A 515,424-nucleotide genomic window follows, 5' to 3' on the forward strand; every position below is an offset into this window, starting at 1 on the left:
TCCCCGTGTCTCTGTCTCTGCGTCGGTGTGTCCACGTCTCTCTTGCTATACAGCCGTCATTGCATTGGGGCCTCCATAATCTAGTGCGACCTCATCTTAACTTGATCACATCTACAGTGACCCTATTTCCAGACAAGATGACAGTCACAGGCACCAGGAAGTAGGCCTTGGACAGATCTTTGGGGGGAAGGGGACAATCCAATCCATTATACCAAGTTATCATTTTGTATAATGTTTGGGTCAGGCTTTCTGGAATTATCAGGACAATGCACAATTTTGTGAGGCTTGTGGGAATCCAGAAAGGAGCTCCTGGACCCTGTGCCTCCCACGGAGACCCTGGTGGGCCTGCCACACCAGTGCTGGGGGCAAAGCCGGGGGTCCGTGGCTGTGATCTGCTGTTAATGACAGGAGCCAGGAACTGTGTCACTTAGGGATGGTGAGTGTGACCTCCCTCCCTCTGCCCCACCGTGATTCACCGAGTGGCGTCTGTAAATTATCCTGAGAGTAGAAACCATAGCTTTGCAAAGGCCTCTGCCCCACCCCTCCTGTGCCAGCTACCTTACCACAGGAAAACAGGCGAGTCAGGGCAGTGGGATGAGCAGATGGACGGCCTCCTGAGATGCTACTGCCCAGAGCTGTCCCTGCCTGCAGGAGCCCAGCCCAGCCTGCCCGGGGGGCCTGTCTGCTCACAGAGCTGGCTGAGCTGGAGCACAGCAGAGCCCCAGGTGTGGAACCTGTTTTTCAGAACTCAGGAGGTCCAGAAAGAGTGCCCCAGGGTGGAGAGGAGCCAGAGCCAAAAGGACACACCTACTGAACCTGGGTGCAGCAAGAGGGGTGCATCGGGGCCAAGCACCTACAGTGTCTGCAGCCTCCTCTGTCTCAGGGTTTGTGTCTCCACTTTAATAGCATGGAGACGCCCCAATAGGAAGTGTTGGCCGTGCAGCTCCACCATCTGTGCTCGGCCCTCCCTGGCAGTTGCCTGCGTTTCCAGGGCCGAGGATGCCAGGCTTTCTTGTAGGTATGGACCAAAGGCACCACCTACCCCCAGGCCCCCTTACAGCTGGTACTGGGCCACACTCTGACGTTCTGTGCCCTTTACACTCATCGTCCTTCCCTTTGACAGACGAGGACATTGATGCACAGAGAGGTTAAGCCACTTGCCCAAGAGCACACAGCCCTAGGTAACCAAGCCAGGGTCTGAATCCAAGCCAGAGCATCCTCCTTTTACAGACAGGCCACTGGGCCCCTGGCTGGGCGCCCGGCCAGCGCGGCCCCCACGGGCCGAGCCCGCAGAAGCTTGATGAACGTGCAAGGGTGGAACTAACGGGCGCCCCGGGCCCGGCCCTTCTGCGGCGGGGGAGAGGGCGCTGGTCCTCCCGGCCTTCCCTGCCAAGCGCCCCGCAGCTGGGGGGAGGAGCCTGGGGCGGGGCCTCGCGCAACGAGCCAATGGCTGAGCGGGGGCGGGGCTGCAGCGCGTCGGGTGGGCGGGGACTCCGGCGGACGGGCCAATAGCGGGGCGGGGGCGGGGCGGCGGCGGCGGGCGGGGCGCGCGGAGGCGGCGGCGGCGGCGAACAAAGAGGCGGCGGGCGCGGGCGGCCGAGCGGGGCCGAGCGCAGCCGAGCGCAGCCGAGCCGAGCCGGGCCGAGCCGGGCCGAGCCGGGCCGAGCCGGGCCGGGCCGGGCCCAGGAGCGCGCGGGCGATGCGGGCGGCCGGGCCGGGCGCGGCGGGCCCCTGAACCGCGCGCGCCGGGCGGCGAGGAGCCCGCGGCGGCCGCGTGCCCGAGCGCCATGGCCGGGGTCAGCTACGCGGCGCCCTGGTGGGTGAGCCTCCTGCACCGGCTGCCGCACCTGGACCTGCGCTGGGAGGCCACCAGCAGCCGGTTCCGGCCCGAGGACGCCGACTACCAGCAGGTGACGCGGGGGCGCGGGGCGGGGGCCCGGGTCACGGCCCCTCCTTGCCAAGGGCTGAAGACCCCCTCCCCCATCGGGGGTCACAGCCCCCTGCGCGCCGTGGGTCGCGAGCCCCCTCCTTCCTGAGGGTCTAAGGACACCCCGCTTTCCTCCCATCGAGAGGCACGCCGCCCCCCTTCTGGAGGGTCGCCTCCTGGGTCATGGGTCACTCCCTTTCCAGGGTCAGAGGACCCCCCAGTGCCCCCTTCCAGGGCCCGCAGCCCTCTTGCAGATTCTGGCCTCCCTCCTGGGGTCACTTAGGCCCTCTCTTCTGGGGTTATGTCGTGGGGCCACCTCCCTGCCCTCCATGGGGCCCCCTCTGCCAGTTGTCAGCTCCTGCCCAGGCCCCTGCCCATCACAGGGAACGCTGCCGGGTAGAGCCCCTACCCGTAGGGCTCCGCAGCTCTGAGCCCTGCGGCTGCGGGGCTGTGGGACAGGCACACGGTGCAGTGTGTGCCTCGGGGACACCTGGCCTGCCCGGGGCCCCTGAGGAAGAGGCCTGCCCACAGGGACACAAGGTGGACCTCAGTGTGGAAGGCTGGAGGGGCTGAGCCTGGGCAGAGCAGGGGGTGGCGGGGCCCTTTGCAGCCCTCTCCCTGTGGACCGGGCTCTCCCCATGGAGCCCTTGGCCTGGGGTCATGCCAAACCCCAGTGCCAACCCTGTCACTGAGCCACTGCCGAGTGAGAGCAGGGCCAGGGACTGGGCTGTGGGCTTTGCCTTCTTCCTGCCTGGGGATCCGGATTCCAGCGGCCTCTCGATCTGGGTGCCTGGTCACCTGGAACACCTCTGGGCTTCTGCCTGGCGATCATTGCACGGCCTTCGGGTGGAGTGGAAATGGCTTCGCTTGTCAGGATGCCCTGGGAGTCCAGTATCTCGTGGACCCTGTCACACCTCGCCTATTCAGAACTCTGTTCTCCTTGGCCTCCCTTCTGCAGGAGGAGAGAACCAGAAGCAGGGAGTGAGGATGCCATGGGCACCCTAGCTCTGCAGGGAGTCCCAGGCTCCCGGCCTCAGTGCTCACCTGGTGCCTGCTCCCCCGGCACAGCTGACCTGTGTCTGAGCAGATTAGAAAGGGGGCGAGGGATTGGCCCAGGCGTGCCCAGAGACGACAGAATTTTATAAAACCCAACACCTATGTTCTAGAAGCCCAGCCCAGGGGGGGCGACCCGTGTAGGGGCAACACCTCTGTGCTCCCAGGAACTTGTGTGCTGGCTCTGCCACGTCTGTCCCCTGGGGACTCTGCTTCCACAGGACGGGAGGTTGGGCTGAGGGAGGTTCCAGGCCACTTGTCAGTTCTGCAGCTCCAGGGCAGCCCCCAGGGCACCTGGGGTGTCTGGCCAGCACAGAGCTTTCCTCCTGGCCCGTGGGGTGCCACCTATCCATGCCTCCAACCACCCTGACTGGCTGCCTCGCCCCTGCCCTGGGTGCTGTCCTCCCGTGGGCCTTCCAGCTGGGATTCCAAGACACCTGGTGGGGAGTGAGTGAGAACCAGACACCTGAAGCCCTGGGAGGCCTTGGGGTGGTGGCCAGGCACCCCTCAGCACAGCTGGCCTGCAGGGCCCTTTGCCCTCGAGAGGACCCTGGCTTCTGCGCCAGCCTCCCTGAGCACTGTTCCCTCCTTCGCTGTGGGAGGGCTCTGACTCACTCTCTCCTGCCTCTTCTCTGAGGAGCAGAATTAGCCACTGAATAATTCACGGTGTGGAAACCAGCCTGTCTCCATCCCCCGCCCCCTCTGCTCCTGGCGGGGACTGGAGGGTGAGCCAGACCTGGGCATGCGTCTTGCCTCTGCTCTCTGTCCTGGTGCTTTCAGACTAGCGCTCAACTTCTCTGAGCCTTCACTGCCTCATCCCAAAACCTAGGCCAGTGCGCCTTCTATGCAGGGTCATGGTGGGGATGCGAGGGCGCCCGGCTTTGCTCCCTTTTGGGTGTGCAGCAGAGGGAGCGCCCTCCCTGGGTGGGTGGGCAGTGGGGCGCCATGCGCCATGGCCTGGGGCCCCTTCCTGCTTCCCCTGGTGAAGCGTTCTCAGCTGTGGGGGGCTACTGCCTCTGTCCCCCTGGTGGTGGGGACTCATCTCCCTGACCTCTTGGCCTGGGAGCCTGTTTGTCTCTGGCCCCCGACCTGCGCCGCAGGGTTCTGGCAGTCCCCTCCTGCCATGTGGATGGGGCCTAGCTGGGGTGGTGGGGGCTTCTACTTCCTGAGCCATCCAGGGGGAAGGTGGGGCCTGGTACAGGAGTGGGGGGTGGGTGGCTTGGGAGACCAGACTTTGCCCTTCTTTGCTGTTTCCTGCCCCTACCATCTGCTATTGGGAGCCCTGGTGAAAGCCACTGGAAAGCCCCATGGGCCACCCTTTCTCGGAGTGCTATGTGGGGACATCTATCACTAGCCCTTTGTCACACAAGCCTGGGAGATGAGGACTGTCTCCATTGTACAGATTAGCAAACTGAGGCTCAAAGAGGAGACTGGCTCAGAGTCACATAGTGAGGTCATACTCTCTCTACCCCCAGTCTCTCATTCTTGCTTACTGTCTCCACCAATTCAGGGGGTTCTGGAAGCTACGAGCTGATGGAGGAAAACAGTTACCACCTGGCGTAGCAGTGCTGTGGTGGGGTCAGGACAAGGCCTGCGGGAGCCTGGCAGTCAGGGAAGGTTTCCTGGAGGAGGTGCTACCTGACCTTCCATGGAGGCTGCAAGCCAGACTGAACGCCCAGTGGGCTGGGACTTGCCTGGAGCCTCGCCTGCAGTGGGCACACTGGCCCACCTTCCAGGCCAGATGGTAGCAATTGCCTCAGGTTTGCCCAGGGTGGGAGCTGTTTCTTATTAGAGCCCTGAGTGCTTGGATGTTTCCAGCAAGACCCTAAAGATAAGACTGAGGTAGCCATGCAGAGACCTTGGGGAAGAGGGTTCCAGGCAGCGGGAACAGCACATGCAAAGGCTCTGTGGCAGAGAGAAGCCTGAGCCTCAGCCCAAAATAAGAGAGTCCCTCTGGTCCGAACATGCTGCCTAGAGAGGTGATGAGCTCTTCGTGGCCGGAGGTGTGCGAGCCCAGGCTGAATGACTATTCAGGGGGGATTTGAGACCACTTAGGGGTCTCCCAGCAGAGACCACAGCACCTTAGTTTAATGCTGTGCCTGACAGCAGCCTAGTGGCAGAATGGTCATGTCCGATGGGTGGGGCTAGCCCTGATGTCATCCTCACCACTAATCGGAAGGAAATTTGCTCTGGTTAAACAACGGCATTCATCGCCTCTCTTCTAGTTTATAAAAGGGATACACATCCGTGGAACATGTGGAAAATAGGACAGAGCTTGAAGGCAGAAAAAAGCCCTCCCACTGGAGTCCGTCCATGCACTTAAACTGGGGAGGGGTCACGTAAAACTAGAATCTCACCGTGTGCCCTTTTAGTCTCCTGCGTTTAGTCTTCATGTATTGGGACCATGTCCACGGTCCTTGGTTCCTGATGCTTGGCCTGCATCCCATGGTCACCGTCAGGATTCTGAAGCTGCGAGTGACAGAAACATACCAACCAACAGAGCATACAAGGACTTGTGTGGAAGCTTCTAAACACCCCCTGTGTAGATGGAGCTCCTGAGCTGGCTTTGGGGTGCAGGCCCATGCACAGGGGAGCAGGCAGGGAAGCCCTTGCTGGGCCAGAGTGACTCTGCCACTTTGGTCATTGTCAAAGTCCCGGGGAGAATCCAGTTGGCTGATCTGGGGTCATGTGCCTGCCTTCGGCCAGCGAAGGGCTGGGCTGCTGGTTGTCTCTGCCGCCAAGTGTACACCCGCCAAGGGGTAGGTGTTGGGGCCAAACTCTGTGTGTCCTCCGCCTGGCACCACCAGGCTCTGTTGTTGGGCCCGTCGGCACCTGGTTTTCGAGGTCTGAGGATGGGTGCGGGGAAGGGACATCAGCTGTTTTGTCTCTGACCAGGGCTGTTGGTCAGGCTCTGGGTGGGTGGCTCCGACCCCCAGGCCACAGCCTCTCTGCCCGAAAGGCTCATGCTTTTTTATAAGCATTTTTCTAGGAAGCCACAGAATGGCCCTGGGCCCCTCCCCCCACAGGCAGCTCTGCTGAGTCCTCAACTGGACAAGAGGAACCGAATCTGCAGACAGGGATGGGTCACTCGTGTGGGAAGTGCCCCGTGTGGCCCCTGAGGAGTTGGGGCACAGGATGGGCAGTAGCAGGACCCCAGGAGCCCTTGGTTGTGCTGTGCCTGCCTCTTGGGGTCTGCAGGCAGCCTGCCGTTGGCCCTGTGCTGGGCCGGGACACACACAGCCTTTAGGTGTATCAGGGGCTTCCTGTGGTCTTGGGGAGGGTGAGAACCCTCAGTGTGGCAAGGCTCCAATGGGCACACACTGGGCACTATGTCACCCAGAGCAGGGACCACTTCCCAAAGGACATCCCCGAGCTAAGGTGCTGAGGAAGGGCCCCCAGTTGCCTGGGCCTGCCCTAGGTCCCTCCTGGAGACAGAATGGCAGATGCCAGCAAAATTGGGTCCCCTTCCTGCCCAGCAGGCCTCCCGAGGGCTCCATGGCATGACAGACATCTGCTGAGGCAGCAAGTGTCCTTGTCATCGGTGGGACTGGGAGGGCTGCAGTGGGCCTTGGTCAAGGCCAGGCCTCTAGCACAATGCCAGAGGCAGGATGAGTTGCACTTGGTGCCAGCTGGCCACAAGGCCACTCTTGTTCTCATCTGGAGCCAAGGAAGGTGCCTGGGTATGGGGTGTGCCCTCAGCAAGCAGGGCCAGGTGGAGCCAATATGTGCCAAGGTCATAGGTGGGCTGGGTGAGCTGCAGCAGAGGGGCTGCACGGAGCCCTTTATGAGCCTCCCTTTCCACCACCCCTTGCCCAAGACCTGGGCTTTGTGTGCCCAGATGGGCTCGTGCACACATAGGCCTGCACACGTGCCACCCTCCACCCTCAGTGCCCCTCCCTCCCCACAGGAGGCTTGCTGAGTCCTGGGTTCCCACGGGAGGGACAGGTAGGCTATGAGGGGCAGGGGTGCCAGAGGGGCTGTTTCATCCGGACCTGTCCTTTGTTGGCCGAGGGCATGGGCTGAGGCCGGGCTCCCCAACGCCTAGGTGACCACTTCTGCCTCTGAAAAGTGTGGCTGCCATGGTGCCACCTGCCCGGCTGCCCACTCGGCCTGTGCACCCCTGGCTGGGTTCCTGACCATCTGAGGGGCACTCAGTGCAGGTCTGGCCCGGGTCTGGGGTGGGGTGGTGTCCCCCAGGCCTCATGTTCCTGGTAGAGGCAAGCCCCAAGGATGCCACCAGGCCCATCTGAAGTGGGGGCATGGGTCCCCAGAGGTGGTTGGTGGAGAGGCACTCGCAGAGCCCTGGTGAAGGGCAGAGGGATTTTCTGGGTGTCATGCTGGTTGCAGGGAGGCCAGCCCAGGTGCAGTTCAGTGGTGTCTGCTCACTCCTCCGGCCCAGTGTGGGTGGGGAGAGCGGGGCCTCTGCACTTCCTCCAAGCTGGCCCCAGGGCTGCAGGGTGGGTGGGTGGCAGTCTGGGGGTGTCCAGCCAGAGCTGCTCTGGGGTCCTGGGGCTCTGTCCATGTTGTTCCTGGCGGAGGGGAGGGGCAGTGAGTGTACTGTGCACTGTGAGGACTAAGGTGCAGCTGGTGCCTGTGTGCAGCCTGCTGGCCTGGACCTCGGACCTTGGACCTTGGACCTTGCGGACTGGAGGGGGAAGGGAGGAGGGATTGCATAGAAAGTTGGGCCCTTCCCAGGCTCCCGCAGGGCCAGCCGCTGGCTGCTCTCTCCCAGGCACGGCCACGAGCTCACCGGCATGGAATTCGTGAAACCCAAGCCCGGCTCGCTGGAAATCTGTTTTTAATTTCTGGCCGGCATCTGGGAGCTGCAGCCAAGCGTGTTGGAGGGGCATGGGGCTGCGGCCACACAGCCAGCTCAGCGTCCAGCTCGGCTCCGAGGCCCTGGCCCTCAGCTCAGCACCCACTCGGTCTGGCCCAGGAGGTGAGGGGCCCTTTCTGGAGCTTTCCTCAGGTGGCATCTGCTGGCTCCAGCCCTGCCTCCATCATTTAAGTGTGGGCCCTGAGTGTCTGGCCTGGAAAGTAGGTACCGCCTGCCCGGGTGGCCTGCAGACCAGAGAGCCTGTGTGAAGCCAGCCTCAGTGGGTGCTAAGGTGGAGGGCTGGCCCTTAAGGGAGCAGGCAGCTGTGGGGTGTGGCTTTCCTAGCAGGGGACCCCAGACACGGTTCGGCCCAATGCCCCCTCCCCTCTCCTGATCCTGTGCCCAGAGCTCCAGCCTGGACACGTGGGGGTTCCCAGATGGTGCCTCCTGGATGCCCTGATGACCAGGGTCTCTTTCTGTGGAGAAGGCAGCTCTGGGGTTGGGGCAGGACCCCCAAATGCAGTGAAAGGGCCCACTGCTCCCCTTCCTGCCTGTCTGCCGGACCCTACCCACAGGACCCTCACTCTGCCCCCTAACACTGCAGACTCAGGCCTGAACCCTGCCTGTTCTCAGCTCCATGCAGCCTGGACCTCGTAATGGGCCTTTGCCCACGCTGTCCCCGCCTCTCATGGTGCCCCGCTGGCACCCACTGACCCCATATAACAGTTTCAAGGATACCCCCTGACAATTCTGCGCCCTCCACAGTCCTCTGCCTGGCTCCCCAGCCTCTGAGCTTCCAGGCTTGCACTGTGGGGTCTGGAGAGACACCGGCTCAGCCCAGTGGTGCTGTCTGTTGTGCCCTGTGGTCCCAGTGCCAGGCCCGGTGCTGAATACAGATGCTACATGCTGACACTCCTCAGTCTCAGGCCGTTTGTGTGGTCACTTGGGCTGTCCTGCTTCAATGAGACAGGTGGGCGTGAGGCAGTGAGGCCCCCGGCAGAATTTGGACTTGCCCCCTCTGGAGGCCTGCCCTTTACCACCTGGCAGGAGCTGCCTCTCAGGGGGCTGGGAAGGCTGAGCCAAGGTGGGCAGGCCTGCTGGCCCGGGTCTTCTCCAGGGTTGCCAGGGCAGCTCCCGGGCCTCACTGGGCTCTCTTGCCACAGACTGCAGGCTGCTGCCCCACTGAGCTGGGGTCCTGCCTCCACCCCACCAGCTGTGAGCCCTGAGGAAGACCCCTGACCTCTAGGAGCCTGCTTGGGTGCATGTGACTTCCCACAATGAGGCTGATCAAGGAGGGGTCAAGCGGCTGTGGCTGTGACAGCAGGGTGGCGAGATGTGTCCTCTGGGGCTGTGGTCAGGGGTCCCTGTGAGGGTATCCCTTTGGGACAGGGGCTGTTCAGCCTGGCTGTGGACTGCTGGCAGGCAGAGGGGTGGACGGATGGGCAGCTCTCAGGGTCAGATGCTGAGGGCATGGAGGCTGCCGTACAGGGAGCTGTGGGTGTTGGAGGTGTGGGTGTTAGAGGTGTGGGGGGTGTGTTCAGCAGGCAGTCTGTCTGTGCTTCTGGTGTGTGTACCACGTGCGGTGTGCTCCTTGCAGGTGGCACAGGGATGTGCTGGTAAGGTCAAGCGTGGCGCTCCTGCCTGGTGGCCTGGGGCAATTTGGTGTGCCCAGTGCTGGTGCTGAGTCCACCATTCTGCACAGGTAGGGGGCCCATGCAATGTGCTGACGGGTCACTGAAGGAGCGGAGCAGCCGGGCCCTGCAGAGGCCTTGCGATCTCATGCCCTCTTGCACTGCAGTCCCTTCTGGATGGAGCTGAGCCTCCAGCTGCACAGCTTTCAGTATGATTCTCATAGGCCCTCCCCTCATGGGGCTGGCTCGGGGCCTCCTTGCAGCCAGCTGCCAGCAAGCCTGGGGCTGAACCAGGGTCCCCCTGTCCCATGGGGCCACCTCATACAGGACAGCCTACCCTGGGCCCCTTCCTGCCCCCTGTCTCCCTGCCAGGACTGGGAGGACCTGCTGGGGGCTTGGACTTTGCTGGGTCACCCTTATAGGCCTCAGACCTGGTCCTGAACTGAGATGGGGAGAGGCTTCAGACCCCGAACTCTGACTTATAGGTGCTTCCAGAATGGGCGGGGCCTTTGGGGGCCCTAGGGCACCTGGACTGTGTGAGCGCAGGACAGGGCAGGGCACTCTCCAGGATACACTTTGTGGTGGGGTTGCAGGGCCCTTGAGAAGGATGGGATGGCCCAGGGCTGAAAAACGAGTGGTGCAGCCAGGAGGGGCGGGTGGGTTGCAGGCGCCTGGGCGCACGGTGGCCACCCCAAGTCCTCACTGAGCCAAGGCATTCCTGGTGCTTCAGGTGGCCAGTAGCCAGCACTGTGGCCGTGGTCAGGACACAGGCCCAGGCATCTCGCCTGGCCTGGCCAAGTGCTGACGTCACTTCCATCACAGACGGAAAATTCCATGTGGTCAGAGCCCAGATGCTGATGAGACAGTTCCCATCCTCTTTCTGAATGGGCCCAGGGAGAACCAGGGGAGGCCAGCCAGGGGGAGGGGAGGCGGGCCCCACAGGGAGGCCAGCGGAAGCCGATCTGAGAACCTGCCTTCAGGAAACCGAGGCAGAGGTCAAGCTTGGCACCTGGCCCTGGGACAGGAGGAGGCAAGAGGCTGCCTGGCCTGGTGCTGGTTCGAAGTGCTGAGCTAGCTAGGACTGGGGTCCCCTCCTGTGTAAACCAGAGGGTGCTGTCACCTCCCTGTAGGGCTGTGTGAGGCTGTCCTGGCACAGGGCCCACAGCTTGCATTCTGGGGCCACCCAGGGGCCCCACGAACCACCCAATGGGGTTGCTGTTGAAGGCTCTGGGGAGGAAGCGTCCTGCCAGAAAGCTGCCCCAGCTTCTTGGAGCTTGGGGTGGGAGTCCCCGGCGCCCCACGTTTCTGAGTGCCCACTGTATGCCAGGCTTTGGGGCCACAGGGCACCGCCCCTGCTAATGGATGGGCTTATTGGAGTAAGTGTGGGCAGAGAGGGCCAGCGCACAGGTGGTGGAAATGGGGTCCCGTCCTCACAGTCAGGAGGGGATTCCTGGAGCTGGGCAGACAGACCAGAAAGGGAGGGCTGAGCCCGATGCCTGACGCCTGGCTTCCTGTGTGCAAGGCCGCAGGGGCGAGGTGGGACACCTAGGCCTCCATCTACCACCGCCTCCCCGGGCTTGAGTAACTCTCCTGCCCTTAGGTACCCCTCTCCAAGCCCAGGTTACATTCTCACTCTCAAGGGCCTGGGCCTGGGGTTTCTTGGGCGTTGATCCCACACCTGACTGGGTGCCTGAGGCAGGGGACAGATGGGCGTGTCCTCCCCCAGGCGGGTGGCTGCAGGAGGCTGCCCCTGGCTGGCCAGGCCTGTCTTCCCCTCCCAGTCTCTGGCAAGTGTCTGATGCCCAAGGCTTTTGGGATCCCCCCACCCACAACCCTTGGAAGTTTACAGTCACTGCTGGGAGCTCATGGGGCAATTCCTTTATGTGTGTCAGTGTGTGTGTGTGTGTGTGTGTGTGTGTGTGTGTGTGTGTGTGTGTGTGAGATACGCATGTGTGGGTATAAATATGTGTGAATGGTGGGTATATGTGCATGTGTGAACGTGTGGGTGGGCATGCATGTGGGTGTGAAGGTGTGGGCCTGGACGTGCACATGCTCCCATTGTCTGTGGGCAGCCCTGGGCTCCCTCCCCTCCAGCAGCCAGGGTGCCCACCCGCCTCCCGTCCCCAGCCCACTAGGCTGCATGTCAGCAGGGGGCCGGGACGTCCCTGGAGGTTCCCCAGGGAGGCCCTTTCTTAAGTCTTCACACATCAGCTCATTTGATCTGAGTAACCACACCAGGAGAGGGATGCTACCACCTGTTTTATACGTGGAGAAACAGGCGCAGATGTCAAAGTCCCTGACCCAAGGTCACAGAATCAGGCAGAGAGGTAGTTGAACCTGGGCATTCTAGTTCCCTGAGAAGTGGGCTCCCCTCTGGGGCCTGAGTTTGGGGGGGGCTGTGGGAGCCGGGCAGGAGGCCCTCCCCTGGGCCTCTGTCCAGCAGCGGGAGGCCCCGGGTCTCCTGGTGGCCAGGCCCAGGGAGTTTCATGACCTCTGCTCCTGAGGCAGCGGGCACCGGCAGGGACTGTGACAGCGCCATAAACTGGGGGGCCCCAACTCTGCCCTGTGGCTGCCAGGGCCCTTCTCCCGCCTGACAGCCTGGGGGGCGGGAAGTGCTCGCCCTGCCTCACGGGGCACACAGGGCCTGACCAGAGGCCATGCAGAGTCGCACATGGCCAAGCTGGGCTCAGACCAGTGGCCTCCCACGCCTGGCTGGAAAGAGCTGCTCACAGGTTTCTGGTTTTGTGTTTTAATTATAAAGGTAGTACGTGTTTGTGGCTTTAAAAAAATAGAAAAGCCAAAAAGAAAAAAAACCCAACAACAAAAAAGTAACGAAATCAAAGCTGTAGAAGATCCAGGAAAGGTACCTGTGCCGCCCGCCTGTACGCCTGCCTTCCGGGGGCTGGGCCCTGGCACCTCCCAGACGTGGGAGCCCAGCTGCGCCACGCCCAGATGCCAGGATCTCGCTGGGCCAGCAATGCTTATCTTGCCTCAGCTTTCTCATCAGGCAAATGGGAGTGGGTGGTCCTGGCGCCGCTGAGGCGGTGATCCAGCCTGTGAGCTCAGTCCTGGCCGGTGGCAGCGCCGACTGCTCACCCCAGGCTGAGCTGCGCGCCCTGACCTGCCCACAGGCCCAGGAGGGTCTCCTGGAGAGCACCAGCCTGGGTGCTGCCATTAAGCAGCAGCTCCAAGCCAGCTGTGTTCTGGGGGTGGGGGTGGGACCCTGCTCCCCCAAATTGTGTCCACTGAGGGAGCAGAGGCTGTATGGGGCCGGTTAATGTGGCCTGCAGAACCGTGGGAGCCAGGGTGGGCAGGGTTTCGAGGGGGGTGCTCAGTGGAATGGGGGCTTCTAGGTGGGAGTGGGCATGCTCTGATGGAGGGTTCAGGTAGGGGCCACAGGGGCAGGACCAGGTGACTGACGGGGGGCTGGAGGGTGACTTTGGTTACAGAGGTGCAGACATCCCTTGGGGCCAGGGTCCTGGGGGCAGTGAGCTGTCCTGCCCTTTGCCTCTCACCTGCACGGTCGGGCCAGGCAGGGCCTGAGGCACCTCCAGTCTGTGCATGTAAGCGCAGACCCAGGGACCCCAGGTGGTGCTCTTCCAAGCACCCTGTGTATTGACTCCCGGTGTTGGGTGGGGTAGGGGTGATGCTGGATCCAGGCCCCTCAAGGTGAATGTGCCCCCACTATGACTGGGACCTCGCGGGGGCCTTGGGCTGAGAGGTGGCTCCAGCGTCAGCCCCACTAGGCCTGCTCCCCTTGCGCATCCAGCTGGTGAGCGGGCAGTCGGGTGGTCGGGACCCAACAGGTTCTCCTTGTGCATGGCGGTGGGTAGCTGCACCCCAGCTTGAAGGGCCATGGAGGGCACCAGCCCCACGCCGACTGTGCCCAGATTGCTTGTTGGGCGGCGGGTGGGAAGGGCTGGTGAGCCCGTGACTGCAGCCTCAGTGGTCCCCTGGCCTTCCCAAGAGTGCCGTCCTGCCCCGCTGCCTGGCAACCGTCTCCTGGGAGACGGTCTCTGGGCGCCGGGGATGGGAGGCAGCGGTCCTAGTGCCTCCGGCTGATCTTGTCCCAGGGGCCCCCAGGGGTGGGTGGGCCTGGGTGTCGCACCCCCAACAGCTCCCCAGGCTGAGACCCAGGGAAGGCCACGCTGCTGAGTGCTCAGACCTGGGAGGGAGGGTGTCTCCAGGGCCTCCTGAGGTCTGGGCAGCGCTGCGGGTGAGGGGCGCCCGTGGGGAGGCCCCCCCACGCGGTAGGCCTTCTTGCGGCCTGACTTGCCCTGCCCCGCGAGGCGCGCGACCCTGTGCCTCCCACCCTAGAGGGGGGCGCGGACCCCCACCCCTTCCCTAAAGCCGGTTATCAGTGAACTCGAGGGGGCGGCCGAGGGGGCGGGGCCCAGGGGCGGGGCCGGGCGGGCTGGCGCCTGTTCTAGCCAATGGGGGCTCGTGCTGCGTGGTCGCCGCCCCCTCTGAGTGCCGGGCCTGGGGCTCAGCCACCGGCAGGCGGCGCTGGTGCGCCAGGTCAGCTGTTCCTCGCGGGGGGCCTCGGCCTCGGTGACAGGCGTGCCCCCTGGATTGCGGTGCAGAGCTCCGGGCCCTGCAGGTTGCGGGGCTTGGGGCTGAGAAGGCGGCCGGGTCCAGAGCGGGCTGAGCGCCGAGGTGAGGACGGGCGCGGATGCTGACAGCCCCTCGGGCCTGCGCTCTGCCTGGTCCCGCCGAGCCCGTGCCCGCCTCCGCTGGGATGCCCCCGGCACCCAGCACCCAGCACCCAGCGCGCCCTCACAGCGTCTGTAGGAGGACCCCTGTTCAGACATCCCGGGAGGTGGCAGGCTCCCATGGCGAGGGGCGCAGGGCCTGGGGCGGTAGGTGTTGGGAGAGGCAGACCCGTGGCGTGCCGGCCTGCCCCGCCAGCGGAGCTCGGGTCCCGTCCCGGAGTCCAGTGCAGGGGTGAGGACCCTAGTCTGCCCCCCCCCCCCCAGGCGCTGCTGCTGCTCGGGGCCTCCGCACTGGCCTGCCTCGCCCTGGACACGCTCTTCCTGCTCTTCTATTCCTTCTGGCTGTGCTGCCGGCGGCGCAAGAGGGACGAGCACCTGGACGCCGACTGCTGCTGCACCGCCTGGTGCGTCATCATCGCCACGCTCGTGTGCAGGTGAGCGGGCGGGCGGGCTGGTGTGCGGGTGAGCGGGGCGGGCGGGCTGGTGTGCGGGTGAGCGGGGCGGGCGGGCTGGTGTGCGGGGGGCGTGCGGGCTCGTGTGCAGGTGAGCGGGCGGGCGGGCTGGTGTGCGGGGGGCGTGCGGGCTCGTGTGCAGGTGAGCGGGCGGGCGGGCTGGTGTGCGGGTGAGCGGGGCGGGCGGGCTGGTGTGCGGGTGAGCGGGCGGGCGGGCTGGTGTGCAGGTGAGCGGGCGGGCTCGTGTGCAGGTGAGCGGGCGGGCGGGCTGGTGTGCAGGTGAGCGGGCGGGCTCGTGTGCAGGTGAGCGGGCGGGCTCGTGTGCAGGTGAGCGGGCGGGCGGGCTGGTGTGCGGGTGAGCTGGCGGGCGTGCGGGCTGGTGTGCAGGTGAGCGGGCGGGCTCGTGTGCACGTGAGCAGGCGGGCGGGCTGGTGTGCGGGTGAGCTGGCGGGCGTGCAGGTGAGCGGGTTGGTGTGCGGGTGAGCAGGGGGCGCAGGCCCCCCCCCCCGCCCTCACGCGGCCTCGCCCTTTCCCAGCGCCGGCATAGCTGTGGGGTTCTATGGCAACGGGGAGACCAGCGACGGCGTTCATCGGGCCACCTACTCGCTCCGCCACGCCAACCGCACGGTGGCGGGGGTCCAGGACCGCGTGAGTGGCTGCCGAGGTGGGAGGGGGCGCTCTTCCTACTGCCAGAGCCCCACCTGCAGGCGTGGGGCGCTTGTGGACGGGTTGGGCGGGCAGCCAAGAGGTGGGCAGGCGGTGCGTGCGGGCAGCCCCTGCGCCGGCTCACGCGCCCCCTGGCGCAGGTGTGGGACACTGCAGCCGCCCTGAACCTCACCGCGGAGCCCAGCCTGCAGAGCCTGGAGCAGCAGCTGGCCGCAAAGCCCGAGCCCCTGCGGGCAGTCGTGCGGCTGCAGGGCCTGCTGGACATGCTGCTGGGCTACACGGCTGCCATCCCGTTTTGGAGGAACGCAGCTGTGTCCCTGGAGACGCTGGCTGAGCAGGTGGATCTCTATGACTGGTACAGGTGCGACCTGGCACTCTCCTGGCCCCCCTACTGCCCCGGGTTAAGCTTTTTTCCTTCTAAGGTCCAGGCAGCTCCCAGCACCCAGTGCCTGAGGTTTTATGGGTTGAAGGGGCTGGGTCTCCAGCAGCTACTCTGGCAGGAGTCCCCCATGGGGCTGTTTACTACAAGGACCAATTCGAGTCCACATAGCCCAGAAATGCCCATGGTGCACCTCTGGGTCCCGGGCTGTTTGCCTCGGTTCTGCTGGCTCTAGGTCTAGATGCCTGGCCTGTCCCAGCACCCCCGCCCTTACCCCCACCACCCCGATCCTGTGCCCTGGGCCTGGCCCATACCTCCTGTGCCTGCAGGTGGCTGGGCTACTTGGGCCTGCTGCTGCTCGACGTCGCCATCTGCCTGCTGGTGTTGGTTGGCCTCATCCGCAGTTCCAAGGGCATCCTAGTTGGGTGAGTTGTGGGCCTGCGGCCTAGGGGAGGAGCCACAGCTCCTGCGTGGATGGACCCCCAGGTGTGCCCTGGGACCTGGCCTTCTGCCTGCAGCCTGGCAGCTGGCATGACCCCCCCCACCTCCCTCCCCACCTCGTCTGGGGGAATGCTGATTGGCTTTCATTGCCCCCAGGGTCTGCCTGCTGGGGGTCCTGGCCCTGGTCATCAGCTGGGGCGCGCTAGGCCTGGAGCTGGCTGCGTCCGTGGTGAGTGGCAGCAGGGAGGGGTGGTCTTCGTCTGCTGGGCCTGGTCATGGGGCTGGGAAGCCATACTCGTCCCTCCCACCTCCCTTGGGATGTGAAGGCTGAGGGACCAGTCCTGTGCTTGGACACACAGCAAGCCAGTGCCCCCAGGGTCAACCTGACCCCAGGGTGGAGGGCCAGGCTCTGGCTCTGAGAGTGGAGGGCTGGGGAGGCCTAGCTTGGTCATCCCATTTTCCTTGCCTGCATCCATCCCAGGGCTCCAGTGACTTCTGTGTGGACCCCGACACCTATGTGACCAGGATGGTGGAGGAGCACTCGGTGCTGAGTGGGGGTGAGTGTGTGGCCGTGTCCGAGCTGACACCCAGGGGCTGGGCTGGGAAGACCCCACTGAGCAACGCCGATGCATCCTCGCCCTCGCAAACCCTCGGTTTGGGTCTCAGGGAGGCAGGACTCACCCAGAACAGGAAACTAGTGATTGAACAGTAACATCTTCGAGTGGGAGGCTCTGAGAATCATGGAGGCAGGTGAAATTGGGGAGGAGAGTGAGTGATGGAGGAAGCAGGTGATGATGGCTGCTCAGAGCAAGTAGTCAGGGTGCCTGCCAAAGAGGTGGCATTAAAACTGAACCTGAAAAGGCTGTGCATCTTGTGCAAAGGCCCTGAGACAGAGACAAACTTGATGTGTTTGTGAGGCAGAAAGTAGACCTGTTGGGAGAAGAGAGGGTGGGCCAGGTTATGGTCAGGAACTTGGACTTTATTCCAGGAGCCCGTTGGAGGTGGGGAGCAGGGGAAAGATGTGGCCTCTGATTGTGCCCTTCAAAGCTTCTTTGGGCTGCTGGAGCGGGGGGGGGGGGGGGGTGTCAAAGAGGGAGCAGGAGCTGCTGCATTCCTGCAGGCAGGAGACAGGGCGTCTTGAGCCAGCAGGCAGGAGAAGTGGGCCAAGAAGTAGACCAGGCTATGCAGAGAGGGCAGAGCTGATGGGACTGCCCAGAAGTGTGGGCGTAGGAAGAGGCAGGACGACTCTAGGGCTGAGTTGGGGGCAGAGCACAGGGGTGCTAAGTGGCCCTCATGGGACTGTCCTTCCCCCTTTGCCAAGAAAGCCCCAAGGGGTGAGTGTGGGAGGGTGGTTTTTAGCTTATTTTGTCAAGGAACCATTTCTTCCTAAGCCTGAGGAGCTCCCCCATGGGAGAGAGGTGAGCCAGCTCTGCCAAGGGCTGGCAGGGCTGATGACAGCTGTCCCCATCACTGTCCCAGGCCTTGGTGCCCTCAGCCGGGCCTCCCCAGGTCCTCGCTCCGGGCTCCTGGTCCTGGGCGAGCGCCAGCAGGCCCAGCCTCTCGTGGGGCCAGCGCTCCGGCTCCAACTACAGGTGGCTGCATGAAGCCGGCACTTTGTTATGTTTCAGCATGAGCTTGACAGGACCCCAGACCCGAGCGGCCACACACAGAGATATGCACATAGATGTGTCTTTGACACACGTGTACTTGTGTGAGCACACACATATAGACACGCAGACGCACACACAGACACAGCCAGCCACACTTGCTCAGCCACCTGACCTCTCTCCACAGACATCCTGCAGTACTATCTGGCCTGCTCGCCCCGCGCCTCCAACCCCTTCCAGCAGGTGAGAGCTCAGGCCTGCTGAGGGCACAGTCTGAAGCACCAGGCAGGCCATGGCCCTCCATCTTGGATATTTGCAGCCCACCAGGCCCACTGACCCTGGGAGCCTTGGGGAGACAGCTGGGCAAACGCCCTGTTGACATCACTAACTGCCCCTTGGGTTACTACCCTGGTGCCCTCAGCATAAGCCTTTTGGGGTGGCCTGCTTAATGCCCCCCAAATCCCTGGACTCCTTTTATTTCCTGGGTTGCCCTTGGCCAACCCTGCAAGACAAAGCCAGTTGATGGGTGTGGCGGGTCCCAGGGATGCCTTAGTAGAGGAGGGTCCTGTGTCCACTCTGGGATAACCCTCAGCCCCATATCCGTCACTCCCCGTGACTGCATGATCCGCAGGGTCCCAAGGACCACCCATCTGCTTTAAAGGTGCCATACTTTCTTCATCTGTATCTTCCGGTGCATGGGCACCTGGGGGGCCAGGGAGGGTTGTCCCGCCAGCCCACAGAACAGAGTGCTGGGTGTCCTATGTGTGGGCAGGGCCGAGGGAGGGAAACAGGCTGCCCTGCCCGGCTGCAGTCAGCTTGTCTCTGGAGCAGAAGCTGTCGGGCAGCCACAAGGCGCTGGTGGAGATGCAGGACATCGTGGCCGAGCTCCTGAAGACCATCCCTCGGGAGTACCCGGCCACCAAGGTGAGGGGGTGGGGGTGGGCACTGGGCCTATGGGCCCCACATGGTGCAGGCGGTGACACCAAGAGGGTGCCTCCTGCCCCACCCTCCCTTCTACTCTTTCCTCCATTTCCCTGATGATGGAGGGGTTTTGGTGGGTTTTTTAAAAAAATTCTGCTCCTTATTTTAAAAGTCATATGAATTCTTTATATTTAAAAAATGAGACAAATGGGAACAGATGCAGGAACAAAATAAAGGTCTGCCTGGCCGTGATTCCTTAACAAGATGCGCCCCCTGGGGGCATCCTGGGGACTTGAGGGGACTGTCTTTTCCCCGTGCTCTGGGGCCCGCCTGTCTCACACACACACACACACACACAGTACCGGGACTGTTACTCCACAGCCCCCACCCAGCTCCCGGAGGTGCTGGCAGCCTGCTAGAATCGGGCTTGTGTGTGCACCGCCCCATAGCCGACCCTTTTAATAAACTTCACAAAGTTTACATTTCAGAGATATTTGCACACACACACTACTTTAAAGTTACTTCCTTTTATTATTTCTGTTACAGTTAGGGCACCTTCTTGGTTTTTGGCAACTGAGTGGATAGGTGGGTGTGTTAGTTTGTTTGGGTGTCATCACAAAGTGCCATACTGGGCGCTTGTGTCTCAGTCCTGAGGGCTGGAATCCAAGATCCAGGTGCGGGTGGGGCTGGCTGCTCCTGAGGCCTCTGTCCTCACCTTGTAGACAGCTGTCTCCTCCCGGTGCAGGTGCACAATGCAGATCCACAGCAATGCAGATGCACACAACACAGACACAGTGCAATCACACAACAGCACAGACACACGGCACACACATGGTCGGGCTCACTGTACAGTTTTTGGTAATGTTTTGTCACTTAAATTGTCATGAAAATTTTCCTTTGTCTTGAACTTTCTTAAAATGCAACTTTAAAAGAACCAGGCCATCAGGAGACATGGGTATTTCTGTCCCTCCTGTTACAGTAAAGGGACCACGTAATGGTGGCCGCATTGGACAGGCATTTGTGGGTCCCATTCCCCTCCTCTATGCTTGCACCCTCAGCTGTCCCCCTGAGGCCAGGCCACAGACTCTGGGGACACAATTTCTAAAACCCAGGGTCCTCAAGGCCTGTGCCGGGATCACAGGGTTGAGTGTGGTCTCCATGGCAGGGGCTGGGGCGGACAGATGTCTAGGAGGTTCCCAGGGCACCTGTGGCTGACCTTGCCTGGGTGTTCCCCTAGGACCCTCTGCTCCGAGTGCAGGAGGTGCTGAATGGCACGGAGGTGAACCTGCAGCACCTCACCGCGCTGGTGGACTGCCGCAGCCTGCACCTGGTGAGAGCTGCCTCCGGGAGCGGGCCTGTGGCGGGGGCCTCGAGGGCTGCTCGGGAGAGCGGGAACCCGGCCCAGCCTCCAGCCAGCGCCCTAGGGAGCGGGAGGGTGGTCCAGGCTGCTGTGGGCTGGGCTGCAACCCCAGCCTATCCATCTCACCCTGTCTTCCGTCTCTTCCTCTCTCTGTGGCCTCGCCGTCTCTGTCCCCGTGGCCCCAGGACTACGTGCAGGCCCTGACCGGCTTCTGCTATGATGGCGTCGAGGGCCTCATCTACCTGGCCCTCTTTTCCTTTGTCACGGCGCTCATGTTCAGCTCCATCGTCTGCAGCGTTCCGCACACCTGGCAGCAGAAAAGGTGAAGGGCTCCGAGGGGTCCTTGGGCTTCCCCAGGCCACAGCACACAGGATGTTTTAGGGAACTGCCTTCTGGACATCCCTGTTCCAATCCCCAGGGACAGGGACAAGTGCCTCTCACCTCTTCACGCCTTGTAAGCCCCTACAGTGTCTGTGAGGCTGGTGTCACCTAGGTGAGCATCCCCGTTTCTCACATGGGAAGCAGCCTAGAGGAGCGCCTCGCCCATGGGGCGCCTGAGCCCAGAGCAGGCAGGAGAACCAGGGCCCTGCCTCAGCGCTGGCGCCATGCCCCACGCTCTCCGCACCTCTGCCTGGCCTCAGAATGTCTTGCCATCTCCCCATCCTGGGTACAGATGCGCAGGGTTGTGGTTGGGGAGACCGGCTGGCTGCCTGTGGGGACTCAGTGCTGGGCAGGGAGGGCCTTGGGTGGCGTGGCCTCTGTGGCCCACTCAGCTGGGTGACCAGGATGGCAGCTACCTCCCATGGAGCCATCCTGTACTTATCTTTGAAGTAGGGGTCCTGGCAGCCCCTAGCCCAGTCTCCACTGTCAGTAGTAGGTTGAGTGGTGTATCAGGGTGCCAGGCCCCTTCCCTTCTTGGGCCCCCACAGTTTATCTCCCACAGTTACCACCTTCCTGCCCATTTGGGCTGTGGCTGCTTTTTGGTGGCCCAGCTTGGGTCACAGATCACTCAGCTCAGATCTCTTTCCATTGTCTGGGTTTCACTCCATTATTTTCTTTTGTGATGGCGATAATGCTTCTGCTGGTGGTGGCAGTGGTGATGATGATGGCAATGATTGCAGTGATGGTGGTCGTGGTGATGGTGATGGTGATGATAGTGGTGATGGTGACGGTGGTGGTGATGGTGATGATAGTGGTGATGGTGACGGTGGTGGTGATGGTGATAGTGATGATAGTGGTGATGGTGACGATGGTGATGGTGGTGATGGTGACGGTGATGATTTTTGTGATGGTGATGATGATGGTGATAGTGATGGTAGTGATGGTGATGGTGATGATGATGATGGTGATGGTGGTGATGATAGTGATGGTGATAATGGATTATGGCAATGATCGCAATGACGGTGATGGTGGTTGTGATGATTGTGATGGTGATGTTGGTGATGTTGATGGCGATGGTAGTGATGATGGTGATGGTTGTGATGGTGGTAGTGGTGGTGGTGATGATAATGGTGGTGATGATGGTGATATGGTGGTGATGGTGGTAATAGTGGTGGCGGAGATGGTGGCAGTGGTAATAAAGATAGCAGCTATGGGAGAGTGTCTAAGAGTGCAGTCCTAAAACCACATGGCCTGGATTCAGGTCCTGACTACCCTTGTTCATTGGGTGACTGTCGACAAATCACTTAGCCATGGTGGGCCTCATCTTCCCAGACTGTAAAGTGAGGGTTGTGAGAGTATACACCTCCTGGGGTTGGTGGACACTAGATGAGCCCCTATTGTAAGGGCTCAGCCCTGGGCTTGGCGGGTAATTGGTGCTCAGTCTACTGCTACCACTGTCCTGCTCATTTCACTGTGAGGAATGTGGGGAAGACCCTGTGTGAGGTCACCCAGCTGGTGGTGGGGAGGTGGGGTATGAGCCTAGGCCTGGCTGACCTGTGCCCTCACCACCAGGCAGCCCAGCCCTGAGTCCTTCCTGGGACCAGGCAGGGCGTGATGCACCTTGAGAGCCCAAGGCCCGGCCCATGGCTTCTTTGCCTCTCCCTGCAGCTGCCCAAGCAGAGTGGAGGTTGGCCAGCAGGGCCAGCAGAGTAGGGAAGACTAAGCTTGGGCCTCCTGGGGGTAGACAGGCCCCGTGGGCTCAGGTCTCTAAGGGTGTAGATGGGCCGTGTGAGCTCAGGCGTCTTGGGTGCAGATGGGCCCTATGGGCTCAGACTACCCAAAGGTGTAGACTGGGAGCTGCAGGGCCAAAAGAGTGCACCTCGCCTCTTGTGCTCCCCCCGGAGGGCCCCGTTCCCTTCTAATCAATGGACAGTCCATATCCCGCGTACAGGCCGAGGCACAGGGCCCTGGTCCCCTGTCTCAGAGGAGCAGCCAGGTGACTTGCCGCAGCCCCATAGCTTGTGTGGCCAGGCCAGGGGTGGACCCAGGCGTGTCTGCACCGGAGCTGATCCTGCAGGCCTGGTGCGGCTGCCTCGTGTCGGGGCTGAGCTCCTGCTCGTGTCCCCCGCAGAGGCCCTGACGAGGACGGCGAGGAGGAGGCCGCTGCGGGGCCGCGGCAGGCCCACGACAGCCTCTACCGCGTGCACATGCCCAGTCTCTACAGCTGCGGGAGCAGCTACGGGAGCGAGGCCAGCATCCCGGCCGCGGCCCACACCGTCAGCAATGCCCCGGTCACTGAGTACATGTGAGTCCCAGGAGCTGGGCAGCCCCGGCGGGGCAGGAGCTCAGTGTGGCCGCAGGGACATCAGCCTGGCGCAGCTTAGAGCTCAGACCAGCCACAGGCTGGGGAGCAAGGGGGGGGAGGCAAAGCCAGTGGAGGGGGTGCTGCTGGACAGAGGCCTGTGAGGGGCCATGCAGAGGGAAGAAGGGGCCGTCCCACAGTGGGGGCCACATGAGGGCTGGGCCCCCTGGGGGGGGTGCCTGGGTTTTGGGTGGGGTAGGCCTAGTATTGAGTGCTTCCTGTGCCTGGCAAACCTGGGTGAGGCCACAGGGAGGTCACTTGGTCAGATGGAGGGATACTGTGGCTAAGGGCCTGGGCCCGGCCATATGAGGGCAGGCAGGCACCCTTGGGCCCACTCTGAGCCCTTGGTTACTATGCTGGGTTTTCGGGATCCCTGAGTCCTTGCCAGCAGGCAGCATCCAGGAACAGTGGGAGCACACAGGGTGTGCATCCCTGCTGAAGTCAGGATGGCAGGGTGCCAGGCAGAGCAGGTGACCCAGGGTCTGCCTGGATCCAGGACACGCCCTGGGCTCAGAGCTGGGACCACCACGACCAGCAGTCACTCACAGCCCCTCTCTCCTTGATCAGGAGCCAGAATGCCAATTTCCAGAACCCCCGCTGTGAGAACACCCCCCTCATCGGGCGAGAGTCCCCACCACCCTCAGTAAGTCTCAGGGCAGGGGGGTGGGTGGGGGCACCACCCAGCACCTGGGTGATCGAGTATGGTCCTCTGAGCCTACAGCGGGTCAGTGCGGCTGGGTGGGTTCCAGGCTGACCTTGAGGTGCGCCGGGGCCAGAATGGGCAGCTGAGGGCCCTACTCCTCTCTTTCCCCAATCTGCCTCTCCTTTTCCTGTGTGGACTTCCTGAGCTTACCCCAGGCCTCGGCCCGTGGCTGTTCCAGCCTGGCCTGGGGTCCCCTCAGCCCTCAGGGCTGAAACACAGAAAAGGGGACACGGTGGTGTTGTGCCAAAGAGAAGGAGCTTACAGAGAGGCGGGGCCCCGGGTGGACTTCCTGGAGGTGGTGGACTGCAAAGGACAGATGACTAGAGAAGGCCACCTTGCTTTGGAAATACCTGCCCACATGCACAGTGGCCCTGTTGTGCCCTGTAGCACAGAGGTGGCCTGGGTGCCATGGCCTGGGCCTGTGCCATGCGGGCTCCCAGGCTTCACCTGAGCTCTGCTACCCTCCTCTGGGCACTGTTCCGGCCCCCTGTGGCCTCCTCTGGCCCACCTGCGCCCTGGGGTTGAGGGTACACTCTCTCTCTCTCTCCTGCCCCCTCCCACCCCCCCTCCACCCCGGGCCCTCCTAGCGCTATCTGGCTGCCCTGGACTCTGGCAGCCACACGGGCTGGCAGTTTAAGCCCATGGAAAATGCCTGAATGCGGTGCAGCCGTGCCCTCAGTGACAGGTACTGACCCACCTGGGTCCCCTGCCCTGTGCACCGCCTGCCCACCTGTGCCTCCATGCCTCACGCCCTCTGCTCATTGCTGCCCCCTCACCAGGCTGGCCAAGGGCCCACCTGCCATGCCCCAGGGCTCTCCCAGGTCAGTGCCATGGGACCAGCTCTGGGGGAGGTACAGGCCTGCAGGCTTCATAGCCTCCAGCCCAGCCACAGGGACTTGTGGTGCTGGCTCTGGACCGTCACCCTCACATCAGGGGCAGTGAGCCCCCTCCCCACCCCCAGCCCAGCTGTAGGTGGCCACAGCCCCTCTTGTCACCTCCCAGCAAGGAGACCGTCCAGCAGACCCTCGTGCCTGCTTGCACCTGGTTCCTGGGTGCAGCCAGCAGGCCTGGCCCTTGAAGTGCTGCCCTGCATGTCTGGAGGTACACGTGGGTGGTACAGACGAGCGTGCAGGCTGCTCCCAGCCGGCCCCACAGTGCTGTGCATCTGCATGGGCTCCCTCCGGTCTGGGCACAGCCCGCCATCCCTGCCCTTGCTGCATGTCCACGGAATGACACAGCCCCTGGTGCCCGCTGCTCCTCCCGTATCCCACCTGCCCCCTGATGGGCACCCACAACCTTCTGCCCACCAGGAGTTCTGGGAGGGTTCTCAGGACCAGGGGGCATTGTGCCGCCTGATCTGGGGGCTGTGGGGTGGGTTAGTGTGTGGCTATGGAGTCAGCTACCAGACTCCTTAACCACTGGTGAGCTGGGCACATGTCTTGGCCTTTTGTCCCCCCCCCCAGGCATGTGACCTTTTGCACATGCATCCTCCACATGTGTTTGTGAGCACAAGCACACACATGCACACGAGCATACACACGCATGTGCACTAAGGGAGGCCCTTGTGCTTCAGGTTGGACAAGGGTAGCTGAAACGTGCAGGCCATCCCCTCCCCGGTCGCCTCTGTCCCTGCGTCTATGACCTGGGAGGAGACCGCCACTGGTCCCCCCCTGAGTGGGCCACAGCATCACCTCAGCCTTGGGGACCCTCCTGCTCTGGACCCTCGTGGACCATCTGCCATCCTGGGACACAGCCTGCCCCCCCCGAATGGAGCTCTGCTCACGGCCCCTCAGCAGGGTCCTGCAGGGGGAGGACAGCCTGTGTGTGACCTTCAGGTCCTGGGTTTGGGAGGCCTCTGAGCTCCTGCTTTTCAGGTGGGGCAGAGCTCTGCCTGGCACAGTGCTCACATGCCCAAGACAGGGATGGGGCTGAGTGTGCTCATTTCATTGGGACAGGAGGCTGGTCCCCATCCTGTATCTGGGGCCCTCGGGGATTCACAGTCCCGGCACTGGGCCAGCTGGCCACTCCCAAGCCCTCCCCTGGGGCTGCCAGCCGTGCTGTCCTGGCCCATCCTGCCCCCGGGGGTGCTTCTGGCTTGTCCCCCAAGGCCCATGCCCAGCCATGCCCATGCCCTGCTCACCACCACTTCCCTGTCTCCCTGCAGTACACATCCAGCATGAGAGCCAAATACCTCGCCACGAGCCAGCCTCGCCCCGACTCCAGCGGCAGCGGCCACTAGACCGCCCGGCCAGTCACCGCCCCACGTGCCAATCACCCTGCTCCTCCCCCAGCCAGCACTGCTGCTTCCATGATGCCAAGGCCGCCCGCCAGACCCTCCGCATGGTGCCAGGCCCCTCGCTCTCCCCTCCCTTCCTGCAGGAGCCGGTGGAGATGCGGGAGCTCTGGGCCTCACCCTGTCCTTGGGTTCCGTGCTGGGACCCGTGGGAGGGCTGCCACGGACACCAGGGCCCTTGCAGCCCTACCCCCACGCCCTCTGCCCTCCGAGGATTCTGGTTCACAGGGCCCCACTCTGGGCCAGGCAGCGGTGCTGTGTCCCCAACGCCCCTTGCAGCTCGGACACCCTTGGGACCCTGCGGTCTCCCGGCTCACAGCGCCCACCTTCCCCCCGCAGCCCTGACGCTTCTGTGGTCACTTACTGCTCCTGTTGCTGGTACCGCCTTGCTTCTCTGGTGTCTGTGGCTCCCTCTTTCTCTCCCCTTCTGACCACAGGCCCCTCCTGCCAGTTGCCAGAAGCCTCCCAGGATCCCACCTTACCTGCCTCCACCCAGCCTCGCTCTCTCCCTCAGCACCCCCGGCACCTGGCCCTCCACAGCGGCAGGAGGACAGGTGTCACCCCGAGCCTAGGCCGCTCACCAGTGCTGGCCACCTTCTTGGTGCCAAACCCTCTCCCCGCCCCCCCAGACGTGGCAGCTTGTTCCACCGGTTCGTTCTTTGCACTAACCACACTCGTCATCTCTAGGGTAGGCAGGCTGCGGGCTGCTGGCGGAGCACACTCCCTCCTGGTCCCCTTTCCGTCCAGGACAGGTGCCGTGTCCTGGAGCCAGGCCTCGGGGGCTGGACCTGAGCTGCCTGTGAATGAGCCCTTGGCCCTTGTCTCCCCTGGGACTAACCACTAACCTCACCCCAGCGGCCCTGGTATTGCAGCCGAGCCGGCGAGTGTGACCCGGAATCCAGGACCACCAGCCGGGAGTCAGGCTGGAGTAGCTGTTTCTTCTTGGGGCACTGCTGGCGGGCATAGACCGATGGGCAGCCCAAGGCCCTGAGAGCCCTCCCCAGTGGGTGCTGCCCCAAGAGGACTGGGCTGTAGGACCGAGGTCCCTGTGCCTCGGTCTCCCTACCTGTGAAGTGGGAGCAAGGCCTCCCTAAGGTGCTTTTGGCTTTTGTGTACAATGTTTGCTGTTTCCTGCCACGGAGCGGGGCCAGCCCCAAGTCAGGACAGGAAGCCCCCTGCCAGCCCCAGCGCTGGCTTGGCCAGCCTCTCAGAGAGGCCAGGTGCCAGGCCAGAGGCAGCAGAGGGCCACCCAGCAGCCAGTGTGAGGCCCCAGGCCAGGGTCCCACAGCAGGAGCCAGGCAGCTGGCGGGGCAGTCTAGAGACACAGGGGCCCTAACTCCCAGAGGCAGCCTTCCCTTCCTCTGGGACCTTCTTCCTTTGTGCTGGTGTTTGGGACCAAAAGGGTGGGCCCAGGCCACATCCGCCCACCCTGGGGCAGCCTCTGCCCTTGGGAGGGAGGGGAGGCAGTGGACTCACTGTGAGGGGCCCCTGGGAGTGGCTGAACCTCACTGCACTGCAGGACGTGCTCCAGGCCCCCACAGGCGGGGCCACTGCCCACCTGCCAGTCTCCCCTGGGCTCCACCTGTGGTGGGAGCATCCTGGCCTCTGGTCAGGAGGGTGGCCCCAGTGGTCCCACTGCTCCGCATAGCTGCTGGCAGGGCCCCCCAATGTGAATGTGGACGGTGTGAGCGGTGGCTGCCCCAGCCCAAGCCTGTGCTGACTGGGAGGCCGCTGTGCGTGTGTGGGCGGGTGGGTGCCCACTTACCTGTGACTTCCCGAGTTTCTTCCACTCACTGAAGTTGAGTTGAGGGATAGGGGAAAACCAAAGGGGTTCAAACCTGAGCTCAGTCCATGGAGTGGGGGTGCGGGTCCCACATTGGTTTTCTTTTCTATTTTGGGGGCCCCCTTCCTAGCCATCCTCCATCCTATTGACCTCTCCATACCCACTCCCACCCCTGCACCAGTGGGCATTGGGCCCCTCAGGCCCTGCAGCATCTTGGGGGGGTGTGTCCTTGACCTCGTAGGGGGCAGGAAGGCTACAAAGCCCACCAGGGTGCTGTCCCCACAAGGCTGGGTGAGCAGGAGGCGGGGCCCAGCTGAGACACCTGGCTGATGGGACCCTGGCTGCTACAGGTTGGGCAGCTGGGAGGCCTGGGCAGAGGCCCCTGACACCTTTCCCTGCCACACCCACCCATCTCACTATGCAATTCCAGTCCAGCACCATTCCCTCCCCACCCAGGACCCTGCCCAGCGCCAAGGGGGAGAGGGTGGCATCCCCAGTGGGGGAGGGGAGTTTTGGGAGGGGTTTGTTTAGCCATAACAGTCATGTGCTCAATTTTGTTATACATAATCTATGGATATAATTTTTTTGAGACCCGACCCTCCAGGTCCCCTTCTGGCCCTGTCCCCTCCCACCTGAATTTACAACTGAGTGCACTGGGACTGAGGCCTGAGCCACCGGGGCACTGACCTTCGACCTCCGACCTCCCCAGGGCCATGGCTAGATGTGCTGTCGCTGTTTCTGGGTTCTTTTGGGGGTTTTTTGTTTTTTTTTTCAAACTGGGTTTGGGGTTTGATTTTTATATCTTTGGGGCTTTATTTTTCTTGGCAAATACTAAAATCTCGTCAATGTAATTACTGTGGTTTCTATTCCGCTTGAGTTTCATGTTTTAAAATAAACAAATTTTTAAAAACAATCCTCTCTTCCTGAGTTTTTTTTGGCTCCCACCAGAGTCTATGGGCAGAGCGGCCACGTGCGTGGACCCTGGGGCTGGGGAAGCGGAGTAGGGTGGGCAGCGGACCCAGGGTGTGGGGGCAGGGCCTCTGGTTAGCCCAGTTGCAGCGGAAGGTTTGGGGCAGGGCGTGTTGTCTCATGGCCAGGGTCTGGGGCAGGGCCTGATGTCCCATGGCCGTTTTAAAAGCCCTTTTTGCAGTCTGGATATGCAATAGGGTGCCCGAGGGGACATGGTGCTGCACAGAGGCCCCACTACCACCACCAGGAGAGGTGACAGGAAAGGACTCACTGTGCACGGTGTAGGGTTTGGGTTGAGCTGGTAGGGGATTTGTTGTCATAATTTGAGATGGACGAGGAAAGGTCAGAGGTTCAACTTGGAACACGTTGAGCGTGAGATTTAATTTATTAGACACCCCGAGAGGTGTGAGGAGAGCATGGTTGGACGAGTCTGGGATCGGGGAGCGCTCTGGGTGGAGATGGTCAGCTGGAGTCTCTGGCATAGATACTGTGTCTGAAGCCAGAGCCTGGGGGACATCCTCCAGGAATGGGTGCTGAAGAGGAGACAGCAGGACCAAGGACCCAGCCAGGGCCCCAGTGTCCGAGGTCTAGGAGGGCAAAGCAGTGACCGGTGAGGTGGGAGGAAGCCAAGGACGGTAGATGTCCTGGGAGCCTCATGGAGACAGTGTGGAGGGTCCATGTCAAATGCTGGTGGGGGTGGGCAGGCGAGGGAGGCTGGAGGGGAGGTGGTAGGGTGAGGACAGGAGACGGTGCCTGTCACCTGGGACTGTGGAAGAGCAGGGCAGGGACCTGGGGGCCCGAGGCTTCTGGTCTGGAGCTCAGGGTAAGACTGGCCAGGGGAGTGTCTTCCTCCGGCTGCTTGGGCGTGGGTGCTGAGCAGGGAGGCCTGGGTGAAACGGGTCAGGCCAGAGGCTTGGCCCAGAGGGTGTAGAAACGAGAGGCCAAGGGAGAAGGTGAGTTCAAGGGCGTGACCGGACCTGGGGTTTCAGGCAGGGGAGGACTCGAAGGGTGAGGATCCAGTGGGGTCAGGAAATCGGAGGGAGGCAGCTGGACAGAGGAGGGGCAGGCAGAGTGGGTGTCCTGCTGCTGTGGGGTAGGCAAGGCCTGGGCAGCGTCCTCGGAGGACGAGAGACCAGGGCCGGCTGGTGGACAGAGACTGTCCGGGACCCACCCCGCAATCCCCAATGGGCAGGGGGTGGCCCGAGAACCGGCATTTCCAGCAAGTCCCTAGTTGCCGCTGCTGGCCTGGGGCTCAGCTGTGACTCCCACCCTAGAGCAGGAAGTGAGCAGTCAGCCAACTGAGATCGAGGGTCCGGGGACTCCGCTGGGATGGCCGCGAGGAGATGCCCCAGAGCCAGGGGACAAGACAGTGGCAGGAATGGCCTGGGTGGCCTGCAGCTCAGGCTTGCCTCTGGACATTACACATATTGCATGGCCCAAGTGTTGGTGGTAACGTTAAGATTCATGATGTGGGCCTTTAAGAGCAAGCATGGGCGGGGGGCTGTAGAGAGGGCCTCTCCTCCCAGCCCCGTGGGGGCTGTGCCCTGGAGACTGGCCCAGGTCCTGGGAAAGGAGGGTTCAGGCAGAGAGAAGCCACCATCTCTGGCCACCAGCTGGCGCCCAAGGTCCATGTAAGTTGTACATGAAGGGGTCCCGGAGGCCTGGGGTGGGGGCTCTGAGCCCCCAAACTCAGTGTGGCAATATAGTCTGGGCAGCCTCCAGGGGCCTGCGTCCCTCGCCATGTACCAGGTGCCTCCTGTGTGTCTGGCCCGGGGCTCAGAAAGGGCATGGGAGGGGATCACCTCCAAGACCATTTGGCAAGGCTGGAGCTGGGGAGACGGGCCTGGGGCAGCAGCGGAACTGGCCAGCTGGTCTGACAGACAAAGGGACGAGGCTGGCCCTGGCCACCCACTTCCCCTCGACCCCGGTCCCAGGGAGGGCAAGGCTGGCTGCAGCCCTTAGCGGGGTCTATGAAGGCCTAGCTTGCTGGGGCTGGTCAGGGCTTCTGCACGAGTGTTCTGGAGACCCACGCTGCCCTGTGTCCCAGCCTTGCAGGCACGCTGGTCTGACGGGGCCACTTTCACCTGCTTGTGCTGGGGCCTGGAGCGCCTTCCTCTGGGCACTTAGGTTCTGCAGAGCCTTCCTGCTCCAGCTCAGATGCCGCCTCCAGGAAGCTGGCCATGGTGGTACAGTGGCAGGAAGTTTAAACTGGGCAGAGAGGGGCCCCACCTTGGCACCCCTCAGCCTTTTCCAGACCTGACACCCGCTGCCCTGGCAGCCCAGAAGTCGGGGGGAGGCGAGCACCAGCGGCCCCCAGCACAAGGTTTCACCTTTTATTTTTTTAAATATATCTTTATTGATTTCAGAGAGAGGAAGGGAGAGGGAGAGAGACAGAAACATCGATGATGAGAGTCATTGATCGGCTGCCTCCTGCACGCCCCCGGCTGGGGATCAAGCCGACAGCCTGGCCTGTGCCCTGACCAGGAATCGGACTGTGATGTCCTGGATCCTAAATTGATGCTCAACTGCTGAGCCACGCCCGACTGGGCTCACCTTTTATTTTTTAAAGCCGTGACTGACCAGCGTTTGAGGGAAAATCAGGCTGGGCCAGGCCACGGGATGTGGAGCCCCTTGGGAGGGGCAGAACCCTGTCCAACTAGTCATCCCCAGTGTGTGTAGGTTGGGGACAATGATGCCCCTGGAGGGTGGGGCTTGCCAAGGTCCCCTCTTCTGGCTCCATGACTCATCACTGGGGGAGGCTCCCTTCCCCAGTTCCTGTGGGCCCCTCCTGGGCCCGCTTCCCCTTCTGAGGATAGAGAACTTCCCTCCCCCCCTCCCCCCCAGCTTCTCGTTTAGAGAAGAGGCCACAGAGCCACTGGCCTGGACTCCTCCATGCCCCTCCCAGGCCCAGAGCACCAGAAATTAAGCTGCATTTGCACTTGTCCCCATTGCTCAGATGGCAATGTTGAGGCTCTGGGAGGGCAGGACCTCCTCCCCACCCTGCCCAGTGCCCTCTGCTCTGCTCTCCCCACCAGTACCCCTCCACACACAGGGACCGTTGGGACGACCCTGACTCTATCGAGGATTCCACCTGCCACATCTGTGCCCGGGGGCCCCTCAGCTCTGTGGAGACCATGCCAGCTGCCACAGGTGGCCCTGGGTCTGACTTGGCCAAAGGCACCTCTGACTCACCCAGGCAGGAAAGAGGCCCATGGCTCTGCCCGCACTCGCACTCGGCAGCTGCTCTGTGTCACTTCCCCTCACCCTCCGATGAGATGGCTGCTGCTGCACTCCCGCCCCACCCCCAGGCGTAGAACACAGTGGTGCCCAGAGACCACAGAGGTCACGCTGTGACAGCAAGGGACACTCCTTCCCTCACTGTCTCCGTCACTCCAAGGCCGTCTATGCTGACTCAGGCCTGTCCATGGCCAGGTGGGGTCAAGCCCCAACCAGGCACCCACAGGCCAGGGCAGCCACCAGCCAGGGCTGTGCAGAAGGGGGCCCTCCCCAGCGCAGCCTGGGGAGCTGAGGATGTGAGCATGTGGCTGGGGGGGCGGGGCTGGCATTCTGCCCCCAGGAGGTCGGGGTGGGGTGGCACTGGGTTGCTTTCTGATGCATTGTGCGGGCTAAGCTTGGAGCAGGGTGCAGGTGGGGGAGGGAGCTCGGAGCCCCAGGCCTGCTTGAGGGCAGCTGGAGGCCAGGAGCAGGGCAGAGAGGCTGGGAAAGAAGAGGAAGGAGGCTGCCCAGGCTGCTCTGGAGGGGTGGGCAGGGAATCCCCCAGCTGTGGGGGGCAGGCATCCCCTCACACTCCTGCCTCCTCAGCCACTTTCAGAATCCTCACCCAGCTCCCGGGACCTGTCCGGGGTGGGCCAAGATGCAGCCCTTCCACGGAGGAGAGGGTGAGACCAGGGGAGGCCAAGGTCCAGGGCCGCTTGGCCTCCGAGTGTAAGCCCTTCACCACCCCAGAGGCCTGACCTTAGGCATCACCGCTCCAGGCCTCAGTTTCCCCATCTGCAAAATGGGACACGGACATGGCCTCTGTGGGTATGTGAAGGGTATGAATGAAGTTAGGTAAGGAGGTCCCAGGCCACAGAGGGTCCCTTCTCTCCTCACCTCCCCACCGTGAGCGCACAGAGCCAAGCCGCAGCCCCCTGGAGCCTTTCCACACAGACCAGGACCCCCAAGAGCACTGCCCCAAAGAGCATCTTTATTCACAGCCAAGGACATCACCATAGCAACCACACTGCCATTCCCTGAGAACTTTTCCCTTATCGCTCACTTTCCTAGCTATGTCTTTGCAGAAAGAAAAACAGGAGACAGGACACGCGCCCAGCTAGGTGTGCGAGGCGGCAGCGGGAGGCAGGTCCGATGGGAGAGTCCGGACACCGGGACACATAAATACTTGGAGTGTTAGACGTTTCCAGCTTCAGCCACGAAGGGGGATCCCCAGCCTGGCTTCTGCTTTTTCTGATCCACAGAAAAGATAAAATAACACCCTCCCCCATCCCCCCAAAACAAAGACAAGACACCCTACTTTTTACCCATCCCCTTCTGAAAAACAAGCACAGTAAAAAAATACTGTCACAATATTTACAGATACGCCCACTATGGGCGACTTTCTCTCTACTTTGGAGAGGGACTAAATGCTCAGCTCTGACTCCCCATCTCGGGGAGACAAAGGGACGAAGACCTCTGAGAGGGCCAGGAAGACCCCCGCCCAGAGGGCTGGGGGAGCCACTGTCCTCCCAGCTGCACAGCCACTGGGGGCTTCCTGGGGACACTGGACCTGGGCAGGGGCCAGAGGAGGTAACCAGGCCACTGCCCCCAAAACCCAGCTTCCTTGTAGGGCTCAGTGGTCCTGGGGGCTCTGAGGCAGGTGCCTGGGCACAGGGCTGTATCAGCAGCAGGAGACGGGCACCTGCACAGCCGGGCAGAGCAGCCCTGACTCCCACGCTGCCCACAGACCCCACGAGTGATATAAACTGTCCTCACAGTGGCCGCTGACAGATAAATCCTTCCAGGCCTGGGCTCCGGAGCCCGCTGACCTGTGGAGCAGGAGAGGCTGACAGGGACACCAGTGCCAGCTCCTCGGCAGAGCAGAGCTGCCCAGCAGCCTGCCACACAGGTGGGCACACAGTACACTCAAGGAGGCACAGCCCTGGGAGCCTCAAGTGACAAGGCCAGGGTGGCACAACAGGGGTCCCCGGGCCCTTTGGATACCAGGGGCGCCCGGGGACGGGGTCTCAGCCGAGGCTGCTAGAAGATGGCAGTGCGGGGACACCAGGGTGTGTCCGGGTACAGGTGGCAGTGGATGGAGCGGAACCTGTGGGGACAGAGTAGGGGGCTGGTCCGTGTGGGATGGGGTCCCACAGCACCAGAGGGCCCTCCTCTGCCCTGACCGGGGGTCCTGAAGGTGCTCTTTATAGTCCAGCTGCTGAGCCACATCCAGCCCCACCTCCACCAGAGCCCCAGGGGACTCTGGGTAAGCTGCGCCCACCTGGGCCTGCTTCCTCACCTGGATGGGTCCGCCTCCACTGAGAAGGGCCCCTTAATGTGGACCGCATTCCGCTTGTTTTCAAACGTCCCATAGCTCAGGGTCACCTGTGTGGAGAGGGGCAGAGTAGCGCTGGGAAGGGCCCAACACCCTGGCTCTGCCCAAGGCTGGCCACGTGGCTCTGAAGCAGGGAACTGCTTGCCTCTGCCTGCCTCGGGCCAAGAAGGAAGGTGGATGAGCCACGTGGCACCACACCCCACTGGCTCTGCGCACCCCAGGAATAAAGTCCAAGGTACTGTGAGAGAGAGAGACCTTCAGCTACAGGAAAGGACCCAAAAGCCACAGCACAGGAGAGTGAAGACGAACAATGGGGAGAGTGGACAAGAGCGTTTTAGTGGGGTCCATGCCGGTAGGGGGATGTGGGTGCCTGGGTGGCAGCCAACAGTGGGGCCCTTCCTGACTCCCCTGCTTAGAGTGACCTCCCCCCTCCCTCCTGCACCCACCCTTCCGGGGCCGGCGCACCTGCTCGCGGAGCTCCGAGGTGGGCACCTGCTGCAGGTTCTCCAGGTGGGAGTGGAAGAGCCCGCTGCGGATGAGGGGCACACCCAGCAGGGCCTCCACAATGTAGCCCACGGTGCAGTCGTCTGGCAGCCGGATCCGCTCAGCCGTGCTCATGAAGTGGCCCCCGCTGTGGGAGCGAAGGGCTGCAATATGAGCAGAGGCGGGAGCCTGCTGCCCACCGGGAGCCGGGCAGGGCCCCGCCCGGCAGAGGCCGCACACGGTGGAGGAGCCGGGCTCAGAGAGGAGGCGGACGAGCCCTGTGGAGCGGGGTGCAGACTCCGACTGTGCCCCTAAGGAGCCGTCTACCTGCAGCTCTCCCCTCGCTCCCTGAGCCCAACACCGCACCCTGCTCTGTGCCAGCCTGGTGCTTTCCTGTGAGCCAGGAGTTGCTGGTGCTGCAAGGGGTCTTGCCCAAGGGCGCCTGGCCCTGGTGCTAACACCTTGGTGCCTGCTGGCAGGAGGTGGGAAGTGGTCCGAACCATGTGAGGTTCGGGCCACCTGCTGCCGGGAAGATGAACCAAGCCAGGCCCCACTTGGGGGGGACCTCAGGACCGAGGGCAACCTGGCAGGTCAAGCAGCCTCACCTATGCCCCAGGGCACTTACCTGGCCCACGGGCTCATCTTCAGGGCCAGCCCACGGCTGATGCAGAAGCCAGCTCCGCCCGTGGCAAACCAGAAGTGGACGGGACGCTGCAGGGCCAGGGAAAGTGGTGAGACCCACGCCAGGCTGCGGGGACCCTCAGCCTCCTCCCCAGGTGCCCGGTGTGTGTGGGCAGCCCACTCACCGTCTTGGTCTCGCTGACCCTCTCGGTGGCCTGGATGGGCCTGTCCAGGCTGGGCTTGCCGATGTACACGTCCTGCGTGTGTGGGTAGCTGGCCAGCAGGCGCAGCAGGGCCCGCACGTTGACGTAGTTATCATCATCCACGTGGCAGAACCACCTGGGGCGGGGGGGGGGGCTGTCAGGGAGTTTGAGAGGGGTCCACGCTTGGAAGGGATGGGGGCTCCCACGGCAGAAGCCCGAAGGGGGCGTCCCTTGGGCCCCAGCCCAAGGCCCTCACTCACTTCCTCCCGGACTCGATGAAGCGGTCATACTCCACGGCCATCTTGCAGGACAGGGCCTGCCGGCTGTGGGCGGCCGAGCAGTTAGTGTTGACCACGTTGCCTGTGGACAGGGGGAGGGGGCTGTAGCTCAGAGAGGACGGCCTGGCCTGGAGTCACACAGCAGGCCGGGGAGAACAGAGCAGGAGAGAGCCGTGGCTGTCTGTCCCGGGGAGCCTTGGTTTCTTTAAGCTGTGCCCAGTGTTGGGCTCCCCGCTCAGCCCCCTCCCCCAGGCAGGACACAGGCCTGGGGACACCCCCCCCAGCCCAAACCGGTCACAGGCAGCCCAGCCCCACCCCTGCCCATTCAGCCAGCTTTTTCCCAGCACCAGCCACCTGTTGCTCAAAGGGGCCACAGCAGCTCAAAGGGGCTGAGGCGCTAAAAGGACCTCATTTGCATGAGAATCGGTGGGGGCGAGTGGTGGGGCGAGTGGTGGGGCGGGCCCTGAGCAAACCAGTTGAGTAAACTGCTCGTGGCCTCCGTGACCTCTCAGGAGGAGCACCGGGAGACGATTCCCCCGGGAGTGGAGCCCCCCTTGCCTCCCCAAGTTCAGGGCTCACCCATGCGCCGGGCCAGGGCCTCATCCTCCCCGTCGGTGAAAATGAACGTCTGGAAGGAGAGACATGGCCTTGAACAGGCAGCTGTGTCCCCGACCCCGGGCCACTGCAGCGGTCCAGGGCTGGGCATCGGGGTTTCAGCGGCTACAACTAGTCACGCCCACTCCCTGCACTTCTCTGGGCCTCAGCTTCCCCACGTGCACACAGTGGGGCTCAAGTGCCCTGCCTAAGTGGAAACAGGGCTGGGGCTTATGCAGACCTCACCCCCCCAGTCGACAGCTGGGCCCAAGGTCACCTAGCAGCTGTGCTGGCACGAGCCAGGTGGGGCGCCCCGCCCACCCACCAGGTAACCGGCTCCAGGCCCGCCCAGCGCACCTGGCAGGGCGCACACCCTTATTGACACAGCGCCGGCCCCGGGGAGGGGGCAGAGGGTGGTGCAGGGACAGGCAGAGGAGGTCGGCTTTGGGAAGCCAAGTCTCAATCAGTGGAGGACAAAGGCCTGCGCTGGGCGGCTGCCAAGTCCTGGCGGACAAAGGGCCCGGCCAGAGGATGAATCACCAGGCATTGTCCGCCAGCTTTGTCCCGGGCTGCGGGCGAGGGGCGCCCGGCTGGCCTTAACTCGGCCGTGTTAAGCGAGAGTGGCCGCACTGCCCATTACCATACAGCTGGCCTGGTTAACTGGGCCGGGCTGGGCGCAGGTCCGACGGGCAGGGTGTGGCCACAGCGCTGCAGTCCTCTGGGCTGGGCCTGGGGGGGCGGGGGCACGTCCCTGGCTGTGTGACCGGCGGGCAGGTCACCGTCTCTGAGCCAAAGCAGCCGCCGCTGTTCTCTGGAGATGCCGACGGTCCACAGGCAGGAGGCAGGAAGCAGCACGTGCCCCAGCCCACGGGTCAGTGCCCCCAGCACCCAAGCAGCCCAGCATCCCTGCTCCCGCTTCTGGGCGAGGGAACCAGGCTGGAAGACAGACCTGGCCCCAGCCACATCAAGGCTTCACCTGTGCCAGCACAGGGCCACCCCCTGCCAGGATCCAGCCTTAGAAAGGGTAGGGGCGGGGGGCGGGGGGCAGGGCTGGGAGCTGCAGGCGCCCGCCTGGGCCAGTCGGCACAGGGGAGGAATGTTCCTTCCTCTGCCTGGCCCGCCCAGCGCGTGCCGCCGGGCGCACCCGGGTCTGGCTGAGCGCAAAGCTTGGGGCCCAGGGGGTGCTGCAGGCAGCAGGAGACCCCCCACCTCCATACCCGCCAGGCCTCGGTTTCCTTCCGTGTACAAACGGGTCCCAGGGAGGATCTAGCATGTGCGGGCCTGACCCGCAGTGCATACCCAGGGACCCGGGCGCCCACCTGGGGTGCCCACCCTCACCTGGGCGGCCTCGGCTCCTTGCCCAGCCTGACCCCAGACCTAAGCACACACTCGGGTGGGGCCACAAGCTTCCGATCACAGGCTTGGCTAAGGGAGTTGCAGGCTCCATCCACAGCCTCTCAACACACGCTCGCCCCTCCTCACAGAGCCCGGCAGACACCCCAGGGCAGCCCGCACGCACAGACTCGCACTCAGCCCTCCCGCCCCCCCGCCGGCTCCCCAGCGTCTCAGCCAGGAATGCCGTGGGAGGCGGAGGCCGGGGCTGGCCCGTGCAGACGCACCGCTGCCACCGGATTAAAAGGAAAATGCTTTCTTAATGAGATCAAGCGAGGCCCGGTCTCCCGCGCTCGACGGTGCCCTAAAAACCCAGCCCAAGGCTAAGGAGATTAAAGTCACCTTTGTTCCAAAGAGCCAGGCTGCCGCCTGGGGAGGAGTACTCAGGAGGGTGGGGCAGCCGGGGGGAGGGTGCCGGGCCTCCTGTCTCCCCACATCAGAGCAACCAGCAGAGGGGCCGCCGCGGCCTCACCCGCAGCTCAGAGGTTATTTCCCACTCGGGGTTGTTTCCCGCTCGATACAACGGGCACAAATAACCAGAGCTCCCATGTGCCCGGAGCAAAGCACCCTTGGAGGTGGGCACCGTTACTACTCCAGTGTACAGATAGGGAAACTGAGGCCGAGAGGGCAGCCTCCAGCCTATGGTCGTACCCTGGGGCAGAGGCGGTGCTAATCCAGCCCTCCTAGCTTTCCAGGGACTGAGACACCCCCCCGCCCCCTCCCCACTTCCCCGACAACGGGCAGGCGGAGGAAGAGCAGGGCGGCAGGGCTGGCGAGGGGGGGACACCCACAGGAAGCGGCATTGTTCCTGGAGCTGCGATTCAAAGAAACACAGGATGCCAAGCTCTCCCCCAGCCATTGTGGCCATTGCCACTGCCGCAGCCTGGCCCACTCCTGGGAGGAGTGAGAGAGGACCCTGTGGGCCAAAGGCCTAGCCCCTCACCTTGGACTTCAAGTCCAGGCACGGTGTGGACCCCGCGGACTGGATCCCCACAGTCACTGCCGTTGCTGGAAGTTTCTTAAACATGCTCCTTACTTGTGCTCGTGATGCCCAGATGGCACTTTCTGGGCATTTTCTACACATTCTAGCCCAAATGGTACCTCCTCCGGGAAGTCCCTCCTGCCCTGGTCAGATGCCCACTCTCAGGCTCACACAGCCTCTCTGGGCTCCCCACTGCAGCCCCGACTTCCTGGGTTCTCCCCATCAGACTGGGTCTGAATCACCCTGTCCAGGGCTGGGGAAGGCGGGCGCTCTGCCGTGACACACAAATTGATGGGGGGACAGATCTGGCCTTTCCTGGATGGGGTCAGCTATCAGGACGGAACCCTGAGTGGCCCTCCGTCTGGGTGGGAGTGGATGGCCCCTCCCCGCTCGGTCCTCTTTAACAATGCATTAGGAGGCAATGCTTTCCCCATTTCAGAGATGAGGAGACTGAGGCTCCGAGAGGCCCCAGGTCTTGCTCAAGATCACCCAGCTCAGCTGGGACTGGTACCTGAGACCCCTGACCACATCCCATGGGCTGGAGAAAGCCCCCAAAGTACAAGACAAGAGGTGCTCGGGGCTGGTGGCAGCCCAGAGGGGGCTGAGCGCTGGCAAAGGTCACAGCAGGGAGGCAGAGTGTGGGAGAGTGGCCGGGCTCAGGGATGCAGCCCCACCAGGACTGTCAGTCAGGGCTATGGGGGGGTGTGAGCCCCTCATCGCCAGGCAACCTGAGTGGCCAGCGCTGGCGGCGGTTCCCATGGAGCGCATAGCTGCACACAAGAGGCCGGAGGCCTTTCTCGGCTGGAGAAAGGGGCTTTGTTACCTTGCCCAAGAGGCCAGCGTGAGAGCCGCCCCGCGCTGGGAATCCTAACGGCCCGGCCGCCAAACAAAACCCGCGCCCCGCAGCCCCCTCCCGCCGGCCCACTGAGCCTCTGGGAAAGGCACACTGTGTTCCCAGGAGGCTGCCATGGGGTTCCCAGGGCCCCCTCCCCAGGCCGGGGCCAGACAAGACCCGGCCCCCTAGCCCTGGTCATGACCTCACCAAGGCCCTGCCCCAAAACCGGACTCAGCAAGGCCAGAAGGCCTTAGGCCTGGAGGGTTTAAGCAGGCAGAAAGAGCTGCGGGGTCTTCTCTGAGCCCCCACTCACTCTCACCCCAAATGCCCAGTTAGTCCCTTGAATCTCCCAGCCACCCCTCCCCTGGCAGCGCCCACACTCTGCCCCCCTCCTGCCCCACCCAGCCATCTTCTGTAGCCTCAAGGGAGATTTTCAAAGTGGGGTGTGTCTACTAGGGAGTGCATGCTCAAGTATGGCATACGGAGCACAGGTTCCAGGGAGAGGGTCTCCGCACACCCTCAAACCCAGGGCTCTCTTTCTTTTGAGAGGTACCCCCCAGGGCTCAGCAACACCCACCGCGGCCCCGACTATCTTCAGGAATGACTTGGTCCCTAGCCCATCCCCACGACTCCGCTGGGGCAGGGGACCTGCCCTGTGCCCAGGGGTCCTAATCCCTGCCATTCCACCTCTAAGGAAAGTCTTCCTCCCCAGGGAAGCGTCTGAGCCCTGGGTGGGTGCCCCAGGCAGAATCTGCCTCGGGGACGTTTGGGGACAGTAATGCCCTATTAATGCGCTCCAGTGTTTTGGGGCAAGAAGCACCGCAGGGCACCAACCCCATGCAAGGTCAGTGCATGCTCTCCGGGGCGCTGGAACTTGGCTGGGGAGGGTCCCATCCCCACACTTCCACAACTGCCTGGGGAGAGGGGCCCCACCAGGGGATGCACCGGTGCGTGGCTCTCCGCACAGATTCCGAGTGGCGGGACAGAGCCGCAGCCTGGCGCGCGCCGGATACTGCCACCCACTGGGCAAGGCTGGGGTCCCCCCACCCCGCCCAGGCCAAGGGGGCTCACCATCTCCTTGTGGCGCGAGATCCAGGTCTCCAGAAGCAGGTCGAGGCGCGCGCGGTGAAACTTCTTGGTGGTCTTCACCGCGATGAAGACGTCGTGGGGCGCGAGCGGCTCCACCTGGGGCCGCGGGTGGCCGTCGGCGGGACGCGAGGCGCCCCCGGGCGGTGGTCCCGAGTCCCTGCGCGCGCGGGTCAGCAGGCTGAAGTACTCAGACAGGCTGTGCACCTCGCGGGCGAGCGCTCCGGGCGCCGCCGCCGCCTCCAGCCCCGGCGCCGGGGCCGCCCCCACGGGGCCCGCCAGGCTGCGCAGCGCGCGCCGGCCGCGCTCGGCGGGCACCGGGGGCGGCGGCGGGTCGGCCGTGAGCACCAGCAGGCAGGCGAGCAGCGCGCCCGCCAGGGCCAGCAGCAGGCGTCGGCCGCAGCGCTTGAGCATCGTGGGGTGCGCGCCGCCCGGTGCGCGCCGCCCCGCACAGCCGCGCCGAGGGTCCCCGGTCCAGCAGCGCGCCCAGCGGCGCTCGGCCGGCGCCCTGCGCTCTTAAAGCTCGCGGCCCTGGCCACGCCCCGGGGCGGCGCCTCCGCCGGGCCGCGCCCTCGCCACGCGCTGACTGGCTCCCGGGGCGGAGCCCCGCACGGGTCGCCCCGCAGAGCCGGCAGCGCCCACGTGGGGCCGCGGCGGGGGTCTGGGAACCGACCCCGGGGCGCCGCAGACCCCGCCTTCTGTGCTCCGGAGCGCGCCCGGCCCCTCCCGGGTCGCCCCGACGGGCAGCGCAGGGGAGGGAGGCTTTGCGCCCGTGGCCCGAGCCGGCGGGGGCTGCACCCTCGCGTCCGGCACGCGGAAGGGTGCGCCCTGGGCGCGGGATGGGGGCCTCCCGGGGCTCGATCCTGCCGCCAGGGACGCCCTTACTCCCCTGATTTGCGCTTCCCCTCCCCAAGCCTGGCTTCCTCCCCACGGGACGGGGCGGGCCAGGTACCTGGGGCGGCGCCTGGGTGGACCTGAGGGCTCTGGCCAGGGCAGCTGTTCTTCATATCGTGGGGCTGAGCCACCTGAGCCACAGGTAGGGAGGGGCGCGAGGGTCCAGCGCGAAAACACCTGTACCGAATTCCACCTCCAGGCCCCCGGCTAGTGTCCTCGAGTCCCGGCCAAACGTCGGGAGATCGGTCCCCCGAAATCCTCCAGGCGCCCCGTGGCGAGAAAAAACTAAGGTCGCCCCTCCCCGCGCGGGATGAAAGGCGGCCTTCTGTCCCATTTGGTCCCTTTGCGCTCGGGCCAGATGTGGCCCAGCTGCGCCCCGCCCCGCCTCCCTGGCACAAGGCGGCGGCCACCCCCGGCCCTTCCCACGGGCCGGCCGGCCCTCCGCACGAGCAGGGGCGGCAGGAATGTGGCCAGCCGGCCGGGGCGCGGGCGCGGGGCCCGGAAGCGCCGGGCCCCCAGCGTGGGATCGGGATCTGAGCCCCGCGCCGCCGCGCCGTCCGGAAGCGCAGCTGGGGGCGGCTCTCCGCTCGGCTGCGCCCCTCCCTCCCGCCTCTGCTCCGTGACCACCGAGGTTCCCCGGTTCCCCCTCAGCGCCGCCTCTGCCCAGCGGCCCGCTATCTCCCCTGCGCCCATCCCCCGTCTGCGGTGGCATTTTTAGGTGTTTGCATGTCCCTTCCTGCTTCCACCCCTCCGCCTGAATGTCAACTGCAGGAGAACAGGCCTGGAGCATAGTAGGCCCCCAGCAAAGATGTCTTGAGTAAAGCCTCCCCCCCCCCCCCCCCCAGGCTCCTGCACATGGCCCATTTGCTCTTAGGGCCCCAGCCCCTCTGTCGTGGGTGGGATTGGGGATGGAGGTTCCCAGGCCTGGTTCTGCACCACCCCCTCCTCAGGTAATTAGCAGGCGCCACCTCCGCAGGCAGATGCCTGAGCAGATGGTGCAGCTGTGCCCAAGTGACAAGTCTCCCCTGGTGTCACCTCCTGCCATAAACCCCTCCCTCACCATCCAGAGCCCCACCTCCCAGCCTCTAGGCAGCTGGAGAGGTGGGGGTGGGCAGGAGAGAAAAAGAACCCAATGGTTGGGCAGGTCACCCCCAAACAGCCCGCTGAGCCCTAGGCCAGCCCTGACCTCTGGTCTGAAGAGTCTGTGCTGCCCTGCCCTGTCCCTCCCCCCACCAGCATCTCCCCTCTATTCCAAATCTGGGCTATTCTGAAACAGCCTCCTGCACTGCCTTCTCTCCCCCGGACCTTTGGGGCACTCCCACCCCCTTGTCCCCAATCCACCTGGTCTGTGTATCTTCCACGCAGAGGCACTCAGCTCTACTCATACACCTGCCCCCACATACACAAATCAAAATCCTCCAGCTCAGCCCCTGCCCCTGCCCCAGGTCCAGTCCCGGCTTAGTGTCCGTGGGCCTTGTGACCTAGTCCCAGCCCCGTTCTTGCTGTTTCCTGCAATCCCTCCTATCCTCCTTCAGCCCAAGCACTGATGAGCCCCCAAACTTTTGCACCAGCTGCACCCTGTTTCTGGGATCGCGGTCAGCAGCATCTGTAGTGAGTGGTACCCACCAGGTCTGAGCATTCTGGAAGAGGCGGGAGGGATGCTAGCACACAGCCATGCCACCTCAGCCCCCACCTGACAGGGTCCTGGAGCCAGCCCCTCTGCAGCCCCAGCGCAGGGTGGGTTCCCTGCACCCCAAAACACCCTGCTTTCTGTGACTCATGCATCCCAGCCCTCTGACACACCAGGCAGCAGGAGCAATGCACTCATTGCACAGAAGGCCAGGTGAGGCTCAGGGAAGGACTATTGGGTTGTACCCAGTGAGTGAGGGGGGCCGGAGCAACTGGACAGGGGGGATTGGCCCAGCCTGGTAGAGACATGGCACAGAGCCCAGCACAGGTTTTCTGTGCCTCTCTGAGGCCAGGCTTGGTGGGAGTGGGGGATCCGGGTGCGGCTCCCTGTCTGGGAACAGCAGGACAAAGCCTACAGCATTCTTGTGGGGGCCGTGGGCTTTGGCAAGAGTGATTCAATTTCTTTGCTGTCAGGAGAATGGAATTTCGTGGTGACTCCTTGAGGTCTGAAAGCTGTAGGGGGGTGGCCAGAGTAGCCACCCCCGCCCCCTCCCCAGGCTCAGGTCCAGCCTGAGGCGCTCCCCTTCCCTGCCCTCATCCTAAATCCAAAGGCTCCCTCCAGGGACTCACTGGGCCAAATAGCATGGAGGTGGGGGGGGGCTGCTGGGCTCAGGACAGGAAATGGAGAGCCAGGGAGGTTGATCAGGTTGCCAGGAAGCCCCTTGGGGCCTTAGGGTCCTCAGGAAGGAGGCTGGGTTGGGGAGGCTGCACCAGGGCCCTGTGCCAGGCAGGGCACATGGACACAGCCCAGGGGCTGCAGGCCTCCGGAGCAAGACTGCTTGCCTCCAATCCTAGATGGACTTCTTGGTTTTAAGACCTTGGACCTGGGACAGTCCTCCTCCGAGCTTCAGTTTCCCCACCCCTAACACAAGGATGACATACTGTCCATTTCACAGGCAGCCTGCCCCCTGGGCCAGGGACACGTGTCTGTGTTGTTCTGAGCCACTGACCTCGCTCAGCTTGGCCCTTCCACCAGCCCCAGCAAGGGGCTTCTGGCAGCAAGGTAGCTGGATGGCTTGAGACCTGCCCAGTGAGGTAGGGTGGAGAGGTGGCCGAGGAAAGGGGACCCACATGACCAGCCAGGCCCGGGGGACCCTGCTCTGCCTCCTGGTCAGGCTCCGGGGTGGCACTGTGACCCCATCTGAGCTCAGGCCCACTTCCCAGCCAGGTCTCAGTCCGTCTGACAGGGAAGCTCAGTCAGTCCCACTCCCAAAGGGAGCCCCTTCTCCATGGGCTCCTGGGGGCCTCGAGATGGCCTCTCCTGTGTCATCTCTTTCCTGGGAAGATCCAGGAGACTTAATGGGTGACCCATTAACTCGCAGGAAGTCATCCGAGGCATCCTGCTCAGCGTCCTGGGACAGCCATCTCCCATCCCAACCCACAGCAGAACTGGGGGAGGGGAGGCACTGTCCCTAACTCCATGGCGAGGTGGTGGCAGGAAGGCAGAGATGGGTGGTGGGGCCTCCTGACACAACCATCTGACCGATGGAGATCCCTGCCCTCAAGGCTGCTGTGAAGGTGCCGAGAGCTGGGAGCCTCCTAGATGCCAGGGTGTCTGCGGGCTTCCTGATGGCACGGCCACGGTGGCCCACTGAGGGCCCCAGCCCAGAAGCTTCGGGCCAAGAGGCACTCAGGCAGGAGGGGAGGTGATGGAAAGGGGTTGGCTCAGAAGCTCTGTGGCAGGAGGGAGGGGTACAGCCGACAGCAGCAGCTGGTCCCCACTCCTGCAGCTGGGTGGGCACTGCCCCATGAGAACAGGCAGCCAGCAGCTGTGAATAGAGTCCCCAGCCCGCCCTGCCTGCCTGCCTGCCTACTCTGCCCAGAACCCCTCTCCCCCAGCCGCTCTGTGTGGTCTTGGGCCAGTTCCCTTCTCTCTGTGGGTCTCTAGATTTTACTTGACTCTGTAATAGGGATGTGGCTTGCGCCTGCCCTGCCCTGCCCACCCAGGGCTGGCTGGAGGTGGGCACTCTTCGCAGGCGAGTGAGGAGGTGAGCACTGGTGGCCTGGCCCTCTTCCCTGAGCCTTGGGGCCTGTGTGGTCAGAGTGGCCAGGTGGCAGAGTAAGGCTTTGGGGGACACCCATCAAGGCCAGTCAAGTGCTACCTCTTTCAGGAAGTCCTCCCCAAGCCCTGTGCCCCTCCCTTGCCTCCTGGTACTGACCACATGAGATTGCAACTGCCCTTTTCCCTGCCTGCCTCCCCCAACAGAGCTCCGTGAAGGCAGGGCCGGGCACAAATAGACGCCGGCTGAACAGATGAGTAAGGGCATGGATGATGGATGGATGGATTACAAATGGCTGGGGTAGATGGGTGGACAGATGGGAGGATGGATGGATGGATATGGTTACACGAACATTCAGAGGCTCAAGGGAGTGCTCCCGTGCCTTTCTCACAAGCCACCCAGCCCCGGGGAATGAGGGACGCAGGGCAAGGAGGCCCAGCAGGGCTGCCCACAGAGCTCTGAGCTGGCCCTGGGGGTGGGGCCCGAGGGCAGGGCTGTGGTGGGCAGGGGCTGATGCCCATGGCAGGTGTCATATGCTGTGTGCACACCTGCACTGGGAGCATTTCTAAACACCACCTCAGGAAGGCCTCGGGTCTCACTCACACTGCTGGTCTTGCAGATTGGGTGTGGGGGCCAGGAGAGGAGGAGATGTGCCCTTGGCCTCACGGTCTAGCAGCTGCATCTCTTCCTGGGGGCTCCGTGTTGAGGCCGTCTGGGCTGGGGCTGGACTGGGCTAATTTGATTTGCAGCCCCCAAGAGCAGAGCCCTGGCCACCAGAACCCATTACTAATGTCCTGCAGAGACCAGACACCCACCAGGGAGACACCAGAGCCACTCTGCCCCAGCCGGCCTTTGTCTTGCCAAGAATGGTTAGCTTGTCCTGCAGCCAAGGGCAGGCCAGGCAGGCAGGGGTGTGGCTGTGCTGGTGCTCATGTCAATGGACCAGATCCCAAGACCAGTGAGAGGGGGGGCTCTAGGCCAGATGGAGGCCGCAGGGGTTAGTCTTGGTTCAAGGGTGCCCTGCTTACTGTGTGATCCTGGGCTGGTCTCTATCTCCCAGACCTCAGGCTCCTCCTCTGTAACAGACTGATGGGGTGGAGGGAGACATGGCACTGATATAACACCCCAGGCTGCCCTGGGTGGGGGGGCAGGAGGCTACGTGCTCAGGAGTGGCAGTCACTCCCACAGAGAGATGAGCCACCACCTTGGGACCCACCCATCCGCCTGCCTGTCCGTCTGCCCATGCACCCACCCATTGGACAGCATCCCTGGGCACAGTCTCCATACCGGGCTCTGCCCAGCTCCAGGGAGCTTAGGAGATGGCTCTGAATAGCCCTGGCCTGCGGAGCTCATGGTCTCCAGGGGAAGACTCGTCAGGAACCCAGATGTCCTCCAAACAGGCAGAGGGGGGTAGGGGCTAGAAGAGGGGTGAAGGCCAAGTGTGCCAGGGCTGGGCAGGGGGCGAGGGGGCCTCAGGAAAGGCTCCTAGGAAATGCTTAAAGGTTTGGCCAGGTGGAGGTGGGTGGAGGGGTTGTGCAGTTGGCCGGGTTTGGGGTAGACGAGTGGTGAGAGATGAGCCTGGAAAGGTGAGCAGGACCCTGACCCAGGGTTCGGGCTCAGGGTCAAGCCTGGGAGGCAATGGGGAGCCATGGAAAGTTTGTGAGCAAGAGGGATCTGGTCTAACCACTCTGTGATCCAGCCTGGACAACGGAAGTCAACCCTGAGCCTCCCTAGGTGTCTGTCTGGCCCTCTGGGCCTGTGTCCTTGTGTCCAGGGAGGGAGGAAGCTGGGAGTGGGCTGGGGCCCCCTTGGCCTTTGTTATTTCTCCTGCTTTCCTTGGATGCCCTGGGACAGCAAGGCTTAGTCTGCGGAGGATTTTCGGGTAGGGCAGGGCCAGGGTGCTGGGAGGTGGGCGGGCCCTGGTGAGAAGGGACCTGAGGCAGAAGAGATGGGAGGGGCTGGGCTGAGCTGGCATCAGGGGGACCGGACACAGAGGCACTGCCCTCTCTGCAGCCTGGTTTTCAGTGTATCCACATCTTCAGGAACTAACCTGGGGATCTCACCCCCAGAGCGGCAGGGGCCCCATGGGGGGGGGGATTGGCAATGTCTGGAGACATTTGTGGTTGTCACAGCTGGGAGGCGAGGCAGGACTAGTTCATCCAGTTAGTAGGAGCCAGAGACGCTACTAAACTTCCTACTGTGCACAAGACAGACCCCAAACAAAGAGCCACTATGCCAGGAGGCTGAGGTGGGGCCCTGGGGCGGCCTCCCTGCCCCTCCTGGATCCCTGGGTCGGAGGCAGAGGGGCACTGCTGGCAGCGAGGCGCAGGAGCAGCTGCCCCCCTTCCTGCAGGAGGTGACATGAGAGCAGAGGATGTAAGGGAGACACTGGGACAGTTCGCCCATGGGGAACGGAAGGATTCCACCGGGGGCTTCCGGAGGTGGCCTCAGCGGTGGCCTCTGCCGGGCACTGGGGGCTGGGGCAGGGGCAGGGCTGCCTGGGCAGGGGTCCGGGGCTTGGAGAGGGCAGGGGTGGCAGAGCTGAACCCCCCTGACTCTGCCACCCCCTAGCCTCCAGGTGGTTCCAGCCGCAGGACGGGGGGATGGGAGGGTTGGGGAGGGGCCTCCTTGAAGGCTGTTTGCTCAGCCGAGGTTTAATCTCCAAAACAGGAAGGCTGTATTGACAGAAGCAGGGCCGGAATTGTGATGTGCCTGCCAGGTTAAGTTCCCCAGCCCCCTCCCCCTGCCCCCACTCTGGGGGGCTCCCCACGGGCCCCACCCTCAAGTTCAAGGGCTCCCACCCCCTCCCACATCCCTAGGGCGAAGCTTGATGCCAGCCAGGCCTCCCAGAAAGGTCATCCACCGCCTCTGCCAATTGCAGGGAGGGCTGGAGCCAGAGGGCAGGAGGGGGGACAGGAAAGTGGAGGGGTCGGGGTGCTCCAGGGTCACAGGCCTAGCAGGGCGTGTCTCCCGGTCTCCATTTGCAAATGAGGAAGCTGAGGCTCAGAGAGGGAAGTGAGCTGGCCTGGGTCACACAGTGGTGAGGTGGGGGCCATCTGCCCTGGGCCCCCCAGCTCTAAGCACACGGGGTATGGCGCTGTCCACCACCACCACCACCTGACTCCGGGAGTGCCAGGCACCCTCCCTGCTCAGGGCTCAGCACCCTGCAGGGACAGTAAGTGTTTGCTGAGGGACCCTGGCCACACCACAAAGCCCAGCTACCTGCAGAAGAAGCCGCAAGCTGGGTGCATGGGCATGCCTCGGGCAATGGCCACTTCTCCTGACAGTGACACCAGCCCCACAGTGACCCAGTGGCCCCTTTGGGCTACAGAGCAGCTGACTGGGCAGGGCAAGGTTCAGCGGCAGGGTGAAAGCCCCCTCAGATGGCCTTGGGGAGCCCCTGCACCTCTTTGGGCCTGTTTCCCTGGCTGCCTGGCAAGGGTGGACTGTGGATAGTAATTCCAGGCCAGCTCCATGGACACAATGGCTGGCCCTCCAAACCCTAGAAAGGAGCTCTGGTCTGACACTCTCCTTAGCTCCCCACTACCGGACCGGGAGGCCAGTCCCCACCCCTGGCATTGGATGTCTGCCAACCTCCCAGCTTCCTCTGTCCACTCCCTACAAACCCGGGCTCAGCCAACCAATGTTACTCAGGCCTCCCCGCTTAGCTGCCACCTCCTTAGTGAAGTCCTCCAGGCTCCACTCCCTTCTCGTCTACCTCTGGGAACCCTTCCAGCCCCCCATCCCTGGCACACACCCTGGCACCCAGGAAGTCCTTAACAACCGTGGCAACCAAATGGAGCTAAGGGTTTGCTGGACATGCAAAGAGCCAGGAGGAGACTTAAAGAGCAAAGTCCCATTTCACAGATGGGAAGATGGAGGCCCTGAGAGGGCAGGGCCCTGCCCACAGTCATATAGGAGTTAGCAGTTGTCTCCAGCCACCCCTGGGAGCGAGCACCCGCTGTGTGTATCCCACACCTCAAGAATTTCTGAACCATCCCCCAGCAGGGCCTGCGAGAGGCAGGAGCAGGGAGGCAATAGAGAGAGGCCCTGGCCAGGCCTGACTCTCCCTGGCTGCCCCAGGAAACCAGGCGGGGGCTGGACATTCCCAGGCCAAAGAGCAGGTGGCTGGAGACAGACCCAGAGTGGAGGGAGCAGGGGTCCTGCCCTCCACACCCCAGCCCGAAGCTTGGCCTATGGACACCTCTCGGTAGGGGAAGAGAGGATCCCCAGCCTTGGCTCTGCCCCAACTTGATCTGGGGGTCCTAGATAGGTGGTTTCTCTCTTGTCTCACTGTTCCCCCAAACTTGAGTCTCTCCCTGGGGCCCTGAGGCCTGTCCCCTGCCCCCACCGGGATGGACACCTCAGGACAAACCTTCTTCAGGCCTGGAGCATCCTCAGGGGCTGGCCGCCCCCCTCCTGTCTTGCTCTTGCCTGCATTGCTGTCACTCTATCCCAGTGACCCAATTTCCCTCCTTGTCTATGTCGGTGGGTGGGGGACTCTGGGCGGACAGTGTCCCCCTTTGAGGCGAGGGCGGTGGTGGATCAGGTGTCCCAGGCAGGGCTGTCTGCTGGGGCCCTGACTTTCAAGGCTTCAATAGCCCACGATTAGTTTCCATCCCCCGGGACCCCCTGTTGTGTGGCCATTGTGACAGCGTGGGAACTGAGGCATCCTGGGCCCGACAGGGATGCGCCTCCCTGCCCATGGGGCCCCCGGCCTGGCGCTGACTGGCATCCTCCAGGGAAGGAGCACACGCAGGCTCATGTGCACATGCAGCCAGCGCGGGGTCTGGGGCGGCCTGCAGCCCGGCCGTGCCGTGTGTGAGCCGCACGGGCTCCTCAGACCCTCCAGGCCCTGGCCCACCGCCGGGCCGGGGCGGGAAGAGGCGCCCCTTTCTCGGGGGGCCGAGCAGAGCGCGCTGCAGCTCAGCAGTTCCCCACGGTCAGCATGCGGCCTGCGACCTGTCCCCAGCAGCCCCCGGCTGCCCTGGTCCCTCCACCCCTCTGAGGCCTTCTGCAGCCTTGGCAGCGTCCTGCCCGGCCCCCCGCTCAGGTGCAGGCTTGGGCCATCCCGCGGCAACAAGAACTTGGGGAGTATGCCCAGTGGGACCCCGGGCTCTCAGGGAAGCAGGGATTGAGCCAGGACAGGAGCGAGGGGAGAGACAGAGCCCCACATGGGCCTGCCCCTGAAATACCACCCTCAGGCCAGGGGACAGAATGCTCCCCACTCACTCGCTCTGGGGATGGAGGCGGCTGGGGCCACAGCAGAGGTCAGGGAAGGCTCCCGGAGGAGGAGGTGGGCAGGGTTAGGATGAACTGGGGGGCGATGACTCAGCCTCCAGTAGCCCCATTTCTCCAGGCAGCGCCTTCCTGACGGGGGCCAGCCTTCTGTCTGAAGCTGCTGCCACTGGCTGGACAGGAAGCACCCACCCAGCTCAGCCCTGCCCTGCCCTGCCCAGCCCTGGCCTGGCGGCAGCCTCCCACCTTGGCCTGGCCGCCTCCCTGGGGAGCAAGGCCGAGAGCAGCCTGACCTGCCTCCCCCTTCCGAGTCTGCAGCTGTGCGGGACGGAGGCAGCCAGCTCGGGCTCAGGGGCCAGCTCTGGGCGTGTGCGCACGTGGCCACACGTGTCCTCTGCACACAGCCACACGCCCGCCAGCTCGCATGTGTAGACCTGCCACCACCAGGCCCCCTCTCCCCCCGTGCACATGGGCTCATCCACACGTGTGAAGGCAGGTACCTGTCCGAACACGTGCAGGGATACATGTGTGTCCGGGCCACCAAGAGGAGGACAGCTGGACCTCTCTGCCACTTTCGACACAGTGGACCCACAAAGCAGGTCCTCGGGACTGAAACTGGGAGGGCAATGGTGGCAAAGGCAGGAGTGTCCAGGCCAGCGCAGCTGGGGCACTTCACCCCCATTCCCCCAACAGCCCCTCTCATCCCCACGCGAGATTCTTCAGGGAGGAAACGCGAGGCCTCAGTTAGGACCTGAAATTATCAGTCTGTCCCTGCCACCGGGAATTTGGCCTGCAGTTACCACCTCTGCACTGGGTGCTGGATAGACAGGCGCCGGGCCTCTGTGCCCCCTCCCCCGGTTCTGGGTACCCCAGGCACCTGCCTGGCACATGGCTAGAGGGCCCACCTACCCCTTGACACCCAGCACTCCGCCGGGCCTCTCACCAGCAGGACATTCCTCTCTCAGCCCTCAGGTCTGGGCATGAGCACTGGGTAGGTGGCCACCAGGCCCTGGGCCAGCAAAGCCCAGTGCTCGCCCCCCGTGATTGCCCCACAGGCAGAAGGCGCCTTCCAGGCCGCCGTCACCCAAAACCGGTGCCAAGATGCAGGCTCAGCCGACCTTCCAACGGCCTTTTACAATGAATGGGGCCTGGCTCCAAGCTTCCCCGGCCCGGAGTGGGAGCCAGGACTGAGCTGGGTCCATGGCTCTGGAGCTGGAGGCCTCCTTGGCCCTGGACACTGGCCCTGCAGAGTGAGAGCCCTTCTGTGTCCCTGTGAGCCCAGCTCAGGTCCCGTCTGCCATGTGTGAAGTGGGGTACTGGCCCCACTCGCCTGCCTGGCTCCCAGGGGCCCAGGGAGGGCAGGGACAGTATCTCTGGTCACAGATACAGAAACTGAGGACAGGAGGCACCCGGCCTGGTCTCCCCTGCGAGCATCAAAGGGTCAGGACAGCCTAGGCCCCAGCTGGTCCACCACCTGCTGACCTGCTTCCTCTGGGGACAGACGGTGGGAACAGGCCAGGTCTCTGCCTCCCAGCCCCCGGGTGGGCGCCTCCTGGGAGGCCTGGTCAGTGGGCTCAGGTGTCCCGCACAGCCGGTTCCTCTGCCTCTTCCCATCCGTCTGTGGAGCTGGAGGGAGGGTCATTCCCCAGGGGCCGCCAGGAGGCGGGCCGGGTGGCCGTCTGGCTGTAGGCAGGCCAGGCTGGCTCTGACGCCATCTCCTGCAACCCCAGGGGGCAGGGCTGTCCAGGTGTGTCCACAAGGACTCCTCTGAGGCCCCTTCCCACGCCCCCTGTGCCCACCCTCCAGGGTGTTGTCCAGGCCTGCCGCCCCAGCCTGCTCTGCTGGGCCCATCTGGGGTCCACTGGCTCAGGCAGGCGGAGTGGACTCCTGGCCGCAGCTGGCCACACAAGTGCTTGAAAAACTGTCCCAACGAGGAACCTTCACTCCTCAGCCACAATGGTCCTTCTTGGGGGGTCAGGATCAGGACCCCATTTTGCAGGTAAAAGAGAGGCTCTGGGGAAGGGGGGCGTTAATGGGGGAAAAAGGGAACATCTGTAATACTTTCAACAATAACTTTTTTTTATAAAAAGGGAGGCTCAGGGGAACGGGGCCCCACAGCCTTCGAGCCATGAGAACCTGGGGCGGAACACTCACCCTGCCACTTCCCGCTGCGTCAGACCTGCCCGTGGTTTCGCCCGTGGAACCTCGCCTCGGTCCTAGACCTTGCTCCCTCCCAGGGTTCAAATCTTGGCTCTGTTCATCATTAGTGGGGTGACTTCAGCTGGGTCACACGACCTCTTTGTGCCTCGGTTTCTTCAACTGTGATTAGAAGCTTGTGGTGAGGGTCGTGTGAGCTAATAATGCACACAGGCCTAGCGAGAACATAGTCTTAGGTCACTATTGCCATTGTCATTGTCACTGTCAGCCCCTCCACCCTGCACTGTGAATTTCAGAGCCCATCCTGACCTACTCACTGCTGCCAAGCCTCTGGGCCCAGGCAGCTTATGCTCAGGGAGTGTTTTCAAACCATGAGCTGGAGTGTGGGCCCAGATCTCTCCCGCCGCATCGGAGTCCTCATGGGGTTGCTCCTGGGTCTGCTCAGCCACAGCCTAAAGGGGTTGCATGCTGCAAATCAGGACACTGGGCCTGAGAGCGCAAACCCTCTGGACAAAGGCACCCCAGTTTTGGTTGGGGCCAAGGAGTTGTTGGGTGGGCTGGGCAGGGAGGGGCACTGAGGCTGCGGGTCAGAGTATGAGGAAGGCAGGACTGGCGGGGGGGGGCCTTGGGTTCCGGCAGGCGGGAAGCTGGGCCTGCTCCCCGGCTGGTGGGCCTGCTCCGACTCGCCAACCGGCAGGGCTCCGGGCCACGGGCGCCCACACAGCAGCAGACCCGCGCACCCCCACGAGGCCTGTGCCAGCATCCACGACTGCTGTGTCCACACAGGGTGGTGTGGCCGAGGGCTTCTGTCACCTTCACCCCAAAACCAGACTGGGGAGGGGGCACTGAAGCTGCCATTTGCCCCCAAGCCCAGCTGCCAGGCAGCAAGAAGGCCTGGCCCTGCCCCAGCCTTGTCCAGGGCCCTCCCGCTCACACAGGCTCCACCAGGACCTCATTTGCCCATCCGCGCACTCCTTTCCCTGCAGTCACTGGGACGCGGTGTGGCCTTGGGCAAGTCTCTTTTCCCCTCTGGGCTGTGATGTCTCCCGCATGGCAAGGGGTGCCCGGCCCTCAGGACTTGTCAGTCAAGGGCCTCTGGGAGGATTGGGGGGCAGGAAGCCCGGGGTGGGGGCAGCCACAGCTCCAACGGCACAGCCAATGGCAGCTGCGAGGGTCTCCCTGGAGAGTTCCGGAATCTTGCTCTCACCCACGCACGGCAGAGAGAGGCTCCCTGGCCCGTCCGTCCCCTCCTCTTCCCTTCCCTTTCTCAGGCCCCCGATAATCCCTCCCACACTGCAGGGCTTGGAGGAGCTTGCTGCCCTGCGAGGGCTCCCCTCAGGCCCTGTGACAGATGAGGAAACTGAGGCTGCCCGGACTTCTCCCACCCCTGCCTGGGGATCTCGGGGCCTCCATGGTGTCCCCCTGGCTGGCTTCTCTCACCACATACCCCACCAGCCTCATGTCCTCCAGCCTTGGCCTCTCTCACTGAGTCTGCCCTCTCGGGGGCCCTGCCCAGCTGGCACCCTCACCCCCATCTTTACACTGCTGTCCCCTCGCCCCCAGCATCACTCAGGCCCTGGGAGCTGAGGGCCCTGTGGGACAGTGGAAGGAGGACCTGTCCTAGGCCCCCCCAGGAGTGCATCCATCTCGCTGGCAGCATGAGGTCCTTCAGTGAGAGGCAGTGAAGCTGGGCTGCCACATCCCCCACCCCCGCCAGATGGTGTGGAGGAGGCCGTGGGGTCAGCAGTCTGGCTCTGCCTCCCCCAGGGAGCGCTCACCCATGCACTGAAAGACCAGGAGGCCCCAGCAAGGTCCATTGGAGCTGAGCTCCTCACTGTCTGACCTGGAGCCCAGAACTGGGAGTTGATTTCTCCCTGCCTGCACTGCCCAGGTGATGAGCTCCCCACCACTGGAAGCATACAAGTAGAAGCTCCACAGAGGAGGCATCATGGGGAGCCAAGCCAGGCCTGGAGGCCCACCTAATGAAATTCTGAAATTGCAGACTTTGGGATCTGTCTTCTGGAGATCAGGGGTCCCTGTGGCGAGGTTCTGGGTCCAGGAGGCAGATGGGACAGTGGAAACCTCCAGTATGAGGTCAGACCAACTGGACTTGGACCTCATGTGCCTCTTGGTTGCTGTGTGTCCTTAGGGCTCAGACTTCCCTTTCTGAGTTGAGAGCTCCCACTCAAGCAGAGCACCCATCGCCCGCCACAGTCAGCCACATCCTCAGTGCTGGGTCCCTGCCCTGGTGGAGCTGGCATTCTGGCGGGGATGAAGCTACAGAAATAGCCGGTGCAGGAGTTAGGAGGGGCAGGGCCTGCGGCCTCAAGGGGAAGGTGACCTTGGGTGAGTGGGAGGGAAGGAAGGGTCCAGACAAGAGAACAAACAGCTGGGCAAAGGCCCTGAGGCAGGACAGTTTGGAGGCCTGGAGGCCACTGCAGCTGAGGAGGTGGGAGACCGATGAGCGTTCAGGACTGGAGGGTGGGTGAGCAGAGGACTGGGAGGCTAGGCCTGGGGACCCACCACCCCACAGGATAGGAGCTGACCACTTGGCAAAGGCTCCCTTCCCGCCACTGGAGTCCTCAGAGGGGGAGAGCTGGGGACATGGGGACAATGCCAGGACAAAGGGCCGAGGCCAGGGGGCTGGGGGCCTCAGGGGCTGGATTTACGGCCTCCTCTGACCCCAGCAGAGAAACCAGCCTTGTTGGGCACGGCAGAGTCACCAGCGACCAGCCCGGGGGTGGGACGGCCAGGATGAAAGGCCCAGAAAAGGATTAGCTGTGGCCCGAAAGGCCACGCAGGGCACCATGGCAACCACGAGGCCACGGAGCCCTGAGAGAATGGAGCTTGTGTTAACACCCTGCCCGGCCTCCTCAGTGGGGCTGGGGGCTTGTTAACCAGCTTACCAGGCGGCAGCCCAGCCCATTGACATGGAAATCCAGCCCTGAGTCCATCAGCCCTGAGAAGGCGAAGGCCGTGGGACCCTGCAAGGAGGCGCGGGCGGGGGACCTTGGGCTGGCTGGGTGGGCAGGGGCAGGTGCTGGGCCAGGACACACTGAGCTCCTGCCTTCCTCCCCTGCACCCTGCATCCCTCACAGCCTGGAGCCACCTGGAGCCTCCGTCCTTGAGGCCTGGAGTGTCATGGTCCTGGCAGGGACGCTCGGGCTGGAGAGGGGCTGGGGTCACCCAGCCAGGCCCCCACTAGACAGGGGTCTGTTGAGGCCTGGGGGGAGGGGAGTCAGGTGGGCCCTGGGGGAGACCTGCTAATGCAGTAGTGTGACTCGAGGCCACGTGGTCACAGTGGCCATGTTGGCCTGAGCCAGGCCCCAGGGCCTTAGTGTGGGGCAGTGGGACCAAGTGGCCCGCTCAGTCCCAGACTGGCGAGTGGAGCCTGGGCAGAGCACTGGGGGCAGGTATGGGCCGTGGCCAGCACCCCACCCCGAGAGACTGCCTGACCCCCCACTGCCTGCTGACCCCTCGTCCCAGCTCCTTCATTCAGGCTTCCATTCTGGAAATGCGGGCTCCAGGGTGACCTGTCCCCTCACTGGGAGAGTCTCAGGCCTGGCTCAGGCCACTTAGAGCGTGGTGCCCTCCTGCCACCCCGGCCCTCTCCTATTGGACGTCCCTTTGCAGACCTCTGGTCTCCAGCCTCACCCACCCACCCCACAATGGCTACTCCAAACCCAGGGATGTCTCCAGTCTGAGCATGTCCAGGAAATGCACCTGAGTGACCAGCCACAGCACCCAGCAATTTCCAGGACGGCCCTGGCAGGACCGGGTGGGGGGGGGGGGTGCAGCCCCAGGCACAGCCTTTGAGACCTGTCGGTCAAGTTGGGCTACGGCTGGAACTGGGGAAATCTGGCCAGGACTGGGTGGGTGGGGAGACAGTGCCCCCACCCGGAAGGGGAGGCCCAGTGGGAAAGCCCCTTCCAGGCCCAGCTATGCAGAGCTGCTGGGGCAGGCCCGGGCGGGGGGGGGGGGGGCAGGCGGCAGGTGTCTAAGCCCCTGTTGACATGGGATTACAGCCACCTGGCAGCCCCGCCCTGGACGGCCTCGCTCCCGGCTCTGGGCAGGACCCTGGGAGCTGGGGCAGGGCAGCAGGCACTGTGAGCAGGACCTCAGTCTCCTCATCTGCAAAGTGGGGTGCTGGATGTGGGCACTGAGGGTGTGGAGCGCCTCAGGGCTGGGGTGCACTCGCAGCCTGAACATCCGCAGTGCTGTGGGCTCACCATCCCCCCCCCCCCCCCCCGGGAGATGGCAAGGCTCTTCCAGAGTTCGGCTAGCTAGAGATGCGATCTGGGGAAACTGAGGCTCAAGCTGGGGGTAGAGCCTAAGCGGCTTCTTGCTCCTGCCCCCATGGGCACCCCACCCCTCAACACGGCCCTCCAGCCTTCTCTGGGGTGATATCACACATGTCCCAGTACCACAGGTCACAGAAGCCCTGGTCCGTATGGGGAAAGCCCGGGCACAGTGGTCAGGGGTGGCTGGGGCCCAGGTCCACCCCCACCCCCACCACTGTGGGTGTTGGGTTTCCTCAGGGTGAGGCCCCAGCTGCACACAGCTGGCGGGGGGTGGGGGTAGGAACTTGAGAAGGCTGTGTCCCCCATAGCTCCCGAGGAGGGGCCATAGGAGCCTAGGGCTGGGCTGGCTGGCAGGGCCTCCCCCTGTCCTCAGCCCCCCAGCTGCCATCTGTCCCTGTCCTTCCTCCGGGTAAGAGGAGGGGCCAGCCCACATTCCTCTGCACACGGCCCCTCCCCACATCTGCCTTCCCAAACCTCCTTCCCGCCTAGCAGTCCCCAGGACCCCTCCCCACTGTACCTGACAGCTGCTAGGGGTCTGGAAGGCAGTGGCCCCTCCCCTGGCAGGGTCTGGGGACCCAGGGTAAAGAAGTGCTCAGAGAGGAAGCAGCGCCCCCCACCCCTGGTCTCCCCATGGGCCGCTGTACACATCCCCCATCCCCCTGGTCCTCACACAGCTGTGGGTCCTGAAAACCCACCGCTGGAAAGCCTCAGGCGGGTGGCCCTCCATCCCCCACTTGGGCGCAGGGACCTCCTGGACCTGGGGAAAAAGCCAGAGGGGGCCGAGAGAGGAAGGCCACTGGGCAGTGGGGACAGGGTGAGAGGACCTGGGACTAAGTCAGAATGGCACCCCTGTCCCCGACCTGCACTCCGGGTGCTGTGGAGTTCTCCCATGAGGAGGCAGACTGATCAGGTCTTCTCCCACAGGTCCTGTGTGCCCTCATAGGGGAAGGAGGGGGTCAGGGGTCCCTGGGTGGGTGACGGAGACCACGGGCCAGAGACAAGGGAGAATGGGTCCTTGAGGAAAGTGTAGACACCCGGGCTGAGGGCTAACCTGTAATGACCGTCTCATCCTCAGCATGCTCAGGACATCCTGGAGGAGGGGTACTGGAAGTCAGGCCATAGCAGGGTGCATAGGAGCTTGCCAGGCAGAGAAGAGTGTGGTCTCTAAACTTCTGTGGGCCCAGCACTTCATTCACTCAGCCAACATTTGATGAGCACCTGCTGTGTGCTGGGCCCCACTCTGGGAACAGGGACATGCTCCCTTGCAGTGGGATGATGGGAGAGGAAAACAGGGCCCGACCCAGCCTGGGGCAAGTTCCTGAAAGAGAGGCTTGCCAAGTATGGGGGGACAGTGAAGCCAAGGCCTGGTGTCCGCAAAGCTAGAGTGTCAGAGGACTGGTCAGGAGGCCAGTATGGACCGGGGGTGGTGTTGCCTGATCTGGAAGCGGGGGCCACGCCACACCTGTGAGTGGGAGGTGCACGGTGCAGCTTGCAGGGGGCCCCCGCCCTTCTATGCACCCCCAACCAGGCCTCCATCCAGAGAAGCCCGAGCCTGGAGCCAACTCAGGATGGGGCCTTGTAGTTATGGCTAAGGGGCCACCCCAGGGTGCCTAGGGCTACAAGGGCCGCGTTTGTGCAGGGAACAGATGTGGGCGCCCGGGGACCCAGGGACACACAATCACGCACAAAGACACATTTGGAGACAGGACACAGACACAGGCCTCCCCCCTCCCCGCCCCCAGCACACACAGCCGCCAGGCGATACCCTTTCTTCCCTGCCCCTTTCTCTGGCTCTTCAGCAAAGCAGTTGCTCGAAACTAATTGAATTTTCCGCCTGGGAAGGGCCTGGGAGTTAAGGGCGGGGAGGGGGCTGGGAAGAAGCTTGTTAACAGGTCTGGCCCTCCTCTGTCCCCCCCCCAATAGTTCCTCCTCTCTGCAGTGGGGGTGGGGGCGGCCAGGCCCTGGTGGCCTAGGAACAATGGACAGACAGACAGGATACAGCCCTGACCCTAACCAGTCTGAGTGGATGAGAGGAAGGCCCGGCCTGGCTGCCTCGGCCACGAGCCCCCAGGGCGGCCTCAATGTCCCCGCTGCCACAGAGAGAAGAGGGTAGGGCTAGGAGGCATCTGGGCATCTGGACATAAACCAGGCCGGCCACACAGCAGATGTGGGGGCCGCTCTTTGAGATTGGGGACTCCAACTGTGGACGAAATGGGGCCACATGCTAACCTGACGAGCTCAGGAGAGGCCTACGGGGCGGCCTTGCAAAGTCAGAGACCTAAAGTAACCACATAGGATGGTCTGGAATGAAAACTTTTTAACTAAAAGCCGTTTACGGTGGGTCGTCAGGTCCTAGGCCGGTATCTTCCCTGACAAAGGTCCATCTTTACGTAAACTGAGCCTGTCTCTTGTCTTTTGCATCTACAATAACATTCCTTTGGAATGTGAGGGTAATTCCCCTTTTTTCAGATCCCTCAGGGCACAACCAGCGCACCAGGGGGAACCACAAATCTCCTTGTGTTCCCTGTGGACTGTGCGCTCTCCTGCACACACCTATGTCAAAGGGTATGTGTCTGTCATTTTAGCTTTTATCCACCGCCAGAGGTTTCCCCGCTTTGCTTTCTCCCACCTCCCTAATCTGTCACCAGTGGATTTCATGTGGCCCACGTGCCTCTCCTCTTTTGATTGTAATATATAAAATAAGGTGCAAAACTGCCATCTCCAGAGCATTATCTCAATCCCTTGAGATTTTGCTTCTTGACAGTTGTCGGCAGTTTGGCTCAAATAAACCCATAAAAATTCTTTACAGGTTTGAATGTTTCTTACGTTGGCACTTACTTGGCATAGTCAGCAGGGTTCCAAAGATGCTCGCCCAGAACCACCCTGCAGACTCGAACCCGGTGCTCGTCGGTTCCCCACCCATCTGGTGAACTTGGCTGAGTTGTCTCTTGGGTCTGTGGCGAGCAGTTAGACAGCCGTGAGCAGAGCAAGGGTGATGGGCCAGGTACAGAAGGTCACCAGGGTGAAAAGTCCTGGGTGCCTATCTAGCAAAGGACAACTATAGAGTGAGACCTGCCTCCCAGGGTGGCCTTTCCTCTCCTAGCATATGGCTGGTCCTGTGGTTTGGATTCCCTGACCTTTCCTCCCTAAAGGTAACATCTAGGCCTCAGTTGTATTTCAGCTCCAGGCCCAGAAAAGCAGCAAAACCAGACAAGCAAAGCCACGGCTGACCTCAGGACCAGCTGCATTGACTAATGACCCTGCCCTGCTGCCGACCAATCAGTCAGTGGAGACCTGGACCCTAAAAGGACACACCTGGAAAGCTGCTGACTATTCTATTGAGATCTGCCCCTGGGACCTCCCCCCGAAAATCTCCACCCTTAAAACCATTAGGACTAGGACCCAGGTGCTCTCCCTCCTGAGCATGTCTGAGCCTTTCCCTCCCCACCCCCCCAGGTGCATCACCTTTACCTCCCTCACTTCTAAGTTTCAAGGGCCCTTCCTTTGCCTCTATAACTTTCCTTCCTTCCTTTCTTTCTTTCTTTCTTTCTTTCTTTCTTTCTTTCTTTCTTTCTTTCTTTCTTTTAATATGTCTTTATTGATTTCAGAGAGAGGAAGGGAGAGGGAGAGAGAGATAGAAACATCAATGATGAGAGAGTCATTGATCGGCTGCCTTCTGAATGCCCCCAACTGGGGATCGAGCCCACAACCCAGGCATGTGCCCTCACCAGCATCGAACTGTGATCTCCCGGATCCTAGGTCGATGCTCAACCATTGAGCCACGCCGGCCGGGCTATAACTTGTTTCTTAAGCTCATTACTTCTATGAATTACTTCTTCCACCTCTGTGGTTTTATAAATAAATGCTCTCTTACGGTCAGAGTCTTGGCTCTGAATTCTTTCCTGGCCAGGACTCAAGTACCGAGGTTGCTGAACCCAGGTCTGGTCTGACCCCACGGGTCTAACACCTGGTGCCATTCCCGCCTCTCCATCCAGTCCCTTCTGCCCGCGTGCAGACCCTGGGCGATGCTGCGTCCCAGGCCCAGACCACAGAGGGTCCGGTTCCAGGGTGCCAGGCTGGCCACACCCCAGCACCCAGTCAGGCACTAGGGGGGACGCGGATCCTAGGTGCACTCGTGGGCATCACTGCCTGGACCGAGGTGACTCCCAGCAGCCCCTGGGAGGAATGCCCTGGGGACAGGGAATCAGGGACAGTCCTGGGCTGTCAGACCAGAGGGGGATGGGGTTGGAGGGGGAGGGAGGGAGACCAAGATGAAGCTACAGAGACAGGGAGAGACAGAGAGATTGGTGGACAGAGACAGTGAGAGGCAGACACTGGCTTCTGAGAAAAAACAGTGTGAGTGAGATAGGGCCCTACCCTCTGGCTCGGGGCCCTCGACAAGGGGCTGGACAGCTGAGCCCCTCGCTCGTCCCAGCGGGGAGATAAGGAGAAGCTGTGATAAGCAGGGTTGTCTTGGCAGTCAGGGCATGGTCCTCCTCCTGGGGGCATTTTTTCCCCATCGAATCATCCTGGGCTCATTCCAGGGCCCTGTCCCCGAGCCCTGGGGGGACCAACACTCCCCTCAAGACGCCCTCAAGCCTGCAAGGGGCCATTCCCACAGCCTCTCTCAGACCCGGGGCTGCCCCGTGCTGAGCTGGGAGCAAGGGTTGTGTGGGGGTCAGCAAGGGCCCACTCATGCTGCATCGGAACGTCCACTTGGACAGCAAGTCCCCCCTGCGGCCCCTGGGGCTGTGCCGCCTGCTGATGACAACAGTCTGATTCCACTCAGCAACCACCCATCTGATCCTCGGGAACCTGGGCCAGAGACAGGGAGGGGCAGTGGTGGCCTCTGTCCTCAGACACTGCCCATCTGGGAAGGGGGTGTGGCAGAGGAGTTCAGCTGCGGGGGGCCCACCCCAAGGCTCCACCACATCCTCTGTGACCCTCCAGTCCTGACCCCTGGCATCCTGTCCCACGTGAACAGATCGATGGGTGGGCATATGAGTGGTTGGACAGATGGATGGACAGGAAAGATGGGAGTTAGGACTGATGGACAGAGATGGATGGTGGGTGGATGGATGGGTGGATGGATGGATGGATGGATGGATGGATGGACGGGTGGGTGGGTTGGTGGATAGACAGGAGATGGACAGGAAAGATGGGAGTTAGGACTGATGGACAGAGATGGATGGTGGGTGGATGGATGGATGGATGGATGGATGGATGGATGGATGGGTGGATGGATGGATGGGTGGATGGGTGGATGGATAGACAGGAGATGGACAGGAAAGATGGGAGTTGGGACTGATGGATGGAGAAATGGATGGTGGGTGAGTGATCAGATAAATGGGCGGGTGGGTACACAAAAGGATAGATAGGTGACCTGAAAGAGAGCCAGATGGATAAAGAACACATAGATGGGCAGAGAGTCAGAGAAACGAATGGATGGACGAGCAGATGGCAGGCACTTGAAAAGCCGTGGCAGGCAGAACAGTGCTCCCCCAGCTGCCCATGCCCTGGAACCTGTGACCATGTCGCCTTCCGTGGCAAAGGGACGTCGAGGGTGTGAGGAGTGAAGAGCCTTGAGGTGGAGAGACCTCTCTGGATCGTCCGGGGTGAGGGGAGTGCGACCACAGGCCTCGATCGGCGAACTAGAGTCAGAGGGTGACGTGAAGCCTGACGCAGGGGTCGAGCAACAGCATCCTTGGCTCTGGAGCTGGAGCCGGGGCCACGGGCCAAGGGCTGTGGGCGGCTTCCAGAAGCTGGAAACGGCAGGAAGCAGATTCTTTTTAGCGCCTCCGGAAGGAGCCCGACCCCGCCACCACCTCGGTTTTGGCCTGGGAGACCATCCCTGACCCACAAAACTAACTGTGAGATAACAAACCCGTGTTGTTTTAAGCCGCGAAGTTGGTGGTCATCTCTTTCAACAGCAATCAGGTAAATGCGTAGATGGGTGCTCGGAGGGATAGGTGGGCGTCCGGCTGCCCCCAGGGCTCAGCCCTCAGACGCACACAGGTGGGCCCTGGGCTGCACGCTGGCAGTAAGACCGCTGGCTGACAGCCAAGTGAAGGTCAGGGTTTAGACACCCCAAACTCCCAAGGCATCGTCCAGGACATGAGCATCAGGGCCTACTGAGATGGGGGCACACACAGAAAGATCCAGAAGGCAGTCTATAGCGGGCCCTGGTCTAGGCCCCAGGGGAACCCAGGTGGCCCCTGTTTGCAGGGTGGTCAGGAGCTCTCACCTTCCTCCAGGTCCCAACCCAGCCAGCACCTGTGCACCTGAGAAGTCAGGCCTGTGGGGCCACGCTCACATACACACACATGCACAAGCACATGTGCACCCGCGTCCACGCAGGCCTATCCTGGCTCTCGCGTGGACACACCCCTGCGTGGCTACAGAGGGAGGGGCTCCACCCTGCTCTGATTCAAACCCATGACCTTGGCAGTGTCCCTGGACCTACCCTGGGTCTCTGTCTCCCTGTCTGTGGGCTCAGGGGCTTGGGCTCTCTGGTGGCCACTGACCGTGGGTGGAGGCGGGGGCAGGGCCTCAGAGCTGGCCGTCCTGGCCCCACTCAGGTTTCTGACCACCAGGCTTCCTCCCCCAGCCCCTCTGGGGAGGGACCATAATTAACTTCTTCCTGTTCCGATCAGGAGCCGTTTCCAAAAACATATTTCGAAGGATTATTTTGCAAAGGAAATGTTTTGAAAAAATCTCGTGTCCCGTCCCAGCCCGGGGAAGTGGGGACAGGGGTGGGGTGGCCCTGGAGGCCGGGGTGAGCTGGCATGCTGGACTCAGGGCCCCGAGCCCCTGTCCGGGGCAGGGAGGGGGTGGGAAGGGGGCAGGCCAAGGAAATGAGAGGAGGGAGGGGGCGAAGGGGCCAAGGGCCCCCACCTCCTCCTGCCTCCTCACAGCCTGGCCCTCCGCACCCCAGGCCCAGTGTTGCTCAGCCCGTCCCTGTCCCCAGAAGGCCCCACAATCGCATGTTCCCTGGGAGCCCCGGGCCTCACTCCCTGCCCACCACTCCCCTCTCTCCACAGGGCTCTCCCAGCCTCCCTTGAAGGTGCCCCCTGGCTCTGTCCTCGCCTGGGGACAGGCGTCCTCCAGCCAGTTGGGGGCGCACCTGCGTCTGACTAACCTGCCCTTCCCGTGTCCCACTGCTCCCTCGGGCACCTGTGGGCACTCGCTTCTCCTTGAACGTGGCCTCTGCTCGGGATCTCGTTCCATGGAAGGCCCTTCATTACCACTGGAGTTACTCACAGAAGTGGTTTTTTATTTTTTTTACTTTTATTTTCTATCCTGAGACATTTGTTGCAAAATTTCCAGCATCACAAAACAAGTTCGATGGAGGGGGCAGGGAGCCGGCGCAGAGCCAGTCGTGACCCTGACCACGCAGACTCCAGACCACCCGCAGCCGCCCGCCTCCCTGCGGCCCAGACGGCCCCTCCAAGGCTGGCGGCCTGGGCCAGCCCCGCACCCTGCGGCCGTGGTCTAGATTGCTCCCCGCTCCGCTGCGGCCTCCCCCGCACCCAGCACAGCTCTCCCTGGCCCTGCTGCCCTCAGCCTGGGGAAATTCCACGGGCTTGGCCGGTGCTGGTGACGCTGCTCAGAGGACAGTTCCCAGCCCCCTGGGGACCGGGGCAGGGGAGATGGTTCTCTGCGAGCCCGCTGGTCAGCTGGCCGAGTGGTGACTAGAGTGTGAAGGACACAGAGGGAACAGTGTCCCTGCCAGCATGTGCTGCCTGCCACTCATGTGCTGTGGTCCTCAGACAAGTCACCTGGCCCCCCTGAGCCTTGGGGTCCCCCCCGGGAAAATAGGGAGGCTAGAAGATGAGTCCTCTGACCCTCTCGGGGCCCAACCCAGCTAGATGGGGCTGCTGGGGCTCTGGTCACTGCACTGGGGACCCCATCCCTGCACTGACCATCCATCCAACCCCCACTTTCTGCTCAGCCACCACCTGGTCAGACCCCGACTCAGGGGTGCAGCCCCCTCTGTCTTCTGGGGGCCAGCCTGGCCTGGGAGTGTCTGTGGGGGGCTCCCCTTCTAAAGGGGCTGGGGGCCCAGCCTGGGCGTGTGCTGGCTGGGTTCCCCCCTCTCCCCCCCGCTCTCCCTGACCCTGCCTCTCACGCGCCTCGAAACTCCGCCCACCCGTGGCTTTTCCAGCCGTCCCCTTCTCTCCAGGCTCTCCCCCTCCTGCCCCCACCCACGGCCCCGTTCCCAGCCCCCGCTCTGCCCAGGCCGGGATGGCGCTCACAGCTCCGGGTCCCGGCACCCCACCCGCCGCAGACGGCCTGGAACTGGTGCGCGTTTATTTTGGGAGCTGGCGGCTCCCCTGGGTCCTGGTCAGGGTGTCGGAAGCCAGCGGTGGCCTGAGCAGCCGAGACCACGCGGCGCTGGCCAGGCGGGGCCTCGGGCAGCGAGGAGCAGTGACGGGATAGCACTGACCTCCGCAGTGTCCCAGGCAGGGGCGGGACCAGTGGCTCCCCGGCAGTGCTGGGCCAGAGGCCATCCTGAGGGGTTCTAGGTGGGGACAGACTCGTCCCTGGGCTGCTGCCCAGCCTGTAAGGCCGGCGTGGGGAATCTGTTTTCTGCCAAGGGCCATTTGGATATTTATAACATCATTCAAGTGCCATACAAAATTATCCACTTAAAAATTAGTTCCCTGGCTGGTTTGGCACAGTGGTTAGAGCACTGGCCCTCGGACTGATGGGTCCTGGGTTCGATTCCAGCCAAGGGCACGTGCCTCGCTTGCAGGCTCAATCCTTGGCCCTGGTCTGGGCGCATGTAGGAGGCAGCCAATGGATGTGTCTCTCTCACATGGATGTTTCTCTCTCTCTCTCCCTCGCTCCCCCTTCTGCTCTCTCTGAAAAGCAATGGAAAAAATATTCTCTGGTGAGGGTTAAAAAAAAATTAGCTGTGATAAAAGCTCCTAGATTTATTGAATTTCGAGTCCCGCCTGCGGTTGCCTTGGCAGGGCCAGACCAAATGATTTCGTGGGCCGTACCAGACATTCCCCACCCCTGCTGCAAGGGGACAGTGGAGGCTCCGCATGTGGCCCAGCCCGGCCTGTCCCCCTCACGGTTTGGCCTAACTCACCTCAGAGACACCCCCCCCCCCCACTCTGGACCTTTACACACAGCTCCCTCTGCAGGTCACTCATCCCGGTCCCCTGGGCTGGGTCCTTCTTAACCAGAGGCCTCAGGGCCCTGAGAGGGCCCTGAGAGGACCCTCCCTGCTCCGGCTGAAATAGCATCCCCTCCCCTCCCACCATCTCCATCCCATTGACATAGATCAGAAGCACAGATGCAATTTAAAACTTTTCTAGTGGCCATGTGTGTGTTTTTAATTTTTTAAACAGGTGGGATTAATTTTAATAATATATTTTATTTAATCTAATAGATCCAAAACATCTTTTTCACATGCAATCAATATAAAACCACTAATGAGATGTTTTACATTACTTTTTGCACTAGGTCTTGCAAATCTAGTGTTTTTCACACTTACCTGGCTGTTCAGACGTCCCAGGGCCTAGAGGCTACGTGAGGTCGGTGCCTCCAGGGCTGGACTGCGTGGCTCGGTGCTGCGTCCTGTTTCACTGTTTTCCTGGCAGAAATGACCATTGGAATACTTTGCGCATGCACATGTGCGTGTGTGCGTGTGCACTGAGCTATTTATTCTCCGTGTCTCCCTCGGCAACACACGTTCTGTCTAATCCCCCCCCCCAAAAAATGCCCCGCAGTAGGTGCTTTGCAGACAGTCGGGAATGAGGGATGGAAACGGGTCTGGTTCCTCTCCCCTCCCCGCCCTGGAGGGGTCATGGCCCAGTCAGGGCAGTACAGAGTGGGGACTTGAACCCACAGCTGGTGTTCTGGGTCCCCTCTGGTCCTCCTGGACTCTGGCCTGGTGCTGGGGGAGGTGTTCTGGGGCCCTTGAGGCTCTGGCACCCCCATCTGAGGCCAGGTCGGGACCCCCCAGCCACTTTCCCATCTGACTGGATCCTCAGCTCTTCCTTCCTCAGATCCAGCTGCTGTTGCGCCTGCCAGAGCCCAGTCTCCATCTGCAAAAGTCATTACGGTCCCTGCTCCAGGCCAGATGTCAGCTGGCCACCAGGTCCTCCCGGGCCACAGAAGCCTCCCACTTGTGCCTGTCCGATGCCTTGGACCCAGACTGGCCTTTCTCACTGGCCTGTCAGGATAGCTGACCTTCCTCAAAGATAGCTGCAGGGACCGGGGAGGGCCACCAGGAAGCCCTGTCCCTCAGCCCCTGCCCCCAAAGCGGAACCACCAAGGGCTTTGGAGTCTCTGGGGCATCCTTTGGATGGGGTCCCCCTGGTGACCCTTTGAGGGTTGCTCCCAGCAGTGACTCACCAGGGAAACTCGCGCACTGCCCGACAGCGGCCTCAGTTTCTCCCATCAGTACAATGGGCTAGAAGCCCTTACCCAGCAGGCTGTGCACAGACATGAAGGAGGGGCCTTGTTAACACACGCTGACCCAGGGGCATCGTGCCCTGCTCAGGGGGTCCTGAGAACCTGGGGGCTAAGGCCTGGCCTGGGGCGGGCCTCATGTCCAAGGTCCTACAAGGGGCCTCAGAAGGGAAGCAGAGGCCAGAGGTCGGTGCCCCCGGCTGCTGCCCACGCCGCCCCCAGCAAGCCCCTCGCCTACTGGGCCTCGGTTTCCCCGCCTGTGTAATGGTGGCCGAGTGCTTTTAAACAGCTCTCATCCTTCAGCCTGACCCAGAGGGCATGGGCCCAGCAGTGGGGAGAAGAGCAAGCCACTGGGTGCCAAGGCCACCAAGCGCCCAGCCAGAGGACAGCTGGCCCGAAGCTGTGTCCTGGGCCTGACTCGGGGCTGAGAATTTCCCTGCTGACCTCACCATCAGCAAGTTGTCAAGCACAAGTCCCAGGACAGGGCTCCTGGGAGGGTCTTGGAGCCTAAGGAGGGCTCAGGGCAGCCTGGCCTGGCACCTGGAGTCACCCACTAGTGGGCCAGGCTGGGCACCCGGCCAGGCTGGGGGCTCGGGACATGAGAGAAAGGGCAGAGGGGGTGGAGAGAGCCCTGGCCTGGGGGCCCCCAGGCTGCACTCGGGTCCCGACGCCACCATCCCTCGTTGTGGGGCTCTGGGGAGATTGCTTCTGCCGGAGCCTCGGCTTCCTCCTCACCAAACCAGTGCCACGGTGCCTGACTCCAGGAGGACCGTGCAAGGCTGTGCTGGCCTCGCAAGAGAGGAGGCGCCCCTCCGCAGATCGTGCCAGGCACTGGTGACCTCTGAGGCGTGGCAGACCCTGTCTGACCTCGCTGCCAGGGGCCCTGCCTCCGGCACAGCCTCGCCTCCCAGCGCCAGGCCCAGCCGCCCTGCTCTGGCTGTCCGTCTCTCTACCCTTCCCTGACACCTTCTAACTCCTGCTCACTCTTCAAGACCTGCTTTTGGTGCCTCCTCTCCAGGAAGCCAACCCTGATCACCCCCCTCCATCCTGGCCTGGTGAGGGGCTCCACGTGTAGGGGGCAGACTGCTGGGTTCAAATCCTGGCTTTGCTACTCCCTGGCTGTGTGACCTTGGGCAAGTCCCTTAACTTCTCTGAGCCCTTACATCCCTGTAACACGGGAATAAATCTCACCTTCCTTGTGGGATGCAGTACATATGAGGATGCGTGGAAAGAGCTTAGCAAGGGCCTGGCACCAGCCCCGAGCGGTGCCACCTGGTGATGGAGGCCCCAGGATGGATTGGGGAGCCCAGGTGACAGTTCTGGGGAAGATCCCCTCCGAGCTGGGAGGAGACCCTGCTCCCTCCTCTGGAGCCTCCAAAAGTCAACAGCCCCGGGGCCAAACCACACATCCCGGAGGGAGGGGTCGGTGCCCAGGTGGCCAGGTCTGTCTGCTCCCAGCAACACAGGGTGGGGGCACCAGCAACACAGGGTGGGGGCACTGCCCAGAGCACCCCCTGACCCGTGAGGCCGGCTGGGTCCCACCTGGACTCCATGACATCGGGGTGTGCCTGCAGGGCTGGGCCGGCCATGTGGGGCCTCCATGTCCCTCTCTCCATCCCCCAACCTTCTGGACCCTTAGCAGCCTCGTTGCTGAGTTTTGGCCACTCCGAGCTCCCAGCTCCCACAGTCAGGCAGGGTGAGACCACAGGCCTGACCAGGTGTGTACTCACGCCAGGCACAGGTGTCACAGCCCAGTGGAGGCCTGGAGCCTGCCTCATCCCAGGTGGGCCTTTCTGAGGTCTCCGGGCTGGGGTGAACAGGCCTGGCTCCTCCTCGCCCCTTGAGGGTCCCTGGGCTACAGCAACACAAGCCCCCATGGCGCAGACTAAGAGCCAGAGAGGGACGTGCCTGCCTGGGTGAGTGGGTGCTCAGGCCTCCTCAGCCCAGCCCAGCCCAGCCCAGCCCAGCGCCCTCCTGGCACACCTGGGGGCCAAGCTCCCCCCTCAGGCCCCTGAGGTCCAGCTGGGGCTCTAAGCAGCTGACTCCCCAGGACCCGATGTGGTCGGCAGTTAGACAGACAGCAGAGCAAGGGTGATGGGCCAGGTAAGAAGATCAACGGGACAACTGTAGGGTGGGGCCTTGCCCCCAGGATCACCTTCTCCCCTAACATATCGCTGGCCACACGTCCTGTGGTTTGGACCCCTGACTTTTCCTCCCCAGAGATAACGTCTAAGCCTCAGTTGTGTTTCGGCTCCAGGCCCAGAAAAGCAGCAACACCAGACAAGCAAAGCCACGGCTGACCTCAGGACCAGCTGCGTTGGGTAATGACCCTGCCCTGGCGCTGACCAGTCAGTCAGTGGAGACCTGGACCCTGAAAGACACACCGGAGAAGCTGCTGAATATTCTATTGAGATCTGCCCCTAGCACCTCCCCGAAAATCTCCACCCTTAAAGCGCTTAGGATGGAGGACGCAGTGCTCTCCCCCCAGGGAGCACGATCGTGCCTTTCCATTCGTGTCCCCCCCACTCCCCAGGCGTGTCTTTACTTTCCTCACATCTAAGCTCCAAGAGCCCTTCCTTTGCCTCTATAACTTGTTTCCTAAGCCAATTTCTTCTATGAATTACTTCTTCCACCCCTGTGATTTTATAAATAACTATTCCCTTACAGTTTGAGTCTTGGCTCTCAGCTCTTTCCTAACCAGAAGCCAGGTACCAAGGTTGCTGAACCCAGGCCAGGTCTGACCCCACGGGTCTAACACCTGGTGCTGTTTCCGCCGCCTACAACACCTCCACTAACCCCAGACCAAGGAGACAATAGCCCAGGTTCCTGTGCCCAGCCAGAGCTGTGGTGGCCCCGGGCAGCCCCCCTCACCCAGGGGACAGGCACAGGAGCAGAGGTGGGCACTGGAGAGCAGGACTGCTGAGCCCAGTGTGCAGCTCCAAAGACTGAGGCCCAGAGGCTACCAGCTCAAGGTCGCCCTGCAGGTGGGAAGCCTGCCAGGCCCCTGACCATGTGCTTTGCCCAGCACTGGGCTCTTGACGCTGGCCAGCCCTGTATCCAGAGCTGAGGCTCCGTGTCCCCACCAGCAGCAGATGCCAGGCCTGCCCAGTCCCAGCACCCCTGGATGGGGACAGGACAGGGAGGTAGGGAGGCAGAACTGGGTTCACCCTACTGCTGGGCCACTGTACCTGCCTCCCCTATGCTCCTCAGGCGGGGGTCTAGCAGGTGTCATGGGTCTGCAACCTTCAGGCCTGAGAACAGCCAAGCTAGGCTGGGTCCTCGATGTGCAGGCAGGCAGGCTGGCTGAGCCAGGCCCCACAGGCCACTGGCGCTCACCTGCCGCCTCTCTGCTGCCCAGGGCTGCCCCCTGCAGGCCCTGCCAGCCCTGCCAGTGCCTGATAAGAGGGCAGCACTGAGGGGTGGCCCTGCACTGCCCCACCACAGGTGGGCAGTCACAGCTATCTCCACATCCCCTCCTGGCTTAGCATCACCCCCCCACTCCTGGCAAAAACTGACCAGGTGCTCCCCTGCACAGCTGGGGGGGGCGGGGGAGAGGTCAGGCGGGTGCCAGGCTCACCTGCCAGGGGCCCAGGGAGAATGGGGCAGAGGGGAGGGAGCACTTAGGTGCAGGAGCTGAGCACCCCTGGGGGCTGGGGGCCACATAAGTGCCCATCCTGCTGGAGACAGCAGGGGCTCCCAGGCCACACACACTTGTACTCACACCACATACACACACTGGCTCATGCTAACACATACAGCCCCACGCTCAGCACACGCTTACACTCACTGCACAACCTTGTCTCCCACACACTCACCTGTGTGCTCACACAGCAGCCTAGAGCTGCACCCAGCCTGGCTGCCCCTGGGCCGGCTCCCTGGACACAGCCCAGGGCCCCACAGCTGCCCCCAAAACTTGGGGAGACCCTGCCCCTCTCCCTACATGCTCTGCAAGGGCCCCAGACTGGTTCCCTCCCCAGCTCAGTGGCCAAGAGCGGTGTGGGGGTGGGAAAGGCCCTCCCCCTCCCTTCTGCCCATCCTGGAATTCGCTGACCACAAGGCCAGTCTAATCCCAACTCGGTGGGTGCGCCTGGGGCTGCTGAGCCAGCCGCTGAGCCAGCTGGAGCAGGGCACAGAGGGAGGCTGGGGTGGGAGAACTCAGGGCTGAGGCCCCAGGTGGTCAGGTGGGGGCCCCAGAAGGACAGGGCGAGGGTGTATTCCATCTCCCCTCCCTCACCTCACTTGACAAACAGCAGGGCTTGGGCCTTTGGGAGCGAGCGGAGAACCTGGAGGAGAGGCCGGGCCGGCTGCCTCGCTGTCCCTCCTGCGAGAGCCGGGAGAAGCTGCTTGCACAGGTGTCCGAAGAAGTGAAGTTTGAGAGCCAGGTGGGGCCCTGAGGAAACGGGGGGATCTGGAGCGAGATGAAGCACCTGCTGCGGTGGGCAGGCCAGGAGGAGGGAGAGCTGGGGGCAGGGAGCGCAGAGTGCCCGTCAGCTGTCAGCTGCAGGGCGGGCGCACTCCTGCCCTGCCCAGCCCCCAGCCCAGCCTATATACCCAGGCGGCTCTGCCCCCAGCAGAGGCTGCAGGGATGGCGCTGCAGGTGGGCGAGGCCTGGCTGCGGGGGAGCGTGGCGGTGGGCGGCTCCCCAGTCACCTGGGCCCAGGCCCCCCTCATGGAGGGGACACTGCCCCCGGGCCAAGCTGGGTGGAAGGCACAGCTGGGGTGGGCAGGCTGGGTGGGCCTCCTCGGACCCCGGGTCCTCTGCCCCCTTCCCCTCCTGTGCCTGCAGTTTGAAGCCTTCTCTGCGGAGGGCCTGGCCCCCGGCTGGAGCCTGCTGGTCCAGGGACACTCCGACTCCCCAGAGGACAAGTAAGGGACTCCCCAGAGGACTCCCTGTACCTCCACCGCCCCAGGGTCCCCTCCTTGGCTTGGGGCAGGGCGGTTGCCCAGCTGCCTGCTGCACGGCCCCATCCCTGCCCCCCCAGGTTTGAGATCAACTTCCTGTCCGAGGCCGGGGACATCGCCTTCCACCTCAAGCCCCGATTCACCAGCGAGACCCTGGTGGGCAACGCCTTCCAGGGTGGCTGCTGGGGCCCGGAGGAGGTGTCCAGCGTCTTCCCACTGGCGCTGGGGGAGCCCTTTGAGGTGATGGGGGCGGGAGGCCTGCGGGGGGCAGGGAGGCCAGGCTGGGGCACCTGGGGAAGCACCGGGGCCACCTGCATGGATGCTGTGAGCAGCTGGGACTCCCTGAACCCCTGGGTCCCAGACCCACCGCTGTCCCTGCCTGGGGCCCAGGCGGGATGTTTATAGGTGAACGGGCTGGCTCAGAAGTCCCAGGGCGGGTGGGTGCGACAGGATGTCCCCTCAGCCCCCGGCTGCTGGGACGGAGGGGTGCGGGCCTGCGTGATGGGGGTTCCACATGGTGAGGGGATCCTCGGGACCACCTGGCTGAGCTTACGGGACCCAGAGGGCACAGGGAGCTAGACCAGGGCCAGGGCCAGGCGGGCCGTGAGTCACTGGCCTCCACCCCCAGATAGAGGTCAGCTCGGATGCGCAGCACTTCCACGTCCACACCCAGGAGCACCCAGTGCTGCAGTTCGCCCACCGCCACAGGCCACTGGCTGCCATCACCCGGGTGCAGGTGCTGAGCGACCAACGCCTGGCGCAGGTGGAGCTGGCCAGGCGGGGCCTGAGCTGGGGGTAATTTCCTGCCCACCCCTCCCTGCAGGGTCTGTGCCACCTCCCTATCCTGGGACCCCAGCAGCCCGGGAGGGGGCTGTGGGCGAGGTCCTCCCCGGCCCCTCTGGAAGCCCCCCCACATCCTGCCTTGGTCTGGGGCGGGGGGGGGGGGCAGAGCTAAGCTGAGTCTGTCCCAATGCCCACAGGGATGGGAGCTACTGAGCTGTGCCCGAAGTCCCAGGAGCGAGCCTTGGCCATCGGCCTCCCACATCCAGGGGAGCCCACCCTGGGGAGGCTTGGGGAGCGGCCTGGGGCTCTGGGGCCCCCTCCCCAGCTCCACCCTCAATAAAGTCTGAGCAGAGCGCAGGAGCCTGGCTGCCCTGAGGAGCGGGAGTGGTGTCGGAGGACAGGATGTCTGAAGAGGGGAGGGCTCCTGGCCGAGGGCCAGAGGTCCCAGCTGACCCTCCCCAGGACCACTGGGCTCACACTCCCCCCAACAGTCTGCTGGGAGGTCCCAAGCTTCCTCCCCGCTGCTTCCTGCGGGCAGAGGGAAGGGCTCCTTCCTGTCTCCTCTCCCCACCTGGAAAGGAGACGTGCTCCTCTCCCTGTCCCCTCCTGGGCCTGGTGGGAGGAGGGGAGAGGGCGCCCAAGGGACAGCGAGCACAGCTGGGGGTCTCCCAGCCCTGGCTTCAGACCCAACGTCTACTTAACGCCTATCAGGCCTGTCATCTGACAACCATCTACCGTCTATCAGTTGTCTATATCTATCACCCATCTATCTATCATCTATCTATATCTATATCTATCTATCATCTATCTATCATCTATCATCTATCTATCTATCACCCATCTATCATCTATCTCTCTCTCTCTCTATCATCTATCTATCTATCTATCTATCATCTATCTATCTATATCTATCTATCTATCTATCTATCTATCTATCTATCATCTATATCTATCTATCATCTATATCTATCTATCATCATCTATCTATCATCTATCACCTATCAATTGCCCATTGTATCTACTGCTGCCTCTCTGTCATCCCCCACCCTAATTAAACCTGCGCTGTCCCTCGGAGGGCGAGGGCTAACAGGCACTCGGTTCCACCTTTGGAGGGAGTTATTTAAAGAAAGGCAGTAAGTCCGAGGCAGCTCAGAGGGGCGGGCAGGGTGGGTAGGTCTGCCCTTGGGAGCCAGCTGCCTGGGTCTGAGTCTCAGCTCGTCTGCCCATGGGTGACCTTGGGCAAGCCCTAGACTCCGGGGACAGCTGGAGTCCTCAGTTCACAGGGAATCGGGAGGCCCTCAGAGTGGGTTCAGGTAAAACACTAGAATGTAGCCGACACTTGTCCTGAGGTCACCTGTGTGTCATTTCAGGCAGCACGCGGATCTGGCCCAAACCTTTGGCCCTCTAAGGCTTTATAGGTGGGGAAACTGAGGCCAGGTGGGGGAAGAAGTCAGCATCAGGGTGTAGCCCAGAGAGTGGAGGGCCCAAGGAGCCCCCTGAGGAGCCATCTGGGCAGCAGAGCAGGACAGAAGGGAGCCAATGGCGCCCCCACCCCCAGGTGGGACAATGGTCGCCCCAGCCTCCAGCAGCAAACTTCCTTCCTGTCTGTCTCTGCTCACGTCCCCTCCTTGTCCTCGGCCCAGCTGGCCCAGGAGCCCCTTCCCCCCTCCCCTGCCCCCTCCTTCGGTAGGTCTGGCCCTTTGTGTCAAGGGGAGGGGTCAGGGCTGGTGGCAGACAAGTAGTGGACCAGGCACCGGGCCCTGGGAAGGATGGGGCGGCGGGAAAGGGTGACCTACACGGGGGACGCCCCTGTCTGGGTCTGTGATCGGGCCAGGCCGCTCCTGCTCCCGGGTTGGGGATGTCCCTGCTCAGAGTGCCAGGCCCCTGCTTTGACCTGAGCTGGCTGCTCCTGCTCCATGGGCCCGTTTCCCTACAAAGGCCCCTCCTGGAGAAGCACCTCCTCCAGACTAGACGCCAGGCTTTCTTTTCTTGTGGGGGGTAGGTGTGGGTGGGGGCCGAGACTGGGGACAGCCTGAGGCTCAGAGGTGGAGGCACAGTCTGTCCCTGAATTTGCTGGGCTCTTCGCGAGCCCCCGGCCTGCCCCACCTCCCGAGGCCTGGGAAAGGCACTGAGAGCAACAGGCACCCTACAGATGTGAACCATCTCAGAGAGGTTAAGCACCTTGCCTAGGGCGGCTCAGCCCATGAGGATGGAGCCCAAAACTCCAGGTCTGACAGGCTTCATGCACACGCCTGTGCGCACACACACGGCACCCATGGCGCACACACGCCTGGCCTCGACTGCTGGCTCTGAGCTGAGGGCTTCCAGGCACCCTTCTGTCTACTCCAGGCTATAGCTGCTGTGGGGCAAATCAGACCACGGGGACCCCAGACCTGAATCCTTGGGCCTCCGTCTCCCCACCTATGAATGGGGTGTGGGAAGCTGTGACCTCAGAGTGTAACTCCTTCCGTGCCGCCCACTGTCTCCAGCACACAGTGGGTGCCCGTCTCTAACTGAGCCCCCGCCTAGCACTGCAGCCCCATGGCCAGAACTGCAGGCGGTTCCTCAGCTCAGATGACACCTCCTCTGGGAAGCCTCCCTTGGCCTCCAGTGGGCTCTTAGGCCCTCTGCTTCCCTGACTCCCCACCCCCATCGCTCGGCCTTGTCTGGGTGTCTGGGACCCGGTTGCCACTAGTTGGAGACCTCGTCTCTAAAACCAACTTTTGCCCTGTTTTTCCCCCCCACCGGGACAGAGTTATCGGTCACCCCGGGGTGGGGGTGCCTTCCAGGTCCCCCATATTCCAGGCCCGTCCTAAAACCTCTCAGGCCCGCGAGGAACAGGCCGACCAGCAGAGGGCACCCCAGATGTGGGTTCTCCTCGCGCAGAACCCCAGGCTGCCAAGACCCACTTCCAGCCCCAAGACAGGGTGGCTTTTGTTCCCACAGAATGATGGCCTTGGGGGGCAGGTGAGGGCAGGGGCCAAGGCACCAAGAGTCAGGCATGGCCAGGCCCTACCTGCCTCATTTACTGCAGAAGGTGCCTGGCACTGGGGGACTGAAGGAATGAATAAATGCCACCTGGACTTGAGCAAAATGTAACTTCTCTGAGCCTCAGTTTTTAAGTCTGTAAAGTAGGGTGGCTGTGAGGAGTGTACAGCATCTGGCAAGCACAGTGGGGTGCAGTCCATGTGCACCCCTGCCCCTCCCACCAAGGCAGCAGGCGCGAGGCCAGAGCCGCCCCCGCCCAGGCCCTGTGGCTGTCTCAGCCTGGCTGGCGCCCCCTGCACCGCGCCCGGCTCGGATCCTGCCCTCAGTTCGTGATACCTGCTTCAGGTTGAGGACCAGCCATCAGGGCTCCCTTGATGGCCACCGTGAGGGCAGGGCTGCCAGGAGATGTCAGCGCTGAGTATGACCCAGGAGGGCTGGGCGCCACCAGGCCTACCGCGACACCCCCAGTGCGGCTCCTCCTGCTTAGGGAACAGGTGGGCTTCAGTGGCAATCCTGTCACCACCTTGGACGCCCCAGGGCAGCGCCCGCACAGAGAGAAGTGACCCTCAGGTCCCAGTAGTTGCAGGTGCTGCCTGTCACGGGCCCCGCAGGTGTCTGTGGCCAGGGAATCCCACGGAGGCTCCCTCCATGGAACAGGAACAGGTGAGCGGCCACTTGGCTCTCCAGTGGCCACCTCTGCGAGGGTTCAGAGAACCTGGGGGCAGCCGGGACCTGGGGCCATGGGGGGGGGGTGCTGAAGCACCCTTCTTAAATCTGCATTTTAATTTCCCCCCAACATTTTTTTAATGAAAAATCTCAAACACTCAGGAAAGTTGAAATAACTCAGTGAACAGGCCCTGCCTGTGGGGACGTGGAGCTGTCTTTTCAGCACCAAGCAGCCCTCTGCTCTACCCGGTGGGACCCGGGCACCCACAGCCACCGAGCCCCATCACCCACAGCTCAGAGACCCTGGGGAACAAGGAGGTGAGCCACCCAGGCACAGGGGCATGGGACGCTGGGGGCCACAGGTACCTGTGTGGCGAGGCTGAGGGGGGAACCCCAGGCAGGAGGGGTTCATGGTTCTACCCAGTGCCTGGGGCAGGGAGGGCCTGGGGAAAGGTCAAAGTGGGACAAGCAGTTGTCCGGGAGGGTACCTGGGAGGGTTCTCGCCTGGGGACACTTGCAAGAGGATGGTGTCCTCTCCCCTTGGGCACCCCTATGTCTAGCTATGGGAGCGGCTGTCGTTTTTGCTGTTTTTCTCTCTACTCTTTTATAAACGAGGTCTTGGCTGCAAACCTGGGTTTTATAAACACGACTTTGGGGGGACTCTGACTCCCACAGCTGGAGAGGGGCGGGCCACTCTGGGTCCTGGCGGAGGCCCACACCCAACCCAGTCACTGCTGGTCTGAGGGGGGCCCTGGGCAGGCAGGGAGTGGGTGTGGGCAGAGCTGGAGGCAGTGCGGCATCCAGGCTGTGAGGGAGCCCGGGGGACACCTGGAGGGCACCCTGCGTACTCTGGCCAGCTGCCTGGGACATCCCGGAACTTGGAGAGCGGCAGCCTTCCTTTGGGGGCACCGGGCCCTGTGCCTCAAGGGGGCAGCTCGGAGGGCGGGGCAGGGAGGCTGGAGGTGCTCCGCAGGATGTCACTGCCAGCAGGCACGGTGCCCCAGGCCATGCTCCCACCCAACCCCGGCTGTGGTTTCAGAACCCTGGAAACATCCCTAACCGTCACCTCAACCCCAACCCTCTCTCCAGCCCAGACCCCCAGTCCTGCCCTCCCCGCAGGCAGCCATTCAGAGCCCGCTAGCTGGGACCCGTTCCAGCCCCGGGGACAAAGCTGTAACCAGGGTCTTGGGCCCAGCAGACCCCAACAGGCAGTTGGCTCCGCTGCCTTGCGGGGCCCCTCGCCATGGTTACGGCCCACCCACAACTCTGCTCAGAGGCGGGCATTGTTTGGGCGCCAGAGCGTGGCGAGCGCCCAGGAGCCGGCTGGCACAATGGCCTTGGCGTGGACCTGGAGCCGGACACTTTCCCACGCTCCAGCCCCTCTGCCGCCCTGGGGAGATGAGCAGCCCTGGCCTTGGCAGATGGGGAAACTGAGTCCCGGAGAAGTGACTGACGGAGTCAGGGCCAGCCCTGGGATGGGTCAGAGGCAGGGCTGGGGCAGGCAGGCCAGGTTGGGACTCCCTATCGTTCCAAGGAGCATCTGAGAAATGATGACGCCACTGCATGGGGCCGCGGACACACTCAGTCGGCACCTGAGGCCTCAGCAGCTCCCTCCTGCCTCTGTGCTCCTGGTCCCAGTAGGCACCTCAAGCCCCCAAACCTCTGCTCCCCGATCACTCTGCCCAAGTGCCCTCCCTCAGTTCGCTCCCTGGGCACAGGTCTCCCCTCAGTGTCACCTTCCTGAACTCCTCACCCAGGGAAGGGACACCTCCACTTGCCCCTGTCCAGCACACACCAGCTTCTCTTCGGAGGCCTGTCCCTCCCCTGTGCAGTGTGGTCTTGGGGTGCAGGTGCCCCTGGGCTCTGCCCTCCGTTCAGAGGCTGAAGGACCTGGAGGGGCTTCTGGCTGGACCCTTCTCGCTGCACAAACCAGCCAAGGACAGGCCATTCGGCATCACCTGCTGGGTCACGAATGAAGGTGCCAGGGCAGTTCTATTGCCTGCACCCGCTGGCCTGTGGCCACCACACAGTTACGCTCGAACCCAGAGGAGCCCTGGCCAGTGTTGCTCCTGGTTAGAGCTCAGCCTGTGCACCAGCGGGTTGAGGGTTCAATTCCAGGTCAAGGGCACCTGCCTTGTTTGCAGGTCCAATCCCCGCGCCCAGTCAGGGTGCATGCAGGAGGCAACCAGTAGGTGTCTTTGTCACATCGATGCCCCCCCCGTCTCCCCCCCACACACACTCTCTCTAAAAATTCAATGGGAAAAATGTCCTCATTCCTTGGGTGAGAATTTTTTTTAAAAGAACAGAAAATTATGAAAACAGCGAGAGAGAGAAACAGCGTTCACACGTGCGGGGACCTCAGGGCTGGTTAGCGGCTGGCTTCCTATCGGGAACATGCGAAGCCGGCGGGTGACAGGTTCAGGGGCCTGCAGGAAAACAAGGCCACCCCAGGGCCCAGCGAAGCCACCGCTCGAACACGAGAGTAAAATAAGGCATCTCCAGGTTGAAAAAGTCCAAGAGAATCTGCTGCTAACAGACTGTCTTCAATAAACACTGAAAGAAGTGCAAGGTGGTGACGCGGATCCACAAAGAGGAGAGGACCTGGGGTCACCAGCGCCATCCTGAAGGAGAACACGGGCGGAGCACGGACAGGGCCCCACTTCTAAGCTCCCCGTAAGGCGGCAGCGACAACGGGCGGGGCAGGTGGCACGGGGTGGGCACAGTGACCCACGGGGCAGCGCCGAGAATCTGGAAATCGTCCCTGTGCTCGTGGTCCATTGACTTTCCACAGAAGCCCAGGACCAGTCAATGGAGAAGGGGCAGCCTTTCAACAACTGGGTGCTGCAAAAACACGCAAACAAGCCCGGCTGGGGTGGCTCAGCGGTTGAGCATCGACTTATGAGCCAGGAGGTTGCGGCTCGATTCGGGGTCAGGGCACGTGCCGGGCTGCGGGCTCGGTCCCCAGCAGGGGCCACGCAGGAGGCGGCCGATCCGTGTTTCTCTCTCCCTCTCCCTTCCTCTCTCTCTAAAACCAACAAAAACATATTTAAAACAAACAAACAGAAAAAACCCCGCACAAATACTAAACCTCCCCCCTACACCAAGGTTAACTTAAAACGCTCTGGCGATCTCCGCGTAAGAGCTGAAACCAGGAAGCTTCTGCGGGAGCCCCGAGGACGCCTCTGTGACCTCGGGGTAAACATGGCACAGAAAGCACAGTCCGTAGAAAAAGGATAAACTGGGGCTCAGCGTGAGTAAGGCCGGCCGTGAACTGGGAGCAAACACTGTGGAGCCGTGTCTGATACAGGTCGGACCCGGAGCACACAACACACAGGACTCACTAAGGCGACGGCCTCAGCCCTGGCTGGTGCGGTTCAGCGGGCAGAGTGGCAGCCTGCACACCCAAGGGCGGCGGGTTCGACTCGGTCAGGGCACGTGCCTGGATGCTGACTTCCCTTCCTGCCCCTGGCTGGGGTGCGTGCGGGAGGCAACCAACTGATGTCTCTCTCACATCGATGTTTCTCTCTCTCTCCCCCCCTCCCTCCCTTCTACTCTCTAAAAATCAATGGAAAAAATATCCCCGGGTGAGAATTAAAAAAAAAAATACAGTCACTCAAACAAAAAAGAAAGACATTCCTACATAGTATAAATCTAACAAAATACGTGGAGAGACAGGCCACGTCCACGGGCCAGGGGACTCGGCGCAGCGAAGATGCCAGTTCCCCCAACCTGACGTACAGACGCGATGCGACGCCTAAAAGTCCCAGCAACGCCTCCCGGGGACGCGGACAGGGTGATGCTAACGTTTATGGGCAAAGGGACTTGAACAGTTAAAACAATTTAAAGAAAAAAGTGAGAGAAGCCGCTCTACCCAATGTCCAGCCTTATCAGAGGGCAGCGGGCACCAGTCCGTGAGGTGGGGACAGGTGGCGGGGTGGACGATGGGAGAGAGGGGAGAGCCGAGAAAAGCACTCGCTGAGCAAAGACAGGCTTGTCAACCAGCGACGCCGGGGCGACGGGACCCCACAGGCAAACAGCGACCCTCATCCAAACACCCCGGCTCCAGAGAAGATCTCCAAGCGGATCACGGTTTCAACATAAAAGATAAAACTTCCAGAAGAGAACACAGGAGGACACCTCCAGGACCCGGGGTTGAAGGGATGGTGACTGAGTGGCAGAGCTGACCGGGTCCAGGATGGGCCCATCCCTGCTTGGTGGACGGCGGGGCCTAGGGGAGACCAGCCCCTGCCAGCCCCCTGCTCTGGGTATGGGGGGCTCAGGGACATCCACTGTGAAGACGGAGACGGACCCCCAGCCCCCCGTGGGGCCGCTGACCCCCTCGGGCCGTCCTGGTTCAGCACCCAGGCTCTGAGCTTCCTGTGCCTGCCGGCAGCGCGTCTAGAGCTTCGGGGCTGGGCGTGAACCCCCGACAGAGACTCTGCCGCTCCGAGGGCTCCAAGGTCATCAGGCTGGTCCCAGGGCCCCGGCCCATCACTGCAGCTGTGGACCTGCCCAGGAGCTTTGACCAGCAGCCCCAGGCACAGACACCCCTGTGGAAGGGCCCCCCACGCGCAGACCCAGAGTGGAGACCCCAGTGGAGACCCCGCCCAGCCCCCAGCAGGTTGGCGCCTGGGCCGAGGCTGCCACCTGGTGGGAGGTGCTGGGAACAGGCGAGCGCGGCCCCTGAGCACCGCCCTGGACCTGCCAGGCTGCTGGCCTGATCCAGAGCTTTGCCCCTCCCCAGAGGGGGCCGTTCTTTTTGCCCCTAGTGCACATGGCAGCAGGGGCCCCACCGGTCAATTGGAGAGGGGGCATCAGCCCTGGGCCCACCCTGGGCGGGAGAGCACTGGGGGCCACTCTCAGGGCTGCAGGGGGGCTCAGGGCTGATCCCAAATCAAAGGGGCCAGGACAGCTCCCCTAGGGCGGCCCCTCCCAGGACAGAGCCAAGATCCCGTGCGGGCTCTGGGCAGGGGCTTCCAGAGACGCGCGACCTTGGGCACAACCACGGCCTCTCTGAGCCTCAATTTCCTCACCTGTAAAACCAGAATAGCTGCAGAACCTGCTTCTCAAACTCATGCCACCCGTTTGGTGACCACTGGCCCCACGTGGCTGTCTGAGTCCCAGCTGGGATGTAAGCGTAAAACCGCACCGATTTCTAACACTACCAAAAACCCCAAACCCAGAACGTAAAATATCTTACAAGTAATTTTCATGTGATTTACAAGTTGAAATGACATTATGGATATATTGGGTCAAACACATTATTGAAATTAATTTCATCTCTTGCTTTTTTTAAGGCAGTTACCAGAGAATTTAAAGTCACCATGTGGCTCAAAGGCTTGCTGGGAAGATTCAATCAGATGGCACCTGGGGGGTTGGAAACCCCAGGTGAGGGAGCCTTGCCAGCCTCACAGAGCTGTGCTGGGGGAGGATGGGTCAGATGTGGCCCGAGACGGCGGGCTGTGGGCAGTTCAGACACAGGTGGGGTGGGGTCATAAACCTGCTGGGTCGGGGTGAGGGTCAGGGTCACCCCAAGGGCACCCTATGCCCAGGAGGAGCGACGGTGGCCACCAAGGCCCTGTGAGGGTCACTTCCCTAGAGGGCAGGAGCAAGCGGAAAGGGCCTGGGGGGCAGCTGGCGCCAGGACTCTGCCCAGCCCTTCCTGTCCCCTCAGCAAGGTGAGGGGCCCAGCTGCCTTCAGGGGCCGGGCAGGCAGCACAGGAGGAAAAGGCCAGGCAGGTCCAACGCCAGCAGGAAGTAACCGCAGAGGGCAGCCGCCCACAGGCGCCCACATCCAAGTCCCTGGGGATACTTGGTGCTAACTCGACATCCAGCGGCCTGCCCGCCACTCAACTGCCACCCCAGAGGACACTCAGGGCCTTGGTGCCCAGGGAGCCAGCAGAGAGCAAAGGCAAGGGGCGCTCGGCCAGGCCCTGGGAGCCCGCTGGTCCTTGGGGAGACTGGACCCAGCGCCCAGCCTGAACCCTGCAAGAGTGGGGCCAGAGTGGGAGGTTCTGGGGACTGTCTTGACCTGCTCTCGGCCAGCAACGCCGTGTCCCAAGCCTAGAGGACTCAGAAAGTCTGTTCCTGGGCCCCCTAGCAGAATAACTCGAGGCTTTCATGTCACCGGGCACCCGGGCCCATCTCCAGGCCAGGTGACCCCTGGCACGTGGGTCCATTAGCAGGGCTGAGCAGTGCCAGCTCAGGAGGGGAGGGCTGGGGGGGGAGCCAGGGCTGCTGACTTCTCCTCGGCTGTGGGCACAGGGCCCCACCTCCCGGGCGGCTGTAGGGTCTGGGGAACTGCCGGCACCCACCACCCCTCTGGACCGAGGCTTCCTGAATACCTTCGTTTCAGGCCAGTTTCCTTCCGATTACGGCCTTGAGATCTGCCCTCCGGGGGCATCAGAACTGGCTCTAGAAGGAGCTCACGGCCAGTCAGAGCAGTGGCCTCGGACGTCCCTGTCATCCTGGCAGATACGGAGCCGGCAGCCAGCTCAGGCACGCAGACGGTCACCAGCTGCCACCCAAGTGGCGTGAGCTCCGCTGGACAGGAAGGGGCCCCGAAATTACTTGACACCTTTCAGGCAAGACCTTCTTGGCTCCGGGACGGCGCTTGCTGCCCTGGGTGGGGCCGCTGGCGGTGAGAGGGGACTAAGGCCCCTCCCCTCCCGGCGCGGGGTGTTTTCCTAAGTGCTGGACTTTTCCTCTCTCCTCCTGCTGCTCCGGCCCCCCGACAACACTCCGGAGCCAGAGTCGCCACATCAATCATTCCGCCCCTTGAACACACAGCCCTTCCCGCCAGCTCCCCGCTTTCCCATCGTCACAGGTCTGAGGGCCAGGCCTCCAAGGCCAAGGCGGTCGTCTTCCTCCCAGCCATCGTCTGACCCTGGGTTGGCTTTTTCCAAAGGCTGGGCCCGGCACCAACGCCCGGGGCGCCTGGGAGGGAGGGACGAGTGGCTGCAGACAGATCCTGGGAAGGGCCTGAGTCCAATACGGCAAAAGGTTTGGGGAAGCAGACTAGGGGGTCAGAGCACATGGGGCTTGAGCAGGTCGTCACAGCCTCTCTGGGCCTCAGGTTCCCCATCTGGAAAATGGGACCAAGAACTCCTATTACTGCAGATGCTGGCTCAGCCCTGACTCCACAAGAACCTGCTGCAAAGCCTGAGGGTTTCCGCCAATGTGCTTCTTCCTAAGTGGTCCTCCCTCCCAGAAAAGCTGTCGCAAGTCGGCTTCCCCTGTGGAGTGTGACGCCGGTGGACAGAGCCCAGGAACCAGGCCTGCAGGCCGCAGTCAGGATGGACATGGGCCCCTCGCAGAGGGACAGGGACCCGTCAGCAGAATGACCCTGGGGGGGGGGGGCTGCAGGAGAAATGACCCCCAGGAACGATTCCCGGACGCAAACACGTGCCTGAGCCCAACGTGCGACGGGTGCTGGGCCCCCACCACTTGCCGCCTGAGGGCTGGGCAGACCCTCTGGGCGGGGGTGGCCCCGCTTGCCCGGGTCCACCCTGAGCCGCCGCCCCGGCGCCCCCTCCGCCACTCCCGCCCCAGCCCCTTCCCACCGGGCTACGAGCTCTGTGCTCTCGGAGATATTTCTGGAACATTTTAGACCCAGAACATTTTTCGACCAAAGCTTTTAGACGCACAGACGGCTTTCAGAGCCAGCCCACTTAGGAACCTGACAGGAAAATCCGCTTGGTGAATTTGGGCCCCAAAGATCTGAAACCAAAATATTCTGGAAACCGCCTGAGAACAAGGTGCTGCGCGTGACGGAAGAAAACCCGTGGGAAATGGCAACAGCTCCGTGCGGTGGGTTTAACCCCCGGTCTGTGTGAACTAAAGGGGGTCTCGTCACAGCTGGAGTTTCTGCCGCGATGTCCCAGAAAGAAGTGGCTCCCGGAGCCCTTGCTCGTCCGGGAAGGACACGCGTCACCTGTGAACAGGGCACCTGGACCCGGCCAGGGCCCCGGAGCCTTAGGCACGTGCCCTGCACACGGAAGCCCCGCCGCGCTTGGATTCCACTGCCCTCCCCCCGCCTTTCCGCCTGCGGAGGGCCCTGCTCCCTGCACCCGGCACCAGCACCTGTGTTTTCTCCAGGCACAGTGACGCCGTTTCACCAGGAGCCCAACAAGGTCCCCGGTGTCCCCAGCCCGGTGGGCATGCCCCCAGCACAGATCTCCCAGCCCTGCGTGCGTCAGGAGTGCCTCCTCCCCACAGAGAAGACGCACGGCCCAGCTTTGAAGGGACTGGACCTTGGTGCTGGGGTAGAGACCCCGGGGCGTCCCATCCCAGCTGATGGAAGGGCGAGGCCACCTGCCTAATTACTGACGTCGTACGCAATTTAAGGAGGCAAAGTCAATGGAGGGGTACCTACTACATGCTACTCTCTCGTGGCACCATCTGTAAGCATTTTTGGCAATAAAAAGAATTGAAATTCAGTTCTGTAAAAAAAACTAACTACAGAATTACCAAAAGATCCAGAAATTCCACTGCTGGGTCTGTGCCCCGAGAACTGGAAGCAGGACTCAGACATGTCCTCGCTCCCCCACGTCACAGCAGCATATTCGTGGCAGCCGACGGGGGAGCAGCCTGTGTCCATAGACGGGTGAACAGATAACAGGGTGTGTGCACACACGTGTGGCCCATCCACACAACGGAATAGAATTCAGCTTCAGAAAGGAAGGAAGCTCTGACACCTGCTACCACATGGATGAACCTTGAGGACATTGTGCTCAGTGACATAAGACAGACACAATAGGGCCCGGCCGGGCATGGCTCAGTGGTTGAGCATGAACCTAGGATCCAGGCGATTGGGGTTCGATTCCCAGTCAGGGCACATGCCTGGGTTGCAGGCTCGATCAATGACTCTCTCATCATTGATGTTTCTATCTCTCTCTCTCTCTCTCTCTTCCTCTCCTTTCCTCTCTCTGAAATCAATAAAGATATATTTAAAAAAAAAAAAAAGACAGACACAATAGGACAAATACTGTGTGATCCCAATTAACATGAGGGACCTGGAGGACTCAGATTCATAGAGAGAAAGTAGAGGGTGGGTGCTGGGCTGGGGAGGGGGGAGTGAAGAATAGTTCCCGAGGGAGAAATACCCCCGTCCCTAGTTCATCTCGGCCGGTCTGAACCGGTGCCCAGTAGAGGACCTTTGCCTGTCACTGGGTCTTGGCAGAGTGAGGGATTATTTTAAGTTTCATGAAGTTAATGAACTGTTCATACCTAATGAACAAGAACCTCCGGTCATACGGCTTCTCTTCATTAATGAGGCATCTTAACCTGCTTTCCCAGAGGCCAGGGTGGTGATTACAAGGTGTAAGAGGCAGGTTACCGTGGGTACAGTGCCAGAAATGCAGCTCGAATGCACTATGCCAGTGGGCACAGATGGGCCACACCTGCCTGCCAAGTGCAGATGGGTGCGGCCTCAGGTGTGCACGTCCTCTGGATGTCCCATGTCTCAGCCTTGTGCTCAAGGTGTGGCCATCTCTGCGGCTCTCCCACGACTGCCAGAGCTGGTCACGGTACTCCCCACTCCCGCCAGCAGCCTGGCAAAGCCCCTCCCCAAGGATTTCCAGCCCAGGGCACTGGGTCTGGCGGGTGCAGACTGGGCTGTGAGCCCCGCCTGCGAGCGCGTGACCGCCTGGCCAGCCAGAGCTCGGTGTGGGGCGCGATGGCCCCCGCTCAGCTCTCCTGGGCCAAGAGTGAGGGACAGGAACTGACCAGCAGGAGGGATGAGTGTCAGCAAAAGCAACAGACAGGCACCCAGTCATCACGCCAGATTCCCCCTTCTGGGGAAACATTTAGACACTTTTAGATTAATTACCTAGGCTAGCCAAGACTCACCTCTTCATAGTTTTAGGTTTTGGAGTGTGGAAAGGACATGTAGCTTATAAATAAATGAGCAATAACCCCTGGAGTGTTTGTTCGGGGAGCGGACCTCCTCGGGTCCGCGTGACGCCTGGGAGCCTGTTACTTGGCAGGGCGGGGCCGCCGAGGAGAACAGACCGTCCCCAGCTGTCTGCCAAGAGTGGCCGCCTCCCATCCGAGCCGCTCCCCGGCCCAAGTGTGGAGGGCACAGGACCAGGAGGAAGTCCCACCAGAAACCCACCTTCCCTCCAGGGAAGCGTGAGGCCTCCCCCGGCAGAGGGCTGGAGATGAAGAGACGAGAGCATCGTCTCGGGGGAGGCGAGAGGGAGCCACAGGGCTTCCAGAGGGGAGAGGGCACAGGAGGGGAAGAAAGAGACTCTCCTCTCTGGAATGGAGGGGGCCTCAACTTCCAGGAGCAGCGGGAGTGGTCCTCCCGAGCCACAGGCATGGTGCTTAGAAAGTGCCGGGAGTCAGGGGAGGGAGCTCTGAGCCCGGACGTGGCACTGCCCGTGGACCTCCACGCCGGGTCGCTGTGTGAAACGCATGTAGAGTGATGGGCTCCCCTGGCTCACAGGCCCGAGTGAGGCTCTGACAGCATCACCCCTTCTTTCCTTCACTCAGGCGCTCACACAGTAGACAGTTATCGTGGGCCCATCGTGCCAGGCCCTGCCCTCCACCCGGGACAAGTGGGAAGGAGACTGAAGCCATAATGGGGGTGCCCATCCAGGTCTGCAGATTCCACTAGGATAAAGCCCACAGCACAGTTCTGGAGCCTCCGGGGGCTCCGTGGGTGCGTCAGATGGAGCTTTATGGGCAGGAGGGTGGGACAGCCAAGCTCCTCATGGCTCCTGCCCTGCTCTGTCCCCAAAACACCGCCCTCCCCCTCGGCCCTGTGCTCCCAGCTGACCAGCTCCAGGGAAGCTCTGCATCGGGGAGGGCAGGTAGGGTGGGGCAGCGCCCCTAACTGCCCCCAGGACTGGCGGAGCCAGGTGAAAGCCCCCCCTCACCAGTCAGACTGTGGGTGCCAGCACACAGCGCACTGCAGAGAGAAGATCCTAACCCTTGCTGAAAACAAACTTAAAACTCAGCAGAGTGAAAATTCCTTCAAAAGAGATGACGAAGGCACCACAGCAGAACAACACCTAAATAGTCAGAAGAAGCTGTGAGTACATATGTTGTATCAACGCAGGGAAAGTAGATACACTGTATCAACACAAAAGTAGATACACTGTATCGACACAGAAAAGGTAGATGCTCTGTATCAATTAGGGGGAGTGGATACACTGTATCGATGCGCGAGAAACTGTATCAGCCATTTTAAGAACAGGACCAACAGTGTCATACACACGCAGACACACATACAACCACAACTGTGCTAAATACCAGGAGGAGATGCAAAACACACAGCCCCGAGGCCAGGGGCACAAGTGCCGGGCAGGCACGGGGCCCTGTGGCCATGCTGGGGGCTCGGCAATTACCGAAAGGATTCTGCAGCACAAACTACTACGTTATTAGGAAGGTTGGCGGGTAAATGTGCTGAAGAGGACTGGAGGACAGAGGCAGAGAGTTAAAGAATTTTAAGTTTATGGAATTATTTGGTTAAGTCATCTAACTGTACGATACCAATTTAGAAAATGTTACAGCCCTGGCCGGTGTGGCTCAGTGGTTGGAGCGTTTGCCAGCGCACCAAAGGAGGCGGGTGGCATCTAACATGGTGGGTGAGGCCCAGGTCTGCTCACACCTAAGGCCACAGGCTCAAACGGGCGCAGGAGCAAGGACACCGCACACCAAGGAGACCCGGGGAGGGCTGCTGAGCATGTGCACAGCTCCTCAGGCTGGGCATCAGGGACCCAGGTCAGAGGTGACGCCCAAACACCACCAAGTGACGGCACAGGTCTCACCAATTACAGGTTCACAGCCAGCACTGCAAAGGAATCGGAACCGGATGTTTCCAAAGAGCCTCTGGACTAGTGGACGGCTTCACCAAGTCGGGACCATCAAACACTGACGATCGGGTCGGTGACGCCCTCGAGGGTGAACGCCGGGAGCTGGGCCCGACCAGCCAGGCCTGCGGGGAAGGTCGGGGGAGCCTCGCCTTGCTGACGGCCACAATGTGCTCTAGACAGACTTCCTTCCCCCGCCACCCCAAGACTCCAAACCCTCCGTCCGTGATCAGACACGAAAGGCAGCCTGGAGTTAACATCCCACCCGTGACTGGGGCCTGGGAGTGTGGCTTCCTTCAACCTGAGCTCAGATATAAACCCTGACCTAACCGCTTACCCTCCAGACACCCCCTAATGACATGGCGCTCTCATGACGAGTCTGTCTGCTTGGCTTTTACAAACACAGGGGAGGCCTGACTTCACACTGGGGGCTCCCCTGTGCTGCGGACAACCGGGCATCGCCCCTCCCAGTGGTGTTTCTGAGCGTGAACGCAGCCGTGACGTGGCTCAGAGCCCTACTGTGTGCACTCTCGCTGCGCCCGAATGACCACACCAGCAGGCGGCGTGAGCAGGTGTAGAATTTACTCCATTCTTTCCTCCTCCCGCCGCATGTTAAATATCTGAAATATATTAATCTTAAAAAAAACAATATTAACACAGTACTGAGTGAATACAGGCAGTGGAGTGAGCAGTAAGTCTGGCTGCGGAATCGCAGGTCATTTAAAAACCAGAGTGTGGCTGGGTCCACCCCAGGGTGCTCAGCTGCCCCGGCGACTGGAGCACTGGGGGCTTCTCGGCCCCGCGTGAGACTGGGAGGGACACGAGGCCCTAAAAAATGCACGTGGCGGCCTGGAGCCTGGAACTTCCCTCTTGCCCTCAGTCCCTGAGCAGGTTCTCAGGCTTGGGGTAGCCAAAGAGCACGAAGTCGGCTTCATAGAGCTTGTAGAGCTGCTGCCGCCAGGCCAGCGGGATCTGGGCGAACCAGTCCTCCTCCCAGCTGCTGGCCGTTCGGTTGCGGTAGCTGGGGGGGAAGTGGAGCCGCTGGTCCACCTTGAGCAGCCGCAGCAGCTGGGCGGCGTCCTGGTCCAGCGTCTCCAGCTTGCCCACGAAGTCATACTCGATCTGGCAGGGGTGGCAGAGCCGGTGCACCTGCCGCCAGTGCTCGTTGAAGGGCGCCAGCCTCTCGGTGCGCGGGTCCAGCAGGTACTGGATGAAGTTGGCGAAGGACACCCGGAGGCCGGCGCGGAAGGCCTCGCTCACGGACGTGGGCAGGCTCGAGTGGTTGGCGTAGGCCCTGAGCATGGGCACTGCGAACCTGCGGTAGAACTCCTCGTTCTCCAGCTCGAACTTGCTGCGGAAGGCGGAGATGAGGCGCACGAACGGGTCCCGCACGAACAGGAACTTGGTGTACTTCTTCAGCTTGACCTTCATGAGGTGACGCGAGAACCGCCCGTAGCGGCGCCAGAACTTGTTGAAGGTCAGGTGGGTGCTGGAGTTGTGCACGTACTCGCGGGGGATGTCCAGGGGGTCGCGGTAGGGGGCGCCGCGGTCCAGCAGGCTCTCGCTGAGCACGATCATGACGCGCTTCCAGTTGGTGCAGGCCACCTTGGGCACGTAGCAGTAGATGACGCCGTGGCGGTCGTCCACGATGAGGTGGTTCAGCTCGTAGTTGGGGATGTCGTCAAAGGAGCGCTCCTTGGTGGGGAACGCCAGGCTGGTGTTGGCGCAAAAGTCCCTGAGCACGCTCCTGCGCTCCGCCTGCCGCGCGTCCGCGTCCGGGCCCTGCGGGGCCGCGCGGCTGGACCAGTCGTAGCCCCGCACGCTCTCCTCCTGGCCGCCCAGCCCGGGCCTGCCGGAGGCCGGCGCCGGGGGCCGCGCTGTTCTCTTCCCGGGAGGAGCATTCGGCTTCGCGACGCCGCCGAGCAGCTTGTCCAGGAAGTCGTCCGCGTCCGACGTGACCCGCTCGGCCGCCCGCCCGGGGCTGGGCTGGGGCTCCGGGGGGCGCGGCCTGGACAGGGACGTGTGCAGGTAGAAGTGGGCGGTGCCCACGTTGTCCCAATAGACAATGATCAGCAGGATCATGAACACGGAGCCCAGGACCAGCCACAGGCGGAACAGCCGCGTCTTGGTCATTCTGTCCCGGGCGGGCGCGCCCCTCTGCCTGGACCTGTCACTCCAGCGTCATGGGGAGGCCGGGTGCCGCACCCCAGGAACCTGCAAAGGCAACGGAGAGCGAGTTACCGGTCGGGGTCTGGCCCAGGGCGTCGTCTGCGGCTCAGAGTCTGGAGCGGCGGTGCTGGCGCTTGCTCAGGTCCCCGCGCACGTGGGCGGCCGGCCGTCTCCCACCCCATCCATCCTGCACCGGCCGGCCGCCCTCAGGAGCTCTGGCTTCTGTGGGTCACGCGACCGATGCTGCCCACAGGGCCCCAAAGGGCCAGTGTGACTGGCAGGTGACTGGGGGACCCTCTGCCACTGCCCTGAGGGGAGGAGAGGCCACCGGGGGGGACACAGGCCCCCGAGAGGAGGAGGCGCCGGGATCAGAGCCCAGGGGCCAGCGAAACGAGGCAACAAGAAGGCCTTTCAGGACCTGCCCCCCTCAGGATGTGGACCGTGGGCAGCTTTTTTTCTTTTTTTTTTAAATATATCTTTATTGATTTCAGAGAGAGGAAGGGAGAGAGAGAGAGATAGAAACATCAATGATGAGAGTCACTGATCGAGCCCCCAAACCGGGCATGTGCCCTGACCGGGAATCGAACCCCGATCGCCTGGACCCCAGGTCGACGCGCAAACGCTGAGCCACGCCGGCCGGGCTGTGAGCAGCTTCTTGAGATGAAGGTGAGACCGTTTCCCTCCCCCCCCCCCAAAAGGGAAAAAGTAACTTAAAATGTGAAACTACTAAAGAGACTGGTCTCTAGTTGTAAGATGCAGGCTCACTAGCAGTGAGAATGCAGAGTCGGCCACAGTCACGTCGGGGACGCGCAGCCCCGGGCGGGTGAGCTAAGGGCCTGAAACCACGATGCCCGAGCCTACTTTCAGCAAGAAGCAGTGTGTGCACCTTGACCGACGCCAGAGCCACGGGCCTGTCACAGGGTCCCACGTCTTCACTAGCAGTTTAACGAGACACAGTTTAAATGCAAGGAACAGACGTGGAGAATCGTAACCGGGTGAAACGTGGCGCCTGCTGCTGAAGCCGCCCCCCCGCCCCCAACCTGGGGCAAAAGCTCCGGGGCAACTGCACCTGAAATTCGTTTATCAAACAAATGTTCAGGTTCTAAAAATTTATAATGGGGGGGCGGCTGTGCATGAAAACAAGACAGACCCTCGCCCAGGCCGGCCCACACCAGAGTGTTGGGGTTCAGGGTGGGGCTGTCCCAGGAGCTCGGCCCGCCCTGCGCCCCGCCAGGCCTCCCTGCACCGAGGCCACGGTTCATTGCCAACATCAAGGAACAAGCTCAGCCCTTAGTATTGTTGTTTCTAACCTCAAACCCGCCACGTGAACAGCGGCCGTGGGAGGTTGTGGGAGGGCCAGGGGCTGGGTGCGCTGAGGGCTGAGAGCAGCCCCTTGAAAGGACAGCACTGCCCCACGGCGACCGGGACTCCCGCGGGCCCCGGGCTCTGGTTCTTAGACCTGGAGAGAGGGAGGGGCCCAGATACATCACCAACAAGTCTTCCTTTTCATTTTTTTATTTATTCTTAATATGTCTTTATTGACTTCAGAGAGAGGAAGGAAGAGGGAGAGAAACATCGATGACGAGAGTCACTGATCAGCCGCCTCCTGCTCGCCCCTCACTGGGGATCGAGCCCGCAACCCGGGCCTGTGCCCTGACCGGGAATCGAACCCTGACCTCCAGGTCCACAGGCCAACGGTCAACCACGGAGGCACAATGGCCGGGCAGCCGGTCTTCCTTTCTAAGAAGCCACGGCCAGGAAGGAACCCAGGCAGCTCAAGCCAGGGCTTCAGGCGCCGCCTAGGGCCTCCCGGGGAGGAGAGAGGCGAGGCCGGGGAGCCAGGTGACACCCGGAGCCACAGTGCTGCCTAAAGCGCTGGGAGCAACACTGGCCTCCTAGCGTCATTTTTCATCCAAAAAAGAAGGGCTTGATTTCCAAACACAAATCGCCCCGTTTCAAATGCAGTCAACAGGCGCTCAGGAGATTGAAAGGACCTGCCCCAGGACGTGGAACCCCCTCCGATCTGCCTCCGGCAGGCGGGCTGAGCAGCCTCCCCCAGTTTCATCTCCGGGGCCGGTTCCCCAGCAGGCTTGTCAGTGCCACGATGCGGGTTAGGTTTGAACCGAGGTGCCCAGGCTCGGCAGGCAGAGCCGCTTCTTGCTCGGGGCGGGGAGTGACGCACACCGCACGGCAGGGTGATGCGGGCGGGCCCCCCACGCCGGCTGCCCCATATGGCTGCCACCTGAAGGAGCCTTCGCACCCACAGCGGGCAAAGCCCGGGGAGGACAGGGCGGCTTGTGGCTGCAGCTGGGGGCTGGGCCCCCCGACATCCGGGGGTGTCACCTTGACCGTGGTCCTGACTGGAAGAGAGGGCCACACACCGGACCCCGGGGAGACCTGTGCACGGCCCCTGCTCACAGCAGGTGATGGCTGCGGGACCCGGGGCTCAGGCGTGCGGGCCGCTCAGTCTGTGTGTCAGCCGGACTGAGCCCCCGGCGGCCCGACAGCTGGCCACACGTCACTCTCAGGCTCCCGTGGAGGGAAGGACCCGGAGCAGCCAACACCGCATAAAGCACCGGAGGAGCAGAGCGGTCGGGAGACGGGTGCTACCCGAGCCAAGGCTCACCGCAAAGCCACAGTGACCAACAGCGCGGTGCTGGCAGAACCGCCCATCGATGGAACAGGACAGAGACCCAGAAATGGTCCCCCGTGGTCTGTGACAACGGGCAGAGGTGACACCGTGGAGCAACGACCGTCTCCCTCCCCAACAGAACGGGGCTGGGAGAAGCGGGCATCACAGCTACACAAAGCCCCCAGACGCAGGCTCGCTCCCTTCACAGAAATTAACCCAAGATGGGTCACAGGGCGAAGCGGAAAACACGCAGCTGAACACCCGGGAGACAGCACAGGAGGAAACCTGGGCGGCCGTGGGTGTCACGGGGGCTTTCCTTTTATTTATTTCTTTTTTATTATTATTATTTTTGAATCCTCACCTGAGGATATATATTTTTTAAATATATCTTTATTGATTTCAGAGAGAGGAAGGGAGAGGGCGAGAGAGAGAGAAACATCAGTGATGAGAGAGTCACTGATCGAGCCCGCAACCCGGGCATGTGCCCCGACCGGGAATCGAACCCCGATTGCCTGGATCCCAGGTCGACGCTCAGCCGCTGAGCCCCGCCCGGGAGGGCCCGAGGACATTTGTTTTCTGCTGCTTTTCAGAGCGAGCGGAAGGAGGAGAGGGAAAGAGAAACACACACACCCCGACTGCGCCCCAACCTGGGCCAGGGATCGAGCCTGCGACCGCGGCATGTGCCCTTGGCTGGAATCACACCCGGGACCCCACCGTCCACGGGCCGACGCCTGACCACTGAGCCACACCGGCCGGCGCCGTGGCGCGAGGACTTTCAGATGACACAGGAGACACGTGGCGCGAGTGGGACTGTCCACACGTCATCTGCATGGAACGTTCCCTGCAGCTTTATTCAAAACAGCTGGAAACCGACGGGTGCGTGGACACAGGGTGGCGCCTGCTCAGCGGGACCGGGCAGGAGGGACAAGGGCTGAGGGCCGGGCGCTGCTCTCACAGGGGCAGCGAGGGATAAAAGAGCCACATGCGGAAGGACGCGCCACGTGACCCCATTCACAGGAACCTTCACAAGGGCAAAACCGGCGGCAGAACCCAGGCCGCAGAGGGTCAGGAGGCCACGGGGCTGGAAACGCCCTGTGACGCTGCAGCCCTGGTGGTGACGCAGGCGGGACCCCTGTGCGGCCGTTGAGCTGTACACTTAAAACGTGTGTGAACTATACCTCCAGACAGTCCATCCAGGAAAACACCATTAGCAGCCTTATAGCTCCATCCCCAGAAGCTAAGGCCTCTCCTGTCTCCCGGACGTGAGGCCGCGAGTCCCACAGCACGGCCCCAGCGCGAGGCCTCGGGCGCTCGGGCGGCGGGAGGGCGGGGAGGGCGCCCAGGCCAGCGGGCCTGCCGAGGCCCGGCCGTCACTCCGAGCCCGAGTTCCAGTTCTCCACCTACAGCCACAACGGAGCCGCCGAGGCCGTGGAAACGAGCGTCGGCTACCGCTGAAGAACGGAAGGGCTTTCTCCAGACGCCGCTGGCCACCGGCCTCGGTCCTCCGGCCGTCCCAGGGCCCTCCTCTGCGCCCAGCACAACGCGGCTCTCACGCCCCTCGAGCTTTCTGCCAACGGGGCAGGCACCGGCAGTCAAAGGCGCTGAGTTTCCAATAGATTTTACAATAAAAACAGCAACTACGCTCTCAAACGTGCTGTTAGCAGGCCTCACGTACATCAATTTATTTAATCTCCACAGTAACTGTGATGAAACTGAGACAAAACAGCCACTCACCGGGGCCCGGGCGGCCGGCCGCCGCTGTTCAGAGCTGGCGTGCGAGCCCCGGCTTTTATTACCTTCCTTTCTGAGAGAATTCACCTCTTGTCCAGCTCACCAGCGTCTGAGCATTAAACCGAGTGACATGACTGCACTAAGAAGCCCAAGAATGTTTCGGGTTCTGTTTGTTTATGCTACTGGCAGAAAGACCAGAGGCTGCCGGCCTGTTTTCCAGCTCTGCAAACACTGCGTCGGGCCAGCGCTCCCTGCGGTTCCAGCCGAGCGTCAACAGAGACCCGGAAAGTCCCGGCCGGCGGCCTGGGCGCCCACGGCCCGCAGAGGACGCTGTGCTGAATTAAACGACCACTGTGAGTCAGGTTTCCACTGCTACACCAGCACCAGGGTTTGTTTGCTTACGAAACGACTGCGTTTGTACTCAGTTAACCCCGCGAACTCAACCCGACGGGACAGCCAAATAAAAATAAGTAATAAATGGCCGCATTGATGAGCATGGAAGGAGGCGTGCGTCCCGGAGACCCGAACGAAAACTGAGCCCAAACCCGGCCTTGGGAGCGAAGCGACCTCCCCCCAGAGCGGGGCCGCGGCCCAGCCGGCGTCCGCTCGCGCCATCGCCGAGCCCCAGCGGCGTCTCCCCGCAGACCCGGCGGCCGGTCCCATTTCCCAAGCTGGACTCCACAGCCTGAGGGGACAGGGTCCTGCCCACTACATCTTCACACCCCTCCCCAGACGCGAATCTCTGGTGCGTGGTATTTGACTCTGGAATCCCAAGAACTCATTTCTCAGACCTGAGTCAATTCCAAGAAATGATTTCAGGGTGAAATAACGATAATAAACTTCACCAAGATTAGTTCAAGAACCTGCCTGAGGCCTCGCCGTAGAAACGCGCGGCTCCTCGGGAAAAGCTGAGAACCACAGGACTTCACTCACATGCGGGATATAAAACTGAGACTCGTGGACACAAACAGCAGGGTGGTGGCTGCCGGGGGAAGGGGTGGAGGGGTGAGGGGTACAGGGGGTCTCAATATATGGTGACGGGAGAAGATACAACTTTGGGGTGTTGGGCACACAGAGCAATATACAGATCTCGTAACACAGAAACTCACGCCTGAAACCCGTATGTTCATATTAACCATTGTCACCCCAATAAATTTAATAAAGTGTTAAAAAAAAAAGAAAAAGAAATGCGTGACTCTGGCGCCTGGGCCCCCCGCCCCACCTCCACCCTGCCCTGGCACAAGCTCTCGGCTGAACGGCAGCTCCAACCGGGCCTCCCAGCTTCTGCTCAAACCCCTCCAATCTTACAGTCCACTGGCTCCCCATTTCCAGCCCTTCCCGTGGCCTGTGATGGGCCCTGAATGACTGGGATCCCACACTCTCGTCTCCTCCCCTGCCTCGCACTGGCCCCACTCCGGCCACAATGGCCTTTCTGTGCATCACCGACCAGGCCCCCGGTGGCAGTCGCTGTCCCCTGCCAGGACCCCACGCTTCCTTCTGATCTCCGCTCAAAGCTCCCCTCCCTGGCGAGGGCGCCCCGATCACCCCCAGCCTGCACCCCACCCCACCCCCACGCACCTCCAACACCGCAGTCTCTGGTTTATCTGCTCGTTGCCTGTCTGCACGAGAGTAGAAACTTCTGGAAGGGGGGTGCTGACCTGTCCATCACAGCTGCAGCCTTGAGGCTCAGGCTGGTGCCTGGCACACAGTAGGCGCTCAACAAACAGTTCTTACGTCAGCAGCAGCAACACACAACACAAACAAAACAAAACGCCCAGAAACACGACTGTCCTGATTTCGTAATTTCTGAAACTGGGCTCACAGTACTGTTTTCTCGACTTTTGAAAGTATAAAAATCCCTTTATTTTTTTTTTTAAATTGATTTTTAGAGAGAGGAAGAGAGAGAGACATGGACTTGTCGCTCCACCTATTTCTGCATCGTTGGCTGATTCTTGCGTGTGCCCCGACCAGGAGGGAACCCACGACCCTGGCGCGTGGGGATGACGCCCTGCCCGCTGAGCCACCGGCCAGGGCCTAAAAATCCCTTTATAACAAGTTAAAAGAAAAAACAGCTAAGGAAAGTGCCAAATCTCTGCCATGTGGGCACAGCTGGGAGAGGGCACAGAACAATGAAATAGGAGAAAATAACAACTAAAGCGTCCGACCCGGGGGCTGGCGCGTGACCCGCCCACACAGGCGGCAGGGCCTCTGCCCCTCTCCCTCACCCTCTCCAGCCCAATCTTTGGGGCGACAGCAAATGTTCAGTCTGGGCTTCACCTCCTGACTGCCCACGGGGGGGGGGGGGGTGGGCAGTAGTCCCCCCCCGGACCCCGCACACCTGCCCCGACAGGCGCGTCGCCGCTTCCGTTAGAGCCACCTCCACAGTCGCCGCGGCGTGAGGCTCGCTCGGGGCCTGCGGCACACCCCGTCGCTTTCCCGTTCCCGCGCAGACGTTTATTTTCCCTGGAACTGATAACAGTCTTAGCTTTCTGTGTACTTGTCACCAGCCGGGCCCCCGCTCGGCCGGCTGCCCAGCTCTCCTCTCCAGACCACCCGGCTGCCCGGTCAACTTCACCTTCCCCAAAAGCCTCTTCCCGAGCCTTCCTGCCAGCTCAGGTCGTGACCTGCCCGGTGAGCGCCCGGGCCTGGCGGGCATCCAGCCTCTCACCTGCCCAGGATTCCCCCCTCTCCTGAGGAAAGCGTCCCTCCAGCTCTGTCCTTCCAGCTCTGTCCCTCCAGCTCTGTCCCTCCAGCTCTGTCCTTCCTTTCGAGCGCGCCTGCCACCAGGCACCTCCTTAAAAGGCCTTGACAGGCAAATCCCGGGATCACATCTGACAATATCTTTACTCCACCCTCCTTTGCCTGAGTACAGATTAAAAACATTTTCCTTCAGGATCCCGAGAGCCGTTTCCCTCGTCTCCCAGCCCCCATGCTGCTGGGGGGGGCCCGGGCCACGGACCACACCCCGTGGCGACGGCCCGCTGGTGGCCTGTTTTATCCTCAGAAGCTGGCACCATCTTCTCGGCCCCGAGTTCTGAGATGTCGCAACAGTGGGCCTCGCATCGGGCGTGCGCCTGTGTCTCTCCATCTGAGCTCCCCATGGTCCAAATTCCGGAACCGCGGCTGCAGAGGCACTTCCAGATAAACCCCGCTGCCCAAACGCGGCAGAGACTCGGGGCAGCCCCTGAATCCCACACCCCTCGCTCCGGTTTCCACTCTGTCACGCCGGACCGGGCGGCCGAGGGGGAATCAGGCCGCCAGCATTCCCACCGCGGGCTGCCCCTCGGGCCCCTCCGGGCAGAGTCTGCTCCTAGGAAGCCGCCTCGTACCACGGTGTGGACACGCCAACCCACGTCCTTCCCGTCCTCACTTTCCCACTGAAACTCAGAACTCAGCTGTCAGACTCTTGATCGGATCTTTAACTTTTTTCTCTCTCTTTTCCCCTCTCTCTGCTTTTCTGTTCGTCTCCCTAAGTTTCTCAACTTTGTTTTGCACTCACCAACTGAGGTTTTTATTTCTGCCATTGTTTTTTATATCTGAGAGTTTTCTTTCTGGCTCTTCGATTTTTTTTTTTTTTAAGATTGTTTGCATTGTTTTGGGGGTTTTTTTGGGGGGGGGTTTGGTTCTCACCCAAGGGTATTTTTTCATTGATTTTTAGAGAGTGGAAGGGAGGCCGCGGGGGTCGGGAGGGGGGAGACATCCATCAGTTGGTTGCCTCCTGCACGCACCCCAACTGGGCCGGGGATTGAACCTGGGTTGAACCTGCAACCCAGGTATGTGCCCTTGACCGGGACTCGAACCTGAGAGCCTCTGGTGCCCAGGCTAACGCTCTCTCCACAAAGCCACACTGGCCAGGGCAGATTTTTTTAAATTGATTTTTAGAGAGGGAGAGGGAAACTGAAACACCAATTAGCTGCCTCCTGCACGCCCCCTACAGGGGATCGAGCCCACAACCCGGGTATGTGCCCTGATGGGCACTGAACCAGCAGTCTTCCGGGTGCAGGGGACAATGCCGAAGCAGCTGGGCCACCCTGGCCAGGGCTCTCTGCTCTTTTTTTTTGAGCATCCTGTTCTTGTGTTTCCTGTGTGATATTTTCTCTTCTCTGCACGTGTATATTAATGATGCTCTGCTTTTCAAGTATTTTTCCTGCACACCCTCCACTGCCTGTATCTAACGGTCCCCATCTTCCAAATCAGAGGGTTTCTTCACAAGCCCTTGTTCCTTTTTAAGGGGTGAGGATTACAAGAACTTGGAAGCTTTGAACCCTGGGAGGGGTCAGTAATTATGACCTTCATTAGCGAGTAATCCAGCTGGGCCTTCTGACTGGGGACCCCCTGATGTCACTGCTTGTAGATCTCTAGGGCCAGCCGGTGGTGCTCTAGGAGCCCAGCATCCTCCCGTGTCCCGCACAGCAGTGCATCCTCTCCCCCATTCAACTGGGCCTCGTGCTTCGGTCCTGGACCTTGCGGTTCTCTGGGCAGTTACAGAAAACCCCCGTCCCTTGGCTAATTGCAAGAAATACTGAGTGTCAGTTACTTAGGCTCATCTGTTGGCCCATCACTGGAAAACCACCAGCCTGGCTGCGACCACAGGCCCACTAAGTAGGTGTGAAACTAACTGCTACTTTCTGAAGCGAAAGAGAAACAATGTTAACAATTGTAACTAAAGACCAAGTTCTTTTTAGATGAGAAACTAGCTACATTTGTTTCAGGGGCACCAATCACCAGCCTCAGCCTGCCAACGAGTCACTTACCTGAATGTGTTTCTGAAGAAATGTAAAGAAAGCTGGCAATAGAAGACCCACCTTACGAGCCTTAAAGACATTTGAAGTTCTTAAGGTCCCTGAAAATGGCTATAATAAAAAATAATAAAAATAAAGAAAATAACCAGTCTCCTTTCCACGAATGGCACTTCAGCCTTGAGACCCTTCTAGAAGACAATTTACCCACAGCCTTGGTGAACCTGCGGCAATGACAACAAATCCACACCCAGCGTCAGCCGCCCGACATGCTGGTCTTCTGCCAGCTCTCCCTTCCGTGTGGTGTTCCCCAGGCTGGAGTCCTGGACACACTGTCTCTCCACTGGGACACATCTCGTCCCGGATGGCCCACAAACACTGCAAATACTAAAAGTCTATAAATCAAATGTGTTTCTCCCCTGTCCAAACCTGCTCCGGCATAACTCATCACAGCTACCAGCTCCGTCCTTCAGCCCCAAATCTTGGTTCCTTTTTCCCTTCCCTTCCCTTCCCCCACTCCACCGAGCACGACTGACCATGACCCTCCGGCTTCTCAATCGGACACCCGTCTCCACTCCCTGGCCACTGTCCTGGCCCCACATCCCCTACGACCCCACCCAGCTCAGTCTCCACCGCCCCACACCCTGGATCCATCCTGGCTCTCACCACTACTGCTCTTGTGACACACAGATCTGTCACATCCCACCCAAAATCTGGACTCAAAGCCCACACGCCCTAGCACGGCATTCAAGGCCCTTCCTTCCCAGGAAGAAACCTCCTTCCAGGCTCAGTCTCCACCTCAATCCTCAAACCCCATCCCACAACTAACACCGAGACTCCCTGGCCCCCAACATCCATTCACTCCCCGGTCTGCACCACCTTGCCGCCTCCTCCTGGCGGGTTCTCCAGGCTTTCACTCCTCCTTGGAGGCCCAATTCCTCGGTCATCTCCACCATGGAAAACTCCAGCAGGAGAGTGAAGCTCCGCTACTCCCAGTCTCCTCACCTCTGCAAAGGCCCAGGTGACAGCACCAGGTGCTCGGTGTTAGTCGGTGACCGCACGGCCAGCGCCCAGCCCCACCTGGCACCTTGCAAACGACTGGAGGCGCCCTGTTTGCTGCACTGATGCCCAAGGGCACACAGGGTGGCACTGAGCAGGGCTGCTGGCCCCAAGTCACCAGCCCGAAGTCCTGGGAGCTAATCTGCAAGAACGTGGACCTCTGTCTCTGCACCTCCGCGCGGGCTCTGCGCGTCCACAGCAGCGCTCCCTCCACGGGCCCCCCTTCCCTCTGCTTCCCGCCGAGAAGGGTCCCCGCGCCCGGGCCTGGGGGCGGGGGGGACCCGCCGCGCCGGCCCCGCGTGGAGGCCAGGCCCCCGGGAGGCGCCGCATCGCCGCGCCCGCGACCCCGAGCCGCCCCGCGCGGCCACGAAGCGGTCACTGCACAGCCGCGGGGACCCTGCGCTCCTGGTGCCCCGCGCCGGGCGGCACCGCAGCGCGCCCAGGTCTGCGGGCCACGTCCGGTGGCCGCGCGCCCGGCCGGAGCTGCGGGTCCTACTGCGGGGCCGAGCCCGGCTCCCTCCCGCGGAGGCGGGACCACGCGGCCCCGGAGCGAAGACCGTTCCTCTCCCGGCAGCCCCGCGCCCGGGCCCCGCGGACCAGAGAGGGTGCGCGCCGCAGCAAGGTCACACAGCGCCCGGCGCGGCTCCGCGGGGCGTGCTGGGGGCAGGGACCGCCCGGCCCCTGCCATGCCCCCCGCGCCCGGCGCCCCCCGCGCCCCGCGCTCACCTAGCGCAGCCGCCGCCAGACCTGCGGACCCTCCGCGGCCGCCCCTCCGCCGGCCCCGCCCCCGGCTCCGAGCCCCGCCTCCCGCTCCTCTTCTCGCGAGAAGTCGCGACCCGCGAAGGGGCCACGGCGGCCGCGGGGCTCGGGCCCTCCGCGCGCCTGCGCCCTGTGGGGCGGCGAGGACGACCCGCCGCGGCCCCGCCCCCAGCGGCCAATCCGGCCCCGCGGGCCGCGCGCTGGCCCCGCCCCCAGCGACCAATCCCGTCCCGCGGGCCGCGCTGGCCCCGCCCCCAGCGGGCCCCCGGGAGCGGCGGGCGGCCCGCAGCCTGGAGACGCGCGCGGCGCCGCAGCCCCGCATCCTTCCGGCGCCCCGCCTGCGAGCGGCCCGCGGGCCCCGACTGCGCGCGTTGGCCGTGGGCTCGCTGTGAGCCCGGGCGCGTGGCCGAGCCTCCCTGGGGCTGCGCCGAGCCCTCGGCCCCGCGGGGACCAGCGCGCCCCGCACGAGGGGGCGCGGGAGAGCGCTCGGCACGAGGCCCCGCGACCGCCGCGGCTCCTGCCCGCGACTTTAAAACCCTGGTCCCCGCACGTAGCATCGAAGGCGCCTGAGTCGCTAGCGCGCAGCTCCCGGGCGCTAAGGGCGGAGCGCTTCCCGGCGGCGGCGGCTCACGCGTCCTGCCCGCCGCGGCGGGGCTGCCTCCCCGCGCCCCCTGCGCCTGCGGGCCTGGAGGCGGCGGGGGCTGCAGGCCCTGCCCCCTGCGCTTCCCTTCCAGCGGGAGCCCGCGGAGGAGAAGCGCGCCCACCTCCCCTTTGCCTCCGTCTCCCGGTCAGCGTTGACAGTCGGCCCTGTGCCCCGGGACCACCCTCCCCGCCAACCCCCAGCCTGTGCCCCGGGACCACCCTCCCCGCCAACCCCCAGCCTGTGCCCCGGGACCCACCCTCCCCGCCAACCCCCAGCCTGTGCCCCGGGACCACCCTCCCCGCCAACCCCCAGCCTGTGCCCCGGGACCACCCTCCCCGCCAACCCCCAGCCTGTGCCCCGGGACCCACCCTCCCCGCCAACCCCCAGCCTGTGCCCCGGGACCCACCCTCCCCGCCAACCCCCACTGTGCCCCGGGACCACCCTCCCCGCCGACCCCCAGCCTGTGCCCCGGGACCACCCTCCCCGCCGACCCCCAGCCTGTGCCCCGGGACCACCCTCCCCGCCGACCTCCAGCCTGTGCCCCGGGACCACCCCCTCCCCGCCGACCCCCAGCCTGTGCCCCGGGACCACCCTCCCCGCCGACCTCCAGCCTGTGCCCCGGGACCACCCTCCCCGCCGACCCCCAGCCTGTGCCCCGGGACCACCCTCCCCGCCGACCCCCAGCCTGTGCCCCGGGACCACCCTCCCCGCCGACCCCCAGCCTGTGCCCCGGGACCACCCTCCCCGCCGACCTCCAGCCGGGGCCGTCAGCCCCGCTCGCCCCCTCCCGGGAAGCACGTTCCTCCCGCCGAGGCTCCGGGCTGCCCAGGGCAGGGGCGCTGAAGCGCAAAGCTACTGGCTCCCTTCCAGGTTTGGTTTTTGTTTTTAATGGGCTTCTATTGACTTCAGAGAGAGGAGAGGGAGAGAGAGAGAAACATCAGTGAGAGCGTCACGGACCCGCTGCCCCCTGCGCGCCCCGGGCCTGTGCCCTCACGGGATCCAACGGTGACCGTCCCGTGTCCCGTCCAGACCGACGCTCAGCCCCGAGCCACGCTGGCTGGGGGGGGGGTGCTTCTAGTTGTTAAACTGGGTGTGGGCGACAGGTAAGGTCGTTTTACTCATAGGACTGAAAACTTAGGGATGCGTCAGCTCTGACGGTTTGCGTGTGTTCCTTGGCCAGGGCCGCTGTAGCAAAGGTCCACCGGGCTGGGCCTAAAGGGCAGACACGCGGTCTCTGTTCTGGAGGCTGGGAGTCCGAGGTCAGGGTGCGAACCGGGCCAGCTCCTTCTGCGGCGGGAGGGAGACTGCTCCAGGCCCCTGTCCATGGCTCGTTGGTGGCCGTCTTCTCCCTGTTTCTTCGCATTGACTTCCCTGTGTGTGTTTCTGTCTCTGTGTCCAAATTTCCCCTTTTTTATAAAAATAACTGTCATATTGGGACAGATCTCAGAGGGCGGGGGGGGGGGGGGGGGGGGGGGGAGGTGGGGAAACGGGGAACATCTGTAACACTGTCAACAATAAGTCTATATAGCCGGCCGGTATGGCTCGGTGGTTGAACGCTGACCCAGTTCCACTCCCCATCAGGGCACTTGCCAGGACTGTGGGCTCAGTCCCCAGTGGGGGGCATGCAGGAGGAGCTGATCAATGTCTCTCTCTCATCGATGTTTCTGCCTCTCTCTCTCCCTCTCCCTCTCTCTGAAATCAATAAAGATATATTTTTTTAAAAATCAAATCAATAAAAATATGTATTTTTGAATATATATATATATATATATATTTGAAATGCAGTTGGATTGGACTAATGACCTCCCTTGAACTTGATTTCCTCTGTAAAGATCCTGTTTCCAAATAAGGTCACACTCAGAGGTACTGGGGCTAGGACTCCAAGTTCTTTTTTCTTTCTTTCTTTCTTTTTGAGGGGGACACAATTTAGCCTATAACAATATTCATCAAAAATTACATAATAAACCCCTCTAAAATGTTATTTTCTATTTATGTTAGAATGGTTAAAATGCAGTTTTAAACCCTGACCACGCCAGGTGCTGCTGAGGGTGCGTGAAGCAGCGGGACCTCCCTGCGTTGCTGGTAGGGAGGCTCAGACTTTGGGCAACAGTTCAGCGCTTTGTGCAAAAGTTAAACATAAAGCTAACATAAAGAAAACCTGCTCCTCAGCGTTTACCCAAGAGAAATGAAGGCCGGCATTTGCACAAAAACCTGTACATGTTTTTAGTGGCTTTATGCACAATCGTCCCAAACTGCAAACGACCCCAAATCCCTCAGCCAGCAACTGAGCAGACGAGCAGCAGCGCATCCAGGCCCTGGAATCCGGCTGGGCCGTGAAAGGAACAAACCTCAGGCGCGTCTGTCCCGCCGCCGGAAAGAAGCGGAACCCAAAGCGGGAGGCGCTGCGGGTCCCCTTTAGATGACCTTGTGGAAAAGGGCGGGCGCTCACCTGGCCTTCCCGGGCCTGCTGGGGGAGGGCTGGCTAGGAAGGTGAGTGAGGAAGCTGCAGGGTGATGGGGCAGGTCTGTACCTTGAACGTGGTGGTGATGGTTACGCGACCACGGGTTTGTCAAAGCTCATAGAACTGTGCACTCAAACGGATACATTTTGTCATATATAAATCACACCTCCTTTGAACAATATTTTAAACTGTACTTTCCCCCAGCCGAGATTTTGCTTGTGAAGTGGTGCCAATCATTTACCCGGCCGGCCGGCATTCAGAGGTGCTTGATTAATGTCTTCACGAGGCCAGCAATTCCCAGCCTCCCCCTGAAATGGTGACCTGCACAGAGGGGTGTGGGTGCCCCTTGAGACGATAAAAGGGTTCCCTGGTTAAATAAGAGGGGGCGCTGGAAACAAAGCTCTAATGTCTAATTAGAGCCAACTTCTGGGATCCTTTGCCAGGATAAAGCATGCCGTGAATTTTAAAGTTTCCCCGTGAGCTCCCCAGCGCCTGGGAGGGTGGTAAAGGTGTGTTTGAATTGAATCGAGGCTCAGGTGCCAGGAGCCAGAATTCTACCCTGCGAGAGCCTTCTTGAGAATTTGCACAGAGCTCCCGAGGCTGTTTGGTGAGAACCAGGACGGGTGTAGGACGGGGTGAGGGCCCCAGCTAGAGGACCTGGAGCTGAGATAAAGACCACCCCTTCCCTGGGGTGGGGGAGAAAGGGGAGCAGCTGGGTAATGGGGGTCAGGTCCCCTTTTGGAGTGAAATGTTTTGGAACTAGACAGAGGTGGTGGTCACAGGACATGGTGAATGTACTAAATGCCACTGAATTGTTCCCTTTAAAACCTTCAATTCTACACTGTGTCCATCTCACCTCAATTTTAAAACCCCACAATCCTTACACTAGCAACATAGCTACATTTTTACTTACCTCTCTGAAATAGCTACATAGTAGCTCCTCACTTACAGATAAGGCAGCAGAGGCTCGGAGAGGTTAACCACCCAGCCAAAGGCACACAGGTGTGTAAGTGACGGAGTCTGGACCAGAAGCCAAACTCGGGGCTCGAGAGCTGGAGGCCCACTCGCTGCAGTGACCCCTCGGCCGGGAGGGCACCTGCTCTGAGGGAGCTGAGAACAGGCCAGCTCCTCCCTGGAGATGCCCTCCGTTGTGACTTTCACCTCTCCTTCTTAAGGGCCCAAAACTCCTTCAAGCTGGTGGACCCCCAGGGCTGCCTTTTGCCACAGTAATTCCTTGGCTGCAGCCCCACCCCACTCCCTTCAGGGCCCCCAAGGCCCTGTGCAAGGGCCGCAGCCTCCCCAGGGCTGACCACAGCCTGGCCCAGTCTCTGCACTTTGGTCTGAGTTGTTGCAATGTCCCCTATCGGTGACAGCTGTTTCTGGTTTCATAACCAGCATTGCAAAGGAAAAGACAGAAATAACACTGCTCGGGCCAGGAAATGTCAGCCCCACTGAGGAGGCAGCTGGGAGACCCTGACCACCCTGGGCTTGGATGAGTGCATCACAGGAGATGCAGGAAACAGAGAGGAGAGGTGTGCGAACTGCAGGCTCAACACGCCTTCTTTGCAGGAACATCCAAGTGAAAGAACAGGACCTACTGGGTCATCCCGAGCTGGGCACCCCCAGCCTGCCCAGGTTCACTGCCGTGGGTCTGTTTCAGGGGCTGGCTTGCTTGGGGGGAAGTGGGGTCATGCAGGAGGCCTGGGAAACTGGCCCTAATGCTGTGTGACCTTGGCAGGTGCTTCAGTTTCCTCATCTGTCCCTTCAAATAATCCCCCAGCCCTGGGCGGCTCTGCAGGCCGAGGATGGTGGGAGCTGTGCTGGTCCCAGCAGCATTTCTGCTGGGGGACCTGCGAGGGGGTGCTGTGGCTGTCCCCACGCAGGATAGCCGGCCCTCCTTGGTCTTGTTAGAGCAGCGCCCCCGGCTGCCTGTGCAGGGCATTACCTAGTGACAGCGGAGCCAGCCCTGAGCCGGGAGAGGTCGTTTCTCCCAGGAGGGTGAGGAATCATCGCCCGATGGTGGAATCCAGATACTGTGCCACGGGCTCACCTTCCTTTTCCATTTGGGCAAATGCTCCACCTCTCAGGATGCATGTAAACTCTCAGCAAAGAGGCCCCGGACCCAGTGTCCCCTGTACCCCGGGCGTCTCTGTGGAGCAGGTGGTCCAGGCCCGGGTGTCTCCGTGGAGCCCCCCAGCCCCAGCTTGGGCCCCAAAGCAGACCCCGAGATGGGGGTGCGGGGAGTTTACTGAGGAAGCATGTGAGGGAGTGGGACACGTGAGTGAAAAGCCCGAAGGCTGTGCTTGACCAGCAGGTTACCCTTGGGGGCATCTGGGCCTCGGTCCTTGGGACTGTCCACCGGAGCTGGGGAGGTTGGTTCCCCATCCCTCGGGGCGAGGCCTGCCCCTGGGACTGTGAAACCCCCGGCTCTTTGGGGCTGCGCTGCAGCCCAGAAGGCTTCCTGCCCCTGGTACAGGAGCGGCACCTGGTCCAGGTGTGCGGAGAGCCCCGGAGGGGGCCGGGCCTTCTCACACCCGCCTGTCCTCCCAGCGACCTGCTGAGCAGGCCCACCCCGCCCCGGCCCTCCCGATCCCCGCCTGCCTTTGCCCAGGATGCAGGTGCCTCGTCCACACTGTGTCCTGCTCTACGGCAGCTGTAACAGATGCTCACAGAACGACAGACACTCATTCCCTTGGGGGCCGGAGGCCAGAAGTCTGAGATCAGGGTGCGGGCAGGGCCGGCTCCCCCCTGAAGCTCCAGGGGAGGGCCCTGCCTCGTCCCAGTCCCCCTGGCCTGGGTGTGCTGTGGCTCGTGGCCGCATCACCCTAGTCCCTGCCCCCGCCACACAGCCGTCTCCCCTCCGGCCTGTGTCCTCGCCTCTTATGAGGACACGTGTTTATGGGGTTGGGCCCTTGCTCATCCAGGATGACCTCATCTTGAGATCCGTAACTGATCACCTCTGCAGAGACCCTGTTTCCAAACCAAGGCCCGTTCCGAGGTTCCAGGGACGTGCCTTTGGCAGCGGAGCAGGAAGCTGACCCTCTGGGCCTCAAGCCAGCCTTCCAGGAGGGGTGGCCTGGCCAAAGTCAAGGGCAGGACAAAGCTCTCTCCTTGCTGGGAGGGGCCCCCGGGGTGGCCCGTTCCTCACCCGGCACACCACACACTCACACAGACGTGACACAGGCATTCACACTCACAATGACGCAGATCCACACGCATGCACGCACACAGACAAGACCTGCACACACCACACACACGGACGTTCAGGGACACAGATCCACACCAGACAAGGCACAGGCGCACTCACAGCCCTGACAGGGGACTCTGAGCCCCAAAGGCTTTACCTGGGACCCATCAGCTCTAGGCTCTTGGGGATAATCCTTCCAAAGGAGGATTCAGCTCTTCCTCACCGCCCAGCCTCCCCCACCCCCCTCCCCCCGCTAAGCAGCGGCTTTGACGTCAAAGCCCAGCCCCATTTCCACCCTTGTCCGGGGAACTCTCCAGAACCACTTGTGCACCACATCTGTGTGCATCCACGTAACTCTCGTCACAGACCCCAAATCATACACAGCCTGTTGAGACCCTTTGTTCTTCCACTGGCGCGTCTGGGATGTTGCCACACTGGCACGTAACAGAGCTGTGGCTGATTCAAGTAATTAGTGCTTTACACTAGGTCATACGTGAACACGGTCAACATGCAAACAGCTCACAAATGGGCACAGCCCCGCCCACTCGCGGCCCTGCCCACTTGTAGCCGCCCCCACCAGTCTCCAGGATGTCCTTCCAGCGCTGTTTCATCCGGACAAACAGGTAGGCGTGGACACACCCTCTGCACCTATACACACACAAACATGCATGTACACATGTCTATGTCCACACAGTCTCGCCAGGCTTTCGTGACGTGCATTTTTTCCTGTCCTGATGAGAAAAATGATGGAAGCGCATACAAGGCAAATGTAATCGGAACCTGGGCCTTTTCACGGACCTCAACAGTTTCGTCTTGCTCCCAGCAGTTGGCAACGCCTCCCTCTCTGTGTAACTAGGCGTTGAGAGGAATGCTGGGGTGCAGTGAGGGAGGCCCGGTCATGGGGGTGGGAGAACACGCTCGTCTCCCCTGACGCTGGCTCATCTGGAAGCCTGTGGGCACACAGGGTGGGGGCCGGTCTCAATCTGCAGACCGGCCAAGGCCACACTAGGGGTGTGAGTGTTAATTTTATGCATCAACTTGGCTGGGCCGTGGGACCCAGACGTGTGGTCAAACACCAGCCCAGATGTTTCTGGGACGCTGTTGTTTAGATGAGATTAACATGGAAATTAGTAAGTGGCTTTGAGTAAAGCAGATTGCTCTCCATGGGGTGGGCCTCGCCCTATCAGTTGAAGGCAGAAAGAGAAAAAGACTGTGGTCCATGAGGAGGAGGGAATGCTGCCTCCAGATGGGCTTCAGACTCAAGGCATCGACTCTTCCTGGGCCTCCAGTCTGTTCTGCAGATTTCGGACTCACCAGCCCTGCAGTCACATGAGCCAGTTCCTTAAAGCAAATCTCTCTCTCTCTCTTCTTCCTCTTTTGTGCATATACACATACACACATACACTCACATGCACATGCATACACATGTGTACACACATATGCATGCACACACAAACACGTGTGTGCATGCACACACACACCTGGTTCTGTTTCTCTAGACAGTCCCAACTAATACACAGGGTTGGGGACAAAGTCTCTTCTTGCCAGCAGCCACTCGGTGTCCCAGTGGCTTCCTTAGCCTGAGCTTGAGCTGGAGGGCAATGCTGGGCGTCCCAGCCCACAGGGAGCATCTCCCAGGGCAGATGCCTGGATGTGCAGTGATCCTGAGATAAGCATGGCAGTCGGGATCACCTGTAAAACCAGAGGTGCCCTGCGAGGCTCTGGGAAGGGCTCTGACACCCATGGGTGGCCCTTCTTTGAAGGTGGCTGCTGAGATGGCCTCTGGTGCAAAGGCTGCAGGAAACCGGGGCAGGCTGCCCCTCAAAGTGCCCCTGCCAGGGCCTTGTCTCTCAAATCCAGCTTCAGGCAGAGACCCCATGCCTGGGACCAGCGGCTCTGGCCTCCCAGCTCTGCTCTGCTTACTTTGGTCTTCGTGGCCCCTTGGCACCGCCACCCCAGTGCTTGCGAGGGCTGCTGGGGGGCAGCGGGCTGTGGCGTCGGCCTCCGCTGTCTGTAGACCCTGGAGAGGGTGGGGAGACATCAATCTGCGGTCATAGCCAACTCCAGTGAAGCCAGAGTCCCAGCCAGGGCCGCTCAAGTAACACCAGGCCTGTCCGAGGAGCCCTCAGCCACCTGTCTACGGCAGTGGACACCCACTCAGGACAGAACACTTGTGGCTCATTTCCGACCCTCACACATAAGACATGACCTTTCACTGCTGTGCACCAGTGGCTGTGACTCAGCCTGCTCTGGGCTGGGAGCTTCTGGCCCCAAGGTCACGGCCAGTCAACACCTTTGACACCCCTTCCCCAAGAACTCTTAAAAAGAGGGGGTGCTAACAAGACATTCTTAACCTTTTCCAGGCAGTAGCATGGGGGGGGGGTTCAAGGCACCGCGAGGGAGTGAGGTGAGAGAAGGAAGGGCATCTGCAGGGTACCAGCCCTCCCTCGGGGTCTTTAAAAGCCTCCTGGTGGGGCCCTGGCTGGGTAGCTCAGTTGGTTAGAGTGTCCTCCCGATACCCCAAGGTCGTGGGTTCCACCCCTGGTCAGGGCACATACAAGAAGCAGCCAGTGGTCCCTAAATAAGCGCAGCAGCACATCCACGTCTCTCTCTCTACCCCCCACCCCTCTCCCCCTTCCCCTCTCTCTAAAATCAATGAAAACATAGTTTAAAAAAACGGCGAATTTTGTTATGTGAATTTCACCTCATATTTAAGAGAATGTGAGGTTGGCCTTGATGAACCCCAAGGCCAGCAAAGTCACCGGGGCACAGGGTCCAGTCAGGCAGGAGGCCAGGGGACGCAGCGAGCCCGTGGTCACCGAACCCTTGGCCTCGGCTACGGGAAGACCACTCACCTTTCACGGATTCACTCACCCACTCACTCGCTCACCTGTCCGTCCCCTCGACTGTGACTTACGGAGCATCTGCTCTGTGCCAGGCGCTGCTCGGAGCCCCAGGCGCTCAGCGGGGAACAGGACTCACAAACGCCCCCGAGCTCACGGGCCAGCAGGGGAAGGCGGCGACAAACGAGACCAGAGGGCACTGCGCCGTCCCTCCGGCCACGGGGACACAGGCCGTGGTCCGGCCTGAGACCGCGCAGGTCGGCGAGGTGTCTGCTACCCGAGTCAGCTCTGAGGCCGGACCTTCCTCTCGGAGAAGCTGGACTTGCGTTTCCTGTGCACCCGGCCACGTCATTTTAAAATGTGGGGCTGGTCAGCCGGGCTGGGCTCGGCTGGTCCGGGAACTGGCAGTGTGCAGTCCCTACCTCAGGCTCGAACTCCCTCAGCTGAGCGGCTCTTACTGGGGCGGGGGGTCCTCGCCTGGGGAACCCCAGCACTTCAGAAGGGCTGGCCGAGCTCTTCAGAACAAGGCGGGGGCGGGCACTGAGGAGCAGGCCCTGGGGAGGCCGCGGTCAGCGGGCCTGGGCACCCGCGGGTGTGGCCTCACCTGTCCGCCCGGCCGACGGCGCTGTTAAATGAGCCCGTCTGAGAGGGCTGCTGTGCTCGCTGGTCCCGGGGCCGCTGGCCAGGCGGCAGTGGCTGTGGCCCCTCCGCTCAGGGGCACCGGGCAGCTCGTGACTGCACACCCGGGGGACCGGCCACACTGCCGCTGGCAACTGCTGCGAGTGATCAGATGGAACTCGGGACCCTTGGCCCCGTCCCCCTGGGAGCCTCCCTTGGGCTCCCTGGGAGGGTCTGTTTTCAACCCAGACCTGCCCGGTCCCCGCCAGAGAAAGGGGATCCCTGGTTCGCCCCGGCCACCGGCAGGCCCTCACTGTACACCTGCCAAGTGCAAAGTGCTCTGTGTCCAAGCAGAGGCGGCAGCCGCAGTAGGAGGGTGTGGGGTGCCGACCCGGCTGGGCCACCAACATGCACCGTGACCCAGAGACATTGCTTCCACGTTCCCGGCCTCAGTTCACCGCTCTGAGACGGCTGGGCCACTGACCTAGAAGGACCGGCAACTCTGCCATGCTCTGACTTTCCCATCACGGGAACGTACAGTCCCCGAGGTGAGAGCCCTGTTCCCACGGGACCCTGTGCAGACAGAGGGTGGGGAGAGGCCCAGGCTTTCCCGGGGCCACGCAGGAGGGAGGCTCAGTGCCCCCATGGCCGGGCTCAGCCCCTTCCTGACAACTGCAGGGCACCTTCCAGAACCTAATTTTGATCTGAAAAAGGCTGGTCTCTCTTGTACCCGACTGGGCACTTGGTGACACTAGGGACTTGCTCTGACTTTGGCTCTGACGCGGCTCCCACGGTTACCAGGTAGAGAGCTGCGGAAATATTTATGGGCGAGGGGCCCGGAGCCGCCCTGAAGCTGCTTTTTACGAGACTGATGTTAAGCTGTTTATTAAGAAACAGAGAAACCTGCGTCAGGAAGGAGACCACAGGATGCAGCCTCAGCCTAATTTAAATTAAATTTGGTCCCCAAGAGGGCTCGGGGCAGGTGCCTGTTGGCTGGACGCCTGTGCCAGGGTTTCTGGGTCGCCCCGGGGGATTTCCTGCCCTGTTCCTTTCCGGTCTTCCTCAAGTACTTGCAAATCTCTTCTCACTTCTGAAATCTAATACCTTGTTTTACACTTTCTCCTTTGTCCCAAATGTCTCATATACACAGTGTTGCCTCACTGTCTGGAACTTCCAGGCCGATGGGAATTCCCCAGGAGCATGTACTAAACTTTGATTTTCTCCCGTTAATCTGTCTCTGTTAATTTGGAAACGTGTTTTTTTAGCCCCCACATGGGTGAGAGGACAGGGGTTGTCTTGAAACAGCTCCAGAGAGCAAATAAACAAACAGAAACAGGTCTGAGCAGGGGCGTGTGGGGGGCCTGCGCCCTGCGCCCTGCGGCCGCCGGAGGTTCCCACGCTCTCCCTCCGCTCTGTCCGGGTGAGGAATTTCACAGAGAAACGCGGGAAAGCAAATTCCTTCCCGTGATTGAGACAAACACATCCCGGTGGGTTTATCTTTGGGGGGACAGAATCATGAGCTCAGCATGGGGGCGGCGGAGGGGTGACAAGGAGACCCCAGCCTTCCTTCCGGCTAAGCAATGACAAGTCGCCTCCTGAGCCCACTGAGGCCGGTCACACACCCACCTGCTGTTTCACAGGCACCTCCTGGCTCCCCTCCCCCAGGAAGCCGCTGACATTGTCACCTCCTCCGAGTGGGGGCCGCAGGCCGGTGGCATCGGGGTCACCGCCCGCCCTGGGCCTGCCCTGGGAGGAGAGGCACCGAGAGCCAGCCCGCCCCTGCGCGAGGACTCCGGCTCCCTGCACCGCCGTGGTTTCCGATGCAGTGTGGAAGCAGAAAACGTGAAAACGTCTCGAAGCAGCAAATCCCACAGGAGAAAACATACTTTACGTGTGTTTAAAGTGCTGTTGCTGCAATCAGTCACCGGGCTGAGAAATCACAGGTAAACCTGCATTTTGTTCTCAAGAACAAGGATTTCTGGGGAGCCTCCGAGAGCGTGGCTGTGACTGGGGCCGTCCAAGGGGCACCCTCACCCTCAAGACAGCCCCCGAGGTAGACACCGAGAGCCCTAAAACTGCGCTCGCCCTCGACCCACTCAGCACACTCACTCTACAATGAACAAGAAACGAAAGGACACTGGAAGTGCGGGTAAGAGCTGGGGGTCTGGAGCCGGCCGACCTGGCTTCGAGTCCCCACTGGGCCTCTCGCTGTGTGACCTTGGGCAAGTTCCTTAACCCCTCTGTGCCTCAGTTTATTCTTCTGTGTAATGGGGACAATCGTCATCCCTTGCCTCACAGAACTATCCTGAGGACCAGTGGGCTGACACCCGTGCAGTGCCCAGCACGTAGTAGGAGCTAAATAAAGGGGAGCTGTTATGCAACGAGGGACAGAGGCCAGTTCCAGGACCAGCTTGCTTGTCTGTTTTCCAATCTGTAATGGACGATACTTTTATACATATAACAAAAATCAATCACTGGAAAGACTAAATGGAAAAAAAATTAATGCAGAATCCAGCCCCACCAGTATACTCAGCGGTTGAGCACTGACCATGAACCTGGAGGTCACAGTTCGATTCCCGGTCAGGGCACATGCCGGGGTTGGGCTCCATCCCCAGTCGGGGGCGTGCAGGAGGCAGCCGGCCAGTGACTCTCTCATCGTTGATATTTCTACCCCTCTATTCCTCTCCCTTCCTCTCTCTCTAAAATAAAAAACCTATTTAAAAAAATAAAAATGAAATGCAGAATCCAGGCCATTGGTCACGAGGGGTGGTACCGTCCGAGTGCCCCAGGCCTTTCTAAGCCTCGGTCTCAACTCCTGTCTTTCTCTGTCGAGGTCAGTGACAGACTGCGGGCCCCTGTGAGGACCCCGGACACCCACCCACCTGCCCTTACAATTGTGATCAACTGGAAACACCCCCATATCCTGCAACAGGAGCAGATGCTCATGTCACTGTCACCCACAGCGGGGATGTCACCACACAGTCCCCGGTTCTGGAGGCGGGTGTGTGGAAATGTTTCTTTCTTAGTTATAACTGTATCTATTTTCCAAAGTTCCCACAATGAGCATATATTATCTCTGTAATAACAACCACCCCGGGAGCCAGGATTCAAACCTATGCTGGTGGAAGCCGGAGAGGCCCAGGGCACGGGCTGAGTAAAGGCCGCCGACCGCAGGCGCACAACCGCAATTATTGTTTTGCACTCGCCTGGGGTGTCGGGCGGCCGGCGGCGAGGCTGAGCAGCTGTCACTGGTTCTCTCCATGAGGCCAGCGTCCTTGGAAACTCACTGCCCTGAAGCCCTGAGACTCGCCCACCAAGGAGCAGACACCCGTCACACTCTCTGACGACCCACCTTGGGGACCAGGGGCGGTGGGGCGCGGGGCAGAGTCCCAAAGATACCGAAAACCAGCGTCCCGCTGACCCCATACCTGTGTGGCGGCGGAGGCTGGGCTGCACCTTGGAGGCCGCAGGGACGGCAGGGAAGAGGCCCCTTCCCGACGACTTTGACAGCTGGTGGGGTACCGGGGGCGTCTGGCTCTCAGCTAAAGGCTCCTGGGAGGGGAGCTGAGGCGTCTCCGTTGCCTGCAAGAAAATAAATCACACAGCAGGGCAGGGCGTGGGGAGCAGGCCAGGAAGGGATAAGATGTCAGGGTCATTTTAGCTGAACCCATGCACTGCTTACACACCTACTGTGTGCCAGACTGCTGTGGGTACGTGGGGTCTCTCAGCAGACGCAGGGGGCAGAATCACTGCTAACGTTCTCCTTAAACCCTCAACAAGAAGGGCTGTCTGTCCCCACTGTTTCCCCTCCCCAACACCCCCCCCCACACACAGATGGGGTCTCATCTAAACTCACTATGATGTTTAACATTTAAATACACGGATCGAGAAAGCAGATTGCCCTCCCTGATGGGGTGGGCCCCGTCCGATCAGGTGAAGGCCTGAGTGGAACAAAAACGCTGGCTGTCCTGTGAGTGAGAGAGACTCCTCCTGCCTGGGCTGCCTTGAGCTGAGACACTGGCTTCTTCCTGCCTTTGGACTTGAATGGAAACATCAGCTCTCCTGAGTCTCCAGCTTGCTGACTGGGACTCGTCAGCCTCCGGAATCGCAGGAGCCAGTTTTATATAATAAATATCTTTCTCTCTCGCCCTCTCTCTCTGTCTCCCCTCTTCCCTCCCACCCCCCATCTCCCGTTTCTCTGGAGAAACCAGATTACTGCACCCACCTTCTGGTCCCTGCTGCTGTCCTTCCTTTACTTCTGCTGACACCACAGTGCGTCCGGCATACACAGAGAGATCTAGCTCTGCCGTGAGCTCTCTGATTATTGCTTAAAGGTTCCTGAGACTTTTACACAGGTCAACACCTTCCACTATCCCAAGAAAATGCTCCAAAATGAAAAGCGCTGTTCATATTGGGATGCGGAAGCATTATGGGTAACAGTAAAAAAGGAAGGACAACCGACCCGGCCATTTAACAGGGCACAGAAAACCACAAGGTAGCCGTGAGTGGGATCCTGTGTGGCTGGTCATCCTCCAGACCCTGATGGGGGAGGGCCAGTGTGTGCGCGGTGCCCACACGGTGAGAAGTGGCTTGTGGTGGTGAGTGTGCACCATTCAGCCCTCATGCGCGTATTGTTAGCTGATGTGTTTTAGATCCACGCAATGGACCTCTTTTAAGTTCAGATACAAACACTATGCAGGCCCATGAAAATGCATGAAATAATGCTAAGAAAAAACAGATCGGAGACACCATCTCTATGTGAGACAACCACATAAAACATTGTGCGTGTGCTCAGATCAGAAAGGAGCCGTGGAACGGTGAGTGCGGTGTGGGGCCCTGGCTCTCTCCTCCCTCCTTGCATCCAGCCCCCACCCATTCACCACGGCCCTGCTGGGCCTGACCGTCCCTCTCTGCCATCTGCCTTCACCCCTGGGGTCGAGTGCCCAGGCCAGTGTCCACCCACCGGCTGCACACCGCAGGGGAGGCCGGGGGACCGCTTCCTCCTGGCCTTGCTCTCGGAGGAGCTGTCCCTGCCGGGGCTGGCGCAGGGCCACCTCCTGTCTGCTGGGCTCAGGTCCCTGGAGTCTGGGGCCACCTCCTCGGGAAGGTGAAGAGAGGAGCGGCCACTGCCACACTCATGGTCCTGCGCCTTGGAGCGCCTCGAGGCCGCGATGAGGGCGATGCTCTTGGTGCTTTGGGCCACCTCCTTGAGGTCCACGGCCGCCACCCTCAGGGGGCCCAGCTCCGGGTGGGCCGGGGAGCTCAGCTTGGAGACCAAGTTCTTCGTACTCAGAGAAGTTGGCTGCTGCAGGGGACACACACCACCGGGTGGTCACACCCAGGGACAGCGACCCAGGGCAGGTAGTTTATTTGGAGGGAAAGACTGCTATGGGGGGCCAAGGACCAAGGAAGCATGTAAGGGAGCCAGTCCCTATCCTGGGACGCCTGTGAGACCACACAGCTCTCAGGCCCCAGGGTCACCACATCTGAGGGCCGAGGCTCAGGACATTTACACACCAACTCCCAGAGTCACCGATGGGGCTCCTCCCGGGACCTGCCTCAGCACTCGGCGCGGCAGGTGGCTCCCGTGGGGAGCGGCGTCCTCACAGTCACCCAGCCGCTGACAACCATCATGACGGCTGCTTACAGAGGGCCCTCCGTCCGGAAGCTTCTCTGCCCCGCTCGCCCCGGCCCGGCACAGCCCCGCGGCCCTCACACCCACCTCGTGCGCTGGCGGCGTGAGCAGGACGCGGAGGGGCAGTGGAGGAAGGAGGGCATCCTGCCTCCCAAGCTTTTTCGAGGGTGTGGATTTGGACGACCTGTAACCATCGCTGCGGAGGAAACACGGGCGTCTGCCGGGGCTCCTCAGTCTTTGGCGCCCTCCCAGGGGGAAACCAGCCTGGCCCCAGCCCGCTGCGGCCCGTAGGTCAGGGCCAGGTGCGCGTGGCTCAGAGGAGACATGGTCCCGCCCTGGCCACACCGCGTTCTGAGGGGCACACACGCCAAACACGCGAGGGGACCTGTGGGCCACAGCGCAGGTTGTGACACTCACTTTGAAGGCAATGGAGAAACCAGCAGTTGGGCTGCGTTGCTAACCCCCACCTCCTCGCGACAAGCCCGGCGGCGCTGAGCCCCTCCCACCCTGTCAGGGCACAAAGGGGCGCCACAGCCGCGGAACGCCCGGCCAGCGCGGGCTGGCGACATGACCGCGGTCTCACTCGGGCAGTGCCATTGCTTACACCAGCCCACCGTCCGGGTGTAGCTGAGAATCTCCCGTGGGGCCAGGGAGCGGTCTCGACCCGCCCCTCGCCTGGCCTCGCACCTGCAGGGACGGCTCCCTGAGGCAGGGGCTGTGTCCAGCTTGTCCACCTCCAGCTGCCTGCACACAGCTGGCGCTCGACCAGCAGGCAGTTAGATTTGGCAGATGCCGGCAGCCCTCCTCCCTGGACCATGAGCCCCAGGGTTATCGGGGTCACAGGTGTCCTAAGCCTGCCCTACTCCCCCCTCCCCTGTTTCTGGGGAACTGGCCGAGGAATGGCCGTGCAATTGCATTTCTGCCGATGAGCTGTCAGGAGACATCTCCTGGGAGGGCTTCTGGAAGGGACTGTCTCCAGGTGAGAGAGAAAGCCCAGCCCTTCCATTCCTTTTTAGATGTGGTTATAAGAAGGTGTGATCTATGGAGCTGTGGCAGCCTCTTTGACCCTACGAGAAGAAATCACTGCTGGGCCAGAGACAGCAGGACAGACAGCCGGGGAACACCGAGGGCCTGGTGGGCATCACAGTCATTAAATTAACCACCCAGGGGCACTCACCTCCCAACTCTCACCCGACAGCACCACTGGTTTGATTAGATCTCTCCCACTGGGAATTCTGTTACTTGCCCCCAAAAGTGGTCTAACCGACTCAGAACCAACAGCTTTGGGAAGTTAGAAGAGAAATGGAGAGAAAGGCACAGCCCCTGTCCCTGAGTCTTCTCCAAGGAGAGGCAGGCGAACCGGCTTCCTCCCTCCACCCCCTTGTGTTTGGGTGTCACCCCATCGGCAGCTCTATTCACTGTGTCCCCACCACGTCAGGCGCTTACAGTCCCACCGGGGAGGTGCTGCACGGTGTCCCCCCAAAGTTCGTGTGTTGCAGGCCTGAGCCCTGATGTGACTGTACCGGGGGTGGGGTCTTGAGCAGGTAGTTAAGGCTCCATGAGGTCATAGGGTGGGGCCCTGGCCAGACAGGTCTGTGGCCTTTTGAGGAGAGGAAGAGAGGGCCCTCTGCCCACCGTGGAAGGACAGGAGCGAGGGTGGCCCCCTGCCGGCCGGGAAGAGCCCCCAAACCAGAACCAGCCTTGCCAGCGCCCAGGCTTCCATCATTCTCTTTGGGAGAAGTTAAGTTTCATTGTTTAACCCCCGGCCTGCGGGGCTCGGTCAGCAGCCCGAGCTGCCTCAGACAGTGACTCAAAGTGGCAAAATATTAAGCATTCAAACTGGAAGGCGTCTGTGGGTGTTTGTTCAGGAGTCTAAGTTTTGGTGTGTTGGAAAATACGGAAATAAAAAGTCAAAAGGAGAGAGAAGGGGAGGAGAGCGTTGAGGGTGGGAAGTGGAAATGGTCTTCCCAGCATCGAATTCCCCAACCTCACACTCGCTCCAGGCGGGGAGCTCCTGGGGCTGCGCCCATCCTGAAAACACCCCTGCCGGCAGGGGCAGGGCCTCAGCGAGAGGAACTGGGGGCTCTGGGACCACCCGGGTCATGATTCCTGGTCGCCAGCCTCCAATTCCTAGAATCCTCACCGGGATCCAAGGGCAGGTGATACTCAGCGGGGAAGCGAGAGCCCCCTTACCTGTCCGTCTCCAGCTCAAACCGGGCGCCCCACGGGAGGTCCTTCCTGTCGTCTGGCTGGTCTCCGCTGGACTCCTCTGGGGGTGGAGACGCGTTCACGACAGAGCCACCCTGGGAGCAGACAGGAGCGGAGGGAGGCACAGGGACCAGGGACATGCACGCTGAAGGTCCCTTTCCTCCCGGCCACCACCACCCAGGGGAAAGCCTCCCAGCAGCCTATTAGTTCCCTTTCGCTGAGCGTCCGTCACGGGCAGAAAGGGGGCTCTCTGTGCAAGAGCGAGGGCCGGGGCCGCGGGGTGGGCCTTGACCCTGGAGCAAAAACAGGGCTCAGGGGAGATGCTGGCTGAAGCTGGGAGGCTTCTCCTTTCTTACCCCGGGGGGCATAGCAGAGGGGCTGGGGGCTGGGGGCCCAGGCCCAGCTGAGGGCGCAGGCAGTGCTTGCGGCCACAGCATTCATCTAAATAAGGAACCAGAGCCCTTCACCCTGGCCTCCTTCCCCAGGGTGTCCCCAGAATGGGCAGCAGACCGGTCCCCACACAGGGGCCTGGAGGACCCCCTGCCGAACCCACAAGCCCACGGGAGAGGCCTGAAACCCTGAGGGTCCGGCTGAGGCCCCAGAAGACGCCTCTCCGGTCACGGAGGTAACAAGGGCCTCCCCAGGCTCAGGCCTCTTTCCCATCGGCCTTTATCTTTATCCAGGGTCACAGACCTGTGTGTGAGCAGCACCCCTGGAGCCCCCGCACACCCCAGGCCCCCAGGTTCATCACTCCCCACACCTCCCAGAGCTGCTTGGTGTCCGGCTCCAGGCAGCCCACCTCCAGGGCCAGTGTCCCCAGGGGCCTCTGCACAGGCCGGAGCCCAGGTGGGCAGGAGGGGACTTGCTGACGGCGCTCAGAGCACCCAGGACTCACCTGCAGGGAGCCAGCCACCGCTGAGTGCAGCAGCAGCAGGCGGTCCAGCGAGCCCTCGCCCAGCTCCCTCGCGTACAGGCCATATTGCTCGTCCAGCGCCGTGGGCACCCGGAGGCCACTGTCTGCAGCAGCCGGGGAGAGCGGGTCAGGGCACGTCCACCCTTGTTACAAAGGCAGGCTCCCCCTTTGAAGTCCGCAGGTTAATACTCCCACCAGGGGGAAGGGTTTTCCAGCCCTGGCTGGTGTGCTCAGTGGTTAGAGCACCCGCCTGCCCACCGAGGTGTCGTGGGTTCGATTCCCAATCAACAGCACATACCTCCGTGGCAGGTTTGATTCCCAGCCCCAGCTGGGGCACATGCGGGAGGCAACCAATCCATGTGTCTCTCTCTTGTCGATGTTTCTCTCTCTCCCTTCCACTCTCTCTAAAAATCAATGGAAAAAATACCCTCGGTAGGGATTAACAAAAAAAAAACCAGTTTTCTCAGGGGATGGGGCGTTTCTGTAATTGTCCTACTTGAGCATTTCCGTTAGGCTCACATACTACCTTTTCATCATGAAGCAATGGTAACCTTTCTAAAGTAGAAGTAAAATTTAGGAATTAAAGAACCACTCCTAGGTTTACATCCAAAAGAACCGAACGCGGGTGGTCAAACGGGAACCCCACGCGAGCGTCCACAGCTGCGCGCTCACAGAGGCCAGGAGGCGGAGCAGCCTGACCGGCTGTCAGCTGGTGAGAGGACAGGGCGGCCACCTGGCGGTGCTAATGGGGAGCGGGGTACATGGGGGGGGGAGGAACAGAGGCTGCACAAAATCTAAACAGTCCCAGCAGGTGGCTCAACAAATCCCGCACATCTCTGCAGCGTCACCGCGCTCCCCGCAGCGGTGGCCCCTGGGACAGGCGAGGGAGACACGGAGCCCGGGCCTCACCCTGGATGAGCTGCCGCTGGTCCCGGATGAGCCGCTCGCTCAGCAGCCGGTGCCGCTGGAGGTGCCGGATGAGCAGGTCCTTCTGTCCCAGCAGGTGCTGCGTGCGCAGGCGGCCGGCCTGCAGCGCCGCGCTCTCCGCCTCCCGCTCGTGGGCCCGGCACAGCAGCCGCAGGGCCTCCCTCTGGTCCTCGCTGACCGCCTGCCAGGGCAGCCTCCTCTCCAGCCGCGAGGCCTTCCTCTTGGCGCTGGCCAGGCGCCGCTCCAGCCCAGCCTGGCGGGGAGACCGAGTTCAGGGCACACGAGGGGGCCTTGGCAGCCACGCCTGCTCGCTTGACGGACCCCGGTGTGCCGATTGCACTCAGGAAAGCACGCGGGTGCTGGGCGCCGAGGGCGTGTGGCCGCCCCCTGCTTAACTGTGTCTTTATTCTCTGTGATCTGAAGCCCGGACACCTGGGGCCCTGCTGGCCCCACAGGGACTGACCTCCCAGGGTCAGCTGAGCCCCAGGGACAGAGAACCGCCTGCCCAGGAGCACACCTTTCAGATGCAAACCCCCAGCCCCGAGCCCACACCCACCCTCCTCTGTGGGCTCTCACGCTCTGGCCACTGTCCCCCTGCCCTTGTCATCCATCCCTGGGTACCAGACAGCTAATCTCCAAATTATGGCAGGAGGATGCCAAGGTGTTAAGAGGTCCTTGGTTTGGCTGCAAAGCTTTTAAGTGAAATAAATGCCACCTGCTTTTAGCAACAGGCCATCACCAGACACGTTGCGTTTCCCAGGAGCCTGAAAATACACCTGCAGCCGTTTAACTCGTGGGCTGGGATACAGCCAGCAACCCCGGCACTTGCCCGAGTCTCCATTATATAAACAGCTCCTATAAACAGCTGCTCTTCTCAGGACACAAGGCTGAGAGAGGACTCGCGCTCCAGAGAGGAGCCTGGAATCTGGGCCCCCTCTGGCCACGACCCTGTCTTCTCTCCCGAGCCCAGGACCAGACTGGGGGACGGAGCGAGATGCCAGGGGAGGCACCTTGCAGAGGGCAGCTGAGGCTCTGCTGGTTCCACAGAGGAGCAGCTGCGGTCCAGAGGCAGGTGCAAGGGTCTCAGTGGGCTCCACACGGCCGCTCGTGCCCCCTGCCATGGCCACAGGCTCCTCTGTCCCCGGGCTTCCTGCCCTGCCCACTGGCCCTGCAGCCCCCGGTGTGGCCGCCACTCTAACAGGGACATGGATTTGCAGCCAGACCCGCCAGGTCCCAGCTCTGCTCCTGCTCTCTGGGGACTGGGAGCCACCTCTCTAACCTCTCTGAACCCGTTTTCCTGCCCACAGGAGGGTTGCGATGGGCCCTTTGAGGTGAGGCCGCTGTAAGCAGCCGGTGCATCGGCAGCAATCAGTAAATGTTAGCGGCTGGTCACCACGGTGTCACACGGACCTGCCCAGTGTCTCTCCCCACCTTGAGGGCCACAGTTTTCCGCTGCTCGGCTAACAGCACGTTGACCTCCTCTCTGGCCAGGGCCACCTCGTGGGGCTCGGCGGGCTCGGCCCGGTCCCCGTCCTGGTCCGTGTCGGCCGCCACCTGCTGCTGGGCCCCCTCGGGTGTCCTGTCCTGGCCTCGATGGTGGGTCTTCTCCCGCTCCCAGCTGCAGCCAGGACAGGGGTCCGGGGTCAGAGTGCAAGCAGGACAGCTGGTCTACTCACAGGCCGTGAAAACGGGTCAGAATTGGGTCTACTAACTGATTTCTTCTACATTCGTTAAAAACAAAAGTTACGAGCAAACACTGGGAAAGAGTGTAGGCATAGTGAACGTTTTCAGGGGGATCGCCGGGCGATTAAACACAGGACCCTGTAGCCCGCCCACCCCTCCCACCCGGATTCCCCCAAGGCCACCTGTCTGACCCCCATCCCTCCCTCAGCTGTAAAACTTGGACGACAGCAGGCCGAGCTCAGGGCGGAACTGAGAAGGTGCTGGACTGAATCTAAACCAGGGTCAGCCCGAGGCAGGAACGGGACCTGACGGGCCGGAAACGGGCGGGGTGGGGGTGGGGACAACAGCCCCTTTATTTGGAACTCCCCCAGGCAGAGAGCTTGTGTAATTAAGCAAATAACAGAAAGGGGGGGGACCCGAGAGGACATGCACCAAGGTCACAGAGTCCGAGGGGCGGCTGCGTCCGGCTTGTCCAGGGCAGTGAGGCGACGCCCAGTGTCCCAGTGTCATTGCTGATAATACCCCACCTTCCCACGCACCCGTCTGGATGCGAAACTGCATGGTCAGTCCCCAGCACAGGGCCAGCCCGTCCACGGCAGGATGGACAGTGAGTGAGTGCAAGAGGGTGGAGAGAGCCCCGGCCAGTGGACACAGCCTCGGGCCACCCCCCCCAGCCTCAGTACCCTCCTGTCACACGGGGTGACCCCAGCCTGCCAGGGATGGCTCTGGGCTCCAGCCTGTGAAAGAGGCCAAAGGGGCCTGGGCGCGGCTCTGCCTGCTCCAGCCTGGCTACAGGGCGGGAGGGTGGGGAGGGATCGGCCCGGGTGCTGCCTGGGAAGAGGGAGCCCTGGTCAGTCTCCCGTGGGGACCTAAAGGCAGTAGAGGGAGGCTGGGCAGTAGCAAAAAAGGGGCTCCTGCCAGCGACCCCGCGGGTTCTTCTTGACCTCCCTGCCCCATGGGGGGTGGCGCGGGGCCTGGCGGTGCCCACGGCGGGGCACTCACTCCGCGATGGCCAGCAGGTGGCGGGACACGTGGCCGTGCAGCTCGATGCTGGCGTCCTCCAGCTCCACCAGGCTGCGCCGCATCTCCAGCTGCTCCTTGAAGGCCCCAAGGAGCTGCGCCCGGATCTCCTGCATCTGCAGGCGGCTGTCCTCCGAGTCCTGGGCGGCCATCGCGACTGGGGCGGCAAGAGAGCCGGTGGTACCGAGAGCCGGGCCACCGGCGCTGGGGCCGAACCCTTTAGACGTAACTAACTACGGATTTACAGGAGCGCGGGGCGCGGGGCGCTCGCTCTCGGCCGGCCCAGGCCGTCAGCAGCTCCACGGGACGAGGGACCCGGTTTCTTCAGGAATCAAAGGAAAACCAAAAACAAGGGGGGGGGGGCAGGGAAAGCCGGGAGAATAAAAGAGACTTAAGAGACTATGAGCCGCATTCAGGGCGTGGAGCTTGGGGGGATCAAAACCCACAGCGGGCGTCAGAGAGATTTAAGTCATTGACGAGGCTGGACTTTTGGTCGCCGGCGGTGTGAACAGATGGTTGTGGACATTTTTTAGGTGTGGAAATGAGACGAGTTATGTGTTTCTAAGAGCCTATCATGTGGGGAGTGTGCTGACACGTGTGGGAATGAACGATAGGGTATCTGGAGTTTGTCTCCGGATAACGGGACGGGACTGGGAGGACAGGAGGGGGAGCGGGGCAGCGGGTCCCAGGAGGGTTGGCCCGACTGTCCTTTCTCCTTCCATCAGTATCTGGATTCCCAGCGTTTCCCAGGCCCTCCTTCCCGTGGCAGCCACAGCTGACCACCGCGGCCACCCCGGGCCCCTCCCTCAGCGCCTGTCGTGTTCTCCAGGCAGAACCACGACCGGGACAAGCCTCCATGTCCCCAGCAGAGACTGGAGACAAACCCGCTGCGGGACCGTGCGTCTCGAGGCGGCTTTCAGCACGTGGCTCCCCTGTTCGAACCCTCAGGGGCCTCCCCTCGCGCTCAGGACAGACCCGGCCCCTGGTCATCGACTTCCCGGCCTCATCTCCCACCACAGGGGCACTTTCGGCTCCTGGAACTCACCAGACCCCTCCCCACCCCAGGGCGGCAGAGTCGCCCGAGGCACCGGGTCGGAACCGGGCTCTACCTTGCGTGTCCCGGGCGCCCGGTTCGCTTCGCTTCTGTTCCTGCCTCTCAATTTTGGACTTGAGGCGCACGATCTGCCTGTGCAGGTCGGAGATCACGTCCGTGTACTGGTCCAGGTGGTAGGACACGGTCAGCAGGTTGCGCTTGACCTGGTGGGCGGGACACACCCAAGGTCAGGGCCGGTGGGCTGCCCCGCGAAGGAAATGCATTAACAGCCGTGTATTTGTGCCAGAAACACGCAAACAGTCTTGCTATTAAAATTCAAATCCGGCCCGGCTGGTGCGGCTCAGCTGCACCAAAAGATCTCTGGTTCGGTTCCCGGCCGGGGCACATGCCCAGGTTTCAGCTTGATCCCCAGTTGGGGGGGGTGCAGGAGGCCGATCGATGTGTCTCTCTCGTTAATGTTTCTGGCTCTCTCTCCCTCTCCCTTCCCCTCTCTGTAAAATCAATAAAAATATATTTTTAAAAAATTAAAATCGGTGATACTCAGCCCTAAAAAGAAGGAAACTGACACATCAAACGTTGGGGACATTGTGCTGAGTGAAATCAGCCAACACAAAAGGACACATGCCGTCCGCTTCCACTCGTAGGAGGGACCCGGAGGAGGCACGCTCACAGGCAGGGCGTCGGAGGGGGGGTGCCAGGGGCTGGGGAGGGGTGGGGTTAGGGTTCAACAGGGACAGAGTCGTTTGGGAAGAAGAGAGAGTTCTGGAGAAGATGCAGCCCCGCGAATGTGCTTAATGCCCCTGGACGTGGTGAAAGCGATAAATTTCATGTTACGCATGTTTTGCTGCAATAAAAAATTTTAAAACAATTCATCAAGGTTTTTTGTCGTTGTTGTTAATCCTCATGGGGGGATATTGTTTCTGTTGATTTCTAGGGAGAGAGAGGAGGGGGAGGGAGGGGAAAGAGAGGGGGACGCCTGGATGGCTCCGTCCCGCACACGCCCCGATCAGACCTGCCGCTGAGGAACGTGCCCTTGACCGGGAATCGAACCCACAACCCTTTTGGTGCGTGGGCCGAGCTCTGACCACGGACCCACACTGGCCAGGACGCCGTCTTTTAATTTACTCCGCCATAGTGCTGAGCCCAGAGCCGGACGCTGCGGAGGGCTCGCCGCGCTGTGGACAGAGGGTAACACCTGTCGCAGGCTGACCACCCGTCGCCGTGAGCTGAGTGGTCCACGTGCACGATCGCACAGACTCCTCGGGGCCGGCGGTGTGGACAGACCAGCACCACGGTTCGAGGCGTGGACCCTGGAGCCGGGCGGGCTGGGCCCAGTGCCCGCCCTGCTCCAGCCGAGGAAGGTTGGGGACGCCGCTCTCTCTGTGCGTCAGCTGCCTTCCCGAGGAGGGGCTGCGAGAACTGACAGCCTGCCGGACACAGGGGTCCGTCCAGGTCCCAACACCCGGGCCCGTGAAGGCTGCCTTGTCTGGAAAAGGGTCTTTGCAAAGGCAATGAAGCACCTTGAGACGAGAGCATTCTGGATTAGGGGTCAGAGGCCAGGGAGGCCCGGAGTCCAATGCCCATGTTCTCACCAGAGAGGAGAAGACATGGGGAGAACAGGAGGCCCTGTAACGGCGCGGAGCTCGAGGGTGCGGCCACAGCCAAGGCACCCGGAGCCACTGGAAGTGTGAGAGCACCCGTGGGCGCGCACGGCCCAGCTCACCCTGGTCTTGATGTTCTTGGCTCTGTACGCGTACAGCAGGGTGGTCCTGGACTCCTCGAAGGACGTGCTGGCGGGACTGATGTGAGCGATCATCACCGTCCGGCTGTTCCCTCCCAGGGCGTCCTGCTCAGCAGGGGGCGTGAGCTGGGGGTGATGGGAGGAGGCCCCCCCTGCCCAGTGGGGCTGTGTGTCCCCCACCTACTCCAGGCCTGTCTGCACCAGCCCCGGAGGTTCCCGCACCAAACCCTGAGAAGGGCAGTGGCTGCCTGGACCCAGGGGTCAGTGCTTGGGCGGTGACGCTCAGGGTGCACGAACTATCTGACTTCCGCTCTGATGGGCGAGGATCAGACCAGGGGGCCGAGTCTACAGGGACACTCCTTTTGGCGTTGCCTGTTTGTTTATGGACAGCCCGCCCTGCTGTAGGACAGAGGGGGCAGCCTCCAGCTCAGGGGAAGGGGAACTTTCTCACAGACGGTCCCTGTCGGGACAGGCAGTCTTGATGAGGCAGTGAGCTCCCTGTCCCTGAAGGTATGCGAGTGTGGGCTGCGCCACACTCAGAGGGTGGTGGGGGCAGCCAGGCCGTGACTAGAGGTGGTTTCTACCATGTTTTCCTGCCTTTGGGGTTCCTGGAAGGGTCCTTAGACCCAGGTTGGGGCCTCTCTCCTGGCAGGTAAGTCCTGAGAGGTGCAGTTAGCTGAGGCAGCAGCACATACATGTCCACCCACGCACACACACCCATATGCACACACACACGCATGAACACAGATGCATGGGTACATGCATGCACACACACATCTGTGAGCACGCACATGAATGCACCCATATGCACACCCATATACATGTGCACATACACACACATGCATATACACACATATACACATGGATATACATGTGCACATACACATGCACACACATACACATGGATATACATGTGCACATACACATGCGCACACGCATACACACATATACACATGGGTATACATGTGCACATACACATGCGCACACGTATACACATGGATATACATGTGCACATACACATGCGCACACGTATACACATGGATATACATGTGCACATACACATGCGCACACATATACACACATATACACATGGATATACATGTGCACATACACATGCGCACACATATACACACATATACACATGGATATACATGTGCACATACACATGCGCACACATATACACACATATACACATGGACATACATGTGCACATACACATGCGCACACATATACACACATATACACATGGACATACATGTGCACATACACATGTGCGCGCACATATACACATGGATATACATGTGCACATACACATGCACACACATATACACATATACACATGGGTATACATGTGCACACGCATGCACACGCGTGCACACACCCAGCCGGCAGTTTGTACCTTCAGCAGGCGCGTGAGCTTGCTGTCCCTGAAATTCACGTACTGCGTGCGGCCCCCGCCCTTCTCGCTGAGCGCGTTGATGCAGTTGCCCAGCGCCAGCAGCGAGCGGTTGATGTGAGCGCCCTCCTGCATCCTCTTGCCACGGTTCTGCGTCTGAGTGGGGAGCGGCCCGGCTAGTGGGAGATGGTCTTTCCCACCCACCCTGTGCCCACGCCTGGCCCTGGGGAGGGGACTGAGGTCCAGGGGCCATAACCTGTTCCCCGGTGCTCAGGCCTTGCGGACGCTGACTACACCCCTGAACCCGGGGCCAGGTTCTGATGTAAATGACAGCATCTCGCAGGGGCACCGAGCAGCCACCAGAAGGGATGGGGAGCAGGGCGCGGACGCTGACGGTACGAATGAGCTGAATGTGGGGGGAGCGTCTGTGCAGAACCATCTGCACATGGTGAAAATGCAAACGTGGCCCTGGCCGGTGTGCCCAGTGGTTAGAGTGCTGGCCACGCACCGAAGGTTCGCGGGTTCAATTCCCGGTCAAGGGCATCCCAACGGGGGCCAGGTTAGCTGGGAGGCAGGCAACCAATCGACGTGTCTCGTTCACATCGATGTTTCTCTCTGTCTCTCCCCTTCCCTTCCACTTTCTCTAAAAATCAATGAAAAAAATATCCTTGGGTGAAGATTCACCATAAAAAAAGATAATGTGTGTGTTTACCTAGGCACCCCCCAGGCCAGAACTCCCTCATCCAAGGTCAGCTCAGTGCCCCTTTGCAAGTGCTGTTCCCTCTGCCTGGCATGTTCTACCTCCGCCAAATTCCTTAAGGCCCTACAGGTCACGGCCGCCACCGCCACCCTCTCCTGGGCTCCCAGAGCCTCTGTGCAGACCCCAATTATCGGCGCAGCTGCAATGATCTGCTCACAACCTGTCTCCCCGGAGCCCCCAGGCTGTGCTCCCTGAGGGCAGGGCTGGTCTCAGGCCCAGGAGGGCTGCCACCCAGAAGCCCCCGGGACACTGCTCAGCTGGCCTCGCGCCTCAGTGTCTGTGACTCATTCACCCAGCGAGCGTTCCGGGGGCACCCGTCCCGGGCCAGGCGCTGTTCTAGGTGCTGAAGTCCCTGCCGGGCACATGGACAGGGTCCGGCTCACAGGCGACAGGCGACAGGATGGGTCAGTGACAGAGATGAGAAGGGCGGGGGGGTCAGGGGACACACCTGGGACGCCCGCTCCGAGCCGGCCAGGTCCACCAGGAACAGCCTCCCGAGGCGCAGGCCCTGCCGCGGGGGGGGGCCCCGGCTCTGCTGGCGCACGGTGACCTGCAGCAGGGCGTGGGAGCGGGACGACGTCCCGTTGGCCGCCGTGGGCTCCTGCGTGCGCTGCCGGTTGCCTTTTGTGAGGAGCTGCATGATCTGAGGACAGAGCCCGAGGGCGTGGGTGGCCGGTCAGAGCCCGAGTGGCCACATGCTCCTCCAGAACCGCCCAGGGAAGAGAGTGGGGTGCGCCCCCGAGCTCCTCTGGGCAGCTCTTGGCTGCCCCCGTGGCTGGGCGCTGGTGGCGGAACCTGGCCAAGGGGAAGCAGTTTCTGGTTTGCGGCGTGAAATGATGACCTCGTTGAGGAGTGGCAGACGGCTGAGCGTGCGCGGTCCCGTCCCCAACCTCCACCCGTGGCAGACATTGCCAAGGGGCTGCCCACCTCTTCCCCACAGAGCCAGGGCCAGCCCAGAAACCCCCGTTTTTTTAAACCCTCACCTGAGGATATTTTTTCTGTTGCTTTTCAGAAAGAGTGGGGGAGAGAGAGAGAAACATCGATACGAGGGAGACACATCGATCGGTTGCCTCCAGCACGGGGCCCAACCAGGGCCAGGGGTCGAGCCTGCACCCGAGGTACATGCCCTTGGCTGGAACTGAACCCGGGACCCTTCCGTCTGAGGGCTGATGATTAAACCACTGAGCCAAACCAGCCAGGGCAGCCCAGAACCCTTTTCAATGCAGCCGTCGGGGGCGGCAGGTGGGCCGAAACCCACCTGCAAGCAGATAACTGTGGACATAAAGCCCGGAGCTGCTGCTGAGCACCTACTGTGTGCACACCCTGCGAGGACCTCAGAGCAGGTGTGAAGGATGGCAGGTAGAGTCCTCGCCGCGGAACAGGCAAGAAGACTCACACCGCCCCCCGCCCCAAACCACGGGGATGGGGTGACGGCCACTAGACTCGGGCATCCAGCACGGCTGGTGCACATGGCCATCGGGGCCGGGCTGACCAGGGGCAAGAGGAGCCCTTGAAGGTCTCTGAGCAGGCGGGAGGCCCCCCGAGGGCAGTGTTGGTAAAGGCGGGGCAGGGGGAGCCTAGAGGTAGAGAGAAAAGCTGTGAGAGACGCTCCCAGCTTTCCCTTCTTACAGGAGTGACACTCGGGGTGGGGATGGCACCCGGCTGTAAGACTGGAGGCACCTTATTGACTGACAGCGGGGATGCTGCCCGAGGATTCTGAGCTGGGGTCTGTGAGTGACGCCTGCCCTGGGTGCAGGCCGGGAGGGCTGGGCGGGGGTGCAGGTGTTTACCACCCCCGAGCTGAGAAATAGCTTTGGGGCTGTGTGTCCAGCTCTGTTGTGAACTTGAACGAGGACCTTGTGGCCTCTGGGAGATGCGGCCCCTGGACCCTCACCTCCTGGGCGTTGGAGGTGGACACCTCCGTGATGCCCGCGATCTGGATGCTGCCCCTGGCATCTTCCCTCAGGTCCAGAAGCCCCGAGGACGGGTTCAGGAGGTCCCGGATCATTTCGTTATAAATCTGGGGTGAGACAGAGAAGCTGGAAAAGAGGCAGCTCCGGTGGAAAAGAAGGGTGGGGCTCACAGTCACGGGGGCTCCGCCTCTGCAGAGAACCCCGCTGCTCTGAGAGCCGAGGTTGCCAAGCCAGGGGGCACTCGGGAGTAACACGCCCATTTGGCGGGTAAGTCACCTGAGGCAGGTAGGCAGGCTCACCTCCAGGTAAGACATGGACACGCTGTAGTCCACGTTGCCCCGGGTCTCCTCGATGGCCCGGAAGAGGTCGGAGAGGGTCTGCAGGTAGATGCCAGGCTCCGCGTCCATGCCCAGCATGGTGTAGGTCTTCCCAGCACCTGCGGGGGCACCGACACCCACTGAGGCGGGGCTCCCATGTGGGCTCAGACCCCACGGGGACGCGCCTGCCACCAAGACCATTCGCGCCTGCCGCCTGTGTGGTGCAAACCCTCCCGGCTGCTGTGACAAGCTAGCTCTCTATTTTGGGAGCAAAGATAAAAAACTGAACAGTCCGATGGCTGCTCTGTGGAGGAAACCTGGGCAGAGAGGAAGGGGAGATGCAGGTGGCGTTACAGGCGCGACACGGGGGCCTCTGTTCTCTCTCCACACTCTCCCCAAGGTGTCCGTGACATTTTGTAACTGAATTACAGGAACACACTTTTTTAAAATTGATTTTTAGAGAGAGGAAGGGCGAGAGAGAGAGAGAAACATTGATGCGACAGAGAAACATCGATTGGCTACCTCCAGCTTCCCGCATGCTCCCCAACTGGGGATCGGTGACCCACAACCCAGGTACGTGCCCTTGACCAGAAATCAAACCCGTGGCCTTTCTGTGCACAGGCCGACTCTAACCACTGAGCCACACCGGCCAGGCCTGCATCGCACTTTCTAAAGAAGGTCTCGTCACGGGGAAGCCCTCCCTGCCCCTTTCCTGTCTGCCAAGAGGCAAGGACCAGGCTGCTCTTTCCCTTCACTAGAGCCTGGCACATGGTAGGTGCTCGCCGATGTTTGTTGAATGAATGAGTGATGTAAACAAGCAGTGGCTTCGGGCAAGGCCCTTCCCAGGGCCTCAGTTTCCCCATCTGCTCAGTGAGGGGTCAGGGTCCACCCGGCTCTGACCCTCTGTGGTTCTGGTTTTCAGGAAGCGGCTCAGCTCTGTGAACATTCGCCAACCCTGGCTCGTAACCGCAGGGGAGAAATCTGTGGTTCCGTCGGGAGACGCAGCACAGGCTAGGCTGAGCCCCAGATTCACTCCCACCAGCTGGGTGGCCTTGGGGAAGCCACTGTTCCTCTCTGAGGCTTTGTTTTCTCCTCCATGAGAAGGGGATCGTTCTACCTGCCTTTCGGGGCTGCTGCATGAAAGGAGCCTATGGGTGCAGAGGCCAGCACAGTGGCAGCACACAGTAGGTGCTTTGGGCTATTAGGAAGAGTCCGCCGCCACCAGCCCCATTCCCTCCTCGGGACACTGCCCTGGTACCTGAGGGGCCATAGGCAAACACCGTTGCGTTGTATCCAGAGACGACGCCTTCCACCAGGTGCTGGGTGGTGGCACGGTACACATCCTCCTGTGGACAGACAGGAGGACACAGTCTAGTGGACAGCCCAGCTGGAGTCAGGCTGTGTGGAGACAACCTGCAAATGTCTGAACATTCCATCTGAACATGGACAGGGGCCTATGTGGGGAAGGGGCAGGTAGATAAATGAATGAGCAGACGCATGGATGGATGGATGGATGGATGGATGGATGGATGGATGGATGATGGATGATGGATGGATGGGTGGGTGGATGATGGATGGATGGGTGAATGGGTGGATGATGGATGGATGGGTGGATGGATGGGTGGATGATGGATGGATGGGTGGATGGATGGGTGGATGATGGACAGATAGGTGGATGGGTGGATGATGGATGGATGGATGGATGGATGGATGGGTGGACGATGGATAGATGGGTGGGTGGATGGGTGGATGGATGGGTGGATGATGGATGGATGGATGGATGGATGGGTGGATGGATGGGTGGACGATGAATAGATGGGTGGGTGGGTGGATGGGTGGATGGATGGGTGGGCGATGGATAGATGGGTGGGTGGGTGGATGGGTGGATGGATGGATGAGATGTATAAGTCCTGCTAACCAAAATGATCATCAGGGAAACCCCTGTGAGGAGTGATGACCTCACCACCAAGCCCTCTCAAGGAAACTGACTCCAGGGCTTGGTCAGGACACTCATGGAAGACCTGGCCCAGCGAAGGACATGGGGTGGTGGGGTGGAGGGTACCTGCGACGCATGCTGGTCAAAAACAGTGTCAAAGATGAAGGTCTTCTCCCGGGACCGGTGTGTGCGCAGTGTGTCCTCGGGGTCCTCACCGGGGTCCATGAGCACCACCATCTAAGAGCAGGGAGCAGGAGGGTCAGCGGAGAGCCAGCAGAGGGGAACAGGGCAGGCAGGTTTCACAGCACAGGGAGGGGCCTTGTAAACTGTAATGTGTTGAGCGAGCAACCTGGTTCCTGAACGCTCTGCCCAAGTGACCCTAAGTCTGTCCATTGCCCACAGTTTTATCTCTGCTTGCTCAGGAGCTGCGCCACCAAAGGGAAAGGGAGAGCGGAGGTGTGGGGGTGCCTGGAGGTGTGGGGGTGCATGGGTACCTACAAAGGACCCACCTGAGCTCTGTGGTTCTGTTTCTCTGAGGCCTCGGTTGCTTCTCCTGGGGCCTCTCCCATCTCACATAAATGGGTAATTACCAAGCAAGGTGTGTGAGGACCTCTGGGGACCGCAGGGAGGTTCAAAGGCGCCTCACCCAGGGGACTGGGGGGGCAAGGCAACTAGAAGCCAGTCAGCTCTGTTTATTCCGGGCTGGAGGGCGACTGGGAGGACCCGCAGGGCCGAGCACTGGGGAAGAACCACAAAGTTTTGGGGGCACAACAGCAGATCAAGAGCCCTGCCTGGTGCCCGCCCTTGGTCCACAGCTTTGGAGACAGGTCCCAGGAGGTGAGGGCTGCCCAGAGGTCCCTGGGGAGTCAGGCAGGCTGGGAGCGGCCCCGGGGCTGCCGTGGCTTCTGGCCAGCATCTTTTCCATGACATAAGCCAACTTTCTCCTCCCAGTGATGGGTCTAAGGCAGCGATTTTCAACCTTTTTCATCTCATGGCACAAACAAGTTACTAAAATTCTGCAGTACACACAAAACTATATTTTTGCCAATCTCACCAAAAAAATAGGCATACTTTTGATTTATAAAATAATAATAATAATTTCCTACCCTTCTAGCTCCAATGTGACTTTTTAAAAAAAGTCACTGGCTGGTGTGGCTCAGCGATTAAGCATCAACCTAAGATCCAGAAGATCGAGGTTCGATTTATGATCAGGGCACATGCCCAGGTTGGGGGCTCGATCCCCTTAGGGGGTCTGCAGGAGGCACCCGATCAATGACTCTCTCATCATTGATGTTTCTATCTCTCCCTCCCTCTCCCTTCCTCTCTCTGAAATCAATAAACATATATTTAGAAAAAAATATAAGTAAATAAAATAAATAAAAATAAAATAAAATGTTGATTCTACGCTCTGTGCTGTTGCGTTGCTGAGTTGCCTGTGAGCTCCATGCCAACTGCCCCCGCCATCTGCCCCTCCCCAAGACAGCGACGCACCCGACCCTGCATCCAGCTCATCTTCCCGAGGCTCCAGGCCTGGGCCCACCGCCTGCCTCCCCCTGCCCCTGTGTCCTGGATCCTCTGCCTTTGGGTGCAGACATCCTCCTAGGACCTCTCTGAAGCCGCCTTTCTAACGACAAACGGCAGATCCGGTTCACTGGACAAAATTCTGTTTCACCCTGAATTTGGCATTTATTTTGGCAAGTGAGCAGCAGCATCTAAACCGTGCTGGGATCTCAGTGTCCGAGCCGGTTTGCGAGGAGGGGAAGCCTAGCAGCGCAGCAGGTGCAGGTGCCGTCCCCGATCCCACAATCCTGCCGCAGTCACCATCCCCAGACCTGCGGTCCTGCCGCAGTCTTCTGTCCAGTCCTGAGATCCTGCTGCAGGCACCTATCCGGTCCCCAAACCCTGCTGCTCTCACCCGGGCCCACTGACAGTGCTCCGGCCACCCGACGAGAGGCTGGCTCTTGCGGGAGGCCTGCAGCACCCTCTCCCAGACACCGCCGGCCGCTCCCAGTTCCCTGGGTGCCTCGCAGGCGCCTATCAGAGGCCTTTCTGAGCACCACTCACCCCGTGGCTCCACTACTCTGTAGCGCTGAACCCCGACATTACACTCAGCTGTTCACTGCGTGACCCCCACGCGAAGGTGAGCTGAGGGGGCGGGGGTGGGCCCTTGTCCCCCCCACGGCTCCGCCCCGGCGCCCACGCGAGGGCTGACACAAACATTCCGCCCGCCAGCGAGCGAGCGCGTGAATAAATGAGTCGGCGGATGAACAGGGCACAGGCCAGTCAACTGGAGGACAGGTGAGTGGGCCTGAGGAACCCCAGGAGTGCGCGTGAGCGACGCTCGCGGCTGCAGTGGGCACGCCCAGGGACGGTGAGCTTCCAACCCTGAGGACACACCCTCGCGCCCCCACAGCCTCACCTGGTCACCCACTTTGTGGGCGATGACGGTGGCTCCCTCCTCCAGCTCTGCGCCACTGAGCGGGCGGATCCGAAGCGCTACCTGCAGGCGGGACACCACGCGGCTGCGGCCGGGCCCTTTCTCTCCCCCCCCACCTAGAGCTTTCCACTCTTATTGGGGAACAACGCCAGTGAGCCCCAAGCCCCCCAGGCATTAACTTCTTACACTGTGACTTCAGCTACCCCATTCGTCTCAGATGGGGAGACTGGAGCACTCGCCAGGGTCCCACAGCTGCTCGGGGTCTTGCCCCTCACCAGGTGTACTGCTCTCGGAGAAGATGCAAGGGCCCTGTGGTCCACCCTCTGCCCCCGCTGCCCCACTCTCAGGGAGCCCTGTGGAGGCCCTGCAGGATCACACCCCCCAGGCCTCAAACCCTCCTCCATTCATGTGAGCCGTGGCCCCCAAGCCCTTCTTCTCTTCTGTAAGATGGGACAGCTCCTCCCTGGGGGCAGTCATGACAGGGGTTGCTCTGTAACCAGCCTAGGGGTTTGGGGTGAGTCCCTGGCCCCAGCTCATCTAACGTCAAATGGGCTGAGGTTTCAGTCACCCAGCAGGTAGGTCTGGCCAGGCCTCGTAGGGCCGGGATCGGGCCTGCCCCACCCCACGTGGAGGTCCTGGTCCAGGCCCTGAGTCCCCCAGGCAGAGGGAGGCAGAGGGTAGGGAGTAAAGCGGTGCCTGGAGAAGGGTGGCTATGTCCCCAGGAGGGAAGGCAGGCAGGGCCCGCACAGGGACTGGGAGCTAGGGGCAGGGGGTCAGCAGGCAGCCAGCAGCAGGGAGGAGGCAGCCTCAGGGACACAGCGCCAGGCTGTCAGGCGACACAGGGCACTAACCATGAGCTGCTGGTCCTTGGGTTCCATCTCCTTCATGGTGGGGCTGCCCCGGGCTGGGGAGGGGCCGGCAGTGGGGCAGGAGGGCAGGCAGCCAGCCGGTTACAGCTCCTTGCTCGCTGCCATCTGGGCTACGAGACTGCCCCGCCCTGGTGACATCAGCGGCCCCAGGAGCCCAGCTGGTCCTCAGCTGTCTTGGAGCTGCCAAGGATGCCCACATGCTTCCGACGGGCCCCGAGCAGATAGGTGGGCACAGGCTGGCTGCACACGGGGAACATGGTTACAGCTCCAGACAAGGTCCAGCCTTTTTGTCTATGCGCTAATCCGACGCCATGGCAACCCAGGGCTCCTCTGCCACCGCCTCACCTGCTCTACAGGTGAGCCTGCCTGAGATCACCAGCCGTGGGCTTGGAGCTTTTCCACAAAAAGGGGCCAAATGCCACCAGCTGACATTTAATGAAATACTTTCAGGTGTGAACACTTTTCCCAAGGGAATTTTTTTTTTTTTAAATATATCTTTATCGATTTCAGAGAGAGGAAAGGAGAGGGAAAGAAACATCAATGATGAGAGAGTCATTGATCGGCTGCCTCCTGCGCGCCCCCGACTGGGGATCGAGCCCGCAACCCGGGCATGTGCCCTGACCAGGAATCGAACCCTGATTGCCTGGATCCTAGGTCAATGCTCAACCGCTGAGCCACGCCTGGCTGGACCCCAAGGGAATTTTTTTAAATGTTTATTGATTTCACAGAGAGGGAGGGACAGGGACAGATAGAAACATCAGAGTCATCAATTGGCTGCCTCCTGCTCGCCCCCTGCTGGGGAGCACGCCCACAGCTCGGGCCTGTGCCCTGACTGGGAATGGAATCGCCATCTCCAGGATCCCAGGTCAATGCTCAACCAGAGCCACGCCGGCCCGGCTCCCACATGAATTTTAAAGCAACCTTGAAGTGATCTTTGGGCTTGATGATGAGGACTTGGTTCTTAGCCCCCAGCCCACCCGGTCTGCCAGGGCCTGAGTGTGCTGGTTAAACGCTGTGCTCAACTTCCCACAGCTGCCTCCAGGGACGCCCCTGCACCTAAGGTCAGGCCGCTGACTGCCGGGCAGACACAGCATCCCTGGCGACAGCCCGCGCTGGTGAGAACACAGCCATCACTCCCGCACCTGGTGTGATTCAGAGACCCTGTCCATGAAGTTCAGGTCCGAAATCCCAGGCACAGGGCTGCAGCGGTGGGCCCTCCAGCAAGGGTGGGTCTCAGGCCAAGACCACTCAAGGTCACGGTGGCGCTCCAGGTGGGCAGTCTGGCAGCAGAGACGACAGTGGTAGTTCCGTGGTCCTGGGGAGTGATGTTGGGGAGGCCCACGTCAGCGTCTAGGGCCTCCCCGCTGCATGACCAAGGGGAGGGAAGACAGCACCGTCCCTCTAGCACCCTCCTCCCCTGCTGCCAAAGCTCCAGCTCTGACCCACTAGCACCTTGCTAGAGAGCCCAGGTCTCTGGGTTCCCCTAACGTCTCTGCGGGCAGCCAGGGGCCTGCGCCCACCTCTCACCCCCGTGCCCACAGATGGGTGAGGAGCTCTCCACACAGGGCAGCCCCGGGAAACCCACTTCCACACAGAGGAGAGTTACAGCAAACAGTGTTTCATAAAGTCTTTTATTTACAAATTATGTAAAACAATTACAACTAGCAAGTTTAAAGTCGTGAAAAGATCATCTTTCGAAAGCTGTTAAATCTGCTAATGTGACAACCGTGTGCCTTTTCCTGTTCAATCTGTTAACATGACAGAACCATGTGCTGTTAAATGTTAACATGACAGAACCATGTGCCTTTTCCTGCTGTTAAATCTGCCAACATGACAGAACCATGTGCCTTTTCCTGTTCCCAGCATGAAGTCAGCAGCACCAGTCTCGGCACGGAGTCTGAACAGGAGAGAAACAGGAATGACACCTGCACCGACAGCCAAGGACCAGCGGCCAGTGCACAGGACACTTAAGGCTCCAAGGACAAATACAAACGTGTCCCTCAGGGACCCAGAGTTAGCTGGGCAGCCACGGGCTCCAGCAGTCACTGTGGAGCCCGAGGAGGTCGGCACGAACCTGCCGAGCGACGGGGGCAGGCGTCCCGCCTTCTGGCCCACAGACAGCTGATCCTCCAACCACAGAACGTCAGAGGCCCGTACACATCACAGCCACCGTGAACTCCGAGGGCCCGTCCCTGCCTCACTGCTCAAAGACTGAGCTCCGGGCCCCGGGAGACAAGGCCGGTCGGTCAGAAGCTGCCACAGCCAATGAAAGTGGGCCGAACCACACGCTGTGCTCACTCCTTTCTCAGTGGGGAAGTTAAGTATTCAGAGGACCACAAAATAGCAGCTAAGGTGACAGCTCGACACAACTCCAAACCTGAAGGCCTCCCAGGGAGGGTCAGCGGGGTCTTCTGTCAGGTCAGGTGACAAGCACGGAAAACACCGGAACACACCGTTTCTGGACTGGACAGTGCGTCACTTCCCAGAGCTCAGCTGCACACAGGACAGAACCACAAGGGGGTGTCCCTGCTTGCCACGGCTGCCATGAGCACGTGACCGAGGGACCGAGCCCCGCAGTGGCCTTACTGCCGGGGGCAGGGAGAGGCACCAGATCACAGTCGCTACCTACGTTTAAAGACGAGGAAAGACAGCTGGTTCGTACAGGTTTGCTTTATTTCCACGTTCAGCCCACTGAGACCTGCCACAACCTGAATGCGGGCCCATGGCTGAGGTGCCACGCAGGCGGGGACACAGGAGGCACACTGCTCCCCTGCAGTGTCCACGCCCACGGGACAGAGTCCCCGCAGGGAGGCCAAGGTGGAGTCTCAGTAACAAACACTGGTGGTGACGTAGAAACCAAACAGGAGAAGACTGAGAGCAGTGCCTTAAAACCGCCCACCGGACGCCAGGGGTGAAAGGCACAACTCTGGAGACGGGCATCCCAGGCGCAGTAGGTCGAGAGTAGGAAGCATAGGGAACTCAGAACCGCGCAGGCTGTCTGCAGGGATGACCCGGTTCCGGCACGAGGTGGCGCTGCAACGGGACACGGGCTTACTCTCTCACTCACCACAAGCCCGTCAGGGGGCAGCATGGGACAGCCACAAACCACCCAGTCTCAGGTGGAGGCGCTGGAAGCTCCCTTCAGTCTGACGCCTGGGCCGTGAGCAGCAGCCTCAATGGTGGACCACTGCTGAGGACGACCAGTCGCTCGTCCTGCCCTGGGACAACACTGCCTGGACACCCAAAGGCTGCTCAGCCCCCTCCCTGCCAGCCCTCAGGTGCAAAACCTCTAGGTCCCTCTCCGTCACTAGGCAGTGTCTGAGGTCCTTGCCACACCACACCTGGCAGGACTCTCTGACCAGTAGTGGGTGCCGCTGCTGGGTTTGCATGGTACCCATCACAGCTCACAGGGAAGACTTTACCAACCTTGAGAACGTGAAACTGGACTTTCATGCATCACCATAAACAAGACGTTTCCTAACCTGTGGGTCAACAACAGGAAGTTAGCTGCTCCTGTCACAAGTCTTACCACAGTGCTCTCGGTCACTCCTGACTTCCAAGAGGAAAAATTTCTTCTGTGACAAAAAACTCAATGGTCTCCTCCTCCCAGTCATCCACGTTGCTGTCCAGCTCGTCAGTGTCCACACCTAAAGAGGAAAAGGAGAGGCTACGGTGGGCGCAGACATGGAGGAGTGCAGGTGCCGCAGGCTTCAGCCTTGGGGACACGCAAGCACACACAGGAGGCATGCGGACCAGCAAGGCCCTGCGGAGGCTACTGGGTGGGAAGTAGTGCGGAACCGAGTCCTTGATGATGTGAGAGCCGTTACACACACCTGATGTTTACTGAGAAATCTGGGCAATTACAAACACAAGCTTTAAAAGTGTATCTCCAGCTCATAAAGTTACCTCCTCGCAATTCCAGACGTTCGTTTTTCTGCTCCATGTAGAGCTCCTGGGCCATCTTCCGGTACTTGCGGAAGTCCTCCATCATGGTGCGTCTCCTCTCCACCAGTTCCTAGGCACAGGGGGGGAGTCAGAGCTGACACATCAGAGGACACGAGAACACTTACTTTAAAGGGAGCTGTCAGGACAGGAATGGTGGGGTGGGCTTGTTCTCAGTTTTCTTCCCCCAAATGCCTACACCCCCCAAGTTGTATCTGGAGAGCCAGCTGCCAAGAGGGTCACAGGGCTTGGGCCCCGCCAGCCCACCCACAGGCAGTGGCACAGGGAGTGCCTTCAGTGGAGAAGTGACTGCTCCATGGACACCCCCCCCCCCCACGGCCAGATGCTGGCCCTGCTCTGCCACGAAGGGACGTGGCCACCTGTGGCATTTCCCAGCCTGAGGATCAAGGCTGACCTTCGAGGCTTTGGACTGGCTCAGACGATCCTTCTGTTCAAAGATCTTGGAGTATTTCTTCAGGTCTTTTCTAATTTGCTGCAACAAAGACAAATCACTCAGGATTTTACCACACAACCTTCCACGCTGCCCACATGAAATAACACCCTCAAGGACTGGCACATGGCCTCCCAGAGCACAGAGCACTCAACGTGGCAGGCCATCTGCCCTAAGGTCTCTCAGCAGCGACACTGTCCTCCTTTCCCTCCTGTCCTCTCAGCTCTGCCCTAACACCCCTAACCCAGCATAGCTCCCCCTGCTCATGTAAACCCCACAGGCGGTTCTTCGAATCCCATGGGAAATTGTCACAGCCCCAGCCCAGCTCACGCACACGTCCCGGAGTGGTGCTGACAGGACCCGAGACAACCTGGACATCTGATGACTGTCCTAAAGCTGCTCTTTAAAACTTGGTTGTTACTGTTCAGGCACCTGTTCAAAGGGTCCTCCAGGTATCACCTTTCTACTCCCCGCTCATCACCCCCTGACGTCACCTTCACCTGTTGGGACCAACCTTGATCTGGTCCTGGCTCAGGAGTGTCGGGGGCCGTGGCCGCCACAGCAGCTGGCAGAAGCGGTCCTTGTTGTTTTTCTGCAGGAGGCGGCCTTGGAAGGTCCACAGCCAGTAGGCGTTGTCCACCTATGGGAGAGGAGGCCGGGCTCCAGCAGGCACCAGGGACTGGGATCTACAGTGTCAGCTGAGCACCATCTCACTGCACACCTGCTGCGGGCCGGCCGTGCCACTGCAGCACCTGGGGACACTGAATAATCTGGAGACCTCGGCCTTCCCTAAACTATGCCAATAGGCGGAAGACAGTCGACACAGAAACTGTGCACTAGAGATCCCACCTGCCACACACACAGCAGCTACAACAGTGCTGACCAAGCACAGGCGGTCACCTGGGCCAGAACAGAAACCTCTTCACCAAACACCGAGTAATTTGGCTTTTTTTAATGGCAAAATGGTCTTGGAGAAGGCAGCAGGGCCTTCTTTACTCTGCTGAGACCCCGTCACAGATGGCGCTTCGGAACATGTCCCAGTTTAATAGTGCCAAGGAAGGCCTGTTGAGGGCCAGACGCGGGCATAGCCGACTGACCCTAGTCAGTGTGTGCACCAAGTGTGTGTTCGTTCCTGAAAGTTCATGACGTCACTCAGCAGAATCACCCCAATCTAACCTCACAGGCTGGGCAACCCAATAACGATGGTCCCAACCAAGGGCTGCTTGAGAGAAGTAGTTGTGCTGGGAGAACACGAGCAACCAGGATACACTTTCCCCACACACACGCTCCCCCACACGTACTCAACACGCCACAGTGAGCAGCCTACATGAAACCTGACCCACTGGGAAGGCCGCAGATCGGGAAGCTACACAACTCAATCCCACACCGAGCAGCTCTGGCTACTGCACATGCCGGTGGCCTGGACATGGCTGCGACAGGCTAAGACAGGGTCTGACTCATGACAGTGAGACCAGGAACAGCCCATCTACTTATGAAAAAGGCTGCTGCCTCAGGCCATCTGCTCCGAAGTAGATGGCCCTGATGACAATGGTGAGAAAGCAAAACACACTCAGTGGGAACCACGCTTCGAGCTTTGGGTCTTCCCTGAACTAGTGCAAGGAACACTCTCCTCTAGTGATGCTGGGCAACAGGAGACATCCAGCCACAGACCATCATGAGCGCTCTGAGCACGTGCAGGGCGGGTGAGGCTGAATCATGACATTTGGCGGGCATTTCTGACTAAGGGTATTTCCCAGGACTCAGCCCCATCAAGAGTCGAGCAGCATCTGCACCAAGGCAGCCCAGGATGGGCCCAAAGGGTCAGCTAACTGTGGTATCAAAAGCACTGTGTACCCACTCGGGGAGACCAGGAGGGAGGCGGTGCGGCCTCTCTCCAAGGCAGAAAAGCAGCTGCCGTACGCCTGCTGTCAGCCCCTACCTTATGACTCCACCAGGACACAGAAGTGATGACATAACGGCCCGTGGGGTCCCACTCCACGTCGGAGGCCATGTAGTGCTCAGCAATGTTCATGACCGTGCAGTCCGACGTGTCCACAAATGCCAAGGCGCCATTCATGCTGGGGAGACAGACAGAACGTCCTAACCAAGAGCCACACCATGCAGTTCCCCGCACTCCTGCGCCCGCAGAGGCCCCGGGGAGAGGGTCCAGGGTGTCCCGAGGCTGCCTGGCTGCTAACATGGAAAGAGCAGAGACAAGGACACGGTTGATGATGTGTCCACGCGCAGGACTCGCAATATGTCTGTGGCACGTTTCACAGGACAGGCCGTCTGTCATTCTGTACCGAGCCTCCAAAACCACAGTCAGCATCTCCCACAAAGTGGGGGAACAGTAGCTGGAAGGCATCTGCATTCATGGGTGGGGTGCTGCAGGGTTCTCGTCGCCCCACAGTCTGCTGGAGGAACAGCTAAGCAGGGGTGAGGAAGACGAGTGCTTAGGCCCTCATGGTGACACCCCTCCCCGAGGTGCAGACAGGTTTGATTGAACCTTCCTCCTAGAGAAAACGTGGGTGCACAGTGGGACCACAATCAAAGCATGGCAAGTGCCTGTTTATTCTGCCTGGTCTAGGCGCAAGGCCGGGAAGCACGGCACAGACACTGTGTAGCAATCTGTCCCATGGACCGGAGCTGGGATGACCCTTCCAGACAAGAACACGCAAGTTCCTCAGGACTCAGTGGAGTCACCGTTCACAACCCAGTGCAGGAGGCGGGCCTGGGGTCAGGGTCAAGACCGGACAGCAGACACCCACCTCCTCAGACCAGCCAGCACCACAAACTGCCCCTGGGGGCTCCAGAAGATGGTGTTTGCCTGCTGCTTGTCGAACATCTCTGAAAAGAAAGGAAGTGTGTTAGAAGTCGTACTGGCTCTAAGCCGGCATGCAGCCAGGACTGAGGAATTGGTGACGGGCACATGCCCCCTAGGTGAGTTTGCAAAATGGGCTTTAGCCATGACTCCATGCACCACACCTCTGAGATCACCAATGAAGCACACCTGAAGCTACGACCTACACTTAATAACACAAACACAAAGCCAGAGTATTCTAAAGCTGCAGTGCCATCTGGACAATGTGGTCTCTTGTCTCGTACAGTCATTAGACAATGGAATCCCACTACAGTGAACACCATCGCCGGGACTCTCACAGATAAGGGACCCTGAAAAAAACCCCGAAATCCATTCTTCTGATGCCCACATCTCTTTAAATAATATGCTCATTGTCCTAGATGGTTTGGATCAGTGGTTAGAGCATCAGCCCACAGACTGAATGAAGGGTCCTGGGTCCAATTCCCAGGTAAGGGACATACCTTGGTTGCAGGCTCATCCCCGGCCCAGCTGGGGCGTGTGCAGGAGGCAACCAATCGATGTCTCTCTCTCTCTCACACATCAATGTCCCCCCCCCCCGAAAAGCAATGGGAAAAATATCCTCAGGTGGGGATTAAAAAAACTTTCATGTTCATGAACACCTCCCAAACCCCACCTCCCCACACACCCTCACTACCCACTTTCTGCAGGGACCCTGTGAAGCCAGGGAGCTAAGAGTCCTCACCAGGTGGGCAGTTTGCCCAGGACCCAAGCTCAGCCTGACAGGTGAGGTTTGTAGGCCAAAATCAAGGAAAAATAGACCAGCTGTGTGAGCAGATGTCCCTCAACAGCCACGGGGCTGAGAGGGAACACCTGACCACCCAACGCTGACACTCAGCCTCACAAAAACGGGGCCTGGCACAGAGCTCACAGGAAGAGGCTCCCTGGGCACCTGCCATCTGCTCCCTGACCAGGTCATAGCGAGAGGACAGTCTTCTGAGATACCCGCCCCTCTTCCTTTCACGTCAAAGGGAATTGATGCTACCATCAGTCCTGTGATGGACGGCCCATTGATTCTCCCCCACACACTCTAAGCTTAAAGAAGTAAAAACAAAATTCTTTACAGAAGTGTCTTGGGAAAAGCTGCCCCCAGGGCACACACATAAAACCAGTGTCTCTGTGGTAAGAAGTCCCATGTGACGTCCCTGGAGCGTGGTGAGCATGGCCTAAGCGTGGCCCCCACCTCTGAAGTGGGGCCAGAGGTCTCACTACCTCAGTCACCACATGAAAAGATGCTATGAAGCAACAAGCAATTGTTAACACCAGTGTTTGCAGAGGACCTACTGTTTGCTAAGCACTAAGGACATAGGATGAGAGCCGTCAGCCAGAATCCCAGCAGGGGGAATGGACGGATGCAGCCCCTCCCAGGCAGGACAGAGCGAGGGTGGGGACAGGGCACCCAGAGGCAGGGCAGGAGGTATTTATCCCCAAGCCTAGAGAAAGTAGCTTCATCCATTCAACAAAAGAACCAGAAACTTTAGTATAGACACTGAGGTGTGAGGGAGCCATGGAGGCTCTGGCTCTCCGTGGACGTGGTGCGCCCATGTGAACCATGTGAGTGAGCCATGATGGATATTCCAGCAGTGGGCTCAGGCCTGGGCAGCTGCCCTCGTAGGTCCCCCATGTGCCGACCAGCACACCCCCATGAGAAACAAGACAGGGAAGGCCACCTACTGATGAGCTCGATCTTCCCGTTGCTCTTCACGTGGTAGAAGGACACAGATATCCGAGGGGCCTCTCCGTGCAGCACTGCGAACTTGCTTCCATTAGGCTCCCAGGCAAAGGCGATGATGGGCTCTGTGACAGAGAAAGCACTCCCGTCAGTCAGAGCAGAGCCTGAGTCTCACGGTCATTAAAGGACCGAGGAGCAGAGGAATGACGGCGCACCCAGCATGGAGACCACAGCAGTGCGTTTGACCAAGGCGAGGCTCGTGCGCCATCCTCCTGGCCCAGTGGAAACTCCCGCCCACAGTGGGCTGTGCGGAGGAGCCTGAGCCGTTGCGGCCTGTGGACGTGTCCTTTCCTACCCTCCCGTGGCACTTACAGAATTCCACAGCCTTTAAAGGGCTCTCCTCCTCCCAGGGCAGAAGACCAGACCCTGCATGCTCTTCTCTCCCTGTGCTTTCCCCTCCCTTCCTCCTCCTCTCCAGCAAAACAGAAAACAAAACAAAGGACACAGGCTAACTTTGCCATTGAAAGGCAGAAACACAGCATGTGAACATGCCCTGGGTCCAGAGAAGCCCCTCAAATGGAAACCTGTGCGTGACGGGCCCTGTAGCTGCCTGTGGCTGAGAATCCTTGCTCCTGCGCTCCGTGAGCAGTCACAGTAGTGAGAAAAGCGGGGGGAGTTTCCCCTGGCCATTGGAAAAGTTAAGAGACTGAAGTTGGAAAGGACAAGAAAATCCCTAAACTTAGACTGTTCTGTAACTTGGGGGCCCAAGGCCGTTCATTACTCTGAGAGTGAGCTGGGTCTTGGCATTTGCCCAGGTGGGGCTCACACCAGTTCCAAAGGCCACATGTGACACCACACACACGGACACAGCCACAGAGGACCCCAGTGGAACTTGCCTTTCATTTCCACCACATCGACAGGTACCTGCTTTTCCCTCATTCGGAAAATTTCAAAATTTGTGACAACACCCTGTAAAAAAGAAAGGGGGGGATAATAATGTGAAAACCTAACATGAAAAATACTTAATTGACACTCTCGTCATGACACAGGACCCTCAGGTGCCAATGGACACAGGGATGGGACTACCTTGGGAGAACTGGGCACACGCGTGCATGGGAGCACACGCACACACACACACTCTCTCTCTCTCTCTGGCCCTGACTCCACTACAAAGAACTGCACTAAAGGTCACATTCACGCGCAAAAGGATCATGGACCTGCAGCCTGCCTGCAAGTTTCTGCCATGAGTGCCCTACAGGTCCACCAAGGGCCCAGGTCAGTCCTTCTAAACAGTGGGGTTTCCTGTATCAACACCTCCACGGCACCTGTGTGGAAGGCGGTGCTGTCCTACCCAGAACAGTCACAAGTGGAAACAGCCCACATGTCCATCAGCAGCCAACCAACTCAGCATGGTGTGGGGACAACCACGCAGTGGGGGGAGCCCTGAGGACAGGCTCAGGAAAGGCAGCCAGACAGGAAAGGCCACACACTCTGATTCCATTCCTTTGCACCATCCAGAACAGGGAGATGCAGACAGAGAGGGAGGCGGCAGAGGGGAGTGTTGGGAGCCAGGGGGAAGGAAGTATAGGATGGGGGACTGCTGACAGGGTGGACTTTCTTTCCAGGGTGGTGAAAATGTCCTGGGATTAAGACAATGGTGACTGCGTTGCACAAGTTTGAAAGCCACTATCTCTCCCACTCAGAGTTTTACAGATAAACGACACTCCTCAGTTGGAATACGGCCAGGGCTCTGGCTATGACGTGCCAGCCAACTACTCCTGTTATCAGAGGGATCTGAAGATAACCTACAACTTCAAACCAAACATCCACTAACATCCTTCACACGGAACAGACACCAGTCTGGAGCTGTGTACCAGGACGCCTCTGTCCACGGGTACCCCTTACCTGGGTGCCTTTTGGAGTCCTATCTACTTTGACACACAAGTAGTCTCCGTTTTTCTGCCAGTGCAGCTTACAATCCACGACATTGAACAGGTTCCTGACTCGGATCTCCTGTCTGCTGGGGAGCTGCATCAGGGTGACCCGCGCTGGGATATCCTTGTCTTCAGGTACCCAAAAAGCTATTATGTTACCACCAGGAGACCAGGAAAAGTCTCTGTAGGACAAAGAAAACAAACCGTCACAGAAGGACTGGCTGAGCGCTAAAAAGAGCAGTGCTCACTGGCTGTGCGGAGGCTCAGCAGCTGACCCTCTGTTGGGAGCTCACTGCAGGGTGCTGCTCTAGGGGCCACCCAGCTCATTTCACCCTTGTGACAGCCCCGGGCACTAAACTCTCTGCCAGGGAGGAAAGACAGACACTGACAGTGTCGTCTGCTGCCACACAGCCCCTTAGCTGGGATCCAAACCCGCTTCTGACCACTCCCTGCACTGCCGGCAGGTACAATTCCTTTGAGGCTGACGGGCCCGGCCGGCTACATGATATGATTCCCGAGAACCCACTAGGATGCTGAGAGGGAACTGCACACCAGTAAGGGTGGAGCAGAGCAGCAGGAAGACCCTGGAGAAGGAGAGGGGGCTGGACAGGATGACTCGTAAGCCCATGCCATGAGGAGCATCTTTACTTCTGCCTTTATAAGAATCAAGTCCTGGTTTTATTTTTAACATAAGCCGTAATTTTACCCAAGAATGTAAGGAAGAAGAAACGTGACTACCCCTGCACAGTGGGCACTTCACAGTGGAGACACTGGCTCACCCAGAGGCTTCAGAGGAAGAAAACGGGCCACTCTGACAAAGGAGCTGCTACTCGCCTGAGACCACCAAATCCACTACATGGTCACCCGAGAACACAGAAGACGTGTCACTAGGTGGAGTCCCTGCTCCACTGTGGCCCTCAGGAGGTGCTGTGTGCAGGGAAGGGACATGCCCAGGTGGCACAGGCAGCAGCCCTGGGCTGCCTGGTGCCTGGAACAAGGATAGCGCTTTCTCCACAGTGTGGGGCCCAGGGCTTGGCGCGGAGAGCAGGTGACAGCAGCCTGGGGCATAGCCACTTACTTGATGCCAGAGATCTTCAAGCTCTTCTTGTCCAGGAGACCCATAGACTGCAGAAGAAACAGGTGCAATGGACTCAAATCAGGCCAATGTCTCAATCACACAACTTGTTTACAAAAAGGCAACCAGAGGTTCTGATGTGAGCTTGCTGGGACGGGGCAGTGTGAGCACAGAGGATGAACAGACAAACACTGAACAGTTCACACTTCCCAGCCACCTCTGTCCCCAGCCCTCTGCAGCATAACAAGGGGCCGGCAGAGAGCAACCAGACAAGGACATGAGAACCGAAACCGGCCCCCACTCTACATACACAGTTCCCCTATTTCAGCCATCACAGGTCAAGGGAAAACTCCCACCCTCAGCCAATAGCTCATCCTGCAGTAATGAAACCACTCACAGGAGTTTCATAGATGCTGAGGGTGTCGAGTGTCATTCTGGCAAAGAATTTACCATCATGGCTCCACCTGAGAAGAGAGAAAGACCAGTGCCAGGCTCTGCCCACCAGCAGGCCCGAGAGGTCGCCAGGCTCCCACCGTCCACCTACTTGAAAATAGGCCAGTGGGCTGAGCTTTCACAGTGAAAGCCTCTCTTCTTCTGGCCAGTAAGGATGTCCCAGATGATGATGGCCTGAGGGTCGTCCTGTGTGTCCATCAGGGGGCTGAATGTCACCAGGTATCTAACAGAGGGGTACACAGTTTACTAATTTTCTTTCTTTCTCATGTGTTTTTATTGGGTTTTTTTAGAGCGAGAGGAAGGGAGACGTAGAGAAACATCGATGAGAAACATCCATCGACTGCCTCCTGCACGCTCCCTACTGGGGGATTGAGCCCACAACCCAGGAAGATGCTCCATGACTGTGGGCCATGGCCTTCAAACTCCTTGTGTTCCATGCCCCCCTCACCCCCAAGCTGGGATACTCGGACTATTACACACAGGAGGGACGGTCATTCACAAGAAAATTATCTGTAAAATACATGATCTTGGACTAGATCCTGAGCTGAAGGAGAAAATTTTACAGAGGACGTCTCTGGACCAAGTGACTATGCTGGAACAGCAAGTCAATGTTAAATCTCCTGAAGTTAACAACTGCCCGCGGCTGTAGGGGAACTTCCACTCCTGGGAAATGCACACTCGGGGAAAAGGGACGTGATCCTTCCCCCGACTCTCACATGGCTCATGAAAACACTACGTCCATGTGTTTGGAGAGAAAACGAGAAAGCAACACAACCACATGTGAACTGGGAGCTCGGTGCACAGCACATGGGAGAAGGGAGTTCTCCATACTCCTCTAGCCATTTCTAAGTGTGAAACTACTGCAAAATAAAAAGGTGTTAAAGTTATCTGCAGGAGGGTGGCAGGAGCTGAAGGGAACAGATTCCACCTGTTTTTTAAGGGCTTACCTTTCACAAGGTGAGAAGTCAATGAGCTGAACCCCCTGGTGGCTGAATCTCTGAATCTGTTTGAATTTCTCTCCCCCCCAGAGAGCAATGCCTCGCTGATGGAAGGTCGCCAGGTAGGTGCCCTTAGGAGACCAGCGCACGTATGTCTCTGTCCACCGCTGTGGAGAAAGTCAAGCCCACATTAACGCGACAGCATAGCCACACACACACTTCTCCTTCTATAAGGAATCTGCCCTCAAGCTCTCAAACGAAACACACGAGAAGCCTGTTCCCATCTCCTGATCACTTCGGAGCTGAAAGAACGAAGCAGCTGTTCTCAGAGACGGATCCCGGAGACCAGGACACCTCACCTTCTCTTGCACCCAGTCCCCCCACCCACAGCAAACACCCACCGCTCTCTCTTCGATGGAGACAGGATCCTTCACGTCGTTCCAGAAGATGGAGGTGCGGTCCCCGCTCTCAAAGATCACACTGTACTGATCTCGGCACTCCGCCTCCTCAAGCCAGTAACGCAAGTTCCCCTAGAGAGCGAGCCAAAAGCAGACTTCGTTACTTTTCGTCAGAAAAGACTCATTCGTGTACCTACTGCTCTTGGAGGCTGACACACTCCATTGGTATCTCTAACCCCGAGGAGTTCTCCACTTCAAGCCAGAGGCCAGCCAGCCCTTCCTTCTACCACTCAGATACCAATTCCATACAACGCACCAAGTCTTTGAAGGGCTGTTTCTCTGGAATATCCCACTCATCGCTGATTGTCATGTACCTGGAACAGAAAAAGAAACAGTCCAGTAACAGTCACAGTGGCACTACCCCATGGCTCCCCCCCAGGCAGGACAGCCACTCCCACCTAACATCGGCTAAGTGTCACAATTGATCTGAGTTTCTACAGCAGCTCATCAACATGGTAACCAAATAACAGGCTCGAGGACCTGCTGTGCTACACCCGCCTGTCCTCCTAAGCAGGGAAAGGACGAGTTGCTACTGGTAATGCTGGCGAGGGGATGCTGGTGGTGAGGGGGTGCTACTGGCCAGTATGAGGGCCAGGGATGTGGAATGTCCTGCATGGTCCAACCAGAGGATGGAACCACCCAGAAGGCCAGGAGCACTGCACCCCCCCCCCCCCGGGACCCAGGCCATTCAGCAGGGTGAATGTCCAGGCTCGCACGGCCCAAGTCGGGACTCACTTGTCAAAATCGGTGAAGAGGTTGACTCGGAAAGTGTGCTGCTTGTCGAGCTTGTAGCCATCGGCACTTTTCACAGCATCCAAGGCATGGGCAGGAGATGCGTACTCCAGGAAAATGTACCTGGAGCGAGAAAGAGGGCGATGTACACACTGTGGATGTTAGGTTAGGGTGGTCGTGCTCAATACACACGAGACCTTCCTCAACCATAAACATGGGACCCATGCCCTTGCCATGTCCAAGGAAGTCAAATCGCGGGCAGAGTAGATCCCGGAGCATGAACAAAATCCTCACAGAAGCTCCAAGGCTCCAAGTCCACAATCACAGAAAAGCTCATTAATCAAAACGTCCATCACCTTGACTGTGGTAATGGTTTCATGGGTGTGTCTACAACAAAACTCATGAAACCGTCCACTTTAAAACTTTACTGTATGTCAATTACTTCACAAAGCTGTTATAAAACTTAAAGTCATAAATATTATGCATTATGTTGTATTACAGGCAAAGTTACAAAGGTTCTCAAGGGTGTTTCATTTTAACAAAAACATAATAATAGGTATCCTTCTTCCTAGTTCCAAATAGAAAACATTAGGAGCATTACCTGTGTTTGATCACTTTTATAGAAATAAAACTACCTAGGCGGTTTCCAAAATCTGAATTAAATGAACGTGACCACCTTCCCAGTGCTGTCCTCTCACAGGCTGACATTCACGTGGAATGTGAGTGGAGAAGGTCTCAGGGCCTGTGGGGCAGCACAGACGCTCACTCCTGCGGCTGCAGTGCAAGCTGATGACCACCTGGGCATGAGCTGACACTGCCCAGCAACAACCCCCAAATTCCACCCCTAGGTCTGGAGCAAGGGAACAACTACACTTGTTCAAAAAGAAACCTGTTTGTAACTGCAACACTGTGTGGGGAAACAGACGAACAGTCATACATCACAGAATTTAAAATAAAGGAACCAGAATTACATTTGTCAACACAATACCAGAGATGGAATTTCAAAAGCAAACTGCAAGGCTGCCTATACCTCATGCTACCATTTTTAAAAGAGGCACAATTTTAGGTAACACTCGGGGGAAAAACTGCTGATTAAGCAATGACAACGCTTTCACCTAGACTGTAAAAAATATCCGCATTTCATAGGTATTAAAATGCAAAGAAAAGCATATCTTAGAATCAATAAAATACCACACGCAGTTTTCCTGAAATTCCGCCACCTTCCATATCTGTGGGTCCCTTTCCCAGGAAGCACTGCGTGTGCACTGCTCTGACAGCAGGTTTAACCACCAAGCTGACTCCTGGAGCACTTAGCAGCCAACTTACAGCACCCTAATCAAGAAGCGCATCTCCCGCCCTCCTGTGTGCGGCCCAGGACCACCTGACCGCTCCACAGAGCTTCCCAGGCGGGTGGGGAGCACCCACCCAGGGGCGGCAGAGGCCAGGGAGAGAACGCCTGTGCCACGGGGACACCAAGAGACACAGGCGCCACCACGAGAACCACTCACCCTTTCGTCTTCCCATCCTCCTCCGGGTAAAAGTCATTTGTGATTTTCCCAAACTTGGAGAAGATCTTGTGGATGACGTTCTTGAGCTTCTCCAGCCGGTCAGGTCCCACCTGAGGAACATTGTCGACCACAATCACCGAGTCGATCCCATCCGCTTCCTGGGGCCGGTCTTTGAGCACATCTCCCAGTAATTCTGTCCGAGCGAGAGATTTGTCCAATGACTTACTGACAGAACGACAGTTCATCCATTAGCTTAGCACACTGACCACCCTTCCAGCAGCAGAGGCAATAATCTGAATGCTTGCACTGTGAAGAAAGGAAGTCATACCCCTGGCCTGCTTCCAAACTTACACATGAAAGAACTGGGAAGATTTAAGTCTTCATGTCTGTCCACAGTCAAGACATGTCAACAGATTCCTGGCAATCATGGATGATTTCAAATGAACTTTTAAAAACACTTTTAATGATGCAGAACAAAAACAAAGAGGAAGGCCTTTCACCAGGAATCAGAAAAACCCAGAGTGGGCCAGGCTCCCCATGGTAAGCCTTCCCCAACCCACCGCCACTGCAAACTGGCCAGCAGGAATTTCTTCCCAGTTAGTCTAAGACAAAACAACTCGTTACTCAATAGTCTGTCTGAAGACAACATGGGGCTGAGACGGACACTGAAACAAGAAGACTAGAGAACACACAAGCGCAGAAGAGTATGCACGTAAATGATGCAGCTGCCGACTGGTGGGTCTCCGACTGGGTAAATATCTCACAGGGCTGCTGGGCGACCCCAGGCTTTTATAGATATCACAGCTGTAAACACCAGGACCGTACTTGGAACATAGTAAGCAATATAGGTTAACTATATTTCCATAACTACACGCAAAAATTCAAAATGAATTATGTTCGTGTATCTGCTTTTAAAATTAAGACCACAGAACCCAAATCTCAAGTCTTAGAATTGCTTCATTTCCATAAAATGACAGGCTAGAACGAGAGAGGGAAGGAAAGACAGGTGTAAAGGGCTATGAAAAAGAAACACGAGAGGAACCAACACAGGCCTGGGAAGCAGTCTGGAGGCTGACTGGTTTTGTCCGGGGCCTCAGTGCTATCTCCTCCCCGCAACCCCTCCTGAGGCCTGTCCCAGGCCTGAAGTCCTGACCATAAGGCTCCAGCACCAATAGAAATGCCTGATCAGCCACTGGAGATGGGCATTTGGAGGTCAGATGAAATAGGGTATCAGATGAAATAAAGCAAAACCTATCTTTTTGTGTAAATTCTGTACAAATTAGTTAGCTTGTCCAGGAAGCTGTGAAATGACGAGGTGCTGGGTTAGGAACGAGAACAGATACCTTCATAGCCGCCATCAACACTCCTGAGGCTGCACCAGGCCATCGGCCAGTGAGAGCACGCAGGTCACCTCACACCCCAGCTGGGGAACAGTGTTCTGTGATATGCATCTGTGGGCTCTGGAATCCCACTGTCACTCTGACATCTGTACCATGCTTGTAAGAATTTCAAAATGCCAGCCCTGGCAGGTGTGGCCCAGTTGGTTGGGTGTCATCCCATAAAGGTGGTGCCTTTGATTCCCGGGTGGGACACATATGGGCGGCGACTGATGGATGTTTCTCTCTCCCCCTTGCTCTCTCTAGAATTGATGAAAAACATATCCTCAGGAGAGAATTAAAAAAAAAAAAAAAAAAGAATTTCTACGTGCCAAATAGAACACGTAAGAAAATACTCTTTGCTGCCTCTCATTCTCAAAAGTTCAGATGGATTATCTCCATTTTGTGTTTGAAACATTGCATAATAAACTGAAAGGTCTTTCAAAAAGGAGTTTTAATTTCAAGAGGCATGCCCTGTTATAAACTATTTCTAATTAATTTCAACCCATTATAAATATTGAAAACATTACCTTTTTAAAAAAACAAAAAAACCCTCGTCACTTAAATTTCAAAAAAACAGACACAGACCAAAGAGGAAAAAAGGAAAGAGGCAGGTGAGAGTCACACCATGGTGACGTCTTCCTTGCAGGACTGGAGTCAAATCCATGGGCTCTTTTTAAAGCTCACTCATCATACAATTAACTGGCCTGTTAAGCCCGATCTGAATTTACAAGGTTTATAATTAAAAGTTCAGTGTTTGTACACACTGTAGACTCCTTCCCACAATGTTAAAGTCCTTTAAGGGAAAAGAGTTTTTTATAGGAAAAGAGTTCTTTATAAAAGTCTGCTCATACACAGCAAGAAAGTAAGTGTAGAAACTGCACATAAACAAACACATTTCCTCTGCCGTTAGCACCTGCACCTCTGGTTCCTCTTGGCTCATGGATTCTGTCTGGCTCCAGAAGCAATTCTCAAAACTGAAGAGCAAATATAGGGTGGAGGGGGGCAAAAAGCGGGGAAGTGGGAAATATCTGTAATACTGAAAACAGTAAAAAAACTAAATAGCAAACATAAACATAAATACCACTTATGAGCCAAAAAAGAAGACACTTAAGAGTTAAAACTTTTGCCCGGCCAGTGTGACTCAGAGGTTGAGCGTCAACCTAGGATCCAGGAGATCGGGATTCGATTCCCGGTCAGGGCACATGCCCAGGTTGCGTGCTCGATCAATGACTTTCTCATCATTGATGTTTCTCTCTGCCTCTCCTTTCCTCTCTCTGAAATCAATAAAGATACATTTTAAAAAATAATAAAATAAAATCAATAAAAACATTAAAAAAAAAAATTAAAACTTTTACCACGTCTGGCTGAGCACTGGAATCAGTTGAGAATGAGGCTGACACGCGACCATCATGGAGACGCAGCCGTGCCAGCCTCAGCATGAGGGGCAAGGCAGATGCCCTCTCGGCAGCCCAGCGCTGGAGCTCATGGCACCTAGCAGAGGGTGCCTCCCGAGACACTGCATTTTCCAGGGAAATGGTACCCACGGCATCACTCTCTGGTCCCCATATACAAGGCAAAATTCAAAACACACGTGAGCAATGGACCACAACCAAGGGGCCTCAAGAACACAGGGCTCGCTCAGTGCTAGTTCCTAGGGCCAGCAACTCACAGGTCGCTCTGGCAAAAACCTGTGATCGTGCGCACTCCAAAAGGCCTGCCCAGCCATCACCTAGCCTGGCTGGCCGGCCTGGTGCTCACATCAGCACCCCTGCATGTCACACACCGCAACTTTGGAATTAATTCATGTGCTAAAATCTTGTGTGAATTAGGTGTGCTCACACAATGCTTTAAAAAGAAAAAGCCAATCACAGAGTAAATACTGGTGGGCTCAAAATAGGCCTTAAAAATCGTTTAGGTTTTAAAATACGACAAAAACTGGTGGGCAAAAAGCAGCTGCCTCTGGGTGAGCAAGGAGCCCGTCCCCTCCCAGGCTTCCCAGCCGCGGGGCCTCTCCCGCCTCGCCCCAGACCGTCTTTATCTCAGGATAAAGCGCGGCACAGCAGGTGACAGCGGCAGGAAACCCTAGGAAACCCCTTTTGACGTTGACAACTCTGCGCTGGCTCCCTAGGCTCCTTTCCCCCTTTCCTCGAGGTCCGCTGCGGTTCCCTCGACCTCAGGGGACCAGGCACAGCAGCCTCAGCGCGGTAACCTCCAGCCTGGGCGCGCCGGCCCCTCCGCTCCAAGGCTGCAGGGCTCCCGCAGCCACAACCACGCGAGCCCGCAAGACCACGAGCTGCCCCTGAGGTCGGCGAGGGGCGGCGGGGGCTGAGCCGGGCGGCGGGAGGGCGCCGCCGGTGTGATCTACACGCGCCCGGAGCCCGGCCGCCCGCAGGAAGGGGCGGTGCCCTCCAGGGACACGGGGACACGCAGCCAGGGCTCTGGCCACGCGCGCCTCGCACCACCCGAGGAGGGCTCTGCAGGGAAGAGGCCCGTCACTGCCGCTCCGAGGCACCCCCGGCCCCGGGTCCGCGCCGGCTCCGGTCCAGCCTGGACACGCGCGGCGGCACACTCGGGACACCGCACCTGCGGACACCGCACCTGCTGGCGGGGGCTGGCCCTCGAGACCGAGCCGCGCGTGGCCTGTCCCGTTTTGCCCCGGCCGAAGCCCCGCCTGCCCGGCTCCCCGGGCGGCCTGCGTCCCTCCCGCCCCTCGCCGGGGAAACGGGGGCGTCCGGGGCCCCGCAGCGAGCCCGCCCCCGGAGGAAGGCCGCGCGGGCGCGAGGACACACGCCCCGGCCCGCCCTCCCGCGCCCGCCGCCTCACCTTCCTCGCTCACGTCGTCCACGAAGTCCTCGGGGTCGCTGAAGGAGGGCTCGTCCGCCTCGCCGTTCTCGGCCGCGCCGCCGTCCCCCGCGGCGCCGCCCTGCCCCGCGCCCGCCCCGTCGGACGGGGCCTCGGCCGCCGCGTCCCGGGCCTGCTCCCCGGGGGCCTCGTCCGCGGCCGGGACGGGGGGCTCCTCGGGCGGCGGCGGGGACGGGCCGGGGGTCGCTCCGGCCGCCTCCTCGCCGTCGGCCTGGGGCTCGGCGGGCCCCTCAGGCCCCTCAGGCCCCGGCCCGGGCTCCTCGGCCTCGGCCTCGGCCTCGCCGCCCGCCGCCTCCTGCGCGCCCGGCCCCGCGGCCCGCGGCGGCTCGTCCCCGGGCGGCTCGGCGGCCGGCTGCTGCTGCGGCCCGGGCTCGGCCCGCTCCTCGGCCGCCTCGGGCGCCGCCACGTTCTCCGCGTCCTGCATGGGCCCGCCGCTGCCGCTCGCCGCGCTTCCGACTCTCCCAGGCCGCCCCGCGCCGGCCGCGTGCGTGCGCGGGGCCGTCCCACGGGCGGGGGGGGCCCGCGCCCCGACTCCCGCCCGCGCGGCCGGTGCGCTCCGGGGGCGGCCGGGCGCCCACCTCGGGCTACCGCGGGGCTCCCCGGGCGAGCGCGCGCGCCCCCGCCGTCAGCACCGCGCCCCGGGCCCAGCGCCGAGCTCGCGGGGACGCGAGGAGCCCCCGCCCTCGGGAGGGGGTGGTCTCGCCCAACATGGCGGCCGCGCGCCGGCGTCTCCCGTCGGGCCCCGCGGCGGCGAGCGCGACCACGTGGGACGCCGGGAGGGGTGTCTGCGCGGCTGCGCCGGGAGGGGGCGCCCGGGCGCAGTGCGGGGCGCGCCCCCCGCGTGACCAGCCCGCCGCGCCGGGGCTGCAGCCGCCCGCCCAGGCCCGCCCCACGCGGGTACCCCCCGGCGGTCACGGCGGTCACGGCGGTCGGGCCGCTCTCGCCACCCCCGCGGCGCGGACGGGTCACGGGGGCGGGTTCGCGGCCCGGGGGGTGGGGGGGCTCGCGTCGGGCTCGGAGGGTGTTTCTACCCCGCAGGTTCATCCCGGGCGGGGCTCCATCCCCAGTGACGCTCGGCGTGGGTGTTCCCGTCGCTCTCCTTTCCTCTCTCCGATCAACAAGGTAATAAGTAATAAATAATAAATAATAAGTAATAAATAAGCGCATGTTTATTGGCCTTAAGGAGAGAAAGGACGGGAGAGACTTCATTCGCTGCCCCCCAAGGGCCCCTCCCGGGATGGAGCTTGTCACCTGGGCAGGTGCCCGTCCCCTAGGAACCAGCCCCCCGTCCCTGAGGAACCAGTCCCCCTGTCCCCCAGGAACCAGCCCCCCGTCCCCGAGGAACCAGCCCCCCTGTCCCCGAGGAACCAGCCCCCCTGTCCCCCAGGAACCAGCCCCCCCGTCCCCCAGCCCCCCCCCCCCCCCCCCCCCCGTCCCCTAAGGAACCAGCCCCCCATCCCCGAGGAACCAGTCCCCCTGTCCCCCAGGAACCAGCCCCCCGTCCCTGAGGAACCAGTCCCCCTGTCCCCCAGGAACCAGCCCCCCTGTCCCCCAGGAACCAGCCCCCCGTCCCCTAAGGAACCAGCCCCCCCGTCCCCCAGCCCCCCCCGTCCCCTAAGGAACCAGTCCCCCTGTCCCCCAGGAACCAGCCCCCCTGTCCCCCAGGAACCAGCCCCCCGTCCCCTAAGGAACCAGCCCCCCCGTCCCCCAGCCCCCCCCCGTCCCCTAAGGAACCAGCCCCCCGTCCCCGAGGAACCAGCCCCCCGTCCCCCAGGAACCAGCCCCCCGTCCCCCAAGGAACCAGCCCCCCGTCCCCCAGGAACCAGCCCCCCGTCCCCTAAGGAACCAGTCCCCCGTCCCCTAAGGAACCAGCCCCCCGTCCCCCAGGAACCAGCCCCCCATCCCCGAGGAACCAGCCCCCCGTCCCCGAGGAACCAGCCCCCCGTCCCCCAGGAACCAGCCCCCTATCCCCTAAGGAACCAGCCCCCCGTCCCCCAGGAACCAGCCCCCTATCCCCTAAGGAACCAGCCCCCCTGTCCCCCAGGAACCAGCCCCCCGTCCCCTGGAGGACGCGTCACCACTGAGCCCGCTGCCCGGCCCGTTTGGGGCTGTACTTTGGTCATTGCAGGGGGCACCGCTGATGGGGCGCCTGCATTCCCCTTAGAAAGGGGCCGGGAGCCGGGAAGTCAGTGCTGAACGGGGACCGAGCCTCCGCTTGGGGAGATGTCAGTTCTTAGGGCGACGGTGACGGTGGTGGTGTTACTGTGAACGTGCCGAGCGCCCGGCCTGCAGGTGGAAACAGCCCAGACGGTCAGCGTCCCGTTGTCGTCGGGGCTCCACCTCACCTGGAAGAGAAGACAAAGGGCCGGGTCTCGGGCGCCTGAGGCGCTGCCCCTTCCTCCAGCTGGCCCCCCGCAGCCGCTCAGCCCCACACGGTGTCCCCGCCCGTGACTGAGGAGTGACCCCCATGCACGGGGCACAACCGTTCTCCTAAAGGCAAAACCAGTCTTTCCCAGAGGTCGGAGTGTATCCCAGAGGTCGGAGTGTATCCCAGAGCTCGGAGTCTATCCCGGAGCTCGGAGTCTATCCCGGAGCTCGGAGTCTATCCCGGAGCTCGGAGTTTACCCCGGAGCTCGGAGTTTACCCCGGAGCTCGGAGTGTATCCCAGAGGTCGGAGTGTATCCCGGAGCTCGGAGTGTATCCCGGAGCTCGGAGTGTATCCCGGAGCTCGGAGTCTATCCCGGAGCTCGGAGTCTATCCCGGAGCTCGGAGTGTATCCCGGAGCTCGGAGTTTACCCCGGAGCTCGGAGTTTACCCCGGAGCTCGGAGTGTACCCCGGAGCTCGGAGTTTACCCCGGAGCTCGGAGTGTACCCCGGAGCTCGGAGTGTACCCCGGAGCTCGGAGTGTATCCCGGAGCTCGGAGTGTATCCCGGAGCTCGGAGTGTATCCTAGAGGTCGGAGCTCTCATTTCCAGCCTCATCTGCGGTTTCCGTGGGGCGTGAAGGCACGACCTTCGAGAAAGGCCAGGGCGAGGGGCCGTGTTGGGCAGGGGAAGGGGTCAAGCTGCAGCCTGCGAGCCATGGAGCAGGACAGTGGCTGGAGGCAGAGGGGCCAGGCCGGTCCGCACCGGCAGCTCCAGGCTGAGGGTGGCCTGGGGGCCTGGGTGTGCACTGGGAACCCTTTCCAGAGAAAGGTGCAGCTGGACGCTGCCAGCAGGGCCGCCTCAGGACGCGCCAGGGACCAGGCCGCGTCGGGGTCACCGCCGCCAGTGAAGGGAGCGGTGGGCTCCCTGCCTCACCAGGTGGTACGTTCTGTGACAAACCTTTCAGTCCTGCTCGTCCGCACACCTACCCTCTTCCCTATGACATCAGTATTTTATTCCACATTTTTATGCAGAGTTGGCAATTACCATTTGTGAAACTCACTGCGGAAAACGGGCGGCATGGCGGCCTGGGTTGGATCCTGGGACGGACACAGGCCGTCCATGGAAAACCGGTGAAACCTAAGCGGTGCCTGGAGTTTAGTTAACGGAGCCGTGCTAAGCGTCGCTGTGACGGGTGAAACGCTGGCATCAGGGCTCACGAGAACGCGCTTTGCCACGGTTCTGTAAATTTGAAATTATTCCAAATAACAGGAGGACCTGGAGGAGTCGGATCCACAGACAGAAAGGAGGGCGGGCGCTGGGGTTGGGGGTGGGACGGGGAGTGCGGTTTTTTGTTTGTTTTTTGTTTTTTGGTGTTTTTTTTAATATATCTTTATTGATTTCAGAGAGAGAAAGGAGAGGGAGAGAGAGATAGAAACATCAATGATGAGAGTCATTGATCAAGCCCGCAACCCGGGCATGTGCCCTGACCGGGAACCGAACCCCGATCGCCTGGATCCCAGGTCGATGCTCAACCCCTGAGCCACCCCGGCCGGGAGGGAGTGCATGTTTCGTGGGGACAGTCCCGGTTTGGGAAGACGAGAGCGGTGGTGACGGCTGCCCCGCTGTGTGGATGTGCTTCATGCCGCTGAACTGTGCACTTAGAGATGGTTAAATGGTAACTTTTATCTTACGTATACTTTACCACAACCAGATGTTTTTAAAAGACAAAAAATGTTTCAAGCCATCGATGTCCTGCCAGCTGGCGGGGTGACCTCGAGAAGGGTGCTGAACTGACCGGGCCTTGGGCTCTTGGGTGAATGGTGCCCTTCGGGTGCTGGGTCCTGGAAAGAGTCCAGGGACACGCCCGCAGGCGGCGCTCCTGTCCACCCTCTCGGTCGACGAGCCGGCTGCCCGGTCCCCTTCCAGCCCCGACGCAGCAGGCGGCTCTCAGGTGGGGTCTCAGTCCTGCCTCCGGGACAGTTTATCTGAACGGGGCAGTTTCTGTGGTCACAGAGCAGGGAGGGGACAGAGCAGGGCCTGAGGGACTGAAGGGTCCAGTGTGGCCCCCGAGCCTCCCAAACCCCCCCTCCAGCGGCTGACCAAGCACACCGCTGCCCCGGCAGGGGCTGGTTCGACCCTCTCCTTCGAATGCGGGGTGAGGTCAGGAGTCAGACGGTCCTCACCGACTCCGTCGTCACCGCCTCTGAGCCTGTCTCCTGGCTGTGACTCGGGTCACTGCTGCCGGCTTGGAGCACGATGGAGCCCACACGGTGGGGGTGTTTCCACCTTGGTCCCGGCTGTACCCTGGGGTCCCTGGAGCCAGCTGCCAGGCGCTCGGACTTCCCACAGGGTTCACTCACTCAGCCCCCAGACGACCCTGGGGGAGAGAGGAACATCAGCTTGTTACCCACTTATTTATGCGTTCATTCATTGGTTGATTTTTAATGGGGATATTCTTTTTTTTATTGAGTTCAGAGAGAGGGAGAGAGAGAGAAACATCAATGATGCAAGATAATCGTTAACCGGCTGCCTCCTGCATGGCCCTGCTGGGGGTCGAGCCTGAAACACGGGCGTGTGCCCTGACGGGGAATTGAGCCAGTGCCCTCCAGGTTCATGGGTCGATGCTCAACCGCTGAGCCATGCCGGCCCGGCCCATTGGTTGATTCTTGTATGTGTCCTGACCGTGGATCAAACCCGCAACCTTGACGTATTGGGATGACCCTCTAACCAACTGAGCAGCCTGGCCAGGGCCTCTTGGCATTTTTTTCCCCCTTAGTGATCAGATCGCATTTATTGTAAAATAGAACTTAGCTGTCCCATGATTCCAAATGTAAACTGGTTTAGCGGCCCACAGACCAGCATCGCCTGTCCATCTGATTCTGACAATTCTACCTGGAACACAATAAATTCAAAGTACACTGTGTATCCCTAGGATCTGCCAGTATCATGAATGAAAGTCAACAAAATTTAACCGCGGGTGGTCGACTCATCAGAAAGGTGGATTTAAGCATCGTCGGTGGTGACTTCACCTCGACTCCTGGCTCGGTACTGATGGAAGCAGCCTGCGGAACAGCCTCGGAAGGGCTGTGCGCGTCGAGGAGTCGCCTGCGGGCCCGTCTCGAGCCCTCCCGGCAGGGCGTGTCCTTGCGGGGATTCTGAGTCTTGGTGGGCGTCCAGACTGGTCCTTGCACTTTGAGGCTCTTCTTCACGCCCTGATCAGGTCCGCACGCACCTTCTCCAGAGACTTGACGTGGCGGCTGGTTAGAGTCATTCTCATTCGGTGAACGACCACCTCAGCTTCCACGGGCGTCTTGCCGGCGTCTTTAAAGGCGGCGGCCGCGGTGTGGCTTCCTCGGGACAGCGACAGGGGTGAGGCAGGAGCAGGAGCGGGCCGGGCGGAGCTGCGCGGCGCCCCGTCTTCCCAAAGAGCTCGTGGGCATCGCTGACAGAGGTGCAGAGGAGTCTGCACACGCGGCTCCCCCACACCCAGGTTTTCTTAGCACCCCATTACACGTACTGGGGCGACGGCAGCTAGTGGGAGCGTGCAGGTTTCAGGCGGGGCTCCTGTGTTACAGGACCTGTCTGTTGCTCTGTGAGCCCCCCCACAGGTTTTTAAATGCTTACAGTTTATCACGTTTGCCTCAGGCGTCTTTCCAAGGAAAAACAAGGATTTGAAGGCCCCTAAATCCTGTTTTCTCCCCTCCTCAGAAGAAGCCATCACGTGTCTAGAAGTAAGATATGTAGATATAGATATAGATAGATGATAAATGATAGATGATAGGTGATAGAGAATAGAGATAGATGATGATGATAGATATAGATAGATAGATGATTGATAGTTAGATGATAGATGATAGGTGATAGAGAATAGAGATAGATAGATGATAGATATAAATAGATGATTGATAGATGATAGATAGATAGATGATAGATAGATGATAGATAGATAGATAGATAGATAGATAGATAGATAGATAGATAGATAGATAGATGATAGATAGAAGATAGATAGATAGATATTGCCCCGGCCGGTTTGGCTCGGTGGTTAGAGCGTCGCCCACACACTGAAGGGTCCCGGGTTTGGTTCCAGCCAAGGGCCTGGATGTCAGTTGCAGGCTCGATCCGGGGCTCCTGTGGGAGGCAACCAGTCGATGTGTCTCTCACATTGATGTTTCACTCTCTGTGAAAAGCAATGAAAAAAATATCCTCAGAGATTAAAAAGATAAATATATATTATATAGTATAGGTTACATATAGTATATGTTATAGGTTATATATTGTAATATATATTAAATATATGTATTGTCCCAAAAAAATGTATACACATTTTGACAGCTGATAGCTCAGTTTTGAAAATGAAATGTACTTTAACAAATGCTGCCTTTATAATTTTCAAAGTCTGTGTATACATTTATATACACACATATATACACACACACACACTGGCATTTTTAATGAAATTTTTATTGATTTCGTTTAGATTGATGTGCAGTTGTGAGAGATGAGACTGCCCTGTTTCCCCAAATGGTGCAAAGCTGCAGTGTAGTGTCCCCGCCGGGACCCTGGGGGCGTCGACACGTCCACCGAGGGGACTCATTTCCTCAGCTTGCCGCCCTCCTCTGCGCCGATGCAAACGTGGATAGTATATTACACCTAGTACGTTACACACGACACGGCCTTCTGCCCTGTCTGTCCTCCCACAGACGATGTTTTCAAGGTCGTCCATCTCGGTAGGTGCTGTTCCCACTCACGTGCTTACGTGGACAGAGACGCAATTTTTTTGTCACTCCACAGTGACAGCAAAGTGGGCTGTTCTTGTTTTTTGGGTTTTTGGGTTTTTTTTGTATTACAGGCAGTGCTACCATGAAGAGCCTTTGGGGGTGCCCAGTTTTAAGGGACAATATATTTCCTATCATACCCTCGAGGTCGTAGAGACCCTGGTCTTTTTTTCTTTTTAATATATTTGTATTGATTTCAGAGAGGGAGAGAGAGAGAAACATCAGTGATGGGAGGCATTGATCAGCTGCCTCCTGCAGCCCCCAACTGGGGATCGGACCCCCAACCTGGGCATGTGCCCTGGCCCGGAATTGAACCGTGACCTCTAGGTTCACAGGTTGATGCTCAACCGCTGAGCCACGCCAGCCGGGCAGGGATAATATATTTTCCATCATATCCCCGAGGTTGTAGAGACCCTGATCTTTAACTTCTTCCACATATGATGAGGCCGTTAGCCGAAGCTCAAGGTCGAGCTCAAGGTCACCCAGGGTGGCAAATGCCCCTACGTTCCCTCGGATCTTAATTCTTTATGTATGGCAATGATAGTTCTTTCTAGTGGTTATTTTCTTGCAGCTCATCGGTGATTTTGATAAGATGGGTTTTACATTTTACTCAGCACCTTAGTTGTTTCACCAGAAGAGTTCATCCAAGTAGCCCGTCGAACAGCCATGTTCTCAGGCCAGGGAGGCCCAGGGAACGCCGGACGTGGGAAACATACCCAGGACTTTAAGTGCCAGAGCAACAAGCTCGTGTGACCACGGGCACCAGGAACAGGCACGAAGGTGAGGCGCAGGCCGGAGGGATGGGCTTTGACAGGGAGAACAGGCTTCGCGGTGGTGACCTAGGATTTAGGAAGGACTCATCGCCTTACTATGAAAAAGACGGACCCCCTGAAAGAGGCGAAGGGGTGAGTGGGCAGTCGGCGGGGCAGGGACTCTGGGCTTGAGCGTGTGAAGGCCGCTCGCCTTGCTACGAGCTGGTGCGGTGGGTATTGATATTATTCTCATCCGCGGTGCCTGGGCCTTTCCCCGAGGAGCGCCCTTCGTTGGGAAAGTCTCTTCGGTGCAGAAGGTGGGATGTGGGCTGCGCCCAGCCAGGCTCGCAGTGGACGGGAGCTGGCTCGCGGGGCGCAGGGCACCTGCATCCCAGTCTCAGGGCCGCGGGGGCTGCGGGCTCCTGCCCCCAGGGACAGCCGCCTGCAGTGCCCAGCTGAGCTCTGGCGGCTGGGCCTGGGCACGGGACTCAGGTGAGCTCTGGGCACGAGCGGCTCCCTTCTGCCGGCTGAGCCGTGGGCCTGGAGTCCCAGCCTCCAGGAGACTCATTCCCTCTCTGCTTACACTGGGAATCCACCCCCCCCAGGGAAACGCACGTTCAAACACCAGTTACGTGGATGCCCCGTCATGCCCACGAGACAAGGAGAGCCGGGAATATCCCCAGGCACTGGAGGGAGAGTTGGTGGAGATTCTTCGAAGGACAGTTTGCTCACGTCTAGGAGGTTGGAATGCAGGCGCCTCATGACGGGAAATCCCACTTCGGGCCCTGTCCTGGGAACTACAGCTCGTGGAGGCCAACGCAAGGCCCTGGGCGGCGTGGCTCCGTGCTTAGGACGTGGTCCGGGTACACGAGCTTTCGAGTTCCACCCCCGGTCAGGGCACATACAGGAACCAACTAATGCCCAGCTGGCGTGGTTCAGCGGTGGAGCGTCGACCGAGGCACCACGAGGTGGAAGGTTCGATTACCGGTCGGGGCACATGCCCGGGTGGGGGCTGGATCCCGGGCGGGGGGTGTGCAGGAGGCAGCCGATCAACTACTCTCCTCATTGATGTTTCTCTCCCTCCCTCTCCCTTCCTCTCTCTGAAATCAATAAAAATATATTTTTAAAAAAATCAAATCAACTGATCAGTAAAAAAGACTTTTGTTAAATTTTATTTTTTAATCCTCACTTGAAGGTATTTTTCCACAGCTTTTTCAGAGAGAGTGGGAGAGAAACACCGATGGGAGAGAGAGACGTTGATGGGCGGCCTCCCGAAGCCCCCTCGCCTGCGGCCGGGGATGGAGCCTGCAACCCGGGTGCGCACCCTCGGCCGGGACTGAATCTGGGACCTTTCAAGCCACAGGCCGACGCGCTAACCACTGAGCCAAACCAGCCAGGGCAAGGCTTTTTTTTTTTAAAGAGCAATTTAAGGTTCCCAACAAAATTGGGAGGGAGGTGCGGAGATTTCCCACGAGCTCCCTGCCCCAGCACGCACAGCGGCCTCTCCCATTTCATCAGCTCGCAGGCCGGAGTGGGGCCTGGTGACCAGGGACGTGCCTGGGCCGCTACTCAGGTTCACAGTTTACCTTAGGGTTCGATAAGGTCCCTGGCAAACTCCCATTCTCGGCAGAAGCAGTCGCAGAAGCAGGAACTTGGCAACCGACAAACCACAGAGTGACCACAGGCCCCTGCCAAACCGCAAATGACGGGCGAGAACACCTGTATCTTACTCCAGGAGCCACAGAAAGAACACAGAAAAAAAACCCACGGTTGACCTCCTTCCCCAGCTCCGCACCCCCCACTCCCCCTCCCGTGGGACTAAGCCCCCGAAAAGCAGTGTCTGCCTCCTGGGGTGGTGACTGCCCCCTGAGCCTCCCCCACCTGCACCCAGGTGGTTTTCAGTAAATCTGTGGTTAGCTCTCAACAGGCCTCGTGCATCTGCCCCTTGGCGAATCCCCCCAACAGGTTCACTCTCAGGGTGGTACATCCTACGGGGTCGGACAAACGGGAAAGTGCTTTGTTCTTAATTTCATTTCCCACCGGCCTGTTGCTACTACGTGGAAACGCAGTTGGTTTTTGTGTATTGGTCTTGCATCCCGCCTGCTGGGTAAGTTCACGTATCTAATTCTAGTTGTGTTTTTTAGTTTTGTTTTTAGGTTCCTTCGCGTTTCCTACATACTTCCATATGCATCTTCCTTTCCAGTCAGGGCTGAGCAGAGGCGAGGGCGAAGCGCACATCTCGCCTTATCGCTGATCCCGGGGAGTGTTCAGCTTTGGCTGTTAGGTGCGGAGGCTTTCGGGTTGATAGATGCTCTCGATCAGGTTGAAGAAATTCCTTATAGTCCTAGTTTGCAGAGTTATGTCATGAACGGGTGTTGAATTTTGTCCAATGTTTTGGCTTTTTGTTGTTGCATTTTTTTGCATTAATTTTCCCCCGAATTTTATATTTTCTGCATACAAGGTGATCATACGGTTCTTCTGTTAATACAGTGAATTATACCGATTTATTTTTATTATTATTTTTAAGTTATTTTATTTTATTTTTTTATATGTCTTTATTGATTTCAGAGAGAGGAAAGGAGAGGGAGAGAGAGAGATAGAAACATCAATGAGGAGAGAGTCATTGATCGGCTGCCTCCTGAACAACCCCGACTGGGGATCGAGCCCGCAACCTGGGCAGGTGCCTTGACCGGGAATCGAACCCAGATCACCTGGATCCTAGGTCGACGCTCAACCGCTGAGCCACGCCCGGCCGGGCTATACTGATTTTTTGAATAATTAAACCAAAATTACATTCCTGGAAGAAGCCCTGCTTATGCAAGATCGCTGTGATTTTTCCTTTAAAAACTCAATAGAGTTCACCAGTGAAGCCATCAGGACCAGGAGTTTCCTTTGTGAGGAAGTAGTTTTGTTTGTTTTTTAAAGTGTGGTGAAATGCACCTAACATAAGTTTACAACCTTAATCTTTTTTTTTTTAAAATATGTTTTTATTGATTTCAAAGAGAGGAAGGGAGAGGGAGAGATAGAAGCATCAATGTTGGGAGAGAATCATTGATCGGCTGCCTCCTCTGGCCCCTAAAGATTCACATCCATCGAGTATGCAAAATACATTTATTCTAAATCTCATCTAAATCTCAGCAGCTCAGAGGTTGAGCACCAACCTAGGATCCAGGAGATCGAGGTTCGATCCCTGGTGCAGGTCACGTGCCCGGTTTGTGGGCTCGATCCCCAGTAGGTGGGCCTGCAGGAGGCAGCCGACCAACGACATTTCTGTCTCCCTCTCCCTCCCTCTCTCTGAAATCAATAAAGACACATTTTTAAGATAAAAAATAAAATAAATCTCAGTAGCTCGAAAGTCCCAAATCTCATCACCTAAATAATGTAAATCAGCTGTGGGTGAGGCTCCTTGCAGATTCATCCCCAGGCAAAATTCCTTTCCTTCTGTGCACTTAGAAAGCGAGTGATCTGATCCCCACATCCAGTGGGTGTGTGACAGACCCAATTCCCCGTCACAAAGGGAGAACCTGGAAGGAACCGCAGGCCCCAGTCCGAAGCTACTTTGAGATCCAAGGAGCAGCCAGTAAGATTTCCAGGCCTAGGAATTACCCTCCAAGGCTGAAGGTTATGCTAGGAATTCTGCCCCCTGGGCCCTGGCTCCTCCCTGAGTTTTCCTTCCTTTTTCCTGGAGGGTCGCAGGCCTGGCGTTGTCGGCCTGTCTCCTGCCTGCTGAGGGTGGGCAGCTTTCTTTCATCTCGTCTTTCCCCGTCTAGGTGGGCAGTGTTTCTGCTGACATAACGGGCTCGGGAACCTTGTGGGTCTCCCAGGGACATCATGAGAAAGGAGGGTCGTCCCCAGTCGTCCCTGAATAACTCGTCTGTTGTTTGCTTCTGCCGAGATGGCACGGACCTATCCTCTCCAAAAGCCCTTCCTGCCCTGGCCCGGGTGGCTCAGTTGGTTGGGCACCATCCTGTGCCCCTGTGGACGGAAAGGGCCCCCCAGTCCCCCCCCATGCTAACCTGACGAGCTCAGGGGAGGCTTGCTGGCGGCCTTGCAAACTCAGAGACCTAAAGTAAATACACAGGATGGTCTGAAATGAAAACTTTTTTGACTAAAAGCAGTTTATGGTGGGTCGTCATGTCCTAGGCCGGTCTCTTCCCTGACAAAGGTCCGTCTTGACCTTAACTGAGCCGTCTCTGGCCTTTTGCGTCTGAGATAACAGTCCTTTGGAATGTGAGGGTGACTCTGCGTTTTCCAGACCCCTCAGGGCACAACCCAGTGCCCCGGGGCGGGGACCACAAATTCTCATTGTTACGTTAATTGCTGACAGAGAACCTCCTGCACCTACCGAAGGAAAAGCCGCCTGTGTCTATCATTTCACTTTTCACCCACCCCCAGGGGTTCCCCTCCCCCCTCCCGCCTCCCGCCTCCCGCATCCACACCCGTGGGCTTCACGCAGCCCACTTAGGTCTTCATGGAACCCACCGTTTGGATTGAAATGTGTAAATCAAGGAGCAACACTGCCCTTCTTCAGAGTGTTATCTCAAACCTTTAAATAAACTGACAACGATTCTTCACAGGTTTGAATGTTTCTTGCGTTAAATGTTTGATTCTTCACAGGTTTGAATGTTTCTTACGTTAAATGTTTGATTCTTCACAGGTTTGAATGTTTCTTACTGCAAAAGGCTGCTGCTTCGGTTCCCAGTCATGGCACCTGCCCAGGTTTCGCGACGGATCCCCAGTAGGGGATGTGCAGGAGGTAACCGATCGTCGTATCGCTTTCCCATCGATGTTTCTCTCTCTCTCTCTCTCTCAAAATCAATAAAATAAAAAAAAATCCCGCCCTGGCCGGGTAGCCCATTGGTTGGAGCACCCTCCCGATATGCCAAGGTTGCGGGCTGGCTCCCCTGTCAGGGGCTCGTACAAGCAGCAACCAACAAATGTGTAAACAAGTGGGTGTTTCTCTCTGCTCTCCTTCCACTCTCTCTAAAATCAAGTTTAAAAATTTAATTTAAAAAAATTAAGATTTTTTTATAAAGCCCTTCTGTGGGACTGGATGCTGTGACCTTTGTTTCTTCCCAGGCACCAGAAGACGGCTGTCCGGCCAGCCCCAGGCTTTCTCTCCAAAGCACACGTCCCGACCGGGCGTCTCCTGTTTTACTGTCTTCTGTAGCCTGGACGGTTTTTTTCCCTTTACCTGTAGGACCCGACTTAGCCAAGCTCTCCCCTACTATTCCCGCAGTTTCCAATGACACCCTCATTTCCTCCGAGCGCCACCAGAAGTGCCTTCAGTGTTCATGTTTCTACCAATGGCCCATTTATGGCCATTCAGGTGTGTCACCTAGAGTGACACAGGTTTTCCATCCCATGGTATATGTCACCTAGGGTGACAGGTTTTCTGTGCCACGGTCCTCACTTTCTTGAGTCCTTACTAGCAGAGCCGTGACCAACTATCTATTCAAGGCAACCTGGGCTTTTCCTATCACGCTTCTCAAAGTCCTGTCAGTCTCCACTCGCTCCTGAATTCCAAAGCCAGCCCGGTTTTTAGGTATTTGTTAGAGCAACACCCCCCTCGGGCACCGTATGGGCATTCTGCGCGTTTGCGCTGAAGTGTGGCATTTCATTGAATGACCCTCCACCATGTCACCCGGCCTACTGCTCGTAGGCACTTGGGTTTCTCCAGTTTTTAGCTACTTGAATGAGGCTTCTGGAGGGGGCTCCAGCAGCAAAGGCGTCCGGGGAATGCCGGACTCTCTGATTAACCTTCCTTGCAACTGGTTAACTCTGTAGCCTCAGGCTTGGCTGGCGGCGGGACAGCTGGAATGCCGCCCAGAGATAAAGCCCGGAGATAAAGTCGGGCCCAGAAGGAGGCTAATGAATGCACAGAGTGCGAAGCCCGCCCGGCGCTATCCGTTAACTTAGACCTGCGCTGTTCTTCCTGGTGGTCTACCTGCCGCCCCACCACATGCTTTTAGCATTAACCCCTGTAAAAAAGAGGCCCTGTCCTGCGAGGGTGGGGATGGTCCCCGGCCACCGCCACTGGGAGCAGCCGCTTTGCCCGTGTGCGCAAGTCTTTCCAGCTAAAGCCCTAACGCATTTGAATGAGCTACGTGTCAGTTCTTCAGAATCCACCCTGAATGCAGACCTCTGGGGCCTTCCTCCAGCACCTCTAAGAATGAGTCTCTTTGTGTGTGTGTGGACATGCGCTTTTATTTCTCTTGGGTGACCAGGTGTGGAGTGGCCTCGGGGTGTCTTCTTTTTCTACTTGGTCTTGTGGGGACAGCCAGCTTCCAGGCTGCTTCTAGAGGCTGGTAGGTTATCGCTTCATTCCTCCTGATTTCATCTAGGACGTTCAGGCCCATTTCCCACCCTTGCTGGGACCTAAGCCTTCCACCCCTCTCGCCTTAACCCGGGTTCCTAAGACCTTTGTTATTTCTGGAAGCTCCGTGCGCGGTGTTCGCTCAGCTTTGTTCACCCTGTAACTGGCACCATCTTGCTCTTGACTCCAGCAACGTAATACGAACATTTTGGGGGGTAAGGGTTTAGCCAGCACTTCTGTACGTTTGTGGAAAGGTGAAGGTGCTTCTGCATCAGCTCATAGTTAAACTTTAACCTTTCGGGGAAACCCTTTGGAGTAAGTCATATATATACATATATGTATATATATAGTTAACCCTCACCTGAGAATATTTTTTCCATTGCTTTTCAGAGAGAGTGGAAGGGGGAGAGAGAGATGTCGGGGGGAGAGAGACACATCCATTGGTTGCCTCCTGCACATGCCCAACCTGGGCAAGGCATTGATCCTGCAACCCAGGTACGTGCCCTTGGCTGGAATCGAACCTACAACCCTTCAGTCCACAGGCTGACGCTCTAACTACTGAGCAAGACTGGCCAGGGCCAGAGTAAGTAATACTAATATATTCATTTTACACATGAGCAGACTGAAGCAGAGGGAGGTTAAGTAGCTTGTCCAAATCTAATTAGGAAAGCCAACATTTTAGAGACGTCTCAACCTTCCTGGGGTTTCCTGGAGGACACGAGCGAGTCTCTTATCCAGGTGGGAATTTCAGGACGAATACCTGAGAGGCACGGCCTGGACGGTGTCCCAGGGTCACCGCAGGCCTGACAGCGTGACTGTCACCAGATGACACTGGTTCAGCGCCTAGCACAGGGCCTGCCACATAATAAGTGTATAAATGTTTGAGGCTATTCATATGCTTAATGAATTATCATTTTCTCTGCTTTTAGAGTCCCCTCTCCTCTCCCACCGTAACTGGCAGAGCTGTAGGCAGCCTCCATACCAAACCTCCTGAAACAAGACGTGGTGGGCCGACCAGAATTCCCTGACGCAGGGTGTCGAGGGGCAATGGCTGGCTGGCGTCGTCGCATCGGGGGGTGCCACAGGGGCGGAGGGCGTCTCTGGTCCCAGCAGTATGGGGTTGCTTCCCAGCCCTTCTGTTGACCGGCTCTGCCATCTGAGTGCGTTGGGCTTCTCTGGCCTCGGTTACCTGGAGGTCACAGCATTACTGGAAAGGGGACCTGGCCCTTGGCAGGTCTGCCTAGAGCCAGCCGGCAGTGTTGCTGACTTTGCGCAGGAAAAATCTCACAACACTAGTCCAGGTGAGTTTTAGAGAACATTTATTACAGCTGGGGGCAGTGACACAAGGAAGGGCCGGGGAAATGAGCCTCGGCTGGGCCGCTTGGCTCACTAAGAAGTCAGAGAAAAAGGGGCCTTGGCGACAGGTTCAGGGGGTTTGCCCGGGATGAACTGCCCCTGCTCTTTGCTGCCCTGGGTGTAAGCTTTGTGGGGACCCTAGAGTTTGGAGACGTGTGCCTGGGGGGGAGGGAAGGGGTAGGCACGGGCGTGCCCTGGGAAGGAGAGCTCGTGCGGGGACCTTTGTTTTGAGGGGTTTTTAAAGCTCAGCAGAAGTTCAAGATGGCAGGGGCTGCTCTGTGGTCCTGGGTTCCGAGTGCCAACCGTGAGTGCCATCTCTTTGTGGTTCCAGGTCACCGAGTGCTGAGATTGTTCCCGCAATGTGACACAGCCCATCCTGAGCAGTACGTGAACCGGTATTCACGTTTCTAGGATATACTTACTCCTCAGAGCATTTCAGCCAGTCCTTTGAAAGGTCCCTGGCAGGATGGGAATCCTTGGGTTCTTGTCGGGTGACTGACGGAGCCCCTTCCTGCACGCCCACCTGTGCCGGGAGGCCCGGGCGTCGGTGTTCAGCACGCCAGGTCTGCGAGTTTTCGTCGACAGCTGTCATGTTCCTAAGTGGAAAGCGATGCATGCAGTACAGCTGACACAAAGGACACACAGGCAGTCTCCACAGAACGGGATGCTTGCCGTGAATCTAAAGGTCCTAAAAATCAGAAACCCTGCCACTGACTCATCCAAGCGACACGGAAATAGTGTAATTATTAGGCTTCTGAGTGAGGAGCTACCGAGGCTACAGGCAGGCGGGTCTCGGCGCAGTTCCCCACGACCTTGCTCACCGCTAGGGGTGCCTGCCCCTCCTCCTGGCATTCAGAACCAGGGGCTCGTGCCCACCCCTAGCCTCGCTCCATCCGGTTCAGCTCCATCGGGAGCTTGGAGGCGGGACGTCCCCTGGTCATCCCTGCGGTCCCTCCCCAACCCCCTCTCCCACTGCCACGCAAACTTCGGGGCCTAGAAAACACTCGGGAAATGTTTGAGGGAATGAAACAAACTTTCCAACTCAGAGCAGTGGTCTTCCACCTGGTCTGCACATTAGAATCGCCTGGGGGAGCTTTAAAAAAAAACCCCAAAACCCACCCTGGCCAGTATTGCCCAGTGGTTGAGCACTGACCTGTGCACCAAGAGGGCGCAGGTTCGATACCCGGTCAGGGCACATGCCTGGGCTGTGGGCTTGATCCCCAGGAGGGGCATGTAGGAGGCAGCTGATTGATGTCTCTCTCCCCCCCTCTCCCTTTCTCTCTAAAAATCAATAAAAACATTAAAAAAAAAATCCCAAGTCCAGGCCACACCCCAGAGTGATTAAATCAGGATTTGTCAGGTGTGGTCTAGGCAGAGTTTATCCGAACGCCCCCCCCCCCCCCAGGCGATTAGGAAGCTCAGACAAGACCCAGAGCCACTGAACTCAAGGCTGGTGACCACGGGTCAGGGGCGCCCAAATGAAACAATACATTTAATACCCTGCTTGCTGTTCTTGAGTGATGTCTAATTTTATCCTCGCATAATGCTTTAGTTTCCAAAGGGCAATGAACTTTTAAACATCTAATAGACTTGTTACAATCTACTGGCGGCAGAGGTATGTAGCAAATAGTATCAAGAAGTAAGCTCTGTGGGTGTGTGCTGGGGGGGGGGACACACGACAGGGACGACAGGGGGGATGGGGGGACGGGGGTGGGGGGGGACAGGGGATGGACGTACACACCGGTGGAGTCAGGGGCCAGGGGCCCTGCTGAGCCGAAAGGAAGCCCAGGGTGGGGAAGGAAGCAGAGACATGAGTGTGTGTCACAGGGCCCTGCAGTGTCCCGCTGTCACTTGGGAAGGCTATTTGCACACCTGGAGAAGCGCCTCCTGGGTTATGGTGTGTGGGGGGCATCACGGATGGTGCCAGCTCCCACAGATGCCCTGATGTGCTGGGACCAGAGTGTCCTAAGTGTGGTGGCCTGCAAGTGAGGCAGGGTCCAGTACCTATAGCAAGGGGAACTGGCCACTTGGGGACTCTTCCTAGGACCCAGGCAGGGGTCTGGGCTCTTGACTGGCATGACTCCCTGGCATGGGCAGGCCTCAGCATCCGCAGGTCCCGACGCAGACTTTGGAAACAAGGCCGACCCTGACGGCGCACCGCCAACCCCTCCAGCTCCCTCTTCTGCCATTTCCGCCCCCGCCTCCCCACCTGCAGCGCCGGACCACAGCCCTGCAGCCCTGTGATGCCTCAGGGCCCTCGCTCCGCTCCCTCCTCCGCCCGTCCCGCGGGGATCAGCTCAGGCTCCACCCCATCCGGGCTCCCTCACCCCTGGGCGCCGGAGACCCTCCTCAGCGGTGAGCCCACAGCCGTCTGGGCACAGCCCGGGCGCGCGCTCCGTCCCGGTCCCCCGTCCCTCCGTCGGTCCTCACCACCTGGAAGGCACCTGTAGCACCTGGTCGCCTGAGCACCCAGCCCAGGCCTGCGCGACCTCCCGGCGGCAGCGGGGGGACTGGAGCGAGCGGGTGAGTGGACGAGGGAGCCGGCAGACGCCGGACGGAGAGCGCGGGTGGGCGGGCGAGCGAGCGCGGGACGGGCGGTGCGTGGTAGGCGGGTAAGGAGATGGCGGGGAAGGGGCGAGGGGCTGAGCGCGTGACGACCGAGCCAGCGGGCAGGTGGCCGAGCGCGGGCAGGGACGGAGTCGGCGCCCGCGGCCCACCCGGGGCGACAAGCGAGGCACGCAGGACGCGGGGCGCGGGCCCCGAGCGCGCGCGGGCCCAGTCCCGGGCCGCGTGGCCCGGGCAGCGCTGAACTACCCGGGCGTGGGCGGGGCCGGGCGTGGGCGGGGCCGGGCGTGGGCGGGGCCGGGCGCAGCGGGGCGGGGCCAGGCCAGGCGTGGGCGGGGCCAGGCCGGACGCTGCTGGGCGTGGCCGGGCCGGACGCTGCTGGGCGTGGGCGTGGCCGGGCGCAGCGGGGCGTGGGCGGGGCGGGACCAGGCCGGGCACAGCGGGGCGGGCGTGGGCGGGGCCAGGTCCGGGGAGTGGGCGGGGCATGGACCGGGCCAGGTCAGGCGCAAGCGGGGCGGGCGTGGGCGGGGCCAGGCCTGGCGGGGCGGGGCGGGCGCGGGGCGCGCGGCGCGCGGCGGAGGCGGGCGTGGAGGTCACGTGGCGCGCGCTCACATGACTGGCGGTGCGATGGACCCGCTGCCCGCGGCGGTCTCGGCCGCACCTGAGACGGAGGCAGAGGAGGAGGCGGACCCACCCGCGGCAGGTAACGCTGCGGGGCCGGCGGGCGGCGCCCCCGGGCCCGCGACCCCGGTGACCCCGCGGCCCTCGGCGCCCTTCCTCCCCCCGCGCCCCGCGCAGTCCCCACTCCCCCTCCCAGGGGCGCGCGTGGCTCCGGGGGCGCGGCCTGGGAGCCGAGCCCCTGTCCAGGTGGGCGCCTCGCCGCGCGCTCCTGCCCGCCGCTCCCTGGGGTGGCCCAGACGCCTCGGGGCCGCGTGGGCGCCGCGCCCGGACTTGCGGGGCTCGGGCAGGAGTTTGCGCGCTCGGGATCCGCGCGCTCTGTCTCCCGCCCCGCTGGCCCGCGGGCGCGCTTCTGGGCGGACGGGCGTCGGCACTGACACCGCGGGAGGCCGGGCTCTCCGGTCCTCTGGCCGCGGAGGACGGGTCGGTGGGCGCGGGCGCCGGTTCTGCTTGGCGGGGCCACAAAGTTGGGGGACTCCGCTGGGGTCTGGAACGGTGCCCCAGGCGGGGTGCCCCAGGCGGGGTGTCCCAGGCGGGGTGTCCCATGCGGGGTGTCCCAGGCAGGGTATCCCAGGCAGGTGTCCCAGGCAGGGTGCCCCAGGCAGGGTGTCCCAGGCAGGTGTCCCAGGCAGGGTGCCCCAGGCAGGGTGTCCCAGTCTTAAAGTGAGGTCTGGAGGCCTCTTCGTGTCCTCGCGAGCGTGGCATCCGCTGGCCTGAGGGCTGGGCAGACCCGGGGCGCGCCGGGGTCTGGGCGGCAGCCCCCTTGTGTCCCCCTGTCCCCCCACTGGCCGTCTCCTCCCCCGGGACCGCTGCAAGGGGAAGCCTGTGACGGCCTCGCAGTTGATGAGAACAGTGTGTTCTTGACGTCACGCGATTGAGCCCAGCCTGGGCCACCCGCCCCCACGTCCGCAGGAGGGCGGCCTGGACCCCGCGGCCGGCGGCACCTGGGAACGCGCGCCCGGGAGGCCGGTGCGCTTCCCCTTCCTTGCGCAGCGCCCCTGGGTGGCGGCGGCGCGGGGATCGCTCCCTCCAGGGGCCGGCGGCCGCCCCGGAGGCTAAGGGGCGCGGGGGTGGGATCGAGGCTGCGGGGCTGGAGCCCGGAGCCCGGAGCCCCCTCCTTGCAGGCACGGGGGCTGCCCTGGTGCCACGCTCAGGCCTCGCCCTGGTCGTTTACGGTTGTGTCGAGCTCCCCGGCTGCCCTGCGGTGACTTCCCGGGGCTTCCCGGGGCCGGCGGCTTCCTGAGAAGGGCTCAGTTTCCAGGGCGCAGTCCTGCCTCAGGGGCGCCTCAAAGTGGGCGCCACCGACGGGCGCGCCAGCCTGTGGCCTCCGCCCTTCCAGACCTTCCCATCCCCAGGCGGGGCAGGCGGAGGGAAAGGCTTGTTACTGCTCGGGGAGAACTAACCCAGAGGCCCTGCCCGCCGGTGGTTAGGGGGCCAGTGGGGCTGCAGTCCCCGAACCCCAGCCTTTGACAGTGAATTCTGTCCTAGCCTGATATGTGTGTCTCACACCTTACCCGAGGCCCATTGTCGCCGTTGAAGAAGTAGTTGTGGTTTACGGACATGCAGCTAATTCCCTCTTCTCTGGTGTTGTGTCCGCCCGGCCGGCACCCATCGTGAGCACTAATTGTGGGGACCCTCAGGCCTAGATCTCTTGCACCTTTGGGGCTGTCAGGACAAAATGACCGTGCTCACCCTGGTTTTTAGCACATTTTATCATATTTTAATTCTTTGAAACAGCTGTTCAACAGCCCTCTAAAGGTTGAACTTTTATTTATACAGCACATGGACACACACATTTTCTTCTAGGAAAGTAACATTGTAGGTTAAGTTAAAGTCTCAGCCCAAAGTTCACTGTCAAAGGCTGAGGTTGGGGGACTGCAGCCGCCCCAGCCTCCAGCCCCACACGCTCCTGTCCACCAGAGGAGACAGGATGGATCTTTTCAGTCCTGTTTTTATATTTTACACGTACGTAAAACCCACACCTCCTCCGCACCGCCCGTCTTTCCCTGGGGGAGTGTTTCCTGCCGCTACGGTATCAGTTATCACACCTGTAGTCACTTCCACACATTTATCACCGCCCAGCTCTGGTGGTCAGTGGTTGGAAATGGGTTTTCCTGGGCTAAAACCCAGGCGTGGCCGGGGCAGCTGCCTTCCTCTGGCGGCTCCAGGAGGGACTCCCCTTCCTGGCCTTTCCCAGCCTCCAGAGGCCTCTGCGATCCCCGGCTGATGTCCCCTTTCTCCAGCCCCGGGCCCCGTCTTTCTCAGGCCGTCATCTCTGGTTCTCTGTTTTGTCCCCTGGCCCACGTGTGAGGGTCCCGGGTTCCACTGGGCCCACCTGCGTGGTCCACGGCCCACGCCATAGCCTAAGGTCAGGTGCAGCTCTCCTTCCCCTGTGCTGTGTAACCCAATAGAGTCACAGGCTCGGGCGTGAGGATGTCGGCGTCCTGTGGTCCGTTACTCTGCCCGCGACGGCTGATGGATACCCTAAGAGTGGAACTGCTGGGTTGTAGGGTTTGCACGCTCTCTGCTTTAATGGATACTGACAACTTACCCGCTCGGGGAGCAGTGACCAGGTTATACTGGGATAGCGATGTACTAAAAGCTTCCTTCCATAAGCTCGTCAGCACGAGATACCTTTTTTTTTTTAACACACGTTTTTATGGATTTCAGAGAGAGGAAGGAAGAGGGCGAGCGAGAGATAGAAGCATCAGTGATGGGAGAGTCACGGGCTGGCTGCCCCCTGCACGCCCCCCACTGGGGATCGAGCCTGCAACCCGGGCACGGGCCCTCGTCGGGCATTGAACCGCGATCTCCCGGATCCTAGGTCGATGCTCTACCGCGGGGCCACGCTGGCCGAGCAAGAAATACCATTTTTAAAACTTCCTTCAGACTTAGAACAACTAAGAAAGCATTTCATTTTTGCTTCGGTCGGCATTTCCCTGATTATTCATTCGTTCCTTGAGGTTTAGTTTCTTGTAATAATTTCACCTTGGATGCCCTCTGAACTGACCGTTCCTCTCTTTTGCCTGTTTCCTTATGGGATTGTCTTTCTTTCTTTTTGATTTATAGCGGTTCTTTTTGTATTTTGGACATAGAAACCTATGTGGATTTTACACTGAAATAGCTGACTGACCGGAACATTCTGTTCCCGGACGGGGCACAGTGAGGGCTTATGTCGGGGCCCCGTTGAAGTTATAAACTCAGCGACCGCGCCTTAGAATAGGAACGGCAGAGAGGAGCGTGCCTTGTGCTTGGTTGTCCCGTCTGATTTGTTCGGATGGCATCGCACACCGAGCGTGCACACGTACCGGTCGCGCCTCGTGTCCAGCCCGCTCCCCGCTGCCCTGTGCACCGGGACCCCGTCCCTGGGGCAGGGGGACCTGGCTTCTTTCTCCTCCGTCAGCTCATTCTGCAGCGTTCCATTCATTCCCCCGGCCGGAAGCTCTGCGGGGAGCCGTTTGTCTCCGCAGAGCCTCGGGACGCCTCCTTGCCGTCTGTGGGGTGAGGTCAGAGCGCCCCGGTGCCCGCGCTCCCGGGCAGCACACGCGCCTGCCCACCCGGCTCGGGCGCTCTCCGCGCCTCCTGCTGCCTGGGCACGTCCGTCGGAACCCACTGAGCCGCCACGGAGGTTGCACCCACCGGACTGCGGTTAACTCACGCCTCGGCGTTCTGTTTTCATGCGGGCAAAGCCCTGCCCCCCCCCCACGCTTCCTTGGGAAGAGACTGATTTCTCTTTGCCTCCCAGTGTCTGTCACCTGTGCCGTGTCGAAAGGGCTCCGATTTCCAATAGGATGGTGTCCTTAGCGTCACTTTTTTTTAGGATCGTATCACGTTCTGATTCGGTAGTTTGGGTTGTTGGTCTTTACAGTCCGTCTCTCACACACACTCACACATGCGATTTGCAAGGTAAAATGTGTCAATTCAGAGAAAGAGGAACTGAGTGAAACACTATTATGTGGGACAGATTTAGGCAGAATTTTGTGGTTAGCAAGAAAGTGATGAGTCCTGGGTGGGGGAATTCTGTCTTGGTGTTAGTTTTTCCTTCCTCAGGAAAAGGCCGCACGGAAGAGCTGTTGTGTCCGCCCTGCTTGGTGGGTGACGGGGGAGCCTGGGGGGGCCGTGGCGGGACCTGCTGACCTGCTATGGCTGTTAGGGGCCCAAGCCTCCGAGCACAGGTGGGACCTACCCCAGGCACGCGGTGATCACGTCCCCCCGCTGAGGGACTGTAGCGTTTGGGGCCTTTGCATGAATCAAGAAATTCTAACCAGACGAAGGGGCAGGCACTCTTTGCGAAAATCTCAGGATTAAGATGCCGTGTTTTCTGTTTCACGGTAGACGAGGTTGAGGGGAAAACTGGAGATCTGGTACGTGAAGAGAATTTGCCAACAGCGCAGCCTGGCCTGCAAAGGTGGGGTGAGGGGCCTCGTCTCAGAGTAGCTCCGTAGGAATCCTGGACGCCCTGCCTCCTCTCTCTCGTTAACAGTGGAGGGGTGTTTAGGGTGGAACGTGTGCTGCATCCCTCCTAATGCAGAGTCCCACAGTTGGGGGCGGGAGGCCCCGCTTCTGCTGTGCCTGTTGTCCGAGAGCGGCTGGCGCTGGCCCAGGGTGCGGGTGCGATGCAGCAGGAGGCGTGTGCGGGACCCTCACCTGCTGCTCGAAGCATCTCCCCGGCAGAGGCGTCTGTAGCAGCCGGGGGCCGGGTGGCTCATGACTTAGCGCAGCTAATTATCTTAGGACGTAATTGCACCGCCCGACTCCTGAGAGATTCCAGCCTAGACGGGGCTGGGCTGGCCGTCCGGCTCTGGCCACTCGCTGCCGGTGTCGCAGAGACGCAGCGTGTCGGCCCGTGGGAACCTGAGGGGGTCTGTGGGGGCCGGCGCGTGCGCTGCGGGCTGCCTCCTTAGGTGACGGTGAAATGGGCGACTCAGGGAAGTCCCTGGGGAAGTTTAAAGTTGAACTGTGTCACGTGGTGTAGGCACGCTTCCCCCAAGACGGACCTGCAGTGGGCGGTGGGAGGAGTCCCGTGAGGGTGGGCTCTGCAGAGCGTGGCTGTGCTGGTCGGTTGCCGAGCCCCTCGGGCGCCTGCTGTGTGCCAGGCCGCCGGGGGTGCCTGGGCACAAAAGAACTGATCCCCACCCTGGCTGGCGTGGCGCAGCTGGTCGGGCGTTGACCTGTGCACTGAAAGGTCACTAGTTTGATCCCAGTCAGGGCACATGCCCGGGCTGTGGGCTCGATCCCCAGCATGGGGCCTACAGAAGCAGCCAATCCATGTTTCTCTCTCATCGATGTTTTTCTCAAATCACTTAAAAAAACCCCCAACCAATTAAAAATATATATTTAATATTTAAAAGAACTGATCCTCAGAGTAATCCTGAGGGGGAAGCAGTCTTCTCAGCCCCACTTTACACACGGGGAAACCAAGGCACACAGCGGGCCCGTCCCTTGCCCAGGACCACGCAGTCATAATGGTGGAGCTGGGGTTCACACCCAGGCGTCGCCTGCTGTTAGGATGTGGCCGATGCCCCCTCCTTGCTGCAGCTCACGTGGGCTGGCGTCCTGTACCCCCGTCTGGTGAACCTCCCTCAAGAGCTCGCTCACCCACCCTCCCAGACGGGACCGTCCCTCTTCCGTGGTTTTCCCTCCAGTGAGTAGCGTGTGTCCCTGTTCTCACGGACACCACCGAGGACCACGGGGAGGTGCCACCGTTTCTGGAAAGGGGGTGCCCTTGAGTAACGAAATGGGACGTGACAGACAGGTGGCCCTGGAGTGGCCGTGCTCCGGCCGGGGCAGTTTAGGAGCCGTTACTGCAGGCTGGGGACTGCGCCTGCATGTCTGCAGGGAATGCTCAGCGCAGCCCGGGAGGGGGCGTCGCAGCCAGTGTTTCCCGTTGAGGCCGACGTCGTCGCTTCTCTGATTTTGTGCAGCGCAGGCCGGGTTCCCTCAGCTAATGAAGATGCTCAGGTTTTCCCAGTCGCTGACTCTGGAGTTTGGGGCACCCACCGGAGGGCAGGGGAGGGCGGGGGGAAGGGCAGACACCTTTGTATGGAGAAGGAGTTTCCAGACTCGGGCAGGTGCCGTGGTGGGAGCGCTGAGGACACGCGTGTCTTCCTGTGGCGGCTTCCACAGTTCTCATCTGCGGGCGCCGGCTCCCGAGGCGTCGCTTTTCGGGTTGGCGAGCTGCGTTCCTGGGGCAGCTGGAAGGCAGGGGTCTTGTCCGCCCGGTGGGCCCTGCCGTAGGTCAGTGAGTGCCTGCTTCAGTGGGCCTGTGTCTCGCTGGGCTGTGGTATCGGTGGCTGCGTGGACGCCAGCGGAAGCCCCGGCCTGGTTGGGAGCACGCGGTCTCCCTGCGATCGAGACGCGCAGCCCGGTCAGGACTTGGAATGTTTTCACTTTCATGTCAGAAGATCCTAGAAAACCCAAGTCACTTTCAGACTGAACCAACCAGACCGAGGAGGAAGGTTTAAAAAAGAGCAGAAACCGGAGACAGACTGAATTTACAGAGACGAGGTTGTTTTTGAACTTTGAACCCCTACATTGTAAGTTATTCCAAGATTCCTCCAATTAGCTGGAATAATATTCCTTCTGGACTCTGCAGAAAGTGACTGGGCCTCCCCGCCTGACACACCTGAGACCAGGAGGGGTTTGGAGAGAGAGACTCAGCTGAATGGGCCCCTCCGAGCAGGGGCGGCCTGTCCACGGGGCGGCCGCAGCCCAGGGCCCTGCTGCTGGTTCCTCCTGCTCCCTGAGTCAGAGGTCACCTGACAGATGACGGCCTCGGCCTTGACTTCACTTTTCTGACGTCTTAAGGAAACAAACCAGTGATTCCCCCCCCTTTTGTGGTCTGGTCCCTTGCCTCTCCCTTGGAAAGGAATAGCTACCCACAGCTTGAAAATGTCATATGAGAGCGTGTGAGAGGGTGTGAGAGGGTGTGAGTGTGTGAGTGTGTGGGTGAATGTGAGAGTGTGTGTGTAAGAGTGTGGGTGTGAGTGTGTGAGTGTGGGTGTGAGTGTGGATGAGTGAGTGCGGGTGAGTGTGCGTGTGTGTAAGAGTGTGGGTGTGAGTGTGAGTGTGGGTGGGTGTGCGTGTGGGGGGTGTGACTGTGACTGTGAGTGTGAATGTGTGAGTGTGACTGTGTGTATGAGTGTGTATGAGTGTGTGGGGGTGTGAGTGTGGGTGAGTGTGCGTGTGTGGGGGGTGTGACTGTGTGTGTGAATGTGTGAGTGTGACTGTGTGTATGAGTGTGTATGAGTGTGTGGGGGTGTGAGTGTGGGTGGTGTGAGTGTGGATGAGTGAGTGTGGGTGAGTGTGGGTGAGTGTGCGTGTGTGGGGGGGTGTGACTGTGACTGTGTGTGTGAGTGTGTATGAGTGTGTGGGGGTGTGAGTGAGTGTGGGTGAGTGCGTGTGTGAATGTGTGTGTGACTGAGTGTGTGTGAGTGTGAGTGTGGTTCACGTGTCTCTGAGGTCCCAGGACAACCAGCCCACTGCCTCTGGACCAGTGGGATGTCGGGAGCTGTCCAGTGCCTGACGGGAGCATGACACTGTGGACACACCCTGGGGGCGGGCGCGAGGGAGCTCTGTCCCCAGGCCGGCAGTTCGTTCGCTCTGTGCTTTGATCTGGAGTGCAGGTCCTTAAAAAAGAAAGGCCCAGGTGCCAGGCGCTGTGCTGGACACTTTTACATTTTTTTAAAAAAAATTCTTGCCGCCCAACAATAATGTGGGTGGTCTTGTCCCCATTTTAGAGACGAGAAAACCGCGTGCAGGGAGGTGAGCTGCTTGCTCAGCATCAGAGGAGTCAGGGACCTGCGGGGAGACCGCGTGGCCTGTGGCCCCGGCCTGGGCTGTGCCCGCCTCCACCTCTTCTCCTGCCCCCTTGGGGGTGTCAGATTAGGCTGCATGAGTCGGGGGGGACACAGGCCTCGTGTCATTGGGTGGCCTGTGACCTCGGGCAGGCCGTGCTGCAGCCAGGCCTCTGGCTCTCACATCTGTGAAATGGGACCGCAGTGCCCGCGTGGAGTGCTGTAGGCTTAGAGAGAAGTTGGCTGAAGCATCGGGAAGGTGCCAGACCCCAAGGAGTTTCATCGGCCGTGGCCCTTGCGTCACTGGTGTGTGGCACCGTGTTCAGCTCTCCCCGTGACTGTCCTGAAGCCTGTGGTGCAAGCGGGAGGTCCGCTGGGCTCGCTGGGCCCTGAGCCACTTCACTGGCCACGTGGTGCTTGACCTGAGCTACGGAGGCCGGAGAGGGCTCAGGTCAGACTCCCAGCTGATACGCACCAGAGGGCCCGGAGGGACCTTGGAGATTGTCGGTTCTTATTTCATTTCAAGGTAGAAACACACCACTGTGGGAGGTGAGACACTTTCTTGTTGTGTAGGTTGCTTATCCGGGTTGTATAGTCAGGGTTTTGGCTTTATGGTCTCCTGGAGGAAAGTGGGGGTAGCTGCCAATTGCTGGAAGGGCCAGGGAGGCAGAGGGAGATGCTGCCAGCGTGAGGATGTCGCCGCGCAGGCTCCCCGTAGTGGCGCCCGCCGACCGCCGTCTTCTGCGTCTGCTCCTTGCTGTCGCCCACTGAGCGTGGCTCCTGTCACCAGCGGACCTTCCTGAGGTCTGTTCGTGTGGGGAGGTCGGACCCTGCCTTGGGGAACGTCCAGGCTTCGGCGGCTAGCAGGGCCCTTCTTGCTCGTGTGAATAGAGTCCCTGCTGCCAGCCACAGCGTTACTGAGCACTGACTGCCGGGCACCGCTCGCGATCGCCCTGAACAAGACGAAGAGGCCTGCGGTTGGAGCTCGCGTCCTTGCATGGGACACGGACAGTGTTCGGTGGACAGAACGAGTCCGCGTCGAGCACTGTGGCGGGAGGCGCGGGGCACCGGGTAGGTGTCACAGAGAGTCACATTCGCACCCAGATTTGAGGGAGACGAAGGAGTTGGTCAGGCGGGTATCTGGGGCAAGAATGTCCCCGCAGAAGGGCCATCAGGGTTGGCAGGTGTGTGCAGGGAACAGCGAGGAAGCCAGTGTCGCTGGAGAGAGGTGACGAAGGGGGTGTTTGCGGCGTGGCCACGGACTTGAGGAAGCCTCACGTTAAGGGATGGCCACTCTGGACCTCAGTCAGGAAGCTGAAGTTTCAGTTTTTCTTTTTTCGATGCCACGAGGATACATCCAGTGGACGATCGAGGGGACCAAGGTGACTGGCAGTGCCGTCCGTCGGCTGGCTCTAGGGCCCGGTTACTCTGGAATCCGACAGTTTCCTTAAAACTGTTTCAGAAACCATTTCAGCAACAATGTGGCAAAGCGCCCATCGGTGACTCTCAGGATGGATACAAGGTTTCTGATCGTGTCTGTCCTTTCCTGTTTGGAATATTCACCATCAAAACAAATGTATCCGTCTATTAGAAGAAAGGTCAACTGGAAGCAACACTGTTGACAGTGATTGTCTGAGGTTTTGGCTTTGACTGAAAAAGTGGAAAGGGGAGCGTGGTCGTGCAGAAGCGCCCTGGGTGCTGGGAACTCACCTGTTAGAGCTCGAGCCTGCGCAGAGCCGGGTGAGGACGGCGGGCGCAGGTGGTAGGGTCACAGGGAGTTTCCCTGTCTCGGGACATTGTAACGACCCGTAAAATGAGTTATTGAAGGAAAAGCTGTAAGGCTAATGAAATTGGGGCCACGAAAAGTTTCTGTTTACTTGAGCTCTGGAGTTTGGGGTAGTGAAAAAACTGGGTGGCGGGTCAGTTTTTAGGGAGTGCCGCCTGCGGAGGGAGACGGCTCGTTCCCGACGCTCGGTGTCCCCGGCGCTCCTGGCGTTCCCCGGCCACGGAGCTGCTGAGGTTTCATTTCCGAGGCCGCGGCCGCGATAGGGACAAGGAAACTTCTGCTTCCACTTCCTGAGAACAGTTTGTCAACTTGAGAAGAAACAGAGTAGCCTGGAGACGTGTTCATCAAAGGAGGAAACAGCCTCGAGAGCCTGGAAGGGACAGTCGTTCACGCTGAAGACCGAGGACGGCCGCCGGCCCCATTTCACGTTACTTACTTGGGTGGGAAAGCTGTCGTCCGGCATCAGCGTTCGTTCCCCGCCTGGCGAGTAAACACCAGCGAGGCGGCTGCAGGGGCACCCGGTTATCGTTAGACGTGGGGCATCGAACGCCTTCCCCCTGCTCGCCCTGCGACAGTGGCTCTCACGCTCTGGCCCCTGGACCAGCAGCCTCACCTGGAAACTTGTTAGAAATTCAGATTCTTAGGCCCCCCGAGACTCGGGGGCCCAGTAGTCTGTACTTTAAAAACAAATTGTATACTATACATAAAATTTCAACCGCTTCCAGGTGTACCGTTCAGTGGCTTTAAGCACGTTCACCGAGCGGTGCCCCTGTTTCACTGCTGTACGTCCGTCATCACCATCGTCCCCAGAACTGTCTCATCCCCAGACTCACCCCCCGGCCCCCGGCCCCGCCCCTGGCGCCACCATCTCCTTCCTGTCTCTGCGAATCTGGTTCCTCCGGGTCCCCGTGAGTGGGGTCATCAGATAGCGCGCGTCCTTCCTCGCCTGCCTCCACGGAGCGCAGTGTCCTCGAGGGCATCCACGTGATGGCGGGTGCCAGTGTCCTTCCTTTCTAAGGCCGAGTGACAGCCCGTCTGGGGGGACCGTGTCTGTTCTCCAGCAGACGCAGTTGCTTCCACCCCCGGCCTTGCGGATAGTGCTGCCGTGAGTGTGGGTGTAAACCCCCTCGGAGACCCCGCTTTCAGTTCTTTCCGATGCAGACCCAGAAGTGGAGCTGCTGGGCCCCGTGGTCGTTCTGTGTTTGACTTTTTGGGGAGCCTCTGCACTGTTTTCCACGGCAGCTGCCCCATTTTCCTGTGGTCCGCCAGCTACACACACGGATTCCGGCCCTGGCCGGTAGCTCAGTTGGTTACAGTGTCCTCCCGATGTGCCAAGGTCGATACGCCAAGGTCGCGGGTTTGATCCCCGGTCAGGGCACGTACAGCAGTCAACCAGTGAATTCATACAGAAGTGGAGCAAGAAATCGATGTTTCTCTCTCTCTCTCTCTCTCTCTCTCTGTCCCCCCTCTAAACAATCAATCGATAAATTTTTTAAAAGAAGGATTTCAATTCCCCCACATCCTTGCCAACTCGTATGTTTTTCTTTTTCTTTGGGAGCATCTGTCCTCCCTGAGCAACCCGCCAGGAGATTCTGGTGCTCGCTCCGTTTGGAGACTTCAGCCCCGAGGCCCTGCCACCTCTCGCTGGCCATTGTCCCCACGTTCTGGTGAACCTGTAGCTGAGGACGGTGGCCGTGGTAGGTCCGTGTGGTGGTCGAGCATTGAACTTGGAGTCTATCAGAAGACACATTGATTTATTTTTTTTAAAATATATATTGATTTCAGAGAGAGGAAAGGAGAGGGAGAGAGAGATAGAAACATCAATGATGAGAGTCATTGATCGGCTGCAGCCCACAACCTGGGCATGTGCCCTGACCGGGAATCGTACCCTGATCTCCTGGATCCTAGTTCGACGCTCAACCGCTGAGCCTCGCCCGGCCGGGCCACATTGATTTCACCTGGCGGTGGAGGGGACAACAGGACCTTCCTCACTGCTGCCTGTGGTGCCAAGTGACCCTTCATCACACCGTGAGGGGCTCTGTGCCAGTGGGGAGGACCCGGGAGTGCCTGGGCCATCGGAGTGAGGGGGACCCCAGTGCTCAGTGCCTCCCCTCCGCTGGGGCGTGGCCGCCTGTGAGTGGCCGGCGTGTGCCCGCTGTGCCCGGCCTGTGACCTCTGCCCCGTCGGCGTTTGCTGAGCGAGGCTGCCTGGATGAAGCCGGGCTTGGGTGACGGCACGGCTCACTGGGCAGACCTGCGTGGTCCCCCGCCCTTTGGACTCTGGTGGGAGGGGCCCCAGACGTCACTGCTGACGGAGCCCTGGAGCTGGACGGCTCTGGACGCGGACCTGGCGGGCGCCTGCCTGTGGGTCTGGCGAGTGCGACAGGACAGCAGCTCTGTGTGGGCACCTGAAGTCTCATCGCTGCGCGTTGGGGGATGGCTGACTTGGTGGGACAGTTACCTGGCCATTTTCTTTTGTTTCAACCCCTTTTCTCGACTGGAGAAAAGGACTCTCTTTTGGGCACACCTGTCACTGTGTCACTCCCCTTTCCTCCCTCCCCCAACGCTGACAACGAGGTTTGAGGGGTCTTAGGAATGCGGGTGTATTTGCCGATTCACCGGCAGACGGGCCCTCGGAGCAGGCCCTGGCGCTGAACGCAGCTCCGTGGCTTCGTGGTGAAGGAGTGGGTGTCACCTGGGCGGGCGCAAGTTTTGGTGGCCCCTGGCTGAATCCCTGTGCGGGGCTGGCGGGCAGTGCAGGCCGGAGAGCTGGCGGGAGACCCCACTTCCTGAGCGGACGGTCCCACTGAGCGTCACTCTGTCTCCTCCAGACTTGCCGAGGCCCCAGCTCAGCGAACGGAGGGACCCGGACCCCACTCGAATGCAGATGCCGCCGGGGAACCCGCTGCTGCTCTCCCACACCCTGCAGGAGCTGCTGGCCAGGGACACCGTGCAGGTGGAGCTCGTCCCCGAGAAGAAGGGCCTCTTCCTGAAGCATGTGGAGTACCAGGTTTCCAGCCAGGTACCGGTGGCGGGGCGGAGGCGTGTGTGGCTCGGGAGAGGCAGCGGGCCCTGCGGGGGGCGAGGCCCGCGTCTCGCTGGGGCTCAGCCCCCCTCGCTCCCTGTGCCTGCGATGCTGCTGCTTCGGAGGCTCGTGGGCAAGATCCCGAGTGGAGGTGGACACCCCGACCTCTTGTTTTCTCTTCAAACGCACAGTTAACGTTTTTTATAGACTCTAGTTGGTGCGCTTTTTATTTAATCTTTATTTTTGAAAAGTATGTCTTTATTGATTTCAGAGAGAGGAAGGGAGAGGGAGAGAGACAAAGATCCACGATGAGAGTCATTGATCGGCCGCCTCCTGCAGGCCCCTGGCTGGGGATCGAGCCCGCAACCCGGGCCTGTGCCCTGACCGGGAATCAACCAGGATCTCCTGGATCCTAGGTCGATGCTCAACCTCTGAGCCACGCCTGGCCGGGCTGGTTTGTGCACTTTTAGGTCACAGCAGAATTAAGCAGAAGGTACAGAGATTTCCCATCCCCCCCGACCCCACGCACAGCCGCCCCCACCGTCAGCATCCCCACAGAGTGGTCACTCGTGACAGCCAGCGAGCCCACAGTGACACGTCACTCACCCAGGCCCACAGTCCCCGGTAGGGTCGCTCGGGGTGTGCGCAGCCTGTGGGTTTGGACGAATGCACAGTGACACTCTTGTGGTGCCTGCAGAGCAGCTTCCCTGCCCCACAGGACCTTGTGCTCCGCCGGCGCACCTGCCTCGTCCCCGTAACCCCTGACCGCCACTGCCCCGTCACTGTCTCCCTGGCTTTGCCTCTTCCCGAGTGTCACCGAGCTGGAATCCCCCGGTGCACTGTAGCCTCCTCAGACCGGCTTCTCCACTGAGTGATGCTGGCGATCACTCAGGACCCAGTCACGCTGGATTTTAGACGTAGCCCCACGCGCACGTTTCGCGTGCAAGCTCTCACGTTCGACCCGGGCTTGGTTCACGGGGACCGGCCTCGTGCAGCTGCGGCTTCCCCGGCGGCGGGTCTGCAGGCTCCTGGGCCCCACCGTGAGCACCGCCTCCGTCCGCGCCCGCGTGTGGTCTGCCGGGCTCGGGGGCTGTCTCGGGAGGCTGGAGCTGCTCTGTCAGCTTTGCCGGAGGGTGTTGAGGACAGCCCCCGGCACAAAGTGAAGAAGGCGCTGTTCTTCCGTGCCACGGCTTGGGTGGGACGGTGCCCACCCCTGGAGTCGAAAACTCCCACGGAGGGCCTTGTCTGTCCCGGAACCCAGGGCGAGGTAGTTAAGTGACCCCCGGGCTGTGCAGTGCGTGGAGGTTGTCGTGTGGGACGCGGGGAAGGCGGGGCCCCTCTTGGTCTCGGCCTGTGAGGGAAGCCGAGGACGGGTTCTGCTGGGGACGGACGAGCCGGAGCCGCGCCTGAGTGGGCCCTTGCCTTGCAGCGCCTCCAGTCTTCCGTTTACCGAAGGTACAACGACTTTGTGGTCTTCCACCAGCTGCTGCTGCAGAAGTTCCCCTACCGCATGGTGCCCGCCCTGCCGCCCAAGAGGATGCTGGGAGGTACCGCTGGGCCCGCTGGGGGCAGGGAGCAGGCCCCTCTCCAGGGTGCCAGGGTCCACTCGTGGCTCCTGGCTGACCTCCCGGCGTGACGCGCGTCCCTCAGTAACCCCGGTCACAGCCGGCTCCCGGGCCTGGTAGGCGAGCGTGACGTCGCCCGGTGCCTGTGGCCTCCATGGGCCTTCTGCTTGGCGACTGGCACATGGGGAGGTCCCCGCTGTGCTGGGGAGAAGAAGCGGACCCCGGTGCTCCTCTCTGGCCGGGGCCAGGACGGGCCGGGGCTCCCGAGTGAGGCCCAGGGCACTGCCTGTTCCGTCTGCTCCTGCGCAGCCGGGAGCCTCGGCGGTGGCACCGTAGCATTAGCTGGTTTCTCGGAGAGCAGGGGAGCGTGGGGGGAGGCGTCTAATCTAACCTGGCCTTGAAGGAAATAGGGAGTGCCACATCTTCATTGTTGCACCTGCAGGTACCGGGCAAGGCGAGGTCACGGGTCCCGGCCCTTCTGCACTGGCCTTTTCCTCCCCGGTTGTGGGCTCAGGGAGGGGGCGCTTGCCCCCTGTCCTGTCTTAGTGACCTTGGTCCTGCAGCCTGTTCCCAGCTTGAAATAAAATTCGATGGGAGGGTGAGTGTCCAGGGCCGACCAGCTGATTTTCTGCCATTTTCCTGATCATTATAAAGTGACAATGCACTTAAATGAGGAAATAACTTGAGATTTAATACAGTTCTCCAGTTTTTTCAAAAAAATATGTTTTTATTGATTTCAGAGAGGAAGGGAAGGGGGGGAGAGAGAGAGAGAAACATCAGTGATGAGAGAGTCATTGATCGGCTGCCGCCTGCACGCCCCCGACTGGGGATCAGCTCGCAGCCCGGGCACGTGCCCTGACCGGGAATCGAACCGGCAGCCTCCTGGTTCATAGGTCGATGCTCAGACGCTGAGCCACACTGTCCGGGCACAGTTTCCCGTTTTCAGCATTCTGAAATCTTAACGTTGTACGTGAACACTTTCCCGTCTCCCGGTCACCAGCTACCGCAGAGTCTAGAGAATGCGATTTTCTCATGTCCCACGTGGGCTGCAGAACAAACTGCTTGCGTGATGTTGATGGCGGACGCTCAGGGAAGGCGGGGCCGAACGTCCCGGGGAGGTGACCGCTTGCAGAGACCCAGGCATCAGAGTCGGGCCTGGAAATGCAGGCCCTGGGCAAGCCTGGTCGTGGGTCCAGCATTTGTGACAGCTGGCCTTCCTCCTGGTCCCCAGGGGAGCTTTTCAATATTTTAAATACTATTTCTATTTGAGGTTAGACTTAAGTGCCCTTAATGTACACGTCTGCTTTCCTTCCTTGAAGTGAAAATATTTGGTCCAAATGAGATCTATTAATTGGCTCCACCACAGGGTGAGCTGCGCGATGGGAATGGGAAAACCGGGTTGAATTAACGCGCGTGTGGCCAGGCCTGTCCTTGCAGGTGGGCTACAGGGAGGGGGCTTCCGTGGGGCTCAGACCCTGGGTGGTCGCAGCAGGCTCGGGGTTTTCCTCCGCCGCTCCTGACCCACGTGTATGTGGGGCAGGCGAGGGGGTGGGGGCTCTGCTCTTCCTCCCGCAGCCTCCTTGGGCGTGATGCCCGCTGCCCTGGGCTGGCAGTGCCGCGGGCTCCGGGCTCCTCTCCGAGATGCTCTGAGCACTCAGCCTGGACGGCCTCGGCCCGAGGGCACAGGGTCCCGCCCACAGGGGGTGCGAGCACCGGGCTGTGTTTGGTGACCCGTGTCCTCTCTCCAGCGGACAGGGAGTTCATTGAAGCCCGGAGGAGAGCCCTGAAGCGCTTCATCAACCTGGTGGCCCGGCACCCCCCCTTCTCAGAGGACGTGGTCCTCAAGTTGTTCCTGTCCTTCAGTGGTCCCGTGAGTACATGGGAGACGTGTGGTCCTGTCTCTAAGCCCTTGTGTTTCTGCTGCTCTCTGGCCCTAGTCCCTGGTTTGGCTGCCACGAAGGCTCTATTTCAGCAGCAGCCAAGACTAAGGCTGTTCTCTTGCCAGGCAGCAGGCTGGGCAGGATGCTAAGAGGCTCCTGGGTCTGGACTTCGCAGGGTTTTGTGTCCATGTGGAGCGGGGAGTTCTCAGTGCAGCGTGTGGGCCCTGAAGCTGGTACACGGGGAGGCTGTGGTTTGGAGGGTTTACGGACGTGCTGGAGACCCCGATGTGAATAAGCATCTACTTTAAACAAGGGCCACGTTTGAGAAGCGCCACTGGACCACCAGCTGAGCTGCAGGGATGTGTCCTGGGAACAGCCTGCGTGCACGTTAATTTCAGTTGGGAACCAGGGTGGCAGGTTCTTCCCCAGACCATGGTCACGCGTCGAGATTAGGGTCAGGAGGCTGAGGCACAGCCACCACCCTGGCCGCAGCCCTGTCCCCAGGACAGTCAGCTTCTCCGCAGGAGGGAGGTTTTGCCCAAGGGACCCTCTCATTGTGGGGGTGGGATGGAGGTGGCTCCCACCAGGACACGTTGCTGGTGGGATAGGTGTGTTCCTGGCCCCTCTGTTAGAGGGACCCCTCCTTGAGCGGGGACCTGGGAAGGACCCCACCCTCACCCCTGCTGCAGGAGGGCCCGGGTCAGGGGGCAGAGGCAGAGGCGGCGGAGCCTGGCTTTCTCTTCCCCTCACTTCATAGAGGCAGAGGGGCCTCTGACCCCTAGAGAAGGCCCCCCGTCCGTGGGCAACAACCCTAAAGCTTGAGAAGCAGCGAGGAGATTATGGGATGCTTATGCTCAGGTGGACGGTGGAAACTCACGTCTCCCGGAGAGGCCTGAACCCTGCTTCGGAGCGACCGGTCTCCTGCTGGCTGCTGGGCGGCTGCTGTCGGCCGTAGTGGTCAGCTTGTTTCCTCTCGCAGGACGTGCAGAGCAAGTTGAAGGAGTCGGCTCAGTGTGTTGGTGACGAATTCCTGAACTGCAAGCTGGCTACTCGGGCCAAGGTACGTGTCTGGTTCTGGTCACGACTCCCCCTTAACCAGAGCAGTGCCCCTCTCACCTCGGCAGTGTGCCCGGGTGAACTGAGCTCCGCAGCAGGCTCTCTCACGTCACCCTCATGTCGTGCTGATGTCACGTCCGCTGTGCAGGGAGGGGACAGGTCAGAGACGCCACCACCTACAAGGCCGCAGATGTCTGAGCTTTGCGACCCGGAGCCCCCAGGCTCTCGTGCTGTGACCTGAGGCTTGTGACTCAGACATGTGCTTGGTCACCAGCCTTTTGTCTTTGAGGGGATTGATTGTCACCTAAGTTTATTTTAAATGTAGTTAATCTCATCTTTTTCTCAAAAGGATTAAGGTAGCTGTTTGATAGCTTTTTTTCCTTCTTACCTGCTTCTCCATACAAAAACCCAGACTCTTTTACCTTTGTTTTACTCCCTAAGCTTTCCGTTTTCTAAGCACGATGTAGTTAGTAACAGTTAATATTCACGCTGGTTAAAATGAGGGCTGCAGAGGCCCCCCCTCATGTGGACGCCTGTCTGGATTCCACGCTCCTCATTTCAAGTCCAAGGTTATTAGTCGAGCGTTGTCGTCAGGACCTCCAGTTTGACCAGTTTCGGTGGACACTAGGGTCTAGCCTCGTGGGGGTCATTCAGTTTGTGCAACAATGTTTCTGTTTCTCTTGGACACAAGGGGAGGTGGAGGGCCAGCTTCGGCCCCGGGCATGTCTCCGCATGACCTGGGTTTGGCAGCCTGTCCATCTCCTGTGGGGCGTCTTTGCTGAAAGGCGTTACACGCCTGGTGATGAAGTTTCCCTCCTCCCCGGTCAGGACTTCCTCCCAGCCGACATCCAGACTCAGTTTGCGGTTAGCCGGGAGCTGATTCGAAATATCTACAACAGCTTTTACAAGCTCCGTGACCGGGCCGAGCGGATGGCGTCCAGGGCCATTGACAATGCTGCTGACCTCCTCATATTTGGGAAGGAATTAAGGCAGGTGGCCCTGTTAGGTTCCACAGCGCCCATGAGTGGGAGGGGCCTTTTGGTGCTGGGCTAATGCATTTACCATAACACCCCTCGTTCTGACCCGTTCCACTCCAAAGGGGAAGGGGAGGGCTGGGCAAGTGGGAGAGCATATCGGGAAGAAAAGAGATGGAGAATTTAGGCAGAGAAACATGGATTCCCACACTTGGAGGCTCACCAGGGTCTCGAGGGCCATGTTCCCTGTTGTCAGAATTAAAAAGATTGGTGTGACTTTGGGAAGGACACTGGGGCTGTGGATGCTCCCTCCGCCCTGGAGGAGAGGCGGGCCTTCACCTGGACTCCGCCCTGCACAGGGCAGCGGGTCTTATGGGGAGGAGTGGGAGCAGCAGGCCTGGGCTGAGGCCCCTTCTTTTTGGCAGGCCCCCAGACTTCCCTGCAGCCACTCTGGGTAGTGAGGGTCCAGGTCAGGGGGTGCAGGGAACCAGGATAGCGTGGTGTTGGGGCAGAGGGAGGTGTCCGGTTGGACTGGCTGTCAGCTTCCACGCCCTGAGTGTCTCCTCTGTTTTGTTTTGCCTCAGTGCTTTAGGGTCCGACACGACCCCGCTCCCTTCCTGGGCCACTCTGAACAGTAGCACGTGGGGGTCCCTGAAGCAGGCGCTGAAAGGCCTGTCTGTGGAGTTTGCGGTGCTGGCCGACAAGGCTGCGCAGCAGGTGAGTGATTCGTCCCGACGCTCCTGCTCCTGCTCCTCTCCCTGCTCCTGCTCCCGCTCCCCTCTTGCTCCTGTTCCTGCTCCTCTCCTGCTCCTGCTCCTCCTGCTCCTCTCCTGCTCCTCTCCTGCTCCTCCTGCTCCTGTTCCTGCTCCCACTCCTCTCCTGCTCCTGCTCCTCTCCTGCTCCTGTTCCTGCTCCTGCTCCTCTCCTGCTCCTGTCCTGCTCCTCTCCTGCTCCTGTTCCTGCTCCTGCTCCTGTTCCTGCTCCTCTCCTGCTCCTGCTCCTGTTCCTGCTCCTGTTCCTGTTCCTCTCCTGCTCCTGTTCCTGTTCCTGCTCCTGTTCCTGCTCCTGCTCCTGCTCCTGCTCCAGGGAACGCCCTGTGCCTGGGCCCGCGGGAGCGGCTCCTTAGATGCTCGTCGGAGTGCTGAGTCTCGAGTGAGGGACCGCTGTTCTTGGGTCACGACCGCACACCCCCAGCTGTTCTGGGTGGCTCCCCGTGGGCCATTTATGTTCTTAAGAGGGTTGATGGTGACAAAACAAATGGGATTCTAGTCTCTTGAGGCTTTGCTGAGATGTCACCTGCCCTTAAAAATGTCACCTTGGCCTGGCAGGTGTGGCTCAGCAGTTGAGCGTCGACCTATGAACTAGGAGCTCACTGGTTCAGTTCCCCGTCAGGGCACATGCCCAGGTTGTGGGCTTGATCCCCAGTCAGGGGCGTGCAGGAGGCAGCCGATCAGTGACTCTCATCATTGATGTTTCTCTCTTTCTCTGAACTCAATAAAAACATATTTTAAAAAATGTCACCTTGGACCTCACTTCTGGGTGGACCAGGTCCCATGTCCCTGCCCTGCTTTCACCCACACAACCTCAGGAAAAGCGTCTGCTGCACGGGCAGGTGCTGTTTGTAGGAATCTATGAAGATCTTGTGGTTGTTGGGGATCAATCTGAAGACACTCTGTTTACTGTCAGGCTGAGAGGGCCATCTGGCTGCTCTTCTGCAGTAAAACTTACATAGTTTTCAGGGTGTTAGTTGGCTGCCTAGTTCTTGGGGAGATGGTGTTTAGGCTGCTAGCAGATGGTTTTAAATGAATTGGAACAACATGAACTGTGAAGGCCTGCGGCCTGCCTGACAGTCGAGCTGCTTGGTAGCCAGCTGGAGACCCGCAGCGGCCTGGCGGGTCTGACAGTGCAGTTGGCGGCTTTCAGGCCCCGGGGGGCGCGAAGGGCCCAGGATGCCTCTTCCTGTTCATGCTCTGGAAAGTCCTGGGTTTTCCTTCTCTGTGGTCAGTGCCTGTGTGTTCCCTCTAGAAACCAGGTGGGGCGGCTTTGGTCTTAGAATTGGTGCTGGACCCGGGTCTCCAGGTCTGACAGGTGTGACAGTCTGAGGGAGGGCCAAGGACTCGGTGGCAGAGGTCTGGCCATAGGGAGAGGCGGGCGAGCTGAGGGACCTCGGTGGGCTCAGCAGTGTCCTGTGCTGGGACCTCGCTCAGGTTACTTTGTTCTCTGTTCCTGTTTCCCCATCGATTGAAAGCAAGCGGCTGGACTAGGTCATTAGAAACACTTTATTTCACCTGTTGGACCTATACTCAAAACATAAAAATGAAGCTACTGTTGTTGCAGGGCCCTTGGCCCGCACAGCCCCTCTTCCCAGGTAGCCTTGGGGTTTGGGGTGGGGGCACCACAGTGCAGGATGGAAGTCCCTAAGGGCATTTCTAGCACCTTTGCTGATTCAGACTTGGAGGCTGTTTCCACCTTGAACGGGGTCAGGCTTCTGATGTGAGACAAGCCCGTAGTTTGAGGCTCCTCCAGCTCTGAGGTTCTCTGATCGGATCTCACAAACGCTGCTTTGAAATTTCACGTCTGAAGAGGTGTCATTTCCTGCATAGTCCCACTGTCCTTGGTGGTTTCACGTTGAAGTGAAATTAATAGTTTTAACACGAAACTGGGTCAGACCAGCGACCCATCAGGCCTTTCTTCCCTTCACTATGCTGAACAAATAGACATCTGAGGGTTGGCGTTCCTAGTTCTGTTCTCACCGGTCCTGGTTTTACTCTCCCCAGAGCTGCTAGTGGGAGACCTAGGGGCTCTGTGCCAGCCCGACAGGTGAGACTCAGGTGAGGCTGTTTTTGTGGTGACAGTGTCTGTGCTTTTGGTAAAGGAGCAGGTGTGGGTGGTTTAGGGACTTGTTAGCAGATGACACGACCAGGAGGGAGCCCTGAGCTCCCCCTGCTACAGACCGGGGAGCGGTGTGTGCCCCACTCTGTGTCCCTCTTCCAGTCAGGAGGGTACAGGGCACCTGTGGCCACTGGGTATTTTCCTGTAACCTCAGTGATGAGAATCTCGATTCTGGGTGTGGGATCCAGTGGCCTGGAACCTCTGAACTCAGAGGTCCAAGGGACCCTGGGTCCCCAAGTTGGTGCCAGAGCCTGGGTAGGGGCCCCTGGCTCCCCGCCACTGCTTGTATTCCCATTAAGCCTGCCCTTCTCACTTCTTCTCGTCGGCTTCCTCTGGCTGCACCCTCCCTGTGGGTTATGGGATGAACTTTCCACTGTTGGCCGTACGAGCTCTGGATGTGGTAGTAGAGACTCAGTTTCCCCAGGAGCCGGGGTGCACCTGGAAGAGGCGCTCAGCTAACACCTGGGAGAGGCACTCGGCTAACACCTGGGGGAGGTGCTCAACTGACAAGCTCCCAGTGTCAGGTGGACACTCGGGTCTCATAGGGCCTGCTGAGCTGCTGGGGAGGGCGTTGGAGCACCCGGCTCTCCTGGGGCCTGTGGGACATGTGGGCTTTGGAACGTGGGAGGGACAGGCCGTGTTGAACGGTGGGCATGGTGGGCAGGTAGCCTGGGGAGGTGAGGCCTCTGTTATCGAATGGCTGGGCTCTGTGGCTTCCCTGCCTTGTGTTGGGGGCTGCCGGGGTGGGGTGGGGGGTGGGTGGGCTCTTCTGCAGAGCTGGCTGGGTCCCAGGGAAGAACTTCCTGGCCTGCAGCAGCCTGACTGTGGTGGGTCTGGGCCCCGGGGGTGCGGCGTTGGGTAACCAGCCTGCTCTCTAGGGCAGACAGGAGGAGGGCGACGTGGTGGAGAAGCTGAGCCTCTTCCTGGACCTGCTCCAGGCCTACAAGGTGAGTCCTGCTGGACTGGGCTGGGCAGAGCCCTTGAGAGGGAGCCATGCTCCATCCAGGGCAGCGAGAGTCGGGAAGCTGGGCGTGGGGGCAGATGCCCTGGGCAGTCTCTGCGCTGTGGCCCCCGGAGGTGTCCACGGACCTCTGGCTTCCCCAATCTGAGAGCAGAGGGGTGTGTGTGTACGTATGTGCGTGTGAATCTGTGTGTGTGATTAGGTGTTGGTGTGTATGTGAATCTGAGTGTGTGCATGCACGCGTGTGTGATTAGTGTGTGAATCTGAGTGTGTGTGATTAGGTGTTGGTGTGTATGTGAGTCTGAGTGTGTGCATGCATGCGTGTGTGTGATTAGTGTGAATCTGAGTGTGTGTGATTAGGGGTGTGTGTGAGTCTGAGTGTGTGTGATTAGGGGTGTGTGTGAGTCTGAGTGTGTGTGATTAGGGGTGTGTGTGAGTCTGAGTGTGTGTGATTAGGGGTGTGTGTGAGTCTGAGTGTGTGTGATTAGGGGTGTGTGTGAGTCTGAGTGTGTGTGATTAGGGGTGTGTGTGAATCTGAGTGTGTGCGATTAGGGGTGTGTGTGAGTCTGGGTGTGTGTGATTAGGTGTTGGTGTGTATGTGAATCTGAGTGTATGCATGCACGCGTGTGTGTGATTAGTGTGAATCTGAGTGTGTGTGATTAGGGGTGTGTGTGAGTCTGAGTGTGTGTGATTAGGTGTTGGTGTGTATGTGAATCTGAGTGTATGCATGCACGCATGTGTGTGATTAGTGTGAATCTGAGTGTGTGATTAGCGGTGTGTGTGAGTCTGAGTGTGTGTGATTAGGGGTGTGTGTGAATCTGAGTGTGTGTGATTAGGGGTGTGTGTGAGTCTGAGTGTGTGTGTGCGTGTATGTGGGATTAGGTGTTGGTGGGCATGTGTGGCTCCTGTTTCCCACACGCCTTCCGATCGGGGGCACTCGGGCCCTGGGGACACGCCGGTGTACCTCCCCGCTGCTGGCTGGACACAGGCTTCTGGAGATGGGCAGCGTGCCCGTCCGCCCGGTGGCCCAGCTCCACGCTGTCCGTGCTGCGCGTTTCACGGGGTTTGGTTTGTGGTTCCGCTGGGCCCTCACCGAGCTGCTGTTCCGTGAACGCTCGCCGAGCGTGGAGCGAGCGGGGGTGAGCTGTTGGTGAGAGGGAGCGTCGTTCTTGGGAACCCTCCCACCGACGGGAGCAGCGCCGACTGGGCGGGACCCGCGCCCTCCGGCCTGCCCGCCTCCGGCAGCGGCCCGCTCTGGCTCTCCCCAGGACCTGTGCGAGCGGCACGAGAAGGGCGTGCTGCACAAGCACCAGCGGGCCCTGCATAAGTACAGCCTGATGAGGCGGCAGATGAGCGCCGCCCACGGCCAGGAGCCCGCGTCCGTGGAGCAGCTGGAGTCCCGCATCATGGAGGTGCCCTGAGCGTGGGGGGCCGGGGGGGCTGCAGGCGGGGGCGGGAGCCTGGGCCTGCCTCTGCTGGACCCCGGAGCCCTCGGTGGGTCTCTGGCCCTCTGGACACCAGGCTGGGCCCTGTGGGGGGAAGGGGCGGGGCCCGGGCGTGAGGGCCAGAGCGTCCGCTGGGCCCCGAGCAAGGGAGGCTCTTTGCTCCGCAGCAGGAAGACGCCATCCAGACAATGGAGCTGCGCAACTACTTCTCCCTGTACTGCCTGCACCAGGAGATGCAGCTGGTCCACGTGTACCTGCCCCTCACCTCCCATATCCTCGGGGCCTTCGTCAACTCCCAGATCCAAGGGCACAAGGAGGTGGGCTCCCTGTGTGACTGGGGGTGTGTGGGAGGAGCAGAGCGAGAGTACAGGAGCAGTTTCCCACCTTCTGGAGGACCCCGGGAGTCAGGTGAAGCATGCAGAGCCCCAAGAACTGAGAGAAGAGACCGTGGGAGTCGGGGGGAGGCCACTGGAGCAGGGGAATCAAAGCTGCTCAGCCTCCTCCCGCTGGTGGTCCTCTGCCTGTGGGGAGAAACGCTGTTGTCCCGAGACGGGGAAGCTGCAGCTGTACTTACTGGACCCAGTCACCTGGAGCCATCAACCCCTAGCTCCCGCCCTTGGCCATGGCTCACCCTTCCCAACAGCAACACGTGTGTCCCTCTCCAAGTGGCCTCAGGTCCTTGTCTGTCCAGGAATTGGCCTTGTGCTGTCCCACAGCCCTGCTCCTGGTGCACCTGCCCTGGGTCACTGGGGGCACGGTCACCTGAGGGGGCATCTGCTGTGGCCACCTCCTGCTCCTTGGCACGGCTCAGGGGTCTCAGGCTCAGAATTTCTAGAACGTTGACTCAGATCCCAGCTCTGCGGCTGTTGTGAACTCTCACGGCCTTGGTTGGGTCAGTAATGTCTGTGGCCTGGTTTTCCTATCTGAACTGGGACATAAAATACAGCGGCCTGAGGGTTCAGCGGGAGCTGGGCTGCAGGTAGCCACCTGGTCTGTGGCTGTGCTGGGCACACAGCTGCACTCAGCCGGCCCTGTCACCAGGGACCACAGAGACTAGTGAGAGATCCAGGGAGGAAGGGGCTTGTCACTCGTGGAGGCCTGTGCAGGGTGGGGCAGGGCAGGGAGCTTTTTGTGAACAGCCATAGAATGAACTCAGACTCAGAGTTCACAAAGGTCATTGGCCACAGCTTGGAGGGTGGGTTAGGATGGAGAACTGTCAGAAGATGGAGATTCTCCATCCAGCCCGGAGGCGACTGACCAGGCCAGCGGACAATCGAGACCCCAGTCTAGAACCAATCGTGTCAGAACCGCCTCGAAAGTTTGTGCAGCAGGCAGATCGTGGGTACAGATCCTGCCACGGCCCTGACTGCTGTCTCGGGGCCAGGACTCGGGAAACTGTGCTGTTAGTGGGACACCAGGTGACTCTGGGATGGGAGGACTCTAGGGGAGACCGGGGGAGTCTGGGGTAGAACCCTAGGGGACAGCAGGTGAGTCTGTGTCGCACCTGGGTCAGGCTGTTGGGACCCCGATCCTAGATTTTTCTATTGTAGGTGACTAATCCCTGATCTTGTGACATGGAGACTAGACTGCTCCATCTGCATGTCCCCAGGGCCACGCTCTGTATCTCTGTTGTCACATGAGGCACTCTGCCACCAATACTGGTTTTGGACACCCGCCCATGGCCAGAGCCATCCCGCTCCTTGTGCCCACGTGTCCCTGTCTCAGCCTGGACACTGCATGGCTCAGTGGGTGGGGCGGCGGGTCCTCTTTCTGCCATGTTTCGCTCGCTGGTGTGGTTGTTGGCGGAGGTTGGCCTGGTGTCTGACCTGCTAGCCAGAGGCCAGCGCTTGCAGGGCTGTTAGAGAGAATGCTGGAGATCACAGTGTTTCTTAAAATTTTGTGTCCAGCTGACTTGTGTCCCTTTGGTCCTGCATGCAGGGACGTGGACTAGCCATCTGTTACCTCTGGTTTCCGGCCCCCTCTCAATTTGGGCTTTGTCTCTGGAGGGATGGGTCACGATGCAGGGAGTGGGAAGGGCACCTTTGGGGCAGGTGACACATGCCTGGTGGTGGCATGTCCCCTTCTGCCTCAGACACTAGGCGGGCTGTCTGGTGTCCCATAAAGAGCTATGAGTGGGGCTGCGCCCGCCGGCTGACCCTGTGCTCTCCCCGCAGATGAGCAAGGTGTGGAAGGACCTGAGGCCCAAGCTGCACTGCCTCTTCGCGGGACCCTCCAGCGCCTGACCCCGCCGTGGTCCCCGAGGGACAGCCTGTCTCACTAGTGCCAGAGGACCCGGCACCCCCACTAAAACTTCTTTCCAAACGGTGTGTCCCTGTTTAATTCCATTCAGATGGCGGCTGTCCCCCATGTCCCACTGGCTGCCACTCTTCGGGCAGAAGAGCTGACATCAGAGCTGGTGGGGCCAGGATCCAGGTACCGTGGCTCCCCTGCCCTTGTGGGAGCAGAGCTGAGGACACGCCCCCAGGTCTCTAAGCATCCACAGAAGCTGAGGCCACGTGGGGTCTGCTGCAGTTGTCCCCAACCCCAGCACTGTGGCCTGTTGGTCTGGTGGTGTGAAGTGTTATGTCCTGGAATGGTTTTTCTCCCGGCACTCAGAGGGTGGGTGGCAAGGACGTTCTCCCAGATGGTGCCTGGGGTGTGTGCAGGGACCTCGAGTGCAGGGACCCTGTGTGCAGGGACCTCAAGAGCGGGGACTCTGTGTGTGGGGACCCCTTGAGTGGAACAGTGGGAAGGGCTGCATTAGCTGAGCAGGGACGAGGCAGCTGAAACCCTGCAGAGGGCAGGACCACCCCTGTAGCCAGCATGCCGTGTTGGTCAGTGAGGGGCAGCCCGGCTGCTGCGGCCAGCAGGTAGTCCTTGGGGGTGTGTGTGGGGTGGCCGTGTGAGCTTCGGAGCCACAGCAGGAGCTAGAAGGGGAGGCGGCACTATCGTTGGGCGCTCAGACTTCATTTCTAGGGGACAGACCAGACCAGCGAGCAGTCCCGGTCTGGGACTGGCCTGCGACAGTGTCCTGTGTCCCTCCGTACATGCATGTGCATGTTACTCTGTGACTGTGTGCTGTGGTCTGTGGCGTGGAAGGCCAGGTGGCCTGGTGCTTGGCCGTCTGTCTGGGTGCTGGGAGCTGCTCTGTCCTTCCCGTTTTGGTGCATGAGGCTGGAAGGGCGAGGAGGGGAGGGCAGTGGGGTGTTGTCTGGCAGGGGCTGTGGACCAGGGGTCTCTTGCTCTGGTTACCCTTTCAAACCAACCTCATTTCCATGGGTGAGTAGAGCCCTCTCAGCCTCCTGCTCTTGCTGGCCCAGCCACCTGCTTCCAGGGTCTGAGGGGACTGGTGTCTTGCAGCTCTGGGGGTGGGGTGGGTGCTTCCTGAGCCCCATCCGTGTGAACAAGCAGCAGACAGGGCCCCTTGAGGAACAGGTGCTAGAGGGTCTGACTACAACATAGGGTCGCGGGGAGCCCGCCTCCCAGGGCTGCTGCCTGACTCAGGGTTGTCTGATGTCGTCTGACTTCCAAGCCCGTGTGTCACCTGGGGACACACAAGACCCTGACCTGGAGGTGGAGGCTCTAGGGTACCTGCAGCCAGACAGGCTAGCGCATCACCTTCCGGGGGAAGTGTCGCTGGGGCACACCCTTCCCTGGGCTCTTTGTGGAAGCAGCTGTGCAGGGAGAAGGCTGCTGAGCTGCCCCAGCCCGATGCCCTGCTGTGGCCAACGTGCCTTCCTGGGTTGAGCTGGGCATTGTACTCCCAGGGCCTGGCAGGTGGGGGCTGTTCTTGCTTTTTGGTCTCCCTCTTTGGAAACGGGTTCTCAACCGCGTCGAGCAGCCTTGTGCTGCCCCTCCAGGCACTTCTGCACACTTGACCATGAAGTATGACTGCCAGGCCTTTTCTGTCCTGTCCTTCAGCAGCTGCTGCTCACTCACCTGGGGCCTGTCGTGGGCGACGGGGGACAGTGACCACCATATAGGCAGTGGAGAGTCACACAGATCCCCAGCCAGGCCTGGGGCTGCAGCAGGAAGGGGGTGACAGGGAGCATCTCCCAGGGCAAGCTCAGGCTCTCCCTGCACAGGTCACTAGGCTTGGGGTGGCGGGAGGGAGGGGGGCCTGCATGCCTCTGCGCCCTCCTGCTGCCTGAGCTGTCTTTGCTGTCCCTGGGAGCTGAGGTGCCACCACAGCCTCACCTCGCCCAGTAATGGGAACCCCAGTTGCAATGCCCCATTGCACCCTTCCTGCCACACAGGGAGGAGTCACTGCTCCTGCTCGTGCTCCAGAAAGGCGAGCAACAGCACCACTGGCTCAGCCTGGCCCGTGGTTGGTCCCTCCCGCCTGCGCCCAGCTCACGCAGCGGTAACCAAAGACACAGAGCCTGTGGGGCCTGTGGGACTCGGCTGGCGCTGTCCGGGTGGGTCTGCATCTGAGGCCTTTCCTCAAGTCAGTTTTGTGTGTGAAGCACTTTAGCGGGCTGCCCGAATCAGTGATGGCCACACCGAGTAAACTGGAATTGTTTACAGATGGTCCACATTCTGAGGTTTTCGTCAATGAACTAACATGAACAACAATTAAACATATTTATAAAAGTTAGGTGAAGTCATGAGTTCTCTGTGTAAGTGAGTGGGTCCCACCTTCTTGCTCAGACATTGGGAGAACGGCCCCATCCTCGTGGGCTAGGGGAGGCAGCCAGTCTGCGATGCATTAGACCAGGGTTTTGGCCTTGGGCCCTGACTGTCCCTTGAGTCACAAGGCTGGTGACCTGCCTGTTGGTTCACCTCCGTGATCCCAACAAGAGCTCGTGGTACCGAGCAAGTCAGTGCCCAGCCCCTCCACCAGCAGCCACGATGAGACTGTCACTGAAGCTGCCCCCTTGACCCTGCCGGCTTGTAGCTCCCTCTGTTTGCCCCGTAATGCGGGTCACAGCCCAGCATGTCTGGTGCCTTCCTGCGGGCGCGCAGGTGAGGAATGTTGAAAAGTGAAAAACATTTATTTTTCTTCCCATCCAATCACATTCCAAATACAAAACCCAGGCGGGGCTCACCTGGTGGGCCCACAGCACAGCTGGGTGGCCGGCGGCAGGTGTCGCAGCCCAGGGGCCGGGCAATGCTGTCTCTACACTGTGTCCACCTCGCACAACTTGTAGTCCAGGATGGTGTCCTGGCCCTGGAACTTGAAGTACCCATGGAATTTCTTCTTCTTAAGCAGGAGGGGGAACCAGTAGCTGTCATCCGGCCACATGTCAGCGAAGGGGATTTGGTCCAGGGGGAACCACTGGGGCCGCATTTCTGTAGGGGGTGGAAAGAGCATGGATTTCAGCCCAGATTGAAACTGACCTTTCTTTCCTGAGGCGCCTGCCAAGTGGTACTGCCAGGAGCTTTCGCATCAAGCCCTCATGATGCTGTTTCAGTTCAGAGTAGGAAGGGGTCAGGGCGGGTGTTGGTGCCCCCCGGTGCCGCCTCCTTGGCGGAGAGCAGGGGCAGGCTGCCAGGTGCACGTGTGGACTCACCATCGCTCTCCGTGGGCGTCCCCCGGATGCTGTCTGTGCAGAAGATGTGCACGTCCATCAGCTCAGGCTCACCCGCGAACTCAAACAGGATGTGGCCCGTCTTGTGCAGCGTGTCCACGGTCACGCCACACTCCTCCTGCAGCTCCCTGTGAGCAGACAGACAGGAAGAGGGCAGGAGCTACAGCAAGGTGCCCACGTCCACGCAGAGCCCGGAGCAAGGTGCTGGGAAGACCAAGAGTGGAGTATTTGCACGGAGGGCCAGGAAGCCAGAGAAACAAGCTGGGCGGGCTCAGTGTCTTCACTCTCACGGGAAGATGACAGAGCTGCACCCCCCCACCTGTCCACAGCTCCTGCTCTCCCGTGGGCTGCAGGCTGCGGAAACCTGGGTCCTAAACCGAAGGCTTTCCACATGAAGAATCATCCTTCCTCACCCCACTGAGAGCACAGGCGCACACGGCAGGTGCCAACTGCCTTAACCTCTGTTCCTGCCAGAAGACCCCCTCACCCCTCCAGCCACCTGTTCGCGCTTGATCAAGGCGTGGAGCTTTGTGCCTCTCTCCACTCCCCCCCGCTGGCCTGTTCTCAGGGCTGCTGTGCTCGGAGGGGGTCAGGGTAAGTCTCAGCGCCAGCACAGCCAGGATGCCCCAACCACGTCAGTGCAGTCGCCTATTTAAAAATATTTCCAGTTGCATGCTGACTGCACAGTCTTGCAAGCAGTCCAGATACCACTTCACTGTTTTTCTCTGGGTGTTTCTCTTTTGAACACCCTGCAAAAAAGCGGTAAACGCATCATACTCTGTACCCTCGCCTTTCACACAGAGCGACACTGCACATCGATGGATTCAACCGGTTGGTTTCTCAAGGCTGTTAAAGTAACACAGAGTTTTAACTTGCTCATCATGAAGCCCCTGCCTTGAGCGTGGATACACCCGGTACCACCGATTTCTCACTCTAACAAGTGCTTTCTGGAAGACCTGTGCTGGGGACTCTGGGGACCCAAGGTGCTGCAACCCTGAAACTTGTAGTCTGTTTCTCTGTTTAGAGACTCTCACTTCCCCACTGCCCTATACTTAATGCTGTTTCTATAAAAATGTCCTGATTACGTATGCCATTTATAGCTGTATGTAAAAAGTTTCTGGCCCAGCCGGTGTTGCTCGGTGGATGAGTGTCAACCCATGAACCAGGAGCACCGGGTTCGAGTCAGTCAGGGCACATGCCGGGCTGTGGGCTCGAGCCCCAGCAGGGTGTGCAGGAGGCAGCCAGCCAATCGATGCTGATGTCAGTGTTTCTATCTCTTCTTCTCCCTTTCTCTCTCTAAAACAATAAAAACATTAAAAAAAAAAGTTTCTTTAGCTCAGCTCTCCAGGTGGTCCTAGGAGCATGATACAGTTACTTCCTGTGCTTGTAAGGAGAGGGGACTCAGGGAAAACATCAAACACACACACATTGGGTTAAAATGGTCTAATTTTGGTGGATCCACCCTGACCTTCCTGGAAGTCATTTCAACTGTACTTTGTTAGCTGAGGTGGTTAATGAAAATTAGACTCACCTAAAACCCCCAAATGTGGGTGTTGACTTAGGGGTGCACATGGCTACCCAGTTAAAGCAATAAGCTCAGGGGGGCCCCACCCCTCTCAGCAGCAGGCTGGTGGATCTCACCTTTGAAACCTTCATGTCCCGAGTCAACGTTCTGACTAACCTCACCCTGAGTACCCGGCAGTGTGAGACGTGAGTACCCCTCACTGGCAGAGCTACTGCTGCCCGTCGCCGGCCGGGTGACTCGACGGGGATGATACTGCTGCCCTTTGCAACGTGCCTGGTCTCGTCTGCGATGCTGCCCCTGAGGGCCATCGAGCGCACAACACAGCAGTCATGTGCCTCGAGGGTGGGGGACCCTGGTGCAGCTGGGATCCCTGCAGCTACTCCTCCAAGACCGCCTCCCGGAGTTCTCTGAACACAGTGCTCTGCACCCTTGCCGCGTCGGGAGCCGTCAGGGATGCTGGCCAGAAAGATGGGCTCGCGCTCCCTCCTACAGCCCAAATGGACACTCTGAGGGTCCCCAGCCCCCCAAGAGAATGCATCATTCTTGAAGCTCAGGTGGCCCCCCTGCCCTGGGGATGCTGGCACATTCTGGAAGGGATCACACTCCCACACACGACCCTGAGTCTGCAGGTGAGTGAGGCTCTTGAACTACGGCTGCTTTGGGACCCAAAAGGGCAGCTCAGTGGATAAAGCCGGCGCCAGACTCACTACCAAGGCATTTGCAGGTTATAAGCTGGGGCGATGGCAGTCATCCCCAAGGCCCTGCTGCTGGGGCCCTGGGACCCATCTCAGCCTGCATTAGAATGCACCATCCGGCCTGCTCCTCTCACCCCGCAGGGGCAGGGGCTCAACAGTCCTTCGTGGAAGGTGTTCTGACCCTTAGCTCCACCCCCCACACCCTACACTCCAGCTGGTACCCCAGTGCCCTTGGGAGAGGAGACGGGGGTCCTGGAGAGAGCTCCTCAGAGCTGACCTGATGGCCCTGGAGCGAGCATGGTGCCACGCGGTCCCCACGTCTACTGGTCTAAACCAGGCAGGCAATCTGTGCCCCAGGAGGCTGACCTTCTGACCTTGGTCTCAGCGTGAGGCCTGTCCCTGCATTCATGAAGAACGCCTGGCCCTTGAGCTCACATCTTCTGAGCATGGGAACCACTAGTGTGCTGTGGCCACACAGCGGAAAGGTGTTTTCCAGGGGTAGCCTGCTGCCTGCAGGGGCAGGGGACACCCTTGTGGATGCCCAGGTATCAAAAAGGAGGTCCTTCCACAGCTCCACCTGCTGGATGAGGCCCCAAAGTACAAAGACTAGTGAACCTCTAAGCGATTTTCAACCATCTCATGACATGTAAACTAATTACTAAAAACCTGTGGCACACCAAAAAAACACACACTTTTTGCCTATCTCACAAAAAAATAGGTGTAATTTTGATTCACAGTGACAACTATTATTGTGTTGGCTGTTGTCACTTTTTATTTGACCATCTAAGGGAAAAGAGGTCAGTGCCCCTGACTAAATAGTCAGGTACTGTATATTTAAAAATTCTTGCGGCTCACTGGCTGAAAAATCACTGCTTGAAGAGGGCATTTGAAACCTTTATCATAAGCTGTGAGTAAGTCTGAACAAAACGTCGTGGATTTTACGAGGGATCCATGATCTGTAGTGAGGTCAGGACAGAGGTGAGGAATGAAGTCATGGACCATGGGGCTGTGGCTCAGTGGCCTCTGATGGTCCAGTGAATGAGTGGAGGGCCAGCACAGCAGAACTACTGGAAAGCCCAAGCTGGAAAGGAGCCCCATGCTGGCCACAGATGCAGGAGCTGCAGGGTGTTTGTAACTGGAACCCTGAACAGCAGCAAGACAGTGGATCACTGCTCACGTGGACAGAACGTCAGGAAGAACCCAGACACAAAGGAATATGAGTGATGCTACTTACAGGGTGTTTTTGGATGGGCCAACATCATTCACTGTGACAGAAGTAGGGGTGCAGGCCGCCCTTTGGAGGGCAAGGTCCAGTTCTTAAACACCCTCTGATGAAGATCTGCACTTTCCTATATACACACTGTACTTCAACTCAAACTTGACTTTATAAAGTATCTTAGTCTTGGCCTCATGGAGCACCTTTGGGGGAAGGGCAGACGACTAACAGAATGACTAGAAAGGGTGAGAGTGCTGTGAAGGAAACACACAGGATGAGACTTATTGAGAAATACCAGGAGGGGGGCCTTCTTAGGTGTGAAGGCCGAGGAGGGGTCAGCCAAAAGAGCCAGGAAGAGTGGTGGTGGGAAGGGTGACAGCTTGGGGTGTCCTAGGGGTGGAAAGCCAGTCAAGGGTGAGGGGGACAGAGATGGGAGGCTGACCAGGCCTGGGTAGAAAGAGGAAGCCTGGACTTCTCAGGCCAAGCCACAAGCACAACAGCTTCCCAGACATGTCCTGAAAACCACGACCAGCTCAGCAGCGGCTAAGGGGCACCCGGCGCTCAGCACTGCCCAGGTCCTTCATGTGCATGGTCTCAGTCTTCACAGCGGTCCTAAGGGGTAGGGGCTGGTACCTTTTTAGGTTTATTAAAGGTGTTGTTATTGATTTTAAAGAGAGGAAGGGAGAGGGAGAGAGAGAAACACGTATCGGTTGCCTCCTGTACGTGCCCTGAGCAGGGGCTGAACCCGAGACCTGGGCACGTGCCTCGGCCAGGAATCGGATTCAGGGGCGGGAGGGCGCCTCTGACAGCTGCGCTGACCGGGCCTGTCGTTCCCACCGCGGACGAAGAGCTGGAGGCTCAAGGGTCAGGCCCCTGCTCCAGGTCCCCGGCTCGCGGCGGGGAAGCCAGGCCTGGCCCCCGCCCCGCCTCACCTCTTGGCGCCGTCCTCGACGGTCTCCCCTTCTTGGACTTTGCCTCCGAAGCCATTCCACCTGCCGGCGCCGAAGCCCCGCTTCTTCATGCCCAGCAGGACCCGCTGGGGCTGCAGCACCAGCACCAGGGTGTAGAGCCTGGAGGCGCCCATGGTCCCCTGGGTGCCACGAGGAGGGGAGGAGGCGGGTCAGCTGGCGGGGGCGGGGCGCAGGGGGGGCCCGCGGGTCCGGGCCCCGCTCCGCGCGCGGAGGAAGCCCGCCCGGAGCCAAGGGCCTGGGGTGGGGGGCCCGGCCAGGCCCGGGGCGGCGGGGGGCGAGGAGCGCGCCTTCCCTTCCCCGCGGCCGCGCGCCCCCCGCACGGGGCAGGCGTCGGCTCCCGCGGCTCTCGGGCCCGCCTTTCCCCGGCGCGCGGCTCCCCGGGTTCAGCTCCCAGTTGCCCCGGCCCCGGGTCCGAGCTCCCAGCCGCCCTGCTCCCGGCCCCGCAGCTGCCCTGCTCCCGGCCCCGGCCCCGGCCGCACGGCACCTGGCTGCGCTCCCAGCCCCGCGAGCCACTGTAGGGGGCGTGGCCTCGGCCGGAAGCGGAGCCGGCACTTCCGGCGGCGCGCGCGGGACGTCGCGGATGGCGGGGTGAGCGGAGGCCGGGCGCCGGTGGGGGCCGGCGGGGCGGCGGCGGTCCGTGGGGAGCACCTGCTGCGTGCGGGGGGGCGGGCGAGCCCAGGTGCCGTCGTCCGCAGGGACCCGCCCGCCTCCGTCCTGGCCCGGACAGTCCGCCCGGCGGGGTGACCAGGAGGACCGGGCACCCGAAGCAAACTGTCGGCGAGGCTCGGAGGCGCGACGGGCAGGCACAGAGCTGTACAGGGCTTGAGGAAGAGGGGGCAGTGAGGTGGCCCTGCAGGCGGAGAGGAGGAGGGGGCAGGTGAGGTGCGGGCAGGTGAGGTGGCCCTGCAGGCAGAGAGGAGGAGGGGGCAGGTGAGGTGTTCCTGCAGGTGGAGAGGAGGAGGGGGCAGGTGAGGTGGTCCTGCAGGTGGAGAGGAGGAGGGGGCAGGTGAGGTGCGGGCAGGTGAGGTGGCCCTGCAGGCAGAGAGGAGGAGGGGACAGGTGAGGTGGGGGCAGGTGAGGTGCGGGCAGGTGAGGTGGCCCTGCAGGTGGAGAGGAGGAGGGGGCAGGTGAGGTGGGGGCAGGTGAGGTGCGGGCAGGTGAGGTGGCCCTGCAGGTGGAGAGGAGGGGACGGGTGAGGTGGTCCTGCAGGTAGAGAGGAGGAGGGGGCAGGTGAGGTAAGGGCAGGTGAGGTGGCCCTGCAGGCAGAGAGGAGGAGGGGACAGGTGAGGTGGGGGCAGGTGAGGTGCGGGCAGGTGAGGTGGCCCTGCAGGTGGAGAGGAGGAGGGGGCAGGTGAGGTGGGGGCAGGTGAGGTGCGGGCAGGTGAGGTGGCCCTGCAGGTGGAGAGGAGGGGACGGGTGAGGTGGTCCTGCAGGTAGAGAGGAGGGGACAGGTGAGGTGGTCCTGCAGGTGGAGAGGAGGAGGGGGCAGGTGAGGTGGCCCTGCAGGTAGAGGTGAAGCTTGTGAAGAGTACCGCAGGCCTCAAGGCTGTGGCACAGGGCTGCTGAGACAGGAAAGGCCGCTGTGGCTGAATCCAGGATGTGGGATGGGGCGGAGAAGGTCAGAGGTCAGCTGCCCAAGCAGGGGGACATGTTTGTGTAGCTCCCGTCTCCAGCCTCCCTTGACCGTTGGGGTTCAGTTGGGATTCGTTCTGGCACCAGGACCACTCTGTGCCCTCTTCCTATGAGACCCCTTGTGCCATTTGAAGGCCGTGTTTCCTGAGTTATTGTCTTCAGGTCTTGTCATCACACTTTGGTGTTGAAGGGGCTTTGTTCTGGAGCCATGGGAATGATGGTGATGCCTTTCTTTTCATTAGGAAAGTGGGTTTGGAACCTATTTTGTAGGTCCGAGAGTTAAATTAGGGCAGGTATGGATAGCTCCTGGCAGTCCCGTAACCATTAAAAACCTAACTTTTCCAAAGAAACCTGGAACTTGCTCTTCAACTAGTCACACAAGTTCATTCAGTTTTGTTCAGAAACGTGAAGGTCAGGCCTGGCTAGCTGCCGCCAGATTTGCTTATCGGGGAACCAAGTAGCCAGGCAAGGACCTGTCTTCCTGGGGCTTTTTCGCAGTCTCCCGCCGCCGAGTGAAAGTTGCACCAGCTGGGAAAGAATGTCCCCTTCACTAACTTTGTCAGTACTATTAACCGGTACTGGGAAGATCTTGGTGGATACAAACAACTGTCACTGATGTCTGAGTTTTCCTTATGGAGAAAACTTAGGAGAGGAGAAACATTTATGTTATTTACTTGAGAGAGATTGATTTGTTGTTCCATGTATTTACACGTTCATTGGTTGATTCTTGTATGTGCCCTGACTGGGGATCAAACCAGCAACCTTGGCGTATGGGGACGATGCTCTAACCAGCTGAACACCCAGCAGGGTGAAAAACACTTCTTGGCTCCAGGGCAGCTGCCTGCTGTATTAATCAGCTCTGGCTGCCACAACAGGCTCTGCAGACCGGGTGGCTTTAACAACAGAAATTTACTGTCATAGGGCTGGCCGCCAGGCAGTCCGAAATCAAGGTGTTAGCAGGGTTGGTTTCCTCTGAGGCTTGTCTTCTTGACATGTAGGCAGCCATCTCCTTCCTGTGGTCTCACATGCTTGTCCCTCTGTGCTTGTGTGCCCTAATCTCTTATAAGGACACTAGTCCTATTGGATTAGGGCCCACCCATATGACCTCATTTTAGCTTAATTACCTCTTTAAAGACCAGTCACATACTGAGGTACTGGGGGTTAGGATTTCAGTATGAGTTTTGGGTGTCACAGTTCAGTCCATGCACCTGCTTTCTTGCTGTGGCTTTGTCAAGTTGCCTCCCCTTCTGGGCCCCTGTTCCCCATCTCTAAAAATGCAGGGGTTGCATGGACGGCCCCACTGAGCTTGGAACTTGTGGATGTGGGATTGCAACCTGTCGGCTCCCTTTCCCTCATCAGGTCCTGGAAGCTGGCATGTGCTATCCTGCAGTGTCACAGGTTCCACACAGCTGGGAGTCACTACAAGGCTCGGACTGGTGCTGAGCACCTGTGGCTGATGCGGCATTTGAAGGACCCATTTGTGAAGGCTACTAAGGTGGAGAGTTACCGGTGCCGAAGTGCCTTCAAGCTTCTGGAGGTGGACACGAAGCATCGGATCCTGCAGCCCGGCCTCCGGGTCTTAGACTGCGGGGCGGCCCCTGGGGCTTGGAGCCAGGTGGCTGTGCAGAGAGTCAACGCTGCAGGCACAGGTGGGGTCTCCTATAGCTCTTAGGGGAAGCAAAATCTGTAGACACCATGAGCCGGAGGACAGAGGACTCAGAGCGGTTGAGCCGCTTTCCGAAGGCAGAGACGTCTGAGTTGGTTGTTTAGTAGTAATGATGATAAAGTCAGGACACTGACATTTTCAGAATGGAAAACATGGTAGAAAGGTACAGTGATAATTAAAATCACCTCACTTGTGTGTTGGTGTGCATCCTTCTAGAATTCGTTTTTGCACACATAATGCCATATATATACTTTCTTTTCAGAGTGCTGTTATACCAGTCTCCGTGCTGCTGTGGAGCCTTAATGGAGCACTTTTCCTTGCTTAGTAGTGCTGTCTTTCTGTGACAGCAGCCCCAGAAGTTTCTAGGTCCTGGTTCCTGAAGCCCTTGGTCACCCTGAGGTCCTGCTGGGGCTCCAGATTCTCAACTCCAGTTTAACCTGAGGGACTCAGCTTTTATCTTTCATGTTTTCGGGTTTTGTCAAAGTTTTTTTTTTTAAGCCTCACGTGAGGAGATGCTTATTGATTTTAGAGAGAGGACAATAGTCATGCAGGCTGGAGGTCTTGTTTTAGGTAACATGAAACAGTGACATCTTTTTATTTCACAACTGGTAGCACTCAAATACGGGCAGGGTATCAATTTTGGACCTTGTTTGCATCTGCCCTTTACCCCATATCTTGGCTTCTTTCTCACGGAAAGAATTTGGATTAAGATGCAGATGGATTTGCTGATTCAATCCAGAGGCACTTTATGTGCTAGTGTATTTTCTATTTTAGTTCATCAGAGATAAGGACCCTCACGGAGAGCAGCCTCAGGAAGTGAAATGAATTCAGAGCTGGGGACAAGTCCAGTGGGGGACCCCAGGTCTGCATTTCACTCTGGGACAGTCACTGAGCCTCTCTGGGCCTCAGTTTCCTCAGCTGTAGAGTGAAGGACCACCCCTCCCCCACCTGTGTTCTTGCAGGATGTATAGAAAGTGGGAAAAGACCTGTGTCTGCCTGTTTGCACATTAGCTCTTTTCTTTGGCCCTATTTCATTCCTTTGTGGCATGAACTTGTGTGGGAAGAATCAGGGGTAAAATAAATAATTCATTCACTGTTTCCTCCTTAGATCCCAGTAGCCCTGTTGGCTTTGTGCTTGGGGTTGATCTTCTTAACATATCACCCCTGGAAGGAGCAACTTTTTTGTGCCCCGCTAATGTGACTGACCCAAAAACCTTGCAGAGGATCCAAGAACTGCTTCCTGGCGGGAGAGCAGATGTGATTCTGAGTGATATGGCCCCCAATGCCACAGGGATCCGGGGCCTGGACCACGACAGGCTCATTGGCCTGTGCCTGTCCCTTCTGGACATGGCTCCAGATATCCTGCACCCTGGGGGAACATTCCTCTGTAAGACCTGGGCTGGAAGTCAAAGCCACCAGCTACAGAAAAGACTGACAAAGGAATTCCAGAGCGCGAGGACCCTGAAACCTGCAGCCAGCAGGAAAGAATCCTCGGAGGTGTACCTCTTGGCCACACAGTACCGCATGGCGAAGGGGTCTGGGGAGCACTGAGCTTTCTCCTGCCATTTCTGGTTCTTTTCACTGCAAATACAGCTGCAGGCTCCTGAGGTGCGGCTGGGGGGCCTGGGCGTGGCCTGGGATGCAGCAGGCAGGACAAGTGAGGGACAGAACTCTGTTCAGCAGCCATTATTAAAAACTGTCTATCATGCCACTTGTGGGTAAGTTATTGAGACAAAGATGCCAGGAGGAGAAGACAGGTGGGGAGGGAAGGGAAGAACCACTGAGGCAGAGCTGGAGACACACCTCCCGCCGCCCTCTACAGCTCAGCTAGTTGGGAGGAGCAGGCTCCTCCGTTGCTCCGGGAGCAACACAGGTCTCCAGTTGTGATTTTGGCTCCACAGTATAATGTAGAAAAGCCTGAAATTTCCATCTGGGGGTTAATTTCCATGTTTGGTGAGTGACTTGGAAATACACCCCTTCTTCCAGCAGGAGGGTTCCCAGAGCAGTCAGGGGAGGCGGTCCGAAAGAGCTCACGCGGGGGTGGGTGCTCCGGGCTCCGCGGCCAGCAGCGGTGAGCGCGTTCACTTCCCTTGACCCTCCGGGCTTAGAGCCGTCTCCTAACAGGCTGTGTTGCTCTGAAGGGCGTTCCGTGCGTGTGAGTTGGGTGTTTAAAGACGTTTACTGGTTTCTTCAGAGCGTCTCCTGCGGGCGTGCTCACCCCCAGCGGCGTGCGCTCGCAGGGTCGGCGGGGTCCGGGGCCAGGGCTCCCAGGCCGGGCGGGCCCGCTGCCGACTTCGCTTCCAGGGCGGGCGGTCCAGTCGGGGCACCTGCGTCCCGCTGGGGCCACGCGCTCCTCCGGCCCTGTTCCTTCTGGGGTCGCGAGCTTTGTCCCCCGGAAGAAGGGCCTGCAGGGCAGCCCGGCCGTAGCCCGCCCGGGGCGCCTGGAGGAGAGGCGCGCGTGCTCCGGGCAGGCCGAGGTGCTGCTGCTCCCGGCCCCCGGCCCGCGGGCCGTGACCCGGAGCCCTGCGGCCCAGGCGGGGCCGCCCCCGACGCTCACGGGGCACCCAGAGGGCGCTGGGAGGGCCCCTAGCAGCGGGGCGTCTTCTTTGCCCGGCGGGCCCGAGGAAATATGGCCGAGGGGACGCCAGGGGACGCGGGTAGGCGAGTCCGCGGGCGGCGGCGGTGCTGCTCCGCACGACACGGCGGGGGCGGGGCACCCGACGGTCCCGTGGGCCGGCCGCGGGTTCCGCGCTCCCTCGCGGCGGGCTCCCCGGGGGTGAGCGGATCCCGGAGCCCCCGAGAAGCCCGCGGGGCCAGCGGCTGCGCACGCCCGCAGCTTGACGGCCAGCCCCGCCTAGTCTCGCGAGAGCGCAGCCGCACCTCGCACGTCTCGCGAGACGCGGGCGGAGAGGAGGGAGATCTGAGCGGCGACTGCGGCGAGGAGCTGACGGGGCCGGCCGGCGAGGGGTCCGTCCCAGGCCGGGCGAGGGGGGGCCGGCCGGGGTCGGGCGAGGGGGGGGCCGGCCGGGGTCGGGCGGCGAGGGGTCCGTGCGGGGTCGGGCGAGGCGGGTCCGTCCCGGGCCGGGCGAGGGGGGGTCCGTCCGGGGTCGGGCGAGGGGAGTCCGTCCGGGGCCGGGCGAGGGGTTCCGTCCGGGGCCGGGCGGGCACCGGGAGGGCCGAGCTGAGCGGGGGCTGGAGATCCGGGGCGGCCCTGGGGTCGGGTTAGGGTCCAGGTCCGAGCCGGGCCGGGCTGTTGCTGAGGCCGAGGCTGGGCGCCGCCCCCTCCGTCGTTCTCCCGCCGTCCGGCTCTGACAGGGCGCCCCTGGGCGCCCCGCTGCCCTGCTCTGTCCTGCGCCGTCCCCGAGCGCTCCCTCCTCTGTCCCCATACCCCCACGTCTGTCCCCGAGCCCCCCGTGACTCCGAGCCCTCTTCTCTCTCTCGCCCCCCTCTCCTGTCCCTTGCCCCTCCTCTCTTCCCGACCCCCCGTCCCCGAGCCCCCACATGTGCCCCTACCCCTCCTCATCCTGTTCCCCTTTGCTCCGACCCCCTGCCCCTCCTCCCCCTCTGTCCCGAGCCCCCGTCTGTCCCTGACGCCCCTGCTCCACCCCCGCCCCTCCTCCATCGCGCCCCCATCGCGCCCCCCTCTCCACCCCGCTCCCCCCTCCTCCGCAGCTGCTGACCCCCTTCTCTGCCCCCAGCTCCCTCTGTGGCCAGGGTCTCCGCCTGCCACCCGCTCCCGTCCGAGCCCCGCTGCTCTCGGCGCCCCCTGCTGGTCCCCGAGGCAGCTTCGGGGAGAAGGGGCGGCGGGACCTGCGGGGGGGCGGGGTCGCGGTGGCCGCGGAGGAGGCGCCTCTCCTGCGGGGTCCCCAGGGGGCCCCTGAGGCTCACCTGCCCCTCTGCGGGGAGAGGTAGGAGCCCCGCGGCTCCGCACCGGGCGCGGGTGGGAAGCCACCTGCCCAGCCAGCTGCTGGCGGTCGGCGGGTGGGAGCCGCGCTGCTCACCGGTGTGAGCGTAGGGGGAGCGCAGGTGGCCCGTGGCCTCTGTGGCTTCAGCGGTCATCCTTTGCCCAGGACCAGGGGGCGTGGAGAGGCAGTGGGCTGTGCGCTCCCAGCTTGGGGCCCGCGGGCTGCTGGAAGATCGGGGTGTCCCGGATGAAGAGGATGGGGTTTGAGCTGCGGCCTGATGGCGGGCTTCGTGGAGCAGCTTAGTTCCAGACCGCTGAGAATGTATGTGCTCTTCCATTCCCGTGTGCTGCGCGCTCCGGCTCTTACAGGGATGGCATCTTGAGAGAGGATATGTTGGCCAAACTTCCCATCGTGGGATGGAGAGTGCAGTGGTCTAATCTTGGCAGATGTAAGGGTCAGCTCTGCTGCCGCCCTCGGAGGCTCAGGGCACTGGGAGCACCAGCTCTGTTCTCTCCTCCAACCCGCTCTCCATTTACAGCATGAAGGAGAGGTGGAAAGAACAGACACCTTGTGCAGGGGTGGGAGTGAGGGCCTATGGAAGACAGGGCGCTGCACGCACAAGGCCACGGTTCTTGTTAAAAAGGAAATTATGGCCCCGCAGGTGTGGTGCAGTGGTTGTGTTGACCTATGAACCAGGAAGTCACAGTTTGATTCGGGTCAGGGCACGTGTCCAGGTTGCGGGCCCCATCCCCAGGGTCAGGGCACATGCCCAAGTTGCTGGCCCCATCTCCAGGGTCAGGGCACATGCCCAGGTTGCAGGCCCCATCCCCAGGGTCAGGGCACATGCCCAAGTTGCAGGCTCCATCCCCAGTAGGGGGCGTGCAGGAGGCAGCTGGTTAGCCACTCTCATCACTGATGTTTCTATCTCTCTCCCCCTCTCCTTTCCTCTCTCTCTAAAAATGATTAAAAAAGAAAATTGTGAATGAAAGATTCCTCACTTTCTGCTTTTATTGGGGGGGGGGGTTGTTTTCAATGTAATACTTAAGGGAAATCTGCTGGAGTCAGCTTCTCCTGAGGGGAAAACAGCTATTACCTGTGGGAAGTCACACCTTTTGGCTGCTAACTGTGCCTGCTGCACTCCGCCTCTTTGCTGGCTGGGCTGGTAGCCTGGCTGGTGTGAGGCCAGAATAGGCACAGGCTTGGGGATGCGGGTTCCTTGCTGCTGCTTGTCCTCAGCCTTCAAGCCTTGGCTTGTGGAGCACAATCAACCTGTAGAGCCAGGCAGACCCAGCTTCCAGTCTCCGTTCTGTCACTTCCTGAGATGTCTCATGTCAGATTACAAGCAGAATGACAGTCAAACTCTTTGGCAGCAGGAGTGCCATCTGCTGCTTGAAGACTTAGGGACTCTGTAACCTTTACAGCCACTTAGCAAGGCGGGTTTCGTGATGTCGGTTTACAGATGACGAAACTGAGGCTCAAGGAGCCTTGGTGCCCAGTAAATGTCAAATACCTTTCTTTTTGGTATTTACTTGGTTGAAAATAGTAATTTTTTGATGTCATTGTTAACAAATGGGCATTGTGGTCGTGGTCATCCTGATTGCACTGCCATGTGCTTTGTTGTGATTCCCAGAAGCCGGGCTTTCTGTGAGTATGTCTGTGGGAGAGGTGCACTGCCTGCTGAACACCCCCACCCGGGAGCTGCCTGTCTGCCCCGCTGGTGTGCAGGTCGTCACTGACAGTGGCTTGGAGGCATGTTGGCTTTCTATGCCTCTTATTTCTTCTCGGTAAATCAGCAGTCTGGGCTCCCAGGTAACCCTGGAGAACATGGTTGTGGACACCAGAATATTTGAAGGGCTCTGAGAGAGTGGCAGGGGTGGTGAGGTTCCTCTGGGCAGCCAGCAGAACTGAAGTTTCGGGGGAAGGCTTGCTGTGACCCCTCTCATCTTCCTCCAGAGAGACGCGGCCATGGAAGACCTGGGGGAAAATACCACTGTCCTGTCCTCCCTGAGGTCTTTGAACAACTTCATTTCTCAGCGAGTGGACGGAGGAGCTGGACTGGATGTTTCCACCTCTGCCCCAGGTTCTCTGCAGATGCAGTACCAGCAGAGCATGCAGGTGAGTCTTGTTGGAAGAGGGGTCTCTGGGTGAAGACACCTGTCCTTAGGTGGGGCCTATTCAAGTTCTCTATAGTTCAGGTGAGTGCCCTGTGCTAGGATCAGGGTCTCTTAAGTAAAGACACCTGTCCTTAGGCTGGTTCAATTGCCTTATACAGCAGGTCCTCAAATAATGTTTCTGTTGATGAGATGCTATAGGAACATAACTCTAGTTTATCTCAGTTAACCTGGTAAAATTGGTTTCATCACAAGTCGTTTTGCTCAAAGTGTAGAACCTATGGCTAACATTAAGTGAGCACTTACTGTAGTTGGGCAGGTCAGTGTTTCCTCAGCCCAGAGGCCGTCTGTCCATCTTCCAGATCTCCAACGTGGGTATTCATAGTGTCGGGAAGATAGCTGGAAGCCATGGACTGGCCCTGAACCGTCCTGGTTAATAGCCTGATTTATCTGCGGCGCAGAGTGGGTCTGGTGCTCAGCGTGTGCTCATGTTAAGGAGCTCACAAATGCTAGTGATGGGATTGGAATGCTGGTTTCTTCATTTAATTGAGGAAAACCCACATGGCCTGGGAGCTTGGCCACTGATGGTGCAGTCAGCTTCTGGCTCCCTGGAAGGTGTAATACAGGAGAAGGCTATGTTGTAAACACAGGTTCTCAGCCTGGTGGGAAGGCCAAGGCAGTGAGCAAGGCAAAGGATTGGGTATGTAATGGTCTCAGACTGTGGGAGGTTATTTGCAGATCTCGGCTTCAGTATGCCGTGGGGTGAATTTTACAGTTTTACTCTGATTATAGTGTTATTTCCCTTTGTTCCAAGTTCTTAGCAGTGCTCTCTGTAGACACAGTTGTAGAGAGGTCAGGTGGCCTGAAGGACTTCAGCTTCTAAGGAGTTATGGGGTTAGTCCCAGTTGGGGCAGGATCACTGCGTCTTACAGGGAGGGGGCATGGTGTCTGCAGGCTTGCCCAGGCCTCACCACTCTGCACTGACGTCTGCTAAGGCAGCCCCTGACTTCTCTGCTGTGTTCCTTCTCTCCTGTCGGCCCACCGTGCTGCTGGAACCATTTGGCCGCAGTGTCCTGTGTCAGACATGGGTTCCTGTTGCTCTGGGAGCCCCCTGGAAGCTCGGATGCACTCATTTGCTGAATGATTGAGTTACTATATGTTTGTTAGTGCACTAAGTTGCTCACTCTCTTTTTTTGGCAAGGACTGTAATTTTTTTGAAATTAGGTTTTTTGCTTTTGGTGTTAAAACACTTTTTTATGAAATAATGGTGGTAATAGATTATGCTGTGATCCTTGACCACTGGTCAAAAAAAGTAATAATTTTATTGATGCACATGCCTGGGAACTTTTGGCCTATCTGTCAGGACTATGAATCTAGAATTTTGGCGGCCCCAGGTCTCACTCAGTTAGTGCTGGAAGGGTCAGTAAGTGAGTGGCAGAGCCAGACTGAGCTGATTAGAGGCATGCTGCCGCTGTACCCGCTGTGGGTCCCTGACCTGTCGTCAGTGCTTCTCTCTTTCCTAGCGTGCCTCCCCCAGCTGTAGATCTGGGAGCCTGGAGGCAGAGATCAGTATTTCTTGCCTACCCCCTCCCCCTCCCTCCTTTTAATAAGGCCCCCTGTTTATGTTTGAAAGTGTTCACGGTTTGCTCTGCTACACATCAGTGTTTGTGTAAATATGAAAATAATGTTTTGCCCTGGCCTGCATGGCTCAGAGATTAAAGCGTCGGCCTGTGCACTGGCAGGTCACAGATTTGATTCCCAGTCAAGGGCACATACCTGAGTTGCAGGTCTGATCCCAATCCCTGGTCGGGGCAGGTGTGGGAGGCAACCAATCGGTGTGTCTCTGTTATATTGCTGTCACCCCCTCTCCCCCCCTTCGCTTCCACTGTCTCTAAAATCAATGGGAAAAATAATCCTCACTCAAGGAGTGGCCTCTAACCCCCTAGATGCCAGTAGCACACACACTACCACCTCCTCTCGTGACACTGCCAAGTGTCCCTGGTTGAAATAAGAACCACTTGCTCTAGCTCAGTGCTTCTCAAACTTCAGTGTGCATGTGAGTCCCTGACACTATATATAAAGGGATGATTCTGATTCGGTGTCTCTGGGGTGCATCCTGAGGCTGCATGTCCGTTAAGTGTCCAGAGGTGCTGTGCGCTGGATTGCAGGCCATTCTGGAGTGGTCAGGCGCTAGCCGACGTGAAGAAGAGTCCCTTATAGTTGGTGATTCTTTGAAACTATTTCGTGTGTCTTCTGAGGCCCTTCAAGGCTTGAACTCATGTTTGTTTACCTCTTGTCTGTGGGAGGTAGACTTCTAAGATGGCCCTTGGTGGGCCACACTCTCTCCCACATAATGAAACACTAACTAGGTGTTGTGGCAATGAGATTTGCAAATATAATTAAGATCTCAAATCAGTTAACCTCGGTGAGCCTGTAAAATGTGGGTTGAGAGATGAGACCGAGAGCTCAGAGATGCCAAGCAGGAGAGGGACTCCACACGTGGGAGATTCTCCCTGGTTGGCTTTGGAGCTGGAGAGGGCCATGTGGCAGGGAATGTGGGTGGCTTTCAGGAGCCACAGCAGCCCATGGCTGACACTCAGCAAGGAAATGGGACCTCAGTCCCACAGCCGTGTGCATGAGTCCAGATGAGAACACAGCCCGCCGACTGCATTGAATTCAGCTGTGAGACTGCTCAGAGAATTCAGCCTTGTGTGCCTGGCCTTCTGCCCTGCAGGACGATAGCTCATGTTACTGGTGTTTTACACTGCTAGTTTGGTAACTTGTTACACAGCAATGGGAAACCCTTTTCTTAATATACCCTCCTTTTTAAAACAAGCCTACACACTGTCATCTTAAAACATACCCTCCTCTTCACCTTTGTCATCTCTGTAGCTGTTTCCCCATACCCATCCTCCAACTCTGGACCGAGCTTCTTCCTTCTTCCCTGGGCTGAGCCTTGTTGGGAGCAGGTGCCCTGGGAGTGAGTGTTGAACAAACCACTTGCCTGCTTGATGTAGCAGCTACTGAGGATTCTGTCTTTCCTTTGGGCATGACCCGGTCAGTTGGAAGAGCGAGCAGAGCAGATCCGGTCGAAGTCTCACATCATCCAGGTGGAGCGTGAGAAGATGCAGATGCAGCTGAGTCACAAGAGGGCTCGCGTGGAGCTGGAGCGAGCGGCCAGCACCAGTGCCCGTAGCTACGAGGTGAGTTCAGGGTGGCCAGCTCCTGGAGACCATGAGAAACTAGAGCCACACGGGCTGGGAGTACAGGTGCTCTACCTCTGGGCGGCCAGGCCTGCCTTAGGCCCCGGATATCAGCTGTGCTCCACCTCCTTGAGGAGGGCAGCGCAGGTGCTGGTGCTGCAGGCCTCCTGGCTTCCCCTCCGTCCAGAAGAAATGGGATGCAGATCTGGCAGAAAGACCAGGTGGCAATGGAGTGACAGGCTTAGAAAATCCCCAGGTTGCATAGGGGTCTTGGCCCAGGCTAGGTCTTGTTTAAATGATTATAGGGCCTCAGCAAGGAACCCCAATCTTGAGGCTGCTTCATGTTGCCCTGGCTTACCCACAGCAGGCTGGGAAAGCGCTACCCCCTCACCCAGAGGCGTTAGGTGTTTACTCAGTGCTTCCTTGCCTTGGATTAACAGCCCTTTGCAGGGTTTTCCAGTAAGTGCTGTGGGACATGGAAATGCCGCTAGGATTCAGGCAGAGCATCCCAGCTCTGTGCTTTCCCCGAGGGTGATGTCTGGCCCTGTTCTTGCCCTGCATGGCACATCTGCATGCTTTCCTAGTCCCTGTAAAAATGGCTGGGGTCTTTGAGGTTGTGCTAACCAGACATGTTTGAACCCGGTGTACAGGCTCCTGGCTGTGGTGTGCTGTGTGGGCTCAGTAGCCCAGAGATGCAGCCTGTGGGTCCTGATGTTGCTCTGAGTGGTATTTGTGAGGTGGGGCTTGATGTTTTGGGTTGTTCTAGGAGGGACAGTCTTGGGGAAAAGGGTGGGAAGCAGGAGGGAGAGGCCTTGGGAATCTGGGAGGTGGCACAGAGAGGCCATTGGGCTGTGGGAAGAGTGGGCTTGGTGGCACTGCCCTGGCTCTCAGAGAATGGGGATATGGGGCTGTTGGAGTTTCTCAGGGCCATGAGTCCCATGAAGACAGGACTTGCCCTGACTGCCCTGGATCTCTAGTGCCCAGTATACTGTGGCACCTTCAAGGTGCTTGGAAAAGATTTGAACAAGTGAGGGATGGCTCTAGGGTAGCTGAACGTCTTTCTTGGGGAAATCCAAGGATGCAGGGCTGACTGAACTTAATCCTGGGGCCCCTCGCCGAACTTGGGCCTCCCCCTGAGAGGCCTTTCCTTCCCTACTGTGGACAAGGCTGAAGGTGAGCCTGGGACCACCTGAGTGAGTGGTTTCTAAATTTTTCCTTTTGAGTCTTGGGCATCTCCAGTGGTTTTCCAGGACTGTCATTGGCAGTGAGTGGGAAGGACAGGTGGGTGGGAATCTCAGCCCTCTCACCTGGAAATATCTATCAGATGGTGAGATGTTGGTGTCTGAGGACCTGCCTGGGCTTCCCATGTGTGCTCAGATGCCGCATCCTGCCTGTGAGGTGCAGACCAGACCCTGGGCAGCCAGAGCACCCTTGCTGCTGCTTTGTGGAAGGTGCCTTTGCCGCAGGGCCTCCTGGGTGCCAGGCTGGAGGTTGTGCTGCAAGCACTTGCTCTCAGTAAGGCAGCCCTGGGAGCACCTGGTAATCTTTGGAGGGAGCTTTCTGATGAGAGGTCAGAGGTCAGCAGTGTCCCACTCCATGTAACCAGGATTCTTCGCCTTGGCCCCCAGGACTCTGGTTCCCACTGTCTGGTCCCTTGGCTTCTCAGGCTGAAATTAACCACCTTAGAGGCCGGGTCAGCTTAGTGTTAGTCCTGTGCCCTCCTCACCAGCACAAGCCATGCTGCCCCGAGGGTCTGAGTACAGGATGGCTTTGAAAGCGTGTGGGAGATAGGTGCCCTCATGGTAGAAAGGCGCCCTGGGTCAGCTGTTCCTGTCTGCAGGCCACCTGTCCTCGCCCCGTTGGGGTATGCCAGCTTGTTGTAATGGCGGCCCATGTGCCATCAGTTGAAAGCTGCTGGGTCTTCTGTGGGCCTGGGGCCTTGCCTGAAAGAGGACAGTGAGGCCTTCCTGCTCCGACCAGAGCTTACCAGGTCCCCCCCTTTGGGCAGCGTGAGGTGGACCGGAACCAGGAGCTCCTGACACGAATTCGGCAGCTTCAGGACCGCGAGGCGGAGGCGGAGGAGAAAATGAAGGAGCAGCTGGAGCGCAATAGGCAGTGTAAGCAGAGCCTGGACGCCGCCAACAGGAGGCTGCAGGAGAAGGAGGATGGCCTGGCCGAGGCCGGCGAGGTGAGGGGCCAGGGCCCCGCAGGGCTTTTTCACTGCTGCGCCTTCACTTTTTTCCATTGTTATCATAGCAAAGATACTAATTTTCCATTCTGTGGTTTTCAGTGTATAAGCTGAAAACTTTTTTTTTTTTAAATGTATTTTATTGGTTTCGGAGAGAGGAAGGGAGAGGGAGAGAGAGAGATGGAAACATTTATGTCAAGAGTCTTTGACCGGCTGCCTCCTGCACGCCCCCAACTGGGGCTCGAGCCCATAACCCGGGCATGTGCCCTGACAGGGAGTCGAACCGCGATCTCCTGGATCCTAGGTTGATGCTCAACCGCTGAGCCACGCCAGCTGGGCAGACACCTTTTAGTCTTTGTAATTATGATATTTAACGGTTGGTGAAACTGTTCTTTTGTCATGTTCAAATGTTTTGGTTTTTTACACACACACCATGGTAGACGGTATGTAGCAGATAGCTTCATGCATGCCACTTTTTTGCTTCTTGTGAATTGTTTTATTTGGAGTGAGTCCTTGGAGAGAGGTTATAAGGGCCCAGTTACAGCTACCTGTGGTTCTTGCTGCCCACCAGCTGCTGTGTTGTGCTAACACCCATGTGAGTGTTCTAGTTCCACTGGGTCTCACCTGTCATGGATGGTGCAATTTTCTGGAAATTCTTGTGTTTTCTTTTGTTTTTTCCTCCAGAAGATGTAGGTAGTTGCCTCTGGATTTGCATTTCTTTGATTGTTAGTGGGGTCTGTGTGTGTGTGTGTCTGTCTGTCTATTAGCATCTGAGAGCACCTTTGAAACCAGAGGTAAATGAACTGTAGTGTCCTTATGTCTTCAATTGAAGGCTGTATACATTTTTGAAACAGCCCAAATGTTGATGCTGGTGGAAATTAGACTCTTCTGCCTTTCCTTTCCCTTTGCTGAGCTGCTCAGGATTACAGGTGCTGCAAGGAAAACGATGAAGAGCTGCCTGGGGGGCAGGGATCACTGGTGTTCTGTCTCCCGTGACAGCTTTGGAAGCAGGCCTGGGTTATTCTTGCCTTGGCAGCCCAGTATGTTAAGGTTGTTTGTACATCTGTCTTCTGACGTGGATGTGGGCAGGAGAGGGGCTGGGATTGGCTTCAAGAAGAGTTCCCCTCCTGCCCTTGGCGTGCTTGCCTGTGCCCCCCCCCCCGGGATCCCTGGGGAGGCTAGTCCTGCACACTGTGCAGTGATGGGCAGAAGGGCAGACCCTAACCACAGAAGTTGCAAAGAGGATGCCGAGTGGGGCCCTCTGTGGCGGAGGTCTTGGCCATTTGAGACGTGGGGCCGTGCACGTCGCTTCTCTTACTTGTCATCTCCTCAGAGAAGCCTTCCCAGTCACTCAGTGCAGAACTACACCCGCACCCCCCACTGTGTTCTGTTGTCATGTGCCTGGCTCTGCTCGCCACTCCTCGGAAATCTCGTGGATGGCCTGGCTTTCCCACAGCACCTGTCTGACCCTGCACCCGCACAGTGCTGGTGCCGTGCGCATTTATCGAGTTTAGGATGGCTTCTCCAAAGGACGTGCTCATTGTTGAGCATATTTTTAATGCCTTCACTCGGTGTGGTTCCCAGATTGGTAGTTGCTGTTGTAATAAAGCAAACCATGCAGGTGAGTGCAGGGGGGACGCAGGCCTGTGCCAGCCCGCCAGCCTCCTTGGAGGACGTGCGGTGGCAGTGCCGACCCTTTAAGTGGTCCCGGGTTGGACTGGTGCATGAGTGCGGTGGCCTCCTTGTCTGTGAGGGTGCTCAGGGGCTGCCACTCACTGTGCTGAGCCATCAGTCCGTTTTCTCACCTTGCTTGTAGGATCCCTCGGAGTGACCTCTGGCTCCCAGGGGCTGATGTGGCAACTTCTCCACGTTACTTTACATGATGCACCTGCCCATACGGCTCAGCGGTTGAGCATCAACCTATGATCCAGGAGATCACGGTTTGATTCCCAGTCAGGGCACATGCTCAGATTGGCCTGGGTTGTGGGGCTCAATCCCCAGCAGGGGGTGTGCAGGAGGAAGCTAATCAATGACTCTCATCATTGATGTTTCTGTCTCTCTCAGTCTCCCTTCCTCTCTTTGAATTCAATTAAAAAATATATATACATGATGCTTCTGAGTAGTCTGGTCTTTCCCGTTGGTGTGACTGGCATGCTTTCTCCCCCTAGGACAGCCACAGGGCAGTGCCATGGCTGTAAGGCTGCCTGGTGGGTGCAGTATGCAAAGTGGGCACACTGTCCTGGACCAGGCTGTGCTCTGGGACACCTCCCTAGGCTTCGGTTTTCCTTTGGGACCACTTCCTGCCTGGGAGTGCTTCAGTCTCTGGCATTCTGGCAGCTCCTCTTCATTCTGTGTGACTTTTCGTTTTGATGATGGCCTCCGTCTCCCATTCCAGCTTCTTGGGGTGGGAGGGCACCTGGCTGTGGCTCACAGGTGGCATCTTTAGCACAAAGCTGGAGTGGTAGCATGGTGTAGGGGTTAGGGAAAGAATTCCAGGCTGAGAGGCGGGAGCAAGGTGTGGAGGGAGGGTTGTGCAGAGCACGCCAGGGACCAGTGAGGGTCCAGGGTGACTGACAGGATGTGGGGTGTGTTGACACTTTGTGGGAAGGGCTGTCATTGGGGCATGAGACTAGGGCCTGTCTTGGCCAGCAGCAGTTCTTGCTCCTGAGGCCATTGTCACCATGACCCAGCCTCTCCTGTTGGCTCATGGGAAATACGAGGTGCACTTGTGCTTGTGCTCTGGGGCTAGGTTGTGGGTGGTGTCTGGTCATGTTGTCTAAAGGAGCAGATGGCTCTGTCCCTGCCCTCAGGAGTGGGATGGGAGGGGCAGGCTCTGGTTAGGGTGTTTGTCTGACCTTTTGTGTTTGGGAGGCTCACATGCATCTGTGCACCAGTGGCCTCAGTGGATGGCTGTCTGTCCCGCTCTGCTTTTAGACCATCAGCGAATTAAAGAACAGGATCTCGGAACTGCAGTGGAGTGTAATGAACCAGGAGATGCAGGTGAAGGGCCTGGAGTCTGAGAAGCAGGAGCTGCAGGAGCAGCTGGACCTGCAGCGTAGGTGAGTGAGTGAGGAGCCTGCACACCTGTAGCCTACGGGGCATGTGCTATGCTGGATGTTCCCTTGTTAACTGTGTGGGAGACCACACACAGGAAACCACAGGCTTGTCCTGGCCCTCTGTGGTGTACGTACCCAGCCTCCACGAATGTTGTATGTACTAAAGCCCTGAGGCTCTACAGGTGCCCTTTAGGTGCCGCCCTCCCCACCTATAGGCTCTTGGGGACAGACCCTGAGGCCTCTGAGCCTGGGAACTGTGTCAGAACAGAGTGTCACTTTAAATATCCTGAGAACAAGAAGAGGGCACAGCCATGGAGGGAGCTTTGGAGAAGGTGTTGCATCGGAGCTTGGTTTTAAAGGCTATGGTGGACATCTGCGGCCGGTGGGAGATGGGTGGTAAAGGACATTCCCAGAAGACAGCATTCTGAGCAAAGGCATGGAAATTGAAACAACTTCAGAGGTGAGGTCAGAAGGCGGAATACTCTCCCAAAGAATTTGGCCTTTATCTTCACAGATGTTGTCTAGGGAGAGTTCTGGCCACTTGGCGGAGTCAGGTCAGTTAGGAATGGGCCCCTGCTGTGGCTGTACCAGGGCCAGCAGCCAGAGCTGCAATGTGAGGAGATGTGGGGCTGGAGAACTGGGCTGCTGCAGCCGGAGAGGGTCTGGCAGGTGGTTTGGGCTCACCCCCCAGCCTGTCCTGATGAGCCAGGCCCTGGAGGCACTGGCAGGGGCTAGAGTCCGGATTCTGGGGCTGTCCCTGAAGGAAGTGTGTGGCTGGGTGTGTGTGCGAGTGCATGTGCCTACAAGTATGTGTGCATGCATGCATGTGTGTACATGTGTGTAGGTGTGTGTACACATCATCACTGGAGAGCTTTAGGATAAGGGGGATTGTTGGCCTCACCACATACCACATTCTGCATGTGATCCACTTTTCTCCTAATAGAAAATGTCAGGAAGCCGATCAGAAGATTCAGGAACTCCAGGCCAGCCAAGAAACAAGGGCAGACCAGGAGCAGAGGATCAAGGTGAGTCACTCCAGCTCTGTTTCAGTCCCTGGCTGTGTGGTAGGTGTCACAGTGGTGGTTTTACCTTCTTCCCCGTGGGTGTTTCTGAGCTGGGGCGTGCTCAGTGGGGTTTGGGGGAAGTTGCTGCCTGTGCCCATTGTGCCGTTTACACTGATCATCTTCGCATGTGCGAGGCTTGTGCTAGCTGCTAGGGATGCCACAGTGAACAGGAGATGCATTCTGCTCCCAGGATGAAGACCGAAAACATGCACACAAGGAAGACAGCACGTGTGACAGTCGAGGGGGTGCGAGCTGGGAAGGTGGTAGGCAGCTTGGAGAGGCGCCCAGCTCGCACGCGATGGGCCTCAGTGCAGGGCGGCTTGAGTCACGTTCAGGTCGTGCTGCTGCACCGAGCGAGGCCCCTGCCAGGGAGGCAGCGACAGGTCCCTGGGATGGCTGTCCTCCACCTTGAGAGTGACATCCGTACTCTGCCTGCCTCATGATCCGCTCCTGCTGCCCCCTGCTCTGTCCTGTCCGCTCCCCTCTCCAGCTGTGCTCACCCTGTCACTTCCTAGACTCCCTGCTCCCTCTCGCGTCTGGTCTTTCACAGGATGTTCTCTCTACCTACTGTGCCTACCTGTCCCTCCTCCCCAGCCTTCCTCCCCCACCCTCACAACTTTGTGTGTCCCCATCATCTCTTTCCTGCCCCTCATCCTCCTGTCTGCAGCCCTTGGCCCATTTCACTTTACTTGCCAGCACTGCCTGATGCCTGTCTTTTCCACCAGACTCAGACCTCACCTGTTTTCTGTGTCATCCTGGCCCCACTATTTGACTCAGTACCTAGTACAGAGATGGGTCCTGTTAGTGTCAGTGTAGTGCTGGTATTTGTTGAATGACTGACTGATTTGGTCCTGGTCTCATACTCTTAGCCTGTTTTGTGACTTGTCATTAATGGATGCCAGTTGTCTCCATTGTGTCCCAAGGGGACTAGAGATTGTAAAGAAAAGGCTGTCCTCCCTGTGGAAAAGACTTGGTTACGTGTGTGTTAGAGCAGTGGAATCAGATTGCACATGGGAGGAGTGGGATGTTTTACTGGTCTTTTTGTTCAGGGAGCCTTTGCTGAGTGTCCTTGAGCCAGATGTGTCTTAGGTTCCTGCCCTTGAGGGCAGCACAGCACAGCAGCATAACACTAGCCTGTGCTATACTGTGGGCGCTGCCTGGAAGTGAACCCTGAGGACCAGCATGAGGCACAGGCGGTGTAGGCAGGACAGGGTTTCTGGAGGAGAGGGCCAGGGCCACGGAGGTCTCTGAAGCCCTGGGGCAGTTTGGTGTTCATGATTTTCTCCTCTCTGTCCCTGGTCTTACTCAGGATTTGGAGCAGAAGCTGTTCCTGCAGGAGCAGGATTCTGTGATTGTGAAGAACATGAAGTCTGAGCTGGTGCGATTGCCCAAGATGGAGCGGGAGCTGAAGCAGCTGAAGGAAGAGAATGCCTACCTGCGGTGAGGCGGGCATGGTGGTGGGGTGGGCAGGGAGCCTCCATGAGTTAGATCTTGGGTATGCCAGTATGCAGCCCAGTGCTCCTGGGGATCCCGGACTCATTCCTAGGATATGTGGTTGTTTGAGTGACTTTATTTTTATCCCTCTCAGGGAGATGCGAGAGACCAACGGGCTGCTCAGGGAAGAAGTGGAGGGGCTGCAGCGGAAGCTGAGCCGTCAGGAGAAGATGCAGGAAAATTTGGTTGACCTGGAGCTGGAGAAGGAGGTGAGGGCCTGAGCTGGTGAGCTGTTTCTAGCCCTGGCTGTCTAGAGGACTCTGGGTGTTTCAGTCCTACGTTCCAGTTGGTCACCTAAACTAAGGAAGCTGCTGTGCTGGTGTGGTGGTAGGATACTGGCCCCCAAAGGTGGCTATGACTTAGTCCCCAGAACTGTGAATCTGTTATCTTAGGTGGCAGAGGGGAACTAAGGGTGCTGATCAGCTGGCCTGGGGTAGATTGACTCCTCTGGGTTATCCAGGTGGGCCAGTGTGATCACAGGTACTTATGTGTGCAAGGGGGGGGTCGGAGCAATTGTCAGAAGGATTTCACCTGCTGATGGCGGCACTGAAGATGGAGGAAGGGGCCATGAGCCAAGGACTGTGGGCACCTCTAGAAACTGGAAAAGGAGAAGAAATGGATTTTTCCTGTAGAGCCTCTGGAAGGAGTGCAGCCCTGCCTGCCGCCACCTTGATTTTAGTCTAGGAGGCCAGCGTGGTCAGACTTCTGAATTACAGGGCTCTGAGGGAGTAAATCTGTGCTGTTCTCAGCCGTGCAGTGGCAATAGGAAAACTGAAACAAATGGTATCTGAAAGAAACATTGCAGATGTGTGAGACCTGAAAGAAACATTGCCACTGTTCCTAGACTTGAAGGGGCACCTGTGCTAAGTATTTTGTCCTTGTGTCTGCTGTTGGGATCACAGGTGGCATTTGGTGGTACAGCATAGAGATGATTGTAGGATGTTAGTGCTGAAAACATCCCAGTTTTCCTCTGGGCAGATGAGACTGAGGTTCCCAGAAGCTTGCCTAGTGCTCATGAGTTTGGACCAAAACCTAGGCCTCTTGGCTTCTGACCCAGGGCCTTCCTGTCCTTCTGCGCGGCTTCCCCATGGTTGTGCTTTGTCACCTCACCTCTCTGGTTCACCAGCACAAACCATGTCACCACTCCCCAGTCGTTTCCAGAGTCTGATAAGAATGGTGCAGAGTGCTCTCCTTTTAAGAGTCCTCATACCACTGAGTCCTGTTGGGTCCTTGAGCCCTCTGTAGCTGGACAGGGACCTTAGCCCATGAGGAGGTCTATGGCCAGCTTGAGGCATCACGGGACATGGACAGAGCTCCTCTCTCAGATGCTGGCTCTTGTAGGAACTTAGCCTGAAAAGACAGCTCTGGAGCTGAGCAGTTTCTTCTCTGGACAAAGTTTTTTTGAAATTGGTTAAGACTTTGGCTCTAGAATCGTAATGCCTAGTTTAAAATCCTGCTGTGGATGCTTGCTGGCTATGTGACCCTGGGCAAGTTACTTAACCTCTCTGTTCACCTATATGATGAGGAATAACAGCATTGGCTGTAGTGATGAAAGTACTAACCAAGTCACGTGTGGCACTAATATGGGCTCATAAGATACTTGAGTGATGGATTGAATGTGTTCAGAACACTGTGCTGGCTCCAGGCGAAGGTGACAGGAGGCCAGAGGCACAGAGTCTGTCCTCACGGTTACATTCTAGAGGAGCAGTGAGACTTAAAGTGTTTCCTGGAGTATGGGTCAGTTAGGGGCGGGTGTGTAAAACACAAGGGCAGGCCAGCCTGTGGGCTGTGCTGGGCAGGCGTGGATGCTACCACCACCTGTTCACAAGGCTGGCTCCCTCCTGCTGTGGGGTCCTGGGGCCTGGTTGGCCATATCAGGGGGGAGGAATTTGATTCTAGGGCTTGGTTCATCTGCCCTATGGCTGGGTGTCCTGAGAGCACCTGGAAGATAGGGGTGAGAGGCAGCAGGCCCTTGTGGGCTCAGATGACTGCAGGACCGTCCGGCAGGCTGTTTTCTGCCCCACCCACAGTCCTGCTGGGCTCTTACAGAATGTACGGGACCAAGAACGAACGAGGTGCTAAGCATGCAGCATAACTTCAGCCGTTGGGGGTAACCGGTCTGCTTTGGAGCAGACCTGGAGCATTTCTGTGCTTTAGCTCAGACAAGGACGGGCTCCTCTAAGGCATGCCGTCAGCATCGCTGTGAGTGTCGTGGGGACTTGGCTTGGCATCAGTGGGTGGGAGACAGCAGGAGGGCTGTAGAGTCCTTGCAGGAGATGATGGGGCACAGTGCTCTGTGCTCTACCCTCCGTGTCTTTCCAGAGGCTGCTGGCGAAGCTGCAAAGCTGGGAGAGACTGGACCAGACCACGGGCCTGAGCATCAGGTAGGTGGAAGATGCGGGTGCCTTGGCGTCCCCCCTTTCTGTGCAGTTAGTGCCTTTGACAGAATGGGCCCTGCCTCCCCGCACCCAGCAGAGGCCCTGCAGTGGCTACTGAGTTTCTTCCTCAGGCAGCTCAGGAAATTAGCACCCTCCCTGCCCAGGTCTACGTAAAGTCATGTGGAAACGCAGGTGGGGCAGGGCGGACACTTGGGGCAGCCTCCCCAGCTCTTCCTGCCCAAGGTGGCTTAGCTCACCAAGACTGCTCACCAGTGGGCCATGGCGTGAAGTCTGCCCCCGGCAGCCTGTCCTCACAGGCCGCCCTTTGTTCTCTCTCTGTCCTGGCCCCATCCGCGTACTGCGGAGGGAATGGGCAAGCTCACTAGCATAGGATACAGGGAGTTCTCAGTGAATGACATGCTGGAAAGCAAGTCTGCATATTCACAGCCAGGGAGCGGCAGGTATTTGGCCTGCATTGTGGGGCTGTGTTAAAGGACTTTCTCTTGTACGTGCTGAGGAAGTAGTTGCTTCTGGAGGAAGTCATTCCTGTTAGGTACTTTGATGCGTGGCGGTGGACTTTTTAGGGGTAAAAAGGGAAAATGCTGTAACAGGATTGTTGTTATGCCTCCCCAGGTCCTCTGTGTCAACCTAGTGCCAGCAAGTGTGGCAGGGTGCAGAGTGGGGTAGTGGCTGGGGCTGTTGGACGGCCCTCCCGGGTGCAGAGCTGAGGGGCCAAGCTGGGCTTCTTGTGCTCTGATGGGTAGGATGGGCAGGGCGGGCATTTTTATCCCACCTGTCCTTCAGGGGCACTGCCCCTTTCTCCAGCGTTGCTCCACTGCTGCTGCCCCTGGGCCCCTGGAACCTCCTGCAGACTGCTTACCTCAGCTGCTTTGTCATTGCCTGGCTGCTCCAGTCTGGGGTGGTGGTAGAAGGTTGATCATTCTGGATTAGTCCTTGGAGCTTGGGTCATGGGCCTGTGGTGTTAAAGGGCCTTTTGTTGTTTTATATGCTTGTATGATTTTTTTAAAAATTTATTTTATTTTTTGTTTAAAATATTACAGATGTCCCTTTTTCTCCCCAATGACCCATTCCACCGCATCCCCTCCCCCTCCCTAGTCCCTCTCACCACTATTGTCCGTGTCCTTGGATTGTGCATATATGCATATAAATTCTTTGGTTACTCTCCCCCTCCACCCACCCGCCCTCCTCCATCCCTCTGACATTTGTTAGTCTCATCTATGCTTCCATGTCATTGAATCTATTCTGTTCATCAGTTTATTAAGTTCTTTAGATTCCACATATAAGTGAGATCATGTGATGTTTGTCTTTCACTGCCTGGCTTATTTCTCTTAGCATAATATTCTCCAGGTCCATCCATACTGTCCCAAAGGGTACGAGATCCTTCTTTTTTACAGCTGCATAGTATTCCATGGTGTGAATGTCCCTCAGCTTTTTTATCCACTCATCTACTGATGGACACTTGGGCTGTTTCCAGACCTTAGCTATTGTAAATTGTGCTGCTATGAACATAGGGGTGCATATATTCTTTCTGATCAGTGTTTCAGGATTCTTAGGATATATTCCTAGGAGTGGAATCACTGGGTCAAACGGCAGCTCCTTTTTTAATTTTTTGAGGAACCTCCATACTGGTTTCCATAGTGGTTACACCAGTCTGCATTCCCACCAGCAGTGTACCAGGGTTCCCCTTTCTCCACACCCTCAAAGCACATGTCATTTGTTGATTTGTTGATGGCAGCCATTCTGACAGGTGTGAAGTGATACCTCATTGTGGTTTTAATTTGCATCTTTGATGATTAGCGATGTTGAGCATTTTCTCATGTCTCTTGGCCATCCGTATGTCCTCTTTGGAGAAGTGTCTATTTAAGTCCTTTGCCCATTTCTTAATTGGGTTGTTTGTCTTCCTCTTGCTGAGTAGTATGAGTTCTTTGTACACTTTGCAAATTAGCCCCTTATCAGAAGCATCCTTAGGAAATATGTTTTCCCAGACCTTGGGTTTCCTTTGTATTTTGAGGCTGTTTTCTTTTGCTGTGCAGAAGCTTTTTTAGTTTGATGTAGTTCTATATGTTTATTTTTCTTTTGTTTCTCTTGCCCTAGGAGATGTATCAGTGAAAATTCCACTACGTGGGATGTCTGTGACTTTACTGCCTATGTTTTCTTCCAGGATTTTTATGGTTTTGTGACTTACGTTTAAGTCTTTTATCTATTTTGAGTTTATTTTTGTGTATGGTGAGAGTTGGTGGTCTAGTTTCATTTTTTTGCATGTATCCAATTTTCCCAGTCTCTATTGAAGAGACTGTCTTTACTCCATTGTATGCTCTTGCCTCCTTTGTCAAATATTAACTGACCATAATGGCGTGGGTCTATTTCTGGGGTCTCAGTTCTGTTCCATTGATCTATATGCCTGTTGTTGTACCAATACCAGGCTGTTTTGATTACAGTGGCTTTGTAATACAGTTTGATGTCTGGCAAAGTGATTCCTCCAACTCTGTTCTTCTTTCTCAAGATGGCTGAGGCTATTAGGGGTCTTTTTTGGTTCCATATAAATTTTTGAAATGTTTGTTCTAGCTCTGTGAAATATGCTGTTGGTATTTTAATAGGAATTGCATTGAATTTATAGATTGCTTTGGGTTGTATGGACATTTTAATGATGTTAATTCTTCCAATCCATGAACATGGTATATTCTTCCACTTGTTTAAATCTTCCTCTGTTTCTTTTTTCAGTGTCACGTAGTTTTCCGAGTGCAGGTCTTTTACATCCTTGGATAAGTTTATTCCTAGGTATCTTATTTTTTTAGTTGCACTGGTAAATGGTATTTTTTTTAGTTTCTGTTTCTGAAAGTTCATTGTTGGTGTATAATAATGTGTTGATTTCCGGATGTTGATTTTGTATCCAGCTACCTTGCCAAATTCGTTTATCAAATCTAGTAGTACTTTGATGGAGTCTTTAGGGTTTTCTATGTACAATATTGATGGAGTCTTTAGGGTTTTCTGTGTACAATATTGATGGAGTCTATAGGGTTTTCTGTGTACAATATTGATGGAGTCTGTAGGGTTCTATGCACAATATCATGTCATCTTCAAATAATGACAGTTTTATTTCCTCCTTTACAATTTGGATGCCTTTTATGTTTTCTTCCTGTCTGATGGCTGTGGCAAGGACTTTCAGTACTATGTTCAGTAAGAGTGGTGAAAGTGGACATCCCTGTCTTATTCCTGTTTGTAATGGAAATGGTTTTAGTTTTTGCCCGATGAGTATGATGTTGGCTGTAGGTCTGTCATATATGGCCTGTATTATGTTGAGGTATGATCCCTCTGTTCCCACTTTGCTGAGAGTTATCATCAGAAATGGGTGCTGGATTTTGTCGAATGTTTTTTTGGTATCTATTGATATGATCATGTGATTTTTGTCTTTCAATTTATTTTTGTGATGCATCACATTTATTGATTTGTGTGTTATACCAGCCTTGCAACCCCATAATAAATCCCACTTGGTTGTGGTGTATGATCTTTTTATCTGCTTGTATGATTTTAAGGCCTTAGTTTCTTAGTCGTCTTTCCTGGAGACTGGGCCCAAGTAAGGTTTGAGAACCTTACTTAAAGAGCTGTCCCGTAATTACACCGGTGGACTGCTGGTTCTGGAGCCTGCAGCTGTTCCCACTGGCATTATTGACTGCAGTTGTCCATCACTTGAAAATGCCTCTTCATTTCCCCTCTGTGTCTTTGAGTCACAGAGGACAGACAGGCTGCTGTTTCCTCTTGAACTTCACCTGCAGAACCCAGACTCACATTGGGCAGCCCCAGCAGGGCCTAAATGTCTTGTGTTTCCTCCTGTTCTCTGGGCTTATTAACTCACCAGAAAGCTTCCCTCCTGCCCCCAGGTATACTCATCAGAAGAGAAACCTCCGTGACTTCTCTCTTGTGCAGGAGATCAGAGGCCCACGTGGGCCTGACCAGACCAGCCTGCTGGAGAGTTTGAGTGCCCAGTGTGCCTCCAGCATTCAGCGTCAGTTCGAGCCAGCAGGTCCGCACACAGCGCACTGTCTCGGCCAGGCAGGCACAGGGTTCCATTGCCAGGATGGAAAGGGCAGCTGCTCCTTGATCCCTTGGTCCAGTTCTCCTGTTGCTGGGAAGGGAAAGCAGTGCTTTGCTCTTGGTGCTCATGGAGTCGAACACGACTGTGCACTCAGAACTGCCTTAACCTGCAAGACTGCCTGCCCCTCCAGAAGGGCAGGTTTTCTTCCATGTGCTCTGTGGTGGGTTGTGTCTGGGCCACTTCCAGGGCTCCTTGGGGACCTCCGCATCTCCTCACCTTTCCTGTTCCTACTGGGGCATTTGGGGTAGGCATTAACCTCTGCAACTTATGTTCCACTTAAGGGGGTACTTGTGTTGTGTAATAGGCAGTGGGTCTCAGACCTGTGCTCTGAGTGTGGCCATCACTAGAATCACCTGGGAGTTTGACACAAATGCAGACTCCTGGGCTGAACCCAGGCCCAGTGGATCAGTGCTGGACTCGAGTCTTGGAGTGACCTTGAATACTATGAGGAGGGGGCTGGCTATCTTTTTGCTACTTTGGGGGCACTTAGAGATTTCTGAGCAGAGAGTCCTTATTTATTGGCATTGAGTATGGAGGTGGGAAATGGCAGAGGGGTACAGGACACAGGGAAACGTTGGGGGCTACTTCTGTGGTGTGGGGTGTCTACATGAGGGACGTCAGAGGGGGAGACAGGCACTGTTCCTGGAGGTGTATGTTCTGAGGGTGATGCTGTCTGGGTGGTGGGAGGTGGATCTTCCAGGAGTGGTTCTCAGCTGGACACCCCTCATCACCCTCATGGGGTTCAGTGCAGCAGGGATGGCAGTGGGGCTTTCTCAGACCCTGCGAAGGTGGGTAGACGTCTGTCTAGCCTGATAGGCTCCCGTGTGTGGTGTGGTCTCCTTTATGCCTTTGTGTCCACATTTGTAAATGGAGGAACTTTTCTAGAACATGGTCTCTCAGCAGGGGCCATAGGTCTCTCTGAGAGTGTGATGAAAGTCACAGACTTTCTCCTCATGACAGTACACATTTGCATGTGGGTGCGGGTAGACACATGACTTTGCATGCTAGTTCCGGGACCCACTACCCTGAAGCGTGTTCAGCCAGCTTGAACTGATGGCAGTATGTTGGTGTCCAGGAGACACCCTGGAAGCAGAAGCTTGAGGGGCTGGAGGGCATTTTGGCCTGGCCTGTTGGGGTTGAGTCTGTTCAGCCTTTAGGTGAAGGCATTGCCATAACTTTGGGACGGAGACCACTCCTTTGGGGCACGTCACGACCCCAGGCTCTGGCCTGTGTGCTGTACCTCTGTGGGTTTTTGAGAGCTGTCACCACTAGGTGGCACCCCCCCCTTGGTGATCCTGGCTCCCAATGACCTTGGGAGCCACCTGGTCCCTGGAGCTGCACTGGGGCCCCCCCCCTGGGGATTTAGCCCCCTGGCTCCTCCTGGCCCACTGCCAATCCCCCATGGCACTTCCTTGCCAGAATCAGGTTTGGTTGCACAGGAGTGGCGGTGGTCTGCGGTCTGACAGTTCCTGCCTGCCTTTGGGTGGACAGCCAGCTCTGTTCTTTTTTTAATATGTTTTTATTGATTTGAGAGAGAGAGGAAGGGAGAGGGGGAGAGAGAGAGAGAAACATTGATCCGTTGCTTCCCGCACTCACCCAGACCCGGGATCAAACCCACAACTCAGGTATGTGCCCTGATCAGGAATTGAACTGGTGGCCTTTTGGTACGCAGGACAGTGTTTAACCAACTGAACCACGCTGACTGGGCCACCTACTCTGCTCTTGACTAGCCACTTTACTATCCTTAAACCCCAGGGGTCTGTGAGTTTTTGGTATTTAGACCCAGTGTTCTCTGCGTGGGTGCTCCTCTGTGGATGGGATGGCAGCTTCTCCTGGGTTCGTGGAGGCTCAGTGGTCTCATAGGTCCGAACAGAGATCAGTTCTAACACTTGGAGAGACCAAAACTCCCAAAGAGTCCACGAAGAAATAGGCTCAGCAGTGCAGGACAGTGGCCACTCTCTCAGTTTGGGATTCCTTATGTCCCAGGGATACTGGTGGGCGGGCGAGTTGGCTGGTGGGTAGTCACTGTAAACCTGTAGGGAAGTCCCTTTAGCCAAGCCCCTCATCTGCCAAAGAAGCTTGTCTACCCTTGGTGATGCCTAACACCTGTCTCCAGCACACAGGTCATGTGTGTCCGAGGTAGTTTGGGCCTCACACCTTGAGAGTCATGGGTGTGAGGGAATGCCGAGCATGGGCCTGTGTGCTCCGGCGGGTTCTGATGTGGGGAGGAGGGCAGGTGAGTTTGGTGTTCGGATGTCCTATCCCAGGGTTTTGAAAGGGGGCCTGAGGGATTAGCAGCAGTGTGGAGGGAGCGAAGGTGTGTGGAGAACTGTGAGGTGCTGGGCCGCGCCCCTGAGCAGTGTGGCCTGTCAGAGCAATGATTTGAAGATACTGAATGCAAGTGGGCACCAGGAGGCACATTGATGTGTCTGTGCCTACCCAGGCAGGACGTGGGGGCACTGGAGAAAAGGAATAGAGAAGCTGACAGAAAAGTAGAGGACAGTTCGCCCCTGCTCATCCTCAGAAAATCAATTAATGCAACTTACTCTTTTAGTGGAATAAAGGAGAGAACATGGTCATCTCAATAGATGCAGAAGAAGCATTTGTAAAACTACAGCATGAAATGCTGGTGGGAGATGAGTGCTCCCCCAGCACGCGGTGAGCAAGGCTGTCTGTACACACACTCCTGGGCAGTGTCGGAGGCCTGAGCCAGTGCCACGGGTAGGACAAGAAAGGAAAGGATGCAGACTGGGAAGGAAGAAATAACCTGCCTTTGTTTGGAGATGATAAAATTATTTATGCAGAAAATCCCAAAGAATAGATAAAAAGCCACTAGAACTAAGTGAATTTAGCAGGACAATATACATAAATTGGTTTAATTTCTATATTCTGGCAGCAAACCCTTGGAAGTACGTACCATTTACAATAGCATTAAAAGCATGAAGTCCTTGGGGATAAATGAACAAAATGTGTAAGATCCGTACACTGAAAACTATAAGTAGTTGCTGAGGGAAATGAAAGATACTCTAGTAATATAAGTAAATGGAGGAAGGTACCATGTTTATGGGTTGGAAGACTCAGCATTGTCAGGATGTCAGTTTGCTGAAATTGTTCCATGTATTCAGTGCAGTCCCAATTGAAGTCCCAGCAGGCTTTTTGGTAGAAATCAACAAACTGATTCTAAAATTTCTGTAGAAATGAGAAGGACCTAGAATGGCTGTAACATTTTCACAGAGAATGAGTTACAGAGCTTACAGGGGCTGATTTCAGGACACGCTGTGACTGTTTTAATTGGGACCGTGGTGACCGGGTTGGGAGAGACCTGCTCATCAGTGGGACAGAAGGGAAAGTTCAGGAACAACCCACGAATGTAGTCGATTGATGTTCGTCAGAGGTGATAAGATAATGCAGTGGGGGGGTCTTTTCAACAAACGGTGCTGAAACCTTTCAACAGCCGGTGCCCACATGCAGGGGCCTGGTCCTCGGCACAGAACTTGCCTCAGTGGGGTGCAGACCTCAGGGTGAAAACTGAAGCTTCTGGAGCTTCAGTTTGGCAGAGTTCCTGGGACACAAAGAACATGACCCATGAATGGAAAAAATGGGTAAGTTAGACTTCATCAAAATTTAAAACCTTTGCCCTCAAAAGACTTAGGGAAAATAAAAGGCAGGCTGTGGGCCAGGAGGAGACATGTGCAGTGCATACGTGTGCCTGAGGACTTGTATCTGGGGGCTGGGAGGAATTCTTTCACCTCAGTAAGAAGAGGACCAGATTTTTAAAAGTGGGCAAGAGACTTTGAACAAATAAATTTACAAAAGAAAACAGGAATGGTAAACAAGGACAGGAAAGGTGCTCTCACTATTATCATCGGAATACGAGTTAATACCGCGGCGGTGGAGCAGCCGCAGTCTCCAGGCACAGCCACTCTGGGAAGCGTGCGCCGGTTACAGTGTGACCCAGCAGGTCCGCGCCCAGGCCTTTCCCTGGGCCTCACAAAGACTCATCGGTGCGCTCCCAGTGGCTGTGCCATAGCAGCTAAGACACAGAGGTGCCGGAAACATCCGTCGGTGGGTGAGTGGCCATGTGGACCGTGGCATAGCCCTACAGTGGAATTCTGCTCAGCAGTAGAAAGGGACAGACAGCTGATGTTGCAGAAAAAGGCGAATGCATCTCTTGCTGACTGAAAGAAGGCCAGCACAATGAGTTCTTACTATACAATGCCGTTTGCTTGACATTTTAAAAATGTCAAAATTGCCATTTTCTTGTCAAAATTGACAAGAAAGCAGATGAGTGTCTCTTCAAGTCTCAGGCTGGGGTATGGTTAGGGCCGGAGGGGACACTTGCAGGTGCACTTTGACTCAGTGATGGTGGTGACTACACAGGTCTGCACCCTTGTACATGCCTCACCCCTCGGTCAAGCTGGGCCGTGAGCCACGATAGTCACTGTGGTCATGAGCTGTGATGGGAAGGAAAGGCCTCAGATGTGGCTTGGAGGAGTCAGGAGGGGATGGATGCTTTTTAAATCCTTCATTCTGGGGAGGAACCCATCTCTTGAGCTTGTCAAAGGTCCGTGGGCAGCTGAAAGAAGCCCAGGCTCCATCTTCCAGTTTGCCTGGACCTCGGGGACTGGGGGCAGTTACTGCAGGGATGGCATGTGTGGCTGCAGAAGGGCAGTCATTGCATGTGGTTGATAGAGACAGTGAAGCTAGTGCATGGCGACAGGCCTCACAGAAGAGAGATGGAAGGTGGTCTTCCCATCTCGCCTCACCGAGTGGGCCCTGTCACAGCTCCCTGGACCCTGTCACATGCTGTAGTTATGCCTGGGGGTGGCCTTCTCGGAGAATGGGTCTGAGGGCTGCCCCCAGAGGTTGGCAGCCAGCTGAGATTGCCCTCACCCCTGTCCATCCTTCTAGGCAATGCCTCGTAACTCCTGTGCGTCTTTCTGGAATGTGGGTGCACCATGAGCTTCTGTGTGTCTCTGTCGGTGCTCATTCTGTAACGTTGCTCTGCATCTTGCGTGCCCACCTGGTTTCCAACAGTGTTTCAGCAGTGGCGCTGGTGGCTGTGCTGAGTTAGGAGGGAGAGCACACGGCGTTCTGTAGTGTGGATGAGCCCTGCTGTCCCTCAGCCCCCTGCTGGGCATGTAAGTGGTTTCCAGTGGGTGTTTATTTTTTCAATAAGCAGTGCTGGATTGGTTGGATAAATTCTTAGAAGTAAAATTTCTACTCAGAAGATACCTGTCTTAGAAATTGATTGACAGTGCTTAATTGCCCCCCAGAAACATGCTTCCTCCCATCTCCATCATAGTGTGTGAGCATTGTCACCTGCTTTGGGCTGTGTGCTTTCAAAGTTTCAGAGGTTCTCAGAGTGAAGTTACCTGGAGCAGGGAGGGCAGGGCCCTCCAGTGGGTGGGCTTTTTAAAAGTATACTTAGCAATTTATACCAGTGAGGGCCTTAATCAGGGAGCATGGGATGCGTGTTGAGTCCCTCTGCTGTCAAGCCCCTAATTTCATAGAGGAACCAGCTGGCTTGTGGCAGGAATGCCTCTGTAATTGGGCTCCTTCCCTGTCCCTTTGTGCCTGGGTCTGGCCTGGTTTCAGTCAGGCTGGGGGACATAGTTATACCTGTCAGTGTGAATACAGTTTGATGGGCTCGAGGGCTGCAGAGGATGCTGGGCAGGGGAGGCTGGAAGGCAGGCGGGTTTTGCTGGCTCTGAAGCCTGCCAGCCCCTTCCCCCTGCAAACTGCTGACCATCACCTGGAGTGAAAGCTGGGCACCACCAAGTGCTGACCTGGACATTTCCCAAAAGTCTTTGTAGGCTGGCCAGATGACAACTTTGGGGACAAGCTTCCCCTGATGGGTGAGGCCAGTTAGGAGGCCAGTGAGGGGAAATGCATAATTTCCTCCTTAGAAAGGGTCTTATTGACCTTCCTGGACACTTGCATTACCCCGTTACTGTGTTGGCGATTTCTAATGACCCAGGTATTGGGTTGATCAGTACAAGAAGCGCTGTTGGTGCTTGGGAAGGTGGTGAGCTGTCAAGCATCTTGGCCCCTTTTAATTGGCCTTGGTTGGTTTTCTTTAGACGTGAAGGATGAGGGAGAAGGGTTCTACCTTTTGGGTGCTTGTGAGCCTGGCCCTTCCCTCTGGTCTTCAGGCTAACGCCTGGGCGTCTCAGCCATGTGCTTTTCTGTTGTTCATTTATTTAGTCACTCATTGGTTCTCCAGGAGCTGTTCTCACGGAGCCTGGGTCTGGAGAGGGCCTTCCACCACAGGGCTCTCCCTCAGGCCTGCGCATCTGCCAGGCGTGGCCCCCCAGGGGTATGGCGGCAGAGCCTGGGACTTTGGAACAGTTTCCAGCTCTTTACACCCTCAGGAGGCCAACAACAAGGGCAGTTATTCCTAAGCGTTCCCTGGTGTCCTTTAGACAGCAGCTCGTCCTGATGGCTCAGTCCCTGCTGCTTTCTGCCTCGGAGGTTGTGTTGGTGTTCTTCACTGGTCCTCCTCAGTCTGAAGACTTGGGGGTTGAGAGTAGGCCCTGTCCTTGAGAGCCCCTGCCCCTGTTGTCCAGGGGTTTCTTACAAACTCTGGTGAGTGAGTGAGGGTATCGTGACTGCTTTGTTTTTGTGCAGTTGTGTCTGGTTAGTGGTGGCTTGGGGTGGGGCCTCTCAGGTGGCTTGGCTGTCGTGATGAGGCCCTTGTGTTATCCACACTGTTGTGTCCTGTGGGAATTAGAAACCAAGTGTAGCAGAGCGCTCCCCGCGGGCTGTCACTCTTCAGCTGCAGCCCCACCTCGGGCTCGGGAGCAGCCCGTGTCCCACACCACAGAGGTTTCAGGTGTGAGTGCAGCGATGTTGGCCGGCCGCTGCCCACTGGCTGCAGTGGACTCGTGCAGCGAGGCGTGCAGGAGCAGCTGACGACAGGCTTGCTGCTGCCCTCTGATCCCTGCGGGTTTGTTCTGGGGGATTGGGCAGGCGGGGTTGTGTGAGACCCCATCTGACTGTGTTCTCAGAGCAAGCCATGGCTGTGGGCTTTCCGGCATTGTGGGGAATGTGACAGAGACGTGCACTCTGGGAGACACTCTGCCAGACTCCAGTAATAGCTTTGCAAAGTTGCCGGCTTCTTCCTTGCTGCCTCCAGTACTTCTCAGTGTCTGCGGGTGCTGGGTCCAGGCTTAGCTCCTTGTCCGCCCTCCTTCAAGCCCTTGGGTGAGTCTGATTCATCTGCTTCACTGGGGCAGGGGCATTGAGCTGTGTGAATGTCCATCCTGGAAGCGGCCAGCTGTCCTGTCAGGAGGTGGGTGCACTAAAAACTGCTGTCTGAGCTGGCCCCTCCTCAAGTCACAGTGTAGAGAGACTCAGGGCGGAGGGCCGGGAGGTGGTGCCGGAGGAGCAGCTGGCCTCTGGTGGATGCTGTCCCTCTGCTTTCTGTGTGGGCTTGTGGGTGGAAATCGGCTGTTTGCATTTCCTGGGGAGAGCTCCCAGGCCTGGCCATTGCCGGGGCTGGAGAGGGCGTGGCTGTCTGGCCTGTTTAGAGACTGCTGCTGCTTCTGACGCTCCGATCCTGAGGACCTGTAGTGGGGACCAGGTCTTGGCTTTGAGTCTTGTCTCTGCGCCTTCTGGCTTCTGCAGCTTTGGGCAGCTTAGACCCCGTCTTAGGAGCCCAGCATTTGAGCATGATGACCTCTGAGGACTATGCAATACATTCACAGCTGAGCATTCAGAGACATGACAGCGGGACGGGGAGGAGTCCTCCTCCTGCCCCTCCAGCCACTAGTCTCCCTTCCAGAGGCCACCAGCGTTACGGCGTTTGGTTCGTTTATCTCAGACATGTGTGCCAGGCCCCCGCACCCCAGCTGTGTGTGCACAGCGCGTAGTGCGCTTCCTGCAGCTTGCTCTGTGTGCTCTGCGCCGTCACATGACAGCAGAGCCCGGCTCTGAAGGCGCTGTGTATTTTGCTGTATGGCTGTTGCTGAGTTTGGGGCCAGTGCAGGAGACTGCCCTTACCTCTGAGTTTGGGGACTCCCCAAGGCCACCTGTGGGTCCAGTGCTTCCCTGGAAGGGCTCACAGAGCTCCCTGAGCACGCTGCACTCATGGCCGTTTGTTACGGGAGGACATGACTGTGCTGAACTTTGAGCAGAGCGAGCCTAGGTGGGCGACTGGGTAAACTGTCTTATTCCCTCTTCTTCATTTCGTGCCATCAGCTCCTCTTCTGGGGAAGTAAACCTGATTCCAGGCTGTGTGCTTTGATGACTTCTTCATTAACACCACCGAAATGAGGCCTTTTCTCAGGAAGCCTGCCTTTTATGGATCAATAGTTCTATCTCCTCTGTGGGCAGAGTGTTTTTTTGATCTCTTGCCTGCAGAACGGCCCCAAAAGCCTCTGCTAGAAGTTGTACCATGTCAGTCTGAGTTGGTGGTGGGCCTCCTGCCGAGGTCCCCAGTGTCTGTCCCATCAGACTCGTCTTGGGGATCCTGTGAGTAGAACGTGTGCTGGGGAGGCCTGGCTGAGCCTGGGCCTTACAGAGCAGTGGCTGTGCGCTGGGCGCAGCCACCCTGGCACGTGGCCCTTGCCCTCGTGGGAAGTGCATGCTCTTGAAAGTGTCACATGAAGAAGTGTGATGAGGCATCTGGGGCCAGGAGAGAGGGGCCTTTGTTGTGGGAGCTTTCAAGGGGGCCTCACCTCGGGGAAGGGGTGCTGGGTTACAGCAGGCAGGCTTCCCGGAGGACGGCATCTTGGGCTGAAATATGAAGGGTGGCGTTAAGTGGTGAAGAGAGGAGGGTTTCTGCCTAGGCTGTGGGGCAAGAGAGGAGAAGAGTACCCCAGGGCAGGAGAGGGGACACAGGCCGGGAGACGAGGAGGACAGCCAGTGTCCCATCAGCCTAAGTGGCACTGGGGCCATGCTGGGAGGTTTGTCTTCACTGATGACTGTTGAAGTGGCTTACCGGCTATGACATAGCCCGCTTCGGGACACACATCGGGCCCTGCACTTCCTGGGAGGTGGGCCGTCGACTTTCTTTGGGTCTACCTGTGTTTAGTCTGGATAGAAACCTTCCTGCCTGTTCTGTCACCTGTGTCTTTGAAGGGAGAGGTGCCAGAGGGGTCAGGGTGGGTCACAGAGAGCCAGTGAGCCCTGCTCGGGGGGAGGGTGCTGAACCTTGCACTGGTGGGGCTGTGGCAGTGACATTCCAAGACTTAGGCTTTGAGACTTGAGAGGGAAGACGATGAAGCACTAATGGGTTCTGTGTTTTTAGCAAACACCTGGTATTGGTTAGTTTCCTCTGGTAATCTTGAAAGCGCTGACTCAGCTCTCAGCCTGCAGCTCTTAGGGTTCTCTTAAATGAGGAGGATTTCCGAGGGACTGAAGTGTGCATGTGCGTGTTTGTACATGTGACTGCCAGGCCTGGGTTCAGCCTTCTTTCCACATGCTTGAAGGCCTCTGACCCGAGAAGACCCCACGGGAAGTTGGTGAGACGTGGGCTGGGCCATGGGGCACTGTGCAGCCTGTGAAAAACCCGCAGCCAACCATGGGGCCCCTGAAACGAGCAGGACTGAAAACTCCCCTTCTCTGCGAGGCTTGGGAAGCAGCCCTGACCAACCGAGGTGCAGGAAACAAGCCCCTGTCCTTCAGGCTTGGCTCTGTGATCTGATCTGGGAGTTGTGCCAAGCAGGGTGTCTGGGTGCGTGGGCGGTGGTTCGGCTTCATCAGAAAGGACTTCTTGAAATAGATGGTTGTAGAGATGAACGTTGGATGCTAGTCTCTGAAGGGGCGAGGGAGCCAGCATTTCTGAATGCTTACTGCCGTATACGGCAGCTGCGAGACAGCCCTAGTGCGCTTTATTGATGGAGGACCTGACCCTCTTGTTAGGAGGAGACCAGAGAGGAAAGGGGATAGAGGCTGGTGTCTCTTCAGAGTGGCACGGGGTCTGCAGCCAGGCCTGGCTTCTTCCCATTGCCTCATGTACCTCTTACTGACTTTTCTTTTTTCCTTTTGTTCCTATGTGAACATTTCCCGAGCATTTACAGTATGCCCGGCACTGTGCTTGGTGCTGGGGATTATTGACTTTAAACAAAGAAAGAGCCTGCTATTTTTCCAGAAAAATGGGTTTATCCAGAACAACAAAGAATTGCAATTTGGGACTTGGGGTTTCATGGTGCAAGTCCAGAAGACAGAGGACAGGAATGTTCCTTAGGAGGAAGGGGGAGTGCAGAGGGGCAGTTGTAAAGTGAGAGTCCATTGGAGGAAACGGGGAGTTGGAAGTTTAGTGACTTTTCATTGGCTGAATGGTTGCCGGGCGAGGAGAAGATCCTCCTTCCTACTGTACCCGAAGGTAGAGCCTCTTCCTGTTGAGGATGGAAGTGCCTCGCTGTCCGGGTGACTGCCCCTCCCGACGCCAGTTTGATGTGGTCTCTGTTCTCACAGGGTGGGCTACAGTAGCAGGACCTTTCGGAGTACTCTCAGACCTAGTGGAGCCAGTACCAGGTGTGTTGGGCATGGCTCCTGGAGCAGGTGGCTCTTGACCTGAGGCTGGGAGCGTGTTCCAGGCAGGGGAAGCAGCCTGTGTAAAGACACAAGCGGGAGGGACTGGGCGTGCTGAGAGATGCCACGTAGTTCCAGATGGTTCTAGGCAGAATACATGGGGCAGGGGTGGCAGAGTGGAGAAGTGGCAGGGATCAGATCCTGACGGTGTTTTGGGTCATGCTGAGGAGTTTGGACTTCATCCTGCAGGTGACAGGTGGGGCATACCCACAGCTTGTGGGCCTCTTTCTTCCCCTGAATTTACGGAGGCAGGGCCTTGGGCCTTGGATAGGCCGGTGCCCATGAGCAAAGGGTCAGAGTGTCAATCAAGTTGTAGGGGTGATCAGAGTGGATACAGGTAGTGGCTCTCCCTGCTTGAAGCCTTCAGACTTGTGAAGGTGTCTGTTCAAGGCCAGGCTCCTTCCAGTCTCTCCTTCCATTTCCTCTGTTCCCTCCTGACCCCAGTCATCTGTTGATAGAACTGTGATTTGGGGAAACAGCATTCATTATTCTTTGCACATTTATTTGAGGACCGACCATCTGCCAGACCTCAGGCTGGCTGTGGGGATATGGAGTTACATAACGCGGCTTCCGACCTCACAGTGCGTGGACAGACAGTCTTACACAGTGACAACAAAGTGGGAGCCTCTTTAGGCTGGGGAGGCTGGAGATGTTACCGCAGCATTTTCTGGGAGCATCTTACTTAGTTGGAAACAAGCCTTGGTTGTGTTTTTGCTGGGTTTGAATAATGATGGTGGGCAGATGGCCAGATGTTTTCTCTGCTCTGGACAGTGGTGGCTGATAAGAGGCTGCAGAGCTTGTTTGCTTAAGGACAGTTCCTGCTCTGAAGAGGCCTTCACCTGGCTGACAGGACAGCTCTGTTCCAGGCTGTGGTCGCCCTGGAGAACTGTTCTAGAGCTTGCAAAACCCATTCATACTCACTGTCTCACCCTCCCTCCTTCCCAGCTCTGGATGAAGCAGGGAGTTACCTCCACTTGGCAGAGGAGGGACCAGAGATTCCAAGAGGGGCTCACTGGCCAAGGTCATCTGGCGAATTTGTAGTGACCTTGTTAGATTGCTGGCACATGGTGGGCTCTACTTTCCATAAGCTTCGTCCATCTGGCTAGCCACATGGTGCCATGCAGCTGGGTCCTGCGTCTTTGTGAGCTGATCAGCCTGCTGCTGGCACTCACAGGCTTCTTTTGGGGAGTTGCCCATCCATTTAGCCTAGTAGCACGAGGCACATACACGCGTAGGAAGCCCATCAGCTGATGGCAGCTCTTTAAGGCCCGATGGCTCCCAGCTGAACTCTGGCAGGGAGGGCCTGCCAGCCTGCTGGGGCTGACCTCCGCGTGCTCGGGCTGGGCACTTTCTGTGGGCTCTTGGATTTGCTCTTCAGTGGGGGAGGCTCTACGACATAGCGTGAGACAGTAATTACTTGGGAGAGGAAGATTTAACTTCTGAGACAGCAACACAATACTATCTTGTTCGTGGAGGCGGCTGAGTTAGAAGATTAGCAATTAATTTTTTATTACGTGCAAACTACTCTTCAGTTTCATGGAACCAATCAGTCCTCCCACAGTGGGGGATGGGGCAAGTGATTTCTACCTCATAATTTTTCAGAGCACTGCTGTTTGTCTGCTTTTGAGCTGATAGGAATTGTTTATGAGTCTATGTGGAGGTCATTTAGACACAATTTTCTGTTTTCCCGCTTGCTCTCTCTGGCTTCTGCTTTTCTGTATTTCACTGCAGTTAGTTTGGGAGCATTGTTTCTTTTATTAGGATTGTGGTTACAAAATGTGGTATCGCTCATCTTTTAGAATAGGTCATTGTAGCCTACTGCTGGCTTGAGAGTAGGTTCCTTTGAGTCAAAGCTCATTTTTTAAATTGGTCTCTATGGAAAAATTAGATTTATTTTTTACTAAATTGAGAAGAGTCACTTGTAGCTGTTAGCCACTGGTATTTTGATATGGGCGTTTTTTGTTGTTTACTAGAGCTTAGCTGCGGTGTCCTAGATGGCCCAGCAGGGGTCGCTACCACACTACCTAACCTCAAGTCTTAGGGTGCAAGGACTTTCGGGAACAGACAGTGTATTTTCTCTTGTTTCATCCATTTTCTAGGCTAGATTTTGTTTTTGACTTAACAGCGTGTACCTGTGATAGGATGTACATGGGGTAAAGGCTGGCAAGTTTTTCTATAAAGTCAGGTAGTAAAAGTTAGGGCCTTATGGCCCATCAGGTCTCTGTTGCAAGCACTCAGCTCTGCCTTGTAGCATAGACCAGGGCAGCCTCCCTTTTGGCCTGATGATGGGATTCTCCCGGCTAAAACTGAGGCTGTCCAGGACACACCAGGACCCTCGGTGACCCTGTGGGAAAACTGCCACAGACAGTGTGGGAGTGAGGGGTGTGGCCGTGTCCCTGTCACACTTGATTTCTAAACTAGGTGTGTTGGCCCTGCTCCAGGGTATGGGGCCGGCCAACCAACTCAGAGCCCTGCTTTCTCTTCCCTAGTGGCTGTCTGTAAACATGGGATCCTGATGATCTCTTTCTTTCCTCATTCCTGGTTTGGGAGAATCTGGTCATAGCATGTCACCTCGTTTGAGGGCAGTGGAAGTGAACTGAGTGCTTTATTGAGTGTCTGAGTCTCGGGTTCAGCACCTGTTCTGCTGGGTTGCCATTGTACAGTGAGTCTTACTGCGGGGCCTGGAGGCATGTGAGGCTTCCTTACTCTCGAGTTAAGGAAGCAGGATGAGGCCCTTACCGATTGGCTCCCAGGTTTGAGATATGCTCATGTCTGTCTTGTCTTTTTCCTGGCAGCTGAGAGTTCTCACATAGGAACAGGTGTGAGGTCATATCTGTTCCATTTAACAGGTGTGTGTTGAGCGATTACTGCATGGCAGGCACCGAGTAGGAGATGCCATGAGAACGAGATAAGTGTGGTCCCGCACCGACACTGACAGCATTGTTGTGTTACAGTGCTGAGAGGGACAGGCTGCTGAGAGGGCCGGGCTTGGGGGTCAGAGCAGGAGTGTGGGGAACCCTTCTGGGAAGGAAGACGGTCTTTCCGTGAGGTGGTGGGCTGCCAGAGCTGGGCTGGGGCACCTTGTCTCATCCCCTGGGGGCTGGGCCAGGGAGGGAGCTGAGTGGGGCCTGGCGTCAGCTGCCTGTGCTGGAGTGGAGACTTGACATCTGTGGCTCTCCCTGCAGCCCGGTCGGCCTCAGCCCCCTTCCCTGCCTTCCTGAGGGTGTGGGCCTTGCCGCATCTCTCCTCCCAGGCTCCCGGCCTCCTGACTCGGTTGCGTCAGAGTCGTCTCTGCTGCGTGGACGGGCACCCCTCCCTCCTCACGGGGTGTTGAGCCTCAGGTCTGTCTGTACAGTAAGGCCTGCGTTGGTTTCTGTCAGACTCAGTCACGGTTTGGAGCGCTTCCATTTACTGACAACCCTTGCCAAATTAATTTTATTTAATTATCTCCCAGGGCTAAGCTTGAATACATTTTGTGTTAAATTCACAGTTTCCCCCTTTCTAAACGAAATGGACTTAATATCCTTGTTGAAATCTGATTAAAACTAAAATTGAGTTTTTTGAAGTCTGATTACTCCATGAAATGGAATTTTTAGACCTAATTATGGCTGGATTTGCATATACTTTTCAGCACCATTGAAAAGAAAGTAGAAGTAAATTTATTAATGGCATCCTCTCCTGTTGCTCCCTTGGGGCATGACTTCAGCGCAGGAGCAGAGGCAGGCGGAGGAGAGCCGCGTTCCCCACCCTTCCTCCCGGAGAGTTGCTTTGGTGTTGCGTGGAGTCAGCTTCCAGGGAGCCTGGGCTCCATCTGATTCTCGTCCTGCCCTTTGCCACTCTGCCAGCTCACATGGGCAGCGGCCTTTCTGAGGGGCACGTGAGTTCCTGAACTGTCTCCCCGTATTGGAAGCTCTTGTCTTGGAGAAGGAGAATGGGAGAGGGGATGCTAATTGTAGCCTCCGGGGGCCTCCCCGTTTTGGCCCCAAATATGCATCTATAATTAATAAGTTATCTCCATCCTAATTCTGGATCACATGGATGCTATTAAAAGTAAAAACACACTTACTCTTTATAACCACCTGGAAACAAACAAAGGTTTTTTATTTATTATTTTTAAAAATATATCTTTATTGATTTTCAGAGAGAGGAAGGGAGAGATAGACACATCCACAATGAGAGTCATTAATCGGCTGCCTCCTGCACGCCCCGCACTGGGGACCAAGCCCGCAACCCCGGCGTGTTCCCTGAGCAGGAATCAAACCTCGATCTCCTGGATCCTAGGTCGACGCTCAGCCGCTAAGCCAGGCCAGCTGGGCAACAAGGGGTTTTTTAGAGGAGCACCTCCTAATTCTTTGAGAAACACTGGGTTCCAGAAAGGACGGTTTCCCGTGTTGTATCTGGATCAAACTGCCCCTTCCAGCTTCCTCGTGAGCCGCCGGGTAGGGGCCTCCCTCTGCTCTGGCCTGTGGGCCTCTCCATGGAGCATCATACAGTATGGCAGCTGGCTTTTTCAGAGTGTGGGCAAGAGTGGTGGCAAGTTGGATGCCAGCCTTTGTTAGCCGAGCAATCCTGGCAGCCTTTCTCAGGCTCCCGACTTCAGCCATTCTGGTGGGTGTGCAGTGGTCTTCACTGTGGCCTTCAGTCCCATTTTCTGGTGACGAAGGATGCTGACCGTCTTCTCAGGCACGTGCTTATTTCATATCCACGTGTCTTTTTTGTGAAGGGTCTTTTCAGAGTCTTTTGCCCGTTTTTAAATTGGATTGCTTGTCATCTTATTATCGGGCTGTAAGAGTGCTGTATACGTCCTTGACGGAATCTGCCAGATGTACCGTGAGTATTTTTTCCCAGTGTGTGGCTTGCCTTTCATTTCTAGCAGTGTCTTTTGAAAAGTAAAAGGTTTTAGTTCTAAGTCCAATTTGTCAATTCTTTTCTTTTGTGGTTTGTGCTTTTTGTGTCTGCCTAGCTCAAGCCTAGAAACTTTCTAGGTAACCTGCTTCTATGTTAATTTTTGTATGTAGTGTGGTAATAGTTGAGACTCACTTAAAAATTTTTTTAAATACAGATGTCTGTCTATTGAAAATACTCTTTTATCCTTTGAATTACCTTGGCACTTTTGGTGAACACGGCTGACCTTCTATGCACGGGTCTGTTTCTAGACTGTTCTTTTACAGTGATCCATATGTCTATCTTTTTGCTAGAAAAGTGTCAGAGTCTTTGTCACCTTATAATAACTTTTAAAATAAGATAGGAAGCCTTTTGACTTTCTCCTTAAAAAGTTGTTTTGGCTCTTCCAGTTACTTTGCGTATTCATATAAATTTTAGAATCAGCTTTCAGTTTTTCCCATATGCTTTTTATTTCATTCACCCACTCATCTATTTCATTTCTCCTTCCTTGCCTTCCTGCGCTCCCCGAGACCTCCGGTGCCGTGTTGAACAGGAGGGCGGAACGGCCCTCCTTGCCTTGCTGCCGGCCTTCCGTGCTTCATTACTCAGTGCGATGCTAGTGTGAGGGCCTGGGGAGTGCTCTTTCTCAGGCTGAGAGTGTTTCCTCTCATTCCTTTTTAAAAAATCATGAGTGAGGTTGGAATATTGTCAGATGCTTTTTCTGCATTGTCGGTATGTCGATTGATTCCTCCAGTGCTAAACCAGCCTTGCATTCCTGGGGTGACCCATTACTATTTTCCTAGCAAGGACTTGAGTTGCTAATATGTGAGTACTTTCAGTGTGTTTTCCCATCTGTCATGAGTAGTGTTGCTTTGTAGATTTGTTTTCTTGCAGTGCCTTTCCCTGGTTTTGTGATCCGGGTAACTTTGCCCTCATACTAATGTTTTCCTGGACGAGTTTGTGGTATGGGCATTATTTAGTCCTGAAATGCTTGGTAGAATTCACCAGTGAAACCATCGGGGCCTGCGGTTTTCTTTGTAGGAAGATTTTCACTACAGTTCAGTTTCTTTAATAAATACAGGACTGTTCTAAACAGAACAGTATCTGAAACTACCCTCTCTCACCTCCCTCTCCTTCTTCCTCTTCACTGTGATTCTCATTTGAAGTAATGTTAGGGTTACTTTCTCAGTTTACTGTTATTTTTTATTCCCACTCTTATTTATTGGATTTAACTTTTTGACTCTATAGAACAGTTATATGTTTTAGGATGTCAAAATTATACAAAGAGCCTGGCCAGCATGGCTCAGCGGTTGAGCGTTGAGCTGTGGTCCAAGAGATCGCAGTTCAATTCCTGGTCAGGGGACATGCCCCGGGGGGCCGGCTCCGTCCGCAGTGGGGGACTTGCAGGAGGCAGCCGATCAGTGACACTCATCATTGATGTTTCTATCTCTCTCTCGCTCTCCCTTCCTCTCTCTGAAGTCAATAGGGACATATTTAAAAACAAACAAACAAAAAAACTATACAAAGAGGCACATCCAAATAAGTGTCTTCCATCCTGTGTTTCTCTGCTCTGTTTCTCCCTTCCCTTGGAGGTAACCAATTTTATTTTATTTTTTCTGGTTTGTCCTTTCTTTGTTTCTTTTTGTAAAGATAAACAGAAATATGTTGTGTTTTTGTTCCGCTTTCTCGCATAAAAGGCGGGATACTATTTACACTCTTTGTCGCTGTGCTTTTTCCACTTAATATCTCTTGAAAATCCCTGCACGACAGGTTTTTGTAGATGTCCCTCTTTCTGTTTGCTTGGATGTTTAGGTAGTTTCAGATACTTTACGGTTACAAATACTGCGGTGATGAATAACCTTGTGCACATTCACTTGTATGCTGTTGGTGGTGGATCTTCAGGCAAATTCCTAGAGTGGGTTTGCTGTATCAGAGTATGTTACATGTGGAGAGTGTGTACTTTTGTTAGCTGTGGGGAAATTCTCAGTAGGGCTGTACCATTTTACATTCCTGCCAGCGTGTATGCAAATGCCCGTTTCCCCACGGCCACTGGAGACACAGTTTTAATAGGCTTTTCAGATAATTGTGGATATTCTTCTTTGTTACTATTTCAAAACAAGCTGTAGTTACTATTTTTTTAATGTGTTAAAATATGCACAACATAAAATGTACCATTTTAAACATTTGGAAGTGTACAGTTCCGTGGCAGAAAGTACAGTCATGGGCAGCCGTCACCACCATCATCTTCAGACCTCTCTCGTCTTCCCAGACTGAGACTCTGTTCCCATTAAACACTAACCCCACCTAGCTGCCCGGGCTTCTGGCACCCACCCTTATCAGATGTGGCTTGTAGATATTTTCTCTCATTCTGTGGGTTGTCTTTTCACTCCCCTGATAGTGTCCTTCACAGAAAAGTTTGTATTCACTGAGCCAGACCGTCCAGGGTAGTAGTTTCTTGAAGGTTAATTGTAAGGTGGAATCTGAGACCTCGTCAGTGATCTCTTCCGACTGCTGTGTGAAGATAATTGGTTGTCCTGCCCCGTGAGCGGACGTGTTGCCGGAGCATCGTTACAGACCAGCACGCGCTGCTCGTGTGCAGATGCCGCCTCCCCGGGTAGGCGCACCTCCCGAATGCTGTGCTGTTCAGTTACACAGCGTGGAATCACGTGAGCGAACACCTCCAGCTGCTGACGTCTTCTCCTGTTGGGAGTCTGTCAAGCTTATGGCGGTGGATACAAATTTTTAAAGATTTAATTTGTGTTTGAATGTTTGAGACCATCATTGGCAATAAATATTCTTGGCTGTTTTCTTTGAAATAAGTTCATTTAATTCATTTTTGAGAAAATGTCTACCAAATACCTGAGCCTGCATACCTTTCTTTTCTCAGCTATTTTTCCAAGGAAAATGCTTTTCCACAAAAGGGGCTCATTCGGCTCACAACTGACATCCAGAGGTGCTTTTCTTCAGACAACATCACCGGCAGCGGAGGCCTTGTGAGTGCCTCCTGTGTCCTCACAGAGCGTGGAGATGGCAGCGCTTCTCACGGCTGCTCCAAGGACATCCTTGGGTGGAATGGTCTTTGTTTATGAATTTTGAGTGTGGCCGTGAAGAGTCAAGTGACTCCTGTGTAGCTGGTGCCACTGGTTTGGTTTGTTAACGTGTCTTACCCACCCTCACTGCCTTCGTTCTTCAGTGCAAACGTTAGCACAGCTGAAAAGAAAGGAAAACGGCAGCCAGTAGCTCAGCATTAATATGAAACTGGGCTTGATCTTACCCGGTGCCTGAGGGTCTCTGCAGGCCGCACTGGGAAACCTGTCCCCCCGTTAGTCCTTCACGGCGGGAAGGAGAAATCTCATGGATGGAGTTAAACTGAAATGTGTTCGTGCAGGTCTGTGATGTGCTTTTCAAAACTTGTACAGGAGTGATAGGAAAACACACACCCTGTAAACTCAAATGGCATAAAGTTTAAGTGAAAATTCCTCATATCTCTCTATTTTTTCAAATTCTGCTCAGTCCCAGAATTAATTAACATTCATTTTTGTATGTGTCCTCTTAAATAATTTTCATGTGTGGGCGTTGTACATGCATCACACAGCATTAGACACCTGTATTGTTGTCATGATTTATTTTCCCTTGGCTTGGCCCCTGCGAAGGTTCTGGTGTTTATTTTTAGTAGCTGTTATTCCGTCATAGGAATGAACACATTTTATTTGATTGCTTCCCTACTAGTGTGCACTTCTGTTATTTTCAGTTCCATTGATGTGATGTTTTTAATTTTTGCCCTGTGCACTTAAACAAAGAACCTGCTATGTTCTTAAATCATGGTGCTTTTCTGGACACTTTTAGATGACAGTCCTCAAATACTTCTAGCTGCCCTGGTAGCTTTCAGGCTTTCTGCCATCCCTCCCAACTGGGGTCTGGGGCTCCAAGAGTGCTGTCCACCTGGCCTAGGGCAGCAGGGCGGCTGGGGCGGGTTGGGGAGGCCCATCTGGGGGCCTGGATGGCAATGGACTCCCTGCGAGTGCAGGTAGGGAACACATTCTTGCCTTTATTGTGCTTAGGGCTTGAGTCTCCAGTCCCACAGCCTCCTGGAATTAAGGGTGGTCTCTGCTTTAAGTAAACTTACCCTTTCCAAAATTCAGAAATATGCCAGAAGACTTTGAAGAATACCTCGTATGGGTGGTCTGGCTCACTTGCCTTGACAGTGGCGTTCTGTGCGGTCTTAAAAAAAGAATGAAACTTTTTCAGTTCCCTTCCACATGTTTATTTGAGATAAATAATGGACCGCTGTAAATTTTGAAACTGTATCACTGTATCACCTGCTAATCATCACTTGAGGCCACTGTAGAAAGTTTCCATTACTTCACGAAGTTCCCACTTGTGTCTCCAGTCAGTTCCCACCCCCAGAGAGGCACGTCTGCTCGCCTGCAGCTGTAAGTAAATGGAACTGTGCTGTGTGTTCACTTTTCATTGCTGACTTCTTTTGCGTGGTGCTGAGATTAGGATGCAGCCGGAGAGTCTGGGACTTGCCCTGCACCCCCTGGAGCGAGGCTCTCAGAGAGAGCGCCCTAGGTGCCTCCCCGCTTCACCCTCCCTCTGCCCTGCCTTTGCCCAGCCTCTTGCTTTTGAGATTCAGTCATGTTTTGTGCTTAGTAGTTCATTCTTTCTTACTCCTGAGCTGTCTGTTGTACAACCAGGCAGTTCACTTCCTCTCCTGTTTCTGGATAGTTGGGTTGTTTCCAGTTGCTGGCTATTAGGAGCACAGCTGCTGCGGTGTCCAGATCTTGTGTCTGCCTGTGTTTTATTTCTCTCGTACCAGCACCTCGGAGACACCTGTATACAATTGAGTGCACTGAACTCGGTCCCGTGGGTTTGCACTTTTCACACTTGGACCTGCAGTGTGTGAGAGCCCCTCTTGCGTCGTGTCTTCACCAGGGTCCCAGCGGGCATTCCCTGGGGACTGGTTGGCCGCTGTTGAAGCCCTTTTCACTCTCCAGCCTCACCGACGCTCCCTGGAAAGTGTCTGCCCTAAGCCTTCACAGAGTTCTATTGGGTTTTCTTTTTGTTATTGATTTTTGTGAGTTTTTAAAAATAGATTCTGGATACACGGCCTTAATCAAGTTTATGTCTCGCCAATATCCTCACTAGCCTATTGCTTGGCTTTTCATTTTCTTAATTTTTAAAAAATGGTTGAAATATAGTTCACATTCCATAAAACTGACTATTTTAAAGTATATAATTCAGTGTTTCTTAGTATGTCCCCAAGATCGTGCACCTGTAGCCCCTCTGTGATTGGGCACATTTCTGACCGCAGAGGAAACCGTGTTGCTGTTAGCAGACCCTCTGCACCCTCCTTCCCCAAGTCTCTGGGCTGCTTCCTCCCCGTGGGACTCGCTACCCTGGGCGTTTCGTATGTGGAATCGCACTGTCTGGGGCCTCAGTGTCTGGTTTCCATCATGTAGGGTAATCTTTTCAAGGATCCTCCAGCTGTAGCGCGTCTGTGCGTCACTCCTGTTCTGGGATGAACAGTGCACTGGGTGGACAGACTGCATGTTTTATCCACTCATCAGTGGATAGACGTTTGGGTTGTTTCCAGCTCTGGTGTTAGGAATAGTGCTGCTGTGGGCATATGTGTACGGGTTCTGTGTGGACAAATGACTTCTGCTCTCTGGGTTACGCCTAGAGTGGAACTGCGGGGCCATGTGGTCTCTCTTCATTTAACATTCTGAGGAACCGCCAATCTGTTTTCTGGTGTGGCTGCACCATTTTACATTCCCCTCAGCAGTGTGTGAGGGTCCCCACTCCTTCACCTCTGGCCTTTTTGGTTTTACTCTTAGTGGGTGTGAAGTGGCATCTCACTGTGATTTATGTTTGTGTTTGCTCTGGCTGAACTGAGTAATAACAACAAAGATGCAGACATGGCAGAATCAGCTCAGAACAGTCACCCAGGAAATAAACAGCAACAACAGGAGCAGTAGCAGCAACCCCGCGGAGGGTGGAGGGCTTGGTTTCCAGTGTAGCCACATACTGTTATTCGAAATGTTTGGTTTTTGACAGAAATTATAGGATATGCAATGAAACAAGAAAGTATAACTCCTATGCAGGGAAAAAGAGAAATAAAGAATACTGAGAAAAAGAAACTGAAAAGGAACCAAAAAGGAACCTGCAGTTGAAACGTGTGGCCACTTAGATGGATGGACATTCACCAGATAAACTCAGCAGCAGAGCAGAGCCATCGGCAGGAAGAATTGGCAACCTGAAGGCGGGTCACTGAGAGCGCTGAGCACGAGTGGCAGGGAGGGGGTGGAGAAGACGAGAGTGCAGGTACTCTCACCACTTCTGTTCAGCGTTGTGCTGGAGGCTCTACCCAGGGCAGCACTGCCGGGAGGGACACAAATGACCCAGACTGGAAAGGAAGCAGTCAGGCTCTCTCTGTTTGCAGATGTCATGATTTCGTACTTGAAAAACCTAATGAGCACACACAGTCATTAGAGATAACAAATGGGGTCAACAGAGTTGCAGGGCACTAACAAGGTCAGCATTTAAAATTCAGTTGTATTTCTTTACACTGGCTGTGAACAGTCTAATTAAGAGTGATTATCCGGGCCCTGGCCGGCTGCTCAGTGGTTAGAGCACGGGCCCACGCACCTAAAGGTTGCAGGTTCGATTCCTGGTCAAGGGCATGTACCTGGGTTGCAGGTTCGATCTCCATCCCTGGTTGGGATGTGTGCGGGAGGCAACCAATTGATGTGTGTCTCTCACATCCATGTTTCTCTCCCCCCTCTTTCACTCTAAAAATCAGTGGAAAAATATCCTTGGGTGGGGATTAATAAGCAAAGGAGTGATTATCCTTAGGGTTTGTGCCTACTTTTTTTTTTTTTATTAACAAATTTATGTACTTTTAAATATGTTCTTATTGATTTTAGAGAGAGAGGAAGGGGGAGGTTTAGAAAGATAGAAACATCGTTGAAAGAGAGACATTGACCAGCTGCCTCCTGCACGAACCCATAACCTGGGCATGTGCCTGACCGGGAATTGAACTGGGGACCTCTTGGTTCCTGGGTCAACGCTCAACCACCGAGCCACACCAGCCGGGCTATTTTCCTACTTTTTAAGTGCCTTTATGAGAGGTTTGGATCCCACAGAAACAACCTGATCTCTGTCAGTTGAGTTGTCCTTATAAAACCTCTCCAAACCTTTCACGTTTGAAAATTATCAATAGTAAGTTAACCATAGCCACTAACTCTCTGATGTCTTTTTTTTTCTTCTCAATCCTCACCTGAGAATATGTTTTTACTGATTTTTAGAGAGAGAGGAAGGGGGAGGGACGAGAGAGAGAGAGAGAGAAACATTGATATGAAAGAGAAACATTGATCCGTTGCCTCCTGCACACACCCCAACGGGTATCGAACCCACAGCCTGGGTAGGTGCTCTGACCGGGAATCAAACCTGCCGCCTTTTGGTGTACAGGACAATATTCCAACCAACTGAGTCACATTGGCCAAGGCGCAGACCTCTTTTTAAAACCCATTTTAAAAACAAATCAGCAAATACAACCATGTCCTGTCCTGCTGAAGTCCTGCCGTAGCTTATTATATGTAGAATAAACTGAAGTCTCTGCATATGCCCTGGCCCCTGCTCTCCACCTCCCTCCATTCTGGGCTCTCGCTCCATCTTGGCATTCCTAGAACTCTGCTGGTGTATTTGTGCCAGGGACTGCACCTTCCTCTACCCTCTGCCTGGACACTCCCCTCACCGGGCTTCTCCCACATTGTTCACATCCTCACAGGGAACAGAATCCTGGGTTGGGGTGAGAGCGCCTGCTCCCCTAGCCGCTTCCTCTCACTAAGGGGTGGAGGACCCAGGTTCAGAAAGGGCCGCATGCCGACTGTCCCACGTTGCCTGCTGCTGCTCCCTGTGAAGCTGAGCAGGACGGGTGCATGCCATGGTGAGGGCTGCCTTCTCTGAGTGCCTGGAGCCGAACAGTCCTCTGTCCCTAGCCCCTCAGAGTGTTTCCTTAGAAGCCAGCTGAGCTCTGCCGCCTGCCGCCTCTGCTGGCAGGAATCCTTGTAGGTGGGCTGGGTGGGCGGGAGCCAGAGGGCAGTGCTCAGTTTATTATCAGAGGGTTTTCCTGATTCCCGAACATTGAAAATCATGGCCAAGAGCAGGCCAGTTAGGGTCTCTCTGAAGCCGCAGTGGGGAGTCGCCCTGATCGCCCCTTCGGTTCACAAGCCAGGTGAGACGCCTACACTTGTTCCTTGGTTTACTTTGACCTTGCAGGACTTGTGGGTGGTTTCATGTTCTGCGCTGATGTGGGCCTGGCCGCAGCCCGGGGCTGCTGTCTGGAATCCTGCTTTGTGATATGCTCTGTTCCTGAGGGCCAGCAAGCTGCCCGTGGTGCTCTGTCAGGTGTACCATGTCAGGGCCTCTCTCTGTTGGAGGTCCTTATCACAAGGCCACCTGGGCCTGGTGATGGATGTGCGCACCCGGCGGAGGCCCTCAGCTCCTGCCAGGCGGGTTCTGCTTAGACCCTCCCAGCTCAGCTGCCTTGGTCCACCTCTGCTGTGGACGTGCCCACCGTGGACCCAGGAGTCAGTGCCCCTGGGAGCTGGCCGCTGTGTCCACGTGCACCCACTCCCTCTGCTCACTGCTCATGCTCCAACCTCCTGGCTGAAGTTGTTTGGGGCTGTTAGCCAGATGCCCTTTTGAATGTTGAAAGCGTTCAAAAGATCAGCTTTTCCAAAGACTGAAGGAACAGGGAGAGGAAATTATGGCATTTGTTTGAAAGGTTCTGAGAGCTTTTTTTAGCTCACACAGTTCAAAGAGAGTGACTCTTATTAATCAGAAGAATATTCTGGCATCCCTGGGGTGGTCACACGGCTTAATTGGAGCCCAGGCTGCTTTGAAGCCCTGTTAATCCTGCCTGAGCTGGGAGAGAACTCGAAGGCAGCAACTGTAAATTTGAAGTTTTTCATTCTATTTACATGTATCTGGGGACCCATGTAACTCATTTCCCTGAAATAGTTAAGCCGGGTTGCTGGCCGGTGGACAGCGGTGAGATCTGGACTTCATTAGGCTGGAGTGGGGTGCCATCCCTGCAGGGAGCCACAGGCCGGGCCAAGTCAGGGCTGCAGCAGCATTGGGGTCCCTGGATGGGCACAGTTGTCCGGCACTGCAGATCTTGGCCAGGATTTGGTTCTCTGGTGTGTGGGCTGTCCGCGTGCAGATTCCGCACGTGAGAGCTGTGGTTGTGCCGACCTCGTGACCCCAATAGTCCTGACTGAGGCTGGCACATTGTGGACCCCAGGACCTCCTCCTCCAGGGAGGAATGTGGAGTTCTCCAGCCACAGGCCTCATTGACCAGGGACTTAACTGCTCACAGTCGTGGGCTTGTCTTTCTCAACGACCTGTGGGCGTGCGTGCCTGGCCAGTGAGCCCCGGGCCTGCTACTGCTCGTCCTAGGCTGGCTGCGGAGGGGCTTCCAGCAGCTGCCTGTAGCCCAGCCTTCCCTTCCTCAGGGCTGGGGCTCACTGCCCCACAGAGCCCTTGGTTCCCTCCTCTCCTCTCCCCTCCCCTCCTGTACTGAGACGGAAAGATGCCTGCAGCACAGCAGATGCTTGGGATGTAGGCTGTTCTTATTTTTTAAAAATCTGAAATATATTATACATAGAAAAAGGTGCCTTTAGAGAATACATACAGTTCCCTGTGTCCGTGCCCTGTCCCCACGCTGAGAAGGGCAGCTACTTTGAGCACGTGTGGACCTCCCCTCCAGTCCGTCACCCCCCACCTCCGAAGCCCAGCGCTGACCCTGTCCCCAGTGCGGGATTTGCGGCAGCCCCGCCCCCAGGAGAGGCGCTGTTGTCCAGCTGCACGTGCTGTGATGACATAATCGAATTAAATAGCGTAGAGGCTGAGGAAAGGTGACGGTGAGGAGAAGGCAGTGTTTCTGTGGGAACAGTCGAATGCTTTGGAAAGTCTCAGAGGAAAATTGCCAAAAATTTGCTGTCGAATAAAGCAGCTGACTGTAAAAGACTAAGAGGAAGGTGTAACATTTAGGAGCATTGCAGGCGTGTATGTAAAGGAAACAGCTAAAACCATGGGTTATATTTTGTGGTGTACACAAATAAATATAAGATGAAACCCTAGTTAGTGGACTCAAAAAAGTTTGCAGCTTAGGGAATGATTGTATATTTGTAGTATTGTTAGTTAAAACGTTTGCTATATGAACATTTTCCCTCTGCTTTAGCCAGCTTTTAGGATCAGTGACCAGTGTTGATTATTTTACATAGGAAGCCTTTTACTAGTATATTTTAACCCACTTCTAATGCAGTTATTCTCATTGTAATACATAGCTGAACACTTAGGAGCGATGTATGATCGTGTTATTGCAAATGGCTCTAGCTAGATTTCCATGCATGAACTCATCACGGAATATTTGTTTTCTTTTTAGAAAATTTTTGTATAGTATTTGATTCTGCACTATAAGTTTGTAATGCTAAGCTTTAAAAATTATTTTCTGAATAGGTATTATATTCACTTGGTACAAATATTAAAGCATTTAGAAAGGTATAGTGACAGATCCCCTGCCCTGCCCTGTAGGAAGCCCTGAGTTTGTCTTGTGTATTCTGGACATTTTATGCATATGTAACCTAGCAGTTACACTTACTCACTCCCCATTTCTCTTACAGAAATGGTGACGTTTCAGTGTACTCACGTTTCTTTTTTATTCAGCAGTGCATTTTGCACACCTTCCCATGTAAACATGTAGAAAATTCTTTGTGCTTTTCCCTTCATTTTAAACACATTCCATTTATGTACGGAGTGTAATTTATTTAACCAGTAATATTAAACTTGAAACCCAGTGTTCTGAGTTCAACTTTGGTAGAATTTAGTTAGATAGACATTGCTCTGGAAAGGTGTCATAATTTTTTGTTCATTCAATTAATATTTATTGAAAGCCTACTCTCTTGCCAGGCACTACTAGTCTAGATTCATGGCCGTGAGAGAACCGAACAGAATAAACTGTACCTTGCTTTTATGGAGCTTGCATTGTAGGTGAAGCAGAAAGACCACAAACAAATAAAGAGGTAAAATATAGAGCATCTGGGATGGTGGTATGTTCTCTGGAGGGCAGAGTGACAGGGTCTGGGTGAGGGAGGGACGGGTTTGCTGTTGAAATAGGGTGTTGGGCAGACCCAGGTGAGCACTCGGTGACATTTCAGTAGAGACCTGGAAGAGCTGGTGAGGGAGCAGGCCTGTCAGTGCCTAGGGAAGGGTCTTGCAGAAGGGGCAGTCCAAGGCCTGCACTGGGTGTGGGCCCAGGGCTGGACGAGGGAGGCAGCTGCGGCCCCGCCTCTGCCTCCTGGGCTCCGGTGGCCCTTTGGCCTTCACTTGGTGTTGTGGCGGGGATGCCCTGGGGAGTCCTGACAGAAGAGGCATGTGCTCTGAGGGACACTGCAAAGTGCTCACTGGTGCCAGGTGGTGAATAGGCGCTTGAGGGACAAGCGTGACATAGGGGACGGGTCATGAGAAGGTGCTGATGCCCCGAGCCCCCAGTGGGAAGGGAGCATTCAGAAGGGAGCATCGTAGCTCATTTTTGTCTTCATTGGAACTGGTCCCAATCTCCCCTCATTATTAAGTTGTTACATTTCAGATTATCTTTACTTCAAAGGAAACTGGCCCGGCTCGCCACTGTGTGACGGGCTTCCAGCTTTGCGGGGCTAATTTGTACCTCAGGGCAAGACTCTCATTTCTAATTTGGTATCACTGGCTCCTGACTCTGCCAACTGCTCTCCAGATTCCAGGAAGGTTTTACCTGGAGGGAAAACCGCCATCTCAGTCGGGGATGCTGTGTCTGTCTGACATGCCTCTCCACGGGCCCCCCCACTGTTTCAGGTCTGTGCAGACGTGGCCCAGCCACGCTTCCCCGTCGCCCAGGCAGCACCCATCTCTTCTCCCACACAGCGTCGGCTGGCACCCAGCCCAGGGAGCTGGGGCTGTGCAGGTGTGGACCTGCAGGATGTTTTGTCTTAAATAAACTCTGCCCATGGGTTAGTAACAGTGTGCATACCCCTTTGACTAACACAGAAGACTACAGAACAACTTAAATATCTCTCTAAAATGTTTCAGGAAAAACACGACTGGGCTGGGAAGGATTTACCTTTTTTGCTTAGTTATTTTTCCACTAGTATTTTTAACTCCCCGATGTTGGGAAGCCTTAGGGAGCTCTGAGAAGAGTGGGAACTGGCATTCACGGCTGGTTGACCCCCCGCCCCCATTTGAGTCTCAAGAGGTCTTTTACTGATAAACATCTTTTCAATGTAACTGTAACTGTTTTCTTTTTTTGAGGTTTTTCTTTATTTTAAATTAAAATTTTGGGGGTGACATTGGTTAATAAGATTATATAGGTTTCGAGTGTTAACTCTGTGAGACATCATCTGCGTATTGATTGCATTGTGTGCCCACCACCCAGAGTCAAATCTTGTTTTGTCACCATATGTTTGACCCCTTTACCTCCCCCCCACCTCTTCTGAATTTTAATGTACAAGTCATTTGTAATTTGTCCTTAAAGAGGAGTGTGAACTATAACATCCCCTGATCATAAAAATTTTACCAAGAAGCCATCATGGAAACCAGGATGTACCATTTGCAAATAACTTAGCTCTTTTCTGTTTTCTAATCAGCAGAGCTGGCTCATGTGTAGGGAGGAGAGTGGGTGGAGAGCTCTCATACGGTAGTGGGTCAGGCTGCAGAGCTCACCCACCGCCTGGCCACCCCTGCAGGGAGCCAGTTAGCTTGCGGGCCCCATGCTGGGTGCTTGGGAGTGTTCACACCCGCTGGGTATTTATTTTAATCTCTCAGTGACATTCTTTTTTTTCTTTCCTTTTTCTTAATATGTCTTTATTGATTTCAGAGAGGAAGGGAGAGGGAGAGGGAGAGAGAGAAACATTAGTGATGAGAGGGAGTCATTGATTGGCTGCCTCCTGCACGCCCCCGACTGGGGATCCAGCCCACAACCTGGGCATGTGCCCCGACCCGGAATCAAACCACGATCTCCTGGATCCTGGGTTGATGCTCAACCGCTGAGCCACGCCGGCCAGACTCTCAGTGACTTTCTTGATGGGTGCTCTGAGCTGTGATGTTGAGTTAGACGATGGCCTTCAAACTGAAGCTCAGTGCTTCTCTGAGCGGAGTGGACTTTGAAACAGCCATTTGAGTCAGTTACCTTGTCTATAGGTGGGAACAGTAGACAACAGGGCTGCTGTGAGCGTGCACTGAGATAGTTAACCTACAGCGGTCAAACTGTTATAAAGCATCACCCGTGTGGGCATCTTTTATTACTTTCCTTATTGCTGGTGCTGTTTGGTGGGCTTTGAGGAGAAGGGAAGAAAGGAAACTAGTGCAGTGACTCCTCCTCTGGACCAGGTGCTTGGCAGGTGCATTTGCTTTTCAGACGTCATTTCATGTCCTCTGCACAGTGACCCTATTTTTACAGGTGAAAGAAAACCAAGGCTTATAAAAGTCATCTACCCGATATGATGTAGGTAGTGGCGGGCTGTGGTTTGAAGCGAGGCGGTGGGGCACGCAGTGCTGTCCTGCACTGCCCTGGGTGGGTGCACAGGACGGAGTGTGTCCTGGGTCTGAGAGTCATCAGCTGCTGGCACAACCAGGTCCCCTCCAGGAGACACAGCACTGAGTATGTGTTCTTGCCCACAGGACACCCGAAGACCTCTCCAGGTTCATCGTAGAGCTACAGCAGCGGGAGCTGGCCCTGAAGGACAGGAACGGCTCCATCACCAGCAGGTAGGCCTGGCGGCGGTGGCTTAGGAAGGGGTCGGGGAGTGAGTACCCTGGCCCAGCTCAGGGATGGCTGTGTGTGCTTCACTATCCAGTCATCTTTGGCCTGAGTGAGCGACAGCTAGGGTGCACAGTGCCCTGTTTTCTGCCTCGTGGCTGTGAGATTCAACTGAGGTGGGGCAATGCTGTCATGCATCGACATGCCAATCACTGCTGGCTCCCTGGGGTGCGGGGTCTGAGAAAGGTTGTGTGCCAGATCAGGAGCGTGGGCTCTGAGTGACACCGTAATGATGTGGGAAGCTGAGTCCCAGGGTCAGGCATCTGTGTGTGTGTGTGGACTATGCACTCAGGTAAGGTCCACAGGACAGACAAAACAGCCAGGATCTTTGGCTGAGAACAACCATGGCCTTAGTGGAGAGGAGATTTGTCTCCTTCCCGAGCAGGAAGTCCATATGCAGGTGGCTGCGTGACTTTTTCCAGGGCTGGGGCTGGCTTTCTCCTCCTGGCACCCACGTGCTGTGTGTTTCCAACACCACTGCTCCAGCCTCTGACACCCGGTGTCCACCATTCAGTTCAGTTCTCACACTACCCGACTACTAACTACGCAGAGCCCGCAGACACAGGGCTCAGACCCATAGGGCTGTCCCCCTTCTACTCCATTGATGAGTATTGGGTCCCCAGGTTACTGCATTTCTGTCTGACTACAAATTCAGGGGTTCCCCCCACCCCCCATCCCCCACCCCATTTAATAATTTGCTAAAGTGACTTAGAGAATTCAGGAAAGTGCTTTAGGTGGGAGAGATGCTAGGGTAAGGGATGGGGGCAGGTGTCCATGTGCTCTTGGGCCCATGGCCCTCCCAGCACCTCTCTGTGTTGTTTATGGGTGTTTTTGAGGTTTCATGCTTGATTAAGTCACTAGCTGTTGGCGATCGTCTCCAGCTCCTCTCCCCTCCTTGCAGGTGAGGGTGGAACTGGAAGTTCCACTTTCTCAGCACTTGGACCTGCCTAGGGACCCACCCAGTCACCTGTTAGCATAAACTCATTTTTGGGTGAATGGGGTTTGTTATGAGAACAAAGGATGCTCTGTCCCTTGTGAAGTCCCCAGGGTTTTTGGAGCTCTGCCAGGAATGGGACAGAGACCAAATACAGTTAGTTGTCCCCTTTATCCTCGGGGGACGTGTTCCAAGTGGGTGCCTGCAGCCTAGCTAGTATGGAACCCCATGGATATCCGTTTTCTCCTGTACGTACCTATGATAACACTTACTTTATAAATCAGCCACAGTAAGAGATTAACAATAACTAACAATAAAATAGCACCATGATAAAAATATAGTGTAATAAAAGTGACTTGAATGGCTTTGGGCCGTTAATAAGTAAAACAAGGGTCACTTGAACACAAGCACTGCTACTCATTGACTAACGGGCAAGGAGCATATTCAGCATGGACACAGCTGGACAAAGGGGTCACTCACGTCCTGGGTGGGACAGAGCTGGACGGCGCAAGATTGCATCATGATACTCCGAACGGTGCACAATTTAAAACTTAGAACTATTTATTTCTGGAATTTTCCATTTAATATTTTCAGGCCATGGTTGACCACAGGTAACTGAAACCATGGAAAGTGAAACCGTGGGTAAGGAGGGTTACTGTACTTTTTATAAACCACAGTTGGCTCTTTCAGTGTGTCTTTCTCTGTTTCCAGTTCAGGGCACCACATCCACAGTAGAGGAGAGGCCTCCTTGGGTCTCCATGTTGAACCAGGCAACCTCTCAAGGACCAGAGAGGACCCCACTGCTGGCAGATTTCACCTCAAGTCTCATTGGCCCAAATAGGTTCATATGCCTTCAGAGGATGGGGTTACTGGGACAAGCTTAAACTAGTCCAGTTTCCCCTTGAATCACTGAGGAGGGTAGACGGCTGAGTGAGGCCGGGCTCCTCCAATGAGCAAGGGCCCAGGGACAGGCTGAGAGGCAGGTGACGGTGGCAGGAGCCCTGGGCACCCTGCACGTCCTGACCAGCTGTGGGTCTGTGGGCCGCATCCTATGGAGACTGTGTTAATACTATATTAGTAGCTAGGAGGAAGGTTTTTCACTTGGGGGCTGATGTCATTTTGAAAATTGGCTTTTAGAAACATCTGGTTATGTTGGACATAATCACATCAATTTAGTCTAAAAACCTCAAATGATAAAGATTGCCTTTTGCTTTCAAAGCTCCTGTCAGATGAAACGAGCATTAAAAATGATCTGAAATTAAAGCTTTAACACTTTTCTAGGCGGTCCTCTCCATTTTACTTTAAATTTGAAGCAGAATGAACTACTAGGGAAGGGGACTTGTCTGGGTTTTTCTCCTGCCAAACTCAAGTACTTTCTAAACATGCTCTGACCAGCAGCAGGCATGTCCACCTCTGTATTCATAGAGAACCATGAGCAGGGGACAGCCCCATCTGAGACCCCCAGCACACCCTCTCTGTGGCCGTGAATGTGGGTTCACCTGTCCTGTCTGTTGCTGGGAGTGGCTTAGGAATAGACTCTGCCTCGGGAAGTGGTCCTCCGAGGGGCCAGGCGGTCTTTCTGCATGACTCCTGGCCGCTCGTCCACCTGTCAGGAGCCCTACGCTCCCTCTGAGAGCTGGTGCAGCCGCCCTGGGAGCAGGGATGTCATGCAGGGGAGCCTGCCTGCCTGACAGGTCTCAGGAGGTGAGGTGTGATTGTCCCCATCTGGCATCCGGCCCCGTCCTGAAGCCACTAGGGTCCAGCTCAGCTGTATGCACATGGCACAGGGCTTGGGACGACTCTGTGCCTGGCAAGTGGGAGTGCTGCCGGTGTCATAGTCGGTAAACAGACTGCACACGGTCAGAATGGTTCTGATGTGTGACCGTCTGTGGAGCATTTCCTATGCCGAAGCTTTGTGCCCAGGGCTCACATGCATTGTCTCATTTCATCGGCTCCTCTTCTGGGCTGAGAATGGGCTCAGTGAAGTCCAGCAATGTCCTTGAGGTCTCACAGGCAAGGAGCTGGCAGGCAGTTCCAGCCTCATCCGTTCGTCAGAGATTGCTGTGAGCCCCATGGGGACATGGTGGGCACTGGGACCTGTGCCCTGGAGAACAGAGAGGAGCCATGTGCACAGCATCATGGCTGGGTTGGGGCAGCTACTCTTCCCTGGGTGCACAACGCCGTCACTGTGTGGATGGCCAGGGCTCCTGTAAGGCTGTGGCAGCTGGTTACATCTCTGCAGAGATTCAGGGTGGGTGGGAAGAGAAGTTGACCACAAGGGGTTTGGCAGCACACAGGTGGGGGGGGGGCTCAGGGCTCGAGGGGCTCATAGGGCATTCCTCACTGAGACAGAGCAAGAGAGCACTCACCCAGCCCCATGAAGCCCCAGCCCAGAGCTCGGCCTGTGGGTTTTGTCCCTCCAGCATCTGCTCTGTGTCTGCTTCCTTGGTGCATTCTGTGTGATACCCTGGTTGTTGCTGCGGCATTCCAGTTGCTGCAGGGGAGATCCAACACTCTCCTGCGCCCAGTCCTGACTGGGTAATAGCAGCTCAGGGAGGGGCTGATCCAAATGTCTATGAAATGGGAAGGAGAGCCCCCCACGTCCTGACTGTGCAGAAGCTGAGTGGGAGCCACACCTGATCAGGGGTCACTGAGATGACACAGCTCCGAGCCACCTGCCAGGCCACCACCCGCCCGGAGCGAAGGGTATTTCCATACCTTGAGTTACAGCCTTTGAGCCCTTGTCACTGGAGAACCCCGGTTCCACACTCTACCATAGGTGGGTGGGATCTTACCGTCCTTGCTGTCTGTCCGCCAGACAGCAGGCCGAAGCTGTGGGGCCTGTACTCGGCGGGTACTGGGGCTTTTCAGAGCCCTCCTGGGCCTCCACATTTCTGGACAGGGTGCTTCCTCTCAGCAGGTGCTGATGAGCACAGTGCTGGCTTCATACCCTTGCATCTGAGCTCAGTGCCCTCTGTCAGAGTGGGCAGGTGTTTCGTAGGGCTTTTTGAGGAGGAAGTGAGACTGTGAAGGCATGCCTGGCACCCAGCAGTGCTGAGGCTGTGCTAGTGAGTGTGGGGTTGTGACACAGCGTGTCTCCTGTGGCTGTGAGCCCCTGGTTGGGCCTCAGGAGGACATCCTTCAGAGAGCTGAGTGCTGGGCCTTCCATCAGAGGGGGGTGTGACCCATCGGGCTAGGCCCTCTCTGCTGTTGGTAGAGCCTGGGAACATTGCGGGCCAGGCCACGACAGGAGGCTGAATTTCTTCCTGGCCTGGACCATGGCCATGCGGTCCTCCTTCAGATGATGATGGGAAAGGGCCGCAGGCTCCGAGGGAGTGCTCGCCAACGTGACTGGGAGGCTTGAGCAGGGTGCATGGGCCCTGAGGCTGGAAATAGAGGGCTCCCTTTGTGAGTAGGCCTTCTCAGGACCCTGTCGGGGTTCTAGGCTCCAGGTTCCTCACCTGGAAACACGGCAAGGGTGGTGACAGCGGGGACCGGGGTGGTGACCGTGGGGGCAGGGAGTGGTTGCCAAGCTTTTGCCTGCACTGGGCTCTGTGCTTGGTGCCTCGGGGAGCCTCTCACCTGGACTGTGGCATGGATGTTGAAAAGTGGAGAAACCCGAGCCCCAGGTCAACCAGCTAGGACATGCTAGAGACAGGATTTGAACCCCGGCCTGTCTTCAGAGCTCCAGTGGTTTGTTTGAGGGTGGAGCCCACACCCCGGAGAAGTGCTTGGGAGGCCCTTTGTCACTCGTTTCTGTGCTCCCGTGGAGACTAGGCTGTGGGCTGCAGTGGGCTTGACCGGGCCTCCTGCGGGAGCCTCGGGCCACGTTCCTTGGGTGGACGGAAGGTAGAGTGTGGAGAAATGAGCCAGAGGAACGCTGACGATGGGAGTCCAGCTGGGGCTCTTTGAGCTCTCGTCTGCCTGGCTGCCGGGCTGACTCTCCCAGCCTGACGTCCCCTTTGTGCAGTCAGTCCTCGTGGGCTACCTGGTCACCCAGAAACACACGTCAGCTCTGGGCTGCGTTAATCACTGCTGGTTGTATTAAAGAGCAGGTTTTTGCTTTCTCTGGGCTGTAGGTGTCTCGGAAGAGCCCCTGGCCTGCGGCCGTCAGAGGCTGACCAGCCCCAAGGAGCCTTGGCCGGCCACCGCTCCGCTGCCTCCCTCAGTGCCTGGGGCTCTGGGCGGCGTTTGGGGGGAACCGTCTCCGAGAAGGTGGTGCCCTTGGCTGGTGTGTTTCCCTGGCGTCACCAGGTGGATTGGCTTCTCTGTCGCCTTCTGAGGGTGAGTTAAGGTCAGCATGACAGTCATAATTCTTAGTGTGGCTCTCTTCCCGCTCAGTGTCTAAGGCATTTAGGCTGTGCTCTCAGGCCACCTGGGAATGTAATGAGGCCTTGTCACCTCTGTCACCCGGTGCCTGTGTGAGTTACAGTGCTCTCCAGCTGTCTTTGGAGGCCAGCAGGGCCAGCGACGGGCACAGAAGATTCATGGCGACCAGGGACCTGCTCTGTGGGTCAGGTGGCTTTCAGGCTGTGCCTGACACGGGCGGCTGAGGCCTCAGTGCTCTCCTCTCAGCACAGGCTCCGGGGCTTCAGTCTCAGCCCCACCACCAAGCAGCTCAGTGTCCCCGGGCAGTTAATCAGCTTTTTTCTGCCTGGCCTGTCATGATGACGGTGGTGGTGACAGCTGGGCACAGGATTGTTGGGAGAGTTCAGTCAGCTACTTCTGTGAAGTGCTGAGACTGCCGGCACAGGAAGCATCGTTAGCTGTATGATCATCAGCGCAGTGGTCACTGCCAGCGTTTCTGAGTGACTGGGAAAGTTCGGGCAGGCTCCGGCACAGCATTGGCGAGCTTTCCAGTGGGCTCATTAGGGCCGGAAGAGGTGTCTCTTGTATGTGGCCAGAGAAAAACAGAAGTGGTTGAATTTGTGGGCACCTGTGAAAGGTAGAGACGGTGGGGTTTGCTGTGGATCAGAAGTGGCAGGCGAGGAAAAAGGCAGGGGTGAGGTTTTGGTGAGTAGGAAATGGAGGGTCTCCTCTTCTCTGGTGGGAGTAGAGAGCTGGTGACTGGAGTTCAGTTTCGGACATGACGGCGTTAAGCCCATTAGACAGCCAGTGACGACTGGAGAGGGGCGTTGGCCATCGAGTCTGCGGTCAGGTGAGGGACCTGGACGAGAGCTATCAGTGGTGCTGCTTCCTAGGAGGTGGGCGAGGGTGTACCTGGAGGAGGGGTCTGCGGCCGACAGGAAGGCAGGGAAGGGCAGAGCGGTGCTAGGTTATTCCTCCCTGACCCTGATCCAGTGCTGTGGGCGGTGGGGGCCAGAGCTGGCTCCAGTCTCCTGGTGTCTCGCCCTGAGAACATGGGCATCTGTTCCCCTCGCCTGGACCGCTCCTCTCAGGCGTGCCCGTGCAGCCGGGGTGCCCATCCTGGGGCTTGCGCTTGGACAGTTCCTTGTCAGCAAGGCCATCCGGGACCACTCTCTAGAATGGCCCTGCGCTCCTGCCCTCGCTGTGTGAGTTCCTGGTGTGTTCCCTCTCCCACTGAGATGTGAGCCCCAGCCCTAGAGGAGGGCCTGGTCCAGTGTGCCGCCCAGTGAGTCTGTGTGAATGAATGGAGTGAACGGACCAACTTGTCTGGTACACACAGTGACTGGCAGGTGGGTGGCATGAGGCCTGTGGGGCTACTGCCCGTGGGGTTCTGGTTATAGGGCCCCAGCAAGTCCCTGGGCAACTAGTGAGAGTCAGGTTTGGCAGGAGCCCAGGTCAGCTGGGAAGGGCTTGCTGCAGGATGGGGTGGGGCCCCTCTAACCCTGAACACCTGCGGGGCTGGCTGGAGCCATTGCATGGGGAATAGGCTTTGTCTTGTCTCCCCTGTGCTGTCCACCACCTCCATGGGCTCTCGGGCTTAGTGACCACCTGGGTGGCCTCGATTGGTAGTGGGAGACCCCAGGGGGTTCTGCACTGAGGTGTTGGCCATGGGTGGTAACTGAGCTGTCTTAGGTTCCTACCAAGATGACGTGTGTGCCTCCTGTGGGGACCCGACCATTTCCACTTGTCCCCTTTCCTTCCCTGGAAGGGGCAGGGAGACACTGATCGTGGCTGCCTCTGGCAGAAAAGCCATTGTGGAGAGTTGTCTTCTCCTGTCCTGGGGAGGCGTGGCCTGGGAGCGAGCAGTGACCACAGTCCTCCCTGCCCGTGAGCTGGGTCTCCCTGCTTGTCTCATGCTTGTCTCAGTCATTTACCTCCTCTGCAGGAGCAGAGGTTTTTCGTGATGTAGACTAATGCTCTACCTGTATATTCAGCTCTGGGTGCCACTCGATATAAATGGGTTTCCCCCCCCACAGTGAATTAAGACACTTTATTGACCTTTTAATGTTTAGAATAAATGATAGACCTAGGGCAATGGACGTCTCTCCAGCCTAGACCCCAAAGAGTACTTTAAAAAGTGCAGATCTGAGCACAAGTAGATGAACAACAGCATGTCCACGGCCCGTTGTAGCTGGTGACCCTTTTCCAGCTGTATCCAGTTGTGTGGAGTCTGTGAGAGGTGGTGCACGTCGCCACCTTCCTGGGCCCGTTGCTCCAGCACAGAGGCCAGAGTGCAGGCTTCTGCTTTAGACTGTCCTCCTGGGGCGGATGGCGTCGGTCTGGGTAGACACTTGAAATGGGGTGAGTCTGAGTAAGGAACTGCAACTGTACTTTAAATTTAAATAGTCACATGTGGCCAGTGGCTTCCACATTGGGCAGTGTGGAAGCTCACACCCGAGTCCACAGCCAGCTCTGCTGCACATCACAGTGGACAATGCTTGAGCATCTCTCCCCCCCTTTGATTGGTGGTGGGCTTTTTATTAGGTGGTTATTGTTGTGCTATAGGGGTCCGACCACATAAGTAGCGTCAGCCCCAGAAATGTGACCTCTCCCTGTTGATCACAAAGCCTTGAGGTTAGAAGTGAAGCTGAAAGGCCTCCGTCACGTGCTGCTTCCTGTGTCCAGCTGGGCAGCGGGGAGGAGATGCCCGTCTCCCCGTCTGACACCCCGAGGGCTGGTAGGACAGCAGCTCCCCAGCTGCCTCTCCCAGGGGCCCAGTCGCGGTAGGCAGCATCGCAGGGTGGGAGGGCCAGACGCGGCACAGGAGCAGGGGCAGACCTGTGGAGAGGCCCTTCTGGTCTGAAGGCAGCTCCACTGAGTGCCTGCAGCACAGGTGCGGTGCCCTGGCCCAAGCCCACAGCCTGGTAGGAGGCACCTTCCAGGGCCACAGTCAGGAAACATCCCTGCAGCCTTGCTCTCCTGGCCCAGCGAGGTATGGGGGGGGGGTTACTGAGGCCAGCCTTCTTTACCAGCTGCTTGGCGTCCACCAAGTGCACATTGCTGGAAGCGTCTTTCAGGAGGCTGACAAGGACTGCAGGGGTTGGGCAGTTCCTGGCATTCTTCAGGGAATGCCTGTGTTTCCACCTGAATGGTCCCTTTGGGGCACCCAACCCAGGCTCACTGTCTGCCCCTGTGCCTCTGTCTCCTCTCTCTTTATCTTTATCCCTGTCTCTGTCTCTTGTCTGTACAGTGGAGATGATAGTAGATACAGTAGATGGTCAACCCCACAGAGCTGACTGAGGGAACGTGTGTAAGTTGTGTGTTCCAGTGCCTGACTAGTCACCGGCTCTCAGTGTGGCAGCCGCTGTTACGACGTCCATAACCTGCAGGCACCATGAAAACCTATGAGCATAACTACTCAGCCTCTGGATGGCTAATGCGGGTCTGGTACCGAGCGCCCTGCATTTGCTGCGTCTGCTTGGCGACTTGCCCGTCTGGTCTGGGCTGTGGATGGCAGCTCTGGGCTGTGTGGCACCCTGCCCTGCACCCCGAGTGGCGTTTCACCCAGGTGTCTGCTGATGGGCATGCAAGGCTGTGCCAGTGACTGGTGTGGTAGAGCCCTGGAGGAGAGCCACCGGCCTCCTGGGCTTGGGGGCTCCTACCTGATTCCCAGCTCTGCTCCAGGGTCTTGTACTTCTGCTCCATTCCTTCTCTTTGGGGTTGGGGGGAAAGGTGGCGCCTCTGGGAGCCCTGGCTTGACTTGGAAGGATGTCCTTCAGTGTGAAGCCCCCAGCTCCCCGCTGCCAGTAGGAGCGATTGCCTCCACCTTTGGGATCTTTTCTGCCTTCGTGCCGATACCCTGTCCCTCTCCTCACCTGGACAGAGCTGCCTGAGTGAGGTCTCCTGAGGTCTGGACTCTGTACATTCACGATTGTACTTCCTGTGTCAGCACGGCCCACCCTGGCTGGGTGGCACGGAGGCTCCACGCTCCAGGAGGGTGCCGTCACGCTGCCCCACTGTGTGCCGCAGAGCTGTGCGGGCCCGATTAGCACGCGCTCCTTTCTCATGTGAGGCTCTGTGTGGTGCTCTGCCCCCCAGATGCTTAGAAATCCCTACCCTCTTCTGTCACTTACTCTTTTCCTTCAGATGACAAGAATCTATCACTGTTTTCACTCTGGTCCTCTGTGCCACCTCCTGTCCCTAAGCTGCCCGACGGTATCCTGCTGAAATGTAAATAAATTGTGTCATTCCTAACCCAGCCCTTCGGGACTTCCCATTTCTCAGTGAGAGTAAACTCTGCACTCTGGCCTGCAAAGCCCTGGTGTCTGGCCCTCTGCCCTCTGCCCTCTGCCCTCTGCCGCCCCATCTCATCGCGCCACTTCCTGTTTCCTTCTCTGTAGTGGGCCCTCTAGCTCTGGACCCTCCCCACCCTGACATGGCACACACCCTCCTTGGCGTGTCTCCCTTGGCAGGCCCCCCTTCCTTCAGTTCTGGGCCGAATTTAAACTTCTTAGATGGCCTTTGCTTAGATGACCACCATTATCCTGTGTTGTGTTGTTAAATTTTTCTTCGTTTGATGCTAATTTGTTCAGCTTGTCTCCATAAGAATGGGGACTGCATTCACCACTGTGATTCTGGCCAGACCATGGCGTCCATGCCATGTGTGAGGACATCCGTGTATACTTCCGTGTGACACTCGGTATGTTGTAGGTGCGTGTGTGAGGTGACTGCTAGGTGTGAGTGACACCTTCCTGGCTCTGGTTGCAGGAGTAAACTTTGTTCCTCACTTGGGTCCCTTGTCATTTTCAGCCCCCATTTATACCACAAGGAGATTATTTTGTGCACCCCAAATCCAACCACTGGTCCTTTCCACCTGCTAGTTGTCATCATTCCCCTGATCCCATGGTCACTTCTGACCTCTCACCCTGCCTTTGTCCCCACAGTCAGTTTCTTCTCAGCATTGTCTGTCTGCACCTGGGTCCCACAGTCACAGGACAGAGCTTTTTAAAACGCGTGTCAGGTCATGTCCCGCGGGTGTACAGAACCTTCCGGGGGTATTTCATCTTGGTCTTTCAGTAGTGACTGTCCCCACCCCAGCCCACCAGGGCTGGGACAGGCGGGCACCATTCGGCATTGTCTGTGAAGGACGCACTAGTGCCTGCGCTCTCTCCCAGGCCCTCACCCCTGCTCCTCCCTCCGCTCAGTGCACTTAATCTCTTTCCAGGTGCGGCAGTGGTGGAGGAGGAGGAGTTGGCACCTTTGGCTGCCTGCTGGCTGGCCTGGCACCCATCCCCTGGCTCCCGCCACCCCATCCCATCCTTGGCTCTACCTTACACTGCGGCACGTCCGTGGCCTTGAGCCATGTGCACAGCGTCCCGCTTGAGAGCAAACTTTGCTGTTTTGCTTTAAGTGATGTGTTACCAGATTTCCCAGCAGTGGTGCTGGGAAACTACTGTCCAGGCTGAGACTGGGGCCACACGGAGGCAGCCCGTGTTCTCAGCGCGGTGTCCCTCTGGGCAGGCAGGCAGTGTCAGTGAGATTCACATTCTGAAAAACACGTGTTTTCTTCCTGTGGTTATGCAAACCTGGGCACAGGCCTTCTGCACTGGGTGGTGTGTGGGGAGGGGCTCGGCATGTGCACATGTGCACACACATGTGTATATGCTCACACACTAACTCAGGAGCACTGAAAAAGCGTAACGGTGTTTGTTCAGTGGGAGAGAGGTGTTTATTTTCTGGTTACAAAGTCCACCAGGGAACAGTTCTTAGGAGAAGTGCTTTTTCAACTAGATCTTGCCAGAGTTGTGAAGAGCAACAGAAACAAGCATAAGATGCCACCTGATGGCCCAGAAGTGGGACACCTACAGGAGGGTGGCTGCTTGCACCTGAGTGCTTGTCCTGCCTGCCCCGTGGGCTGGCTTGTGTCTGTCCTGGGAAGGAGGTCCTCAGTCGTGTTCCCAGGCCTCAGCCGTGGTCTCCTTGTCAGCCCTGTGGGCTCTCCGTGTCCCCCTCCGTCGCTGACTGCCTGGACCATGGTGGACATGGCCTGTGTCTGTCGGGGTGCAGGGCTGCCTTGCTGTCTGAGGAAGATGGATGACCAGGAGGCAGGATGGCGTCTCTGCCCAGGACGCTAGCCTCTGTATAGGGGCTTCACTTTCTTTACCTCCAGAAGTGGGGGGTCATGAGTGTCTACGTCTTAGGGTGGTGGTGCTCACACAAGCACTAAGAACAGCCCTGGCCCAGCAGCCAGGGCACAGCCTTGATCAGATTTGCTGGTTGAGTGGGCTTCCTGTGTGTCGAACCTTCGGGACGGCCCAGTGGGCTCGCTGCTGTGTCCAGTGTCTGGCACACACCTGCTGACACTGGCTTCTCTGGAGTTAGGGTTTGTGTCCCTCCCTCCTCAATGACAAGGACCTGCAGCCGATGCCCTAGAGCTCACTTGAGGGGATATTGGGAGCCAGCCTTTCTGTGTGAGGTATGGGTGAGGTGGTGGGCTGAGCCAGCAGGCCTGCGTTGCCCTGCCTGGGCTGATGCTGCCCGCCAAGGAGGCCATGCGGTGCAGGCCCAGCCTAGGGTTGCCAGGGGACTCCTGGCTGCCTGCTCGAGTCTGCCCTTCACTCTGGTTCTCCAGCCTTCTTCCTCTTGCTTGGGACTTTCGACTGGAAAAGGAGCCCAGCGACCTTGGGCCTTGTTGGGCTGCCTGCAGTGCCACCTTTGGACATGAGGTGGTGCCGGCAGCCCTTGAAGCCACTCCTGCTCAGTCCTCAGCGCCTCCTCCGTGGCTCCCAAGGGAGTGCTATTACCAAGCCTATAAATTTGGTGGCCAGTTAGAGAGTGGGCGAGGGAGAGATGAGGGAAGGAGGGAGGGAGGGAGGCATGAGGGCAGTGGCTGTCTCTCCCACATGCCTCCCTGGGAATTCCCTTCCCTTCCCCTCCCCTCCTCTCTTCTCCCCTCCCCTTCCCTCCCCTCTCCTCTCGCAGTGGTGGCTCCTGAGTTCTCCAGTTACTTCTGGATCAGAGTTGGTGAGATGGTCCAGGCAGGGCCCCATACTGCACCTCTCAGGGTAGGCACAGACCTTCCACACTGACGGTCTCTCCAGCGTGGCTCTGGGACCACGCTGTTTGAGTTGCTTTCATTTTTCAGACTAACCATCTGGTTTTGTCCCTGACACCAAGACCCCTGAGAGAGAATCCAGTCCATCTTGGGGCCCAGTGCGAAGTCTGGGCTCAGGATCAGCACCTAGCAGTGCCTGTGCGGCTGCAGAAAAGCTGTGTGTAGGTGAGCGGCTGCAGTGGGGAGAGCCAGGCCCAGGTCTGGGGATGTGCCCTGTGAAGACAGCAGGGAGGGCAGTGCTTCTCCAAGGCTCTTATAGGGTGGAAATCAGGATGTGTGGGTGGACTTTACCACCGTTGGCACTTGGGTGTTTTAATTTCCCAAAGGTAACAGTGGAGTGTGGCGTCCACGGTGGGGTAGGGCCTTTGTTGGCTCCTCTCCGCTGTGTGATTTCCACAGTGTAGTCACAGTGGCCTCTGAGCCAGTGCTCCTCCCTCAGTAGGGTCTGAGATGTGGGTTCTGGCTCCGTGGGTCTCGGACAGGGACCCAGGGTCTGCGTTTCCACCAGGCTCCCAGGTGATGCTGCTGGCCTGGGCCACAGTTTGAGCAGCAAGAAGTTGACCTCACTGTATGCCTTGGTTCTTGCATTGCCCAGGGGAGAGTGGCCTGACCACTCCTTTTCCCATCCAAGAAGGTCCCTGAAGTCCTGTGAGTTCCCCAGAGGGAGGGTAGCAGAATTTTCTATAAGAAGACTGGCTTTGTTGTGTTGGGGGTCATGAACCTCATGCTTTTGGGGCCCTCACTTCTGGTGGCCACACTCAGGGTGCCACTTCCTGGAGGTGGCATGTGTGTTGCCCAGCACAGGCCTGCCAGCTGCCAGCTGAGGTCTTTGGCTGATCTCTGGCCCTTCACTTCACATGCAGACCAGAAGGCTCCGAGCCTCTGGATGGGCTGTGGCCTCTGGCCCAGGTATCCCTGCACTCAGTGCTCTGCAGTCTGCTTACCTGCGCTGTCACCTAGAAACACACTCCCATCCTCTCTGGGCTCTCCTGAACCCGGCCTGTGTAAGGAGGGACTGAGCTCTCTCCGGTGCCCCTTCACCATGCTCTGCCTAGGAGTGGGCAGATGGCCCAGTGTATGAGGTAGCACTGGCAAGGACACTAGACTTGGTCCCTGTGGCTCTGGAGGTGGCCGAGAGGTGGTGGCAGGCAGGCTCCCTGGGCCATCCTCTGCAGGGCACAGGCAGGTGAGGCTGAGGTCGGGCCAGCTCCTCCTGACCGATTAGCGTGCCCAGGCTCTTCACCCGCCACGCAGCCCTCTCGCCTTGTCCTCCAGCGACATGAGCTGCCATTGATATTTTGCACCCAGACTGGTTTCCTGCAGGCTTCCTATTTCCATATTTAAAATGGCATTTACATATTCATGGGCCTTTTAAATAAGTTTTTGTTGTTAGGGGATGTGGAAGTGGGTAAGATGTGAAACTCCCCCTCTGTTCAAGCTCTGGGAAAACATCCACAAAATGAAATCCGTTTCTAAGCGGTTAGTTCTGTGGCAGGTGCTGTAGGAAAGTTACTCCGGAAGCCAGCGTGTCCCGGGCTCACGAGCTGTCTCCTCGTTCCCTCAGCATGCGGACCTGGGCGGGGGGCCCAGTCTGCGGCCAGCCCAGAGGCTTGTCACTTCTGGGTTTCTCCTGGCTGGGATCCTGATGTCCACTGTGTGCTGGGGACCATGTCCCCATTTCCCTCCTGGCAGCACATCTAAGGTGGACAGACCTCTGGTTTTGGAGGTGGCTGGGCCTTTCCCCAGGTTTACCAGGTGGCCTCTTGTGAGTGAATCCAGGCTGTTCCCAGGAGCTCGCCAGACTCTCCTCCCACCTTCCTCCTGGGTCACTGTACCACCTCCCCCCTTTGGCTCTGCACATGCAGCAGCTTGGCACAGGGAGGGGACCCACCCCAGCCAGACAGCGGCTGTGCGGTTGGGCTTGGGTATGGTCCAGAGCCAAATACAGCCCATGGACGTGACCATATGCATCAGGGCAGGTGAGGGCTTTAGACTCCTGAGAGACGCAGGCGTGATGACCTGCCATGTGGTTTAGTGTGTTGCCAGGGAGCAGATAGGGAGCTTGTTAAGAGTCCAAATGATAGAACAGCAAACTGGAAGGTCCTTGGAGACCCAGGGAGACAAGGCCAGAAGGAAGAGCTGCGTTCAGGTCCACCTTGGGTGGTAGGTGGGGTCAGCCATGGAGGGCGGATCTTTCTGATCTCTAGGCTGTTGATGGTTTTAACACAAAATGTTTATATCTAAGAGGCCTTTGTAAGTAGCACACGAAACCTTAGAAGCCATAGAAGACAAAAGGAGAAATTTGAAAGTTTATGTGGCAGAAAACACTGAAAAAGCCAAACATCAAATGGTATAGTCTTTATTTTTAAGTAGTCTTTATATATTTTTTACTATGCACTTGTGGCCCACCCTCCATCAGCCCAGGCACTACCTGCACTGCTCTGCTTTCCTGAGGGGCCTGAGTGAAGGGTGCCCCAGTGAGGATTGATAGTAGCCCGCCAGGGGGGTCACCTGTCCTGTAATGGACTTAGACCTTGATATACAGCTGTGGGAGTACTGGGAGGTAGAAAAGCAGGCCTGGCTGACTTTCAGCTTGCAGTGACTTTCAGACACACCAAAAGCACAGTCTATGAAAGAAAAAGTTGATAGGCTAGACTTCATTAAAATGATAAACTTTTACTCTGTGAAAGATACCACCATTAAGAGAGCAAAAAGAAAAACCATGGGCAAGGAGAAAATATTTGCAAAACATGTCTGATAAAGGACTAGTATCCAAAATCTATGAAGAACTCTCGGAACTCAACAGTAAGAAAACAACTAGACAATTAAAAAAGTAGACAGAAGATCTGAACAGACAACTCACCAGGGAAGGCATGCGGACGGCAGATAAGCACATGAGGATGCTCCGCCTCACGCGCCACCAGAGGAATGCAGATTAAAACAGCAGGACACCACTACAGACCCACCGGCACGGCCAAGATCCAGGCACTGGCACCGCCAGGCACTGGCCGTTCCCACGAGCAGCAGCAGGGACCTGCCTCGCTGCTGGTGGAGTGCGAGGGCGTGGCCGCTCGGAAGACAGTGGGACGGTTTCTTACAAACCAGGCATCCTTTTGCCATATGATCCACTAATTACATTCCATGGTACTTACCCAAAAGATGTGAGAACTTACGTCCCCACAAAACCCTGGGGACCCTGTACGCAGATGGTTCTTTGTTTTATTCATGATTTGCCAAAACTTGGAAATAATCAGGATGTCCTTCAGGAGACGGGTAAACAGACTGGTCCATGCAGACAGTGGAATACTGTTCAGCACTGAAAAGAAATAAGCTGCAGCCATGGACAGACGTGGAGTGGCCTTAACTGCATATGACTGAGTGATGGAAGCCAGTCTGAAAGGCCACGTAGTGTCTGATTCCAACTCTAGGACGTTCTGGAAAAGGCAAGAGCATCGAGACAGAAAGACAGGTGGCTGCCAGGGGTTAGGGAACAGGCAGAGCACACGGTTTTCCAGGCAGTGAATGACTCTGTAAGGCACAGTAATGGTGGACCTGTGACATCACACTCTTGTCAAAATATGTAGTATGTACAAGGGCAAAAAGTGAACCTTCATGTGAACTATAGACTCCAGTGAATAATAACGTGTCACTATTGGTCCATCAGTTGTGGCAGCTGTCCCGCACTGACATACGCTGGTAATAACGGGGACTGGGTGGGAGGTCTGTGGGCCTCTGCAAATCTAAAACTGCTCTGAAAAATAAACAGAAACCCAGTAGCATGGGCCTAGAGAAAGGTCTCCCAGCGGTCAGATTCTTGAGGCAAATGTGTGTGTCGTCTCTTCGAGTCTGCCTTTTCTGCAGTGTGGAGGCGAGAAAGGAGGGCTGCCGTGAGCCAGAGGCCCAGGTTCCCGCTGCTGTGTCAGCATGGGCGTCCTCACCAGCCTCTGTCAGGACCCCAGCTTGCCCTGGTCATGGGCACTCATTCTGGCTGGGGTTTCAGGTGTGCATGGCCAGCCCCTCAGGCCCGTGCGGATGGGGATTCTAGGGCTTCTGTGAATGCCCATTACCGGTTCTGTGGGAGGCAGGTGCTGAGTGGGGGAGTGTGGTTGGCATCAGATAGTGAAGGAGGCCCCTGAGGAGGGAGGGGGACAGGAGGGAATACACCTGGACTGCTCGGCTGGCCTCTGTTTGTGAGTATGAGCTGTGTACAGGGTCCCTAGGGACAGGGCTCAGCAGGGAAGGAGAAATGGAACTTTGAATTTTAAATTGGTTTAAATTCCTTTCAATTTAGCAGTCTCAACTGTTCCTTGTCTGTGCCTGTTAGGGAGCCATGGATGGCAGTATTCTCTCATTTCTATGCTCTGCCAGTTTTATTGTCTTTCCATATTTTCTTGCCATAAATGTAACAGATTTTATTGTGTTTAAACCATTTTTAATATAGCCTCTTGTAAAAGCCAGAGAAACAAGGGGGATTCTGCCTTGCCAGCCCTCAGAACACCATCCCTTCCATTTTTAAGCATTTGGGCCAGGACTGCCTTGAAGACTTTCCAAAATGCCCCTCACTCACTGCCCCTAGATGAGTTGCTGTGTGACTTGGCCAGCTGTGGGGGACCCAGCAGAACCCATAACCGGTTTCCTTTTCAAAAGCTCACAGTGCAGCAGGAGAGGTAGCACACACCTGTACAGGTTCACGTTTGGAGAACCGTGGAGTCCTGGTGAGGGGCGACTTGCTCCCAGTCAGGCCTCATGCCCCGAGGTTGTGGGATTCCCAGGCTCCTCCCCCAATGTCCTGGGCATGTGCAGATAATCCCTCCTTAGTCCCAGGTGCCCTTGGTTAACTCCAGTATTTCTGAGCTCTGTTCTCTCAGTCACCTGTGGATGGACCGTGTCTGGCGGGCGGCCACCCCTGCATGCGGCTGGACAAGTGGAAGGAGCCCCGAGCGTGGTAGCTACAGTGTGGGAAGCCCCCCTACCCCGGCTGCCTGCACAGCACAGCTGAGGCTTGGTGGCGCCTCTGCAGGTTGGCTCTGAGGGCTGCACCTGCAGGTGCCACCCAGAGGCATGTCACCAGGAGAGCTGCTCCCTAGGGATGTTTTGTGGCAATTTTATGATTTATTTAATATCCTCTTTTGTATTATGTGTGTGTAATTTACTCCATAATCTACCTTCATTGCAATCACAAAAGATCTTTAGAAGTTAGTTTCCTACGAGCACGTGTGGCCCCAGGACTGGGCTGCATGCGGGAGGCCTGTGCCTTTGGGGCGCCCTGATGCCACAGCCCAGGTGCCTGAGGCCACCTGATGGCTGCAGTGTGGATACTTTTGTCCTTGCCTGGCACCTCAGTGCTTCCGGGCTGGGTCCGACCCTCTCCAGAGATCCTGGGCTCTGCAGTGAGGTGGGAGCTGCATCCCCAGGCACCAGGAGGGAGAACAGGGTGCAGCCAGGGCTATGGTCCCAGTGTAGACCTCAAGTGTCAGTGTCCACTGTGCCCCCTTGTGTGCTGGCCTCTGCTGGAGGTGTGGACACCAGCAGGCCTTGACATGGTCTGCCTGGTGGACTTGTGGTCCAGGTCAGCATACCCAGGTGCCTGCTCTGGGGAGAGGTCACAGCTCCTGGCAGCAGTGGGACTCAGGAGAGGGAGGTGCGTCTGGTGGGTGGGCTGGGGGCCTGCTGTTGGGGCTCTTACTCTGGGGCTGGGCCTTGGAGGTTGAGCAGTGCTAGGAGACAGCGTTGACGGGGTTGGCACTCGGTCCCTGGACCTTGGGCAGAGAGCCTGTTGTGCTCTGTGGAGACCATGTGCTGACCTGGGAGGCAGCTTTGAGATGGAGAGTCAGTGGGAGTTGGCACCTGCTCTTTGGTCAGACACACTGAACTCACCCTCACAGTTTTCTTTCCTCTTCTCGGCCTGATCCTCTGGCAAGAGGGGTGGAGACACAGGAGTGCTGGGAGCCCCCCTGTAGTGGCTGCAGACAGGACCTGGGGAGGCTGTGAGCCCGGCTGTGGGTGCAGCGTGAGCTCCCCATTACCCTGTAGCCTTTCTGGGGACTGCCTCGCCCGTGTCCTCATGTGCAGAAATTACTGTTGTTTGATGATGGCAGAGCGAGCAGCGGGTCCTGCTGTGTGTCCGCTCTGCATGTCTTCCTCTTGTCAGGGAGACGCGTGTGTGTGCCAGGCCCTCCCTGTACAGACCTCTGGCGGCATGGGGTTGCCATGTCTGCCCTTCTCCCCCGGGGGAGGAAATGCAGAGGGTTTCAGGTCCAGAGTTTTGTTTACAACTTGACCTTGAGAACCAGGAGTTTCCTCAGCATCCCGTCATTGGCAGATAGTGGGAAGGAAACAACACACAGATGTCCTGCAGAGAGAAGCCTTTTATTTTTCACCCTTTAAAACACATTCAGGTTTCCAGAGTCAGATCTGGCCCTTGTGCCTCTGGCCCTGCCCTGCATGTGCGCGGTCTCCACCAGCTCTGACCGCTGCAGCACGGTCTGCCAGGCCTGTCACTGAGAGGACGCTGCTCAGCCCTGCGCTGTTCAGCCCTGTGGCCACGTCCCCACTGGCTCTGGGCCTTGAAAGGAGATGAAAGCACTACCTGCCCACAGATCCGGTCTCGCTGTCTGCAGGGGCTCTGAAAGCTGGGGGTGAATATGTTGCCTCTGCTCGGCCACCCGTCAGTGCAGCAGCACTTCTCCTGCCACCTTGGTCCTGACACCTCTGAGCAGCCGTCGCTTGGAGACAAGGCTGAGAGTGCGCATGCCACCTCCCACCACTGGCATCCTCGGTTTCCCTCCCCGCTCCCCACAGTAAACTTACCCGTGACCAGTCTGCTGCCAGATTGTGTGTTGATGGGGAGGGACAGTGTGTTTCAGCTCATGTGAGGGCAAGTGGTCACCTTCTGGGGTGATGGTGGGTGTTCCTGCTGCTGCAGGCCCCGGAGGAGCAGGCCCAGGGCACAGAGGGGTTTAGTGCCGGGCAGCTAGCCCAGCTGGTGGCACTGAGAATTGAGTGGAGTGACCGCGCAGGGCTCCTGTTGGCCACGACCTCTGAAGGTAGAGGCTGCAGGTCAAACCCTGAGCCCTCCCTGTGACAGGTTGACTGTGTTTTGTTCTCAGCTCATCCCTGTACCAGGCATGACCCGACAGGCCCCAGGCAGGGCTCTCTGTTGAGGACTCTTGGTTACATGCCTCCCACCAGAGATTGGCAGCGCACTCTTCCCAGCCTGTCCTCAAAACCCCATCATCACGCTTGCCTTTCGTGAGCCTTTCCCGACGAGCAGGCTGTTTGTAAACGTGGCATGACCTCGTCCACCCCCCCGGCCCCCAGCCCCCAGCCCCCAGCCCCCAGAGAGCAGCCGTGTTGCCTTCCAGACAGTAGCCTGGCCCTAGGATGGGTGTTGTCAAGCAGAGCACCTTGGTGAGGTGGGAGAGCTCCTGGAGGCAGGAGGTGCACTTGCTGGCAACACGCCAGCTCTGTTACGGAGGTGAGGGTGAGGGGGACCCACGTGGCGCAGGGAACCATATGGCACTTGGGAGGGAGTGATCGCCTGGCCTCAGGAAACCAGGCGTTTGGAAAGTTCAGGGCTTCAGCAGCTACCAGGGCACCAGTGGTGGCCGAGCTGTCCGGCTCTTTGGCTCAAAGCAGAGACTGAACTTACTGTGAATTGCAGTAGCCTCAGCACGTTCTTGTTGCTGAGGAACGTGACTAAGGTGCGTTTTCTTTGTCGAGTGCCCGGAGCACCAGGAGCTAGACAGGCATTCGCCTAGGTCTCCAGCGGTGCCTGGAGGGAGGCGTGTCCTTACTCTTGGGTGGAGTCTGAGGGCTGTAGGCTCCAGTTCAAGGTCACCCAGCCAGTGCTTCCAGTGTGTACAGCGGCTCTCAGCTCCCAGTGCCAGCAGTGTCCTCAAGGGCGGTGGTCTCATGGGACCCAGCACCCTCCCGACTGTGGGCCTTTTTTGGGCCTAGCTCCATGGGAATTGGGACCGAGGGCCACAGTGCCCAGCCTGTTGTGCAGGCGCATCCCCAGAGTGGAACAGGCCTTGGTGGCTGTGCTGTTGTAGACAGAGGTGGCCCTTGTATTGTGGGCTGCAGAGCTCCCCTCTCCCCCAAACTGTACCCCATGTTCCTTCACATGCTCCTCTCTGGGGCAGTGCTGCTGCTAGCACCTATCCTCCTGAGACCCTGTGAGCATGTCAACCCCCTCCCCGCACAGCAGTGGTGCAGGACTCTAAACACCTCTGTCTCCTGCCCCCCAGTGTGTGCACCCGCCCTTGTCTCTCCTCCGTGAGCTGTTTGCCTCCACAGTGGAGCTGCAGGGTCTCTCCGAGGCATGTGAGCTTGTCCAGTTCCCTGCTGTCCTGTATGGCTCTCCGGAAGTGCCACCTGCCTCCTACTGCCCTCTGTAGCCCCACTTCCTTCCTGCCCCTGGCCTGCCGCAGCATCCAGAACAAAGCCTGGAGTGCGTGACTCACCCACGGTCCATGCAAAGTGGCAGCTAAGACTGTACCCTCTCCTGTCTTCGGTCACTGCTCCTTCTGCCCTGGCAGAGCTCTGTCCTGAGTGAGTGGCACAGGGACTGGCTGACTGCCATTGGCCTGCCTCAGTGCAGAGCCATAGGGACAGCGGGCTGGGTGCTAATTGGCTGCTTCTTAGAAGCTGAGTGCTGGCTGGCTTTCAAATAGAAGCTTTGAGCTGACTTTTCAGGTAGTCTGTTTTCCTGAGATTTTGAGGCTGGACAAATGTCAGGACTCTTTCTTGCTATTATCTTCTTAGTTTATTTTAAGAGCTGCCAGTATAACATCCCAGCAAGCCGTTGGGTGGAAACCACGCAGGAGCTCGCGAAGCTGCCCAGCATCTGGGCTTCTGAAGATGCCTTCTCTTCCGTCGGGTGAGGCGGTTGGTTAATCATCTTATCCCCTGTGGGACGCTCAGAAACTTCAGCCACCTCCTCACCAGAGTGGTCCCTTGGCTGGCTCACCTGGACAATGAGAACTTACAGATGTCCAAGGGATAGCTTCAAGTCCATGTTCGAAATCTTGCCCTGAAGATGCAGGGCTCTGAGTCAGAGACTTGGGGTGGCACCATCACCTGGTTTTCTGAAATGCCCCCAAGTGGACACCTGGTGCTGGTGGATGGAGTGAAGGACTCTTACAGGGTAGCCCATGCGTGGCTGGTGTCACCTCCTGCCACCCATTTTCTGCCCTGTTATCTGAGTGATCGGGAGATGTGCCACGCCCACAGAGGACGGAGCTGGGTCCGTGCTCACCCCTGCTTGTCCCTGTCTCTCCTGGCTCCCACAACTCTGATGTCCAGGGCTCCTGAGTGCTGAGGGACAGGCGGCTGCCTTGTTCTCTGGGACACGGCCTCCAGTCCTTATCCAAGGTGTGACATTCTCTGTTCCTGACCCCTTAGCTACCTCTTCCTTCCCCACACCCCTACCTGTGTTCCCACCTTGGTCTCCCGCCCTGGCGGCCATGCCTCCCCCTCTCCTGCAGCCCCTGGGGGTTTTCTAAGAAGGTGATCTTGCTCCTGTTCTCCAGGGCTGGCGAGAGAAGTTTCTGGGGTCTGAGACCTGGGCCTCTAGCCTGCTTTGGCGCCTGCCAACCACGAGACCTTGGTGTTGTGCTTGACCTCTGTGTTGGCTCCCTCACCTTGAGAGGCAGGCTTCTGGGGTTGTTGGAGGGCTTGGCTCGCAGGGCACCGGTTCACTTTTTCTCGTGGTCACATCACGTCTCAGTCACGGTTCTGTCTGGGCCTCCGCAGCCGTGGGCCACTTTGTCGCCGGCCTTGCCTTGGTATTTCCAGCCTGTGCTCTGTTTTGTTCCCTGAGATTCTGGCTGCTCCTCCCCCACTTCTCTTCTCTTGGCAAACTCCAGGTAATGGCCCGTGAGCAACGCTGCTGCTCCCTTTGTTCCTCTTCCCAGGTGGGCCGGGCATGTTGCCCACTGGGTGCTGTCAAGCAGTCTGGCCTGGGGGGCTACCCTTAGGGTTGGCAGACCTTCCAGGGGACCTTGTGCCGTCAGCCCTGGGGCTCCTCCTGCGGCAGGAGGGGTCATTGGGGTTGAGTTTAGTGCACTCAGCGTAGCTCCTTGTCCCCAATTCTCTGTACACTTTGCTTAGTCAGAGGGTCTTCTGGGCACTTGAACCACATAGAATTTCGGAAACGGGGCAGCCTGTGTGGTTGGGCCTGCAGTGCTGTGTTGGTTGGCCTGACCTTCATGTGTGTACTGCCCGTGGGTCCCTGGGTGGGGGCGGGGGCTGGGCCCATGGTCTGACCTTGTCAGCTGCTTCATAGCAGGACATGATGGGGCATGTGACCATGGGCCTCCGTGGGAGTGGCCCAAGCCATCTAGCTGGCTTAGCCATCCACCTGCTTCCCTGTCACATCCTCATGGGCCCCAGTTGAGGAGTTTTGTCTGGCTTCCGATGGCTTTTTGGGTGAGGTGGACTGGCACAGGGCCCCTCTGAGTGACTGCCCTGGTGGGGACTGGTGTCTGAGTGGCTGGTGTCCTTTGCCCGAGAGCTGGCTCATCACTTTGACACGGAGCTGAAGTCAGTTGCAGGAGAAGGCAGCTGAGCATGTACTCAGATATGGGGTGCACCCCAGCTGACACCCCAGGAACCAGCAGTGAGTCTGTGGTCCATAGGCACTCAGCTGAGGGGCAGGGAGCCCGATCCAGAACCATTCCAGCTGGCAGCATATTTTCCCCAGGGTCTGGGTGCCCTGTGAGAGCCGGGGCTCCCACAGCATCTATCCAGGCAGTATGGAGCCTTTACCCGGGCTCTTGGTGGTGAGTGCCTGTGTTCCCAGCTCAGTGAAGGTGGCCCACAGTGGCATCCTGCCTCCAAGGTCTGTCTGCAGGCCCGGCTGCACTGCTCCCACCCCCACCCTCGTCATGAGCGTGCACTCAGACCCACGGCATCCACCTGTGCCTTAATGGAGGGCTGTGCAGGGGCCCTGGCTCTCTCAGAGCAACTAAAAGCTTTTCCAGAGAAACAAAGGTGCTGACTAATTGGTGGCTTCATTTATTTATTTCTGGGCATGAATGGTAAACAGCTTTGCTTCTCAGCTCAGCGGGAACAGATTGGGAGCGTTTGCCTGATTGATCCTTACCTGCAGGGACACACGACTGGCGGGATTTATCGATTTAGCACCTCCTGCCAAACCTACTCTGAAACAGGCTTAATTGCCTCAAGACTAGCTTCCTGCACCAAGCATTGGCTTGTCCCATCGCTCAGCTCAGGCTGCCACTGCCCCTGAGATTGAAGTCTCTCCCGGTGTGTCCTTGAGGGAGCCAGGCTCCTGCTGGCCCTGGCTTCCTGTCTGGCCCAGAAACCATGCAGAACTGCCGGGTGGAGGAGGATGGCACTTCTGGTTACCGAGAAGGAAGCCCAGCTGTAACCAGCGTGAGCAGACAGAACGTCCGCTCTGTGGTGGCCGGGGAGTTGGTATTGACCCGTGTCACAGACAGAATCGGGGAGACCAGGGCCCCCTTGTGTCTCCACTGCACCCCTGCTTGATTTCACTCGCGGGCAGGCTTTTCCTGCACTGGCCAGTTGGCTGCTGGTGGCCAGGAGCCCCTCTCCTAGGGTTTGCCATTGACTCTTACTCCGGTCCCTGGGCTCACGTAGTCCCAAAGGGTGGGTTTGGGGCATTGTGAATGCCGTCTGGTTTATTGTGCTCACCCCTGTGGCCAGGGCGTGATGCACAGACAGTGTCACAGGAATGGGATGGAGCGGCGCGTCCCCTCCGCTAGCAGCACTGGAGACGACAGTGACACTCCACCGCACTTGAGGTGCTGGAGTGTGCATGTCTGAGCGAACCTCTGTCCTGTCTTTCACCAGCTGGGGCCACTGGGTGACTCTCAGTCTCTTCATCCATGCAAGGCCAGGCCTCCCCCGGAGCAAGGACGGGGCGCTGCCCTCAGCGCCCTGGAAGGGGCCTTCACCTTTGGGAGCTGGGCTCCACCTTGACGCGATTGCCTGCTTTATGGTTCTGGGATCCAGCAGTAAGATTGTCAGTGACAGCGATCAAACAGCTAGGAAATGTACCTAAGCTGTTCTGAGGTGTCCAGTGCAGGGAGTGCCTAGAGTGGACAGGTTTTATTTGAACAGCTCTTAGTTTCTACAGGTGCACAGCAATGTAACCTGCACTCTTGAGACTGAGGACATCCCACCCCTGAAGGTCTCCTGTGCTTCACGCATCTGCCAGGTGCAGAGGTGACCTCTGTTCTTCTCTTGGTGGTCACTCTGTGGACAGAGGACACTGCCGTGTTTGGGTGGGAACTTCCACGTCATCCTGACGGCTCGGAGCTGGGAGAGACATGGCATTCTGGGGCCAGGAGGCGAAGCCACCCACCCTCAGTCACACGAGACAGGCCCTGCTGACCTTCCCTGGCTTCCATTCTGCCTGAACCAGGGCTGTAGGCTGCAGGGAAATATTAGTATATTTCCTGTTTTTCACTTAATTGTGTAATAAAAACAAAACCAATAGAAAGTCCTCCTTTCCTCTCATATTAGTTGATGTGTGATGCCAGCCAATGGTAGTTCCGTCCCTCCAGTCTCACCCACTGGGGGGCAGCTGTGTTTAACAGGAGGGGCTTTTCCCCAGACCGGCTTCTCAACTATTATCCGAGTGTCTCTGCTTTTCTGTCTGCATGGGTGTATGTCCCTGTGGCACCGGCCAGTGGTAGGCGTTGGCTCACCTAGGGTGGAGCAAGAGTGCCCTGCATTTCTGGAACTCACAGGCTGCCCAGGGAGGTGACACAAAGCAGTCGTCCTGCTCTACAGGAGTCCCGCATAGGTCCTCAAGCTCTGGTGCCACTTGTCTGCATGGTCGGCCCGCCAGCTCCAGCACCTCCTGCCGGCCACTGTTCTAGGGCTGTCCTGACCTGCAGCACAACCCCCTGCCTGGTCCCCCCGTGCTGCAGAGATGCTTACCCTGGAAAGAAGGAGACATATGAGACTGCTAATGAGCTTCCCACGTGGTGCCCAGAACCGTGCCAGCCCCAGACGGGGCGCAGGTGGGAGGGCAAGTGCTCGGCCGGCCCACAAGGCATGGGGCTTATTTACAGCCTCCTCGCATCCCACCCTCTCCCTCGGAGCCGCCAGTGGCTGGAGAGGGGCTTCATTCCAGGGTGTGTCCTCTTTGCCTGCACTCCCTGTGGATTCAGGTTGCTAACTGGCTCATGGGGACAAAGTTGCAGGAGCCCTCACAGCTGGCAGGACCTTCGGAGCCATGCTGTTTGGTCTGGTCCTGCAGATGTCCTGCTGTGGTCCCTGCCCTCAGGGGGTCCGTGGTCTTGGTGGCCCTCGGTCATCCCCGTGCAGTCTCCCGAGAGGTCCTGATGTGGAGCGTGTGTGCCTGTCTCATACCGCATTGTGTGTCCCACACGTGTCTGTGAGTGGTTCCGGTGGTGGCTGCACTTCACAGCACCTCCCTGCTGGACCGTGCGCCCCTGTTACCGCTCTGCATATAGCAGACCTGCCACAGTATCAGGTGAACAGACTAGGCGGTCATTGTCCACACGCCAGCCCTTCTTCGGGTCAGATACCCAGCACATCCAGGAGATGTGGTTCAAGGCCGTTCTGCACCGTGTTTGTCCCCCCTCCACTTCCCCAGCATGTGCTCCTGTTGGCACATCTCTCCTGGAATGTGGAGCCAAGATAATTACAATGTTTTGTTTTACAAAAGCTTGGGCTTGGTGGTGTTGGGGAAACAGAGCTCTGGGAGACACAGCTCCGTAGGAGGCGGCTTCTGAGACGCAGACTCGTACACAGCACAGAGAGCCCCCGAGGGGGGTGCGGCACCCCGCCACGCACAGGGCCTCGGCGTGGTGTCTGGAAGCCCTGCCCGTACTACAGGCACCCCCTCCCGTCCCAGAGGCCCGCGGGCCCTGTCTGCAGCCTGCCCGTGTCTCAGGGACGACTCAGGCCCTGGCGGTGCTGCCCCAGCCCTCCTGGTGCTCTGTCCTGTTGCATCAGGGCCAGCTCTAGGGGCCCAGCCTGTCCTCTGAAAGGGCGCCCATCTGTGGAGATGGTCTGTGGCCCGGTGGGGCTGGCTGCCCGCTGGGAGTCCGGCTTTATTTTCAGCCTGGAGGAAGTCATGGAGGGTTTCTCAGGTTGTGTGTGATGTGAGCAGAACTCCACTTCCTGGCAGGGTGGTGGTTGGAGTGACAGCAGGCCGGTGGGAGATCAGTGGAAATAATCCTGGGGTCCCACGGTGGGGCAGACCCTTTAACCCGTGTGGTCAGTCCTCTGCTCCAGGCCCTTGTTCTTTCACAGACCTTGGGGCTGGGCCCTTCCCTCAAGGTCAGAGTGCCGAAGGGAGCTGCAGGCTGGCGCCAACTGTGACAGGGCCCAGGGTCACGCATCAGACAGCCACTTGGAATGGCATCTTCCCTCTGTGCCCCCACTGAAAGGCATGTGTGCCCAGAGTCAAGGTTGGGGGACAAAAGCTCTCGCCTTGCCCCAGCCCAGGATGGGGGGAGATGGGCCCCACCATCCAAGGAGCACACAGTGTCTGGCCTGGGAGGGAGGGCATTTGTTTGGGCCACTTGTTTTGATTTTCCAAATAGGGGGAGAATGGAGAGGGAAGGGAGTGGTTTGGGCAGGACCCTCTGCCTTTGTAGAAACACCCCTTGCCGAGAGCCTTGCGAAGGCCCTCCTCACAGCCCCATAAGAAACACGCAGCTTTTCTTGCCCGTCTCTGGTTGCTGGTGCAGGAGTTTGCAAAGCAGCCCTTTATGCTGAGGATGTTTCCTGTGGTGGTGGCTCAGGTGAGGGCACTGGAGCCTGGGGTCTTTCAGCCGGTCTGCACTGAGGGTGGAGGGAAGAGATGGACCATGCATGAAAGGGAAGTTTTCTCTTCTGAAAATAGTAGTGGGATGCCAGGTGCCGTGTCTGCACTGTGCCCCTGAAACTGTTATGTCTGACAGTGACGCGGGGAGGGAGCCGCTCGGCCTGCAGCAGCACTGCCTCCAGGAGGAAGGTTCTGGACAGAGGCTGGCCCGAGGGGGAGGTGTCTCCTGTGGCTGCTCCCTGTCACTGCTCCTGTGGACTTGGAGGCCTGTTGTCAACGACAGTTTCCATAGAGAAAATGACATAATAGAGACTGAGAGACCTGCCTCCCGTCCCTGATGCCTCCCGTTCAACTTACATAGCCTGTGTGGGTGTGAACACATGTATGCATGTCGTGTGTGCATGTAAAACCATGTGTACAAATGCGTATGTGTGCATGTCCACCTCCTGGGCCCACAGGTTTATTTGGGGCTTCTAGTCTACTCGTGGGCAGTGACAGGTTGCGTTTGTGAGGAGGGAGAGAGGAAGGCCGGCTACTGCTGCTGCTGCAGGGCCATGACCACCCAGTGTGTGGGGCGCAGGCACGTTCTGGGAAGGGGCCCCAGAGAGCGTGGAGGCTGCCTTGTTCTCAGGGGACGGTCCAGGTCATGCAGGGGCAGGGGAGCAGGCCTGAGGCTGGAGTTCAGGAATGACAGCTCCAGGGTATGGATGTGTGCCTGGAGCCGTGCAGTGCCCGGAGCTGGGTGTTGTGCTTTCTCCTGGCTCATTGGACCTGCCCCCAAGGGGCCCTGGGAAATGATTGTGGGGGGTACCTGAGGAGCTATTGCTGTGCATGGGCTGTTGAATTTCCTGCAGTTCTTGGGATGCTTGTGTGTAAAAGTGAATTATTTTACCCCCGAGGCCGGTGGTGCCCGATGATGAACAGACATGTCATGCTCAGGGCTTCTGCATGTCTTTCCTCGGCCAGCGCTTCCTCCTTCCCCCGCCCTTCGCTCGGCACCGGGGCACTGCAGCTGCCTGGCTGTTAGGCTCGTGTTCCTGGGGGGCAGGGCCGCACCTGTGTGTGCTCCCCTCCTGTGCCGAGCCATCTGCCTGTTAGATTGGACAAGGTCACCTGGATTGGGGAAGGCCTGGAGGTAGGGTTGGGTCCCCAGGGCTGCTCTAGGACCCCCTGGCCTGTCAGGAAGGAAAGGTCCAGCTCTGTGATGGATGCCGGTGGGTGGGAAGCCCAGCGGGTGCTGCACACTGGTCTCCTGGAGAGTCCCTCCTGGCCAGCGAGCGCCGTGAGCCCGCTTCCTCCTCCGGCGCTGACGGTGCCTCTCCTGGCCGGCTCTTTCATTGTTTCCTGCCACCTGTACTTCCTGGCGGAAACCTTTGGTTACGAAGACTTCCTCCTGCTGTGGCAGCCCTCTCTTCAAGAGGCAGGCTTTCTGGACACGCTGCTGCTTGGGACTTGGCCCAGACCTGTGGTCGGATCTCCATCTCCTAGCAGGGCAGCACTGTGCGGTGGGGGCGCACCTTCCTCCTGGACCCAGGCCCCCGGCATGCTCTGCAGCGTCTTCCTACCCGTGGACTCAGCTGACCTTTCCTGCCTTTCCCGCGGTCTCCTCTGACTTTCTGCTGCACCTGCCGCCTCCAGTTACCCTGCACCTGTGTGGCACGTGGCCCTGTCCTGCTTTTCTCTGAGGGCTGCCTCCCCCCGCCTTGTGCTCACATAGGACTCTGCTCTGTGCCCTTCCTGCGTTGCAGCTGGGCTACCTGCTGTGGCTACTCACTCTCTAGACCCAAGTCCCGCCTCTCAAGGGACGGACGCTCCTTGTCTGCCTTTTAGGGCACGCTTCTCACACGCCTGCTGCGTGCGGTGGTGCAGGTGCTTCAGGAGACAAACGACCAAGCTCAGGCTTGTGCACCCTCTGGCACTCGGTTCACACGCAGCACCCACATACTGTTTCTCCCCCACTCCCCACTGCTCCACACCCAGCTCTCTTAAGGCTGCGGATTTGGGGCCTTGAGGCAAGGGTGTCAGTGCAGAGAGCACCTGAAACATTCTAGCAGCTCTTCCGTGGTGACTGTGGCTCTCACAGTCCACGTGGACGCACACAGAGTCTTTTGGGTTAAGTGACAGATGGGAAGGCTACAACCACAGGAGCCAGGTCCAAGCCGCGCTGGCAAGGGGCCACCTCTCCTGCCTTCAGGTGTTGGGGAGACTGAGCCCTGTGCTGGGAGAGGGGCACCACTTCCCCAGAGGCTTCTCCTCTGGGCCTGGACACGTCCCCACTCCTGAAGGCGAGTGGGTGTTTCCTCCTCTCACAACTCTTCACACACCTCACATGTCATGTGTCCTCAGTGACCAGTGTGTGTTCCCATCCTCAGAGGAGGCCCCTGGCTCCCTCGGTCAAGGCTGAGCAGAGCTGTGACTGTGCAGCCCCTACCTGTGGCCTAATCGGGTTCATCTGCTCTGACCCCATTGACGAAGGAGCATGTCCTGCCCCAGTGCCCTGCTTTTGGGCCACCGCTGTGTATCTCTGTGTGTGGTCCCGGAGAGCTCGCTGACAAGTCACAGTTTTGGAAGTCATCGTTCTGTTCGGGTGATGGTGGAGACCCAGAACCGGGCCAATGGTGTGGAGCAGCAGGGAGCTGGTGGGTCTGGCATCTGCCAGCCTCGACCCCGCTGTACCTCTGACTGGCCGTCTTGACCGTGGGAAAGTGACTGGACCTGTCTGAGCCCCTCTTCAACTTTAGGATGATCCCTTTCCTGCCAAAGAGGGGTGCCGTGTGTGCAGTGGGCACCCGGGGGGTGAGGTGGGCACGGTGTACATCTGGGGGTTCTCTCCCCGGGGGTGGTTCGTCTCTGCCGGTTGTTTTCACTCGCCCTTTCCTCTGAGCTCTTGTGCTCCATCCCTGTGTACTTCCCACTGAAGCTCTCATCTGCCTTTTCATTTTCATCCCACTGTTTCCTGCGGCTTTTCTTCCCATCTGTGGAACACAGGACAGGGGAACGGGGGGAGGAGAGAAACTCAGGGACTCGGGAGCTTTGTTTGGGTAGAAGTGTACGTGCTCTGCTGGGAGATGTTGTGTGACATGCCCTCTCGGGCGGGCGAGCATCCTGCCTTCTTCCCCCTGCTGCCGTCTCAGCAGGTGGGGAGTCCCGGTACAGAAGCAGCATGCATTCATCAGCAAGACCCCTAGAGCATCTTCATCATCTGAAACAATGGATCTTTCAGCAACATGAGTTTCATTTGGGACAAAAGAGAGACAGTTGAGACTCAAACCAGTGCCTACCTTGCGGATAGAGGAGAGGAGCATCACTTCCACTTGCCGGAGTGACTTGGGGCCTTGGACCCGTCAGTGGAGCACAGAGGGAGTGGCCACTGTGCTGTGATGTCAGAAGGAAGCTCTTTGTTGGCCGTATTAATAGGAGTAGACCACCGCATGAAAGGAGGCGACAGCACTGCTGTTCCCCGACTCACGGAGGCCCAAGAGGTCTGCCTGGCTCCTGGCGAGGTCCTTACGACACGGGACCATGGAGTGGAGTCTTGGTTGTTCATCATAGGTGCACCCGCTGTGAGCTGGGGAGCAGCACCATCCCTGACTCACAGTCTGGCGGCTGACGGAGGTTTTAGGAACAGTTGAAGCACTTATTTTCTGGGGATGGAGTAGGCATTGGACTTGGATAAGTTGTGCAGGATTGGTGAGTGGAAGCTTTAGAAGAAAGCCTTTGGTTTAACCTGCAGAAATTCCTGTTGCTCCCAAGCCCAGGTGGACCACTTCTTGGACTTGAAACGGTTTGGCCTTGTGACCCTCACTGTTCTTCAACACCCGGGCTTCAATGATCCCTGCTTGTCCCCTCTGGCATTGCCCTGACCTGGTGCCGTGGAGTAGAAGGCGGTTGCTGTTGCTAATAGCAGGACATGTGTGTCAAGAAGTACCCAGAGGATGCAGAGCAGCAACAGTGTGTCCTGTGAGATAGGAATCTTAATTCCTAAATTACACGGTTAGCAGATGGCCCAAAATAGCACTTGTAATGGCAACATTCAATTAGTGTATTTAAAAATGTGTATTATTGCAACATTCTCCGTGGGCTTTATTTAGAGGTTTCTAAATATAGCACTATAAAAACATAGAAACGTTTCAAACTGCTTAGGCCCACACTGCCGCAGTGAGCCTTGTGCTAGGCTCCCCATGTTGCCCAGTGGACGGCTGTGGAGCAGACTGGGCTTATCCTGTGCAGGGACAGCCAATGGCGTGGTTGAGGCTATTGGCCGGCCCTGGCTCCTCGTCCTCATGACTCCTTGGCGCATGTATTTGGATACCTATAGCTCCTGGGATCCCTTCCCCCCATGGGACCCAAGGTGGCACAAAACTCATGTTTTATTCATGGTGCATGCTCATCAAATCCTTTTTCTGCACTTAATTCTGGGTGTGCCTCCAGTGGCCTTGTGGGCAGCTTAGCTGAGGTATTGTCCCCATTGACAGAAAAGGAAACGGGTGGGAACATTGCCCATCTTGACACTCAAGGGCCTGCTGCAGTTCCAGGACAGAGCTTGGCGCCCCGCCTTCCAGGGTTTGGTCAAGGTGGCATGGGAGGTGATGGAGCCCAGAGCTAGACCCCTCCTCTGTGGGACTCAGCAGTCCAGCTGTCATGGGGGCTCTGAGCCAAGGGGCGGGTGTTGGGGGAGGGGCCCGGGGAGGCGCAGGGTGGCTGCGCTGAAGCCCCCAGTTGGTGGTGCCTGCCTGGTTGGTCCTGGTGGCCCTGCGTGTCCCCAGCAGCTGGCACAGACACAGCCTTTGGAGGAGGGATGTAATTTGATTGGGCAGCCTTCCTGGAGACCACTCGACCCCTCTGGTGGTGGCCCCTGCTGCGTTTGTGTCCCTGGAGGAAGCGCTGAGCAAGCAGCTCCCCAGTGGGGGCACCTTTGCTGTTTCCACTCTGGAAACGGGGAAGTTCCTCACCACTCAGCAGAGAGGCAGGACCAGCCCATCTGCCAACCTCTGGGTCCCTGGGAAAGGCAGGCTTCCTGGCGATCGGTGTTTGCAGAGGAGGCTTTGTGCAGGCCCCCCTTGGGCTCTGTGCTTAAACAGCGAGCTCCATAGACCTAAGCACAGGTGTCCATGTGAAAGTGAACAGTCAGATTAGGCAGAAGCAGCCTCTGAAGGTTAATGCCCCACAGCAAGTAAAACAGGGGGACAGTGCTATGAGCTTCACTTAAATAGCTTTTTATTTTAAATAAAGTTCCAAACTAAAGAAGTGTCATTTGAAAGCCGCTCATCTTCTCTCTGCTCTGAGGGAACATCTGCGCTTATTCTACGCGATGAATGACATGAATTAGACGAAGCCGTGGGCGCGCTCTCCCTGTAATTGCACCTTGCCCGTCTCTGACACAAAGCTGCCGTGCCGTGAGCGAGCGGAGCCTGGGGGAGCGAGTGGATTGCAGCGGACACAAGGCCCCCGGAACTGGCTTCACAGAACCCCAAGCAGGTTCGGTTTTAACAGAAATGTTGTTAGATGTGATGAAAATCTCCAGCGTTCACTTTTATTTTAAAACAATCCACTTTGAGGACTTTTTTGGTCAGCACTTTAAAAATTCATATTTCTGAGCACCTTGATGGGGGCAACTTGTCCCCTCTCACCAGGTAAGTCACACAAGGCACCTCGAAGAGTACCCCACTTGTTGCAGGCTGGGGCGTTGTAGGGTGCAGAACTCTGGGTGTCTCCACGTGGATGCAGCCCAAAGATGGCCGTTAGCAGTGACCGGCGCTCAGACACCATCCCCAGAACGCTGGCTCCAGGTCTGTGGTAGCAGCCGAGATGTAGGTGTTTCTAACCAACCCCTTTTCTGTCCACTTATCGCCCTTTCCTGGCAGACGACTTGGGTACACATGTGAGGTTGAGAGCCTTGGACAGGCTGTTCGGCAGCTCTGCCTCAGTTTCCTCATGTGGTGGGCACGGATGATGGCACCTTCCCTTGGTGGTACAGTAGGCCCCACAATATGGGTGCACTTTCTGATGCTGAAATCTGGAGCCTGTGAAACGCTTCTTGTGTTCTCTGAGTCTGACCCAGAATAAACTTTTTTTAAAATTCATATGGTTGATAGAGCTGTTTGGCTTTTCAGTGTCTTGAACATGTTTACCGAGTGGCAGAGCCCTCAGGAGCCTGTGTAGGGCGGAGACAGGTGTGTGGGAGGGACCATGAGGGTGAACACTGCCACAGTGGGGTGGCCCAGTGCACCAGCACTTCTAGGAATGGGAGGAAGAGAGCCGATGGATGGATGAGTGGATGGGTGAGGGGCCAAGTTACATGTGTTTTCTGAGAACCAACTATAGATGCCATAGAGAGAGGGGCCCGGGTGAGCTGTGGGTGTGTGGCCCCAGGCAGGCTTCCCTGAGAGGTCAGCTCTGGGAAGCTGCTCCACTGGGGAGGCCATCAAGCTGGACATGCGATAATAGGGCGGGCTCTTCCTGCGCTCCCCTTCCTGTCTTCTGTCCTGCTCCTGAGAATTCAAGAGTGGCCTGCAGAGGGGTCAGGGCAGGAGAAGGGGGAAGAGAAAGGCCAGTCAGCCACACCCCACCTGCACTGCCGGATTTGACCCAGAGGCAAGCCAGAGCTGGGGCTGGGAGTTCAGGTGGAGAGGAGTATGGGTTTGTACAGGGATGCTGCTGGCACCTTAGCTGCAGAAATGAGCTGCTCTGGACACTGTGTCTGGAGGATGGTTTCTCATGAGAGGTGGCTGGGAGGTGCAGGACCTGCCGAGACTTGGTGGGAGGGATGGGCTGATGCTGCCAGGTGAGCTAGGGGATCATGGGGGGAGGGGAAGGGGCTTCGGCTTGTCAGGTGACTGACACCTGCAGGGACTCCATCTCTTCCCAGTGTGTGGCCCAGAGCATGGCTTCTGGGTAGCGCAGGCTTCACCCCACAGAGCTGCTCCATCCCACCCGTGTGCTGTCAGCATGTCCATTGAGCGTTACTGTGTACCATATGCCGTGTACTCAGGCAACAGGACTGCACAGCCGGGCCCACCCTGAGCCACCACGGGCTGTGGGGCACCCTTACTAGCTGGAGGGGGAGGGTTCAGGGATGGCCTCCCTGAGGAAGAGGAGACACTGAAGCACAAGTAGGAGTTATCCATTTGTGGGGGTCTCTAGGTGGAGGGAGGACACAGGCAGAGAGAATGTAACACAGCCAAGGGCAGACCTGTGCAATTGGGTCTGGGGGCACAAGGCTGTCCTTCAGGTTGCGGGACTGACGTAGAGGGGCAGAGGCACATCTGCAAAGCCTGTTCCAGACATTAGCCTTACAGTCCCGAAGGAGCAGGGAAAACACTGTGTTGGAGGTGGATCTGGGGCTGGTGTCTGGAGTGGAAGTGTGGGTGGTGGTGGTGGTGATGATGGTGGTGATATTGGTAGTGGTAATGGTGATGATGATGGTGGTGGTGGTGATGGTGGTGGTGATATTGGTAGTGGTAATGGTGATGGTGGTGGTGGTGGTGGTGATGGTGGTGGTGATGGTGGTCACGGTGGTGGTGGTGATGGTGGATGATGGTGATGGTGGTGATGGTGGTGGTGGTGGTGGTGATGGTGATGGTGGTGGTGGTAATACTGGTAGAGGTTCCAGTTCCTTATGACAAAGGGTTATAAATCTTTCCGATTGAAGGAGCAAATATTGGAGGATCAGAAGGAGGAGCTGAAAACAAATTAGCAGCACAACCCCTCCTCTTGCTGATGGGAAAATGGTTAATTAGGTGACTGTTCTCCTCCACTGACACGTGCAAACGAGGCTCCGTTAATAACTGAGCTGCTACATAAATGATAGAATTTTAACACCAATGTCAACTTGTCAGACGTGTCTGGAGAAGGAAGGTGAGCTTGAGGGCGAGACACTGTGGGCTCCTGCTGCTCAGCCCAGACAGAGGCCGGGCCCTTTGTAAGTCCCTGCCCCCACCCTCACACCCCTCCTGGGCCAGAGTAGTTACTTAGAGTGAGGACAGAACAATCGTGTAGCCAGTATGAAGTTTTGACATGCAGCCAGGGCCCGAGGTGCAGGCCAGCTTGGCTCCCAGTTTCTCAGTTTCTCACCTGCTTCCTGTGTGCTGGTCAGGACTGCCGATTCTGAGGGTTTTCCCTTGTGGGGGGCCAGAGCCCAGCACCACGGACAGCGCCAGGGACTGGGCACAGTGCAGGTGCGGGCCCATGGGGGCAGACGAGAGCATGTCCCACGTGGCCAGGGGGTGAACGGGGCAGGCCAGCCATGCTCTCTGCTGGGCAGGTCACAGCAACATGGGGTAGCATTGTAAAGGCCAGCTGACATTTGTTACCACCCTCCAGGACACAGGTTTTTCATTCTTAGAAGTGCCCGGCTGTGACATTCTTCTAAATCTCTGATTTCTGCCAAAAAGCTAGAATCCAGAAAGCTGCTTGTTCCTCTCGCCGGGTTTCAGGAGTAGACACCAATCAGGTGGGCTCACGTGGGCTTTGTCAGCTCGCTCTGTCCCCTCCAGTCTTTGCAGAAGGCAGTGGTGTCACCTCTCTAGACTGGGACAGCTATGGGTGACCGTCTCTGACCCCTCAGCCATTACATGGGGTATGCTTCACTCCTCCTCCCAGCCTGTCTATGGGTAGTTATTGAACACTCAGTCCCTGACTGCTCGGGGCTTTGTGTGGTGGAGGCGAAGTGCGGGACAGCCGTTCATCAAAGTGGAACCCACAGCCTACTGGAGCAGTGGGGAGAGCTCAGGAGGGCTGACCCCTGATGTGGCCCGTTAACTCCCTGCCACACCAGTCACATCGGTGCTTTTGGTGCTCACGCCAGCATTGGCTCTGTGGGATTCCTCACAGTGAGCAGGTGCTTATGTGGACCCTCAGGGGCTATCTCCCTACAGAACCTGTGGCTCGTGCCCCTGCACTGTCAGGTAGCAGGAGGTGGTGGTGGAGGCAGGGAGGGGACCTCTCTGAACTGTGTTTGCAGAGCCTTCTAGTTCAGGCTCCTGGGGCTTAGATGTTCCCGGCCTCCCCTGTTCTCTCCCACCCAGTGTCTGCCTGGCTTTTGGGTGGTGGTTGTTAGCACAGTGAAGATGGGTAGCTGTCTCTCCTGCAAATCTAAAATGAGATTTCATATTTTAAATAGAAAGAAAAGAGGCTTGAACGTTTGCAGCTGGGAGATAGGAGAGATTAGAAACGTTACTTATCTCTGGAGCACAAAAGAAGGCAAGAGGGAGAGGCCTGAGCTGCCTGCCGCTGAATGCTGATGAGCACTGAGGAGGCAGCTCGAGGCGGCGCCGTCTAGGAGCTGCAGGAGCGCGGACAGCTCCCGTGGCCGCTGTCGGCTGTGAAGGGAGGTGCGGAGGCAGGCGTCTCAGTTGAGGGTGAAAGTGTGACGGCTCCTTGGTTCCTGGAGGCCCCTCCTCAAGCCTCCAGGCCCTCAGCAGCCCAATCTGCACCCTTCCTCAGCCCCTGTAGGCTGCCCACTTTCCCTGAAAACTCCCATTTCCTTCTGCTCCCCGGAAGTCCTGTGCCCACCTGCTTGCTTTAGGGACTCCAGCTCCACCGAGTCCAGTACAGATGGCACCTTGCCTGATCCTGTGTTGGGCCTGCTGGGGTCGGCCACTGGGATGGCACCAGATCCTGGGCCGAGGCAATGGGTGCACAGGCAATGACCTCCTCAGGGGCAACACACTTGACCTGTTCTATCTTGTGTCTCCCTTTCCTCTCACGTGGCAGCCAGCCGCCTGTTCTCTGCCCCGGGGAGCTGCTTGGTGAGATTCTGCCTGGTACAGTAGCAGGGCCTCGGGTCACCTGAGCGTGATGGCTGGCATGGCCATCCTCTGTCCCAGGGCCTGGAGCTTGCCTGAAGGCACTGAACAGCCTGTGCCTGTGAGGGGTTCTCTTCAGGGTGGCTCATGCGCCCAACCTGGCCACCGGCAGGACGTGCCCTGACGCGCGGGCCTGGCCTCTCGCTGTGTGTAGGTCTGTTTGCTGCACCGGCCCGTCCGTGGCCCAGGAAGTAGAGCAGTGACTTGTGGTGCCCTACCGTGGTCTGCCTCCCTCTCTGCAGCCTGTCGCTCACGGGTCTCTTCCCTGTGCTCAGCCTCATTTGTCACGGGAGTGGGAGGCTCTGAACCCCGATCCTCACTGGATTTCCTAACTGGCATGGCCACACCGCGGGGCTTCCTACAAAGGCCGTGTCAGACATGTCAGATGTCTGCCCCAACCCAGGGAGCTCCTTCTGAGGTCTTCTCAGTCGATGTGCTTTCAGGGTCTTCAGATGGCGGGGCCACGGGGGGAGAGGCCCAGCGTGCAGGCCAGCCGTCCCACTGTGCGCCTCACTCGGAGTATCACGTCTGCTCGCTTCTGTCACACCTTCATCCAAAGGCCATGGGCGCCGAGCGTGGCCTCTGTTGGCTTAGGGTGCCTGTCAGCAGACGGAGAGGTCAGAGGCCATCCGCTAGCCTGTGCTGTAGAGGCGAGGACACGGGCAGTGGCTATAGGACAGGGCGGGAGCCCCAGCCAGGCCCCTGCCTGCCTGCCCGCCCCTCCAGTCCTTCCCCTGGGACCTTGCAGAGCCATTGTTCGTCTGATGGGGACAGAGTGAGCCACACATTACAGGCAGCTATGATGGGAGGAAGTCGAGGTGCAGGAAGGATGTTTGGGGCTGGATTTAACAGGGCAGTTGGCAGTCATTTTGGGGAGGCGTCTCCAGGAGGAAACCTGAAGGGAATGTGGGAGAGACCAGTGGTGGAGAGAAGAGTTGTCTAAGTGACTGGCAGGGGAGAGAAGGGGTGTCTACATGACCAAAGGGAGAGGTCTGGTGAGGGCTCCCGGCAGGTCTCTGCCCTCTGGCTCCGCGGGAGGGAGCAGTCCCTTGGTGACTTTGCCCTGCTCACTGACCTCTTCTCCTTGGTGACTAGGCCTCAGCCGGTCCAGCGATCTGGCTCCGGCTCCCCTTGCCTGGGAGCGGGGCGGCCAGAGGCGGCAGCATGGGGCCAGCGGGTGGTCCAGCCACCCAGGCCCAGCCCGGTCACCGTGCAGCGGAAGTTGGGATGCAGTTGGGATGTTCTTTCTGCAAACCGCTTCCTAAGCACTTCACGTTATTATCATTTAAATGGGCTTTCTCTGCCGGTGATGAAGTGGTGAAGTTGGAGCCGACTCCCTGCGTGTGCAGTTGCGTTGCTTTGGGATGCTAATCTCATAGCCAGATGGCCACTTTGAAATCCACGTCCATGAAGAATTTGTGTGCAGGGAAGCACTTTCCTTTGTCACCAGCCTGTTTCCTCCTATTGCTGCTGCTGTGCGCCTCTGGATTGCTGAGCGGGCGCCTCCTGAAAGGCAGTGGGGATGTGTGCACAGGAGGAGCCCTGGGGAGGAGGGGACTCACTGAGACGGCCCGTGTGAGGGGACACCGCAGGCCAGGTGGCAGTGTTGCCCCAGAGGCCTGGGAGCCCTGCCCTCCACTCCACTGCCGGCTAGACCTGGCTCTCTGCCCTGGGGGCTGCGTCTCGGGGGTGCCCAGGCACGGGAGCCCGTCATGTGCTGCTGCTCTGGGTCTTTTCCTCCCCTCTGCCACTAAGGTGGATCCCCTTTCTGTGTCAGGTGTTTCTAGTACCTCAAAGCGTAGCCCTGGCACCAGCGTGGGAGGGTCTTGCAGTGGCCGCCCGCATGCCGGTCAGGAGGACTCGTCCTTGGTGCCCACAGGTGTGGCTCAGAGCCACCTGGTGGGAGTGCAGGGCTGCAGTGGGTGCTCCTCCCTGACGGGTGAGGAGCTCTCGGGGTGGGGCCGACCCGTTCGCAGGGAGGGCTTAGGCACAGAGACACCTGCAGAGCGCTCTGCTGAAGAGCAGCCCCACATTCTCCCCTGGCGGGCATTCTGCAGGGTGGAGCCTAAGGCCACAGAGCACGTCTTGTTTAGAAGGTTCAAAATCACAGGACGTTTGTTCCACCACAGTGAAAGGAAGTTAGCGAGCAGCATCAGAAGGAAGTTTGGAAAATTCTCACAAAGGCGGAAATTAAACAACATACTTCTTAATAGCCAACCAAGTCAAAAAATAAACCAAAGTGTCCAAAGCAGGCAGATCCATAGACACCTAAGCAGATTAGTGGGGCAGGGCTGGCGGAGAGGCCGGCAGTGATTGCTGATGGGGGCAGGGTTTCTTTCTGGAGTGATGAGAATCTTGAGTTAGTGTTGATGTTTGGACAGCATTGCGAATATACTAAAATCCACTGAATCATTCATACTGAAATGGTTAAAATGGCAAATTTATTTTACGTAAATTTTATCTCAATAAAAAGAAAAGAGTTGGTTACTCAGCAAATGATTTGTAATGCCAGGTAGTGAGTGCCTGGGAACCAGGTGGGGCTCGTAGAGAAGCTGCCCCACAGCCATCTCATCGCCTTCTATGGCCCAGGCAGGTCATTGGGCCGTTGGGGGATGGGGTGGATGCTCGGAGGGTGCTCCAGGTGTGAGCTCGGTGCTGGGTGAGGACGCAGCGCCCTGGGACGTGGGGGCACAGTCTGCACGCAGCACCAGACGCGCCTCAGGAGGACACCACCACCACGCAGGCTCCCGGGTGCAAGGCTGCAGTGCCAGCGGGGACATCGCCGTGGATGTTCTCAGTCCTCACTTCTGAATTTCCCAGGTGTGTGGTTTGCCGTAAGGGGTCATTGCAGGGAAAACATTTCAGTCACAAGCTCTGGGCTGTGATATGTGGGGCCATGTTCAAGGTGAACTCTGGCCACACAGGGAGCAAACACAGGGCTGATCCTGTCTGGCTGTCATCTCCATTTTGGTGGCCGGTCTCCCTGTTTGGGCGCTCGCTGGAGCCATCGTGTCTGTGGGCAGAGCGAGGCTGCGCCTTTGAGCATGTGTTTGCGGACCTGAGATCCTGAGGCCTGCCCCCTCGGCCCCAGCGGGGAAGACATCTCTCTCCAGACCTGGACTCGGCTATGGTGAGGCAGGGAGTGCTCGGGACCCACTGTGGGCCTGGGCTGTCAGCACTGAGTCCCATGGGCAAGTGTCCAGGTAGCATTGTGCTGGGGACACCAGCCTGCTAGGAGGCCATGAGGAGGACAGGCTCAGCGCCGCTGTGTCTAGAGTCAGATGGCACAGTGGAGTGGAGATTTGGTGAGAGTGTGCGAGGTGCAGGAGAGGCCCTGGTGGCTCACGCTCACACCCACCCCCCGTGTTCCGGGACGTGTATCTTCTCTGCCTGTGGGCCCTGGAAGGCACACACCGCTGTCTCCTGTGCCTGGGTGGTGCCCGGCACACAGGAAGCCTCAGTGTGCCTCAGAGACTGGCTGTATGGTCCTGACTGGAGGGGTAGGACTGACGCCTGAGCATGAACTCTGCTGTGCCCGTGACTTCCTCTCCTGAGCCTGGTGGCCCATCTCCCACGGACCCTGTGGGACTTAGCTTGGTCAGGAAGGCAGTTAGGTAGATCACACTTGTCATGGTGATGGTGGTGTTTGCTGGGCGATGCTGAGCAGTAAATGGCGACACTGTTGAGGGTCTCTGGTCCAGCAGTTACGTGGCCCGTGCTCCCTTGGGTTCCGAGCACAGGTCCTCTCCTTGGCCAATATGCCCCAGCCCTGGCCCCACGTTTATTCAGGATCTGAGCCCAGGGTCACCTAGGGCCTGGCCAGGGGAAGCTGAGGCGCAGCTACTCGAAGTCGTGAGGTAAATCTCGAGTGGCTTCTCTCAGAAGCGGTGACTGTGCCCCTGATGGAGGTGAGCAGTAGCCGTCAGGTCCGCGACAATGGCTCCCGCACAATGTGTAGGAAGCGCCTTTCTCGGGGCTTGCTCGCTCACCAGCTGCATTTCCTGTCTCTAATCTGCTCCCCGCAGATGGCCCGGCTCAGGCATCAGAGCGCAGCGGCCCCACGCCCCCGAGCGCAGCCCTCTCCGCTGGCTGTTTGTGTGGCTGGGCACGTTGTGGGCGGTGTGCCCAAGATAGATACCACGCATGGAGGCTCCCGCCCCCCAGTCACTGCACCCAGCTTGCATGGGGACCTGAGTCAGGACCGGACGGTCAGGAGCTCCTTCTTACCTGGCATTGGGTCACATGACATGCCTGGCAAGGTGGGGGTTGGCTCCATGGCGGGCCAGGCTCCTTTCCTCCTTCAGGGGTTTCAGAAAATTAAATTAAATTGTACTTGTAACCATGCCAGACTCTTTTTAGACACTGTAAACTTTTTCTCTGACTTGGATTAACTGGTCTTCCAAATGTTGTTGAATGTCCACACTGCTCCGTCCTCCCCTCTGACCCCAGCCCAGCACCGGTCCTTCCCAACACCCCCAGGATGGCCCTCAGTGTCCCTGGGCAGAGGAGAGTCCGTGTGGAAGGAGTCAGGAGCTGGCCATTGCCGACCCTCCCCTGCACTCCTGGGTCCGGGCCCCTCGCCCAGGAGGCCCCGTGTTGTCAGTGCCTGGCTAGCCCGACCTGCAGGGGGCTCCTCTCTCCAGCCCCGTAACCCTTGGTCACGTTGCTGGGCTGGGTTTCTCCCCATGGAGCCCTCACTGTTTTCTGAGGGCTTTTCTCGGACTGTGCATGCGTGCTCCCTGCCGTAACTCGCTGCCTGAGCCCAGAGCCGACTGCTCAGCATGGCCCGCTCGCGTGTGCTGCTCCCCTTCAGACCTGGTGCCCGCTTCTGCCACTTGACCAGGCCTCGAGTGACACCCCTTCCCGGGAATCCCCCCTGCCCAAGCGCACAAGCCTTTCTCGAGACCACAGCCTTTCCCGTCTGACGCTTCTTTGCTCCTGGGCCACAGCCCTGCCTCGTCACTATGTTAGCTGCCGATCCCTCGGGGCAGAGATTTCCTCCTCCCACTTTCTTGTCACCTGGGACCCCTGGAAGCCAGTCCATAAAAAGGTACCATGTCGACACCTAAAAGGTGACCAACAGAAATTACTTGGCAAACTGGGAAAGGACGTGTGCAGCATGTCAGGGATCATTTGTTTCTCTGAGGAGCCCTGAGAAGTAAATGCATTTCCTTGGTTCACGGTCCTGTGCTGGTCAGTGCTGGAGGTCAGACAGGTGCCCAGGGTGCCCCAGATTCCGCTGCCCTTTGATGCTCCTGCCTCTTCAGCCGTGGCTACAGGGAACACGATCCAGACCTGGTCTTGTTATGTTGGGGTCTCCTCACAGCTGCTCCCCAAGCTGGCCTCCACCACCCAGGTCCACCTGGGAACCTTTTGTCCCCTGGTGCCTGGTGTTACCTGCAGAGGTGTGGTCAGAGCCTGAGGCCTCCCTGGTGCGCCCAGGCAGCCCTCTGAGCATGGGTTTCCTAGCACGTCCTGTTGTGTCAGCAGAGAGCACTCAGCAGCTCCACAGGCACTAACCCTGCCTTTTAAAGGTCAGGTCTGTCTGAGTCAGTTCTTGAAGTTCAAGAGGAAATAAACTGCTCAGAGCTGGCATTTCTCAAGTCAAGTGTCAACCCTGCGAGCCCTGGCCGGGTGAGGAGGCAGTGGGGTTAGTGAGTGAGCCACTGTGCCGACACAGTGACGGGGAGCGGGCGCCTCCCTTACCCCCGCTCTCCCCAAGGACTAGTGGAAGAGGAACCAATAATCGTTCACTCTCCTCCTCCATGGGGAAAGGCTGCAGAGAGGCTTGCTGGTGGAGTGGCAGCATTAGAGAGCTTGTCGGCCTTTGTTACCCAGGGCGTCACGTGCGTGGACAGAGTGCTCCTCCCGGGGCAGGGGCTCGCCCCGTGGGGGGACAGCGATACTCCGGGAGAGGGCGACATCAGCGTCCCGCACGCAGGTGCCACACCTACCCAGGTACTGGCTTCCTGTACTTTGGGCTGAAGACAGCAAAATCGATGGGAAGATGAACAGGCAGAATGGGCCTGATTAATCAGGCGGCGCCGAGGCAGCCGGAGGGACGGACACAAGCGCTGGGGTCGGCTGAGGCGCTGCGTGCACTTGCCCCGGTGTCAGGCTCTGCCATCGACTGTGTGGTGCCGGCACCTCAGCGTCAGAGTTGCTAATTGGGCTCCTGGGTGGCTGCACCCACACCTACCCACTTGTCACCCACACCTCCTGTCACAGGACTGCTTTGGGTGTTTGAAGCTTGTTTATTTCTCCGCATCCCAACCCCATCCATCCTGGGCCTCTTTCTACCCTCAAGTTCCCCTTCCTTTCCTCTGAATGGACCGTGTCCACCTGCATGCTCCCGCCCTGCCGCCTGCCTGGGGGCTCTGCCTTAGAAAGAGAGGGAGACGGGGGCCTGGGCCTGGGCCTTGAAGGCAGGAGGGGGCATGTTTGTGAGGTAGCGCGTCTCTTGGTGTCGCGCGACCTGGTTGGAGGCTGCTGCCTGGAGGCTGTGACCTCTGAAGGCCATTCTCCCGAGCGTCAGTGGTCTCGACTGAGGAAGCAGACAGGAGTCAGAGTGGAGCTGAGCACAGCGGGACAGCACTCGGGCCTGCTGCTCCGTGAGCTCCTCCTCGGCATCCTTGTGCCTGCACAGCCGACTTCAGAACTGCCTGGGACAGGTCCACGGCTGCTGGTGCCACATGGGGTATGGAGGGTGTGCCCTCAGTCTCAGAGGCCTGGAGGTCTTACATGAGGCGTGGATGTGAGTGTGGGGTGCCGCGTGAGAGGGGACAGTGAGACAGGAGGGTGAGCATCTTTGGTGAGGAACCAGCATTCCTAGTGCCTTGTGTCCAGCCAGGCTGGCAGGAGCTTCTGCACTGTTAGCTCCCCAGGGGGCAGTTGGTCAGGTGGGAGCCCATCTCTGCAGGCTGGGCAGCTGTGGGAGAGGGCAGTGCCAGGCAGCTTGTCTTTCTCGGGCCAGACAGTAAGTGGTTTTGCCTTTTTGGGCCACATGATCTCTGTTACAGGAAAGCAGCCACAGATGTCACATGAATGAGTAGGTGAGCTGTGTTCCAGAACTTTATTTACAGAGACAGGCGGTGGACTGCTGGCTGGTACCTCCCAGAGGAGGAGCGAGGCACCACCCATTCACTCCTGCCTGGCCCTCCAGCCTGTTGGCTGTGGCTCTCTGGGTTTTTGTTTTCTGAGCGATGACCGGGGCAGTGTGCACAGGCCCTCATCCTTGGGTGCTGTGAGGTGTGAATGAGATGATGCTCGTGAAAGCCCATGGCCTCACCCCGGGAGCAGCACTGCCACGTCCATGTCACACCGTGTGCCTTTCTGTGTCGCCCGAGCATAGGGTTGCCTTCAGTAACTGTCTGCCCTGTTTCCCTGGACATTGCTGCCTCCTGAGAGCCTCGGCCTGGGTACGGGGCAGTTGCTCTGTGGGACTTGCCCTCTGGTCTCTACCATGTCCTTACCGCCTGGGCCTCAGAGGCCCGGGGCGGGAGCTTTTCTGCTGCTTGCCTGGCACCCCAGAGCCAGCCTCGCTTGGGTCCCCAGCCGTGATTGGGAGGCACCCGACCCGTATGATGACAGGTTGGGAACTGAGCAGCTAAATTGGATTATTCATTATGGTTGGGACTGAGTTGAAATTGCAGAGGACAGTTTTCCTTCTCACATTTCAAGGTCGGAGGAGTGTTTGCTGGTGGCCTCTGTTTATCTGGGAATGCAAATTGAATTTGGTGATTTGAATAGATGAGTGTATAGAACGGAGCTCATCAGAGGCGGGGCTGGGAGAAGTGGCCAGAGGCCCGACCTCAGCCTCGCTGCTGCTCCCTGGGCCCTTCCTGTGATTGGTAATTATTTCAGCCTCTGCTTTGTGGATTCTCTGCTTTTGTTTCCACTGTTTGGATGTTAATTTTTTCAGAGAAATGTGTAATGACACTTGGAGGCATTTAAGATTGGGGTCAGATGGCATAAATAAAGACAGCTGCATGCCACGTGGGCCCAGGCGTCATCTGCTCCTCTCCAGGGCAGCCTGAGTGGGACCCGGAGAACAGGGCCCCCCTCCTTCTCCTCCACACAGGCCAAAGCAGCCTTGCAGCCAGACGGCAGAGCCCTTGGGCCTGCTGCTGCACCCGAGGCCTGTCTCGGCCATGCTCGTTAAGGCCGGCCTCGCAGGGGGAGGGCTCCCTCGGATAGATGGGCTTTGGGTCTGAACTGGAACCTGTGTTGCCACCTCCCCGTCTCCTGACCCCGAAAGGCGTGTTCCTCCGTCAGGGAAATAGGGACCTGGTGGTGGCAGTACCCTTCCCCTTGGTTCCCGTGGGCCTTCAACCAGGTGTGTGCCGTGTCCTGTGCAGCACAGAGCCGTCTTGGTGGGAGAGGCCATGTTCCTTGGAGCCCAAGGAATGAAGATGCTTTAGGGGTTTTGCATAAGTGTGAATAAAATTTTAATATTTTCAGTTTCATATGGAAGCGTAATTACTGAGAATCAGGGTGCACGTGCAGTCGTATTGATGTCAACTCGTCAGAGACCCTGGTTAGTCCTTGAAGGGCACTTATTAGAAGCGGTCTCCCTTTGTGGCCCCGTGCCTGCGTGAATGTCCTGTCCAGCGTCACCAATCAGAAGGTCTGCTTGACTCGGTCGCTCTTGTTCTGCATCTGGGCGTGTTTACTCCTCTATGCTCACGTGCGGGCAAGATAAGGCTTGGTGTTCAGCACATGCCAGGCTCCACAGAGGACGGCTGTCCTTCCTCGGCGGGTCCTGCCTAGAGGCGACGGCCAGGCCTTTGGTCCTTCAGCACCATGGCTCCCACTGAGCATCGGGACTTGCCGGGGGCAGGCTGGAGCTGGGAGAAGGCAGAGCCGGGGAAGGTGGGCTCAGTGGTGTCTTGAAGAAGGTCATTAAAATACCCCCTGCTGCTGCGGGGTGTGTTGTGCACTCATTGTTCCTGGAAATGGGTGTTCTGGGCTGAAGTTTTCTGAAGAAGGTTACGTCAAAGCAGCTGCAGTGGCCGTCACAGCACGAAGCTGAGACGTGCGTCCTGCGGCAGATGCCCCTCAGAGAGGCTTCCATCGATGAACATGCCGGCTTCTCCTCCAAGAACTAACAACTTCATTTTGAACTCCAAAGGTTCACAGAAATGCCAGTGACCTCAGAGGTCACGTAAGTATGCAACTGGAGTTTAATTTTTTATGAATTTTCTCTTTACTTCACAAGGAAGGCTGAGCTTGAACAGACAGAATGTCCCAACCGAGGCATCGGCATCAGGTGTGGGTGGTGGACCCCCTACTGCGAGAGCTCCTGCGAGGCTGGGTGGCCAGGTCCCGCTCCTGCTCGCCTGCCCGTATGTGAGGCGGGCGCATCTGTTGGCAGGTGGTTTGGAAAACGCATCTGGGGCACCTTGGACTGGATTCCTGGAAACTTTGCTCTTGGAGAGGCCAGCCTCTGCGTGTGTACCATCTTGTCCCTTCTCTGTAGCATCATCACGAGCAACGCCCCCGCCCCTGGCCACATGCTGGACCCTGCTTCCCATAGAGTTTACATACAAAAATGAAACCCCTCCTGACTTTCAGTCCTTCCCAACTGCCCCTGGTTTCTCTGCTTTCCTCTTAGCTCAGCCACGGCCGCAGGAGGTTGTCTGTGCTGTGCCCCCGTTCTTCTCCTGGTCTCTTGCTCCCTCTCTCCCACGGGGCCCTTCTCCGCTTGCACTTCACCCCTGCTCCTTTGCCCTGCCCCTCGCCCCTCCTGGTGGACCCGGCTCTGAGGGCCACTGGGTCCCACAGTGCTGCCCCTTGTGCTGGGTCCCCCCTGGTTTCTCCCAGCGGACAGCCCTCCTTGACCATCCCTCGCCCAGGGAGCCCCTCCCCTGCTCTCTTCCTCCCAAACCTCCTCCCACAGGGATCAGTGTGCACTTTGTTCCCTGTGCAGTCACCCTCCTCCCCAGCTCTGCTCCCTGTGTGCATCTGCATTGGGGTGCTGCGAGGCCACAGGCTGGGGGGAAGAGGGAGGAAGCGCTTCCTTCCCTGGGAGTGGCACTAGTGGCACCTGTCACTCCTGCAGCAGTGAGCTCAGGGCACCGCTGGCAGGCCCCCGCGACCTCTGCCCAGGCCCCTGGTCCTGAATTCAGTGGCCCCACCTCTGGGTGCCCACCGCCCAGAGTCTTTGCTCATCCCCAGGTTGCCGCCTCCTTGATGTCTCGGTTCCCACTTCGTTCTCTTTTCACGTAACACGTGTCCTACTAGCAGGAGAGTCCTGTGAGGTCAAGCTCATGGACTGTTGGGTCCCTGCCTGGGCCACAAGGCCTGGAGCTGTGGCTGCTGGGGCCCGTGAATGGGTGAGGGGGCCTCGATTGCTGGCGGTCTCGGCAGGCTCTGCACAGTGTTCAGTAGCACCACTGCCTGTGAGGTGCCGAGGTTGGATATGTACGTCTGGTTTCATCTTGTAAAACATTGACTAGTGATGAAACAGCAGCCTCATGGCAGACCTCAGGAATGTGGGCAATATAGGGGCTGCTTCTTGGGGTCTCCAGGGTCCTGTGTCCTCTGGGTTTATTCCTTCCCACCCTGATTTCATGAAAAGCACTTCACCCCTGGGAAAGGCGGGTTTCTGCACTCACCAGGCACAGTGGCTTTGCCCAGCTCCACAGCCCTGGAAGCCCCGTCTCCTTCCTGCTGCGTCTCTGGACTATGATTGGGACTTTTTCCTGCAGTGGGTGTGTTTGTGTCATAACATCTCAGCACAGGGCTGGGCCTCGGGTCAGGCACCTCAGTGCTTGGCTCCCCCACCCTGAGGGGCTAAGGCCCACCAGTGTTTTTGGGAATGTACAGAGAGCTGGCAGACGAGGGTACAGGTGTCCTGTGCCAAGCTTGGCCCTGGGCACCAGGAGTTTTGTCTCTCCGACTTCCTATCGGTAAACACAGTTACCCTGTGGCCATGCATGTACGTGCACCTGCTCTTGGTGGGGAGGTCTCCAGTTTGACCCCCACATCGATATGAGGGCAACCTGTTCCCCAAACTATGGGGCTTTGTCAGTCTCCTCAAGGTTGTCCCCAATATCCTTGTGCTCAGAGCAGTCCTCACCCCGAGCCTGGCCAGGCGTGGTTCTGTGCCTGTCGTCTGAAAGAGCACCGGGCACCTCCTCGTTTTGCATGCACAAGAAAGGGAATGGTGCTTTCATCTCATTGCCCACCGTGGAGCAGGGATGTAAAGCGCTCTGAACTCCCCTGAACCCAGTGATTCCAGGGTCAGGTTCGCAGCCCCTGGTACTCATTTGGCCTGAGAGTGGTTTTGAGTTGAACTAGAGCTCAACATGTCTGTTTCAAATGAGTGTCCGTACTTGCTCCCTGTTTCATGTTTGGCTACGAAGCACTGAGAGGTGGTAGGTGTGGTTGGCCAGCTGTGCAGTTGGATTACATGTTAATGTGAGGTTTTCCGAGATGGCTAAATTGAACGAAACCTCAGGCCCTGAGGTGGGACATCAGCTCTGTCCCCGTAGGAGACCTGTGCTCTGGGCCTGGGCCAGGCTGGGGTGGCCCAGACTGGGCTCTCCATCCAGTCGCTGCTGAAGTCCTGTACATGTGTGATTCACATTTACTTTCAAATTATACTTACTTAGCTGTTTAAAGAATTGTACTAAATTATAATAAAAACCCCTCACACTCAGATGTGACATAGAACAGTCAGCACAGGGAGAGAGACCACTGCCAGAGAAAGCATTACCTGCATCCCTGTGAATTAAGGCCCTCTCAAAATTGTGTCATCAGAGCATAACAAAAGTCATCGAGTGCCAAGTGTGACATGAGGCTACAGGCGCCATCGATAGCCCTCATCTCACATTCTCATGTTTTCAAAGCCACGTCGCTGTTCTCATGGACCGTCGCCTCCAGTAAACACTGCAGATGTCTCCTTATAACTGCTCTTAATAATATTATTTGACCCTGGCTGGTGTGGCTCAGGGAATAGAGCATTGGCCTGCACACCAAAGGGTTGTGGGTTCAATTCCTGGCCCCTGGTCGGTCAGGGCGTGCAGGAGGCAACCAACCAGTTTGTCTCTCTCACCTTGATGTCTCTCTCCCCGCTCCTTTCCCTCTCTTGCATTCTCTCTAAAAATCAATGGAAAAAAATATCCTATGAAGATTAACAACAACAAAAAAACACTATTTGTTTCATTTTTCTGAGATTTTTAAAGACTTCCTATGGCAAGAAGTTTCCTCTACTTGAAGAAATAGCTTGAATACTGTGTTTTCTACTCACACTCACACATGCCCCGCCCAGGTTCCCTGCCCGGTCAGCCCTGCCCAGCCCATTGCTCTCCCAGGTCCTTGTCCTTGACTCTCCCTCTGAAGTTCGTGTAGGCAGAGCCTGGAACAGAGGCCACCGGGGCGGGGCCATGGGGGGGGGGGGAGCTGTGACAAACTGGCCATTTTGGGAGAGAGTCTGAAACAGACTCTGAAGGCACTTCACCTCCAAGAGGTCGGAGGTCAGCTGTGGGTGGGCAGGAGCTCGAGAGGCTCTAGTGTCCATCCTTATGTGAGGTCTGACAGGATGGCCTGGCTGTGACTGTAGAGGACAGGATGCTTAAGAGCAGAGGTGACAGGAAGGTCAGCAGCTCAGGGTCGGTGGGAGCGGCCTCATGGAGCCTGGCCTAGAGGAGCCTGCAGGGCCCCACATTGGTCTGGGCTCTGGCTGGGGTTGGGGTTCGACTCCCCTGCAGCGCAGTGAGCTGCACACCTGGCCGGCTGACTCAGGGAAGTGCCTGCTGGGTAATTGAGCTCATTCATGCCACAATTTTCCCCATTGTGTGTGGAGCTGCGCCCCTCCCGCGCCTGCAGCTCTGGGATCGCCCTGGGGGTCTGCTTGAAACTCCGAGACTCCTGAAAAGCTCTGAGTAGCTATTCAGAAGCGAGGAAATGACAGGGCGGGGCGGGCTGCACGTGCGGCTCTATTTTGGGACCTCAGTGAGGAGGGCTGGCGGTCCCAGCGGGCCTGCTGCTGGAGTGCTGTCCTGCCGGCCCAGCCTCACCCTCTGCCCTTTTTCTTGTCTGTGCAGTGCCCGGGAGCTGGACAAGGTCAGGCAGCAGCTCCAGGAAGAGGTGCGCCAGGTCAGCGCTCAGCTGCTGGAGGAGAGGAAGAAGCGTGAGACACACGAGGCCCTGGCCCGGAGGCTTCAGAAGCGGGTCCTGCTGCTGACCAAGGTACGAGCTGCAGGAGGGTTGGGCAGTGGTCAGGTGGCAGTCACACTGGTCAAACATGCTCCTGGTCAGCAGCGCCACCCCCAGCCCTGCCTCGGCCACTGCTCATGTTTTCCCTCCAGCTCCCACATCTGCCAGGATCTCCACCACACACTAAGCACACCCTCCTTATGTGACTTGTCCTTGCCCCTCACTCAGCTGTGCTCGAGCCGTGGCTCAGGCAGAGCATACTGGTGGCTCAGGCAGGCTGTGTTGTCCTGATCGTCAGGAGGCTCTGATAGGCAGCCAAGAGCTCTCCAACCTGGTGTCCCTGCGGGGCTGAGACTGGGCCTTTGGACAGCTCTGTGGACCCCAGTGTGTGGTCCTGGATCTTTTAGGGGCAGCCCTTTCTTCCTTCCTTCAGTGCTGGGGTTTGGAATGAGAATATCGCCTGTGTCCGGACATGCAGAGCAGACACATCCTAGTACCAGCCTGGCTGTGGGCTGGTCCTTTCACTGTTCTGTCCCTGAAGAGCTTCTGATGTCTGGCTCAATAGGCAGAGTTTGCTGGAGCGTGAATTCGGGTTTCTATGCGGGAAAGCTTATTAAAATGCTGCCTTGGACACTGAAATTTGAGAAAATGAGGAAGGAAAAAGCCCAAATCTGTCCCGAGATGCTCCTGAGGCAAGGGTGGTGTCCATCCGCTGGGCAGAGGCTCCTCCCTCTGCCCGAAGGACGTTGCTGAGTGCCATCCCCCCAAAAGCATGCTGACAGGTGGTGCCTGCTTGTCATCATTTCTGATGGAGACCTGGGCCCCTTGCCGCTGGGCCTCCTGACGATGGAGCTTTTAGAAAATGGACGACATTGTGGGGCCTCTCCGCCCCCTGCAGTGCCAGGTCGTCCTCAGAGGAGGCCTCGCTTGTGCCTCAACACCCCTTGACCTCCCTCGGCCTGTCCAGGGCCGCCTCCTCCACACGGCCCCAGGCGCCGCCTCTGAAGCATGGGCTTGGCAGGTGGCCTCACAGGACAGACACTTCAAAAATGTCCTCCTGTGCCTCCTGGCATGGAAGGGGCACAGTCCTTGGTGTGGTCAGCTGTGTTTAGTTACGTGGAGCCAGTTTAGGACCTCACTGCCTCCCCCCCCACTTTGTTGTGTGTCTGCCACACCCACTGGACTCTAGGTGCTGTGATGCAGGTGTCAGGGCCCTGGTACAGTTTACAGTCTAGTGGGGCAGGCGGGCCGGTGGGTAGGTGGCGGGCAGGAGAGACCAACACGCGTGCGCACATGTGTGCACACACACACACACACACATGCTAACCAGGACCAGGCACACAGTGCTCATTGCACAGCAGGAATTCTCTCAGGAGCTGGTGGTTAAGTGGAGACCTGCGGGTTCACTGTTTACAAAAGGAAGGTCGGGGAGAATTTGGCTGTGTTGGTAGAGAGCTGACTAGGGGGCGGGCAGGAAGGACTGACGGTGCTGCCGCAGTCTGCCCGGACACGCGGAAGCAGGAAAGGATGAGCTCTCCTGAAGTACAGGTGGGTAATAGGCACCGTGTCCTCACGGCTTTGTGCTGGCAAAGCCAGACGGTGGTCGCCTCCTTTCTGTTGGGCATGTGCAGCTGTGGAGACCGACCTGCTTAGCGTCAGGGCTGCACACTGTCTCCCGGGGGCCTGCCAGGTTTGCCCCGCCAGCAGGGTGAGTTCTGGGCCCTCGGTCTGGTGTGAGCCCCGCCAGTGGGGGCAGCGGTGTCTCCTTGTCGTTTGAGCTCCCAGTGCTTTGGGTGCCGGGCTCTTTCCCCTGGTGCCGGGACCTCTCTGAAGGCTGCTCTTTTCTTGTCCCTCCGGGTGGGACATCAGGGGGTTGTTCACCCTTCCCTCACGGACGGCAGGGCCCTGGGTGCGAGTCTTTTGTTGGAGATGCATACTGCAGACACCTGCGAGGCTGGGCCTGCTTTCTACGCTTGATCGTGTCTGTTGATGAAGAGAAGTTTTTGATGTTAACACAGCCCAGCTTGTTGACTTTGTTACCTTTACCTCGTCCTCTCCGAGCCCTGCTGAGCTGGTCTCTGCCAGCCACGGCACCGGGGCTGCTTCCTCGCGCCTGCGTCACTGCTCTGCCCTTTGCCTCTGGTCTAACATGCGCCTGGAGTGGGTTTGGGGATGAGGAAGGGGGCGTCCAGACGAGCTTTCCCTGTTGCACGGACGACCTGGCGCTGGTCATCGGAGGGCAGACCCTGCACAGCGCCCTTCCCTGCTGTGCTGTCCGGCTCTGCTCCGGGGCCTCTGCCTTTTTACCCCACCTCCGTCCTCGCTACTACAGCTCTGCGGCACTTTACGTCGGGTGGCGGGTCCTTCCAGGGTGTTGGCGTTCTGTCCTGTCCTCTGGCTGGCTTCGTTCTGTTGCATATCCTTACCCATTGCAGAGTCAGGTTGCCCGTTGAAGCAGAAACTGCTAGGACGCGGTTATGGCTGCAACGAGCTTGTGAACAGATGGGGGGAGAAACGCCACCTTCTAAACTGGAACATTGTACGTTCTTCCATTTTTAAGATCTTTGTTTTGCTGTTTTGGGGGATATATCTAATATTTCCTGTTCTCGATGCAATTTTGACGGCATTTTTAAAGACTGTTACCTGCTGTGTGTTTACTGCTGGTCTAGGGAACGGGGTCAGATGGCCTGCACCTGCTGGTCCCACTGAGTTCCGTTCCTGTCCACTGTCCCCACGCAGCCAAGCCGGCACCCGCTTACTGCCCGTGTCCTGCCTCCTTGCCAGCCTCGTTCCTTCTCTCCCTTCCCTGCCTTCTCCCTAGGACCTCGGTGGGAGTCCAGGACAGTGATGCTGGTGGCACCCTGTCTCCTGCCAACTTCGGGAGACATTGGCCATCAATACGAGCCTGCCGTGTGCTCTCAGAGTTTAGTGGACACTCGTGATTGGACTAATGAAATCCTCTTTTTTTTCTGCATTTTCCTCATGAATGCCTACCCCGTATGTTTGCATGTGGGCTATTTTTATTACTGTCCCTTCACAGTGCTTCTCACATTCTCTCTGGATGTGTGAAGGCCGACCTTGGATCAAGGGTCACCATGTCCACTGGAGTGGAGACAGGAGACCCGACTGTCCCACTTGCTCCGTCGTGGTTTTATCCCAGAGACTCAGCAGAGTGTCTCCTGGGCGCCAGGCTCTGTGCAGGTTCTGCGGGGACAGCAGGGAGCTGAAGGCACAGGCTCTGGGCTCAGGCTCTCCCTGTGCTGGGGCAGAGCAGGCCAGTGCGCGTGCGGGTTGTGAGGGAAGTGCTGCGTCATGGGCGTGTTTGGAGGAAACAAGGGAAACACGTGCACATCCCCGGGGCCTGAGTGTTGCTGAGTGTTCGTCCTTTTGTAAAAATAGCTGGATCCACAGGAAGCTGTGAACAGGGCAGAGAAGTCCTGCGTGTTTCTCACCCAGGTTCTCCCAGGGCACACATCAGGTGATGGCAGTGTGACATCACAGCCAGGAGGTATTGTTCCGTGCCTGTGGTCACAGGTGTAGACTCCTGGAAGCACCGCTCAACCGGGTGCGAACTAGTCACACCACAGAGACTTCTTGCTGCTGCCCCTGAGGCCACACTGGCCCCTGGTTCCCTAATATGTTCTCCATCCTGGTAATTTTGCATTCCAAGAATACTATACAAATGCAGTCATATAGTATATGACAAATTTATATGTTTTTAAATTAATAGACTTTATTATTTTTTTTAGGTTTACAAAAAATTAAACGGAAAATACTGAGTTCCATGTACCTCTTCCCTGACCCCAGGTGTCCGTAACTAACACCTTGTGTCATGCGGTAATGTTGCAGTTGACGAACCTGTGGCTATATTGTTTTCATGAGAGCCCAGAGTTTACCAGGGCTCACACTCTGTGTTGCCCAGCCTGGGTGGGCTTTGACAAATGCACATGTCATGTGCCCACCATTGTGGTTTCACTGCCCTGACACCCTTTGTGCCACAACTTTCCATCCCTCCCCCAACCCCTGGCGCCCACTAATCTTGTTATTTATCGATTTATATTTGTTTGTTTGTTTTGGAGACATTCTAGTGGCTTTATTAACTTGCTCTTTCTGGGGTGGCAGGACCTCGTAGCTGGAGAACTGGAAGGGAAAGCAGGAAGTGTGGCTTTAGTGTGGGTCCTTAGTGTGTGTCTTTGGGGACCCTCTTCCCATCCACCACAAGCAGGGAACACAATGTGGTGCCCATTTTTATTTAGGGAACCTAGCTGCTTCGTCTCTTCTGACCTGACGGTGAAATGAGACACCTGGGTGTTGTGAAGGACATGGGAAGGTATGACACTCTTGGGGAAGGAGATCATTTTCCACTGGACCTGCTGCCTGAGCGAGGTCTGGGCAGGAGACCAGCCATACTCTTCAGCCAGCGCTGGGACCACTGGCTCCTCAAGCAGAACAGGCTCCTCTGATTCACGCCAAGCACAGCTGGAGGGGCCAAGGGCTGCCAGCAGTCACCTCGGGCCATGTGCTTGGCAGGGGCAGTCAGCTTGTGCTGAGCCAGACACGGTAGCATTCCACCTGCAGGATAGGTGGGCGCGTGAGGCCACACTGAGCCTCATCAGTCTGCTGATGCCCACACCAGCCCCGCAGCCACCAGCTTCCAGAGCCTCTCGGGCTCCTTGTCGTCGGTGGCGTCGTGGCAGAGAGGCCCATCAGCATCCTTAGGGAAAGGGCCGTCTCCCCACTCAAAGGCTTAAGGCCACTGTGTCAGGTCCAGGTCCCGATACTCTACGAGGTCAGCCAGCGTCGTCCTGAGGGCAGACCCCACGTCCCTGGGTGGTGGGCAGTGCCCCACCCACTCCCCGAGACACTGCCCTGCCGCCCACTCTCTCCTCGGGCCTCTCAGCCCCAGTCTCACTGCTGTAGACGGCAGCACAGGCAACGTGACGTGGCCTCCACTCAGCTCTTCTGCCGGGCTGGGATCGCTCCTCCAGTGCCCGGTCCAAACGGGCCCCTGCCCAGTGTGTAGGCGGCCACAGGAGGCCACCGCTGCCCAGCCCTTCTCGCTGGGGTTTCGTCTTCCCTGCTCAGAGGGCTCTGTAGTTGCTGGTGGGATGCAGGGAACTCCACTGGCAATGAGCATGAACCAAGGTGGTGTCAACCCCTGGTCTGTCGCTGTCCCCACAGTCTCACCTTTTCCAGAGTGTCACACAGTCTGAATCACACAGCATGTAGCCTTGTTAGACTGGCTTCTGTCCCTTCATCACATGCAGTTAAGGTCCCTCGTGTGTCTTCATGGCTGACAGCTCATTTCTCTTTACTGCTGCATAATATTCCACTGTCTGCTGGGCCGCAGTTTGTCTGTTCATCACCTGTGGAGCGGCATCTCCGAAGCCTCTGAGTCCTGGCTGTTCTGAGTCTGTAAATATGGGACACGCAGGGCTTGGGGGGAGGGGGGGAGGCCGTGCGCTTGGCCAGAGTCTCCAGCTCGGGGTGTTTTCACACCAGCTCACCCCGTAATGAGCTGTGCCCTCAACTCTGTGAAGCTTTTCACACAGTTTCCTTTCTATGAAAGGTCTTTGAGGCGGTGGCGCTGTTTCACAGAGGACCCGAGACACTGAGCAGGTGAGGCGTGATGGTGGAGGTGGAGCGCGAGCAGAGGGAGCTAGTCCCTGCGCCGCCTCCAGTGTCACCTCTGCCATCAGCCTCCCTCAAAGTGACGTTAGGGGCTGCCGGCATCTCGGTCTTTCATCTTGTTACACCTCTGAGCGCAGTTAAGTGACTCATAGACCCTCTGGGAGCCTGGATGTGGCATGCAGGAGGACCCGGATGCTCTTCCCAGGTGACTCTGAGTGTTAGGTGAGGCATCACCCACAGCAGGGACTCGGGCTGCGCAGGGAGAGCTCTGGTGGAGCGAATTCCCAGTGAGCAGCGCCCCAGCTCCCTGGAGCCCCAGCTCATCGGAGTCACGGGGCCTCTGTGCGGGTGGTCAGCCTCCTCTCCACAGCAGCTGCTCCAGGCTCTGCCCCTCCCCAGTGTGAACTGCTCCTTCCTGGCGAGCTCCCCCCAGGTCCTGAGCACTGGCATGCTGCTGACACCCACACGAGGCCTCTTGCCTTGAGAAAAGCAGATTATGTCCACGTTTCTCTTGCAGAAGATCATAAATGCCATGTCCCACCTCCTCTCACATCCGTCCCTAGGGTCTGCGAGTTTGCTAATCTTATTAAGAGGATTTCTCAAGGATGCCTTCTCTTTCGGTGCTGAAAATTCGTGGTCTTAGGTGGCACAGAAGGAAATACTTTAAAGCTCATTACCTGCTCTGTGTTCTGAAGAAAGCAGGCCTGTGTGGGTGTCCAGCTTGCTCTCTGCCTCAGAGCACTTTGTCACCCCAGTACCCGGGCCCCTCACCGAGGTGTGGAGGGCGGACAGCACGCTGGCTTCCAGCTCACCATGGAGGCCTGAGGGCGGTGTGGAGGGCCGATGGGGACATGTATAGGTGAATCTGCGTTTCTCCCCATGCTGTGCGCCCTCTCCCCCAGCCTGAGTCCAGCCCACGCCGTTCAGTCTGCACGTGGGCGTTGGCTCCATGTGGAGACCGGGAGGCCGTGTGTGAGAGCCTTCCCGTTTGAGGCCTTGGAGGTGGGCAGGTGTGCACCTGGGTTTGCAGGTGTTCGGTGTCTTGAGGTGCAGATCAGCTTTCAGTCTTCCTGTCGGGGGAGTCTCCGCTGTCTCTGTGGGACGGAAGCAGGCCCTGTTCTGAGAAGGACGGTTACTGAGCCACAGCGCTGTCAGGGTCTCTTCCTGGTGGGGGAAGGGTCCCCGTTGTCATGGTCTGTCATACAAACCCATGCCCTCTGTGATGTCCTGGGCCTGTGTACCTGGCCTGGGGTCTGGGGGTCCTGCCAAGGTGTGCTGAGCTGAACTCGACCCCTCAGTCTTTCCTTCTCCTGCTGCCTCTGCTCGGGCCTGACCGTGACCAGCATCCTCTGGAGGGTCTTGGCCTTCACTGCTCTCCCCTCTCTGTGTCTGATGGGGGCCTGTCCTTTCACTCCAGCCCTCTGTGAAAAGACAGCTCAAGGCTGGACTTCAGAGAACCTTCCGCCAGGTTCCCTAGAGCTCTGGGCACTTGTGGTGATGTCTGCGTAAGCCAAGAGGAGGGACATGAGATGGGCGCTAATGTTTAGACCTCCTGCGTGGGTGGGCATTGGGCACTGTGCCCATCACCGGCTCCTCCAACTCAGAAAAGCTCAGTAACCACAGGAGAGCTGGTCGGGACTCACCCTGCCGACTCCCGCTGCTGTGTGGCGAGCCACGGATGTCTTCCAGGACAGAGGTCGTTCACGTGTGCAGGGATCACTGGGTCTGAGCGCCTGCCTGTTGGACCAGATCCCCGGCCATGTCCTTGCTGCTGACCTGTGCACTGGTTCGGAGATGGCTGACAGGACCGCGATAGAGTCCCAGGCTGTGCCACAGCTGAGACGATGGGCGCAGCACCTGGTCCCTGTGACTAAGGGGCAGAGGCCTGGCCGTCCTGGTGTCCATCTGGCTCTGTCCTTGCTCAGACCCTGTCCTCCTGTGGTGGCCACAGTCGTCCCCTCTGCTTCCTCTCAGCCCTGAGAAACCGCACTATAATGTGTGTCCCTGGTTCATCACCTTCTGGTTTTAGAAACACAGGTCTCCTCTGCTGGGAGTGTCATGGGACGCCTTCCAGAAGCCGAGTATGTGACATGAGGAGGCAACTGCCCTTCATTGATGTGGGAAGTTTAGAGCCAAACGTGAACACACACCGTGTCTTTATTTCGCTCCCCGCGATAGAAATGCTTAGTTACGTCCAGTTTCACGCTAAGTGTATAACACCCTTCGGCTTCCTGACACCTTGGGGCACATTTTGCTCACAGAAGCATAAACTACGTTGGGACAAAGCCCACATGCTCCCAGACTCGGTCCAGAGCTCTGGGCTTGATGCTGAGACGCTGAGCGTACAGATGTCGGGCCTCCCTTGAGCCCTCCGGCTGACTGACAGAAACAAGAGTCGAGTTCATCTCGTCAGTGTAAGGAAGCGGCGATACCCAGGGCCAGTGACGCGCAGCAAGCAAATGCCTGACGCTGTTTTCACTTTCTGCCTTTTTTAAAATTAAAAATCCTCTTTGGATTTCTTCTGGTTTGTAAAAATAGATAGTAAGGTAGGTGTTTTGTAAAGGTGACGTGCCGTACACGGGCTTTAGAAACCAGGGACACGTGTAGTCACTGCGTGCCCTGCCCAGAGTCCTCCCCGGACTCCCTCCTCCCCGCCTTTGTCTTCACCCCTATGACCCAGTGTGCCCAGGTAACGGGGTGGCAGGAGGTGGGGTCTGCTGTGCGCCTGGGTTTTGAATACTGCTCTGCTACCTGGCCCAGGTCTGCTCTCCCTTTCTTCGAGCCCGGCTCCTGCAGGGCTCCCCCCCAGCGCAGCCCCCACTGTGCTGGCCTTGTGGCTGCCCTTCTGGCCCTAGGTGCTCACACTGTCCTATGGGAGGCCCGTTGTATTTGTGTTCTTTAAACTCAAGTTCAGACTCAGACCTCGCTCTCTTGTTGAAGATGCTCCCCTCTGTTTGTGCCGAATCCTCCAGAGACGCCTGCAGGGTGAGGTACTGAGCCGTCACCCAGCCGGGAGCTCCCTGCGATGGCCGCCTTCCACAGATGAGAAGGACCCTCTCGGCTTTAACACTTAATTTCCAGTGTTAACACTTTGCCCTTTCAGCTTACTTCCCAGGCCGACACTGCTGTTACGTCCACTCTGGTAAAAAGCCCACCTGCTTTGTCATGGGAAAGTGCCGCTTGCAGTTATTAGAAAGCCAGCCTTGTCACCAGTATTACTGTAGCATTCCAGGGGGCAGCAGGAACTGGGTCGCAGTAGGAAAAATGCCCAGAGAGCAGAGCAACTTTAGGAAATGTAGGGAAATCAAACAAAATGCCTTTTATTTCTCGCCAGATTTAAGATGTGTATTAAAGGAAAATTTGTGAGAATGTGGAGGTGAGGTGCTGTGAGCGGCCTCTGGCCACCCCAGAAGATGAGCTGGGAGGAGAGGGCGGGGCCTTGAGGAGGGGCTGAGCCTGTGGAGGGGCAGGGCCAGGCAGAGAAGATGGCCAGCTGCCCAAGGGCCTCCCTCTCCTGGCCATGGGTTTGGGTGGTTTGGAAGCTGCATTCTGCTAGATGCAGACTATCCATACAGGGTGCCCCCCCAAAAATGTGTGCGCACTTTAGCAGCTGATAGCTCAATTTTGAAATGTGTTTTAATGAGTACCGTCTCTGAAATTATTCAAAGTGTGCGCATTTGTTTTTTGGGGACACCCTATGTTTATTCTCCGCTAACTTTTATGTGCTCTCAGAAGAGCCCCGGCCACACCAGTCCACTAGGGCTCCTGGGCTCCACTCAGGGAGGACAGCGAGTTGGGGGAGGAGGGGTGGGGGAACTCATAGCCTGGGGTCCCTGGTGGCTGGCTTCCATGGCCCCTCCAGCTGTGGTCTTCGTGGTGTGTATGTTGTGGGAAATTTGGTGCTTTCTGCCCCACAGCGATCCCTAGGTGATGTTGCTGAGGTCGACGTGTCCCTGGGGATCTGGGCATTGGAGACAAGGCTCTGGGGAAGTGCCTTTTGAGGTTCTTTTTGAGCTGGTCCCATTATCTTTCCCTGGAGTGGTTCCCCGTGTCCCTGTTTTGTGATAGGGAATTAAATCTTAGTGGCTTAGAGTGGGCATAGCTGGTCCTCCTTAGCTTCACTCACAGGCTCTCACTAACCTTGCCCATTCGTGCCATTGGAGCTGAAACACATGGCCCCAGACTCCGGGGGCCACCAGGCCTGCTCCCTGTCTCCTGGCACACCCTTTTCCTGCCCGACTGGAACGTGCCGTGCAAGGGGGGAGGGTCCCCGACTCTCTGGCTGTTCCCAGCATGCCTCTGGGCCTTTCACATGCCTCTCCCCAGTCCTGCTTCCTTTGCACTTACCCTCCTGACTCCTGGATCACCTGCCACCTTCTTTCTGTATCTCCTGAGGGACAGGGTCTCCTCTGCTTTGCTTACCAGTAGTCAGCATGAAGCAGGCACTTTGGGCACAGTGGGCCCCAAGGGAATGTCTGTCAAATGTTCTTGTGCACCACGAGAAAACTAAGGCCCAAAGAGAGTGGTTTGCCCAGAGCCGCAGTAGAAAAGGAGCAGTTTGCCGCCATTCTCTGCCTGGACCCTGCTGCCTCCTGCCCATGAGCGGTGCCTGCATCCCAGCTCCCTCCACCTTCCTGGGCATTGTGGGGCCCAGCGTGTGGAAGGGCTCCCTGGGCAGGCAGCCTGTGAGCACCTCTGGCTGCCATCAAGTGGGTGTGGGGGACATCAGAAGTGCTTGGGGCAAGGTAGCTGATACAGACATGTCTGTTTTTGATGCTGTGACAAAATTAGCAATTTGGAAGTGATGACATTGCCTTTCTTCCCCAACCATGAAAGTTAACAGAATTGCAGCTCTGGGTGACTGAGGGCAGGAAGGTGAGTGAGTGTGGTGGGAGCCAGTGCCCGCGAGGGTGGGGACAGTGCCCCGGGCGGGATGAGCTGTGCCCCAGTAGCACACCTGCAGGAGCTCTCAGTGGTGGTGCAGGAGCTGGGCATCGGCCGTCTGACAGGCCGCTGACCCTCGTGCTGCTCACAGGACATGTCCCTGTCCCTGGGCATCTCGCCTTGGCTCCTCCTCCTCTGAGGTCGCCCTGCCAGGTTGGCCCTGTGAGTGTAGGGCACAGCCTGCTGGCTGCCTGTGCGGCTGGCACGTGTGGTTGGGCTGGACCCCATCTCCCCCGGGCTCCGTCTCTTAGATGCCTCTGTGCCAGCGTGTGTATCATCATTTCCCAGCGGACCCCATCCTTCCAGAGCCTCCTAGAGAGTCTCTCCAGTGAGTGTGGTCTGTGAAACATCACCCTGCCGATTAGGTTAGCTCGTTCCTGGCTCTGAGACACCCCACAGGCCAGGATAAGGGTGGGACCCGAGAAGGGGTGTGCAGGTGCTGGTGCATCTCCTCATTTGTAATTTTTTTAAAATCTTCACCTGAGGATATTTTTGCATTGCTTTTCAGAGAGAGTGGAATGGGGTGGGATAGGGGGAGAGAGAGAGGGAGGGAGAGGGAAACATGGATGAGAGAGAGACACATTGGTCAGTTGCCTCCTGCACATGCCCAACCAGGGCTGGGGATCGAGCCTGCAACCGAGGTACATGCTCTTGGCTGGAATCGAACCCAGGACCCTTCAGCCCAAGGGCCGACACTCTAACCACTGAGCAAAACTGGCCAGGGCTTATTTGTAATTTTAATATATTGTTCATGGTTTTTCCCCCCCACATTGAATGTGAGTTTCTAGCATACTCCATTGAAATATTGTCTTGTTAGCTGTTCACACTCCCATGAATTGGGTCCCGAGGCGAGGGCCTTCTTCCTCTCCATGCATGCGGCCTGGGCTCACCCATCGCCCCGGGACCCACATCTCAGACCCAGCATTTCCAGGCATTCGAGGTGGAGGGACCCAGGCCTTAACTAGAAGAGGCTGCTGTCTCCATTTGCAGGCCTCTGACTTCACTGGAAGAGACTGAGGCACAGGATGGAGTGAAGCCTTGCCAGGGGCAGTGACTGGCCCAAGCCTCCCCACCACGGTGGTCTTCACTTGCCCATGGTGCATCCTGTGGAGTCTGAGGGCATCTGGCAGGCCTGGGAGACCAGGCTGTGCAAGCCAGCAAGTGTCCTTGTTTATGATTTAAAATCCCCTCTCATCCTTGTGGAGACCTGTTCCCTCTTAACTCAATTTCGAAGAAATCCAAATCTTTGAATAACCTTCATCCAGAAAGGAAAGGAAGTTGGCTGCAGGTGAAAATTGATGGTCACGCTCAAAGACATGGTTCCCTGCCAGGCAGCCTCTTGAGTGTTACAGCTAAAAATAGCCGCAGCATCTTGCTGCTGTTTGAATTGTCTCCAGGCCGGTCCCAGTGATTATCTCGGAGATGCTGAAGATGCCCGGCCTCCTCCGCTGCTCCTGCCTTGGGCCTGGGCGGCCTGGGCTGGGTCGCCCGCCAAGGGCCAAGTCAGCATTTTTGGTGTAGCAGCAGCTCTCTCCTGCTGACCTCTGCCTCCACTGAGTTGTCCTAGGGCGTGACACCACCGTGCAGAGGAGCTGGTAGATACCCAAGGTGTACATGTCGTGTGCACGGCCCCGTTGAGCTGTGTGGTTTGCTTGCTCGCCTGGTGCAGTGGTTCTTAACTGGGGGCTGATTTGCCATCACTCAGCTTCCCACAGCCAGCCTCCCCCACTTTATCCACGGCACCCAAACATGTCTGCGTGCCCAGAATGAGATGCCGTGAAGCCAGCTGCCAACTGCACATGTGCCTACTCTGTGCTGGGCCTCATGTGCTGTGCTTAGTGTTTACCATCCTTTACACAGTAAATGTATGTCCATACCTGGTCTGGGACCTGGAGCAAGTAGCCACTGAGTAGCAGTGACTGCTAACGTTCACCAAATTACCTTATTTTCATTAATGTCTTTCTAATAAGTCTCACAAGTCCTTTTGAAAATTCTTTGAGTTTGTATTTGCAAAGTCTCTTTTTTAGAAGAGGAGTCTGTGACTGGTGGCTGGGCAGTGTGCCCAGGACAGGTAAGAGCCAGGCTTGCCCATGTCTAGCTTGGACCTCTGATGCCCACCTAAGCACCTGTCCCTGCCCGTCGCCACTCCCTTGTGTCTGGCCAGGGGTGTCAGAGTGTGTGTGAGTGCACACATGAGTGTACGTGTGATGTCATGTGTATGTGACTGTGCACATGAATGTGTGGTTGTGACTGCATGTGAGTGCACGTGTGTGTGCATCTATGCGTGTGCCTATGTGAGTATGTGTTTTTATTCTGGAAAGCTGATTGTATTTTGCAGTTTAGCTGCTTTTCCCATGAGCCGCTCACGGAACATTGGGCCCAGTAGACAAGGACCGGCCCTGCCATTGTAATAGTTATTAAACAGCAGTGAAGTAGGACCCGTATTTACAGACGCAGAGTGTGCTCTGGCTGGACGGTATTAAATACCATCCATCATCAAGTGGAAAACAGGCAGTGTAGGGAGCATGGTTTGCAGTCAGTACTCCTTTTGTTAACTTTGCCTGTAAAGATCCAACCTGCCCCCAGCACAATGCCAAGGAGGAAGGGAGGCACTTCCTCCAGACCAGAGCCCCCCAGCATAACCCCGGGATTAGGCCGCCGTGCCTCGTCGCTGCGGGTTTACGGCATCGCTCAAGGCAACTGGCTGTCCGTTCTCACTGGGTGCGCTGGCGGTGGGCCAGGACGGGGCGACGTTGGGCCCTTTTCCAGAATTCTAATTGCTGGTTTTCTAGAGGTCACATCCAGCTTTGCCCTGTGTCTGGAGAGGGAGAGTGTTGAAATAGCATTTGCCTGCAGCACCTGGGAGCTTGTGAGAGGAGAGACTGGCTGCAGGCTGTCGGCCCAGGCATGTGGAGCACAGTAAAAAGGAGCTGGGAGTTTCCCTGGGCATCTGTGGTGGAACTGCGCCCTCACCCTGACCTGATGACTTACTCCTTCAGTGAGTCTCCCAGCCTCCTCTCCTCCATCTGAAAAATGGGCTCATGGAGGTTATAATCTCAGGTAGCACATGTGACCAACCAGGCATTGTGCCCAGCAGATGCGTGGCTGCCCTGTCTTCTGTGTGCGTATGGAGTCGGGGTGGGGGCCGGTTGATGTTGGCTCTTTGCTCCTTGCCTGACCGAGGCATTATATCATTGCTTTCTGCAAAGTCAGAGTTGGCTGGAGGCACATGTGTACAGCAGGAGTTTGGTGTATCACTGCCATGCCAGCCTGCCCCACAGGGGACCTTGTCTCTGGAAGGTGTTCCCAAGCTGGTATACACGCACCATCTCTGGGCGGGCCTGGCTTCTAGGAAAGTGTGAATTTGCACAGTTCCTGAACTTGCCCCTTTCCAAGTTTTTTTAACCGTTCTAGACTGCAAGTCTCAAGTAACTTTTACTGTGTGTCAAGGCTTCTCTCCTCGCTGCCCTCAAGCATCCAGCGCAGGAGGGACGGTGGCCTCGCCAGAGGGTACCTGCTGTCCGGGGCCTCTGAGGAGGCGGGGAAAGATGATGGGTCACAGAGGCCAGTGGCGGGTGGGAGAGGCTGGCCGGCCTTTCCATGCGAGCTTTCCGCCCACATAGCTGCACAGTTGAGATGAGCAGGTACACGTGTGTGAGCAGTGGGCCATGCAGGGTGCGGACCTCGCGGGGGCACGCCTCTGCTCCGGAGGTTCTGCGGGCAGTGAGCGGGGGCCCTGCACCCAGTGTCCGCCCGTGGACCACCTGTGTCCAGGTGGCCTGGGGGCTTTCAGAGGCAGATTGTAGGGCCGGGGCCTGGGGTTTGGCAGGCAAGCAGCCAGGGCTGGGGGCTGCCCCTGGAGGGAGCTGCCCAGCACTGGGCTGCCTGCTGACAGCTGGACTCCCAGCTCCTCCCTGTGCTGCAGGAGCCAGTGCCCAGTGTGGTTGTGAGGGGCATGTGGGCATTCTGCAGGCCTGATCTGGCCTCCTGGGACCCTGGGAGAATGTTTGCATTTAAATGTTTTTTTAATCCTCACCGGGGGATGTTTTTTTCATTGCTTTTCAGAGAGCAGAAGGGAGAGAGAGGAGAGAGGAGAGGGAGGGAGAGAGGGAAACGTCGATGTGGGAGAGACACATCGATTGGTTGCCTCCCACACGTGCCCCGAGCCTACAGCTGAGGTACGTGTCCTTGACCGGAATCGAACCTGAGACCCTTCAGTCTGGGGGCCAGCGCCCAGCTACTGAGCCAAACCGGCCAGGGCTGCATTTAATTTTTATTGTGTCTGTTCCGTGCTCCCCAGAGCTGCAGGCATGAGGCCCTGGGACAGGCCCTCTTAGTGGAGCACCTGGCCTCTCCTGGCTCTGGCTGAGGGTCAAGCGCTGAGGGTGACCAATGGCCCCTGTCCTCTGAGGCATTCGGTTAGACCCAAATCCCAGAAAATGGTGCTCTTTCTTCCAGGCTCCTCAGGGCTCTCTAATAAGCTCTTACAAAGAGCTTTATCCACAGCTTCATGAAAGTCTCTAAATAAATTAGATCCACCGGTTAGCCCTTGCCAGTGATCTTGGTTAACCTCCAGTTAAAGAAATACCACTAGTTGCAGAAGCATGATTCATTCTGTGTGAGCCAGCCTCGCCTGGCCCCCAGGGCCCCGAGAGGAATGTCACTGGGTCAGTGCCCAGTGCCAGCTGATGCTGGGAAGTGGATAAGGAGGGGCTTCTCCCTTCTGCATGAAGTGACAGGGCTGGAGTCCTCTCTCCTGCATCACCTGTCAGGAGCACTGAGCTCTACTCCAGCCACCTGCAGCCATGGCTCCCTGGCCTGCTGATGGGCAACACTGGCTGTCCCCGGACAGGGCCTGTCCCTCAGAGCCCCGAGCCTGGAGAGCAATGCAGACTGCAGAGGTGACCCTCCCTGTGATCCCTGGCTCCTGGTCGCTCTGCCCGGGACACTGATGTGGTCAGAGAGGTCTGGTTCAGGTTCTGGTTCCACCCACCATGCAGCTTGGGGTACGTGTCTTTCCCCTCAGAGCTTCTGCTTCCTCCACGAAACTTGGAAAACGGGTAACAGGCCCGCACAGTGCCCGCTTCACTGTGACGCCACTCCATCCCCGTAGCTTTCCTTAGCCAGTCACAGTAAAACAAGCATGCCCTTTACACAGGAGTGAAACGTTTGTGAGCCTGGCGTCCTCCAGTGTCACAGAGGCAGGCAAGTGGGCACCACTGGACCCTGTGCACGGAGAAAGCTTTCCAGCCAGTGGGAGCCGAGCCTCACCCCCCTGCAGGCTCCTCTCCCAGCCCGTCTGCTGCGAGACTGGGTTTGCTCGTCACCTCGTCGTCACCTGGCCCAGCAGGGACCTGGGCTTGTGTGTCCACAGCACCGTTCCCAGTGTGTTCATGGGCATCTCCCTGCCTTCCAGCTCAAGCAAAGGTGGCTTCTCTTTGGCGTGGTTTCAAACCTCACGTGATCAAACCTGAAATCCTGTAGTGGCTGGAGCCAGTGTGAGGTTCCAATCCCGTCCCCACAGTCACTGCCTCGTGCTCCCCAGCCATGCTCTAGAATCCTCCACTCCCCCACTGCTCTTACATGCCTTGCTGCCGGACTGTGGCCAGGGATCGCCCCCGAGCGTCCTGCCCTGCTCTCAGGGACATGCTGGAAGCCTGGCTGTACCCATGTGGCCCTCAGCCCTGCAGCCCCCAGCTTGCATTGCCTGCGGAACAAGCTGTGCTGTGCTGGCCGTCAGTGGCCAGGCCCTGCTCAGCTGTGTTGCTCAGGGCTCATGGACCATCGACGACTCAGCACTGTTGCCGTCTGGGCAGTGCAGGTGTTGGAGAGCAGGAAACAGCCAGATACCCGGCCCTAGAGCTCCCTGGGGCTGGGCAGGAGGCCTGCCTGGGGAGCTGACCCTCATGTTCAAGGACAAGGCCAGGGTCTGAGTGCAGGGCTGTTTGTGAGGACTGTTGTGACCAGGAACAGCGCCCAGCAAGTGGGAACCCAGCCACCTGCCCCACCCCAGTCCACTCGGGCCTGGCTGTGGGAGTGTCCCAGTCCCAGATGACAGGCACTGCACTCTGTGGGCCAGACACCCAATGTCACTTTGCCAGGCTGGACCTCTCCAGCCCCCTCTCAGTGCTGGCCTGCAGGACTCCCCAGTCCCTACCCTCCCCCCAAGGAGGCTGGAAGAGCTGTCAGAGCAGACTGCTGCGTGGGTTTTCAGAGGATTAAAGTTAATTAAGGAGAGCTTCCTCGCTTTCATTTCCTGTATCTGCCAGCTATTTACATGCTAATGTGGGCCCTGCCACTGAGAATGAGCTAGGTGTCAGCTCCAGGCCGTCACCACGCAGGAGACCGTGGGGATGAGATGAGCAGAGCACCGTTTTATGTGTTTATGCTGTGTCCCTGTGGATGGTGAGAGGGCGGGAGTCAGACACTTCTCAAAGTCAGGGCCGCACTGTCTCCGTGGCTGACTGGAAGTTTCTCTATTAAGGCTACGTCTTACACTGCATAATTGAATGCATTATGCATGGTGATGTCTTTGCATAAGCAATTTTGTAAATAGAATGCACAAAGTAGGGACCAAACTTTCTAAGCAAAGGCTGTCTCCCCAGAAGCCTGTGCTCCTCAGTGGAAGTGGCTCAGCGTCAGGGGAGCTGGGGCGGCGCTGTCCTCTGGCTCTTCCTCCGCGTCTGGGGGAGACATCGGGGAGGGGCCCAGGCGCAGTGAGGACTGGATTGCTGGAGGGACGGGGTGCCACTGGGGGCGGGTGCTTCAGGTGCAGTGCCCAGGGGCCGTGGGTTTGAGGTGTCGTGTGTGTGTGCTCCTCAGCAGTGCAGACCCCGTTTCCTGGAGCACCGGCCTCCGCTGGTGGGGACGGCGGCAGGTGTGCGGGGAGCACAGGCCCCACCGCGCTTCTCCTTCAGCCCCGTCCCCACCGTGGGCCACCTGGGGGTAGGCGGCATCTTTGTGACCTGGAAGCCACTGTTCTTGGCAGGTCTCCCTTCCTCAGGCAGAGAGGGTTGAGTGGCCTGTCACTGAATTAGACGCCTTCAGGCCGGTCCCCATCTGTCGCTCACATAGATCGAATGTCACTCATGAGCCAGGAGCTGTGCTGCACCAGTTTAGCTATAGGACCGAGCTGCTTAGGGTTGCACCTAGCGCAGCGCCCGGGACCCAGACGGTGCTAGTTGCCAATGAGCGATTTGAAGAGCAGCCGAGGCTTCTGTGTCTGGGAAGGTGGGGGAGACGGAGCTCCCCTCTTCCTCTTGCTGAGGACAGCTAGACCCTGTCGGTACATGTGAAACAAACACAAGGCTCAGAGGGTGGAGGCTGGAGGCTGGGGACCTGGGAACCCAAGGAGCAGCACGGGGTGAGTTTCCCCTCTTGCTCCAGACCTGAGCTGAAGGAGTCAGCAGCCCAGCCATGCCAGAGTGCGGACAGAAGACCGACAGCTGTGCTGGCCAGACAGCACTCAGGACAGTGACTGGGCTACAGACCCGAAGTAAGATGGGGAGCCGAGGGGGAGTGGGTGACCTTGGGGAGAGCAGCAGACACAGCTACACGGGAGGAAAATGCGGGAGCCTCTAGGACCTGTGGGTCCCACAAGCCTCTAGGACCTGTGGGCGGCCATGTCCACGTCCCCGCTTAGCCCTCTACCTGTGATCGTGCTGCTGAGGTTTCATGATTCTTCTTGGGTCAGTTTGGGTAGTAGGTGTCTTCCTAGGAATTGGTTCATTTCCCTTGTTATTTAATGTTGGCATGCGAGTGTTGACAGTCTTCCTTTGCAGTCCTTTAATTTCGGTAATTGGTGATGCCGTCTCTTTATTCCCAACTTTGTGAATCTGAAACTTCTGTTTTTTGAGGGGTCAGTCTTGCTAACAGTTTATCAATTTTATTGATCTTTTTGAAGAACCAACTTTTGGCTCAGCTGATTTTCTCTATGGTTTCTCTACTATGTAGAATTTATTTGAGCTCTAGTCTTTATCACTTCCCTCCTGCTTGCTTTGGGCCAGCTGATACTTGAGACAGATGCAGAAGCAACACAGTGATCTTTTTAGTAATGGTGCTGGGACACGGACGTCAGGGGACCGTGAGCCTTGGTCAGAACCCCACTCTGTACAAAGATTGACTCAAAGCGAATCACGCACCTCAACGTAGACCGTAAGAGTATAAAACAGCCTGGCCGGCGTGGTTCAGCGGTGGAGCATCGACCTGGGATCCAGGAGATCGAGGTTCAGTTCCCGGTCAGTGCACAAGCCCGGGTTGTGGGCTCGATCCCCAGTTGGGGGTGTGCGGGAGGCAGCCGATCAATGACTCTCTCATCACTGATGTTTCTCTCTCTCTCCCTCTCCCTTCCTCTCTCTGAAATCGATAAAGATATATTAAAAAAAAAAAAAAAGATTTTAAAAAAATGTTTATAAAAAAGAGTATAAAACAGTTTCAAAATAAGAGAAAATCTTCAGGATCTGCACAAACAGTCCCTAGACATGTCACCAAAGTGTGGTCTATGAGAGGAAAGCTTGATAAATGGGCTTTATAAAACTGAAAGCCTTTGCTCTGTGAAAGATCCTGGTAAGAGATGAACAGACACAGTACAGACCGAGGGGGAGATTTGCAAACCACTTACTGACAGGACTCCTCTAGAATACACGGAGGACTCTCCACAACTCAGTCGTAAAAGAATCTCATTAGAAAACGGACGAAGCTGCGTCCGAGGAGCGCGAAGATGGGGATGAGCTCGTGGGTGCCGTGTCGTCAGCCAGTAGGGGTGCATGAGCCCCCGCGGGGCATCCCCACACCTCTCAGGGACTGGCGATAGCACCCGGCGCTGCTGAGGACCCAGGAGGCGGGTCCTCACCCGTCGCTGGTGGGAGTGTCAGGTGTCCAGCATGTGGAGAATCATTTGACAGTTTGTTAAACACTAAACTGCAGTGACCGTGTGACCCAGCAGTTGTGCCCTGGGCGCTCATCCTAGAGAAGTAAAACTATGTCCCCACACAGATCTGTACGAGGCAGCTCTAGCAGTTCTCTGTTGCCGCGGCCCAGACAGAATCGTGTCCTCCGGCATGGACGTTAAACACGCCGTGCAGCCACTGGCTGGGATGGGTTGGACCGAGCTGGCCGTGTCCCCTCTCCCACGCTGCACCTGGGCGTGTCCGCCCTCAGAGTGCTGGCACCGGGCATTGGCTCACCTACAGGATTTCCATCCCCTCCGGAGCCCAGAGCCCTGGGCAGCAGCCGCAGGGTTGGAAGTGAGTCAGGACGGCCCCTTTCCTCGCTGGGCTTCAGGATTGGTGTCGCAGAGTGGAGGCGGCAGGGCTGTGTCCTGACCCCCTAAGTGGAGGCGGGTGGGTTGTGTCCTGACCCTCTAAGTGCCCAGAGGCTCTTTTTTCCCCTCGATTATAATACTGTGTTGTGGAGGGTTTGGGGACTGCTGAAAAGCATGAAGAGGACATTGAAAAAGACTCATCCCTTCACCCAGAGAGAGCACTAAAATCTCGTTTGTATGTTTTCTTCATTTCTGCCTCCTTCCCTCCTTTCCTTGCTCACCCATCACCCACCCACCGACCCATCAGTCCATCCACCCACCCACCCACCTACCTATTCACCCACCCATGCAGTCATTCATTTATGCATTTAGTAATTACTGGCCGATACCCTGATGTGCCAGGTGCTGTGAGGTCAGCCATGATCTCATAGCTGTTTCATGTTTCATGTGTTAGGAGGACAGCCATGAACAGGACAGATGAGACCTGGTTGTGTCCTGTGTTTGTCGCTTAACATTTTACTATGACAACTGCCTGTGTCGTTAAACAGTCTTTGGAAATAAACCCTCAGTGCTGTGTGACGTCCTTGTGTGTAGATGCACCAAAACCAAGCTCTTCTCTTTGTTGGAAATTTAGATCGTTTCTAATTCTTCATTATTTTTGCTCATGTGACCAGCACCTTACATGGCTCTGTGGCCACGTCTCTATTCATGTCTTAGGCTGCACACCTGGGCCTGAAATTCCTGGTCAAAGGGTGGGAACACTTTGTGGATGTCCCCCCGCAGACGTGGGGCATCCCTTCAGGCCACTTGCACCGAGTGTCAGCTTTTTATTTCCGCCACTTTGGGTGAGAGATGGATCTTGCCGAGTTCCCCCGTGTTTACTACCAGTGACACTTTGTGTTGATGGCTTGCTCTGCCCAGCTTCCTGAGAGGGTGCAAGTGATCCTCCTGCTGACTTGTGAACGGTTTTGCGGGCTGGTGGCCTATGCTTTCCCTAGTCTGTCTTTTCCTTTCGGTTTTTAACAGTGTTTTGGACACGCGGAGGTGTTTGATGTCACCAGCGGCAGGCCTTTCCCTGCACGGCTGCCCCACTGCCTTCGTGCTTGGAGCCTTTCCTGGTCTGAGACCACTGCACCTGTGTTTTCCTTAGTTCTGGTGGAGCGGGTGGGCCGTTTCACCAGAATCCCACTGGTCTTTGTGCACCAGTGGTTCGGGGGTTGTCTCGTGCCCAGTGTGGCTGGCACAGAGGGGTCTCAGAGAGCCATCGCCTCCCAGTGCTGCTGTCCTGCGTGCAGCCCTCCCACTCCTGTGCGCTCCTGACAGCAGCTGTGCTGACCCGAGCCTTCTAGCAGTCTCCTTGTGGTGGCGCTGGGCCGTCCCGCCCCCCACGGGATGGAGTGCTGACTAGGGGACGTGAGTGTGGAGGCCGGGCCCTCAGTCGGTTCTGCTGGAGGCGGATGAGGAAGACACTCAGGTGTGCCTTATAGTCAGGCGGCAGCGCCCTTGGCACTGGGTGCCTGCGGCTCTCACCACCCCCGCCACCTATTCTGAGTGGTAGCGGAGGCCAGTAATTGACAGGCTCCAGGGGGGAGTCCATTACTTCAGCAGTTGGAGGGCTGCAGGCAGCAGGGGCTCAGCTACAGTCCCCATAGCCTGGGGGCTGGGAAGGGCCTGGAGCAGCCAGGGCACAGGAGTGGCCTCAGGGCCTTATTGGAGGTCAGTGCACTAGAGCTGTTGCACAGTGCTGGGTGCCATGTGGTACGAGGCAGGGACCCTGCTAGAGAAGCTGTCTTTCTGTGCCCTGTGGGACCCAAGGGTCCTGCCCTGCAGGAACTGGCCTTGCAGTTGTGGGGGCAGAGAATCATGAGCAAATGTGAAGTTGTGATAATGACCAGAGAGGGGAGCGGGGTGTGTTGGGACACCCCTAGAGCTGGCCTTGTTCTGGGCTTCCACCCAGAAGGCCCCCACCCTTGGGCACCCCCCAGCAGGTCCCCACCCTGGGACACTCCCCCCCTCGGATACCTCTCCAGCAGGCCCTGCCTTGAAATATACCAACTGGACTCCTGTGCACACTGCGGCTTGGGAACGGGATCCTTGAGGCAGCCATGGTTAGTTGGAGATGGGAGGTTAAGTTGCAATAAGCAGGTGTTTGGTTTGTTTTAATAAGTGGGAGGACACTCCAAGAAGGTGGGACTAAGTAATAGCCAGCAGTGGCTAAATGTAAAGTAGACTAATGGCCGTGCAGTGTTCTGTGTAAATGGCCTTATTCTGTCCGAAAATAGCCTGTGGTGTGAGCTGTGTTCTCGTTTATGGCTGAGAGAGGGCTAGTCACTGACAGTTGGCCCTCGAGTGACAGTTTGAACTACACGGGCCCACTTACACGTGATTTTTTCAGTAAATACACCGGAAAGAATTTGGAGATCTCTTTCCTACCGAGAGGCAGTCCCATCGGTGACCCAGCTGCCTCTTCATCATCAGTGCAAGAGTTGTCCCTGTGAGAAACAGGAATTTCCTCTTCACACCTGCTTTTCATTCTGCTGTCTAGTGTCTCGTGCCACATAAGACAGTGTTGATGTGGGGACTGGCGGACGGTCCGCTCTGTGAGCAGGTGACGTAATCTTGCCTGTTGGTGAACGTGCACAGCACCCCAGATGCTCCTCTCCCTGTGAATTCCTCACTGGCGCCCCTTTCCTCTGGCTTACTCTGTTGTAAGAGTACAGTGCTGATGCTCACAACAGAAGCATGTCCCCCCTGTCTGTGTTCTCTGGAAGGCTCCCAGTCAGCAGTGGCTACACGTGGAGTTTCGGCCACACGGGAGCCGGCCTGGGGTCTGGGTGGGCTGGGTGGCGTGCGTGCAGAGCCGGCATTGTGTCCTGTCCGCTGTCTCTCCCCTGGGCCTGTTCTGGGCCTGGCACCGGATAGTAGTGAGGCCGTTTGTTGAATCGGTGAGTGACATGGGAGAGCTGGTGTGAGCTGTTTGGTGTCCTGGGTTCTGCGTTGGCATCAGCGAGGGGTACCGAGTCCCTGGAGAGCACTGGTTGTGGACGTCAGACACTGGTCTTGCCCTTGGGAGCCGGGGGTGGGGTGGGACCTGTGGGCCCACATGCATGTCAGTGATGTCACAAGGTAGAAGGCGGGGCCCTGGAGGTCCTCTGAGCTGCCGCCTGTTCCACATGCCCCCTGAGAGGTCTGCACTGGCCCCTGTGACGGCCCCGACTCCCCCTCACTCTGTCTCCCTGACTTCATGTTCACATCTGCCTCCTCCAGGCTGAGCTCTTGGAGAGCAGGGACGTGTCTCCCCTGACAGCACAGACCCAGCCTGGCCCTGGAGGGTGCCCATGAACCCTGGGCATGAGCTGCAGGGGACATACTGGACTTTCTCTGGGATATGCCTCGCACGAGGCTTTTCTCGGCCTCCTTGCTGGAGGTGCTTCCCAGTGGGTTGTTGTGATGCTTGGGGAGGGACCTTTAAATCAGGGAGAGCGCTTTGGGTCCTGTCACGCGTCCTGGAGACGTGGAGTTTGGGTGCACTGGTGAGTGGCACCCCATGATCTCTTGGCTGTCTGTGTTTAGTCGGTTCTCAAGCTGAGAGCTGTGCTGGGCTGTGATTTATGACCCGTGTTTTCATCTGAGTGTCCACCCCACTGTTCCGTGTCATGACAAAGGGCCTAGGCTCTGGCTCCCTGCAGACCAGGGTTCAGACCAAAGCTCTGCCACCAGTACTGTGGCTTCCGGCCAGTGGCTGAACTCAGTACGCCCGTTTCCTCACCTGAAAGGGGAGAGCGCAGCACCTGGCTCGCGGGTTGTTCTGGAGGTTGATCGAATGCTTCAGTCATTCATCTTCAGTGGAGCTGATATCTGAGCGCCCGGCAGGCTCCGGGCACTGCGGTGAGGCTGGGCGGCCGTAGTGGAGGGAGCACCAGGTGAGGCGTGTGGAGATCACCAGGTCAGGAGCCCCACCTGGGTGAGGACATCGGCATCTGCCGGGTCACTGCCAATGAAGGCAGCCCCTGAGACTCTGCAGTGTCACAGTGTTTGAACTGCAGCCCACACTTCCATCTGCCCGCGCCCTGTTTGCAGGTAAGGAAACAGGCTGGAGAGGGCGAGGGGCCCTTCTGACCGGGAGAGCTGGCTTGTCCCTGCATTTCTCCCCCTTCTTCCTCACTGTGTCCCGTGCTTGACACAGAGCCACGCCACACTAGCGGTTACTCTTGGCCTGTGGCCCCCACCTTCGTGTGGTATAGACACATGATGTGTGGGCCTCGGGGTGGGGGGTGCCAGCTGCCCTGCCCCATCCTTGCTTGAGAATCAGGCCGGAACGTCAGCTCTGTAGTGGCACCCACGCTGTCGGCGGGAGGGCGGGGACCTGTGGTGGGGAGCCTGATGCTGGGGAATGCATTACACAACCGCCATAAATGAAATGGAATCTGTAACAGAGCAGCGTGAAAGCAAAGGAAAATTGCTTCAGGAAATCGCGATTGATTCCCACTCCTCCACAGTAGGTGCTGTCGAGCTTTTTATCAGGAGGTGGAAATTGTAAGAACATGGATTACCGGTGAGAAGTAGGAGCTCATCCCCACCCCTCTAGCTATGCGTAGGTGGGAGGGGGCGACGGGGAGATGACACGCGAAGTCAGGCAGCCCTGGGCCTCCAGTGATGCACAGCTGTGCCTGGCAGAGCCACAGGGACATGCCTGTTCTTTGCACCTGCTGCCCCGTGTGGGTGGGTGCAGGGCAGGTGACTGGGCCTTCTCTGTGCGGGCCGCCTGCGCCTGCAGGGAGGACGCACTGCCAGTCCTAGACAAGATGCCTTTCAGGTCAGGCGGCCCTGTCCCCATACAGGGCTGCTCCGAACCTGGGAGCCCAGCAGAAATGAGCTCAGCAAACAATAGACTTGCTGGATCCATCTTAAGGTTACATGTAAGGAGACTGATGGAAATGCAGGGAGTGAAAAGTACAGGAAAGCAGGGAAGGTGGTCTTGGGGGACAGGGCCGGGGTCCGTCTGGAGGACCAGGCACAGCGTGGTGGTCATGGATGGCAGAGGGAGGCCCCAGAGGCAGCGCTGGGAGCAGTCCTTGGGCTGTGGGCGTTGCGGGGCCGGGGTCTTCCTCCTCACTCCCCTGTGGGGATAGCCATGTTCAAAACACCGTATTGGCCCTGGCCGGGTGGCTCGGTTGGTTGGAGAGTCGTCCGGCACACCAGAAGGTTGCAGGTTCCGTTCCCGGTCAGGGCACATACCCAGGTTGCGGGTTTGATCCCTGGTCGGAGTGAGTACAGGAGGCAACGGTTGATGTTTCTCTCTCTCCCTCCCCCCTTCTCTCCCTCTCCTCTCACTCTAAAAAGATCAGTGAAAACATATCCTGGGGTGAGGATTGAGAACAAACGAGACCCCACTGTAATTGTTGCTTATCGCCGTGAGCAGCTCGGAGGGAAAGCTTAGCAATGCGTCCGTGTCCTCAGAGTGCTCCGGGAGGCCAGGCCTTGGGGTGCTTTCGCCCAGCACCGGTCCTGGCACTTTGAGAGGGGATGTGCCTGTGGCTGGCGCCCTGGCCCCTCTGACGGTGCTGGACAGGCGTGCTGGCGGGACCCACGGGCGTAGCAGGTGGTGGTGTGCCCTGAATCGGCCTCGTCTCCGCGGAGGAGGCGGGCGGGGAATGCATTTGGTAACGCTGTATTCAGGTGCCCCTGCGCAGGTCAGCAGAACCACGTTCTGTTCAAAGTACGCTGATTCACTCGTCAGTGGAACTGGCCTTTTTAACAATTAACTGGAGTTAATGAGTTGTGACTACACTGAAACCTGTCATGAGAGCCCTTTCCCCCCAGCCTGGCTTTGAAATGCACCATCAGGGCCTTTCCTGCACCTCTGGCTGTGGAGGGTGGGGCGGCCCTGTCACCCTGCCTGCTTGCTTTCTTCTGCCTTTTTCTTTGATTTCTGAGAATTCTTTATATATTCCGGATGCTTGCCTTTTGCTAGGTGTTTGTATTGAAAATATCTTCTCAGTCTCTACCTGTTTTTCACGCTAATTTTTATTTATTATTATTATTTTAAAAAATATATTGATTTGAGAGAGAGGAAAGGAGAGGGAGAGAGTGACAGACAGAAACAAATGATAAGAGAGTCACTGGGAGTCAAGCCCGAAGCCCGGGCAGGTGCCCTGACCGGGAATTGAACCTCGATCTCCTGGATCCTAGGTTGATGCTCAACCACTGAGCCACGCCCAGCCCAGCTTCACGCTAATTTTTAATGGAAGTTCCTGATTTTAATGAACTCTACCGTATCCATTTAAAAAGCCCTTTCTGGTGGCTGTTCTTCATGTCCTGTTTAAGAAACCTTCGTCTACCCAAGGTCACAGGTGTGTGTTTCAAAGTCGTCTTCTCTGTTGCTTTCTCGCACTTGCCGTGGCAGTGTGACACTCTGCTCTCCTGTGGCAGGCTCTGTTTTCCATGCAAGTGTCCACACCCTTTATTGAAAAGATTGTCCTCTCCCACTGCCCCTCCGTGCTGCTCACATCATAAACCAGTTGTCCTTGCAGGGATTGGTCTGTTTCTCTTCTGCCAAAACCCAGAGATGCTATAAGTCCTGTTGTCTGGCAGAGGAGCCCACCCCCCTCGTCGGCTTCCGGTCGCCTTGGCTGTTAAGGACCCTGCGTTTTCACACCAGGCTTAGAGCTCGGCCTGTTCTTGCCCTCCATGCCCCCCAGGAGACCTGGTGAGCTTTCCGTTGGCACTGCACTGGTTAGATAACATCTTCACGACGTCCAGTCTTCTCATCCGTGAACATGCCACACTCTTAGGCCATCTTGATCTTCTCTCCGTGGTGTTTCATAAAGTTTTCTAGGGAGAAAACGACCTGTCTCGTAGGGGGTTTTGTTGTGATTGTTGATGGTATTATAAATAGCATCTTTTCCAAAGTTTCTCTTTCTAACTTTCTTTTTTAGTTAGGAAAAGAAATTGTGCTGGTGTGTAAAAACACAGCTGGACTTTGGTGAGTGGCTTCGATCCAGCAACATCACTGGCCTTCCTTGTTTTAATGATTTATGTGTAAATTCGATTGGGCTTTCTGTGTTCAGTTTTAATTTCATCTTGATCTTTATTCCTTTACGTCTTTCCTGGCCTTCACGAGCACCTGCTGAGAGCTGGCAGTGTTTCCGTCTCAGTCTCGGAGGGAAGGCTCTCGACACATCCCCGATCGGATCCTGTGGTCTGGACCGGGAACCTTTCTCAGATTGAAGAAGTTCCCTCTGTTCCGTTTTCGCTAGGAGGGTTTTTTGTTGTTTTATTGTTTAAATCATGAATAGATGTTGAACTTTAACCAAATGTTTTTCTTCATATATTGAGGTGATCATGATTTTTCTTTATTCTGTTATGCGGAGAATTGAATTAATTTCCAATGTTAGACCAGGCTTACCTTCCAGGAGTTAGCAGACGTGTATGTGGACCATTTTTCGTAAGCGTGCTTTACGGGGTTTGCTAATAAGTAGTTGAGGGATTTTACATCTGTGTCTATGACAGATTCTGACAGTTAATTTTCATTTCTTACACTGTCCTTATCAGAAAAACCAATGGTGTCACGGTTTTTCTGGCTTTATAAAGTGGGTTAGAGGATTCTCTTTTCTGTGTAGCAGTGTATTCAATTGGTGGTATTTATTCCTTAGAGGTCGGCAGAATTCACCAATGAAGCCATCTGGGCTTGGGGTTGTCATATTGGGAGATTTTAAATTGGGGCTTTGACCTCTTTTTTAATAGCCTTGAAACTATTTAGATTTTCTTTTCTTTTTGATTCAGCTATGGTAAGCTTTGTTCTGTAAAGATTGTCCATTTTATCTAAACTCTTAAATTTGTGTAAAGTTGTTCAGTAGATCCTGTTGTGTTTTTAAATATTTTATGGTCTGTAGTTATGTCTTCCTTCTTTTGTGTGTGTGTGTGTTTTAATTTATCTTTATTGTTGAAAATATTACAAATGTCCCCCTTTCCCCCGTTGATCCCCTCCACCCCACACCTCCCCTCCAGGCCTTCCCCACCCTATGTCTGTGTCCATGGGTTATGCACATGTGCATGTAAGTTCTTAGGTTAATCTCTCCCCACCCACCCACCCCTGCTTCCCTCTGAGATCCCTCAGTCTGTTCCATGCTTCTATGTCTCTGGATCTATTTTGTTCATCGGTTTATTTTGTTCATTAGATTCCACATATGAGTGAGATAATGTGGTACTTGTCTTTCTCTGACGGGCTTATTTTACTCAGCATAATACACTCCAGGCCCCACCAAGCTGTCTCAGAGGGTAAGGGATCTTTCTTTTTTATAGCTGCATAGTATTCCATGGTGTGAATGTCCGAGAAGATGCTTGATATGATTTCAATCTTCTTGACCTTGTAGAGACCTGTTTTATGTCCTAACATGTGATCTGTCTTTGAGAATGTCCCATGTGCACCTGAGGAGAATGCATATTCTGTAGCTTTGGGGTGAAATGTTCTGTAAATGTCAATTAAATCCACCCAATCTAGTGTGTCATTTAGGGTCACTGTTTTCTTGTTGACTTTTTGTCTGGAAGATCTATCCAGTGAAGTCAGTGGGGTGTTAAATTCCCCTAGTATGACTGTATTGCTGTCGATCTCTCCTTTAAAGTCCTCCAGAAGTTTTTTATTTTTTCCAGCCTGAGTCTCTTGTTCTGAGGTAGACAGCATATATTTGGGTCATGTTTTCTTATCCATTTAACTTCCCTATGTTTTGATTGGAGCATTTAATCCATTTATATTTAAGGTTAATATTGATAGTTACTTATCTATTGCCATTTTATTTCTTTATGCGTATGTTTCTCTCTCCCTCTATTTCTGCTTCTAATTACAGCAGTCCCTTTAACATTTCCTGCAATGCTGGCTTGGTGGTGATAAACTCCTTTAGCCTTTTTTTTTTTTTTGTCTGGGAAGCTCTTTATTTCATCACCTATGTTGAATGATAGCCCTGCTGGATAGAGTAGTCTTGGTTTCAGATCCTTGCTTTGCATTACCTTGAATACTTTACACCATTCCCTCTGGCCTGTAGAGTTTCTGATGAGAAGTCAGCTGACAGCCTTATGGGAGCTCCTTTGTCGGTAACAGATTGCTTTTCTCTTGCTGCCTTTAAGATGCTCTCTGTCTAGCCCGGCCGGGCGTCGTCCTGCAGTTGAGCGTCGACCTAGGATCCAGGCAGTCGGGGTTTGATTCCCAGTCTGGGCACATGCCCGGGTTGTGGGCTCGATCAATGACTCTCTCATCAGTGATGTTTCTATCCCTCTCTCTCCCTTTCCTTTCCTCTCTCTAAAATCCATAAAGATATATTTAAAAAAAAAAAAAAAAAAAAAGATTCTCTCTGTCTTGACTTTTTGGCATTTTAATTATGATGTGTCCATGCATGGGCCTCTTTGGGTTCTTCTTGCTTGGGACTCTCTGTGCCTTCTGAACTTGGGTCACTTTTTCCTTGACCAGGTTGGGGAAGTTTTCTGCCATTACTTCTTCAAACAAGCTCTCTAACCCTTGCTTACTTTCTACATCTTCTGGCGTTCCTGTGATGCGAATATTGTTACATTTCATGTTGTCGCACAGCTCCCTTAGACTGTCCTCCTGTGTTTTGTTTTTTCTTTTTGATCTCTGATTGATTTTTTCTACCCTGTCTTCTTATTCTCTGATCCAGTCCTCTACTTCTCCTAATCTGCTGTTTATTCCTTCCAATGTATTTTTTATTTCTACTATGTCATTCTTAATTTTCTTCATAGTTTCTGTTTCTTTTCTCATGCTGTTGAGCATCCTTACAATCAGTATTCTGAACTCTGCATCTGATAGATTGCTTATCTCCATTTTATTTAGCTCTTTTTTTTGAGAATTCTCTTGTTCTTTTACTTGGGGCTGGGTTTTTTGTCTCCCCATTTTGGCTGCCTGTTTGGATTTGTTTCTATGTATTAGGTAGATCTGCTACAACTCCCAGTCTTCTGGATGGTCTCTGGTGCAGACCAATGTCAGACACTGTTTTTGACTGGCCTTGAGTACCCTGTTTGAAGCTTTCTCATGTCTTCTCTTTCAGTCTTTATATATTCTCTCCATTGATTTGTCTCATCAATAGTTTATCAATTTTATTCGTCATTTGAATGGACCAACTTTTGGTATTATTGATTCTGCACTGTGTGTATTCTGTTTCACTGATTACAGTGTTTATATTTATATTATCTTCTTTGACTTTAATTTGTTGCTCTTATTCTAACTTTCTGAGTCCTGTATGTGGGCCACTGTTTTTCTCTGCTCTTTGTAATGTATGCATTTGAGGTTGTAAATTTAGATGCATACTTTAGTGTTGACGTACTGTCTTTTTCTTATCCTCCAGTTCAAAATATTTACCAGTTTCCATTGTGATTTTTTATTTTGACCAATGGATTATTCCCAAATAAATTTCTTAATTTTCAAGCTTTTTGTGATTTTCTATCAATTTTTTATTTCTGGCTTAATTTCATTATGTTCAAAGACCATTCTTTGAATGGTATCAGTTCTTTGAAATTTGCTGAGACTTGCTGCATTACCCACAGAAAGTCAGTGTTTGTAAATGGCCCATGCACACTTGAAACAGTGTGTGTTCCACAGGTGTCGGACGTGGTATTGTCAGAGCATCTGTGTGATTTGCTCACCACAGTGCTCACATTTCCTGTGTCCTTAGTGATGGTGATATCCTTTCCTCTCAGTTCCTGAGAGAGTTGTATTGAAATCCCCATTTTGGAGGTGGGTTTGTCTACTTCCCCTTTTAATTTCGTCAATTATTCAGTATATCTTTGGATGCTATTTTATTAGGCCCTTATACATTGAAAATTGCCCTCCTGGTCAGTTTGGCCATTTGTGATTATGCAGTATTCTTTACATCTGTGAGCTCCTTTAATCTGTAAATCTCCTGTGTGATGTTAATATAGGTATAGATCTATATTTATGTAATATAGACCCACTTCCCTTTTTAACTTTTGTAGTTTTACTTTTTTATTTTATTTGAAAATGTCATTTTTTCCTCATAGATTTGTCTCATGTAGGTTGGCAGTAGATTTTGTATTTGTATTCAATCTGAAAATAATTTTTTTAGTTGAAATATGTAATTTAGTTGCATTTAATGAAATCAATGGCAGATTTGCGTGTAAATGAACCACCGTACTGTTTGCCTTCTACACGTGTCTTTTCCTTTCTTTTTATACCTAGTTATAGAGTTAGCCATTCCTCCCTCTTCTTCTCCTGTAGCGTCATGTATGCCTTTGTGGAATTTTTTAGTAACTATTTTTATCATTATAACATGGACTCTTTGCCAAGATAATTAATGCTTCTCTTTCTTCTGGACAATTTAAGGGCCTTGAACACTTTGCATCAGTTTCCCTTTTGCTCTAGGTATAGACTGTTACTGTTACACATGTAAACATGCACACACACACAGAGTCACTCACATACACACACACACACACTCACACTCACACTCACACACACACACAAAGTCACAGTCACAGTCACACGCACTCACACACACACTCACACACGCACTTAGAGATTTGAGAAGCCATTCGTTACTGTTGCTCTGGGTCTGTGGTTTCGTGACCATCATTAATTTTGAAGCTTTCAGCCACTGTTACTGCCCTGCTCTGTTCCCATGTTCCTCTCCTTTTGCTGTCCTTGTTACACAAGGATTGTCCGACTGTTGTGAGATGTTTTGTTGTTTTCAGTTTGGGAAGCTTCTATTCACGTATCTTTAGGTTTTTATATTCTCTTTTATAGTCTTATGCTGTTGGCATGTGTAGTTTTATTTATTCTTCTAGAGTTGGTTCATTAATTTTCAACTTTTAGGTTTATAATAGAAACACTAAATTTATGTTTCTGGCTAGGTTCCTTTTGTCTTGTGTCACAGTAGTTGGTAGGTGTGTGTTTCTTTCTGCAAGGTGGCATGTGTCTGTGGGGCAGGTGTGTACGGTGCACCTGGTGTGTCTGTGGGGCATGGGCCTGGCATGCACACGGTGAAGGGTACAGTTTGGCATGTCTTCTGAAGCCCAATTTGTTGAAGTATAACATTCAGAAAAGGTCCGGGGTTGTTACGACAGTCCCACGAGCTTTAGTGCCCATTCTCATAATGCAGTTCTGTGAATATCAGGTCTCCTTAGGCTTTTCATTTGACCTGTTGTTAATTAAAATGTTTTAAATTCAGAAACGTATTGGGTTTTCTTAGTAATCTTTTTGGAATTGACTTCTAACCTAATTACCGTTTAGTTTGAGAATTAGTTCTGAATGGTATTTCACTTGAAATGTGTGGGGACATGCTTACGTTATGGACTCTGCCTGAATTTTCATAGGTGTTCCTGTGTGCCTGAAACTATGCATTACCCACATGCTTTGGACAGTGCTGCATAAATGTTTTCCAGACCAGGCTTCACAATGCCGTGCAGAATTTTCATTTCTTTCTTGTATTTATCTGCTCAATTTATCGGTCACTGTTACAGATATGGTAAAATCTTGCTATTTTATACATTTTGTATTCTTACAAGTTTAAAAGTCGTATAGTCCTGCCGAATGGCTGCAGACTTTTCTTGCTGTACAATGAGGACTTTACCCCAGTGGAACCTTTGCCGTTGCTCCGTCTGATATTTGCATGGGTGCAGCTTCTCTTTGTTGATGGTTTTCAGTTTCTACTTTGAGCCCTGTGGTGTTCCTGTCAGTGGTCCTGGCTGATACTTGGATTTCTTTATGCAACATGATTTTCCTCACCTTGTTATTGGAAAGTCTCATCTACTTATATTGTTCATTCTAATGATTTATCTTATTTAATTTCTTTCCTTTTGTTTAATGCTTTTTTATTAGTCTCATTTTTTGGTACTTTCTCCTTTCCTTGCCTCCTTTTGAATTTATTGGAGCTTTTCCTCATGTTGTTTCTTTTTTTTCTCTTTTATTTTTCTCTGTTTCTCTGCTTTTAGTGGTTCCCATGCATTTTTAATGTAGTGGATAGTTAATGATATCTTTAACCCCCTCTAGAACACTTCAGGGCTCCAGGCTTCCCTTAAAAGCTTCTATTATATTTTAGTTATTTTACTGAATTCTTTTTTTTAATTTGTATCTTTTTAATAGATAATATAGTCAAGGGATAATATGAAGTATGTTACAGAATGGAGAAGTCCTGAAGCGTGGACAGTGAGAAGCATAGCTTCTCTGAAACTGTCTGCCGACCGCTGCCCGGGGACCTGCCTGGAGGCAGCCAGGTTTCTTGTTTGAGCTTCCGGAGACCACGTGTGTGCACAAACGCATGTGTGTTTCTGTGTCTCTGTGGTTCGCACTCTCTTTGTGTGTCTTGTAGGTATTTAAATATGGTTGACCCTTGAACTGCCTGGGGTTGGGACGCCGAGGGATTGAAATCCATGCACACTCAGCTTCCCAGCCTTGAACAGTGTGGTGTGACCCGTGCGGGGCCCCCAAGTCTGTGTGTAACGGGCGCACAGGTCCCTCGTGTGTTCAGGATCAGCTGTGTGTCAGCGTTGTCGCAGCTTTCCTGCCCGCACGGGAGGGGCCGCCTCAGTCCTATCTTTGTCCACCCCTAGCAGCGTTAGGCTCCCTGTTCCTCCGGCCTTTCCTCGTGCATCCTGCGCCCTGTCTGGGGAGCCCGTGTTGCTAGTGAGCAGTGGCCTTGCTTTCCTCTAAGCCTTTAGTCCCATCCCACTGTCCCTCAGTGCGGGTGCTGCGGACTCCCAGCGCTGGTTCTCGTCTGCTCGCTGTCCTGTGCGAGCCTGCGGCCCGGGTGCTGTGCTCGGGCACCAGGACCTGTTTGGGGTACGCCCCGCCCCCGCCTTGGTCTGCGGTATGTGATGGTCTCTAGGAGTGCGGATGTTTCTATCAGTTCTGGAGATTCTCCATTATGATTTCCGTGATTACTTTCCCTTCCTGTCCTTTTACTCTCTTTCCGTAATTTTGATAGAAACCTGTTAGACTCTCCCACTCTGCCTGTCTCTCAACCTTGTCGCTGAGCCCAAAAGAGCCAGGCGGCTTTGGCCGGAAATAAATGGCCAAGATTTATTCACAGCCTGAGGGTTTGCAAATGAGAAACTGGCAGACCACAGCCAGGCTGTCCAGGAGGAGGAGAGTTCTGAGAGTTCACAGTAGAAAGTCCATTCTTAGCTCCTCGTGCTCCCAGGTGGCTGCCACCAAGGAGCACGTTCCTCTCGAGGTCACTCTGCAGGTGTGAGGTCTGTGCAGGTTCCCGGCACGCACTGGTCACCCAGGTGCTGACATGGACCCGGAGGTTCAGGCTGAGCACCCGGAGTCGTCAGAGCCAGAAGAGCGAGCCCTCAGCCCCACCCACCATGCCCCGCACTCCGTCTGCAGCTCTTGCTCATACTCCGGCTTCTTTCTGGTTTGTTCCTTAGATTGTCTTTTAGTTCACTGACTCTCTTAGCCACACCTGAATTGCTGTTTTACTTACTGTGTTTCCTTTTTAAATTTTTCTGCTTTTACTTTGTTTAGCCTTATTTTGCTTGCACATTTAACTGGTTTGTTATTTCTTTGGTGTATTGTTTCTTACTAATTACTTGTCCCTTCTTTGTGGTCCTGAACATCCCACGCACACTTCTCTGTTCTGCTTCTGACTCTCCTGCGACCTGAGTTGTTGAGTTTGAGTCTCCTAGTTCTTGTGATTTGCTGTCAGCTGATGGTCCTCAGTACCTGACGTTTGCAGCTGGACGCCTGGATGGACACACTCTTCCCCAGCCAGGACCAGGGGCTTGGTTTTGTTTCTGGCTTCTCCCTGTGTGAAGGGCTGCTGTTGACCTCCAGGTGCTTGTTCAGCCCAGGGAGCTCCTGCTCCAGGCCTGGCCTGCCCCTCTGGACTCCAGGTTTGGGGTCAGGTCCTGTGAGGCAGGGCTGTCCTCATCAGGGGCAGCCTCTCTGCGACAGGTGCCAGTCCTCAAGATCTGCCGTGGATAGGACAGGCCTTTTCTTTGGGTACTCTGGAGTGCACAGCTCTTCCTGGCTCTGGAGTGTGGGTGATATTGCCATGTATGGCTTGTCACCTTGGCCTCTGTCCCCTCTGACCCTGCCAGCCAGACTTCCTGCCACCTGAAGTCCTTAGGTGATGCTTGCCTGCACCTCCTGGTGCTCACAGAAGGAGGAGGCCCTTGCGGAGGTGACCCAGGGGTCCTCAGAGCCTGGGTCCCTGCCGTCTGTGCAGTGGGGCTTTGGGGCAGGCTGACGGCAGAGGGAGGAAACAGTCAGAAGAGCAACACCTGTTTTTAAAAAAGGTGTGCAGTGACCGAGTCAGGGAGGGAGTGGACCTGTGGAGCTGGGTCTGGGAGTGGGAGGAGCCTGGGAGGAGGTGCCACAGGGAATGTGGCAAGTGGCCCCTGGGGAGTCCGTCCTGAATGGCTGGGCTCCAGTGGGCGGCAGGAGAGTGAATCAGGCCGCAGCTGTGGCAGTGGAGGCAGGAGGTGGGTGAGGATGGCTGCTTCATCCTGGGAGCCATGGACAGCACGCGGGGTGGGCGCCAGGCAGGCTGGGGCCCTCGTGGCTCTGGGACCTTGGCAGGCCCTTCATCTCCGTGTCTCTTCACCTGGGAAGTGGGCTCTGAATTACTGAGGGGGCTTCTGAAGTGAGGGTGTGCCGGGCAGCAGGAACGGCTGGCCCTTCCCTGTCCGCCTGCTGCCTGTCCTCCCGTTGTCCTGTTAGCACAGGGGTGGGGAACCTTTTTCTCCCAAGGGCCACTTGGATATTTATAGCATCATTCCCGGGCCACACAAAATGATCAACTTAAAAGTTCAAGTTACAGGAGCCTTTTCTCTGCCTGGAAGAAGGGTCTACGTGAGACCACATTCAGAAAATTCTTTCCTCCCCTCCACTGAGTCACAGCCTCTTAGGAGCGTGTGACCCCACCAGGGAGAACATTGCCTCCCTTCCCTGAATCCCATGCACCTGGGGCTGCTCCAGGCTTGGAGGCAAGTGGTGAGGGAGCCTGCGGCTTGAGTTGTAGAAGGAAAGATGGACAAGGCCTGAAATGAGCAGAACTGTACGTGGGGAGGTGCACTGGGTGTCTGGCCCTGAGGGAGAAGGACCTGACGTGTCTGGGGAGTGGGAGAAGTTTCCAGACCAAGGGGTCCATAAGCTGAGACCTGAGGCAACGGCCGGCTCAGAATCTTTGAGGAATAGACAGGAGGCAGGTGGGCCTCTACTATTGTCAAGGACAGGGCTTCCCGAGTCACTCACGGGAGCCACAGGGCTGGGTCTGCCCCACCAGCCTCCTCCCTGCCAGGACTCTTAGGGCCTGCCAGCCCCTGGACGTGGGGAGCTGGGGTGGCCATGGTTTCTGCCCCTCCTGTGTATTGCGCTCGAGTGTTCGGGGGTGGTCATCGCCTGCCCACTGGGTCCACACTCCCACTGCCCAGATTGGGCCTGACCTGCAGGGCTTGTCCCTTACTGGTCATTGGCTGGCTGGTGCCCGTCTTCCCTGTGGGGCTTCAGACAATGTGACTTTGCACCTCTGTGCCTCAGTTTCTTTTCCAGAAATCTGGCCGGGACCCGATCTTCATTCTCACCCTGCTCTACACGATTGTCCCCTCCACCACTCTCAGCACCGTCAAGGCGCTTCACTCCCCCAACGTCCATAAAAGAAGAAAGCATCAATTTGCCAAAACCCCTTCTGTTCCTGCCTTCCTTGGGCCTGGGCTCTTATTGGGCATATTCCAGAGCCCCCAGAAGACCTCACCTTGTCCTTGGTGCTGACCTGGTTGCACTTTAAACCTGCAGAGCTTAAGGCACACAGGGAGGTGGGGCGGGAAGATTATGCCCCATAGAAAGGCCTTGAGCTGTCTGTCAATCCTGGTGTCCTTGTCGGCCAGTCCAGTCCAGTCCAGACATGTTGCAAGGCTGGACCCTCAGCCACCGACTCCAGGGAGTGGTTCTACCCTTGTCCCCAAGTCGGGCATTGGCTCAAAACCCCTTTCTGGAGACCGGGAGCACTGGGTGCTCTGGGTGCTGGGTGGGCTGGACGTGCTGGGCGCGCTGGGCGCTCATCCACAGATTGTGTTCACAGCTCTGCCGCCCAGCCGGCCCGTCTAGCCCCTGGTGGAGGGGTCTTGGCCACGGCCTTCCCTGTGGCTCCTCTGGGTGAGCAGCCCGAGTGGCCAGGCTGTGGGTCAGGGCACCCTCCTCTCCTTTGCCACCCTGTACCCAAGTCCTGAGTTCATTTCCTCGTGCCTGATGTTCTTCCCATGCTCTTGAGTTGCTGTTAATTCTGTGACAAGCAAATGTGATTGCTTCCAAGCAGGCCTGGTATGCACCCTGGGAGAGGCGTCCGGGGAAATGCATCCTGTTTGTGCTTTTCAGGCCAAGGGTCTGCGCTTCCCCTGCAGGCTGGGCGCCTGGCTGTTCAGCGATTAGTCGTCACACTTGCTCAAGTGGAAACGAAGCAAACTTTTCCACAAGTGGAATCAGTTATTAAAAAGTCGTTAACCAATCACACCAGCACAGTTCAGTGACCAAACAATTTCTCTAAAAGGTACAAACAACAACTTTCAATTTTACATTTTCCTCTCCACCGGCCACAGCTAGCCTGCGATGGAACAGGAGAGGCGGGCGGCGTGTGGGGATTTATGGTCAATAAAGGCACCGATTACAGCTTGTTTATGAAAGGAAACCCCTCCCCGGCCCTCATGCAATAGCTCGGTAACCAGCTCGAAGCCATAAAAGTCAATGAGAAGATAGAGGATTTCAATAAAATTATGACACTTGATAAACCTTCCTGTGGAAACAAATTTTCCGCGGATATGTGACCAGTTCCAGTTGGATTTGTAACTTTAATTTTTCACTTATTGAATTTTTTGTCATCAACTAATTATGAAGTCCATGCTGGGTGACGGCTCAGTCAGAGGCCAGGGGAGGAGAACAGGCAGCGGGGCTGCAGGCCCAGGGGCATCGGGGATGGCTCCCCCAGCCTTACCTGGTGGCTGGGGGCAGAGCCTTCATGCTCGCAGTAGTGGAGCAGTTGAGATGGGTCCCTTCAGGAGGCACCAACTGAGAGAACCCCAAGTTGAGGGGGATCTTGCCCTACATCTGGGAGGGATGCAGGATCTCCATCCTGGGGTCTGTGAATTTGCCTATGAGCCAGTGCTTGTGCTGGCCGTCCCTGCAGCTCACCTGGTGTCCCGCCCTGGGGGACTAGGGGCCCGGAGGGAGGGGCTGGACCAGCCTTTCTCAGCAGCTGCCCCCCACCCCTGCCCAACTCATCTGTGGGAAGGGGATGAACGTGTCAATACGTAGAGGGCTGTCTGCCCATGTGGAGGAGATGACTCTGCGGTTGTCGTGTGGGCCTTGTCTGGGGGCAGCTCTGACCTTCGTAGTGGGGGCATGGATCTCACAGCCGTCCTCGGAGACATGCGGATTACCCACCTCACTGATCAGAGAGCTGAGGCCAGATGAGCACTGGCCCAGCCAGTCTCCTTACTGGGCTGTGCTGGCCCTGGGCAGAGGCTGGTGCAAGGGATGCTCCTGCAGCCTTGGTTATGGTCGGCGCCCTGTGTGTGAAGTGAGCTCCATGGGAGCAGGAGTTCCCTGGGGCCAGCGCCATTTCCGTGGGGATCTGGGACCCTTCAGAGAGTCTGGACAGATGGAAAGAGCTGTCAGGTTCTTGGTGATCTGGACACCTGCTGCCTCCCTGCTTAAGTGGCTCTTTCTTGGGAACCTGGCTTTGAGTGTTACTGGGTCAAAGGTCAGGGGTCATGGAGGCAAGGTACTCAAACCACTTCCTAGCCCCACCAGTGATTTCCTGGGCCTGATTGATGAGACTCAGGAAGTCACCCTAGCCCAAGATACTGGCTGTGACCAGGTAGAGAGACCTTCTACCCAGCTGGGGACATGCAGACCACAGGTCTATGGGTCTTTGTGGCTGCTACAGTTCAGGGCCAGGCGGTCAGGGTGCACCCACACCACTCATGGCCCAGACTTCCTGGGCACTGGCAGAGCTTGGGCTGTCCTTCTGAGCAGTAGAGGCCCGTTGTGGCCTGGGTGGGCTCTGCTGTGTCAACTTGGACTCTTTGAGGAGCTATGCAAGGAGCACCCCCAGCAGCCTGTCCCATACTTGATCCCGAGCCCACACTCATGTTCCCACTCTGTGCGGTGTCCTCTGTCACACTGTTCCTCCAGCGTCACGTCCCCACCCCTTGCCCAACCTGGGCCTGACCACATGCCCTCTGCCCACAGGAGCGGGACGGCATGCGCGCCATCCTGGGGTCCTACGACAGTGAGCTGACGCCAGCCGAGTACTCGCCCCAACTGACCCGACGCATGCGTGAGGCTGAGGACATGGTTCAGAAGGTGCACGCCCACAGTTCTGAGATGGAGGTGAGTTGCCCTCAGCCAGCCAGCCTTTGGCTCTGCCCCACAGGTCTTCAGAGCTGTGAGTACATTGATGGCCACTTTATCGCAGCACATTGGCCTCCATATGGAGCATTAAGGAGAGGAGGTGTGCAGGTGGGCTCCTGTGACTGCTCCCATTGTCCTGGCGTTTTCACGTGGACAGGTCTCTCCTGTCTGCTGCCATGTGCCCTCTCATCCGTTCATGGTGAGGCTGTGCTTTCTGGCACCTCCAGTGCCATATGTTCAGGTGTTCTTTGTGTTGAGTGCTGAGGGACTGGCGGTGTCCTCGGAGCTCATTGCCCAGTGTGGTCACCCTGTCTCACATCTGACCACAGCCCTGAGGCTGGCAGCTGGGGCCCAGCCCTGCCACTGCAGGGTCTGAGGTAACTGGCGGACAGGCCCCGCCGCCTCTCCTCTGTCTGCTTCTTCAGTCCTGCCTGCACCGGGACCATTCAGCCTTGTTTGCCTAAGACTGTCCCAGTTTCGGCAGAGAAAGTCCTCGACACCCGTGGTCAGCAGTGTAGCGGGCTGTCACCGAGCCATCCATCTGCTTTCTGAAGTGACAGGAAAGTTCAGGAGGTAGAGAATGCCCAGGCTGGCTGGCTTCACCACCATGCGCATGTTCCCCCGTCGCATCATGGCCATGGGAGCTAACGTGCTGTCTACACTGGGGCTCCTGTCCCTCCCCTTTCCTCCTGGACAGGGTGCTGAGGGCCCTCCAGAAGTTCTCTGCTAGCTTCCTCCCCTCCACCCAGGCCACACTGCCACCTGTCTTCATTGTGATAGAGACTGCTGCCCACAGCTCCTCCTCCCTAAAATCCTCCCTCCCTGATGCTGGGGTTACCCTGGGAACCAGCCTCAGTGCTCTGGACATGGTCTGTGGCCTCCCAGCTTCTGAGAAGATGCCCCTCCCCCAACAGAGCCATTCATGGCTGGGGGGTCCGAGGGGCCATGGCTCTTGCTCTTTGGGGTTTGTGGAACAGGATGGTGTATTTCTGGCCATCTGGTCCTTCCCTGTATACCCCTGAACCCTATTCTGGACCACAGACCCCCCTTTAAATTCCAAGGTGTCCCACCCAGGCCTGAGCTGCTTTCTGGGGGGAGGACCAGAGCATATGGAGGTGACAGCTGGGCATTCCTTGGCCAGGCCAGCTGGTCACAGTCTCCTGGCCCTTTTGGAGTGTCAGCCCACTGGTGAAGAAAGACTGACTACCTTCAAGTATTGGAAGTAGGCAGCCAGACCCCCTTTGGGAGGTAGAGGTAGTGGCTGGACACAGTGCTGCTCGGGGGTCAGACCTGGACCTCTCCATGCCCGGCTCTCCCATGCCTCCAGCCTCCACCAGGTGGCAGCAGACAGAGCCTGTGGTCCTGCTCCCAGGCCAGGGTGGGATAGGGCTGTATGGAGGGAGCCCGGGCAGGGCGGGGCGGGGCGGGGTGGGGCGGGGTGGGACTTTCTCCTCAGCCTCAGTTCTTGCTCCTGCTCATCGTGGGACCCCTCCCCTCGCCAAGGCTCTCCTTGAACCTGCTGGAGGAAGGTTTTCAGTCATGCCCCCCAGCCCCCTGTCCCGCCCCTCCTGCCCTCATACCCCTCTCCTCCCCCCCAGTCCAACCTTCCTGTTGCTGGCCCCTCCATCTCCTCCCCCCCATCACCCGCTGACCTGACCTGTACCAGGCGCCGTGTGCATAGGCTGTGTGCTCAGTGGCACCCTGGCCCAGGATGCTCCTGCCCAACGAGGATTCAGTGGAAACTGGATGGCTGCGTGGTGGGGCTATGAGTGTGGTTTGCTCGGTGTCCAGGTGCTTTGCTGGGGAGAAGCTGCAGAGGGGGAGCTGCCTGGTGCATCTTGGGAGTATGGGGCACTGGGTGTGGGATGGAGATGAGGGTCCTGGTTGGACTGGGTGGCAGTGCCCATGCAGGGTCCACAGGGTCCCCAGTGCTTCTGCTACGGCAGGACCAAGTCCAGTTCCCGGTTGGCTGCTGGAGCAGAGGGGCCACTGCTGTCAGGGCTGCTTGTTGGGTTGGGATTGAGAGTCAGCATGGGGGTGGCACTCGTGTCTGGCAGCCAGAGCAAGGACAGTCTCATTGCTAGGAGTGACGCGCACAGGGAGACACACTAGCACAGGCCCCACAGTGCTCTGCAGGTGGAGGTTTGGGTGGCATAGAGAAGGGGGTGCAGAAAGTGATCCCTTTGGTCCTGTGCTTCCCCGGGCGCTGCCTTGAGCATTGAAGTGAGTCTCATGTGGGCTCTGCAGAGTGTGCAGCCCTCAAAAGGAAGGGCCGGGCTTCTAGCCAGACCCCTCTCTTTCTCTCTCTCTCTTTTTTAATCCTCACCTGAGGATACTTTTTCCATTGCTTTTCAGAGAGAGTGGAAGGGAGAGAGAGAAACATTGATGTGAGAGAGACACATCGATTGTTGCCTCCCGCACTTGCCCCAACCAGGGCCAGGGATCGAGCCTGTAACCGAGGTATGTGCCCTTGGCCAGAATCAAACCAGGACCCGTTAGTCCACAGTCCGATGCTCTAACCGCTGAGCCAGACCAGCCAGGGCTCTCCAGACCAGCCCCTCGCAGCCCACAGCAGACACCCAGGAGAGGCATCCTTGCTCCCAGGAGGCTCCGGGGCCACGTGAGGCCAACCCTGGGCCTGTAGCTCCCTGCACTTGGCCTGACCCCTGGTCTTTGGGCCAGCTGCTCAAGGACAGGGGCTGCTGTCTCCCTTTGCAGATGAGGGGATTGAAGCCAGTCCTTCCGACTCAGTTGGGGCTAAGGCCTGCTGCTCACTTGCACGGCCCCCATGCCTGTCTCTGGGACATAGGTTGTCTCAGCGGGGGGGGGGGGGGGGGGGAGGCTGTCTCCAGGAACAGCCCTGAACCTTCCTTCCCAGGCTGTGGGTGCTGCCCCCATCACCAGGCCTCGGCTCTGCCTTGTTGCTTCCAGGGGCCCCTTAGGGGCAGGGCGGCCCTGGGAAGGGAACAGGCTGGGAGGTGCCCTGACTCTGTGCTCACCCTTCAGGTCATGGGGCCACACGCTGGGCCTCAGACCATGCAGGCCACGGGGCTGGTGCCGTCCAGGCCCTGGGGAGGGGCTCCTCTTCCTGCTTTATGACACAGAATTTCACGGCAGAACCTCTGAGCACTGCCCACATTTGCAGAGCTTTGAAAGCTGCTCAGAGCTGCCTGTGAGAAGTTCATTAGCTGAGCATCGTATATTGACACACAGTAAAAATTATATAACTTCATAGTCTCATTTGTTAACAGTTCCATAGTGCCTTCCAGACAGCTCATCCGTCACTTGTGCAGGGCGAACAGCAGAGCGGTCCTTAAGGGGGGGCGCGAGGCGCATGCAGGGAGACACCGCAGCCCCTGGCTCCCCCTCCCGCCTGGCCTGTCGCTGGTCTGGAAGGCAGGGTCCAGGGACGTCAGAGGGAGGGAGAGTCACTGGCCTTGCGGGAACTCGGGCTGTGCTAATGGATGTGGGGACCCTGCCTCCCTGCCTCACCTGCTTCTTTGCTTCTCCCTTTCTGGTCTTCTTGCCCCCTTCCTCATCTCTCCCCACGTCTGCCTGTCTATAGCTTTCCTTCTTTCTTCTGTTCTCTCCCACTGAGTTTCCCTGCCCTCTCTCCTCCATGGCCTCTTCCCTTCCGTCACTCAGCCCCAGCTCCTGTTCCTCTCACTCAGGGCTCAGCAGGCTTTACCTGTAAGGGACCAGACAGTAAGTACTGTGGGCCATGCAGTTAGACCCAGATGCTGTGGGTCTCGGTCCTGTCCCCTCAGCTCTGCAGTGGTAGCTGGAAACCAGCTGTGGGCCAGGTCTAACGGTGGGCGTGGCTGTGTGCCAACGACTTTATTGACAAAACGAGGAGGGCCAGACCCCTGTCCTAGCCCCTCTCTTCATAGATCCCTTCTGCTGGTATGAGGCACCATGGCGATCCGGAGCCTGGCCTACCCTCAGTGCTCCTCCAGGGACCTGCCTGTCCCCTGGAGAGAGGGAGTGGGAGCCACAGGTGCAGCACAGAGTGTGACATCGCACCTAGCTCTCCTGGCAGCCCGTCTCACTGGTTGTCAGTCCTAATGTGGAACATGTTTTGATTCCAGCAAAAACATTTCAGTAAAACAAAGTGGATGAGCTTGGGAGATCCCAGTGCCCAACTCTAGTGAAGCCTGTGCCACTTTGCACGGGTTTTATTTATTCCATTTAATAAAGTGGCTGCAGAAGTCCCAGCATATGTCCCGAGTCCTCCTCTGCTGATGGGCCATAAATATGCAGCACATGCCACCTCGGTTCACATCTCAGCCTGATTTGTTTTTCCAATTTATTTAATTAAAACAGATCGCGGCGCTGCTGGCTGCGTGGAGGTCTGGGGAGAGTCCCAGTTTCAGACTGCAGCGATCCAAACTAGCTGACAGAAAAGCGGCCGTCACAGGGCTCCCATGCCCCTCCCGCAGACCTGCCCGTGGACGAGCGTTTATATCACCGGCTTGCCTCCAGTAGCGCTGCTTTCCTACCCGGGCAGTCAGCCGGGCCCAGAGTCCTTTTCTTACTTACGAATGTGTTACCCACATGAGGAACCTGAGATGGCTCTCCTTGTGAGAAGCACAGATGAAAAGTGAAAATCCCGAGCCAGAGTTAACATTGAGCTGTATACAAAAGGGGAGCGGAGGAGAGGAGGGCAAACGGGAAGGGAGTGGCCTGGGCTCAGGGATGCCTGCGTGGGCACACCAGGGGGACCTGGGCCAGTGGCCCTTAGCACCGCGTGACACACTGGCTCTGGGCCAGGCAGAGGAGGGCAGAGCCGAGGCTGATGGAGGTCCTTACAGAGAGAGCCTTTCAACAGCAGCAGTGGCTTCCAGTACGAAGCTGCTGCGTATGCCGGGTTCTTCACGTTCTCTGTTCAGCTCTCCCAGCTTCACAGAGGGGTGAACGATGCTCTAGCAGGTGAGGGGCCTGACTCGCAGAGACCCAGCCTCCCCGGCGCTGCTGGGGTGCGACTGACGCATGTACACCGTGTGCGTTGAAGGTGTCCAGTGGGGTGTTTTCACGCGCACAGGCACAGTGAGATGGTCAGCTCGCCCAGCTGATTTGCATGGCCATCACTGCATAGTTCATATTCTTTCTGCGAGAACCTTGAAGAGCAGCTTTTCTTACCAAATTTGGAGTATATAGTAATTACGATTAACCATAGTTATCACGCTGTACATGAGGTCTCCAGGTCTTCACCATACCACGGGAGTGTCTGCTCTGACCGACACCCCCACCCAACCCACACCCTGCCCCTACAACCACCATTCTGCTCTCTGTTTCTGTCAGCTCAGCTTTTTCAGATTTTTAGATAGAAGTGATATCGTGCAGTATTTTCTTTGTGTCAGGCTTATTTTATTCAGCACAATGCCCTCCAGGTTCACCCTTGTTGTTTCCAATGACAGCATCTACTTCCTTTTCAAGGCTCAGTAATATTCCCTACTTACGTGCCACACCTCCTTCTGTTCTTCCTTTGGCAGGAACGTGGGTCATTTCCATGTCCTGGCTACTGTGACTAATGCTGCTAGTGAACGTAGGAGTGCAGATATTTCTTCGAGATCTGATTTCATTTCCTTCGGGTATATTCCCAGAAGTGGGATTGCTGGGTCACATGGCTCACAGTTCTAATTTTAGCTTCCCACGGTGGCTGAACCAATTTACATTCCCTCCAGCAGTGCACAACGTGTCCTCACCAGCACTGTTGTCTGCTTTTTCACGATAGCCTTCCTGATGGATGTGAGGCAGTGTCACATTGTGGTTTCTATTTCGGTTTCTCTGCTGATTAGTGGTGCTCAGCACCTTTCCATGTACCTGTTGGCCATAGGTTTTCTTTGGAAAAATTTATCTTCAGATCCTTGGCCCATTTTTTAATTGGGCATTTGTTCTTTTGCTGTTGTTTTATAAGAATTCTTTATAAATATTGGATATTAACCTCTTATCTGATACATGGTTTGCAGATATCTTCTCCCATTCCATATTTTCTCCCATGGCCTTTCATTTTGTTGATGGTGCCTTAGCTGTGTAGAAGCTTTTTAGTTGGATGTGGTCCCACTTGTTTTTTTTGCTTTTGTTGCCTGTGCTTATGGTATCTAAGAGATCGTCATCAAGATGACTGTCAAGGAGCTTTGTCCCTGTTTTCTTCTAAGAGTTTTATGGTTTCAATCTTTAATCTATTTCGAGTTGATTTTTGTATACAGTGTATGATAGGGGTCCGATTTCTTTCTTTTCTGGCTGTCCAGTTTTCCCAGCGCCACTCAGGGAAGACACTGTCCTGTCCCTGTTGTGTGTCCTTGGTGCCTTTGTCAGGGTTGACTGTGTATGTGTGGATTTATTTCTGGGCTCTCTGTTCTGCTCTATCTATGTGTCTGTTTTTATGCCAGTACCACGATGCTTTGATTTCTGTAACTTTGTAATATAATTTGAAACTTCGAAGTGTGATGCCTCCAGCTTCTTTCTTCTTTCTCCTTTCTCAAGATTACTTTGACTCTTTGGGGTCTTTTGTGGTTGTGTGAGAATTTTAGGGTTTGTTTCTATTTCTGTCAGAATTGCCGTTGGAGTTTTGATAGGGATTACATTGAATCTGTAGCTCACTTTGGGTGGTACGGGCATTGCAACATTGTTACTGCTCCCAGTTCCTGCGCCTGGGCTCTCTCTCCATGCCCTCCTTCAGCTCCTGTCGTCAGGGCTCACAGTTTTCAGTGGGCACGTCATTATTTTATTGTTTTTGATGCTGTTGTAAATGGGACTGGTTTATTTCTTTTTCAGATAGTTTATTGTTAGTGTATAGAAATGCACCTTATCTTGTATGTTGATCTTTTATCCTGCAGCTTTACTGAATTCATTTACTAGTTCTTAGAGTTTTCTGGGGAAGTTTTGTTTTCTATGGATAATACCATGTCATCTTCAAACAGATAATTTTACTTTTTCCTTTACTGTTTGGATGCCTTTTATTTCTTTCTCTTGCCTGATTGCTGTGGCTGCGACTTCCAGTACTAACTGGATCACAGTGGTGAGAGTGCGCAGCCTTGTCTAGTTCCTGATCTTAAGGAAAAGCTTTCAGTTTTCTCCGTGGAGTATGAGGTTAGCTGTGAGCTTGTCATATGTGCTCTTTATTATGTCGAAGTGTATTCCTTTGGTACCTAATTAATTTTTATCATGAAAGAATGTTGAATTTTGTCAAATATTTTCTGCGTCTATCGAGATGCTCGTAAGATTTTTGTCCTTTATGTGTCGATGTGATGAATCACGTTGATACATGGATGTTGAACCATCCCTGGACCAAACCCACTCGGTTATGGTGTGTGGTCTCTTTATTGTTGAATTCAGTTTGCAAATATTTTTTTGAGAATTTTTGCATTGGGGTTTATCAGGGATGTTGGCCTGTAATTTTCTTCTCTTGTGACAGCCTTGTCTGGCTTTGATATCAGGGTAGTGCTGCTCTCATACAACGAGATTGGAAATCGTCCCTTCTTGATTTTTGGACGAGTTTGGGAAGGACTGGTATTAGTTTTCTGTAAATGTTTGGTAGAATTCACCAGTGAAGCCATCGGGTCCTGGGCCTTTCTTGGTTGGGAGATTTTTTTGCTGATTCAGTCTCCTTACTAGTGACCAGTCTGTTCAGATTTTCTGTGTCTTCCTGATTCGGCCTTGGCAGGTTGTATGTTTCTGGGAGTTTTTCCGTTTCCTCTAGGTCCTCCAGGTGCTGGTGTGTAACGTTCACACGAGTCTCTCTCTGTGCGTCCTGTGTCAGTCTCCTCTTCCATTTCTGATTTTATTTATTTGAGTCTCCCTTCCTTTTTCCTTAGCTAGTCTAGCTAAAGGTTTGTCAATTTTGTTTACCTTGTCAAAAACCAGCTTAGTTCCATGGCCCTTCTCTATTCCCGTCATGAGTGGCTGTCTGAATCAGTGCTGTGGGTGTGACAGCTGCAGGCTCCTGCTCTGCCCCCTCACCGAGCCCCCGTCCAGTCCTTTGCTTCCGGTCACACTGCTGGAGTGTGGACTTGGGCACTGGTCCCTGGTTGTCCAGCGTGGCTCTCAAACTCCAGTGCACATCGAGCAGCCTGCAGGGCTTGTGCAAGCACATGTCTGCTGGGTCCTCCCGAGTTCCCAGCTGACGCTGCAGCTGTGGTCTCCAATGTAACCACCTGGCTGCTGAGCGGGATGGACTGAGCCTGCACAGGGCCCAGGTCAGCCCTGTGGAGTGCCCGGGGGGCCCTCTGAGCATCTGGTGGTGCCCAGCGCACTCTAGGTCTGAGAGGGGAATCAGCTGCTCCGATTGCAGCGTGGGCCTGGCCGGATGGGTGCCTCAGTCCAGACGCAGCCCTGGAGCGGGGTCTCTGTCAGAGCCCAGGCTCCTGCCCAGGCCTGCCCTGTGCGCTGCCGCCTGCTGGCCTCTGGTTGCACCTGCAGTTCGTTCTCTGGCCTCTGTCCACGTGGGGTGGGCTCCCTGCTGACCCTTGGGGGCCACTGCCAGGCAGAAGCCATGAATGCGTCTGGGTCCTGCCACCTGGAAGGGCCCCCTGATGACTGGCCGGCGGGTGTGTCTCCTCACACTTTGTTCCATGTCGTGAAATAGAGCAGAAGGGCAGGAGGCACGAGGCTTCCGTCCTGTTCTCTTCGTATGACCTGTCGCCTCGGGGCCCGGCTTTCCCTGGGCTCCAGCCTCCCCGCTGTAAGGTGTGTGGGAACGGTGCTTGGTGCTCTTGGATCCTCTCCAACCCGGCCATCGAGGAGTTTTGTGACAGCCTATCACCAGCCTTGGCCGACCTGCAGGGACAGCCTCTCCTCTGTGCCCGGTTCCGACGTGCTGGCAGGTGCTGGGTCTCCCACAACAGCTTCTCACTTCACAATAAAAATAGCATCGCATGCTGGGCGCTGCCTCAGCTACCTCAGCCGTGCCTGGGTGTGGGGCTCACGGTCGGGAGCACGTGGTCACCGGGGCCCGAAGGAGCACAAGTTCCCGCCTGCACGGCTCTGCGACTGCTGTGGGCAGACGGCGGGCGCTGTAATGGAGTGGCGTCTTCTCCCCCACCTCGTCCGCCTCCTGCGCGCTTCCTCGTGGGACCTCCTTGGGAACGCCAGGCCCTGTGTCCGAGACCCTCTGGGGCGGCCAGTTCCTTCCGTCTGAGTCTGCTGTGCCGCTCACCGCCCAGCAAGACCGCACCCTCACCGCCTGGGAGGGGTGGCTGAGGGCCTGTGAGAGCTGAGGCTGTTCCAGGTGCCTGTTCCCTTCAGGGGATCCTGGTCCCCCACTGCCCCTCCCAGCCCCTCTGTGAGGGTCTCCCTGCAGGGGCCTCCTCTGTGATCTTCCTCATTCTCTTATTCCAGGGGAGGAACCAGCCTGGGGCAGGTGAGCGGTCAGGCAGGGCCACCCAGAGTGAGTGATGTCCATGTCCTAGTGCTGGGCGCATGGTTGTGCCCAGTGAGAGCCCCGTGTGTGCTTCTGCAGGGGTGCTGGGGGCGCCTACCGAGCGGTAATTATAACAGTGGCCCCATGACTCCCTTGATACATTGATTTTCACTGTTTTCTGGGGAAAGTGTGTGACCGGTTCTCATTTTGTGAGTGTGTCCCAGCCTGGTGGTGCTGAGGAGCTGTGCAGAGGGATCCACATGCAACCTGAGGCAGCCACGCAAACCATGCTTGTGGCTTCGAGGCTGGGCAGGGGCATGTGGGTGGCTGGGGCCTGAGCCCAGTAGACCCAAGTTTGGGTGCTGCCTGTCACACGGTGGCTGCCGTGGAGACTTAACACACAGCTGACTTGCCCAGGCCCGAGGAACCAGCGGCCCGAGCTCCCACCCGGGTCAGTGAGACAGCAGGCGTCCCATGATAGGCAGGGTCCAGGCTTGTGACTTGGCCAGGCACCGTCGTTGGCTGAGTGAAGGGAACGTCCCGTGTCCATGTACCAGTGGCAGTGGGTCTTCTATCTGGATTCCTGAGTCCTGCTTGGTCAGCCGTGGTCAGGGTGTTGGGTTTTCCTGGACATTGGCCCCTCATCCTCCGGAACCAGAGGTGACAACTGCTCTGCATCTCTCTCCTGGGCACCAGCCCCACCTGTCTCCACCCACAGCTGCCTCCGCAGTCACTTTCTCACACAGGCTTGGGATGGGCTTTCCTGAGTTATGTTCCCAGCTGCTCTTGGTTCCCTTCCCTCCCTCAGGTGCCTACTCCTGCTTTCCAGCCCCATCAGGTGTGGGGTGGCAGAGATGGGGAGGAGGCCCACTGACTCCACTTTCTGTCTTGTCTTAAAGGCTCAACTGTCCCAGGCGCTGGAGGAACTGGGCGGCCAGAAGCAGAGGGCAGACATGGTAAGTCCCTGAGTCTCTCCCCACAGGGGTCTCCGTGCGCAGAGGGAAGCCAGGGCCTGGGTGGCTTAGTTCTTGTCCCCATCATGATGTGTCCTAGAGGCGCAGTGTGGGTCCCTGGCAGCCATGGTCCCTTCTTATTATCAGAAAACATCCCTTCCTTCATGTCTAGTCCCTGGCCCTGAGCAGGCCGCCCTCCAGGTTGAGTGCCATGTCCTTGGGTTTCCTTTATCCATCCAGTCCTTGCTGCCACCACCCATTTCAGGGCTGGATAGACCTGAAATGGGCCTACATGTGAGGTGGAGGATACCGGAGGATGGGTCAGGACTGGGACGAGGCCCAGGCCCAGCACCTGGGAGCCCACGGTTGGCTGTGCCAAAGCCTAGTGGGTGGGAGGTGAGGGGACTGCAGGAGCTCGATGCCGAGGAACGGTCAGACTGAAGGTAGAGGGTGAGGGGTCAGGGGTGACATCAGGGGTTGTGGAGTAAGGGAAGATGGAGGTGTGCAAGTTTGGAGGGAAATGTTAGGGTCTGAGATGCTGTGGATGTTGGGTGCCAGAGTGTCCTTGCGTCCTTGTAGTGAGCACGGTACCGGGAGGCAGAGCTGAGGCTGGAGCCTGTCAGGCTGCTCCAGCATCCGGACATGGGCCTGGGAGGGGCAGCCAGGGTCAGGAGACCAGGGAGGGCCGTGCTCTGGCCAGGACTGCAGGGGCCACCGCCTCCCTCCCATCATAGGGTCCTGGGGGATGAGGGGCTTCGGGGCAGCTGCCATTCTAGCCTGTGTTTGTTCTTACTTTTGACCACACAGCTTCAGTTTCTTGTGTAAAGCTCCTATGACTTTAAAATCCTGACACCTGGTCCCTCCTCCAGACAAATGAGAATTCACTGTGGGGTCATGACTGCAGGTGCAGTGTGGGACCAGGGGCAGTTTCTCCCAGAGGATTCTGATGGCAGCTGGGCTGGAGAGCATCCTATGGGCCTCGCGCCCCAACCTGCCCCAGGCCACGGGAGCCCAGGTGCCCTGGCAGAGCTCTGGGTGAAGCATCCTTGACCCGTGGCCCCTGCAGAGGCGGGCCCCCCCTAAGCTGACTGCTGGCCCTTCCGTCAACACTGCATCCCTGGCACATGGGCGGGACACTGCGAGCGCCTCACATTGGTTTTTTTACGCTTGGCTTTGGACCTGGACTGGGCTGCAGCTGTCTCCTCAGACAGGTTCTAATCTCAGCCTTTGACAGTCTCACCGTCAGCCCATTTCACGGTGTCCATTTCCTGTCTCTCCTCCCCCCATTAGAGGGAGACGAGAGGCGGCTTGCTGCAGGCACACTCACCTGGGGGCCGGGAGCCTCTGTTCTCCCCCCAGCCCCCCTCAGCATCTGGGGTGCCTTCTGCCCCCCTCTCAAGGAGTTAAAGGCCAGTCAGGCGGTGCAGGGGTGGGTCTGGAGTGACAGATCTGTTAGCTCCTTGGGGAGCGGCACCCCAGTGCAGCGTGTTCCATTTGGTTGCAGGTCAGTTTCTGCTCTGCTGTGATCCGAGACTGGAGGGTAATGGGCCCAGAGCTCACTGGGAGACCCGGAGTCTACCCTGGTCTGGCTCTGCTGCCCTCCCACCCATTCCAGTGACAGCCTTCTGCTGGGTGCACCAGGGCATCTGGTCCTAGGACAGCAGGGCTCCAGGTGGCCACAAACTGTGCTCATGCCTCTGTCCGGTTGGCTGGGCAGGGCCCGCTCCTGCGACATCTCCCAGCCTGCAGCCCCTCCCCTGCTGACTCAGTGTTTAGGAAAGGAGAGGGAAAGAAGGCAGGTTAAACATCTTTGGCTAATTACAGGTGACAAGACTGAGACAGTTGACTTTCTGTTATTAATTAGGAAGCCCGTGCTGATTAGTCAGCACACACACAACCCATGCTTTTCTCCAGCACAATTACTGTCACAGGGAAAGCTGTCCTGGGCCATGCTGTGCTGTTAACACACCTCACCCTAATTAGACATGGCCAGCAGTGGCTGGAGAACTTGTAAGTACACAAAGTCCTGTAATGTTTTATGTACTTCTGGGAGTGAGAAGAGAAGATAGGTCCCCTGAGCTGTGAGGAATTGGCCCCTCTCAGCCCCATGTAATTAGCTGTCCTCTTTCTTGAGTCCTGTCTCTCCTCAGTGCTTCCTCCTGGCTGCCCAGGGGGCCCTGTGAGGGTCACCCTGGGGGCGCTGTGGGCCGGCAGGGCCTGGCAGACGCTGCTTGTCCCTCTTCCTTCTGGGTCCCAGGGGCGGTTGCAGCAGTGTGATCGTGGCTGTGCATGTTGAGGCCTGTCCCATTGCAAAGAAGGAGCAGGTTCTCTCAAGACCCATCTTGTCCGGTGTGCAGTCCTCTGTGGCCTTCCTCCCACTTGGCTTTCCCAGCCTCAGGCTCTCACCAGAAACCAACAGCCATGCTCGCTCTGGCCCTGACCAGAGAAGCCAGGACCCCTGTGCAGGGCCGTGCACCCGGGCTTTGCTGAAGCTCTGTCCTTCTGAGTGCCAGTGTGGAGGGCCAGCAGGTCCTCACGGGGAGTGTGAGCGTCCTTTGGTTGATGCTGCCAGTCATCATGGCCAGCTGCCTCCCAGGGAATTATCGAAAGAACCTCCTGGTTCTATGACTGACAGTGAGTTGTTTCACCTGGATCCATCCTGCACAGAACCACATGCCAGGCTGGAAGAACCCCACCAGGACCGGGGAGCTATGTCCCCAGTGGGCAATGCATGTCGGGAAGGGCTTAAGGGAGTAGGTGACTGCTGGGACCAGAGGAGTGGGTTACCTGGAAGCCAAGAAGATGATTTTTTAGTCTAGAAAATAAATTTCTAAAGGTGTAATTTCTGGCCCTTGATTGCAGAAGATATTTGGATCCCCTCCAGAAGAGAACTCTCAGGCAGAGGGACACACATCTGTCTGGACAACCTCAGCTCCGCCGTCTACGTTACCAGAGTGTGTGTGACATCCCGTGGCGTGACCTTTTATGTCCTCTTGAGGCATTTTCTTAGATGCCCTTATGTTTTCTCTCCCAGGTGAACTTTGGAGTTCACTGGTTAGGCCTCATGTAGAAATGCTGCTGGAGTTGCCTGTGCTTGTAGATCAGTGTGGGCCAGTGTCTGTGTGCTGGCTGCCCCGGCACACCTGGGGTCCCTCTGCGCTGCAGGTCGCATGTCCTTCCCCTGACTCCTCACTGTCCTTTGCAAGACTTGCACATTTCTAGTTAGGTTTATTCCTGGTATTTCATCATCTCTAATGCTTTTTCCTCTGGCTGCTGGTTCTACACTCACCCTGGGAGACAGGAGAAGGTGGCACTTCAGACTTGGAAAGTGAAGATCCCAGTAGCCTCACCCACCAAACTGATGTCTGGGACAGGCACAGAATGCAAATCGGTTAACTTACCTTTAAACTTTATGGGAATAATTCTAGACGGGGAGAATCCTGCCCAGCAGACCTGGCCCTCCGCCAGTTCCCAGCACTGACGGTTTGCTGTCATTCACACTTCCCGAGTCTCTCAGCTCCCAGGCCTTACTGTGCGCCAGGAGCGATTCTGCTACTTCATTATCAGGTTCTCAGAGTCATCGCCAGCCCCGTGACCATCCCTGTCCAGGCCTTTGCTTCACGGCTGCTGTGGGGGCTCGGAGCGTCCTCAATTCTCTGAGGCCAGGGTCTGCTCTGCCACAGAGAGGACCCCGGCCCACTGTGGGTGCATCTCTGCTGCCCTGGGTGGAGGGGTGCAGGCATCACATCTCTCTACTCTTCTGTGATTGGGCTTCCCTGTGCCTCCTGTGCCTGGGCACACAGGACTGTGTTTCTGAGACCCAGTGAAGGCCCACCACTGAGGAAGCTCAGAGGAAGGCATTTCTGCAGTGAGAACTTTCAGACTCAGTTGCTGCCTCCTCAGCAAACGTCCCCACCCAGCACCATGGAGACGTGAGGGGCCAGAAAACCCTTGGACTTGCAGTCAAACCTCTGTTAGTGCTTGTGTTTTCTGGAGGGGCTTTCCACTCTCAACCTTTCACAAAACTGTGACACCCACCCCTAGGTCAACACCTCTCTGGGAGGAGGTGGCCTGGTTGACCTGTTTAAACCTCTGGCTCCTGTTGGAAGCAGAGCCCAGATGCCTCTCCTCCGTGTACAGGTGGGGACAGTTTTCAGCTCTCTGAGGAGCTGGAACGTCATGGGTGCTGTGCCCCCGTCATAGGTGCTGTGCCCCTTCAGGCTCCTGGTGGGGTGAGGGGCCTGTACCGCTTCCAGATCTGAGCAGCTTTCAGATTTGTTTGTTTTTCAGTTGAAACTCTAGCTTTCTATAAGACTACCTCTTGGGGCCTCCCTGCCCTCTGCTGCCTTAGAGCTAAGGCCCAATTTGCTCGCCATGTACCTGCCTGTCACTGGTGGCTGGGCTGCCCTGGAGCCTCTCCAGCCCTAATGACAATGGCCCCGCAGCTCTCCAGGGGATGTTCCCTGGGTGGGCAAGCTGGGGATTCCAGTAGGGTTCTCTTTCTTGGCAAATGTGCTGAGTTAAGAAATGATAAGCTGGCCTTTCGGGTACAAATCCAGCTTGGACATGCTCTCTAGCTGGGCTGCTTTTTCTGAGGCCAAGGTGGGTGCTCTGCTCAGCAAGGAGTCTGTGGTGAGCCATCTGTGAAATGGACAGGGAAGGGGAGTCAGCTGGGATCTCTCTTACCCCTCACCTGAGGTAGCACCACTCAGAGCTTCCTGGGTGCTTGGTGGGTTCAGTGCCAAGTAAGAGGACCCCCAGTTCTGATCATAGCATCTCCCCTTCTCTGGGCGGCCAGAAACACCTGCCCAAATAGGGCTTTGGGGAGGAGATAGCAGCCTGAATCCCTGGGATGTGGACCTTTGAGTTGTGAGCTCATGAAGGCCCAGGGTCTCAGCTTGACGTTGCCATCTGTGGTTCTTGCACAGAGCGACGGTTATGTCAGCAGGTGATGGCACGGCCTGGGTGTGTGCGCTCCTCACTCTGCACCTGCTCAGCAGTGGTCTCAGGAGTTCAAATTGCTGTCGAAGAGGGAGGTCACATCCCCTGCTCTCCTGCCTGGCAAGGCCCAGGATGGACCCTGTATCCTCCAACTAGCTCAAGTACACCGTCTCTCTTCGAAGGTGGTGCTGTACTAACCAGCTACCCTCCAGTAACATTAGCATTAAAGGGTCAAGATGCCTTGGAGATGTGAGTGCAAGGAAGGATGCGGGAGACTTTGTATCTTACAAAGACTCTGAGCTTGTTCAGGGTGCAGGGAGGATGCGGGACACTTTGTATCTTATAAAGACTCAGCCTGTTCAGGGTGCAGGGAAGGATGCGGGAGACTTTGTGTCTTATAAAGACTCTGAGCTTGTTCAGGGTTCAGGGAAGGATGCGGGACACTTTGTGTCTTATAAAGACTCTGAGCTTGTTCAGGGTGCAGGGAAGGATGCGGGACACTTTGTATCTTATAAAGACTCAGCACCCTGCGGGCGGCCCCTGGGAGCAGGCGCCCCCCCTGCAGTCTGTAGTCTGTGCCCTACCAGGAGAGGTGAGCCCGGATCCCAGAGCCTAACCATGAGAACACCTACGTCCACTGAGTGATTCCACAGACTCGCCAGCTCTGTCAGCGCCCGCTGGAGCCGGGACGTGGAGCAACTGGCTGGTGGGCAGGTAGGCTCGGCCTCGGCCTCAGCCTCAGCCTCTGCAGAGTTCACCTTTAGTGGGACTGGCAGAGGGAATAGTCAGTGTGGTGTTCACTCTGCAGGCGAGGGTGAGGCTCTGGTTGGCATGTGTGGGGACCCAGTGTGGGTCGTAAGCCTGGTGTGCTGGTGTGTACTGGCCTGGGCTCTGGGCCAGAACATGGGTATTTGTAGTGTTTCTTCCTGTTTGGGTAAGCAACGTGTGCATGGTGCTGACTGAAGAACATAAAACACAGAGGCAGTGGTAGAAACCAGTGTCCTGCTCTGACCACCGTGCCCTGGAGGCCGTTGGTGTTGCATTTCCTGTGTGAGCAGACAGGCTGTCTGGTTTCGTCTGTGGGCTATCTACTTTCTTCCTCGTGCAGCCTTGTAACACAGAGGTTACTCCCCTGTTCAAAGCCGAGAAGACAAAGGCTCAGAGAGTTTCGTGTCCTGAGACCGTCAGGGAAAGTGCTGGAGCAGGCCTCTGCAGCCTGCGCTCCTAGCATGTTTCTGTTGCCTCCAGGGCAAGGTTGGCTTGGTTGGCCGGGCCCCCAGAGGGGTCAGTTTTTCCCCACACTGCCGCTTACAGGGCTAGGGCTGGGCAGGCCTTTGTCTAGGCCTGAGATGACCAGCTCCCTGGTGCTCAGCGGGCCCACCACCAACCCCACAGCTTGTTTGGCTCCAGGAGGAGTGTGGAAACGGCAGTGAGTGTGGAGCCCTTGGAGCTGGGGCACCCACTTGGCTTTGGAGGGACAGTAGCCTCCCATGGCCACAGCTGCTCACCTGCAGAACAAGGAGCAGGGGCTTCAGAAGGGGCTGTGAATCTGAGCCTGGCTCACCCAGGGCCTTCAGAAGCTGTGGATTTACTTGCCTGGCTCCCTGTGTCGGTGCAGCATGCTAGCAGCTCCCCAGGGCAGCAGCGGCCGGTCTGAGCAGCAGCCCCCACTCCCTGGGCGCTTGATTTGTTTGAAGCAGGCACTGCTGGTAATTATGCCTCTTAATTTAGCAGAGGAGCCCAAGAAAGGAATAGAAATCTGTGTATTAGCCTCAGAGATTGGAAGTGGGCAGACCGAGCCCTCTCTCTCTGATCAGTTTGGAAGTGAAGCAGGAAACTGGCCAGGGTAACGCTGGTCAGTGGTTCTCTGCACAGCGGCAGGCCCAGGACCCCACCCCAGGCCCCGTCCCAGCCGCGCCTTGTGCCCAGCCTGCCGCAGCCGCAGTCCTTTCGCTGGGAGGTGCATGTGCTTTACGGTGGGTCCTGGAACAGGGACTCCCTGGTTCTGTTGTCCAGCAGGGTTACTCAGAAGATGCAATCCAGTAAGTCCTGTGTCTTTTTTAAAGCAACTCCATGCATATTTTTCTCTGTGAAGTGAACCAGGTGGTTGCGGGCTACAGGGTTAATGCATTTCAGTCTTCACATCACCCCGTGCCAGCTGACAGCAACGTGGACCAGCTCACACTGGCCGAGGGGCCTCTGGCTCCAAGCCGGCCTGGCTGAGGGCACCCCCCCCCCATCTTCCATGATCCAGCTGCTCCCAAGGTCACCCTCTGAACCTTACGCTCAACTCCCAGCAGCCTCTTTCTAACCTGGACCAGCTCCCTCCTTTTACACACACGCATATAAACAGCTTCTTAGGCTGAATGATCGGTAGGTACACGACTCTAGATCTTCTTTCTGTCCGGGTGGACTCCCTCCCCTGCGTGTTGACTCTGGCTTTTCAGAAACCGCCGCGCCCGGCCCCGTGCACCTGCCAGCCGCACTCCCGGCCACCGGCTGCTTTCTGTCTCGGGGCGGGCGGGGCTGGGCTGCGTGCCCCGGGGAGGTCGGGCGTTCCCTGGCGTCCCGTGGCTCACGCACCCTGTAGTCCTGCCTGCCTGCAGCAAGCAGCTCCTGCGTGCAGAGTTCTCAGCTGGGAATAGGCTTAAAAGGCGTGGGAAGAAAGGTCACGGCAACAAGTTGTCAGAGTTAGAAATCGAGTACCTGGGTGGTGGCCCCTCCAGCGTGGGGAGTGTTGATGGAGAAAAGGTGGGTATATTTGATTCATCAGGTACTCAGCGCAGGAAAGTAATAGAAACTGTCAAAACAGAAGTGTATCACATAAAGTTAAGTTATGAAAGCCATTAGCACACAAAAATACAAACTGTTCCAGTATAAGTAAAATTTCACACAAAATGGCAAACAGGACAAAAGACCACAGGGTGAAATGGTTATAATGAAGTTACAGAATAGAAAACATGACCAAATAGTAGAACAGGAATAAATGCAAACGTGAGAATTATTCACGACCCTAGTACAAAATTAGTAGACAGCATCAAAATATAAGTGGGCTAAACTCTCCATTTAAAAGGAAAAGATTTTCTTACTGGATGACAAAGAGAAACCATAAAGGGCTGGAAAGTCGGGGATGTGAAGGCCGCGCCGGCACCAGGTCCTGCCGGGAGGCACCGGGCCTTGTCCTGATTGCGGTGAAGTTTGGATTCCAGGCCCTGAAGCGCTGCAGGCAACGCAGGGAGGTGGTTCTTCCTAACGAGGGTGCCGCTGAGTATCTGTGTCCGCCGAGGGATTGCCGATGTTCATAAAGCAGAACGAGATTCACAGGGAGGGAACCGCAGAGGACACCAGCAACAGGAGAATTTATTTCACTTCTTAGTCCATAATATAGCATGTGAGCAAGGAATACATAATAGAAAAAATAAAAGATCTGTGTAAAATATATGTAAAAGAAAACCAACAAAAAAACCTTAACCCCAAAACTGAAAAATGCTCATAGAAAACATCCACAAAAATTAATTGTGTATTAGATAATAAAACCTTTACGAATGCAAACAGGCTGGCTGATGTAGACAACTTTCTCTGATCTTGATGCGATGAAATGCGGAATTAAGAACAAGACCAGAAAAATAAAAACTCCTAACACTTGGAAATTAAAAAAGAAAGGAAAATAGAAACAAAAACAGAACAAAAATCTGTCTTAAATCAATTTGGAGGTCAAAGAAGAAATACAATTCAAAAGTGCCTAAAATCTAGACAGTACTCGTAATGAAAACACTTCCCCTCAGAGCCCACGGGACGCAACTAGAACAGTGCTCAGAAGGAAACCCAGGTTTAAATATTTATCTTACTGACAAGAAAGAATGAATATGTATTGGTTAAACCTCCAGCTCAAGAACTCAGAAAAGGAAAACCAAATAAACCAAGTAAAGCAAAGGTAGGAATTTGTAAAGATCAAAGCAAAAGTTAATAAGAAAGTGAAAAATAGTAGAAATAATAAATAAATCTAAATGCCCGCGCTTTTAAAGGAAAACCAATAAAACATATGAATTATTCACAATCCTAGGACAAAATTAATAGAAAGCATCACCACCCCAAATTAGAAGAGTAATTACCGTGGAGTTACTGGCGGAGGGGCGTGCCAGGGCGCCTGGGTGTGCACAGGTTCCTTCCACGGGTCACGACGTGAATGGACAGTCGCGAGGTTTATGCTTTACCACGTGTAAGCTTTACCTCAACAAGTGAAAAATAAATTAAAACAAAAATAATAAATCTAAAGACAATTATGAACTGTATAGGAATTCTATAAAAAGAGTTGTGAATTATATCACAACTCTAAATAAATTTTAAAATCGGAGTGAAATGAATAATTTTCTAGGAAAACAAAACCTGCTCCAAAAATGAAACCTGCTCCAGAAGCAGCAGAGATTTTCAACACTTATTACAAAGTTGTCACAAAGTAACCACTCCCGCTTCCTCCAACAAAAAGAAACAGAAAATGAATCAAGCTGAGTCAGTTTCACAGAAAAATCCTGCAAAATGCCGACGTCCACACTGCGACCCTGTCCCAGGGCGAGGGAAAGAGGGAGGCTTTGGAGGCGAGCGTGAGACCGGCCTGGCCACTGCGAGGGCCCCTGGGCTGCGTGTGGGCCCCATGCACACACGTGCAGGACTACGGCCAGTCACGCAGGGAGCACCGTGTCCACACGTCTGCAAGGAAGGCGCTGCCGGAATACACTACAGGCAGGCAGGGTGCCCAGCGGGTGCTGGTTGGATTCCAGGATGCCAGCTTAGAGGGTGTCTTCTCCACATGTGCTCAGAAGGCATCTGACAAAATCCAGCATTCAGTCTTCATTAAAACTCTTAATAAAATATGAATATGTAGATAGGTAATTTCTCAACATCCTGTAGCAGGATTTGATGTAACAAATAAAATGCCAGGACTGTTAAAGCCACTCAAAGCATCGGAGAGTTCGTGCCCTCCCCAGCTGCCGAGTCCCCTCCTCAGGCTCTGCTGTGCCTCCCGCACACCCAGAGTGACTGCGTCTGGCCTGGAGGCAGTGCTGGAAAGGGAAGGCCAGTGTGTGTGCTCAGCTGGGCGATGGAAGGTCTGGCAGCTTTGGGACCTCCTTGCACCGGTGGGGAGGCCGCCTCCCGGATCCGGGGCTGGCGAGGGAGGGTTCCCGGAGGCCCGCGGAGCAGGGCTCCGTAGCCCCTCCGAGCTGACCTGTGCTGTTTCCTCACAGCTGGAGATGGAGCTGAAGGTGCTGCGGTCCCAGTCGGGCCCTGCCGAGCAGAGCGTCCTGCTGTCCAGGGAGGAGGTGAGCGAGCTCAGGTACGTCTCACCCGCCAGCCCCTCGTTCTTCACCAGCTTCCAGGGGCACTTTCCTCCTCAATCCCACCCTGTCCACTTAGCTGCTTCTCTACACAGAAGCTTGTCCCCGCTGGTTTGGGCCTTTTTCCGTGACCTTTCTCAGGCTGGCATTGACAGGGGGCCTCTCGGTGTCCGCAGGGCTCAGAAGAGAGCTGGGTGCCCTGTCACAGTGCCCTCTGGGGGGACCTGTCTTTGTGGCCAGCAGAGCCCTCTGCCTTGCATGCTGTCTGCGGGGCAGCATCTGTCTGCGCGCTCTTTCCAGGCCAGCTCCAGAGGGGAGTTACAGAGCAGACGCTCTTCCTCCTGTGCGGGTCTGTGGAGAGCGTCATGGCTCTAGGCCCTCTCCAGCGTCGGCACTGTCTGTCGGGAGGGTTGGCCACAGTCCCCTCCCAGAGCCTCGCCTTTCCTGCCTGGGCACGCCACTCCTCCTCCAGGAAGGTTTTCGGAAGGCAGTGCCGAAAGGCCTGCTCCTAGCTCTCCTGGGTCCCAAGTAGTAATTGGAAAGTGGCTGGTGGGCGAGTTGACAGTGTCCCCCCAGAATCTCTGGGAGCAGAGTAAAGAGTAAGCCGAGGGCTCGGGCGCCCCAGGGCCATCTGCCAGCTCCTGCTCTGAGCATCTGCCTTGGGCCAGCACCGTGTCCAGTTCCTACCTCAGAAGCTGCTTCTGTGGCTCAGGGAGCTGATCTAGGACCCAGACGGCTCTGGTGCCCACTGGACGGATGGAGACCTTGGTCATGGGAGAGATGGTGTGGAGTCCAGGGGTGGGGGAGCTGGCGCGCCCATGGCTGAGCGGCTGTGGCCGTGTCACCCTTTCCTGAGGCTGTACTGTCACCAGAGGTCATCTGTGGTGTCCTGGCCACAGTGAGAGCCCAGTGAGTGCAGTCCCCGGAGCTGCGGTTAAACGGGATGGAGGAGGGTGCTGAGGTCCGGCTGCTCCCCTTCGTTCTCGCAGACCTGTGGGCAGGAGCAGCCTGCACGCCCCGGAGCCGGAGGTCCCTGTGTGCTCACCGCGCTCTCCATGCTCACAGTCTCGTCGTTGTCGACGTGAGCATGGCCAAGCGTGTGTCCAATTCATGTGGGTTAGCACGGGTTGGACTTAAAGGTTTTTGCTTACTTTGTAAAATCTAAAACAAAGGCTTTATCATCAGTACCTTTACCTGGAGATCAGAGCTGCTTGTCCCCGACTGGGCGGGAGGTGCAGCTGTGTGGAGAGACAGGCTCATTAACAGAAACCAAGTCAAGTCTGTGTGAACGCTGTGCCTGGAGGGGCCACACATCGCCCCCATTTCCGGCTGCTCTTGTGGGGCAGGAGCAGGGTCTGACTGTGCGCCCAGTGTCCCGTTTGGGGTCCCCCTCAGCCCTGGCAGCAGGCTGAGGACAGGCTCTGGGAGGGGCCCGGGCAAGGCGTGTAGGTGGCCTCTCCTTCCTGGCCAGGGTTCACCCCCTGCGCCCTGTTTGTGTCTCCATATCTGTCTTATTCACAAAACTGCAAGGTGCCCCTCCAGCGCCCTCTTCACAGCGTCCCCACTCCTGGCCTGGCTGAGACTCTCAATCAGCTGCACTCCCCTCCCTGTGCACATTTGGGTGGCCCTGCCCCAGCACACAGGAAATGTCCAAATGTGTCATTGTGCCTTGGTTTCCCCTTGTCACCCAGTGGTGACGATTGCCGTGAGTCCAGCGCCCTCAACCCAGTTCAGAGTGTGTGCTGTGTCTTTCCTAGGGAACCACAGGTGCCCCCGAGAGGCAGCCCTTCTGGTTTTGAGGAGTGGGGCTGGGGGAGGGGTGCCAGCAATCTGAAGACCCTGCCCTGAGTAGGGGCACCCCCCTTGGGACAGCCCAGCCTTCCTGCTCCAGCCCCTTCCTGGGGAGACCTGTGCTGCGTGGGGGCCTCAGGATTCACTGGCACCCTCCCCACGGCCACTGCTGCCTCATGCGAGAGGGAGAGGCTTCCCGTGAATGAAAGCCGACTGTCCTCATCTCTGATCCTGCTGCTGCTGCCAGGTGTGAGGTGCTTCCCTGCAAATGTTTCCAGAATTCTCTGGGCAGAGCTCGTTTCTGAGGCGGTGGGTTCAGAGGAAGGCGCGCATGGTGGCGTGGGCCTGGGCCGTTCCCAGAGGACAGCACAGGCCGTGCCTTTGTCTCACACACACGCATCCACATACACTCACGCACGCATGCATGCACACATACGCACACATATGCACGTGCACACATGCACACACAGATTTGTTGTATAGAAAATATGTGTTAGGTGTATAATTTATTAAGTGCACATGTCCTATCACAATATTTGTGTAATATTATGTATGTATGAAACATTGCTACTTTAACGAACACGAGGGGGCATTCAGTGAAGATTTAACGCAGCAGCTGAAGGGTCTTTCAGCTGGAACAGATTCGGCGTTTCCTGCTGTCAAGGAGCAACTCTAGCAAATCCCGAGCGTCTGTGGATTTAGCAAGTGGGTTGACGCAGTTGTCCCTGAGACGCCCATGTCTGTGCCGGCGCCCGCTGCCTTCCCGCTGTGTGCAGCCCTTGCTTCAGGGGTCGACTTCCCCCCCCCCAGGACGGAGGCCCTGCATCCTGTGGTCCCATCCACACCCTTTCCAGACTGCAGGTGCTGGGCTCCTACGGTTCTGTTGTTCTCTGTTGAACAGTCCTGTGAAACACCGTGCTTTCTGCCCACCGCGGGTCTGTGGCCAGGAAGGCAGCTCCCGAGCTTCCAGGGTGACCTGAGACTTGGGCATCGCTGGGCGGGGGAGGGGCTGCACAGTCCTGCCCAACGCAGCCCTCAGAGCAGCACCCGCTTCCCTGTGTCTCAGACCTGGTGTCACTGGGCCTGGGGCCTGGACCTCAGCACCCAGTGGCGCTCCTGGCCTGAGAGCATCGGCCACGAGCTCCCGGCCAGCACCACATGTCCCCAGTTTGCTGGGAGACCAGGGTGAATCTTCAGGAGCCATCTCGGCCTCACACTCACCCCCCCAGGAGGCTGCAGGACCACCCGGATTGACACCCTGACAACTCAAGCTGGGCCTCTCTGCTGACCCACAGCCGAGGTGGCAGTAGGGACAGGGTATCCCAGGCCTGGGCTCTGCAGGGGGGTGCTGGTGACCCCCGTGGAGAGCCTGGTACCGGCCCGTCAGACGATCATGTCTCTCGGCCCCTGACACTGACTCCAGGCGGGGCAGTGTCCTGCCTGGAGAAGGCTCTTCAGACCTGGGTCCTCGACCTGCGCCTGGTCTTGCCTCTGAGGCCTGGAAAACCTTCCCCTTGTTTCCCGTGTCCTGAAATGTCCCGGAGCCACATGGGTGGGCCTCTGCGTGCTGTGCTGCGTGGTCGACGGCCTTCCTGCCTGGCACCTGCCCTTCGGTCCTTGGGGTTTCCCTCAGCTACTCACTGACTATTTTCTGTTCCGTTTCCCCTGTTCTTCCTGAAACTGTTAACTTGGGGGTTGAACTTTCTGAATCCTCTGTTTCCAGAGCACCTTTGTCCCGTCTTCTGTGTTTTTCTACTTTCTGGGAAACTCTCAGATTTATCCACCATGTCTGACTTCTGCCCTCCTGTTGGTTTCCTGAGGTTTTCTGTTGTGTGGTGGTTTGAGTGGTGGCTGGTAAACACGGCGTGTACCCGTGTCTTTGATGGGATAATAGGCTTCCTGAGGTGGGCTCTCCATGTGGTCTCTTCCCCTGTTGGCTCGGAGGCTCAGACCCCCGTCTTCCATCCGGATGTCCGTCAAGTGTGCGGTGGTCCCAGATGTCTGCTCACATCGCTGGCAAAGCTCTGAGAGCCCCTTGGAAAGGCCCTGGGTGGGCTTTGTTCTGTGGCTTCCCTGCGGTTGGACATGGCTGGGCCGTTTCCCTGGGGGCCTCAGGACGGGGGACTGGTCCTTCTCTTGGCCTGGTCAGGTCTCTGGGAGTCTTCTGTCTGGAGGGTGTGGGTGCTCCAGGGTCAGAGGCTCAGCAGAAAGCTCCTGCCCCCGCCCTGTAGCAGTGAGGTGGCCCTGTTCCCGCCCCTGGTGTCAGTGGGGAGCCCGGCTTGCACCTCTCTGTGTGCAGGGCCCGCTTGGTGGCATCGTGTCAGCAGGGCCCAGGTACAACCCTCACCCGAGCAGGGTGCCGCCGGCCAGGAGGTTCAGTCGGACGCAGACCTCACAGTGGGAGGCCCAGAGTGTCCGGGACACGAAACCCCTCCTCACGCCCAGAGCCAGGGCGTCACAGCCACTGGATGGTACAGTTACCCGGCAAGGACGGTAAAGCTGGGTGATGAAACGCTTCAGAAACAGTTGTGCATCCGCAGTCAACAAACGAGTGGTAAACCTCAGCAAAGAGGGAGGAAAGAGAATTTCTTTGAAGGACCAAACACATTGTAGACCTGGACAGTACAGTAACCAGAGCGAGAGCTCACTGGCTGGTCTCAGCAGTCAGTTGCAGGGAAGAGCCCTGAACTCCGAGGCCGGTGGCTATCACCGGACCAGAGTGGGAAGCAGGCGGGAAGCAAGCAGCCGAGCCCTGCGCCTCAGGGTCGGCGGTAACAGCGCAGGGCGGTCATCCAGTTGGAGTCCCAGGGAGGGGGCCCGAAAGTCATCTGAAGAAGTGATGCCTGGAAATTCCCCAAATTTGGTGACGGGCATACACCTACAGATCTGAGGAGCTGAGTGAGCCCCGCGCCAGGAGGCCACAGAAGCCCACACCGCGGCGCCTGCTGATGGGCCCTCTGAGGCCAGAGACGGGGGAGACGTCTTGAAAGGAGCCCGGGAGCAGCGCTGTCGTCTCTGCAGGGAACACGGGCTTGAGTGACAGCGGATCTCTCATCTGGAACCGCGGAACCGGATGAAGCTCACAGCGCTTTTCAAGTTCTGAGGGAAGAGAACTGTCAGCCAGTGAAAGAAAATATCCTTCGGGGATGAAGGGAAATCAGGACATTGTCAGGCAGAGTAGAACTAGGACTGTTTGTCACCAGCAGACCAACCTGAGCGTGTGGCTGAGGAACTGCCCCGGGGAGGGGCTCGGCGTTTCCCAAAGGAAAGAACCGTGGACGGGGGCAGGTTTTCTCATACTCCCTGGCTGGAGCCCGTGAGGTCACGTGGCGGTGCCCAGCCCACGGAGGAGACGCATGAGCCAATTCTGAGTTTAGGGGGACCCACAGGGACCGGCCCTGGGCTGAGGACGGGGCGTGTGAATGTAGCGCCCACTTCCTGAGGACGCCTGTGTTTGCAGGGGGGCGGCTGTGACGAGCCGCTGTGGAGCCCACGGGCTGCGTGGCATCAGTGCCCACTCTCTGGGAGGGGCCGAGCTGGACCCCCGGCCTCGCGCCAAGCCTGTGCCCCTCCGGGAAGCGGCCTGGGTCAGAACGAGGGGGCTTGGGCTCCTCCGTGTCCGGCCGTCAGCACCTGGGGTGCTGGGTGCGTCGGGCCTCATCGCGGTTTTGCTGCCGTACTTTGGCGGGCTCGGCGCCGTCCACGCATCCTCGTGAGCCGCTGTTCAGATCTCTTACCTGGTTTCTCCTTGCTTCTGAATTTTCCGGTTCTTTATGTATGTCCGTTTGTCAGTCTGTGATTAGCACGTACCTCCCTTAGCCCTTGGCTTGTTTTTTCATTCTCATCAGTGTCTTTGACACAACAAAAGTTTCTAATTTTGATAAAATCCAATTTATCCATCTTTTCTTTGATGAAATGCCCCTTTTTAGATGTTTAGTCTGAAACTCCTCTCCTAACCCTAAGTATCAGATTTTCACCTGTGTTTTTCTGAAAGTTTTATAGTTTCACACTTTATTTACTTATTTTTTTTTAAATATATCTTTATTGATTTCACAGAGGGGAGGGAGAGAGAGAGAAACATCAACGATGAGAGTCACTGATCGGCCGCCTCCTGCGCGCCCCCAACTGGGGATCGAGCCCACAACCCGGCCTGCGCCCTGACCGGGAATCGAACCCCGATCGCCTGGATCCCAGGTCGACGCTCAACCGCTGAGCCACGCCGGCCGGGCTCACATTTTACATTTAAGTCTCTAATCCATGTTGAGTTAAGTTTTATGTAAGGTTTCGGTGAAGGTTTATTTCTATTTTATTTTTTACCTAAAGGTGCTCAGTGGCCCCAGCACCAGGTGTGGGAAAGGCTGCGTCCGTCCTGCGTCGTTTGTGCGCCTCGGTAAGAAACGACAAGTGCTGGGCGTGTGCCTCTGCTTCCGCACGCCCCGTTTTGCCGTGCTGGCCCGAGGGTCGCCCATCACCGCTGTCTCCGTCACTGCCGCCTTGCGCGTCGGTTTCCGCGCCGGGTAGTCGACTCCTCCGGTTCCGTCTGCTCGTCGGCGTTGCTGAGCCCGTCCGCCCTGTTGAGTTTCCACGTCGGCGCCGGGTCGGTGCTGGGAGGTGGTGGGTGTGCCCACCTGCACTCGCGTGGCGCCTCCACCCGCGAACGCCGTGCGTCCTCCGTGTGTTCGGGTCTCGGACTCCTCCCTGCAGCGTTTTTACTCTCGGTGCGGGTTCCGCACGTTTGGTCAGATTTGACCTGAGCGTGTCCTCTTGTATGCGCTGTAAGTGTCGTTGCCTCTCGGTTTACTTTGCTCGTGACTTTTCTGTAGAAGTGAGCGATCGATTCAGTGGCTCGCCTTGTCTCCTGCAGCCTCACTGAGCTTACCTGGGTTACTAAACCCTCTGAGGGTTTCAGTCTTTGTATTTGGTCGATTCCTTGCAGTTTTCTGCATAGATGTTCTGTTGTCTGTAGACGTGGTCAGTGTTGTGTCCTGTTCTCCGGGGGGGTGTCCTGCGCTGGTGGTGACCTCCGGTGCCATGAGGAGGTGGAGGGGAGGGCGGGCGGCCCTGCCTGGCTCCTGGCCTGGGGACCGCGGTCCTCACCGCGACCGTGATGTGTGCCGGGGCTTTTCCAGGTGTCTTGGTTGCGATGTACAAGTGCCCATCTCTTCTCGGTTTGTCGTGAATGGACGTTGAGTTTTCTCAAGTCCCTCCTTTCCTGGCTCGGGTGGCAGGATCATGTGGTTTTTCCTTTGGACTTCCGTACGGTGGCCGACCCTGGTTCATCTGTCAGCGCTGAGCTGCCTGTCGTCCCGAGATAAACCCGCCCGGGTGTGGTGTGTTGTTCGAGAGTGTCATGGGACCCACCCGCCGATGTTTGCTGATCTCTGGGTCCGTGTCCATGAGGACGCTGGTCTGTGGTTCTTCCATGGCACTGCCCTTGTCTGGTTTGCTGGCCTCAGGAGGGACTCGGGAATGTTCCTTCTCTTCCATTTCCTGAGGAGTTTCTGTAGAATTAGCATCATTTCTTCTTTAAGCTTCACACCCGGTAAAACCCCGTAGGCCTGGGTAGCTCTGTTAGGGGAGGGTCAGCCCAGCAGTGTCGCGTGTTTGGGACGCGTCATGTTCAGGGTGTGCTCTGTCATGGGCGAGTGGGGTGTTGTGGGCTTTGCACAGCTAGTGCGTTGTACCCGGGCTCCGCGTGTGCGCCAAGCCGCTTGCAGGGCCTGCGGGGGAGTGTCCCCTTCCCGCCGCCGACACGTCCCGGCTGCTTTGCAATTTAGTTGGTCTCTTCAAGAAAACAAACCAGTGTTTTTTCTTTCTTTCTTTTCTCTCATTGTTTTTCTATTTTTAGCTTCAGTGGTTCCTGCTTTCATGTCCTTGCTTCTGCCTCCTTTCAGTGTCTCCCCTTTTCTCATTTCTTTTTTTTATTATTATTATATATGACTTTATTGATTTCAGAGAGGAAAGGAGAGGGAGGGAGAGAAACACCAACGATGAGAGAGAGTCACTGACCGGCACCTCCTGCACGCCGACTGGGGATGGAGCCCACAGCCCGGGCCTGTGCCCCGACCGGGACTCGAACCCCGATCACCTGGATCCCAGGTTGACGCTCACCCGCTGAGACACGCCGGCCGGGCGCTCATTTCTTAAAGTGGGAGCTTAGGTGACTGATTTGCGGTCTCTAACGTAGGCAGTTCCCTAGCACGGCTCCACCCGCACCCCACACGTCCCAAAACGTCCTGGTCTCGTTCTCATTCAGTAAAACACCAGCTCTGTTGGTCTTCCTTCCACCGCGTGTCACGTCCCCACACGGGTACAGACTCCCCGTCTGGACTGATGTCTGGTTTGGTTCCACGGTGCTCTGTGAATAGAGTTTGTATAATTTCAGTGTTTAAACTTCATTGAACTTGTCAGCTGCCCAGGAATACGCTCTGCGTTGGGGAAGGGGGTGCTCTGAGGTCCCTGGGGCCTGGTTGTGATGCGGCGCCGGTCCTGTGCCTGGCTGCCCTTCCGTCCCGGTCTGTCTGTGACGCAGAAGGGCCTTCAAGCCCCCAGCTGCACATGGGTTGCCTGTTTCTCCCTCCAGTTCTGTCAGTTTTTCTTCCCATATCTGGACGCTTGGCTTTTAGGAGCAGATACAAATAGGGCTGTGGGTCCTGGTGAATTGCCCTTTCACGCTGACCTCGTGCCCCTTCTCTGTGCGCAGTGTCTGGTATCGGCTCCAGAGTCGACTGCGTTGGCGACTGATAGAGCCACTCCCGCCTCCCTCCGCCCCTCCCTGCTCTCCTTCCTTGCCAGCTGTTGGTTCCGGAATGGTTTCGCTTGGAAAACTTGCAGAAATGGTGCAGAGAGCTCCCTGCACTCACGGCCTCCTCTGGGGGCTGCACTGCGATGCCCACCCTGCTCACTGCAGTGTCTCCGCTGAGTCACCTGCAGCCTCGCGTGCTCGCCCAGCGCTGCTGGTCCAGGCACCGGGTCCCGGTGCCTGGCCTCCGCGTCCCGTGTCCTGTGCCCCTCTCGTCTTCGTTTCACAGCACCGCCCAGCTGGCCCGTCTGCTGCCCGGCTGTGTCTCCCGCAGACACCGAGGTTCTGGGGATGGGGAGGAGACCACGGTGCTGACGGCCTCTCCTCACCGGACTTGCAACTCCCTCCTCAGTTCATCTCCTTCGCTTTACATTTTACTGTCAGCAGGAGGGACCCAGCTGCTTGTTCAGCGCTTTGCTTCGCCATGTCCTCAGCAAACAGGCACTCTGACCGCATCCACTTCTGCCTCCCACAAGCACTGAAGATGGCCACCTCCCTGTGATCCCGTAACAGATCAGCTCTCTCCAGTTTTCAGAAACATGCTCTTCCCTCGGGGCCCCGCCTCCAGAGCCCCCTTAACGCTGTTTCTAGCTCCCAAGGGCCCCACCCTCATGACCTTGAATAACCCTAGTTACCTGCAAAAACCCACCTCCAAACCACACGCTGGGTGTTAGGGCTTCAACCCAGGGCGGGGGGGCAGGGACATTCAGTCCATAGCAGGACGCCGCTCCTCATGTGACTGACCCAGAGCTGGGGCCGTCACCCTCTCCACGCTCCAGTCCCTGCTGAGGACTTTGACGTTTGTTTAAAGGCGTGGTCACCGGTGTCTGCCGTGAGCCCGACACTGCTCAGCACTGGAAACACAAGCGGCCGTCTAACGGGACAGAGACGCCAACAGTGACAGTGGCGGCAGAGCTCTGGTCAGGGGCAGCCAGCAGGGCAGGGTGTGGGTCTGGGACCGGTGGACGATCAGCCTGGACAGCAGCATCTCGGGCCAGAGGCTCCTTTTCCAGCTGTGCCTCCGGTTCCCGGGCTCTCCTGTCCAGGCCGTTTTGTAGCCTCCCCGTGGGCAAAAGCAAACCTTCGCTCGGGAGTTTTCCAGGGCGTGTGGTGTGTTCATTAGAGATTTTTTAGGCAAGACAACAACCGCCTCTCTGTAGCTGATTTCTACACACACGCACATACACTCACCCATGTATGCTCACACTTACGCACACACACGCACACACACACACGTATACTCATGCACACACGCATGCACTCACACGCATGCTCATACGCACGCTCACACACTCACGAGCACACACACTCACACGCGCTCACGTGCACACACACACGCACTCGTACTCACGCTCACGTACACACGCGCTCATGTGCACACACACACATGCACTCACTTGTACTCACACTCACGCACACGCACACACGCGCTCACGTGCACACTCTCTCTCCCCCGGTGACAGTTGCCTGGAAAGGAGAACAAGGAGAAGTGCCCACTTAAACGCACAGGTTTATTTATGTGGGTTTGTTCTCTGACGGCCAGGATGGATCACACCGTTTTATTAACACGTCTGCAGCTACACACAGATGCTTATTTGAATTTAGCCCTCGAGGACACTTGTTCACGAGCCTTCAGAATCATAATACCATTTCACAAAGGGCCTTGCAGGGCTCCCCACCCAGCCTGTCCCTTGAAGGCACAGCCCTGCCCACAGGAGGTGGCCTCCTGGAGGTGACCCCACCCAGGCTCACGGGGAAGGAACTCCCCACCGTCCCCCAGAGCCCCTCTCTGCCCCTTCTCCCGCACCGTGCTCTGCGTGTCTCCTCGTTTCTAGAGACTCTTGTCCTCCACAGGGTGCGGCCCCACCTCTCACCTGGGCCCCACCTGTCCCGCTTCTGCTTAGCTGTGGTCCCCCATCAGGACTTCTCCATCTGACAGGTGCCGTGGGCTCCGCCATCCTCTGCTTGGGCACTTCCACAGGGTTTTTCCAACGCCCTCCGTCAACGTCACATTCTCACACGTGTATTTGGGAATAGAACTCGCGGCCTCGTCTCGTGACCTTCCACCTGTCTCCCTGAGGCGAGGGCAGCAGTGGATGTGCTGTCCGGGCCTCACTCCTGGGTCTCGCTCTCCTTGCAGGTTGAAGGTGGAGGAGCTGGAAGGGGAGCGGGGCCGTCTGGAGGAGGAGAAGAGGCGCCTGGAAGCGCAGCTGGAGCACCTCACCCTGCAGGTGAGCACACCGCAGCCCTGTGGCGCCGTCCTGGAGCCAGTGGGCCCCAGCCTCCCGGTCCCCTCTCCTGTGCGTGTCTGTGTGCCTGCACCCACACATCCCATTTTCTCTCTCACACTACACTCAACCAGGGACCTACTCGCACACCCACACCCCTCGCTGACCGAGAGTGTGTGTCCCAGAGCCCTGCAGAGGGGACATCCTGCCAAAGGCTGCGCTGTCCTGGCCCCACCGTCCTCGGTGCTCCGTGGCCCCAGCGCCTGCAGTCTGTGTGTCTGCCTCCCCATGCGTGTGCCCACATGGCATGTGGGCGGACAGGCCCAGCGGATGAGGCCGTCTTGGTGTGGGTTGGGTTCGTGCCCAAGCCCATCCCCCTGCTGCAGTCATGAAGCCACACTGCTGTTGACGCCGTTCGCTTTTACTCTGGTTTTGTTTTTACCCTCCCGTTTAAATTGTTCTGTGGCAGGAAACCTGCAGGTTTGCGATCACCCAGATTTTGGACAGGCCATTGATTTTATCTTGACACCTATTAGAGGTAAATCAAATCCCGTTTTTATTACCAATTCCTGGAGATGGTAGAAGTGACAACTTTGATAAAGCAAGGCGCAGAGAGCCGTGGCCGGACTGTGCTCAGCCCTGGACCTGTCAGCTCAGACCGTTTAATTGGGCCGCAGTCCTCAGCTGGAGAACTGGGCTGTTGGCAGGTGAATTCCCAGCCGCCCGTCAGCAGCCATGTCAGTTGGGTTGGGGATGTTTTCTGGCTCTTTAATCCTGCGCAGCCTGAGATCACGGCTGATGGCTGCTCGGGCCTCCCACAGTCGGCGTCGGTGAATCCAGCTGAAATCGTTCTTTTTCCTGCTGTGGGCAAGGGCACCCACCAGCACCAGGGCAAGGCAGACAGGCAGAGGCCAGGACTCGGGTGGACGGCCATCATCCTGGTTGTGGCAGCAGGACAAGAAAGCCCTAAGGTCTGGCTCGGGGGCCAGTCCTAGTGGTGGGGAAATGGGCGTGCCAGTGAATGACTGGCTCGTGGAAATGGGGTTCCATGGGGGGTCCGGCATCCGAGGCCCCAAGGTCAGCTGGAACCCGGCCCGCCCCTTGGCTGGGTGGCTGCAGGCCTGTCAGGGCTTTGCCCTTGGAGCCCGCAGGGGGTTCAAATCAGGATAGTGGTGCCCACATGGCGCTGTGGGGAGATGGGCCACACCCGCCCACCACACCTGGCACACAGTGGATGCTCTGTCAGCCCTAACGTCCGTCTTGCTGCTTCTGCTTGGCCATAGAGAGGGCAAAAGCCCCATCCCCTCGTCCGCCCCGGGCCTGGGAAGCAGCCGAGGAGCACGGGATGCCCTCCGGGTGGCCTGACTGCACTCAGCTGTGGCCCCGCTGATGAGGAGGTGGAGGGGCCGTAGCGTGTGGCTCGCCTGGCCTAGCCGTGGCCGTGTCGGCCCTGCTGCTGGAGGGTTCTTGTGCTGCACCCTCCCCTCGGGAAGCAGAAAGGTGGGCTGCTTCAGGGAAGATTGATTAAAGTCAGCTGCGTCGGCCATAATTGGGAGCGTGCGCTTGGAGAGGGCGCTCGCTAGTTAGAACTGCTTGTAATTAGTTCCCAGCTGGGCGGGGAGGAACCGCTCCGGCTACCGCTCAGAGCTGGGTGTGCTCATGCGGTGGCAGCCTGTTCCGGGCTGGGAAGCCTCCAGGGGCTCCCTCATGGTGTGTGGCCTGAGCAGGTCTCCCTGAGGGCGCTCGGCTGTTCCCGCACTCATCCGGGGTGACCTGTGTGCGTTTTTGATGTGGCTTAAGGAGGTAGGACTTCCTGCCAGCCATCAGGAAGACTGCTAGCTTAGGAGCCCCCATTTAGAGATGGGGAGACTGAGGTCCACAGTTAGCCAACAAATGAGTGACTAACTCAGACACCCCTTTTTAGAGGCAGAATGGGGTTTGAACATGTTCTCAAATAAAGACAGCTTGAGCAAACCACCTGGAGCTGTGTGGGTCTGGAGGCAGAGGGCCCTGGGATCCTTGGTGTGGCTGCAGGAGTCAGGGGCTCTGGGAGGCAGACTGTCTCTATGTGAACTCGGAAACAGTGGGAAATGCATTCCTTGTGCCCCAGACCTAACCCCTCTATCCCCATCCTGCAGCCTCCCCATGCCCACCCATCCTTTCCCAGTGGTCCTCTCCTCTTGCTCCAGGTGCCTTGGGCCAATGGCTTGGAGAGTGACTGGCCTCAGTTTCCCAGAACCAAGAAGATGTTTGCAGAACAGCAGCAAGTGGGCACTCATGTCACTTGTTCAGACAGAGAGCCAATGACCCTCTTCTTAGTGTGGGCACTGGGCGTGGTGGTGACTCTGTCCCTCACCAGCTGTGGCCCTGGTCTTGGTCTGCTCACCTCGACACAGAGCTGACACCACTCCCCTGCAGGCCAGGTGACAGCTGCCAGCCAGGGCACCTCCTGGGCCTAGAGAACGTGGTCTCTGACCATCGTCAGGCCTCACCGTGAGGATGACGTGTGGTTTTCCACATTTGTGTTTCTTATGGGCTACATTTGGGGACCATCAAGGCCACAAGCGCCTGGAGCACCTGAAGTGTCAGTCCAGAGGGCCAGATGCACCCAGCTCTGGGCCTGGTGGACACTTGTCCATTAGGCAGCAGACCTGGGCTGGACACCACCTCCCAGGGGTGAGGGGCACACAGCCTGCCATGCTCAGGCTCTGTGCCCCGTCCCAGGCACCAAAGTGGAGCCTGCTGGATTTTCCCCAGTGTCTCATGAACGTCTCACACTGCAGTAAAGTTGAAAGAGTTTCACATGAACCCGTTTACCCACCATCCGACCCATCACAGACGACTCACTGTGATCGCTTTGTGATGTGTCTCTCCACCCACCCATCCTCTTTAATTTTTTTTATGCATTTTAAAGCAAATTGTCAACATCTGTACCCTTCCCTGTAAATGCTTCAGCATGCGTGTAATTAAGCAGAATTCATCTCCGAGGTTTGCGCCCAGCCTGCTGTCCCTCAGAGCTGCCCAGTCACGATGCTTGCGCAGGAGGTTGGTGGCCGGCGTGGGAGCCCGCGTGGCCGCTGTCCCTCAGAGGCCCTGCCTGCCCCAGCCAGCCTGCAGTGCACTCAGGAAGGGGGCCAGACTGCAGCCCAGTGACATTTTAATAAATGTAACTTTTTTGGAAATGGAGTGGGTAGAAAATTGCTGGGTTCCCTGTGAGCAGAAAGCTCACTGCCCATGCCCGCTCCTGTCCCTGCATCACCAGACTGGCAGCGCTGTCTAATCATAGACTCCCAGCCTCCGCCTCCTTCCCCAATACGGTGCAGGGGGGGCTTTGCCACTCCTCTCACCCCAGTGCCCTCACCCCATCGATCTGTGAGGCCCCCCAGCCCCCGCTGGTCCCTGTCACACAGCCTGTGGCTCCAGCGGCAAACTTGTCAGCCCTTGAACAGCAGTCCCTCCCCCACCCACCCATTCCCACCTGTGTCCAGCTGCCGGGAGCCCTGAGCCCAAAGCAGACCTTGCCCTTCATCAGATACCCACTTGGCTCCAGTTGTTCCCGTGGCTCCTCCAGCTGTTGACCAGGCCCTTGCGCACACCCTGCCCCCAACTAGACAGGGTGTTTCCTAATGGTCTGCCTACACTTCTGGAATGTTCCCTGGGTGTTGCTCCTTGAGGGGGCAGAGCCCTGCAGGCCTTGGTGCCAGGCGCCGCCTGGGCTTGGGGCGTGTGCCAGACATTGTTCCGGTGGGAGATTGTGTTTTCCTGGGTGAGCAGGGCTCGAAGCCCAGGGTCTGATAGAGCTCTGAGGGTGTCTCCTCCTGTGGGCCGACGCCTGGAGCACAGGGGTGCTCAGCTGACAGTGGCCATGCTGTCCTGCGGCTGCCAGCACTGGCCTTTGCTGCATGTCCCCCTTGAGGTAACCCTGGGCAGCTCCTCATTGGCGTGCAGGGAGCACTCTCTGGACCTGACCCTGCTGGGCATCTTCACTGACGTTCATGGGCACCGAGGAAGGGGTTCTGTCACCCCTCTGTGCCAGTGAAGCAGCCCAGAGGCCCAGGAGCCAGTGATCTTCCACATGGCGGGAGGTGACAGTCATGTCCCCCACTAACTGCCGCCAGCTGGGCTCCATCTCCCCCAGCAGAGGTTCAGACCCATCCTGCCCCCTGAGCCGCCATTTCTTCCTTGAAAGCCTGGGACGTCTGGGCGAGGACGCGCCTCTGGGCCCGTTGCCCTGCTGCCACCTCCCATCTTCCCACCCACCATCATGGAGGAGCCAGAGCCGCAGGAAGTCAAGACCCGGTGCTGTGGGGCCAGCAGACTCGAGCTGCCAGGCTGCTCGGCTGGCTTCCCTCAGTGCCCCTCTGCGTCCCACCCTGCCCCTGGCCCTGGCCCGCATCCCACACTTCCGAGCTCCTAGACCAGCTCTGTCTGGAGCAACTGCCCATCCCTGGGGTCCAGCTCAGGAACCCCCCCCGAGTCATTAGGCTCACATCCCAAGACCTGTGTGTGGTCACCTGGACAGCATCAGCCTCAGGCCTGGCTTTCAGCCAGTGCACTGGAGCAGGGCGCCCATGGGCGGGTGCTGGCAGCAGGGCAGCGTGCCCAGAGGTGCGTTTCCAACCTCGCTCGACGTGACCGGAGTCCCAGCTCCTCCTTGGAAACCAGGTGCAGTGGCTGCTCCTGGGGTTGTGAGGACAAGCGGATTGTGCACGTGGAGCATTTTGTGTAATTCTCTCAGAGGGGAACGTGGTTGAATGGTGGTTTTCCTTCCTAACATACCCTGGCTGCCCACTCCCTTTTAACTCGAGGGAAAACCTGTTTCCCAACCATCCTGCACCCCTCCTCGTCGCTTGCCGACTCGGGCGGCCTTCCCGCCTGTGCGTGGGGCTCTCTGTGGGGTGTGCCCTCATCTGTCCAGCCAGCTGCCGTTAATGCAGGTGAGCACAAACGAGGCCCTGCTGAGTGTCCGCAGCGCGGCACTGCCCGCGTGCAAGTCTGTGCGGACTGACTTCCAGAGGAGGGGTGATGGCCGAAAGGGCACCTGTGGGTGTTCTGGCAGTGCCACCAGGTTCTCACAGCGTCAGTGCTCACCACCAACGCAGCAGGACAGTGTCGTGCCAGCAGCCTGGGCGGCCACCGTGTCCCCAGCCTCAGCAGTGCAGTCGGACATTGAGGCTCCCCTGGTCCAGTAGGTGAGAAGGCTCAGTGTAGTCTTAGGGTTAGTCTTTTAGTCTTTGTTATACAGGAGAGTGGGGGACCTTCAGCACGTTCATGCATGTTACTTGTGAGAGTGAGGCTACTTCATACATGTTATATATGGGAGTGAGGGTTCACCAGTGCGTTCATACATGTTACGTGTGAGAGTGAGCATTCTTCAGTACTTCATACGTGTTACATGTGAGAGTGAGGGTTCTTCCGTACTTCATACCTGTTACACGCGAGAGTGGGGGTTCTTCAGTGCTTCATACGTTTCGCATGAGAGTGAGGGTTCTTTGTTACTTCAAACGTGTTACACATGAGAGTGAGGGTTCTTCAGTACTTCATACATGTTTCACATGAGAGTGAGGGTTCTTTAGTACTTCATACGTGTGTCACGTGAGAGTGAGGGTTCTTTGGTACTTCATACGTGTGTCATGTGAGAGTGAGGGTTCTTTGGTACTTCATACATGTTTCATGTGAGAGGGTTCTTCGGTACTTCATACGTGTTTCACGTGAGAGTGAGGGTTCTTCAGTACTTCATACTCTTGGTCCATTTTTCAAACCAATTATTGGTCCTCTTGTTGATTTCTTAAAGCTGTTTGTATATTAAGGAGTTGGGCTGGTTTTAAGTTATGAATATATTTTCCCTATTTATCATTTATCTTTTGACTTTGCCTGAGGTATTTTTTTTCCAAAGCAGTTTTTTATTTTTAAGTTTTTATGTAGATTCATTTGTATGTACCTTTTTTGGAGGGGAGGTGTCTGGGCTTTGGATCTGTTTTTACCATGGTTTCTTCTGGTTTTCTGGTGGTTTCATTTTCTACATTTCAGCCTGTGATTGACATGGAATTTGTCAGTGGTTTTGATGTTTAGAAGGTAAGATCTCAATCTTTTTTGAAAAGACTCCTCCCACTTACCCCCAAACCTCCAATGAAAGCCTGTCCTGTCCTCACGGGTGCAAGAGCCTCCTGCCTCCTGCACCAGACCTCACGCTCTCCGGGTCTATTTGTTTTCTCTTGTCTTTCGTAGTTGTGTCTCCGTCCGGGCCCAGTTCTGGGTGGTTCTGATTGATGCCTTCAGTGTTTCCATGTCCGATATGTCATTCCGCCCCCCACATGACTCTTCACAGAATTCTCCCAGCAGCTCTCGTTTATTTCTACATGGACTTTAGAAATAAAGTCCCCCCCATTTTGAATTTTGCTAGATTTCATGAAATGTAAAGATGGCATCTGGAGAAGACCCCTAGGGTGTTTGCTCTGCCTACACAAGGGTGTCACGTTCTGCCCATGTGGGGGGGCCCTCTCTGTGCCGCCGGAACAGTTCACACAGACGTATCCGTCCTGCACGTTTCCTGTGGGACTACATCTCGTGTCGCACCTTGTTTGCTTTTATCATGGGCAGGTGTCTTCTTCAGTCACATTGCCTACAGTTCACGTGTGGATCCTGGATTCCACTTACAGGGTTTGTAACCTGCCTCGTGGTGGCCACACCTGGCTCTTTATGCCCCGAGGGTGCCCACTCTGCACGGCCCTGCATCCCGGCTGTCCTGGCCACCAAGGGACCCCATGGGGGCTCAGCATTCACCCAGGGCCTGCTGCCCCGGGCCTGCCCTCCCAAATGCTGTATGTAAAACAGGACACTTAATGAAGGAAAAGGCCCAAGCCCCCACCGCCGCGGCGCCGAACTGCTCATGTTTATTAACGCCGGGACTAAAAAAAGCCAGCTCGTTGATGCGCATTTGTGCAGAGAAATTTCCACAGGCGCTGATTTCTTTTGATTTTTTATGAGAAGATTGACGTGTCCTGAATACTAAGCCCCTTCTCATCTCAGAGGCCCTGGGCCCAGAGCCAGTGCCCGCAGGCCTCACTGTGGTCCTCAGGGCCCAGCCAGCCGCCCCAGCCCCTCGTGTGCAGGTGAGGCGGCACAGCCTCCCCAAGGGGCCCGTGGAGCCACTCTCTGGGGGTCTTTCCCTTTCTACTCTCGGGACTGGTCCAGCCTCTCTGCTGACTGAACTCAAGACCCAAGAGGCAGGAGGCACAGTGAGCAATGCCATCGTCGGCCATGGGCGGCTGCCCCTCATGCCTCGGCATCCTTGCTGGCCCTCGGGGACACCTCCAGTGCACCAACCTTGGTGTCTCGGGCCGTGGCTGTGACACCTCGTTATCTGCATGTGGTCCTTGAAGAGCATTTAGTTGAAAAAGTTAGGGACTCAACACTTTACAAATCTAGAAATCAGACGTGATAAAAAATAACGTGTAATTGTCATTTTTAGGCAAGGATCTTGGGAGCTCAGGTCTTACGGTCCCTGCAGGGATGCCCCGGGACTATGCTGACCAGCCCTGCCCCTTCGGTGAGGCAGCCCACTTTACAGGCCTCCACTGTGTGGGCACTGCTCTAACTAGGGATACAGTGGAGGGTGAGGCAACCAGGGCCCCAACTTTTGTGAGGTTGTGTTCTACAGGGAGAGACAAATAATGGACTGATAATACAGACAGGTAAGCCAATCGGGATGATATGAGAGAAAGGAAGCAGGCCGTGTGAGGACCTGGCCAGACCTGTGCTCCTGGTCTCCTTCCCTGGCTCAGAGAAGGACACAGGACGTCAGCCGTCCAAGCACCCGGGGCTCTCCTTGGCAGGTTCTAGAATGGTCAGGGTTGCCTGGGGAAGTTGGGTTTGATCGGTCTGTAAGTGTCTAGGATCTGGGATCACCTGTTTCATTTAAGTGAGGCCCCACTGTTCCACAAAGAATTCCCGCCAGCTGATGCCATGAGACCCGCAAGGCACAGGTCGCTGATGTTCTGACCCCCAGGCTGACACTGCTGGTGAAGGGGAGCTTCCTGACAGCCTGAAGAGAGATTTTGGCCCATTGCACAATTTCTCCTGCAGAAAGGTTTTGTAAAGGGGTTTGTGGACAAAACACTAAATGCTAAAAGAATGGTCTCAGAAGGGGGACTCCAGTGGCCCACACAGGTGCTGGGACTGACTGTGAAAAGCTGCTTGAGGCACATGCTTGTAGGCACAAGCTACCCGGGTTTTGTGGGAGCAAAGAGGAATGTCTGTCCCTCTGAGCACAGCAGCTGGGCCTCTCGTTCTCCCCTCTCAGCTGTGTTACCTCGTCTCCGGGGAGGAGAGGCCATTAGCTGGTGGTGGTGGTGTTGATGGTGCCTGTTGGAGCACCAACCCCTGTCTCCACTCAGCTGGACACGTGTCTCCCTCCCAGTGATAGGAGCATCTGTGCCAGCTGCAGAGACTCCCAGCGCTTTTCCTGCCTGAGGAAGCCGCTGGCAGTGGGAGGACCGCAGCAGTCCTGGCTGGGCAAGGCCCCTCTGGGCCTCTCCCCCAGTGGCCACCTCTGGAATGGCTGCTGCCAGCCGCAGGGCACAGCCTACCACACCCACCTTTGCGCCCGGGGTCCTTACCCTGCCACGGTGGATAAACACACTCTGCTGCCTTCTCTGGCCCCTGGTTGGGGGTTGGAAGAGGTGGTAGCCCTGGGGATGGTGTGAGAAGGGCCCACCCCCATGTGCTGACCTGCAGGCCCTGCCCCCCTACCCTGGCTGTCCTCCCCCTGCCCCACTCCTGGATCTCCCAGGAGGGCCTTTGAACAGGAGGTCCCAAGCGCCTGTGCCGCTGCTTGGGCTGGCCGCTTCAGGGTGGGCCACAGGGCCCTGGGCTCACCGTGGCACAGAAAGCAGCCGTCATAAATCATTCCTCAGCCCTGACAGCCCACTGAGAGGTGGTGGGCCGTACTCTCGCATGTTTGTTTTGCAAGGGCGCCTCAGCCACGGGAATGCCAAGTGGCCAGCTTCCAAATGAAGCCTCTGTCTTGGGGGATGAGCATAAATGAGGGGTGGGGGGCTGCAGGGGCTCAGTCCATGTGATCACAGCCCACACGATCACCGGCAGCCAAGATGGCCCGGGGGGCTGAGGAAGGCTTAGAGAGCAGCTGCCCCCTCAGTGACACGCCTGTGATGCAGGACAGTCCCCAGGGGCCTGCAGCTGGGGCCCAGGAGCCCTCTTTTCCCTCCTCTGTCCAGACCCCTTTTCCTGCCTCCAGCTGGGCCTCTCCTCTCTTCACCACCACTCCCCCAGTGACCAGTCCCGGGCAGCTGAGTGGGTCTCCTGTCCTCTCTGGACCTTCCTTTCTGGGTCCTTGAGTGAAGAGGTAGGCCAGCCGCTCCTGGTGCCAGAGACCTGGGTTCCGGCCATGCTGCTTCCTGATCCTCACGCCCTTCACCTTCAGCATGCACACCACCCCAGGGGCTGGCCCTGGGGGCCTGGCCTGCTGTGTGTTCACAACTTCAGAGCTGGGAGTGTCCGTGCGAGCCCACTACATGCCGAGTGAGAGCCCTCCCTCCAGTCTGTGAGGTGTGTAGGATGCGAGGCCAGCACCTGAGGGACCTTCCCAAGGTCATGTAGCTCCTGAGCACAGAGCACCAGCCCTGGGCCTGTGCAAGCTGGTCTCAGACTGGGATGTGGCAGGGGACAAGGTCACCATGGCGGGGGCCTGGGAGGGGTACACAACCCATCTAGTAGGTCCAGCTCTGCCTGCCCAGACCCATGGGCACCCTCAGAGCTCCCGCTCTCCCCTGAGCTGCCCCCCAGACCTGCCAGCACCCCCAGAGCGCCCAATCTCCTGCTCCCCTAAACCCCAGTTGTGCTTCCTCCAGCTTGGAGAGATATTGATTCAGGTTTGAGGATGGGTGACTTATAAATATGCATGAGAATGGGCCGTTATTTAACTGTGCTTTTTAATTCTCCTCGCGTCTCTCCCTTGTTCCAGCAGGGTCTCTTAGTATGCACAGCGGGTCCAGGAAGGCAGGCGCCCTCCCCTGGGGCACAGCCAGGGGGCGGCGTTTCCTTTGCCTGGCCCTGGGTGGCCATGGCTGCTCCACAGCAGGTCCATCCACAGGCCAGTCAGGGGCTTTTGGGAGGTTGTCCTCTCGTGTTTGGAGCACTGGACCCAAAAGGTCCTTGAAGATCAAGTTCTCCAGACTCCCTTGCACAGAAAGGAAGCTGAGGCCTGGCAAGCACAGGAGGCTCAGGGCCACCAGCAGGTTAGAGGCAGGACTTGAACACCAGCCCACTGTCCACCCCGTCCCCATGGGACTCAGGATGCTCGCACAGCCGTCCTGGATGTGGAGGGACACGGCTATTCACCTGGGGATGCACAGAAATCCACGCCACGGAGGAGACGCGGAGCCTCAGGGCTCAGGGGCAGGAGCCCCTGCACAGGCCCACAGGGAGCCCCCGGCCAGCCCTGCCCTGCCCTGCCCCAGGTGTGCTGGTTTCAGGCAAGCCTCTTGCCCTCTCTGGACTTGAGAACCCCCCACCTTGTCTCAGAATCATGTGACTGATGCTCAAGCCCCATTCCCTGGCACTGCTCAGACCCTGTCGTGGCTGCCTGTGTGGGCCCCGTCCCCTGGGGTGTGGCCCCGGTTTCTCTGCCATGTGCCCCACCCTGGCAGGATCTTGAGCAGATGCCAGTGCTCAAGTTTGGTCGGTCACAGCACCCACACATCAAAGGGGTGCTGGACTTTTCCTTTTGAATTTCTCATCAGCGTCTCAACAGTCTCCTCAGCTGTGATCAAACAGGGCAACAGGCTTAGCGGATTGTTACAGCCATTCCCCACTCTTCTCAAACCTGGTGCTCAGCAGCAGAGCTCAGCAAGCCGCCCGACTCTTCTCCCACCTGCTTGGCCTTGACTGCAGCCCCCACGGTGCTCCTCCTCGGGCACCCCCCCATGCCCACAGCGGGGCGCCACTGGGGACCCCTGTGCCTCACATCCTCTTACCAAGCCCTCGGGAACAAGTCCTGGCTCAGTCCACGTGAGCGACTATCATCCCCTTTCAGCAAGTGGTGACTCCACGCGCACCCTGTGCCTGCCCTCCACCCAGCAGACTGAGTGCCTGCTCCCAGCTCCCAGGAGGAGCTGCCGAAAACAGGACCCCACACAGGTGTCCCATTCCCTTAGTGAGCAGGTTGAGGCATGACACTGCTTCCCCCCCCCCGCCCTGCTCTTACCTTGGAGAGTCCCAAAGACGCTGGCCCAGGGGCCTCCCAAGGACCTGTCCCCCACATGGTTGGACCAGGAGGCCCTTTGTGGCCTCAGGTGTGGTGCCCCATTAGTTACTTGGTGCTTTGTTACAAAGACCCAAAGCTTAGTGGCTTACAACAGCGGTTACTTGTCTCCTGCTGGTGGGCAGTAGCTGCTGGTCTCTCCTGGGCTTGGTCTCTCCTGGGTGCTGGTGCAGCTTTTGGCATGTGGACCTGCTGGGCTGGACCCATTGGTGGCAGAAGAACCGGGCCTCTCTCTGCCTGGCCTTTTGTCCCAAGGTGGCCCCATCTGTGTGTTCATGTGCAGGCTCAGACGTGTCACAGGGGGCCTGCCGATGCACAGGTGCCCGGAGTTCACATGCACCACACTGACCTAGAGACTGGGTCCCATGCAGAAAAGGCCAGCTGGGGGACTGGGACTGGAGACACACAGGACGGGTCTAGAGCATCTTCTAGTGCCAGTCAGGAAGTGCTCCAAACATGGACCACAGGTGGCCCTGCTGGGACACAGGAGCCAACGGAAAGAACTGGTGGCCAGAGCAGTAAGATGAGTCCTATTGATTTATAAACCAGAGTGTAAACTAAACGTCTGTCCTCAATTCTAACGTCAGTAAGGGACCGAACAGACAGCTTGGCGGGGAGGGAGACGCATCTCCTGTTAGAATTCCGGCTGGTAGTGTGGACGCTGCCCTCGGGGGAGCACAGCCCCACTCCGTCTGTGTCCCGCACGGGGCAGCACCCTGTCCAGAGCTGCGTCCTCCTGTGGTGCTGGGAGGAGGCTCTGCCCCTGTGGGGTCTCCTCACAACCCAGGCAGTCAGGGCAAGAGCACCAGACAGATCCAGTTAGAGGGACATTCTCCCGACGCCCTGAGCAGCTGCGCTTCACTCTCAAGGTCATGGGAAATGAGGGCAGCCTCAGACACTGCCGCAGCCCGGGGAGCCTGAGGAGACCGGACGGGAGGGTGTGGGATCCCGGCAGACCAGGCGCAGTAGGGGAAACTGAGGAACAGCAGCTTGGTTTGCAAGTGGGACCAGCGCGTCACGGTCACCCAAGGGGTCACTCGGCCTGCGTGTGAGGGAGAGGGGAACGTGGCAGTGTCTTCCGTCTCCTGTGGCTGGTTGTGTTTTTAATCCACAGGCCCTACTCTTAAAGATAGTGAACTGGGGCCGATGAGAGGCCTGCCAGGGCAGCCTGCAGGCCAGCAGGAGCTCCAGTCACTGGACAGTTTGCAATAGAGTGTTGGAAAGATGCCCACCACGGCCTCTGTCACACCTGGCGGTTAGAACTGAGAGAAGGGCCTCAGATCCCGAGTGTCCACACTGTTCCAGGGGTGTGGGCGCAGGCTTCGTCTTCACGTCTCCCCACTCATTCCTTGCTACACACGGAGGTGCGTGATGGCTCCGTGGCTCACCGATGGGGCCACACACATGGCTGGAGGAGGGCTGAGTCAGCCAGCGCTGTGTCTGCCAGGAGAGGGCCCTGACCCACGCCCAGCGTTGGGGCATTGAAAGCACCCCGCTCTTCCAGTCCATTTCCTCTGTCCTGACACTGCACTGACTCCCGCCCTGTATCCTACAGGGCGACTATGACCAGAGCAAGACCAAGGTGCTGCACATGAGCATGAACCCGGCCAGCGAGGCACAGCAGAGCCGCCGCCAGGACCAGATGCGGCTGCAGGAGGAGTGCGAGAGGCTGCGGAAGCTGGTGTGCGCCCTGGAGAGGGGCGGCCCTGTGCCTGCCGACCTGGAGGCCACGTGCCTGCCCTCGTCCAAGGAGGTGGCAGGTAGGCTTCCGCCCCTCGCCTTGATGGCCACGGGGGCGGCTCAGGTGTCCGTCTGTCTGTCCATCAGTCTGTCCTATGTGGGCAGCCAGGCTGCGGGAGGGGCTGGACAGAAGGTCCGGTAGCCAGGCCTGCAGAGCCACAGAAAGTAACTCAGTCCACAGTGGAGAAGCCCCTGGCCCAGTCTCCTCAGACCCCAGAACAAGTTGATACCAGTTATCAGCTTACATGTGCCCTTGAGTCACCAGTAGTCAATACTCCTTGGAAACCGGTGTCTTCCACTGGCCTGAGTGCTCTCACAGGCCCCGGCCACAGCGCAGAGGCCACAGCAGCGCTTTCCCCCATGTGTTCCCCCAGGCGCTGCTCTGAGTCAGGCAGTGGTCTCTGGAGCCCTCATCACCTCCAGGTCTATGACTGCAGGAGTCTGTCCCCAGGCCACAGAGGGTTTTACTGTCACCAGGTCCTGCCCTCAGAACATTCATTCAGAGCACAGAGGAAATTATGTCCATCAGCGTGAAGGAAGGGACCCCTTGAGGTCCCAGGTTTCCCAGAGTCACCATACACAGTGCGCCCATGGGAACCAGGGGGCCAGAGGGGTTCCTGCAGCCTCTCTCTGCTGTTGGAGGGTGCCCGGCGCTTGGTCTACTCGGCTCAGGGTGGCCTGGGAGGAGGGTCCCAGCAGCCATGGCCCTGGAGGGAGTTTGTTGGGATGGCCAGGTGCCACGCTGATGGCCCTTAAGCATGTGGGTGGACAGGTGGCAGTGGCCTGCCATTGTGAGCAAATCACTGGTGTCGCTGAGGCTGAGTGTGCGAGGCGGTGCTGGCCTCTGCGGGGTGGTGTGTTTGCTCCTACCTTGCACAGCTCTGAGCTGTCAGCAGGGCCCTCAGCGGGGCTCCGTCTGTCTCTAGTGCACCTGGCTCCAGCCGTGGGGACCAGGTTCCTGGGCTGTGACCTGTGACCTCCCCTGGTTGCAGAAGCCTTGGCACTGTTGGCCCTTGACTGGGTTCTCCAGAGTCCAGAGACCCAACCTGGAGGGTAGGGCTCCAGCTTCTAGCTGCCAGCAAATGCCCCACCACTCAGCCACTGTTCCCCTCCGCTCTGAACTCCAAGGCCAGCCTGCCCTGCCACCCCAGCCCCCTCATCATGCGGACAGGTGTTGCGGGGAGCAGCTGGGCTTGCTGTGGCCGGGCCCCTGGCTGAGGGGCAGGGATGATGCGGGAACAGACACAGTGGGCCATTGGAAACGAGGCCAGTTCCCTGACCAGTTCACACAGGGTGCCGTCGCTGCACACAGGGCGTGGAGCAGAAGCGGGTGGTGGGATGGAGGGTGAGCACAGATGATGCCGCCTCCCAAGGACAGTGGCTGTGCTGAGCAGGAGGACAGTGCAGCCAGGCTCCACGCCAGCATGCTGGGACCGCTCTGGGCATCAGGGACAGAATGAGGGCGGCCACTACCCTCCCTACCTGCGCACTCACGTGAGGCAGGAAAAGCTCGTCGTGAGGTTTTTCTGGCTCTTTGACAAAGGAACTGCTACACCGCCCTTTCCAAGGGCTCGGCCCCTGAGTTGGCAGGAACCTGAAACCTCAGCCTCCCCCAGCTGCCTCCTGGCTCTTCGCATGGCTCCCCTGCCTTATCCAGGCTGGGCCAGAGATGATTACTTGTGTTTAATTAGGTGATGCATTAATATTAAAATAGTCTAATCTTGCCAGAGCGACACTTTGAAGGTGATTGAATTTGTCACTGCCTGACTGTGGGCACAGCTGATGCCAAGGTGTCTCCGGAAGAGAGGGTGGTGGGGCGCCCAGCTCTCCTCTGCATCCCACCTGCTCTGCCCTGGGAGGAGAATGCCCCTGGAGGGCCTGGTGCTGGGCCACACCTACTCCAGCATGGCACAGCGGGAGGGTCTGGAAGCCCTTGCTGGAGCCGGCCTTCCGAGGCTGGCACTCTCTCGGGAGGAAGGAAGGTTCCAGCCATGGGTCCTGTGTGAGGACGCTGAGGCTCCACGTGGCATGTCTGGTATCTGGTGATGCAGCCGGGGTGTGCAGTGGCCACCTGGTCTGGCTGCCCAGGGTTTAGAGATAGGTGTCACACTTAGATGGGGCCGTGCTTACCTCAGGAGCTGGCCTCGGACAACTTTGAGCCTTTGGGGACAACTTTGAGCCCTGACTGTGGGCACAGCTGATGCCAAGGTGTCTCCGGAAGAGAGGGTAAGAGCCCTGCCCGCCTTCCCCAGCCTGCAGGAAGGAGGAGCCCTGCCTCGCACTCCCCAGCTCCTCCTCTTCCTCCTCCTCGCAGGGTGGACAGGGAGGGGCCAAGGCCAGGCTCTTTTATAGGAGTCAGAGCTGAGAGCTCTGCCTAACCCCAGCTCAACATGTGTGTGTTTTGTTTTCTACTAGAAGCGTATTAGTTTTGTATTTAAGTCTGTCGTCCACTTTGACTTATTTTTTGCATATGATGTGAGATTTACGTCGAGGCACTTTCTTTGCATCTTGGGTTTTCCACATGAATGTCCAGTGGTCCCAACATCCCTTGTTGCAAAGACTGTCATCAGTGACCTTGGTCCTTCCTAAACCAGTTGACCGGTTAGAGTGGGTCTGCCTCTGCGCCCGAGTCTGTTCCCTCGCCAGCACCACGCGGTCTGGGTGCTGTGGCTCAATAGCACGTCTTAAAGCCGGTCGCAGCGTCCTGCCAGCTCTGCTTCCTTCTCAGAATCGTTTTGGCGATTCTAGGTCTGCTGCCGTTCGTATACATGTTAGAGTCAGCCTGTCTGTTTCTACAGAATGCGGCCATGACCTCTCTGGGAATTCCGTCCCACCTGTAGGTGAGTGTGAGGCGAGTTGTGAGCTCCCGTGATGCGCCTTCCAGTCCAAACGCGGCCGCCTCCCTGCAGATTTAGGTTTTCTCTTCTTTCGTCAGCATCTTGTGACTTTGAGCACACACCCTGTGTGTTTTGTTAGAGGGACACTTGGTGTTTCTCTGGAGTCATTGTAAGTGCCTGTGTGTATAGAAAAGCGACTGTTTTTTGCACTGGTCTCGTCCCCTGGGACCTTGCTGAACTCACTAGTCCTGGGAGGGCTTTGTTGTTCGTTGTTGTCCTTGGTAATGGTGGCATCTGTGAGCAGGGACTGTGTTCATCCCTTGAACGCCGGTGCCTTGTATTTCACATTCCTGCCTTCTTGTCCGGCCGGGGCTACAGTCTGGGGTTCAGCGGGGGTCGGGGAGCGGCCGTTTCCCGTCCTGGCCTCGGGGGAGCAGCGGTCCGCAGTGCAGGTGCGGCAGCTTCGTCAAGTTCGGCGAGTTCCTTTCTGTTCTTAGCTGTGCAGAGTGTGGGCCATGCTGGCTGCTGGGCTGTCAGATGCTTTTTCTCCTTCAACTGATGTGATCACGCGCAGCCCGACTGGACTAAGCAGCAGGAATATTGGGTGGTTTTCCTAGACTGTCGCCCTGACGGTTATTTGTGAAAATGCTAAACATTGAGCCAGCCTTGCATTCCCAGCAGCCCCCTTGGTTGTGGGGTTCATCCTGTACCTGGCTGACTTCACTGCTAGTATTTCTCGGTGACCTGTCTTTGCTCGTGTTGGTCGTAGTTGCCTTGTTCGGCCCTGGCCTGGTTTGGGTGTGAGCGTGATATGTGCGTGGGAGAGCCTGCCTTCCTCTCCTGTTCTCTGGACAAGTGCACAGTGTTCTGCAGAATTCCCTAGTGAACCATTGGGGCCGGTAGATTAGGTTGTGAACTGTTTTTAATAATTACAGGTGTAATGGACTGAACATGTGTGTCCCCCAAACTCATGTGTTGAAACCTAACCCCTGAGGAGATGCTGTTAGGAGGTGGGGCCTTTGGGAGGTGATGGGGCCATGAGGTGGAGCCTATGAATGTTATCAGAGCCCTTCCAAAAGGGGCCACTGAGCTCCCTCACCCCCAGCCATGTGGGGACACAACTGTCTGAACCAGGAAGAGGGTCCTCACCAGACACCCCGACTGCTGGCTCCTTGATCTCATACGCCCAGGCTCCAGAACTGTGCTGTTTTGTCATAGCAGCCCGACTGGACTGAGACAAGGTGCGCCCCCATCAGCCCTGATTAAACACACTGGAGTCCCCCTCAGGCAGCAGGAGAGAACAGGCACACGGCTTGGAAAGGAGGGGATGTGGTTATTATATAGAACACCCCAGGTGTTAAAGCAGACACTAATAGAGTTCAGCATTGATTTTTCTGCATTGATCTTGTCTCCTGCAACCTTGCTGAACTCGCTTTCTATGACACGTGAGTGCACGTATGTATGTAATGTGCATGTATATTACCTTTTACATACCAGCAACAAGTACGTGGACCCTGAAATTAAAAGCACAGTACCATTTCTATTTGTCTCCCCAAAATTAAAATCCTGGGTATAAATCTAACAGGAGGTCTGTGTCCAGAAAACTACGAGGCGTTGAGGCAGGAAGTCAAAGGAGGGGGGGAACGGGGGGACGGGTTCGCGGTGCTCCCACGTTGGAGTCAGCGCTGCTGCCCGAGGCTCCTCAGCCGCCTGCGGCCTGTCCCTCTGCAGCCGGCTGGCCTCCGCCTCTCCGGTTACTCGGCGCCCTCAGCGAACACAGGGCTGCGCTCGCGTTTCCACCCTCCCCGGTGCGGACGGACCGTCCGAGCAGCATCGCTCGGTCACCGAGAACTAGCAGCCAGTGCCCATTAAGGGCGGAAAGCAAACGCGCGCCCTCCAGGATGCTCCTCGGCGTGGACGTAACCGCCCACCCGTGCACCCAGCTCTCCTGGGAGACGGGCGTCAGCCCCAGGCTCACGTGTAGGGCTTTGTGGGTGGGCCACCGCGCAGGTCAGAGGACAGAGCAGCGGGCAGGGTGGGGCCGGGCGCCTGGCAGAGGCCGCTCGGTGCGGAGCTGCCCTGCGTGGGGATGGAGGTGCCTCTCACGCCTGTGCCAGACCTCACAGCCTGGGCACCAGAAATGCCCATTTTACTGCATAATTTTTAAATTTTAAGTAAAATGGTGCCTTATCCCAGTGTGTACCTTCCTGATTACTGACTGGAAGAATATTGAGATTCCTCCTCAGCGTCTCGCCCGCCCTGTGCTCCACTCTCTCCTCCCGGCTTGTGCAGAAGCGGGAGGAACAGTCATTTGCTTTCCTCGTGGTTACTTTTTCTAGAAAGTTCTAGGTTTTTTTGCCATCACATCTATTAATTATATTACTTTTAAGTTTAGGAAGTTCTTTAGTGATTTAATTAATAATTCTCCTATTTTCCTTGGGATTTCTTGGCTTTTTAAAGTTTTTTTTACTATTTAAAGATTTAGTCTATTTGGAACATATTCTGATATTGGCTCATGGTCAAGTGCACATCAACCATCTCCCAGACCCAAACCAGCCACCCTGGTGGCACTGATCAGACCACCCTTCCTGGCCCGTGATTTACCATGTGACGTGTCCTTACCTTTACCACATAGCTGGGCCTGTGCTCCTGTTGTCTGGTTTTTATTTCATGTGTCTGTACTATATTTTTAGTGATTTTAACTTTAAAATGTTTTACTCCCTGGTAGAGCAGACATTACCTTTTGTGGGGTTTTTTACTTAAAGGTTTTCTTACCTATTCACTATTCTAAATGAATTTTAGAATTACTTTGCCAAGGTCAAAAAAAGGCCATTAAGGTTTTTAATTGATATTGCACTAAAGATATAAACTGTTTGCTGGGTAAGTTTCAGCTTCCCCGTGTCTGGGTGTCTGGAGAGAGGGAGGGAAGATGGGCCTGTGGTGGACGAGGGGTCCCAGGCACAGGCTTATGTAGCAGAACCCCTTCTCCGGACACGTGGCGCCACTCTGCAGGCCCTTGATCCAGAATATACTCCCACCCACACCCACACCCCCGAGGCCACCGTGAACCCCAGGGCTAGGGTCCAGTCACCTTCCTGTCGATGCTGCTGGCCTCTGGGCCATCCCTGCTCCTGGGGTGGCCTCTGCGTTACTTCCAGGAGCAGGGAAGGCGTCCATGCAGTCCCCGTGCCCCACAGTCCCCAGAGTCTGCTTTTCCCAGGTTCTCAGTGATGCCTGTGGTCAGCCACGCAGGCTGGGGTGGGTGCTGTAGTGAGACCGTCGATCTCTTCCCCAAACTCCTGCACCCGAGGATGCTCTGCCTCCGTTCCGCTTTCGGTGTCACTGTCCTACAGGCGTGTGGCCCCCTGCGACCGCTCTGTGGCACTGTCTCGGGTGTGGTCCTACTGAGGCCTCCCCCGGGGGCTATGGGGTTTTGCACAGCACCAGACAGATGGGCGAGTGTGAGTGTGGCTCCCCGCCTCTGGGCCAGACCCATACTCATGAAGTCATCTTGTTTGTGTGAGTGAACTTCGGGTCCAGCGGGTGGGCAGGGCCTGTTGAGCCGGGGAGGGGAGTGTGGCCCTTGCTCATCCGCTGCCCTGACTTCCGGGACCCTCAGGGCCTGGGCGGTGAGCTTCGGGCTCCTAAGGTTCTCCTCTGTGGTCCATTTGTGTGACCTCAGTCCCCTCAGCTCTGACAGCTGGCTAATCACCCTGCCCAAGGCCATGGGGTGTGCACTCAGGTGTGGTAATGGTGGAGCTGCCGTTTCATCAGCCAGGGTTTGGACCCGCCGGGAGCCTGTCTGTCTAGGCAGAGCCCTCTCTGCTGGCGGGCGCTGCACCCCACAGCTCCACAGGCAGAGTCCCAGGGTGCGTGGGCTCCCCCACCCTGAAGTTCATGGCTACTTGTCTTCAGCGGAAGTCACTGGGGGCCTGAGGGTCCAAGGGCCTGGATACAAGTCCTGCTCATCACTTGCCAACTGGTGGCCTGGGCAGGGCTCATCCCTGTAAACCTCAGTTTCCCCATCTGAAAAGTAAGGACTCTCTGCGAAGCCAGGCCCTGGGGCAGGGGCATCGTGGAAGGGGCGGGCTCAGTGGCACACGGGAGCATGCTGCTCAGCCACCAAAGCAGAGGTCATCGTCACTGACCGCAGCCTCTCCAGAGCCCCAGATGGCCGGGCAGGAACAGAGGGTGGCCCTGTGTTCTCAGGCTGCCCCAGCTCCACCACTGAGATCAGCAGAGCCCCGTGGCTCCAGCAGGACGGCAGCCTCGGGGTCAGCCCGCTAGCAGGTGCCGGAGTCGATGGGAAGTGTCCCCCGACAGGTCTCACAGGCGCCATGCCAGGGGAGTGCGCCCCACCCTCCTTAGCTGCTTCCAGACTGGGCTTTGCTGGAAGCTAGTGGGCACTTTAATTACTGTGTGTCCCAGCTGCTCTCCGCACGCTGTTTATTCTCAGCGTCAGGTAATAAAGGGCAGCACCATCAATTAGGTGTCTAATTGGGGCTGTAAAGAAGCCGTGTAATTTAATCACTGGGTTTACAGGCAGGTGGGGCAGAGGAAGAGGCGAGCCTGCCCCTCGGCCTCCTTGCTGCCGGCCCTACTCCTTGTACACAAGTGCCCAGGTGGCCCTGCCGCTGTGACTCCCAACTTCCATGTCCTGCACCCAGCCCGGCCTTGGCTCTGCCCAGGCTGATGCAATCCGGGGGCCGCACCTTCCTCCCCCTCCCCAACCTTTCTCTCCCTGTTTTAGGGACAGGGTGGGGAGAGCAGCCTGGCCAGGGCCGTCGGCGGGGGGACCAGCTGCAGGGAGGCAATGTTCTTGGAGAAACTGAGCTGCCTCAGCACCCCTGGCAGCCGGCACAGGAAGCCCTGGTGACGTCCATTCGGAGAGCAGCTGGGTCTGCGGGGTCGCGTGCTTCTCTGCAGCGTACCTCTCAGGCGCTGCAGAAGGAGCGTGGTCAGAGCTGAACCGCCAAGACGAGACACCATGCGGTCCAGTCGGAACGGCCAAGATCCAGGCACTGGCCCCACCGGGCCCTGGCGAGGATGAGCAGCAGCAGGGACCTGCCTCGCTGGTGGCAGGGCGAGGGCGCGGCCGCTCGGAAGGCGAGACATTCTCTTCTCCTGTGGTCCAGCCGCTTGAAAACAGTCCCAAAAACACCTGCCCACAGATGTGCACAGGAACGGTCTTCATAGCCACCAAAGCTTGGAGGCGGCTGAGGCGTCTTTCAGCCGGTGATGGGTAAACAGTCTGGTCATCCAGCCGGCGGGATGGCCGGTGCTGAAAGAAAGGAGCTGTCCACCATGGACAGACGTGAGGGCTTCAGGTGCATGTGCCTGAGGGATGGCGGCCGGTCTGGAAGCCTGTGTGCTGTATGGTTCCAACTCTGTGACGTTCTGGAAAAGGCAGAACCGTGGGCACAGTGACAGATTGGGGACCAGGGGTTTGAAGGGAATGAACAGGTGAGCACAGAGGACTCGGGGCCGTGAAACTGCTCCGAATGGCTTGGCACTGCCTTAGTGGACATGTCGTTGCTGCACAGCTGTCCCAGCTCACCGAATGCTGCTGCTCACTGGGGCGAGCTCCATCTGGACTCCAGAGGGCTGACGTTGGCTTCCTGCAGCTGCTGTGACAAGTCTCCTCTCCCAGGGGCTCTGGGAGAACCTGTTCCCTGGCCTTCCCGGCTTCTAGAGGCGGCCACACTCCCAGGCTCCTGGCCCCGTCCTCTGAGCAGCAGTGTGGCATCTGTACACCTCCCCCTGCCCCTTGTGATGACTCTGGCCACCCGGCTCGTCTCAGCCTCCCTGAGGTACTCAACGTCTGCCAAGTCCCAGGTTGGCATCAGGAGGTGATACCACCACCCTGGTCTGTGTCCTGCTCACTCGCCTCTGACTGGAAAGATGACTTCCTCCCTCTGACCCTAACAGGGAGACTGGGACTCGGGGAGGGAGCCTGGGGAGCACAGGAGGGGCCAGACGACTAGGCCTGGGATGAAGGCTGTGGCCCTGGACGTCAAGGTCACGCCATGGGCCTGCTATGGGAGGTCCCGGAGCTGGACCAGCCTGGACAGGACACCCAGGGGTTCCTCCCTCCCTCTCCTTGCTCAGCCGTGACAGTGGGCAGGGCAGGCACATGTGTGAGTCTAGTGCGGTCAGTCTGGGCCTCACCGGGCCGCTGTGAGTTGTGAAAGGAGTCGTATGAGCTGGAATGAGGCATGTGGCTCTGGGATGGAGCCAAGGACACCAGGCCACTGTCCTGGCCAGAGAGGGGCTGAGGGCCTCCCTGCAGTTTGTCCTTGATGGTGACATGCTTGCACCCCAGAGAGCGTCCCCGGGGTCAGTTTTCTCCCCAGCCACAACGGGTGTGCCAGGTCCCTTCAGTTTATTCACGCCTCCCCACCCACCCTCCAGGGAGGCTGTTTCCCAGACGTGGGTCTGCCTGGATATGATCTTTACCCTCTGGCCCCTCAGGGCTGCCCCCCCACCCCACCCTCGCCCCCAGACCCTCTGACCCTCCTCAGCCTTCCCTCCTCCCAGGCCTCCTGTAGTCGCCACTGCAGCTGCTGAACCCGCCGGGTCCCCGCCCTTCATCTGCTGCGTCTGCAGAAGTCACCGAGGTCCAGGCCGCGGCTGCTGCACACATTAGCAGTTTTAATAGACTGCCCGTCTCAGAGGAGGGGAGAGGAGTTAAAACTCTCGTCTTGCAGAAAAGCAGATGGATCGACTCAGAAATGACTCTGTCAATAAAAGACGAGCTCTGAAAAGGGCCCCCTCTTCTGAGGGCGCTGCACGGGGGTCCAGTTTCTGGGAGCCCCTGCCTTCCAGAAATTAATGATGTCACTGCGCACGGGGGGCCCAGGGCCCACAGCCCTCCTCAGGCACACCTGGGGGGCTCCCCACCCTGCCCCTCCTGAGCCAGCGCCCCTGGGCCGCGCACCTTCCCCTGCTCTCAGGAATCTCTGCGGAAGGACAGTGCGGGAAGCAGGCCCCGGCAGTGGTGTCCCCCGAGTGTGTCTTGGGGTGTGTGGCATGGTAGAGCTGTCCTGTGCGTCTCTCCTGGCAGGTCTGGCTCCAGCAGGTGCACAGACAGTGCCTCAGGCAGTTGGCCTCTGACCCTCTGGTCGTCAGTGTCCCCGTCCGTGACATGGAAATGAGGGTAGTGGTACTTCATAGGGCGGCGCGAAGCTTAAGCGGAGAAGGAGTTACAGGTCACTGGATCCTACCACATGGGCCAGCCGTGGGCAGGATAGCCCAGTCCCTGCCCTGTGGAAGGAGGGCCGTAAACAACCAAACAGAACTGAATAGCAATACACCAGTGTGGTGTGAAGATCAGAGGGGCTGGTCAGGGGGCCAGGCTTTCCCACCCAAGGTGGCCCAGTGTCTAGGGGCCGGGTCCTCCCAGCAGTACTGGTACTGCCCGGTGGCCTTGGGGGGACCCATCCCTCACTGGTGGCCTGGGGCAGTCTCCTGCGCCCTGGCTGGTGACACTGACCTCTGGGCCTGTCTCCACATTTTTTTAGAGGTCCAGGTAAGGGGCAGGTGGTGGCTTCCACCAAGGCTCAGCTGGGATACACCCGAAGTAGCCAGTGGGGCTGGGAGACTGGCACCCAATTGGGCTCAGGGACAGCTGTCCTTTGGAGCTTCGACTTCTCTGTCTCAGCAGTGGGGGAGGGAGCCTTCCTGAGAGTGTGATGTCACATCGGTGCCCGCCTGTCACCCTGGGACTCTCCCACCCCATAATCTGGTGGGCCGTAATTGCTGGTGTCTTTTCAGACCATTTCTGTGCAAGGTGACAAGCTGTTTGCTGGAGTGAGCCGTTAATCACACAGATGCCCCTGTGTGAATGCTGGCCCCGAACTTACCCAGGCGGCATCTGCCAGGCAGCCAGGCGGTGGGCACACGCGCCGCTCATCTGCATATAATTCCAGGGCGAGTGTCTTCTCTCGGGTGTAAAACGTGCAATTTCCGGCCCAGCGGGGAACACAGTCTCATAATGGAGACTGTGGCCCAGGGGCCTGTGGCTTCAGGCAGTTCAGGCACAGATACCCCCTCCAGTGGCAGAAGGCTCTGGCTAGTGGACAGTGGGGTCCCATCCACGTGTCATTGATACCACAGCTGGGGATAGTGGCACCTGCCATGCCCTTTCTCGGAAAGGCCTCCCTGCTGGGTGCTGTGCAGGGGAGCTGCCCAGCTGGCACAGCACCCGCGTATCTCTGCAGACTGGCCGTGTGCCCCTTGCTGCCTGCCAGCCACCTGGGCTCCTCCCTGAATTTGGACTTGGGACGGGAAGGCAGCCTCCAAGAGGAGCCCAGCAGATGCTTGTGCCATGTCCAAGCAGCCTGCTCTCCTGTGTGTTGTGTCCAGGGTCCCCAGACCAGCCCCTAGGCCCATCTCTTCCTCCCTCCACATGGCCAGCCAGGACCTGGAGCCAAACCAGTCATAGCACTACAGTGCCGACTCCCACAGCTGCTGATAAAATTGCATAAATATTTTATGCCTAATTATTAAATATTTAAAAATGTAAAACTGAGATAGTTTAGGAGTTACAAGGCATGAATAAATCAGCCCTGGAAGTGCAGAAGTATGGCCCAGCTTTGGGCCAGAGAAGAGCCCACGGTCCCCGCCGCCAGCCTGGAGGCCCAGGAGCGCTGCCACAGGGACTCAAGGGCCCAAGTCGGCCGCCCAGCCACACCACCTCAGGCCTCGCGCCTCCCAGCATATGGCTGCCACGATTCTTCCTCTGGGGTGAGGCCTCTGCAGCACCCACACAGAGTAACCCAGGGATGTGCCAAGCAGAGGCGGGTCCCCTCCTGGTCCGTGTTCGACTTCAGGGACCACCTCAGAATACACTGACTTTGTTCCCCCGGGACACCCTTCTGATGTGTAGGGACATATTTTGCCTCCCCCATCTCCTCCAGAGCCAGCCCCTCACGTTGAGCAGCTGCTCCTGTGTGGCCTCACTTCAGTCTCAACACTGGAGTTCCCCCCCAGTGACAGGCTGGTCTGCAGGACAGAGGTGGGTGGAAAGCCACCCAGCAGTGGGAATGGTTGGCGGGGACCATTAGTTGGCAGACCTGGCACATCGCCCCGTCTGGGGGCGCAGATGTAAACCGCATGGGGCCCCAGGTCAGCCGGGCTGGGGCACGGCAGTGTGACTTGCTGCCAAGGTGCCCTTCCCGCCCCTTCCCTGCGCAGGTGTGGACCCTTCAGTGTCCTGCAGGGGGGCTTCTCCAGCAGTGAGCCGCCGAGCCAGGCAGGTGCCAAGCTGCCCCCCTCCCCCTGGCGGCTGCGGCTGCCCCACCCTCACCGTCCTCAACGGACGGAGCAGGACAAACACGTTCCATCCGCTGCATCTCAGGGAGGCCATGTTTTACCCCTGATAAAACTGGCTGCAGAGCTTTCTTGGGCTGTGACTTAGGGTTTGTGGAGAGGCGGCCGTGGCACTTGCCATGCTCCCGGCTCCCTGCCATGCACCCGACACAGTGATGACAGAAAGACCTGGGCCATGCCTCCCTGAGCTCACAGTCCCCGAGGAAAGAGCAATAACGAATTTTTAAATTCTGTGTTGTGTTATGATGAATGTTGGACACGGTGCCACACAACATGACAGGTCTCTTCCCAGAGACGAGATCTCGTAGCTGGGTGAGGAGAGCAGCTAGAGCGCAGCTGTGCTGCTGGCCATGGGGACAGCTTCTCCTGGGCGCTTCTAATTCTGTCCAGGTGCTGTGGGCCCTCGCACAGGGCAGGGCCAGACACGGCAGAGAGAGGCATGTGAGTCCAGAGCACAGAGGCCCTGATCCTGCCCCAAAGCCAGCCTGGGCCGAGGCTGCTCAGAGCTTTGTGACTGCCGAGGGAGGCCTTGGAGTCCGGCCCCCCATCCTGGGGCCCCGTTGATGCCCCACCATTGAAGAGACGTCCCAGGATGGAGGCAGGGGCCCAGGTGCAGTGTGGGTGTGGCAGGTGTGCTGTCACCCAGAAAGCAGCCGCTGCACAGGGCTGGCCAGCGGTCAGTAGGGTCAGCTCAGGGTCAGACCCTGCGCCTTCCCCCCTGCCTGGCTGGCCGTGGTACTGTGCTGGCTGGCTGGGCTCAAGTGTGGGCACGGCTTGGGTCCAATGAAAGGAGGGACGTGGACCTGCTGACCCCGTGGCCGCCCTCTAATAGCCATTTGCACCTTTGGGTGTTTTCCGCCGTCTTGTCTGCGTGTGGCCTTACCGCACCGAGGAGTAAAGAGTTCAGAGGGAAGTGCCGGGATTGGCTCCTCCCAGGGCCAGGACCCACGTGGGCCATGTGAGCAGGGACCTTCCCTCCCTGCCTCTCGCCCGCACACTGATCGGGAGGTGGCTCGCTGTGACGCGCGTGCTTCTAGTGGAACAGGCGCCAGTAGGACCTCGCGTTGGCGCCCGTGGAGACCGGGCTGGCCGGCCCGACGCGTCCTGGCTCCGCACACCTCCTTGCCTCTGTCCCTCATCCCCCCACCCGCCCCTCTCCAGGATGACACTTCTCCAGGTCTCGGGCCGTGAGCCAGATCTCCAGAGACTGTGCCATAAACACAGCGTCATCCCGACCTGCCCCGGGGGCGGGCACTCTCCTCTCCCGCCAGCCTTTGTGCAACAGCGTCGATTCATCTTTGTTCTGCATCCTCCACTCTGCAAGTCCGGAGAAGCCAGGTATTAGGGCTGCATAGTAGAGGAGGGGTGAGGGCAGCCGCCCGACGGCCCCTTGGATGGGCTGGAGGCAGCCTGGGCCACATATCCTGTCACAGCAGCCGGTGCGGCCCAGGAGCCCAGGCCTCGCTGGCCCTTGACCTCCCCACCACCCCCGCCTGCACAGCCTCTGCCTGCCCTCCACGCCATCGGCCCTCCTTCCCTGACGCCCACTCGTCCCTCCCTGTCCCTTGTCCCTCGTCCCTCACTAGGACATGCAGAGAGCCCAAGCAGAGGCTGCAGAGGGGAGCAGGGCCCAAGGTGTGGGGAGGGTGACCGCTGGGGAGGGCAGGCTTTGGCACAGATAGGGAAGGTGGTGACGGGCAGTGTCCCTGGTCAGTGTGGACGGAAGGCAGGATCCAAAAAGGAGAGGGAGGACGGGAGGGCGTGGCCAGGCTGGGCACTGGCCTCAGCAAGGGCCCCCAGCTGAACCTGATCCAGGCCGACCACCCTGCGCTCCCAGAGCACACGAGGTGGGGCCCTGTGCTCTGCAGCTTTGCCTGCCCATGGGTGTCCTCACCAGCAGGTCCACCCGAGAGCAGCTGCCAGGCTTGATGGAACAGCTGGGGTGGGTGCAGAGTGGTTACCACAACCCCAGGGGTGCCTGGCCCTTGCCTCTGGGCCCCAAGGACTCGTAGAGGCTGTGTCACAGCCACGGCATTTTCAAGGCAGAGGCCCGTCTTTTATTTATTTAACCCAAACTGTCATGTGAGTTATTCATCCCTGTTTGTAAGCATCTGAACTACAAGAGTAATGGAGAGGTCACAACACTGACTGCTGGGCCCCCCTGAAAGTGCAGCTCACTGCTTCCCCCCTCAACTCCCGTCATTGAGGTGAGCTCTGCCTGCAAGCTGCACCCGTGGGCCTCACCTGTAGGGCAGACCCTCAGGCCTCCCCCAGGCCCCGTCGCCTGAGCACCTCCCCTCTCCAAGCCCCATATTCTTGCCCATCCAAGGGCAGCATGAGACTTTAGTGGTGTGAGGGCCACCCTGGGTCAGGGGTGAGTTCCGTCCCAGGGCTCTGGTGCCTGGCCCCCTAAGAGTGCACGTGGCCGTTCCCTTCCCTCCCAGGGGGTGGCTTGGCTCCCCTAGAAGCGAGGCCCAAGCTCTGGACCTGAGCCCGCCCACCTGTAGGACTTGTGAACCGCGGAACAGGCAGCACTGGAATATCTGTGGCAGCAGACGGTTCCCTTCTCCAAGGTCAGGCTGCAGTGACAGCCAAAATTTAATTTTCCCCATCAGACGCCTGAGAGCCGTTCAAGGCTGTGCGGCCTCTGACAGGTGAAATATCGTCACAGAAGCGAGGCCAGTGGATTCTTCCTGCTAAGAGGGGTTTTCTCCTGCAGATGGACCATCCTGGGTGGGCGGGCGCATGGCTCCAGGACGAGCACTGTGGTCAGAGCTGCCAGTTGCCCTCTTGTCTGATTACTTGACTAATCAAGGGCTCCGCCCAGCACGCCCAGTGAAGAGGCTCCACTCCAGAATGGCAGTGTCCACCAGGGCCATGGGAGTGCTGATGAAGGGGGCAGGTGCACAGGTGCCAGGCGTGGCCCCTCCCTGCATGTGGAGAGGGTGGCAGGAACAGGGTCCCAGTATCAGGGTCCCCCATTCAGAACCGAAGCATAGCCAATGCCAGGCAGCCCACAGAGCAGCAGGCGCTCTAGTGGGTGCGTGTTCAGACCCTGGTACGTCTGGAGTGTGTGAGGGGCAGCGAGGTTGTGGAGAGTTTGGTCCTGGCTCCGACAGCTCTGCCTGTGCCACGTGTCTGTGGCCAGGTGGTAAATCTCAGGGTCCTTCTTTGTACACCAGGGAGTCTGCACTTGCCTCATAGCCCTGTAGCTAACTGAGCTGCCGTGGGGGGCCGAGCCTGTACCTGCACAACACTCTGCCTCCCAGGATCTGGCGTGGTCCTTGCAACAGCCCCCAAAGGTGGCTTCCTGTGCATGAACCCCAGTGGCCAGAGGGGGCAGTGATGGGCTCAAGTGGCAGGTGGGAAGGGTGGGGTGGGCTGGGAGGTCTCTGTGGCATCTCTCCCTGGAATGCAGGCCCCCTTGTCCCTCACCCTCCCATCTCCTCCAGGAGGTGGCCCTGACTGAGTCTGCTGCTCTTCAACTTGCTGACATGACCCTGCTGGACGGGAGGCAGTGGCCACACCACGTGCCTATGGCTTAGCCTAAGGGCCTGCCATCCCTGTCATGGTGGGGGCCCTGGGACTCAGCCCACAGGGAGGGCAGGGCTCAGGTCAGACTGACTGCTCAAGCCCTTAGCTGCTGGGCTCCCTCCCGTCCCGCCTGGGCATCCCCAGGTCCATGAAGGGACTCCCCGTCCAGCCAGACGGGAGCTGCAGGAAGCGCCTGGCTGCTGAGACAGCTGTGTGTGTCTCAGGGAGCCGGCCTCGCTCGTTAATGGGGATAAACCAAGGCTTAATCCTTGGGGAGGCACCTGGGTGAGGGTTTGTGCTCATCGCTGCTTGTCCTCCTGGTGGCCTGGCACAGCTGGCTTCTCCCATGTGACCGTAACCGTGGCAGGTGGCCAGTGAGTACAGCCCGGGGTAACCATGGGCCCCGGGGTCTTGCCCAGACCTGCCACTGAGGGAGCCTGTGGTCTCCGGGTGGCCAGCCAGGGAACCAGGATCCACAATCTCCAATGATCACTGCTTCTCACCCTGCGGGTGCCTGGCCAGCAGGGACTCACTACAGGCTGGGAGCAATTGTCAACTGCCCGCTTGGGGGGCTGGGACCCAGGACTGCACTGGTGAACAGTTTGTCAGTGGCCCTCCTTCAAGCATTCCCACCTGAGTTTGCAACGTGGGGCGGTCCACACCTCATCGCCCCCTGTGTGTTCTGACCTGGGCCCGTTTTTAGTGCCAGCCGAGAACCAAACCTTTTGAAAGGAGCCAGACCAGGAGTGGGGTCTGGAACTGAGCTGGGCAGGTGGCTGGTGGTCAGTTGCTACTCTCTAGTTACTGCTTCTCATAGAACAGTGTCATTGCTGTAAGCAGCCAGGCTGTGGGTCGGCTTGTCCTTCCCATTGGGCGGTAAGCACAGGTCAAGGCGTGCTGACCTGTGGCAGGTGCCTCTCCCCACCCTGCAGCCAGAGACCCCGACCCTGGCCCCCTGCTCCTAAGGCCTGTGCACTCACCTCCCACTCTCTCCGCAGAGCTGAGGAAGCAGGTGGAGAGCGCGGAGCTGAGAAACCAGCGGCTCAAGGAGGTCTTCCAGACCAAGGTCCAGGAGTTCCGGAAGGTGTGCTACACGCTCACGGGCTACCAGGTGGACATCACTAGGGAGAGCCAGTACCGGCTGACGTCCATGTACGCCGAGCACAAGGATGACTGCCTGGTCTTCAAGGTAGGCCCTGCGCTGAGGGGGGCGGGCCGCTGCGCCTTCGGTCCAGGTGGGCACGGCGCTGGTGTAACTAGACGTCCAAGTTCCCCATGTGCGTCTGCAGCTGCACAGCTGTCATCTCTGGAAGGCAGCTGAGTATCTTCTTAGAAGCACGACAGGGAGGGGACACCTTCACCTGTGACTACGTCGTCTCATCCCAGGGAATGTTGGGGGGCGTCCAGTGTCGGCACTGCCCACGGAGGGGCTGAACTAACGGGTGAAAGCCAGTGTTGTGCAGCTGGCCCTCTGGGCCGTGTGCCTATCTTGAGAAGCCAGGGCTGGGACCTGTCCCACAGGAGGGCACAGGCTCCATGGCCTGTGTCTGCCCAGCTCAGTCACGAAGTGGGGCAGTGCACCCTGTCCTTAGCCTGACGTCCATGCCAGACAGCAGGCTGCACGAGAGCCAGGACCTGGCGTGGCCACAAGCAGCAGAGCCTTGCACGGCGGGTGCCAGTCACTGCCGAGGGCGGGCAGAGCCTGTGAGGGAGGCCGGGCCGCCCCAGGAAGGACAGAGTAGGTCAGGGCAGCACCCAAGCGCACACCCTGCTGCTTCTCCTGGGGGTCTCCATGGGAGACACAGTGGGGGCAGCCTGTGATGTGTGAGCCGTACTGCGCCCCCTGGGAGTCCCCGGTGCCCTGGCGCCCTGGGCAGGATCTGCTCCAGCCACAGGTGGGGCAGCAGCAGCAGTCGAGGGCAGAGTGAAAGAATCAGGCCTGGCATCCTGATTTTCTCTCAGCAAACTGACCCCTACGGCCACTGCAGCCCCCAGGCCAAGGGCAGGAGAGCCCCTCCACAGCTGCCCCATCCCCCACGGGCTTGGGCCCTCCTGAAGCCTCTCCTCCGGGTGCCTGGCCCCCTGCAGGGTGGTGAAGGAGCGGGCTGCACGCTGCCGGGCCTCCTGGGCGCCCGCCTGTGGCCTCTGTTCTCCGCCGCTGCTGGCAGAGTGCTGGGCCCTGGAAATGGCTGTGGCACTGCCCTGCTGGCTGCAAGCCCAGGGTCTCTGCCCCGGGTCTCTGCGATGGTGTGCACTGTTCACTCAGTCAGGGGCCCCCTCGGAGCCTGGCTCCCGGAGCAGATCTTCCTCCCAGCCCCCAGCACAGGGCACTGGTCTCCCGGCTCCTCTGTGGGACCCCTGGGAACACCGCCTGCTTGCTCGGTGCCCAGAGGACAAGTCTGGAGCTGTCCAGCCTTCTGGCAGGAAATTTCTGACCAGGGAACTGGAACCCAGGGTGTTGACGACCCACCTGTCACCTCCCTGCCCCGAGGACATAGCTCAGGGACCAGAGGAACCGCACCCCCATGCCCCTGCCCTCCGCCAGCTGTAGGCCTGGTGTGCTGATGCTCCCTGAGGACATATGGGACAGACAGACAGACAGACAGACGGGCAAAAACTAATCGAGAGCCGACAGCAGACCAACACGGGGCTGAGGTAGCTCAGGGCCCAAGTCCCACCTCTGCCTGCAGATAGTTACTGCCTTGCAGGGACCCAGCCAGCAGCCCAGAGGGCCTGAGAGTCCTGTTGTGCCTGAGCAGCTCCCGACCCAAGTGTGCACCCAGGCCGGTCACACACTCACTAGACGAGGGGCTGGTCTAGACGCCCTCTGGGGTCAGAGGGTCCCCTTCCTCAGAGCCACGAGGAAGGATCTCAGCGTCAGCCGGGGCCCTAACGGAGACGCCATAGGAGCGGAGGCCAGCCTGAGGTCGGGAGACGGGAGACGGGAGACCCTCAGGCCCCGTGCTGCGTCACAGCCCACCCCAGTGGCGGCTGCATTGCTGGGCAGGAGCTCAGTAAATCAGCCTCCTGGCCACTTCAGTTTATTTTATTTTCCCAAAGATGATTTTTCAGGCAGGAAGGGGGCTGACGGCAGAGTTAGAAATAGCTGCTTGTGTTCCACTTGAGTGGGCTCCGCCGACGTGGGCCGGGGAAGTGAGGGCTTGGGCTCAGCCCAGGCCCCGTGGAGGACGGACTGCGTCTGCCATCACCCCCGCCCGCCGCCTCAGCTCCGAGAGACCGGCCCGGCCTTCAGTTCCCAGGGAAGCCCGCGTTCTTGCAGCTCCCATGCTGTTGAGCAGTGCAGGTGGATGGCGGTTCCAGAAGCTCCGTGGGGGGGAGGGTCGTGCTCGGTGCCTCGTCTCTCACCCTGGCTCACAAGTTGTCAAGTTGTCGTCCCCTCCCTCCTACCCGGGAGGAAGCTCTGGCTGCAAGGGGAAGAAAGCACAGTGGCCCGGCTGCGGGCCCTCTCAGCCCCAGGCCGAAGCGTATGATCGGCACAGTCGGGGCTCCTGCTGAGGGGACCGGCGGGCAGCTGGGGCACGTTGGCACAGGCTCCGTGGTTCCCAAGGAGGTGTTTCCCTTTGCTGCCGTGGGTGTGGACGCCACCGTCCAGGGCCTGCTCTTCCCGTCAAAACAGCCTGTGAACTCGCAGCGACTGACAGATAGGCCACCGCCTCCTCCACCTCCCTCCCCTGGAGCGGGGGTGCCTGGAGCAACAGGAGGGACTTGGACAAGGAGAGATGCTCGGGCTCTAGGGAGGGACGTCCATGTGGCCTGGCCCAGAGTCCTCCATGGCCTTGTCTTGCTGGCACCTGGGGGTTGCCATAGCAACTGCTCTTGGCTGGAGGGAGGAATTTGGGGCTTAGCAGGCCCCGCCCTGCCCTGAAAGGAGCCCCTCACCACTCAAGGGCGTCCGGAAACAGCCCACCTGCCCGACCACTCCTGTGAGTAGCAGGTGCCTCCCTGTCCCCAAGGACGGCTCTCCCAGTCACATGGAGACCTGGAGCCCACCCCCAAGACACTGGGGGCCACCCGGCCCTGGGGTACTGATGGTGCATGGTCCTCTGCACTCCCGGCGCCCACGGCTGTGGCTTGAGCGTCAAGGCCTGCGCTGGCCTTTCTCCCTCGTTCTCACAGCAGAGACGGGACAGAGGCTGCCTGGGGCTGAGCCGAGAGCAAAGGGCCTAAGACGGGCGCTGCGGCCTCCCCAGCCTCCTGATGGCTGAGCAGGGCCCGGCAGCTTCCCGATCTGGGCGGTGGGCCTGGAGCTCTGAAGAGGGTGGGCTGGCCCCAGGACGCGTCCTTGGCGGCGGCTTCCTGGAAAGCTTTACCCACACCTCTGGCCTTCGTGTCAAAAGAGGAGTTTGTCTGAAGCCAGGGCCATCCCGGGAGGCTGGAGCGGGCGGCCCTCCACCCTGTGTGGCCCCACCCCTTTGTCTGTCCTGAGACCCCGCGTTGTGTCCAGGGTCTGAGGGCGTTCAGGTGGTTGGAGTCTGCCTGCCGTCCACCTGCCTGCAGCACCTGTGGCTTCCTGGTGGTAAAAGCAATTGTAGAAAGTCTGTCGCCCTGGCCAGTTTGGCTCAGGACAGTGTCGGCCCACAGACTAAAGGGCACTGGGTTCGATTCCGGTTACAGGCTCCACCCCCGGCCCTGGTCGGTGTGCGCAGGAGGCAACCAGTCGCTGTGTCCCTCTCACACTGACGTCCCTCCCTCCCTCCCCGCCGCCCTTCCGCTCTCTGAAAAGCAATAGAAAAAACATCCTCAGCTGAGGGTTAAAAAATAATAAGATAAAATCCCTTGGTGTTAGCCTGTTGGTCACTGATGCTCCGTCCCTGTGTGTGAGAGAGGGACAGACAGAGACAGACAGACAGAGGCTCTCCTTTCTGAGGCTTGGCCTGGACAGTTCCTGTGGCTGTGTCCAAGTTTACTGACCTTTTCCCGCGGCGCGTCTAATCTGCTTAATCTCATCCAGTGAGTTTTTCATTTCAGATATTGTATTTTTCCTGTCTAAAGGTCATTTGGTTCTTTTATATCTTAATTTCTCCCTTTGTTTTAGTTATCTGTGCTGTGTAACAAATTACTGTGAAATTTAACATCCTGAACAACAGTGTTGCCTCCCTGTTTCTGAGAGGCTGGAGTCCAGGAGCCGCTCAGGGTGGTCCTGGCCCAGGGTCTCTGCTCGAGGCTGCTGGCCGGGCAGTGGTCCCCCGAAGGTGTGGTGAGGTCCACAGGGTCTGCTCTCAGCCCCACTCGGGTGGCTCTGGCCGAAAGCTTTACTTCCTCACCGTGTGGCCTCTCCGCGGGGCTAGTTGTGTGTCCTCATACATGGCAGCCGGCTGCCCCCAGAGGGTATGGAGCCAGCCAGAGGCAGAGCCCAGGCAGAAGCTCCAGTGCACCACCCTGCCTTGGACGTGACCGGTCACCTCCGCACAGACCAGCCTGGCCCAGGACGGAAGGAGTCTGAACAGGGCATGAGTACCAGTGGCGAGATCTTTAGGGCCATCCTGGATGCCAGCTGTCACACTCTCATTGTGTTTATGTTTTCTTTAGTATCTTTGTGCATATTTACAACTATTCTTTTAAAGCCCTTGTCTGCGAATGGCATCATGCCTGGCCCTACTCTCATTGGCTGATTTTCTCCTGGTTATAGGTCACGTTTTCTTTTTTGCATGTTTGATCATTTTTTCTGTGTGATGGACATGAACAGGATGCCATCGAGTGTCTTCTTTTGAGCAGTGCTGGGCTTTCTTCTGGTCAACAGATCCTTTCAAGCTGTATGATTTGTCTAGATCTGCCTTTACTCCAGGGCTAAGAAAACTCTGCTAGTGAGACATCACCTTCCAGGCCCATCCCTCCGAGAGAGGCTGCTGTGCTGCTTGGAAGTGGCGAGGCCTGTGGTCAGAGACCTGAGCTCCAGCTTAGCACAAAGGCCACCAGCCACCCTGACCACGTGTCCCTCTCTGCCATGCCTGCCCCGTCCATGCTTGAGCACATGTCTGCAACGTGCATGGGCTGTGTCCCTGCGTGGTGGGGTTGTTGGCTTTTGTTGTTGTTGTTCTAACCCTCGCCCAAGGGTATTTTTCCCATTGCTTTTCAGAGAATGGAAGAGAGGGAGAGGGAGAGGGAGAGGGAGAGGGAGAGGGAGAGGGAGAGGGAGAGGGAGAGGGAGAGGGAGAGGAGGGAGAGGGAGAGACATTGATGTGAGAGACACATCGATTGTTTGCCTCCAGCACGTGCACCGACAGGGGCCAGGGACCAAGCCTGCAACCCCGGTACATGTCCTTGGCTGGAACTGAACCTGGGACCCTTTAGTCCACGGGCCAGCGCTGTAACCACTGAGCCAAACCGGCTAGGGCAGCATGGTGGGTTTTCGCCAACTTAAGACCCTGCTGTGGACACTGCTGTGTTGGTCAGCGCAGACTGCCATGGAGGACACCGCAGGCTGGCGCTCTGCCTGGCCATGTGCATTTTCTCAACCTGGAGATCAGACGCCCCAGTCTCCCGTGAGGACCCTCCTGGCGTGCAGGTGGCCACCTTCTCTGTGTGTCCTCTTGTGGCCTCTCGTCAGTGCGCACACCAGGTGGGGCAGAGGGCACCCGTGTTTTCCTCTGCTCAGGAGGACATCGTCCTGAAAGACCAGGGCCCCACCTCATGACTTCACTTGACCTTCCTTACCTCCTGGAAGACCTGTCTCCACAGCACACTGGGGTTTGGCTGAACCATGCTGGGAACAGCTTAGTCCACGCTGCTCTGAGGCTCCTTGTTGTCTCACTCAGTGTGTAACTATCAGACGTGCACCAGGTCTGTGCATGTGCATGGCCTGGGCACAGAGCACACAGAACATGCACACATGGGACCCACACTGCTAGGCTCCTGGAACAACCTCCTCTCTGGTGCTTGCGAGGCTTCTCGCACCTGCCTGTCCCCCCAGCCTGAAGCACCTGCCCTGGACCCGTGCCTGCGCCACTTGGTGCTCACCCACCTGCTCACCCACCCTGTGTCCTGCCAGGGCCAGGAGGATGCACAGGTCTCCCCGGCTCACACTCGCCCACGATGCCCCCAGACTGATTGTCCTCAGTGTCTTCAGCCCCGGCTGTCTTCAGCCCAGGCAGAGCGATGTTCTCTCTGGCCCACAGCGCCGGCTTCCTGCGGGTCACTGCTCCAGCCCAGGCTGAGTGAGCCGCCCTGGCCCCCAGGAGCACTCCAGCCAGACGCACGCGCAGGCAGCATGCCTGGGGTTCTGAGCCCAGGCCTGATGGGCTGGGGGGTCGGGGGGTCAGGAGGGACAGAGGCAAAAGAAAGGCCCCTCCTCCAGCCGGTGCCCTGGGGCCTGCTCATGAGCGATCTCCAACTGGGCAGAAGGAGGGGCCTGGGTCCCTGGGCCTTTGGGGAGCTGCAGTTTGCCCAGCCACCCTCTAGGGGAGGAGGGAGGCCAGGTCCTCCTCAGTTGCCCGGCTGCCGCCGCCTTGCAGAGCTCCCAGCCCAGCGCTGGCAGGATGCAGGCCCCTTGGGTCACTCCCACTGGCTGTAAAGGGTCAGAAGCTCTGCCGTGGCCACCCCTGGCTGGTCTCGCCTTGCCCAGGCCCGTGCTGATGGAACAGGTGGGGTGGTCACCAGATGTTCTCCCTTCCTGGTCAATGCCTGAGCTCACCCAGCAATCGGTGCCTCTCCCAGTTACAATGACTGTGCAGTCAGCTCAGCACCCTTCTATTTTCTTAGAGCGCATGCTGGGCACTGCTGGATCCCCAGCATCACAGGGCTAGCCCCAGGGACCCCTGGCCACGTGGGCACCTCCAGCACCCCTCATGCTGGCCCACATTTGGCCCAGGGGCTTGTGCTCTGCCTCCGTGCCGACTCCGCGGTCTGCCTGCCTAGGGCACTGGCTCCGCTCACAGGCCGTCTGAGTGTTGTGGACGCTCTCCGAGGCAGCCAGTCCTGATTAACTGTGCAAACTTAATTAGTTCACATTGCAGTTTGTGGAAGGCCTTCCCAGGGGAGCTGTGTGCGCCGCTCCAGGTGCCAGGAGGCCGATTCCTCACCGAGGTGATGTTATTAATATTGAATGTCCCCCCTCAGGTTCTCAGTTCCTCCTGTGTCATAAAGAGACTCATCTGCCCGTCTGGCCCCTCCCCCACACTCCACTTTTGTAAATAATATTAAAGCAATTTTTTCCGAGGAGACCGGAGGGAGCGTGGGGGTGGAGTGGGCCGTGTGTTGAGGCCTCCAGTGCCCTGAGCTGGCTCACGGGGATCCACAGAGCTGGGGGCGGGTGGAGGCCGGGGCTCTGGTCTCCATCCTGGGCCTCCAGCTCGGATGCAAGAGACAGGAGGCGGCTTCACGGAGCCCTGTAGGCAGGACCCCCTGACAGCGCAGCCGCCTCGGGCAGACGGCCCGGGGCCACGTTCTGTTTCTGTTGAGTCTGCCCTCCCAGTCGCGCTCTGTCTGCGTGTCCCTCTGCCTTGTGGCGACGTGAAGCGTCCTTCTAAGCTGAGTGTATTCAAGTGACTAAGGAGAGTTGACTCAGAGGAAAACATGACGGCGACAGTGGGCCTGGGTGGCACCGCCGCGGGTGGGCTGCCCGCTGTGGTGGTCACTGTCTGCTCAGGCAGGAGGCCCGAGCGGCAGCGGCAGGGAGCTCGGCCGCCTCCGGGCCTGCCGGCTGGGGTCTGTGGGGTAGGGACGTGGCTGTCTCCGTGGCAGAGCCTTGGCAGGGTGAGGAGCGGCGCTCGGGCCACCGGCTGCAGGGGGAGCTGTCGGAGAGCGCCGTCCAGGCTGGAGCTGGGACTGAGCGGCCGATCCGCTGGTCAGCCCATGTCCGCCACAGCTGCAGGGGATGCTGAAGGCACAGGGGACCAAAAAGCGGCGGCTCTGCCGGGCGGTCCTGCCTGTAGCCCTTCTCCAGCCTCAACGCCTCCCACACGCTCCGCCTTGAGTCCCTGTTGAGGCGCTCTGGCCGCCGGCCACCCCAGGACCCAGGACCTGCCCCTCCCGCCTCCTGGGTCCCCGGAGGGTCTCACAGTTTGTTCCCTCACTTTGTTCAGGGCCCTGCCCGAAGGTCACCGTGTGGACAGGTCTTTCGTGGCCGTCCTGTCTCCGCTGCCTCCCGTTTCTGACACTTGCTGTTTCTTTCTGTTCCGTGAGAACACACCCCCTCCAGGATCAGTGGGGGTCTGATCTGCCGCAGGGTGTCCTTAGCACCTAGAGCAGTGCCTGACGCACAGTTGGCACTCAGTAAATACTGGTGGGGAGATGGGTAGACGGCAGGACGGTGGATGGATGGACGGAGCTACAAACAGGTAGGGTGGACGGGTGGGTGGCCAATAGGAGAGTGAATGAGAACGGGACCAGCTGTCCCAAGGCTCTGGGAGGTTCACAGAGGAGGCTCCGAGGGGTCTTGAAGAGTAAGAGAATTTGGTAGGAGGAGGGGACAGAGGCAGGGGCCCAGCCTAAGGCACGGGACAGGAGGTGTGGGCTGCTTTCGGGAACAGCATGGCGAGGGTGCAGGGTGTGGCATTTCTGTCCACACATTGGCCTGTGTCCCGGAGGCAGTTAGAGCTGTGGGGGGACCTCTGGTCTCCACGTGGAGTCACCCCCCCAGCTGTGATGGGCTGTGACTGAGCACCGGTGCCTGGCCGGCTGTGCTGGGCTTTGAGTGCATGTCTCACCCGGTCCTCGCAGGGGCTCTGAGGTGGACACTGTCCCTGTCGTGCACACGAGGGTCAGCGCCCTCCCCACTCGGAGGGAAGTGTTCCCAGCTGTGGCCCCAGGGGACAGGCGCGTGCTCCGGGATCCCTGCCGTTCATGACGGGCTCTGGTAATGATTCCCGGGCACTCAGCCTGACCCCGTGCTGAGGAAAACCAAGTTGAAATTAAATCAAATCTCAAACGTTAAACCAACCTATTAAAAAAGCAATCACAGAGACGTGCGTTTTTCAAAACACTGCTGTTTACTCTGTCGTAGTTAACATGAGCAGGAAGGAAGTCTGGGCTCTGCGGGGTCACCAGCCCCAGCGCGGCACAGGCCCCTGGCACGTCCACCCCACCTGCCCACACAGGTGCAGAGCAGGAGGTGGCCTCTGCGTGTCTGGTCAGGACAGGAGCCGGCCCGGAGCCTTCCTCTGGCCCTGGCCGCTGCCCCAGGCACCGCCTGCATTTCTGCATTGACGAGGGAAGATGGGCATGGCTGGAAGTCCCAGAGCCCATCATCCAACCAGGCCTCCAGTGTCCTGGGACAGGACACCCCTCCCGGCCCTGGGAAAAGCCCGGTCCTCAGCCCTGAGGTGCATCGTCTCTCTGGGACTCCCTCCTGGGGATCACATTATGTGTCCAACCTGAAGGACTTCAGGTCTGCTGTGGGCGCCCCCCGTGTGCTGTCAGGAGCACCGTCAGCCTGTTTCTGTCCCCTCTGCGTTTGCTGGGACAGGTTCAGGGGCAGGAGACACCGAGAGCCTCCTCCCCACTTCCTTTCTGAGCAACACCCACGCGGGTGCCTCGGCTGGGCGGGGAAGCTGGGAGAGCTGAGGGGCCGGCTGAGGGGGTGCTGGGCAGTGCACCACTCTGCCCCCTCCTGTTGGTGGGTTCAGAGCCTCACCTGGGGTCGGTGCTGGGCGCCTCCCATGCTTCAGAGGAGCTCAGAGCTGAGGGGCTGCGGGCCCACGGCGGGTGGCGTGGGTGCGTGTGGCAGGTGGCCGGCTGCGGGTGCCGGGTGAGGGACGTGATTGCTCCTATGCGACACCTCGCGCAGTGTTGTATTAGCTCCCCCCTTTCCTCCCAAACGGTCTCCGGAAACAAACACCCGGGGCTGTTGTACTTCATACCACTCAGTTTAATTAACTTGTAAATCACAGCCTGGCACCTGGCTCCATGCCGGCTCTCAGCACCTCGTGCCAGGTTTGGGTGGTGGCACCCGGGTCCTCCCAGCCTGGGACAGTGACATCCACTCCCAGTGCCAGCCCCAGGCGCCTTCTCCTGCAGGATGGGGGTGTCAGCCCACAGCCCACAAGCACAGAGTCTGGCTCTAGACGTTCATTGGTTGGCTCCTGTGAACATTTACTGGGCCCACGCCCCGTTCTGGGCTCCAGGCGTAGGAAGGGGTCACACTTGGCCCCAGCGCCCCCCAGGCTCTGAGGGGCAGGGGAGGCTGCTCTTCAGGGAGGCGGGTGGTCACGCTGCGGGGAGGGGCTGAGAGTAGGGGACACACCCCCCTCTGCACAGAACGGGACAGCCCTCTGACCGAGGGGTCCTGCACACAGGTGACAGAGGTCCCACGTCCCCGACCCCCGGCACTGCCCCCGTGCCTGCTCTGCTGCCGTAAATGAGGGCTCATGCTCTTCCCTCGTGGTGAGTCATGTCCTGGGGAACCCACCGCTTACTCGATGGGAAAGGACAGACCGTAGATGGGGGATCTGTGGCCTCAGACACCCCCAAAGAGGAGAGTGGTTTCCCTTTCCCAGGACAGACGGGGACAATCCAGCCCTTTGAAGAATCACGTTCAAAATTAAATCGCAGGAAGGTCCCTGCCGCTGTGGGGAGGTGGTTTGCATTCCACTCCCGGGGCCAAGGAGCACATGCACTTGCAGGATATGTTTTGAATTTTTTTTTAATGAATTTGGTCAACGAAAATGCAGAGCTACAGCAGACGTGGGATCTCCAGGATGGAGAAATTCCGTAACATAAGTCAGGCCCCATGCAACGAGTCTGTAAGCTCGAGGCGACAGGTGCTGATGGAGCAGGTGGTGCTCACATGTCCTGCACCCACAGTCATCCCGCACCCGTGGTCGCGTCATCTGGAGGAGCTCCTGCACGACTGAAGCACTTCCTCCCTGTGCTGTGGTCAGGGGGGGGCAGGGACACGCACGTGGACTTGTTGGGCGCTGTCACCCTCAGGTCGCCCGCAGGTCAGGGAGGGTCTGTGCGGAGTGTGCGCACTCACTGCACCTGGGATCCGACTGCAGGCAGCTGGCTGGACGCAGAGCTCGGGACGGGAGCTTGAGCTGGGCCAGCATGGGTGAGGCTCAGCCGCACCGGCCACCAGCCCACAGTCCCAGAGTTGCCAGCCCTTTATGCCGCTGTGCGGTGTGGTGAAGTCGCACCGGTGTCCATGCGTGTTCCAGCTGCAGGTCCGCCCTCGCAGCCTCTTTGCTGTTGGCCGTGTGGGCTCGGCTCGGGCCCCTGTAGAAACCCAGACTTCCCCAGCGCCCTCCTCGCTGTGGCAGCAGGAGGGCGGGGGCTGAGTGGGCAGAGGTGCAGGAGCCAGCGGAGCTGCGCCCGGGGCCTGGCCCCGCCCTGGCCTGCTCTGGGTGGCCCACGCCTGCTCTCCAGGAAGACCAGTCCCGGCAAAACCTGCCCTTAGAAAATGAGTCTGGAGCTGGAGCCCTGTCCTGCTTCTGATCCTTCATGTTGGGGAGGAAAGCCCAGTGGGAACCATGCACTTTGGCAGCACCCGGCTTTAGTTGCACCTTAAAATAGAATTGCAATAAAGAACATTAACTGCGCCCGGCCAATTGCATTGAAAGGAGCCCCGGCGCAGCAGCTAATAAAGCCTGCCCACTCACCGGACAGCCCTCCGCACGCGCTGGGGCTGGGCCGGGCCCTGCTGGGTCCCGGGAAGAAGAGGGAGGCGTGGGTGGCTGGTGGGCCATCGAAGAACCTCCAGGTCCGACCAGGAAGAGCAAGGAGAGACCGCAGAGGCCCCTCCCGCAGGTTCAGGCAGAGGGCAGCCGGCAGGTCGCCAGACCCTGCTGCAGAGGGTCTTGAATTGTTAGGTGTCGGTGGGTCCTGCCCTCGGAGGGGTGCTGGGCTCTCCGAAGGTTCCAGGCGCTCGGGCGCCTGGTCATCTGCATACCTGCCAGTGCACGCGGCTGGGGCCGAGCCCTGGGCTTCGGGTGCAGACTCATTTTCCTGAGTGGCTTTCGCACCCAGACGCTTGGCCTGCCCTCTAGCCCTGACTCCACCTCCATTGTGCCAGGAGTGGGGGGCGGGGCCGGGGTTGCTCATTGAGTGTCCACAGGGCCAGGAGGGAAAGGGGACCCCAGGAGGTGGGCAGTGCGCCTGGGCAGGGTCCTCCCATGCCAGGATTTGCGGGTGAAGCGTCTCCATCTAGCTCCCACTGCCTCGGGGGGCCGGGCGGCCGAGGGCCTGGTTCCCGGCAGGTCCACCTCGGTCAGGGCTGGAGCCTCGGACAGCCGGCCAGTTCCGTGGGGCGCGGCCGAGCACAGGTGGAAGCCGCGTGTGAACGCTTCCGCTCCGCTTAATCACCGCGGCAGTTGCAGAGTTGAAATGCAGCCGACAAAGCCTCTGTGAGTCATTAGTGTCGGAGACACAAGATCTACAAAGCCATAAACAGCGGCGATGTTACCAGCACTAATTAAAAAAGAAAGTTCTTTTCAGGATCGGATTCAGCCCTGCCGGAGACGTGTGGATACCGACGGGGAGGCGGAGGGGGGCGGTCGGGGCGGAGATGGCGCAGGAGCGCGGGGCTGGCACCCGGTGGGCTCGCTTGGGGGCGACATCGGTCTGGCTCCGGACGCAGCCAGGAGCACCTGTGGTTCCCAGCGGGGCACCACCGCGGCCCATGACGGGTCTTCCCACAGCAGGGGTGGCACGTGCTCCCGGGTCCCTGGTGGCCGGAAGGCTGGGCGCCGCCTCTGAGCCACAGCGTGACCGCGCTGCGCCAGCCTCCCCGCCCACGTCCTTCTGAACCTACGCACCCTCCCTCCTGGCGCCGGAGCACCCTCGGGAGAGCGCTCGCAGGCCCGGCGCGGGTGAGGCCACACAGGCTGCGCTTCCTCAGCTGCTGCTTCCCCCAGAACTAGACAAATGGAGCCGCCACCAAAGCAGCTGGCCTGGGAGCTGGGGAACCCGGGCTCCTGTCCTGCGGGGAGACAGGCGCCCAGGGCGTCACCGTGCGAGTCCGGTGTCTTCCGTGTGGCTCTGGACACCGCTGTGACCCCTGCCCTGTCCCCCAGCAGCATCTGCAAGTCCCTCTGTCCATGCACCAGGCGAGGCGCCCGCTCCAGCCGCAGGCCTGCCTCTGCGGGTGGCTGCACTTCACGCCAGCGTGACTCGGAGGTGGGGCTTCCTGCAAGCCCACGCAGCCCCGGAGTGTCAGCCCAGAGCCAGCAGAAGGCACAGCATCCCTCCCGCAGTGTCTGGCGGGCGGACACCCCACTGCCGGTCACCTGTCCCGCCGCTCAGAGCTGCCACGCCCCACGTCAAAGCTGAGACCCAGACCCTTCTGCAAACTCGTGGGGCCGCCTGCTCCCCCAGGACCACCCTCTGTCCCCCCTGAAGGCCCCAGCACGGGGCAGAGCCGGGCCCAGGAGTGGTGGTGGAGGGAGGCAGCTTGCGTCCCGCAAGGAGCACCCTCGCTGTTCCTCCAGGTTGCCCCCAAATGAAAGGAGTCCTTTGTGCCACAGACGCTCAGGTGGGGTGAGGGTGCTGGGGGCTTAGGATGCTGATGGAAACAGACACCGAGCAACCTGGCGCAAAAACCAGGGGCAGTGTTGCCCAGCGTCGCGGGGACGCAGGAGTAGGAGGCTGCGGGAGGTGGCTGAGCGGGGCCCACGGGCGCAGAGGGTCTGGCGGGGGAGGGAGGGCGTCCCCCGCGCAGGACGGTGCTGTACCCAGGCCCCGAGTGTGCGGGCGCTGGGGAGGGCGCAGTGTGAGTGCCAGCGCCCCGCTCCAGGCCCCTCGTCAGCGTGGCCGCCGGTTCCGTTCCTCGAAGCTCTGGGCTCTCGAGGGTCACCACGTCTCCCTGAACGTGACTCAGTGCGAGCAGCGGGGCCTGCTGGGGTCCGCCCGGCTCACACCGAGCCAGAGGCCACTGGGGCGGAAGTGCCGCCCTAGCCGAGCTGAGTCCCGCCGGCTCCCGCGGCCCGTGGGTGCTGTCGGAGGGTGTCGGTCTTGACCGTCTCTGTGGCTGGTGTGTGAACGGTTGGCTGGCGCACAGCGACCTCACCTCACGCACTCACTGGCTCTGGTGGCGCCTGAGCGTGTCCCGCGGCGTCTGAGGACAGGCACCTCTGCCGTCCAGACGGGCTCCTCGGGGTGGGAGACCAGGGGGCAGAGGCCCCCAGCTCCCCCTGCTCCCCCGCGCCCTGGGACGCGGGGCCGCCCTCCGACCCCGCCTGTGCCCGGGGGGCTGCTGGCCTCCCCCGCCCGCGGAGGCGGAGGGGCCCCGTGGCAGCAGGCGGCGCTGCAGAGATAGAGTGACCACCGCTTGGGCTGGAGGCCGAGCGGCAACTGCTGGGGAGCCCGGCCTCGCACCACCAACTGCTCTGGGAGGTCACCCAGGGGGACGGTGCGTGCGCTGACGCCGTGTAATTGGAACAGGCGGGCGGGGCGTTTCCTCAGTACAGTAAAGCGGAGGAACTGGGTGAGCTGTTTCCCCGCCAGACCCGCGTCCTGCTCCGCTCTCAGCACGCGGTCCGGCCGCCTGTGCCCCTCCGCCTGTCACTCAGGGTCCGCCTGGGCCGCCACCAGGGCCCAGGGAAGCATGGCCTCGCCCTTGTCCGCTGCCTGGGGGGACGCCGGCCCTGGACAGAGCGTGCGAGGTGCCCCGGATGCACCCGGGCAGGGTCAGGAAGGGCTTGGGGGAGCCGCACCCAGCCTGGCCTCTAGGTGAGGGGCGTCGCCCGCTGGTCTCTGGAGGAGTCCGCGGTGGGAGGCCTGGGCCTGGCCCCTGGGCAGCCTGGCCCTCATCGAATGGGCAGAGCTGTCACCTCAGGCAGGTGCCAGTGGTCTCAGCCACGCCGTCTGCGGGCAGGACGCAGAGGTGGCTGGTGCCCAGGGTCACACCGCTTCCCAGTGTCAAGCCGAAGCCGGACGCTAGGTCTTTCCGCCGGCCCAGGTGGAGAGCTGTGGCCGGGGCGGAGCCGGGGGGCTGCCCGGCGGGTGGAGGGCCTCGGGACGGCAGCTGGACAGGCAGTGTCCGAGGGCGAGGCCGCTGGGTCTGCCCCAGAAGGACTGGCCGCAGTCGGGTGCGCTCCCCGGGGCCCTCCTGCCGCGGAGAACTGGAGACGACCGGCCGGGCCGCCCGGGGCTGTGTCCAGTTAGGTGCCTGTTGTCGATAGATCTGAACATGCAATTTTCATGCCCCTGTGAAAACAGCCGCCAGTCAGCCCACCCGCCCTGGGCCTCGCGGTCCAGCTTCCCCCCAGGAATGGGGCCAGCGGCTCAGGAAAGCCCGTGTGGGTGAGCGCTGGCCTGGGGTGTCTGGGAGCCCCCACCGCGGCCCTCCCTGTGCCCGGGCCTGTCGGGCCTGCTCCCGCCTGCCCTCCAGGAGCCCCGAGAGCCACAGCAGCAAGGGGGCGTCGCAGCCGGGGGGGCTTGTGGCCATGAACCGCGCACCGGCGGGTGAGGGAGCGCCGGCCGGCATCAGGGTGCGACGTCGGCCGGGCCGCCCTCCCCAGGGCTCGCAGCCGGCGCTGTGCGGCGCGGCCCACCCGTTTATTCCACCGCGTGGGCTGCGCGTCTGTGTCACCTCTAAGATTCCTTGGCTTCGTCCTAGATCCTGGGATTTTTCTTCTGTGTGTTTTAAGTTTTGTGTTTTACTTTTAACGCTGTGATACATTTGAGGGCTGGATCTTGTCAAATGCCTTTCCTGTGTCCGCTGATGGGTCACGTGACCTTTCTCCGGCGCCGTGGATGCGCAGCGCCTGACGCCAGCTTCCGCCTGGTCCTGCTGAGTGTTCTCTCCGTGTGTCGCGGGTTAAGTCGCCCGTATTTGCTGAGGATTTCCACATCGACGCTCACGGGAGTTATTGGTGTGGGCGTTTTCTTTTTTTTAATATGTTTTTATTGATTTCAGAGAGAGGAAGGGGAGAGAGAGTTGGAAACGTCAGTGATGAGAGTCATTGATGGGCCGCCTCCTGCTCGCCCCCGGCTGGGGATCGAGCCCGCAACCCGGGCCTGTGCCCTGCCCGGGAATCGAACCCCGATCTCCTGGATCCCAGGTCGACGCTCAGCCGCTGAGCGACGCCGGCCGGGCCGTGTGGGTGTTTTCTTTGTGTGTCCGCTGATGTCAGTTTGGTGCCAGGTTAATACCGATCAGGGAAGACTGGGTGTTTCCTCTTGTGTTCAGCATGGTTTCTCTCACTTCTTTTAAAATGGTTTGTGTTGAACTATGACACGAAGTTGTCCGGGGTCCTGGGTGCCGGCCGCTGACAGGCCAGCGTCCCCCTCCCCGCAGGGCCTGCAGGCTGCCCCGCAGCCCCTCACTCAGCATGAAGCCCGTAAACATTTCCAGCCATGACCACGTCTCACTGGGCAATTTGCTTTTTAAAAAATTGCGCTCTGGTTTAAGTGAGCAGCCCTAATTAGAGTGATTTACAAGGTACGTGGGGACCGGGTGGTATTTGAGCGTCGCAGCCAGAGCGCCGAGATGGATGGCAGGCAGCGCAGTGGCTCGTTCCATAACTCGGCAGCCACGGCCTGTGGGGACACAGACCCTCTGTGGGGTGGGGAGCGCAGGGTCACAGGTGCGGGGTTGGCCTCGATTTGGGTTGAGGTGGACAGGGCAGCACTGGCCACCCCCCCCACGCCTGCCCCAGCTGAGCCCCAGCTCCCAGGGCGTGGCTGGTATCTCTGTGACCTCACTCCCCCAGAGCTGCATGGGCTGGGCACAGGGCAGACGCCAAGGACAGAGGGGATGCTGGACACAGAGTGGGCGCCGGGCACAGACTGGGCACCAGGGAACGCTGGACCGGGGGGCCCAGAGGATGGCTGTGTTTAAGTAGAGCACCTCTAGGTGGGCAGGGGCCTGTGAGAGACTCGGGGGGGGAGTTGCCCCCCAGCCTGTGCTGTGCCTGCCGCCTGCCCCCCTCCCCCGCTGAGGAGAACCAGCCCCTCTGACATTTAGGAGAAAATTCAGATTGAGCAGAGGCAGAAACGAGAGGATTTTCTTGGGAAAAGGTCAGCATGGTTTCTCTCACTTTTGTTTAAAATGGTTTGTGTTGAACTATGACAAGGCTAAACATGTTAACAGGCCGCAGAACAGGGTCTGCCCAGAGGGGCCACTCAGGAAGACAACCCAGGGAGGTCCCCCGGAGGTCCCCAGCTGGCAGGATGCCACGGGGAGGGGCCCTGGGGTCGGAGGTCAGCGAGCGGGCCCTGGCCCGGCGTGTCCCAGACTGCGCTGCACCTGGGGCCTCCCAGGGTCCCTCTGGGCCCTCGGGCGGTGGCTGCAGGAAGGGACACCGGCGGGGCTGGCCAGGCTGGGACAGGTGTGAGGCCTGCCCAGGTGAGCCCCGGCACCACGGAGAGAGTGCTGCGCCCGGGCGGTTCTGCGCCTCGGGTAGACGGGACTGTTTTCAATAAGCAGCTCTCGTGACGGTCACCCACCGGCGTGGGCACCTCAGCTCTGTCCGGCTCACTCAGAGCCCCGCGGCCATCTCCACGCCTGCTGTCTGAGCATTGCATCCGCACAGAGGAGCTGGCCCTTCTGCAGTCACTCGTCTCTCTTGACCCTGTCCCAGCCCAGCCCCCAGCCCGTGGAACCCCGCAGACGTGGTCTCCTGTGTCTTAGCACGCTTGTTCGCGGTCCATCCGTGTAGCGCGTCGGGACATCACCCCTTCCTGTGGCTGAGTCCGTGTCCCCTGGTGGCCACACCATGGTTTGCTCTTCCATTCATCCACTGATGGCTGTTTCCACATGTGGCTGTTGTGTCATGGCAGCTACGACCATTCACGGGCAGGCGTCTGTGTGCGGCGTTGCCATTCCTCTGGGGTAGGTGCCGCAGGGTGGACTGCTGGGTCTCGTGGTCAGCCTGGACCGCCTGGCCACTTCCCACCGTGGACGCAGTGCTCCCTCCCCAGCAGGCAGAGCCCGTTTCCATGTCACGGTCCCCGCCCTGTCCTTGCCAGCTGGCGCTCTGACCATGGGTATGATCTCGTGTGGTTTGGTTTGCCTCCCCCGACCGCTCCCGGTGCCGTGCAGCGTGTCACGTGTGTCCTGTGTGGAGACCCGTCCACTCAGAGCTTTGCCCGCTTTGTAACGGGTTGTTTGTCTCCTTAGAGCTGTTGTATGAGCTGCAGGCCGTTCTGGGTGCGAGCCCTTTGTCCGACGTGGTCTGAGGGGGAGCGGCGGTTGGGTTCCTGTGGACTGAGGGAAGGGTGCCCACCTCCCTGACCCGAGGCTGCACTGCCAGGCGCATAGCACACATCCCGGCCCCGGGCAGGGGCTCTCCTTGGTGGCTGCTGTGTGGGAATCAGTTCAGCGGCACCTCAACCTTGCACCCGTGAGATGGGACCGTTTCGGGCCCTGCAGCCTCAGAGCACGCTGGCCAACAGACCTGTCCGTCCCTGGGTGCAGGGCAGCACCTGCCACGGCTCTCAGACTCTCACAATCTCACGATGCTACCACCCTGGTCGCCTGGCTGGGGTCTGGATTCCAGAAACCTGGGCACGACCCATGCCCACTGGGACCTGACTGGCCCCATCCAGGAGGCTGGAGAAATGGGTCATCTGCTGGGAAGTGCCTGGACTTGGGCAGCTGGCCAGCCTCCCGGGGGCTCGTGGTTGGGGGCAGGCTCGTCCCCGTCCGGCCCGGCTGGCAGCTCAGGGAAGCTGGGACAGCTGTGGCCTCCCCACTCGCCTGGGCCTCGTGGCTCTTCCCCGTCCTGTGGACGGAGGACACGTGGGGGAGGGCGTGGGAGACCCACCCGGGGCCACCGCCGAGCTAACAGCTGTCCGTGTCTCCCGCCACCCCGCAGGCCACAGGACCCTCGGGCACCACCATGCAGCTGCTGGAGACGGAGTTCTCGCGGACGGTGCCCGAGCTCATCGAGCTGCACCTGCTGCGCCAGGACAGCATCCCCGCCTTCCTCAGCGCCCTCACCCTCGACCTCTTCAGCCGCCAGACCCTGGCCTAGCTGCAGCGCCCCCGGCCGTGCCCTCGGCTCTGAAGGTGGGAGTGCGCGGTGCAGGAGCCCGGGGCGCGGCGTCGCCCTCTGCTGAGACGGGCAGTGTGAAGGCGTGTGAGCCCTGAGCCCCCGAGGGCCGCACAGGCCCGTGGGCTCACCTCCCGGCAGGGGCTGAGCTGCCCGGCAGGCGCCTGCCCTGAGCTCTGGCCACTCTGCAGGGAGGGGCTCCACCCTCCTCCGCTCCCTCCACCCTGCACCTGCCCCAGGCGTCCCGCCACACGCCTTGCTGGGGCCGGCAGGTGGACCTGTGGCCGCCACATGAAGTCCCTGGCTACTATGAAATAAAGTTGCTTGGCCACCCACCCGCTCTGTGTGTTTCTGACCCCCGAGCTGACAGGCTGCCCTGCTAATGCTCAGCCTGGACCTGGGCGCAGCCCCGTGTAGGCCCCAGGCCGGGAGAGGTGCGGGGACGTTGAGGGCAGCCCCAGGGCCGCTGGTCCCGGCAGAGGAGAGGGAGCACTGGCAGCCCGTCCCTGCTCCCCGGCCGCCTGACCCCCACGCCGCAGAGCTGAAGGAGCCTCCCCGTGGGCTCTGTCAGGCCCTCAGCCCCGGAGCTCGGCCCGTGAACGTGGGCCTCACACGGGGTGCAGCCCAGGTCCCAGCAGCCACAGCACCCCTGCTCCAGGCAGAACCAAAGTGCTCATGCTGACCATGTGGGCTGCTGTTCCAAGTACCTGGATCACATCCGCAGTGACGTCACTGTCCCCCCGTTAGGTGCCACCTGAGCCCTTGGAGGTGGGCGGGGGGGCATCTGGAGTATGAGGCCCATAGGCCTCACCCCTGTGCTTGGTCCTGCCCCACCTCCCTCCTGAGCCTCAGACCTGCCTCTGTGGGCAGAGTGGTCCCCGAGGCTGGGAGTGTGGGAGTCAGGGGACCAGGCCCTCCTCTGCCCCACAGAGCACCAGAGGCCAGGTGTGGGGGAGGCGTGTCCAGGTGGCCCAGCCCTCCCACCTGGGCCGGCCTGGAGGGCAGGAGTGTCCTGGAAGGTGGGCAGCAGAGGGAGCCATCACCACCCGGCCTAGAGGGGGTGGCGGGGACAGCGGGACACCTGTTCTCAGTGGCCAGGCCAGGAGTAAGCTCTGGCCAGCCAGGCAACAGGAATGTACTGGAAGGGTTTGGGTGGGGGCCAAGGAAGGGGTCAGAGAAGTGGGGGAGCCACATTCATCATGCACAGACCCGATTCCCCCTAGGGGACCAGCCACCCCATGGCCCAACATGTGTCATGGGGTCCCACAGCCACAGGACCCCACCCACACCTCTCACCGTGACTCCTGAACTGTTCCAGAGCCTGTGTCACCTCTCCGGTTAGAGTCCCTGCCTGCATCCTGGACTGTGGGCCCTGGGCCACCTGCCCCCACCCTGTCCCCTCTTTGTGGGAGGACAGGCTATGTGCCCACAAAGGGCCCCCAGCACCTCCTCCCATTAGTGCCCTGCCTTGGTCTCCCCACCTGCCTCCCTCCACACTGAAAGGGTCTCTGAGGTCCCTCCCCCTGGAGAGCCACCCCAGGCCGGGACCACCCACTCAGTGTCCACCTCGAGGCTGACAGTGGTTGGACTGTCCTGAGAAGAGGCAGCAGGGCCACCCCACTGCCCGAGGCCTGTCTGGGTCCCAGGGACACGCTCCAGGGGGACTGCATGAAGTCGGGGGACCCGGGCATGCAGACGGGCCAGAGGGCTGCGGTCCCTTCATCCCAGAGGCCTGGCCACAGGAAGTTCTGGCCCCAGCAGATAGATCCCCACTTTGCCAGCTCATTAGTGGGCACCACGCTAAGTGGTTCTTAAGCTGCTAATGACTGATGGGGCGGGATTAGGGCTGCCGCCTGAACTGTAATTACAGGAGGGAGCAGGGGCTGTGTGACAGCCACGGGGAGGGCGCCCCCGCCGGCTGGGCCGCCTCCTTCCTGACCCGGGGGACCCCCCAGCTCTGCGGGGCCCCGCCTCCCCTGCGGGGCTCCTCCAGCCCCCACCCCAGGGGACACCCCTCCCCCCATCAGCCCCCCAGGAAGGGTGCGCTTCACTGTTCCCCTTCTGCGTGTCTGGTTCATGTTCTTCTGAAAGTGGAGTTTTCTCCAGCACCTCCCGACTCAGAGCGCGGACCACGGGCAGGAGCTGGGGCAGGCTCTCCGTCCCCCTTCTGGGCCCTCTGAACCCCAATCTGCTGCGACGTGACCCCAGGAGGCCTGTTCCCTCTGTGCGCTTGTCCCCATTCCCTAACGACCCTGCCAGTCGGGTCTGGCCAGCAGAGGAGGCTGAGGCCCAGGAGGGGCCGGGACCTGTCCCAGGTCCATGCACGTCTGTCAGGTCTGGACCAAGCCCGGCCCCCTGACAACTCACGGCCCTCACCTCCTAGCTCTGGGCCGGACTTGGTCCGAGTCCCTCGAGGTTCCCACAAGGGGCCTCTGTCCCCAGCAGCCTTTAGGGTCCACTCAGAGGTCCAGGGGTGTGGAAGCTGGGGCCGTACAGACAGGCGTGTGTGCATGTGTGTGCGTGTCAGTCACGCGTATGTACAAACGTGCACAGTGAGAACAGGTGGCTTCACCAACGGCTTAAATTCCTGCCTCAGGCCCAGAGAGGGACAGGGCCTTGCCCAAAGTCACACAGCTCGGGAGGCCCCTGGTGCAGACCTCACAGGGCCCAGCTGGCTGCCTGTATTGTTTAGGTTTCATTCTTTATCTTTCACTGCACTTTTAAGGCATTTTCAAAGTAAAAAGAAAACTCCCACAATAGAATGTAGAGTAGCCAGAAAAAGCTCCCCTTGGCCCCGTCCCAGCCACCCCATCTGGCCGCATTCACACACCTACCACGTGGGCCCGCGAAGTGCATTGTCTGGCTGCCTGCGGTCGGCACGTGATTTCAGAAAACCGCGGCCTGTTCTGCAGCCTGGTCTCCTCGCTGAACAATTGTCTTGGAGATTTTCCATGAAAGCGTCTCCTGATGTATTTCGTTGGGTTTTTTGTTGTTTCCAAAACACTTACGTTTTATTGAAAACAATAAGCTACGGAAACACCAGGTTCTCGTTTTAAGGTAAAGTTGACGGCGTCTCTCAGAACCGCCCGAGTTCTGAACCACTTTGGTTGTCTCTCAAACACCAAAACACGAGCCCCAGGTTCTCATTAAGAAGCATCTTGTTTGTAAATCTTTCCTTGTGGTCTGAGCTCCACCCCACTCACGGTTCCTTCTTTTCCGCGTCTACCTGTTCCAGACGAGCTGCAGATTCTTTTGTTTTTTCCTACTTGGTTAATATTTCTAAGAACGGGGCTCCTTGGTGCCCCTGGAACAGGCCAGGCCCAGCCCGCCGTTGCCCCAGCGGGAGCCGCCTTCCCCAGTTCTCGCCTGGCCTGTCCCCCGCTGTGTCCCCCAAATCCGCATGCTGACGCCCTAACCCCCAGCACCTCAGGATCTGTACTGGGAACAGGATCTTTAAAGAGGTGACTAAGTTAAAAGTGAGGTCACGGCCCCGGCCGGTGTGGCCCAGGGGTAGTGTCGGCCAGCACACCGAAGGGCCTCGGGTTCACCCAGGCAAGTGTTCGACCCCCGGCCCGGTCGGGGCGCGTGCGGGTGTCTCCCCCCCCCCTCCACTCTCTCTAAAGAAACATCAGCGGAGAAGATACCCTCGGGTGAGAGCGAACAGAAGAAATACAAGTGAGGTCGTACGGGTGGGCCTTGATCCCGTAGGACCCGCGTCCCCATGACACAGGCACACGGCCCGTGAGGACACGGGGAGATGCCGTCTACACGCCCGGGAGGGAGGTCAGCAGGAAGCAGCCCCTGCGACACCTGGGCCTCTGGCTCCAGCCCCAGGACCTGGGACGCGCCCGGGGCCTTTGGGCGCCGCCCCCACCTCCTGAGCGCCTTTTTGCCCTGGGGCACCTCCCGCGGGCAGCGTACGCTGTGCAGGGCCGCGGGTGTGGCCTGAGACTGCTGAGCGGCCGCCACCCTGCGCGAAGGAGCAGGTGAATCCATGTCACCGGTTTCATCTAACCCGGCACAGCCAAAGCTCGCTCCCCACATGGAATCCATAGAAACCACGAGCGGCCACTCGCCCACCCTCCTCTTGGCTCCGAGCCTTCGGAGCCCAGGGCCTCGCTTTAGTCCCTGCCGCGTCCACCGCACCACAGGCTGTCTCCCGAGCTCGCGGAGATGGCGGGAGGGCCAGGGGTCAGTGAGTGAGGCTCCGAGGACAGAGCCACGAGCCGGCCTGGAGGGCCCAGCCCCGCTGCCTCCTCCAGGCAGGCCCCCGCCCTCCACCCGGGCTCCCTGCGCCCCGGGGGCGGCCTCTTCAGAGTAACCGGGTAATTAGCTCAATTACCAACAACTTACGTGGTTTTCTTCTTTTTTCTTTTCAAACTTAAATGGAAATTAAGTTTTGCACCAGGTTTACAGGCTGTTGACGGAATTCACTAATCAAACCCCAATGCCAAGTCCTTGAAAACGAGAATTTAAAAAGGTCTGCATTTGCATGTTCGTGTTTTAATAGGGTTCAGGAGGCATATTTGCGGCTGATGAAAGGAGTAATTACATCTGATTTGCATGGAGGAGCATCCCCACCCCTCCCCTGCCAGGCGCTGAGCGGAGGGGGCCCCTTCCCTGCTGTTTCTGGAGACCACGGCCACTGTGGGAAGGTCACTGAGGGCCGGGCGAGGGTCACGGGTCACGGAGAAGCCTGTGCGGACCCTGGAGCCGACTGGTCAGACGGCAGGACACCGCAGACAGAACGCCTCGCCCCCCGGCCCAGGGCTGCCCGTTTGACCAAAGCACACGAGCCGGTTCCCACGTGGCGTCTCTCCAGCCCCCAACCCCACACCCGTGGGTCTGGTGACAGCCGAGCGGATTGGCCCAGGTGGTGTCCTAGCAAAGCACCCAGACCCGGTGGGTGGCGCAGACCTTGGTTCCCAGTCTGGGGGCCGGACGTCCAGGACGCAGGGACCCTCGGGTGTGGTCTCTAGTGAGGGCTCCCGGCCACTGTGTCCCCGCGGCAGAGGGGCCCTGCTGTCTCTGTCCTCTTGGGGGTCAGAACCTCACCCTGGTCACCTCCAGGTGCAGTCGCCGGGGGTCGGGCTGTGGCAGGTGGTCGCGGGGACACGGGTCTGTCCAGCACGCGCTCTCCTGGCAGCGAAGGCGTTCGGAACAGTTCCAGCGCACCCGATGCACCTCGCCTGTGGTTTTAATTAAGCGTTGATTCACGCTTATCATCAATATCTAAATATCTGGGAAACATCATCGGCTAATTTTCTTAGCTGGGATTCATCAGTTGTGCGAGTGTTTAAATATTTAGGGAAATACGCTTAATGGGTTCGTAAGATGAGCGAATTGATCACTGGACGCCCCCCAGGGAACAGCGAGTTTCCTCGCCGCCCGCTGGGGCCACTCGGAGACCGAAGGCCCCGCGACGGAGGCCGGTCCACCCGACCACTCCGCGGGGAGCCACGAGTGTCGTCCTCACGGACGCGGCCCCACCTTCCACCCCTTACTCCCACTGCCCCGTCACCCTCTTACCCCACCCAGCAAGCGGCTCCCGGGGGCTCGTGCCTAGTTCTGCGAGTCACAATCTGGGAAAAGCGCTGCGTGGCCAGGACGCCTCTATATATATATATATTTTTTAATATATCTTTATTGATTTCAGAGAGAGGAAAGGAGAGGGAGAGAGACAGAAACATCAATGATGAGAGTCACTGATCGAGCCCGCAACCCGGGCATGTGCCCCGACCGGGAATCGAACCCCGATCGCCTGGATCCCAGGTCGACGCTCGACCGCTGAGCCACGCCGGCCGGGCCAGGACGCCTCTATTTAAAGGCGACATCTTCATTCAAGGAAAACACCGCGAACTGGAAAATGGGGGGCGAGGCCTGGGCTCGGGGCGAGGAGGAGCCGGGGCAGAACGGGGCTGCCCGTTGGAGGCGCAGAGCGGAAGCTGGGGTGCAGGCCGGCGACGGGCCGCCTGTGGGCACGGGGCCCTGGTGCAGGGTGGCGGAGGTGGCGTGAGGCGGGGCGGGGCGCCCCCAGTGCTCCCCGCGGGAGAAGGTGACCAGCGGAGAAAGGACGACCGACAGGCTCCTGCAGGGACATCCTCCAGCCAGCGGTGGCCGGTGCGTGATGCCCCGGGCCCAGGAAGGACCCGCCCAGAGGACCTCGGCTGGGACGCGGGCTCCCCACCGGGCAACGGACCGAGGCCAAAGGAGGGCCGAGCGAAGGACAGAGGCGGGGGGACAGGTGGACCGGGTTCCAGAGCCCGGGACTTTGTAGTTGGTGAGTTCGGGCGAGAGAAGGAGCCCCCGGGGACACAGAGGGCAGAGGGGACGCCACCTTTGTCCTTCAGGGGGTGACCGACGGGGCACAGGGACGGGCCAGCTGGCCGGAGCCCCTGTGAAGCGCGTGAAGCGCCGGCCGCCCTCCCTCTGGGAACAGAGGTGCAGTGGTCCCCTGGCCCCTGGGCGCCCCGTGTCCCGTTTGTGTTCAGTTAACTTCGCCGTGTGTACGTGACACGCTGGGAATGTCACCGAGGGGGCTGCCGGCCTGGACGGCTGAGAACCCCAAGGACCCGCCTCCCCCGTCCTAACGCCGGCTGAGCCCTGGCACTTCACCCTTTGGTGCCTCGGGCACCCTGGGCGGCTCGGGCTCCTGACAAGCGTCTCCAGGGCTGAACCAGGTGGAGTGTCGGGCACCTCGCCTGCCCTCCTGCCGCTCACGGGGCGGAGCCTCCCGTGTGCCAAGCGCCCAGGCCGGGTGCATTTCACCAGCAGGTGCCCGCAGGACCCGCATCCCGGGCTCCTCAGCGGTTCCCGCGGCTGGTCCCCTGTGCCCGCCTGTGGGACAGGGTTCCCGCTGCACCCATTTTCTGCGGGGTCGGGTCTGTGTCCCGCCCGTTTCTCCGCGGGTGGCTCCCCGTGGGCTTGCGCGTGGAGTCCCCCCGGACCCTGCCTCACCCCCGTGTCCCTGGCGATGACCAGAGCGGCCGCGGGGACGCGGGTCCACGCCTCGTCTCGCTGGGCGTGCCGCGGGCCCCGGGGACGGCCCCGCGCATCCTCCGCGGGCGACTTTATTTATAGTGGGGACAGAAATCCAATTTCACTTTTTCCACCCGAGCAGCTAATTGTCAGGGCAGCTTTGTTAATTGTCTGTTTCCCAAGCGCTCCCGGCCCTGCCGCCATAAATCACGATTCAGGGCTGAGCAGGCCGCTCGGGCCCCAGTCCTTCCCCGGGTCCACCCGCCTCAGCGCGAAGCGTGGGACCCCGACCGCACGCGGACAGCGCCGGCCGGGTCCCGCGGAGAGTCTCTCGTTCGTTTCTGACGCGGCACCTGAGGGCAGGTGGACACAGGGGCCCCCGTCCAGCGAGGAGCCGCCCCGCTCTGCTCCTGCAGCCCTCGGGCGCGGAACTGGCGTGAACCAGGCGCCCGACACGGGGCACCTCAGGTGCCAGAAGCCCGCCTCCCCACAGTCCGGGCGCCCCCGGGGTCAGCCCGGTTTGACTCTGTGAACCAGACGGGGTGCCCTGTGGCCCGGAAGTCCCCCCATGTTCCGTGGGCGACGCTGAGGCCGGGTCGCCGCAAAGCCTCCTCCCGCGTTGTATTTCGGAAGCACGTTTAGCAGACACGGGGACATAGACGCCGCGCCGTCCCCGCCGGTCCCACCGCCGAGGTCTCGGTCCGTTTATCACGAGGGGAGCGGCACTCGCCAGGCACCGGGCACCTGCGCCGCTCTGGTGCCCGACGACGCCCCGGGGCGCCGAGCAGATGCCGCCCTGGGCAGGGCGTTTCCGGGCGGCGGCCCCGCGAGGACAGCGCTGCGGTTTCCCTGGGCCTCCCTGTGAGGCCAGGAGCCCGGCCCCTGGGCCGCGTCCCGCCCTCCGGCTGTGGCGCGAAGCAGAGCCCGCGCCCCTGAGGCTGCGGCTCCTCCGGGGGTGTGGCTCCCCGGGCCCTCCCCTCCGGGCCCCTCCACCCACGGGTGAGGCTCAGGCGAGGCGGCAGGTGGGGCCCGTTAGGAGAAGCGGCTTCGGGCGGGCGGCCTATCACGCGGCTCCTGTCCCGGCGCAGGTGCGGGCGCCATTCCCATCCTGCCCGGGAGACGCTGCTGGAAGCCGAGGGGAAAGCTCCCGACGCCTGCGCCCCAGGACCCCCGGCACCAGCGCCCCAGGACCCCCGGCACCTGCGCCCCAGGACCCCCGGCACCTGCGCCCCAGGACCCCCGACGCCTGCGCCCCAGGACCCCCGGCACCTGCGCCCCAGGACCCCCGGCACCTCTGGGCCCAGCCCCTGCCCGCCGGCTCCACGGTCTCCCGCTGGTAAGTCAGCACCGTCTGCGTCCCTGTCGGCCTCGCTTTGGGGGACAGCGGCCACCCTGTGGCCTCGGGCCTGAGGGGAGGGCTTGGCCTTCGGTTTGTCCGGCTGGGTGAGGACGGACAGCCGGCCCCAGGCCCCTCGCAGGCGGGGCCGCGGAAGGGCCTTCCCGCCGTTTGTGAACTGGGCCGTCTTCCCCTCGCGGGTCCGCAGTGACCCCCCGTCTTCGGGGTGACTTCTGCCCGCCACCGTGAACCCGCCCGTCTCCCGGGCCGTGGGGCGGCTGATTTATCTGCTTAATAATGTCTCCGGCTGAACAGAGTTTCCAATTTTAATGAAGCCCAACTTACCCCTTTCCAGCGGCTCCTTCCTTCTGCGTATTTTAAAGACATCCCTGTGCGGCCGAGATCCTTGTATTTTCTTCCAGAAGCTTCCTGGTTTTAGGACCCACCTCAGAAGACGGGGTGCACGTGGTGAGGTCAAGGTTCACCTCCCGGGTGGGACCCTGTTGCCCCTCAGCCTGCCCTCCGACCCCACCTGTGCCCGCGGGGCGGCCGGGCCGGGTGTGCGGGCGGGTCTCTGGCTCCCGCGGGCCCCCCCCGCCCGTGGCCACTGTGGCCGGAAGTGGGGTGTCTGTGGGATTCGGTCCAGCTCCCCGTCCGTTCTGGCCGCCGGTCGGTTCTTCGGCATTTCCTCTGAGAGCCGCGGCTGCGAACAAAGGCGGTGCTCGCCCCGCCCGGCTTCCCCGCTTGGCCCTCTGGCCCGCGACTGGCCCGCGTCACGGGGACGCCGCGGGCTGGGGGTTCCCCCTCGTTTTCCAGCGGGGCAGGCTCACCCGGACGTGGCGCTGTCTGGGGTTTCCACACCCAGGTCCAGCCTGGTCCCGGCTGCAGAGTGGAGGGTGAACGGGGAACGAACGGGGGGAGGGCCCCCACTTTTCCGCGTCTATCGAGGCGACCCCATGTCTTTCCTGTGTCACTCCGTTGGTTGATTTTCAAACGCTGAGCCAGCCTCTCCCTCCCGGGGCCCCTCGTGGTGAAGTCCACTGTCCTCGCTGGACACGGCCGGGCTCCGCGTGCTGGTTTTCGAAGCAGGATCTGGGCCCAGGTGAAGGAGGCTGTTTCCGAAACACCCTGGCCGTGCCCGTCAGGCGGCGCTCCCAGCGCGACGACCCACCCTCCCCGCGGCCGAGAGGGCTGCGTGGACCTGGGGTCATTTCTTCCTTAAATACTCAGTGGAATTTGCCGGGGAAGCCACCGGGCTAGAGTTTTGTTTGTTTATTCTTTGCAGTGTTTTTAAGCATGAGATTTATTTCTTCCGTAGATGAAGGACTGTCCCGCTCGTCTGTTTTTTCTTGCGTGAGCTTTGGCGGTTTCTGTCTGAAGGAGCCTGGTCTCGGTGACAACTCCCGGGCTGGGGTGTCCGTGGCCGAGCGGTGGCCACATCTCCCTGCGAGGCTGCTGGCTCGTGACCCCCCCTCCCCGCTAAACCGGCCGTAGATTTATGAACCTTATTGACCTTTTCAAAGAACCGGTGTTGGTTTCACTGAGTTTCCTTCCGTTTTTCTCTTTCCCCTTCCACTCGCTTCTGCGCTTTTGTTCTTTCCCTTCCCGCCGCCTGCTTTGGGGTTAATTGGCTCTTATTTTTCAGGTGTTGGGCTCGATCCAGACAGAAGGCCCACGGCGATTTCCGCAGCGAGGTTGGCTGCAGAGCCCTCAAGCCGGGGCAGGAAAGTGTCTGGAGAGACCCTGAGCTCAGGAGGGCGAGAAGCCGACCGGGAGGGGCCGGCGCGCCACGGCGTGGCCTGTGGTTCTGCGCAGGGGCCTCTGGGTGCGGGCGCTGCGGGCAGGGAGCCCCGGGCCGGGCGTCTGCATGGGGGGGGGCTGGCACGGTGGGGGCGCCAGAGGGCGTCAGGTGAGCTGTGCGGACGATCGGCCCACCGGCGAACGCGGGCGTCGGCATCCCGTCCCGATCGCTTCTCTCTCCCTGTGCGTCGGCCGATACTCGTCTCGTATGCTTGGTGCTCCCGTTGAACGCAGGGTGTCCCCAAAAAAGCGTATAGACCGTTTTGAATAATTATTAATTCCAACGGGTGAAATCTGAAAAGGGAGAAACGCCCCCTGAGCTCTGGGCTGTTGGGCGTGAGCAGGTCGTTCAGGACGCGCTGTGTCAGGTCCTTTCCTGGGTCGGCGCCTTCATCACCAGGCGCTGACGTCCCTCGTCTCACGTGAGGCTTTGTCCTGAGGCTCGTTTGTCCCCGGGCGGCGCTCGCTGGCTTTGGGTTCCGTTTGCCTGGACACCGTGTCCCATCCCTCCGCCTGCGGGCTGTGCGTGTCCTTCCGTCTGGGCTGAGGCCCTGTAGGCAGCCTGTAGCCGGGTCTTTTTTTTTTTTTTATCCTTCAGCAACCCTGTGCCTTTTGATTGGAGAATTTATTCCATTTACATTTAAAGAAGTTAGTGATAGATGCGGACTTACTGCCGTTTTGTTCATTGATTTCCGGAAGCCTTGTAATTTCTCTGGTCCTTGCTCTGTCTCTTTCTCGCTTCATGACCTGGTGGTTTTCCGTGCGGTTAGATTTGTCTTTTTATCTACCATAGAATTTTGCTTTCCGGTTACCATGAGGCTCACGTAAGACACCATGTATTTATAACGTCTATTTCAAGTTGAGAGCAACTGGAGTTTGAATGCATTGTAAAGCCCCGCGGCTTCGCTTCGCCACACCCCACATTTCATGGTTTCAGTGTCACAATTTGCATCTTTTATCTTGTGCAACCCTCAACAAATACTGTAGTTATAGTTATTTTTACCGCTTTTATCTGTTGACCTTTACACTAGCTTTATAAGAGATTAACCCCCACTTTACAGCATTAGATTAATCTGAATTTTACTATATATTTATCTTTACTGGAGAAATTTATACTTTCATGTGTGTTTTTTCCCTAATTACCACCCTTTTCTTTCAACTTCAAGAAGCCCCTGTGATATTTCTGGTGAGGCTGCTCTAGTGGCGGTGACCTCGCTTAGCCCTTGCTCGTGTGAAACTCTCTCTCCTTCGGTCTGAACAACGTGACCAGCTCAGGTGGCTGGAGCTTCGTCCCGAACACCAGAAGGGCGCGGGTTCAATCCCTGGTCCAGACACACAGGGAGGCGACCGATTGATGTTTCTCTCTCACATCGATGCTTCTTTTTTCTCTCCCTCTCCCTCCCTCCCTCCCTCCCACTCTAAAAAAAAAAAATCAATGGAAAAAATATCCTCAGGTAAGGATTAACAACAAAGACGTTCCCCAGCATTAGACATTAGGGGAATATAAGTTAAACCCACAATGAGACATCACTACGCACCATCCGAACAACCGAAATTAAAAACAGTGGTAACGCCGAGTGTCGGAGAGGATGTGGGGAACGTCTGCCCGGCGCCCGGCGCTGGCAGGGCTGTGAACCGGCCTGGGAAACGCGTGTGGTTCCTTCCCACGCTCACCACGCCCTCACCACGCCGCCCAGCGGTCGTGCTCCCGACGACCGATCCCAGGGAAAGGGAAACGCAAGTTCACACAAACTCGTATGTGGGTTTTCACAGCAGGTTTATTTGTAATAGCTCCAGACTGGAAACAAACCCGATGTCCCTCGACAGGTGAAGAGCGAACACACGCGGGCATATCGTCTATACAGTGGAATACTACTCAGCAATGAAAAGGAGAGGCTATTGACACAGACGGGGGCCTGGGCGGTTCTCGAGGGTCCTACGCATAGTGAGAGGCCCGTATCCGAAGGTTACGTGGCCTATGATTCCACTTGTATCACTTCCTCTAACGACAGGCATGGGAATAGATATGGTGCCGGGGTCAGGGATGGGGGGTGCAGAGTGACCCCAGGGCAGCCTGGGGGAGACAGACCTCTGGGGGCAGATCAGGTCTGTATCTTGATGGTATTTACATGAATCTTTATACACGGGGTACATTTGCAAACACACACGTGCACACACACACGCACACACACGCGTGGTGCCTGCAAGAGCAGGTGGGAACTAAGAAGTGGAGCCTCGTGGACGTAACGGTCCCGGTGGACCGAACGGGTCCCTGGTGTGACGCCGTCCACAGTTACGGAATTCTCCCCAGTGGAGGAAAATGGGAGACTATGTACTATTTGTGCAACTTCTGTGACTCTATAATTGTTTCCAATTTTTAAAAAATGTAAAGACCTCCCAGGAAGTAGAACAGAAAGATGGTGCCATGAAAGGTGCTGAGAGAGTTGCGGGCCCCACACCTCCCTCCGGCACCAGTTCCCGGGAGAGCTATCGGTGGCCCTGGCCAAGCCGTGCGGTCCGTGGGGTGCGAGCCCCCCTCTTACTCAGACGCTCTCCTCCTCTCCTTCCCGGGCCCCAGGCACCGGCCAGGTCCCGTCTCTGGCACCGCACGTGCACCCAGCCAGGGGAACAGGGGTTCCTGGCACATCTGGCTGTGGCTGTGTTTACGGAGAAAGGCCAGGGCGGGCAGATACCCGAGCATTAGTCACGACTACTTTGGGTGGTTTCTGTTTTCTTTTTCACGTTAAGCTGCTTTCTAAAGTTTTCTAATAAAAAGATTACTTTCGAGATAGGAAAAGTCAATACAAGTTATTATTTTATAAAATACCATCAGTGCCCCCCCACTGCCCACAGCCCAACTCTGATTTCTTTCTGTTTGCAAGGCGGGCTCAGCTGACCGCCTGGTCCCGGGCTGGACCTGGGCCTGGGCCTGGGCCTGGGGCTGGGGCTGGGCCTGGGCCTGGGCCTGGGGCTGGACCTGGGCCTGGGCCTGGGCCTGGGCCTGGGCCTGGGACTGGGACTGGGGCTGGGCCTGGGCCTGGGGCTGGGGCTGGGCCTGGGCCTGGGCCTGGGGCTGGACCTGGGCCTGGGCCTGGGCCTGGGCCTGGGACTGGGGCTGGGCCTGGGCCTGGGCCTGGGCCTGGGGCTGGACCTGGGCCTGGGCCTGGGCCTGGGCCTGGGACTGGGACTGGGGCTGGGCCTGGGCCTGGGCCTGGGCCTGGGCCTGGGACTGGGCCTGGGCCTGGGCCTGGGGCTGGGCCTGGGCCTGGGCCTGGGCCTGGGCCTGGGGCTGGGGCTGGGCTGGGGCTGGGGCTGGGGTGGCTTCTTGTCCCTGCACCCCCTCTGGGTAGGGGTCCCTTGCCTGTCTCCTACCTCCCATTTTTACCATGCCAACTCTTGTTTGTCCTTCAAGGTCTCAAGTGCTGACCTCCCCAAGGTCTCCCGACTCCACAGGGGAGGTGAGGGCCCCTCCTCCGTGTCCCCCATCACTCAGCGCAGGGTTGTCAGTTCAGTAGCTGCCTCTCCAGGCCGCTTCCTCGACTCTCATGCCGTCTTACATCCAACCTCTCCACGGTCTGCCGAGAATGGACTTCTGCCTCTTGGGTTTCTGGCCATTCAGCCAAGGGGGTGCCCCCAGGAGAAGGCAAGGAGGGGGTGGCATCACCCAGGCTGGCTATCCTCCCCTGCAGGCCCCACCCAGTGCCCTGGCGGCCCTCGTCCCAGTGGGCCAAGCTGTCCTGACAGCCATCCCTGTGGGTTCCCCACACCTTCTCACCTGACATGGTCCCTTTGCAGGCACACTCTTGAATTAGTCTGTTTTGGGGTGTCACTTCTTTCCTGTTGGACTGTGACTGATACACTCTTAAGGGAGGGGACAGGTTTCATTGATGTCTCTAGCATGTCTGGTACACAGTAGGAGCTCCACAATTGTACACTAGATGGATAAGTGGATGGGTGGGTGGGTGTTTGGATGGATGGATGGAAGGATGGATGATGGAGGATGGAGGATGGATGGACAGACAGAGCAGGTGGATGGGTGGATGGATGGGTTGGTGAGTGGATGGATAGATGGATGGATGGACAGAGCAGGTGGACGGATGGGTTGGTGGATGGGTGAGTGGGTGGATGGATGGATGGATGGATGTAGGAACAGAGCAGGTGGGTGGGTGGGTGGATGGATGTGGGTCAATGGATGAAACCTCAGGAACATCCACTGGGGGTCCTGCTGTCTGCTCTGTGGTCACCCGGTGGAGAAAGCACGTAAGGCTTGGCCGTGCACTTGGCCTCTGATGTCAGATGGTGCTGACTCTTCACCCCTCCCATGTCCATGCCCTTCGCCACTGTGGATGGGTAACCATCCCCCCTTGACTGAGCTCAGCCACATGAGCTGCTCTGGGACACGACCCCGGGGCCTGCTCTCAGCCATGGGCTGCTTTGCTGGAGGACAAGAGAGATGGTCAGAGCAGAGCTCAGTCCTGCCAGGGCCCCCGTCCCCACAGCCACCGCTGGGCAGCCTGGCACGTGAGCAACGTGTTAGGGTCGGTTGTCATGCAGCATCACCAGGCCAATAGATGACTGACACGCGGCCACTGTGACACATCAGCCTCAGCCCCACAGGCCATCAGACCCTCTCAGTGGCCCAGTGCAGGGGGGAGGGATAGAGGTCGGTGACATGCGATGGCCAGGAGGTCAGTGGCAGAGCCTTGTGTGAGCCCTGCTCTGGCCTCCCACCCATTGGACAGATCTGCAGCCACAGGGTGGGGCTCATCGGGTGGGCACCCTCCCTCCTGCACTCAGAGCTCAGCACCAAGCCCACAGGGATGCTGACCTCTTCACTTCATAGCCCCCACCCCTCCTTCCTCACTGTAGGTTCCCCTTTCAGGCCAAACACCGCCACTCCCAGGAAGCCTTCCAGGCTCTTCCCAGGCAGGAGTTCCCACCCCTCCCCAGGCCCCCAGTGCCCCCAGTGCCCCGCCACCCTGAGCTGAGTCACCTGCCTCTGCATCCGGTGCCTGCTGGCCAGGGAGCTCCTCAAGGCCAGGGCAGGGCAGGTCCCTCTCTGGGCCCGTAGAGTGGTCGGCACAGAGCCGTGCACACAGGAGGCATCTAATGTGTGTACAACTTCTCCTGTATGTGTCTACTCTTCAAGCCCACCATGAATTCCTTCAAGCAAGGACATGGTGATACATGCATTTGTGTCCCCAGGACTGGCCTGGTGTTGGCAGTTAGTGCCACCTCTGTCCCACCCTGGTGTCCAGCGAGGGCTGGGCCTCCGGAAGGGGCATTCTTGGCCACTCAAGGCCCCAAACTCTCTGTGTCCCTCTCTAGGTCCCTGCCTGTCCCCTGGAGCTCCTGCTTGATGGCAGGGCTCTTGGCGGTGACGTGTCCCTCACACACCTGGCCTATCTGGCCAGTTGCCCACCTACCTCTATTCCACACCGTGGTTCCCCATTCCCTATAAACAGCCAATTCTGTCTCCTCAGTGACAGGGGGCAGCAGGCTGAGGTAGCCTGGCCAGGACTGTGGCCATGTCACTGTGTGACCTTGGGTGAGGCAGGGCCCTCCCTGAGCCTCCACCCACCAGCCCAGGGCCCTGACTCCTCTCCCTGCACCTGCTGTCCTGGGCACACCCTCACCGTCCGACACCCTCATGTGTCGGACTCCCTGGCGCCGTCCTCTGGGACCCCAGAGTGAGGGTGGGGGGCTGACTGGACCTGGGGGCCTGCCTGTCAGGTCAAGCAGGGACAGGCAGGGCATGTGGTGTCCACGGAAATCACCTGTTCCGAGGGGCTCCATCACAGGGGCCAGTGAGAGCCCCCCAGGTTATGTGCCCTGTATGAAGGCTCACACGCAGGCCTGAATGGGGTGGACTGGGCAGGCCAGCCTGGGGCGGGTAGATTGGCCCCATCCACAGCATGGCACGGCCACTGGCTGGGCAGTCAGAGCTGGGCCCTGTGGGAAACTGCTGTTTCCTGTCGGCCTCAGAAACATGCATAAGGCTGCAAACAGCTGCTGAGGAAGGGGCTGAGCATCCTGTCACCAGGGGAGTGCAAGGAGGGGCGGCCGATCTCCACACTGCTTCTAGCCCCACCTACCCTCTGCTGAGCCAGTGGAAGCCCAGTCCTTCCCTGGTGACCCAGCAGGTCCTGAGAACCTACCACTGTCCCTGCTCGTGTCTCTCAGGCTCCTGTGGCTCCCAGGACCAGCTCCAGCCCTGTTCACGCCTCGCTGGGTCTTTTTCGGAAACAGAGCCCTAGTTGGGGAAGGGGTTTGCCCTGGATGGAGGGGCAGGTGGGGCCCTTGGGAAGGACAGGGAGGGGCCACCAGCCAGGCAGAAAGGGTGGTTGGCAGGTCTGGCACCTCAGGAGGGCAGCCCTGGGCTCTCCACCCCCCAGGAGGTGACTGTAGAACCTGGGGCTGGAGGTGGGAGTAGGACTCAGAAATGACGTGTCCTCAAAGCCTTGCTCTGGCTCCTGGTGGGACGAGGGGACCCTGTGGCTTTGGTGGCCAAAGCACAGGAGCCACAGAGGGGGACTTCATCTGGGCTGGCGTGGGGACTGGTCCTCTCTGGAGAGCCTGGGCCATCAGTCCTGTTTGGAGGTGCCTCCAACCGATGGCTCCCTGAATTTGGGCCACACCACGCTGGGCAGGGGTGGGGCCTGTGGGGTGGGGATCTCAGGGCACCTTCCCGGGAGGTGGGGCTTCAGACATCACAGGGGCCACCCCCACCCCAAAGCCCCCACCATGCCTCTCACGCTCACCCACGCCTCACACACAACCCACACCACCTACACCCTGTCTCCTCCGGCTGCCCACAGGCCCACGCACCCTCTCAGCTCCCAGCCCCGCACACCTGGTCACAGTCAGACACACGTGGCCACGGGAGGGACCCCAGGCCCCTCACACTCACCCTGCACACCCCACACCCCCAGCCCCTTCCTGCCCATCCCCACCGCCTCTGGATCTCAAAGCTGCTGGACAGTCTCCAAACCCAGTCAGCTGCCCACAGGCTCTCGTGCACCCCCAGGGTCATCCGGGGTCACTCCTGTTCTCGGGACAAGAGCTCAGTGGTGACCGCCTGGAACCCTGAGCCCCCCTCCAGGGCCCACATCAGTAAAACCACCATCAACCAGACACAAAAGAAACCCCAAGTCTTTCCCTAAATCCCATAGTAAAAACCCCGTACAAACAAGTATTTGGTTTTTTCCTTTGCAGAATTTTTTTAGTAGACATAGTCTCTCTTTCTCATTTTACAGCAAACATTGCAAATATAGAAATATTTCTCCTGTACATTAGGACACAACAGAGAGTGGGGGTGGGCGGAGCACGCCCCGCCGCGCCCCTTCCCACACCCCTGCGTCCACGGGCACCCCCTCCCCTGAGTCCCCAGGGCTCCGGACACCCCGAGGCCGCTCGGCCACCTGCAGGCACTCTCCCCTCTTTGGTGGCGCCCAGAGGTGGCAACAGAGAGACGACCAGACAGAGTCCACAGAAGACCGTGGACAGAGATCATGCGAGGAGCCAGGGGCCATGCTCCCCTCGTCTGGTGTTTTGTCTTTTTAAGAGAACTTTACTTCTATTGTTTAAAAAAAAAAAAAAAGAAAGAAAAAAGAGAGGAAAAGGCAGGAGGACTCGAAACAGGAAAGATACTGGAAAAAGTCCCCCCATCCCTAAGACACAGTTTTCCGAAGTCCCTTGTGTGTGTGTGTACAGTGTGCACATGTGTGTACAGTGTGCATGTGTGTGTACAGTGTGCATGTGTGTAGTGTGTGTAGTGTGCATGTATATACAGTGTGCACATGTGTGTACAGTGTGCACATGCGTGTAGTGTGCATGTGTGCACCGTGTGCATGTGTGTAGTGTGCATGTGTGTAGTGTGCACATGTCTGTGCAGTGTGCATGTGTGTGTAATGTGCGTGTGTACAGTGTGCATGTGTGTGTACAATGTGTGTGTGTGTACACAGTGTGCATGTGTGTGTGTACAGTGTGCATACACAGTGTGCAGGCGCGTGTGCATGTGCTCACGCAGTGCGTACCTGTGTGCGTGTGCACGGACAGTGCGTGTGTGTGGACAGGCCGCTCCCACCCTGAGCGCGTCCCGGGGCAGGTCCGTGTGCTGTTGTCCCCGTCTGCACCCCCCCGTCTCTGTAGGGCCCGTCTCGCCTGCCGTCTCATCCGTGCGTGTGCACGCGTGTGGGCGGGTGGGCGCGGCACGCGAGTCTCTGGGTTACGAGCGGCGCGGGCGCCCCTCTGGCCCAGGCCCGGCGGCTCAGGCCTTGTGCTGGGCCGACACGCCCTTCCAGTAGTCCAGGATGTCGTGCAGGTCCTCGTCCTTGGCGAACTGCACCTTCCTGCGCAGCGCGTGGCCGGCCGCCATGAACTCCGCCTCGTCCCTGTGCCGCCGGCGGCTCAGGCGGAAGCGCTCCCAGAAGCTGTGGGAGGCCCTGCAGGTGTACTCGGGGCTGGAGGCGTAGCTCAGGTGGCGGTACTGCGGGGACAGCGGCGAGTAGGCCAGGTCACGGGGCCTGGGCCGGGTCAGCGGCTCCAGGATGGACGCCTTGCGGCCCCCCAGGCTGCCGTGGGACGCGGGCACGGGGGGCTCGGGCGGCTCGGCGGGGTGGGAGCCGGGGTACGAGTGCCGGTGCTCGCCGTAGGGGCGGCCCTTCTCCGCCTCGGCCCGCAGCGCAGGGGCCTCGGGCGTCACCGTGAGGATGGCCTCGGCCGCGGGCGAGCTCTTCTCGATGTACTTCGCCTCGCTGGCGGCGGCCTTGTGCGCGCCCGCAGCCTCGGCGCCGTAGGCCCTGGGGCTCCGCGCGGAGCCGCTGGACGAGGTGCTGGTGCGCGGGGGCCCCGGGGCGGCCTCCACGCTGTGGTGACGCTGCAGGCCGTGGCCGAAGGCGTCCTGGTACATGGGCGACAGGAAGCCGTGCTTGCCGGCCAGCGGCTCGGACAGCAGCACCAGCTGGGGCTCGGCCGCGGGCCCCGCGCCCGCCTTGCCGCCCTGGAAGGCGGTGGCCTCGGACTTGAGCGCGTCGATGCAGTTGTTGATGATCTGGTTCACCTTGTCCACCTCCTTGGCGATGGTGGAGATCTCGGCCACCGAGCTCTGGCTGTCGGGGCCCTGCCGGGCGGGCTCCCCGGTGCGCACCTCCATGTAGGTGCCCTTGCTGGCCTTGGGCGTCTCGCCCTCCGCCAGCTTGTACGGCTCCCCCTCGCCGGCCGCCGCGGGCAGGAAGGGGATGCGGGTCACAGCCTCGGGGCCCAGCAGCGGGCCCTGGGACAGCGGGGCCAGGCCGGGCACCTCCATCTCCGGCCCGTACTTGAGCTCAATGATGGTCTTCTTCAGGCCTCCGGCCGCCGCGGCCGCCGCCGTCTTGTGCTTGTCCTCCCGGCGGCGCCGCCTGCGCAGCCCGTAGTAGACGGCGCCCAGCACCAGCACCATGCCGAAGAGGCAGCCCAGCACGGTCATGATGTAGTGGGTGGCGGTGGAGGGGCCGGGCCCGGGGCCGGCGGGGGCGGGCGGGAGGGGCAGGCAGAGCGTGAGGCAGGTGTGGTTGTGGAGCAGCCCCGAGCTGGTGGACACCACGCAGTAGGTGTAGTTGGTGAGCGTGGCCAGGTTGGGCAGGCGGACCTCCTGCTGCGGCCTGGTCAGCCGGGAGACGGTGGAGGGCTTGCTGTTGTTGAAATGCTCCAGGGTGTACACGCGGGTGAAGGGGCTGGGCAGCTGCACCGTGAGGGTGGCCGAGTTCTGCGTCAGCTGCTTGACCTTGATGAGCGGCCGGGCCTCCGCCTGGGGGGCCAGGGTGGGGAGGGCGGCCGGCGGGGTGGTGCCGTCGCCCGAGAAGCAGTCGTCGGAGGCGCAGGGGCCCTCGCTGGGCTCGGGCGGGGGCGGGGGCGGCGAGCGGCCGGGCGCCGGGCGGGCCTCGGGCGGCGGGGGCGGCTCGGCCGCGTAGGCGCCCTCGGTGCACACGGACTGCAGCGTGCTCAGGATGCTGCGCCGGCCGTGGCGGCCGCGGCCCAGGAGGGAGTAGCCGGAGTAGTGGGGCGGGGACTCGCACTGCATGCGGTCGTAGGTCTGCGTGGCGTTGGTGAAGGCGGCCAGCCAGCGCAGGAAGCCCAGCAGCTCGCAGGAGCAGTAGAAGGGGTTGCTGTAGAGCTCGCAGGCCGAGAGCCGGGCCAGGCCCGCGAAGGTGGCGCTGTGCAGCCGCTGGATGCGGTTCATGGACAGGTCCACGTTGACGATGTTGGGGCACTCCCAGAAGGCGCCGGGCGTGACCACCTCGATGAGGTTGGCCTGCAGGTACAGGTACTCCAGCTTGCCCAGCCCGCGCAGGGCGCCCTCCGTGAGGTTGCGCAGCCGGTTGTAGCCCAGCTGCAGCACCTGCAGGTTGAACTGGCCGGAGAAGGCGCCGTCCTCGATGTAGGCGATCTCGTTCTTGGTGAGGTTGAGGTACGTGAGGTTGCCGAAGCGGCTGAGCGCCGCGTACTGCACGCTGTGGATGCGGTTCTCGTTCAGCCGCAGGTCCACGATGGTGCTGTTGATGTGCTGCGGGATGGCCTCGTAGGGCGGCTGGTTCTGGCTGCAGATGGCCAGCCACACGAAGCCCTTGTCGCCCTCGATCAGCCAGCAGTCGCCGCGGGCCAGGCCGCCCGCGTGCAGCAGCGTGGCCGCCGCCACACACGCCCACAGCGCGCCCCACGGGCACCGGGCCATGGGGACCGCCCTCGCTGGAGACCCCGCTCTGCCTGCCCGGGGGCACCGGGTTGGGGGCTGGGCGGCAGCCCCGAGGGGAGGAGGGAGGGAGCCCACACTCTCAGGCCCGTCCTGTCCCGGGCCGCATGGTCACGGGGACGGAGCGGCCCCGTCACTGCCGGCCACCTCCCGTCGTCCGCCCGCTGCGTCCTGCCACCTCCATGGCCTCCTCAGCCTGGGCGTCCACACAGCTCCACCCCGAGCCCCCGGCTCAGCTGGTCCTGCAGCAAGACAGAGAGACAGCCGGTCAGAAGGTGGAAGCCGCACCCAGCCCCGGGGTCCAGTGGGGCCCTGCCTCCAGCCCAGCCCAGCCCAGCCGCCGGTCAAACCTGAAGTCACTAAGCTAATGAGTGAGGGGGCTGGTCCAGCTCTGCCCCTGAAGACAAGGGTGTCTCCTGTCCCCCAGAGGCCTGGCCAGGGCACTGCAGGGGGTGCTGAGCCGGCCGGAGAGTCCCTCCCAAGCCCTGGGGTCCCCTCCAGCCGCCCTCCAGGGAGACACCAGGCAGGCACCCAGGACAGTGAGGCTCTGGGCACAGGATGCCACTCGAGTCCCCAGGCCCCCTACACCCTCCCCAGGCCCGGACAAGGACCTGACCCTTCCCCTCCGGCCTCCAGGCCCCCTCCTCCCCGCTCGGTGACTCGATGGTCAGAGCAGCCAGCCCTCTGCCCCCACCCCCTGGTGTCGGCACTAAGTGGTGACGTGGCTGCTGGACATGGGAGACGGGGGGTCGGGAACTGCAGGCAGCAGCCGGTGTTTGGGGAGCGGTGGCCTCCGCTCCTCCTGGCCCTCGGGCTGCGGGCTCTCCCTCGGCCTCCGTGTATTTCTCCCGAGGGAAAGACAGGAACTGGTGCGTGTTTGCTTGTTAATATTGGCATTTACAGCGGCCTCTGCACCGTCTGTGGCCTGGCGGGCGGCCAGCCGAGTGCATTTCACCGATATTGACGTTTGCAACCCGTCTGCACTGAGGCGGCTTAAATTAGGAGGAGAATATGATGGCAGATGGATTTTCCCCCCTGGAAACTTCATGAAGCAGTTTTGATCCAGCTCCCAGGGGAGAGCCTGTTTGTGATTTAAAGAGAAGGGAGAGATTGGGTGGGGTGGGGGCCGTGATGGAGCCCACCTGGGGCCGGCCCGGAGTTGCTGTGTGACCCTCAGCAAAGACGGCCTCTCTGGGCCCAGTGGAAATGGCTCTGGGCAGCTGGGTCCCCGCATGGTCCACCTACGGTCCCTTAGGGGGTATTCAGAGCTCAACTCCACGTCACAGTGCCAGTCACCTCCCTCCCCCCGGCCACCCGGGAGCCCGACAACCTGGCAATGCTGTGATTTGTGTCCCCTGGGGCTCCCGAGGCCCACCAGCTGGGACGGGGCCACCAGGCTCGGTCCTGGGCAGGGGGTAGGGGTGGCCAGCAGGGATCGATCAGAGGCCACCTCCTGGCCCAGCCTCGGGCGCGGGCAGGGGAGCCTCAGGCCCGCCCAGGAAGCTGGCGCCCAGTGATGCTGATCACAATCACCTTTAATCTCTTGCTCAAAATAACCCAAAGTCAAGTTAAGGAGGGTTACGGGGCCGAGAGAGCCCCCGCCACAGGCAGGCGCTGGCAGGCGGAGGGACTGAGGGACGGAGGGACGCCCCCCGCCTCTCCCCGCCGCCCTCCCGACCCGGGGTGCTGCGGTGGCCGAGGAGCCGCTGCCGGGCAGGGGCTGGAGGACTGTGCGCACACACGGGCTCGCATACATGTGCCGCTCTCCCGTGTGCACACACAGCCTCTGCGTGCCCCGTGGGAGTGGTCAACACGCGGGGACCTGCATTGCCATGTGCTCTGCGGTGAGCACAGCTCTGTCCTCGTGGGGGGGGGGGTGACCACACCACCGAGGTCCCGCAAGACCCTCCTGTTGCCACCAAGGGCCCCCACCCAGTGTGACTGTCCAGGAGTCTGTGCTTCTGTCTTGTGAGTGGCGAGGGATTCTGGGGACAGTCTCTCCTCCCCGGGCACCACCCCCCCACCGCCCCCCGGAGCCTCCTCCATTGGGCTGCTGACGCAACAGGGGCGGGAGGGCGGGTCCACCTGGACCTGGGCCTGTCCTGACCCTCTGGGCCGCCCGGGGTTTGCTCTCACCTTGGTGCCCAGCACCTGTCCCCAGAGCCTGGGCCCGGTGGGAGGCCTGCCTGCTGGACGGGGTGTCCTCCCCACCCGCCTGTCCTGAGGTGAAGGGGTCTGCTAAGGGGGTGGCTGTCCCCCACCCAGCATGGCCAAGCAGTTGCCCCCCCAATGACCTCAGCCTGGGAGAGACCCCAGAGTCCTCATTCCACATCTCAACAGAGGGGAAACTGAGGCCCTGAGAGGAGCAGACCTTGTCCTAGGTCACACAGCTAGGTGTCCCATTGTCCTGCTGGGGTGGGACTGGGTGGTGGGTCCAGCAGGCACCCATCCCTCCAGGAGGCCCCTTGGGCTGCCTCCTGCCAGGTGGAGGGACAGGATGGGCCCCGTGGGTCTGGGAGCACCGTGGGGCCCGACACAGGCAGGGCCTCGGGAAACAGGGACCTGGAAACGGGCCGATCAGACCAGGGACTGTCTCCAAGCCCCTTCCCCGCCGGGAATCACACTGATCCTGGGGCTCACTTGCCCCACCCCACTCGCCCTCATTTCTTCACCTACTGACGCCTACCTGTGTCCGAGCATGTAAGTCACTCGCTACCCACCCGCACACCTGCCGGGGGGAGACCTGCCCCAGACCAACTCAGGCTCCTGTCACGGGGAGGCAGGGACACTCGCCTGCCCCACTGTTCCCCGGCCCCGGGCCTCAGGGAGAGGGGAGGCCGGGCCACCTCCACGGGGCCACCGTGTCCCCACCCCTCTGCAGCCCTCCGGCCCCAACGCCGCCTCCCTCCCCTGCATCCTGAGCCCCCTCCCCGTCCACCCGTCCAACAGAGCGGCACTGCCCACAGGCGGATACTGGCGCTGGAACTGAGGCTGCTGCGCTGGGCGGCGCAGTTCTAGAGCCTCCCGTAAAAGTAACGCCTTCACCTGAACGCCCGTGTCCCTGCCCTGCCTCCACCTCTTCGCCCTGCGCCCCTCCCAGCCCCTCCAGCGGGCACCCCCCTCGCCCTCGGAGCCCATCTCGGGCACTGTCCGATTTTTATCTTGTTCGGGCCCCCACAGCGTCGGGCCCAGCTAACTGCCCGCTGCTTCGGAAACACTGCCCGCCCCGGGTCTCCGGGCGGCCACCCTCTCCTGTCCTGGTCTCCTCCCCGGGCCACTGGCCCCGTACAGGACCCTCCTCCTCAGCCCGGCCTCTGTCCTGTGGCTTCAACGCCCTCTCCGCGCGCCTGGCCCGCCGTCCGCCTTGCCAACCTCGACAGGGGGACCCCAGCCTCACAGACACAGCGGCTGCCCCCTTCCGAGCCCGGGCCCCCCTCATGGAGCCTCCGAGCCTCACCTTCCACCACCATCCAGAAGTCCAGTGGGGAAAGTGGGAGCTGGAGCCAGGCCTCGGTTTCCCCACCTGTGACCTTGGAGGGTTGAGCCAGGTGCCTCCGTGGGCGCTTTTGATTGTGAGACTCCAGGGCCCCGTGTGTCCCTGGCCAGAGCCCTCGGTGACGTCTGCTGACCACACACACACTCTCTCTCTCTCTCCCCACTGCTGGGAACACCTCTGTCCCCGGGGACAGTGCGGACGGAGCCCGGGAGGCTGGCCCCACGTTCCTTCTGTCACATCGGCTGCAGCCTGTGTCACTGCTAATGAAATAAAGAAATATGGTGGTTCCAGGCTTTTAAACTTCTTATGACCGGATTTGCATAATCGCCGCGGCGTGCTGGGACGGGCACATCTGTCTACAAACACGTTTGTCTCCTCGATCGCTGAGCCCCGAGAGCGCGGGCGGGGCGGGGACTCCCCACTGCAGGGGCGGGCGGGCCAGGTGGGGGAGCGGGGCGGGGAGTTAGCCTGATAACCGCTCGCCTGTCCGATGTCCTGCCAATAGGTCACGGTCACTGCTCGCGGCTGCCTGACTGGGCCACAGAGCCTGGGGTGCAGGGCGGGTGCAGGGCGGGTGCAGGGCGGGTGCAGGGCGGGTGCACAACCCCGACCAGCGGAGCCAACGGGGCCAGAAGCCACCTCGGGCTTCAGTCCAGGCCAGGGCCTGAGCGCTGGCTCCGCCACGCTCTGGCTGTGTGACCTTGCGCGAGTCACTCGACCCCTCTGAGTCTGTTTCCTCTCTGCCGAATGGAGATCCTGCTGGAAGGCCCCTCACCGGGATGAAGACGACTGCGCCCGAGCGTCTGAGGCTCCGGCGTGTGGGGGGCCCAGGCATGTCCTGCAGGCGCTTCCTTCTCCAGCTGCCCTGTCCCCCGGCGGAGGGGGAGGGACGCACGATTCGGGGCAGTGTGGGCCTTGGACCCACACGGCTCCTCATGCACGCGGACCTGCCCACCGCCCTCCTGGTCTCCCTGTCCCTCTAAGGAGGCTGGCCCAGGTCCCAGGATGGCCGTCCAGCGCTGCTGGCTCAGCGGGATCCTAGCCCCTGGCCCCAGGGTCAGGCCTGGCAGGTCCCCAACCTCGGCCGGCCCTGGTCTGCCCTCTGTCCAGGAGGCTGAGGGCCCATCGCCTGCACCGCACCCCACCCCACAGGGATGCAGAGGGCTCGGGGCGGCTGAAGGACGGGGCCTGGAGGGGGGGCCTGGGGAGGGTGCTGAGTGGCCGACAGGCCTGCAGTGACCTCGGTGGCCTCACCCTGCCTCCCAGAAGCTGCGCTGAGCAGCGAGTGAGCAAACCAAGGGGGCTGCTCAAGCCCTACAGGACCCCACACACATGGAGACCTACTGTGTGCAGAGCCCCATCTCCAGTTCCAGGGCCTCGGGCATCAGAGTGACCCCATTAGCCAACAGGGACACAGGCCAAGAAAGGAAGAGGGTTTTGCACGAGAGAAAGGATTTCCCCCAACTGAGGGCCATAGGCCACGGGGCCACGGGCCACAGACCATGGACCACAGACCACGGGCCACAGACCACAGGCCACGGACCACAGACCACGGCATCTTTGGCCACCATCCAGCCTGATAAAAATGTGGGTCCCGCCCTTGCTGCTGTGTGCAGTGGTCAGAGTGCCGCCCGCACACCAAAGGGTTGCGGGTTCTAGTCCCGGTCAAGGGCACGTACCTGGGTTGCGGGTTCGCTCCCCGCCCCGGATTCGGGCGCATGCGGGAGGCAACCGGTCGATGTGTCTCCCTCACACCGAGGCCTCTCTGTCTCTCTCCTCCCGACCTCCCTCCACTCTCTGAAAAGTAGAGAGGGAAAGAATTCCCTCCTCAGGTGAGGCTTACACAACAACACGGCAAAGCGCAGGCCCCCGAGTCCCCAGAGGGAAGCCTGGAGCTGCAGCCTCAGCGGGAGCCCGGGGCTGTGCCCCCCGCCTGGTCCTGGACCCCAGGGTGAGCCCTGCCTCCGGGGATGACGCCGGGGCCCCTCCCTCCTCCGCTTCCCTCCCGTAGGCAGCTCCAGGCTGCGGAGTTAATTAGGAACCAAACACTTAATGGTCTGTTATGCTTCCACTGGGCATCTTTTTAAATTAAAAAACATGATGTACAGCATCGCTGGAGGGAGAAATCACTTTGCAACAGCTTCCTGCTCGGGCGCTGGCAGGGACGCGGGGACGGGGCGGCTGGCTGGCCTCCAGGGACCCGGGACGCCGCGTGACCCTCTCCAGGAACACCGGGCACCCCGGCCCTCGGGCAGCGTGTCACCAAAGCCAGGCGAGGGTCGTGGTGACCAGAAGGCAGCTGGCACCGTCCCCATCACAGCCTCACACCCTGGCAGCGGGAAGTTCTATCTTTAGTCTGACCTCAATCTCTCCAGCTGCCGCGAGGGACGGCGGTCAGAGGCCAGCGGCGGAGATTCGCTTGTTGGGCAAGTCCCAGCAGAACCCTGACCTCCGAGAGCCCCAGCTCAGGGAGCCCCGGGCCCGCCCGGCCGGGGCAGGACCTGCACGGGGCACAGCCTCTGGGGACCGGAGGCGCGGCTCTCCCCTCCCGGCCCACTCACCCGGCGCGGTGGCCGCCACCGCCCACCAGGCCTTGGCGCGCGCAGGTCCTTCCTCACGTCCCCACGGCCACAGCTACGTAACGAGAGCGATTTCCTGGCCGCTATTAATTGTATTAAAGAGTTTGGGCCTGGCTTTCGAGCAGAGGTTAAAAATTAGCAATTAGCCCTCCGATGATACGTTAATAAGGGAAATGAGACACCAGGCAACGCTCAGCCCGAGCGCCGGAGGGGCTAGTGGGCGGGGCAGTCAGGACGGGCCACGCCCTGGCCACGCCGTGGGGTGTGCCGGGGTGGCCGCCAGGCCGGGGACGGGCGCTGCGGCCAGGAGGCTCTGAGCCCAGGCAGAGGACGGCCCGGGACGGTCCCCTTAGCAACTCGGTGTTACATCCACGTGGGACACGGGGCTCTTGACTGTGTGTTCGGAGAGTTTCATCACCACCCCGAGGTTCCTGAACAAACTGCAAGGCAACCCCCTTTCTGCCACCCACCTGGGGCTCCCCTGGCCTCAGGACACGCAGAGAGCTCGTTACTCCGACACCACGGCTGGCACCAGACCCCAGGACACCTGTCAGGAGGTGGCTGGTGTCCCCGGGGACAAAGGAGCCCCCTGGGTGGGTCCCAGCCAACCCAGCACCCCGACTCCTGCAGCCCCGTCAGTGCCTGTCCCACCGTCGCCCGGCTGGCCTCACGGAGGAGGCCCCTGGAGGGGAAGCCGGACGCCCCTTCACGTGGGTGTCATCTAAGGGGCCCCACCCCCGCTGCTCCCACTGCTGTGCAGGGACCTCGGCCCCCGACGCCAGACTCCACCCAGCTCCACCCATGTCACAGCCCGAGTCCCGACATTTAACACTCAAGCCGCCCGGACGGCATCTCCAGGTACAGAAAAGACCAAAACTGGTTCCGACCCCAAGCAGGGGACACGTTCCCGACACTGATACCGAATCATCTCGTGCCGCCGGCCTGGGCCTGTTCCCTCCTCCCCCTGCACCCCAGGGAGGCTCCCCAGCGCCCTGGAGGGGGTCCCCATCTTCACGGGCCAGCCAGGCCTCGGCGGGGTCCCTGCCTGCCCCCCAGCTTCCCCGCGAGGTGCTGAGCAGCCTGCGGTTCACGTGTTTCCACCTGGACACTCGCCACCCCCACCCAGCCCCGCCCAGCGCTCTTCTCTGCTCAGACTGGGGCTGGGGGTCTCCCCTCTGAAACCCCAAAGTCACTGCATTGCCCTCTGTGACCCTGCACTGCAGAGTGGGGGCCCCTTCCCGTCTCCGTCCAGGGGGAGAGGGAATGTGACTGAACCGTGGAACCTCCATCCAGACGCGTCGCGGTCGACCTGAAGCCGCCTCTGTTCATGCCGCCGACCCAAGTTAATTACCAGCAGGCGCCTTCGCTCCGTCCCCTAGGAAGGCTGCGTGGGGCCCTCCCCTCGCTCCTTGGGAACCCCGACACCCACTGTGAACCTGCAGACGACTCCCTCTGGCGCCTCAAACACGCCGCCCGCCACACGGGCCCACACGCTGACCTCGAAGAGCCCCCGGGTCGGTGGCCCCGTCGCGCCCGCTTTCATGGGTCTCGGTAACGACCCTGCGTCCTGGGGAATTTATTCCCGGGAATCCGTGGGGCTTTCTCTGCTGCCGTGACGAGCGGCGAACGTTTATTTCATTACGTCTTCCAGCGGCTCGCTGCCGGCACCGATGGAAGTTATTGATCTGCGTGTGTGGGTTTCATATCCAGCCCGGGACCCTCCGAGGTCTCCGATTAAATTACTTTCTCAGTGGGGTCTCCTGGGTTTCCGCGCCCTCGCGGCACACTGCGGCAAGTAATTGCAGCCCTTCCCTGTAAACACACCACTCGATTCTGTTTCGTGTCTTATTGCTACGTCCACAATTGCTGGCCTGTGATGAAGGGCGCCGCTGGGGGTTTTTATATGAAAGTTTCTGAACGGGAATCATTCAAGTCCCGCCGTGCGGAACGGTGCTCGCTGCTGGATGGAGGCAGGCCCTTTCCTTCCATAAGACGGTTCCTGCCCAGCTCTATTTTCGGCAGTTCTTTTAGAACAGAACCGGGCACTGGACGCTCTCACGCGCCTTGGTCATCGATCAACCCGCGGATACTGCGCGTTATGTTAATAGGTCTCTCTCGCGTTAAGCGGCCTCTGAGTTCTCTCCGCGAGCCCCACACAACTGCGGCTGATTTCCGCTCTCCTGCTTGTGGAACTGGCTTCGCTTGTGCCCCACTGGGGACGTTCGGCCTCGGGGTGGGGGTCGAGCTGACTGCCGCCCGGGGATCGGCCCGCTTCCTCGGGGCGCCTGCCTCCGGAAGGGCACCCGCTCGGGCGAGGAGCGCTTCGCCGCCCGGCTGCATGAGCTGGGCCGTCCACAGCGCCGCGCAGGCGAACACCATGACCAGCTGGCGTTACCCACGGGTGCCCCAGACAGAGCCTGAGGACAGTCGTCACAGAGTTTAGCAAAGGGCTCGCCTGGGGGCGGGAGGGCCAGGTGGAGGAAATCTGGAGCCGGCGGGGGGGGCGGTGCCAACAGCGGGCAGGCGCTGAGCACTGCCGAGCAGCACACTTACCCAGGGAAGGTGGTACACTGGGTGTTACGTGTCCTTTACCATAGAAATTTAGAAAGAAAGGGGGTAGGATCGGAGAGGGCACACGGAAGGCTTTGGCGGGGGCGGCCTCTCGTGGCATCCAGGGCTTGGCGACCGCGGGCAGTGCGCGGGGTGAGATTTTAGCCGGAGGGGACAGCTTTTAGGTATGCATGGCATCACTCCTCATACCCTCAGCTGTATTAAATATTTCATAATTAGTGAAATATTTATTGGAGATTTCTTAAATATTTGAGACATCTTAAATATTTCATAATAGATTTTTAAATGTTTTGAAAAGGAATGGGCTGCTGCGAGAGGCTGAGCTCCCCGTCACCAGAGGCGTGCAAGAAGAGGCAGGAAGTCAGAGCGGGCGCTCGCACGGGGGGGGCTGGACTCCTGCAGCGGCTCCCGAGCCAGGAAAACCGTCAGAATCACTCGTGGGCTTTTAAAGAGACCTGGGGAGCCAACCCTCGTCCAGATCCCCTCGGTCCAGGGCAGGGCCCCCGCGTCTGTGTTTGTTCAAAGGGCCACTGCCCGTCTGGTCTCTGCTTTGTTTTCTGGGGCCCCGAGGACCAGGACCAGTGGCGGGTCCCAGGGCTGGGCCAAAACCGCCCCCGAGTGAACGATGTACCGGAACCTGAGCCCAGGGGCTGCGGGCCAAGGGCCTCTGACAGCGAGAACGCAAAGGGTCCCACTGCACAGATGGAAACACTGAGGCCCGGAGAGCAGAAGGGGTGGTCTCAGGACCACAGGAGCCAGGACGGGGGAGGACGTGCCCCGGTCCTCCTCCTGCCCTTTCCAGGGCCCCTGGCCGACAGAGCCACAGTGGGGATGGCTGGTGTCTGGGACATTCGCCCTCGGAGGCCCCTTTGTCCCCAAGGAAGCGTGTGACAGATTGAGCTTGGTGGCCCGGCGTGTGCCCAGCCCAGGGGCTGCGAATGGTTCCCGTGAGGGGCTGGACCTCATCTCCCAAGCCGCCCGCTCTGACCCCGCGGCCCGCCATCATCTTGTCCACAGACTAAAGCACCTACTCCGGGCGGGCACCTTGCCGGGCGAGGCAGGGACACTCGGAGGTGACTGCGTGGCCCGGTGCCTGAGGAATCGAGTCAAGAGAACCTCCCAACTTTGGCCTCTGCCCTCGGGGCCCAGAGAGGGAAAGGCATTTCCCCGGGGTCACACAGCAAGGCCACAGCAGAGCCGGACGAGGGCCTCGCATGCCCCCTCCCCCAGGACCTCGGGCAGCTGGTTCCCTCTGCCCCGCCCCCAGGACCTGAAGAGGGGCTGGAGCGGAGGGACGAGGGCTCCTGCAGACAGAGCTGCCACCTGCTCCACGGTGGCCTTGGCGAGTCACTCAGGCTCTGTGTCACCGATTCCTTGTGGGAAGCCAGCAGCCGCCCCAGGGCTGAGAACCGGACGCAACAACCCTGCTGCCACCGGGGTTTGACTGGACAGGTGCCAACACATAGTTTCAGTGCTACTGACGAAGGGGATCATCGTGTGAGGTTCTCAGTCGCGGGTGAGGGGCCCGGTGGGGGACCAGGCCCCCGGCGCACGCCCGGGATAGGGCCCTGACTCATCTCACAAGTGCCAGCACGTGGCCCCGGAACCCACAAGAGCAGGGGTCTGAGAAACAGGAGGTGCCAAGTAAACTCGTCACAAATGGAAAAACTATTCAGTAAGAACCAACCACGAGGCAGCAGTGGACCACAGCGGGCAAGGCAACAGGCCCCAGTGCCCACTGTTACCCTCCTAACAACAAGGAAGGCGTAGCGCCCCCCTTCATCAGCCCCCATTTTCCTGCTGAGATGCAGATACAATGACTGGAGGCGCAGCAGCCGTCCTGAGGCCATGAGGTCAGAGGCTAAGAATGGCGCAGGAGGAAGCTACAGGAAAGCCGGGCCGCTGCCAACTTCCTTGGGCCACGCACTTGCCCCCCACCCATCGCTGCCCTTTTTCCATGAGAAAAAAGTCCCCCTATGGGGTCCAACCATACGACGGACGGGTCTCTGTCTTGCGCAGCCAAGTTCATCCCCAGCTGACACAGCATAAAATAACGGTGAGTGACTTTATTAGAAAGTTACTCTCAATTTAATTATTCTCCGTGCTCCTGATTGCATCGAAAGGAAAGTCTGGATCGAGGCTGGTCCACCTCTCGAGCACCTCTGTCCATGCTCGGCTCTCCATTTTTAATCAAACAATAGCAGGCCGCGGGCTCCGAGCCTCCGGGGGCCACGGCATCTAGCTGGAATTTAATAACACTGTTTTGTTTCCACTGAATTTATTTTTATGATTATGAATTCTATTTATGGCGAGGGAGGCTTGTTTTCCATTTGTGGTGTGCTATAAAACTTCCCTTTTAAATAAATGTGTTTAAGTTTTTTAAAAGTGAATTTAGAGGAAAATGGCAAGAGTGGGGGCACGTGGGCGGCTACCGCCCAGCCCTGCACTCGGCGGCTCCCCGCCTCGGGCACCGGAGGGAGGCCGGGCAGGTCGCAGGCTACCCTCGGACGCACGCTGGGGGCTGAGTCTTGCCCTCTGTCCATCCGGGGGCGGGGGGTGGGCGGCTGACCCCGGGCACCGGGACCTCGGGGAGGTGACGCCTCCGGTCACGGGCTGAGCAGTCAGGAGACGAGCTGTGGGCAGAGGCTGGGAGCTCTCCTGGTAACCAAGCCACTAACTCAAAGCCCCAGGTTCCTGCCAGTCGGCCAGTGTGAGGCCGACTTCAAAGGCCGGCCTCCGGGAGCCAGCGTGACCTTTTCCTAATTAGCTCTGGCTGTTTGCTCTGTAGCCGCCAGCTGATCTCTGGACAGTGGCTCCAACTCCAGCCAATGCCGCCTGTCACCGTCGGGCAGATAAATAACCCTGCTCCTTGGGGAGGTGGGGGAGGGGGCCGGGCGGCCGCAGCAACGGAGGGGAAGGGACTGGGACAATGTGCCGCGTGGCCTTGAGCAAGTCACCAGTATGTCGCACCAGCTCTGCCGGGGAGAGCATCACCCCGTTCTCAGAGAAGGAAACCGAGGCCTGGGAGGAGGGGAGCCCTACAGAGGGGGGCTGGGCTCCAGCTCTGCCAGCTCCCAGATCCCTCTCCCACCACAGCCTCTGTGCCCACAGGCCCAGGGTGGCTCACGGGGGCTCTCGGCGGCTCTGTCCCTGGTGCTGAACGCAGGGCCAGCCAAGGGCAGGGCCTTGTCCAGCAGGTCACCTGGGGTCAGCAGAACACAGAGAAGGTTCCTCCGGACTCTTAGTCATTGCTCAATAAAAGCAACTTCTAGGGACCAGGAAACAGAGGGAGGGAGATGGAAGGGAATTAGAAAGTTCGCTTGCTGGATGGCACATGTTCTGTCTGGAAGGATCTTGGAAACAAGCGCCCGGCCCCCGGGTTCCCGAAGGAGACCTAGCGCGACGTGCGTGCTCCGTGCTCCGCAGCCAGACCTGCGGGAGCCTCGCCATCTGCTCTGCCACCTGCCTTCCCAGGTAGGCCAGGCTGAGAGACACCCATCCATTCAGTCAACAGGCCTCTGTTCAGTGTCTGCCCCGCCCACCGGGCTCAGGAGGCCGGGGGGCAAAACGGGCAGCCGGGGCTGTGAGAGGGGAGGCCCTGGGGGTGAGGGCTGAGGCCTGGGGGGGGCCAGGCTGCAGGACCCTGGATGCACCAAGGGCTGGGAAGGCGGAACCTCGGGAGGAAGGGTAGAGCTGGCATTTACGTAACGTGGTGGGCAGAACGGTATCTGCCGGGCGCCGTGTCGTGCTTAGGTGGGGGGATACCAGGAGCCTACCGAACACCAGGACCCCCATACTCTCCACGGAATGCTTGTCTTACGGGAGAGGTTACCTCCATTTTACAGATAAAAAACAGGAGGTCAGAGGTGGTCGATGACTGGCCCAGGCTCTGAAAACCAGCACGGTGGGGTCTGTCCCACAACAAAGTCCCTCCAAAGACAGACAGACCTGGGAGAGCGTGTTCTGGGCAAAGGCACAGGGGTGGGAGAGCACAGGGCGGTCGCCAGGGGTCTCTGCCAAAGCCCAGCTCTGCTACCCTGCCTGTCCTGCACCCCCACGGCCGTGACAATGGCCTGCGGTCAGCACTGCCGAGCCCACCCAGCCTGGCCCTACCTGTCCATGCTCCACTGCAGCCCTGGGCCTCTGAGGTGTCCTGTCCACTCCCCCTGTCACGACCACTGCTGTGCGGGTCTCAGTTTGGATGCCCGTGGGGGTCTTAGGCCACTGGCATGGTCAGAGCTGACACCCACCCCAGGCTGCCCTGTCTTCTCAACACCACCTTCTCAATAAATCCATGGAGAAGGTTCTCGGGGACACACTCATGTTTCAGATGGGGAAACTGAGGCCCTTAGAGTGGAGGTGCCGGTCGCTGTCACATGGAATTGGTGGCAGTGATAGGTCAGAAAGCAGCCCCCCAGACTTCCTCAATGATGGCGGCTGAAGGACAGGGGCCTGGCGTCCTCACCCCCCCCCTCTAGACTAGGTGCTCCCCTGGGATGGGGTGTCCAGCGCCTCCTCACCAGGCCTGGCCCACAGCAGGCGCTCAATAGAACAAGTGAAGGAGAAGTGACCAGGACGCTGGACGAGTCCCATGGCCTGGCCCGTCTGGCCTGCCAAGGGCCCCACCACCCCGCCCACTGGCTCGGGCTGCCCTGGCCTGCGAGCTGCTCCTCGCACACAGCCCGGCCTCAGGCTCTTGCTCCCTCTGGCCCCTCCGCCTTGTCCGCTCACGGTGTCCTGCTCTCCTACTCAGGCCTCCGCTCTGGAGCCACCTCCCAGGAGGGTCCCTCTAAAGCCACAGAGACCTGGGGAGCCATGTGCCCACCAGCAGAGAAAGGCAAGGCTTTCAGGCCCTGGAAGGGGTCTGTTCCCCGCAAACTCCCAGCCCGTCAGAACTGCCAGAGCCTCCGTTTGTCACGTTAGATAAACTCAGCCTGTAGAACACGCCAGCGGCTGAAGACAGAGCAAGAAATCTGCCAAAACCCCAAACCGGCATCCAGGCCCTTCAACCCACCGAGTCACTTACCAGCACCGCCTCCTGCTGGTCAGGTGAGGCATTGCCACCCAGCGCTAAGGCACAAGGAAGCCCCTGGGGAAGGGCACCTCCTGCTGGTCACCTGAGGCATTACCGCCCAGGGCTAAGGCACAAGGAAGCCCCTGGGGAAGGGCACCTCCTGCTGGTCACCTGAGGCATTACCGCCCAGGGCTAAGGCACAAGGAAGCCCCTGGGGAACGGCACCTCCTGCTGGTCAGGTGAGGCATTACCGCCCAGCTCTATCACACAAGGAAGCCCCTGGGGAACAGCACCTCCTGCTGGTCACCTGAGGCATTACAGCCCGGCTCTATCACACAAGGAAGCCCCTGGGGAACGGCACCTCCTGCTGGTCAGGTGAGGCATTACCGCCCAGCTCTATCACACAAGGAAGCCCCTGGGGAACGGCACCTCCTGCTGGTCAGGTGAGGCATTACCGCCCAGCTCTATCACACGAGGAAGCTGCCAGAAAACAGCACCTGTATGAGCTAAGTGCGCAAACTGCAGGATCTGCATCCCGCTGGAAACGTGCAGAGTACCTCAGGCCCTGAGCCATACAAGGACAGGTAACAGAAGAGGGCACAGCTGCGATCTGAAAGTGTCACCAGGAAATAACGCATCCAGCTACTTCCCCGCTTGAGGTGAGACCAGCAGACACAGCACAGCTGAGTCACTGGGACACCTGGTGTGCCACTGGGAATGTGGCCTCAACCCCCACCCTGTTCTCTTGGTAAGTCAGTGCAGCATTTTAGATCATTCCGTCCACGTAAGAACCTGTCTTCAGATATATAACGTTGAGTCAATGCTAACACACGCCACATTATCCACGTGGTGGTTCTGCACTCGAGTACACGGTGTCGAATCTGTTCCCACAAAGCAGAGGAAGGTGGAACCTGACTCATCAGGGAGGACACTGGATAGGCCTGGGCATGGTCACCTCCCCCAGCTTCTCTTGTCACCCCCTGAGGCAGCCTGTTTACCCTTCACCCATTCTCTCTGTCAGCTGGGCAGCACCTCCGAACAGGAGTCAATCTCCAAGGGACGTTTGTCCTGCAAAACAGCTGGATCTGACCCCATGACCTGTCCCATGACCCCAGCACACCTGCCCCCCTTGCTGATGAGAGTCCATAGAGCAAGACTGTCTCTTACCTTCGGGTCAGGGCCCACCAATGACCCGGCACATCTGAGGACAGGCTGGTGGCACCCTCTCCCTGGGGTTCACAAACATCTTCTCATTTCCGGACACAGAGGAAGAGCATGAGTCCAGATGAAGTGGGCGAACGGTCCCCACGGCGGGTCCACTGCAGAGAGAGAAGGGAGAGAGTGAGAGGGACAGGCAAGGCGGCCTGCGGCCATCTCGGCATTGGGAAGATCCCGTCCTGTGCGCACTGACCACATGGAAGCCAGGCCTCCATAAACAAGATGGAGAAGCTGGGACATGCCAACACTCGGGAGGCACAGAGGTGGGGGGGTGACAGAGGCGAGAGAGACAGACACAGACTGCAGAGTGCAGACTGGCTCTGGCCCCGAGGGTTGGGGTGTGGGCCCCGGAAGCTCAGGGGCCGGCGGATCAGCAGGATGTTGAGGGCCTAGTGCACCCACATCCCTCTGAGGCCCCTGAGGTCCATGAGACAGAGATGGACAGAACAACTGAGGCCAGACCCCCAGGAGTGAGCCAGAGCCACTCCCTCCCAGACAAGGCTCTCTCCACCAGCACCCCCATTTTGCAGACGGGAAACTGAAGCTGAGAGGAGAGCCCTCTTACCAGGGCACAGAGCTGACATGCAGCCCGGAGCCACATTTGGACAGAGCTGGTGCCTTGAGTCGCCACTGTCTGTGTGTGTGACTGAAGGCACGTAATTCACCAACTTAAGGTGGCACCTCGGGGTGGAGGAGGGGGTGCCCAGAGGCAGTGGTATCTCTGGGGCAAGGGAGATTCTGGGAGCAAGGTTTGAGGGGGGCTCTGGTTCACCTTGAGCCCCGGGAGGCCAGTGGTGACCCTGGGAAGAGCCTAGGCAGGAGCCAGGGTTCCTGCTCCATCTGCCTGCACCCCCCACGTCCCCCACACAGAAGCTGCTCCCAGGCTCCTGGGCTGCGCGTGGGAATTGAAAGGCGAGAAGGAACCTGTCTTGTGAGGAAGCGTGTGTGTGTGTGTGTGTGTGTGCGCGCGCGTGTGCGTGTGTGTGCAAATAGATGAGTGAGTGGCATGTAATTACCTAAAATTGTTGGTTAGAAGCGGATGTAAATAACCAAAAAATGCAGGGAAGTGGGGGGAATGCTCATCAATTAGAGCTAATTACTTAACAGCTAATTGAAATAATAATGGTCTGTATTTGAATATGCAAATGAAGCTGAACCTGACTTGGAAAAGGTAACTGGAATAAAAATTGAGAGGATATGGGGAGCTCAGAAGCTCTCCACCAACCTGGCCCTGGCTATGACCTCCAGGCTGAGACCCCAGTCCCCGGGGCCGGGCCCATGTCCCTTCCTCCCTCCAGGCCTCTGCCCACACTGGGCACCCGCCTGGAGTGCCCTCTCACTGCCCTAGCCCAGCAAGGCTGCCCTCCTCTCCTGGGTCCTGGTCCCCCTCACAACCCGGCTCCTCCCAGACTTCCAGCAAAGGCTGGATGAATGGGGAGCCCCTGTGCCACCACACGTGGGAGCAGAAGCCAGGCCATTGGAGCTCAGGGGTCCTTCCTGGTTGGCCAGGGGGTTCTGTCTTCACCTCATGCACTGGGCACTGGCCCAGCTCTTCACTCCCCATCAGCATCATTTGCAGATGCACAGACCAAACATCCAGGGCCCTGCCAGGCCCGAGCTAGCCGTGCGCCAAGTCCCACCTTTCCTGTTCCCAATCTGTCCCACCCAGAGTCACTCGGGTGCCACCCTGGTGGGAGCCGCCGGCTTCTGGGAGCCCGGGGACGGCGGGGCTGGGGGCTGTGCACCTGTAGAAACCCCGGGTGAGCACAGCTCCAGGCGGTGCTCGCGACGCAGCTGGAAACCCACGGGTCTGAGCACCGTGTCCAGAAAGGATTCTCGGATCAACCGGGCACCAGCTAGGCTCCAGAGGCCGGTGGATCCTGTGACACAGATAGGTAAACTGAGGCTGCAAGAGGCCAGGTCACTGGCCCCAGATCACAGGGCAGGTGGGGCAGGCTGTGAGGCCCTGAGTGCAGCTGGGCGGGGTCCGGCACACCCTCCATGCAGTGCCCATGCGGTGGACGGGGAGGAACACCCCTGACTTGCAGGCCGGGTAAGAGGGGTGGAAAATGAGAGCCCAAACTTGACATTTGCATTTCAAACACTTATATCAGCAAAACAAATAACAGTAATTATATCATTTGCATATTTTGTGCCGTGATTGTTTGGCCAGGGGGGAGGAGGGGCTCCTGCTGACGCCAGCAGCCCTGCCTCCCCACAGCTGCGCCAGCCCCACCCGCTGGATGTCCAGTCTCCATCCAGCCTCCCAGCCCACCCACCCACCAGGGCCAGGGAGACCCCAGGGAGCAGGAGGACTCTGCCCTGTCTGGGCAACCTCTCCCACTACCTGGGCCTGGCCTGGCCAAAGCCAGGCACCCCCACCTGTGAAATGCTGGCTGCTGGCTGCTCTGGGGCCCTGCAGGAGCACCCCCCCATTATTGCCGCCCTCAGGCTATGTCCCTTCTCCCCCAGACTCTGTTCTTCCTCCTTCACACCCCTCCTCCCTCAGCATAGGCGACCTCAGGACCTTTGCACCTGACCGTGACCCCACTAAAAGGCTTCCTCCCAGATCTACCCACAGCTGACACCTCCTAATTCACAGTCCAGCTCCAATGTCACTTCCCAAGCACCCGGGACAACCCTGATGGGACAAGCAGGGCTGCCCTCTCGGGACCAAGGTCTCTGCCAGGCCCCCAGCTGGCCTCACCACAGGCCCAGACCGCTGCCTGGCACACAGGGTGGCCCTACTCACCTTCCCATTGCTCTGCCCACTCTCCCTTGCCCAAGGTCACAGAGATGAGCAAAGATTCCTGCTGGGTCTGCCTGACCCCTTGCTTTTTGCAGGATGTGCACCCAAACGCATGGACTCCTCGTGACAACACTTAGGAAAGGTGTCCTTAGTGCCCCCATCTCACAGATAAGAAAACTGAGGCCCAAACACATGAAGAGACTGGCCCAAGGTCACCCAGGATATTGCTAAGCTGCGCTAACAGCTCTTTGCTCTTGATTTAAAGTCAGGCAGAAGCACTGCCAGGGACTGTCCCGATGGTAATTAGGGCTCCACAACCCCCATACCAGCCGCAGGCAGGGCCCCTCCCTCCTCCCGCTCTTCTCTTTCCACTGGGCCTGGACTGGGGGTGGGGGCAGAGCCCTGAGATTCTGAAAGTGCACATGAGGCCCCTTCCCCCCGTAAACAGAGCAGCAATTAACTCCCCGCTTCACACCCCACAGCCCCACAAATTCCAGATGGAGCAAACAGTTAACTATGAAATATTAAGCCACAAAAAAAAAAGCTAGATGAAAACAGAATTCAATACTTATCAGTCCTCAGGAGGGAGACAGGCTTTCCAAGCTCCAGAGGAACAGAATAAATTGTAAAAAGAAACGAGAGGCAGATTTGACCAAGTAAAAATAGGGAAAAAGAACATAGGAAATAACAAAAATGAAAAGATATGCGGCGTACAGGGGGAAATACCGGTGGCGGATGTGACAGAGAAATGATAACTGTCTCAGTTACGTAAAGGACGCGTTCGAATGGGCGAGGGGAACACCGACAGCCCGTGAACAAATGGGGACAGGAACAGGCGGCCGACTAATATCCGGGGCCGTGTTCTATCTCCTGCCCGATCAAGGAAACGCAAATTTAAAAAAATACGGTGAGGCACCTTGCAGGCTCATCAAATAAACAAAAACCACCACCACCGCCAAAAAATTTAAAAATTTAAAAAACCCTAAAGGTAATACCCGGTGCTGGTACAGTTATGGTGAAACGGGCGGGATTCTTTGGGAAAGTCACTTGGCACCACGGACGCATCGCTGACGGCGACCGACCCGACTCCTGCTACGACCACTTCTGTTCCACACTCGGCCTGAGCAGTAAAGCAAGACAGACAGACAAAAACGATACGGTTCTGACGGGAAGAAACAGAACTCGGAAGAAACGCAACTCACAGTGTTACGACTGCGGACATAAAAAATCCCGAAGGACACATGAGCCCAGTCGCGGGTCAGAGGGCTTGAGCCCCGGACACAAACCCACAGGCCGACGCGGACTGAGTCTCTGTCACCTCCAGCGGGTAGGAAATGAACGTTCAATCTGATCGATAGATCAGGTGCAATCGCCACCAAAAGCCCAGCAGATTTTTCCCTTCTGTAGAGCTCGACAAGCCGATTCTTGAACTTATTTGGAAGAGCAGAGGGCTGAGTGAGATCTGCCCTAAATAAGAACACGGCTGTGGTGGCGTCAGATGGCGAGGAAGTTCTATATCGGCTGCAGGAGCTGAGGCAGCTTGGTCTTCGTACAGCATCGGACAGAGGCCGGGGTCAGTTGTAAAGCTGTGTGGCCAGCCCCCCCCCACACAGATCACGTGGACACACAGGGCTCGGCCGCGACCGCAGGGTGGGTCTGAGAGGGGCACCGTCCTCCCCGTCCCTGCAGTCCCACGTCTGCAGGAGGCCCAGCCCTCGGGACGAGAAGTGGGCGGTGGCCACGCCCCCGGCTTGCGGGTGACTGGGGCCAGGGCCACAAGAGACCCCCCCCCGTGTGACAGAAAGGGTTGGTTTTTTCCCCGAATGGATCTTAGGCTAATTTCCACGAGACCCAAACTCTCGAGTGTGGGTTCCAATGTCCCCTCCCTGCAGGGGCACCTGCCCAGGGGTCTCAGGCCCAGGTGGGCCCTGGTTGGGGGGGGTGGCCAGCGGCCCTCAAAGGCCGTCTAAGTTTGGCCGAGCAGTCAGGTCAGCTAGGCATGGTGACCACGCGCGTCTCGGTGTCCCAGCCTCACGTCTCATGCCCTCACAGGTGGGTATCTGGGTGCTGGGGGCACTTCCTTAGAGGTGGTTTCCTGCCTCAGAGCAGTGGGGGGGCCGCTCCGGCGTGGGGCACGTGCCTGTGGGTGGCTGAGGACCCAGGAATCCCCTCCTCGGCCTTGCCCACCTCCCTCTGGCCTCCCAGGCCCTTAGTGAGGGCACCCGGTTGCCATGGGAACCCTGCCAGCTGAGCGATGACTTCAGGACAGCAGCAGAGGGAGAAGCTGGGCTGGGCCTTCCCGGCCGCTCAGCAAAGGTCTTGGAAAATCAGCCAAATGGCTAAGGGGGCAGGGAAGCTGCCTGGCACAGAGACAGAGCGGGGTTTAGGGTGAGGGCACCCTTGTCGGGGGACTGGAGGCCATGGGGCCACATGCCCTCCTACGTGGAGGTGGGCAGGGCCTGTGTCCGCCCAGGGTGGCCGGTATGGGGGGACTGCGGCTGAAGCTGCCTCAAGCCTCAGTTTCCCTCCCTAGAAAGTGGGTTGGAGACCACAGACAGGGCCCCCGGCCATTCGGGACTAAGTGGCAGACCCACGACCAGGCCCCCGGCCAGACCCCTTGTCTGACCAACGATCCCAGCACACGGGGCTGGGGGCACTTCTCCTGTGTGAACCACAACCGGACGGGGGCTTCCCAGCCGACTCCCACCTAATGCTGCTCACCTCCTTCTGCTCACAGGGGTTTGGGGGAGGAAGGACTTTCCCACCTTCCACTGGCCCAGCCACCTCCGGGGAGCCCGTCGTGTGGGCCCCACCTGTCAGTCTCCCGCACACGGGCTCTGCGCTCAGGGTTGCCATGGGGACCAGCTGGCGGGATGAGCGAGGGCACACCTGTCGGTGTTCACACACGGCTGCGGGCACCACCGAGGCGTCCACACATGGTGTGCGCAGGGTCTGCAGGCGTGTCCACATCCACACGTGTGTGCACGCGGGCTGTGTGCAAGCACACGTCAGTCAGGGCCTCACGCAGGCCTGGCCGCAGTCCCCTGTGGCATGTTCTGGAGAAGGTGGACGCCTTCCTTCACAGTCTCACCTTTAATTTAACCCATAACTCTCAGAGGAAGGGATTCAGGAAGCTTTCGGCAATTTCCAATTAAAGAAACACAGGCTCCAAGAGAGCAGGTAACCTGCCCAGTCCCAGCCCTGGGGAAGTTCCCGAGCTGGGGGGCCGGAGGGATCACCGCAGGCAGCGGGGGCCGGCGAGTGTCACTGGCCCCGAGCCTCTCGTGTTCATGGTGTTTATGGCTCTGCATCGGAGACACGCGGGGAAGAGAAACTAATGGGATGAATTTTCCACGTTTACAGCATCCCGGCGCCTCCACTGATAAGCTCTCGTTTTTCTTGGCTGCCTTTTCCCAGCTCCACTCCCCCAGGGGGGCCGGTGAGCGGGGCCTCGGCAGGGTCCTCACGGCAGCCTGGCCAGTCCCTGCAGCCACGCAGGGTGCTAGTGGGGTCCTCTGAGAGCCAGGGCTTGGCTGGGTGGCTGTCCGGGCCCCAGTGACCAGTCCTAGGAGATGGGGGAGGGGGTGCCGGCTGCCCCTCTGCCCCATGAGAAAGGCCCACACGCTCGCTCAAGGAACACCAGGGCCCCTCGCCTGCACTCACAGCCAGCATCTCCCACCGGGCACCCGGGCACGGTGGAGAAACTGAGGCCCAGGGTCAGAAGTGGCTTGTCCAAGAGCAGAGCCAGGAAGCGGCAGATGCCAGGAGGGCCTGGCCCCAGAGAGGTCGCCATGTGCACTGGGGGACGACAGGAGTCCCTGGGGCCAGCACCCGGCGCCTCTGCGCCAGCCCAGCAGCCAACCGCGGGCTCGGCAGGCAGACGTCGCTGGTCAGGAATGCACAATCGGCCTTTAAGTACTTCAGTGGTTTCATGCAGTGGCATCTCCCTCGTCCCGTCCCCAGCTGCCCGCCCGAGGCGCCAGGCCACGCCGCTGAGGCCTAATGAGCTGTGAAGGTCCATTTTTCAAAGTTAAACATTTCCAGGCTCCCCAGCCCAGCCTCTGGACGCAGCCTGGTAACATCCCGGGTGTGGGGCCAAGACAGCCACTCGGAGAAGCCGTCGTCCACCCAGGTTGCCTCGCCGCTCGCCGATGTCCAGAGAAAACCTGCCCCAGAGGCCAGCTCGTGGGACTTGGAGCCGGCAGATAAGGCCTGAGCAGCGGGAGCAGGTCCAACGCTGGGAGTCCCGGCCCCACGCAGCCTCCCAGGTGTGGATCTTGACCCTCTTTACAGATGAGAAAATAGAGGGGGGCACTGTGCATCCCCTAATGTTGGGGTCCATGGGGTCTTATCCAACCCTGGTTTCCTCAGGGTCTAGCACAGGCCCAGGCACTCAGCAGGTGCTTGGTAAATGTTCAGTGCTGGGAGCAGGTCACCCACGGCTGCAGAGCAGTTCATGGGAGCCACGGAGGGGACCCCAGGGTCCTGGATCCCCTGCACTGGCCAGGAGGGTCAATCTGACCTCCTGTCTGCTTCCGAGGGAGGTGACCTGACCCCTGGTTTAGGCCCCACCCCTCTGGGGGAGCTGAGGGGAAGGAAACCTGAATCTGGACTCAGGCAGAGCAGGTTCCAGCCTCGGTTCTGCGGCTCCGTGAGCTTGGGCGAGCCCCTCCTCTGGGCCCTCGTGTGTCCCTCTGCCATCTCATGACATCAGTCTCCCGAGCTGGGGTTTCCACTCACATTTCTTCCAAGCCCCTGTCCATCTAGGTATCTATCCATCATCCATCCATCCACCACCTACATCCATCACCATTCACTCATCCAACGTGTATATATATAAGAAGAGCTGGCACTTAACCCCTACCTCACACCACAGAAAAAAATTAATTCCAGGTGGAGGAAAAGTCTACATGCCGATGGTGAAGCAGCAATGCTTCTAGAAGATGGAGAGGAAGAAAAGATTTACTGATAAGCAAACAAAACGCACTGGCCAGGAAGGACAATGTGGGGGACACAAAACAACAAACTTCTCATTAAAAGACGTGATCGGAAGAGCCTGAGGTCGAGCCGCAGAGGGGAGGAGGCGCTGGCAACCCGCACATTCAAGACTGGAAGAGCTGCAGAGATGTCAAGAATCCCTACGAATGTGTGAGATAAAGACACCCATCTCCACAGAAACACAGGTGAACGTTCCGAACAGATACTCCAACGAAAGAGAAGATCCAAACTTACGGGAAGGTCGAAGACTAAAAGGACTGACAAACGCAAGTGTTGGCACGAACCTGGGGCAACCAGCACTGAGCTGACGCGAGCAGGCGGGGCTCGCTCGTGGGGCTGTAAACTGCTACGACCGCTTTTGAAAATATCTACTGAGCCTGAACATAAGCACAACCTGCAACCCCACCGCTAGGCGGAGTGGCTGTGCCCCCCGAGGGCAAGCACTGGAGGTCACTCGGTATCATCCATAACTGCCGAAGTCTGGAAACCTCGAGTATCCGTCAACAGTAGAAAAGATCAATGGGTTATATGTGGCAGATTGCAAACTGTACCTACAGCACCAACACTCACGGCTCTGACATATACCGTGTTGGACAAAAGCCGGCCTTCAGAGAACACATGGTGTGGCCCCATCCAGATAGAGCATAGAAACAGGAAAAACTCATCTATTAAAACTCCGGAAAATGTTTCCCTCTGGGGAGGAAAGGGGGTGGGATCGTGAGGGGACCCGAGAGGCTTCGGAGAAGCAGGAAAGGTCCACTTTCTTGGCCTCGGGGCTTCCTGTATGAATCTCGCTTTGTGATCATTCACAGAGCTGCCGATGCCAAGTTTTTTAAAGTTTTGTTTTTAGAAGATGAAACCACAGGGCTGAGACTTCTGGCAGGCTGAACCGAGAAGGTCGCCAAGTCCTCTCCCCTGAATGACTATAAACTAGTCAAAATGATAAAAAATCACCAATCCCACAGCCTAGAAATTGACCGAAGGCCTCGGTTCACGAGGAGCTGCTGGCCTCTGCGTAGAAAGGGGACCCTGCGGTGCCCTCGGCTGGACGGGCTCCCAGCGCCCCGCTCCCGGCTCCGCGGGCGCAGCATCCCGGCCGCTGCGGAGGCCGTGGGACCCGGAAGCCTCCCTGCCAGAGGCTACAGTGACTCAGAGCAGAAGGCACGGAACTCACGCTCAGCGGCAGCGACGTCCGCGACAGGCAGCGGTCCCAGTGGCAGGGGAACGGGCAAGGCCGGCAATGCCACCGGCGGAGGCTGGGGTCCCGGCCGGGGCTGTAACAGGCCCAGGGACGCGCTGGAAACCGGACCCAGGGAGACGTGAGAAGGGACAGCCCAGCCATGCCTGCGGAGCTCCCCACACCCAGCTGGCGGGCAGCAGGCGGGACCCAGGGAACTCACAGCTCCTGGGCCGCCGAGAGCTGCGGACACGCACAGAGAAGACACAGGGGGCCTGGCAGCCCGGCTGGCGTGGCTCAGTGGCTGAGCCTCAGCCCCTGCACCAAGAGGTCCCGGGTTCGATTCCCGGTCAGGGCACGTGCCCAGGTTGCGGGCTCGATCCCCAGCAGGGCGTGTGCAGGAGGCAGCCCATCAATGACTCTCTCTCGCCGATGCTTCTATCCCTCCCTCTCCCTCTCCCTCTCCCTCTCCCTTCCTCTCTCTCTCAAACCAATTTTAAGAAAAGAAAGGAAGACGGTCTGGCAGAAAGGAACAGCCAGGCAGACCTGGGAGCTGCCCGGGCCTCGAGCGTGTTCCTGACCCCCACGCAGACCACCGCAGGGAGTGGCAGCCGGGCCGGCTCAGCCAACCGGGACCGCGGGGGAAGGTCCCGCTCGGACGCAGGCCGTTCTCTGGTTTTCACGTGAAAACCGCAGCTGACAGCACACCTTGTGGTGAAAGGGCAGGAACGAGGCGCCTCCGCACTCAGTTATTTATTCCGTAGGTTCGGGTCGGTGCGATAACGCAAGACACGTAATCAAAGGCATCCAGTGATGCCAATGACATCACCCTGTCTGTGGAAAACCCTCCGGAGTCCACAGAAGTCTAACTGGAATGCGCCCGTAATTAAGCCCGGCAAGGTCGTAGGGTACAAGATCAAGACCCAAAACTCAGTTTCACGCTGGTGTTCTGGCGACATCTGGAAGCAAAGTTAAGAAAATAACTCTATTCACAATAGCATCAAAAAATACTTAGAATAAATTCAGCTGGAGAAAATTAATTAGCAAGTCCTGCGCACTGAACACAACAGAAAACCTGCCGGGAGAAATGAACGGTTTGAGTACGTGGAGAGACATTCCTCGTGCAAGGACGGGAGACTGGATATTCCCAAGCGGATCCATACGTTAAACACTAGCCCCTCAAAACCCCAGGGGCATATGGAGAGACTAGCACCAAAAACGCCGTAATCCCTGCGTGTGTGTCAGGGGGCACTAGGCTGTGGGCGGATCACTTCATAAATTAAAGGGTTTTTGTTTTGTTTTGTTTTTTAAATATATCTTTATTGATTTCAGAGAGAGGAAGGGAGAGGGAGAGAGAGAGAGAGAAACATCAATGATGAGAGAGTCATTGATCGGCTGCAGCCCGCAACCCGGGCATGTGCCTTGACCGGGAATCGAACCCCGATCGCCTGGATCCTAGGTCGACGCTCAACCGCTGAGCCACGCCCAGCCGGGCACTTCATAAATTATATAAACGTCTAACACTGTGCTGTATACCTGAGACTAATATAATATTGAATGTGAACTGCAATTAAAAAATAAAGAAATGTATGCCTGGCCGGCGTGGCTCAGTGGTTGAGCGTCGATCCAAGAACCAGGAGGTCCGGGTTCGACTCCCGGTCAGGGCACAGGCCCGAGTTTCAGCCTCGAACCCCAGTCAGGGGCGTGCAGGGCGCAGCCGATCCATGACTCTCATCACTGTTGTTTCTCTCTCTCTCCCTTCCTCTCTCTGAAATGAATAAAAACATTTTAAAAAATTTAAAATAAAAAAATTTAATAAGTAAAATAATTGATATTTTGGAAACGGGGCAAGCTGGCCCTAAAATTTACACAGAAATGCGAAGAATTTAGAGGAGCCAGACAACTTTAAGAAGAAAAAACCAACTTGGAGGCCTTACACCAACTACTTTCAAAACTTAAACACGAGCTACCGTGTTGGGGACGGCGTGGCGTTGGCGTAAGAACAAACACATGTACCAGTGGAACTGAACTGAGTCTGGAAACAAACCCTTAACGTTTATGGTCCCCCGAAAGCTTAATGCGGAAAAAGCTGTCTTCTCAAAAAGTGGTGCTGGGACAGTTAGGCCTCCACAGGGAACTCGGACCCTACACACCCCACATTCCCTTAAAACACACAACAGACCTAAAGGCAAGAACTAAAGCTAAAAAAATCCTAAATGAAAGACACAGAGGAAAATCTCCGTCACCTTGGATGAGGCAAAGAATCCTTACACACCGAAAATATGAGCCATAAAAGAAAACAATGCATATTGGACTTTATTATAAACAAAAACTTTTGTGTTCTAAGAGATACCTTCTAAAAAAAACCAACGACAGGCCATAGGCTGGGATAAGCTGTTTGCAAATCATATTTCTGATAAAAGACTCGTACCCAGAATGTATAAAGAACTGACAATAATTCTGAATACAATTAAAACTCAATAATGAGATTTTTTTAAAAGCCATTAAAACGGGCCAACGGTCTGAATAGACATTTTATCAAAGGAGAACCACGAATGCCTAATGAGCCCACTGCCGTCAGTCGGAAACGCCAATTAAAACCCAGCGGGTCCCCACCGCACACCCCGAGGACCCAGAACAGTCAGACGCCCTCACCGAGCGCCAGGCAGACACGGAGGCACCGGAACCCCCTGGGCGGCCGTGGGCGTGGGACTCGGTGCTGCCCCCGACCTGCTGACAGTTCCTTACAAATTTAACCCCCCCGGGTTCCCGCCAGGCCTGTCAGCCTCACAGCACCAGAGCCTTCAGTTTCCTGACCTGCCCAGTGGGCAGCTCAGCACAACCCCTTCAGCCGCCGGACGCCCGCTCCGAGGTGCTGGGGCTCCCGGGGTCCTCGGCGGACAGACGGGGCAGGCAGGGAGGGACAGGAGCCGGGGTCCCCCGCGTGGCCTGGAGAGGGAGCGGACCCCCAGCCTCCTCCCCTCCACCCTCCCAAGGACCTCTCCTGGCGCGGCGTGACCCTTGACCCTTGGCAGAGCCAGCGGGAAGGCAGCTGGGGTGGGGCTCTGGGGGGGGCACCTGCACAGGCTCCCCCAGGAGCCCTCCTCCCAGGCCCCCTAGAAAGCAGCAGCAGCAGGCCGGTGAGGGGGGGACACACCCGGACCTATGTGCCTCCTGGGCACTCGGGACATGTGTGGGTGTGTGCCCACGTGTGCCCAGAGGGGTGGGCGTGAGGGGTACGTGCCACCTCACAGTGGGTGGGCACAAGTGAGCCGAGTGAATGCCGTTGGTAGGTGCGCCTGAGAGACGAGTGTGGACGCCTGCTGTGTGCGTGCCTGCCAGAGGCCACGCGGAGCACCAAGGGTGTGTGAGTGTGTGCGTGTGAGTGCGTGTGTGAGCGTGAGAGTGTGCACGTGAGCGTGAGTGTGAGTGCGTGTGAGCGTGAGCTTGCGTGAGTGTGTGTGAGCGTGTGTGTGAGTGTGCGTGTGAGTGCATGTGAGTGTGTGAGCGTGCGTGCGAGTGTGCACGTGAGCGTGAGTGTGAGCGTGTGTGAGTGTGCGTGTGAGTGTGCGTGTGAGCGTGCACGAGCGTGAGTGTGAGTGTGTGTGCGCGTGTGAGCGTGCAGGCCTGTCGGGTGTGGGCGTGACGGCCGCTCGTCCCCGCATTTCAGCTCTGACCTGTGTGGTTAAGGCCGAGAGGTGACACTGGGTCTCCGGTGAGTTGTTTTTGTGAACGGCCGTCCGTGGGGAGTCGCGTCCCTCAGTCCTTCGGGTCCCGCGTGTCCTCGCTGAGGGGACACCGTGAGGAGGCCCAGACGAGTGGACGTCGGTCCCGCAGCAAAGCCACACAGGCCCGAGGCCCGTCCCCGCCCGGCCTCCCGCAGCCGCTGCCCGGCGAGGGGCCCAGGAGCGGCGGGAGCTCCACGCTCCTTCCTCCCGGATCACGGCCGCTCCGCTCAGTTTGCAAAAAATAAAACAAGCGAACGACAAGTTCGCGTCACGGAGCTGAGGCATCTGAGACCAGGACGCAGATCGTGGGACCCGCGCCCGCTGCCGGCCCTGAGAAAGGGGCAGTGTCCCGGGAGGGCGCACACGCACACGCACACGCACACGGGGTGACACGCACACACGCGCACACCCAGGGCGCGCTACACACACTCACACGCACACTAAGGTCCGCGCGGTGCGACGCGGGGGGGAGTCTCCGGCCGCCCCCCTGTGGCCGAGCTGCACGCCCCCAGCACCCCCAGGCTGGGCACCCTTGGTTCCCGACAATCCATTTTTCTTAAAGAGGCGTGTTCATCTCCGCCAGAAAATACGGCGAAAATGTTAACAGCTGTCAAAGGGAAAACCCTCCCTTCATAGAACCCTCTTCCCCCACGGTGCCCCCCTCGTTCTGTGATGGATATAAATGGGAAGGCGGTTTCGCTTTACGGACTGTTTCCCTCTATAGGAGCGCAGCCCGGCGCTCTAAGCAATGTCAAAACAGATGCCACGTGCCTCTGTCTCCCCGCCGGCGTCAGCAGCCCAGCCCGGGCTCCCCCGTCTCCCAGGCACCAGCTCATTCCCACTCATGCCACCCTCGCACCCGGGCCCCGCTCCCCCTCCCACTGACCTCCCGCCCCTGGAGGCTCCCACACCGGCCTTGCCCAAGCTTATTGAGGTCTCAGGGCCTTTGCACTTGCTGCTTCCCAGCCTCTATACACAGCAGGGCACAGAGCCTGGGCCGCCAAACTCGCCAGGGACTGAGGGTGGGACAGAACCAGGAGCCCTGAGGGTCGTCGGAGCATCAGAACTTGTACCAACAACTCAGACTCACCCACCGGCCGTCTTCCCTGGCCCACACCTAGAGAAGGGAGACCAGGCTGCCAGGGGAAGGGACCCTCCCCACCACCTGGGCCTCCTGACCTGGGACCGCTGCACCCCTGGGCTCTGCTCCAAGCCCACACCCTGGGAGGGGTTGTGCTTTCCACCCATCTGACAGACGGAAGCACCAAGGCACCAAGGGCAGCCTGTGCCCCCCCTGGCCTGCAGCTGGGCCCTTCCAGAAGCTTCTGCAGGGCCATGAGAGGGAGACCCCTCGGCGGGGACGGCAGAGGCCCAAGTGCCGGTCAGAAAGCACGTCCTGAGGGTCCCTGGCCCCTGTGGAGGCTGGGTTGGTGGAAAGGGCCTTGGGGACAGCAGGGAGCTGGGGTCCATGCCGTGGGCATTCCAGGCGCTGGCCCAGCACCTCCCCAGCCACTCCAGGCCTGCATGCCCAGCACCGGACAGCACAGCACCCTCAGTGGCGTGTCCTCCCGGTGCGCTCAGCAAGCCTTTGCCCCAAGCGCCTACTGTGGGGGGGGGCCCTGAAAGCCCCCTCCAGACACGTCCCTGTCCCGTCTCCGCGTGGGGGCCATCCCGCTCGTAGCTGCCTTTGCCTGTGTTTGTTCAACTAAAGGGAGTTGATGACTAAGAGGGGCCTGAGTTTGATCTGCTGAAAATAAACCGAGGATCTGTTGGTAAACACGAGGGCACCGGCCGTCCATCTCCCAGGGCCCCACCAGGGAAAGGGCCCCGAGGACCCAAGGCCTCCCAAGGCGGCCGCAGGCAGCATGGCAGGCGGGGCTCCTCGCACACCTCCGGGCACCCCGGGCACCGCTGCACCATCGACGTCCCCAGTGCGGGGAACGGCTCACAGCATGGCCGGGGCTTCAGAGAGGCTCACTGACCCCTGGAGCGGCCACTGGAGGGTTAGAGGAGTGTGCTTCTGGGGCGTCTGAAGGGCGTGGACAGAGCCCACCCTCAGAGGCACGGTGCCAACCTCACCCCCACACTGGAGAGCTGTGGGCGGGGACCCCAGGGCCCCTCCATAAGGCGAGGGGGGATCTGAAGAGCCCCTCTGCTCTCTCCAAGCGAGGCGGGAGGTGTGGCTCAGGGGACAGAGTGTGACAACCTCAATCCGGACACTCCCACCAGCTGTCACCTGGGCCTCAGTTTCCCCGTGAAATGGAGAATTTGACTCAGGGCCTCTATTAAGGACAATGGACTGGTATTCACTGCCCCACAGGTCTGCTGGACAGGCCCCCAGGCTCTCCCCACCCCCTTCCTGCGCCCCGTAGGTGCCCACGCTTGTCTCTCCTTGCGCCCTGCCTTGCGTGGGGGTGTTGAGGCCAAGCCTGGTGGCTGGGGGTGTCCATCCGGGGGCCGCAGAGGGAGGGAGGAGCCTAGAACTGAAACCCCAGGGCCGCTGGTGGGCCGCACCCTCTCTGCTTGGCTGCCAGCCACCCTGCTCACGGCTCCCCCAAAGGCCTTTGCTCCTGCTGTTCGGCTGGGAGGCCTGCCCCTTCCTCCCGGATCACCTAAGTACCGCCTGGACCCCTCCTCTGGGAAAAGAGCCCCCAGAAGGAGCTGGGGGCCCGCTCACAGGGGGGAGCCTTGAGGGCAAGACTGGCCTTAAATCCGGAGGAACTAAGGCTCATTGTGGGGCAGGAAGGGAGGCGACGCTGAGTCAGACTCGGGTCCCCACCACAGAACGGGGTAGGGACAGCAGGGGGTGGGGGGGTGGGGGAAGCAGGGGGTTAGTGGGGACAGTGGGGGGCTGCCACTGAGCCGCCTGGTGCAGGCACGGCCCGTGCCCAGACGCTGGGCCGCCCTCTGTGACTCTGTTTCCCCACTGCTCCTCCTCACCTGGGGCCCCTGCTCTAGCTTCGTCTCCAAGCTGACACCAGCCTGGACCTGACTCCCAGCAAGACTCCGGCCATGGCTCCACCACTCCTTGTCCTGTGACCTTGGGCAATGCTGGACCCTCTGGAAGACAGGGCCGGACCAGCTGGCCAACGCCAGGGCCTCGTCAGGGTCTCGTCCCCGGGCTCCAGGCAGAGCGCACAGTAGGCCCTCAACTGAATAAATCAACAGGGACTCTTCCAGCTCCAATGGCCAGAAGTCTCAGTCCCTGTCTCCCAGGGCCGCTAAATCCCAGGAGGTCTCTCCAAGCCTCCCTCCTCTCCCCAGGGAGCTTGGCAAAGCCGGGTCTCAGCCGCAGGTGAGAGACAGGCCCCGAGAGAGCTGAGTGTCCACAGCAGCCACCCCACTTCTCGCTCACCTCCAGGGCCACCATCTGGCGTAAGGTGCACTAGTGGGGGGGTCCCCAGCAGCGGAGGCTGTGCCTGCCCTGCTCGAATTTCCACACCTGAGCCAACAGCAGGAGCACTGGACCCCCCTCCAGCACCCTCTTGGCCCCCACTCAGCGGGCGTCCTCAGACAATATCCTGCCCTGCTCGGCCTCAGTCTCCCCATCTGTGCAGCGGGTGCTGGGATGGACGACACCAAAGTCCCTCCCATATCAGGGCTCCTGGCCACTGCGTGGGCTCTACTGTCGGCCACCCCAGCAGAGGCGCACGCAAGGCCGGCGGACACCTGAACTGCGGCTGGAAGAAATCAGAATCCACACAAAACAGGAAGGAACAAGGGCACTCGGGGGGGGGGGGGCGGGCAAAGTCTCCGATGTGCCCACGGCGGTGCCACCATCTATCTGCTCTAGGTTCACACCCAGAAATTTATGGCCTTGTCACCGGGTGCTGGAGGTCCATCTCCCGCCTGTCACTCACTGGCATTTTTCATCCTGTGCCCCCCCAAACACACACACACACTATCCACCCCCCACCCCAGGTAGCCCCTCTGCCTGCCTGCTTCCTGCTGAGATGCGTGGACACAAGTCCACACAGCTCTGCTCATAAATTCCTCCCACTGCTTCCCACCCTCTGGAAGGGGCCTCAGCTGATGGGGTGGGGGCTGTGGGGGCCCCACATAGGGGTCCGAGGAGGGCGGTTTCCTGAATGTTTAGAAAACCCACTGAAATCTAGAGCTGGTCGTGTGTCTGTGTGTGAGAGAGACACAGAGCGGGACCCAGGCAGACGTCTCCTTTTACCCCAATGATCCAAGTCACGGGCAGAATTTCCGCCCCGCTGACTTTTCTCTGTTGGAGCAGGTGATGCTGACAGGACACATTTAGGGGCCAAAGACTGAAACTAAGAATCCAAGAGAGGGGCCGTGGGGTCCAAGGCTTTCCTGGTGGGCCCAGCCACCTGTTTCCTTGGGGGGGGGGGAGTGGGTAAGGCGAGGACACTGCTGCCAAAGGCACTTGGAGGAATTGCTGAGTTTTCCAGGAGTCCTGCGGGGGTGCCGGAGAAGGGACGCTGGTCTCCCTCCTGCCCGGCTGCTGCGCCCACCACATCCCCTCCAGGACTGCCAGGCCTCGGGACGCGGTGCCTGCTGGGCCCCTCCGGGGTCAGGGCTGCCGGCTCAGGGTCAGCCTGCTGTGGCACCCGGAGTGCTACCCAGGAAGGGCCCAGTGACGGGGAGGCGAGGCCCCCGACCCTTCTGACCCAGGAACCCTCAGGTCTTCTGCCCACAAAAACAAGGACCTAAGTGCTGGGGTCCCGGCCCCACTCCACTCGCTGCACCCAGAGGGCAGTTCCCCCACACGGGCTGCCTTCTGGAGCGTGCTCCTCTGTCTCTGGGGGTGTGCGGACCTGGGGCAGGGGTTGTGCGTCTGCCCCCCAACGCTGTTCAGCCATAAGGGGAAAGTTGCAAGGACCCAGGGCAGAGGCGGCCAGTGCTGTAGTCTGCTCTGGGACTGGGCGGAGGCGGGGCCCCTGAGAAAGACAGAGCGGGGAGCCCTGCCCTTTCTCACTCCCCTGGCCCTGCGCCTGAGCCCTGAGCCCTGAGCCCTTCGAAAGCGCCTGTCCCGGGGCCTCGGGGATCTTGGAGCCTGGGCCTGCTTCCTGCCCAGCCCTCAGCCCGGCGCAGGGAGTGAAGGGCCAGCACAGCTGCCTCCAGGCAGAGCTCCCGGGCCACGGGGAGGGAGGAGGTCACGCGAGAGGCTTTGCTGGGGCTGCACACCGGGCTTGGGCCCCCAAACCCGCAGGAGGCTTCGGGGGCCATCTCTGTACTAAGCTTTCACTGCGAAGTTCCTTCCATAAAGTACAGGTTACCAGTGTATCCCCACTTCACAGATGGGGAAATTGAGGCCCTCTGAGAGGTTACCTGCCCCAAGGTCACACAGCTGGTGCCTGTAAGAGTCCGGTTTTGATGAGGCTGTTGGTCTGTGTTGGAGGGGAACCCTGCAGGGCCCCCCCCCAAGCAGCGAGCAGGGGACCTGCAGCTTTTAAAAGACAGAAGGGGACCCCCATCTCCAGAGGCAGATTAGGGCCAGGAGACTGGGCACACGCCCGCCGCCCCTCAAGGAACGACGCTGACAACGGGCCGGAGGTGGAGCGAGAGAGGAGCAAAGCCCCCCCCAGCCGGGGGTCGGCTCCCCCGGGGAATGTGCCCCACCCCGTGGGCGGCCCCCCGTCCCCGGGCCGAGCGAGGCGGATCAGGGCCCAGGGCGGGGAAGGGCGGCGCCGCGAGGGGTCGGCGCAGGGCGCAGCGGCTCTAGGGCTCGGCCGGGTGCGCACGGCCGGGCAGGGGCGCGAGGGGACAGGCGGGTCCCAGCGAGGGCGCGGCTGTGAGACGCGCGGCGGCGCCGGGGCGGCCGGGAGCCCCCTCCCCAGACCCCGCTCGGCCCGGCGAGCCCGGCGCCGGCTCTGCGGCTCCAAGTTCCTCCAACTTCGCCCGCGGCGCTCGGAGGGAGCGGGGCCCGGGGCGCACCGGGGCCGGGGAGGCGCCGAGAGCGGGCGCGCGGGGACGCGAGGTGCGGGGCTGGGCGCGCCGCCCGGGAGCGGCCGGAGTCAGCGCCCCGGCCCGGGCCCCGCTCGGACGCGGCCCCGCGGGCCCCGCGCTTACCTGCCCGCGCCGTTCCGGGGCTGCGCCCGCCGCCGCCGTCCTTCAGGCTCTAACTTCGCTCCGGGATTGAAATTCCTCCCCAGCTGCGCCCATCGATCCGCGCGCGGCCCCGCCCCTCGGCTCGCGGGCAGGGGGGCCCGGCTCACGCGCTCCCCCCGCGCTCCCCCCGCGCTCCCCCCGCGCTCCCCCCGCGCCTCCCGCCCGCCCGCCCGCCTCGCGCGGAGTCCGGCTCCCGCCCCGCGCGCCCCCTCCCTCCCCAAGCCCCGCCGCGCCCGCCGCCGCGCCCCACGCTCTCGCCCCCGCGGCCCCGGAGCCAGGAGGGGGGGGACACAGAGCCGGGGGAGAGCGAGGTGCTGGAAAGGGCAGGGGGTCCCCGGGGTCCCACCCAGCCCCTCCTCGGGCCCGGACGCGGGGGGCGGGGGCACTCAGGGTGGGGGAGCGCGCAACAGCTGGGCCTGGGGAGCCACCCACGACCCCCTCAGTGCTAAGCAAAGCAAGGCGCTCAGGGCCAGGGTCGGAGAAGACAGGGACCTGGGGGCGGGGCACGCGGGGGCGGGGGGCAGGCAGCGCCGGCCCCTCTCCCCAACCCTGCCCCCTCCTTCCCCCCACTCACCCCAACCTCTGGGAAGCCTCCGGAGGCGCTCGCACGCTCGACCCGCTCCGTCGAACTCTAACAGCCCGGGTCTGCGGAAGCCCCCCTTGCGCACAGTACGGGCGAGGAAACTGAGTCACGGGAGGCCCCCAGGCCGCCCCAGGCCACTCCGCGCGCCCGAAGCGGAGCAGAGAGGCAGCCTGGGCTCCCCAGGACCCAGCCTCCTTCCCTCCGGACTCCTCCCGGTGCAGAGCCCGCGGCCGGCCCACGCCCCAGGGCACCCCCGTCCCGGCGCAGCCCCGCCGGTCCCCGCGCGCCCCTCCCCGCTTCCTGTCCCCCGCCCGCCTCCATTCCCGGCCTCAGTACCCCCGGCACGCTCTCCGCTCCCGCCGGCAGCTGGGCAATTCACCGAGCATACAAAAGAGTTGACTCAATTCAAAGGCAGCAAATCAAGATAAATCCTATAGTGTGTGGGGACCGGCGAGGGCCCTGAATGAGCCGCAGCTACAGCGCAGCGGCGCTGACGGTGGGCGCGGGGCAGGGGAGTGGGCTCCGCGCTGCCGCCCCCTGCCCGCCGGGAGGGTGGGTGCAGAGCCCCAAGGAGGTGCTGGGACGGAAGCCGGGGTGCCCCAGGGTTACATATAAGTTCTGGGTCACACATCACCACTCCGGGGTCAGGGTGAGGCACAGGGAGAAAGGCCGTGGGCCGCCCAGGGAATCTGCGGGGCAGAGTTCCCCTAGGACTGCCGCCGACCCTGGCCCCGGTCCCCTGTCCCAGCAGGTGCGGGCAGAGCAAGGGCAGGCCATTTGTCACCAGGTAGACACTGCAAACCTCGGAAATGCCAGGCCTGGGCACGGGGAACGGAGCAGGGGCGAGAGGGCTGCCCTCTCCTCCTCGCCAAGAGGCCCCCCAGCTGCAGCTCCCGCAGGAGAGAAACGGGTCCTCTCCCAGAGGGGACCCTGGTTGCTCTCCCGAGGCCTGAGAAAGCAGCCTTGCAGCCTCTGGCCTCACGGTCCCGGGCAGGGGTGGACGAGGGAACTTCAGCCCCAGGGCAGGCTTTCCCAGGCAGGCCTCAGCCAGAGGGGCAGTCGGCTCCCCCAAGCCCACTGGCCAAGCAGCTCGGGCTCGGGAAGGATCAGGTTGGTATTTGATGGGGGTCTCCGTGTGCCAGGGGCTTTGCTAGGTGCCTGCCCAGAGCTGCATCACGACCTTCTTGCTACTCCCCTGGCACAGGTGCCGAGCCCAGGTCTGGGTGTGCCAGGGGAGGCCCGAGGGAGGCCCTTGACCCTCAGGGCCTCACAAGCTGTGGCCACCCATGGTCAGAGGTCTGCGGAGGAGCTAAGAGGTCACATGGGGGGCGCTTAGAGGTGCCCGCTGGAGAGTCCCCGCACACTTGGAGGATCCGGGAGCGGCTCAGAGAGCCCAGAGCACAGTTGGGGGCACAAGGGACTGGAGGCAGGACCCGGCATCCGAGTCCTGGGTGCTGCGCCCCCCCTCCCGTCCCCTCCCCGAGGCGAGCCGAGGCTGCGCTATCCGGCTGCGACCTCCCCGAGCCTCCGGGTCGCCCTCCCCCGTGGCCGCGCCGATTAGAGGCCTGCGTGTGAGCCATTAATTCTGAGACGGAGACCTTGGCCCGGCGCGGGGAGGACACCTGTCAGGGACCCCGCGCCGGGCTCCAGGGCCCTGCCCCACCCCCGAGCCAGAGCGGGGGAGACGACGCACCCCTCACTCACCAAGGCCCTGGGGCCGCGGGCGCTCGGACCCAGCGCTGGAGGCCGCCGGGGTCCAGGAGCGAGCGGAGGGGGCGGGGCCGCGGTCAGCCGGGGGACTCGGGCCCCAAGCTGCCCCGGGGCGGGGCTCGGCAGGCCCGGTGGGGAGTGCAAGTTTGGGGTGGGGTGTCAGAGGAAACCCTATGGTCCCGGGCCTCGCGGAGGCGACGCTGTGGGGGGGCCACCAGGACGCTGCCTGCTCCGTGCACTTGCAGCTGAAGCTAAACCCCAACCCCCCCAGGAGCTTCCCACATCCCCCCTGCGCTCCACCCCGCCCCCCAGGCGCCCGGGGCACCACCCCGCTCCCCACCGCCCCTCAGCGGGGTGGCCAGGCGGGGTGGGGGGTGGGGGGAATGTGCTGCGCCCCAGTGGCGTGTGGGGAAATTCCCCCCGCTCAGCCCCGGGCAGTCGGGCCCCAGGGACCCCACACCCATCCAGGAGGGGGGCTCGGCTGGGGACCGTGCTGGAATCCCACAGCCTGACCCGGGCCCCTGACTGACGGGGCAGCCACAGGCCACACTCTACAGTCTGAGAAGAGAAAAAGTTGGGGAGGGGTGGCGACACCCCCAGACCGGAGAGGAAGCAGTGGGAGGAGGGCAGGGGGCTTGGAGGGAGGAGCGCAGGACAGGGACCTGGAGAGCCCGGGAGGAGTCAGCCCTGGGCCTGGGGTCCCAGCCCGCAGCCAAACCCAGCTTCTGGGCTCCCCAGGCCGGGTGAGGTTCAGGTCGCCGGCGCCTATTAATAGCCGCGAGCGGGCTGGTCAGCGGGCTGGTCAGCGGGCTGGTCAGCGGGCTCGGCAGCGGCGGGGCAGGGGGACTGGGGACGGGGGTTCCGGTGAGCACCCCCCCAGGGCTCCAGCGGCGCGGGCCGCGCTCTCCCCCATCCCCGCCGGAAGCGTGAAGGCTCGGCGCCCACAGTCCACCCCCTGCGTGCCCTCAGCTACAACATGGGGTTCCAGATTGGGGGGTCCCCGGGCCAGCTCGGGGCGCCGCTCCTCCCGGTGCGCTCGCACGCACGACCACCCCCTCCCCCGCACCCTGCCCGGCCAGCTTTTCGCTCTCACTGCGCTCGGGAAAGTTTCGGGGTCCCTGCGGCTCCTCCAAGCCCGAGGGGTTCAGAGTCCCCGCCCTTTGAACCGCCGAGTCCGGGAGGTAAGTTTGTCCGGCCCGGGATCGACGACCGCTAACTTCGGGGGCACCCGCCTCCGAACCCCAGGATAGGGGAGGAGCCCGGAAACCGCGGACCCAACGCGCCGCAACCCAAAAGCCCCACGGGCGGGAGGGACCCGGCCCCGGCCCCGGCCCCGGCCCCGGCCCCGGCCCCGGCCCCGGCCCCGGCCCCCGCCGCTCGGGGCAGGGCGCGGGGACAGAGGCGGCCGGGGCTCCCCGCCGCTGGGGACCCGCGCCCGCCCCCGCGGCTGCCCCGGGAGCGCCTTCCCCGCCTCCTCCAGGGGCGGGGACCCACCGGCCCGCGGCTGCGGCAGAGGGGACCCCCGCCCCCCGCGGCCCGGCGCAGACTCTCCCCCCCAAGCCCCCTCCTACCTGGGCAGGGAGCGGGCCGGGGGCCGGAGCCGCCGTCACCGCGAGCGCAGCGCGTGCTCGGTCCCGCGGCGCGCCGGCCGCCCCTCCTCCCTCCTGCGCCCGCTAGCCGGCTCCAGACGGATCTCCTCCCCCTCGCGCCCGCCCGTCCCTCCCGGCGCCCGCCCGGCCGGGCCCGGCCTGCACCGGGGAGCGGAGCCGGGGAACCGGGCTGCGGCGCTCACTGCGTCAAGCGCGGGGCGAGCGCGGGGCGGCGGCGGGGACCGCGCGCTCCGGGGCCGGCGGGGCGGCGGCGATGCCGGGGGCCCGGGCGGCTCCGGCTCCCGCTCCAGCGCGGTCCGGGTGGCAGCGGCCGCGGCGGCGCCGAGGTTGTAGCACATTCTTCCCGAGCGCGAGCGGCGGTTCCGAGCCGGGGCCGAGGGGGGGCTGGAGGAGGGGCGAGGGCGGCCGGAGGGGCGGGCGGCGGTGTCGCTCCCGCACGTCGGTGGACTGGGGTGTCCGGGGGGGGACACGGGAGGGGAAACTGGAGCGTGGGGGAGCCGCGTGGGGAGCCCAGAGGCGGCCTCGCCCCCCTCTCCTAGCGCGCCTCTCGCTCCCCCGGCCCCAGTGCCAGGCGCACCACTTGGAGCAGAAGCCCCCTCCCCCCCATGGTCTGCGAGTCCGGACCCTTGGTGGCGATGGGAGGTGGGCACCTGGGGAGGGGATGTGCCCACATGCCCGGAGAACCATGTGAAAGTTGACCCTAAGCCAGACCCTGCGTGGCGCGCGCGTCCGCGGGAGCGAATACTCCGCGCGCAGGGGCGCGCACATGCAGGGGTGGGGGGAGAGGGCGGTGGGCCCCCGGGGACTTGTCGTCCCCGCGGGTCGCTGACCACTCTCACTACCCTTCCATGGCTCGCCCCCGCCCCCCGCTTCGGCTGGAGGGAGGGAGGGGGCCCCTTCCGATTCCCGGGGGTTCGGTTTGGCGGATTTCCCTCCCACCAACCTCCGTTCCCCTCCATTCGTCTCCCGAATCCCCGAGCGTCCGAAACCGCGCGGTCGGCCCCTAAACTAGGTCCTAAGCCCGCTGGTGGCCCCGAGCCCGCGGGGAGCGGCCACGCCGCCTCCCGGGGCGTCTCCCGCGGCTCCGCGCCCGGGCCCCGCTTGCGGCTGAGCGCGCAGAATCCACACAAGGCTCGAGAGCGCCCCCGCCCGGCGCGGCCTGCGCCCCGCTTCCCGAGCCTCCGTCCGAGCTGCGGAACCACCGCGACCCTCCAGACACCGCCCCTCGCGCCGCGTCCCTGCCCCGCGGTCCTGCCCCCGGGTGGCTCCGGGCTGCGCGCGCGGGAAAGGGGGGGGGTCCCGGATGCCCCTGCAGAAGGAGGCCCTGGGACAGGTGTGGGAGTGAGGGGCGCGTGAGGCTGGGATAAAGGCCGTCCCAGGCAAGGATGGGTCCACAGGGCTCCGGTTCAGGGTCCGGTCCGGCGGCCTCTCCGCAGCCCTTAAACTCGGTCCAGGCTGTGGCCGCGCTCCCCACCCCACCCCTAGGCCAGAGCCAGATTCGAGGCGCACCCGGAACAGCGGGGAACCAAGGCCCCAAAGGGGGTGGAGGTGGGGGAGATGCCACCCCCTTTCCTGGACTCTCCAACCCGAGGGTGACAGTCAAGGACCAAGGACGGAGTCACTGTCCTGGGGCCGTCCCTGCCCCGGGGACTGGAGGTGGGGGCAGAGGCCGGCCTTAGAGTCCCCGTCTCCCAGGACCCCAGTGGCCACTCAGCGCCCCCTCCGCAGCCAGAGCAGCCCCTGTCCTCACTTTCTCTCCCCAAAGTCCTGCGTGTGCGCTGGGGATGTCCTGTGTTTCCGTCCTGTGCAGATGGATGCAGGTGGGGGGCTGTGGGATGAGCCTGGGGCTGTGTGTCCTGTGGGGTGCGATGTGTGTCTACAACAGGCTGGGGAGCCTGTTCAGGAGGAGAGGAGTGAGACGTGGGGGGAGAGATCTGGCCTCAGGACAGACACACTGAGGGAGGGGGCCCCACTTTATTCAGCCCAGAGAAAGACGGGCCTCCCTACCCCCTCCTCCCTCCGGGCCTGCTGGAGTTTTGCATTGGCAGCTCCAGGGGTACCTGGCCTTTGAGGGGGCAACAGCCTGGCTCTGCTACCTCAGAGAAAACCGGGTATTTCAGCATCTCGCAGAGCTGGAGGGGGGCTGGGGGGAAAGGCAGGCACCCCCTCCCCTCCAGCCTGCCCTTTAGGGGGGAGAAGGGGGCGGGACACTATGTAGCACATTCTTTCACACTGTAGCCATGTCCACCGTGTGAATTCTGTACAATGTAACTACACTTCCTTTTGCAACAAATTTGAATACTAAAGTCAAGTTAAAAAGAAAACTTGTTTTGTATCTGTCATCTCAACCGGTCCCTGCAATGACCCGGCAGCAGATCTTTCCAGCCCATTTTACAGATGAGAAAACTGAACTTCAGGGTGACTGAGAGGTGACCAAGGAGACCCCCGAGGGCAGCTCAGGGCTTGAACCCAAGGCTGTCTTTTTCGAACAGCGTCATTGAGGCATAATAAACGCCGTATTACTCACCCATTGGAAGTGTACAATTGGACGGGTTTTGGTGCATTCACAGACTTGTGCGACCACCACCACCATCTAATTTTAGACCATTTGTTCATCCCAAAAGGAACCCCCACCCCATCCCCATTAGCAGTCGCTCCCATCTCCCCCACCACACTCAGCCCTAGGCAACCACTTAGTGTCTCTACAGGTCGGACTGTTCAGAGATTTCGTATCAGTGGAATCGCACGCTGTGTGGTCCTGGTGGCAGCCTCGCTTCGCTCAGCGTGATGTTTGTGAATCTCATTTAGGTCGCAGGGCCGCGATTTTCGCCCGGGGTGCTGTGGAGCACTGGCCTTCCGCAGGAAGTTTTAAACACGCAACACCTGCCCGGCCGGGCGTGGCTCAGCGGTTGAGCGTCGACCTGGGATCCAGGCGATCGGGGTTCGATTCCCGGTCAGGGCACATGCCCGGGTTGTGGGCTCGATCAATGACTCATCATTGATGTTTCTAGCTCTCTCTCTCCCTCTCCTTTCCTCTCTCTGAAATCAATAAAGCTATACTTTAAAAATAAATAAATTAAATAAACATGCAACACCTGATCGTCTAGTGAGGGGCACTGACCTCTTTTCCCTCAAGATGGTCAAATTAAAAAATGACAACAGCCAACGCAATAATAGCCATCCCGTGTGAATGGCTCCAAATTAGACCGTGTGTGTGTGTGTGTATGTGTGTGTGAAATGAGCAAACAATCTATTTTTTGGCGTGCCGCAGAACTTTAGTAATTATTTGCGATGGAGACGGTTGAAAATCACTGTGGTAGGGTTATCACTACTCATGTTTCTTATTGCTTAATAATGTCATGTTTTATCATCTACTCGTCGGCCGGTGGACATTTGGGTCACTCCCACTTTGGGGACATTATGAATCTGCTGCTGTGAAGATTCACATACAGGTGTTTGTGTGAACTTTCGTGTTCACGTCTCTGGGACGTTTGTCTACGGGGAACTGTTCAGCTAACTCTGCAACTAACACTCTGAAGGGCTCCCAGGCTGTTTGCGAGCGTGGACGTGACATTTTGCATCCCCGCCATCCGTGTCCGAGTGTCGCCGCGCCCTCACCGGGACTCGTTAGTGTCTGTCTTTCCGATGACATCCGTTCTGGGGAGAGGGAAGTGGAATCTCCTTGGGGTTTCAATACGCGTTTCCCTGGTGGCTAACGACCTTGTCTTCTCACGTCTGCTTGTCCGTTTGTACGTCTTCTTTGGAGAAATGTCTCTTCAGATCCTTTGCCCATTTTTAAATTGGTTTATTTATCTTTTTTATTATTGAGTTCCAGGAGTTCTTTACTCTGTCTAGACACAAGCCCCTAATTATAGGGTATATGATTTACAAATATTCTCTCCCTTTCTATGGGCTGTTTTTTCGCTTTCTTGTTGGAATTGTTCAGACCGTAAAAGTTGTGTTTTTTTATATGTGTTTTGACTGAGTTCAGAGAGACGGGGGGAGAAGAAAAGACAGCGATAGAAACGTCAATGTTGAGAGTCATTGATCGTCTGCCTCCTGCATGCCCCTCCTGGGGGCCAAACCGAGACCTCCCGGTTCATAGGTCAATGCTCAGCCACTGAACCGCACCAGCTGGACGCACAAAAGTCTCTATTTTGATGAAGTCCAAGTCTTCCTTTTGTTGCCTGGCTTTTTTGGTGTCCCCATCTGGTCCCCCCCATTCTGCACAGTGTCCCCGCATGTGTCGCTGGCACGTGGGGACCCGCAGCCTGCTCGGGTCCTCCCGCGGGTGGGCACCTGGCCCCCCACCCTGCACCACCCACCGCAGTTTCTCAGCCACAGCGAGGCTTTAAGCCTTCGGACAGACACCCTGCTCCCCGGGCCCCAGCTCCCGCCTCCACCCTGCTCACCCGGGTGAGCCCGCGTGAGTCCGTTATCTCCGGCGCTAACAGGCCGCCTGCACCCCGAGACCAGAGGGAACTCCAGGTCCTGGCTGCAGGGGGATGGGGCTCTCAGGGCCACACAGCCTGGCCTTGCCCTCAGCTCCCGTGCCCGCCCAGGGCCTGTCTGACCAGGGGCCTCCCTGACCCCCAATGCACCTTCTACTTTTCCTTGTTGGGGTTCCGGCAGGACACGGTCCTTCACAGGGGCCACAGGCAGCGGGAGACTTGGCTCACGTCAGCCACACGGTCATCGTGGGCGAGACACTGCCACAGTCCCATTTTACACATGGGAATGTGAAGCCTGGGGACAGGAAGGGACTCAGCCAGCATCCTGGGACATCGGAGGTAGTGCTGGGCTTGGGACATGGGACCCCAGAGCCTGAGGGAGCCCTCACCCCCCCAAGGTCAGGTTGGGTCCCCGGCGTCTGCAAATGTGAGGAAGGCTGTGGCCTCAGCCAGACAAACCCAGGGCGCAGGCCTCTGTGGCACCAGCCGTCTGCGGACCCCAGGGCCCTGCCAAGGCCAAGTGCGGGGGATGGAGAGGAGGCTGGCTTTGCCCAGCAGGAGGGTTCGAGATGGGCTTCCAGGCAGCTGCCCTGAGCTGGGTCCCTGGGTCCCATGTCACCCTGCTTGTGCATGCCCTGGCGGGGCAAGAGGAGCCCCCTGAGCCCCTCTCCTAGGTCCCTCGGGCAGGAGGCAGCCACACGCTGGCTTCTCCTCACCCGCCCGCCAGTACCCCAGGGGCCACACTGATCCAGGCTGTGGCCTCAAAGGAAGCTGGGCTGGGACGCGTGTTGAGCTAAATGAAGGGCCGATTCTTCCTTCCAGAGTAGCCGGGACCGTGGCACGTCTGACAAGCCTGGGCCTGGGAGCCGACTGTGCCCACGGAGCCAGTAATTAATAAAAATGGGTAATGATAGACCATCTGTCCCAGCCTCGCTCCATGGTGGGGCCACGCCAAGCCCTCATTAGGCATTCTTCCGCCGTGTCCCCACAGATGTTGGCGGTGGCCACGTGGGTCCCGTGGGCTTGAACACGTTTAGGCAAACAGCACGGAGCGTGCTGGGTCTCAGCAGCAGAGCTTATACAGGGTCAGCCTGAGCAAGACCCTCAGGCAAGGGACCTCCGTCTGTCCTCGACCTGGGAAGATCGCGCAAAACGCAGATGGCGGCGAGGCAGGCCTGGCTCCTCTGGCTCCTTGTGTGACCTCAGGCGCACACCAGACCTCTGAGCCCACACTTCCACCCTGCGGAGAGGTCAGGGCTCAGCCCAGGGCTGTGGTCGGCATGCTGGAAACTCAGGGACCAGGGTCAGGGCCCCACAGCCTTCCCTCAGCTCCCAAGCAGGGACTGGGCCTCGCACAGGGGCTGCTGTGCATGGAGCCCGGAGTCAGGGAATCAGGCGATGCACCCGGCATGAGGTGGGCGCTCAGCTTGATGACAGGATGCAGGGGACGGCAAGGCTCGGGGCCACCTTGTGCCCCTGAGGAGGGTCCCTCAGTAGGAGATGGATCTGGGCACCCAGAAAGGGGTGGGGACCCAGAAGGCCCGCGGTTTGCAGCACCGTGAGACGCAGACAAGCAACTGGAGATGCAGGGGAGTCGGGGCTCAGAGTGGGCAGATGGGAGGTGGAGAGGAACAACCTGCAGTGGTCTGGAGCCAGCTGACTGCTTGCTCTTGGCAGTTTAGGGACCTGGGCTGGGGACCAAGGACAAGCAGGGCTTGGCCTCCGGGAAACCCAAAGCTTTAGGCTCCGCGGTTGTGTCACTGCTCCCCAAGCTGGGTCCCCTCTGGACAAAGGCCTGACGCCTTTAGAGTGGGGATCACCTACACAGGGCAATGGTGACTCAGCCTTGAGTACAGCCAGGGGAAGGCCTGCACCGAAAGGGACACCGAGGCACAGAGCTGAGGACCTGGCCAAGGTCATGCAACCAGAGCAGTGTAGCCTGGCTCCCTCCCAGGATGCCTGCCCCAGAGACTGAAAGTCCCAGCTCACCCTGATCCACTGGCCAGGGGTCTCCCCACCCTTTCCCCAACCTCTGCCCCAGCTGCCGGACCCCAATACTCCCTGTGCCGTGCCTGCGGTTCCAGCATCCCTCCTTGCCAATGCCCTTGGCCCCACTCTGTCTCTCCTGACCCAAGGGATGGCCGGATGAGCATTTCTTGGCCACAGCAGCAGGACACCAGACCCCAGGCCTCTCTGTTACTGTCCCGGGTAACCCGACCTCTGGCCTGGCTCACCCTCAGGGAACCCAAGCCTCCAGCTGGGTCCTCAGCATAATAGAGCCCTCGGAGAACGGAACCAGAGGGGACTCATCTGTTCCCAGGATGGTCAGCCTGGCTGAACCCTTGGGGACAGCAGGGCCTGTGGAGGTTGGAAGGGAAACTGAGTCCCAGGTGGTGGACTCAGAGTCTAGATGGGAGCCCAGCCCTCCTAGGCCCCATGCCCGGGGCCCTTCCCACCCCAGGCAGGAGTCTCCCTGGACCAGGGGCTCCCTCGGGCAGCTGGTGGTCACTGTGAACGGAGGTACAGCCGCCTGTAGTTCAGTCAATGGAGAGAAGAGGGAACACTCTGGAGGTGCCTCAGGGCAAGGGGATGGAGAGGAGGTGCGTGATTATCACCAAGAATATTCATGAAAGGTATGAATATTCATAGACTCTCCTCCACCAGCCTCAGGCCAGAACCTGGGACAGTGGCCCTGGCTTGGGAGCCCATCCGCCAGAACACCCAGCAGGATCCCTGCTCCAAAAATTGCTGAAAAGGGTCCAGGGAGTGACCTGCTAGAGGTGGGAGGGCCTGCAGCCTCCCCCTGCCGTGGTCCAGCTCTGGCTGGAGCTGGGGGCCTCAAGGCAGGCCTGGCTTCTCCAGGGAGTCGGCTACTGAGAAGCTGAGGGGGGGCTGCAGCTGCTGGAAACAGGGTCCCCTGGGGGCTGATGGTGAAGTGATAATGTCAGACCAAAGGTGGAGGGAGCCTAGAGAAGCAAAGCCAGGAAAGCTCAGAGAGGGTCAGTGACTTGCCCAAGGTCACACAGCAAACTCAGGGGGCCGCCCACGGTTGCATTCTACTGAGTGTGTGAGTGTGGTGGGGGCTCGGATATGCAGGAAGGCGACAGCTGAGGTGGTTCCTGCCTTGGGACAAATGTGTGGGTGTTCCTGGCACAAAGCAGGCCCTCAGTAGGTATTTGTTGAACAAATGAATGACCCACAGCCCTAGGTTTAAAAGTGGAAGAACTGAGTCTGCGAGATGAGGGTGTTGCTGGGAGGAGGTGGTGAGCAGCTCCGGATTTATTGGGCATCGTGTGCATAAGACAGGGATCCAGGGCCCCAAGGCGCCTGGCAGACACCACAGCCTGCGAGCTCAGCCTCACCCAGCCCTGTGCCCGCGGGAAGCCCAGCTCCCTCACCTCAGCCCTTCTGTGAAAGGTGTGCTGCTGACACGCACCTGGAGGAATCAGAAAAGCTCGGGAGGCCGGAGGGCGGCCATGCTGGGCCAACGGGCAGGGTGGGGGGCTGGGTAGGGAGGCCAGGCAACCCCCAGTCCAAGTGGGCAAGGAAGCAGGCGGGAGGGGGGGGCCACAGCGACAAGAAATCAAGTGAGGAGGCTGACAGTTGGCGGGGAAGCAAAATAATCATAAATGATGGTTTTTATTAAAAAATATCACCTGGAAAATGCATGCTCATTTCAGATGCCCAAAAAGAGCCCAAAATGTAATAAGGGGGAAGAGAAGAGATGGGGAATGGGAAATTAAAATCATGAGAATAGCCGGAGAAAATCTGCTCTCTGCCTGGGTCCGGGGTGTGGGGGGCGGGGAGGGGCGGGGAGAGGGAGGGGGTCACTGTTGTGTGACGTGATCAACACTATTCTGCAACCAAAATAGCAAACGGCAGAGCGGCACAGATCATCTATCACGGAGCAGTGATGGATGTTCCCGGGAGGACTCGAGGCTGGCGGGCCTGGGTGCCATGCGGCGGGACCGCGGCGCCTCCGGAGGCTGGAGGCCGGGCTGTCCCTGTCCCTGGTGGCCCTGGCCGGAGGCGGCCTGGCTAAGTCACCGAGGCCACGCCAGAAAGGCCTTGGGGCGTGGAATCCAATCAGGAAACCGGCCCTGAGAGGGGAAGGCCCGGCCTAAGTCACACAGCACCCCGTGTCTCCCGGGGGCCGGGGTTTGGTGACTGAGCCGAGGACCCCCAGAGCCGTGGCGGCCCTTCCAGAGGAACCGTCAGGAGGGGAGGAAAGACTCCTCCCCCGAGACCCCACAAATCCCCGACTAGCAACCCTGAACTGCCCCAGGCCCCACCTCGGCCACGCACCTGCCTCGAGGCCTCAGCCCCTCCTGAGCCGTCCAGGTGGCCGGATACGCTGCAGACCAGGCGGGCGGGAAGCTGGCCGGGCCCGGCCAGGAGGGGCCTCGCTCCCTCATCTCCATCAGAGCAGCTGCACCCCAGCGGCTACCTGCGTCCCCACTGCCGGCCCCCCCCCAGCCCAGGGCAGACCCCGGCCAGGCCCCCAGCCGCTCCCTGCCCCCCTGGAGGTGACACCCAGGCCCCCCCCCTCACATTTCCCGAGGGCCGATTAAGATGTCTGGAGTTGATTAGACTCTGACACTGATGAAACCCAGAGGTAATTAGCAAAAGGAAAAAAAAAAGTTTTGATTAGTCCTCAGCATAATTCTCTCCAATTATTCAAAGTTCATGCCTGCAGGGGGTGGAATATCTCCAGGAATATTTATTTATATCCTGATTTTTTCATCAACTTCATGAATCTAGTTAAATCACCAGGCCCGGACGGGTAACTCAGAGGCTCTGGCAGCACCAAGCGCCCCGATGCTGAGGGGCTCAGCCAAGGGGTCTCCCCAACAGGCACCTCTCGGGGCTCATCTGGAGCCTGCGGTGTTTGTGGTTGTCTTACCCACCCCACCCCACCCCCAGAGCGGGGTCGGTGGCCTGCCCTTTCTGTGAGTAAGAAAAGTCAGAGAAAGGAGGAGCAGCGCTGTGCCCGAGGTCACCCGGGAGGTGGCTGCCCATCCTGGGCCTCACCTCGGGCTCTTGGCCATCAGATCCTCCCGACCCTGCCCTGCTCTACCCAGGTGCCTGGGACAGGGAGCCCCTCCTGGCCCCTCCACAGCTCAGATGCACATTTGGACCCACCACTCGGCCTCTGCCAGGCTGAGCCCCCGCTGGCTGGTCAAGGAGACCTTTACCGCCCTGGCCGGTTTGGCTCAGTGGTTAGAGCGTCAGCCTGAAGGGTCCTGGGTCCGATTCCGGCCAAGGGTATGCACCTGGGTTGCAGGCTCAATCCCTGGCCCTGGTCGGGGCCCGTGCGGGAGGCAACCAATCAATGTGTCTCTCTCACATCGATGTGTCTCTCTCCCTCCCCCTCCACTCTCTCTGAAAAGCAATGGGAAAAATATCCTCAGTTAAAGAATAAAAAAAAAAGAGAGAGAGGGACCCTTACCTATGGCTCAAGGCCCAGGCCAGGGCCTGCTCTGCCCTTTACAAGCAGCGGCTGTGAAGGCTGGTCCCCGGGCCGCGCGAGGGGCGTGTTCTCTGGGGCCTGAGCGGCTCGTAGGCAGGTGTGGGTTTGACTGAGAAACGACCCACCTTCCCGCGAGGGGCTGCACCGCTGCGCAGGAGGCCCAGCAGCCGCGGACCCTCAGCAGCGCTGCTACGGTCGGTCCTCACGGCAACACTCACAGGTGGAGGTGGCATCTCTCCGGTTCTTTCCCCATCCTCCTGAGGACAGGTCACTATGAGCACCTTGGCTTGCCTGCCGCGGCTTCCTCCGCGAGACGCCTGTGCACACGCGGCCCCTTTAAAAGCTGGGGGTTGGTCTCCTCACCTGAACCGTCTACGCAGCAGCTGAGAGCCAACCAACCCAAGGACGCCCCGCTGCTCGGTGGGGCAGGGGCAGCCTTGCCCTGGGGTCGGGCCCCAGAGGTCGTGTGCAGCAAAGGGCATCTTTGTCTCTAAATTTCGGGGTGACTTGTTACGCAGCAATAGCAAACCAACACACAAGCCATTTGCTTTGTGAACCAAAAACAATAGTAATAATAACAGTAAAGCATCTTTGCAGGAGCCAGGTTGGGGGTCCTCCCCTCGGGGTGTCCCCACGAGGGTGTCTCCCAGCTGAGAGCCCCCAGACTCTCCGATTCCCACCTTCACGCTGTGTAGCCCAGGCAGGGGCCAGATGGGGCGCTGGTCTGCCCTTTCCCGGCCTCCCCGGGCCAACGATCGCCCCCTTCGGGCAGGAAAAAAGCCGCCACGGGGTGTCCCCACTCTCTGGCCTACGCCCGTAAAGTCCATGTTCTCTCTCAGAAACCTTCTCTCGCTAAAAGCCCAGCAGCCCTCAGGAGAGAAACCCTCTGCATCTGCAGAATGTCGCCTCCACTGCGAGCTTTCAAACCTTCCCCCAGAAAGTCAATTGATTTCTTTGTTCTTAACCGCGTCTGCCTCCCCCCCAAGGCATCGGGCAGAGGCCAAGAGCAAGGAGAGAAAAACAGTGGAAAAGATAAAACCCTCCATTATCAACTCCAAGCTGCTTTTGTCACAACCGAGACAGGCTGCAGGGGAGGGAGGTCCAGGAGGCCCCAGGGCAGAGGGGGTGCACCGGGTAGGGGAGGGGGTCAGCTGCCTCCACCCCCCATGCCCACCCACCTTCCCTGCACCCTGAAGGCCACCCCCTGAATGGGAGCCCCACCCTCTGGGACACGGCACAGCCAGGCCGGGGCACAGGTGCCCACTGCCAGCAGCCCCGGGCGTGCACAGGTGAGGTGGGGAGGTGCGGGCTGGCGCGGATGCCCAAGGGCAGAGCACGGTCCAGGTCTGAGATGCCAGCTTGGAGGCCTCAGGCTCCACGGCCTGGGCCCTGCCCTAGGGTAAGATAAACCTGCAGCTTCCGGGGCTCCCACTCTGCCCAAGGGAACCATGGCTACGGAGGTCAGCAGGAGGCTCCCACTGGACACGGACAGTGAGGAACATGCTGTGGATGCCCAGTTAATGCTGCCAGTCAGGCCCATCTCGGGGATGCCCCCGGCACGCGTCCTGTGACGGGGACCTCAGTCCCCGGGATCCTGAGTCAAACAGGGGCTAGTGCTGACCTGTGTCTGTCCCAGAGTCCAGGGGATGAGACCCTCCCTCCGACTTTCGTCCACATGAGGACTGAAGAGCTATAACGTCAGAGGCACAGCCCACAGAATGAAAACGAACGAGCTGGACGTCACCAAGATGATAAACCTCCTGTTTTTCAAAAGCCCCTGTAAAGAGACTAAAAGGCCAGCTCGCCGACTGGGAAACCGCACGCCCGATGAAGGACTGAGACGCAGAAGATACGAAGAAGTCCCCAAACTCAACAACAAGGAGACAAACAACACAATTGAAAAACAAGCCAAAGATCTGAACAGGTGCTTCACCTAAAGACACACAAGCGGCGGATGGGCACTGGACGGGTCTCGGGGTCCCTGGTCCCCAGGGAAATGCAAATTAAAACCACACTGAGAAACCCTGAGCACCCGCTAGAATGGCTCCGCTGAAGCAGGCGAGGGTCTCCTGTTGGTAAAGAATCGGAGGGACGGGAGCCCCACCTGCTGCTGATAGAAACACTCATCAGCCCGCGGGCCTGGCTCAGCGGCTGAGCGTCGACCTACGAACCAGGAGGTCAGGGTTCGATTCCCGGTCGGGGCACAGGCCCGGGTTGCGGGCTCGATCCCCCATTGGGGGCCTGCAGGAGGCGGCCCATCCGTGACTCTCATCATCGATGTTTCTCTCTCTCTCCCTCTCCCTTCCTCTCTGAAGATATATTTTAAAAAAGAAATACTTTTTATACAGAACTTCATCAAATTTTAAAACTTCTTTGCATCGCAGGACACCCCCCAGAGAGAGGAAGGACAACCTACGGGATGGGGGGAGATCCTCGCAAAATCTATTCTCTGGTGAGGGTCTTAACAGGAAAACTCTTACAATGCAAGAGCCAAAACCCGAACAACCTAGTGATTAAAATGAGCCAAGGGTGTGCGTGGACATTCACGTCTCCCAAGAGGACAAGCAAGTCGTCTCTAGGACAGGAAAAGAGACTGGATGTTGTTAGTCACTAGGGGAATGCGAATCAAACCCCGCGAGACGGAATTCACGCCGACCAGCCGGACCTCAACCAGGAGAACGGACGTGAACAGGTGCAGGGACCCGGCCAGCGGGTGGGAGGTAACGGGCGGCTCCGTGACCCCAGGGGGAGGGCGAGTCACGGGAGGGGGGTGAACTGGGACCCGGGTCGAGTAGGAGCCCAGCGCCACCTCGCCTCCGGTTTCCTTTTGTTTCCTGAAAAAGCTAGAAATAACATTTTAATGTAAAATTTCTCCATTTTAAAGCTTGGCAGCTGGTTTTACTTTTTTTTTTAAATGTTGTGCTTTTCAAACAAAGCCCGTGTCTGGGCCACCGCGTGGGACCTCTGGTGGGAGGGCGGGTGAGCCCGCGGCCCTGGGGTTAAGCAGCCCCCCTCCCCACCTTCCCCGCCTGGACGCCTGTGTCCAATCCCCTCAAGGTCAGGAGAGGCCTAATGCCCAGGGGCTCAGCAGCCTCAGTGAACCGCAGTCCACCTCCCCCTCCTAATCTCCACTCCCGACGCCGGCCAGGCCCCGGGGGCCCAGGGGTCTGGGGGAGCCCCAAGCCGAGAGTGGGCCTGTGAGGACCCTGGTGCAGGCCACCGGGGGGCCTTCTGTGGTCTGTGTCCCCTGGGCCCCCTCCCCCACCCCCACCCAAGGCTTACCGGGCCCTGAGATCCCGTGACCCCAGATCCCATTATCCCCCATCTGTCTGTCCCCACCCCCCACAGGCCGAAGCTCTGGGACTGCAGATCCAATTACCCGAAGAAAGCAGGTGGGGAGATGGGCCCGCCAGGGACCCCCTTCCTGGGTCCACAGCCAGACCCGGCTCAACGCCCGCGGGGTCCCAGGCGAGGGAAAGCTGACCTGTAGTGACTTTGGGCCTTTCTTTTCCTGGGCTTTCCTGGTGACCTCGCCCCAGCTCTGGGGGAAATGTATGGACCCAGGAGAAGCGATAAGCCGCAGACACTGACGGTGTGAGGACAGGGAGGACTATGGTTCCCGGGGCTCTGCTGGAGGTCGGCCTTGAGGCTGTGGGAACGTGGCCTCCGCCGGCTTCCCCTCCCCTCCCTTCTCCCTACAAAGCTGGGTCTCAGTTCCTAAGGGGGGGGCTGGTTCTCAGGGCCGCCTGCCCTGGGGCACTGTGCCAAGGGCCCGTGCGTGTGGTCCCCCCTCGAAGGTCCCAGAGGCCTCCCTGCCCCCCAGGGCTCTCTCTGCCTCTTCTGCTTCTCCTGGCGGCCTGGGGACACCATACGCCTCCCACCCTGCTGGCAGGAGGGACCCCTGGGTGTGCCCAGGCCCAGTGGGCTGGCCTACCCCTGCCACCCCCCTCAGCCTGACACCCACACACACACCTCGTTTCCCTGGGGCAGGGAGGGGGCCTGCTGGGGGCTGGGGGCAGGGGCAGGGGCAGGCCCAGGTGATGGGGACGGGCTGGGCCTGTGCCCTACCCCCACCCTCAGACGGACCCTGCAGTGGGCCTCCGGGTGCAAAGTGGACCCATCAAAAGGTTTTGGGGGCTGAGACACAGCGGGAAGATCGGACGGGAATGTCTCAGATGTCGCCATACGTTCCGTCTGGGTGGTGGGCACACAGACCTCGCCCGGTGGCAGATGGCGGGGATCCGAGGCTCTGGGTCACACCCCGCAGTCCCCCCCACCGGCCGGGTGCTGAGCCCGGAGGGGGCGAGGGCGCGGAGCGGTCCTGCGGGCTTTGGAGCCTGCCTTTTATGTGCAAAACCGCAGAACCCTGCCTCGGGTCAATTCATTTGTTGCCTCAGCAAATTCCAGCCAGATCTTTGTTGTTTCCAAATAACACAGAGCCCCGAGGAGGGGCAGCTGTGGTGGGAGGTGGTGCCCTCTTCCCGGCGAGGGCCCAGGCTCAGGGCCGGAGGTGGCAGGACGCAGAGACGCAGACCTGCCTCAGGGCCTGGACGCCCCCAGCCCCAGGCTCTCTCAGCCTTGAGGGGCCCGCGTTTCCCCCACTGACACGGGGGTCGACCCGGTGGCCCCCTCGGCCAGCTCTCAGGAAAACACGTTTGTAACTACTTTTCTGTAGGCCTCCCATCCGCTGGCCCGTGGCCCCCAGGAGAAAGGACACTCACCCCGAGACCGCACTGAGCGGTCAGGCTGGCTGTACCCCAGCCCGGTGTCTGTGACCCACCCCCACCCCGGCAAAGCCCCTACACGTGTCACGGTGCCATAGCTGCCCCAGCCCAGCCTCCCCGGCACCGACAGTTGGCAGAACGGCTTCAGTGGTTCTCAGACACCCCTAATTGGCTTCCTGACGATCGGGGGTGGGAGGGCTAACGGTAGGCTCAGCTTGGCTCTAATTGGCACGGCGCCGCTGGCGATGATGGCTCCGCGAGAGCCACCGGGCCAACTCTGACGCCGGCCATCATGACCGTTCCTCGGGCGGCGCTCGGCCACGGGCTGTCCCCCCAGAGCCGTCGCCCAGCGGACACTGCCCACCCACCTCCCCACTCTCCAGCACGGCCGGCCACCCGCTCTCTGTCCGTCCCCAGGCCCGTCCCCACCTGGTCAAACTCTCGGGTGCCCTCCCTGGTTACCAGCCTCCACTCTACGGCGTCTCAAGCCCCCCAGAGCACTCAGACCTGCCTCCATGCGAGACGCGCGCGTCCCCTGGCCTGGCCGAGGTGCTCAGCTCCTGCCTGTCAGCCTCAGTTTCCTCATGTGCAGAACAGGATAAAATTGCTGCCTCCGCCTTTCACGGGGCTCGCGCACCCCTACCCGCAGAATCGTGACCCACTCATTGGGGCGATGCCGTGGAGGCACCCAGCACCCAGCAGGTGCGCCAGCCCCGTGCACACAGCAGGCGTTCAGTGCACACAAAGGTGCTGCCGGGGCACAGGCTCCGGGGGGCCTACTTCCCCGGCCGGGTCTCTGGAGCCCCCAGCCCGTGGGCACGGCCACCAACTCCCAGAGGAGGCCAAGCGCCATCCCTCCCGCCCCGCAGCCCTGGGTGACCAGCTGGAGCGGGTGGTGCCCTGAGCTGCTGGGCACACCTGGGGGCTGGAGCCTGGAGGAGCCGGTCACTGCTCGTCTCAGACTCCTCTGTGTGGCCCCCCTTCCCACAGTCCTATATTCGAACCTCTCTTTTGGATCCCTCTGACTTTGCCCTTGATAAGTCTTATGTTATCTCTAATTTACTCCAAGTCGAAGAGTTTTAATAGCGTCTAAATTATTAGCCACTCTGTCCGCTTGATGGCACCTGCAAATGTTCGTCCCTGGATCTGCCAGCCTGTCCTCCAGGTCAAATCCACACGCTCCCTGGGGGCGCCCCCAGCCAGGGCCCAGGGAGCCCGACCTGTGGGGCATCAGGGAGGAGGGCAGGAGGGGGCAGGAGGGCAGGAGGGGAAGAAGGGAGGAGGCCAGTGGGGGGACCCTCGCAGGTGACTGCTGAAATCAAGAGCAGAGGAGTCTGTGTCTGAAACCCAGGTATTAAAAGAAAGAAAGGGGGTGCATGGCCGTGGACGGTGTGAGGCCAGGACCTGGCCCCGGTGCCCGGGAGGCCCTGTCTCTCCAGGCCCAGCAGGCTCCTGGGGGAGGCGGGGCTTCGAGGGCTTAAAGGGCATTTATTACTTTTTAATCTCCACTCATGGAGCATTTCACAATTTTAAACATTTTACGGCAAAGAACAAATACCCAAACAACCCTGCGAAGACAGGCACTGCCGTTGAGAAGTCTTGCTTTTCTGGCCGGGGTGCGGAGCTGCCTTGGGCTGGGGCCCCGAGACTCCTGACCCCGCGGGTCCTGGGGAGACCCTCGGCCAGGAGCAACCCTCGGCCCCCAGCTGCCTCCCGGCCACCCCCGGGCTCCAGCTTTGCTCGGGGAAATCAAGCTGAACCGCTGCTAAGTCCTTCCTTTCCGATCTCTCTCCTTAACAACGTCTCCCAGAAATGTCATTTCGCTCCTCGCTGTCCGAGACGGCTGCAACAGCCCGTTAAACGAAATAATGAGGGAAATAAAACCGGCACTCGGATGCGGGGCCTCCTGGCCCAGAACAGCAGGCATCCTGAGGCGGCCGTGCAGGCCACGCCTGGAAGGCCTTGGTGGGTTGAAGTGCCCGCAGAGAGGGCCGAGCCAGGGAGGCTGGGCTTCCTGCTGGCGGGGGAGCCTTCTGGGGCGACCCCATCCGAGGGTGACTCTGCCCGAGGGTTAGCCTTTCTCTCCTGCCCCCCAGGCCGCGGGTCCTGCATTCAGAGGGCTCAGAATCCCGCCTCAGCTCCCCAGGATTACAAACTATGCCTGAGCCTCAGTCAAGCTCGAGAAGGCTCCACTGCAGGGTCCTCGGCCTGGACCGCGGCCTCCGAGCCTCCACCGTGGCCTCAAGCCCCCTTCCCCCTGTCCAGGTCCACTCACAGCCCGCCGCCCAGCTCCCGCCCCTCCCACAATACCTGCCCGAGTCCCCCCTCTTCTAAAACCTCCCCTTTAACCTGCACAGGCCTTCCTTTGTGAGCCCCTCGATGAGCAGATGCTCCATCAGTCAGCTCAGGCACAATAACAACCTAAGATTTGGCTGCCCCTATAGGTAGTGAGCCCCCCGTCTCTGGTGGTATTCAAACAGAAATTGGACAGTTGTGGGTCAGGGACATCATCAAGGTGAGCCCTTGGGCCTCGTGCTCCCCCCGGGTTCTTCCCTTCTGATTGCTGCTGTCCCGGCGGGCCCCCGGGAGGGAGCGTGCGTTTCTTTCTGTCTAAAAATGAACCCTCGCTTCTCATCTCCTCTGTCATGTTGGGTCCTCCAGGAACAGCTGTTAAGAAATCACATTTGTGCCTTCTCGGGAGCTCTCTTGAACTTGGAGTGCAAATTAACTTCGTGTGACCTGAAATATAAAATATAAAAGGTCGCCTCTCCCGCAGACTGGAGGCTGGGCCGCGCTTGCCAAGCTCATGAGCGTGTCAGGTTCTGCAGGGAAGTCGGGGCGGGGGGGGGCGGGGGGTGTCCAGCTGCCTCGCTCACGAGGACGGCTCCACATTGTCCTCTCTCAAGGCCATCGGCTGGGTCACAGTGTCCTCCCAGGCTGTGGCCGCCTGGACCCTGATAGCTCGTCTGCGGGTCGGCCAGCCTCCCGGGGACCTGTGTCCTCTTGGTGGGGCTCAAGGGACTCTGTGTGCACTGAGTGCACACAGGGGGCGCAAGAAGTAGGACCCTCTGCCGCCTTTGCCCCTCTAGTGTTGGGAGGGGTGGGGCTGTGGGCCTGTCTCTCAGGCGGACGGGACCAGGCCCTGCCCGCCCAGGTTCCCCTGGGTCCCCACACCCAGTGGATCTGCTAAACCCCTGGGGCCCCAGCCGTGAAGGGGGTAAGATCCCTGGCTCCTCCCCTCCCCCACCGCCCGGCCTTGCCCAGTCCCCGGGACCGCATTGCCCTTGGCTGCCCCACGTCCATCTCAGTTCTCCGGGCCCCACACACTCAGTGAGACTCAGGACATCACTGCCGGGCCCCTGGGGTGCTAAGGACCTAAAGGAGTCGAGACACTCGGTTCTCACTAAGACCCTGGTTGTCCCCAGCTTGTCCCTTGCCATGAGCTCCGCAGAGACAGCTCCACGGCCCGGGGCGGATCACTCACGCTCTGTTCCCCGTGAGGTCGTCCCTCCTCCGGGACCCGAGACCTCAAGGCTTGGGGCTCAGCCCTGGGGGGGGGCATCAGGGATTGTTTTAAGTGTCAGAATCTCATGCCGTGACGGGCGGGTGGGGCGAGCAATGCTCCGAGTGGCTGCAGCGTCCCCGGTGCAGGGCAAGCGCGTCAGGGGGTCAGGGTCAAGTGTCCGTGCTCAGAGGTCTGAGAGGCCTTCCTGCACGGGCCTCGGTTTCCCCACCCGTAAAGAGGGACCATATGGGCCAACCTCACGTCTTGTAAACGAGACGCTGCGTCCAGAGCACAGCTCCACGCCCGGGACCTGCTCAGGGCCCCACACAGGGCATAGGGTGGGGCAGGTTGAGGCACCAATAGCCTTTAGAGGGTCCAGAAAGACTGGGGGCTGAGGGGCTGGCCAGGGAGGCCTCGGGCCGGGGCCTGCGCCCTGCGTTCCCAGCCAGCTCCGCGTCCGCGTCACGGGTGGAAGGGGAGGGTGCCTCCCAGCCAGCGCCCAGGTGGGCTGGGGGCCGGTTAGAGGTCAGGCAGCCATGCCGGGGGGCCCTTCCCGCCCGCTCCCTCCAGGAACAGAGGCTCGAGGACGAGACCTTTGAGAAGTTCTGCGAGCTGCGCGAAAACAAGTGGGTTTCTGAGAACACCAGGTGCAGCTTAACCTGCAAATGAAGAATTATGGTGATGAGAGCGAGGGAAGAGCTGATGAGGAAGTCTTAGGGGAATCGGTTTGGGCTGACGCGAGAGGAAAGACAGCGGGCGGGAGACAGCCAGGGGTGGAAGGTGCCGGGGAGGAGGCGGGAGCCGCGGGCGTGGGGGAGCCGCTCGGCAGGGGCCCTATGGGCCAAAGGACACGGCTGGCTGAGGCCCGAGAGCTCAGGGCCAGGAGCCAGGAGCTGCCCCGGGCCCAGCGTGCCCCTTCCGTCCGGTCTGTCCACACCTCACACCTCCTGCAATGAGCACACCTTGAGAGCCTGCTGAAGCCCCTCTGCTCCCCGTGGCCCCCCCAAGCCCAAGTGGCTCCAGCCCTCAGTGCCTGGGGTCTCGCGCCCACCCCCCGCGTGCCCCGCCCGGTCCACCCCCACCCATACCCACCCTGTGTGGCCTCCTGCCCGGGGCCAGTGCCCACGGCTTGGCTGGGACTCTGGTGGGTCAGCGCCCTCCAAGATGACCACAGTGCTCCTCCCCACTGAGAGGTGGGGTCTGCTTCCCTCCCTGGGGTCTGGGCCAGTCCGGAGGGGGGGCTTTGGTCCGTGGAGTACAGCGCGAGAGACGTCAGCAAGTTCCATCTCAGGAGGCCCTGGGGCTCTGCCCTTGCCCCTGGTAGCCTGGCTGTCCACCCCCTGCAGGCTGGGCAGCCACCTCAACAGGGAGGACCCCAGGCGACCAGCGGATGCAGCCGCCGAGGGGGTGCCCTGCTTCCACCGGTGGGGAACTACGCAGACAGCCTCATCTGGGGAGCTCAGGGTCCCCGACTTTGGGCTGCCGCCCACCCCTCCCGCAGGAGGGCTGGGTGCTGGGAGAGGGACAGAGGGGGAGGGTCCGCCAGGAGTGGCCGTTACCCTGATGAAGCCACCTCGCCCCCATGACGAAGCCCTCATGTACCTCCAGTGACACTTAGTGAATCTGGGCACAAATAAATAACCCAAGTCCAATTGAATTAACCTTCAGCTGATCAGCACAGCTAAACAAATTATCCTGCGGCCCAACGAGATTACAAGGCCCGGCGCAGACGCTTCTCCAGCGGCAGGGTTCATCGGGTTTAACGAGTTTAAGCCAAATGCCCCTGTTCTTTCCTCTGGATTCAGGCCACCCTGCTCCGGAGCGCGTCCTTGTGGGGCCACGGCCCTGGGGGCTGCCGAGGAAAACCAGACATTCGCGGGGGAGCATGTGGGACGTGGTCACGGTGGGGGCAGGGAGACAGCCGCTGGCTTGCAGGGGACAAGACCCAGGCGGCCTGTGCCAGACGCTCCCGGCTCTGGTGACGGAGCCAAGCCTGACTCCCAAGGAGACAGGTAGGTGGTGGTGGCAGACGCCGTGCCCTTCCTGTGACCCCCACACCGGAGGTGCCGCTTCACACCACCTGCATTGAGACCCAGCGGACTCAGAGGGACCCGCTCGACGCGGTCTAGTCTGTCCCGGCCCCATGCAGGGGCTGGAGTGTCCCCGGCAATTGGTGAGTGGGCGCCCCCTGGGTGAGGCCACAGTGACACAGGCAGAGTGTTTCAACAGTGCAGGAGTAAACAGAGGGGCGCCTGCCGACATCCTCGCCGTGCCTCACCCGTGCCTCACCCGTGCCCCCACCTGTGCCCTGGGTGCACCTGCACACACGCATTCTCACGCACACACACGCACCTGCACACACCTGCACCTGCACACACATTCTCATGCACACACATGCACCCGCACACACACATTCTCATGCACACACACGCACCTGCACACATGCACCTGCACACACCTACACCTGCACACACATTCTCATGCACACACACGCACCTGCACACACATGCACCTGCACACACCTGCACCTGCACACGTATTCTCATGCGCACACACGCACCTGCATACACACATTCCCATGCACACGCACGCACCTGCACACGCACGCACCTGCACACACACAGTCTCATGCACACACGCACCTGCACACATGCATTCTCATGTGCACACACGCATTCTCATGTGCACACACGCATTCTCATGCACACGCATGCACCTGCACATACATGCACCTGCACCTGCACACACATGCTCTCTCATGGAAAGCCACAGAAAGTGAGGTGGGTACCTGGGCACCTGGTCTTCTTTCCCTTCTCTCTGTGGCTACCAGGAAGGTCAAAGCTATATCTGAGGCCCAGTAATATGACTGTGGGGCCGCAGTGGGCAGCAGGCACCCACTGTCCTCGTGGCGGCCGGGCAGCCCAGGCCAGCTGGTGCTTCCCGTCCTGTTTGACCGTCCGTGGCCCTGCCTGTGCACCTGCCGGTCTCCCCACGGGATGCGGCCGGGCTGCGACTTCTGCACAGGGTCTGGCCCCGGGACGGGCTCGGCAGGTGTCTGTGACATACATCACAGGTGTCACACCTTCGCAGGACAAAGAGCTTTGCCACGCAGGAGGTGACTGGATGGGGGGAAGGCATCCAGATAACAGAGACGGAGGCAGAGCGAAAGGGCTGGCTGCCGGCCTCCTGGGAAGACGCAGGGGCTGGCCCTGGGGCTGACCAGGTGGGGAGGACTGAGGGAAGGACCAGCCCTCCCGCGGGGGACAGAGGAGACGGGACACCTAGGCTCCTGCGCCCGCGGTGCACTCGGCCGCCCGCTCCACCCTTCGAGGGCATCCTGCGGCCTCTGCTGCCCCCGCGAGGAGCCTGCTGGTGGCACAGGCGCTGCCACCGAGCTCTGCCGGCCACAGGGGCCGCTGCAGCTCCAGCACAGCCTGGTCCCCAGGGCTTCAGGGCCAACACCCAACTCCTCTCCCCCCTGGGGCCCCAGGAGCTGTGGGTGCGTCTACACGGTGCAGGAGTCCTGCCCACAAGGCCTGTGTTTCCTTCTTTCCCCTTTGTCTTTCTTCCCGGTCATGAAAATAAAGGGTGCCAGCTATAGCAGGACACAAGCAGCGTGTAAGCAGCGTGTAAGCAGCGTGTAAGTGTGAAAAAACGAAAGGGAAGCCCCACCTAACTCCCCCGCCCTCCCAAGGCGACCTCCGGGCCGCAGCATCCCCACCGCTTTCACTAGGCAGCAGGGGTCTCTGTTCCCGGGCTCCTTTCCCCAGATGCTCCCAGGAGGGTTTTCTCCTTTTGGCCCCCTTTGTGCCTCTCGCGTGTCCCGTCCGTGGGAGGTGGTCTCTCCTGTTCTCACCTGGTCCCCAGCTATTTGCTCTTCGGCTCATCTCTGCAGTGGGGGGGCCCACAGACCAGCTCCCAGCAGAGGACGGAGCTGAGTGGGGACGGAGCCAACGTCGCCCTTCGTGTCCATCGCCCATTCCCTTTTATCAGAGCAGCCCCCCCACCGCTTGAGGCCCGGGCGGGGGGGGGGGGCTGCTGCTATCCCCCTGTGCAAGCATCCGGCTTGGGGACACTGTAAAGAAAGCCACCGTGAACACCCGGGCCTAGGTTTTCACAGGAACACACATTTTCACTCGGGGTACACGTCTAGGAGGGAGGCTGCTGAGCACGGACCTTTCAGGGAACAGCCGAATTGCTTCTCTTTCCTTCATCTTCTTTTTAAAAAAAGCCTTTTCTTAATGTTTATTCTCTTGGTTTCCAAATTTCAAAGCTAACACAATAAGCAGTTTCTCAGGCCTTGGCTTTTTTAAAAATATGTTTTTATTGATTTCAGAGAGAGGAAGGGACAAAAACATCAATGATGAGTCATCGATCGGCTGCCTCCTGCACGCCCCCCACTGGGGATCGAGCCCGCAACCCGGGCCTGTGCCCTGACCAGGAATCGAACCCTGACCTCTTGGTTCCTAGGTGGACACTCAACCACTGAGCCACGCTGGCCGGGCTGAACTGGCTTTGAAAGCCCTGCTCCATTCTGCGTTTCCACCGCCACACAGGGCGCGTCTGCTGCTTGCAGCTCTGCCAGCACTCTGTGCTGCAGGTTCTGGTTTGGTTTTGTGTTTGGTTCCGAACGTTCTTGTAGAAGTTAGCATCTCACTGTGGTTCTCAGTTCGACCCTGACCTACAGGACTGTAGAGGTTTGAATTTGGGAAAGCCTCCAGAACTCTGAGCTCAGCCTCCCAAACGTGGCATCCTTACCCCGGATGATCGCCCAGTCGCAATCCTCCAAAAGGGGGGCGCGCTCCTCCCGCATCCCAGTCCAGGGTGGGAGCTGAGGAGTGAGGTGGAGGCACCGAGAGGCCACCAGCTCTATTTGCCCATTTTACAGATGAGGCAACGGAGGCCAGGAGTGGGGGGAGGGTTTGTCCAAGGCCGTTGGCATGTTAGTGCCAGAGCGGGGGTGGGTCCTGGTGTCTCCCTCCTCGCCCACCACCCAGCCCCCTGCTTTGCAAACTTGATTTCAATCCAGGTCAGCAGACGTTTGTTGCAGCCCCTGACGAGCAGCCCTGGCTCCATCCT

The 515,424-nt window shown here is 58.8% G+C and overlaps 11 protein-coding genes across 21 annotated transcripts; 5 read left to right on the forward strand and 6 right to left on the reverse strand.

Annotated features, from left to right (window-relative positions):
* Positions 1 to 1,687: 1,687 nt before the first annotated feature.
* On the forward strand, positions 1,688 to 28,400 carry TTYH3 (tweety family member 3). Its single transcript, XM_081135096.1, has 14 exons — positions 1,688 to 1,910; positions 14,404 to 14,573; positions 15,128 to 15,239; positions 15,398 to 15,618; positions 15,966 to 16,061; positions 16,234 to 16,306; positions 16,559 to 16,634; positions 17,872 to 17,927; positions 18,516 to 18,608; positions 19,843 to 19,935; positions 20,151 to 20,287; positions 22,478 to 22,651; positions 23,276 to 23,351; positions 25,576 to 28,400. Exons 1-14 carry the CDS (start codon positions 1,788 to 1,790, stop codon positions 25,648 to 25,650), a joined length of 1,575 nt encoding a protein of 524 aa, XP_080991222.1. The 5' UTR covers positions 1,688 to 1,787; the 3' UTR covers positions 25,651 to 28,400.
* Positions 28,401 to 32,641: 4,241 nt separating this feature from the next.
* On the reverse strand, positions 32,642 to 40,945 carry LFNG (LFNG O-fucosylpeptide 3-beta-N-acetylglucosaminyltransferase). 2 transcript variants are annotated; one of them, XM_081134504.1, is made up of 8 exons: positions 40,467 to 40,945; positions 36,172 to 36,220; positions 35,575 to 35,674; positions 35,297 to 35,450; positions 35,116 to 35,201; positions 34,473 to 34,638; positions 33,972 to 34,057; positions 32,642 to 32,923 (listed from the first exon to the last, which is right to left on the reverse strand). In XM_081134504.1, exons 1-8 carry the CDS (start codon positions 40,893 to 40,895, stop codon positions 32,740 to 32,742), a joined length of 1,254 nt encoding a protein of 417 aa, XP_080990630.1. In that variant the 5' UTR covers positions 40,896 to 40,945; the 3' UTR covers positions 32,642 to 32,739. The 2 variants fall into 2 exon arrangements, with proteins under 2 accessions (XP_080990630.1, XP_080990631.1); XM_081134505.1 differs by having other exon boundaries at positions 32,642 to 33,779.
* A 30,825-nt stretch (positions 40,946 to 71,770) lies between these two features.
* GRIFIN (galectin-related inter-fiber protein) lies at positions 71,771 to 72,886 on the forward strand (the record flags this gene model as incomplete). The annotated part of the gene is made up of 4 exons (XM_081135498.1): positions 71,771 to 71,815; positions 71,972 to 72,051; positions 72,168 to 72,327; positions 72,716 to 72,886. The coding sequence occupies 4 exons, from the start codon at positions 71,771 to 71,773 to the stop codon at positions 72,884 to 72,886; spliced, it is 456 nt and encodes a 151-aa protein (XP_080991624.1).
* A 16,022-nt stretch (positions 72,887 to 88,908) lies between these two features.
* CHST12 (carbohydrate sulfotransferase 12) lies at positions 88,909 to 101,455 on the reverse strand. Of its 3 annotated transcripts, none has more exons than XM_081134501.1 (2): positions 101,397 to 101,455; positions 88,909 to 90,554 (listed from the first exon to the last, which is right to left on the reverse strand). In XM_081134501.1, exon 2 carries the CDS (start codon positions 90,471 to 90,473, stop codon positions 89,217 to 89,219), a length of 1,257 nt encoding a protein of 418 aa, XP_080990627.1. In that variant the 5' UTR covers positions 90,474 to 90,554; positions 101,397 to 101,455; the 3' UTR covers positions 88,909 to 89,216. The 3 variants fall into 3 exon arrangements, with proteins under 3 accessions (XP_080990627.1, XP_080990628.1, XP_080990629.1); XM_081134502.1 differs by lacking the exon at positions 101,397 to 101,455 and adding an exon at positions 97,541 to 97,674; XM_081134503.1 differs by lacking the exon at positions 101,397 to 101,455 and adding an exon at positions 96,451 to 96,567.
* Positions 101,456 to 109,639: 8,184 nt separating this feature from the next.
* On the reverse strand, positions 109,640 to 136,029 carry LOC308556357 (kinesin-like protein KIF19; the record flags this gene model as incomplete). The annotated part of the gene is made up of 19 exons (XM_081135499.1): positions 109,640 to 109,740; positions 114,610 to 114,763; positions 116,145 to 116,486; positions 116,904 to 117,012; positions 119,010 to 119,119; positions 119,920 to 120,041; positions 120,847 to 121,117; positions 122,296 to 122,482; positions 123,550 to 123,724; positions 124,677 to 124,824; positions 126,345 to 126,467; positions 127,762 to 127,914; positions 128,967 to 129,161; positions 130,413 to 130,538; positions 130,731 to 130,867; positions 132,007 to 132,094; positions 132,811 to 132,921; positions 135,104 to 135,180; positions 135,969 to 136,029. Coding segments are annotated over 19 exons (2,790 nt in total), but the record flags the coding sequence as incomplete, so codon positions are not given.
* A 1,573-nt stretch (positions 136,030 to 137,602) lies between these two features.
* On the reverse strand, positions 137,603 to 156,721 carry EIF3B (eukaryotic translation initiation factor 3 subunit B). Its single transcript, XM_081134490.1, has 19 exons — positions 156,234 to 156,721; positions 152,032 to 152,224; positions 150,527 to 150,646; positions 150,048 to 150,105; positions 149,735 to 149,863; positions 149,343 to 149,500; positions 148,487 to 148,618; positions 148,340 to 148,406; positions 147,946 to 147,992; positions 146,839 to 147,049; positions 145,830 to 145,902; positions 144,936 to 145,058; positions 143,152 to 143,230; positions 142,323 to 142,461; positions 140,898 to 141,023; positions 140,348 to 140,425; positions 139,897 to 140,005; positions 139,520 to 139,637; positions 137,603 to 139,023 (listed from the first exon to the last, which is right to left on the reverse strand). The coding sequence occupies exons 1-18, from the start codon at positions 156,694 to 156,696 to the stop codon at positions 139,534 to 139,536; spliced, it is 2,409 nt and encodes an 802-aa protein (XP_080990616.1). The 5' UTR covers positions 156,697 to 156,721; the 3' UTR covers positions 137,603 to 139,023; positions 139,520 to 139,533.
* An 18,236-nt stretch (positions 156,722 to 174,957) lies between these two features.
* On the forward strand, positions 174,958 to 203,338 carry SNX8 (sorting nexin 8). 2 transcript variants are annotated; one of them, XM_081134498.1, is made up of 11 exons: positions 174,958 to 175,108; positions 187,496 to 187,686; positions 189,119 to 189,236; positions 191,003 to 191,124; positions 192,114 to 192,194; positions 193,019 to 193,179; positions 193,749 to 193,881; positions 196,935 to 197,003; positions 198,286 to 198,429; positions 198,630 to 198,779; positions 200,637 to 203,058. In XM_081134498.1, the coding sequence occupies exons 1-11, from the start codon at positions 175,018 to 175,020 to the stop codon at positions 200,703 to 200,705; spliced, it is 1,329 nt and encodes a 442-aa protein (XP_080990624.1). In that variant the 5' UTR covers positions 174,958 to 175,017; the 3' UTR covers positions 200,706 to 203,058. The 2 variants fall into 2 exon arrangements, with proteins under 2 accessions (XP_080990624.1, XP_080990625.1); XM_081134499.1 differs by lacking the exon at positions 174,958 to 175,108 and adding an exon at positions 187,016 to 187,112 and having other exon boundaries at positions 200,637 to 203,338.
* A 99-nt stretch (positions 203,339 to 203,437) lies between these two features.
* Positions 203,438 to 209,128, reverse strand: NUDT1 (nudix hydrolase 1). The gene is made up of 4 exons (XM_081134508.1): positions 208,885 to 209,128; positions 208,362 to 208,519; positions 203,976 to 204,121; positions 203,438 to 203,754 (listed from the first exon to the last, which is right to left on the reverse strand). Exons 2-4 carry the CDS (start codon positions 208,511 to 208,513, stop codon positions 203,582 to 203,584), a joined length of 471 nt encoding a protein of 156 aa, XP_080990634.1. The 5' UTR covers positions 208,514 to 208,519; positions 208,885 to 209,128; the 3' UTR covers positions 203,438 to 203,581.
* On the forward strand, positions 208,952 to 213,249 carry MRM2 (mitochondrial rRNA methyltransferase 2; the record flags this gene model as incomplete). 2 transcript variants are annotated; one of them, XM_081134507.1, is made up of 3 exons in its annotated part: positions 208,952 to 208,988; positions 211,392 to 211,681; positions 212,807 to 213,249. In XM_081134507.1, the coding sequence occupies exons 1-3, from the start codon at positions 208,981 to 208,983 to the stop codon at positions 213,247 to 213,249; spliced, it is 741 nt and encodes a 246-aa protein (XP_080990633.1). In that variant the 5' UTR covers positions 208,952 to 208,980. The 2 variants fall into 2 exon arrangements, with proteins under 2 accessions (XP_080990633.1, XP_080990632.1); XM_081134506.1 differs by lacking the exon at positions 208,952 to 208,988 and having other exon boundaries at positions 209,938 to 211,681.
* On the forward strand, positions 211,590 to 434,173 carry MAD1L1 (mitotic arrest deficient 1 like 1). 6 transcript variants are annotated; one of them, XM_081134494.1, is made up of 19 exons: positions 214,598 to 214,665; positions 215,769 to 215,924; positions 217,557 to 217,718; positions 220,777 to 220,917; positions 222,926 to 223,105; positions 226,040 to 226,164; positions 227,105 to 227,186; positions 228,535 to 228,665; positions 228,814 to 228,928; positions 231,042 to 231,103; positions 264,351 to 264,437; positions 314,495 to 314,639; positions 353,657 to 353,797; positions 364,079 to 364,135; positions 374,317 to 374,405; positions 385,140 to 385,230; positions 398,064 to 398,268; positions 414,948 to 415,138; positions 433,662 to 434,173. In XM_081134494.1, exons 3-19 carry the CDS (start codon positions 217,569 to 217,571, stop codon positions 433,818 to 433,820), a joined length of 2,151 nt encoding a protein of 716 aa, XP_080990620.1. In that variant the 5' UTR covers positions 214,598 to 214,665; positions 215,769 to 215,924; positions 217,557 to 217,568; the 3' UTR covers positions 433,821 to 434,173. The 6 variants fall into 6 exon arrangements, with proteins under 6 accessions (XP_080990621.1, XP_080990619.1, XP_080990622.1 ...); XM_081134495.1 differs by lacking the exons at positions 214,598 to 214,665; positions 215,769 to 215,924 and adding an exon at positions 211,590 to 211,681; XM_081134493.1 differs by lacking the exons at positions 214,598 to 214,665; positions 215,769 to 215,924 and adding an exon at positions 213,709 to 213,769.
* A 16,991-nt stretch (positions 434,174 to 451,164) lies between these two features.
* Positions 451,165 to 454,768, reverse strand: ELFN1 (extracellular leucine rich repeat and fibronectin type III domain containing 1). The gene has a single exon (XM_081134497.1). It carries the CDS (start codon positions 454,664 to 454,666, stop codon positions 452,222 to 452,224), a length of 2,445 nt encoding a protein of 814 aa, XP_080990623.1. The 5' UTR covers positions 454,667 to 454,768; the 3' UTR covers positions 451,165 to 452,221.
* Between the last annotated feature and the right edge of the window lie 60,656 nt (positions 454,769 to 515,424).

Source organism: Miniopterus schreibersii (genome assembly GCF_964146895.1).
Source record: "Miniopterus schreibersii genome assembly, chromosome: 4".
Lineage (NCBI taxonomy): Eukaryota > Metazoa > Chordata > Mammalia > Chiroptera > Miniopteridae > Miniopterus > Miniopterus schreibersii.

What these genes read in the sequence shown, in the direction of transcription:
- TTYH3 (XM_081135096.1), top strand. Translation starts at nt 1,788, where the DNA reads ATGGCCGGGGTCAGCTACGCGGCGCCCTGGTGGGTGAGCCTCCTGCAC. An exon ending in AGGACGCCGACTACCAGCAG is followed by an intron (nt 1,911 to 14,403) that starts GTGACGCGGGGG and finishes CCCCCCCCCCAG; the next exon opens with GCGCTGCTGCTGCTCGGGGC. An exon ending in GCCCCGGTCACTGAGTACAT is followed by an intron (nt 22,652 to 23,275) that starts GTGAGTCCCAGG and finishes CTCCTTGATCAG; the next exon opens with GAGCCAGAATGCCAATTTCC.
- LFNG (XM_081134504.1), bottom strand. Translation starts at nt 40,895, where the DNA reads ATGCTCAAGCGCTGCGGCCGACGCCTGCTGCTGGCCCTGGCGGGCGCG. An exon ending in TCTCGCGCCACAAGGAGATG is followed by an intron (nt 36,221 to 40,466) that starts GTGAGCCCCCTT and finishes CTCTCCTTCCAG; the next exon opens with ACGTTCATTTTCACCGACGG. An exon ending in GGGTCAGCGAGACCAAGACG is followed by an intron (nt 35,202 to 35,296) that starts GTGAGTGGGCTG and finishes CTGGCCCTGCAG; the next exon opens with CGTCCCGTCCACTTCTGGTT.
- CHST12 (XM_081134501.1), bottom strand. Translation starts at nt 90,473, where the DNA reads ATGACCAAGACGCGGCTGTTCCGCCTGTGGCTGGTCCTGGGCTCCGTG.
- EIF3B (XM_081134490.1), bottom strand. Translation starts at nt 156,696, where the DNA reads ATGCAGGACGCGGAGAACGTGGCGGCGCCCGAGGCGGCCGAGGAGCGG. An exon ending in TTGAAGATCTCTGGCATCAA is followed by an intron (nt 147,050 to 147,945) that starts GTAAGTGGCTAT and finishes TTTGTCCTACAG; the next exon opens with AGACTTTTCCTGGTCTCCTG. An exon ending in ACGTCTGGAATTGCGAGGAG is followed by an intron (nt 139,638 to 139,896) that starts GTAACTTTATGA and finishes TTTCCTCTTTAG; the next exon opens with GTGTGGACACTGACGAGCTG.
- SNX8 (XM_081134498.1), top strand. Translation starts at nt 175,018, where the DNA reads ATGACTGGCGGTGCGATGGACCCGCTGCCCGCGGCGGTCTCGGCCGCA. An exon ending in ATATTTGGGAAGGAATTAAG is followed by an intron (nt 193,180 to 193,748) that starts GCAGGTGGCCCT and finishes GTTTTGCCTCAG; the next exon opens with TGCTTTAGGGTCCGACACGA. An exon ending in CCGACAAGGCTGCGCAGCAG is followed by an intron (nt 193,882 to 196,934) that starts GTGAGTGATTCG and finishes CCTGCTCTCTAG; the next exon opens with GGCAGACAGGAGGAGGGCGA.
- NUDT1 (XM_081134508.1), bottom strand. Translation starts at nt 208,513, where the DNA reads ATGGGCGCCTCCAGGCTCTACACCCTGGTGCTGGTGCTGCAGCCCCAG. An exon ending in GTCGAGGACGGCGCCAAGAG is followed by an intron (nt 204,122 to 208,361) that starts GTGAGGCGGGGC and finishes GTCTGCTCACAG; the next exon opens with GGAGCTGCAGGAGGAGTGTG. An exon ending in GACGCCCACGGAGAGCGATG is followed by an intron (nt 203,755 to 203,975) that starts GTGAGTCCACAC and finishes CACCCCCTACAG; the next exon opens with AAATGCGGCCCCAGTGGTTC.
- MAD1L1 (XM_081134491.1), top strand. Translation starts at nt 217,254, where the DNA reads ATGTCTGTGGGAGAGGTGCACTGCCTGCTGAACACCCCCACCCGGGAG. An exon ending in AGTACCAGCAGAGCATGCAG is followed by an intron (nt 217,719 to 220,776) that starts GTGAGTCTTGTT and finishes TGACCCGGTCAG; the next exon opens with TTGGAAGAGCGAGCAGAGCA. An exon ending in GAAGAGAATGCCTACCTGCG is followed by an intron (nt 228,666 to 228,813) that starts GTGAGGCGGGCA and finishes TATCCCTCTCAG; the next exon opens with GGAGATGCGAGAGACCAACG.
- ELFN1 (XM_081134497.1), bottom strand. Translation starts at nt 454,666, where the DNA reads ATGGCCCGGTGCCCGTGGGGCGCGCTGTGGGCGTGTGTGGCGGCGGCC.